General features: G+C 44.2%; 3 protein-coding genes across 7 annotated transcripts in view; 2 read left to right on the plus strand and 1 right to left on the minus strand.

Moving 5' to 3' along the window:
- Positions 1 to 115,368: 115,368 nt before the first annotated feature.
- On the plus strand, positions 115,369 to 433,514 carry LOC125447599 (noelin-2-like). 5 transcript variants are annotated; one of them, XM_059639945.1, is made up of 7 exons: positions 115,369 to 115,759; positions 326,256 to 326,965; positions 334,603 to 334,749; positions 411,063 to 411,218; positions 425,512 to 425,731; positions 426,345 to 426,451; positions 432,700 to 433,514. In XM_059639945.1, exons 3-7 carry the CDS (start codon positions 334,699 to 334,701, stop codon positions 433,375 to 433,377), a joined length of 1,212 nt encoding a protein of 403 aa, XP_059495928.1. In that variant the 5' UTR covers positions 115,369 to 115,759; positions 326,256 to 326,965; positions 334,603 to 334,698; the 3' UTR covers positions 433,378 to 433,514. The 5 variants fall into 5 exon arrangements, with proteins under 5 accessions (XP_059495928.1, XP_048378102.1, XP_059495931.1 ...); XM_059639946.1 differs by lacking the exon at positions 115,369 to 115,759 and adding an exon at positions 310,847 to 310,949; XM_048522145.2 differs by lacking the exon at positions 326,256 to 326,965.
- Positions 433,515 to 450,292: 16,778 nt separating this feature from the next.
- Positions 450,293 to 576,716, plus strand: part of ubl5 (ubiquitin like 5) — a 146,857-nt gene continuing 20,433 nt past the window's right edge. Inside the window, exon 1 of the mRNA XM_059640025.1 lies at positions 450,293 to 450,305. The gene's annotated coding sequence lies outside the window, so the exon portion shown is untranslated. The remainder of the gene's footprint in view (positions 450,306 to 576,716) is intronic.
- Positions 568,976 to 576,716, minus strand: part of pin1 (peptidylprolyl cis/trans isomerase, NIMA-interacting 1) — a 7,900-nt gene continuing 159 nt past the window's right edge. Inside the window, exons 1-3 of the mRNA XM_059639957.1 lie at positions 576,512 to 576,716; positions 573,073 to 573,183; positions 568,976 to 570,080 (exon numbers count right to left, since the gene is read on the minus strand). The exon at positions 576,512 to 576,716 is cut by the window's right edge and continues 159 nt beyond it. Of these exons, the coding sequence (XP_059495940.1) occupies positions 569,971 to 570,080; positions 573,073 to 573,183; positions 576,512 to 576,716 (426 nt within the window). The 3' untranslated portion in view covers positions 568,976 to 569,970. The remainder of the gene's footprint in view (positions 570,081 to 573,072; positions 573,184 to 576,511) is intronic.

Raw genomic sequence — 576,716 nt, forward strand, 5'->3', positions numbered from 1 at the left:
TTCGTAGGACGTAGGTATCAGCAGCAAGGCCAGCATTTATTGCTTTCTTTCTTCCCCTCATTGTTACTGAACTGAGTGGCTTAACCACAATGGCTTGTAGGCCATTCAGCCCATCAAGTCTGCTGCACCATTCAGAGAGATCATGGCTGATCCTCAACCCTACTTTTCTGCTTTTTCTCCATAACACGTGACTCCTTTCCTGATAAAAAAAATAGTCTTGAATAAGCTTAATAACTGAGCCTTGACACCCCTCTCTGGTAGAGAGTTCCACAGATTCACACCACTCTGAGAGAAGAAATTCCTCCTCATCTCAGCCTTAAATGTGTGACCCCTTGTTTTTGAGATGATGCCATCTGGTCATAGACTCTTCCACACGCAGAAACATTCTCTCCACGCCTATCCTGTCAAGTCCCCTAAGAATCTTGCCTGTCTCTGTAGTGTTTGAGGTTAGCCAGGTGGACCTCATAGAATATGAGTTCCCTGATTGAGGGCTGTTAATCTGGGCCGATCAGGGAGCCCTGGCTGACAGATATAAACAGGAGGGTCAAGGGTTCTGCTCAGTCTGAGAGCTGGCTCTTCGGGAGCCAGACCATGTCAAGTACTATCCACATGTAAATAAAGTGTGACTTGGTGATGGGATACCAGCTTCTGTGAGTTCTTTCAGCCTCAGTAAGGTCACCTCTCATTTTTCTAAAATTTCAATGAGTTTTGACAGCCCCAAGCTACTCAACCTTCCTCATAAAGCAATCCTTCCATACCTGGTATCAGTTTAGCGAACCTTTTCTGGACTACCTCCGATCCCAGTAAGTCTTTCGCAAATAAGGGGACCAAAACTATTCACAACATTCCAGCTGTGGTCTGACTAATCCCTCGTATAGCTTATTCATGACTTGCTGGGCTGTTGCAGGGGGCAGTTAACAGCCAATCACACTGCCTTGGCTCTGGAGTCACATGTAATCCAGACTCGACAAGGATGGCAGTTTCCTTCCCCAAAGGGCTTTAATGAACGTGATATGTTCTCACAAAAAATCACTGATAGTTTCACAGACACCATCACTGAAATTCGCTTCCAGTTCATTAATTGAATTATTTTGTACCAGTAGCAGTGTTGTAGGGCCTACCTACACGACTTCCTCAAACAAAAGGGCCCAGTTATGACAGTAGCAGTAGGAGTTGAGTGGCGATAGAGACCGAATTATCTTAACATTGTGTCTGCCCTATGCAGGCAGTATGGCTGAGAGTTTCGCTACTATTCTGTCACACCAATGAATAAAATGAATTAAGTGTTCACATTTCAACTGCTGACACAGAAGCAGGAAATCAATAAGATGTAATTACATAGTGCCTTCAACAAATTCAAATACCCCAAAACACTGCACTTATGCATTTTCAATCAACCTACTCCCAGATGTTATGATATCTTAGTGGGCCAGCTGGGATTTGAACCTGGGTCTCATGGCTCAGGGATACTACCACTATGCCACAAGAGCCCTCAAAAGTGACACACATATGGCAATATCAGAGCAGCCAAACGTTGGTCAAGGACGTAGGATTTAAACAAGCGTTTTAAACATGTCCCTTAGGGTGGGAATGCAGATCTTAGGCTGTGCAATAAATGTGTCAAACAATATTTACAACAAGAGATTAGAGGTTTCTTTTAAGAATGCCTTCCAGAAAGAGTCCACTGAGATACTACGGCCTTATATGGACTTGCTGGTGCATTGCTGTGTATGAACCAAACCATGCTTTCTTCAGACTTCCAGTATTGACTTAGCTTGTGAATATTAAGCTGGATAGATTGAGAGGAAACTGCAATGCAGGTCTCAGGAGAAAGGTGATGTATTAAGGAACTGCCTGTCAACCAAGGATAAAGAATCAAAACAGCAGGAGGGGTGCAAACACCGTACAAACACAGTCAATGGACATCATGGTCTTCCTGTGTCCTTATACAATAGCTCCAATAACCCGCCAGCTCTCAGGTCAGTGCTGGACAGGGTAGGTCAGTCACAAGAGGTCACAGTTTGAAGATAATTGACAAAACATACGGGTGAGAGACTCTTTAACTTCCTTTATTCACAACTGCAACTTGCATTTATGTAGCACCTTCAATGCATTACAATGTTTCAAGGCACTTCACTGACGTGTTACCAAACACAACCTAATCTCAAAGCCACATGAAATATTAGTACTGGTGACTGATTGGTCCAAAGAGGCAAGGAGCATCTTGAAGCTGGAGTGGGAATTTCCAAGCACAGGCTCTTGGAGTTGATCGAGCCACAGTGGAGCAATTAAGACTGCAGGAGCACCGATCTCAGACGGTGTAGGGCTGAGGGTGGTTACAGAAACTGGAAGCAGGTGAGAACAAAGCAATCTGAAAAGAAGCATAGAAATGATTACAGCGCAGAGTAAAGGTATTTAGCCCATCATGTCCATGCAGGCACTTAAAGGAGAAATGCACCAAGGGCCACTCTCTAGCCTCCTCCCTGTAATGCTGCAAATGCTTCCTCTTCAGATAATGATTGAATTCTGTTTTCAAAGCTTCAGTTGAATCTCCGTCTGCATTTCCAGATATGAACCACTCTCTACTTCAGTTTTTGAAGCTTTTCCTCAAGTTGTTGTTGCTTCTTTTGTCAATGGCGGCACTCTTTGTGTCAATCCTCCAGTCAGTGGGAATGGCTTTTCCCCATCTATACAGTCCCTCATGGCTTTGAACATCTCTATCACGTCTCCTCTGACAGCAGCAATGCCTGCTCCTCTGATATATGCAAAGAACTGAACTCGCTCACAAAGGAAGGAAATATTAAAGTGAGGCCAGGAGCTAAGGCCTTGACAAGAGATAGGGAACCTGGTATGATGTAGAGCAGGAGCAAACAAGGTTTGATGGATCTCCAAGTCACCACGTGCATTCTCCTGCAGGAGCCATAATCATTGGGAGTAGGGTCCAAGTTGGTTTTCTTAGTCAGTATCCGAACACACTTTCACACCCTTGCAGGGGGTGAGTTACCCTCGTCACCTGGAATTAGCTTTGGAGGACATTCGCATGTTCTTCCCGTGTCTGCGTGGGTTTCCTCCCACAGTCCAAAGATGTGCAGGCTCGGGTGCATTGGCAATGCTAGATTGCCCCACAGTGTCCAGGGATGTGTCTATTAGGTGGGTTATTGGGGGAATGGGTCTGGGTGGGGTGCTGTATAGGGCGGTGTGGGCTGGTTGGGCCAAAAGGGCTGTTTCCACTCTATAGGTATTCTATATAAAAAAAAGGAGTTTCTTAATAATGAACTGAGCAGCTTAACAGTCACACGTCCAAAGCTGACATTTGGAAATGAATATTCGTCAGGATGGAGGGTGTGTGTGAGGGAGGAGGGCATGTTGCTGTATTCACTCTGCGCAGCGTTAGAGATCTTTTTAAGCACCCTGTTTCTACACACCTCTGGAGCAGGTGGGACCAAGAACATGGACCTCCTTCCTCAGAAAATGGGACGCTACGACTGCAACAGACGATCCGAAAAGCATAGTTTTGCATTGAACTAAGATAATGATTTGATCGATTAAGACGCTAATTGCTCACGCTGCCTCAATTTTCTGTTGTTCCATTCAAAGCCCATTCCCTTTAGCTCCTCACTGACAACTCATTTATCCTCTCTCAAACAATCATCTGATCTTATTTAAAGCAAATTACTGTGGCTTCTTGAAAGCAGAAAGTACTAGAGAGTTTCCTGCATTGCCTTACGGTTTTACCTGATTTCATTCCTTCAGTTTTGAGAATTTGCATTGATATTTGCAACATCCTTCCCCGAGAGTAAGATTTCTTCCCTCCCTCCTTTGACTGTCCTCAGAGTTCTTATGGTCACCGTCTGGAGAAGGTTTGACCTGAACCCAGGCCGCCTGGCCCAGAGGTATGGAGATTACCACTACAGCACAAGGGCCACCCTACTTCCTGCATCACGAATGCAATCTATCCCCCAAGGTGTTCTCCAGTGATAGAAAATTGACGATATAACATTGAACAGTACAGCTCAGGAATAGGCCCTTCGGCCCACAATGTTGTGCACCAAATTAATCTAATCACTTCTCCCTGCCCTTGGTGCATATCCCTCCATTCCTTGCATATTCATGCGCTTATCTAAAATTCCCTGAAAAGCCCCTATAGCATCTGCCTCCACCACCATCCCTGACAGTGCGTTCCAGACTCGTACCACTCTGTGTGTAAAATACCTGCCCCTCATGTCTCCTTCGAACTTTCCCCCTCTCACCTAAATGCATGTCCCCTAGTGTTAGACATTTCAACTCTGGGAAAAGATTTTGACCATCAGCCCTATCTATGCATCTCTGAATTTAATAGACTTCTATCAAGCGTCCCCTCAGCCTCAGGCATTGAAGATTTGATGTGTTGCAGTTGATATTGCATACTCCCTCCCCAGGGCCCCCTCAGTACAGAAATAGCCTTAAAAGGGCAGCAGGCAGTACGGGGTCTAATGACCCTGTCTGTGAGCCTGCTGACTGGTGAATGTACCTATTATCTTCTACTTACTGGGGATATTGTTAAAACACCTGATCAGATGTGCTATAATACACCTCGAGAACTTCACCAATGGCCTTCTGGCTCAATGGGAGGGAAACTAGGGAATGTGATGACCCAGTGGTGTTATCACTGGACTGTTAATGTTCTGGGAATCTGGGCTTGAATCCCGCCATGGCAGATGGTGGAATTTGAATGCATTAAAGACCTGGAATTAAGAGTCTAATGATGACTGCGAATCAATTGTTGATCGTCGGGAAAAACCCATCTGGTTGACTAATGTCCTTTAAGGGAAGGAAACTGTGATTCTTCCCTGGTCTGGACTACATGTGACTCCTGACTCACAGTAATGTGGTCGACTCTTGACTGCCCTCTGGGCAATTAGGGATGGGCAATAAACGCTGCATAGCCAGTAACGCCCTCATCCCATGGGAATTAACAAAGGGAAAAACAAACTTCCTGCAGTCTCCTTCAAGGCTACGAACCAGGGGCTAGAAAGTGGGGTTAAGATGGGTGGCTTGTTTGTTCAAACTGGCATAGGCATGGTGGGCTGAATGGCCTCTTTCTGTGCTCTAACTCTCTTATGGGTCTACAGCTCCTGCAACCTCTACCCTCTGACCCCTCTCTCATCCTCTGATTGGTCCTTTGACCCTCTGGTACCTGCTATATGACACTTTCAATGTCATGTCACAGTCAACCATGATTTAGTAGTTACATTCTTTGTACTGTGAGCTGAAAGCTGTCATCTTGAACTTGTCATTTTATCTGATTTTAAAGGAAAAACAAAAGCCTTTGATGTGATTATTCTGAAAGCTCAGGACTGCAAAGGCATTTGCTAGGAGCACTGAAAACAAATTGCAGTCTGGTAATATTTTCATCCTGCGATTGTTCTGTCATAACCACAGCAAGTAAAGTTCTCTGGTGCAATTCTAAACTTGTTTAATGCTTTTTCTTGTCTACTTTTGCACATCGCCTCTTCTGTTGGCACTGCCTTTCATTCCTTTCTCGGTGTCTGTGTCAGATTATGGTGAAGCCCAATTCATTGGCAACATCCACGAACACATGTGAGGCCATTCGGCCCATTGGGCCCTCTCTGTTCCCCAATTAGATCATGGCTGCTCTGCGCCGTGAATCATTTCACCAGGGTTTACCACTGGCCGTTTGTTATCCAAAACTAACACAAGCCTATCCATGTCAGTTTTAAGCTGTAATTTGTCCTTTGCATTCACAGTCTTTTTGCGTTGCCTGTAATTTTAAGGTTTGAGCCTCTTGACTGAGTTGTGACTCAGTCTTCCGTACTTGAGGAATGCAAGTATAGGCCCAGAGGACTTACCCTGCATGAGATTGGACGGTAGACATTAGCATCCCATGTAACCTTGCTAACCAAGAGTACAGTGTCTGCCTTCCATATTCAGGGTCAATTTAGCTGTGATAACCAAGCTCCCCAACAATCACCACACCCCTACATATCCGTGTCCTCACCTCAATGTACTCCACCATCACCCGCGTCACAGAATTCCAACAGTCACTATCAAGGCTCTTCCATGCCTTCTCGTCCGTGCAACCAGTCCCTCTTCAGACCCGCGTATTCATCTGCTGAATCTTTGCTGCATTCATTTTGAGATTGGGTCTATCGCTCCAAAGTTGTTGTGAACAGAATTGATTGCAGTTCTTCCAGACAGACTCCAGGGGGTGTCAATTGTCTTGTGGTAAATTCACTGGGCTGGAATCCTGCTTAGCCCAGGTCAGTGTTCAGGAGACATGGGTTCAAATACCCAATGGTAGCTGATAGGTCTTTAAATTGATTTACTATTTCTGGAGCCTATGGTCCTTCAAACTGTCCCACATCTCCAATCCATGCCCATACCTGGACTGGCCTACACCCGACTCTTCAGTTCCCTTAGGAACTCCAATCGCTGATCTTGTCTGTGCTGACCATGTCCCATGGAAAAATAAGTCTCTAAAAAGCAATTCAGAGTTTAGCCAAATACTTTCCAGTGTTTTGTGATCTAACACTCCTAAATCATTGCCTACCAGAGGAGTATGTATTACCACAAGTCTGAACAGATTGACCTGAAATACTCAGAGGACAATGCCTGTGGATTTTTTTTTAATGTTGAATTGATAGAAGAAACATTTGCTTGACAATAATTAGCTTTGTCAGGGACGCAATTTGCATTTAAATAGCACCTGTAACAACCTAAATCATCCTAAGGCGGTCCACAGGAGCATATCAAGATGAGAAAAGGCATGAAGCCACTCAGGCTATTGGATAGATGACCAAATGTTTGGTCAAATATAAGTTTCAAGATGGAGATGAATAAAAAGAGGAGGCAATTAAAAGTGGAGAAGAGATTTAGCTCATTTCTTCAGTGGGGTGGGAGATGGGAGAGGGAGAGATTGAGGGATGAAAAGCTCAGTTTTAAGGAGGAAGGAAGTAAAGGCAAGGGAGAGATTGAGGGACCCTCAACTTGTTTTATTTTTATTGGGGAGAGAGGCAGAGAAGGTGAAAGATTTAGAGAAGGGATTTCAGATGTTGGGGTCCAAGCAACTGGAGGTACAAACATCAATGGGGCAAAGATTAAAATCAGAAGCTCAGACCTAGCGGAGCACACAGATCTCAGAAAGTGGTTCTGAGGAAGGGTCACCGGACCCGAAACGTTAACTCTGTTTTCTCCTCCACAGGTGCTGCCAGACCTGCTGAGCTTTTCCAGCAACTTTGTTTTTGTTCCTGATTTACAGCATCTGCGGTTCTTTTGGTTTTTACTTAGAAAGTGGTCGGGCTGGAGAACATCAGAATTACCCACACGATTAGTTAGCTTATATGATAAACATGGTGGAGCAGCTTCTAAGATTTGTGTGTTTTCAGAGCAGAGCACATAAAATATGAAAAGTGGCCTCAAGTCACCAGAAATTCAATTGCATTCCAACACGGACACCAGTCTCCGAATAAATTTAAAAGAGAACAAGAACTTTTAACAGCTCTGAAACAAGCATGCTTGTCTCTGTCAGTTATTGACTGCATTTTATTATTTTGTCAATAGTCGTAAAATCAAAATATAATTATTATCCACCCTCTTTTTGCAATTTCCATCAAAATACAATCAACGTCTAGCTGGCTTTCAGGAGTGTTACAGATCACTTCAGCCTGTACAGACAGTTTAAGGATGATTATTTATTGGAGCATTAAGCAAGGGTTTAATATCTCTCCTTCGTATTCCTCCAGTTTTCTTGCTTCGCCTCCTCATTTGTGTGGTCTCTGGGGCCCAGTTCAATGTTGTTATTGTAGTATGTTATCAGAATGTTTGCTGTTCACTGAGAACTTGGATGGTGGCTGTGTGGGGATAAAATAGCAATGTTGTATTAGTCAGACCTGAAAGTTCAATGTGCCGAAACACTATCTAACTGCAATAAAATACAATGGTGATAAATAATTGTTCGATCATATAGAGCTTGAACGTCGGAAGATAAACACTTCTTGCCCAAACAAGAACAGAAACTGTTGGAAAAGTTCAACAGGTCTGGCAGCATCTGCGGAGAGAAATCAGTGCTAACATTTCAGGTCCAACTGGGGTTCTGAGGAAGGGTCACTGGACCCGAAACATTAACTCTGCTTTCTCTCTGCAGATACTGCCAGACCTGCTGAGTTTTTCCAGCAATTTCTATTTTTGTCTCTAATTCCCAACATCTGCAGTTCTTGCAGTTTTTTTTTTAACGTTCTGTCCAAGCTGCTTTTCTTCTGGCCATTAGGACAATTTGCAAAAGTACCAACGCAAAGAGAATGACATTTTTGTACTTTATGAGAGTTGCGTCCAGTTTGGTTGACAAGTAGACTCTGATTGGTACAGATGTTGCTATGAGCAAGACAACAGTTATATGAAGACTGACAGTTTGCTGCCAAGTATTATTACTTAGGTAATTTCTTTTCTCCAAATTGTCGGGATGAAATCAGGAAGAGCATTAGTAGATGCCTTTATTTTAGCCATACACAATGTCATCTTCTTTCCAATCTGCTTAATTCTGCTATTTAGCCCATGAAAACTGATCAGAACCTACTCATGTATTAGCAGCTGTACATGTATCATGTATTGTCATGTGTTCATGCCAGGAATTCTCAAGGCACTCTGCAGCCACTGATATGCTTTTTATGTGTTGGCAGCATAGACTAACATTCACATTCTGCCAACATTTCAAAAATTATGAATATGGCTAGCAGTGTGATAATGACCAGGTAATCTATTCATGTAACATTGATTCAGGGATTGGAATTGGAGTGAACTTCCATACTCTCTCTCAATATAGTGCCATGAGGCCTTTTGCACTCACCTGAACAGGCAGAATGAGCCTGGGTTTAATATCTCAAGCAAAAGGTAGCAGCTCCAACTATGCAGTAGTCCCTCAGTAAGTTGGCTATTGAGAAGCACCCCCCAGCCAGAGCTCCTCCACTTCGCCTGTTCTTTTTCTTTGTTTTCTCCCTCTCTCCCTTCTCTTGGCTTCAGAGCGGGGTTGGCGGTCAGTGGAGACGGCAGGGGCCAGAGCAAGGATGCCAGCGACCAGTGGCCCAATTTGCTTTCCCACCAGGCATTGACCTTGAGGTTGAGAGGCACAGAGTAAGAAAGAGGTTTCTAGCTTCTTATTCTTAGAACAAGCGCAGGCTCGATGGCAGATTCGCAGAGCGCCTGCGCTCTCTGCGCTCCAATCAACACCACGTTCCAGTTGGCAGCCATTTTAACTCCCTCTCACTTCCTTGGTGACATGTCCATCCTGGGCCTCCACCAGTGTCGCAATGACACCACATGCAAACTGAAGGAATATCTCCACCGCATGTTCCACCTCAGGAGCTCACCGCCTGATGGCCTCAACATAGAATTCATCAGTTTCAATATCTCCCCACCCCTGTTCTCATCCCATGTCCAGCCCTCCCTCTCACTCCCGCTTCCTTTACCTGACACAACCTGTCCATCTTCTTTCTCACCTATCCCCACCACCCTTCCCATTGACCAATCTCCTCAACCCCCTATCTGTATCCACCTGTCACCACTCCACCTACCTTACCCCAGCCCCACTCCACTTTTATTTATTTCTGATCTCCCTTCTCCCTCCCCAGTCCTGAAGAAGGGTCCCGACCCGAAACATTGACTTTTCTGCTCCTCTGATGTTACCTGACCTGTCCCTTCAGCTCCACACTATATCAACATGACTTCCAGCATCTGCAGTTCTTACAATTTACTCCATCCCATAATTCTCTTTTGTTCTGTTTTGCTTAAAAAACTGTTTCCTGAAATATGGTCCTTTGTGGATTCTGGCGTTTGGTTTCTGTGTTTTTTTTATTCAAGATGGATGCTGTGTGTGCAACTTTCATCTCAAAGTGTGACTTGCAGAAACTAGGAGATACAAAGCTGAACTTTGATGGTTTTTATAACAATGTTGATTTTGTCCCAAAATGATCCTTTGCGTTATGACCTTGTATCAACCTGATCAGGCTGCCATTTTAAGACCGCATTTCCCTTCTTTTAAAAATTCTCAGGTGATCAGGCAAAAGTGTGAACATTGATAGCCCACTTTTAATGTTAATCGTTACATGTATAACATTCCTTGAATTGGGGTACGTAAGAAGTTTGAAGGTTTCAAAAGGGCAGATATTTAACCAGGCGAGAGGTTCCCAGAATAAGGAGGCAGAATGTTAAAATGAGGTTGTTTGGTGGAGGTGGGGAGCATGATGTCAACAATCACAGTGGGAACCTGAAAACTCTTCCTGAGCCCAACACCACTATACCTCCAGAAGTTCTTAAGGTTGGAGGTCAGGGTGGTGATGGAGGCTTCATTTGAAAATGTCAAAAGTGAGGTGGATGCATTTTTAACAGGGTGAGGTTAGGGAAAACAGAGCCACATTATTTAGCTACAGATCAGCCACAATTTAGTTGAATAGTAGAAAAAGTGCGAGGTGTCTCTTACCATTTCTAGTTTTCTTGAGAGGCAAAGAAGGCAACAGTAACAGGAGGAATGAGTGCAGGAGTTCAGATGGTCATAATTTAGAGAGTTAGGCTGATTTGGGAGGGCAATGTGAAAGGAATGTATTGGGTTTTAGCACTGATAAACAATGCAAGGGCGGCTTGGTGGCTCAGTGATCAGCACTGTTGCCTCATAGTGCCAGGGACCTGGGTTTGATTCCACTCTTAGGTAACTGTCTGCACAGAGTTTGTACGTTTTCCCCATGTTTACGTGGGTTTCCTCCGGGTTCTCTGGTTTCCTCTCACATTCCAAAGATGTGCAGGTTAGAGTGGATTGGCCATGCTAAATCACCCACTGTGTGCAGGGATGTGCAGGCTAGCCACGGGAAATGCAGGTTTACAAGTTAGGAGGTCAGTCTAGTTGGGATATTCTCCATGGGGTCAGTGTGGACTTGATGGGCTGATTGGCCTGCTTCCACACTGCACAGATTCTGTGATTTCCGTGAATGTTTCTTTAACATCAAGTAAATCTTACATTTTCGTACAATTATTTTCTCAGTGTTTTCCTGCAGTGATTTTTCTTTCTACACCTGTTTTCTGAGACTACACAACAACAGCAGTGAATATTCCATTCCGGATTGGAAGGCTTCAGTGCGTTTGATTAAAATAATGTGACAAGGTCAAATCAAGTCAGGAGAGAAAGTAGCTCTGTCTGCTTCCCTTAAAGGTGTGATAGCTTTTTGAAAATGCATCTGAACAGCAATTATCACTGAACCAGAAAGAGGTTAATTGAAGAACCCAAAATGGAAGCTAACAGTAGATGAAAAAAGCAGCAGGTTACATTTTTAAGATGAAAGGCTGTCCTTTCCGATGGCAGAATTAAGAGGCACCCCACTCTCTTGTTAATTTATTTGATGGCTCCTGTGTAAAATGCATAAACACACACACAAACAAATTTATCTCTTATTCAGTGCTGCCAGAATACACCACACAGATGCACATATTGTTGTCATACACCCCCAATGAAGGCCCTCAATTCATTTTGATTTAAAGAGATAATGGGAACTGCAGATGCTGGAGAATCTGAGATAATAAAGTGTGGAGCTGGATGAACACAGCAGGCCAAGCAGTATCTCAGGAGCACAAAAGCTGACATTTCGGGCCTAGACCTCTGATGAAGGGTCTAGGCCTGAAATATCAGCTTTTGTGCTCCTGAGATGCTGCTGGGCCTGCTGTGTTCATCCAGCTCCACACTTTGTTATCATTTTGATTTAACCCAGGTTGTGAAAGCAGATTCACAAGTGGGCAGGGTAGTGAAGAAGGCATTTGGTATGCTGGCTTTTATTGGTCAGTACGTTGAGTATAGGAGTCGGTGTGTCATGTTGCACCTCTACAGGACATTGGTTTGGCCACTTTTGAAATATTGCGCTCAGTTCTGGTCTCCCTGCTATAGAAAAGATGTTGTGAAACTTGAAAGGGTTCAGAAAAGATTTACAAGGATGTTGCCAGGGTTGGAGGGTTTGAGCTAAAGGGAGAGGCTGAATAGGCTGGGGCTATTTTCCCAGTCACGTCAGAGGCTGAGGGGTGACCTTATAGGGCTTTATAAAATCATGAGGGTCATTGACAGGGCGAATAGCCAAGGTCTATGCTCTGGAGTAAGAAAGTTAAAACTAGAGGGCACAGGTTTAAGGTGAGAGGCGAAAGATTTAAAAGGGACCCAAGGGGCAACTTTTTCACACAGAGGGTGGTGCGTGTATGGAATGAGCTGCCAGGGGACATGGTGGAGGCTGGTACAATTACAACATTTAAAAGACAACTCTAAGGTTTTAGAGTAGCTTTGTAGCTTGGGTTGTGGGTGTTGTGTTTGGTTGGCTCGCCGAGCTGGTTCAATGTTCCACAGCCATTTCATTACCCTGCTGGGTAACAACATCAGTGCAGCCTCCAGTGAAGCGCTGGTGTGATTTCCCACCTGGTATTTAAACTCTGGTGTCTGTTGAGCTGGATTACCTCACTTCCGGTTTTCCTTCGCAGTAGAGAATATATGGGAGTCTAGCTCTATGTATTTATTGATGACTTCCTTAGTGGAGAACCAGGTTTTTAGGAATTCCCGTGTTTGTCTCTGCTTTGCCTGTCCCAGGAACGTGGTATTCTCCCAATCGAATTGGTGGTTCTCGTTTTCCATGTGGATGGAGATGAGTGAGTATCGGTCATGTCTTTTTGTTGCCAATTGATGCTTGCGTACCCTTGTGGTTAATTTCCTTCCTGTTTGTCCAATGTAGTGTTTGTTATAGTCTCTGCAGGGAATCTTGCACATTGCAATGGTCCTGCCCCTAGTGGGTAGTGAGTCTTTAGTTGAGCTGTTGGCATAGGGTTGATGTGAGTTTGTGTGCTACTCCGATGCCCAGTGGTCGTAGGAGTCTTGTGGTCAGTCAGATGTGTTACTGATGTGAGGTAGAGTGATGAGTGTTTCAGGGCGTGTTGTATCTTCCTGGTGTTGCGCATGTGATGGGCATCCTCTGATCCAGTTTTTTGGGTATCCATTGTCCTTGAATACCTGGAAGAGGTACACTTCTTCTTCTTGGCCTGGCTCTGTGCTGTTGCCACCTGTTTAAATAATGTTCTCACACAACTTTATTTGTGTGTGTCAGGGTGGTTGCTGTCGAAATTCAGTACTTGGTCGGTGTGCATATCTTTCCTGTGTACCTTTGTTAGGAATTCCCCATTTGTCCTGCGTTCCACTGTGATGTCCTGTTCGTTCTTCTCCTCTTCTCTGCTGAATCTGATCCTGGTGAGGGTGTTTATTAGTTTGTGAGTCTCCTCTAATTTGGTCCATTTAAAAGTGACAAAGGTGATTTCCACATATTGCATCCATACTTTTGGTTGGATTAACGGAAGGGCCAAGCTTTCCAGTCTCTGCATCACCGCTTCTAGTCCGGAGATAGGTGATCCCATGTGTGTCCGTTGATCATTGGCCATTAAGGGTGAAGTGAGTGGTGAGATATAGGTCCAGTAGCTTCAGCATATTGTTTGTGGAGGTGGTGTCACTCGCTTGTTTCGGTAGTGTTGCCAGTGTTTCTCCCGCTAGTGGTATGTCGAGCGATGTGAATAGGACAAATACCATGGTCTTGTTGACGTCTATTCTTATGTCCTTGGTGGAATTGAGGAACTCCTGGGCAGGGTGGGTTGAATGGGGTGACTTGCTGACAAGGTCCTTTAGTCTCCTTTGTACTCCTCGGCCAATCTATGTGATGGCAGGCCTGGCAGCAAGACTGTAGGCCTGAGGGATACTTTGGGAGACCGTAGAATCGGGGTGTGTTGGTTCCTTCAGGCTTCATTGTTAGGTAGTCTGTTTTGTTGATCTGTCCAATCTGTTTGAGTCTCTTTATTGTGTTTAGAATCCGATTGCCTAATTGTGGTGCCAGGTCTTTCTGCACTTGCCATTACATGTTTTCGTTGGCTAGCCGTGCATGTACCTTTGAGAGCTAGGCCTGTTTATTTAGTATTACTGTCATGCATCCTTTGTCTGTTGGTAGTATTGTGAGGTTTTTGTCCTTTTTCAGTCCTTCTAGGGCCTTCCTTCCTGTGTTAAGAGTGTTAGGTTCGTACCTTCTGGTCAGTGTTGGGATCACTGTCTGTCTTATGGCTTGTTGTGTTTCTACATTGATGCTGTTGGTCTTCAGTGTGGCTTTCAGTGTGCCTAGGAATTCTGTTCTGTTGGCATCTCTGTAGTTGTAGCTGAGTCTGTGAATGAGAAAAGCTTTCTCGGTGCCTGTCTGTTTCTGTCTGAGAGGTTTCTTATCCAGGTGACTGTTCTGTTGTTGTCGTTTCGGTGGCTTAGTTTGTGCAGTTTTTCCTGAAGGATTTGTCTTTTCTTGGCTCTTGTAGTCCGTTGACTGGTGTTAAAGGATCATTCTACGTCCATTGTCCAGTCTTGGTTGGTAGCTTCTCGGAATAAAGTTTTTTGGTGTGCAATTTCTCTGTCACATCTGTGGGGCTGGTTGCGTTGTGACATTGACTATTACCTTCACCATCCTCCAACCCATGTGTTCTGCTGTCCTATGAGCTTGTGGGTTGTTGACGGGTGGTTTGTATCTCACACTACACGGTAATACCTGGTTCCTGAGACATCCCTGTAGGAAGTGGAGTTGTTTGCGGGTAGTGCTATGTCATTTGGGGCAATTTTCCCGAACCAAAAACCCACAACCCACCTTGGACAGAATCAATGCCATATGGAAGATTCCCTGCAAAGACTGAGACAAACATTACATAGGACAGCCGGGAAGGAACTTGCTCAAAAGAGTATCCAAACTTCAAGTGGCAACAAAAAGATACGACCAATACTCACTCATCTCCATCCACATGGATAAGGAGAATCACCATTTCGATTGGGGCGACACCAGGATCCTGGTACAGGTGAAGCAGCAGCAAACACAGGAATTCCTAAAAGCCTGGTTCTCCATGAAGAAAGCCATCAATAAATACATAGAGCTAGACTCCCATATACACTCCACTGCAAAGGATAATCAGATGTGAGGTAATCCAGCTCAGTGGACTCCAGAGTTTAAATAACAGGTGAGAAAACACAACAGCGCCTCATCAGAGACCGCACTGATGATGTACCCAGCAGGGTAATGAAACATCTGCGGAGCAATGAACCAGCTTGGCGAGCCAACCAACCTCAACATTAAAAGGCATCTGGATGGGTTTACGAATAGAAAGGGTTTAGAGGGAAACGGGCCAAATGCTGGCAAATGGGACTGGATTAATTTAAGATATCTGATCAGCATGGACAAGTAGGACTGAAGTGTTTGTTCATGTTCTGTACATCTCTACGACTTTCTGACTCTCTGTTCCTGCGTCAGAAAGGATACTTCCCATCTTTAATCACCACCTCCCTCAATTGATCACAGAGGTAAACTTTAAAAAGGATCCCTTTAAAAAGAGGTGACCTCATGGGGACCTTCCCCCGATCCAAAAATAATGATGTTTTCAAAGGAGTTAAAGAAAGTGTGAGTTCATCAGCTGCTAAACATGAGAAGAGACAATAAAATGTGACACACAGATTAACAGTAAGAGGGGAGTCCAGAAAATTAAATTTGAAGGAAAGGAGTTTGCAAATCAGTCTCTGGTTTGTCTGAGGTGAATAGATTGTGAAATGTTGCAGGTGGATAATTCTACTAACACTGACAGTGGACGTTGACTAGCTGTTTGGAGATTCTCAGTTCTCCAGTGAACTTGTCCAGTTTCCTTCAACAATGGCTTTGGCTCATGAGTTGCTTTCAGCAATCATAGTCCGACTCTATTTATTTTTACCTGTACACGTCGAGTCTACAGTGGAAATTCTCACTTGAGTCCTTTCACTGTTACTGTGTTAGCTCAGTGTAACTCAAACCATAAGGTAACACACCAGAGTGCCTAGCACACAAAGATCACAAGTTGCAGTTAGCATTTAACCCATTTCTGCATTCCTGGAAAAGCACTGCAAAAACATGGCCTTCTCCCTGAACTTCCTTTCATTCAGCTCATATCATGCCTGCAGTCTGGGACAAAAACACAAGTGACAGTAGCTCAGCTTCTAAAATGGCAACTCTCCCTTTGAAGTGTTGTTGTCTGAAGTTCCTTTGACACTCATCAGGCCCATGGTTCCCCTCAGCTCTCAGGGACTTAGACAGGCACAGAATGCATATTCTTTTCGCTTGTACATCTTTCTTTAAAACAAAAACACATCTTGCATTTTAAAGGTCAATGCATTTGTAAATAAGTTTGGATTATCATCCAATGTCATGTCAACACAACACCACATGGATCACCATGTTCCCTGCTTGATTGTGATTAGTTAATTTGTTATTGAGTTGAGGCCATTATTAAAATGTGAGGCTGGATGAACACAGCAGGCCAAGCAGCATCTCAGGAGCACAAAAGCTGACGTTTCGGGCCTAGACCCTTCATCAGAGAGGGGGATGGGGAGAGGGAACTGGAATAAATAGGGGGAGAGGGGGAGGCGGACCGAAGATGGAGAGTAAAGAAGATAGGTGGAGAGGAGAGTATAGGTGGGGAGGTAGGGGGGGGATAGGTCAGTCCAGGCTCCGCTCAGTTCGCAACAAACAACTGCACCTCCCAGTCGCAAACCATTTCCACTCCCCCTCCCATTCTTTAGATGACGTGTCCATCATGGGCCTCCTGCACTGCCACAATGATGCCACCCGAAGGTTGCAGGAACAGCAACTCATATTCCACCTGGGAACCCTGCAGCCCAATGGTATCAATGTGGACTTCACCAGTTTCAAAATCTCCCCTTCCCCAACTGCATCCCAAAACCAGCCCAGTTCATCCCCTCCCCCCACTGCACTACACAACCAGCCCAGCTCCCCCCCCCCGCCGCACCCACTGCATCCCAAAACCAGTCCAACCTGTCTCTGCCTCCCTAACCGATTCTTCCTCTCACCCATCCCTTCCTCCCACCCCAAGCCGCACCCCCATCTACCTACTAACCTCATCCCACCCCCTTGACCTGTCCATCTTCCCTGGACTGACCTATCCCCTCCCTACCTCCCCACCTATACTCTCTCCACCTATCTTCTTTACTCTCCATCTTCGGTCCGCCTCCCCCTCTCTCCCTATTTATTCCAGTTCCCTCTCCCCATCCCCCTCTCTGATGAAGGGTCTAGGCCCGAAACGTCAGCTTTTGTGCTCCTGAGATGCTGCTTGGCCTGCTGTGTTCATCCAGCCTCACGTTTTATTATCTTGGAATTCTCCAGCATCTGCAGTTCCCATTATCGCTGAGGCCATTATTAGTTGTGTTACCACTCAGTGCCCCAGGTTTAAGGAGGAGGAAGCTGACCACCACAGATCTTGTGATGATGCAGTGTCTGTTGCTGGAGCATGAGTGATGACTCAGCTATGATGCCCCATAAAGGACAACAGCCCGCTGACATTCTCTGTCACACAGGGAAGGTTGGGGTAATGTATTAGATGAACAGCCCTGGCCACAGGCTAATTGCTTTGAGAAACAAATGAATAGCTTGACAAAATTGGGGTCCAATAATCTTTGGATTTTGAGGAACAGGTATACTAAAGTCTTCTAAAAGTTGCACTGACTTCTAGTAAAGGAAATTAATAGCAGTTTCCATATTGAGTGTCTTACACAAACTCCACATGTTTCAAAGCCCATTATAGTCTGTGGCATACCTTCTGAAGCATACTTGCTGTTGGAATGTAGGTAACAGAATGGCCCACGTGCGCGTAACTGATTTATTTGCATGTGATGCCTGTTCAATCATCTTAATGAGATTAGGTTTCATATTAGGATCAGTTAATCTAATTGGTCTCAGCTAGACTCTGAGGATGGGGCCAATGCTACACTTTGACCCAAGATAAACCATTGGTTTGAGCTGACCTCAGGGCCTGGGGGAGGGCACATTTCCTCACGCCAACACAGAGAGCTCAATCCACCAGAATTAATTCCCACTCCAAGGTGATGTCACTTACTGGGAGTGGTTTTTCTCAGAGGGGCGCACATTAAGAGCAAGGAGTCAACTCTAAGATTGAGGGGCAAGAGCTGGTTTGTGGGCAGCATGGTGGCTCAATGGTTAGCACTGCTGTCTCGTGGTGCCAGGAACCCCATGGTAACTGTCAATGTGGAGTTTCCATGTTCTGCTCATGTCTGTGTGGGTTTCCTCCAGGCGCTTTGGTTTCCTCCCACAGCCCAAAGGTGTGCAGGCTAGGTGGATTGGCCACAGGCAATGTAGGCTATGGGGAAGGGAGTGGAGGGGATGGGATGGGTCTGGGTGGGTTATCTTTGGAAAGTTGGTGCAGGCTTGATTGGCTGAATGGCCTCTTTTCACATTGTAGGGATTTTATGCTTGATTAGAGGATGTGGTCAGCAATATATATCTGGACCAGTAATCCGAAATCCGAGGCCAATGTTCTGGGGACGAGGGGTCAAATCCATTGAGTCTAAATGACCCTCCAAAGAGTAGCCCATCCAGACTCACCCCTGTTACTGTGACTCTGCATTTCCCATGGCAATTTCACAAGTCTGTAGTTTTTTGGACTGTGGGAGGAAGCCAGAGCACACAGAGGAAACCCACGCAGACACGGGCAGTTGAGATGAAGTTTTTAAAATTCCATGCTTAAGGATTGATTTGAAATTCCAGCAGGTGCCATGGTAGGATTTGAACTGGCAGCCCCAGGATGCTCACCTGGGCCTGTGGATCCAGGAACCTTACCACTCAGTCACCATCTCCTCACTTTAGCCTCATCTACATTTAAAAGTCACGTCAAATGGGGCCAGGACTCCAAAACTATCTGGCCTTCAGGTTCCAGTGGCAAATTGCAAATCACAAATCAAACCCATCTGCCTTTCCCACCACCACAAGCAGCATCATGTGCAGTGAGGGAACTGTTCAAAGCATGGCACAGGGGAGGTGATGGCCCTAGTGGTGTTATCACTGGGCTGTTAACCTTGAGACCAAGGTGATGTTTTGGGGACGTGGTTTTGAATCCTGCCATGGCAGATGATAGAATTGAAATTCAATAAATAAAAGTCTGAAGTTAAGAGTCTGCAGATGACCATGAATCCACTGCCAATTGTTGGGGAAAACCTATCTGATTCACTAACATTCTTCAGCGAAGGAAACTGCCATCCTTACCTGGTCTGACCTACGTGTGACTCCAGACCCAAAGCAATGTGGTTGGCTCTTAACTGCCCTCTGGACAATAAATGTTGGCCTAGCCAGTAACACCCTCATCCTCTGAATGAATAAAAAGAATTGTCAACCTCATAGCACAGGAAGCTACCACTCGGCCCCACTGTTTACAGGCTTTCCCTTCTTTGGAACTAGACTTTTGTTAGCAGGAAGGTTTGTGGAAGTTTTGAATGTGTACTGGTAAAAACACAAATGTCAAGTAAGTCCCTAAGCAGGACTCAATGCTGCAACTGTGAAATAATAGCTGAAATGGTGGCTTCTCATTCTGAGTGCGCTTAATTCAAAGGCTGGAGGGTAGGTCGGTGGATGGGGTGAGGGAGGGGATGATGTGGGTGGCATTTGGAGGTGTGGAAGGCAAGAAGCTACGCCTTTGTCCCATTACCTTAGATGCTTCAGACAATTGTTTGGACCATGGCCAGTGTTGACAGCTACAACTAATTTATTTGTTCGTTATTCAGTGTTGGAGCTACTGGCATCTTCTGGGAGAAGCCACTTTATACCATCCTACTGTTGTGCTGTAGTGATGGTCTCCTTCCCCACTTAGCACTGAGTCTTAACCCTTTCTAGACCAGCCAAACCAAGACAGAGCTCCCATTCCTTGGGGCCGAGCTGTTCCCAACTCGAACACTGGGCCTGAATAGGCCTGCTCTCCCATGACCTCCATCCCTCACTCCCCAGGGCTATCTGTTCTGGTTGGATAAATTTGAAAATTGAACAAATTAAGTTAATCTTCCTTCTGAAATTATTATAAATAACAGAGTTAGGGTGAAAAATAAAATCCATTTGCTCTATGATTTCTTGCTTCCTGGAGTCTCCTCTAAGCAACTGTCTTGGAGATGGAACTTTCATTCTAAGAAGCAGCAGGGCATTCCTGAGGGCCCATGTACTGTACAATAAGTAACTTATACTTATTATGATCACCATGCAGTGATTTCATCCTGCAATTAACATCAGGATTGTTTACAAGAGGAAAGCAGCTCAAATCAAGGAGCTTTTGAGCCAATTTTTACCCTTCCATCTTCTTGGTAGAATTTTCCAATCAATCCCCAATCCCATGTTCTGAGCCCCAGAATCATTGCAAAACTCATTTCCTTTTTAGCCTTGATCCAATACCCCCTGTTTGTTTGAAAGTTATGTTTGAATGCGCCTCTATTGCATTCCAAGTCTGCGCGTTCCAGATCACAGCAATCTGCACTGCTTAAATAGCAGATTCTCCTCCTTCTGCCTGTCATTCCTCTGATAATTTGTGTCCTCTGGTCCCTGGCCTCTCTCTTCCACTGAAAGCATTGTCTTCCCATCAACCTGATCAAAAGACCAGGAGGATGGGTCCATGGCCCATCTGCAGTAGTTCAAACGAGCACTCTTGTGTAAAAAGACTTTGGATGTGATGTTGTTCGAGGCAAAATCGCAAAAGGGAGAGTGAGTTTAGGGTTCGGCTACTGGAAGATTTATGTGTAATTACCAACGTCTTTAATCTGGGACTTCCAATATTCTTTCACCAGAGGGCTGAGGAATAGAGTTTAATCTAGATAAATGTGAGGTGTTGCATTTTGGCAAGACAAGCCAGGACTCACACAGTTAATGGCAGGGCCCTAGAGAGTGTTGCTGAACGGACAGATCGAGGAGAGCAGTCACATCGTTCCTTGAAAGTGGCCTCACAGGTGGACAGGGTGGTGAAGAAGGCGTTTGGCACACTTGCCTTCATTGACCAGAGCATTGTATACAGGAGTTGGGATGTCATGTTGCAGCTGTACAAGGCATTGGTAAGGCCACATTTCAAGCATTGCACACAATTCTGGTCATCCTGCCAAAGGAAGAATGTTATTAAACTGGGAAGGGTGCAGAAAAATCATTTTGTGGTCAACATTGAAATGTAGGGAAGACAGAATCCAGTTTATACAGAGCAAGCTCCCACAAGTAGTGTGGCAAAGCTGGCAGACCAGATAGTACTACCAGCTTCCTTCCCCTCTGCGTCGCACTCTCCCAGCTGAGCTGGAAAGTCTGTCCAGGTGATATGCTTAGGTGTTACTGAAAGGAGACTAGGAGTTGATGCTTTTCATCTTGCACTCATCAGCACTGTGGAATGTAAAACAGATTTCCAAAAAGAAGAGATAGCAAGAAATGCTGATGCTGGAGTCAGAGACAACACAGTGTAGAGCTGGAGGAATACAGCAGGTCAGGCGGCATCAGAGGGGCAGGGAAGTTGGCATTTCAAATCAGGACCTGAACCGAAACGTCAACTTTCCTGCCCTTCTGATGCTGCCTGACCTGCTGTGCTCCTCCAGCTCCACACTGTTTTGTGTCTGCAAAAAAAAAGTACTGTTTTATCCAGCAAGAGAAGAAGTTGCTGATTGGTTGGGACTAGATCAGATTAGGAACCCTGGTTGGCATAGTTGGGTTAGGCTGGTCTGTGTCTGTTCTGTATGACTCTATGTGGGTCTTGAATTCACATCTTTTTGTTTTGGGTGTGGAAGTACCCACTAAGCCAGAGCTGGTCTTCAGGGTAGAAGAATGCTCCTCAAAGATTGTTATCATGTCCTTTTCCCAATGACAGTGTCATTTTGTTCAGGGTTTGTGAGGAAGATATTAATATTTCCCAATTCATGCAATGTGACTCCAAGTCATTCTGCAGCAAACAACAATGCACCTCTGTCCCAATCCTTTGTCCACCAATGTGGGAATTGTTTACTGTTCCTTGGTCCAACAAGGTGAAGGTTGATTTTTGTGCCGGTTTACATGGTGATCTGAGATCCTGTTTATGTTGTATACAATCTGTACTGTGTGATCCAATAGCTAGTAAGGATTGTAATGTTCGGAAAGTAACAGCAGAGACTCCCAAGGGATTGGTTATGTTTGACTGTTCCCTAAAGTATCGGCTACCCCACAACGCTGACTGACGCTGAGACTTGTTGTGAGGTTTTTCAGTATGTTGCTCATAGCATATCATGGCTTACTGAGCAGTCCATTGGATTTAGCAATCATAGATGAAAGTTTTCTACCTTTGGGCTGTGGATCATGGTGGAACAGGGAGAAGAGGGTCCATCCCGATTATGTGCTACCACAGCAGGATCCAAGCTATTAAGACTCATGGGAAGTCCAGAGAGCCAGAGGCCATTAATAATTCAATGCAGCGGTAAACAAGGTTGAAGAAAACCTGGAGAGGAAAAAAAAGAACTAAAAGAACTGCAGAAGTTGGAGATTTGAAACAAAAACAAAAAAAAATTACTAGAGAAAGCTCAACAGGTCTGACAGAATCTGTGGAGAGAAATCAGAGAGAATGTTTCGTGTCTAGTTACCTTTGTTCAGAATGGTTCTGAAGAGGGGTCACTGGAGCTGAAAGTAAACTCTGATTTCTCTCTGCAGATGCTGCCAAATCTCCTGAGCTTTTCCAGCAATTTCTATTTTTGTTGAAGGAAACCTACAAGCATTTGGTGTAATAGAAGTGTTGCTATGGAGAGTGCACCCATTAATGATAGTTGACAGTTAACTGCCAGGCTGATACATTCTCCATGGCAACACTTCTACCAACCAGTGTACTTGCCAATCGATCAGCACTCTCCTCTCATGCAGTATATTTTCCCCTTAAGTTAGTATTCTAGCAAATTGTCTTGGCAAGTGCATAATGAAAAAAAGTTTTACAAAATGAGTCTTTGCTCATTAATAATGATACTTTGAAGCATAAAATGTCTATTTGTGGGAATGCAGTCCTGGGAAGGGAAAGAGAAGTAACAGATTTTGAGGCAGATTGAGATGGAACTTGTCTTTAAGGAAGTTCTGAAGCGAGGTCTGCAAAAGAATTGGGAATATCTTGTAAAGTTTCATCTAAATTTCAACTGAGATTGGTAGTGTTGCAAATAGTGAGGAGGGTTGTCAGGGGATACAGCAGGACATAGATAAGTTGGCGGCATGGGCAGAAAAATTGCAGATTGAGATTAATCCAGACAAGTGTGAGGTGATGCAATTTGGAAGGCCTGGTGCAGGTGGAAATTATACGGTGAATGGCAGAACCCTTAGGAGTATTGATACACAGAGGGACCTGGGAATGCAAGTCCACAGATTACTGAAGGTGGCAGCGCAGGCAGATAAGGGAGTGAAAAGGGCCTGTGGCATGCTTCCCTTCATTGGAAGGGGCATTGAGCGTAACGATAGACAAGTTATGTTGTAGCTTTATAGAACTTTAGTTAGACCACACTTGGAATATTGCATACAGTCCTGGTCACCACATTACCAGAAGCATGTGGATGGTTTGGAGAGGCTATAGAAACAGTTTACTAGGATGTTGCCTGGTTTGGGGGATTTTAGATCTGAATTGAGACTAGATAGACTGGGTTCGTTTTCACTGGAACACATGAGGCTCAGGGGCAACCTGATAGGGGTTATAAGATTGTGAATGGCATGGGCAGTGTGGAAAGTATGAAGCCTTTTCCCAGGGTGGGGGGTGTCAGTTACTAGGGGACACAGGTTCAAGGTGCAGAGGGAGAAGTATAAATGAGATGTGCGAGGCAGGTGTTTCGCCCAAAGGGTGGTGAGTGCCTGGAGTGCGCTGCCAGAGGAGATGGTGGTAGGAGACACAATCGCAGCATTTAACAAGCACCCGGACAAACCCATGACGAGGAGGGGAATAGCGGGATACAGATCTTGTAAGTGAAGACAGTTTTGATATGGAAGGGCAACGTGTGTCAGCGCAGGCTTGGGAGGCCAAAGGGCCTGCTCCTGCGCTGTAGTGTACTTTGCAAATTTGATGCTTCGCAGTATTGCTAATGTTTTGGGTGGGGAGGGTTTTCTGCGAAATCTGTGGAATCTGGTGGCACGGTGGCTCAGCGGTTAGCACTGCAGCCTCACAGCACCAGGGACCCGGGCTCGGTTCCAGCCTCGGGCGACTGTCTGTGTGGAGTTTGCACGTTGTCCCCGTGTCTGCGTGGGTTTCCTCTGGGTGCTCCCGTTTCCTCCCACAGTCCAAAGATGTGCAGGTTAGGTGGATAGGCCATGCTAAATTGCCCGTAGTGTTCAGGGGTGTGTGGGTTATAGGGAATGGGTCTGGGTGGGATGCTTCAAAGGGCAGTGTGGACTTGTTGGGCCGAAGGGCCTGTTTCCACACTGTAGGGAATCTAATCTAATCTAAACTGGTGATCCTCTCTGGAGTGTTTGACAATTTTTGAGTGTTTGACAGTTTCCCTGTTTACCTCTGGTTGTTTCACACTGTTAGAATATAAATGGTATACATATCTTGTCAATTATCGTCCTGTTCAAATTTGAATAGTAAATGTCATGTTCGTTCGATTGAATGCATGGAACTCGTGGCTCTCTTTGCTTAGTCTCACATTGTCAATGTTGTAAAATGAAGTTCCTGGTGCCTATCAAAATAAATGAGGCAGTCTAATCTGGTGTCACAATAAATCACAAATAGTTATTCAGTTTACATCTTTCTATATTTTTATTTACATTGGCTCTGTGGGAACTGAATTGGGCTCATGCTTGGTGTCTCCTGTGGGCAGGATGACTCTTATTTGGAGATCACAAAGGACTGATTCTTTCTTCGTTAGGGCTTAATCAAATTATATTTCTCTTAAAAGTTGGGCACCTTGCTTTCACTGTTGTTCCGATGTAATGGCCTGGATTTAAGGTTAAGACTATCATTCAATCTAACCAGTGTACATATGCAATGAATTCCAGAAATACAGATGTTGTGGTCGGTTACTTTCCAGTTCCACGCATTGTAACTGCACCTTCTTTATAGATTCAACAATGTGATCCAAGTAATCATGTGCAGTAGGAATAGGTTCACACCAGTAATCCACTGAACACTTAATCAGAAGTTGGCAGTAACACGTTCATGTGTAAAACAGTTTGATAAGGCACAACTACAGTGAAATAATAGCTTTGTCATCCTAAAATAACATTTTACAAGTGTGAGGCCCTCAATACTTCAGTGTTGAATTCGATCACAGAATTGTAGAATCCCTACAGTATGGAAACAGGCCCTTTGGCCCAACGAATCCAGAGCATCCCGACCCTCAGAGCATCCCACCCGGACCCATCCCTCTATAACGCACTTAATCTAGGAATCCCTGAACACTACGGGCGACTTAGCATGGCCAATCCATCTAGCCTGCACATCTTTAGGTTAGTAGGGACTGCCGATGCTGGAGAATCTGAGATAACAAGGTGTAAGGCTGGATGAACACAGCAGGCCGAGCAGCATCAGAGGAGCAGGAAAGCTAGCATGTTGTATTTTTCGGAAATTTCTGAAAAAGGGTCCAGACCCAAAACATCAGTTTTCCTGCTCCTCTGATGCTGCCTAGCCTGCCGTGTTCATCCAGCTCTACACCTTGTCATCTGCACATCTTTAGACTGTGGGACATACCCAGAGCACCCATGGCAAACCCACACAGACACGGGGAGAATGTGCAAACTCCACACAGACAGTTGTTCGAGGGTGGGATCAAACCTGGGTCCCTGGCGCTGTGAGGCAGCAGTGCTAACCGCTGAGCCACTGTGTGCAAGTTTACAAGTGTAAGGCTCTCATTGCTTCAGTGTTGAATTAGACTCAGAGACCACCCTGTGACTCAGCTACTACATGTCTCAAGACCAGTCATTACCCAGGAACTCACCCTTGCTCACCTGTCAGTTCGTAATGAGCTGGTTGGTAGGTGATTGGATCCACAAAATTAAAACAAAGGCTTTCTCACTCAAGCCAGGTGAAGGGAATTCTTTTCTCTGAGAGGGTCATGAGTCTATGGACTTCAACCCCTATTGAATTTTTTTTTAAGGCTTAGTTAATAAATTCTTGACTGACTGCAGAGTCAAAGAGTAGGGGCGTTGGAGCTGAAATCAGATCAGCCATGATCTTAACGAACAGTAAAGCAGCCTCAAGGTGCTGAATGGCCTATTCCTGCCTCTAATTGATATGTTTATTAGAGGAGGGGTTGAAGTTTCTTGAGTTCATAGATGCCACGGTGCAATAAAGTCTGGTTAAGCCTCAGTTGGTGGCAGTGATGGCATGGAAACGCGCAGGGGCCAAAGATTTCGGTCTTGCCAACATTTGGAAGGGGAAATGTTTTGGCTGCTATTATTGAATGTCAGATTGACAGTTTTCTTTATTTTCAAAAATTATCTTTATTCATGAAAAAATCTTTGTGCATTTATATGTAATATCACAAATGCAGTTCTGTTCCGTACAATAGCATACCAAGGAAACAAACAACATTGGAGTCTAACTCTATCCAAACATACCAAAAATATCTTAGACATACAAAACTACATTCATGTGCATTGAGGCATTAGGAGGGTCTCATAACTGAACCAACCCCTGCTTAACTTGCACAAAGACCTCAGACAGTGGTCTTTCTCCACTGCTCCCTGGCAGCAGCTGCCCCAAGCTTTAGTGCGTCCATCAGCATGTAGTCCTGGGACTTGGAATGTGCCGGTCTTCAACACTCGCTTGAGGTCAAATCTTTGCTCTAGAAGACCAAGGAGTTTTGGGCAGACCAAGGAGCATCTTTCACTGAGGTGACGATCTTCCAGGCACAGCCGATGTTTGCCTCAGTGTGCGTCCCGGGGAGCAGGTTGACAGTTTGACCAATTAGAGACGCTGGAAGGGTGGAGCAATTATGAGCTACAGCTCACTCTGCGGTGTGAATTGAACCTGACACATTTTCACAGTGTTACCCAGGACCACATGAAAACAAGGAGTCAGCCAAGAACTTTAGAGATTGAACCTGATCAGTCCGTGAGGCTATTTACTCTCCATGTGAGCACTATTGACCTTCTTCTGGTTCCTCCTAGCTGCCAGGTGGAATGCAGTTCCTCCCACAGGCACTGAGAATTCGCCATATTCCTCTGGTTCCAATGAACTCTCATTGCCCTCCAGATTCCTTCAGAGAGACTTCAGGAGCTGGCAGCAACTATTAAATGACCCCAAAGAGTCCAATAAAAAGGCACCAAGGTGACAAACCAATCATGTTAGTGTTAGGGCAGAGGGAGCAGTATGGGAGAAGCTAGTCACCATTTTTCTCGTTTCTCTTGAAGAGTTCCTGGGCCAGCCTTCAGCAGAAGCTCAACCTATTACTCATCTGCTGCTGTTGGTCTGATAAAAATCTAATGATAGAAATTACTATTTAGACACAATATTCAAATGAACATCACACTTTGTGGTCATTTTAACTGGTCATGAATATTCACACATGAGACTTGCTGGCTGATCTTTCATCAAGAATATTGATTCGCAGACTTTGCATTTATAGCCGAAATTTCTTATAAGTAATGGATGATGGTCTCTTTTGCTTTGCTTTGTGGTTTGTCTTTTGATAGAGTCATAGAGTCGTACAGCACAGAAACAGATCCTAGTCCATGACGACCAAGTTTCCCAAACTAAATTAGTGCTATTTGTCTGCACTTGGCTCATATCCTTCTAAACCCTTCTTGTTCATGTCCCGATCCAAATGCCTTTCAAATGTTGTAACTATACTTGCATCCACCACTTCCTCTGGAAGTTCATTCCACATATGAACCACCCTGTGTGTGAAAAGGTTGCTCTCAGGTCCCTTTTAAATCTTTCTCCTCTCACTTAAACCTATGTTCTTTAGTTTTGAACTCACATCCCCTATTAACCCTATCCATGCCCCTCATGATTTTATAAACCTCTATAAGGTCGCCCCTCAAATTCCTACGCTCCAGGGAAGAAAGTCCCAGGCTATCCAGCCCTTCCTGCACTGTATGTGAGACTGAAGTCTGGGGCACAGCGGCTCCTACTTTAGGACTTGAGAAGGTCGCTCTCAGGCCAACGCTGCAGCACAGCACTCCCTCGGTGCTACATTGTCAGAAGTGCCGCCCTTGGAACTAGATACGAAACAGAGGGGCTGCGGGGCTGGAAGATGGCCTGAGCAGAAAAGTTCTCCTGAAGTCGTGAAACATTTATTCACTCAGCCATGGAAGATAAGTCTTAAGAACATAAAATCAAGAGCAGGGGTATATCCCTGCAGACTGCTCTGGCAAATCGCTTTGTACCTCTTAACTTCACTTTCTTGCCTGCATCCTACAACTCTTAACTCCTTGTAGATTAAACATACATCCAACTCAATACTGTGTATATTTAATTACCTTTACGTTGCTTATGTTCTGTTGGTAATTTTAAATCTGAGATAAATAACTTTTTGTCAGCTGGGCTAAAGACAGGTATATGGGTTTAGGCCATCGATCAGCCATGATCTCATTGAATAGTGGAACACACTGAACGAACTGAGTCATGTATACTTTAACAGCTGGCCTACTACTGTCCCTGTGTTCCCATGTAATAAAATGTCTGTTAAAATGACCCTGTGCTTCCTGTTGCCTGCCATTTCAACGCACCACCCTGTTCCCTGGCCAACATCTCTGCCTCAAGCTTGCTGCAGCGCTCCAGAGAAGTTCAGCACATGCTGGAAGAACAGTGCCTCATTTTTCCACTTGGGAACCCTGCAGCCTTCAGGACTCAATGTTGAGTTCAATAATTTGAGGGCCTGAGTACCCTGCCCCAGTCCCCACAATCTCGGCCTCACATGGGTTGCTATCACAAGCAATCCATTTTCAGCCACAAATGGTCTCCATTAGCAGCTACTCATTCTCCCAGGCTGACCTTTGCCCACTCCTTTGTCAACCCAACTGTTCTCTTTCTCTGAGCTTTATCTCCAACTATAATTTATTCCCACCTACCCTACCCAATCTTCAGCATATATACCAATGCATTCCCAGCTGCCATCAGTTCTGAAGAAGGGTCACTGGATCCAAAATGTTATCTCTGCTTTCTGTCTCCGCAGATGCTGCCAGACCTGCTGAGATTTTCCAGCAATTTCTGCTTTTGTTTCCAATTGTCAGCTAATTGTAATCAGTATTCTGAACTCACAAATGAAACGCTCAATGTAAGGCATTGACATAGTTGTGGCTCTCAGATGCATACAACCCAACACCATGTTTATTCCTGAGCTGTTGTGTACCTGACAGACTGGGATTATTTTCTTCAGCTGAATGTGTTTTATTTAAAACCCTAAGGGTGCTGTAATAAAAAGACCAAAATTAATAAGCTACAAGAAAAATATTACAATTCGTCAGTGATCAAATGAAGCATTCTTCTCTGAGCACATTAACATAACCTTTCATCCCACTGTCAGGTATTTAGTGAATGGTGCTTTTCCAGCACATCAATTTGAAAATTGATCTTTATTTGCCAAAACCACCCATCCTTTTGATAATTATCATAATTCTTTTCTCGACATGCAAAAAAACAATGATAGTGCAGGAAGATTAGCAAATAGAGTCCAGGAAAATTCACCAAGTGAAAATGAGGGAAAGAAGGGCACACAAGCTTATATTGATGGGGAAGGAAGCTTCCTAAATATTTATATGTTGTGATTTTCTTCAGTACTAAAGTGATTCATTAGAAATGGCCATTTCTCCTCCTCTCCATCTGCTATGGAGTGGCCCTGCTTGCTATGCACTGCTCTACTTACAGCATGCAAACAGACCCTTCAGTCCAACCAATCTGTGCCGACCATTAACAATCTGATAAAAAATGGTGATAGATTCATTCACCTGATAACCATCAATGGATGCCCAGAGGGTGCAGTACGGTGACTTAGTGGTTGGCACTGCTGCCTCACAGCGCTAGGGACCCGGGTTTAATCCCAGCCTCGGGCGACTGTCTGCGTGGAGTTTGCACATTCTCCCCGTGTCTGCGTGGGTTTCCTTCCACGGTCCAATGATGTACAAGTTAGGTGGATTCACCATGATAAATTGCCCGTAGTGTACAGGGTGGATTGTCTGTGGGAAATGCCGGGTTACAGAGATAGGGTAGGGCATGGGTTTGGGTGGGATGCTCTTCAGAGGGTCAGTGTAGACTTGATGGGCTGAATAGCCTGCTTCCCCACTGTATGGATTCTATGACTATAGCCCAATGTAAACACGGGGAAGGTGGGTCACCACCAGTAGAAAGTTAGCAGATTCCAATGGTAGTCCTGTCCCACTTTTGTCCGAATTGATTAGGGAATGTTGCTTAGGGAAAGATGTCTGTACCAAGTGGTTTTTGGCTCTCACCCAGTTAAGCCCCAAACACCCAACAAGGTCCCATATGTCGATGAACACAATTTCATTCAGTGAGTTCAATGTCAAAGCTGCGGCTTGAACCTTTCTGACTGCTTTGGAGAGAATGCAGCTGGAGATGTGAATAGAAAACCTGACAAAGAACACTTGTGGAATTTGAAAGGCCGGTTGTGTTGGCAATGGAATATTTTTCTGAAAAGGCTAAAGCTGTAAAATCAGTCTGGATTTAGCACATGCCACTTTGCCATTTAGGACTGAGCATGAACGAAAATGCCAAGTAGAAAAGTGATTTCACAACAGCAAGGATATTAAGCCACAACAGTAAACATGCTGAGGATAACAACATAACACTGGAGATGGATTATTATGACAATATTTGGATGACCTTCAGGGCAAGATTGGCAATGCAAATAACTGTTTCTGCCACTTTTTATGTCATCATGTTATTTCTCCAATTGTCATCTTGGGTGGAAACTGAAGATAATTCAGTCAAGTGCGTAATATTTATGGAGGATGGGCTACGTTTCTGCCAACTCAGTGCAAAGCGCAGCATTGGACTTTTTCAGTTCAGTGAATGCAACTTCAGATGAAGAAATGCTAAAACAAACAGGCAGGTCAAGATGAGGAACTGAAGAACCAACCTATATCTTTTCTTTTGCTGATTGGTAGAAGGGAACATTTGATTGCTAAAAGATAACACATTTTGTGGATGATTTTCAACATGCAGTCATCAGGATGATTCACAAGAATACTAATAATTGATGAAAACTGACATTTACACTGTATGAGAAGGGAGTGCTGCTCGGCTAAGCAAGTGGACTCTGACTGGTGGAGGTGTTGCCATACAGAATGCTCCCATTAGTGGTCATTGTCAGTTAGTTGCTGGTCTAAGTGGGTCAGTATGAATGTTGATTTCTCTTTCTGTGGTGAAAATTGTGGTGCGAATTGTTTTGATGCGTACCACAAAATGTAAATTTTTTTCAGCAACATTTCACCTTTTCTTGGACATTGTCCTTATACTGATTGTCACCTTTACTGTGGAGAAGAGGTCACTTCGGACTGTTAGTGCCGTTGTTAATGAGCTAACGGGGAGATGTTTTTGAAACAGTGCCAGAGGGGCACTCGCTGTTAAAATTGACCGTCCTGCACAGGAATGTCCTTGCTCAGCCCAGCTACAAGGGAAAGGTCAGTTACTCAACACCAAAGCTTATAGCCTCCAAAGCCAATTGTGCATTATCACCATTGGCATAAGAACATAGAGCATAAGACCATAAGAATTAGAGTCAGGAGAAGGCCATTTGGCCCATCATGGCTGCTCCACCATTCAAAAAGATCATGGCTGATCTATTAGTGGACTCGGCTCCACTTACCCACCATCTCACCATAACTCTTTATTCCTTCACTGTTCAAAAATCTTTCTGTATTTGTCTTAAAAACATTCAACAAGGTAGCTTCAGCTGCTTCACTGGACAGGAAAGTCCATGGATTCACAACCCTTTGGGTGAAGAGATTTCTCCTCAACTCAGTTCTAAGTCTGCTCCCCAACACGCCCCCCCACCCCTCATTTTGAGGTTATGCCCCCTCGCTCTAGTTTCACACACCACTGGAAACAACCTCCCTGCTTCTATCTTATCCTTTATGAAACTGGAGAAAGCTAACGATCCAAGATCAAACCTGCCTTTCATTTACTTCCCATTCATTCTCTCAGAATATATTCAACCGTTCACTTCACCGAGTTACACTGTCGACATTAGTAGATTCCCTAATACTCTGCAAATCCACATTCTGGTTGGAAAAATGCAACCCACCAGTCTTTTTTATAAGTTCTTGGGTTTACATTTTCTTTAAATTTAATGTTTCAAGCCCTAGTTGTAATGAACAAACACTTCTCTACAAGCATTTTGAGTAAACATCAAACTGAACTGAGCTTTTCAAATTTTTCATCATAATTTGGAATCTTGACATCTATAATTGTTAGTATGTATGATAGATGTCCTTGACAATGTCCCTGCTATGATCAGCTAGCCATAACAGAACACAACAGCCCAGCTGGAGACTATGCACAGGCTTATGCAATGCAAACAATCCAAAAATTATCCTGAAAAATAAATAAGAACAAAAGAAAAAGAAGCAGGGGCCTGCTGTGCTGTTCAATTAAATCATGGCTGATCTTTTCATGGACTCAGCTCCACGAACCCTCCTGCTCATTGTAAGCTTTAATTCCTCTACTGTTCAACAATCTATCTATCTTTGCCTTAAAAACATTCAATAAGGAAGCTTCAACTGCTTCACTGGGCAGGGAATTCCACAGATTCATAACCCTTTGGGTGAAGAAGTTCCTCCTCAACTCAGCCCTAAATCTGATCCCCTGCCCCCCACCCCCCCCTCGACACCTATTTTGAGGCTGTGCTCCCTAGTTCTAGAATGCCCACATCAAACCCTTCAGAAGCATTATTTGCTTTATTTGTTTCTGAAGAACTTCATCAAAATTATCTCAACCGGCAAGATCTTGAATTTTACAGAAAATATTTAACTAGAATGGACAACAAAAAAAATCTTGCATTTGTATAGTGCCTGTAACAGCCAAAGGAGCACTCTCATGCCACAAAGTGGTAACAGGCCACATGAGGGTGAGAGAAAACTTGGTCCAGGAGGTACATTTGAAGGAGTACATCACAGGACAAGAGAAGACTAGAGACGTTCACAGAAAAAATTCCAATGTTTTGTGCTCCAGGTATCCATCGGCACAGTGACCAATGGAAGAATGACAGTAACATAAAAGAGGTCAGAATCAGAAGTAAGTGCTGATTTTTTAGAGTCATTGGGTTGTAGAAGTATGCAGAAGCTGGGTAATTTGGAGTATGCAGATGAGCTTGAAATGTAATGGATTTGACTATGTGCCATAGCATTAGCTTTGAAAGAAAATCTCTCAACTGTACAACAAACAGAGGATTTAAAACATTAATTTGAAAGAGACATCTCTTCAATTTTCAGAAGCCTGACGTTTGATTGAACCAGATGTCTTATTTTGTGACGTTCTCTGTTAATCAACAGCAAGGACAGACTGTTTCCACCGGGTGTTTTGACAAGATAACAATGTAGGACTCAAAGCCAGGCAGTATCCACACTCTGGGAGGATTAACCTGGCTGATCTCAGCAGACTGACTCACTTCAGATATGTCTAATGCCAACTTATATTCATGAAGCAAATTTAATATTAAGGAACAACCACTCACACTTCAATGAGACATAGCCGGAAATAAAACAAGAATAAATGCCACACTTGGAAATAGGTTGAAATTAATGACTTTGACTTAAAGAGTCACTAAGCTCATAGCTGAAACTATAGAAAGAGGAGGCTCCAGAATAGCACTGTCAGTGGTGCATCGTTAGACATTCCAGATTATTGATCAGCCCTGGCATTAACAACTCATTCATGAGAAGAGAACATTGCTGGCAAAGTTAACACATGAGCATATTAATTAAGAGCAGAAAAATGCTCAAATAGCTCAGTTGGTAGAGCAGCAGGTTTAAATCTGGGGGTCCAGGGTAGGAGCCGCATGGTGGCACTGTGGTTAGCACTGCTGCCTCGCAGTAGGAAGGACCTGGGTTGGATTCTCACGCTTGGGCAACAGTCCATGTGGAGTTTGCACATTCTCCCCGTGTCTGTGTGGATTCCCTCCAGCTGCTCTGGTTTCCTCCCATGGTCCAAAGATGTGCAGGCTAGATGGGTTGCCCATGTTAAATTGCTTGTAGTGTTCAGGGATGTGTAGATTAGGTGGTTTCATAAGGGGATGGTCTAGGTTGGACGCTCTGAGGGACAGTTTGGACTTGTTGGGTCTGTTTCCACGTTGTAGGGATTCTATCATCTATGAAATAGACCATTCAGGCCCTTCTAACCTGCTCTACCATTCCATAGGATCATGGCTGTTCTATGCGCTCCAAATTCCACATTCTCATCTGTTCTCCCATAGCCTTTGGTTCCCTTGTCTGACAGGAATCTGCCTTTATTACCCAAACCTAATTGCCCACAAAAAAATGCTGGTAGTCAGGCTGCCTTTTTGCTCAGCTGGGATGACTGGCTTGTCACGCAGACTAATGCCAACAGCGTGGGTTCGATTCCTGTGCCCATGCTCTAAAATTCTCACTCTCTCCCCTCACCTGAGGTGACCCTATGGTTAAACCCATCACCAGGAAGCTTCCTCTAATGACGGAGCAGTCCTCGGAGATGTTGGCCACTTTACTTTTACCCTGGTTTTTCTCAGTAATTGGCAGTACAAAACTTGAGTAACGCTGCTTTTTTTCTTATCGGTGTTCCTGTTTGACCAGTTCACTTCTCAGCCAATAATTTTCTTTCATGGCTGCGTTCTTGTAAATCAGGGGCCATGATACAAGCAAGAGGCCAACTCTTATTCCCTAAGTTTAATGTGGACTCTGCTCTTTCCTTGACCTGTTCAATCCAATATAGTGGCTTGTACCTCACCATGGTATAAACATCTTGATTGGCTGTAATGAACATCACGAACATTTTAAATTCTCTGGTAGACATCATTATTGCCAGCTGGGTCAGCATTTATTGTCCATTCCTTGAGAAAGTGGTAGTTAGCTGTTGTAGCCCCACAACGTCATTAGGGCAGGAATTCCAGGATTTTGACCCAGCAACATTAAGGAACAGCAGTATATTTCCAAGTCTGGATGGAGAGTGGCTTGGAGGGGAACTTGGAGTTGGTGGTGTTCCCATGTATCTGCTGCCCTTGTCCTTCCAGATGGAACTGGTCATAGGTTTGGAAGGAATTGTCCGAAGATCTTTAGAGAATTTCTGCAGTATATCTTGTAGATGGTGCACACTGCTGCTACTGAGTGTTGGTGGTGGAGGGCGTGAATGTTTGTGGATGATGTGCCAATCAATGGCTGCTTTGTCCTGGACAGTGAGAAGCTACTTAAATGATTTGGAGCCACACCCAACCAGCAAAGTGGGGAGTATTCCATCACACTCCTGACATGTGTCTTGTAGATGGTGGACAGGCTTTGGGGAGTCAGGAGATGAATCGTGAAGATGATATGTAAATGCAGGAATTTCTTCAAGTAAGCCATTTGGTTATATGTTTCACATCTTACCTGCTGGACAAAAAGTGGAGGCAAAACAAGCATTCCGTTTATTTCAGTCAATGATCTCACAATTGATTGATTAATCAAATTGATGTAATCAATTTATAATTGATGAACCATCCTTGAATTAACAGGGAATTCCTTGAATAGGACTGTGGAGAATGTTGGAGAAGTGAAATGCCCTGCACTGTACAATGAATATTTGACTTAAACTCTCTGTTCGAGTGCATGGGGCTGTCTGCAAATGATCATGCAGTAATTGTGTAGCTATCTGATGAAGAGCAGAAATTATTACAAGGCTATTGATAAGAGAGCGCCCTCATTAATTAGCTTATTGAAGAGTCAATTTGAGACTTGAACTGCATAGATTTTGAGCTGTTCTCTGTTTCAGTTCAAAGGCACTAACTCAGGCAAGATTGTCTTTTAATGCCTATCACCTTCAGCTCAAAGAGCGATGCATATTATAGAATCCACATTTACAGCGAGTTATTAGCACGCACCGTTCAGCTTGAGGCACACGTTAGGTCAGCAACAGGTTAATGTCTCCCAATCACTGACACTTTCAGCAGGCATTGCTCTTTGCTGAAAGGCAACCCACAGAGACAGCTGAATAGAAATCGAATAAAAATCAGGTTCAACTTCATCTCTTCTTCCAGGAATTCCAATTCCCTTTTGATAAAACTCTGAGGTCCCATGAAAGGGTTCTCACTGGGAAAGAATGGTTCAAGGTTTTGAGTAAACTCCCGGATTGCAATTTCCTATGGAATAACGTTCTCCAGTCAGTGAGTGGAATCACCCTCCGGATTCACAAGAGGCAGGGAGAAATCAACAAAGCAATGCAGAGATAATGGGAACTGCAGATGCTGGAGAATCCAAGATAACAAAGTGTGCAGCTGGATGAACACAGCAGGCCAAGCAGCATCTTAGGAGCACAAAAGCTGAAGTTTTGGGCCTAGACCCTTCATCAGAGAGGGGGATGGGGAGAGGGTTCTGGAATAAATAGGGAGAGAGGGAGGCGGACCGAAGATGGATAGAGGAGAAGATAGGCGGAGAGGAGAGTATAGGTGGGCAGGTTGGGAGGGGATAGGTCAGTCCAGGGAGGACGGACAGGTCAAGGGGGAGGGATGAGGTTGGTAGGTAGGAAATGGAGGTGCGGCTTGAGGTGGGAGGAGGGGATAGGTGAGAGGAAGAACAGGTTAGGGAGGCGGGGACGAGCTGGGCTCGTTTTGGGATGCAAAGCAATGCAGTCAGTTTAGGAACGTCTACATTGGTCCTAAGCTGGCGTACACATGCCAGCAGTATTTGTCATGGTCAGCTATGTGCCAGTGACCAGGTAATGAGTTTTGTTCTGTGATGTTAAGTGAGGGATAAATACTGGTCAGGATACAGGTAGAGGGACACTTCCTCTGCCCTTCTCTTAAATAGTGCCGCAGGATCTTTTGTGTCACAAGGGGTCGCTTGATGGCTCAGTGGTTAGCACTGCTACCTCACAGAATCAGGGAGCTGGGTTTGATTTCACCCTTGGGGGTGACTGTCCTTGCGGAGTTTGCAGATTCTGTGTGTGTGTGTGTGTGTGTGTGTGTGTGTGTGTGTGTGTGTGTGTCTCCGTAGGTTTCCTCCGGGCGCTCCAGTTTCCTCCCACAGTCCAAAGATGTGCAGGCTAGGTGGATGGCCATGCTAAACTGCCCCAGAATGTGTAGGCTAGGGGGAGCAGCCATGGGAAATGTAGGGTTACAGGGATAGGGTAAGGGGCCTGGGTGTGGGTGGGATGATTTTTGGACGGTCAGAATGGGCTGAATGACCTGCTTCCACACTGTAGGGGTTCTATTCTATGGTTCTGCTGAACGAGCAGTTGGGAGCTCAGTTTAACATCTCATCGGATAGACTGCACGTCTGTCAATGAGGATCTCTCTCACCAATGCACAGCTGTGGTTTTTGACCCAAGCCCTAGAGTGGGACTTGATCCTGAAATTTCTGATTGACAGAGGAGAGCGCGGCAAACTGATTCATAGCTGACATCAGGAGTCCATTAAACCCCTCAGTTCAGCCTCACATTCAATTGCTGGCTCAATTCAATTCATTCCAATTCCTGATCTTTCAGTTCTCCATGATCCTGTCCTGGCTTCATATCCCATTAATAAAAGTCACAGAGCTGAAATCTCCACTTATTCCATAGGTGCCTGTGGAAAGGCAGTGAATACTTCTGCTATCTACAGTATGAAAAAACGAGTCCTGATTTCCCTCTTGAATGACTTAGCTGTGATTCTAAGATTATGTTCCCTCTTGTTCTTGATTGATCTGTCAGAGGAAATCATTTTGCTTTGACTTCCCCTCGCAAATCCTTTTCACACTGAAAATACTTCAATCAGATCACCTCCTCAATCTACTGTAGTCAAAAGATCGCAGCCCACCGTTATGTGGTGTATCCTAGCAATACAACCTGATGCGGCGTTGTATTATTCAGATGAATGACCTCCAAAGTCAACATATCCAACATGGGTTGTAGTCCTGAGAAGTGAACATAAAGCTCTAAGTGGGATCTGACCCCTGGACATGCACAACAGCAGCATCATTTCCTCCCATCAGCATTCCGAAGTCCTTGAGATAAAAAAGCAATATTCAACAACCTTTCGGTTGAATTCCATGGCATTTAGTTAACTTAAGCAAAAATAAATACAATCAGGAGAAAACCATTCAACCCATTGAGCCTGCCTGCTATCCAATATTATCAAGGCTTCAACAACACTTCCCATCTGCTCCCTGTATCCTGTGATCCCCCGAGACACAGGAAACCTCTCCATCCCAGTCTTACACATACTCAGTGATAGAGATTTCACTGTCACAGGGAGAGGAAATTCCAAACATTCACAACACTTTGAATGAAGAAATTTCTCCTCATCTTAGTCTTAAATGGATGAAGAAGGCTATTTGAGTGGAGAGAACAAAGCTTGTATTAAGACATCCTAGTGACGGTAGAATAGTGTGGATGCACTTATGAGTGTTCTTATCAATAAAAGCAGGCAGACATGTGCTGCAAGCAATTAGAAATGCAAGTGGTAATAACAGCATTCATTGCGAGTAGATTTGAGTTCAGAAGTAGGGTTGTCTAATTGCAGTTATACAGAGCCTTGTGACACCCACCTGGAGTATTTTATTTTAATCTCCCCAACTAAGAAAGGATATACTCACTACACAGCAACTGCAATGGAGGTTCGTGAGGCTGATACTGAAGATTACAGACCTCTCCTACCAGGAGAGAGATTAATGTGACCATGCCTGTATTCACTAGAGTTTAAAGGATGAGAAAGGATCTGATTGCAACATATAAAATTCCCGCAGGGCAGGGCATAATGGATGCAGGGAGGATGCTTCCCCTGGCCAGGGAGTCGAGAACATGAGGACACAGTCTCAGGGTAGGGAGGAGGCTATTTAGAATGGAGATGAGGAAACATTTCTTCACTCATAGGGCAGTGAACCTGTGGGATTTTCTACCACAGAAGTCTGGATACCAAACACTCAATGTGCTCCAGAAAGAGAGAGATACATTTTTAGTTCGTGAAGACATCGAGGGGTATGGGAAGAAAGCAGGACTGTAACATTGAGATAGAGGATCAGCCATGACCATATTGAATGGTGGAGCAGACTGGAAGGGCTGAAAAACCTACTCCAGCTCCTAGTTTCTATTATCCCAAAGCTGTATCAGGTAACAATCACGAATTAATGTATCAGCAAATGTTGGCGATCCGGGCAGTTCGATACTTAACACATCCACTAAACGGAGACTGGGGGAGCTTGTGGCACAATGTTTTGTGGTCGAGTTATTTGGAGTCAGGGCACGTTCTCCTGAAGGAGGCCCATATATGTGGCCTGCCCCCTGCTTACCACCGTTACTGTGCAACCTGTGCGTGGTTACTGAGGTGCAATAAACTCCAACTTATTAGCAAAGCCAAGAGCTTCTAGTGCGGTGACTTGCTTGTGGTCCATCCTCCAACACAGACCACTGTCATCATTGGCCGCTATCAGAAAGTGGATTGGGGACAGCTCACTACCCCGACCACCTATTCAGGCATCCCATTGCTATTACAGCCTTGTCAACTGCTGTAATCTTTCAACAATGGAGAGGTGAAGGCCTAGTGGTATTTTCATTGGACCGTTAATCCAGGGACCCAGATAACGTTCTGGGGCCTTCAGTTCGAATCCCGCCACGGCAGATGGTGGAATTTGAATTTAACAAATATGTGGAATTAAGATTCTAACGATGATCGTGAACCTATTGTTGATTGTTGGAAAAAAGACCTACCTGGTTCGCTAATGTCCTTTAGGGAAGGAAACTGCCATCCTTACCTGTTCTGGCCTACATGTGGCTCCAGACCCACAGCAATGTGGTTGAATCTTAACTACCCTGTGGGCAATTAGGGATGGGCAACAAATGGTGGCCTGGCCAGTGACACCCTCATCCCACAAATGAATAGGGGGAATAAAACCTGCTCCCTCAAGGGCTTTGTTTCTGCCATCACCAGACAACATTGGTTAGGCATGTTACAAAGGTTATGGACCAAGAGACATCAAGATATAAATCAGACACATGCAGGCTCAAAGGGCTGAATTTTATTTTTCTCTCCGTGTGGCAAGCCTCTTGATTTTTAAATCTGACTTGGAGGTTCTTTTAGCCCTACAGATCAAAATGTCTTCGGTCTTTTCCTTCTGTTCTGTCAGATCTGTGATGTAAAATGACAATGCTCAGCACATCAGGCTACCTCTGGGGAGAGAGAGAGAGAGGGAAAGAGAGAGAGACAGAGAAAGAGAAAGACAGAGAGAGAGAGACAGAGAGAGGGAGACAGAAAGCAAGAAAAAGAGAGCTAGAGGGAGGAAGAGTGAGAGACAGGCAGACAGAGAGAGAGAGAGAGAGAGAGAAAGAGAGAGCAACAGCAGTTCTGCAAGGTAATGGAGCTGAAACTTTAACTCTAGTCTCACTCCTGTACCCTCCTTGGATACTGCCAACCACCTCCAATGTTTTCTGTTCTCTCCTCCAAAGCTGCTGGCCCATTTCTGAAGAAGGGTCTTGACCCAAAACGTCAACTTTCCTGCTCCTCTGGTTCTGCCTGACTTGCAGTGTTCCTCCAGCTCCATATCTTGTTATCTCTGACTCCAGCATCTGCAGATCTTACTATCTCTGTCGTTGTTAGGCACCAGCTTTCATTATCGCCAATCTAGGAGCTAAACAAATCACAATATTTTACATTGCCCTGATCAGCAGCAAAAATTAAATGAGTCAGGCTAGACGCTATATAATGAATTCGGTCAGAATCTGGCTCATTTCAGATTGGGAAGCTGATGAGTAGATTCGCTGGTCTAATTGAAGAATCCAGTTGGGAACGTGAACAGTTTGAAGGGCATTTCTTGGGGGACAGTTTTTAATTGGTTTTATTTCAGACAATGCAAAATACACTTACAACATACATTATTCCATCTGTTTGTCATTTTGACTGTATATCAAAAAGAATGGCTTTCTATGGTTTGCAGCCAAGAACAATTTTAATATGACAATGTTTTGAATTATTATAGAAAAACATCCCCCACACAGAAACAGACATTAGTGAGTTAGGAGCATTAGTGTTTATCTGAGCTTCGTGCTCTCTATCTCCAGAGCAGGCAAACTCCACTTTTCAGTGGGCAGCGATGTGGCATTCTGAATCAAGCAACCCTGGGTTCAAGCTCTTCCCTGGGACTTGGAAGCAAATATCTTGGTTGACCCTCCATTGAGGGTGTGCTGCACAGTCTGAGGTGCCATTGTTCGGATGAAACATTAAACCCGTGGATCTATGAGCCCTCTGGAAATGTACAAGATCCTGCATCCACTATTTATTCACCCTGCTATTCTAGCCAATGGTTATCCCTCAAACATCATCACTGAAACAGATTACTTGGTTATGACAATACTTATGGAGTCTTGCTGTGCACTTAATATTTCTTTATTCATTCATGTGGTGAGGGCATCGCTGACCAGGCAGCATTTATTGCCCATCCCTAAATGCCCAGAGGACAGTTAAGAATCAACCACATAGCTGTGAATTTGGAGTCACATGTAGGTCAGACCAGGTAAGGATGGCAGTTTCCTTCCCTGAAGGACACTAGTCGTGGGCTTTCCGCACTGCTTTCCCCCTCCCCAGTCAATTCACAGTCATCATTAGATTTTTAATTCCAGATATTTATTAAATTCAAATTCCATCATCTGCCATGGCAGGATCCGAACCTAGGTCCCAACAGTATTATCTGGGTGTCTGGATGAACAGTCCAGCAATAACACCACTAGGCCATAATTGTCCACACCTAATGCATTTCCCATGATACAACAGCAGCTGCATTTCAGAAGGAGCTCATTAGTTGTATCATGCTTTGTGACACCCCGTGCTTGTGCAAGGTGCTATGTTAATGCAACATTTGTTTTCCCCAAAAGTCAACAATTCCTGGCATTTTTGATGGTTGTCAGTGGCAGGCTGGATACAGGACCATTTCCCCTGGGTGAAAGATCTAAATGCTTCTCTTGGTGTCCAGTTTTAACACAATGTCTGCAGATACAGGAAATCTGAAAGCTAAACAGAAAGTGCTGGAGAAACTCAGCAGGTCTGGCTGCAACTGTGGAGAGAGAAAGAGTTAACATTTCAGTCTGGCATGAAACTTCTTCGGAAATGTTTAAAGATGTGCCCCCAAGATTATTAATGTCTGCAATATATTTCCAAGTCAAGTGGATGATTTGTTGCTGTGTATCTTGTAGATGGTACACCTGCTACCATTGCGCATCAATGATGGAGGGAGTGAATGTTGCAACTGGTGGTGATATGCCAAAAGAGCAGGCCGCTTTGCCCAGGATGATGTCAAACTCTTGAATATTATTGGGGTGTACTCTTCCAGGCAAATAGACAGTATTTGTTTACATTTCTGACTTCTGCCTTGAGGCAGTGGAGAGACATGAGGTGATTTACATGATGCAGAATTCCTAGTCTTTGATCTACGGGTGGCACGGTGGCTCAATGGTCAGCACTGCAGCCTCACAGCACCAGGGACCCGGGTTCGATCCCACCCTCGGGTGTCTGTCTGTGCAGAGTTTGCACATTCTCCACATGTCTGCATGGGTTTTCTCCAGGTGCTCCGGTTTCCTCCAACAGTCCAAAGATGTGCAGGCTAGGTCGATCGGCCATACTAAATTGTCTGTAGTGTTCAGGGGAGTGTGTGTTATAGTGGGAAGGGTCTGCGTGGGGTGCTCCAAAGGTCGGTGTGGACTTGTTGGGCCGAAGGGCCTGCTTCCACACTGTAGGGAATCTAATCTAATCTAATCCACTAAGGAAAATCGATTCTTCCAATCCATCCTGTCCGGGCTCCTTGCGATATTGTGCACCTCGATTAACTCTCCCCATCATTTTCCAAGAAAGTAATCCCAGCCTTTCCAACCTTTTCCAATTTATTCAATCCATCAGTCTACAGAAACACAGGGGCTTTCCTCTGTTTCCGCGTCATGGTTGTACGAATTCCTCGGCACAATTGCAACATCTCTATAATACTCATCATACCATGTTAGCTGTGATTTTGTCTTCTATTTCCCTGGCTGTAAAAAGGAATCTAAATAAACACACAAGGGAGAGAGCGGGATGCATCGATTCCCCGCTGTATGCTCCACGCTAAGCCAGTAGCAATAAATATTGTTCATTTTTTTTAGCACACAGCCATCGCACTTTAATTAAAGTGTAATACGAGTCAAAATTAGGGAGCTAATTACCAGTTTTTCTTAAGCGAAAGTGCTCACACAGAGAAAAGCAATAAAGCATGATATTAAACACACGCACAAATGCAGGTACAAAGTTTGAAAAGAAGACAGTGTCTGGTAAAGCCAGGGAGAATAAAGGATATGCAGCATGAAGGTGATTAAAGCCCTGTAACTCTTAGTTTGAAGTTAGGACGCGATTGTTAATGGTTGACATATTCTCATCAGAAGCAAAGTTTTTCGGTATCTTTGAGTTCTTGGTGAATGGTTGTTCTTTTTATTACCGAGCAGTGTTTTTGCAAGGATGGGGAGGAAACAAATAGAAAGAGATTTGAGTTATAAAGAAAGGCTGGAAATGCTGGGACTTTTTTCACTGGAGCGTAGGAGTTTGAGAGGCAACCTTACAGTAGTTTATAAAACAATGAGGGGTATAGATAGAGTTAATAGTGGTTGGCTTTTCCCTAGGATGGGGGATTTCAAGACTAGGGGGCACAATTTTTAAGATGAGAGGAGAGAGACTTTAAAAAGGTACGAGGGGCCAATGTTTTACACAGAGGGTGGTTTGTGAGTGGAGTGAACTTCCAGAGGAAGAAGTAGATGTGGGTACAATTACAACATTTAAAAGTCATTTGGATAAGTTCATGAGTAGGAAAGGCTTGGAGGGATGTGGGCCAGGAGGATGCAGGTGGGGTCAGTTTAGTTTGGGATTACATTTGGCATGGACTGGTTGGACCGAAGGGTCTGTTTCCATGCTGTATGACTATGACTCCATGACTGTATAATTCTACTTCCACCACTTTTCAGGAAGAAAAAGAGTTCCAAAGACTCTCAACCTACAAAACACTTAATAGGATCAACCAGTTTGATTCAGGTAAGATATTTCCCCTGCTTGGGAAGTCTAGAACCAAGGACACAGTTTAAAAATAAGCAGGGAACCACTTAAGTCTGAGCTGAAGAGACTTTATCTGACTCAGAGGGGTATAGAAGCTCAGGTAGGTCAATCCAGTTTCATGTCTTTGTTGAGGTTCTGTAGCAATTGATACAACTGAATGGCTTGCTGCATCATTTCAAAGGGCAGTTAAGACTCAGCCACATTGCCATTGGCCTGGAGTCACGGGTAAGCCAGACCAGGTGAAGATAGGAGATTGCCTTCCCTGCAGATCATTTGTGAGCCTCTAATCCCTTCTGAACCTCCTGCTCCTTTTCTTATCATCATGCCCCACTTTGATATTGACCCTTCCACACTGAGGCAAACAGATTGTCCCTATCTACCCTGTCTGTGCCCCTTATGACTGTGGACACCCCTGTCAGGCCCACCTTCTGCTCTCTCAGCTCTAAGGAAGACAATGTCAGTCTCTCTCCATAGCTGAATCACTCCAGGCCAGGCAACATCCTGACAGAACACCTCTGCATCCTTTCCAGTGCCGTCACATTCTTCATTTAGTGTCGTGACCAGAACTGCCCACAGTGATCCAGCAGTGGTCCTTACGATGATAGTATAGCTTTAAGAGGTGTATTTTTGTCCTTTTGTGATTGAAGAGAAGTTTTGAGCTGTGGATACCGAGCAGCATTAAAGTAAACAGCTTGTGAGGTTTTGGGGACTTTTTTTTCAATGAGCAAGATGGTGTATTTATTAAAACAAACTAATCATCCAGCAACAAAGTGTGAAGCTGGATGAACACAGCAGGCCAAGCAGCATCTCAGGAGCACAAAAGCTATCTTGGCCTGCTGTGTTCATCCAGCTTCACACCTTGTTATCTTGGATTCTCCAGCATCTGCAGTTCCCATTATCACTAATCATCCAACAAGATTGGCAACGTAGATGGTGAGTTCCAAATATGCAAGGTTAAACTAAACCTCCCTTTTTAAATCCAAGCATGCATTCATTCATTCACAACGATAGACAAGAACTTTTGCGATAAATGGCTTGCTGGCGTATCTTGGATAGAAAATGGAAACAAAAAAGATCAAAGTCTGTGATTCAAAAGTCCTGATGACAAGGGGAAATGAGCTGACTTACTCACAAGAGTTTTTTTGATTTTTGGTTACGGTATCACATAAAAAACCAAAGGAACTGCCGACGCTGGAAATCAGAAGTAACAACAGAAATTGCTGGAAAACCTCAGCAGGTCTGACAGCATCTGTGGAGAGAAATCAGAGTTAACGTTTGGAGTGCAGTGACCCTTCCTCAGAACGGATGGTAGCCAGGAAAATGTTGGCTTTTATGCAGAAGATAAGGTGAGGTGAGAAGTAAGCAGTAAACAAAGGATGGAGATAGAGCCGAAAGAGACAGAACGGCATTTGAACAGATAAAGGACTTTATAACAGGCAGCATCAGAGGGGCAGGAAAGTTAACATTTCGTGTAGGGACCATTTCTGAAGAAGGGTTCTGACCCAAAACATCAACTTTCCTGCTCCTCTGATGCTGCCTGGCCTGCTGTGTTCCTCCAGCTCCACACTGTGTTATCTCTAATGCTGCCTGGCCTGCTGTGTTCCTCCAGCTCCACACTGTGTTATCTCTAATGCAGCCTGGCCTGCTGTGTTCCTCCAGCTCCACACTGTGTTATCTCCGATGCTGCCTGGCCTGCTGTGTTCCTCCAGCTCCACACTGTGTTATCTCTGATGCTGCTTGGCCTGCTGTGTTCCTCCAGCTCCACACTGTGTTACCTCTGACTCCGGCATCTGGAGTTCTTACTATCTCTGAGTGTATAACAGTCAGCCTGGGAGAACAAATAGTTAGTATTAGGGACAATTAGTGGCTAACATGGGCTGTGTTTAGTTGCAGACCATGTGATAACAGGTATAGTGTGTGGGGTTTGGGGTAAGGTTTGGTGAAGGTGCTTCAAAACCTAAAATTGATGAACTCAATATTAAGTCCAAAAAGCTTTCGAGTTCCGAAGTGGAAAATTAAGTGCTATTCTTTCAGTGTGCGCTGAGGTTTACTGGGACCAATGCAGCAAGGCTGAGACAGATGTTGGCTCGGGAACATGCTGGCGTGTGAAATTGATGTGCAACAGAAAACTCATGATCGCTTTTCCAGATAGAACATAGGTGTTCTGCGAAGTGGTCACCCAGTCTGCACTTTGTTTCCTGAATGTAGAGGAGGCATCATATTGTTGTTGATCCTCAAGTTCAGGGCCTTGCACCTGAATCTTGCTTGAGTGAGATGTATCTTTTCTTTGTAGGGTCTTTGAGTGTTGTTCCTGTTCTGGCCACAGAGAAAAAGAGAGGGGGAGATTTGGCAGCTTCCACAACCAACTTCAAAATCCCAAAAACTACTCAAAGCTAAACTAAAAATCCTGATTCTGTGGGACCCTGGCCACACCCATTCAGGCTGCTTCTATTTTTCTAATCTTTTAACAAAATCCTAGTCCTCATGAGCTGTTTACTTATTTGGTTTGGAGAAGTCAGCTCAGCTTAAAACCCCTTCAACAAAAATTATGAGAAACACACCTCTTAAGACCATGATATCATTCCATCCAACTAATGTTATATACAGACCCATCATAACCCACTTGTCCTGTTATTCAATGCCTTCTGTGCATTTTTAACCACCTTATCCATCTGGCCTTCTGCATTCGAAGACCTATGGACAAGCACGCCAAGGCCCCTCTTGCCCTCTGAGATAGTAGGAACTATCCTAGATGGAGAATCAGAGACAGCAAGGTGTAAAGCTGGAGGAATACAGCAGGCCTTCTGAAGAAGGGTCCACACCCGAAAGCTCATCTTTCCTGCTCCTCTGAGGCTGCCTGGCCTGCAGTGTTCATCCAGCTCTACACCTTGTCACCTCACCCTCTGTAGGGTCCGAGCATTCAACATGTGCTCCCTTGCATTGTCAGTCCTTCAAAAATTCATCGCTTCACACTTTCAACATTAAATTTCATTTGCCACTCTGTGACCTATCTGACAAGCGCGTCTGCATCGCTGTAGCCCCACCTGAATGTGGAAGACAAAGCCTTAGTTTAATGTCTCAACCAAAAGACGACAATAAGCTGCAAACCGTGAATTTGTCCCTCATTTTCACACTGTGAACGTTTAATGGATTTCTGTTGCAATATCTTTCTCTATAATGGTTTCTGAGAGATAACAGATCAACATTTACCCAAAAGAATGCTTGAACATTTTTAAAAATGCTTGCACAACATAGTACTTTTTGTAGTCATTAGGAACTATCTTGTTCAAGCAAAAAAAAGCAAAACTAATAAACTGGGGAGTGTCTTCACTTCTGTCCATGATTTTTTTTCCCACAGTGACATTTTAATGGTTTGTGAGTGATATGAATAACTCAAGTGCAAGTTTCATTTAGAATACAAATCAGCCAATGATTGAGAGTATTATTATGAAAAAATGAGTCAATCGTCTTGGGGCGAAAAGATTTTCCCTTCTCCATATGGAGTGAAGTTAAATTAATAAAAATGCAAAAAAACTGACAAGATGTTATTGCAGTTTTCAAAAGCTTTCGGGCTCATTCGAGTTCAGCTCCTTTGATCAGTAACATTCAATTCGCTGGTCTTTGGGGACGAGTGTATCCCATAATAACTGCATCTCAAAGACAACAAAAGAAAAATGTATGAGTTGGGACCACGAGCCTCTTAGAAAAAAAACATGGTCTTCTGACACTTACTCCCTGATGCCAATACCTGAATGCCTCAGTCAAAGAGCTCAGATTTACACGTCCCACCATATCCCAGCCAATATGCTCCTCCAATAGCCCAAGAATGTAACTACACTAATTACCAGCCCCCTAACAGAATTCCAGCCAGGTTTTTCGTTCTACAAGCATCTGTTAGGTCAGTTCTTTCTCTGATATGCTTGACCCATCAGGTTGTTCGAGATTGGTCCGTGTTTAACAAGTTGAGGTGTGTCCAGGCAAAACTGGCAGCCGAATTTTGTCCATCTTTTGAACTGTGTGCATCAAAGGGCCCACATCCTGTATCTTGAGTGAGTGTTGGTGATACTGATATCAGACTGTATTGTTGGAGCTTTATTTTTTAAAATAATTCATTTATGGGATGAGGGCATCACTGGCCAGGGGAGCATTTATTGCCCATCCCTAATTCTTAAGAATCAGCCTCATGGCTGTGGGTCTGGAGTCACATGTAGGTCAGACCAGGAAAGGATGGTGTCTTCCTTCCCTAAAGGACATTAGTGAACCAGCAGGGTTTTTTTTCCCCTGACAGTTGACAATGGAGTCATGGCCATCATTAGACTCTTAATTCCAGATATTTATTGAAATCAAATTCCAAATCTGTCATGGGGAGGGTGTAGAATTTGGACCCAGGTCCCCAGAACATTATCTGGGTCTCTGGATTAATAGCCCAGTGATAATACCACAAGACTACTGCCTCCCCTTACTTTAGCATTCAATCGAGACCCTGCTTGGCTGAGTGTTGAATCCAATGATGGCATGGTGGCTCAGTGGTTAGAACTGCTGTGTACCTATGCCAGGAATCCAGGTTCAATTCCAGTCTCGGCTGACTGTCTGTGTTGAGTTTGCACATTCTGCTTGTGTCTGCACACGTTCTCTCCAGATGCTCAAGTCTCCCCTCTCAGTCCAAAGGTGTGAAGGCTAGGGTGAATTGGCCATGCAAAATTGCCCATAGTGTCCTGGGATGTGCAGACTAGGGGCCTTAGCTATGGGAAATGCAGGCTTACAGGGATAAGGTAGGAGGCTGGATCTGGGTGGGATGGTCTTGAGAGGGCCAGTATGTACGTGATGGGCTGGATGGCCTCTTCCCCCTTTGTAGGCATTCTAGGATCTGCTCATGAAATGTAGCCATTGTTGGCTGAGTCAATATTTGTTGCCCTATGATACAACTGAGCTCACTACGGTCAATACTGAGGGAAACCATATTTCTGTTGGACTGGAGTCACACGTAGGCTCGAACATAGACTGTACAGCACAGAAACGGGCCCTTTGGCCCACAGTGTTGTGCCAAACATGATGATAAATTTAAACTAATCCTTTCTTCCTGCCCTTGGTTAATATACCTTCATTCATAGAGTCATAAGATATACGGCAGGGAAACAGACCCTTCGGTCCAACGCGTCCATGCTGACCAGATATCCTAAATAAATCTAGTCCCATTTGCCAGCATTTGGTCCATATCCCTCTAAACCCTTCCTATTCATGCACCCATGCAGACCTTGCATATTAGAACATAGAACATAGAACAGTACAGCACAGAACAGGCCCTTCAGCCCACAATGTTGTGCCGACCATTGATCCTCATGGATGCACCCTCAAATTTCTGTGACCATATGCATGTCCAGCAGTCTCTTAAATGACCCCAATGACCTTGCTTCCACAACTGCTGCTGGCAACGCATTCCATGCTCTCACAACTCTCTGCGTAAAGAACCTGCCTCTGACATCCCCTCTATACTTTCCACCAACCAGCTTAAAACTATGACCCCTCGTGCTAGCCATTTCTGCCCTGGGAAATAGTCTCTGGCTATCGACTCTATCTATGCCTCTCATTATCTTGTATACCTCAATTAGGTCCCCTCTCCTCCTCCTTTTCTCCAATGAAAAGAGACCGAGCTCAGTCAACCTCTCTTCATAAGATAAGCCCTCCAGTCCAGGCAGCATCCTGGTAAACCTCCTCTGAACCCTCTCCAAAGCATCCACATCTTTCCTATAATAGGGCGCCCAGAACTGGACGCAGTATTCCAAGTATTCATAGACATATGTAAAAGGCTGTTAAATGACCCTATCCTATCTGCTTCCAACACTACCCCTGGCAGCATGTTCCATATTTCTACCACTCTCTGTGTAAAAAACATCCCCCTCACATCTCGTTTGAATTTCCTCCTCTCACCTTAAATACATGCCTGCCTCCCCAATTTTCAACATTTCAACTCTAGATGACCAGGTATAGATGGCAGATTTTCTCCCTTATAGGGTATTTATGAGTTGTACAATTTCAATTTTCCCCAGGGCACTCTGCACTCAGAATTCAGAATCCATTACAATTGCTGGTTTGGATTCAGGTCTGGCAACATCTCAATAACCATATTATACTTATGTTCAAAATGCCTTCATATGTTGGGTCCTCCCTGTCTCTGTAACCTATGCTGATTCTAGAACCTTCTGAAGTTGCTGCATTCCTCAAATTCCAGCCTCTTGCATGTTTGCAACTGTCATCATCCCACTCCTGGCAGCAGTTCTATCAATAGCCAAGAATCAGACTTCAAGAATTCTCTCCCAAAATCTGACAACCTAGCGTTCTTGTTCTCTTTACCCTCCTTCCAAGGCAATGCTTAAAACCGCACTCTTGTCATCGCCCCAAATATTGCTGACTCCTATTTGACGTTAATTCCTGTGCAGTGCCTGAGGCTGAAGGCGCTACAGAAGAGCATGTTGTTGTTGCACTGGGTAAGAATCCTGTTTTGTATCACCACAAGAAATAAAAACAAGTTCAAACTCTTTGCAGGAAACTTTGTTCCAAATATTGGTTTCCACAATTCGCCAATGCACCTTGCAAGTCGAAAGTACTGAATACAGTGCGTATATTTTTTCATGGAGATTCAGAGAACTCTACAACAGGGAAGTAGATCATTAGGTGTATAGGGCGAGTGTGAGTGTGTGTGTATCGGTGTTTGTGAGTGGATTTGCGTGAGTGTGCCAGCAAGAGTGTGTGTGTGTGTGTGTGCAAGTGCATGTTTGTGCATGTGCGCGAGCGTGAGTGCGAGTGTCTCTGTGTGTCCGAGGGCTGTGCATGTGTGTGTGTGTGTGAGTCAGTGTGTCTATCTGTGTGTGTGTGTTTGTGAGTGCATGTGTGTGTTTGTGTGTGTGTGTGAGAGAGAGTCTGTGTGTGTGTATGTTTGTGTCTGTGTGTCCAAGGGTGTGAGTGAGTGCGTGTGAGAGAGTCCATATGTGTGAGTTTGTGTATGCATGCGTGTATGTATATGACTTACTGAGTGTGTGTTTGTGTGCGTGTGTGTGCACGCGCGCATGTGTTTGTGTGTGTGTGTTTGTCTGTGTGTGTGTGTGTGCGTATGTATGCGTCAGCTCTTTACTCAGCTTTCCAATTGGTTCCAGTGCCCTGCTCTTTTCCTGTCAGCTTCAACTATATCATTAATTCATTCTATTGAATCTGCTTTCGTTACACGTTTACACTATTTCACATTGTAACCCACTGATGAAATAATAATTTGCAACTCTGGTTAATTTTACGTTTGAATGTACATTGGATCAGTCTGAATGACTGAAGGCCAGGAATATGCAGGGACCATCCAAAGTGATATGCTGAGCTTAAAACTGGTCAAAGGGACATCCCAACCAAACTGGGGCTGGGTTTGGGATCTCCTGCAGGGTGCAGTGTGTAGACAGAAGGGGCCTGACCCTTCCCTGGCTTTATCCCAGCCAGCTCCTAGCTTCTTGCAGGTCACAGGGTAGAGTGGGCTACATCAGGAGTAGGCAGCAGAAACCAAATCACCAGGAGTTTGAACTTCTCAAACTATTCCTGTGAAAGTGTGTGAGTGTCAGAGCTTCCATAAAATTCTGTTGCCCATCTTCCAAGCAAAATATAATCTCTAATGAGCTGGATAGGTGAGGTCCTGGGCCCATCAGCTACAATGGCGGTGGGATAAAGTGCACATATATAGCTTATCTTGAAGATATTGTATACATACACCTATGGATGTGTACCCTACATTGCAGAAAGGTTGTAGTTCTCCATCTGAGGAGCTAAGATGATGAGCGATCTTTCGTTTCTATCTCCCCCTCCATTTTGAATAAAGATGGAAGTGACAGGGAGCTGGGCCTCGACAGGAGCATCATCTGTGTCTGTTGTCCTCTCTAAAACTGGACAATGGGAAGGTAAGGAGAAAGGCAAGCAGCTACAGAAAGCAACAAGCACTCAAGCAAAGGGCACACAGAGGCAAGCACTGAAGGGCAAAGGTCAGGTGGGAAGCCAAGTCAGATTGACAGCAAATTGCACAGTGAACACTTTGAAGGCAAAGATCCAAGAGGAGAAGAGATTGAGTACAACATAATTTTGGTGATAAAAGAGAAACTAAAAAGTAGAGATTAAGGATGGGGAGACATTAAAAGAGACAGCATTTGACAGTCACAATTGGATTGAAAGCGTGGGGAGAGAGTGAAATCCAGGATACGAGAGACACGAGGAAGCTAGAAAACAAATCAGTATGGGCACTCCTAATGGAAAAGAGCACTTCTAAAACGTACAAACATATTTTTTGAACTAACATGGTGTGAAGCTGGATGAACGCAGCAGGCCAAGCAGCATCAGAGGAGCAGGAAAGTTTGACGTTTCGGGTGAAGACAATCTCAGATTCTCCAGCATCAGCAGTGCCTACGATCTCTGTAAATATTTTTTGAACTGGTCAGTTGCAGCGTAAAAACAGAAGATCTTTTGCTTGATCTAAATAAATGATATTCAGATTTGGAAAATTAAAGCTTTATTATTTTCCTAAATACTATCAAGGTAAATACTGCAGATAAATGAGAGCTGGTAGATTTCAGTATCATTTGCTTGGGTCTGATAGCAGACAATTTTCAGAAATATATCATTCCAAGAATTCTTCTGCTATTTGATGGAATAGTCAGAAAGGCTCAAGGATGAAGGTGACCTGCAAGTAACAAGGGCAAGATCCTATGGACATTAGAGATCTGAATAAATACAGAAGTTTCTGAAAACGCTTGTTATTCTATTCCTTGCAATGGCAGTTACTGCTCATGATTGCACTTTCACCATTCACACCCCCTCGAGGCTCATCTTTCACCATTCACACCCCCTCGAGGCTCATCTTTCACCATTCACACCCCCTCGAGGCTGATCTTTCACCATTCACACCCCCTCGAGGCTCATCTTCTACTTTCAGTCTCATTATCCCCCTCTTCAGTTTTGGACTGTCATCCCCTTCTGCTATTTAATCTCTCCTACCCTCCGTCCTCTCACAGGTCCTCCCTTTTTTGCTTTTCCTGTCCCCCTCCCCACTTTCTCCAACCTGCTTTGAAAGTGCTATATCTCTAAGTACATGATGTTTACCTGCATGGGACTTCACTGAAGCACTTGCCAAGGCCTCTCATGGCTGTTCCAGAAGATTATGTCACATGGGATCCATGGTGAGTTGGTAAGTTAGATTCAAAATTGGCTTGATCATAGATGACAGAGGAATGATTTTCTGACTGGATATCTGCGACCTGCGCTGTTCCCCAAGGATCAGTGATAGGACCTCTCAACACAGACAAAACCTTAATAATACCACTTGCTGTAATCGTTGTACTACCTGCACCTGTGTTGGTCTGATGAAAATATGCTGTGGGGGGAAACAGTTTCTCACCTCTCTAGCCATGCAAAAAACACAATGGATGGAAGCATTAATTCATGCATTTTAATAATATGGTCATCAATATCAACAATGCTTATTATTGCTTGTAATATGTATGGATGATTTGGATGAAAATGTAGATTATTTGATTAGTAAGTTTGCTGATGACATGAAAATTGGCAGAGCTATGGATAGCAAGTCAAAGATTACAGGAGGGAATGGATCTGTTGAAAAGTTAGGTGGAGAAAGATGGAGTTTAATCTGGACAAGTGTGGGGTGATGCATTTTGGATGGTCAAATGCAAGAGAAAAGTATCCAGTAAATGTCTGTGTGGAGTTTGCACGTTCTCCCCGTGTCTGCGTGGGTTTCCTCCGGGTGCTCCGGTTTCCTCCCACTGTCCAAAGATGTGCACGTTAGGTGGATTGGCCATGCTAAATTGTCCGTAGTGTTCAGGGGTGTGTGAGTTATAGGGGGATGGGTCTGGGTGGGATGCTTCAAGCGGCGGTGTGGGCTTGTTGGGCTGAAGGGCCTGTTTCCACACTGTAGGTAATCTAATCTAATCTAATCTATTATCTCTGTAGCTATTTCATTTAGTATCCCATGATGCCTCACCTCCTTCTGAATCGCCATTCCTAAGCGCTTACAATATTATGCAAAGGAGGTGGGTTCAGTAGGGCAGCTCAATGTGTACACAGACACTGCCTCTGTGTAACAAATTGACCGCGACACAGACGAAGCCTTAATACCACTTGCTGTAATCGTTGTACTACCTGCACCTGTGTTGGTCTGATGAAAATATGCTGTGGGGGGAGACAGTTTCTCGTCTCTTTAGCCGTGCAAAAATGGATGGAAGCATTAATTCATGCATTTTAATAAGCAAACTGCTGAGGTGTCAGGACATTATGTCAAATTAAAATAAGCGAGATGGATGTGGGAGCCTGGTACTCACGCAGAATCAGACTTGATTGCAAAACAGCTCCTGGAACACCTGGGAGACGCAAGATAAAAACTGAAACAAAGGCTGTTGGTCCTTGCTGCTTCTGGTTTTTGATCATCTTACTGGCCATAAATGTTTCATAATAAGACTGCTGCTGAATATTCTTGTAATAACATTCCCTAACATTAGCAGACTGTGATGATTCTGTAATAAAAAGAGTACAGGAAATGAAAAGTCAGGGATAAGTTATGAGAGTAATGTTCACATTTGAAAAGATAATGTTTGCTCCAGTCTATAAATGACTATGGGTTGGGAACCAACTGTGCAGTTGTTTGGTCTCCAAGATACGACTAAAATAACAATAACAACTAATTTTCTTTTATGGAGCTTAAGCTTAAAATACCCCTCGGTGCATTACAAGAGAATTATTGCAAAAAGTTTGACATGTACTCAGCCACACACGATGGATGTCTGATACCCTGGTTAAACAGGTTGCTTTTTAACAAGTGTCCAAACAGAGAAAAGAAGGAGCAGCGAGAATTAGACAGGGAGGTCTAAAACTTAGGGACCAGGCAGCTGAAGACATAGCAAACAAATTCGTTTTAGACAGCACCTTCAAAACCGACCACTACTTTCATCTAGAAGGACAAAGGCAGAAGACACATGGGAACACAGCCATCTGCCAGATCCCGTCCAAACAACTCACCATCCGTATTTGGAAATGTGTTGCCATTCCTTTGCTGTCACTGGGACAAAATCCTGAAATTCCGTCCCTAGTGGCATTGTGGGTCAACCTACAACACATGGACTCACAAAGACAGTTCACGATCACCACCCCCACAAGCCAAACTAGGAATGCGCATTAAATACTGTCCCAGGCAGCAACGACCATAGCTCATGTGTGAATAAAGAAACACTTTACTGCCATTTGTGTGAGATGTCTTGTATGTGTTTCCAACCTCTAAAACAGCAGTTCACCTGGATAATTCTCTTTTATATGCTACCAGACATCTTACCTATCAATCATATCCAACTTTGATGCCTAATCACTCACAAACAGACCCACTGGGATGGACATGTTGCCCATGTACCTGACACGAGACTCCTGAAGCAACTTCAACTCGGAACTCAATCAGAACAAGAGAAACCCAGTGGAAATTCTTTAGTGATGTTCCTCAAAGCCTCCCTGAAGAGGTAGATCATTCACACTCCTGACCCACTGTGACTGAGCAGAATGGAGAAGCTACATTCAGGAATGCACATAGAGATTTCAACAGAAATGATCAGTGTTGAACTGTTGGAGGGTCCACACAAGCTTGCAAACCGCCTGTTTTCCCCATCCCTTTGAACACCATGCTGCCTCACGTGTGGCAGTCTGCAGATTGGGGTGTTGAATTTGTCGGTCCCATCCAAACAAGTCACCCGCAATTCTGAGGGACTGTGAGACAAATGACAAGGAGAAGGTCTTGTGTCAAGCTCCTTAAGTGTGTAGTTCATACACAGGTAAAGGTTAATAATTCACTCCTGGTCCGGATGGTACAGCCAAATCCTGCAAAAGCATGATATGCCCTGGGTAAGGCCTTAACTGGCTCCTAGATAAAGATGTTAAATCATAGCCTGTCTGTCCTCCAAGATAGAGTCACAGTCATATACTTATAAACAGCATAGAAGCAGACCCTTCAGTCCAGCTTGTCCATGCTGACCAGATATCCAAAACTAATCTAGTCCCATTTGCCAGCATTTGGCCCATATCCCTCTAAACCCTTCCTATTCATGTACCCATTCAGATGCCTTTAAATGTTGTAATTGTACCAGCCTCCTCCACTTCCTCTGGCAGCTCATTCCATACACACACCACCCTCTGATGGAAAAGTTGCCCCTTAGGGTCCTTTTATATTTTCCCCTCTCACCTTAAACCTGTGTCCTCTATTTTTGGACTCCCCCCACCCCAGGGAAAATACCTTGTCTATCCATGCCCCTCCTGGTTTTATAAACCTCTGTAAAGTAATGCCTCAGCCTTCGACGTTTCAGCGAAAATAGCCCCAGCCTAATCAGCCTCTCCCTATAGGTCAAACCTGAAAAATCCTTGTCAATCTTTTCTGAAACCCTTCTAGTTTCACAACAACCTTCATATCGGAGCAAGACCAAAATTGCATGCAATACTCCAAAAGTGGCCTAACCAATATTCTGTATAGATGCAGACATGACCTCCCGACTCCTACACTCAATGCCCTGACCAACAATGACATACATACCAAACACCTTCTTCACTATCCTGTCTACCTGCGACTCCACTTTCAAGGAACTATGAACCCGCACTTCAAGATCTCTGTGTACAGCAACATTCCCCAGGACCTTACCATTAAATATATAAATCCTGATCTGATTTCTTTTTCCAAAATGCAGCACCTCGCATTTATTTGAATTAAACTCCAACTGCCACTCCTCGGCCCATTAGTCCATCTGATCAAGATCCCATTGTACTCTGAGGTAACCTTCTTCACTGTCCACTATACCTCCAATTTCGGTGTCATCTGCAAACTCATTAACCATACCACCTATTTCACAACCAAATCATTTATATAAAATGACAAAGATGGCAGTGAAAGACCTAATGGGCACTATTTCCGTGGGGCTCTGGCCAAAACGTATCCCTTAAACAACACTGCTGAAGTATATTATCTGGTCATTTTTGCATTGTGCTTTGTGGAAGTTGCACTCTATGTGTAAGCTGATTCTTGAAACTCCAATGTTACAGCAGTAACCACACATCGAAAGTACAGTAGTGGCTGTGAAGTCTCTTGGTTGGAGGTGTTGGAGTGTTTTGGTCATTAAAGGAGCTGCAAAATTACAACTCTTTCTTGTTCGGCAATTCACTCCTATCTGCATATATTTGCATGTAGTTTTTATAGAAAGGCTAAGATCTGACAGTTCACTCCCACCTGGGATTGTGAATGCCCTGCTGTACACATTACCCATTCAATCTCAGTCTTTGCACTTGAGCATATTAAAATTTCTTGAATTAGATCCAGTTCAGGGAAACCAAGGTTATGTTGGGAGAGGATAAACAGACATGTACCTCACTCTGCAGCATCTTCTTTGCATAAAATGACCAAACAAATAAAGTTTAATTCCCTTGGTTGATGATGATGATGATGATGACTGGAATTCTGTCAGGTCAACTACAATCTCACCTAAGATAATAAAATGTGAGGCTGGATGAACACAGCAGGCCCAGCAGCATCTCAGGAGCACAAAAGCTGATGTTTCGGGCCTAGACCCTTCATCAGAGAGGGGGATGGGGTGAGGGAACTGGAATAAATAGGGGGAGAGGGGGAGGCGGACCGAAGATGGAGAGAAAAGAAGATAGGTGGAGAGAGTATAGGTGGGGAGGTAGGGAGGGGATAGGTCAGTCCAGGGAAGACGGACAGGTCAAGGAGGCGGGGTGAGGTTAGTAGGTAGGAAATGGAGGTGCGGCTTGAGGTGGGAGGAAGGGATGGGTGAGAGGAAGAACAGGTTAGGGAGGCAGAGACAGGTTGGACTGGTTTTGGGATGCAGTGGGTGGAGGGGAAGAGCTGGGCTGGTTGTGTGGTGCAGTGGGGGGAGGGGACGAACTGGGCTGGTTTTGGGATGCGGTGGGGGAAGGGGAGATTTTGAAACTGGTGAAGTCCACATTGATACCATTGGGCTGCAGGGTTCCCAAGCAGAATATGAGTTGCTGTTCCTGCAACCTTCGGGTGGCATCATTGTGGCAGTGCAGGAGGCCCATGATGGACATGTCATCTAAAGAATGGGAGGGGGAGTTGAAATGGTTCGCGACTGAGAGGTGCAGTTGTTGATTGCGAACCGAGTGGAGGTGTTCTGCAAAGCAATCCCCAAGCCTCCGCTTGGTTTCCCCAATGTAGAGGAAGCCACACTGGGTACAATGGATACAGTATACCACGTTGGCAAATGTGCAGGTGAACCTCTGCTTAATATGGAAAGTCATCTTGGGGCCTGGAATGGGGGTGAGGGAGGTGTTGTGGGGGCAAGTGTAGCACTTCCTGCGGTTACAGGGGAAGGTGCCGGGTGTGGTGGGGTTGGAGGGCAGTGTGGAGCGAACAAGGGAGTCACGGAGAGAGTGGTCTCTCCAGAAAGCAGACAAGGGTGGGGATGGAAAAATGTCTTGGGTAGTGGGGTCGGATGGTAGATGGCGGAAGTGTCGGAGGATGATGTGTTGTATCCGGAGGTTGGTGGGGTGGTGTGTGAGAACGAGGGGGATCCTCTTTGGGCGGTTATGGCAGGGGCGGGGTGTGAGGGATGTGTTGCGGGAAATACGGGAGACGCGGTCAAGGGTGTTCTCCACTACTGTGGGGGGAAGGTTGCGGCCCTTGAAGAACTTGGACATCTGGGATGTGTGGGAGTGGAATGCCTCATCGTGGGAGCAAATGCGGCGGAAGCGGAAGTATTGTGAATAGGGGATGGAGTTTTTCCAGGAGGGTGGGTGGGAGGAGGTGTATTCTAAGTAGCTGTGGGAGTCGGTTGGGCTTGAATTAGACATCAGTTACAAGCTGGTTGCCTGAGATAGAGACTGAGAGGTCCAGGAAGGTGAGGGATGTGCTGGAGATGGCCCCGGTGAACTGAAGGTTGGGGTGGAAGGTGTACCAGATCTGCAGTTCCTATTATCACTGATACAATCTCACCTCATGGGTCAGAGAACCAGTGACAAGCCCTCATCAGTTCTTTGAGGTAAGATTCAAGTGCTCCTCAGACATTCACGTGGCCACCAAATGACCTTCCCAGCCAATATGGTCCCCGCTGGCAAAACACTGAGTGCCTTTGGCCAATCAGAGGCTGGTAGCTACAGCACCAATGGGAGAGAAGTGGCACTGCACTCACCCCGGCCCAGGATTATTGAGCTTTGCGGTTATGGGAGGGGAAGAGGCATGCTGGAGGTAAGGACATGCAGCTGGCTTTCAACACCGGCCCCCTCCACCCCAAAAGTACCACCCATCAGCTCATTCCCAATGCCAGGTTGCTCAGCCTAGAACAGTTAGAGGCTTAATCTCACCTTTAAAGTGTTCACACATGATGGCAGAGAGACCTTTCATTTAACACCTCACTTGAATGGACAGCAACTTTGCTGCAGAAACCCTGACTGGGAGGGTCAGCGCAGGTTTTGCGTTCATGTCTCAAGAGTGGCAACTTGACCCTATGGCCTTCCAATTCGGAGGGAACATGGTTTTCCACTCCAATGGATTTTTCTTTATGTTGTTGTGGGCATTACCAATGAGGCCAACTCTTGTTGCCCATCCTTTGAACTGAATGGATTCATCAACCATTTCAGAGGGCAGCTAAGAGCCACCACATTGCTGTGGGTCTGGAGTCACACATAGGGCATGCCAGGTAAGCCTCTAAAGGGCAACAGGACTTTAGCTGCAATCAATGATGATTTCTGCGGACATCATTACTGAGTCTAACTTTATCATCCAGTTGTAATAGTCGGGGTTTTTTTCCCACCAGCTACAAGTCTGGTAAAGCCTATCCCTGGTACGTCATTCTGGGCCTTTGCATTTCTCTGTAACATTTGTCACTGTGCCACAATCATATTCCATACACCACTGAAACTAGGGACGAATCCTCTTCCATTGCAGCTTTGCGTGGGATCTATTCGGAGCTTTGATGAAGACAAGGCAGTGAAAAAGAAAAGTGAGAAACTCTCGGTAGATTGCAGAGAGAATTAAACTTTTGGGATTGTGTTCGTTTGTTGACCTGAGGTGCTAACACTTGTTTTCCGCTCACAGAGGCAGCCCAAGCTATTGACTGTTTCTCAGCACTTTCTATCCATCCCAGCAATTTGCTGATTTTGCAGTAATTTACTTTGTACCAGACAATGAGTAGCTGGCTTCATATTGCCTACAGTGCGGAGCTGGCCCCACTGATCTTGGTGAAACAGCCAGCATTGAGCAACTTCCCTGTGTCAGCCACTGATATAAATGAGGAGCAGGAAGGCTGATGGTTCAGGGCTAGACCCTTCTTCAGATGAAGGGTCTTGGCCCGAATCATCAGCCTTCCTGCTCCTCTGATGCTGCTTGGCCTGCTGTGTTCATCCAGCTCTACACCTTGTTATCTCAGATCCTCCAGCATCTGCAGTTCCTACTATCACTGATATAAATGAGTCTGGATAAATTCATTAGTGACCCTTGCATTTGTGTGTGTCTGTGGTGTGAATCTCTCTTGTTAAGAATTGTTTTTGTCAGACAGTTTCTCTAACTGTGTGTCTAGACCATCATGAATCATCGAGCCTTGCCACTGTGCTCGAGGGGAACAGCTAACACTGTGCACAAAGATTCAGCAGAAGATTAACTGTTCTACTGCCCTTGAGGGAAAGCTTTCAATTGTTCATCAATCAAAGCCACAATTCAGTACAGTCAGGGAAATTTAGCCATCTCTCCCAGAGCAATGCCCTGAAGGGGATTGAGTGGATGTGTCAGTCGATGTTCCTTGCAACTTTCCAGTTGTTTCGAACTTTTTCGCATTCAAATCCCTGCATCCATCCACTGCATCCCCCTGTCACATATCCTCCCCAATCTCTGTATCTCTCGGATCGATCAGCTCCTCCAATTCGAACTTCTCATGTTTCTAGATGGGTAAGGATGGCAGATATACTTCCCTAAAGGACAATAGTGAGCCAGATAAGGTTTTACAGCAATTCCAGACTGATGTGACTAGCTTTCAATTCTATGATTACTTATTAATTGAACATAAATTTCAGCAGTTGCTGTGGTGGGGTTTTTCATTTCTCCATCATTGATGGGATGGTTGCCTGAGCCTCGAACCTCTCTACTTTCCCCTCTCTGCCTTCAACATGTTCCATTAAAATGGCCGCTTTGACCAACTGTCATAGTCAAGATGGACATTAGTCTGGTTTCATACTGGAGTTGCGTGTTTGCATTCAGTCTGGCTGCTGTCCAGTCCTGTATCTCATCTTCATTGTGTCTTTTCTACACTGCTTCAGCTCTTTCATAGATATGACCTACATTCCCTCACACTGTTTCTGAATCTGTGCAGGTAAGAATTGACTGCCCATCCCCAATTGCCCTGAAGGTGGTATGAAGTCAAACACATTGCTAATCATAGATTATGGATCCCTAGTGTGGAAACAGGCCCTTCGGCCCAACAAGTCCACATTGACCCTCAGAGCATCCCATCTAGACCCATCTCCCGAATCTTGGCATCCCTGACACAATGGGCAATTTAGCACGGCCATCTCACCTAGCTTGCACATCTTTGGACTGTGGGAGGAAACTGAAGCACCCGGAGGAAGCAGAATGGGGCGAACATGCAAACCCAACACAGACAGTTGCCCGAGAATGGAATCGAACCTGGGTCTTTGGTGCAGTGAGGTAACAGTACTAACCACTGTGCCGCCCTAGATCGGGTCTGGAGTCACATGTAGGTCAGGCCAGATTAGTATGGCAGTTTCCTTCCCTAAAGGACATCAGTGAACCAGATGGGGCTTTTCCCAAAAATGAACTGTGGTTTCACGGTCACTATTAGACTCAAATTTTTATTGAATTCAAATTTCACTGTCTGCCATAGTGGGATTTACACCCAGATGTACAGAACATCAGCCAGGTCTCTGGATTATTACCCCACTGATAATACCACTAGGCTATTGATACAGATAGACCTCTGAGGTCAGTGATCTCCAGAATTGAAGTCAATGCATCCGCATGTCAATCAGCACTCATGGCCCAACCAAGAGGGAGCATTGGACATGGGTGTCATCGGCAGTTCAGAGTGTGTGGTCCATCCTAATGGACCTTGAAGAAGATGGTCAACCACATCACTAACTGGAGTCACATTTCTAGGTGGGCAAGGATGGCAGATTTTCTTCCCTAAAGGACAATAGTGAACCAGATAACGTTTTACAACAATTCCACATTGATGAGACTAACCTTCAATTCTATGATTATTTGTTAATTGAACTGAAATTTCAGCAGCTGCTGTGGTGGGATTTGAACCCATGTTCCTACAGCACTAGTTTCAGCCTCTGGATTAGTAGCGTTGAAATGCAGAAACATCCTGTAAGTGGGTTGAGATGTGATTTGAGGAAGCTTAAAAGCTGGCACATTTGGATGCCAATGTGAGTGGATGGGGTGTACGTGTGATCAGTGCCCAGGGAAGATAGCCTGAGATGTTGGGGCCCAGTGTCCAATGTGGAGGTCCTTTGGAGCAAGCAGTGAGCTTGAGTCACCAGATAGAGTTATCAGTCCCTTCATGTTCCCACGGCGGCTCAATGGTTAGCACTGCTGCCTCGCAGCACTTGGGACACAAGCTCCATTCCACGCTCGGGCGACTGTCTGTGTGGAGTTCGCACATTCTCCCCATGTCTGCGTGGGTTTCCTCCGGGTGCTCCGGTTTTCTCCCACAGTCCAAAGATGTGCAGGTTAGCTGGACTGGCCATGCTAAATTGCCCATAGTGTCCAGGGACCTACATGCTAGGTGGATTAGCCGTACAAAATGCAAGGCTACAGGGATAGGGCAGGTCTGGGTGGGATGTTCTTTGGAGGGTTGGTGTGGATCTGATGGCCTAAATGGCCTGTTTCCAGACTGTGGGGATTCTATGTCAAAAATGTACAACATCTAACTAGGTTAACCTATTTGGAAAGGTAGGAAACTGAATATCAATGAGACAAATACTGTCATTAAGGAAGCATTTAACAAGTTATAGTCCACCTAAATTGGTCCCTCACCCCATTATGAAGCTTACCTGGCTGTTTGGCAAATGCATAAAACATGTTGTGAGTTCTTCCTAGTGTTGGGCTAGGTTTTAGTGGACTTCTCACACAGTTCTGCACAAATCTCACCAAAACCCACATCTCTGGGAATCCTCTACCATACTCTACCCAAAAAGATTTCATGGAGTCAAGATGAACTGTATTTAACAGAAAACTTCAACTGAGCATTTTGGCTGAGCCCAGAAACAGAATGAGTGTGTAATAGCATATTGGTCCTTGTTTGGGGAATTAATAAAAGCTATGGGGTTTTTTTTGAGCGTTTTCTTCATAAATTATTTACATAGAACATAGAACATAGAACATTACAGCACAGTACAGGCCCTTCGGCCCTCGATGTTGTGCCGACCTGTCATACCGATCTCAAGCCCATCTAACCTACACTATTCCATGTACGTCCATATGCTTGTCCAATGATGACTTAAATGTACCTAAAGTTGGCGAATCTACTACCTGCTGATTCAGGATCTTACTAATCCCACCATCCATTCAAACTACCTGGAGTTCTAAAACATCCAATGAATGTTGATTTAATGAAATCTCACCTGACTATTCTAAACTCAGGTGTTAGGATTGTTAACATTGGCTCACATTGACTGACTGTGATGAGTCGAGCCTAGATTATTGGAGTGTGGCAATTGGGTCTGAACAGATGCTGTCCAGTCATAGCTGGGGTTGGTCATGTCTCATAGCTGGCCCTCTCAATGTACATGAGTACATTGCACAGCAAATCTTTCAGGCAGATGGACAGAAGGCCGTGAAGCAGGATGCTGACTTCCAGAGTGCTACTTCCTGCGCTGGTAAAACACACCTGGGCAGCACCTCACCTTCTGGAAGCCAAGAGGATCCCTCAGCCTCAGTGGTTTCCAGCCCCCACCCTGCCACCCATCCCTGCAGATGTCAGATGCCAGACAGGAAGTGGCTCCGCAGACATTAGGATTGCCACCCTTGCTGTCCTCCTGCAAGCCGAGCCAAGGAGCTACGGGATGCAAGGTTTCTAGAAGATGACTGCATCCCCACAGGCAAATGACAGAGGTCACCACAGAGGGTGGCTCAGGAGAATTTGGCTCTGGTGTGGCTAGGGATTGAATGACCTGCTGCATTCAATCACAGGGCCATTAGGTATAGGAACAGATTTAGGCCATCCAGCCTATTGAGTCTGCTCCACCATTCAATCATGGCTGACCTGTTTCTCAATCCCATTCTCCTACCTTCTTCCTATGACCCTAGATCCCCTTCCTAATCAATAGCCTACCTCTGTCTGAAATACACTCAATTACTTACGGCTTCTGGTTGGGTATATGAATGGGGTGAGTTTAGAGGAATATGACCAAATGCTTGCAAATGGGACGAGGTCAGCTTGGTGTCTGGACAAATTGGACTGAAAAGTCTGTTTCCATGCTGTACGACTCTATGACTTGAGCAATGCAGTCCTCTGTAGCAATGCTTTCTGCAGATTCCCCGCCATCTGGCTGAAGAAATTCCTCCTCATCTCAGTTCTAAAGGGTTGTAATTTTACTCTGAACCTGTGCCCTCAGGTGACTGCCAGGGTGAGTGCCCTCTCTACTCAGTGCCAGCTGAAACTGAGACAGGCTTGACGTGTGCAAGGACTATCACAAACAAGATCAGGTCCATCAGAAACCTTCTATGGGCTAAATACATCTTGTTTAACAAGCACTACCGATGAAGGACCACTTGCCTTATCGGTGAACTGGTACGTGAAGGGCACAGCGAGCAAACCCAGTCCTGCCCAGCTAGTACTGCACCTGATTGGTGCAGCTAACAAAAGCCCAACTTCAGTGTCTGCTCACCGATGGCTCGAGTAGATGCACAGGCAGCATTGCAGCTCTCTTTGGAATCTGTGTGACCCCTCAGCACAGGGCTTGTTCGGCATGCCTTCAGGGGTTCTGCATGTCAGCCTTCAGGAACCTGGGAGATGTGCAGAATGGGAATGCTAGGATAGCCCCCAGGATAGCCGGCTCACCAGCCGGGTGGGAATGGTTGCCCCGGCTCACAAAAGAGCTGAACGTGAACTCTTCCCGTTCTGGAAGCTGATTGGATGATGCCAGGGAGCTCTGAATGGTGCAGGGCCTCAGCTGATGGCCCCTGGTACCAGCAATGGCTGCAAATCCAAGCCTGCAGGCACTTTGTCCTCTCTGGGTCCACGTGAACAAACGGATATACTTCCTTGAGAAAGGTACCTGCGAGCACTTGCGGGTTCCTGACTGGGAGATGCCAGTCATGGTTTGAAAGGAGTGGGCAGTGAGGAAGCTCAGTTGCAAAGCATTTCCCCCAAAGCCACCCATCTGCCAGCAGGAGCTGGCAGTGTGGAGGCCCCCAAAATGCCTGAGACGTTGGCATTCTCAGTCTTCAGTAGGCCCTTTCTCTGTACACTGCTTGACAATGCTGAAGCCCCTGGGCCTGCTCTTCAGGTGCTACATGACCCCTGGGCCAGGTGTCACTGGTATGATTGGCACTGGGAAATCTTTCAACCTCTTCTTCTCTTCCCGAGATGCACAAAATCCAGGGTCGCTATTAAGTGGAGTTGGTCAAACCATGTGTAATGAAGTAAGGATCAGTAACTAACTAGCAAGAGAGAGAGGTTTGGGATCATGCTCAAGGCAAACTGACCTTTGGGTCCTTATCAGGGTGCCCTCATCTTGGGTATAGGCAGTCATATCAAGATGAGGAGACCCTTCCTGCAGAACTCTGATCTCATTGCCCTCTTCCTCAACTGTGGGATGTAAATGAATTTACTGACCATCACAGTCAGGAAGGACAACCTTCTGAAAGATTCTGTGGGCGTAATCCCAAAGCAATGCTGACTTTTATATAGAGTACAAGGATGCAGAAGTTACGTTGCAGTTATACAAAACCCTGTTTAGGTCCTGGCCCAAAACGTCAACTTTCCTGTTCCTCTGATGCTGTCTGACCTGTTGTGTTCCTCCAGCTCTACACTTTGTATAACTCTGACACCAGTATCTGCATTTCTTGCTATCCCTGGTTAGCCCGCACCTGGAGCACTGTCAGCAGATCTGGGCGTCACATGTTGGGATGGTTAGATTGGCTTTAAAGGGAGTACAACGTAGGTTTACAATGATGATACCTGGACTTCAGGGGTTAAGTTAGAATGCATAAAATCCCTACAGTGTAGAACCAGGACCTTCGGCCCAACAAGTCCAGACCGACCCTCAGACCCATTCCCCAAGCCCACCTAATCTCCACACTACAGGCAATTTAGCGTGGCCAATCCACCTAACCTGCACATCTTTGGACTGTGGGAGGAAACCGGGGCACCCAGAGGAAACCCACACAGACACAGGGAGAATGTGCAAACTCCGCACAGACAGTCGCCCGAGGGTAGAATCGAACTCAGGCTCCTGGCACTGTGAGGCAGCAATGCTAACCACTGAGCCACTGTGCATGAAGAGATTATACGAATTAGGCCTGTTTTCTCCAGAATCTATAAGGTTAAAGGCACGATCTGATCGAAGTCTTCAAGACATTAACAGAAAAAGACAGGGTAGATGAAAATGAATTAGTTCCACTGGTTGGGCATTCTGTGACATGGGACCATAGTCTGAGAATTAGGGCCAGACTGTTCAGCAGAGACATTAGGAAGCATTTATATTTATAAAGGACGGTTGAGCTTTGGAACTTTCTTCCACAAATGGTAGCTGATGCATGGTTTTGTTTTATGTTAAATTGAGATGGATAAAATTTGTTAAGTAATGATATCAAGGGATATGGGCCAAAGGCAAGGATAAAGAAATAGGTCAAGATCAGCCATGATGGTATTGAATGGCTATCAGACTGAGGGGCTGGATGGCCTACTCCTGTTTCTGTGTTCCTGGGCCTTTAACCCAATATTAAGAATCTGAATTTTTGGCCTCGCACTCAATTAAGCTCCCTTTTGGGTAGATTCCACCCATGGCGTCCATTATTCAGCAAAATATCTTCATTAACGTTCTTTTAAATTTCAGGTTCTGCTGGCAATACACGGAATGGAGTGATGTTCGAAGCCAAACTGAGAGTTGGTTTCCCAAAACTGTCACTCCTGGGCCTGGCTTGATCCATTACCCAACTATCCCCTTTGAAAGATCACACCTAAATGATGTTAACCTTGCTCTCAAAGTGGAGAAAGAAACAGCAGAATCTATGTATCAGGGAAGTGTGTTGCAACAGAATCGAAGCAAGTGGCAAGAAAATTCAAATCTTCTTGTTGATGGTTATTTCACATTTGCTTTTTCAGAATTCAGCTGGGCTGATTCAACTGACATGCTGTTAACTGTGAGACCTGCCTTTGCATCCTGTACCTACGAAAGTGGATGTCAATGAAATGCCAGTGCAGTGAACACTGGTGACAGTGCATGTGGAAGGTTTCATCACCCCAGGATTCCTGTAAACACCTCACAGCCAATCATGTGGCTTGGAAGCGTAGTCAATGCTATAATGTTAGGTATTCAGGGTAGGTGATGGCCTAGTGGTACCATCACTGGACTATTGATTCAGAACCCCAGGTAATTACAATCTAGCCATGGCAGATGTCGGAAATTGAGCCCAATAAAAATCTGGAATTAAGAGTCCAATGATGATCATGAATCCATTATCAATCATTGGAAAAACGAAATCTGTCATCTTTCTCTGGTCTCATGACTCCAGACACTCACGGCAACATGGTTGATATTTAATTGCCCTCAGGGGCAGTTAGGGATGGGCAATAAATACTCACCTGGGCCAGTGATGCTCACATCCCATGAACAAATTTAAAACAAAATGGCAGCCTCATGGTCCAGGTCATCATCCCACTAACAGGTAATGACGAGGCTATCTGCTTTGGTGATGACGTTTCAGGGATAAATATTTCCCAAGATCATGTGGGGAACTCCCCTGTTGTTTTTGGAACAATGTGCAGCTGCGTGCTAAGTTTTGTTTTGATCGCTGTACAACAGCAATGAAGGCATCAGCATGATTCCAGTCGTCATGAACGGAGATTTCCCATTAGCTCCATAGGGAATGTTGGAGTCTTTGACATCCGCCTGAGGGGCCAGTCTTCAAAATCCCTTTGGAAAGACTGAACTTTCAGGCACCCCAGTCCCTTCTTAGTACTGCATGAGGAGTGCAAACTTTGTTGATCTTCTGGTGCAGTGTGTAGTGTACTTAACTCCAGGCTAGAAGCTCTGGTTTCAAGTCTCCATACCTGCCTGTCTCAGAACTTGATGGCTGTGGAAGTTGAGACCAAACAGGGTAATTTTTGATGTGGAGATCCTTCCAATATACAGATGGGAGGTGATATGTTTCCCAATCAGCGGAAGCAGCTTGCCCACATTGAAAGTCTCCACATGCATGTTCATGTGATGAGCGAGCATCGCCATCAATCCAAAGCCCTGGAGACCAGTGCTCAAGCCCAGCACTGGGGGCCAGCCTTCTGTAAAGCTGCCTGCAGGGAACTTTAAAGTCTCCCTCATGCCACGGTGTTCTCAGTTGTAATATCACTCGGGTGCAGTTTGACCAAAAGGCTGCATCGTTTTGACAGGATATCATTTGACATTTACTCTGCTGACTTAGCGATGTAACACTGTACGTTGTACTGTTGATTGATGCTTTACATTGACAGAACATGCTGAGTGCCAGGTCTAACTATGCCTTTAGATATTTCAATACCATACATTGTTCTTTAAGTTTCATTTGCAGACATGATCAAGTACTTTCTTCCAAATTGCAGTGTACACTTCCTATCCCCCTTTGCTGGATTATTCCTTGGACTTGCTCTTAAACCTCTCATCCCTATCCTTCCCACATGCACCCCTAACCCTTAGTCTCCTCCATGACCATAATCCTCCGACCTCTGATTACTCTACCCTGGGTGCCTATATCTCAGTGGTGTGTGAACTCTGGAATTCCCTCTGTGAAATCTCTCTGCTCTTCTATCTGTCTTCTCCATTGAAGCACTGATTAAAACCTTCCTCTTCATCTGAGCTTGTTCCCAGCCTGGGATCTCCAGGACATTTCCCATATCCTGGATAACATGCAGATTGTGCAGCCATCACCAGGTTTTGGAGTTTGAACAGCAGCTGGTGAGAGCTAGTTGACTTTTTTTGTCACTTATCTGTGTTATGTGGGCATTGCTCGCTGGCCAGCATTTCTTGCCTGTCCCTGGTTGACCCTTGAGAAGGTGGTGGGGAGCTGCCTTCTTGATCTGCTGTAGTCCATGTGCTATGGGGTGACCCACAATGCCCTTAGGGAGGGTATTCCAGGCCTTTGGCCCAGCAACAGTCAAAAAATAATTAGGAGGCAGACTGTGTGGTGGGCAGCTCGCAAAAACATGTGTTTTCCCATGGGCCAAAATGAACAATAACCCCTTTGGTGGCCAGGCAACATAGGTTGAAGGCAAGGGGCAGTAGTTTCAGAGGAGATGTGAGGAAAGGAATTGTTTCACCCAGAGGATGGGCGAATCTGGGACTCACTTCTTGTCAGGGTGGTAGGTGCAGAAACCCTCATAACATGTAAGCAGTGGAGTCCCAGGTGGGTAGGGTAGTGAAGGCACTTGATACACGCCTTTATTGGTCAGTGCATTGAGTTGAGGAGTTGGGAGGTCATGTGGCTGTGCTGGACATTGTTTAGATCACTTTTGGAATACTGCATTCAATTCTGGTCTCCCTGCTGTAGAAAAAATGTTGTTAAACTTAAAAAAGGTTCAGAAAAGATTAACAAGGACATTGCCAGGGTTGGAGGGTTTGAGCTCCTGGGAGAGGCGGAATAGGTTGGCACTATTTTCCCTGGAGAGTCAGAGGCTGAGGGGAGGTTTAAAAAATCATGAGGGGCATGGATAGGAAGAATAGCCAAGGCGTATTTTTTCCCAGAGTAGGGGAGTCCAAAACTAGAGGACATAAGTTTAAGGTGAGAGGGGAAAGATTTAAAAGGGACCCTAGGGGCAACTTTTTCGCACAGAGGGTGGTTCTATGTATGGAATGAGCTGCCAGAGGAAGTGGTGGAAGCTGGTACAATTACAACATTTAAAAGGCACCTGGATGGGTATATGAATAGGAAGGGTTTAGAGGGATATGGGCCAAATGCTGGCAAATGGGGCTAGATTAATTTACGATAACTGGTCAGCATGGATGAGTTGGACCGAAGGATCTAGTTATGTGCAATGCAAGTCAAGCACTCTACGACTTAAGTATTTAGATGTGCACTTGTGATACTAAAGCATGCAAGGCTATGGGTCAAGTGCTAGAAAATGGGATTAGGCTAGTGAAGTGCTTGCTTTAGGCCAGTTGTAACTTGATGGACCGAAGGGCCTTAACCTGCGCTGTAGTACTTTATGATACTCTATTTAATCAGAGCATCAGTGGAGGTAACATTTTGTGCCATTTTTATCAGGGTTAACGCATATCTCTCAAACAGCATCACTTCTCCAGATTATCATGCATCTTCTCTGTGGGAGCTGGCCTTGTACAGTTAGGTGGCAGCATTTCCTGCATTTCAACCCACTATAGAGCGTGTTGGGCTGTTTTGGTAGCCTGAAAGGTGGTACATAAATGAAACTATTTTCTTTCAATAGTGGGCATAACTCCACGGATGGGTGGTGAGATCATGGGTAGTTTATGAAAATTGAACAGCTTGGGTGGCAATGTTTCGAGAGTGTGTGAGCTGCCCATGCTCTCTTGTAGTATTTCCAAATGAGTGAACTTGGATAAGGGTTCGCAGCTTCCTTGCGAGTAATCTTGAACTGTGCTGACTCAAAATTCAAGGTCTGGTTTACAGCATTCCAAGATCTTGTTAGTCTGGAATCGGTTCAGTGTTAGTTACTGGTCACTAGTACCACAGATAAAGAGAAGTGCATCGTCTCCCTACCACTGTAACATGGCTCAACCCTACAAAACCCTGATATCAAACAACTCTGGTCCTTTTCTGAATCATTTTATTCCCTTTTGCTACATCAGTTGGTTACTTTTCTTCTTTTTCTAAGCCTGGGTTCCCCTCATTAAACCTCTCCCCCTGTCTGTCTGCCTTCAAGATACTCCCTGGAACCTCTGACATTAAAGTGGCTAGGCATTGGAATATTTTAAAACAAGTACACTGTTTTGAAGCGTTTTTTGTGTGATCTTAGGGGTGCTATATGAATGCAGCTTGTCGTTTCTTGACGGTTTCTGGGCTCACGGTTGCACTGAAGTATGAGGGGGGAAGGCTGACGAAGGGAGAATTGGGTGTTGGGTGGGGGCGGTTCAGTGAGAGGTGGGTTGGGTGCAAAGATGTGTGTAACCTCAGCCTTGGCTGTGTGGCATAAAGCGGGTGCTTTTAAAATTAATTGCAGATCTAAGACGAGATGGCAGCATTGGACTGTTGTTCAGTCAGAAATGATGGATGAGACATTGTGTGCAAATTGGTTAGTGTTATCGATCTTATTACAATGAGGTCCTGTACTGAATAAAGATTAAGCAAGTCAAGTCATATTCAAGAAAATTTGTGACACCAGGAGGTTAAATTTAGAACCCTTGTGTGCCAGCACTTGCTGATTTCTGAGAGAAAGTGTTCTGACTGAATATTACCCGCAGAGGGATCACAAAAACAAAATAACACAGAAGCCAAAGATTGCTGGACAAACTCAGCAGGTGGAGAGAGAAACAGACTTAATGTTTCGAGTCTAGGCATAGTCCTACAGCACAGAAACAGATCCTTCAGTCCAACCAGTCCATGCCAACCAAGTTTTTCAAACTTAAACTAGTCCCACCTGCCTGTTCCTGGCCCATATCCCTTCAAACCTTTCCTATTCATGAACTTACCCAAATGTCTTTTAAACATTGCCCCTGCATCGAACACTTCCTCAATAAGTTCATTCAACATTCGGACCACCCTCTGTGTAAAAACAATTGCTGCTTAAAAATGTGCCCCTACTCTTGAAATATCCTATCCTAAGGAAAAGGCACCTACCATTTAATCTATCCATGCCCCTCATGATTTTATAAACTTCTACACGGTCAGCTCTCACCCTCCTGTGCTCCAGTGAAAAAAGTCCCAGCCTAGCCAGCCTTTCGTTATGACTCAAACCCCTCCCATTCCTGGCAGCATCCTGGTTAATCTCTTCTTAACCCTCTCCAACTTAATATCCTTCCTTTAACTGGGCGACCAGAACTAGACACGGTATTCAAGAAGAGCGATCACCAATGTCCTGTCATGTGGGAACGCACCCATTCCCCTGGCTTCAGGCAACTGAACATGACGTCCCAACTCCTACACTCAAAGGCCTGAGCAATGAAAGCAAGCATGCTAAATGCCTCCTTAACCACCCTGTCTACATGTGACATAAACTTCAAAGAGTTATGTACCTGAAACCCTCGGTTCCTGGCCCTTTGCCTGAATTGACACAAGGCAGACTCTTCTGAAAGCATCCTCTATCCTTAGTTTTATTTAAGAAAGGAGGCATTAGTTTGTCACACAATACAGACATGGGGAGTGCACGCAGGATTTGGAGCATGGGGGATGAGGAAATGACCTCTTAAGTTTTACGGGAGGAATAAAAGGGGTGCGCAGGGTGTCATCTCTTTCTCTCCCTCTCACACCAGGCTTTTCTAAATCGAGAATAACCGTTGATTGATGTCCCCATAAATGACATCGTGGCTACCCTTCTCCTCCTGGACAACTCAATGTGATGGGGAAGTTAGCAGCAATAGCTCAAAAGGAGACATATTCTGGCCCAAAGCTCCCCATGATTTGTGGAATTTAGCTGGGGGCTGTGGGACAGGGGGAACATTGCTGCATCATCAGTCAAGTATGACACTGGTGGAAAGTGGAATGGCTGAGGTGGGTCTGGGATGGGAAGGGGGTCACAGCGTTGCAGGCTGTCTCTCCCTTTTGGCTGTAACACGCCGGCCACTCAGCAGGAAAGGCACCTTCACCGAGTTGGTGCCCAAGCTGGGCTCAGCCCCGTGGTAGAGCACGCAATGGGGGCTGTTGAGGGTCTGGTTCCACAACTCGGAGCAGACGTGGAGGGGAAGGACCCTTCCGGTATAATCTGGACCCAGAGTGCCACTCCATCCTGGGTGCTGGGCTCTGTACAATTGGAGTAGCCAGTGAGATGATGGGATAGATGCTGTGAAGCCAGGGGAATGGGTGCAGTTGTCCCCAGAGGAGGATTAGGACATTCAGCTGTAGGACAGCCCTCAGGCACAGCTGACGTTACAAGGCAGACAGGATCTGATTAACACCCAGTTCCAGCAGGTGCTGGGTGAGCACACACAACCGTCATGGTCTATCACTGCTAAGCTGCCAGCATTGAGTGTGCATTGTGAGTGTGAACTGTAGCCTGTGTCTTCTGTTTTGCAGGATGGCAATTAACAATCATATTTGGATTTGTCCAAATGTTTACGTATGTGATATTTCACAGCTGGACAATGATGAGACGTGTGTACCCTCCAGGCACTGAGGGTACTGCCTCACAAAGATGGCACGGGTGTAAAGATTGCTTCACCTGTAGTGGATAATCACTGGTTTTGAAGTGGTTCAGGGAATGGCGTAGATGGGGATAGAATTGGATGCCACATGGTCGGTAATTAATGAGGTGTGATTGTTGAGATACAGTGAGACATATCATTGGGCCTCACGGTAGACATCCCACTCAAAGACAACTCGCATTTAGTCTAAAAATTGTAAGATTTAGCCCCATGTCTCTTTGTTTCCATTTCAATCTCCTGTTTGAAATCCAACCCCACTAGGAAGCACAATCTCACCTTGCAATTCTCTGCTCATAGTCCTGCTGATTGTGGCACCTCTCGTGCAGAGCAAAATATGTTTTTTTTAACACAATGAAGTGCTTCTATCTCTAGCACCCTCTCAGGCAGTGAGCCATAAGTCGCCAGCATGTTCTGGTGGGAAAAGTAACAGTTCTCTAATCTTCCAGCAATCTATATGCGTCACATAAAAAGCATCTCCACCCTGGACTTCACTTAATGAAAGGTCATGGACCTCAAATGTTAACCCTGCTTCTGTTTCCACAGATTCTCCCAGATCTGCTGACTACTTCCAGCCTTTTGTTGCTTTTAGTATTCTGGACTGTGTTTGGTGCCTGCATTCAGCTGCCCTGTAGCTTACTAAAAATAACTCTCTTCACCTTCTGCACTGTCCTCACAAACCCGCTGATCTTCACTTTTTCCAATTCTGTCTGAGTGAGGCCAAGTTTCACGCTGTTGAGATTGAGAAGTGAATGATAATACTGTATGTGCAGGCACTGTGACATTGTGGCATAACATGTTGTAAAAAGCAGCCAGTCCATATTTGTCATTAACCTTCAGTCAGAAGAATATCACACAACCTACTTGCTAAGTAGAGGTTGTTCCTTTGTTGCATTTCACAGTCGTGGTTTAACCCTGCTGTTGTAGCGGAATATTATCGGACTGGAGCTAGGAATCAAAGTTAGAACCTTGCAGCACGCTGGCAGCCTATTTGACCCACAATACTTCCACAAACTCGCTGAAGCAGCTACAAGATTAGTCCTAGTCAGAAACCAACCCCGCCCCCCTTCATCTACTGTTTTCCACATCCCTGCTGATTTCTTTAGCACAAACAGAAACTCAGCAGGTCTGGTAATAACTGTGGAGAGAGAAAGTAGAGTTAATATTTCGAGTCCAGTGACCCTTCATCAGAAGAGTGACCCAAGAGGGAGTTTGTGGCTAATTAGTTTGGACTTTCTTAAGGAAGATCACTGGGAGACTTATTGTTTGTTTGAAGTAACATTGCAGGCAAAAACACACAATGAGTTCTGTTTTTTATTGTTTAAGCTGCAAATTCTTCTCCTGTAATCTCTTGGTTTGAAGCAGTAACTTCTCCCATTTTCCAAACAATAAAGTGGTCTTCACATGCCTCCAAACTCCTCCTCATCTCAGTCTTAGATTGGCACCCCTTAATTCTAGGACTGTGCCCTCTGGTCCTAGATTCATCCATGAGGAGAAATATCCTCTTAGCGTTTATCCTTCCAAATTCCTTAAGAATACAATATGTTTCAATGAGATCACACCTCATTCTTCTAAACTCCAGTGAGTAGAATCCCAACCCCTGTTTAACCTTTGCTCATAAGATAATTCCTCCTCACCAGGGATCACCCTAGTGAACCTTCTATGAGTGGCCTCCAATGAAATGCTATCTTTCCTTAGAGAAGGGGACCAAAACCAATCACAGTCCTCCAGATGTGATCTCACCAGCATCTTGTACAGTTGCTGTAAGACTTCCAAATTCCTATACCTCAATTCCCTTGAAATGAGGGCCAACATTTCATTAGCCTTCCTGACTACCCGCTGTACCCGTGCACTCACTTTCTGTGTTTCATGCGCAAGTTTCCCCTCCTCCCCACTTTGTGTTGCAGCTTTCTGCACCTTTTCTCCAGTTAAACACTATTTTGTGCTTTTGTTCTCCCTTCCAAAATGAAAAATTTTGCATTTTCTCACCTTAAACTCCAGTTGCCAACGTATTGCCCATTTATGTAACCAATCTCAATATCTCTCTTTAAGGTGTTTGTATCCCTCTTGCAATCTGCCTTTTCATCTATTTTGGTTTTGCCTATAAATTTAGCTAAAGTGCATTCACTTCCTTCCTCCAAGTCAGTAATATTTTTTGTAAACAGTTGGAGTCCCAGGACTGATCCCTGTGGGACCTCACTGGTTGCCAACTTGAAAAAGAACCTTGTATCCCTGTTCCCTATTTCCTAACCTTGAGCCAATTCTCTGACTATGCCAATATACAACCTCCAACACCCTGGGCTCTTATGACTTAAGCTTTTGTGAGATATCTTGTCAAACACCTTTTAGAAGTCCCAATACATCACATCTACTGGTTCCCCTCTACCAACTCTGGCTGATACTTCCTTGAAAATAAATGATAAATTATAAATATTATAAATTATAAATATAAATAAATTCCTAATAAATTAGTCAGACCGTTTTCATTCCATAAATGCATACTGACTCTTTCTGATTAAATTATAATTATAAATTTAATGTTATGAATGGGAAATTTGATCTGAGCCTCAACTTTTGCCATTTTAGCAATACTTGACCTTTTCCTCCGATAATCCCCAGTAAGTCACCTTAATTTTACAAATTCACTTTTGGCCAATATTTTTTACTGAGCTAGCTAACTGCAACTGCTTAAACAAGTCCTTTGATTGTGTTACTCACTCTTCTAATGTTACAACATTATTTCAGTAAAGCACACAGGTGACTACCCAACCCACACCACCCATTCCAGGCTCGTTCAGTCAGAGGGTCGAAATTGCCTCTTGAAACAAGCCAGAGAAAATTGGTTACAATCATTATTTTCCCTCTTTGAACATCAATAAACCTTCAAGAGCCAAGCAACAGACTATCGGTGCTCAGTTACACTAACTGGATCATTTAATAATCACCAGACAGAGAGAAGATAAAGGGATAATCCTGACTATTGATATCTCGTCAGACTGTGAGAATGTAAAGTAGGCTTTCATAAAGTCAATCATCAACTCCAAACACAGCTTGTGAAAAACTCCCCATAATTTTATATTCCAGGCTCCCATGTAGTGAAAGACTTTATTCCATATTGATTAAGCTGTAAGCAGTCACAATCCTAGAATCCATTGTGGCTGGTACAAAGACCTTTTTTTTTAAAGTCAGGTCTCTAAAGTTGAGCTGTGTAATTTTTGTGCCTGTAAGGCTGATATTTAATCTGTAGGTATGTGTACATGACAGTATTTATGGGGATATAGGGGACCTGATATAATACAATGATTTGTGGGTCAGCAGTAAGCATGTATAAAGCCAGTTTTGTGTTTAAATTACACATTTTGCATCCAAAATGATCAGAGCAAATGAAGTGCTTTTGAACTCTTGTCCCTGTTGCAATGAAGGAAACTTGCTATTGCCCACATAATATGACTTTTATGATGTCAATCAATGCATAAATGTCAACTGGGACATTGATGGAAATATGTGGCTGTGGGATCCCCCTGACAGTCTATTGGGTCCTTGAATTACATGCCTGATATAAGAGGTGGCAACCCCCTTGATGAAGAATTTCATCAATATCATCAAAAGTCAAACCAGACATAGGGTATGAAAAAGAAGTGGGATTACAGTTTTAATTTAGAAGTCTTCTTTTCAAACAATGGATGTTTACACTTTAGAGAGCATTAGCTTGTGTTTCTACAGCATTCCTTGTCAGTTAAATGCTTCAGATGCCTGCAGCGGTCTTGCGGTGATGTCACAGAGCTGCTCCTCACTGGGCATAAATAGCACAGCTTGGAAGTGACAAACACATGAGAGTTAGGCAGAAACCTGAAGTCTAGACTGGGACTATACACATTGTGGTTTGGAAGAATGAGGAGGAATCTTTTGGAAGCACATAAAATTAAGGGAATAGATAAGATAGAAGCAAGGAGGTTGTTTCCACTCATGAGTGAAACTAAAACTACAGGGTATAGCCTCAAAGTAAGGGGGAGCAGGTTTAGGACTGAGTTGAGGAGGACCTTCTTCACCCAAAGGGTTGTGAATCTGTGGAATTCCCTGCCCAGTGAAGCAGTTGAGGCTACATTGTTGAATGTTTTTAAGGCAAAGACTAGATAGAGTTTTGAATGGTAAAGGAATTAAAGGTTATGGTGTGAGAGTGGGGAAGTGGAGCTGAGTCCATGAAAAGGTCAGTGATGATCCTATTGAATGGCAGAGCAGGATCGATGGGCTAGAATCGATGGGTCAAACGGTCTACTCCTGCTCCAATTTCTTATGTTCTTATGTTCTAACTGTGTGGACTATAGAAACATGTGCAGAGAAGCACATGGAGTAGAATGACTAGTATTAGGCCATTATAGATTAGTCCATCAATAATATAACAGTAAGATTAGAGCCTGGAATATCTCCGATTGTCATGTATTGCATATCTAGCTTTAATGCATGAAAAACAGTTTTACAAAACAGCCTAAGCAGGAAGACCTTCCTTCCACCAGACCAGTCTGTCTTGAACCCCGAACGTATAGATATGGGCAAACAACTGCACAACTAAAAACCTTTAGGACAGTAAAACTTCCCAAAGCATTTGACTGGAATGTTACCAAGATGTATTTGAAACTGAAACATGCAAAGAGACATTAGAACAGGTGACCAAAAGCATGATTAATGATCATTACCCATTCCACTGTCTGTCTAAATGTTCTTTCTCTTTGGGCTCCATCTTCTCTCCTCATCCCTTTCTGCACCCTATCCGCTGCATAAAAAAACAATCTTTTCCTAGCTACTATCATTTCTGAGGAAGGGCCACTTGACTTGAAACGTTAACTCTGCTTTCTCCCCACAGATGCTGCCAGACCTGGTCAGTTTTTCCAGCAGTTTCTGTTTTTATTGTTGATGATCACGTTTCAAGGAGTGACTTGAGGAGATGCAAGAGAGGTGCAGGACCAAAACAGAAATTGCTGGAGAAACTCAGTTGGTCTGGCAGCATTTGTAGAGAGAATGCAGGGTCCACTTTTATGAGTCCAGTGACGCATCTTCAGAATGAGTCCAATTCAGAATAAGTGTCACTGAACTCGAAAACACTAATTCTGTTTCTTTATCTACAGGTGCTGCCAGATGAACCAAATTTCTCCAATAATTTCTGTATTTGCTTCAGATTTCCAGCATCTGCCACTTTATTTCAGAGGTGGGTGTGCTGCAGACATTGGGACTCAGGTAGCTGAAGACACAGCCACTAACAGTAGAGAGGTTAAAATCAGGACAATATAGGGGATTGGAATTAGAAGGCACAGTGTGAGTTATAGGAATGGACAGGGCTGCAGAGATACAGCAAGGAGTAAAAAAAAAGTAGGGTTTTGAACACAAGGATTACAGACAGAAACAAATGTTGAAGGTAATGGGCATTTCATTTTGAGGAAACAGAATCCTTATACATGTTTCAAATTTTCAATCTGAAAGCAATGGGGAGCCGGTGTTCAGATTTTCCATTGAGTGTACACATCGCTTTGTACTAACTTGTGAGGAATCATATTGGCTGCTTGTAGTCTCAAGGTACTTCTGGTTCATTGAAGTGCTTTTGAAGACATTGATCTTGTAATCCCATCTTCCTGAAATTTCTGTTTAGGCAGTGACTCAATCTCCTTTTGACTTTTTTTCTCTGGGAATGCAATTCTCATGAGGAGGGACAATTCTCATCTTACTGCTCTCGCCCTGATTAGATATTGGTCATTGCTCAGGCAGGAGGAACAACTTAATTCTGGCCGACTAATATTTTTACCATTGGTATACAGCATATTTAGAGAAAACTTTAAAAATTTGTGTGTTTTTTTAAAGCCCTTCTTGGGAGGGCAGCTTAGTGATTCACTAAATTAATCCCTGGGATAAGGACGCTGCCCCATGATGAGGGGTTGAGTATATTAGATTGAAAATCAAGCTCAAATGTACAAGATGCTGAAGGGACTTGAAAGGTAGATCTTGTACCCATCTTTTCTCTGGACCAGAACTCCAAAAGATAGCCTCAGGTTAAAGGTTTTGAAGAGGAGAAATTTATTCTCATTGAATCCCTACAGTGCAGAGAGAGGCCTTTCCTCTCACCAAGTCTGTACCAATCTTCTAAAAACCACCCCACTCAGACACAGCCCCCTACTCTGTCACCATATCTACAATTGCTAATTCATCTACCCTGCACAGTTTAGCATGGCCTATCCACCCTAACCAGCACATCTTTGGACTGTGGGAGGAAACTGTAACACGTGGAGGAAACCCCACACAGACATGGGGAGAATGTGCAAACTCCACACAGACAATCGCCCGAGGGTGGAATCGAACCCAGCTACGTGGTGCTGTGAGGCCTCAGCACTGACCACTGAGCCACTGTGCCAACCAGGGGGTTGTGAATTCTTGAAACTCTCTACCCCATGGATTGTGGATGTTCCATCACTGAATACACTTAATACTGAGTTGAATAGATATGCGCCCTCTCAGATAATCAAGGGAAATCAGGAGCAGACCGGGTCAGTGGAGGCAAAATGCTAGCTCAGGCGTAATCGAACTGAATGATGGACCAGGCTTAATGGGCTGAATGCGCTCATCCTGTCCTTATTCCTTACATTCTTGTGGGGTTCTGCTCACAACAGTGCACGTCTTTGGAGTCACGAGCTGTAGGAAATGTTAAATCTCCTCGCCCCTCTCGCTGCAAGTGTGTAGAAGGGTTAACTCAGAGAGCTGCTTCACCTCATCGCTGGGAGAGATGCGGGGGCTTTGGAATCACACGCTGTTTTTCACCATCAGCCTCATCACAGGATAATAGCCACCTTGTTAGTGTGCGCTGTGAAGTACAGCAATTAAATCGTAATTCCTGCTTGTAAAACTGTGTCATGCCTGCCCCTTATGTGCAACATGATCTCATGTCAGAGGTGTTTATGTGGCTGCCCTGTAATAATCACATTCCTGGGACATGCTTTTCCTTCCCACTGGTTAATCTTTAGAATTCACACTCCTGGTTTACCAATCCTGACAACTTGTATTTATTCACATCTACAATGGGAGATAAAGCATCACCAAGTGCTTCTCAGGTATGCTTGTTGGAAAGAAAAAGCACACCGAATCTCAGAGGGAGATGTTCAGGCAAGTTACATGAAGCTTGGGCACAGAGTTAGGATTTAAAGACCTTTGTAGGTGGGAGAAAGGGAGAGAGAGAGAGAGAGAGACGGACAGAGAGATTCAGACACTGATTGAATCGTTCACATTTCACAGGCCTAAATGGTCCAGGAGAATTTCCATTTCCTTAGGTTGGATTTAAAGTCAGAAGACTTCAGCGACACTGTTAAATTTTGCTGCGATTTCTCCACGAAGTTGCAGGGTGAATGTGTTAGATGGTGGCTGACACAATACCCTCACCCCTGAGAAAACGTGCTGTGTCATGCTCCAGTGATAATGCGAACTGCAGATGCTGGAGAATCCAAGATAATGAAATGTGAGGCTGGATGAACACAGCAGGCCCAGCAGCATCTCAGGAGCACAAAAGCTAACGTTTCAGGCCTAGACCCTTCTTCAGAGAGGGGAATGGGGTGAGGGTTCTGGAATAAATAGGGAGAGAGGGGGAGGTGGATCGAAGATGGAGAGAAAAGAAGATAGGTGGAGAGGAGAGTATAGGTGGGGAGGTAGGGAGGGGATAGGTCAGTCCAGGAAAGATGGACAGGTCAAGGAGTTGGGATGAGGTTAGTAGGTAGGAGATGGAGGTGCGGCTTGGGGTGGGAGGAAGGGATGGGTGAGAGGAAGAACAGGTTAGGGAGGCAGAGACAGGTTGGACTGGTTTTGGGATGCAGTGGGTGGAGGGGAAGAGCTGGGCTGGTTGTGTGGTGCAGTGGGAGAGGGGATGAACTGGGCTGGTTTTGGGATGCGGTGGGGGAAGGGGAGATTTTGAAGCTGCTCTTCCCCCACCGCATCCCAAAACCAGCCCAGTTCGTCCCCTCCCCCCACTGCACCACACAACCAGCCCAGCTCTTCCCCTCCACCCACTGCATTCCAAAACCAGTCCAACCTGTTTCTGCCTCCCTAACCTGTTCTTCCTCTCACCCATCCTTTCCTCCCACCCCAAGCCGCACCTCCATCTCCTACCTACTAACCTCATCCCACCTCCTTGACCTGTCTGTCTTCCCTGGACTGACCTATCCCCTCCCTACCTCCCCACCTATACTCTCCTCTCCACCTATCTTCTTTTCTCTCCATCTTCAGTCCACCTCCCCCTCTCTCCCTATTTATTCCAGAACCCTCACCCCATTCCCCTCTCTGATGAAGGGCCTAGGCTCGAAACGTCAGCTTTTGTGCTCCTGAGATGCTGCTGGGCCTGCTGTGTTCATCCAGCCTCACATTTCATTATCTTGTGTCATGCTCCAACAAGTTCTCTCGGAGATGACAGGCAGAACATAGGTGAGCTCCTCAGCCTGTCACCAATCTCACCGTTGGAGGTCCTGAGTCATCGCTGGTCATCAGAAGCTTCCAGCCAATCAGGGGCCTTTAGCTTCATTATCCTAACGAACAATGGTTAGAGGTCTCCGCCTGGAAATGTTAAGTCTTTGTGCCCAGAACCTGGATTTGTTTCTCCCAGTTTGTTTCATTTCCAGACAGCATACCCCAAACCTCCCAAGTAACCAGGGATAAACTGGTTCACGTTCTTTATTCACCTGTTCCTTCAGTTGGTTGTAACAAAGTTAATTTTAAATAGATCCCTTCCCTTGTCTAAAGTTTATTTCCAAACCCCAAGTGAATGCCTGTTTCAAATGGACCCTATTTAACCAGGCTTCCTTGAGGTGACAACGAGCAAGGTAATTAATTTCTAAACATAAGATGAATTCTATCTATCTATCTATCTGCCTATGTTTCCATCCATCCATCCCTCTCCAGACAGCCACATAACTCACATTCAAAACTGTGCAGGCTGAATCAGCCTCTTTTAAAAGGCACATTTTGGAATTACAAGATAACAACTTCCACAGAACTGCAGGGTTTTGACCCATGGTCATGATAAAGTATTTCTTATATGTGTCTCACAGATGAGTATCAAAGTGAAAGGAGGCACGGGGAGGGGTGTCAGAGACAAGGAGGAAGGGGTTTGCCAGAACATGGCAGCCTGTCAACAAACCGAGAGGTTTGGAACAATGGAATATAATTCCATCTTCCAGATACGGAGTGACTTTTCCACTAGTGGAGAATCACTGCTCTTGGATAGGATTGTGTCAAATTTCCCAATGTACACAGAACAACGAGAGAAAAGATTGACATCACCATATTTGCCCAATAAGCAAAACATCAACATCATCACGGAGCAGATGGTTTGAAGTCTGTTTCTGTGTGGGAGAGTTTCAAAGTGGTGGAGTCACTGAGCATCCATAGTACAAATGAATAATCGTACAATAAACAAGGGTGGGGCTTAATACAAGTAATATTAGGGCCTTGAGTAGTGCTATATGACAGAGGAACCAAGGGGTTCAGGTACATAATTCCTTGTTATGTCACATGTAGACAGGATGGTTAAAAAGGTGTTTGACACGCTTGCCTTCATTGCTCGGTCCTTTGGAGTATAGGAGTTGGGATGTCATGTTGAGATTGTACAGGACATTGGTGAGGCCTCTTCTGGAGTACTGTGTCCAGCTCTAGTTGTCCAGTTATAGGAAGGATATTGTTAAGCTGGAGAGGGCTCAGACAAGATTTACTAAGATGTTGCTGGGTATTAAAGGTTTGAGATCCAAAGAAAGGCTAGAGAGGCTGGGGTTTCTATCATTGGAGCACAGGTAGTTAAGAGGTGACCTTGTAGAAGTTAATGGTATCAATAAAGTTAATGATAGGTGTCTTCTCCCTAGGTTGTGGCATTTCAAGACTAGGGATAAGTGAGAGGAGAGATTTGAAAAAAACATGAGAAGAAAATTTTTTTTACACAAGAGCTTGGCTTGTGTGTGGAATGAACTTCCCAAGGAAGTGGTGGTTATTGGTACAGTTACAATGTTTAAAGTTCATTTGGATAAGTACATGCAAAGGAAATGTTTTGAGGGATATGGGCCAGGAGCAGGCAGGTGGGACTAGTTTAGTTTGGGAAGAGTGGTCAGCATCGACTAGTTGGACTGAAGGGTCTGTTTCTGTGCTGTATGACTCTCTATAAGAGACTCAAGGTACTTAAGGTCCATTCTGTCTCTGCTGCCCATTTTACGTTCTGGAGTGTTATCTGGATTTCGTGAACCCGTATTCAGTAATCTCTGAAAGTGCAAATGCCAGAGCTAAATTAATCAACTCCTCAAGGATTTATGCCTGTTCTGCTCCTATGTTCTAACCTTCCCTAGATGTAAAGATAACAAAAGTGTGGCTTTGAGATAGAGGATCTGCCATGGTTATATTGAAAGGTGGAGTAGGCTCAGAAGGAAAAAGCAGGTAAAAAAAAACATCTTGGATATGAACATTTTGTTCACAATCGAAACCCAGATCACAAGTCTCATTTGTTAGGAAAATGGAAATTTCTAGAGAAACCTTTGGCAACACCCAGAGAAAAAGAAATAGAGTTAATACTTCAAGTCTAGTGACTGTTCTTCAGGAACAAAGTCAGAAGTTGCTGGAAAAGCTCGGCAGGTCTGGCAGCATCTGTGTAGAAGAAAATCAGAGTTAACGTTTGAGATCCGATGACCCTTCCTCAGAGCTGATGGTAGCTGGGAAAACATTGGTTTGTATGCAGAAAATAGGGAGGAGGATGGGGTAAGGAGTATTCGATAGGATCGAGCCCGAAGAGAGAGAAGAGCAGTTGGACAGACAAAGGAGTTACTAACGATCTGGCTGGGAGGGTGAATAGCTGTTAATGGGGGCTGTTAGTGACTAATAACAGGGAGTGTGTAATAGCAGGCTGTGTGATAACAAGGCCTGGTATGTGGAGTAAGGAGCTAGGACATGGGGGAGTTTAGACCCTTCTTCAGAACTTCGCTCTATTCTATGTCTCATTCACCAGTTTTACAGGTTTTCCTCTCTGGGTTGATGCTCCAACAAGCCTATTCTTGGGTGGCACGGTGGCTCGGTGATTTGCACTGCTTTCTCACAGTGCCAGGGACTCAGATTCAATCCCACCCTCGGGTGACTGTCTGTGTGGAGTTTGCACATTCTCCCTGTGTCTGCGTGGGTTTCCTCCAGGTGCTCTGGTTTTCTCCCACATTCCAAAGATAGGTGGATTGGCCATAGGAAATTCCCCATAGTGCCCAGGGATGTGTGGGCTAGGTGGGACTTGAGGAGTAGATGACAGTATTATCACTGACAATTAATCCTGTGGATCCTGTTGTCAGTCAGTCTAAGATTGCCAATGCATTAGTGATTGTTTCTGGTTAAAGTCACTATCATTAATCTTTTGAACAACAGCCCCAGTCTGATTGTAGGTTCCTTCTGTACAGTTCAGTTCTCGCATCCCCAGCTGAACTGAAGACAAACCTGTACTAAACTGGTTGTGACTGATTTGATGGGCTGCCATGGGCGACAACCCTTTAATATTATGTTAGGGGTTATCACTGCAAAGAACTCCAACTTTCTGAGCGAGTTAATAATTCCTGAAGGATCAATGTGTGAAATTTTACTCTTTTACCCAACTTATTCATGACAAACTTTTAAAAAAATAGTTTTGTAGTGCTCACAGCAGCAGGTACATATTAGTAGGGGATAATTGAGTTTAGGCTCCATCAGGCCTTGTAGTAATTGGGATTTACCAACACCAGAATATGAACTAGGAGCACCAGTAGACTGTTTGTCCTCTCTGGTCTGTTCTCCCATTCAACTGGATTGTGGCAGATAAGAACATAAGAAATAGGAGCAGGAGGAGATCATCTGGCCCATCGAGCCCACTCTGCCACTCAATAGGATCATGGCTGATCTTTTCATGGACTCAGCTCCACTTACCCACCCTCTCATCATAACCCTTAATTCTTTTACTGTTCAAAAATCTATCCATCTTTGCGTTCAAAACATTCAACAAGGAAGCCTCAACTGCTTCACTGGGGAAGGAATTCCACAGATTCACAACCCTTTGGGTGAACACGTTCCTCCTCAACTCAGTCGTGAACCTGCTCCCCCTTATTTTGTGGCTAAGCCCCCTAGTTCTAGTTTCACCCACCAGTGGAAACAGCCTCCGTGCTTCTACCTTATCTATTCCCTTCAAAATTTCAAATGGTTCATTAAGATCTCCCCTCAATTTTCTCAATGATCTGTTTGCGTTTCAAATTCCACCTTCCTATCAAACCTGATAATTCTCAATACCCCTGCCTCACACAAATGTACCTAATCCTACCTTAAAAATATATGATTATCCCACCTTCACTAACTTCTGAGGTAGAGAAGTTCAAAGTTGCATGACATCATGAGGGATAAAATAAATTTCATCCCTACAGTCCTAAAAGGTTAGCTTCATACTTAGGTGCCCACTCCCACCTTGTTTTGGACTGAACCACAAGAGGAGACCCTTTTTTATTCATTTTGACCTTGTTCAAGACCATTTAGGATCTTATATATTTTGATCAGGTTACCCCTCACTCATCTGAACTCCAATAGGAACAGTCCCAGCCTGAAACAATTGCACAGAGGCCGATATCACGTCATGAGGTCACCCTTTATTTACATGTGCACCATGCAAGCACTCTGACCGGCCATCTCAGAACCAGTCTCTAGAACCTGTTTATATCTGTCAGCCAGGGCTCCCTGATCGGTCCAGGTTAACAGCCCCCATCAAGGATCTCGTAGTCAATGAGATCTACCCGATCCATCCAATCACCACACAGCACATCCACCATTTCACGGTGAAGCTACCTACTCATTCCAGTTGTGAATCTAATGAACCACCTTTGAACCAGCATACTTACACTCCTTAATAAGGAGATCAAAGTGGCGCATAGCAGTCAGGATGCGCCAGCAGGAGTAGGCCACTCAGCCCTTCAAACCTGTTCAAAGTGACTTCTCAAATACGGGTCGTTCTCCTACAACGTGACAGCTCTGTTCTTGTGTGACCTTGTCCCACAGATAATTGCATTATAGGGAAATTGCTGTAGGAAATGGTTACACATACAGCAGGAATTTTGCATTATATGAACAGCGTCCACTCATCAATTATTTTACAGCCAATTTGTATTAACGAAACACAAGTTATAGCAGCCCTAGCTGTAGGTCTTCTGTTCAAATGGTAATTGATTGCTCAGTGGTCACTGTGCTGACCTTCCCAGCATTACTGGTCTGTCTTTAGGGCTCATGGATACTGGTCACCTTGATCAAAACATCAAAACATAGGCCATTGGCTACATGATCTTAAAATACAGAATTGTGGACATTGAAGATCCAAATCAAAAATGGAAATTGCTGGAGACACTCAGCAGATCTGACAGCATCTGTGGAGACAGAAACAGAGTTAACATTTCGAGTCCGGTGACCCTTTCTCAAAACCAATGGGTGTGGCGTTGATAGTGCCGACAGTGAGCCCTGATATCGAGAATTAAACCCAAAACTTTTATTTCACAAGATATAGTATCCCTACAGTGTGGAAGCAGGCCATTCAGCCCATCGTATCCACACCAACCCTCTGAAGAGCATCCCACCCAGACTGAACCCCCTATCCTTTCCCTGTAACCCTGTGTTTCCTGTGGCTAATCCACGTGGCCTTCACAATCCCTGGATATTATAGGCAATTTAGCACGGCCAATCCATCAAACCTGTACATCATTGGACTGTAGGAGGAAACTGGAGAACCCAGAGGAAACTCACACAGACTGATGCCTCAGGGCAGAAGTAAAGCCAGGTCCCTGGTGCTGACCGACTGTGCTTCCCCTCATCACTGGCAGGACTGCAGGCTGGTCGGTTCCTCAGGAATAAATAAATGGTTAAGCATCTCCATGTACTGTGAAGGAAATTGGGATTTTCTTTTCCTGCAGGGTAGTTTTGGGGTTAACAAGGATGCATTGACAGTTATTGAAAGAAGAAGAACATGCAGGGTTAATGGGACAATGATGCCAAGTGAGTTGCTCATTTGGAGAGTGGCTACAGACATGGGCTGAATGTCCTTCTTTTAGGGGTTTGGAACAATCCTGTGCCAATGGTACTTTGTACGCTAATAGGAAGATTTATCTTTGTCAGTGTTTCTTTCTAGAGGCTCGACATCACAACCCTGGTTCATACTTCAAAAAACTCTGTTCATGGAGAGATAGACTGCACATTCTGAAGCTATACTATGATGTTGTCTGAGCTGCAAATACATGACTGGTAAGGAGGCCTCAGACCCCAGTCAACCCACTTATTCACTTGAATATTCAAGACCAATTTTACAAATCCAATGGCAGTTCTAAGAAACCACAGCAGCAAAAACATTTGGCATGAGAATTGATTCTGTCTCTCGATATCACTTAGCATGCCATGTCCATACGGTGGGATACTCTATGTGTTAAATCTTACAGTGACCCCTACTGAAAGTGCACGAGATTACACTACCTGCATAAAACTGCTCATTTTGAATTTTTATGAATGCAGCTTGCAAATGGAAACCACCACACCATCAGTCAGGTATGCCAATCACTGCAACAGCACACATTGTGTGTAACATCAGAACACCGTAATAAAGCGGCAATGCACAGCTTGCAATAAATGACTGCCTGTCCAAATAAGCAGATCTGCACTCCCACAGGGAGCTCAGTTGATCTCGTGAAGCAGTCCTGGGTCCCTGAGTGACACAGCCTTACATTCCCTGACTGGGTAATTCCACAAAAACATAGTTCAGACTAGAAGAAGTGTTTTCAGGAACAACATGACAAGCAGACAATGAGGAAAGGCTCGTGGGTTATCATCATAGAATCCCTATAGTGTGGAAACAGGCCCTTCGGCCCAACACGTCCACACCGACCCTTAGAGCATTCCACCCAGACCCATCCCCCGATAATCCACTTAATCTACACATCCCTGGACACTACGGGCAACTTAGCATGGCCAATCCACCATGACCTACACATCTTTGGACTGTGGGATGAAACCCACACAGACACAGGGAGAATATGCAAACTCCGCATAGACAGTTACCTGAGGGTGGAATTGAATCTGATGCTGTGAGGCTGCAGTGCTAACCACTGAGCCATTATCTGAAGTAGAGTTATTCGCAACTAATTGAATATTTTTAATGATTAACCTTTTCCTCTATGTTAAAACTAGAATAATTGTGCTAGCTGAGAATGTTTGTCACTGTAATATTATGGAGTTTTCCTTAATCTGTCACCCTCTCTCTCCTTCTCTGTCCCTAACGCCTTCCTCTCTGCCCCTCTCTTTCTTTCTTGTTCAATGTTCTACGTTCTTTCATTTATCTCTTTCCCTCCCAGAGGGAAAAGAAACACAGTTAACATTCAGCCTGTTTCACCATTTAATGAGATCACGGCTTTTCTGTTTGTATTTTGAATTCCACATTCTCAAGGGTCTTACTTGGAATTAAATGGATTGGTCAGGCTGGAGCACCATTGTGAGTTTTGCAAAATGAGTTAGATCAGTGTGCAACATTTGAAGTTTTTACCAACTTTTCCTCGTGACCTCGTCTTTCCTTAACCTCTCCCTTTCTCCTCTGCCCTTTCCCACTAATTCTCTATCTTGCTTTCTCCCTTCATAGCTCTTAATCCTTTGTGGCCTCGCCTCTCCCTCTGCCTCTCTCCCTCTCTTTTCCTCTCTCCCTTTCCCTCTGTCCTTCCGTCTCCTTCAGCGCCACTCCTCTCCCTGACTTTTGACACCCCCGTCTCTTCTTTTTCCACCTGACAGAATCCTGCCAACATGCAATAAGAATATCCATCTGAATGAGGAGCACTTACTTGTTATGTCCCTGTGACACTTCAACCTCAGCTTTAGATTGCTTGACATAAGCCAATGCTGTTTGAGGCATAATTTTCAAAAGGACCACTCCACCCTTTACCTCTTGAACGGCATTTTCATTTAAAATAAATCTTTCATCTACAAGAAGAACTCCCTGTTTTAATTTCCTCTCATGTTGTCATGGAGACCTAATATTTTCTGCCATTAAGTTGCCAGGAATTCATTTGAGCGCTTATCAAAGTGACAATTGATAGCAGTCAGGATCAATAAGCTCTCTGTTGCTGTGTGCCAATCAAAAGCTCTTAATGGCTTTTAAATTCAGTCCAAGCCCAGTACATGACATCATTCAGCAGTTACACCGGACCTTTCTGCTGAGCTCCAACATTCTGTAATCCTAGATGTTTTGATTCAGATGTTCTGGTGATTGATGGATCTGAACAGCCACCAGGCAGCAACTCCAGTTTATTTACTAATCATCCAAATTTACTTTTAATGTGTTGTAATCTCCATGGAGATAGATGCTCGAAGCGAGATTCTAACTTATCGGTATCATCCCAAAGTATGACAAGGGAAGATTTTATGCGTTCATACTTTTACTGCAATAAATAGCAAAAAAAGCACTAGTAACTGGCACTACATTTCCTTCTAGTTCCAAAGAATAGTCAGATTGGACTTGAAATGTCCAACGCTGTTTGGCTCTCTCTCCACAGATAGAACGTAGAACAGTACAGCACAGAACAGGCCCTTTATCCCGCGACGTTGTACTGACCTATTATCAATCTACCCTGCATACCCACAAATTACTATACTCCATGTGCCTATCCAGAGTGGTTTAAAAGTCTCTAAAGTATCTGACCCCACTACCACTGCCGCCAGCACATTCCGCACACCCACCACTCTCTGTGTGAAGAAAGTACCTCTGGCATCTCCCTTATACCTTCCTCCAGTCACCTTAAAATTATGCCCCCTTGTAACAGTTTTCCACCCTGGGAAAGTGTCTCTGACTATCCATTCTATCTACGCCTCTCATCATCTTGTAAACCTCTATCAAGTCGCCTCTCATCCTTCTTTGCTCCAATGAAAAAAAGCCCTAGCTTCCTCACCCTTTAATCATAAGACCTGCCCTCCAGTCCAGGCAGCATCCTGGTAAATCTCCTCTGTACCCTCTCTAAAGCTTCCACATCTTCCCTGCAATGAGGTGACTAGAACCGAATGTAATATTCCAAGTGTGGACTAAGTAGAGTTGTATAGAGCTGCAGCATAACGTCATGACAGATGTTTACAGAACAGCTGAGTATCTCCACGACTTGTTTTTATTCCAGATCTCTAACATCTGGAGTACTAAGATTCTGTTGGGGTATTTTCTCCTTTGTAACTTTTCTGTTAAACTGCAGAAACGTTTCTCATTTAACTTTGGGTTCAAAACAAAAAATGCTGCTATGAAGAACGAGTCTAAGATTATTCTAAGCTCCTGGCGGCTTGCTTTCCCAATTGGATAGCTTCTCACCCTGGGACTGATGGATATCGTGAAGGTTACATTGTAAATTCTTTACCGCTTGCTCTAAGCTGGGAAAATCTTCCGATCTCCATGAAACACTCATAAGCATTATCTCATCAATTTTGCAGACACCCACATGCTCTTTCGTCAACAATAGTGTCAGCATTTATTTGCTTCAAGTACAGCATTGGATGTTTCTGTTTTCTGTCCTCTGCCACTCCATTGGGTGCAGTGATCATCAAAATAAACTTCTTTTCCATCTGTGATTTTCAATGGTTTGAAGTCACAGAGCTGTACAGCATGGAAACAGATCCTTCGGTCCAACTTGTCCAGGCTGACCAGATATCCTAAATAAATCTAATCCCATTTGCCAGCATTTGGCCATATCACTCCTAACCCTTCCTTTTCATATACCCATCCAGATGCCTTTTAAATGTTGTAATTGCACCAGCCTCCTCCACTTCCTCTGGCTGCTCATTCCATACATGCGCCACTCTCTGTGTGAAAAAGTTGTCCCTTAGGTCTGTTTTAAATCTTTCCCCTCTCACCTTAAACTTATACTCTCTAGTTTTGGACTCCCCTATCTTGGGAAGAATACTTTGGCTGTTCACCCTATCCACACCCCTCATGATTTTATAAACCTCTAAAAGGTCAACCCTCAGCCTCCGACGGTCCAGGGAAAATAGCCCCAGCCTATGCAGCCTCTCCCTGTAGCTCAAACCTTCCAATCCCGGCAACATCCTTGTCAATCATTTCTGCATCCTTTTAAGTTTAACAACATCTCTCCTATGGCAGGGAAATTAGAACTGAATGCAGTATTCCAAAAGCGGGCCTAACCAATGCCCTGAACAGCTACAACATGATCACCCAATTCCTATACTCGATGCACTGACCAATGAAGGCAAGTGTATCAAATGCCTTCCTCACCGCTGTGTCTAACTGTGACTCCACCTTCAAGGAACAATGAACCTGTACACGGAGATCTCTTTGTTCAGCAATACTCTCCTGGATCTCAAGAATAACTTCCTCTCTGCTCTTCCCTGTTGCAATATCAAACATGTTATCCTTGTCTCTAAATAGAACTGTCAGTTAACTATTTTTTTGATTTTCTTTATTCCCTTTCATTTTAGAAATAAACAGATAGTTTAAAGAACAATCTATATCTATAACCAGTCTGGGACTGTGGGAAAGTAATTTTAAACTCAGACACTGATACTTGAAGTTTAAATTTCTTGCACGTTCTTCTTAGTTAAATAATCCAAACCTTCTTTCTACTTCTAACAATCAAACGACCCGAACTATGGTCAGCCATGCTGCAGATAAAGTCAGATGACACCCCCTTCATTAATCCAATGTTTAAAGATATAGTCTCAAAGTAATCTTGTATACCTCATAGTTGTAACAAATAACATTAGTGTTGCACATGTCAGTACCAATGAAAACTGCTTGTAACGTCATCTTCCTGTGTAGGCTCTGGCTTTGCAGTACTTCAACTGGACAAGATGATACTGATGCTGAATGGTCATTAGTTTTTGAAACATGTCCAATTAAAGCCAGATTCCAGTTGTTCCATTAATAGCAGAGGAGACACTCAATGAAGTGTGGGCACTATTGTAATGTGGAGGTTTGTTATTCAGTTGGCTGGACTACTGGCTCACAATACAAATTAATGCCAACAGTGTAGGTTTATTTCCAATACCAGCCGAGGTTATCATGAAGGACCTCTTCTCAATCTCTCCCCTCACCTGAGGCATGATGACCCTCAGGTTAAATGACCACCCGTTTTCTCTCTCTAGTGAGAGCAGCCTGATGTTCTGCTAGGACTATAATGACTTTACTTTTCACTGTTGCAATATAGGAAAGAAATTGTTCTCTTGTCAATCATAGCTCAGTAGGTAGTGCTCCTGCCTCTGACCCAGCAAAGCTGTGGGTTCATATCCCACTCTGGAGATGAGAGCACAGAAAAGAAAACCCAGGCTGACATTCCAGGTGGAGTATGGAAAGATTGGTGCACAGTAAGAGCCATTGTCTTTCCTGCCCGCATTGGTTGATGTCAAACATCTGAGCAACAAGTAAAAGCAGGAAAGTCTTCCCCATGGTCCCAGACAATATGTAATCTTTCAATCAACTCCACAAGCATGAAGGATCTGGTTATTGTCAAGTTGGAACCTTGCTGTACCTGGACAGACTGCTGCATTCACTACAGGTAAAGTCACCATAGTTCCATAGGGTGGTCTGTCCCCAGAGAAGATTGATAAAGAGTTTAATCTGAAGGTCATGACACCTCGGGCAAATGGCCTGTTTAAGATGGCAAGGTCCTTTGTGGTCATGTCAGCCCAGTGCAAGGTTTGAACCTGCTGCTGTTGTTGGGATCACTCTACATTAGCAAAACTGCTATTCAATCAAATGAGCTTAACATGTCACCTAAAAGGGGAGACCCTGGAGAGTACGCACTTCCTCAGCACTGTGCTGGGTCAGCCTGGATATGTGTTCTATAGTGGGTCTTGAACCCCTGATCTTTGAGAAGAGACTGACAACGAGCCATGGCTAAAGCCTAGAGTAGAATTCCTCTGATGTTAGTTCCACAGGGCCCTGGTTAGGTACATAGGGTGGCGTTGTAGGATTATCACTGGCTTCATAACGCAGAAGGCCAGGCTAATGCTCTGGGTCATGGCTTCAAAGGCATGTGCTGTGATTTAAAATCCGTTAATCAATATAAAATGTAGACATCTACCATTGACTGTTCACTGTTGCCCTTTGAGCTAGGATATCAGCCATCATTAACCAGTCTGGCTGACATTTGATACCTGATCCATAGCAATATGCTTGACTCTACCATCAAGGGCAGCTGGGGATTACTAGTGATTCCCACATCCCATGAAAAAGGGTCAAAACTGTTAAATGTCTCACATATTAACTTTTACAAATCACTTGCAATCTTTTTTTCATTTCTTTGATGTGTGGAAAAGTTTTAAAGGAGTGCTTGATGCCTAAAAGGAAACCCTCTTTAATATTCTAATAGCAAAAGCAGATTAACATGAAATATATCTCGCTGCCTTTGAAACAGAAATATTGCCACCACAGGCAGAAGTGATGTTTTTGGTGTCCTTCGATCTGGAGTGATTGCTGTCTCGGTGGCAAAGCCTCAGTGTAAATCTCAGAGCAGAATCATTCATCTTGATGAGTGTTACAATGTCACACAAACAAGGAGTGAGTCTAGACATGCTGAAACATGAGGTGAGAAGCCAGAGACTGGTAAATACTCTTGAACCCAGAAACAATTTAAACAAGAGGCCATTTGTGAGTTCATTGTCTTTGGCATTGAGTTATCACTGTGGGGGTTACAACGTATCTTCTAGCAATAACACTCCCCAACACTTATGCAGCATTTAGCAAGGAATAATGCTAAATTTCTTCAGTATAGGACGTCTCCAAATCCTGACTATGTTACTCTGGCAATAGTACAGATGAAAGTTAAATGCCATGCCACAAAATTTTGGAGTCAATCCTAATTGCACACCTCCTTTTAAGATAATACTTCACCAGATTACCCAACTCATACACCTTCTTGTCATTGGATGATGGGTAACACAAGACGATCCAATCAACAAAATGCAGACTATTTTCCAAGGGGATCTAGTGTTCTTCTAATTTTACAGATGGATTGTGTCTAAATTTCTGCTTTAAGATGTGTGCTGTAGTTTCCATGTTATTATGCTAATTTGAGCTGTCATCATTGTTGTCCTCCCACACTGTAAAGATACTTGTGTTATTAAATTAGGAATCCAACAATTAAGCCAGATAATTAGGCAAGAAGTAAAATGCAGGGAAGACAAATGCCTTTAGCATTTTCTTTTGTTTTATGGAATACTCGTGAAAGGTTTCAAGATCAGAAAGGGGCAGGGCAGTTGTTGCATATTTTATATCTTGGAGCTATGCAGAGTAGCACAACAATTTCTATCGAATTTATTCCAAGTGTTTTAAAATATCTGCTCCATGCTTCCAGCTCTTGTTTCCAAAAATTTCTACATTTTCTTTACTTTCTTCCAAGTGCACACTCAGGCTTAACTGATCAAGCACCACAAGAGACAACAGGAAACGGATTCACATAATCAAGCACAGAACTGAACCATTGAACACAGCAGTAATTGGCAACAAATGGGATTTTCAGCAGTACTCAAGATCAAAGCAACATGGGATAAAGACAAGGAAAGTTGTAAGATATTCAGGCAGAACAAACTCTCAGGCAAGTGCAATAGCAAGATTTCCAAGAAAGCAAAAGGGAAGAGACATGTTCCTGACCTGATCTTATTACATTTTATAAATGATCAATGGACCTCCTCAAGCGTCGATAATGGCAAATCATTGATGCACGTATTTATAATGCATCATGTAACAAATGAGTTGAGGACTAAGTGGTATTTAAGAACAACAACCGACATTCACAAAACACCATCAGCATAAAATTGGCCCATGTCACAGCACAGTGGTGTGATGGGGCAAAATTTGACTTCGATACCTGGGGGATAGAAGGACAAGTGGTTAGAAGCTCAATCAAAGTCAGAGCTTTTGAGCAGTTTCTTGAAGGAAGAGACAGAGCCAAAGAGGTTTCGGGGGGATTCCTAGGCTGAAGGCACCAGTGGTGGTGCAATTCCAGTGGGTATCCTTATGCGACTAGATTTAGAATTATTCAATGGTAACCATTTGATGCATCATGTCAGTGCTGGCTCCTTGCAAGAGTCACTTACCCAATTCCAGTAGCCCTGTTAATGTTTTTCTCTTTGTAATTCTCCAATGCTCTTTTCAAAGTGTTGATGTCACCTACCAAGTCCACACTTGCAGCCCATTCAGTCTGGACCCTAAACCACATACTGCTCAAGAAAGCTTTTCTTCAAGCCTCTCTTTCTTCAACCCTCAATTGACAAGAGACCCATGTTCTCAACTTCTGCACCATGCCATCAATGGGAACAGTGTCCCCCTATCTATTCAGTGCATAGATCAGTCATTGGCATTCTCTTCTCCAAGGTGAACAGCTCTTGATAAATTAATAAAAGATGAGCTGAGGCAGGGGGTAGTGTCAGGCAATTGTTGGAGGTGGAAGTTAGATAGCCACAGAAATGGCATAAATATATACTCAACCACTCATCTCAGGGTCAAACATGGCACCAAGGCTCTGAACTGAATGAATGAAACTCAGCCAGAGAAAGGGATGGAGGCAATAACGAGGGAACCAGGGATTCTTTACTTTTACTTTACTTTACATCGCCGAGGCCAGACGCCAACTCTCCGACACCACCTCCTACCGCCTCCTCGATCATGACCCCACACCCGAGCACCAAACCATCATCTCCAACACCATTCACGACCTCATCACCTCAGGGGACCTCCCACCCACAGCCTCCAACCTCATTGTTCCCCAACCCCGCACGGCCCGTTTCTATCTCCTTCCCAAAATCCACAAACCTGCCTGCCCTGGTCGACCCATCGTCTCAGCCTGCTCCTGCCCCACCGAACTCATCTCCACCTATCTGGACTCCATTTTCTCCCCTTTGGTCCAGGAACTCCCCACCTACGTCCGTGACACCACCCACGCCCTCCACCTCCTCCAGGACTTCCAATTCCCTGGCCCCCAACACCTCATATTCACCATGGACGTCCAGTCCCTGTACACCTGCATTCCGCATGGAGATGGCCTCAAGGCCCTCCGCTTCTTCCTGTCCCGCAGGCCCGACCAGTCCCCCTCCACCGACACTCTCATCCGCCTAGCTGAACTCGTCCTCACACTCAACAACTTCTCTTTTGACTCCTCCCACTTCCTACAGACTAAGGGGGTGGCCATGGGCACCCGCATGGGCCCCAGCTATGCCTGCCTCTTTGTAGGTTACGTGGAACAGTCCCTCTTCTGCACCTACACAGGCCCCAAACCCCACCTCTTCCTCCGGTACATTGATGACTGTATCGGCGCCGCCTCTTGCTCCCCAGAGGAGCTCGAACAGTTCATCCACTTCACCAACACCTTCCACCCCAACCTTCAGTTCACCTGGGCCATCTCCAGCACATCCCTCACCTTCCTGGACCTCTCAGTCTCCATCTCAGGCAACCAGCTTGTAACTGATGTCCATTTCAAGCCCACCGACTCCCACAGCTACCTAGAATACACCTCCTCCCACCCACCCTCCTGCAAAAATTCCATCCCCTATTCCCAATTCCTCCGCCTCCGCCGCATCTGCTCCCACGACAAGACATTCCACTCCCGCACATCCCAGATGTCCAAGTTCTTTAAGGACCGCAACTTTCCCCCCACGGTGATCGAGAACGCCCTTGACCGCGTCTCCCGCATTTCCCGCGACACATCCCTCACACCCCGCCCCCGCCACAACCGCCCCAAGAGGATCCCCCTCGTTCTCACACACCACCCTACCAACCTCCGGATACAACGCATTATCCTCCGACACTTCCGCCATTTACAATCCGACCCCACCACCCAAGACATTTTTCCATCCCCACCCCTGTCTGCTTTCCGGAGAGACCACTCTCTCCGTGACTCCCTTGTTCGCTCCACACTGCCCTCCAACCCCACCACACCCGGCACCTTCCCCTGCAACCGCAGGAAATGCTACACTTGTCCCCACACCTCCTCCCTCACCCCCCCCATCCCAGGCCCCAAGATGACATTCCACATTAAGCAGAGGTTCACCTGCACATCTGCCAATGTGGTATACTGCATCCAATGTACCCGGTGCGGCTTCCTCTACATTGGGGAAACCAAGCGGAGGCTTGGGGACCGCTTTGCAGAACACCTCCGCTCAGTTCGCAAAAAACAACTGCACCTCCCAGTCGCAAACCATTTCCACTCCCCCTCCCATTCTCTTGATGACATGTCCATCATGGGCCTCCTGCACTGCCACAATGATGCCACCCGAAGGTTGCAGGAACAGCAACTCATATTCCGCCTGGGAACCCTGCAGCCATATGGTATCAATGTGGACTTCACCAGTTTCAAAATCTCCCCTTCCCCTACTGCATCCCTCAACCAGCCCAGTTCGTCCCCTCCCCCCACTGCACCACACAACCAGCCCAGCTCTTCCCCCCCACCCACTGCATCCCAAAACCAGTCCAACCTGTCTCTGCCTCCCTAACCGGTTCTTCCTCTCACCCATCCCTTCCTCCCACCCCAAGCCGCACCCCCCGCTACCTACTAACCTCATCCCACCTCCTTGACCTGTCCGTCTTCCCTGGACTGACCTATCCCCTCCCTACCTCCCCACCTACACTCTCTCCACCTATCTTCTTTACTCTCCATCTTCGGTCCGCCTCCCCCTCTCTCCCTATTTATTCCAGTTCCCTCCCCCCATCCCCCTCTCTGATGAAGGGTCTAGGCCCGAAACGTCAGCTTTTGTGCTCCTGAGATGCTGCTTGGCCTGCTGTGTTCGTCCAGCCTCACATTTTATTATCTTGGAATCTCCAGCATCTGCAGTTCCCATTATCTATGATTCTTTACTTTTTTATTCACTTGTGGGATGTGGGCATCACTGGCCCTTAACAGCATTTCTTGCCCGTCCCTAGTCACCCCTTGAGAAGATGGCGGGGAACTGCCTTCTTGATCTGCTCTAGCCCAGCTACTGTGGGTTGACCCAACATGCCATTAGGGAGGGAATTCCAACGAGGAAGGAAGTGAATGAGTTTGTACTTTCCAACTTTTATTGGAAGGAATTTTCTGCTTAGCCAGTACTCACTGTTACAGATGTGGCCTTACAATGTACCAACAGTGGGGGAGCTCAGGAAAGGTGTTGCTGAGGGAAAGCTGTGTGTCACCAGCCTATGTACGAAAGCTGACACGCTGCCAAGGACTAACCCTAACCCTATCGCAGGAAGAGGAGACGGTGGGGGAGTGAACAAGTGGCTACCCACTGGGGTACTGGTTTTACAGCAAGGAAAGAGGCCAACACATGTAATTCTCTAAGATCAATATGTTCAAAATGGAACCAGTCCCGCTGGATGATGGTGGAGATGTACTCGAGACTGTCAATGCACTTATATAGCAAACCTCAGGACATTTTAATGTGCTATAAGGGCAACAAAGAATGTTTGAGATGTAGTTATGATTGTTTTATTAAAATTCATTCCTACGGCACGGGCGTTGCTGGTAGACCAGCATTTGTTGTCCGTCTGTGCAGGAGATAGAGATGAGCTACTATCTAGAAGCACTGCAGTCCTTTGGGAGTAGAGGCACTCTCAATTCCCCTAGGGAGGAAGTTCCAGGATTTTGACCCAGTAAACACTACAGAGACAGCGATTTATTTCCAAGTCAAGATGGTGGGTGGCTTGGAGGGTAACTTACAGGGGGCGGCATTCCTATGTATCTGCTGCCCTTCTCCTTCCAGGTGGAAGTGGTTATGGGTTTGGAAAGCCCATCTAAGGAACCTTTATGAATTTCTTATAAATGGTGCACACTGCTGCTATGGTGCATTTATTATGAAGGGAGTGAGTGTTGAAAGTGGTGGGTGTGGTGCCAATTGCTAGGCTGCTTTGTTGGGATGCCAATCAAATTGATGGTGTTAAGCATGTTGAGTGTTGTTGGAGCTGCACCCATTCAGGCAAGTAGGGAGTATTGCATCATATTCCAGACTTATGTCCTGTAGATGATGGACAGGGTTTAAGGAGTCAGTAGGTCAGTTACTCGCTTCTGAATTCCTACTCTCTGATCTACTCTTGTAGCCACAGTGTTTACATGGCTGGTGTAGTTGAGTTTCTGTGCAATGGTTACCTTCAGGATGTTAATTTTGGTGGATTCAATGATGGTCATTTCACAAAAGGTCGGGGGTGATGTCTAGATTTTCTCTTGTTGAACATGACTATTGCCTGCCACTTGTAATTGGTAAATATTACTTGTTCACTATCAGCACAGCCCTGGATATTGTCCAGATCTTGCTGCATATGAGGTGTTTCAATATTGTTATAAAACGGAGGTTGATCCCGCTCTGAGATCTAAAACCAAAACTCCCAAAGAAGAACACCTCAATCTATAATCTGTAAAAGGAGTGTGAAAAGTGGTGTAACATGCCTTTTGGTAACTTACTGTGGTTAAATTAAATAAATCTCTGACACTCACTTTACAATCAACAAGTAACAATTTATTTATCTAACTCTAACATTGAACAATTAACTAAACTATTAACAAAGTGAATAAATCCCTTCTAACTATTAACTATTCCGAAATTAAACAAGATTCTAACAGTATCTTGCATCAATACATACAAACTCCACTTAAATAAAATTTTTTAAAAAACTAGTCTCTCAAAATTGCATCCAGATTATGTGTTTTCCGAAATGTTCTGTGCTTTCTCTGTTGAATGTTCCTTCAGGAACGTTTCTCTATGAATTCTTCTGTCAAGAATCTTAGCTTGACCCAAAACATTGACTTTCCTGCTCTTTTGTTGCTGTCTGAGCTGCTGTGCTTTTCCAGCCTCACATCTGTAGATAGTGCCATTGTGAATATACGGTGTTTTCTCCAAGAGCTGAGAGCTGTTATCTCTAGCAGATGGCAGGTCGCTCTCCTGTCTTTATGCTGCTGCCCCTTTTTTATACCCTTGATGGCATGCCAATATTCCTTACAATAAAATTGGTCCTATGTTATCAAAATCATCAGCTTTAAATTTCATTGGTTTTTGGTATCCAAGTGCCTGGTTCAAAATGATTGGCTAAATTCAAAAACTTGTTGTCTTGATAACAAAACAAAACTGCTGCTCAGCCTGCTAACTGTACGGCCTTTTGATGCAAATATTTCTATTCAGGTGCTCTCTGTGCACTGCAAACCCATAAGCTTCTGCCCAGAGGTATTCTTTTTGAATCTCTAAGCATAGAAAAAACACATCACCTTTTAAAGGGACCACATACTGCTTTCCCCCCTAGCATTTTACAAACACCAATATTTTACAAACACCAAATTCTAACATCCTGCCTCCCAATCCATAAATACTCTACCGACTTTGCAACAATATGGACTGCATGTAGGTTGCTTCAATATCTAAGGGGCCATGAGTAGTGCTGAACATTTTGTAATTTTCAGAGAATGTACCCACTTCTGACCTAATAATTGTCAGAAGTTGAAGAGATGGTGGAGTATTGATAGCATCACTGGACTGGTATGCCAGAAACTGGGGCTAATGCTCTGACATTAGCTCAAATCCTGCCATTGTAGAAAGTGAAATTTGAATTCTATAAAATTCAGTCTTGCCAATGAAGCTCAATTCTCAAAAAAATGATGGAAGGTCGCTAATGAAGCAAATGAAGTTCTTTGGGCCTAGGACACTACCCTTAAGAACACCTACAGAAATGTTCTGGAGCTGAGATGACTGATGCTCATCAACCATCTTGCTTTTTCGCCAGGTGTGATTCCAGTGGAGAAGTTTTGCCCAATCCCCTTTGACTACAGATTTTCTAGGACTCTTTCAAGCCACACTCAGCCTTGATATCATATGCAGCCACTCCTAACCCACCACTGGAGATCAGCTATTTTGCTTATGTTTAGACCAGGGTTGTAATGAGATCAGGAGATGAGTAGCCCTAGTGAACCCATACTAAGTGCCAGTAAGCAGCTAATTCCTTTGTGAGTATCGCTTTGCACTGTCAACTATATTTTCCATCATCTTACTGATGATTATAACTGACAATATTGGATCTGTCCTGCTTTTTAGCATATGGAACTTATCTAGACAATTTTCAACATTGTTGGGTAGATGCCAGTGTTGTAACTATACTGGAACAGCTTGGCAAGTGCACAGCAAGTTCTGGACCATGCGACCTCAGGACTATTGCCAGAATGCTGCCAGACCCCATGGCTTTTCCGATTTCCAGTGCATTCAGCCATTTTTTTGATATCACATGGGCTGAATCGATTTGGCTGAAGACTGGCATCTGTGGCTGCAGGCCTCTGGAGGGGGCTGAGATGGATCATTCACATGGCATTTCTGGCTGAAGATTGCCATGAATGCTTCAGCCTTATCTTTCGCACTGACTTGCTGGGCTCTTCCCAGTATTGAGGATGGGGATTATTTGAATAGCTTCCTCTTCCAGTGAGTTTTTCAATTGTCCACACTATTCACAACTGGATACAGCAAGACTGCAAAGCTTAGATTTGATCCAGAACAAACAAGCAGAAGTTGCTGGAAAAGCTCAGCAGGTCTGGCAGCATCTGTGAAGAGAAAAAAACAGAGTTAATGTTTCAGGTCCAGTGACCTTTTCTCAGAACAGTTCAGCCGTTTGCTTCATTCTGTCTATCAATTGCTGCTTATGTTGCCGGGTGCACAAGTAGTCTGGTAGTGGCTTCACCAGTATGGCACCTTATTTTTAGGTATGCCTGGTCCTACTCCTGGCATGCCCTCCTGCACTGTCTATGAAACCAGGCTTCATCCCCTGGCTTGATGGTAATGGCTGAGTGGGGGATTTGCCGGGTCATGTGGTTACAGATTTTATTGGAGTATGGTTCTACTGCTACGGGTGGCCCACATCAGCTCATAGATTCCCATTCTTGAGTTGCTGGGTCTACTTGAAGTCTATCCTACTAAGTGTAGGGATAGTGCCACAAAACATGACAGACGGTGATCTCAAAGCGAAGGGAGGAGTTGTTTCCACATGGACTGTGCAGTGGTCACTCTTACCAATACTGCCATGGATGGGTGCAATTGCAACAGATAGATTGGTAAAAACAAGATCAAGTTGACTGTTCTTCCTCTTGTTGGTTCCTTCATCACTTGACACAAACTCAGTCTCCCAGCTTTATCCTTTAGGACTTGACCAGCTCATTTAATGAGGTGGGGTGGCAATGGTGTAGTGGTGTTATCGCTGGACTGTTAAACCAGAGACCCGGTTAATGTTCTGGGGACCCGAGATTGAATCCCATCATGGCAGATGGTGGAATTTGAATTCAATAAATATCGAGGTCTAGTGATGGCCATGAATCTATTGTCGATTGTTGGAAAAACTCAACTGGTTCACTAATGTCCTTTTGGGAAGGAAACTCAGACTTACCTGGTCTGACCAACATGTGACTCCAGGCCCACAACAATGTGGTTGACTCTGAACTGCCCTCTGGGCAATTAGGGATGGGCAATAAATGCTGCCCAGCCAGCAACACCCTCATCCTGTTAATGAATAAAGGGGGAAAAAAAGCTACCAATTCACATTGAAGTCCTCCCACCAGCGTACATTTTGTGTTTCATCTGGAGGAAGCAGTAGATCATTTTAAGCAAGAGGTTTCTCTGTAGCCATGAACGTGTCTCCTGAAGTCTATGTGGCCCGCCTAGTGCCAGGGCTGTGGACGTCTCCCCAGGGTTGGAGACGACCTTGGAGTGAGGGGGGAGGAATCCAGTTATTGTGGTCCAATTTGATGCTAATGATATTAAAAAGGAAAGTCTGCTGAAAAGCTTTGAACAGGAGGTAAAGTAAAAAGCAGAACCTTTAAGTATTACTACCTGAGCCATGGGCAAGCTAGCTCAGGGTAAATAAAGTCAAGGAATTAAATGCATGGCATAAAGATTGATTTAAGAGGTATGGATTTCATGGGGCAACAGTGGTAGTACTGGGATGGATAGGGCCTGTTCTGGTTCAACTGGTTTCATGTGAACTGTGTTGATGAATTGAGTGGGAAATGAAGGGACAGAGCATAAAAAGAGAGGGAAGTAGCAACAAGAAAGTAATGAGGCAGGTCTAATAAATGATCTCAGAGTAAAAGATCCCCTAGGAAACACTGTCCATAATGTGGGAGAGTTCAACATTCTAATTGTGAGAGAAACTTGGGTCAGGATTGGCTGTACCAAGCAAGAGTAATTATATAGGGATGAGGGCAGAGTAGCCTAGGAAAGGGGCTTAGCAGAAAAGATAGTAAAGGAACAATTACAGATGTTTAAATAAATAGCTTATAACTCACAGCAAAGATATATCCCAAAGAAGAAGAAGTAACCAGAAGCAACCATGATTAACAAATAAAGTTAAGGATAACATCAACTTGAAAAAAAAGGCATATCACAGCAAAAGTTAGTAGTAAGACAGAGGACTGGCAAAGTTTTAAAAGCCAACAAAAAATGACTGATATCATAATAAAGACAGAGAAAATAAACAATGAAGGCAAACTAGAAAGTAGTGAAAAAACAGACAGTAAGATCTTCTTTAGGTATATGATAAAGAAGAGAGCAGCCAAAGTGACCAAAGGCCGCTGAGAGAACAAAGCTAGGGGGAATAATAATATAGGATCAGGAAATGACTGAGGCATTGAATAAATAATTTCAATCAATCTTTACATCAGAGAGGATATCAATAGTATTCCATAACATGCTAAGTAATCAAGGGGCTGACGGAAGTAGGAAGGGGGACAGGAGAAAATAAACATAAGAACTATCATAAGACCCCTGGACCTGATGGGTTGCATCCTATGGCTTTAGAGGAAGCAGCTACCTAGACAATAGATGCAGAAGCTGTAATCTTTCAAAAATCCTTAGAATCTGGAAAAGTTGCAAAGGGTTAGAAAACTTCTTATGCAGCAAGCTGATTCAAAAAGGCAGAGAGCCAAAAAAACAGGTACGCCAGTTAGCTTAAAACATCTGTCATTGAGAAAGTGTCAGAGTCTTTTGCAAAGGAAGAACTAGCAAAGCATTTCCAAATTCATAACATGATCGAGCAGAATTCTCATGTATGCACCGCTCCTGTTCTTCTAGATGGTAGTAATTGTCGGTTTGGAAGGTGCTGTCTGAGGATCTTTGGTGAATTTCTGCAGTACATCTTGTAGATAGTACACACTGCTGCTACTGAGCGTCGGTGGTAGAGGGAGTGGATGTTGTGGATGTGGAGCCAAACAAGTGGGCTGCTTTGTCCTGGATGGTGTCAAGCTTCTTGAGTGTTGTTGGGGCTGCACCCATCCAGGCAAGTTGGGAGTATTCCATCACACTCCTTACTTGCGCCTTGTAGATGGCGGACAGGCTTTTGGGAGTGAGGAGGGGAGTTACTTTGCACAGTGTTCCTAGCCTCTGACCTGCACTTGTAACCTTTGTATTTACATGGCAAGTCCAGTTCAGTTTTTGGTCAATGGTAACCCCAGGATATTAATAGTGGTAAATTCAGTAATGGTAATGCCATTGAGTGTGAATACGTGGTGGTTAGATGGTCTCTTATTAGAGATGGTCATTGCCTGGCATTTGTATGTTGCAAATGCCAAGTGCCAGTTTCAACCCAAGCCTGATCATTGATAAATGTCCAGATCATTTAAAAATGGGCTGCTTCAGTATCTGAGTAATCACGAGTGGGCCTGAACATTTTGTAGCCATTAGCGAACATCCCCACTTCTGACCTTATAATGGAGGGAAGGGCATTGATGAAGCAGTTGAAGATGGTTGAGTTGAGGACGCCACCTTGAGGAATTGCTCAGAGATGGCCTGGAGCTGAGGTGACTGACGTCCAACAACCGTAACCATTTTCTTGAGTGCCAGGCATGATTCCAACCAGGAGAGAGTTTGCCCCCTGATTTCTATTGACTCCAGTTTTGTTAGGGCTGCTCGGAAGACTAGGCTGTTTTGGGACGGCTGTGTTTGCCTTTGTAGATTCTGACACCTGTGTCAATTCAAAATGGTCCATCAGCTTTCATTCTTTTCTTCAGTAGTTTGATAACACTGAGTGGTTAGCTATTCCTTTTCGAAGGAGAGTTAAGAGCCAATCTCATCACTGTGGGCCTGGAGTCACGTGAGGGCCAGACCAGGTAAGGACAGCAGATTTCCTCTAATGAAAGGTACAGGTGAACTAGTTGAGTTTTTTTTATACCAGTTGGCCATAGTTACATGGTCACCATTACTGGGACTAGTTTCATATTCCAGAATTTAAATTTCTCCAGCTGTCATGGTGAGATTCGAACTCATGAGCATTAGTCTAGGCCTCTGAGTTACTAGCCCAATCACTGAGTTACTAGCCCAGTCACGTTCTGCCTTTGAGATAGAAGGGTCATGTTCAGGTGCGGCACCCTCAATCCAAAACCCAACTGCGAGATAACAAAGTGTGGAGCTGGATGAACACAGCAGGCCAAGCAGCATCAGAGGAGCACAAAAGCTGACGTTTCGGGCCGATGAAGGGTCTAGGCCTAAAACGTCAGATTTGTGCTCCTAAGATGCTGCTTGGCCTGTTGTGTTCATCCAGCTCCACACTTTGTTATCTCGGATTCTCCAGCATCTGCAGTTCCCATTATCCCTAAACTCAACTGCGCTTGTTTCACCCACCAACACCAACTCCGCCGCCCCACCACCTCCCCCAACCCCTGACCTTTCCTATTCAACTAACATATTCCTGAGACTTTTTTTACTTTCAAAACTCACCTGATTCTTTTTTCGAAAACGTTTATCAAATCAGAATGAGGAAAGAAATGATTCTTTTCCCTTCTCCCTTATTATGGTCAAGGTAAAACGCTGGTCATTCCTGTAACGTGTACTTAACCCCAACAAAAGCCACAACCTTTGCAGTTCACCAAGTGGACCGAACAGTAATCCAAAAAGTGGATGAGTTGAATAGCATTGATGCACCTTAGTGAAAGCTTGTGAGTCCAGTTGGGATTAGCTCAGCACTGGGAAGAACGAGACCACGCATTGGAAGCCCCCCCAGTGTGGTGAGACTACAGGCTACAGAAGGATTGTAATGTCTACATTTTAACTTTATTTGCTCATTTATACTGTGAAGAACTGTAATGTACAATCTTGAGCTTTTTTCTTTATTTCTCTAATTTTGTACTTAATCTACTCTAGTAACTAAGACTTGAAACTAAATACTTTGTATGTAAAATGGCGCTGTGTGGCGACATTGTACACTTTTCACGGTGCTACTGCACTTTTGTACTTGAGTATGTGTGACAATAAAACCTCATTCTAAGTCGAAGGTGTGGGAGAAAGGAAAGGAAATATAAGCTGGTAGAACAAGAGGAAGGGGAGACCACGCACATTCAAACAAAGCCTTCTGCCCACGGCAATTTTTGGCTATTTGAGAGGATCAGTCAGAAAATGGTACAACAGGGGCAGCCTCAGAAAGGAGGGGATCAAACAGTGGGGAGATGTGGACCATGTTGCCAGAATGGCTTGTCCTTGCCCGTAAATTCCACATATTATCTGTCTCCAATTGACACTCGCTGAATGTCGAGTAGCCGTGAATTGGTGTTACTGAGAGGTGTTCAGATTATGAAATTTGGATCAATTTTTTTGTTTCATGAGCAGAATATGATCTGTTGCAAACATGATGCTTTCCTGGTCGGGTAGACTGATGTATTTAGCAATAACAGAAAGTATAAGACGGGTTTAATTGACTAAATGTACTAATGGTCCTTATCTTGAGTGTTGCACCTCAAGCTATTCACAACCAATTTGTCTCGGTAACAGAAAGGAACGCCTGTGGTCCTGCGTAGGTGATAACCAATTGTCTACGTTCCCTTTCCCTACAACAGTGAAAACAGCTCTGATCTTCATTATATAATCATACAGTGGCACTGGCAAAAGCGAGGGTAAGGTTCACAAGGACAATACTCAAACTGAGTAGAAGTAAAGGTTGACCATGTTAGGTATCATCCTTTTTTAGAATGACTGCAGGTTGTGAAAATTATGAATTGGCTTCATAAAGTGAAGGATTATTATTTTAATCCAAGGTTTCCGCCAGGGAATATCCCAGTTTTGGGAAAAACGACCCTGTTTAAAACACAGGCTGATGGTCCCAAGACCAGAAAGGATGAAGCTTTTCAAATACCAATCCCATCCGACAGAGAAGCTAATCGCCTGAAACCCTGGCTCCAGATCGGTCAGGGAGACAATGGCATTCACCAGCTTGGCATAATCAAGGAGGTGACAGAACCTGTCAGAGCACATCTTGTAATATTCAAGATAGGGAGTTCCCATTATCGTGCAGTCCCAGCGATTCATTTGAAGGGGAGGGGAGGTAGTTTCAGAATGGAAGGGATCAGACAGTGAGGGATAAACTGAAGACACCATTGCCATAGTCAGAGCGAATTATAGGGTTCTTTTCCCATCAGAGAGACGGTAGTTTAACCTAGAATAGACATAGTCATAGAACGCTTGCAGTGCAGAAAGGGGCTACACCAACATTCAAAGAGCATCTCACACAGGCCACTCCACCCTACTCCTGTAACCCCACATGCAATTCAGCATGGCCAATCCACTCAAACTACGCACCTTTGGACTGTGGCAGGAAACCAGAGCACCTGGAGGAAACCCACATGGCAACGTGCAAGTTCCACACAGACAGTCACCAAGGCTGGAAGTGAACGTGGGTCTCTGGCACAGTGAGGCAGCAGTGCTAACTCCACAAGATTGTCACATCACAGGAGCGTCTTTTTTTCTCTCTCTCTCTCTCTCTCTCCCCCACCCAGATTGGAAGCAACTTTCATTACCCCCAAGGAACAGGTATGGCCCTGAAGGCATTAACCAGAGAGGATATAACAGAGATAATGGGAACTGCAGATGCTGGAGAATCCAAGATAACAAAGTGTGATGCTGGATGAACACAGCAGGCCAAGCAGCATCTCAGGAGCACAAAAGCTGATGTTTCGGGCCTAGACCCTTCATCAGATATAACAGGGTGAGTATTTCATCCTTAGCCTGCACCATTGAGTCACCATAGTCTTACCACACCATCGGGTTACTCTCTCATTAGCAAGAAGATGACTGGTGGTGGTTTAACCTGAGGGCCACCATACCTCAGGCAAAAGGAGAGATTGAGAAGGAGAGTGCTTCAAGGTAACCTCAGCTGATGATGGGAATTGAGCCCACACTATTAGCATCACACTGCATCGCAAACTAACTGTCCAGCCAACTGAGCTAAACCAACCCCCACCTGTGCAACACCCAACCCAATGGTGTGTGGGGAGTTGGTCTCAAGTCCCAACATGACTTTAGATAATTTGGGAATTTAGCAACTGAAAGGTAATGCAGAGGGGCTTAGTTGAATGAACTCCAAGGGGACATAATGTATTTTTATTATCAGTCAGGTTAAAAAAAAGCATTGGCTGTGATTCAGTGTGTGCTTTAAACATGCTGTTATTATGAAAAGCCTAAGTCAGTTGCAATTTTCTCATGGTCATTTAATGTAGTTCAGATCAGACCTTCGACTGTAAATAAATCAGTTCATTTGTGGCCTGCAGTTCTGAACGATCTTTATATGATTAGATTCATCCTACATAAGATAGTCCATGAGGCTATAACACATAGGAAGAGAAGTAGGCCATTCAGCCCATCAGTCTGCTCTACCATTCATTGAGACCATGGCCAAGTTAGGGGTACAGACAGGAGATCCTGTGGCTGCAGACAGGAATCCAGGATGGTGTGTCGCTTCCCGGGAGTCAGGGTCCAGGATGTCTCAGAACAGCTGCAGAATGTTCTCAAGAGGGACGGTGAGCAGCCATAAGTCATTGTGCACATTGACAATAGATAGAAATAGGGATGAGGTCCTGCAGAGTAATTATAGAGAGCTAGGAAAAATGTTAAAAACCAGGACCTCAACCACGGTAATCTCCAGATTACTTCTAGCATCATGTGCTAGAAAGGGTAGGAACAAGAGGATATGACAAATGAATGTAAGGCTAAAAAATTGGTGCAGGGGACAGGGATTCAGATTCCTGGATCATTGGGATCTTTTCTGGCTAGAGATGACCTGTTCAAAAGGGATGAGTTTCACCTGAACTGGAGGGGAACCAATATCCTGACAGACAGATTTGCTAGTGCTATAAGGGAGGGTTTAAACTAGACTGGCAGGGCCGTGGGATCCTCAACAGCAGGGAAGCAAGTGCAAGGCTGGAAGGAGATACAGTAATCAGAAATAGCAAGTTGAAGAGATAGATCAGGCTGCAGTAGGACAAGGGGCAGGGAATACCTGTTGGACCAGATTGTATCTATTTCAATTCAAGAGGGCTGACATGGTTAGGCCATTGAACTCAGGGCATGAATAGGTATGTGTGCCTGGGATATTATTCCAATAACAGAAACATGGCTAAGAGAGGGACAGGACTGGCAGCTTAATGTGCTAGGGTACATGTGCTTTAGGCAGGACAGACGTAGAGGAAAGAGAGGAGGGGGCAAAGCATTTTGATAAAAGGGAGTATCTCAACAGTCATCAGAGATGAAATGACTGAGGGATCATCTAGTGAGGCTTTGTGGGTAGAGCTAAGAAATAAGGGGATGGTGACATTGTTGGAGTTGTACTCTCGACCCCCAAATAGTCAATGCGAATTAGAGGAACAAAAAGCAAGGAGATTACTTGCAGGAGAAATAGGATTGTCATAGCGGGGGATTTTAATTTTGCTAACATAGACTGGGACTACCATAGTGTTAAGGGCCTAGATGGGGTGATATTTGTTACATGTGTTCAGGAAAGTTTCCTCAAGCACTATATAGAGGTTCCTACATGGGAAGAGGCAAAACCCGCCCTATTCTTGGGAAATAGGACAGGACAGGTGACGGAGGTGACCATAGTTCTGTTAATTTTAAAATACTTGTGGAGATGGGCAAAACTGGTCCACAGGTTCAAGTTCTAAATTGGGGCAATGAGTTTTGATGGAATTAAACAAGAGCTTGCAGGGGTTGATTGGAGCAGTTTGTTTATAGGCAAAGGAACCTCTGGCAAATGGGAGGCCTTCAAAAGTGTGAGAGCTAGAGTTCAAGGCCTGTACATTCCCGTAAGGGTGAAGGGCAAAGGTGACAAGAGTAGGGAACCCTGGATGACAAGAGATATTGAGCCATTGACCAGAAAAAAGAAAGAGGCGTTGCTCAGGAACAGGCGGCTGGGATCAAAAGGAGGTACATAAGGGACGCTGAATTTCCTGAAGAAGGAATGTAGGAGGGCTCAAAGGGGGCATGAGATAGCTTTGGCTGAGAAGTTTAGGGTGAATCCAAAAATTCTTTAAGTATATTAAAGGAAAAAGAATAACTAAATAGGGAATAGGACCTGGCAAGGACCAAAGTGGACATGTATGTGCAGGACTGCAGGAGATGGGTGAGGTCCTCAATGAATATTTCTCCTCTGTTTACCATGGAGAAAGATATGGAGACTTGGGAGCTTGGGGAAAATAGTGGTGATATCTTGGTGGCTGTCCATATCACAGTAGAGGAGGTATTGGAAGTATTAGAATGTCTGAAGGTAGATAAATCTCCTGGTCCTGATCAGGTATATCCAGGAACTCTGCAAGAAGCTAGGGAAGAAATTGCAGGGGGCCCTGGCTAATATATTTGCATCATTGCTAGCCACAGGTGAGGTCCTGGAAGACAGCAGGGTATTGAATGTTGTGCCCTTATTTGAGAAGGGCTGCGAAGAGACAACCTAGGAATTATAATTACTTAAAAAGATTCTGAAGGATAAGATATACATGCATTTAGAAAAACAAGATTTGATTGAGAGTAGTCAGCATGGTTTTATGCATGGGAGATCATGCCTCACAAATGTTTTAGAGTTCTTTGATAAAGTGACCAGGGAGGTTGACGAGGGCAGGGCAGTACACATAGTCTGCATGGATTTTAGTAAGGCCATCGTAAGGCTCCGCATGGTAGGCTGCTCTGGAGGGTTAGATCGCATGGAATCCAGGAAGAGCTGTCAAATTGGATACACAATTAGCTTGATGGTACAAAGAGGAGGGTAACAGTGGAAGGATGCTTGTCAGACTGGAGGCCTGTAGCTAGCAGTGTGCCTCAGGGGCTGGTGCTGGGCCCACTGCTGTTTGTTATCTATATCAATGATTTGGATAAGACTGTACAAGGCATGATTAGTCAGCTCGTGGATGACACTAAAATAGGCAGTATCGTGGACAGTGAGGAAGGTTATCAGAAATTGCAGCAGGATCTTGATCAGCTGGGGAAATGGGCCAAGAGATAGCAAATGGACTTTAACTTAGACAAGTGTGAGGTGTTGCATCTTGGAAAGGTAGGAGTTTCATGGTGAATGGTAGGGCCTTAAGGAATATAATGGAAGAGAGGGACCTTGGAGTTCAGGTGCATGGTTCTCTGAAAGTGGAGTTACAAGTAGACAGGGCAGAGAAGAAGGCTTTGGTGCTTTTGCCTTCATCAGTCAGGATGCTGAGTATAGAAGTTGGGAAGTTATGCTGCAGTTGTACAGGATGTTAGTGAGGCCGCATTTTGAGTACTGTGCTCAGTTTTGGTGACCTTGCTATAGGAAGGATGTTATTAAACTAGAAAGAGTGCAAAGGAAATTCAAGGGACTGAGTTATAGGGAGAGGTTGGACAGGCTAGGATTGTAGAGCGTAGGAGACCGAGGGGGAATCTTATAGAAATGTATAAGAACATGAGAAGCATGGATAGGGTGAATGCATTCAGTCTTTTTCCCAGGGTTGGGAATCGAGGACTAGAGGGCATCAGTTTAAGATAAGAGGGAAAAAAATACATTGGAACCTGAGGGGAAGCCTTTTTACATAGAGGGTGGTACACATATGGAATGAGCTGCCAACAGAAGTGGTTGAGGCAGGTACATTAACAACATTTAAAAGACATTTGGATTAATAAATGGACAGGAAAGGTTTAGAAGGACATGGGCCAAGTACAGGGAAATGGGGTTAGTAAGGATGGGCATTTTGGTCAGCATGGACCAGTTTGGGCCGAAGAGCCTGCCTTCGTGCAGTAGCACTCTATGACTGTCTACTAATCCTCAACTCCACTTTCATTCCTTATGCCTAAAACCCTTGACTCCTTCCTTGATTAAAAATCTGTCTCTCTTAGCTTTACCCAACCTCTGCAGCCCTCTGCTGTAAAGAATTCCACAGATTCACACTCCTCTGAGAGAAGAAATTCCTCCCTATCTCTGTCTTAGATGGGCAACCCATTACTCTGAAATTATGCTGCCTGGGTTCTAGACCGTCCGAAAAGTGGGAACAACCTCTCCATGTTCCCCCTATCCGGTCCCCTAAGAAGTCTCGTATGTTTCAATAAGGTCTCTTCTCATTCTTCTAATCTCCAAATAGTACAGGCCCAAACTACTCAACCTCTTCTCATAAGTGAGTCACTCCATAACTGGTATCAGCTTGGTGAATCTTCTCTGGGCTACCCAGTCTATCTTTCCTTAGATAAGGGACCCAAAACTGTTCACAGTCTTCCAGCCTCCGTCTGACCAGTGTCTTGCGGTCCCTGCTACACCTCCGTTATTTTATACTCCATGTAAATCCAATGAGGAATTCAGGATTAATGCCTTTACCCAGCAAGAATTAAGAATGTGTAAGAATTGAGTGGGTGGTTGAGGTGAACAATAACGATACACTAAAAGGGAAGTTGGGTGAAGATATGAAGGAGAAAAGATAGGAGCGTATGCTGATAGGACAAGTTGAAGAGGGGCGAATGATGCGAATCATAAAGACCAGCATGCACCAGCTGGGCTGAAAGGCCTGTTTACATGTTGCATCTTCAACGTAATTGCATATTATAAAATTATCTGATTTGGTGAACCTATCCAATTGTCAAAGTTCATCAAAGCATGTTATGAAAAGTCTATCTGGTCTCTGTTTGGCCACTGGTAGGCCCAACCAATGGATGAGGATGGACTCTTTTGTCCTTCAGGGTGTCTGGTTGCTTTGGATAGTATTTATTGCCCAGCCCAGTTGCTTTTGAGAAGGTGAATGATAAAATCCCTACAGCGCAGAAAGTAGCCATTCAACCGATCGAGTCTACACTGACCCTTCAGAGAGCAAGCTACCCAGACACATACCCTCATCCTGTATTTCCTACGGCCAGTCCACCCTAACCTGCACATCTTTGGACTGTGGGAGAAAACTGGAAACTCACGCAGACATGGGGAGAACGTGCAAACTCCACACAGACAGTTGCCTGAGGCTGGAATCAAACCTGGGTCCCTGGTCTGTGAGGCAGCAGTGCTAACCACTGAGCCACAGTGCCGCCCCTTCATGCTGGCACACTGAGGGGCATACAGAATAGCCACAATGCCTCTAGAAACGGAGTTCCAAGATTTTGACCCAGCGGCAGTGAAGGAACGACAATATTTTTGCAAGTTGGTATCGTGGCTCAGATGGGATCTTGCAGGGGGTGGTACTCCCAGGTATCTGCTGCCCTTGTCCTTCTAGATGGAAGTGGTCGTGGGTTTGGAAGGTGCTATCAAAGGAGCCTTGGTGAGTTTCTGCCGTGCATCTTGTAGACGGCACACACTGTTGCTACAGAGTGTCGATGAGGGAGGGAGTCGAAGTTGGTAACTAAGGGCAGGAAGGGGGTTGCAGATCATGTTGGTCCAACCTTCAGGATTGAAACCAGCCAGGGTTAGCAAGTCAATTCGCCGTGTACTGGGCCTGGCGGACGAGGCCTATGCAGGCTTGACTGGGTGAGGCTACCAGTGCAGAAACCTGTAGTTTCACATACTGCTGTGCAGTATCCACAGAGCTGAAGAGACTGATCTGACTATTTTCCTTCTTGTTGAAAAGTTTGGAAGAATGAGGTATCAAGTTTTCAAAGATAATTTGGGGCAGCATGTCTGGGATGGTGGATTGAGTGGGGGAGACAGGAAGTGGGCGACGCCGGTGATGTCTGAGGGCAAGATCCGAGAGGTTTAGAACTCATTATCGTGCTTTCCAGAGAATCCAAACCATATGGTGCAGGTTGAACAGCAATCTCACTCTCACTACATTTGCTGTGCTGATAGCTGCAACATATTAAACAATTGAGACCTTCAGCCTGTTTTCGGTCAAGCAGACATGCCCCTCAGTACTGGTTATTTGTATGTGTGTGTGTGTGTGTGTGTATGTTGCAATGACAGCTTGTCTGTCTGTATGCCTGCCTTTGCAAATATGGCTTGCTCTGTCTTCCTGTGTGTGCATGTCTGTGTACTAGTCCCTGTGTACCTGTACATGTCTATGCATATTTGGTTGTGTCTCTAGGTTTATGTGTTAATGTGTGTTTGTTTATGTGCCTGTTTGTGTCCTTGCATGTATCTCTGTCTATGTGTTTGTGTCAGTCCTTGTGCCTGTGTTTATTTGTTTGGAAGTGAAGTGCACATTCTCTGTGTGTTTTGTCTGTGTGTGTCTGACCATGTCTGTCTGTGTCAGACTGTATGCATCTATGTGTCAGTCTATCAGTGTGGGTAGGTCTGTTTGCTCCAGTCTGTGTATCAATCTGACTGTAAGTGTCATGTCTCTGTGTGTCTGTCTGTGTGCGCCAGTCTGTATCTGTTTCTGTGGGTCAGTCTGTCTGTGGGCATGTGTTTGTGTGTGACAATCTGACTGTGTATGTGTGTGTGTGGATTTATTTTAAATTGTGTCCCAGGGCCCTCACCTTAACATATTTGCATTGCTAAATTGCTAAGCGGAACAGTATATTTGAAGAATTAAACACAATCATTGGCTCGTGCTCTGTCTCTCTCTCTCTCTTTCTCCTTCCCCTTCTCAGTGCCAGATTCCCCTGCTGGAAGCTACTGCTGCAGCAGCACAGTCCTGTGCTCCCTCTTTAAATATCAAGATACACAGATATCCTCCCTGTTTTGATGCTGTTTCCTTTTCAAACCATCAGACACTTTCTGCACACCCCCCTTCTTTTCCTAACAATGGGGTTATGACTGAGCCTTGCATCATTGATCAAATGATGTTTGAGGTTAAAAATAAGGCTGCCTGCAGGGACAACTGGCTATAAATGCTGGATCAAGATCTCTCTTTCAAAACAGAACAGCATACTCTGACATCTTGAGATCAGAAGTGAAGAGGTGGCTGGCGATCTCTCCCTTCCTGTCTTTTTATGCAGAGAATGAATCTCTCTATCACCTTCTCTCTGTTCCTGCTGATCGGCCCAAACCCTTGTCAGGTACGTGCTTTCTATTGCTCTTTTTAATTTATGATCTGGTCTCAGTAAGGCAGTAAAGGTTTGCTGAGGCTTTCACTGGGGACAGTGTTGCTAGCGTGCTCCGGGACCGTTGTTGTTAGGATCCCTGGTGGTGATTTTATTTTTTAAGCACTTAATATTTTTTGTTGTAGTTAATGTCTCACCAGAGGTGCATTGCATGGAAAAGATGTGGGTTTTAAGCTTGTTTTGCGTATCTTATCACTTGGAAGGTGAAATGCTTTATGTCCCTTGAACTCCAGGCATTGTAATCTGTTTGAGCAAAGGCATAGCGACAGCCCGAACTCCACATGGTCCTAACGACACCCTTCACTACGGCACTACTCTCATTGTCTGTGCATTGTGCACTTTATGTACACACACACACACACACACACAAAAGTCCATTTACGATCTGTGCACGTGGAAATACATTATTTCTGGTCAAACCAATTAAGTGCGTGTGCGACACTGGCATTAATATCTACATCCCAATCTTTATCTCTGCCATAGCTCCAATTTGTGTGTGTGTGTGTGTGTATGTCGACGTTTGCTTAGCTTTGCAAAATTCGAAGTCGACTTGGTCCCTCAACTAAGGAGTTCAGGACAGGGAACAGGTTACTTTGCAGGTTGTTTCTGTGTTATCTTGTTCATGCTTGTAGTCAATTTCTGAGACAACTTTCCTGGCTGCTACTTTCGCAGACGAATGGCGGTAATGGAGAGAAAGCCTTATGGGAATGTGGTGAGTGGAAATGGTATATAAACAAATGGAAATTCTAAACATGACTCAGTCGAGGCCCCAGGTTCAGAGTAGGGAAACAAAGTTCGGAAGTTCTTCGAACATGAGGATGTGATGGCTGCAGAGATCTATACTCTTGAGAGTGAACGGTAACAATCTTAGTAGAATAAACTCTACGCAGAGAATGATAAGAGACGGCATCCCTGGCTGAAGCCTTAAAGACGCAGGCTCCAGTACTAAGTGATTGGATATCGCTGTGATTACTCTTTGAGTAACTTAAAAATAGAGGTACGATTCCCTTTCTGTTATGGTGGAGCAGTAGTAATGTCACTAAACGTGTAACCATACTCTTAGGACTTGGCTTAATCCCACCAGAGCCATCTGGTGATACAACTTAAATTCCATGAATGAATGAAGATTTGGAATTGAAGTCTACTCTCAGTGACGGTGAAACTATCATTGATCCTCATGAAAACCCGCCTGGTTCACAAATGCCTTTTAGAGAGGGAAATTGTCATCCTTACCTGGTCTGACTGACATGTGACTCCAGTCCCATTGCAAGCCACTCAGTTCAAGGGTAATTAGGGACATGCAATAAATGGTGGTTTAACTCATTGCCTATTTACCATAAAAGAAAACAATGATGGAGGATATCGTGAAACGCTTTACGGATAAGAAAATGCTTTTGAAGTGTAAAGTTTTTGAAGGGAAAATGGAAGCCAATGCGGCAAGCCCCTCCAAATAGCAGTGAGATAACAACGTGATGATCTGGTTGGATGGTGTTCATTAAGGGATAAGTATTGCTCAGGTCAATGAGGACAGCTATCCTGTTCTTCTCCAAACTCAATCATGGAATCCTTGTAATCACTGAGACTACAGATGGAGATTCAGTTTGACATCGCATCCAGAAGCCCTCACATCCAGCAAAACAGCGCTCAGTGAGTGGCTACATCAGCCTGGATCAGGCACTTGAACTCCCTGGAATAGATTTTGAAGTTGCAAGTGGGTGCTACCCACTGTGACACATCCGACACCAGTCCTCCTGCAGCTACAATAACGAATCTGGCTCTGGTCATTAGACCAATGGATTACTGCCCAAGAGAAGCAACTGCTTGGCAATAATTCTTGCTGCATCATGCATTATCCTTGAGTGCAGTCTGAGTCTTCCCAAGGCAGTGAACATTCTGTCTCTGAAGAGTGTGCTCGAGTCCTCTTCACAGCATGATGTGACACGCAGACACGCACACACACACACACACACACACACACACACACAGTCAAGATGCCACCTACTCCTTTAAACAGTTCTTTTGTGTAACCTTTGTCTTTCAAAGCATTGGGAATTAATCTAAGGAAGAGCTGTCAGGATTCATTTCTGAATCTATAGCCAATGAGAAGGATCCCACACAACTTGCTGTGCAGCAGTGACTGAGCAATAGAAAGCTCTTTGTTGGCTGTAGACATGAGGTCACTGGAATGAGCTGGGAGCAGGATTGGCGATGTGGCCCTTTCAGACTAAACTATTAGGGCCAGCACAGTGGCTCAGTGGTCAGCACTGCTGCCTCACAGCGCCAGGGACCCATGTTCAATCCCAGCTTCAGGCAAATGTCTGTGTGGAGTTTGCACGTTCTCCCCATGTCTGCATGGGTTTCCTCTGAGGGCTCTGGTTTCCTCCCACAGTCCAAAGATGTGCAGGTTAGGGTGGGTTGGCCGTGCTAAATTACCTAAACTAATGTGTAGTTTAGGGGGATGGGTCTGGGTGGGATGCTCTGAGGGTCAGTGTGGACTTGTTGGGCCAAAAGGCCAGTTTCCACACTGTAGGGGTTCTATTTAAAAATAAAATTCTGTTGTATTAATATCAATGAGTCATACAGTACAGAAATAGACCCTTCCGTCTATGTCATCCATGTCGACCATGTTTCCTAAACTAAACTAACCCAATTTGCTTGTGTTTGGCCCATATCCCTATCAATGTTTTCTGTTCATGTACCTGTCTGAATGTTTTTTAAATGCTGTAACTGTATCTATATCCACCACTTCCTCTGGCATTTCATACGAACCACCCTCTGTATGAAAAAAATGCCCCTCAGGTCCTTTTTCGATCTTTCTCCTCTCACCTTAAAATTATGCCCTCTAGTTTTCAACTCCCCCACCCTAGGGAAAAGATCTTTGCTTTTCACCTTATCTATGCCCCTCATGATTTTGTAAACTTCTGTAAGGCCACCTCTCAATATCCAGTGCTCTAGTGAAAAAAATCCCAGCCTATCCAGTCTGTCTTCATAATGCAAACCCTCCAGTCCAAGTGTCAACCGTGTAAATCTTTCCTGCACTCGTTCTAACTTAGTTATATCATTCATGCAGAAGGGCGATCAGAACTGTACGCAGTACTGCAGAAGGGGTCTTACCAACGCCCAGTACAATTGCAACGTGACGTCTCAACTCTTATCCTCAATGGTTTGAGCAGCGAAGGCAAGCATGCCAAATGCCTTCTTTACCACACTCTCTACCTGTGATGCAACTTTCAAGGAGCTATGTACCTGTTCAACAACACTTCCAGGGTCCTCGTGCTAACTGTTTTAAGTCCTGCCCTTGTTTGTCTTACCTCGCACTTATCCAAACTAAACTCCATCTACCACTCATCCCATTGGCCCAATTAGTCAAGATCCCTTTGTAATCTTTGATAGCCTTCTTCACTGCTGATTATATCATCAATTTTGATGTCATCTGCAAATTTGCTAATCATGCTTCCTACATTCTGATCCAAATTGTTTATATAAATGACAAACAACAGTGAACCAGCACCAAGCCCAGTCAATAAAATTCTCCAACTATAATAAAGACTAGTGTCCCATTTGTTTACAGTGGTGGTTGCATGTTCCAGTTCACTTAAGGAGTTTGAGTCAAGTTGTGACAAAATACACTTTTACATTTATGTTGAGCTCTGGGCAATGACAGCAGAAACTCCAATTTTCTCTCCACGACCAGGAATCTCTCCTGTTTTTTACACCTGCCATTGGAAAGATTTACAAGTTGATGCTGAACCCATCTGGCAGTTTTATGAACACAGTTCCCTTGGCCATCAAGTCTTAGAGTGGATTTTGAACCTGGAGCCTCTAGCTCAGAAGCAGGGACAGTACCCATCATACTGACTATCCATAGCTTCGCATTGCAATAGGCATTTAAAGGTGCATGTTGTCATTGCAACTGTGGGCTGACGGGAGGGCAATTGACTCAGTTATTTCGATAACTCATGTGGATCAGATAATCCTGCCATTGCCCCAACCCCTGACACTGCCAACAACCACCCCCCATAATTCAAACCTCCCCTGCCAACTGCCAGTCCTCAGATTGACACAGGGCAGAGATGGTAATACAATGGTATCATCATCAAAGTCAGTGTACTCTTGTGGCACAACAGCAATGACCCTATCTCTGGGCCAAGAGGCTTGAGATCAAGTCCCACCTCCTCCAGAGGTGCATCATCACATCTCTGAACAGGTTGCTTAGGAAGATATTGGTAAGGTTAGTAAACCAGAGAGACCTTAGCTAATTCCGTAGGGACACAGGTTCCATTATAGCACAGGTTCCATTACAGACGCCATTATAGCAGCTTGTGACCTTAAAAATTCAATTATTAAATAGCATAAAAGTGACCATGACAGCTATGATTTGGTTTGCTGTAAAATCTGTTCACTCGTATCCTTTAGCAAAGGAAATTTGCCATCCTTACCTGGTCTGGCCTACATGTAACTCCAGGTGATAGCAATGTGGGTGACTTTTAATTGGCCTCTTGGCAATTAGGGATTGACAATAATTGCTGATCTTGCCAGTGACCCCAGAATAATTTTACAAAGCCACAGAATGGACATGGTTAGATGCAGAGTAAGGGAACTGTGATGCGAGCTATGGTTCAGTAGGTATTTCTCCGGCCTCAAACACCACTCTAGAGAGTTGAGACTGCCCTGGGCAGTACTGTTGCGCACAGGCTGGTAGAGGTATTGTGTTTTCAATGTGATGTTAAACTGAGGCCTCAGTTGCCCTCTGCGGAGGTAAATGATCACATAGTCTTTGTTTGAAGAAGAGGAGAGGATTTGCCCCAGTGAGGGAATGACAGTGGCACTGTTGTGGTAATGTTACTGGGCTAGTAATCAGAACCCTAGCATGATATTTTGGGGGCTATGCATTTGAATCCCAATTTTGCAGTTAGTAAAGTATGAATTTTCTTAAACAAAACCTTGTCTTGATCCTTTGATTAATATCATGTTAACAAACAATCTGATATTCTTGCATTGCTATATGTAGAAGCTCGCTGTGCATGTATGTCCATTGGATTTTGGCTGTCACAGTCATGTCTACACTTCAGATGTACTTCATAGTGATTGCAGAGTGCTTTGTGATTCCCTGAAGTTGTAAATGGTGCTACGTAAATGTCAGCCAGCTCATTTTTAAAACAAACCATGTCAAATTGAACCCCATCATGGTATTCCTCACTCGGCCAAATTGACCCTCTCCCACGCCAACCGACAGGTGGCCCTGTCAATTTAGCAGGAATTGGCATCACGTTCCTGGTATGCTTTAGTGATGTGGGCCCTTGCCAACTCAGAGCTTGACCAAGCTCCATTAGGCGGCCAAATTAAAAATGACAATGACAAAGCTGTGAGTACTCACTGCTAACTGGCCCTTTGGTTGGCTGTGTGTAGAACATCTAGTTTACTGGTTGAAAGTAACTAAAAGCACAGAGAAGTCACACAGTTCCTGCCTCCAGCTTACATAAAGCATAAGAGAAGGACAGGGAGTGGAGAAAGTGCTCAAAAAAAAGTCTACAAGCACGACAGCAAAGACGAAACGGTGCATTGACCAAGAAAGACTGAAAAATCTGGAATTGTTTATTCCAAGAGATGGTGTGACAAAAACGTAATGGTTTTGATTCAAAATGTGCCTCATATACAGTGGGGGGAGGAGATCATCAGTAGGGGGCAGTCAGTGATAAATCTCATGAAGGAAGCAGGCAAAATTTCTTTGCTGAAAGAGTGTGGAACTGACAATCTCAGGCTTGGGGAAGGAGATAGATAGGCTAGACATGAAGGGATGGAATATGGCTTTTTGGAGCAGGAGCAGAAGGAAGGAGGGTAAAAACAGAAATCAGAAGGGTCACTGAACTGAAAACGTTAAGTCTGATTTCTTACCACAGGTGCTACCAGACCTGCTGAGCTTTTCCAGCAATTTCTGTTGTTGTTTCTGATTTATAGCATCCACAGTTCTTTAATTTTTTTTAACAGGAGCGTGGACATGGGTTCATGTCCCACCTCCTCCAGGGGGTGTGTAATATCATCTCTGAACAGGTTGCCTTGAGCTTCCTTGTAGCAAAGTAGTAATGTGCCTCCCTCTGAGACAGGAGACCCAGATTCAAGTCCCATCTGCTCCATAATAACTTCCATGGATAGGAAATAGCATAACCGATTGCTTCTTTCTGTGTCACTCATTGTTTAGGTTAGAGGTACGGCCAGGAAAACTGGCTTAGCAATCTTTGGAAAAGGATTTATTTTCATTCACTGTGATTATTTCATTTTTGTGGGTGCGGTTTATTTTAAACTGACCGTGTACACCTCACAGCGATCAGTAATTATACCTTGGAGAAGTAATGATTTATATAACTCAATGATTTAAGCGCCTTTGGTTTAGAAATCACATCGGAAAGTTTGTATCCTTCCAGCTTCTGAGACAAATGCTTACAAATTTGAAGACAGTTTTAGCTTCAACTCTCCTTAAAGTCTACCAATTTGACCAAGCTTTGGGTCATAGAGTCATAAAGCACAGGAACAGACCCTTCAGTCCAAGTCATCCATGATCCCAAACTAAACTAGTCCCCCCTGCTTACACTTGGCCCATACCCCTCCAAACATTTCTTATTCATCTACTTATCCAAGTTGTAACGGTACCCGCATCTACCATTTCCTGTGAAAGTTCATTCCACACATGAACCACTGTCGGTGTAAAAAAGTTGCCCCTCATGTCTTTTTCAAATCCTTCTCCTCTCACATTAAAAATATGCCCCCTAGGTTTGAAATGCCCCACCCTCAGGAAAAGACATCAGCCATTCACCTTATCTATACCACTCATGGTTTTACAAGCCTCTAGCCTACCATCTCCTCTCTGTCATGAGAGTCAAACTTACTTCCATTTATTTAACACCCTTGAGGAGTGACTCGGAGCATTTCATTTCAATAATGCTATGTAAATACGATTTGCCCCTGCGTAGACCAAAGTTCATACAGGTTCTCTAGATTGTACCTCAAAGTGAAGAGAAATTTGAGCTGAATCTGGCGTGTTTTCCAACCACCTGTGACTTTATTAAGATCCTAGCAGAGTGAGCTCACTCCCGAAATGCAGTAGCAGTCAATTTATGAGAATACAGGCTACCACACCTAATATTTGGTGTAGTTGTGCCTTTGACCAATAGCATAAAATGGGCAACATTGGCTCATACAGCAACATCCCCAACCCCCCAACCCCATCTTTCACTTGGCCGGCACTGCAGCCTCACAGTGCCAGGGACCCAGGTTCGAATCCACCCTCGGGCAACTGTCTGTGTGGAGTTTGCACGTTCTCCCCGTGTCTGCATGGATTTCCTTTGGATGCTCCAGTTTAATCCCACAGTCCAGAGATAGAACATAGAACATAGAACATAGAACAGTACAGCACAGAACAGGCCCTTCAGCCCACAATGTTGTGCCGACCATTGATCCTCATGGATGCACCCTCAAATTTCTGCGACCATATGCATGTCCAGCAGTCTCTTAAATGACCCCAATGACCTTGCTTCCACAACTGCTGCTGGCAACGCATTCCATGCTCTCACAACTCTCTGCGTAAAGAACCTGCCTCTGACATCCCCTCTATACTTTCCACCAACCAGCTTAAAACTATGACCCCTCGTGCTAGCCATTTCTGCCCTGGGAAATAGTCTCTGGCTATCAACTCTATCTATGCCTCTCATTATCTTGTATACCTCAATTAGGTCCCCTCTCCTCCTCCTTTTCTCCAATGAAAAGAGACCGAGCTCAGTCAACCTCTCTTCATAAGATAAGCCCTCCAGTCCAGGCAGCATCCTGGTAAACCTCCTCTGAACCCTCTCCAAAGCATCCACATCTTTCCTATAATAGGGCGCCCAGAACTGGACGCAGTATTCCAAGTGCGGTCTAACCAAAGTTTTATAGAGCTGCAACAAGATCTCACGACTCTTAAACTCAATCCCCCTGTTAATGAAAGCCAAAACACCATATGCTTTCTTAACAACCCTGTCCACTTGGGTGGCCATTTTAAGGGATCTATGTATCTGCACACCAAGATCCCTCTGTTCCTCCACGCTGCCAAGAATCCTATCCTTAATCCTGTACTCAGCTTTCAAATTCGACCTTCCAAAATGCATCACCTCGCATTTATCCAGGTTGAACTCCATCTGCCACCTCTCAGCCCATCTCTGCATCCTGTCAATGTCCCGCTGCAGCCTACAACAGCCCTCTACACTGTCAACGACACCTCCGACCTTTGTGTCGTCTGCAAACTTGCTGACCCATCCTTCAATTCCCTCGTCCAAGTCATTAATAAAAATTACAAACAGTAGAGGCCCAAGGACAGAGCCCTGTGGAACCCCACTCACCACTGACTTCCAGGCAGAATATTTTCCTTCTACTACCACTCGCTGTCTTCTGTTGGCCAGCCAATTCTGTATCCAAGCAGCTAAGTTCCCCTGTATCCCATTCCTCCTGACCTTCTGAATGAGCCTTCCATGGGGAACCTTATCAAATGCCTTACTGAAGTCCATATACACCACATCCACAGCTTGACCCTCATCAACCTTACTAGTCACATCCTCAAAAAACTCGATAAGGTTTGTAAGGCATGACCTACCCCTCACAAAGCCGTGTTGACTGTATTTGATCAAGCCATGCTCTTCCAGATGGTCATAAATCTTATCCCTCAGAATCCTTTCTAACACCTTGCAGACGACAGACGTGAGACTTACCGGTCTATAATTGCCGGGGATTTCCCTATTTCCTTTCTTGAAGAGAGGAATTACATTTGCCTCTCTCCAGTCCTCAGGTACGACTCCAGTGGAGAGCGAGGATGCAAAGATCTTCGCAAGTGGCGAAGCAATTGCATTTCTCGCTTCCCAAAGCAGCCGAGGACAAATCTGATCCGGGCCTGGCGACTTGTCAATCTTAATGTTTGACAAAATTTTCAGTACATCAGCTTCCTCTATCTCTATCCATTCCAGCATGCACACCTGCTCTTCAAAGGTTTCATTCACTACACAGGTCGTTTCTTTCGTAAAGACAGAAGCAAAAAACTCATTTAGGGCTTCCCCTACCTCCTCAGGCTCCACACACAAGTTCCCTATGCTATCCCTGATCGGCCCTACTCTTTCTTTGACCATTCTCTTATTCCTCACGTAAGTGTAAAATGCCTTTGTGTTTTCCCGGATTCCTTCTGCCAAGCCTTTCTCGTGCCCCCTCCTGGCTCTCCTCAGACCATTTTTGAGCTCCTTCCTTGCCTGCATGTAATCCTCTCTAGCTGAACTTGACCCTAGCTTCCTCCACCTTATGTAAGCTACCTTCTTCCTTTTCACTAGAAGCTCCACCGCTCTCGTCATCCAAGGTTCCTTTATCTTACCCCGTCTTGCCTGTCTCAGAGGGACATATTTACTCATCACTCCCAACAACTGTTCCTTAAACCATCTCCACATGTCTATAGTTCCCTTACCATGGAACAACTGCTCCCAGTCCATGCTTCCTAACTCGTGTCTAATCGCATCATAGTTTCCTCTTCCCCAATTAAATATCCTCCCATTCTGCCTAATCCTCTCCTTCTCCATAGCTATGTAGAATGAGAGAGTGTTATGGTCACTATCACCAAAATGCTCTCCCACCACAAGATCTGATACCTGCCCCGGCTCGTTTCCGAGCACCAAGTCTAGAATGGCCTCTCCCCTCGTCGGCCTGTCAACGTACTGCGTTAGGAAACCCTCCTGAACACACCTTACAAAAACAGCTCCATTCAAATCTTCTGCTCGAAGGAGGTTCCAATCAATATTAGGAAAGTTAAAGTCACCCATTACAACAACCCTACTGCGTCCACACTTTTCCAAAATCTGTCGACCTATGCTTTCTACAATCTCCCTGCTGCTATTGGGGGGCCTGTAGTAAACCCCTAACGAGGTGACTACTCCCTTGCTGTTCCTAATTTCCACCCATACTGACTCAGTAGGCAGATCTTCCTCGACAATGGAAGCTTCTGTAGCTGTGATACCCTCTCTGATTAGTAGTGCTACACCCCCTCCTCTTTTTCCCCCCTCCCTATTCTTTTTAAATGTTCTAAACCCTGGAATATCCAGCAACCATTCCAGCCCATGAGAAACCCATGTCTCTGTTATGGCCACAACATCATAGCACCAGGTACTGATCCATGCTCTAAGTTCATCACTTTTATTCCTGATACTCCTTGCATTAAAGCAAACACACTTTAACCGATCCCTTGGTTCCTTCCCAGGAAAATCCTTCCCACTAGCTGGTCTACCTCTTGCTACTGCCTCACCTGCATCAACGCTCACCTCTGGTATACAGCTCAGGTTCCCACCCCCCTGCCATACTAGTTTAAACCCTCTCGAACTACTCGAGCAAACCTTCCACCCAGGACATTGGTCCCCTTCCAGTTCAGATGCAACCCGTCCTTCTTGTACAGGTCCCACCTTCCCCAGAAGGCATCCCAATTATCAACATATCTGAAACCCTCCCTCCTACACCAGCTGCGTAGCCACGTGTTCAGCTGCGCCCGCTCCCTGTTCCTCACCTCGCTATCTCGTGGCACCGGTAGTAAACCAGAGAACACTACTCTGTTCGTCCTGCTCTGCAGCTTCCATCCTAACTCCCTGAAATCACTTTTTATATCCTCAAACCTATTTCTGGCTATATCATTTGTGCCAATATGTAACACGATTTCTGGCTGTTCACCCTCCCCTTTCAGAACTTTATACACCCGATCGGAGACGTCCCGGACCCTGGCACCAGGGAGGCAACATACCTTCCGGGAATCCCGATCCATGATGCAGGCTAGGTGGATTGGCCACGCTAAATTGCTCCATATTGTCTAGGGATGAGTAGATTAGGTGAGTTATAGGGGAATGGGGCTGGATGGGATGCTCTGAGGGTCACTGTGCCCTTGTTGGGCTGAAGGGCCTGTAGGGATTCCAAGATTTTAAACTATCTTCAAAATTATCACTGTCTCCCACACATACTGTTTGCTTATTCTAAGTGAAACAGGCTTTTTAATTCAATGGGCTGAATGGCCTACTTCTGTTCCTATGCTGTAAGTCTTATAATCAGCACTGACAGGGGGTAAATTGTTATTGGAGAGCAGCAGTGTTTCTATGCATAGCTGGGGTATTGGTTAACTGGGATGCCTGGTTTGGGATGCAGAGTTACAGCCACAGTGTGGGTTCGATTCCTGCACTGGCTGAGGTTATCAAGTACGACTCTCGTTCTCAAACTCTCCCGTTGCCTGAGGTGTGGTGACCATGAAGTGAACTCACTGTGAGTTGTCTCTCTGTAATGAGGGAGCTGCTCGATAGTTCAGTAGGGCTGTGGTGGCAACTTTATTTCAGCTGAGGGATCATTGACTGTTATATTTGCAGGTTAACTCAAGGTGATCAGCTGCTTTCAACACAGCGGGTGCATTGGCAATCCACCAAGACCTCCACTTCCACCCCCAAATCCAAAAATTGAGGAAGAATTGCAGCCAGAGCCCTTTCAAATTCCACCTCTGAGTGACTCTTTAGCAGCTTGGGAGACATCTGAGCATCTGGACTGGGTGACCTTTCTGTATTGAGAGCTGCCAACTTTTTAAATACATCCTTTGCATCTAATTTCATTCTCTCCATTTGTCTAACTGTTTACCCCCTGCCCGCCCCACGCCCCCACAACTGCCCTGCTGTGACATTGTCAGTGCTCTTTCCCTTCCTGAAGGCAGATGCAAAGTATTCATTTGTCACCACAATCCTGCCCTCTGCCGTTGTTTTTTTTTTGTAAATTCCCTTTCCCCTAATTGGCCTGCATCGCATTAAAACCTGAGCCAAAGTGCCTCCTTTCCAGCAGAAGCAGAGACCCTCCAAAAGCCTGGCACTGCTAATGATCACCTCTTCAATTCTGACAAAAAAAGTAAAATCTTTCTAAATGTCACTTAGCTATGACAGAGCCACTGGGTTTGTACTGGTTTAGCGCGTTATTCCTTTTTTTAGGAGTATTGCTGTGTGTTAATCTGTGACAGTTTGATGATAACCTGGCACTTGGGAATGAATCAGAGTCAGGGCCACTGCTGATATGAGTCTTGTTCTTTTTTCCCAGACCTGTCTGTCTTTTGAGTGTTTGTATGCCCACTGCTACCTGAGGTAGCCTCATAGTTTATGTACACACAAGGTATACAATAGAACATTACAGCACAGTACAGGCCCTTCGGCCCTCGATGTTGTGCCGACCTGTCATACCGATCTCAAGCCCATCTAACCTACACTATTCCATGTACGTCCATATGCTTGTCCAATCTGGAAAGACATTCTTTAAACAGGTATGGAAACAGTGCAACGGCGTAGACCCTGATTGCTATGTCGAGGCAAACCAGGTGACTATAACCTAATGAATTATTGGCATGCAAAGGGTACAGTATTGATCTTTTTAGTTCAGAGGCTAGGAATACTACAGCGAGTAACTTATCCCCAAAGCCTGTCCACCATCTACAAGGCACAAGTCACGAGTGTGATGGAATACTTCCCACTTGCCTGGATGAATCCAGCTCCAACAACACACAGGAAGCTTGACAGCAATCAGGACAAAGCAGCCCCACTTGATTGGTACCACATCCGCACCCCCCCACCCACTGACGCTCAGTAACAGCAGTGTGTACTATCTACAAGATGCTCTGCAGAAATTCACCAAAGACCCTCAGACAGCACCTTCTAAACGAGCAGCGGATACATGAGCATACTATCACTTGCAATTTCCCTTCCATTAGACCATAACATATAAGACAGGAATTAAGCCATTCAGCCCATCGAGTCTGCTCCGCCATTCAGCCATGGTTGATATGTTTCTCAATCCCATTCTCCTGTCTTCTCCTTGTAACCTTTGATCCCTTTTCCCAATCGAGAACCTATCCACAATGATTTGGCCTCTGCTGCAATGTGTTCCACAGAGTCACCACCCTCTGGCTGAAGAAGTACCGCTTCATCTCAGATCTAAAGGCCATCCCTTCACTCTGAGGCCTCAGGTCCTCGTCTCTCCTACCAGTGGAAACACCTTTTCCACATCTACTGTGTCCAGGATTAGGATAGGTGCTAGGGGTAAGTGTTTAAAAATCAGGGTTGCCCATTTTAAACCGAGGGTCATCTCTTTGAAACACTCTCCCTGAGAAGATAGTGGAATCTGAGTCCCTGAGAAAGATGCTGCAAGTTGGCTCAGTCATTAGCATTGCAGCCTCACAGCGCCAGGGACTTGGGTTCAATTTCAGCCTTGAGTGACTGTCTGTGTGGAGTTTGCATGTTCTCCCCGTGTCTGTGTGGGTTTCCTCTCATAGTCCAAAGGTGTGCAGAATTGGCCTTGCTAAATTGTCCATACTGTCAAGGGATATGCAGGTTAGGTGGGTTAGCCATGGGAAATGCAGGGATAGGGTGGAGGGGGCAGGGGCAGCATGTTTCTTAGTAGGATGGTGCAAACTCGATGGGCTGAATGGTCACACTTTAGGGATGTTATGAAGCCTGTCAGTATTCTGTAAGTTTCAATCAGACTTTGTTGAGTACAAATCCAGAGTCCTCAACTGCTAGCCCTTTATCCCTGGGATCATTCTTGTGAACCTCCTCTGGACCCTGACACCTTTTTAACCCCAGAATATCCTTACATGGATACAGGGCCCAAAACTGCTCACAGTATTCCAAATGCAGTCTGATCAGAGCCTTATACAGCCTCAACACCACATAGATCCATAGAGCTGTACAGCACAGAAACAGACCCTTCAGTCCAACTTGTCCATGCTGTCCAGATATCCTAAATAAATCTAGTCCCATTTGCCAGCATTTGGCCCATATCCCTCTAAACCCTTCCTATTCATGTACCCATCCAGATAGCTTTTAAATGTTGTAATTGTACCAGCCTCCTCCACTTCCTCTGGCAGCTCATTCCATACACATAAATCCCTTTTTGTGAAAACGTTGCCCCTTAGGCCCCTTTTAAATCTTTCCCTTCTTACCTTAAACCTATGCCCCTGTAGTTTTGGACTTCCCCACCCTGGGGAAAAGACCTTGCCAATTCACCCTGTCTATGCCCCTCATGATTTTATAAACCTCAACAAAGTCACACACTCAGCCTCCTAGCTCAAACCCTCCAACCCTGGCAATGTCCTTGTAAATTTTTTCCAAACCCTATCAAGTTTCACAGCATCGTTCCAAAGGAGGGAGACTAGTATTGCATGCAGTGTTCTAAAAGTGGCCTCACCAATGTCCTGCACAACCGCATCATCTCCTTCCAACTCCGATACTCAATGCACTGTCCAGTAAAGTCAAGCCTACCAAACACCTTCTTCACTACCCTGTCAACCTGTGACTCCACTTTCAAGGAACAATGAACCCACACTCCAAGGTCTCTTTGTTTGGCAATGCGCCCCAGGGCTTAGCATTAAGTGTATACATCCAGTACATCTCTGCTTGAAATGAATGCTAACATTGCTTTTACCTTCCTAAATTCCAACTGAACCTACCTGTTAACCATAAGACAATCCTGAGCTATTCCCAAGTCCCGTTGTGCTTCAGATTTCTGAAGCCTTTCCCATTTAGAATAAAGTCTACTCCTCTATTCTTCCTACTGAAGTGCATATCCTCACGCTTTCCCACATTGTATTCCATCTGCGATAATAAAGTGTGAAGCTGGATGAACACAGCAGGCCAAGCAGCATCTCAGGAGCACAAAAGCTGACGTTTCGGGCCTAGACCCTTCATCTTTACACTTTATTATCTTGGATTCCCCAGCATCTGCAGTTCCCATTATCACTGACACATTGTATTCCATCTGCCACTTCTTTGCCCACTCTCCCAGCCTGTCCAAGTCCTTCTGGAGTCATATAATTCTCTAACCTTCAGTGATGCTTCCCAAACTGTTTCCCACTATGGCCTCACTTCAGCTCTCGACCACTATGTGAGAATCTCTGACTAGAATGATAACTGTTAACCTTTGCCATTGGCAACCCTTTACAACAACAACCTGCAGTAAAACGATGGACAAATTCTACTCCTGTAGCAGTGCGTCTTGCTACTGAGCTTCAGTGGTGGAGGGAGTGGATGCTTGTGGATGTGATGCGAATCAACCCAGCTGCTTTTTCCTGGGTTGTGCCAAGCTTCCTGAGTGGAGCTGCACCTATTGAGGCAAGTGGGGAGTATTCCATCCCACTCCTGACTTATGCCTCGTAGATGGTGGACAGGCTTCGGGGAGTCAGGATTGGAGTTGGAAGTTGCAGGATTTCTAGCACATAAGCTAACGTACTTTACAAGGGTATTATAAAACACAGGGTGTTATTAGGACAGAGATCAAAAGCTTGGTATTTTTAAGCAGTCTCTTATATGAAGAAAGAGAAGTAGAAAGACAGAAAACTGAAAGGGGGTGGTTCAAGAATTTGAGGTCAATGCACAGCCACAAATGGAGTAATGAAAATTGTGGTGTACTCAAGGCCAGGATTGAAGAAGCACAGGTATCTCAGAGGGTTGCGGGGTTGGGGTGGTTACAGAGATAGGGAGGGCTCTGGCCGTAAAGGACCATTGATTAGAATTTTAACACCAAGTGGTTACTTGACCATGGGCTAATGTCAGTCAGCGTGCTTAGGGATGTTAGTGGAATGGGACCCGGCATGAATCAAGACAGAGACTGCAGAGTTTTGGGTGATCTCAAGTTTATAGAGCAGAGGACACATTGAAGGACAGCACCAGGAGTGTCTTGGAATTGTTCAGTCTGGGAGAAGCGAAGGCTTGGTTGAGGTTTACAGTTAATGCAGGATGAAGTTAATGTCACTGTCTCCAGTGTTAATCTGACACTGTGGCTTTTTGTTACCAGTTCGCTGTTCAGGAATTCACTATTCACTACCAGATACAATTGTAAAACCCCCTGTTAGTTCCCCTTTCAGCCCTGCCATCTCTGTGACAAAAGACCAAATTAGTTTGAATCTTTTTTCACAATATGGATTCATTCTAGTGAATATATGTTGAGCACTTTGCCTTCAGAATGTGTTTTTATACTTCATCACAAGGTTGAACCTCTTTTTCCCTTGCACATACAGCAGCTGACATCCATAACGATTTTGGACTTTTGTAAAACATTCAGTTAATATGCTACAGGTACCTGATAAAGTCAGAAGTCACACAACATCAGGTTATAAGGTTAAAAAAAGAGAAACTATTTCATCTTGATATAGACATTGTGAATGAAGGATTACAAACTCAAGTTAAAGCTCAGCCCTTCAGCTGGCAGGCTCCAAAACTTTGTAAATGCTGGAACTTTCTGAATTGGGATTGATAGATTTTTCTGGGGTGAAAGGACCAATATCAGCTAAATAAAAGGTTGGCGTGTGATTCAAGACAATGGCAACTTCAGGGCTCAATTCCCACTTCAGCTGAGGTTAGTATAAAGACGTGCCTTCTCAATCTCTCACCTCACCTGAGGCATGGTGACCTTCAGGTCATACAACCATCAGTCATCTCTCTCTAATAGAGAGGACAGCTCTTTGGTCTGGTATGATAAATGTACCCTTTTTTAACCAACTAAATGATGTTGAAGTAGATCATCTGTGATCGAAATGAATGACAGGAGCAGACTTGAAGGGGTTGAATGGCCTCTTTCTCGCTTAAATGTTTTCTTCCTTAAATTATTTTTTTCCCAGTTTGTGATTACTGATGTACAAAGTAAATAGCAGAGCAGGAGGATTAATGTATTACAGCATTAATTTCATGCTATAACATTTATTATGCCTGCTCCAAACAACATAGTCAATAAGATCAACTCTGATAAGAAGTGCTTCATATATAAGCTTTGTAGTGATGAGGCCTGAAAGCGAAGCTGTTGAAATAACAATGGGTGTCTCAGAGCTGGCAGCTTGTGCCTTTGCTAGTCTTCCAAAACCGTGCACTGCACAAAGCGTTGTTCATTAAGGTGTGTGAGAGGCATGTTTACTGCAGCTCACAAGATATTAACTGACAATGTGCTTCATGCTTTTCGCAAATACAGACCCTGATCCATCATTATTCTGTCTGTTTTAGCAACTGGGGCGTTGTCACTTTTAACCCTGCGAATACAAGCTGCAATGTTGGCATTATCTCCACATTGGGCAATATTGGGTTTTGCTGCCTCGCAGCACTGGGGATCTGGGGTCCAATATCACCCTCGGTCTGTGTGGAGTTTGCACATTCTCCCTGTGTCTGCGTGGATTTCTTCCGGGTGCTCCTATTTCAATCCACGGTCCAAAGATGCACAGGTTAGGTGGATTGGCCATGCTAAATTGCCCATAATGTATAGGGAAGTGTAGGCTAAGTGGATTAGCCTTGGGATATGCAGGGTTACAAGGACAAAGTAAGGAATGGGTCTGGATAGGATGCTCGTTGGAGGATCAGTGTCAACTTTTGGGGCTGAATGGCTTGCTTCCCCACTGTAGGGATTCTAAGGTCAATGATTTTCCAGTCTCTAAGGGTAAGTACCCCCATCATGCCTCCCACCAACAGGGTCACCATTAACTCTAACTCTGCCACTGTATGAGCTGTTTGCCAAGGCACTGGGGTTACACTGTCATAATTGGGTACTTCTTGGCTCTCCCTGACTTCAGCCTGTCAAATTATCCGCCTTCCTGCCTCCTGTACTTCAAATTCACTTGCTGGGGACACCTTACTCCTGTTCCTGCATCACCACTTAACAGACATCGGGGAGGCGATGGCCTAGTGGTATCATCGCTGGACTGTTAATCCAGAGACCCAGATAATGTTCTGGGGACCCAGGTTTGAATCCCACCACGGCAGATGGTGGAATTTGAATTCGATAAAATATCTGGAGTTAAAAGCCTAATGATTGACCATGAATCCATTGTCATTTGTCAGGAAAATCCCATCAGGTTCACTAATGCCCTTTAGGGAAGGAAGCTGCTATCCTTACCTGGTCTGACCTGCATGTGACGCCAGACCCACAGCAATGTGGTTGGCTCTCAACTGCCCTCTGAGCAATTAGAGATGGACAATAAATGTTGCCTAGCCAGTGACGCCCTTGTCCCATGAATGATTAAAGGAAAAAAAAACTCTTCAAAACCCGAACACACTTTATTTATAAGCCACTTCACTTCTTCACTCCCGTACTGAGGAATTAGACAGCACAAATCCCAGCATGAAAGTCCTGGCGGTGGAATTCCCCAAGGGAAAAAACCCCACAGCCTGCTTCAAGGTTCGAGTCCAAATTCACCATCTACAGCTCAAGGAGAAAATTGAAAAAACATTTCTCGCTGTTGCGATTCTGATCATTTTCGTTCTCGATTTTACTTTCACCAGTGTTCATGCTACATCACCCAGGGGTGAGTCTTCCTCTTTGTGTCTCTCTCCATGGATGAGTAAAGTCAGACAATTTCTTACCAGACTATGGAACTGCTCTCTACCCTGTTCTTAACTTTCCGTACCTATGTAGGTTTACCTAAGATAGTGCCTTGTGTGGTGGCATTGAAAGCTTTTCATTGTACTCTTGTACTTGAGTACATCGACATTAAAGTCTAAATCTATACCTCTTTCTCTTTCTCTTTCAAGATATCAATCATTAAGAGACATTAACTTGTCATTCTTATCCCAAGAGATCCTGAAACTAGAGGGACTTGGGAAAGCAGTGATATCAGGGGCTTTGTTTTGTGGTTGGGATTGATTTGTTTTGTTACACCAGCTATAACTACCTCTGAGCAGGGTCTGTGTTCAATACTGACCTTCAGTGCAAAGGATACAAGCCTCTCTTCTTTGATGGATACAATAGCAACATGATCACACATTGCAGCCTCTTTCAACATTCAACTACAGAGAACGTGCAGCACTGGAACAGGACATCCAATTCACATCAGTGTTTATTCTCCACTGCAGCCTCCACCCATCCTGCCACAGATCTCCATCAACATTAATCTCCGCTTCCTTCTCCTTCATATGTTTGTCCAGCTTTCCCCTTAAATGCATCAGTGCTATTTACTTCAACCGCTCCTTAACACAGCAAATTCCAAATCCTCTCCATCCCTTGACAAAAAGAATTTCTTCTGAATTCGCTATCAGATTTTTTGGGGACTTTTCATGTTGGGATTGTATTGGACATTGGTGAGGCCTCTGCTGGAATACTGTGTCCGGCTCTGTTTGCCCAGTTATAGGAAGGTTATTACCAGCCTGGAAAATGTTCAGAAGAGATTTATCAGGATATTGCCAGGTTTAGAAGGTTTGAGTTATAAAGAAAGACTAGATAGGCTGGGACTATTTTCACTGGAGCCTAGGAGGTTGAGAGACAATCTGTTAGAAGTTTATAAAATAATGAGAGGTACAGATAGAGTTAATGGTAGTTTGTCCTTTCCCTAGGATGGGGCATTTCAAGACTAGGGGACACATTTTGAAGATGAGAGGAAAGAGATTTTAAAAAGATATGGAGTCAATTTTTTACACTGAGGGTAGTTCATGTGTAGAATGAACTTCCTGATGAAATGGTGGATGTGGGTACAGTTACAACATTTAAAAGACATTTGGATAGATACATGAATAGAAAAAAAATTGGAGGAATTTAAACCAGGAGCAGGCAGGTGGGACTAGTTTAATTTGGGATTACGTTCGGCATGGACCCTGTTGGGCAAAAGGGTCTGTTTCCATTTGGACCCCCAGATCTAAATCAACAACTTTTTAACATCTAAATGAACTTTGTATTTTTTTCAAGGACGGATAACATAAATGCCGACATTGCAGTGACAGCACAACAGGAACATCCCAGGTTGTTAGCAAGTCTCAAGTGGAACAATTAAGGTGGGAAGACAAGGCACTAAGCCAGGTTTCCATGCTAGCCTGTACTCTTGTAGCCAATGAATTTTGCATAGCAGGAGAATCATTAGTTTTCCACTCTGAACATAGAGTTGACCGTTAAGTCCAGAAAAGGCCAAGAGGCCTTGCTGCAGAACATGAGTGAAATCTTGTCCAGATGAGCTGCTTTCTTGTAAGAGCTTGGACTGTGAGTGTCTTCAACTGTGAATGATATTACTATTGAGCTTAAAGTCCGCATATCCCCACCTTTCTCACTTTCCTCAGTTCTAACTGAGAAAAAACTTGGCTAATTGCAGTACCCATATTGACAGCAGCTCACCCAATCTGTGTAAAGATTGAGCAATCTTCCTGGTGGTTAGGGTGTCATATTCTCACCCACCACATCCTGTGTTTGATTCCTGATCAAGGCATGGCAAGGTATAAAGGGTAAGTTAGCTCAGTTAGCTGGCGGGCTGGTTTGAGATGGGATGCTAACAGTATGGGTTAGATTCCCACATATTGGTTGATGTTACTATGAAGGTCCTGCCTTCTCAACCTTGAAAGTTGGTACCTCACAGTCCAGGTTCTTACAAGAGTGTAGCTGGTCTGGCTAAGCATCCATACAGAGGCTTTCACAAATGGAGCTGTTTTGCAGTAGGATCTCGTGACTGAAATGTCAATCAGCCAACTTACCTATGGTATTGACCTACACCACCGGTTGGATCTCTGCAGTGGGACTATCGTAACTTTATCTTTATTATCTACAGATTCACCCTAAGCTATAGGACAAAGGAACAAAACTAGGCCATTCAGCCCATCTAGTCTGCTCTGCCATTCATGGCTGATCTGATAATCCTCCACTCCACTTTCCTGCCTTTTCCCTATAACCCTTGATTCCCCTTACTGATTAAATATTTGTCTCCCACAGATGTGAAAATACTTAATACCAAATATGCCCAGCCTTGACAGCCCTCTGCAGTAGAGAATTCCACAGATTCACACCTGTCTGAGAGAAGAAATCCCTCTCCATTTCTGTCTTAAATGTGTGACTCCTTAGTCTGAGATTATACCCTCTGGTCCTAGACTCTCCCACCTTTCCACATCTACCCTGAAAAGTCCCCTAAGAATCTTGTATGTATCAATAATGTTGCCTCTCATTCTTCTAAACTCCAATAAATAAAAACTCAAATGACTCTCCTCATAAGACAACTTTTCCATACCGAGAATCAGCCTAGTGAACCTTCTCTGGACTGTCCTCCAATGCCAATATATCTTTCCTTAAGTAAGGGGTCCAAAACTGTTCACAGTATTCTCGCTATAGTCAGACTAATGCCTTGTATAATTCTGTCAAAAGCTCCCTTCAATTATATCCCTTACCCTCTGAAATAAAAGCTAACATTTCATTTGCCTTCCTTATTACCCACTGAACTCAGATGTGGGCTTTATGTGATTTATGGACAAGGACTTTCAAATCTTTCTGTTCTGTGGCCTTCTGCATTCTTCCTCCATTTAAACAATATTCAGCTCCTCTTCCTGCCCAAGAGTATAATTTCACTGCATTATATTCCATCTACCTAACTTCCAACTTTGTGGTATAAAGGATAGTATTCCCTAGGTGAGCTGTTGAGGGAAGTAGGTACATTGTCAAATTACATGATATCTACAATGGTTCAGTAAACATCAGGGGACATGTCACTGAATGAAATGGGTTAATAAGGAGCACAGCATTAACTTCCTGATGTGTTGTACTTCATCAATGCATTGTTTTTGTTTGAAGCCTGTTTTCGACCTCGTTGTTTGCTGCATTGCTAAGGTTGCGTTTGGAAAGCTCAGTCGCCTCCTGTGTACTTTTATCTTTGATTTGATTTGATTTATTATTGTCACGTATATCTAGGTACAGTGTAAAGTTTTACTTTGCGTGCAGTACAGGCAGATCATATCATAATCTATCTGTTAAATCAGAATTCACTAGAAACGCCTGTTAGTCGAGGTCTTGGATTCCCAGGTTCTGGTAACATAACTTGACAAGTTGCTGCATTGCTTTGTGATGTTAATACGCTCAATACTGAGAATAGGTCGGTGTTGGCAAAGATCCAGAAGCATCTTATTGAGCACTGATGTTAATTTTCCTCCTTGATTTAGGTAAGGGCTATATTTATTATGTGTTTTACAGATGCCTGAAAGTTCTTTCCACACAATGGCACATTTTGGATTCCACTGGTGGCTGTCAGTTTGTGATTTTTACAGTGTACCTTTTCAGGTGGATCATGCTTCTGAGATGGGTGGGATGCAAATGTGGGCCTTCTGAGCAAGAGGCAGGAACACTAGCACTGCACCACAAGCTCCTCAAGGCGATACCTATTGTTTGAAAACAAAAAGTGCTGGAGATCACAGTGGGTCAGGCAGTATCCCTCGATGACTCTTCATGAGTACACCGATGAAGTGTCATCCATGGAGACAAAGTAAGGCAATGTTTTGAGTCTAGATGACTCTTCATCGTTAGCTTGCTCTCTCTCCACGGATGCTGCCTGACCCGCTGTAATCGCCAGCATTTTTTGTTTTCTATGCAGATTCCAGCATCTACAGTAATTTATTCCTATTCTATTGCCTCTCCTTAACTGGTGGAGTGCTGGTGAGCCTTCCTGAGCAGCTGTAGTCCTGCCGCAAAGGTTTTGCCAATGTGCAGGTTAAGAATTACTGAATTCAATCATTTACAGTGAAGTGGCTTCCCAGTCCAATTCAGAGGCTGTTGGGGCTAACCCTACGATGTAGGACCTGTATGATTCATTAGTCTAAGGGGCATTTTTAAAAAAAATTTGAGCTTTTCATTAGATCCCAGGTTCAAATCCTGCCATTGCTAAGGAGTCAGATGGTGCATTGGCCTTGTCTCTAAGCCAGAAGACATGTGTTCAGGTCCCACTTGCCATAGAACAGTGTTGTAACAGTGTTGTCCAAATAGATGGATTTTTAATAAAACTTATATAATGTGGGATGAAAATTAGATGAGATGAAGGGTATTAGTAAACCAGTTAGGTTTGACCGTGCGGTTAGATTTTAGATAATGGGCTACAAATTACCAAATTTATTCAATTCAGTTTTGCAACTTGGCATGTTTGAATTTGAACTTATCACCTCTGTCTAATTAGTGATGCAGACTATGTAAAATATAGTTACTTTGAATGAATTACTATGTACCTAAACTCATATTGTCGACTCTACAAACAAGCCTAAAACATGAAAACATTTCGACATCATTAAAGTATTACAGCATGGTGTCATCTTTATGACCACAGCCATTTGGTAGCAGATCACTGAGTTTTGTGACTTTGGTCACCTTTTGTTTTATTCTGTCAAGGATATGAGCTTCTCTGACAGGGCAGCATTTATTGCCTGACCCTACTTGTATTTGGGAAGGTGGTGGTGAGCTGTTTTCTTGAACTGCTACAGTCTGTGTACTGTAGTTTGACTCACAATGCCGTTAGAGAGGGAATGCGTGGATTTTGACCCAGTAACATTAAAGGAACAGCAATATATTTCCAAGTCAGGATGCAGAGTAGCTTGGAGGGGAACTTGGAGGTGGTGTAGTTCTTATGCATCTGCTGTCCTTATCCTCAAATTCCTTGACAGTCTGCTGACGCACTACTGATATTGTTAAATAGAGAGAGCACATGTTGAGGAATAGAATGACAATCAAGGGGACGGCTTTGTCCTGGATGGTGTCAAACTTGTTGAACATTGTTGGAGCTGCTCACATCCAGGCAGGTGGAGAGCATTCCATCTCTGGCTTGTGCCTTGTAGATGGTGGACAGATGTTGGGGAGATAGGAGATGAGATGCTGGCTGCAGGAGACCCAGCCTCTGATCTAATCTGGGATCTTTTTGCGTGGTTGGTTCACTGCAGAGGTCAATGGTAACTCTTGCGATATTAATGGTAATACCACTGTATGCCAGCACATTTTGCCAGCTGAGTCAATAACAAAAACAGAAATTGCTAGAAAAGCTCAGCAGGTCTGGCAGCATCTGTGGAGAGAAATCAGAGTGAACATTTCGGTTCGAGAGACCCTTCCTCCGTACAGTTTGAGTCAATGCTAGGGGTGTTCTTATGTGTACCTCGTTAATGATAGCTCCTCCCAATCAGGTTTAAAAGCAGGGTAACTTATACAAATCAATAAAATGTTTCAGAAATCAGACTGTCTGGAAATTCGACATAAATATACAGTTATACGGTTGATATGGGTCAAAGTTCTGAAGCAACAGAATTGAGGAAAGACTTTTAAAAAATCTGAGATAGCTAAATTTTTGTAAACCGAAGGTGTTAAGGGATGTGGGCCAAAGGCAGGTGTATGGAGTTAGACCACAGATCAATAATAATCTCATTGAACAGTAAAACAGGCTCGAGCAGCTGAATGGCCTACTCCTGCTCCTATATTCTTCTCAGGAGCAACTTGCCACCGGGTCTTTCAGTCACAAGCCAATGCTCCATTGAATAAGGCTGACACTCAGTGAACACCATCAATGATTCATCTCAAGGTTGGGCATTGTGCATTTTCTACTTGAGTGTCATCAGGTGAATTCTTCAATTTTATTTTTGTTTCTTGGACTGAATGAAAATTCCACTTTTTCTCAAACATGGACCCCCTAATGCTGTGCTGTCCTCTCCCCACATCCTTGTCATGATTGTTTCACAATAGTAGTTGAATAACCGTATCTAATAAACATGTGCAAAACGCATCAATTCACATTGGAATCGCTCAGGAAAGAAACCACAGTTGCACAACTCAATACTGGATGACGATTAGATGATAAGAAACATGAACAGGAATAGGCTGTCCCATCCCTCAAACCTGCTCCACCATTCAGTAGGATCATGGCTGATCAGGCATTTCTCACAAACATGACCCTGCCCTGTCCCCATAACCCTAGCTTCCCCGACTGATCTATCTCACATTCAAATACACACAAGGACTCAGTTCCCGCAGCTCTCTGTGGCATGGAGTTCCAAACACTCACAACTCTCTGAGAGATGAAATTTCTCCTCAACTTAGTCTTAAATTGGTGCCTCTGTACACTGAGACTGGGATCTCAGGTACAACGTGGGCACTCATCTCCAAGAATCTGCCAATGATTTAGGAAGAATTTTCTCACAAGTGATACAGATAGGTGTGAGCTGAAAAAGAATGAATATATGGAGGACAGGAATAAAACTAGAACGGAAATTGCTGGAGAAGCTCAGCAGGTCTAGCAGCATCTATGAAGAGAAATCACAGTTAATGTTTCGGTTCTGGTGACCCTTCTTCAGGAATGATTTAAATTTTTCATTTAGATGCCCTGGACCCATTTACAAAGTATTAACTCTGCTGGGCTTCAACACGACACCGCTGTCTTTCTGGGTCAGACAATAAACATTCTGTTCAGGGGAATACATCAGCTCCCACAACATATTTTAGAACAAGAGTGAGGAGCCCTCTGTTACTTTGGCCAAAATGTATGCCCTGAGCAATTCTATTGGAGACAGAAAAAAACTGATCGATTGGGACGTTGGCTCTGTGCGGCTCTTGTTGTGGCCAAACAACGGCAAACCTCAACCGTTAATGAGTTAGTGATAGAGATTAGTGTGTGGCCATAAAAATGCAATGAGATTCGCAAGGCATTTACATGGGGACAGCTGCTAACAGAGAGCTCACTGTGCTTTGCAATATGTGCCTTGCTGTTTTGTGGATGGCAATGAACCACTTCTGTTTAATTTTATTTAGGCTGTGCTATCCACTTAACTGCTCTGGGAAAACCAATGCATTGATGGAAATGCTGTGAAGTTGCTAATGCCCCGTTGGTCCCATACTTTTCTTCAGGGCTTTTGACTTGACTAACCTACCAGGCTGAGGTTTGAAATGTTGCTCACTCGTCCCACTGACCTACTTAGTGCTCTTTCACTCAAATGTTTGCAGTGCTGCTCCTTATTGATTTAAAGAACATTACCGCATGCATCTTGGAAATGGTTCAAAGCCAACATGAATCAAACCATTTCACTCTCCTCTTTTTTTTCTAACACTAATTACATTACCAGTGGAGATGTGCAATCAGCTTTTAAGACAATGCCTCTTGTAGCATAAAGGATCATTTTTACTTGCATGGAAGCCGTGCTTCCCAACCCACGAACCAATGTGGGAGGAAACTTTCAGATGTACGATGTGATAAATTATAGGTTGCAGCATTTTCTGTCACCCACATGATCTCTTTCAGTGAGATCATCAATTGAACATTGAAGATGTATTTATGTGTTGGTGATGCACATCACCTTGAACTGTCTTAAAGCAGTTCATACCCTATTAGCGTGGGACATCAGCACTGAGATGAACATGTTGGGCCAATTGGTCTATTTCTGTGCTGGAAAATAGGCAATGGATTACCTTTTGATGTGTAGCTTTGTACATTGTGACAGTCACTTTGTACTGTACAATTTTTTTCAGGCAGAGGGTGGTGCGTGTATGGAATGAGCTGCCAGAGGAGGCTGGTACAATTACAACATTTAAAAGGCATCTGGATGGGTACATGAATAGGAACGGTCTAGAGGGATATGGGCCAAATGCTGGCAAATGGGAATCAAATTAATTTAGAATATTTGGTCAGCACAGATGAGTTGGACTGAAGGACCTGTTTCCATGCTGCACATCTCTATGACTCTGTATTTCTGAGCTCCCCCAGCACTGTTATAGATTTAGATTAGATTAGATTCCCTACAGTGTGGAAACAGGCCCTTCAGCCCAACAACGCTCCTTAGAGCATCCCACGCAGACCCATCTCCCTATAACCTATGCACCCCTGAACACTACGGGCAATTTAGCATGGCCAATCCACGAGCCTGCACATCTTTGGACTGTGGGAGGAAACCGGAGCACCCCGAGGAAACCCACGCAGACACGGAGAGAACATGCAAACTCCGCACAGACTGTCACCCGAGGCTGGAATCGAACCAGGGTCCCTGGCGCTGTGAGGCTGCAGTGCTAACCACTGAGCCACCGTGCCGCCCCGAACAAAATAACAAGATATATTAGATAACAAATTGTGAAGCTGGATGAACACAGCAGGCCAAGCGGCATCTCAGGAGCACAAAAGCTGACATTTCGGGCCTAGACCCTTCATCAGAGAGCAATTGACTGATGGACCAATGTCAGCCAGTAAACTCTGCTGCCCTTTAATTATCACATCATCTGACTTCTGTTTGTCCAGGATTTCATTCAGCCCAATCTGTCCATACTGGTGTTTATGCTCCATTGGAGCCTCATCCCATTTTCCCTTATGTAAATCTACCATGGTAACACTTCATTCCATCTCCCTCATCAGCACCTTATATAAAAACAGAGCGTACTGGAGAAACTCAGTATGAGTGGAGAGAGAAACAGAGTTAACAAATCAGGTCCAATATGACTTCTTCCCTATTCCCATTCTTCATCTTATTTGATGCTTTAGTAAGAAACTCTTCCTTTCAGTTATTAAGGAACATTTTCTCTTCCCAGTTTCATCTTAAATGCATCTCTCCAGTTGCCCTCACTCCTCACTGTGGGAGCCAGTTGCAGATTCTCTCCCACTCTCTGGGTGCAGGCATTTCTCCTGAATTCACGACTGGGAATCTTGGTGACCATTATAAATCGGCAATCTCTGGTTCTACTCCTCCCTGCAAGAGGAGACATTGGCCCAGATATCCAGATGACTATTTAAGTCAATGCAGCAGTTTACAGAGTTTACATTTCTACAAAGTTCTACATCAGAACTTTGTAGAAATTTCCAATAGAGCTGATTGGGAAATTAAAAATTCCATTCCCCAATCTTCCGGTACCCTCTGAGAAACTCATAGAGTTGCACGGCGTGGAAATAGACCCTTTGGTCCAACTCGTCCATGCCGACCAGATATCCTTAATTAATCTAGTCCCAATTGCCAGCATTTGGCCCATATCCCTCTAAACGCCTGATGTTCATGTGCCCATCCAGATGCGAAATCAGAGGATTTGAAGCATTCTGACTCACTCAAGTTTACTGCAAGATTAGAAAATTAAAAACCTTGTCTAATTATGGGATAAATATTAAACTGATCCAACGATTTACCACTGACCTTCCTCCACCCCAAGAAATACACATTCACCACCTCCCCTAACACAGCCATGACCCGACTACAACAAACGGTTCACCCCTAGACCCCTGAACCATTCTCACTGGACCTAATACCACAAACTCATCCTGAGTCTGCCAAACATTTCTCCACTACTACCAAATCCATCCTAAAGCAACTCCACAAGACCCAATGTCCATCCAGTAGACCAGCTTCAAGAGAATGATTCCAGGAATGAGGAACGTGAGCAGTATGAATAGATTGGAGAAGCTGAGTTTGTTCGAATGGAGAAGATGCTTTTGATTTGATTTATTGTTGTCACATGTACTTAAGTACAGTGAAAGGTTTTGTTTTGCAAGCAGTCCAGGCAGATCATAACATACAAAGACATTGGGATCATAGAGTGTTTAGACAGAGCAAGGAATATAATGTTATGGCTGCACAAAAGCAAGGTCAACATTCAATTTGAAATTAGACAGCTCTATTCAGCAGTCTGTTAACAGTAGAGAAGAAACTTTTCTTGAACTTGTTCGTGCTTTTGTTCAAGCTTTTACATCTCCTGCCTGATGGAACAGAATATTACTGGAGAAGGAGTGATCTTTGATGATGCTCATAGAATCCCTACAGTGTGGAAACAGGCCCTATGGCACCACAAGTCCACACCAACCCTCAAAGCATCCAACCCAGACCCACCTCCCTATTACACACATCCCCGATGGCCAATCCACCTAGCCTGCACATCTTTGGACTGTGGGAGGAAAGCCATGCAGAGAGGAGACATGCACACTCCACACAGTCAGCCATCTGAGAGTGGAATTGAACCCAGGTCCCTGGCACCATGTGGTGGCAGTGCTAACCACTGAGCCACCCTAGCACTCTAGCATAGCAGCCTTTGTGAGGCCACAAGAAGTGTAAATGAATGGGAGGTTGACTTCAGTGATGGTCCGGGCGTTGAACACAACTTTCTGTAATTCCCTTTGGCCCTGGGCAGCGCAGTTGCTGTCCTAAGTGAATGTTAGGATCAGATTTGATAGAGCGTATTTAGGATCACAAAGACTCTGGACATTGTGTTTAGGAAAATCCGTCCCAGTGGAGAGACGAATTGAGAACCATAGGGCACCAATTTAAGGTGACTGACAAACGAACCAAAGGCAGTGTGTTTGGGGATAACAAAGTGTGGAGCTGGATGAACACAGCAGGCCAAGCAGCATCTTAGGAGCACAAAAGCTGACGTTTTGGGCCTAGACCCTTCATCAGAAAAGGGGGAGGAGGACAGGGTTCTGAAATAAATAGGGAGAGAGGGGGAGGCAGACCGAAGATGGATAGTGGAGAAGATTGGTGGAGACAAGAGAGTTGCAGTGGGAGAGAGATCCCCTGAGGTTTGTCCGGAGGGAGGACAGTAACTTCTTCAGGTTAGGCATCCCTGGAAGAGGCTCCACACTGAGGTTAAAATTGTATCAGAGATAATAGGAACTGCAGATTCCGGAGAATCTGAGATATGTTTGGAAGTGTTTCTCATGCAGTAAGTGGTTTGTTCTGAGTTTCACTGCCTTTGGTGCAGCCAGATCCAGTCGTGGCTTTTGGAAACGTGGGAGAGTTAAGTGAAGGGTAAATAGTTTGTTGGGTTGGGGACGTGGGAGTGGCTGAATTATTCTTGCAGAGATCCAAGCACAGATGTGAGAGGCCTAATGGCCTCTTTCTTTCTGTAACCATTCGATGATGAATGAAATGGGAAATTCACAAAAATTACGAGGAGACTTGGTCATATTTGCAACCAATTTTTTTTGTACAAGTGCATCATTTCTGTCACAATTCCATAAAAAATGCTTTAATTACTTCCAATGAAAAGCTAATTTGCCTCACAGGCCCCTTCAGTTAAGCTCACCAGCATTTTGCTAATATCTGATTCTCCACTAAATCATTTTTGTGTACACAGCTGGAACAAGTTTGAACATTCTTGTTTTCTTTGTCCTTGCTTTGGAGGCATCATTAACATCGTTAATTGTGACATAATGATGGCTCCTGCAGACTCCAGAAGTGCAAATAGAAAACCGCTTATGTCAAGTTAGAAGGTCTGCTGTGTAGTAGCACTGCCCCAATGACTAGCTTCATAAAGAAAAAGAGAATATTTACACGATAAATCAGACCAGCTAATTAGACAAGCAGAATATTGATTGGAAGGTGCAGATTTTGCTGAAGGGTTGAATTGCTTAGCTGGTGTGTCTGCCATGTTGCCTTGGAGATTTGTCGACACACCATTCTAATGTATAAAGTAAACAGTAGCGGTCAGGACTTAAGGAGATGTGAAAGAGGAGGCGTGGTTGTGGTTAGCAAGAAGAGTCTTGCGGGTCAGAGACTGTCCACAGGTCTTTCAGAACAAAGAAGATTGACAGAAGATTGTAAAGATGAAGATACTTTCTTAAAACACCAGAACTTGGACTGAAATGCAGCCTCCGGGCAGATCAAACAGGTACAACAATATAAAACGAAGGACTGCAGATGCTGCAGATCTGAAAAACCAAACCAGAAATTGCTGGAAAATCTCAGCAGGTCTGCGGGGAGAGAAAACAGAGTTAACGTCTCTGGATGAGGGAGATGAGGGAGAGTTGCTGAACTCAAAACATCAACGTTATTTTTTCTTTTCTCAGATACTGTTAGATTTGCTGAGTTTCTCCAGACAGGTACATGGCCTTTTTGCAGCATGGAGATACAGAAACAGGTGCGTAAGGAAAACTTCAACTAAAAACTACACAGCCCTACTTTCCTGACAAGTGTTTATCCCGCAAACAACTTCACAGAAAGTGTTTATCTGGTCACATCTGAAAGAGGACATTTCCAATGCAAGGTCATCAATCTAAACTATTAACTCTTTCTCTCTCCACAGATCAGCCATGATCCTACTGATGGGTGGAGCAGGCTAAAAGCTTAGTCCTGTTCCCACATCCTTTATTCTTATGGAGTGACTTGGAGAAGCATGGAACTCATAGTACTAGGGACCTGGCTTCAGTTTCAACCTTCAGTGACTGCCTGTGTGGAGTTTGTATGTATCCGCCATGCCTGGGTTTCCTCTGGGTGCTCCAGTTTCCTCCCACAGTCCGAAGATGTGCAGGTTAGGTGGACTGGTCACATTAAATTGTCCCATGGGTTAGCTATAGTAAATATGGGGAGGGGAATGAATCTGGTTAGGATGCTCTTCGGAGGCTCAGTTCAAACCCAATGGACTGAATGGTTTCTTTCTGCGCTCTAAGGATTCTATGACTTACAGTCATTTGGTTGTATCTACTACTTTTTCCCTTCAATTCTGTCATTCCCAACTCCCATGTCTTTGGGGAGAAGAATGTTTAGTCTGGATCTGGAATGTAGATTTTGGTAACCATATCAACTCTCCTCCAAACCTTGAAAATGTCATGGTTGGAGTTTTCCTTACACTTTGCCTTTCTTGTCCTGGACATATCTTTAACTTGGTTAATTAGCAGCAGTTCAGCAACACTGACACATAACAGTTAGGTTAATAAAGACTAAAAAGGCATTCATCACTGATGTGTGATAGATAGGGATTTGAGCTTCACAAGAAGTGAGTGGAGAAGCTGAAATTGTCCTCCATGCAATAGAGAATATGAGGAAAGAAATATTCATAATTCTGAGTGGGCCCATTGAGAGGAAATTGCTTCCACACGCAAGAAATTCAGTAACCAGAGGACACAGATTTGAAGTAATTAATAACTAGATGGGAGACAAGGGGTTTCTTTCAAATCACACGTATTAGGATTGACAATTCACCAATCTTAGAAAAGTGGTGTAAGCACATTCAAAGCAACTTTTATTACTTAAAAAGAGTATTTTCACATCCATTGGGAAAGAGTAGGGGAGTGGGACTTGTTCTGAAGATCTTTCAAAGAGCCAGAAAAGGTGTAATGGCAGAATGCCCTCCTTTAGCGTTGGCTGATCAGAAAAAGCTGAGGTTAGATACCTCCTCTGTTTATTAGTCAGGGATTACTGGGAGGCTGGCAGGTTGATGCTATGCAATCCACTTGTCCATTGAGGTCTTTATATATGGGGAAGAGAGAGATCAGGGTTCATCACCAGGATACTTTCCTTCCACTTCCTTTAACACCTCAAACAAAGGATTCAAACACGAGTTTCCAATGGATGAGATCGGTGATTCCCAGTGCAGCAGCCTGCAGCCTGAAATGACATTTTCCAGCAGCAACTGAGACTTCATCAACGGGGGGTTGAGAGGGGAGAGGGAATTTTTCCTGCAGAAGAGGGTGGCATTAGGAGAGTTGGGTAACTCTGTTGGCAATTGCACTGCAGTCCACACTGCGTTACGTGGCTGGATTAAATTTATGCCCATCAGCTGAGTTCAGTAATGACCCTGCACTCGTTGCATTTTGTCAAAGACGCTGTGCTCCTATCATCAGAAATAACTTCTTCTGATCACGAGTTCTGGTTGAGGCAGCTCAGTGCTCCATCTGAGATTAAGCCAGTTTTGTTTTTAACCCCAATGTCTTACTTGAGCCTCAGATGCGCTTCTGGCCTCTTTTTTGTGCAATCTCAAACCCCACCAACATCACCCCCCCTCCATCCCCCTGACATTTTCCATCTCCGTAATATTGCTCGGATTCCATTTCTCTTCCTGGGTCATCAACTGCTGAAGCCTTAGTTGCCTGCTTTGTTACCACGTGACCTGACAATTCCAACACAGGGCAGTGCTCTCATCAGAGATGACACGGTGAGGAGCTGGATGAACGCAGCAGGCCAAGCAGCATCTTAGGAGCAGGAAAGCTGACATTTCGGGCCGACACCCTTCATCAGAAATGCTCTCGTCATCTTGACTTCGAAATAGATCACTGTTCCTTCTGTGTCGCTGGGTCAAAATCCTGCAGCTCCCTCCCTGAGAGAACTGTTTGTCGGTGCCCTTGCGTCCAATGCATGGCAGTGGTTCATGAAGACAGCTCAATGGGCCGGTTAGGGCTGGCCAATAAAAGCCAGACCACATCACCACGAATGAATAAAAAAACAGAGACCTGACATTTTACAGAATCTCGAATTTTCATCCAAATCTCTTGTCTGTACCTTAACTTGCAGAAAATCTCTAACCGGTTGCATACTGACAGACACTTGCACACGCTCAAGCAATATTTTGGGTTTAAAAGTCTCAAGTGTGTTTTCAAACCTCTCCATGTCCTTGCCCCTCCCTATCTCAGTGACCCTTGCAGCCCAGCCCACAACCTTCTAACATCTCAGCATTCTACCATTGCCGGCTCTGTTTTTAGTTGTCTAGGCTCCAATCTTTAGAAATCTAACCCCCACATCTCTGCCCTTCTTCCTCCATTACGACACTCTATAACACCTATCTCTGAACAAGCTTTTAGTTTTTGGATCTAGTATCTCTTCATGAAACTCAGTATCATGTTTTGATTTATTATGCTACCATGAAGAGCCTTGGGACCACTTCCTACATTTCACACCATCATAGACTCCCTTTCGAAGGGAAGCAGGCCATTCGGCCCACTGAGTCTGCAATGAACCCTCCAAAGAACATGCCACCCAGACCCACCCCCCTACCCTATCCCTGTAACCCTGCATTTCCCATGGGTAATCCGTCTAGCCTGCACATACCTGGACACTATGGACAATTTCCCATGGCCAATCCATCTTTGGACTGTGGGAGGAGACGGGAGCACCCAGAGGAAACCCATGCAGACACAGAGAGTCGCCCGAAGATGGAATCGAACCCAGGTCCTTAATGATGTGAGGCAGCAGCACTAAACACTGGGTCACTTTTTTTGTTATTTCAAAAATATATTTTAAAATTTGTATATACGCCTAGTCACAAATGCAGTTCAGTTCTGTACAGTAGTATATCGAGGAAACAAACAAACGTTGGAATTTGACTCCATCCAAACAAACCAAAGAAATCTCTTACACATACAAAACTATATTTACATGCATTTGAAGCACTAGGGGGTCAACTAACTGAACGGACCCCTATTTAACTTCAACAGGAAGATCTCAGACAGTGGTCTTTCCCCACTGTGCCTTGGCAGAAGCAGCCCCAAGCTTTACTGTGTTCCTCAGTGCGTAGTCCTGGACCTTGGAATGTGTCAGTCTGCAACATTTGGTCGGGATCCGCTCGCTGTTCTGGAGGAACAAGTTTCGGGCAGACCAAAGAGCGTCTTTCACTGAATTAGTGGTCCTCCAGGCACAGTTGATATTTATCTCGGTGTAGGTCCCTGAGGAACAGTCCATTCACCACAGAGCCCTGTGTCGTGGAGCTGCTTGGAACGAACCCCGACAAAAACCATTAAGCAACAATGCTGCCCACTCAGGCACTATGTAAACTTAAGTTGTGGTTGTCGCTCAATAAACTTTGCTCCTTGCTGCAAAGGAGAATCTTTTTGCTGTTTGCTATAACGTGAACCCTGCTTGCAGTTAGCTGTAAAGTAGACTATTTGCATAAGACCCACCCTCTCATTCGACTCATTTACCAAGCCTGAGCCAACAGACACTATCTTCGGAGTGAGTACATGTGACAGCAACGGGTTTATCTAACTCCTCCAAATGATTGGAACTGACCCTCCCTACGGGAAATTCACATCACTAAGGAAAGGTTTTACACAGTACGGCAGCAGCTCATTAGGTTAGAGACCTGTTGGTCCCATAGACCTCCATTTGGGTACTACTTAGCCTTCAAAACTGCAGAGCTTTTAAAAAAAATTCCTTTTTAACTTCATTCCAAACTGAGAGGGGGATTTGATATGGAGCAAGGTCACAGAATCCTCACAGTGTGGAAGCAGGCCATTCAGCCCGTCAAGTCCACACTGACCCTCTCAAGGGAATCCCACCCAGACCTATCCCCTATCCCTGTAACCCCACATTACCCATGGCTGACCCACCCAGCCTGCTCATCACTGGATACTACGGGCAAGCTGGCATTGCCAATCCACTCTAACCTGCACATCTTTGGTCTGTGGGAGGAAATTGCAGCACCCAGAGGAAACCCACGCAGACACGGGGAGAACATGCAAATTTTACACAGATCGTCACCTGAGGGTGCAATAGAACCTGGGTCCCTGGTGCTGTGAGGCAGCAGTGCTAACCAAGAGAGGTAGACAAGGGGAAGAGAGGAAGAAAGCAGAGAGCACAACACCTCTACTTTTGCTGCTGTTCTACTTGAAATTAATTATAATGTAGATTTAATTTGCCCACTTACATTTCAAATTGGCTCTCGTTTGTAGTGCTCAAAGGTTTAATTGTTCTGTGCTCGAGTATGTCAGTCTACTTGTCATTGAAACGCCCTGTGCTTGATTGGTTAAGCCTGGGTTCCGACTCTGAGAATACAGTAACAACTTGTGGACACGGCCAGTAGCTAAATTTGCAACTTGAGTGCAAATATCCCAAAGCCTGGTAAGTGAAGTTCTTGCACAATTAGTGTCATCCCTGCATCACTTTGAAAATATACAATCCGGTTCACATCTAGGTTACTTCTCCATAGATTGCCCTGTTTCATTGCTACCCATGAGAGGCCACTCGCTATTCAACCATGTGGGAAAATATGAAGTTGTTCATCTTGGAAGGGAGAACAGAAGAACAGAGTATTATTTGAATGGAGAAAGGCTGCAGAAACTTGCAGTAAAGGGACTTCAGGAACTTCTGTACAAAACACAGAAAGCTAGTACACAGGGATAGCAGGTAATCAGGAAGGCAATCAGAATATTAGCCCTTATTTCGAGGGTTTGGTGTAGGAGCATATTCCCTGACTGAGAACAAAAACTCAAGAGGCAGGTAAGTGGAAGATGGTTATGCAAGCAGAAACTGGTTGATGCATGGTGAGGGCCAAAGAATCTTCCTGGTAATGGAAGGTAGATTAATGACACACTCTGATTTCTATGCTTTGTGTTACAATAATCAAATACAGTGCGGTCACTGACCTTCCCCTTAATCCAAACATCCAGCTCTATAGGACACCTAATCAATGATGGGCATCCCTAGATTCTCATGATCTAATGGTGTTTACTAGCCAATGTAATCGCTGGGCCTTGGGATCTTTCTATGCATCCTGTTAATTTGCATTCTGAAAGTTATTAGTTATACTCCTTCTGGTCTGCCGTAGACTTTCTTATCTCTAAGGGCTGTTTGAATCCTGTTATTACTAGTATTATGTGTGCTGCTTTTATCAAATTTAATCATTCGTTTTACATATCCAGAATATATATTATAACAAAGACAGTTAGCTTTAACTAATTGCTATACGTTTAATACCTGTTAGGGTCAGTCATAAAGTGTAATGTTTTCCAGCTACTTTTACTGCTCGCACTTAGTCGCTAATGAGTTGGACCAATCTATCGTGTTCAGGGTGTAAGATAAGGTATGTTCTAAAGCTAATTAACTTTCACTTCTGGGTTTAAGTTCTTTTTCCTTTACTGCTTGTATTAATTCTGGTTATATGTTGAAGCCTACTTCTGCGATTAAGACATCTTTAACGAGAGCCTATTCAATATTGCAGGTAGTTTCAAAGGAGCAACTGTTTACTACACAGTAACTTTAGCTGTTGTCTTTGCAGCTGTTTAGGGAGTTAATCTTGGCTGGTTCATGGGCTGAGACCTGCACCTGGCATTATTCATTCACTGGCACAATCATCTTTTCATCAAAAAGGCTACAATGTATGTTCTTAGGTATTCTCTTATCAAAACTGTCTCAGGTGAGTCGCAGAGCCTTTGTATGTTCCAAGCTGTTTCACTTCAAATGTTCGAGCAGGCTCTCCTATCTTGTCTAGTCCTCGTCAACCATTTTATGTCTTTCATAAATGGGCCATTTTGTTGTAAGTAGGTACAGGTCACCCCTACAGTTGGAGAATCCTTACAGCAACAGTACAAGGTGCTGTTGAGATCAAATCTGGAGTACTGGGTGAAGTTTTGTCCTTTTTTTTTAAGGAAAGCTGTTTTTTCATTGGAGGCAATTCACAGAAGGTTCACTAGGATGATCCCTGGTATGGAGGGATTGCTTTACAAGCAAAGGCTAAATAGGTTGGCACTCTACTCACTGGAGTTTAGAAGGAGTGTCAATTTAAGACTGAGCTGAGGCGGAATTTTGACTCTCAGAGAGTGGAGAGTCTTTGGAACTCCTTGCATAGAGAGCTGTGGGTGCAAAGTCCTTGTGCATACTTAAGGCTGAGAGAGATAGCTTCTTGATCAGTCAGGGAATCAAGGGTTATGGGGAAAACACAGGACAGTGTACATGAGGAATACCAAATCAGCCATGATCCTATGGAATGGTAGAGCAGGCTCGAGGGGCCAAATGGTCTTAACTGGAACAGCAAAAACTATAATAAAGTAGGAGGGAAGATTAATAAAGACACATTTGTTCAATACTGTCTAATTTTGATCTAAATTCACTAAAGATTCTTAGACAGCGCCTTTCAACTCACAGCCTCAACCGTCCAGAAGGGGAATGCAGACACACGGGAACACCACCCCCTGCAAGTTCCCCTCCAAGCCACGCACCATCCTGACTTGGTAATATATTGCCATTCCTTCACTGTCGCTGGGTCAAAATCCTGGACCTCCCTCCCTAAGGGCAATGTGGGTCTACCTCCTGCACGTGGACTGCAGTGGTTCATAAAGGCAGCTCCCCTTATCTCGCTTCCCCTCAAAATGATAATAAGTTCCCTAGCCTAACGACTCAGTTTGCAGTTGCTGTGTTGTGTGATGGTATTGTTTGTTTAGCTGTTGTGTGAATTGCGAAGATTTTCATCATTTACCTGACTGAGTATTGGCCTTGAGGGTGATGTGTTCTGAAAGAAATCTGGATGCCCGTTTTAGAGTAAAATACAGTGGTTACACATACAAAGATGGATACTTGCAATCCAGTTGCCACGTACAGCACAGGAGGAAGCCATTCTATCCATCTTACCATTTCTTTAAACGTGCGAACTGATTCACTCAACTCCTCATAGTCCTGGAAACTTTGATTTGATCTAACTTATTATTGTCACATGTATCTATGTTCAGTGAAAAGTTCTGTTTTTGTAGAATTCCCACAGTGTGGGACCAAGGCATTCAGCCTAACAAGTCCACAGAGACTTTCCAAAGAGCATCCCATCCAGACCCATCCCACTACGCTATCCCTGCATTTCCTCATTGCTAATGCGCCTAGCCAACACTATGGCCAATCCACCCGAACCTGCACATCTTTGGACTGTGGGAGGAAACCAGAGCACCCAACAGAAACCCATGTAGACACAGGAGAATGTGCAAACACCACATGGACAGTCGCCCAGGCCTGGAATTGAACCTGGGTCCTTGGCACTGTGAGGCAGCAGTGCTAGCCACTGTTTGTGTGCATTACAGGCAGATCATACCATACAAAGACCAGAGGATAATAGAACAGAACAAGGAATACAATGTTACAATGCCTGAAGGAAGAGGGCGGAAGAGATTATAACTGGGGTGGGAGGGGTCTTTGATTATGTTGGTTGCCTTCCTGAGGCAGAGAGAAGTGTAGATGAAGTCAATGAATGGAGGTTGGCTTGCCTGATGGTCTGAGTTATGTTCATAACTCTCTATAGTTTCTTACAGTCCTGGACAGAGTAGAAAAGAAACTAATAGAACATAGAACAGTACAGCACAGAACAGGCCCTTCAGCCCACAATGTTGTGCCGACCATTGATCCTCATGTGTGCACCCTCAAATTTCTGTGACCATATGCATGTCCAGCAGTCTCTTAAATGACCCCAATGACCTTGCTTCCACAACTGCTGCTGGCAACACATTCCATGCTCTCACAACTCTCTGTGTAAAGAACCCGCCTCTGACTTCCCCTCTATACTTTCCTCTAACCAGCTTAAAACTATGACCCCTCGTGTTAGCCATTTCTGCCCTGGGAAATAGTCTCTGGCTATCAACTCTATCTATGCCTCTCATTATCTTCTATACCTCAATTAGGTCCCCTCTCCTCCTCCTTTTCTCCAATGAAAAAAGTCCGAGCTCAGTCAACCTCTCTTCATAAGATAAGCCCACCAGTCCAGGCAGCATCCTGGTAAACCTCCTCTGAACCCTCTCCAAAGCATCCACATCTTTCCTATAATAGGGCGACCAGAACTGGACGCAGTATTCCAAGTGTGGTCTAACCAATGTTTTATAGAGCTGCAACAAGATCTCACGACTCTTAAACGCAATCCCCCTGTTAATGAAAGCCAAAACGCCATATGCTTTCTGAACAACCCTGTCCACTTGGGTGGCCATTTTATGGGATCTATGTATCTGCACACCAAGATCCCTCTGTTCCTCCACACTGCCAAGAATCCTATCCTTATTCCTGTACTCAGCTTTCAAATTCGACCTTCCAAAATGCATCACCTCGCATTTATCCAGGTTGAACTCCATCTGCCACCCCTCAGCCCATCTCTGCATCCTGTCAATGTCCCGCTGCAGCCTACAACAGCCCTCTACACTGTCAACGACACCTCCAACCTTTGTGTCGTCTGCAAACTTGCTGACCCATCCTTCAATCCCCTCATCCAAGTCATTAATAAAAATTACAAACAGTAGAGGCCCAAGGACAGAGCCCTGCGGAACACCACTCACCACTGACTTCCAGGCAGAATATTTTCCTTCTACTACCACTCGCTGCCTTCTGTTGGCCAGCCAATTCTGTATCCAGACAGCTAAGTTCCCCTGTATCCCATTCCTCCTGACCTTCTGAATGAGCCTACCATGGGGAACCTTATCAAATGCCTTCCTGAAGTCCATATACACCACATCAACAGCTCGACCCTCATCACCTTTTCTAGTCACATCCTCAAAGAACTCGATAAGGTTTGTGAGGCATGACTTGCCCCTCACAAAGCCGTGTTGACTGCATTTGATCAAGCCATGCTCTTCCAGATGGTCATAAATCCTATCCCTCAGAATCCTTTCTAACACCTTGCAGACGACAGACGTGAGACTTACTGGTCTGTAATTGCCGGGGATTTCCCTATTTCCTTTCTTGAAGAGAGGAATTACATTTGCCTCTCTCCAGTCCTCAGGTACGACTCCAGTGGAGAGCGAGGATGCAAAGACCCTCACAAATGGCGAAGCAATTGCATTTCTCGCTTCCCAAAGCAGCCGAGGACAAATCTGGTCCAGGCCTGGCGACTTGTCAATCTTAATGTTTGACAAAATTTTCAGCACATCAGCTTCCTCTATCTCTATCCATTCCAGCATGCACACCTGCTCTTCAAAGGTTTCATTCACTACAAAGTTTGTTTCTTTCGTAAAGACAGAAGCAAAAAACTCATTTAGGGCTTCCCCTACCTCCTCAGACTCCACACACAAGTTCCCTATGCTATCCCTGATCGGCCCTACTCTTTCTTTGACCATTCTCTTATTCCTCACATAAGTGTAAAATGCCTTTGTGTTCTCCCTAATTCGTTCTGCCAAGCCTTTCTCGTGCCCCCTCCTGGCTCTCCTCAGACCATTTTTGAGCTTCTTCCTTGCCTGCGTGTAATCCTCTCTAGCTGAACTTGACCCTAGCTTCCTCCACCTTATGTAAGCTACCTTCTTCCTTTTCACAAGAAGCTCCACCGCTCTCGTCATCCAAGGTTCCTTTATCTTACCCCTTCTTGCCTGTCTCAGAGGGACATATTTACTCGTCACTCGCAACAACTGTTCCTTAAACAGTCTCCACATGTCTATAGTGCCCTTACCATCGAACAATTGCTCCCAGTAATGTCTAATGTTAACTTTCCAATGATCTAGCCCATTTCTTCGTGAGATTTAATGTTGAGCCTGCTTATACTGAGATAGAGCATCAGAATAATCTGGCGTGTAAGGTGAGAGTTAAGCCAGTCTTTTCCCCCCAGTCACATCACCCAGCTGGAACAGTTTGGCTCTATGCTCATTGGGAGTTTAGAAGAATGAGAGGTGATGTTATTGAAACGTACAACTCTTGAGAGGACTGGAGAGTGTGGATAATTGGACGATGTTTCCTCTTGTTTGGGGGGAGACTGTAATCTGGGGACATAGTTTGAAAATAAGGGGTTTCTCTTTTAAGACAGAAAAGAGGAATTTATTTTACTTCATAGATGATGCAGTTTGGAGCTGGAGGAACACAGCAGGTCACGCAGTATCAGGGGTCCAGGAAAGCTAACATTTTGGGTCTGGACCCTTCTTCATGCTTTCAAGCGTTTTTTTTGAGAATGGAATTCTTTCCCCCACCCTTGAAGGTTGTGTAGGCCAGATCGTTATATTTATTCGAGGCTGAGTTAGAGAGATTTCTGATAGATGAGGGAGTCAGGAATTGTTGGATTGGAGGGTGTGAGTGTGGTCTGGAGAAGGGCAGACAGGAGAGTGGGGCTGCAGTCACAAACAGATCAGCCATCATCTTATTGAAAGTTGAAGCAGACTGAAGGGCCTCGGCCTGCTCCTGAGAATTACCTTCCTGCAGAATATAGCTCTTAGTCTTCTGGGAGTGAATCTGATGAAAAGTTGAAAGGGCAAAAGTCCACATGTGATGGTAGTGGTCAGTCGTGTGCTGGTAATGTCACCGGGCTCTTAATTTAGAGATAAAATTGGAAAAACTATAGATGATAGAGACCTGAAATAAAATAAACGGTGATGATGGAGACACTCAGCAGGTCTGGCAGCATCTGAGGACGGAGAAATAAAGTTAATGTTGCGAGACCGGTATAAGTTTTCCAAGGGACTGAGTTTCCTTAGAGAAGTCATATCAGCCTTGAAATGTTAAGTGTATTTTCCTCTCCACGGATGCTGCCCCACTTGCTGAGTGTCTCCATCACTTTCTGCTTGGAATGTGGAATCCAGAGACTCGAGCTAATGTTCTGGGGACAAGGGTTTGAATCGCACCATGACAGATTGTAAAATACAAATTTAACAATCTGGAATGTAAAGCTGACCACCGCTGAGGATTTCCATTTTTAAAAAAAGCCCATCTGGTTCACTAATGTCCTTTAGGGAAGGATAGATCATGTACAGGTATGTTGGACATGTGACTGCAGATCCACAGCAATGTGCTCGACTCCTCATTGCTCTCTGCCATAAATACTGATCTTGCCAACAACGCTATGTCCCACCAAAGAATTTTTAAAATATGTTCTTTGCATCATATATGAACCTGTTATTGTCGTGCTTACTTAAAATATACTTTATATTGGTGTTTTATTTTACTATTGACACAACGAGCCTTGATGTGTTCATACCATGCTATTTAAAAAAAGGTTTTATTGCGCTGTAGCAATGTCTCTGGCTTTTGCCTTGTTATCTGATTGACATATGCGTCATGTGGTTCACGTCAGTCTTTGTCTGTTCTCCTGTGAAGCTCCTTGTTACCACCATAAGAAATATTATATAAAAGCGCATTATTGTTGTTGTGAAGTTGATCAGCTAGCCTCTCCATCTGGCCAATCGTATGGTGCCATATCCAATTAGCATCACTAGGGGAGGAACAATCCCCGTATTGCTTTCTTTCTGGAGCATCTCAAAACTGGGATTGCAAATCACCAAATACAATATACTGGAATAATAGCAACAGCTTAAGCTGAACCCTATTGGAGTAAATTGCTACACATTGAGGATTGTTAGGCTATTTGCTGTTATTTCCTTGCTGTTCAAGCTTCACCAGTGCTTTAATACTTTGCTTTTTTTCATTAATTGCCTTTTCTATTGATTTTTGTTTTTGTCTATCAGGTGTCAGGCATCACACTTTCCAAAAGTCCAATGTGAAAGCCCTGTGGTCTGCTCTTCCCAGCTGCTTAGAAAAGATTCTCAGCGCAAGGATAGATTTTAGGGAATTTTTATAGCATGGTTTACTGTTCATCAAACTCTTTTTTTTTAAACGGCGAGGTCTAACTGAAGGGCTGTGAATCCCCGTCCAGTACAGTTCCAGGATCGAAGAGAACTGGAGGAGATATGCTGTACTGACTACCGTCTTCACACTTGCTAGACTCCTGCCTCATTACGGCACAGAGAACTCTGTCTCTTGTTTTAGAATAATGGTAATTAAGGCATTGTAAGGGGTGGGGGTCAATAGAAGATTTGCAAGGAACAGCACTACAACTGGAAGGGTTAGAGGCGATGGCACAGGCTGGGGTTCTTTGTTTTAAAGCAGAGAATGAAGGCATGACTCTTACAGATCTCGAAACTTCTGAAAGGGTTTGCAGGAGAGGATGGGCAAAAGGGCTGAACTCAAGAAGTGAGATGAGAGAGACCTGTGGACAAAATTCAATCTTAGGCCACGCAAAATTCATACCATATAAGTGCCAAGCAAAGACCATTTGCAGTAAGACAGAATCTAATCATCACCTAATGACATTTCAGTGGTACTACTATCACTGCAATCCCTACTATCGAAATCCTGGGAGTTGCCATTGACCAGAAATTAAACTGAACCAACTATATAAATATTGTGGCTACCAGAGCAATTCAGAACCTAGGAAATCTAGACTCACCTCCTGACTCCCCAGAATCTGTTCACCGTCTGCAAGGCACAAGTCAGGACTTTGGTCGAATACTCCCCACTTGCCTGGATGGGTGCAGTTCCAACAACACTCAAGAAGCTCGACACCATCCAGGACAAAGCAGCCGCTTGATTGGCAGCACACCCACAAACATCACTCCCTCCACCACCGACTCTCAGTAGCAGCGGTGTATACCATCTACAAGATCTACTGCAGAAATTCACCAAAAATTCTCCACAGTACCTTCCAAACTTGAGACCTGTACTAGCTAGAAGGTCAAGGGCAGCAGATGCATGGGAACGCCACTCCCTGCAAGTTCCTGTCTAAGCCACGCACTACCCTGACTTGGAAATATATCAATGTTCCTTCACTGTTGCTGGGTCAAAGCCTGGAACTCCCTCCCTGACAGCACTGTGAGCCTAACTACACTACAAGTGTAAGATAATAAAATGTGAGGCTGGATGAACACAGCAGGCCAAGCAGCATCTCAGGAGCACAAAAGCTGACGTTTCGGGCCCAGACCCTTCACCACCTCTCTGATGAAGGGTCTAGGCCCGAAACGTCAGCTTTTGTGCTCCTGAGATGCTGCTTGGCCTGCTGTGTTCATCCAGCCTCACATTTTATTATCTTGGAATCTCCAGCATCTGCAGTTCCCATTATCTCTCCTACACTACAAGTGTTGCTGCTTTGGTAACAGTTCACCAGCATCTTCTCCAGGGCAATTTCAGATGTGCAATAAATGCTGGCCTAGCCACTGATCCTTTCACATGGTGAAGGAACTTTTGGGGAAATAAAATGTAGACAAGATACTTCCATTTGTTCGAGAGCATAAGTTAGGGATTGGAAACAGGTTGATGACCTCATTGACTACAGGGTCATTGATTGGCCCAGGTTAACAACCGCAGTTAGAAAAACCCTGGCTGACCAATAGAACCAGAAGATTTAATCTCCTTGGGAAAAGAAAACAAAAAACCCCCAGGAGTTTACAATCCCCTCACATCAGGTGACTGACTCTGAAATGGCTGGACTGTGTATTGTGTGGAAATAAATAGAGAAAAAAAAACCAGGAGATTAAAATCTCCTGGAAAAAATGGGGGGAAGAAACAAAAAGAAACAGGCGACGTAGAATCTCCTCATTTCAGGGGACTGGCTCCAAGCGGGCTGGTCACAGCCAGTGTATTGTGCACACATAAATAAACGGTGACATAGTGATAGGATACTGGCCTTTGTAGTTATTTCAACAAACTAAAATTGACAACTATAAAATACTCAATAAAAAATCCTACTGCTTTTGAGGAGAGACATTTTTCCTTAGAAAGTGAAGAATGTTTTTCCGTCCCCACCCCTGTCTGCTTTCCGGAGAGACCACTCTCTCCGTGACTCCCTTGTTCGCTCCACACTGCCCTCCAACCCCACCACACCCGGCACCTTCCCCTGCAACCGCAGGAAATGCTACACTTGCCCCCACACCTCCTCCCTCACCCCTATCCCAGGCCCCAAGATGACATTCCACATTAAGCAGAGGTTCACCTGCACATCTGCCAATGCGGTATACTGCATCCACTGTACCCGGTGTGGCTTCCTCTACATTGGGGAAACCAAGCGGAGGCTTGGAGACCGCTTTGCAGAACACCTCCGCTCAGTTCGCAACAAAGAACTGCACCTCCCAGTCGCAAACCATTTCCACTCCCCCTCCCATTCTCTAGATGACATGTCCATCATGGGCCTCCTGCACTGCCACAATGATGCCACCCGAAGGTTGCAGGAACAGCAACTCATATTCCGCCTGGGAACCCTGCAGCCATATGGTATCAATGTGGACTTCACCAGTTTCAAAATCTCCCCTTCCCCTACTGTATCCCTAAACCAGCCCAGTTCGTCCCCTCCCCCCACTGCACCACACAACCAGCCCAGCTCTTCCCCCCCACCCACTGCATCCCAAAACCAGTCCAACCTGTCTCTGCCTCCCTAACTGGTTCTTCCTCTCACCATCCCTTCCTCCCACCCCAAGCCGCACCCCCATCTACCTACTAACCTCATCCCACCTCCTTGACCTGTCCGTCTTCCCTGGACTGACCTATCCCCTCCCTACCTCCCCACCTATACTCTCTCCACCTATCTTCTTTACTCTCCATCTTCGGTCCGCCTCCCCCTCTCTCCCTATTTATTCCAGTTCCCTCTCCCCATCCCCCTCTCTGATGAAGGGTCTAGGCTCGAAACGTCAGCTTTTGTGCTCCTGAGATGCTGCTTGGCCTGCTGTGTTCATCCAGCCTCACATTTTATTATCTTGGAATTCTCCAGCATCTGCAGTTCCCATTATCTCTCACATCACTGGAATGGTTGGGGTAAATAATGAGAAGAAAAGCAAAGAACACAAATAAGCAAATTTTAGAACATAGGCCTGCTCCCTCATTAGAGAAAGAGAGGGAGAGATCACTGGTGATGATATAACTTGAGCGTTAATCGGGGGCTCGTCTGAGATCCCAATTTATTATGGACCGGACCAGACCAGATCCCCGCATAATATTTTAAGAAGGTAGCCTAGATCCTAATTCGTCCTTATTTTAGAGGTGGATGTGAATTGCCATGTTCAAGATTGCGATGTGACTCATCAAACAACTACTCAATGTTGAGAGACAATTTATTTAAATGCAATTGTTAAAATAAAAACAAAGAGGAATTTACAATAACTTAAATATTGGAAAACTTAACCGAAACATCAAGAGAAAATTCTCAGAGAATAGTAGCTAGGAGGCACTCATTGAAGCTGTCAACACTTTTGAGACCCCAAAGGCTTCAGCTGCTTAAAGTATAAAAAAGCATAGAAAGCCTGGTTTGTGAGAGCTGGTCACACCCAGGCTGCTTCCAATGCTCCAACTTTTAAAAAGGCCTTCTTACTCAACTCATCCTCAGTAGTCAGTTTGTTTCCTCTGCTTTACAGGCGCTCTTCAAATTCAAACCAAGACAAGATAACCTTTTAAAGTGACAGCATTGGCACACACCATGTCCCAGAGGAGGGGAGAAGTTGAGAAGGAGTGTCCTTCAAGGTATCCTCAGCCAGTATGGGAATTGAACTGTCAACATCACTGCCTGTCAAACTAGCTGCCCAGCTAACTAAGCTAACCAAATGAGGACAAAAGGGATAGAATGATAAACCGATAGGGTGAAATAAAGTAAGGCATGTGGAACATAAACATGAGGATGGACCAGCTGGACTGACTAACTGTTTCCTGTGCTGTCAATTTAATGTTTCTCGGTAACGCTGAACTCCTGTATGTCTAGTTTATTTGAAGTTCTGGGAATGAACTCATGAGAGTTAGAGAAGCTGATGAATGCTGATCTGTGAAGATGAGTATTAAAAGAATTCCCAGCTGTTGAAGAGAAGATTGTGAGGGTTTCTAACTGCAATGACAAGAGGAGTGGCGAGGGATTTGGAAGATCACTGTAAAAACATTCACCTCTCACACATCACTATCCTGTGAGGGACTACCAACCAAACATTCAGAGGAGTAGCATTCACATCATTGACTGGGTTTGGCTGTGTACAGAGTCAATAGTTGCTGTGAAGTTAAAATGGGTTTTCACACCAAAGACATCAGGCTTTATGGAAAACACTTTGGAAAGGGGAGATATCAGAAACAGACAAATTGTTCATCATTTTGGGTGAGACAGACTAAGCTGTTAATAGCTGGGTGAATCTTCACCCTGAGATTTTAACCCTCTCTTTCTGTGCCATGAAATTCAACATCATAACACAGTGGTAAGTCATGGAGATATCATGGACTAGTGGTGTTATCACTGGATTGTTAACCTTGAGACCAACCTAATGTTCTGGGGACCCAGGTTTGAATCCTGCCATTAATGGATGGTGGAATTTGAATTCAATAAAAGTCTGGAATTAAGAATCTAATGATGACCATTAATCCATTGCCAGATGTCGGAAAATCCCACCTGGGTTGCGAGTGTCGTTTAGGGAAGGAAACTGCTATCCTTACCTGGTCTGGTCTACACATGACTCCAGACCCACATCAATGTGGTTGACTCTTAACTGCCCTCTGGGCAATTAGGGATGGGAAATAAATGCTGCCTGACCAGCAATGCTCTCATCTTGTGAACAACTATTAAAAAAAATGCTGTATCTGGTCAAAATGATGACCACGGGGCTACTGTGTTATCTGCTGCTCAGTTAACTACTGCATAGCTTCTTAGCCAGAAAGAAACACATCGTTCTGGTCCTTTCAACTAATGACATGATTGCCCACCTAAGAAATTCAGCGTCACTGGTCATAGTCTCTGTGTGCCTGTGTTTAGTGGCTGAGCCCTATCCAGCCACATCTCCCACCTCACATTTGCCAAGAGATGGAATTGGCCCTTGGCCTCAAGATGATCGGCATTCCCATCTCTGGTTCCTATTCCTTACTTCCTCTTGCCAACAGGTGTTCCCAAAGAATTGTGTCCGATCATACAGGAGTTTCCTCCAAGTTAGTATTTTTTCTGTACAAAGGTCTTGTACACATTGACATCTACGTTGCATTTCTTGAGGGAAGTCTTCAGGGAATCTTTGAAACATACAGAGTCTAGGATGAGTATTTTTCTTTTAAGTCATTAGTTCATTATTCTTCCCGGCTGCGAAAATCCAAATCTTGAAATGGGGCCAACGTTTATGTATCTTTGATCCTCAAAGGAAATAATCGTCAGAAGGCTGCGAGCTGGCAACTATGAGATCCCAAAATTATGACAGTGCTGCGCTGCTGAGGATGTCATCAGCTCCTGCTAAGTAATAAGAATTAGGAAGGCTGTTTCAGTTTGCTATTAGTTGCTTGCAATATTCTGAAGATTTGGTAATCACAGAGTCAAACAGCACAGAAACAGATTCTTCGGTCCAACCAGTCCAGGCTGAGCATCATCCCAAACGGAGCTAGTTCCACCTGCCTGCTCCTGGCCCTATATCCCGGCAAACCTTTCCTGTTCATATATCCATCCAAATGTCTTCTAAATGTTGTAACTGGACCCGCATTCACCACTTCCTCAGGAAGTTCATTCCACACGCTCACCATCTGCTGTGTAAAACATTTGCTTCTTGGGTCTTTTCTAAATCTCTCTCCTCGCACCTTAAAAATGAAATTCCTAATCTCAGGAGAAAGACAACTACCATCAACTCTATCCATACCTCTTATTATTTTGTAAACTTCTATCAGGCCACCTCTCAACCTCCTACACTCCAGTGAAATAACATCCCAGCCTATCCAGCCTTTCCATAAAAACCAAACCTTCCATACCCAGCAGCATCCTGATAAATCTCCTCTGGACCCTCTCCAGCTTGATAATATCCTTCGTGTGACTGGGAAACCAGAACTGGACACAGTACTACAGAAGAGGCCTCACCAGTGTCCTGTACAATCTCAACATGACATCACAATTCCTCTACTCAAAGGACTGAGCAATGAAGGCAAGCGTGTCAAACACCTTTTTAACCAGCAGCATCTCAGGAGCACAAAAGCTGACGTTTCGGGCCTAGACCCTTCATCAGAGGGTCTAGGTCATCAGAGGATGAAGGGTCTAGGCCCGAAACGTCAGCTTTTGTGCTCCTGAGATGCTGCTGGGCCTGCTGTGTTCATCCAGCCTCACATTTCATTATCTTGGATTCTCCAGCATCTGCAGTTCCCATTATCACCTTTTTAACCGCCCTGCCTATATCTGCACAGGCTTTAAGGAATTCTGTACCTGTACCCCTAGGGCCCTCTGAATGACAACACTACCCAAGGCGCTACCATTAACTGTATAAGCCCTACCCTTGTTTGTTGTACAAAATGCAATACTTCACATTTATCCAAATTGAACTCCATCTACCGTTTTTCAGCTCATTGACCCATTTGATCAAGATTCCTTTGTAATCTTAGAAAAACTTCTTCACTGTCTACAAGGCCACCAATTTTGATGTAATCTGCAAAATTACTAATCATGCCTTCCATATTCTCATCCAAACCATTTATATAAATGATTAACAAAAGAGGACCCAGAACCGATCCCTGTGGAACGCCGTTGGTCCGAAAAGCAACCCTCCACCATTACTTGTTCACTGAATACACAGGTCGTTGTCAATACTACTCAACCCCTCTGCCCTACCTTTGATTTAGTTTTCAAGCACCCAGGATGAACATCATCAACAATGACTTGAACTAAGCGTATTTACATAGCGCCTTTGATACTAACTCAGATTTGTACAGCACAGAAGCAGACCCTTTGGTCTAACTAGTCCGTGCTGACCATAATCACAAACTAAGCTAGTCCCACCTACCTGAGTTTGGCCCATATCCTTCTTATTCATGTACTTATCAAACCCTTTAACCTTTAATGCATTAATTCTTACTGTAAATAACCTGGGGTTAACATTGTCCAGAATGTGAACTAGATTCGCCACATAAATACAGCGGTGACAAGAGCAGGTCAGAGGCGAGGAACCCGCCAGCAAGTGACTCCCCAAAGCCCGTCCACCTCCAAGGCACAAGTCAGGAGCGTGATGGAATACTCCCCACTTGCCTGGATGGGTGCAGCCCCAACAACACTCCAGAAGCTTGACACCATCCAGGACAAAGCAGCCCCCAATTGATTGGCACCACATTCACTCCCTCCAGCACCAACTCTCACTAGCAGCAATTTGTACTATCTACGAGATGTGCTGCAGAAATTCACCGCGGGTCTTTCAACATCAACTTAAAAACCAATACCCACTACCGTCTAGGACGGGGCAGCAGTTATTTGGGAATACTACCCCCTGCAATTTCCTATCCACACCACTCACTCGGAAATATATTCCTAATGTTCCTTCAGTGTCACTGGTTCATAACCATGGAACTCCTTCCCTTAAAGCAGTGTGCATATACCTATACCAAATGGACAGCAGTGGCTCAGGAAGGCAGCTCAAAGCCACCTTATCAGGATAGCTGGGGATGGGAATTAATTAACAATAAAATAATCCTAAGGTTCTTCATAGAAACACAATGGAACAAAATTTGACACCACTATTTCCTAGTGTTACACATTTAACTTCGTAAAATCTTTGATCCTTCATTATAGTTTCTCGATTATATAAAAAGCAATTAGTACAGTAACTATTAACTGCGTTTATATTGGAGATGTTGCAATTTGATCCTCTGTGTAATCTGCTAATTACATTTTTTGACAACCTTTGTGTAGTTAGATGTGATGCCTTTAGCCAAATACAATAATCAAACAACATTTAATATCTTTAACCTTTCTGTCCCTTTCACCTCACTGCTGCATCTCCTGGTTCTCTTCTCATGATGCTCTGGGTCTTTTCTTAAATGAGGAGTCTGTGAAAAAAGCTATCCCACGTGGATCACACAATTAAAACCTGGGATAGGCTGAATGTTGAAGGCAAGTGGGGAGTTTGCTTAAAAGTTGTAAAAGTGAAAGAAACAACTTTGTATCTAAATCTTGGCAAGAGGGCACTAGCTGAGGAGAACATTTAAAGGAATTTGCAAAAAAGGAGGGTGGCATGCTGACTCAGTTGTTGGCACTGCTACCTCACAGCGCTAGGAACCCAGGTTCGATTCCAGCCTCGGGCGACTGACTGTGTGGAGTTTGCACATTCTCCCCGTATCTGCATGCGTTTCCTCCGGGTTCTCCCGTTTCCTCCCACTGTCCAAAGATGTGCAGGTGAGGTTGGATTAGCCATGGGAAATTGCCTAAAGTGTTCAGGGACATGTAGACGAGGTGCATTATAGGGGGATGGGTCTGGGTGGGATGCTCCAAGGGTCGGTGTGGACCTGTTGGGCCAAAGGGCCTGTTTCCACACTGTAGGGATTCTATGATTCCATAGGATCTGTTTCTGTGCTATCTGACTTCATGGCTCTATATTAAAAGCAGGCTTGGACACATTTGACTACATTCAGACAATGAAGCAGAATATTGAATATAATTTGAATGGAACAGTTTCTATCATAATCATAACCAAATCATCCTACAGAATCACAGAATTGTTACGGGGCAGAGTGAGCCCATTTCAACCCATTGTGTCTGTACTAACTCACTGTATAAGCACCATTGTCCTGTCTTTTGACAGAATCATACAACCTCTAGTGTGATAAAGGGGCCACTCAGCCCATTGAGTATGCCCCACCCCTCCAAAGGGGATCCCATCCCAGTAACCCCATACGGGGTTTTTAACTACAGCTAACCCACCCAGCCTGCACATCCTCAGTCTCTTTGGGCAATTTAGCACGGCCAATCCACCTAACCTGCACCTCTTCAGACTGTGGGAGGAAACCAGAGTGCCCGAAGAGAACCTACGCAAACACCGGGAGAATGTCACCCAAGGCTGGTATCGAACCCAGGTCTCTGGTGCTGTGAGACAATAGCAAGGCCTGGCTTTAATCATGGAATTTCTGTGGAGAAGGAGGCTATTGTGTCTGGACTGCCTGTTCAAAGGAACCATTTCTCCATAAGCCTGCATGTGATTTCTGTTCAATAATCATTGTCCATTAATTCATTTACCAGGGTGTTGCCAGAAGTGGAGGGTTTGAGTTATAAGGAGAGGGTGGATAGCCTGGGACCTTTACACAGGAGTGCAGGAGGTTGAGAGATGACTTTATACCTTGAAGACTATACTTAAGGTGAATGGTGGGACTCCTTCCCCTATGGTAGGGTATTTTAAGACTGGGGCATTTTTTAAGGTGGGTCAAGAAAGATTTTAAAAAAGCCAGAATCATAGAATCCCTACAGTGAGGAAACAGGCCCTACGTCCCAACAAGTCCACACTGACCCTCAGGGCATCCCACCCCATGGTTTGTGTGTGGAATGAACTTCCAGACGAAGTGGTGGAAACAGATGCAGTTACAGCGTTTAAAAGACATCTGGATAAGTTCATGAATAGGAAAGGTTTGGAGGGATATGGGCCAGGAGCAGCCAGGTGGGACTAGTTTAGTTTGGGATTATGTTTGGCATGGACTCGTTGGACCGAAGGATCTGTTTCTGTGCTGTATGACCCTATGATTCTTGGAGTATTGGAAGACAAAGAAGGTGAACATCCTGGAGCTATGAGCAGCAGGGAGGAGTTGAGTAAGAGGAAGAACGAGAATATTTGGGATGCATAGAATCAAGTCTAATGCTAATGAGAGGTTGGCTCAGACAAGAGACAGTGCTGTCAACAGAATATCCTAGATAGACCCTTGCAATGGCTTTAGGAAAAGTTTGAAGAATGGAAATACTGTATCTTTGATGGTCCTGTGACTCACGCAGAAGACGAAACTGGAAAAAAAAGTTGAGGAAATAGAGGCTAATTAATGTCAAAAGTAATCTGCCACAGCGACAGGTACAGAAACTAGACGAAAATCAACAACAATTGACTGATTTAGTTTACCCCATTGCTGTTTTAAAGTTGACGGAAAGGCCTTTATTTGTGCTACTGATTCCAATGATTGGAGCAGTCCTCCATATTTGCATTTCAGATTCATATGGGAGCCAGTTTTTAGTCAGCTTTTCTCAAAACACCTTTAGGTTCATTAATTAAAATGTTAATTTTAGGGGGCATGCTGAAAGCAGATTCACCTCAATCCATGGAAGAAATAGATTTAAAGTTGGCAGTCAAATGTCGGCCAAGTGAATCAGCAGAATTGGAAGGATTAAACAAGGTGACGGTAGATATTGGATCACAAGCCTTGCTGCTCTACAGGGAAATTAAGTGCTTGTGGTACCTTAAGCCAGACTGTGATGAGCTGCCCTCATAATTAATTAGCCAACACTTGTATGAAGCATTCGAGAATGTTTCGCTTCTGATTCAATGTCTGGCTGCATTAGCAGGTTAGAGTTAAGCCGCATGGATTGGAAAGCCTTGTGATACATTAACTGGCCTCTTTCTGAAGCACTGGGGGAATGTAAAGCAGTTGGTTCCTGGATTGAAAACACTGCCTTTACAACTGTTGCTTCAGGATGCAGTAAGCCAGGCTCTGGTTGGATAGTTTACCCCTGTGGACTCAGATATGGAGAACTACTACGTGAGCAAGTGGCAGAGTGAGAACATAGGAATTCAAAGTGGGTGTAAGTAATATGCCAGCAGCTCCCACCACTTTGAGCTTGATCTGCTTTTCAACAAAATCAGCTAATTGTCCAACCCCCAAATCCACTTTCTTGTCTCACTGCCATTTCCAGTTACTTACTTAGGGTTGGATTTTCACTGCATTGGGAAGTCCTTTATGACCTCCATGTGAACATCCTGTTCCCATTTCCAACGCATTCAGTCGCTACCCATAGAGGCTGAGATTGTCACAGGCAGGAAAGTCAAACTCAACAGGAATATTTCAACTCAATGCTGAATTCAAACTCTTCCTGTTTTAGCTGTTCCATCGGTCTTAACCCATAGTCTGGGCATCACAAAATTGTTGGAGTATCTATAAACACTTAAAAGACAGATAATGTCTTTAAAGGCCTTGACCTGAGGGTTTTTAATTTTAACCTTGGCAAAAAGGCTTAAACCGTTGGTGGAAGTTTAATGAAAATCTACACTGGACAGGTCATCTGCTGTAGGCCAGGAAAAAAAATGCCATTTGATGTATTGTCTCAATCATTGTTAATATTTCCTAAGGAGCCTTATTATGTCAATAAGAAAAGTTGGTGGATTTTCAGAAGCAATAATCCCAGCCAGGGATTTGAGTTTTATTCCTGATTTATAGCATCCACAGTTCTGTTAGTTTTTATTTTGAGTTCACGGTTTGAGTAGCACTTTAGAGAGGCTCTTAAAGGATTATATTGTATTTGGGACACCTCAAACTGTTAAACTCCTCACTGAGCTGGGATGAACTGGCTCCCGTCCTTTATTCATCCACATGTCGGCACAACATTGTGGGCTGAAGGGCCTGTTCTGTGCTGTACTGTTCTATGTTCTATGTTCTATGACCACATCCCCACCTGGTCACAACAAGGTGAATTTAAAACTGCTCCCTTCCCTCATGGATGCCTTTCTCTAAAACTCAAATCTTAGATCTTAAGAGGACCCAAAGTAACTGAGCTTTCTAGTGTGAAAATAAGACTGACTCTTTATCGAGAAGATATAATCATGTAGCGCACATACACATGGAGTAGAAATGCCAAGTGAGTCCAAAACAAGATAAAGGAGGTCCACAGAGCTGCTTTCTCATTAATGTTTGATATTATGGCCCATACCAAGTTAATCAGGGAGTTCTGCGACTGTTCACTGACCTTATGAAGGCTGCAGATTCTGGCTGGTTATCAGTCTTTCACTGTCTTCTCATAGTAAGTGAACTGAGTGCTCCCTTAATCACCTGTTGATAACTTTACTTCATCCAGTCGCTTCAGAGGGTGAGGTTTGCTATTCAATACTGGTGGTGGTTTTTGTCATCTTTATCAGTTTTGATGTTGGCTAATTAAAAATATACAAGAAGGACTTAAACTCAATTTAAAATAGGAAGATATTTAATCAGTCAGTGCCCGTCTCCTTTAAAAGCAGTCTTGCTACCATGACTGGCCTAACAGCATCACAAATAATGTCTTTTCCTAAAATCCCCTGTGTATTTTAAGAGTTGGGACCTAAAATAACTCCACAGAGGTCGGCATCCTGTCACCAAGTCACCCTTCATTGGCACGTAGAAAGCCGTTGACACTGCTCCAGCTCTCAGAGTGAGCAGGACCCCTGACTCTCCTGTTCTTATCTGTCAGCCATGGCTCCCTGATTGAACCAGGTTAACAGCCCCGGTCAGGAAACTCAGATTCTGAGTTCCAATGACAACATCATCCATTTATTTTAATCCATTCAAGGCCCTGTTAAAATAACAACTTTTGCCATAATTTATTGCACTGCTTCCCAAGACCTTACTTCTCCAATCCACTCTCCTGTAATCCTAATCATCAATCCATCCTAAACACTTTTGTCTAATTTGCATCCCCTCTTTACCCACATGGTTCTGTTCTCTGGAATTCCCTCCCTGAACATAGCCACCTCTTCACTTCTCTTTCCACTACCTCAAAGTCAGTGTATATAGCCTCTTTGGGTAAATCTGTGCCCTCACCCCTCGTGCCTCTTTGACCGACATCCTCTAATCTCTCCCTTCCCGGTTTAGCAAATGTTTCCTCATTTGTATAGAATAGTCTGCTCTAGGTCACATTTCAGGTCCATAAAACCTGAGGACCTTAACTCAGCTGCCAATCCTGTGCAACACTGAGCAAGAGCCATACTATCAGAGCTATCATCATTTGCATGAACCATTGAACTGTGGTCCTATCTGCCCTCTCAAATCCATGGGAAAGATGCCAGGGTGCCATTGGAAGAAGACCAGGGAATCTCAACACAATCTCGTGACGCCACAGTGTCATTATGGCACTCAACGAGGCCAAATGGCTGAATAAACCAATGCCTGATTAATGTTTATTACTCAACTGATACAACTGAGAAAGCGAGCAGAGGAACATTGTAATGAAGTGTGAAGCTGGATGAACACAGCAGGCCAAGCAGCATGTCAGGAGCACAAAAGCTGATGTTTCGGGCCTAGACCCTTCATCAGAGAGGGGGATGGGGTGAGGGTTCTGGAATAAATAGGGAGAGAGGGGGAGGCGGACCGAAGATGGAGAGAAAAGAAGATAGGTGGAGAGGAGAGTATAGGTGGGGAGGTAGGGAGGGGATAGGTCAGTCCAGGAAAGACGGACAGGTCAAGGAGGTGGGATGAGGTTAGTAGGTAGGAAATAGAGGTGCAGCTTGAGTTGGGAGGAAGGGATGGGTGAGAGGAAGAACAGGTTAGGGAGGCAGAGACAGGCTGGACTGATTTTGGGATGCAGTGGGGGGGAGGGGACGAACTGGGCTGGTTTTGGGATGTGGTGGGGGAAGGGGAGATTTTGAAGCTGGTGAAGTCCACATTGGGGGAGCTTGGTTGTTGAAAATTGCCTGGAGCGATTTCTTACACTAGAACAGTGATTACTTCACTTGAATTGAAATCACTTTATTGTCACATGTACTCAAATGAGCATAGTAAAAATTTTACAGTATAGGCATTATAGCACCATCTTAGGTACAAGGTCCTAGGGATGGATACTTAAGATCAAATTCTTGGGAATCAAAAATAATTGGAAAAGTAAAGAAATAAACAGTCCAGGACAGCAGGTCATAGGAATAAATTATGAGAAATAGAGAGGTACAGGATTTCAGTCTTTCTGGCCCAGTCCACACTGGCATCTAGCCTCAAGAAAGACTCCGCCACACTACCACTGCCTGTACCAGACCCACTTTCATCGGCATTGCTCCACTTGAGGTGCCGTTCCTTCACCACTGGGTGCACTTCGCCGATACCATTGAACAGCTGTGCCACCAGGCCATGACATACCATACTGCCACCGCTGGGCTGCGAGTCTCGCTTCAGCAAACGTCCCTTTGCCAGTGTGGCCATCTTGAAGAATCCGCTGTCGCCAATGGCTGGAGGGGCCTCACTGCCGCTGCCAAGAGCCCCGAATGCTGGAGGCCTTGGTCATCTGCCGCCAGCCTCCTGTCGCCGGGACAACATCCACGCTTCCGCTGTCTCCTTTCACCATGGGATAACCGCGTCCCCAACTCCCTCTTGCGGGCCCACCCTCGCCGCGGCACTATTGCTGCCAACCGACCCAACACCGAAGAGGGGGGGTATGAAAAGAAAAGGCCAAAAGAAAAAGAAAATAAAGCGAAAAAGAAGAAGAGCAGAGGCAAAAGTAAAACAAAGAATGAAAACAGCCGGGAGCGGATGGGCCCTGGGCAGTAGCTGTGTTATTCTGCCCATCTTGCACCAGATTTCCGAAACTTCAATACATCATTGGCTCACCAGGCCATTGGCACCTCGCATCAGAGAGGTGCTATACAAATTCAAATTTAATCCCTCTTCCTGCTGACAGTGAAGGGCCTAGAGACATTTTTGTTACAATAAATGCTTGGTTTAGGATTGCGTAGAGCTGGATGAACACAGCAGGCCAAGCAGCACCAGAGGAGCCCTGGAAAGTTTCAGGCCTGGGCCCTTCTTCGACAGTTCCCCCTATCTGTGTTTTAGGATTGGGTTATATCATATTGTAGCTGACAGCACCCTGAGTGGAAACTATTTGTTCAAGTGCCAGTCTTAGCCATAACACTTGGAGACAAAGAAGCTACGCCAGCATGTGGAAGAACTGGTCAAATAAAAGTTCCTCGCAGGTCTTAACAAAATTCCATCCAGCCGTCCATGAATGAGTCAACCACTGAGTCAGACACTAGCAGGTTCAAGATCCAGTCCACGGACCTGAGCGCAAATCCCTCTTTCACACTTCGGCCGAGCCCTGAGGAAGGGCTGTGCTATTGAAGGCACCATCTCAGTTTGATTTGAGAGATACCACGACACAATGAGACCGTAAGACACGGGAGCAGATGAATATCATTCAACCCATGGAGAGTATTTCGCCATTCGCTCAGACTGTGGCAGATCTGACAATTCTCAACTCCAATTTCCTGTCTTTTCCCCATAACCCACGTTCTCCTCACTGATTAAAAATCTATCTCAGCCTTGAATACACTTAATGACCCAGGCTCAACAGTCGTCTGCAGTAAAGACTTCCACAGATTCACTCTCCTCAGAGAAGAAATTCCTCCCATTCCTGTATTAAATGTGCGACCACTTATTCTGTAATTTTCCCCTAGCCCTAAGCTCTCCCACAAGGGGGAAAACAACCTTTCCAAATTCACCCTATCAAGTCCCCGAAGAATTTTATATGGTTCAATTAGGTCACCTGCCATTCTTCTCAATTCTAATGCTCAATCTACTTAATGTCTCCGCATGTGACAGTCTCTTTATATGTGGGATCAGCCCAGTGAACCTTGCAGCTGATGTCCTGACCAACATCACAACCTGGTCATTATCACAATTGCTTTCTTGTTTGTGGGAGCTTACTGTGTAAAAATTGGTAGCTGCATTTCCTACACTGTGACAGTGATAACTCTTCAAAGTTATGTTGTTCACAGCCGGCACTTTGAGATGTCCCCAGTGTCCTGGAAGTAGCTAGACAAATGCAAATCCTGTTCTTTATTGTTTAAAATGCTTGTATTTATGCAGTGCGGTCGATACTGCCTGTCAGAGGAGCTGACTGCATCAAAGGTGAATGATACAAAACATATTCCTGATCTGTATGTGAAAAGTCGCCCCAGTCTTCTTGAAACCCAAGACTGACCGAAGTGCTGCCCTGTGATGGACAGTGTGTCTGGATGACTCTCGCCTTACAGCAGATTCTGTGCAAAAGCACCTAGCAGTTACACAAACCCCACGCAGCAATCATGTGTCTTAGTGTGAGTCAGTGAGTCCCACCCAGGTGGATTAGGGTTCAAATAAATGTTGTGTTTTCAACATTCAATGCTGTTTATTGGCACCACGCACACACAGAACAAGAGCTAACACTAACGACATGACAATGGAGGTTAAAAAAACTTCTAATTTGTGTTTCAAATCCCTCCCTCCCGCAGCCCCTCCTTATCTCTATAACTTCTCCAGCCCTACAATCCTCTGAGATCTCTGCAATTCTTCCATTCTGGTCTGTTGAGACCCACGAACCTTACCTCTGACATTTGTAGCAATGCCATCAGCTGTTAAATCCTCAGCTTGAAAATCCCCTCCTCACCAAACCTCTTCATCTCTCTGTGTCCCAATGTACATCGTTCCTTTAGCTTTTGGTCACCTGTCTCAAAATCACCCTATGGGGCTCAGTCATAAATTGTGTTTGATAACACTCCTTTGAAGCACTTTGGGATGTTTCACTACATCAAATGTGTTATATTAATGTAGGTTTTTGATTCTAAAGAACTTCTCACATACATAGCAGATAAAGGCCCAACGCTAGAGGAGTCTTCTAACGAGGAAGGAAAGACAAAATACCTGAGAATGGAATCCCAGGTGGTAGGTATGTTCCAAACTGCGACAACTTCAGAAGATAATGGTAGGAAAGGTTTACATTTCTGCAGCATTTTCCACAAACTCTGCCCATCCCTACGTATGTCAAATAGTGTTAAATGGTTCATTTGCTTTGTGTTTGATTAGGAGAGTCTGGTAACTGATCATAACTCACTGTGATTGACTGGTTAAGCGTTTACATTGACTCTGAGCTAAGTCAACAAACACCACCGAAATTGCAGGAAGGGATGAGCACGAGCGCAGCCATTTTACAACTTCAGAAATATTTTTAAAATGTTGTTTAGTCAACTTGTTTACGTGGAAACTAATGTCATCTCTGCATTCTTCTGAGGAAAAGTTACATATGTAAAGTATGTAACACTATGCAAACAATGAAATACTTTAAGAATAGTCACTGTCATAAAAGTCAAAAAATACAGCTTCAGTTTTTGCGCAGCAACGTCCCACAATCAACACTGCAACATTAACTATTGAAATAACTCCACGGAAGCTGGTATCCCATTGCCAAGTCACCATTCACTCACATGTGGACAGTCTTTGACACAGATCCAACTCCCTCAGAGCCAGCACTCAGAGTGAGCAGAACCTCCAACACTCCTGTTTGTATCTGTCAGCCAGGGATCCCTGATTGGACCAGGTTAACAGCCCCATTCTGGGAACTCATATTCTATGAGATCTACCCAGCTGACCTCATTGCAATCATTACAGTTCATTCATCTCTTTTCCTTTAATTCAGTGAAAAGTAAATAATAATAGGTAAATAATAAAACTCTAGAACAGAGGGACCAAGGAAGAAGAGCACGAATGGAGACTTTTCGGGAGACAAGGCAGGAGCAGAATGTAAAATGATTACAAGGAACTGGCACAAAAAAAATTCATCTCCGTCTGTCCTCTGTGTCCCGGCTGTAAACATAATTGCTCAGGGAGTCCAGCAAATTCGTGTCTACAAATTGGCTTTTCAATTGTGAGACTGAGATGGAAATTTTTAAATCACTGAAATGATTCTTCAGGCTTATATTGAGGCAGAAGTTAATTAAATACAAATACTAGAGAGATGCACGTTTGCAGAAGGTATTGAAATGGTGTTCCTGGGTTAATATAATTGAAAGAAACAAAGTCTTACCATTGTGTGCTTGACAGAAATGCACTGAGGGCTGATGGTAATGTTTCAATATGTTGTAGCAGTGTCACACTGGAGTTGATGCATGATTGCTTTCAGACTGTCCACACCCAAGCGACTGAGTCTGAATAAGTAAGGTACAAACATGCCAAATTTTTTGGCAGCTGTCAAAGATTAAGCCTGTCTTTTTGCAATATTGGTGTCAGATTTGACTCTGGGATGAGAATCCAAACTTATATTCATGGTATCTCTAAGACCACCTATTTACTCCTTCTTCCAGTGTCAGCTCATCTGCTGAAACACTCCAACCACACTCTTCCTGTCTCTAGACTGAACACACTTTCAATCGCTCCCCCATATTCCACCCTCTGTAAACTTGAGGCTACCCAAAGATCTGCTGACTGGGTCTAAGCTCAGAGTCAACCCAACTCTCTTGTCAGTCCCTTGCGCCAGCCGAACCCACGCTCCTGGCCAAGCAGTGTCTAGACTCGAAAAGTCTCAACCTTGCTTTCCAATCCCTCCACGGCCTCTCCCCTCCCTGTCTCTATAATCACCTGCAGCCCTGCGATCCTGTGAAATAGCTGAACTCTAGTGTAGTTTCAGTCAGTTCACCATGGGCTACCAGGCTTTCAGTTAACTAGATCCCAAACTATGGAATTCCTTCCGTACCTTTCTCTCCTCAAGACAACGATGAACCATCTCTGACTAAAACTGCTAAGGAAATGCCCTGAGATAAATCATCAGGTGGCAATGAGCCCAGGCTCTGGTTTCAGGCAGAATACCCATGTATGAATGGATCGACTGCCTAATCTGCTTTTGCTTTGTAGCCACATTTACAACTTTAAAGATAAGCTTGTGAGGCTTGGAAAGGAGCCTTGCTTTCAAGCCTTGTGTTCCCAAGCTTTTTGTCAGTAGGGTCAGTGAGAGAGGATTCTGTAACAGGTAAAGCCAACTTTCTTGGAGTCTCAAGGATTCAAAAATTTGTGTATTGCTGAAAAGCTCAAATTTTATTGAACAAATTTTCTCTCGCACTTATTGGGGCGATTCTCAAAAAATACCTAAGCAAAGGGAAAACAACAATGACAATAGTAGCAGAATATTGCACACGGGGTTAAACTTGTATAAATTCATTCATAGATTCCCTACAGTGTGGAAACAGGCCCTTCAGCCCAACAAATCCACACTGACCCTCAGAGCATCCCACCCAGACCCATCCCCTTGAAACCCACCTAATCTACACAACCCTGGACACGATGGGTAATATAGCATGGCCAATCCACCTAACCTGCACATCTTTGGACTGTGGGAGGAAACTGGAGTACCCAGAGGAAACCCACACAGACACAGGGAGAATGTGCAACCTCCACACAGACAGTTGCCTGATGATGGAATTGAACCTGGGTTCCTGGTGTTGTGAGGTAGCTGTGTAACCACTGAGCCGCTGTGCAACCCAAACTTCGAGTAATGCACCCAAAAGATTTGACAACAATGCCCTGGGCTTTTTAGATAGGAACATAGAATAAATGAAATAATTCAATTACGTTGGAACTGAATAGAAAACACTGTTCGACCTCAACTGGTAGGAGAGTGATTAGATAGAGTTGATTGGTTGGCAAGTGGATTCTGATTGGTAGAGCTGCTGCCATGGAGAATGCACCAGTTAAATGATGAGTGACAATTAGGTGCCAAGCTCTATTTAACAAGGCAAATTCTCTCTTTTCATCGCACAAATTGTGTTTAGCCTATGTATTGGCATGCTCGGTAAATTTTCCTGATAAACACAAGGTGAAAAGCTTTGACAGAATGTGTCTTTTTTCAGCAAATACTCAAGTTCTGTCCAACCCAATGACCCAAGTGAGTTTCAATTTACTCTCTAAGATATGTCAGCAATCAACCTGGGTGTCACGGTGCCTCAGTGGTTAACACTGCTGCCTTACAGCACGAGGAACTCAGGTTCGATTCCAGCCTTGTTGACTGTGAGGAGTTTTCATGTTCTGCTTGTGTCTGTGTGGATTTCCTCCAGGTGCTCCGTTTTCCTCCCACAGCCTAAAAATGTGCAGGTTAGGTGGATTAGTGATGGGAAATTCAGGGTGATGGTGATAGTGTAGAGGTGTGGATGGGATGCTCTTCGGAGAGTCAGTGTGGACTTGATGAAATATATGGCCTGCTGCCACACTGTAGGGATTCAACTGTAGGAGAGAAATCATAGGGTCATTATTATTTGCAAAAATATTTAATAGTACTCCTGTTTTAAATTTACGTTAACATCACAGATCAGTGAAAAAAGGCTGAAATATCACCTGATTTGGCGGCAATGGCTTTGAATCATTACAGAGAGGCAGGGCACCCCAGATATAAGTGTAATAAAAACCGAAAGAACTGCGGATGCTGTGAATCAGGAACAAAAACAAAGTTGCTGGAAAAGCTCAGCAGGTCTGACAGCATCTGTGAAGGAAGAAGGGTCATCAGACCCGAAACGTTAACTCTGTTTTTTCCTTCACAGTTGCTGCCAGACCTGCTGAGCTTTTCCAGATATAATTATGCTGTGTGACAATGACAATCGCAGCAGAACATTGGACACAGGAGTTTATGTGATTAAACTTCCAGAAATGTACCCAACCGATTTGGGAGCAATGCCCCTGGGCTTATTTTTTATAACTGGGGACATAGAATAAATATTATATAATATAAAATAAATAAAATTCAATTATGTTGGAACCAAATAGAAAACACTGGTTTGATCTCAACTGGTATACTGTTAGCCGATCTGGGCATGGTGCTTCATACCTTGGAGGTAGACAGAGTTGATACACCAGTTCCCATGAACATAAACACGAGGCTTTACTCAGTACTTTTATTTATCTGCTCCCTTATTTTTACAGCAGCTTGCCTTGGTTTAGTTTTGTTTTTTTTCAGTCACAGCACCCAAGCTGAAAGAGTCACGCAAAGTCAGTCATCAACACACAGATGTAAAGAAAATGTAATCAAACACTCAGCAGTTGAATTCTACCTCGAGCAGGTGTGGCAAGTAACACTAGTGTCTGGAGTAGTTTTTGGTGGCACGGACCTAATGGGCCAAAAGGCCTCTTCTGTACTGTATGACTTTATGGTACTCACCTTTCAGGTTGAAGGTGCTGCTTACCACTTGCTACACTGTCCCCGCTTTTATCTGCCTTAATAACACCATCTCCTCATTTTTCCCAACATCAGCTTTATAGTGTTCCTGGGAAGCACCTCGGAATGTTGCATTATACTAAAGTTGCTGTATAATACAAGTTGTTGCTATTGTTGTCTGTGATAATTTGGAGTTGCAGCCTAAGTATTCTGTCCCTGTTTTCCCCCTCTGGCAAACTTGATGCATCTTTAACAGCAAGCACACAGCTTTAAGTATTTACAGTAGCCATCACGGGACTGAGCTGTGGGTTTTATGAGGGGTTTCAGTTGCTCCTGCAGGTGCAATCCAATTTATGCATAGGGACAGCGGGAGGCATTCACTATGTTATTACATATTGCTTTGTCATTGCTGCATTCAAGGCTGCAGTTAGATTGTGGAATTGAAAGTCAGTCCTCACCCAAGAGGCTCGGCACTTATTATCATCAGCACATCCAGATATGGAGGGTAGCAGAGTGCAAGCCGAGCCTGTCCACAGCTGCTACGCACACACACACTCATTCTGTCTCTCTCCCCCACTCTGTCTCTCACTCTCACACTCACACATTCATTCAAATGTGCACTTATACTCACACACACACTCATATATGTACACCTACACACTGATAGGCACACACACACATACCATACATTTTTGCACACACATACAAACACATTTACACATACACATGCGTACATACATACCTATGTATATATTTGTATGTATATATAGATGCACACACTCATACACATGCACATGTATTCCTGCAGACACATACACATATGTAGATGTACCGATACACTCATATATGCACATGTTCATGTTTCACACATGCACACGTCCACATGCCCATGCACACACACAGACACATACACACAGGCACATGCACACTCTCTCTCTCACACACACATATCTGCAGCTACACATACACATTCTCTTCAGGAGAGTGAGCTATCCAATTGAACCAAATCAAATTGTTGCGGGGCTTGACAGAGTACAAGCTAGCTCTGTTCAGGGAGTGTAAAACTAGTCTCTCCAGATTCAGGATAAACTTTTGGCCATTTTGGTCTGAGCTGCTGAGTTTCACTAATGTCCTTTAGAGAAGGAGACTGCCATCCTTACCTGGTCTGGCCGACATATGACTCCAAACCCGCAGCATTGTGGTTGACTGCTCTCTGGGCAATTAGGGATGGGCATTAAATGCTGCCTAGCCAGTGACACTGTCATCCAGTGAATGAATTAAAACAATCTCTATACCCAAAGGGCCATGAACCTCTGGTATTTTATATGACACAGGGCCCTGACGTTCAGTCATTGAGTATATAGAAGACAGTGAATGATCATTTTTCAATATGAGGGGAATTAGCAGATATAGAGAGAATGTTGGCAAGTAGATTTGAGGAAGAAAATGAATCATGATCTAACAGAATGATGGAATATTCTTGAAAGAATGAATGTCCTACTCAAGTCCGTATTCCTCAGGTTCACACACATACACATGCATACACACACAAAAAAATACACAGTTGTGAACATACATGTGTGTAAATACTGTGCACACAAATTCACCCACAAACATATTCACAGCCCAGCTGCTTTTTGCTTCTTGCATTGGTGATGGTGCTGTCTTGGCCAAGAGTATCAGGCTCAACAGTATCAAAAGATTGAGCCAGAGAGGAGCTTGGCTTACGCATTGTAGTTCTACACTAAGTATCACATTCACTAACTAAGCTAGGAGTAGTGGTGGGTGGCATGGTAGCTCAGTGGTCGGCACTGCTGCCTCAGAGCATAAGAGAATTGGGTTTGATTCTAGCCTCAGACGACTGTCTGTGTGAAGTTTGCACATTCTCCTCGTGTCTCTGTGGATTTCCTCCCAGAATCCAAAGATGTGTATGTGAGGTGGATTGGCCATGCTAAATTGTGTGTAGTGTCCAGGGAAGTGCAGGCTTGGTGTTAGACAAGGAAAATGCGGGGTTATGGAGGGGAGTGGGGAATCTGGGTGGGATGTTCTTTGTAGGGTCAGTGTGAACCTGATGGGCTGAATGGCCTTCTCCCACCCTGTAGCGATTCTGCAATAGTGTGGAAAATGTTTTGTTGGACACTTTGTAGTAGAAAACTCAAAAAACCATGAATGGTCAACCAGAGTTCTTGAATTTATATTCTTAATGTTGTTATGGTCCAGGAATTTTCAGTCAATTGCGCAGAAACACAGAAACTTGGAGCAGGAGTAGGCCATTCAGCCCTTCGAACCTGTTCCACCATTCAATATGATCATGGCTGTTCATTCAATTCAATCCCCTGTTCCTGCTTTCCCCCATATCCTTTGGTGCCTTTTAACCCTAAGGACTTTATCTATCTCCTTCTTGAAAAAATATTGACATAAATTCTTTATATTTTTAAAACTGAACAAGAAACTGCAAACCTGAGGAACACTAGACTCCTTTGGTGGACTGAAATATCCTGTGTCTCTTGTAGGGAAAAAAACAAACATTATGCTCATGTCCTTTCCTGAAACTCAATCTGGATCATTCAAATACAAAGGCACTGCCTATCTCAAATAACAAGGTGTGGAGCTCGATGAACACAGCAGGCCGGGCAGCATCAGAGGAGCAGGAAAGCTAACGTTTCAGATCGGGATCCTTCTACCCCAAACATCAGCATTCCTGCTCCTCTGATGCTGCCTGGCCTGCTGTGGTCCTCCAGCTCCACACTGTGTTAACCCTGATGCTGCCTGGCCTGCTGTGTTCCTCCAGCTCCACACTGTGTTATCTCTGATGCTGCCTGGCCTGCTGTGTTCCTCCAGCTCCACGCTGTGTTGTCTTACACTCAGTCTCCTATCACTGACTGTCTCAAACTGTCTGCTCGTCAAATGGTAACACAGGATGCATTTTCAACACATGACTCCCTGTTTGGAAGAAGGACTTTGAACTTGTGGAAGTTATTTGATTAGGAAGCCATTTTGTTGTCTGCTTTACCAACTCTGCAGGACGTGGCAATGCCGAGAGAATTACATGGAAAGCCATCCAACAAGCTTCAAGCCATCCAAGCTGCCAAGGTCATAAAGAGAAATACTCGGAAAGCTGGAAATTGCTGCCAGAAGGGAAAAAAAAACCTTTTGTTTGTCATTTATATAAATGATATAGATGAGAATACAAAAGGCATGGTTGGTAAGTTTGCAGGTGACACCATGATTGATGACATTGTAGACAGTGAAGAAGGTTTTCTAACATTACAAAGAGATCTTGATCAATTGGGCCATTGGGCTGAGGAGTGACTGATGGAGTCTCTTTGCTATGTATTACATTTTGGTTACAGCAAGCAAGGGCAAGACTTATACCATTAAAAGTAGAGCCTTGGGTGGCGTTGAAGAACAGAGAGACCCAGTTCTGAGGCAGTGTCAGCAGACCCAAAATGTTAACTCGGATTTCTCTCCACAGATATTGCCAGATCTGCTGAGTTTTTCCACCAATTTCTATATTTGTTTGAGTGGGACCTAAGAGTTCAGGTACATCATTCTTTTAAGTTTGCATCACATTGTAGACAGGGGGGTTAAGAAGGCATTTGACATGCTTGCCTTATTGCTCGGATCTTTGAGCATAGGAGTTGGGACGTTATGTTGAGGTTGTACAGAACATCTGGAATACTGTGTCCAGTTCTGGTCACCCTGTTATGAGAAGGATATTATTAAGCTGGAGAGGATTCAGAAGAGATTTACCAGGATGTTGCTGGGGATGGAGGGTTTGAGTTATGGGGAGAGACCCGACAGGCTGAGAATATTGTCACTGGGGCATAGGAAGTTGAGAGGTAACCATTGTAGAGATTTATAAAATCATCAGGGGTATAGATAAGGTGAATAGCACACGTCTTTTCCTTGGGATGGGGGATTTCAAGATTAGGGGGCACACTTTTAAATTGAAAGGAAAAGGATTTATATAAGACATTAGGGGCAGAATGTGATCCGTGTCTGGAATGAACTTCCAGAGGAAATGGTGGATGCATATACAGTTGTAACATTTAAAAGCCATTTGGATAGGTTCATGAATAGGAATGTTTGGAGGGATATGGGCCAAGTGCAGGCAAGTGGGATGAGTTTAGTTTGGGGTTATGGTCAGCATGCTCTGATTGACCCAAAGGGTTTGTTTCCGGGCTGGATGAGTCTACAATTCTAGTTGTGCACCATTTTCCTCCTTCCCCAAAACTATACAAATTTTACTTCCATTTGAGACACAAGCTCCTAAATATCTGTCCACTACAAACTCTCACAGCTTTCTGAGAGTTCTTTACTTTGCAAGATGTTCACCTCATTTGTAAAGTATTAGATTCATCTAAGAAACTGCACAAAAGAAACTGAGATAATTGCAAGTTGTTACCACTTAATTTCACCTTCATGTCTATCTGGTCTTTGTGTGCGTGTAAGATGTCACATCCTAAAATCTGGGGTCAGTGTGTGATAATAAGTACATTCATTTGCTTTAAAACCAGTAAAAAAAACTGTATGAATTATTTAATTGGTTACCTCGTTCTGATGGCAAACGAACACCTATCTCTCACAGACAAATATACTTATTACAGGAAGCAAAACCGAACAGACAATCTCTGAGTATGATTAGTTTAAAGAAATATATGTTGCTTCACCTGCACCTCCTGTAACCTCCTGCACCCCCACAACTCTCGCAAGATTCCTGCAATCCTACAATATTGGCATCATGCATACCTCCAACTTTCTTCTTCGCAGTATTAGCAATTTGATCTTCACCTGTCTGGACCTTATACCTGGAATTCCCACTCTGAAACACTTTTATCTCTCTGCCTTTATGAAGCATCAGGGAGGAAACCAGAGGACACAGAATATAAAATTAGGAAGCTAACAACAGGAAGGGAATGCAAGTGAAGGTTTCCTTGATGCACAGGCTAATAAGATGTGGAGAATAAACAGACAGAGGGAACTACTGAAGCAGAGTGTGTGAATAATCTTCAAAACTAACAGAGACATTTTATGGAGACACTGGGGATTGAGGAAGAACAAAAGAAATATGTGCATTTATATAGCACCATTTGTAGCTTCAGAACATCAAAAAAAGGCTTTCAAGCATGGCCCCTGCCATAACAAAGGAAACACAGAAGCCAATGTGTGCATGGCAAGATCCCACAGGCAGTAAACTGCTAACAACAAGATAATCTGCAGTAGCGGATTTATTTGAGGATTGCACACTGGGGAGGAGACTCATGATAATTAATGTTTTGCAGAGACACCTTCAGAGGAAAGCCACAGGAATCTTTCACAGGCAGGCTGTCCGTTTAACATCCAAAAGGTGGCACCTCTGACAGCGTGGCACTCCTCCAGTGCTCAACCTCCGACAGCATGGCACTCCCTCAGCGCTAACCGTCTGAAAGCATGGCACACCCTAAGCGCTGACCCTCCGACAGTGCGGCACTCCCTCAGCACTGACCCTCTGACAGTGCAGCACTCCCTCAGCACTGCCGCTCCAACAGCGTGGTGCTCCCTCAGCACTGACCCTCTGACAGCGTGGCACTCCCTCAGCACTGACCCTCCATCAGTGCCCGCTCCCTCAGCACTGACCCTCTGACAATGTTGAACTCCCTAAGCGCCGACTCTCCGACAGCGCAGCACTCCCTCAGCACTGACCCTCTGACAGTGCAGCACTCCCTCAGCACTGTCTCTCCAACGGCACGGTGCTCCCTCAGCACTGACCCTCCGACAGTTCGGCACTCCCTCAGCGCTGACCCTCTGACAGTGCAGCACTCCCTCAGCACTGACCCTCCAACAGCGCGGCGCTCCCTCAGCACTGACCCTCTGACAGTGCAGCACTCCCTCAGCACTGACCCTCCAACGGCGCGGTGCTCCCTCAGCACTGACCCTCCGACAGTGCGGCACTCCCTCAGCGCTGACCCTCTGACAGTGCGGCACTCCCTCAGCGCTGACCCTCCGACAGTGCGGCACTCCCTCAGCACTGACCCTCCGACAGTGCGGCACTGCCTCAGCGCTGATCATCCAACAGTGCACACTCCCTCAGCACTGACCCTCCGACAGTGCCTCCTCCCTCAGCACTGACCCTCTGACAGAGCGGTGCTCCCTCAGCACTGACCCTCCGACAGTGCCCACTCCCTCAGCACTGACCCTCCGACAGTGCCTCCTCCCTCAGCACTGACCCTCTGACAGTGCAGCGCTCCCTCAGCACTGACTCTCTGACATTGCGGCACTCCCTCAGCACTGACCCTCCAACAGTGCGGCGCTCCCTCAGCACTGATCCTCCAACAGTGCAGCGCTCCCTCAGCACTGATCCTCCAACAGTGTGGCACTCCCTCAGCACTGCAGTGGGACTAACAGGTGGGGAAGTGGCTAGGTATGTTTTGGAGGAGTGGAAGGCCTTGTTTCTCAAACATTGAGACCGGGGCCCACAAGTTTTAACCAACAGATCATGGCAGATGGGGGTTAAGAGGCCGCAGTGACCGAAGAGGGCAGATCCTGGTCAACCTTGCTACTTTCACATTTCTGCCTCAGTCTGCAGTTGCCCACTTGTCATTGAGATCTGTGACCGGTGAGGGTGGGAGAGCACTTGTGTTGCAACTGCTGTCCTTTGCATCCCTGAAAACACTTGCAAACCCTTGTATTACCCATTTGATGAAGTGCGGAGTAATTATAAAAATTTAAAAGTGATGGCTGCTTTCGATGCTATCGACTTTAAGCACGACAGGCCTGTAATTTTCTTGAATGGAAACTCTCCACTTTCCCATTTCTTTATCAGAGTTTAAGACACGCTTGATAGATTTTTAATGGAAGTGCTGCGTTTACGGTGAATTGGTTATTCTCCAGGCCTGAGCTGTGGGCTCATTCTTACAGGCTTCAAGCACCTGTCTCTGGTGCTGCAGGTTTGATGAGCCGTTAAACCAGGAGGCTGAAATTAAAACAATTTCTTCATCATTTACTTTGTACTTAGTGCGCGTTTCAGTGTTCTTTCTACCTTTTGAAAGACTGAAAAAAAATTGCAGAATTGAGACAGGATGAAAAAAACATCAAAGGAAATGCTGAGAGGTGGCAGTAACTTCTAAATGGTTTGACCTTGTGACACTCCATTCATTACTCTCTCTCTGTCTCTGTCTCTGTCCCAATTGTCTCATCAGGAGTCTCAGGTTTGTGTTCCTATTAGATTTATACGCTTGCAAAATTTCTTGGTGTTTTGGCATATTAAAGGCACCACACAAATATTGTGCGATATTGGATAATAATCCTTGAGGCAATACCTTTTTTAAAATTTATTTACAGGATGTGACCATCACTGGTCAACGCAGCATTTATTGCCCCATCCCGAAATGCCCAGAGGGCAGTTGAGAGTCACCCACACATTGCTGCGGGCCTGGAGTCACACACATGGGCAAAAGATGTCAGATTTCCTTCCCTCGATTACATTAGTGAACCAGATGGGTTTTCACGCTGCACCACCTGCCATGGTGGGATTCGAACCTGATTGTGATGACAGCAGTCCGGGAAAAGTCTCGGGTTTGTGGAGAAAGGCAGCGTACGGCCAACGTCCCCCAATGTGGTGAGTGAGTCACTGATGGTGGATGAGGGCTGGTATAGTTTGGCTGTGATGTCAGAGGGTCAGTGCTGAGGGAGGAGGCACCGTCGGAGGGTCAGTGCTGAGGGAGCGCCGCACTGTCGGAGGGTCAGTGCTGAGGGAGCGCCGCACTGTCGGAGGGTCAGTGCTGAGGGAGTGACGCACTGTCGGAGGGTCAGTGCTGAGGGAGCTCCGCACTGTCGGAGGCTCAGTGCTGAGGGAGTGCCGCACTGTCAGAGGGTCAGTGCTGAGGGAGTACCGCACTGTCGGAGGGTCAGTGCTGAGGGAGCGCCGCACTGTCAGAGGGTCAGTGCTGAGGGAGTGCCGCACTGTCAGAGGGTCAGCGCTGAGGGAGTGCCGCACTGTCGGAGGGTCAGTGCTGAGGGAGCACCGCGCTGTTGGAGGGACAGTGCTGAGGGAGTGCTGCACTGTCGGAGGGTCAGTGCTGAGGGAGTGCTGCACTGTCGGAGGGTCAGTGCTGAGGGAGTGCCGTGCTGTCAGAGGGTCAGAAAAGATTTACAAGGATTTTGCCAGGATTGCGGAGATTGAGATGTAGGGAGATGCAGAATAGGCTGGGCTATTTTCCCTGGAATATCGGAGGTTGAGGGGTGACCTTCTAATAAAAAATCGAGGGGTAAGGATAAGGTGAGTAGCCAAAAGACTCCTTCCCCAGGGTGGGGGGAGCCCAAATTTAGACGGCATTGGTTTAAGGGGAGAGGGGAAAGATTTAAAAGTGACCGGAGGTGTAGCTTTTTCACACAGAGGGTGGTGTGTGTCTGGAAAGATCTGCCAGAGGAAGTGATAGAGACTGGTACAATTACGACAATTTGAAAAAGGCATCTGGATGGGTATATGAATAGGAAGGATTTAGAGGGATATGGGTCAAATGCAGGCAAATGTGATGAGATTAATTTAAAATATCTGGTCAGCAAGAACAAATTGGACTGAAGGGTCCGTAACCATGCTGTACCTGTTTATGAATAAATCAACCACATCCACGTGTGGGCCTGGAGTCACATGTGGACCAGACCAGGTCAAAAAGGATTTCCTTCTCTCTGGGATATTTGTGAAATGGGTGGATTTTTTAATGGCAATCAGCAACAGTTTCATGGACACTATTTTGACTAGCTTTCATTTTAAATTCCAGATTTTTATTGACTTCAAATTTCATTTCTCCCTCATTGTGGGGTTTCTCACGCAGGGTGTCGGAATATTAGGCTGGCATTCTGGATTCCAATCTGCCTGCTGAGTAGTAATTTGTCCTGGGAATGGCACATGGTAAGATGAGGATTAGAACTGGACATGTGGGACACCATGACGTAGGCTAGGAACGAGAAATCTCACTCGGCCTCGAGGTGAAAAACCTTCCAAAAATAAACTCAACATGACTGACACTTAATCAAAAATATCTGTCAGATTCAGACCAATAAAACCCCACATTATTGAATAGCCCAGCTCTTCTGATTTTTTTTTTGTTTAACTTCCTACGGATCGTTTCCATCCTGTTCCATTTTGATTTAAAGGAGAGACCTCTGAGAACAAAAGAACAATGCAGTTGGCTTGTAGAGATGAAGTGAATATTGAGATCCACACTATTGCGCTGGGGACACTGGTTCAAATCCCTCCACAGCCTTTTCAGTTAAATTTTATCAAAAAATCTGGATTATATCCCTTATTTTAGTAATGGTGTCCAGGAAACTGACATCAATTGTCATTTTTAAAAAAACCCAACTCTTTCAGTAATACCCTTTCAAGGAAGGAAATCTGCCATTCTCACCTGGTCTGGCCGACGTGTGATTCCAGACCCACAGCAATGAGGTTGAATCTTAACTGCCCTCCGAAATGGATAAATGAGTCCCTTAGTTCGAAGGTCAATTACGGAAGGTCAACAGATGCTGACCCGGCCAGTGATCCCACTCCCGAGAATAAAAATGGTTCAGCATTAAAATAGTCACAATAATTGCTTTCAGGACAATCACAGTGAAAGAGGACTACAGGCTTTATTTTTCTGAATGGGGGGAAAAGGATAGCAATATTTGTTGGTTAAAAGGCTATTTGAATTGTATTGAAAGAAAGAAGTATTGACTTATATCCATCCTTTATGCAGAGGCATCACCATTGATGACACTGTACAGGTTATTATCATTGTCCACTGTATCTGGTATTAAAGTAATAAGCAATGGATAAGCTCTGAATGGATAAATGACTCACTCAGATTTAATAGGCAGGTACACTGAAAATCCACCTGACATTTAGCACTTTAACCATCATTCAAACCCAGGGAACTTTAGGTGAAGTAACAATTACATCAGGTAAATAAATAGCTTTGCTAATGGTTTCTAAATCACACTCATTGCAAAATAAACATGATTATTATTGTATTCTTAAACTATAATTTTGTAAACTCTAAAGACTTTTTTATTTTAAATTTATTCACTCATGTGGTGCGGGCATCACTGGCTGACCCAGAATTTATTACCACCTTTAGCAGCCCTTCAGGAGGTGGGGGTGAGCTGCCTTTCTTGAACTGCTGCGGCCTGTGCTGTGTGGGGACACTGACAGTGCCGTTAGGAAAGGTACTCTAGGGTTTTGACCCATTGACACTGACGGAACGACGATATATTTCCAAATCAGGATGGTGGAGTGGCTTGGAGGGGAATTTGCAGGAGATGGTGTCCCTATTTATTTGCTGCCTGTGTCCTTCTAGGTGGAAGTAGGTTTGGAAGGTGCTGTGGGAGCGCACTCACTGAAGGTGACCTCACATTCTGTATCATTTATGAGATCGCGGTGATTTGTTACCTCAAGGTACTTCTTCTTGATGCCTTGAACAGTTTGTTCTCATTAAGTGCTCTCGAAACATTTAGCAAGGCACCTTGGAGTTGATTAACTGCGGACCAGGTGTATGGCAGCCATCCATAAAACTGGATCAGGTCAGGCAGTATGGTCCTTTCTGTTGGGTTATGCGGCTTTGAGTTTCCCAAAACTAATGGCTCAGACAATGCGGCAAGCTTCCACGGGCCTTAATTTAGGCTCGGGGTTTTTCTCCGAATACAGGTAATTTTCAGTGATACGTACCATGTGAATTAAAAGGAAGAAACAATGTACATTTGTATAGCACCTAGCTATTGAGTTTTGCATAGCACTTTACAGCCATTGGGTAACCTGGAAGGCCAGCCATTCCTGTTATGAAGGAGATGCATAGCCAATCTGTGCACAGCAGGCTCCCAAAACAGCCACACAATGAGGACCAGATAACATATTTTAGCGGGTATTGAATGAAGTGTTTTCTTCCGAAGAAACCCACCGTCTCGTCTTCAAAACAGTGAGGTGACCTTTCCCTAAGACAGAAGTTAGACCTTCAATGTCTCATCTGAAAGACAGCACCTCCCCACTGCGTAGCTCTCCGTCAGCACTGCACTGGGATTTTGTGATTTTATAATTGCCAGGCATTGATGGCTTCGTTTCACATTGTACCACTTAATGTCATTTCATTTGAAAGTTGTTTTATTTTTAGGGTTAGTTTCTTAACTAACATAGCTTCTGGTTGAATTTGTGTTGCCTCTTGGCATCATCTCCTCCCGACCTTGATCCTTACCCAACCTTGCTTACTCCAGGCTTGCCTCCTCTGTCTCTGCCCTTCTCCTGCCTTTCGCCTTCTGATGTCATTTTGGACTCAGGGCCTGATTTGAGGCCATTCCTTTCTCCTCGCTTCTACTCTGTGTTTGGCAGCCAATAGTCACTGCAGGTGGGACTTGGTGGCTCCTTGCACCAACCAGTGTCTGCCACTAGATGTAGCCAGATTAATAGTTGAAAATGGAGTTGTCTAAATTTCATTTCAACATGTGTACCACATTGTATTTTGTTGTATTTAGCCCTGCACCTTATGTTACAAGTTCTATCAGACAGGAATGAATCACTACACACTTATTGTAGAGAATCAAACTGTATCTGTGAGCAAAACAGTGTCCAAAGGAGCCTAACTCTAACTTTAACATTGGTTCCTATGGAAACTTCTGATTTGCTTAAAGTTGTTTCACTTAAAGTTGCTTCACTTAAAGTTGCAACTTTCAGAAAAAGAGCCACATAATGTTAAATGAGGACAAACCTGACTATTAAAACAAAAATGAAAAACTGTTGATGCTGGAGATTTGAAACAAAAGCAGAAAATGCTGGAGAAACTCAGCAGATCTGACAGCATCTGTGGGAAGAGAGCGGAGTTGATGTTTCGAGTCGTGTGCTGATGAAGAGTCACTGGACCCAATACATTAGCTCTGCTTTCTTCCCTCAGATGTTGCCGGACCTGCTGAGATTTGCCAGCAATTTGTGTTTTGGTTTTACAACATCTCCTAACTCTGATTCAGAGCTGGGAGTTGCTTCTCACTGACCCACTGCTGACACTGCTAACTGCCAGTGAGTTAAAATGGAACAAAGAATAAATCTTTTGCTAGCTATAAAACATATATGTCATGGAGTCACAGAGTCGTAGAGATGTACAGCACAGAAACTAGCCCTTCAGTCCAACTCCCCATGGCTACCAGACATTCTAAATTAATCTAGTCCCATTTGCCTGCTTTTGGCCCATATCCCTCTAAACCCTTACTATTCATATACCTATCCAGATGCCTTTTAAATGTTGTAACTGTACCAGCCTCCACCACTTCCTCTGGCAGCTCACTCTATACACGCACCACCCTCTGCATGAAAAAGTTGCCCCTGAGGTCCCTTTTATATCTTACCCCTCTCACCTTATACCTATGCCTTCTAGTTTTGGACTCCCCCACCCTGGGGAAAAGACCTTGGCTATTCTCCCCACCCATGATTTTATGTCTTAATGCTTTTTGAGCCAAAAAAAACTTTTAAGTGAATCAAGTGTACCGATAGGAATCAATATTAGAAAGATCAAGTCATAGGGTTAGTCAGTCCCTGCTATCCAGATTCTCAATAGCTATTTGTTCTGGAGCAAAATAAATACATTTTAAATTGAAGAAATAATGGCTGTTGGCCCATTCAGGAAAGTAATAGCTTAAAAACACTAACATACCAGTAATTCTTTGCATTAATTACATAAAGAATATGCAATTCTGAAATAGTAACCTTTCATTTCCTTGATTAATTCACATATTTGCATTGGCTATGGAATTAACATGTCACTTATTGTCAACTCCATGTTTGGCAATGATAGAATCATTGAATCCTTACAGTGTGGAAGGAGGCCATTCAGCCCATCGACTCATACACCAACCCTCCAAACATCATCCCACCCAGACCCACCCCATCTGCGTCACCTTGCACACTTCCTTCATGGCTTAACCACCTAGCCTGCACATCACTGGACATTATGGGCAATTTGTCATGGCCAATCCATCTAACCAGCATTTCTTTGGGCTATAGGAGAAGACCAGAGCAGCCAGAGGACACCCAGGTAGAAATGGGGAGAACGTCAGCCAAGTGTGGAATCTAAACCAGCTCCCTGACGCTGTGAGGTGGCAGTGCTAACTCCTAAGCCACTGTGTCACCCCTCATAGCAGTGCCAGTAAGTCTTTAGAGGGGTGGGGAAGTAACTTCATCAGCCTATAGCTGCAGTTAAAATGTAAAGGGTTACATACAAAGCCCTGCCCTAAATATTGTTTTCTTTCAAGTGCAATGTCCTGTCTTAACATTGTTTGCTATGCTGTCCCAATAGCTCAAAAAAACCATTAGTCAGTTTTTCAATGTACTTTAAACCATAAAATGTTAATCATTAATTGCCACTTGTTTGTAGCAATGAAAAAATTGAAGTGCCTTTCAGCAGATATTGATGGCATCTCCTTGTGGAGTGATTTATTATTTCCCTTTGGATAGAAACAGGCTGACAATCTGACAGGTCTGTAGTAACTAACCTGCTCCCCAGGACCTGCCTAAAACCTCAGAGGCTGAGAATGTGGAAAACAATTTCATGGAATCCCTATAGCGTGGACGAAGGCCCTTTGGCCCAACAAGTCCATGCTGATCCTCAGAGCATCCCATCCAGACCCATCCCCCTATAACCCACCACATCTACATATCCCTGAACACTACGGGCAATTTGGCATGGCTAATCCACCTAGCCTGCACATCTTTGGACTGGGGGAGGAAATTTGAACAGCTGGAGGAATTCCACGCAGACACAGGGAGAACATGCAAACTCCCCACAGACAGTTGCTCGAGGCTGGAATTGAACCTGGGTCCCTGGCGCTGTGAGGCAGCAAGTGCTAACCACTGAGCCACCACTCAGCCCCAGAGAAAGCAGGTTCCACCGAGATTTGAACTCGGATCACTGGATTCAGAGTCCAAGTGCTCACCATTACAGCATGGAACCCAAAGGCGTAACCATAATTTGGTTAATGTGGCTTTACAGGCCACCTTGCCTAGAAATTCAATGGTGCTCCTACTGTCTCTCTCATTTCAGGTAGGACCCAAGCTGCCGATTTGGTGCGCAGGAAGTCCACGCTCATTACAAGTTGGATAATATGCTGCCTGCTGTTTCTGCATCAGTCAAAAGATAGACATCCACAGACACTTCCAGACCAGGCATTAGGGAAGTCTTACTGTAAATGTTCAAGGTGCTGGTGAGCCCCACACCTGGAGTACTGTGAACAGTTTTGGTCTTTTATTTAATGACATCATTTCATTGGAAGCGGTTCAGAGAAGGTTGACTAGGATGATCTTTGAGAGGGAGGAATTGTCTAATGAACAAAGGCCAAACAGGTTGGGACTCTACTCACTGGAGATTGGAAGAATGAGGTCTCATTGAAACATACAGTATTCTTAAGGGGCTTGACAGGGTAAATGCTGAGAGGATGTTTCCCCTTAAGGGAGAGTCTAGGAACAGACAGGAATGTCTTATTTTGGCACCCCTTCATCTTGAAACTGAGATGATGAACCTCTTACCACAGAGAGATGTGGGGGCAGAGTCGACCTTTATATTTAACGCTGAGATAGATCCTTGATCAGTATAGTAGTAACGTTTTCCTCAATCAAAGATGGAACACCCCCTCCTTTCTTGCCTCCCTTTCTACCCTTCCTTTAGCATCTAAACCCCGGAACATCGAGCTGCCAGCCCTGTCCCTCCCTCAGCCATGTTTCTGTAATAGCTATGATGTCCCAGTCCTATGCTCCCATATCTGCCCTGAGTTCATCTGCCTTCCCTGTAAAACTTCTTCTCTGGCTGATTCATGTTAATTTGGTGCCTGAAATCTTTATACCTTGAGGTCATATCCTATAATGATGATACCTGGAGCAAATCTGTTAAACTTCATTTGATGCTTCGAGTTACCTTCGTAATTCAATTAGATCAAGCCTGATCTGTTTGTGGTCTCAAATAAATGCGGCATGGTAGCTCAGCAGTTAGCACTGCAGCGTCACAGCACCAGGGACCCGGGTTCGATTCCAGCCTCGGGCGACTGTATGTGTGGAGTTTGCACATTTCCCCGTGTCTATGTGGGTTTGCTCCGGTTTCCTCCCACAGTCCAAAGATGTGCAGGTTAGGTGGATCAGCCATGCTAAATTGCCTGTAGTGTTCAGGGGTGTGTGGGTACAGGGGAATGGGTCTGGGTGGAATGCTTCAAGAGGCTGTATGGACTTGTTGGGCCGAAGGTCCTGTTTCCACATTGTAGGGAATCTAATCTAATCAAGATTCCTTTCTGTTTCCCATATCCTTGTCTATCTTACATACCATAATTAAACAGAAGGATTGTGTGTTTTTAAAATCATGGATCCATTCGACAAAGACATGAGCTTTCCATTAAACATCAAAAATCTACTCCATGCTGCAGGCTTTGTTTCCAATTCTTCCTACCAGTTTATTTGCTTTCCTTGCGATCCTCACCTGGCCTTTAACTGACCGAGTGCAGTGAGCATGAATAGTAAGCAGGTTCACTTAACAAACTGTGGAGCAACTGAATAGTACCGGGACCAGACTGCAGGATCAGGGGCAAGATGCATTTCAAAACTGTGTGCTGTTTGTGACACTGGCATTATAGGGTCATGCACCATTTGCAACAGCCCAGTGAGGCTGATGATGGAAAAGTGCGTTTTTGAAAATTTATTCTGTTGTGGGATGTGGGCATTGCTAGCTGGTCCAACATTTATTGCCCATCCCTAGTTCCCTTTAAGAAAGTGGTGGTGAGCTGCCTTCTTGAACCGCTGCAGTCCTCCTGCTGTGGGTTGACCCACAATGCCCTTAGAGAAGGAATTCCAGGATTTTTATCCAACAACAGTGAACGAACAATGATACATTTCCAAGTCAGGATGGCGAGTGGCTCGGACGGGAACTTGCAGGGCGTGGTGTTCCCACGTATCCGCTGCCCCTTGCCGTTCTGGATGGAATTGGTCATGGGCTTGGAAGGTGCTGCTTGAGGATCTTCAGTGAAAATTTGTAGTGCATCTTGTAAATGGTACACACTGCTTCTCTGAGCATCGCTGGTGGAGGGAATGGATGCTTGTGGATGTGGTGCCAATCAAGCGGCTGCTTTGTCCTGGATGGTATCAAGCTTCTTGAGTGTTGTTGGGGCTACACCCATCCAGGCAAGTGGGGAGTATTCCACCACACTCCTGACTTGTGCCTTGTAGATGGTGGACAGGCTTTGGAGAGTCAGGAGGTGAGTTACTTGCTGCAGTATTCCTAGCCTCTGACCTGCTCTTGAACCACTGTGTTTATACAGCCAATCCAGTTGAGTTTCTGGCCAATGATAACCCCCAGGATGTTGACTGGGGTGATGGTAACACCATTGAATGTCAAGGGGCAGCGGTTAAATTGTCTTTTATTAGAGATGGTCACAGTCTGGCATTTCTGAGGCGTGAATATTAGTTGCCAGCTCTGCTGTTGCTGACCGATATAGCCTGCTTCTTCCTCAGCCACTGTTGCATGGTGAGTGATGCCACACTCGATTTGCGACGGAGGAAGGGAAGCGAAACCTCCAGACCTTCCTCCAGTACCACAAGTGAGTGAGTGATGTGCCTCTGCCTGAGGAGGATCAGAGGCTGTGATACATGATCCTTTGATTGTCTGCTCAGCCCTCTCAGAGATGTCAGGCTGTTGCTTCACAGAGTCAGCAGCATTTTTAAATTTCTGATCTCTCGCAGTCACGCAGAGCGACATAATTCCTTTCCTGACACAGTTGAGTGCATTATTTTTCTAAAAGGACCATCTCGTGCTGACGTCAGTGTAAGAGAAGGTAGCTGTCATGTGACAAGATTCTCATTTCTCACGCTCCTTACATAATTACAAACCTCCCAACCCTCATACGCGTATGTTCACCTTGCAAACTCCTTAAAGATGTTTCACATCTAGCTTTGCAGTAGGCAGCAATGCAAGAACGACTCTGCAAAAGCATCCTTTCCCAGCAAGGATCTACACTCAGAAGTGACATAGAGTGGAGCAGATGGACAGATCCTTCACTCTAGCACACCCTCTTATTGGCCCAGGTGAGCAGGAGATATAACAGAAATTCTCAGAATTATCAAGACTTTCAAATGAAGTAAAAAGGGAGAAATTTTTTCCACTTGCTGGAGAATCAGTAAACAGCAGATATAGATTTAAGATAACTAGCACCAGAGATGAGGCGTGGGCTATCTTACTCTTTTCTATTCATTTGTGTGATGTGGCTGTCACTGGCTGGGTCAGGATTTCTTGCCCATCTCTAGTTGCCCCTTGAGAAGGTGGGGGTGAGCTGTCTTCTTGAACAGCTGCAGTTCTCCTGCTGTGGGTTGACCCACAAGGCCCTTAGGGAGGGAATTCCAGGATTTTAACCCAGTGACAGTGAGGAACGGCGATATATTTCCAAGTCAGGATGGTGAAAGGTTTAGAGGGGAACTTGGAGGGTATGGTTTTCCGGTGAATTTACTGCCCTTGTCCTTCTAGATGAAGGTAGTCATGGGTTTGGAAGGTGCTGTCTGAGAATCCTTGGTGAATTTCTGCAGTGCATCTTGTAGATGGTACACACTGCTGCTACTGAGCGTTGGTGGTGGAGGGAGTGAATGCTTGTGGATGTGGTGCCAATGAAACGGTTTACTTTAGACAGTAAATTGTGCTGTTTATGAAGATACTGCCTGAAAGGGGATTGAAAGCAGATTCAAAATGAAATTTCAAAAGAGGAACTGGATCTTAGTTAAGGGGGAAAGTTTGCAACTCTCCTAATCTCGCTCTTTTGCTTCAGTACTCTCACTCTTTCTTAGTCACATTCTTGCTGTCTTCTTCTCACTCTTTCTTTCTCATTTCCTAACTCCTGTTCTCTCGTGCTAATACACTCCTTCCCCACTCTCTCCATTCTCACTATCTCGCTCATTAACTTGCTGTCATTCCCTATCTCATTCAATCTCTGTCACTCGCTCTGTCTCTCTCTCCATCTCTGTTTCTCACTGTCATTCTCTCTCTCTTTCTTCCTCACTTACATCACTGTCACTCGTTTATCGTCATTGTCTCTGTTTCTCTCATACGCACACACACATGCTATCACTCATCCGCTTTCTCACACACTCGCTCACTCACACTCTCGCATGCAGATTATCTCACTCACACTCACTTCCTTTCTCAGTCATTCGCACTCGCACTCACTCTCTCATCCACACACATGCTCACTCACGTATTTTGAATATCCAAAGCGATTTTAAAGGCCGGGGCTGGGGCTAGGTTGTAGATCAGCCACAGTTTAGCTTAACGTTGGATCAAACTCAAGGAACTGAATGGCCATCATCTATTTCAATGTTGATTCACTGCTGCGCTATCACTTTGAAATGTTCTCCAAAACTTCAGACAAAAGAATTCTATCAGTCTCAGTCTGTCTGAGCAGAAATTATATTTCTGTCTGTTCCCCTTCTCTTTAAACCAATACAGTGTGTAGTCACTATTGCTACATTCTCTGCATGGAAACAGAACAGGGAGAAGATAACAAGGTGTGGACAGAAGATAAAACTGCAAAAGAATGGTGGGTGAAGCTGAATAGGCAGGGGCTATATTCCCCAGAGCATCAGGGGCTTAGGGCGACCTTATAGATGTTTACAAAATCATGAGGGGCATGGCTAGCGTCAATAGGTCTTTCCCCCAGGATGGGGACAGCAAAACTAGACGGATGGGTTTAAGGTGACAGGGGAAAGATTTAAAAGGGGCCCAAGCGGCAACTTTTTTCACGCAGAAGTGGTGGCTCAGCAGTTAGCACTGCAGCCTCACAGCACCAGGGACCTGGGTTCAATTTCAGCCTCGGGCGGCTGTCTGTGTGGAGTTTGCACATTCTCCCCGTGTCTGCGTGGGTTTCCTCCGGGTGCTCCGGTTTCCTCCCACAGTCCAGGGGTGTGCAGATTAGATGGATTCCCCATGGGAGATTGCCCATTGTATTTAGGGATGTGCAGGACAGGTGGATTAGCCATGGGAAATACAGAGATTAGGTGAGTCTGGGCAGACCCTGTGGGCCGAATGGCCTGCTTCCACTCTGTTGTGAATCTATGGATCTAAGGTGATGTGTGTATGGAACGAACTGCCAGTGGAAGTGTTAGAGGCAGGTACCATTGCAACATTTAAAAGGCTTTTGGATGGATAAAAGCATAGGAATGGTTTAGAAGGATATGGGCCAAAAGCAGGGAACTGGGACTAGTTCAGTTTGAGAAACCTGGTCAGCATGTTGAACCTAAAGGGTCTGTTTCCATGCTGTACGATTCTAACTTGTGTCACCTGCTTTCCTACACCCTTCTCAGTATCATTTTAACTAGAATGAACACTTTTAGTGAGACAATTGAATAAGGCAATGACTGTGAAACATCACAAGGCCAATGTATCAAGTGGCACACTGCCATTTTAAGCATTAAAGGGACAGGCCTGAATTAAATCAACTGAATACCAAGACCCAACAACAGCACGGCAGCTACATGAGATGTAGCACTGCTGACTTCCAAGCTAATTAAATTTAGATGTTCTTGAAATGGATCTTCTCAGGACTGTCAGTGAGATAAATAGAATCTGATTCTCAGTCAGACCCAAGCATTTCCTAATTTTTCTGCTGTCTGTTTATCACCAAATAATTTACAGGATTTTCTTAATAATGTCTGTTTTTGGGTCTGTTCCAAGCCACATGGTATTGTTACAGTGAAAGTCTCTGCAGTATCCTACAACTGCATTGTCAGCATGCTTCAGTCTATCATCCATGCACCAGCAGTCAGAAACAGCTATCCAATTAGTCCCACTGTGGCCCTAACTCACCTTTCACAGGAGCGCTGCAACTATTTTCATTCTTTTTTTAAACAAATACTTATTCTGTCCCCTTTCAAATGTTGCTGTTGCTTCCAACCCCTTTCAAAGCTTTCCAGATCAATACCTTTCAAATCTGTTACCTCCATCTTGAAGGATAAGGGAGGGAGTTCAAGGATTTTGTCCCATAGACACTGAAGGAACACCAATATACCTTCAGCTCAGGGTAGTGAGTGGCTTGAAGGGAAACTTATAGATGGTGGTGTTGCCATGTGTCTGCTGCCCTTGTCCTTCTAGATGGAAATGATTATGGGTTTGGAAGCTGCTGTCAAAGGAGCCTTGAGTGAGTTGCTGCAGTGCATCTTGTAGATAGTACACACTGCTGCTACAGAGCGTCAGCACTGGAGGGGATGAATGTTTGAGGATGTGGTGCCAATGAAGCGGGCTGCTTTATCCTAGATGGTGTTGAGTGTCTTGAGTGTTGTTGGGGCTGCCTCCATCCAGGCAAGTGGGGAGTATTCCATCACATTCCTGACTTGTGCCTTGTTGATGATGGACAGGCTTTGGTGAGTCCAGTTGAGTTTCTAGTCAGTGGTAATCCCCAGAGTGTTGATAGTAGGGATTCGTTGATGGTAGTGAGATTGAATGTCAAGGGGCAGTGATGTATCATCTCTTGTTGGAGATGGTCATTGCATGGCATTTGTGTGGCACAACTGTTATTAGCCACTTGTCAGCCCAAGCCTGTGTATTGTTGAGGTCTTGTCGCATTTGAACATGGACTGCTTTAGCATTTGGGGAGTCATCTACATTTAAACAATGACCTGTCATTCTAGATTACGGCACGAGGGGAAACATCCACTCTCTACCTCTGTTATCAATTCCCTTTAATACACCTCAATTAGATCTCCTTTCATTGTTCTAATCTCTAGCAAGTATCGGCCTAAACTGCTCATTGGAAACCATTCCTCCTTATTTATATTTTTATGGTCAACAGTGCCCACCTCCAATGAACAGATAAAATAATTAATCTACATTTTGTGTTCACGGGAGTAAAAACAGGCAAAGAGAAAGAATCCAGTATAAATTGGGTGGCATGTCATCAGCACATACAGCCAGACACGGAGACTGCTCCTGATTATTTGAGACTACTTACTGTTCAGGGGAAGGTAATGACTTGGTGGTTTTATCACTGAATTGTTAATCCAGAGCCCGACATAACGTTCTGGAACCTGGGTTCAAATCCCACCATGGCAGATGGTGGAATTTGAATTCAACATAAAGAATCTGGAGCCTAATTGTCAATTGTTGGGAGAAGCCCATCTGGTTCACTAATGTCCTTTAGGGAAGGAAACTGCCATCCTTACCTGGCCTGACCTACATGTGACTCCAGACCCACAGCAACATGGTTGGCTCTTAACTGCCCTCTAGGCCATTATGGATGGGCAATAAATGCTGACTCAGCCAGTGACACCCTCATCCCATGAATGAATGAAAAGTACCAGGAAATCTAACAACAGTGGAGCAGATTGAGCTTTGTGAAGAGTTGAGGAAGGGTCAGAACAAGGTTTTCGATGGGGAGATTGGCGAGTAGGGAGACTGGAGGAATGGAATTTGGATGGAAAGGAGATTTGGGGGAAATCAGGTTGAAGGTTCACAATTGGCTGGGTGTGGGGGGCGGGCAGCTTAGAGGTGAGGGATAAATACAAACCTGGTAGCTGGCCAGACCTCTCTCTTGCTGGTCAATGGAATGGTCCTAGTTTAGAAAGTGCAGATCAATGGTTAATACTTGGGAAATGCAATGTCGGTATACTGATGTACAGGCTGCAGTCAGACCTTGTAAATCTCCATGTGTACACACTGATAAATAAGGAAGGTGACTACACAGGTTTATGGCAAACACAGAATGCTAAAAAAAATTAACACCAGTTATTTATGGTTGTTGATGCTTTTACTGCTGACTGTAATGAGGATACACTGCAGTAAAACACACACAAGGCAATGCAGGCAGCTTGGGAAGCAAGTCTACCATCTCATTCTTTATCTGACATTATTCTGCCTGCTCCCCTGCTCAGTCCTTCCCTCCCTTTCTCATTCTCAGTTCCTGTTTATGTTTTCTGGCCTTTTCTCTGTTCTTCCTTCTGCCTCTATAACCCATTCTGCTCTGAACCTGCCCTTTGAGATGGCAGTGGTAGCTCAGCGGTTAGCACTGCAGCCTCACAGCGCCAGGGACCCAGGTTCAATTCCAGCCTCAGGTAAGTGTGTGTGCAGAGTTTGCACATATTCCCCGTGTCTGTGTGGGTTTCCTCCAGGTGCTTGGGTTTCCTCCCACAGTCCAAAGATGTGCAGACTGGGGGGATTGGCCATGCTAAATTGCCCGTAGTGTTCAGGGGTATGTGGGTGTTATAGGGGGATGGATCTGGATGGGATGCTCCTAGGGGTGGAATGAACTTGTTGGGCCAAAGGACCTGTTTCCACATTGTAGGGAATCTAATCTAATCTGATCATGCACTCCTCACTCTCCCTTTAAGGGCCTTGCTTAAAATCCACCTTTTTTGGGCCAATCTGTGCTCACTCTTCTTACTATCTCCTTCTGTGGCTCAGTGCCATTTAGTTTTTGTTTTTATGAAGACTTGTAGTTTTGTTTTAAACTGTTGAGTGTGAGTCATTGTTTTCTCCTCAATTCAATTTTATTTTAAACTTCAACAATCTACCTGCTCAGAAATATTATCACACATATCTGGAACAGGAGGGACTTGAACCCACATCTCCTGCATCAGCAGTAAGGACACCACCCCTATGCCATTAGAGGCTCTTCAATTTATTGTCATTCTGAATTGTATACTTGTTTCCAAATGATATTATTGCGGTGTTCAATGGTTTAACTGAACTGTGTTTGATTACTTAACACTGGTTACTGTGCTATGCTCACTGTTCTTGATTGGTGAAGCCTGGGTTCAGAGTCAGGGCAGAGTAAAGGGGCGGCACGGTGGCTCAGTGGTTAGCACTGCTGACTCATGACGCCAGGGGCCCCGGGTTCAACCCCACCCTCAGGCGACTGTCTGTGTGGAGTTTGCACATTCTCCCTGTGTCTATGTGGGTTTCCTCCGGGTGCTCCAGTTTCCTTCCACAGTCCAAAGATGTGCAGGTTAGGGTGGATTGGCCGTGCTAAATTGCCCGTAGTGTTCAGGGATGTGTAGCTTAGGTGGGTTATAGGGGGATGGGTTTGGTTGGGATGCTCTGAGGGTCAGCACGGACTTATGGAGCCAAAGGGCCTATTCCCACACTGTAGGGATTCTAAACAGAGAAATTATTGAAAGCTATAACTGGGTTAAGAGTGGATACAGATATTTTATCATTACAGGTGTATTTTAAAACTGTGAAAATAAGCCTAGTGTGCATGCAAAAGCTAATGTCATCTGTGCCTTGCTCTCAGATATATAAAATGTGGATATAGCCCCAGCCATTCTGAAGTAGTCCTTAAAATTGGACTAAGCAAAAGCAGAAAAACTGCAGATGATGTAACTCAGAAGCAAAAGCAAAAATTGTTGGATGCTGCCGGGCCCCCTGAGCTTTTCCAACAATTTCTGGTTTTTTGCTTAAAATTTGACTTTTTACTCAATCCCATTTTGACGGACCTACTCCATTTTGACCATTCCAGTATGTTCTGACTGTCCCACCCCATTCTGACCGTCTCGCTCTGTTCTCACTATCCTATCCTATTCCTGGTGCACCACACAAATAAACGTTTTGAGGGTGTTGGGGTGCTTTCTAAGTGGCAGAGTAAATAGAAAGGTCAATGAAAATGGTTTTGAATCAGAAAAGAGAAAGTTAACTAGAAAAGAAAGACAAGAGAGGGTCAGAGTATGCAGTAACTCTGAAGAGCTAAACTGCATTTATTTCAGTGCTAGGGGTCTTACAGGTAAGTCTGATGTGTTCAGGGCATGTTTGGGATCATGGGATTTGGACATCATCGCTATTACAGCAACTTGGCTGAGGGATGGACAGGACTAGAGATAATGAGAACTGCAGATGCTGGAGAATCCAAGATAACAAAGCGTGGAGCTGGATGAACACAGCAGGCCAAGCAGCATCTCAGGAGCACAAAAGCTGATGTTTCGGGAAAGGTCTAGGCCCGAAACGTCAGCTTTTGTGCTCCTGAGATGCTGCTTGGCCTGCTGTGTTCATCCAGCTCCACACTTTGTTATCTTAGGATGGACAGGACTGGCAGCTTGATATTCCAGGTTTCAGGTGCTATAGGAAGGGTAGGAAAAGAGGGGCAGTGATGTTTTTTGACTAAAGAAAACATTCCGGCTGTAACTAAGGAAGATATTTCTGCAAAAAAAAACCATCCAGTGAAAATACATGGGTTGAAGTTAGAATAAAAAGTAATGATTGCCTTCATGGGAGTGTACAATGGACAAGCCCCCAGACCCTCAGCCCACCCACCAATAGTCAGAGGTAAAACTGCAGCACAAATGTGTAGAAGTCTCAGATATATTTAAAAATAAAAGGATTGTAACAGGAAGGGATTTTAGTTTTCCAAACATTGACTGGGACTTCTGTAGTCTCAAAGGTTTGCATGGTGAAGAATTTGTTCAACGTGTTCAGGAAAATTTTCTTCATCAATACATAGGTGCTCCTACTGGAAAAGGAGCAAAACCTGACCTTCTCCTGGGCAAATAACACAGGGCATGTGACTGAAGTGTTAGTAGTGGAATACTTGTGGGACTAGTGATCATAATTCTGTTAGTTTTAAAATGCTTATGGAAAAGGACAACTTTTCCATAAAAGTTAAAGTTTTTAATTGGGGGAAAGCAAATTTAAGGGCATGAAACATGAACTTTCAAAAGTTGGAGTAGATTCTTCACAAATAAAGGAACAACTGACAAGGGGAGGCTTTTAACAGTGTGATAACAAGAGTTGAGAGTCATTATGTTCCTGTCAGAGGCAAAAGACAAAGCTGGTATGATCAGGGAACGCTGGATGAATAAAGATACTGAAGTTCTAGTCAAGAATAAAAAAAGAGTCATATATTAGCTATAGACAACCGAGATCAGCTGAATCTCTTGAAGTGTGCAAAGAGTGTAAGGGCATTCATAGGAAGGAAGTCGGGAGGCAAAAAAGGGAATTGAGATAGCTGTGACAGATAAGGCTAAAGATAATCCAAAAAATTCTACAAATACATGAAGAACAGGTGAGAGAGTAGCACCCTTTAAAGATCAAAAGGTCATATTTGTGTTGAAGAATGGCAGAGATATGAAATGAACATTTCATATCAGTTTTCTTTTACAGTGGAGAAAGAAATAGAGGCTAGAGAACTCAGGGAAATAAATATTGATGTTTTGAAAACAATTTGTATTACAGAAGAGAAAGTGCTGGAGGGGTTAGAAAACATAAGGGTGGATAAATCTCAAGGACCTGATCAGATGTATCCCAGGATGTTGTGGGAAGTCAGGGAGGAAATTGTGGGGGTCCGACGGGAACCATCTGTATCACCTATAAACACAGGTGAGAGTTGGAGGGTAGCTAATGCTGTACCTTGTTTAAGGAAAGCTCTAAGGATGAGCCTGGGATCTATAAACATCTGAGTCTGCAATCAGTGGTGTGTACGTTTTTGGAGGGGATTCTGATAGACTGGATTTAAATGCATTTGGAGAGGCAAGGACTGATTAGGGACAGTTAGCACGGCTTTGTGCATGGGTAATCATGCCTCACTAACTTGATTGAGTTGGTTAATGAAATGACCAAAAGGATTGATGAAGGCAGAGCAGGAGAAGTTGTTAAAACTTGGACCTGAGTAAAGCATTTGACAGGGTTCCACACTAGACTAATTTGTCAAGTTAAATCCCGTGGGATTCAGGGTGACCTTGCCAATTAGGTATGAAATTGAGAGACAGTAAGAACTGCTGATGCTGAAGTCAGAGAGAAGACAGTGTGGAGCTGGAGGAACACAGCAGGCCAGGCAGCATCAGAGATAACACAGTGTGGAGCTGGAGGAACACAGCAGGCCGGGCAGCATCAGAGATAACACAGTGTGGAGCTGGAGGAACACAGCAGGCCAGGCAGCATCAGAGATAACACAGTGTGGAGCTGGAGGAACACAGCAGGCCAGGCAGCATCAGAGATAACACAGTGTGGAGCTGGAGGAACACAGCAGGCCAGGCAGCATCAGAGATAACATAGTGTGGAGCTGGAGGAACACAGCAGGCCAGGCAGCATCAGAGATAACACAGTGTGGAGCTGGAGGAACACAGCAGGCCAGGCAGCATCAGAGATAACACAGTGTGGAGCTGGAGGAACACAGCAGGCCAGGCAGCATCAGGGATAACACAGTGTGGAGCTGGAGGAACACAGCAGGCCAGGCAGCATCAGGGATAACACAGTGTGGAGCTGGAGGAACACAGCAGGCCAGGCAGCATCAGAGATAACACAGTGTGGAGCTGGAGGAACACAGCAGGCCAGGCAGCATCAGAGGAGCAGGAAAGTTGATGTTTCGGTTTGGGATCCTTCTTCAGAATTTCTCCACACTGTGTAGATACAAAACTGGCTTGACAGTCAGAGACAGAGCAGGGTGGTGGAGAGTTGTTTTCCAAGGAATTTTTTTTTATTTTAGCCCCGTACTGTCCCTGCCCTAGGTTTGCTTGATGGGGATCAGTGCAAGGGGAATTTTATTTTTACTTGAAATGAGCAGTGGAACCTTTTCTGGATTTTAAATGATTGCTGTCCCTGTCCTGGGAGCGACCAATGGTGATGCAACAGAGTGGCTTTATTTATTTATTTGTGTGTTTTCTTTGATTTTGCTCGAGTTGATTTTGGCTCTTTGTAATCCGTCCCCAGAAGAGGTTGTGGGCGCGAGGGGGGTGAGGTGGTGTACAGAGTCAAGGGAGAGGCATTTTTTGTTTGTTTGTTTATTTTTGTTTTTCCCCAGGGTCCTTATCCATGTTTAACAAACTCGAGGCTGGTTTATTTTCTGTTTCAAAAATGTAGAGTGGGTTTTGCTCTGAGCTTCACTTGGATATACTCATGTAAGGATAGGGGTGTGTTGGGGGGGTGTGTGGTGGTTACATTTTTTTCTGTCTTGAGCCTTTCATTTAAAAGAGTAGGGGGTCTTTTTTTGGACTGGAGCCCTTTGACCAGCAGTGCTCCACAAGCCTTGGTACTGGACCCTCTTTTGTTTGTCATTTATGTAAAAGATTTGGCTGAGGACATAGGGGATATGGTTAGTAAATTTGCAAATGACACCAAAATTGATGGTAGAGTGGGTCAGTGGGCTGAGGAGTGGCAGATAGAGTTTAATTTGGATTATCGTGAGGTATGCATTTGGTAATATAAGGGCAGGACTTATACAGTTAATGGTTTGGCCCAGGGAAGTGTTGTAGAACAGAGAGACCTAAGGGTTCAGGTACATAACTCTTTGAAATTTGTGTCATGGGTAGACAGGGAGGTTGAGAATGCATTTAGCATGCTTGCCTTCATTGCTCAGTCCTTTGAGTACAGGAGTTGGGGCACTATGTTGAGGTTGTACAGGACGTTGGTGAGGCCTCTTCTGGAGCACTCTGTCCGGTTCTGGTCACCCTGTGATCGGAAGGATATTAAACTGGAGTTGGTTCAGTAAAGATTAACCAGGATGCTGCCGGGTTTGGAGGATTTGAGATACAAAAAGGGGACTGGAAAGTCTAAGAGTTTCTCACTGGAGATTTACCTTATAGAGGTTTATAAAATCTTGAGGGGCATAAGATAAGATGAATGACACGGGTCTTTTCCCAACAATGAGGGTTTTCAAGACTACGGGGCACATTTTTAAGGTGTGAGGAGAAAGATTTAAAAAAAGACATGGAGGAAACTGTTTTACACAGACAGTGGTTCATGTGCGTGGAATGAACCTCCAGAGGATACAAATCTGGAAGGATATGAGCCAAGTGCAGGCAGGTGGACTTGTTTAGTTTGGGATTATGGTCAGCATGGACTAAAGGTGCTGTATGACTCTAAGACTCTATCACAAGCTTCGTCTTTCATTGCGCTGCTAGCTCAGTACTCGTACAATTTTTATTAAAATATGGTCTTCTGCTGCCACCTACTGCCTGCAATGGGTACTTCTGAAAAGAGTGTTTTAAAAATTCTGAAGGGTCTCGGCTCGAAACATCAACTTTCCTGCTCATCTGGTGCTGCTTGGCTGGCTGTGTTCATCCAGTTCCATACTGTGTCATCTCTGAGTCCAGCATCAGCAGTTCTTACTATCTCTGTTTGAAAGGAATAGCTCCATTTGTCACATTACCTTCCAGTCATACAAATTGTTAAAACAACTTGTATTTATGCAGCAAATGTAATCTATGAAATTCATCCATGGTACATGAATGCTGTTGACTGGGCCAGTGCTTATTGCCCATCTGCTGTTGCCCTGGGAAGATGGCGAGCTGCCTCCTTGAAGTTTATGTGTTGTGGGTTGACCCACAATGCTATTAGCGAGGGAATTCTAGGATTTGGATCTGGTGGTACTGCAGAAACGGTGAAATGTTTCCAAGTCAGGATAGTGAGCAGCTTGGAGGGGAATTTGCCGGGGGGTGATGTTTCCATCTACCTATCGCCTCTTGTCCTTCTAGGCGGAAGTGTTCGTGGCGCTGTAAGCTGGTCTCTAAGAAACCTTGGTTTATTTTGCTGTGCATCTTGTAGATGGTACACACTGCTGCTACTGAGCGCTGGTGGGGAAGCGAGTGGATGTTTGGAGATCCAGTCAAGGGGTGTCTTTGACCTGGATGGTGTCACACCTCTAAAGTGTAGTTGGGGCTGCAGTCTTCCCAGGTAAGTGGGGAGTATTCCATCACACTCCCAACTTGTGCCATGACAGACTTTCAGGAGTCAGGAGGTGAGTTAATTTCCCCTGGATTCCTAACTTCTGACCTGCTCTTCATAGTCATTGTGTTTAGATGGTTAGTCCATTCGAGTATCTGGCCAATGGTAGGCCCAAGGGCGTTAATATCAAGGGGCAGGAGTTATATTGTCTCTTACTGAAGATGGACATAGCCAGACATTTGTGCGGTGCAAATGTTATTTTCCAACTTTTAGCCCAAGCCTGGACATTGTCCAGATCTTGTTGCATTTGAATACAGACTGCTCTGTATCTGAGAAGTTGCAAATGGTGCTGAACTTTGTGCAATCATCAGCGAACATGCCCACTTCTGACCTTACGATGGAGGGAAGGTCATTGATGAAGCAGCTGAAGATGGTTGGGACGAAGACACTACCCTGAGGACCTCCTGCAGAGATGTCCTGGAGCTGAGGTGACTGACCTCCAACTGGGCGTCACTGAGCAGGTTATTGCTGAGGAGGTGCTGCTCGATGACCATTACCGATTAATGGTACGACTTCAATTCCAGTCTCTTATGAGAAGCTGTTAGTTCAGTTCCTAGTGACTGTAGCGTAAGGCTCAGGCCAAAGCTTGATGGGGCAAAATTAGTTGAGAAAGATTCACCCTGATTGGCTCAGCATTTTTTGATTCAGTTGCAGTGCCTGTTTAAAATTCACTTGGGCTTCAGCTGGTTGGTGCTTTCGCATGGTCGCATCATTAGTCCCACATTCCAAATGTTGTCTCAACATGACCTCTATCATCTAGAACGAGAGCAGAAACCTTGCAGTAACACTGCTACCTTTAAGTTATTGTCTAAGCTACAAAGTATTTTGACCTGGAAACTATCATCACTGATGCTCATTGTCAATGGGTTAACATGTTGAAACACCTTCCTAGAAGCATTCTGAGTATATCACAAGTGCAGTGATTCAACAGGCAGTTCACTCACCATCCTCAAGGTCAGTTAGTGATTGGCAATACACTGCAACCCATGAATGTATGTAGAAATATCGTTGTGCCTTACACCAAACAGAAGAGCTGAGATCCATTGCACTGGAAAATCACAGTTATAAGCATCATTACTTAGTAATGTACCCACTTACATTCCTGAAGCAGGCATTTGAGAAAATTAGATGTAACTCACATGTGGAAATATTAATTAATTGTCAGAAATGAATAGGACTAGTTTAGTTTGGGAACATGGTTGTCATGGACTAGTTGGACTGAAGGGTCTGTTCCCATGCTATATGACTCTGTGACTATGACTATCTCTTTAATTATTAAACCAGAGTCACGTACCTCTGCCAGTCATCTTAACCTTGTCAAAAATCATAATACAAATTCACCTTGTTCTCAAAATGTTTAGTAAAACCAATAGTGTCTTAGAATTAGAAGGAGCCATAATTTTCCTTAACTAAATCTATCAATTCTTGAAAGGATTTTGTATTTGGTGCCTTCGGGAAAGTTAGGCTCCTAGTAGCAGAAAAAACTGCGGGTCCACAAGCTGTCAGGTGAATTACTTGTCGCTTTTCATCTGCTCCGATGTCATTTGCCCAGAAAAGAATAACACATTCTTTCACAAACTGGGCCCAGTCATCAACAGCAGGATCAAACAAGTCAAGCTTTCCAAATAACGGCATGCTGCCAGAAATCCTTACCCCAACTCAAAGATAACTATTGCGAATGAATTTCTTTAGGAGCGAGGCTTTTTGTCACTGCCACTGAGATAATTCCACAAAGGTCAATATTCCATCACCAAGTCACCGTTTATTCACACATGGAGAGTCCGTGACACCGATCCAGCTCCCTCAGAGCCAGCTCTCAGAGTGAACAGAACTTCTGACACTCCTGTTTATACCTGTCAGCCAGGGCTCCCTGGTTAGGGATACTAATCTGGTCCTCATATTTTCTGAGGCCTGCCTAGCTGACCGCGTTACAATCACTGCAGTTTCCAGTGTCTCTAACTTTTTCTTGCTGTCACCTGGAATGGCTCGAATGGTTTGTGGATAGGCCACCTGTGATGTTTTGTACCTGTGAAAGAGGACAAAATGGATCATCCTTTTGGGACTTCTGGCTAAAGAAGGTTGTTATAGGAACACTTTTAAAGGAATAACATAATTTCTCACATCTTACCTTTTGCTCCGATATGCTGGGCTCTTCCATCATTGAGGATGGGGATATTTGTAGAGCCTTATCATGTGGTGAATTGTTTAAGTGTTCACTATCGCTGGATGTGGTTTAGATCTGATCCATTGGTTATGGGATGGCTTGGGTCTGTCTATCGCTTGCTGCATGTACTGGTTGATATGCACGTACTCCTGTTTGGCGGCTTCACGAGGTTGACATGTCATTTTGAGGTATGCCTGGTGCTCCTCCTGGCATGCCGTCCTACAGTCTGCATTGAGCCAGAATTGATCCTAGTAATGGCAGAGTGAGCAGTATGCTGGTCCATGAGGTTACAGATTACATTAGAGCGCAATTCTGCTGTAAAAGCAATTGACTGAGGCTTCTTAGACAACACTTTCCAAACTGTGACCTCTACCATCTAGAAGGACAAGGACAGAAAATATATGGGAACACCACCCCCTGCAAGTTCCTCTCCGAGCCACTCACCATCCTGACTTGGAAATATATCGCTTTTCATTCAGTGTCGCTGGGTCAAAATCCTGAAACTCCCCTCTCTAAGGGCACTGTGGGTCCCCTGACAGCACATGGACTGCAGCGGTTCAAGAAGGCAGCTCACCCCTCTCCTTCTCAAGGGGCAACTAGTGATGCAATAAATGCTAGACCAGTCAGCTACACCTGCATTCCATGAATTTACAAATTAAAAACACGTTGCACTAAAAGCACGACAAAGTAATATCACAGCAGAGATCCATTCATAGATGCTGCTGAGGTCAGGGTTCATTGAGGTGATGCAGGATCAAAAGAACTTCACTCTAGGTCCAGTCTGTAACTCAACATTGAGAAGTAAACAAAGGTTTCGGCATCCTAGGGCTTTCAAATCACAGAAAGATGGTCATTTGAAACTACAGCAAAGCAGGAAACATACTATTTGGTCAAATTAGCTCCCATTGCTGCAAATGAGTTGACCATCTGCTAGTTATATAAGGGAACACAGTACCTTATTGTTATCTAGCTAGATCTCTCTTCATGGATGGCTTTCCTAAAGTGGGGTTCGGGTCCCGTAGTTGGGTCACGAAGTGGTGTTTTGGGGTTTGTGAGCCTTAGGAAAGGAATGGCACAGTAGCACACTGACAGAGTTTGATTGGCTGTGTCGCTGCTCTAATAGGGCCACCCTCCCTCCGACACCACCCCTCACAGGACTATCTCTATCCCCATCATCCCTCACAGACACTCCCTATCCCCCCCACTGTCCATCACAGGTCTCCCTCTACCTCCCCCAACTCCCAACCCCCTACACCCAATCGCGAACCCAACCTTTAAACCGAAACACAACTCAAAAACCAACTGAAACCTCGAACCCAATCCCCACCCCAACACTTAATTCTAAACCCAACCCCAAACCCAATCCCCACCCCCACCCCCACCCTGAACTCCAATCCCAAACCCAGCAAAACCCGAACACCCAATCCCAAACCCAACCCAAACCCAACTCCAAGCCCAACCCTAATTCCCAAACCCTCCTTTCAATGATCCCCTCCTCCCTCACTGTCGCTCACAGGAGCTGGTCTACCTCCTGCAACTCCAAACCTAACTCTCCTACCCCACCTCCTCTCTCAGGCCCTGTCAATCCCACCACCCCACCCACTCTCACTCTGGTAGTATGACAACTTTCAAGCCTCAAAAAGGGGACCCAGTGGAGGGAAAGAAAAAGTTTAGGAATTCCTGTCTTAAAGGGACTGTTCTTAAAGGGAACATTTCTCAAGAGAATTGAGGGCGTGGAAAGAACTGGATCAGGATGGTGTGTCATCTGATGAGGTAACATAGATTTAAGTCATTGGTAAAATGTGATTGAAAAGATGGAAATTTTTAATACAATATATTGTTATGACCGGGAATTTCAAAATAAAAACCTTGTATGGATTTTGAAATATGCCAGGAGGCTGAAATACATTTAATAAATAATTCTTGGGAGCAATAATTAAGAGAGTGAATCAACCATGTTTCTTGCACTTTCATAGTGTTCCTCTGGTACAAAGCCATCCACAGATGAACAACTGACTGGCAAGTTAGCAGAGATAATGGGAACTGCAGATGCTGGAGAATCCGAGATAACAAGGCGCAGAGCTGGACGAACACAGCAGGCCGAGCAGGAAAGCTGACGTTTGATGAAGGGTCTAGGCCAGAAACGTCAGCTTTCCTGCTTCTCTGATGCTACTTGGCCTGCTGTGTTCACCCAGCTCCACACCTTGTTATCTGGCAAGTTAGCATGATTGACCAAAGGGTCTGTTTCTGGGGCATATAATTCTATTATTATTTGAAGGACATTGGCCAAAGAGATGACTGGGTGAGTGATGGCTAAGTGTGTTCTGGGAGACAGACGCAGCGCCTACTGAGTCAATGATAACCTACAAAATATCCTAAACTAACAAGAGCTACAACTTTTATTAAACAAAACTCCTGGGTGCCAGATGTTTATTTCTCTAATTGTTTGGGTGACGGTAAACCAAACCATGATCCATCTGGAAGGACATGGGAACAGCACCCCCTGCAAGTTCCCCTCTGAGCCACTCACCATCCTGACTTGGAAATATATCGCCGTTCCTTCAGTGTCGCTGGATCAAAATCTTGGAACTCCCTCCTTAACGACATTGTGAGTGTCCCTTACATGAACTGCAATGGTTCAAGGAGGCAGCTCACTACCACCTTCTCAAGGGGCAACTGGGGACGGCCAATAAATGCTGCTACAGACAGCGACGCCCACAATGCATGAGTCAATCCAAAAAATAACCAACGCCACTTCCAACGCCACTCCATCCACCCCACACCCTGCCCTGTGTAGGTTAACCTACAGCATATAGACTGCAATGGTTCAAGGAGGCAGCTCACCACCACTTTCTCAAGGGGCAACAAGGGACGTACAATAAATGCTGGCACAGCCGGCGATGCCCACATACCGTGAATGAATAAAGAAAGGACAGGTGCAGAGAACAGGTAAGAGAGGGAAACTTACTCAGAACCCGATAGTCCCAGATTACAGCCCTCGTTGTGATCTGAAGTCACTGTGATGTGGCTCCTTTGTATGTTCTTCAGCAGTTAGAATTCCCTCATGCTACAGCAGCATCATTGTTCAACACCAGGTGGCAGCATTCACCAGCTTACTGCCTCGGCAGTGTCACTGTCTTATTCTGGGTCAGCTCCTTCTGGTTATATCTAACGCAGTGCGAAAATGAGGAATAACTAAGTCATTGAGCTTAGACCAGAGCTTCGTGTGCACCTGCTAAACCCCTCTGGGACTCTGGGAATAAGCCAAAATCTCTGAGGTGGAACCACATGGCCCCATTCCCATTTTAAATATTGTTTCCCTCTCCACTGTCCCCCTTTCCTGAAAGATCCTGAATCTTGCTTTGATAAAACTCAGTCCCTGAACACCAATCTCCTGAGAATGAGATTGGACATTCTCGACTACCTATCCATCTGTAGAGGGCATCACATTTGAGCTCCGTCCTGCTAATTGCCTTCAGACTTTGTTTCCAAGGGTTTACAACCCGGGGCAACGCTTCAACAAACAAGAGTCAGAATTAGAATTATTGTAGTGGGAGAGTTTCTTGCAGAGAGCTGAAGGGTATTCAAGAAAAATCAAGGATGATCCTGTGCGTGTGTGTGTAAGTGGGAGAAAGGGAGAGAGTGTGTGTATCTCTGTGTGTGTGTGTGTGTGTATGTGCATGTGTGTGTGTATGTGTATCTGTGTGTGTGTGTGTATCTGTGTGTGTACGTGTGTGTGTTTGTGTGTGTGTGTGTATGTGTATCTGTGTGTGTGTGTGTGTTTGTGTGTGTGTGTGTGTCTGTGTGTCTCTGTGTGTGTGTGTCTGTGTGTGTGTGTGTGTGTGTGTGAGAGTGTAATAAGTAATTCAAAACCATACCACCTACTTAAGATAGATCATAACAAGTTATCGAGGTGATGGTTTCAAAGCAGGACAGAAAGGAAGATTTTACAGATACAGAGCGGTGTGGGGGGTGGGGTCACCTGTAACGTAATATAAATCCAAGATCGCGGTTGAGCCCATCTTCATGGCATCTTATAAATTCCTGCTTTCGGAATAAAGCCAGCCTGATTCCAGGTTAAAACTGTGAGACAGATTCTGAACAAAACTTCACACCTACAATTCGGTGCCCGATCTGAGATGCCACCTTCTGTATACTCCTGTGACTCTGCCTGATTGCCATGGCAGCCCAGCCTTCACATTGACTTTATAAACAACTTTCACACCATCTAACACTCTTGGTACCTGCAGAGGCTTATTATCTGACTCTCCAAGTTGTATGATCTCTTGTTCTCTCTGCCCTTGATCTGTCTGCTGAAGAACTCAGTGGATGTATGCTCTCCCGTCTCACTGCAGCTGACGAAGGAGCAGCGCCGTGAAAGCTTGGGATTTCAAATAAACCTGTTGGACTACAAATGGGTCTCATGTGACTTCTGATTTTGTCCACCCCAGTCCAACACCAGCACCCTCACATCACATTGAGCTCTCTGTAAGAGTCATCCCCGAGCTCTCTGTAAGATTTATCCCCGAACTCTCTGTAAAATATATCCCCGAGCTCTCTGTAAGGATTATCCCCGAGTTCTCTTTCAGGATTATCCCTGAGCTCTCTGCCAGGATTATCCCTGAGCTCTCTGTAAGGATTATCCCCGAGCTCAATGTGAGGATTATCCCCGAGCTCTGTGTATGGATTATCCCTGAGCTCTCAGTAAGGATTATCCCCAAGTTCTCTTACAGGATTATCCCTGAGCTGTCTGTCAGGATTATTCCTGAGCTCAATGTGAGGATTATCCCCGAGCTCTGTGTAAGGATTATCCCCGAGTTCTCTTTCAGGATTATCCCTGAGCTCTCTGCCAGGATTATCCCTGAGCTCTCTGGAAGGATTATTCCCGAGCTCAATGTGAGGATTATCCCTGAGCTCTGTGTATGGATTATCCCTGAGCTCTCTGTCAGGATTATCCCTGAGCTCTCTGTCAGGATTATCCCCGAGCTCTCTGTCAGGATTATCCCCGATCTCTGTGTAAGGATTATCCCTGAGCTCTCTGTCAGGATTATCCCTGAGCTCTCTTTCAGGATTATCCCTGAGCTCTGTGTAAGGATTATCCTTGAGCTCTCTGTCAGGATTGTCCCCGTGCTCTGTGTAAGGATTATCCCCGAGTTCTCTTTCAGGATTATCCCTGAGCTCTGTCAGGATTATCCCCGAGTTCTCTTTCAGGATTATCCCCGAGCTCTCTTTCAGGATTATCCCCGAGCTCTCTGTAAGGATTATCCCTGAGCTCTCTTTCAGGAATATCCCTGAGCTCTCTGTCAGGATTAAGCCTGAGCTCTCTGTCAGGATTATCCCCGAACTCTCTTTCAGGATTATCCCTGAGCTCTCTGTTAGGATTATCTACGAACTCTCTGTCAGGATTATCCCCGAACTCTCTGTAAGGATTATCCCCGAGCTCTCTGTAAGGATTATCCCTGAGCTTTCTTTCAGGATTATCCCTGAACTCTCTGTCAGGATTAACCCCGAGCTCTCTGTAAGGATTATCCCCGAGCTCTCTGTAAGGATTATCCCCGAACTCTCTGTCAGGACTATCCCTGAGCTTTCTTTCAGGATTATCCCTGAACTCTCTGTCAGGATTAACCCCGAGCTCTCTGTAAGGATTATCCCCGAGCTCTCTGTAAGGATTATCCCCGAACTCTCTGTCAGGATTATCCCTGAGCTCTCTGTATGAATTATCCTCGAGCTCTCTGTCAGGATTATCCCTAAGGTCCCTATATGAATTATCCCTGAGCTCTCTTGGCAGTAGGCCTCCATGCCTTATTCATACTCACTCCATGCCAGGCGACGTGCATAGTTAGCTCCTCCAGCTGCTGGCCATGGTCCACTGAGTCTTGGAGGTCACTTCCCCTCATAGCTATCTCCTTTAAATGCAGCTCCACGTGTGGACCTCGTCCCCCTTGCTCTGGTCAGACGTTCTGTCCTAAAAGGCTACTTTAGCAGTTTACTGAGGAGACAGCTACCTCTGGAATGTGATCATTAGAGGCTGTTCCAATGGAATCTGACTCAGCTACAGTTTTTCTGCTGATGCTGAGGTACAACACTCTGAGGCCACACAGTATCTGCTGCTCACCAATGTGTAATGCACATTTGGAATGAAAAATAATCTTGTTAAAATTGAAACAGAAGTAGCCCATTCAACCCACTGAGCCTACTTTACTGTTTGATACAATCATGGCTGATACTCCATCTCAAATCCATATTCCCGCATTCTCCTCCTGGCCCTTGCTGCCTTTCAATCTAATGTTGTTAACTACCCGAAGGTCTAGGAAATCCCCAGTCCCTTGTGCTAGCGTTTCTCATCACTCCAGTTAATGAGGTGCCCTGCGTCCTGCGAGCAGACAGTGCAATGCTGGAGGAGACGGAGTTCTGGACATTGCATTACATCAGAGAGGATGGAGACGCCCACTCCTGGTTCTCATATTGCACCCACTGACAAAAAAAAATCCATGCTCCAGAAATCTGCTGAATTCTGGGCCACCTGGAACAATATGATATTGGAGCAGATGTAGGCCGTTCAGCCCATTGAGTCTGCAAAGTCTCTCAATCAGATCATGACTGACTTGATAACCATCAACCCCACCTTCCTGTCTCTTTCCCAAAGCCCTTGATTCTCTCACTGAGTAACAACCTGACTATCTCAGCCTTGAATATACTTAATACGCCAGCCTTTACAGCCCTCTGAGTGAAGAATTCCACAGATTTGTGACCTTCTGAGAGAAGGAATTCCTCTCCATCTCTTTCTTAAATGCGCGACCCTTTTTTCTGAGGTTATCCCTCTGGCCCTAGCCTCTCCCAATGAACAGAAACAGCTTTTCCACATTGACCGCCAAGAATTCTGTGTGTTACAATAAAGTCACCTCTCGCCCTTCTCTATTCCATTGAGCACAGGAAATGCTCTTCAGATATTTCTTGGGCACTTGCGCAGGCTGCTTCGAGCTTGGTTGTGCTGTGCCAGAAAACGGGACTGCTTGCCTCAACAATCCTATCTCAGAGATTTAACCCAGCTTCAGTATAGCCTGTGATAAATTAAATATATGCCTTAACTCAAGATGTTATGAGCAGTGTGAAGTGTTCCCGAAATCCAATTGCCTCCTGACAGAAAGCAATAAAGCCACTCTCATGTACTATTAATGAGGATCCTTTGACAGTTCTGATGAGGCGCTGGTTTGCCTCAATGGAAGCAAATTCACATTTCAGATCTCCAGCTCTTGTCATCTTTGATCAGATAAAGGTCCCGTTATAAGTATGGGCCAAAGCTACAGAGAAAATCTGACAAAGAATGTTATTGCTTAAAGAGCTTAAAAGATATCTCTAGTCTGCCTGACCGTTTTTTTTTTAACCTCTTTCTCTGTCTATCTGGGGTCTTTTGACAAAAATCTGCTCCAATCTTCCCTATTCCCTGTCATCAGCTTGAAAACTTAGATGCTATTAGTTCTGAAGAAGAGCCACTGGACTCAAAATATTAACTCTGTTGCGCTCTCCACAGATGCTGCCAAGTTTCTCCAGCAATTCTCTGCGTTTGTTTCAGATCCGCAGTGTTTTGTTTCACTAAAGTATATCTTGTTGCATCATTTCAAGGGCGAGTGAGGGCAGGCAGTGAAGGGCTTCACCCTTGTGATCTTCTCAGTATTGATCTCCTAAGCGGATTGTCTGGCCGTCACGCCATTGGCATCTTGGGGGGCATGCTGTGTGAAAATTGGCTGCCACATTTCCCACATGACTACAGTGACTTCACATCATTGAGTACAAAACCCTTAAGTTCTTGCTAGCAGGTTGCTTTGTTTCCTCACTGGACCACCCACCCCCACCCCCCCGCCCCCCCACCATCTTTTTAGGTTCATATTAAAGGCAGGTGAGACAAAATTGTTATGGAGGCTTCATCTGCCCCTCAATCCAATTCCACCCTCATTCCAGTTCTACGCTCAGGCAACTGTCTGTGCAGAGTTTGCACGTTCTCCCCCATGTCTGCGTGGGTTTCCTCCAGGTGCTCCACTCACCTCACACAGCCCAAAGATTTAGACTTGTTTGGATTGGCCAGGGTAAATTTCCCATAGTGTCCAGGGATCTGCTGACTGAATGGATTAGTCATGAGGAATTCTGGATTACAGGGATAGGGTTGGGGGTTGGGTCTCGAGGGATGCTCTTTGGAGGGGTGGAGTGGACTTGATGGGCCAAGTGGCCTGCTTTCGCACTGCATGGATTCTATGATTTGTACTACAGATCAAAATATCTGCTGCATGTGGCATTCCAGCACTTCTGTAATAATATAACATATTTGCATAAATATGTAGTTAAATGACTTTATTCTAATTAATAGCAAGCACATGGTAGAATAGTCAGGTACAGTAGGAACTGCTGATGTTGGAGAATCTGAGAGAACAAGGCGTAGGTCTGTAGGTCCAGACCCAAAACGTCAGCTTTCCTGCTCCTGTGATGCTGCCCGGCCTGCTGTGTTCATCCTGCTCTACACCTTGTTTCGCAAAATAGTCGGTGCGTTTGTTTTTAACTGTTGTGACTCAATGAGTTGCAGGGCCTGTATCTGTGATTCTTTGATTCCAATATCAGTAAGTTTCAGGCCTGGCTGCCTCAGGAAGAAGCAACCACAGAGAGGGATCCTCAATGTTCATTGAAGATTTGCCAGAACCATGTCGGGTGGGTGTGGGGGAGGGGGGTGCGCATGTGTCGCAGGCTGACGATGCAGAGCAGGCCACTCAGAGGGGAGATAAGGAGGAATATCTTTCCCCAGGGAATGTGGAATTCTCTGCCGCAGAAAGCGGTTGAGGCCAAAACGCTGAATCTTCTTTCAAGAAGGAGCTAGGTACAGTTCTTCAGGCTAAAGGGATCCAAGGGAGAAAGTTGGAACAGGACAATGTGTTAGATGATCTGCTATGATTGTGTTGAATGTCAGAGCAGGTTTGCAGAGCCGAATGGCCTACTCCTATTTTATTTGCATATGTGGACACTGGTGCCTCTTTTAGCTGTGAGCGAAGAACCATCATTTCCAGTGTAAGCCTCTTGCTCCTAGGAGCTTGCGTAGGCTGCAAAAAAGTTCTCTCATCTACAGTCTCTCACCTGAAGGGGAGGTGATGGCCTAGTGGTGCTGTCGTTTCACTATTAATCTAGAGACCCTGGTAATGTTCTGGGACGCGGGCTCAAACCCCACTAGAGATGAATGGCCCACTCCAGCAGGGTCTTAAACATGAATGACCATGGCACATGGTTGAATTTGAATTCCTTCATCTGCAGTTAAGAATCTAATGATGACCATGTACAGATTGTTGGAAAGCACATGTGATTCATTCATGTCTTTTTTGGGAAATAAATCAGTCATTCCCACCTGATCAGGCCTGTGTGTGATTCCTGACGCACAACAACATGGTTGACCGCTGACTATCCGTTCAGCAATAAAAGATGGAGAATAAATTCCAACTTACTCAACGACGCCCGCATCCCATGATAGAATGAAAAAAACCATGCAACTAAGGTTAAAACCTGTCCTGTGATTGCCTCAGAGTCTAGTAGAATGAGCGTCAATTTCTCAGTATCTACTGAAAGCAAATCAGAAGATTTTAATGAATCATAGAGCCATGCAGAATGGAAGCAGACCCTTCAGTCCAACCAGTCCATGCTGACCATGTTCCCAAACTAAACTAGTCCCACCTGCCTGCATTTGACCCATTTCCCTCCAAACATTTCCCTATCCATGAACTTATCCAGATGTCTTTTAAACATTGTAGCTGTACCCATGTCCACCACTTCCTCTGGAAGTTCATTCCACACACGAACCACTCTCTGTGTGAAAACATTGTTCCTCTTGTCCTTTTTAAATCTTTCTCTTCTCACCTTAAAATATACCTCTCTACTTTTGAACTCCCCCAACCTAGGGAAAAGTCCCTTGCTACTCACCTTGTCTATGGCCATCATGATTTTATAAACCTCTGTAAGGTCAACCCTCGGACTCCAGTGAAAAAAATCCCAGCCTATCAACTGTCCGCTTGCATCGCAAACATTCCAGTCCCAGCAGCATCCTGGTGAATTTCTTCTGAGCTCCCTCCAGTTTAATAATATCCTTCCTACCACAGGGCGACCAGAACTGTGCACAGTACCCCAGAAGAGCCTGCAGTGCCACAATGATGCCACCCGAAGGTTGCAGGAACAGGAACTCATATTCCGCTTGGGAACCCTGCAGCCCAATGGTATCAATGTAGACTTCACAAGCTTCAAAATCTCCCCTTCCCCCACCGCATCCCAAAATCAGCCCAGTTCATCCCCTCCCCCCACTGTACCACACAACCAGCCCAGCCCGTCCCCTCCCCCCACTGCATCCCAAAACCAGCCCAACTCGTCCCCTCCCCCCACTGCATCACAAAACCATCACAGCTCGTCCCCTCCCCCCACTGCATCCCAAAATCAGCCCAGTTCGTCCCCACCTCCCTGACCTGTTCTTCCTCTCACCTATCCCCTCCTCCCACCTCAAGCCGCACCTCCATCTCCTACCTACTAACCTCATCCCGCCCCCTTGACCTGTCCGTCCTCCTCGGACTGACACATCCCCTCCCTACCTCCCCACCCACACTCTCCTCTCCACCTATCTTCTCCTCTATCCATCTTCGGTCCGCCTCCCACTCTCTCCCTATTTATTCCAGAACCCTCTCCCCATCCCCCTCTCTAATGAAGGGTCTAGGCCCGAAACATCAGCTTTTGTGCTCCTGAGATGCTGTTTGGCCTGCTGTGTTCATCCAGCTTCACACCTTGTTACCCCAGAAGTGGCCTCACCAATGCCCTGTACAACCTCCACATGATGTCCCACCTCCTATACTCCAAGGACTGAACAATGAAGACAAGCATGTTAATGTCTTCTTAACCACGCTACCTACATGTGACACAAACTTCAAAGAAATCCGTACCTGAACCTTTAGATCTCTCTTTGCTCTATAATATTGCCCAGGGCCCTGTCATTCATTGTAAAAGCCCCGCCCCTGTTTGTATTACCAAAATATAATACCTTGATTTATCCAAATTAAGGTCCATCTGCCACTCGTCAGCCCATTGATGCAATTCATCAAGATCTTTGTAACCTTAGAAAACCTTCAGTGTCCATTGTACCACCAACGTTGGAGTCATCCGCAAACCTACTTACCCTTCCTTCTATGTTCTCATCCAAATTGCTTATATAAATGACAAACAGACATGGACCAGTACTGATCCCTGTGGAGCACTTCTGGTCACAGGCTTCCAGTCTGAAAAACAACCCTCCATCACCACCCTCTGTCTCCAACCATCAAGGCAACAGGATTCTTTCAGAGAGTAAATGGGTGCATTTATGTGGTGCCTTATCTGGGCTGGCCTGGGCAAGGTCTGGTGCAGCCAACATGTTGAGTGGTGGAGATTCCTCAGAGGGTCAGGTGTGGAGGGAGGGTAGATGTGAATCCAGCAGGATCAGTCCTCAGACCTTGCCCACTACGAGCCAGTTAACTGATGAGCTGGAAGAGAGCTACTGAGGGAAATGGCTTCTGGAGAGTGACAGTCGGTTTAATGTGTGGAATTTTCCAGGTTCTGCATCTGCTCTCTGGAATTTCTTGCCAGGAGTTCTTGCAATAATGTGGAATTAAGGATCAGTGGTGAGCTCAGGACTTCAGACTCAGTAAGTCCTAGACAGCTGTTTTGTTTTATTGCTTTGGCACCATTACCAAATTCCTAAGGGTCTGGGAACACCAAGGGGCTCTGTGCTCATTTTTTTATCGCAAGGGGCTGTGAATGTTCCAGGCTGAGATTGACTGACTTTTAAACAGGAAGGGAATCAAGGATTATGGGGAAAGGGCAGGGAAGTGGAGTAGAGGATCAGCCATGATCACACTGAATAGCAGAGCAAACTTGATGAGTTGAATGGTCCATTCATGCCCCTCTGTCTTATGAAGTAGATGTAGAATGATAAGTAAGAGGAACTGACGTTAGCTGTAACACAACGGGTAACAATGTCCTATGTTCAAGACCCATTCTTTGGGTTGGCCACACAAAAAGCCAATCTTGATACATCAGTGTGGTAGTGAAAGTGCACTGCACTGTTGGAGGATTTGCTTTTCCAGAACCTCATCCATCCAGATTGCCATGGCCAAAGAGCGGGGGAGTTGTTGTGTGTGCCAATATCTACCTCTCAATCAATAACGCAAGAACAAATGATCAGTTTGATAAGTACATTCATAACTCTTTTTTAAAAAATTGGAGAGATGCAAATGAAGGACAGGACCCTAGGGGAGGGGCAAAAGAAGGAGGCGAATTATATGACAGCATCTCCTGGAATATGCCTTGTCAGAATTGATCAGGTTTGATCAATTGTTGCCACGTGTGCCGAGGTACAGTGCAAAGTTTTGTTTTGCATGAAGTACAGGTAGATGGTACCATACAAAGTACATTGGGGTAATAGAACAGAGTGAGGAATACAACGTTACAGCTGCAGGGAGGGTGCACAAAGAGTGAGACCAACGTCAGATGGAGTCAATAGAATTGGCAACAGCCTAGAATGGAATATCGCTGGAAATACTCGGAAGCCTCTGGGAGGGAAAAAACAGGTGACTGATCTTTAAAAGTTAGCCATGCCCAAATGAGGATAAAGACATGAGAAATAGGAGTGGGCATGGCCCTCTAATCTATATGACCATTCAAAAAGATCATCTCTGTTCTGATTGGAGCCTTAATTCCACTTTCCTGCCTTCCCCCATAACACGTGGCTCCTTTTGCCAATCAATGATCACACTCAGCGTAGATTCTGTTCAAAGAGCTCTCCTCCAGTGCTTTTGGAACATGAGAGTTCCAGGGACAAACGACCCTGTGAGAGAATAAATTCCTCTTTGTTTTGTCGCCTAAATTCTGAAATGCTGTCTCTTAGTTCTATAGTCACCCATAAGGGGGTCCTCCCTTCTGTTTCAGTGGGATTGCCTCTGATATGGACTAGACCAGACCCCCTCAAAATATTTGAAGAAGGTAGACCAGACTCTAACCTTTTCTTATACTAAAGGCAAATGTAAAGTGCCTGTTCCAGATGCAATGCGACTGATCAAACTACTCGATTTTAAGCAAACCACAATTTATTCAAACACTGTAGTTAAAATACAACCAAAGAAAACAAAATTTAGAATAGCTTAACTCTATTGGAAAACTTAACAGAATAATAAATACAGTAACGATTACTAATTAACTGCTCAAAATAGTAATATCCCCTAAATATATACCCTTTGCCAAAGAAAAGGAAAATTCAGACAAAGATTCTCACTTGCAGTTCTCCAATCTAGGAGGAAAAAAATCATCCAGAGAAAATTCAGAGAGTAGCAGCCAGGAGGCATTCACTGAAGCTACCAACTCAGTTGAGACGCCAATAACCTGTGATGTGACTCAGAAATCCTCATCTGTGAGAGCAGGCCACACCCATTCAGGCTGCATTAATAAAGGCCTCCCAAGCTGTTTACTCAGGTGGTCTTCGGTAAGCAGCTCTGTGCCTCTAGGTTCAATCTCGCTCTTTAAAGAAGCCAGGACAATGAAACCTGCTAAAGTGACAGTATTGCATGCCTCTCATATGAATTCTGATTAATAAAAGACTACCCCCTCATCTACTCCTCATAAGACAATCCCTTCATCCCAGATCCAATCTAGGTGAACTTTCTTTGTACGGCCTCCATCGCAATATCATCCTTCCTTATGTAATGTAGTAAAACCATAAGTAGTATTCTAGGTGTGGCCCTACCTATACTGCGCTACCACATGGGAAATCTCCCTACTGCAACCTTCATCTCATTGCACTTAAATTGACATGAGATTGGAGAGTGAAATTCAAATAAACCCCCTCACAATTTTCTTTTGCCTACCTTTTGCCACTGTCTGGGGCATTACTCTGTAGCCTTATAAAATCTGTTTTGTGAAACTTGTTTAGTTTGCTAGATGTGCTTTGTACTTTGAGTGTTAGAGAGCAATGTTTTGCAAGTGGAATACCGATTCCTCAACCGGTTTATCTAAAAGCTATTTTTCCCTCCCCACCCTTGTCTGCTTTCCGGAGGGACCACTCTGTCCGTGACTCCCTTGTCCCCTCCACACTCCCCTCCAACCCCACCACACCCGACACTTTTCTCTGCAACCACAGGAAGTGCTACACTTGCCCCCACACCATCCAAGGCCCCAGCAAGACTTTCCACATCAAGCAGATGTTCACCTGCACATCTGCCAATGTGGTACACTGCATCCACTGTACCTGGTGTGGCCTCCTCTACATCGGGGAAACCAAGCGGAGGCTTGGGGACCGCTTTGCAGAACACCTCCGCTCGGTTCGCAATAAACAACTGCACCTCCCAGTCGCAAACCATTTCAACTCCCCCTCCCATTCTTTAGATGACATGTCCATCATGGGCCTCCTGCAGTGCCACAATGATGTCGCCCAAAGGTTGCAAGAACAGCAACTCATATTCCGCTTGGGAACCCTGCAGCCCAATGGTATCAATGTGGACTTCACCAGCTTCAAAATCTCCCCTCCCACTACCGCATCCCAAAACCAGCCCAGCTCGTCCCCACCTCCCTAAACTGTCCTTCCTCCCACCTATCCCCTCCTCCTACCTCAAGCCGCACCTCCATTTCCTACCTACTAACCTCATCCCACCTCCTTGACCTGTCCGTCTTCCCTGGACTGACCTATCCCCTCCCTACCTTCCCACCTACACTCACCTCTACTGGCTCCGTTCCCGCCTCTTTGACCTGTCTAAATCCTCTCCACCTATCTTTTCCTCTCTCCATCTTCTATCCGCCTCCCCCTCTCTCCCTATTTATTTCAGGACCCCCTTCCCCTCCCCCATTTCTGATGAAGGGTCTAGGCCCGAAACGTCAGCTTTTGTGCTCCTGAGATGCTGCTTGGCCTGCTGTGTTCATCCAGCTCTACACCTTGTTATCTGCTTTCATGCGCCTGGGTAAACATTCCCAACCCGCAGGATAGCTGGAATCTTTCAAGGGTCAAACATTAATCTTCCAGACAGTGTTGTGACCAGCACCGGGAGAAATATCACAGTGGGTATCAGAAGGTAATTGTATCCTTTATTTTGAACAATTAAACTCAGGTGGATGATACCGAGTGCTTTGCAAATGAATAAATCAGACAGAGGATTGACACTGAGCTAGAGAGGTCACTGAGATGAGGACACAAATGCCTAGATAAAGTGTGGTTTTATTTATAAGTTGTAACTTTACGTCTAGAAGGACAAGGGAAGCAGATAAGTGGGAACACCAGCACCTGCAAGTTCCTTTCCAGGCCACACACTATCCTGACTTGGGAGTATATCACTGTTCTCATTCTGCTTATCATATCTAACATTTCACACTCCTCCTGCTTAATGGGATTTCCTGCATTGTCCCGCTCCTTGACGAAGACACAGTCAAAGTACTCGTTAACAACCTGCCCGCACCATGTGCTCGGCCCAACCCTTCCCTTAGACTTGGCCCCAGTGTTCATTTTCCTACAGCAGGCCATTCAGCACATCAAGCCCACACCAACATTTTGAAGAACACCCTACCCAGGCCCAACCTATCCCATATAACCCTGCATGTTCCATGGCTAACCCACCTAGCCTGCCGATCCCCCAAAAACTGTGGATAATTTAGCACGGCCAGTTCAACTAACCTGCACATCTTTGGACTGTGGAAGGAAATCAGAGCACCCAGAGGGGACCCACGCAAACATGTGGGGAAAATGTGCAAGCCCCGAACAGACAATAACCCAAGCGTAGAACTGAACCTAGATCCCTGGCAGTGTGAGGCAGCAGCACTAACCACTAAGCCACTATGCATGTGCTGCATTTTTAACACACTGAATAAATACCTCTGTGTTTCCCTTAACTTTATCTGTCAATAATTTCTCATATCCTCATCGTGCTTTGCTAATCTCCTTTTTCACTCGGCCTGTGCTTTCTAAACACCTTTGGGATTTCTGCAGAATTCAGTTTTTTTGAGATTAACTTGAGATTTATTTTTCTTCCTTTTATTATGGTATATACTTAAGGATACTCAGGGAGTTGTATATTTGGCAGTACCACGCTTCCTTTTATGAGGACACTTAACCAACAGAGTTTCACTTTTGAATACCTCCCTCTAGATGGCCAGGATGTGGAGATACTGGTGTTCGACTGGGGGGGGGGGGCAACGTCGGAAGTTGCATGACACCAGGTTAAAGTCCAACGGGGTCATTTGAAATCACAAGCTTTTGGAGCACCGCTCCTTCATCGGTGACTTCACCTGACAAAGGAGCAGCACCCCAAAAGCTTGTGATTTCAAATAAACCTGTTGGACTATAACCTGGTGTCGTCTGACTTCTAACTTTGCCCCTCTAGTTTGTCATTGATTTTCATTCAAGTAGCTATGTTCTAGCCCACCTTTGCCAGATCATCTCTCAGCTTTGTAAAGTCTGGTCTTGTCCCCCAACTTAGAACTTCTACTCCTGTTCTATATTTATCCTTTTCCAATAATGATGCTAAATGTAACTGTATTATGATCACTATTTTCAAAATGGCCGCCCACTGCTGCTTCACGACTTGCTCAGCTTCATTTCCTTACTCTAACTCTAGAATGCACCCTCTTTTTGTTGAATTGTGCACTGACTAAAATAGTTCTCTTCACAGCAGTTCACAAATGATGGGCTCCCTGTACCTTTCACACTGTTTATATCCCAGGTGGTATTTAGTTTGTTGAAGTCCCCAACTATTACGGCCCCATTGTTGTAACGCTCTGAAACATCCCTGCATATTTGCCCCTCTAAGTCCCTCTGACTGTTCAGGCATCTCTAGTACACACCTAACCACAATTGGGCTGACCCTGGTTTGTTTCACTGAACCCCTACAATGGTAAGCAGGCCATTCAGCCCAACACGACCACACTGACCCTCTGAGGACCATCCCACTCTGACCCACTTCCCCATACCCTATACGTAATGCCTCTATTCTTTCCCTGTATTCTTACATTCCCATGGCCAGCCCACCTAACCTGCACATCCATAGACACTACGAGCAATTTAGCACGGCTAATCCACCCCAACCTGCACACGTTCGGGCTGTGGGAGGAAACTGGAGCACCCAGAGGAAACCCACTTCTGAGCTTAACTCTAACAGCCTCATTCAATATTCATTTAGTGTATCATCCCTCGTCACAGTTGGACTAAACCCTGGCTGAGCCTGTGATGCCAACATCCTGTGAATGAATAAAAAAAAGTTACACTACTCCCTACCTCTACTCAATTTTATCTCCTTCTCTGTCCTGCCTGAAAACTCTATACCTAGGGATGTTGTATGGTTATCTTTGCCACACTTAAGGCCTTCTGAAAGAGCAATAATTTATAACCATTATACCAAAAACTCTGGTTACTTGCCTTAGTGTCTCTTTATGTGGCTCAGTGTCAAATTTTGACTGACAATGTGCCCGAGAAGTTCCTTGGATTTTTTTTGCCGGGATGTGGGTGTCACTGGCAATGCCTGCCCGAAAAGCCCTACAACTGATTGGCATGTTTGGCCATTTCAGAGGGCGTTTAAGAGTCAGCCCCTGTTGCTGTGCAGTCTGGAGTCACATGCAGCCCAAACCAGATAAGGACAGGTAAGCAGGTTTCCTTGCCTAGAGGGCATGAATGAACTAGATGGGAATTCCTCTTCCAATAATCAATGTTCATTTCACAGTCTCTCAAATTCTAGGTTCTTATAATTTGATGGTATTTAAATTCAGGCAGCTGACCTGTATTCCACAAAGACACTTAGGGATGGGCAAGAAATGGTAGCCAATGAACCGCAAATCCCATCAAAGCATTCAAAGAAAAAATTGATTCTCTCGATGACTAGTCTACTCGGTCTCCACCTCCCAGATTGTGAGATACATTATAACTACACTATGGACTTCAGTAAGGCATTTGATAAGGTTCCCCATGGTAGGCTCGTTCAGAAGGTCAGGAGGAATGGGATACAGGGGAACTTAGCTGCTTGGATACAGAATTGGCTGGCCAACAGAAGGCAGCGAGTGGTAGTAGAAGGAAAATATTCTGCCTGGAAGTCAGTGGTGAGTGGAGTTCCACAGGGCTCTGTCCTTGGGCCTCTACTGTTTGTAATTTTTATTAATGACTCGGATGAGGGGATTGAAGGATGGGTCAGCAAGTTTGCAGACGACACAAAGGTCGGAGGTGTCGTTGACAGTATAGAGGGCTTGTTGTAGGCTGCAGCGGGACATTGACAGGATGCAGAGATGGGCTGAGAGGTGGCAGATGGAGTTCAACCTGGATAAATGCGAGGTGATGCATTTTGGAAGGTCGAATTTGAAAGCTGAGTACAGGATTAAGGATAGGATTCTTGGCAGCGTGGAGGAACAGAGGGATCTTGGTGTGCAGATACATAGATCCCTTAAAATGGCCACCCAAGTGGACAGGGTTGTTAAGAAAGCGTATGGTGTTTTGGCTTTCATTAACAGGGGGATTGAGTTTAAGAGTCGTGAGATCTTGTTGCAGCTCTATAAAACTTTGGTTAGACCGCACTTGGAATACTGCGTCCAGTTCTGGTCGCCCTATTATAGGAAAGATGTGGATGCTTTGGAGAGGGTTCAGAGGAGGTTTACCAGGATGCTGCCTGGACTGGAGGGCTTATCTTATGAAGAGAGGTTGACTGAGCTCGGTCTCTTTTCATTGGAGAAAAGGAGGAGGAGAGGGGACCTAATTGAGGTATACAAGATAATGAGAAGCATAGATAGAGTTGATAGCCAGAGACTATTTCCCAGGGCAGAAATGGCTAGCACGAGGGGTCATAGTTTTAAGCTGGTTGGTGGAAAGTATAGAGGGGATGTCAGAGGCAGGTTCTTTACGCAGAGAGTTGTGAGAGCATGGAATGCGTTGCCAGCAGCAGTTGTGGAAGCAAGGTCATTGGGGTCATTTAAGAGACTGCTGGACATGTATATGGTCACAGAAATTTGAGGGTGCATACATGAGGATCAATGGTCGGCACAACATTGTGGGCTGAAGGGCCTGTTCTGTGCTGTACTGCTCTATGTTCTATGTTCTATGTTCTACAAACTGTCAATGAAATATGAATTTGATTGTCAGGGGGATCAAGGGTTATGGGACAAAGCAGGAGAATGGATTTGAGAAATTTACCAGCCATGATTGAATGGCGGAGCAGAATGGTCTAATTTCTGCTCCGATGTCTTACGGTCTAATTTGTGTTGATTAAAATGTAACTGAGATATAAATCTGTAACAAAATTGATGCACCATTAAATTACAGATTCAGCTCCTTTAGTTCTCTATTCTGGATTTTACCGTGGTCCATGGATTTAATCCTTCTCTGAGGATTCACAATGTAATATCAAATGCTAAAGTGAGGCTTTTATTATTGAAGAACTGTTCCCTGCACTCCAATTATTCAGCAGAGTCAGATCCCTTTTTGCTCTAAGTTAGCACTACTTAATGTTATGTTTTAGTGTGTGGTTCAGGATCCCATTGTAATTGTGAGAGGAACTCTTACATCTGATATTGACTTTTTACATTGAGAGATGAAATTTTGTAATTTTGGTATTGATTCTGCCCTTCGATTTTATTGTTTTTTTTAATTTAATCTTTTTCTGATCCGTCTGCAAATTAACTTGTTCAACTTTGAATTACTTCAGCCAGATGAGGAGTGTGTTATAATGGGTGAAGAAATGTCACAGTCACTATCCACCCCAAGTGACTCAGTCTTTCTTCGCTCATCCCTTTCTCTAACACCTGCCTGAAGTAGTGGGAATTCGGTAAAAAGCACAGGAGGCCATTTGGCCCATCGAATGCTGCACTGCTATTCAATTGATCATGCTTGGTCCTTGCCCAGGGTCTAGGCCCAAAACGTCAGCTTTTGTGCACCTGAGATGCTGCTTGGCCTGCTGTGTTCATCCAGCTCCACACTTCGTTATCCCTATCTCTGCGCTGTTGTGTTGTTTTATTTTGGAAAAAAATGATTTGCAGTTATGTTCTGAATGGAGCATCTCAGGTGAAAAACATGACACCAAATGGGATTCCATCTGATTTTATAAGATATTATTCATATCTGGAAACATCCCCTGTACATAAGTGAACAATGTGAGCTATCTTAAGTTGATGAACACATTTCTTGTCTCCTTGGATATAATGGAGTGTATTGGTAAGTTAATGGAGAAATTCAAATATGAAGTGAATTGACTTGAATGGTCATGCCATGCCTACCTTTGCTATTTACATGTTGGAGATAGACCAGTGAAACATGCTACATTTACTAAAAGGGGGAAGGATGTAGATTTGTACAGTTTGCAAAACAACATTTCTTTACAGTGTTTACTTGTAGCTACCATACAGAACAACACCAGTAGATGGAGCTGTATGAGGGCATAAAATGAAGGAAGTTACCAGGAAACATGTTAATGAAAGAGATAACAAGGTGTAGAGCTGGATGAACACAGCAGGCCAAGCAGCATCAGAGGAGCAGGAAGGCTGACTTTTTGGGTCTAGACCCTTCTTCGGAAAATCTCTAGACCCGAAACGTCAGCCTTCCTGCTCCTCTGATGCTGCTTGGCCTGCTGTGTTCATCCACCTCTACACTGTGTTATCTCAGATTCTCCAGCACCGGCAGTTCCTACTATCTCTGTTAATGAAAGAAGTGTTTCTGGTTTATCTGTATCAGTTCCTCAGTCTCAAGGCCCTCACCCTCACCATCTTCGTTCCAAATTTCTTGATAACCTTACCTGCCAAAAATCCACTTAACTCCATTTGGAAATCTCCAGTTTCACCCTAGTTTGGAATCATATTCAGCATGGACTGGTTTGACTGAAGGGTCTGTTTCCATGCTGTATGACTCTGTACACACTTAACACACACAAGACTTCCAGCATCCACAGCAATTTTAACCACATGACGTCAGTTTCCTGGGTTGCGAGCTCTAGTATTCCAACAGCACCTACCCTGCTGCCTTTCCACTCCACACATCTCCTACCCCCATCAAACCCCACCCCCCACAAAAAAAGTCCCATTTCTCTCTGAGATAACAAAGTGTGAAGCTGGATGAACACAGCAGGCCAAGCAGCATCTCAGAAGCACAAAAGCTGACGTTTCGGGCCTTGACCCTTCATCAGAGAGGGGGATGGGGAGAGGGAACTGGAATAAATAGGGAGAGAGGGGGAGGCGGACCAAAGATGGAGAGAAAAGAAGATAGGTGGAGAGGAGAGTATAGGTGGGGAGGTAGGGAGGGGATAGGTCAGTCCAGGGAAGATGGACAGGTCAAGGAGGTGGGATGAGGTGGTAGGTAGGAAATGGAGGTGCGGCTTGAGATGGGAGGAAGGGATGGGTGAGAGGAAGAACAAGTTAGGGAAGCAGAGACAGGCTGGGCTGGTTTTGGGATGCAGTGGGGGGAGGGGACGAACTGGGCTGGTTTTGGGATGCAGTGGGGGAAGGGGAGATTTTGAAGCTTGTGAAGTCCACATTGATACCATTGGGCTGTAGGGTTCCCAAGCAGAATATGAGTCGCTGTTCCTGCAACCTTCGGGTGGCATCATTGTGGCACTGCAGGAGGCCCATGATGGACATGTCATCTAAAGAATGGGAGGGGGAGTTGAAATGGTTCGCGACTGGGAGATGTAGTTGTTTGTTGCGAACCGAGCGGAGGTGTTCTGCAAAGCGGTCCCCAAGCCTCCACTTGGTTTCCCCAATGTAGAGGAAGCCACACCGGGTGCAAATGGATACAATATACCACATAGGCAGATGTGCAGGTGAAGATCTGCTTGATATGGAAGGTCATCTTGGGGCCTGGGATAGGGGTGAGGGAGGAGGTGTGGGGACAAGTGTAGCACTTCCTGCGGTTGCAGGGGAAGGTGTGCCACAATGATGCCACCCAAAGGTTGCAGGAACAGCAACTCATATTCCGCTTGGGAACCCTGCAGCCCAATGGTATCAATGTGGTCTTCACAAGCTTCAAAATCTCCCCTTCCCCCACCGCATCCCAAAACCATCCCAGCTCGTCCCCTCCCCCCACTGCATCCCAAAACCAGCCCAGCCTGTCTCCGCCTCCCTAACCTGTTCTTCCTCTCACTCATCCCCTCCTCCCACCTCAAGACGCACCTCCATTTCCTACCTACCACCTCATCCCACTTCCTTGACCCTGGACTGACCTATCCCCTCCCTACCTCCCCACCTATACTCTACTCTCCACCTATCTTCTTTTCTCTCCATCTTTGGTCCGCCTCCCCCTCTCTCCCTATTTATTCCAGAACGCCCACCCCATCCCCCTCTCTGATGAAGGGTCTAGGCCCAAAACGTCAGCTTTTGTGCTCCTGAGATGCTGCTTGGCCTGCTGTGTTCATCCAGCCTCACATTTTGTTGTCTTGGATTCTCCAGCATCTGCAGTTCCCATTATCACTGATACCATTTCTCTCTGTGTGCCTTTCCTCCATGCCAGGGGCTCCCTGTCAAACGCAGTCTGATCAACACTCACATGAAGGATGGGGACCTCACTCCCACGGCGACTGTCAATGAAAGCAGTGCAGATGCATTTAAAGGGGAAGCTAGAGCAGCAGATGAGGGAATGAAGGATCATGTTTTCCCCTTTGACCTTTAAACCACAGTTATCCCTGCCCCGGGGATGGAGCTGAGAGAGTTTGAGGTTTAGTTTCTTTTCAGTTCAACTGAGTCAGGGAATGTTTATTCCACACTTCGACCCCTTTTTGTCCCTATCTCAGGAGTGAATGGTGCGGACTGAGACGAGGAAAGCTATTTTTTTGTTTAGTTTTGTTTCTCGAGAGAATCGGCGGATCTTTAATTCAGTTCCATTTGGGGAACTTTTATTTAAGAGTAGAGTGAGTTTTACTTTGTAATTAACCTCGTACTGTCCCCATCCAAGGAGTGTCTGATGGGGGTAATTTCTGGAGGGGGTTTGACTTTTCTGCTTGCATCTTTTGTTTAAAAGTGTAGACGGCCATGATGGTAGATTCGGAGGGGGTTCAAGTGGAGCCCCAAACAACAGTCTAGACTGTTTCTGTGCCACGTATTCATTCATTGGATGTAGGTGTTGCTGGGTCAGCACATGTTATCTGTCCCTCATTGCCCAGAGAATCAGGTAAGAGTCAACTACATTGCTGTGGACCAGGTAGAGGTCGCAGATTTCCTTCCCTAAAAGGGACACGCTGATGCTTTGTTGCAATTGGCTGGAGGAACACAGAGCGGGGCTGGAGGAACACAGCATGGGGCTGGAGGAACACAGCGTGGGGCTGGAGGAACACAGCATCGAGCTGGAGGAGCACAGCGCAGAGCTGGAGGAACACAGCGTGGGGCTGGAGGAACACAGCGTGGGGCTGGAGGAACACAGCGTCGAGCTGGAGGAGCACAGCGCGGAGCTGGAGGAACACAGCGTGGGGCTGGAGGAACACAGCGTGGAGCTGGAGGAACACAGCGTGGGGCTGGAGGAACAGCGTGGGGCTGGAGGAACACAGCATCGAGCTGGAGGAACACAGCGCGGAGCTGGAGGAACACAGCGTGGGGCTGGAGGAACAGCGTGGGGCTGGAGGAACACAGCGTGGAGCTGGAGGAACACAGCGCGGAGCTGGAGGAACACTGCAGTTGTGGCAGCATCAGAGGAGTAGGAAAGTCGCAACAAACGCAGGATCAAAACAAAACAGAAGTTGCTGGAAAAGCTCAGCAGGTCCAGCAGCATCTGTGAAGGGAAAAAATAAGAGTTAACGTTTCGGGTCAGGCGTCCCTTCTTGAAAACTAAACGTTCACTGTGTTATTTCCTTCACAGATGCTGCCAGACCTTCTGGGCTTTTCCAGCAACTTCTGTTTTTGTTCCTGATGTACAGCATCCACAGGCCTTGTGGTTTTTTTTAATTTCGGAAATCCAAACTTTTCAGTTTTACAACCATCATCAGTTCTGTTGTGTTCGTCCAGCTCCGCACTGTAATGGCTCTGACTCCAGCATCTGCAGTTCTTGCACTCTCCGAGCATCATGGTCTCACAATTGCTTTGTGGCGGGTGGGGGGAAGACAGAGACAGTTCAGTTGCCTACGTGACTCCCTACCCCTCTGGCCAGCTGACTGGCAGAGAGCTGTGCTGTCCACTGAGCCACGACCAAGAGGCGAGCGACCGAAATCTCCCACGGTAGCCGTCCTGCAAACCTAATGATACACGAGCCACCCGGAAGATAGCGTTACAATATTTCGCAAAGGAGGCAAGAGAAATGGGCCATGATGTTTAGTTAAGGTTGTGGTAGTCAGGAGCAACGATTCAGAGACTGATCCTTTCGAACAACCTCATACTCTGGCATGAATATTTCATTTGACAGCTCTCGTTGGTAACAGATTGCAATAAAGCAGAAATCTGCAGGCAAGGACACTTTAATTGGATACGGATCTCATGAGTGATGCCTTTCAACTTTCTCATTCTTTAACATTCTCTTTCCCCCACTGTCAGGGCTCATCTTTTGTTCGGATTGCATCTTTCCATCTTAGCAGCTCCCCATCTCCCCAACCCCCCCAAATGCACAGGGTGGGTCTGCCAAATCTACAACATGGCTCGCCAGCTGACTAAGTATCTTGTTCACAGTGTAGCTTGCGTCTCTATTTCCTCAGCGTGACGTCAGTCTTTCAGCAGAGAATGTGAAACTCGCCTCAGCATGGAGCAGCCGAGCTTCAGTAGGCTTCGTACTTTTAAAAAAAAATCACTAGGTGGAAGTCTCTGGCTGGGCCTGCACTTTTATATCTCTCCCCAGTTGCCCTGGAGCAGGTGGTGACTTCTCAAACAGCTGCAGTCTATACACTGAAGGTAGACCCTGCCCTGAAGGGAGGAGCTCCGAGACCAGTGGAGGAACAGTGATATGTTTCCAAGTCAGGATGGTGACTGGCTAGGAGATGATGGTGATCCCATTTATCTGTAGCCCCCCACCCCCGTCCTTCTGGGTAGGAAGCAGTCATGACTTTGGTAATTTTCTGCAGGAGAGGAAGCTAAATAGAAAACATGAGAGAGTGAACATATAATGATAAGGTAAGATGAAGGGTCTTGTGATAACAGCAGTGCACATCAGTTCGGTCAAAGGACATGTTTTGCGGAATAAGGGATCACCCATTTAAAACAAAGATGAAGAGGAATTTCCTCCTTTATGAGTCTGTAGAATGTTTTACGCAGAGATTAGACAGAATTTTAATCAGGAAGAGAATCAAGGATTACAAGGAAAAGGCAGGAAAATGGAGTTGAGGTTTACCAGATCAGTATCATCTCATTGAATGGCAGAGCAGACTCGATGGGCTGAATGGCCTACGTCTACTCTTCTGTCTTGGTGTGGTGCGTTACAGCTCATTCAGGGAGTACCAGCTGCCGTGGCAATACACAATTTTACAAGAATGTTGCAGTTTAGACCGTGGTTCCATTTTCTTTCCTTTCCTTAACAGACCAGGAATTTCTTTCCTGCTCTTATTGACTGCTGCTGGCCTGTGTTGGAAAGGTTTATAGGTAGACAAACAAACTGTTCAATCCTAGGTGGATGATGCAGGGCCTGGGGGAGGAGATTGGAGCTTGGTGGATGAGTCAGATGGGGGTGGGGGGGGGGGGGTGCGCATTCACGGGGAGTGGTAGTAAGGCCAGGGACAATGGCTATCTGTGGCACTGAGTGCCTCTAATTGAGAGTCCACCCCCAAACTGTGCCGACTCCCCAAGGCGACAAGCTAGCTGCACGTTTTTAGCTGCTTTACAGTGACAGGCCCACATGTAACTGGGTTAATCCCAGCGTCAGGGCTGGGTGGGGGACCTTGCATGATCCTTAGGGATGGTGGTCGGGTAGTGGTACACTGGCCTAGTAACCCAGTGAATGTTCTGAGATGAAAGCTTTGAATTCTGCCACAGTAGATGGTGAATTCAGTGAAAGACCAGGAATTCAAAGCTAGCCTAAGCTTGTTGTAAAACCCCATCCAGTTCTTTAGTGCAGGAAATCTGCCATCCTCACCTGGTCTGGCCTCCATGTGACTCCAGACCCTTAGCAATGAGGTTGTCTCTTAACATCGCTCTGGATGAGCAATAAATGATGACCTGGCCAGTGAAGCCCATTTCCTGTGAGGGAATCGGAAGGACAATTGAGGAGGTTGCTCATGGTGGACTGGTTAGGAAGTTAGATCACGTGGAATCTGGGGGAGCTAGCCAAATGGTTACAAAATTGGTTTGAAAACAGGAGACAGAGAGCGGGTGGTGGAGGGTTGTCTTTTGGTAGGGAGGCCTGTGACCAGCGGTGTGCCGCAAGGATCAGTGCTGGGTCCACTGTTTGTCATTTACATAAACAATTTGGATGTGAGCATAGATAGGAGGTATGGTTAGTAAGTTTACGGGTGACATTGGAATTGGTGGTGTAGTGGACAGTGAAGAAGGTTATCTCAGAGTACAAAGAGACATAGATCAGATGGGCTGAGGGGTGGCATTTGAAGTTCAGTTTAGATAAATGTGAGGTGTTGTATTTGGCAATGCAAATCAGGGCAGGACATATGTACTTCATGGTAGGGTCCTGGAGATTTGCCAGACAAAGAAATATGGAGACGCAAATGTATAGTTCCTTGAAAGTGGTGTCACAGGTGGACAGTATGGTGAAGAAGACATTTGGTACGCTCTGCCATTATTGGTCAGCGCATTGTGTATAAGAGTTGGGAGGTCATGTTGCAGCTGTACAGAACATCGGTTAGACCCACTTTTGGAATACTGTGTTCACTTCTGGTCTCCCTGCTAAAGGAACGACGTTGTGAAACTTGATAGGGTTCAGAAAAGATTCACAAAGATGTTGCCAGGATTGGAGGTTTTGAGCTATAGGGAGAGGCTGAATAGGCTGGGGCTATTTTCCCTGGAGCGTCAGAGGCTGAGGGGTGATCTTTTAGAGGTTTATAAAATCATGCGGGGATGAATAGGACGAATTGGCAAGGTCTATTCCCCAGGGTAGGGGAGTCTAAAACCAGAGGGCATACGTTTAAGGTGAGAGGGGAATGATTTAAAAGGGAGCTAAGGGGCAATTTTTTTCATGCATAAGGTCATGCCTAGTTGGAACGAGCTGCCAGAGGAAGTGGTGGAGGCTGACACAAATACAACATTTAAAAGGCATCTGGTTGGGTATGTGAATAGGAAGGGTTTGGAGGGATATGGGCCAAATGCTGGAAAATGGGGCTAGATTTATTTAGCATGGACAAGTTGAACCCAAGAGTCTGTTCCTGCACTATACAGCTCTATGACTCTAACTAGTGGTAATTGAGATGGGCAACCTTGGTCCTTTTCACCCAGAGACAGAGACAATGCGTACAACACCCCATCCTGCCGACTGAAATGCACCACCCCTTCAGCCAGGCTCAATTTGGTCCTTCTTACACTCATCTCCAAGGTCATATCTCAGTGGGCCACTGGGTAAGAGGGCTGAAAGAACATGCCTCCGATAAAGGGACACGTCACCTCTCTCTCTCTCTCTCTCTCTCTCTCTCTGTGCTAGGTGACACACGGAAACATGGCAAAGTATTATTGCGCACAGCAAGAGGCCACAAAGAGCAAAGGCGAGAATTGGGCAGATCCTCCAGATTTGGTCTGCTCGTTCCCATGGAAGCACTGTCCTCCCAAGCAGTATCCTCCACACTGTTGCTCCCTCAGTCGACAGCAGTGGCAGCTCGCATTTACATCGCACCTCTAAATAAGTGGAATGCTTCAGGGAAAAAGGGGATTTGGCACAGGGCCAGCGAAGCAGATTAGGATAGATATCTGCTGCCTCGTTAATGACAGCTGTTTTATGGAGGAGGGAGTAGCAGAAAGGTGTAAATAACAGCTTGTTGGTCACAACTGGCATCTCTATGAATTGTTCCTATGTTTACCTTGGGAGCAACAGCGGCCAGGCATATAAAACAAAAAGTAATTACTGGATGTGGAGTGCTCTGGGAGCTAAAGCTGTAATTTTTTTGTGTTCCTTCTCGCTAATTAGCTTTCGGGTTGCCTCCCCAACGGTGGGGGGGGGATTTGCACTGTGAGCAGGTGAAGGGATTAACATTGCTGAAGCTTGGTCTAAAAGATTCACGAATCAGTTTGTCACCTCCTGCATCGCCAGTGGAATGCAATTAAAAAACTTGCACAGAGGGTGGCCATTCAGACCAGTTTATCTGTGCCAGCCCTCAGAACTATCCAATTCAGTTCTGCCATTAGATACCATTATACCTGCTCCCAATGTTCTGATTTTATCTTGTTCCTTTCGTTGTTGGTGGCCAAGTGCTTTGGCCCCAGACTGAGCTGTGATAGGCGCCACAAAAATGCATGGGCTTTTTTCTATCACCGGCATTGTGACAGCATAGAGATGTTTGGAGGTTGAATTGCTCATAGTGTCGTAGGCAAGTCACCATAGAGACCATCACCATATTCAACAGTAAAGGTGACACCCCACTTATTGGGGATCTCACCTTCTTGGCCAATGGGTGCCACTGCAAATGTAGGTGGTGCTCCCAGGCACCATGTGGTCAGAGGGCCCGTGTAACTGCGTGATTGGGTGATGGTCACACACAACATTATTTTAGGATTCCTGTATCCAACAGTGTTTAGAGTCCAGGAATAGTCAAACACAGATAATTCCATGTTACGTGATATTTCCCTCATCATCTTGTGCAGAGATGTAGTTACATAGCTCTGATAACTAGGCAGGGGCCAATGACAAGGGAGTAAGTCAGGACCTATTAAACAGGGCCCAGGGCTCCAAGAGTCAGGGACTGGTACCTCTGTGCTCACGTCACGGGTCAGAGACTGGGACCACAGTGTTTGGGTCAAGGGTCAGGCACTGGCCACAATACTCAGGTCAATTGTTATGAAGTGAGGTTGTTGTGCTCGGGTCGGGGATGAGGGGGAGCCACGGTGCTCATGCCAAGGGTCAGGGTGTGGGGGTACTGTGCTCATGTCAAGGGTCAGGGATGGGGTACAGGGGCCCCAGGCCCAGAGCATCCCCAGTGTTCATAATTCCAGACCTGACCCCCTGACTCTGGGTACAGGTGAGGGTGAAGCTGGACACTTCTAGAGCCTTCCACCCACAGGTTACAGTTCCAGGTGATCAGAGATCCTTATGATCAATTCCAGCTGTGAGGACTGTGCTTCTCAGTCTCATAAAAGACAGCTCTCTGAAGAACTTCCTACAATTTGTCAAGGATCTAGAGCAATCCGAGAGGGTTGGCACACTATTTGAAGAAATACCACCAGTGTTGAAGGTTCTTCCCTTTTCAGGGTCTTACTGGCACGCGTTCTTGCTGACTGCCCCTCCAGCAGCTGATCCAGAACCAAAGGTGAGCATCCTGAATTCTCAAATACACCCACTCAGGGTCTCCACTCTGCCACTCTGGGATCAATCAGCCAATCCAGGGAGCACAGAGAACTCTTAACTGGGCAAGAAACAAGCTTTATGTAGAACTGCATAACATGCACATTACAGCACAGAAATGGGCTATTCAGCACTACTGGTCTATGCAAGTTCCAATGCTGAATTCAAACATCCTCACGTCCCATTTCGTCTCACTCCTGACTCCCGCGTGTGTGTATCCAGCCCTCCCTGCTAATAGGGGGATGCTGCGATCCCTCATCCTAACCCTAACCCTAGCCCTAACTCGACACTCAGGGTAAAGAAGTTTCTCCTGAATACACAAACTGTTGCTACCGTGTTATATTTATGCTCCTGGTTTTTGTACCACACCCCCCACAACGAGGGAACCTTGCCTCTGCCTATCTAATCAAAGCTCTGGGGATAGTGTAGGAAGTATGAGTAGTAGTAAGTAGTATATCTTTGGGAGCACAGCCTCAATAGACCAAAGACTCTGTTTTGCACAATATGATTCTCCAGCACCCTGATTCTTCAAAATGCTAATGATTATATGTGCCCATGTGACCAATTAACACCTCTCCCACCAGAACTGTTTCAAAGCATTCACACACTTAATGGGCTCTGTATTACATACCTAATTAACACAACACTATTCCTACACTTTAAGACACTTCTGTCTCTAGACTGTCACATAGCCAGCTAAATGTAACACCAGGACAAAGAGCAGGATTGTTTTCTGTTGCATAGGTCATTGGAGGTGGCAGGACATGTCGAGAGCATTTTTAATTAATCATATGGTACCCTGCACTTTATTAATGGGAACATAAAGGCCAAGTGTAAGAAGTAACAGCAAAATTATTTGAACGTTGAAAATCTGAAATAAAAAGAAGAAATTCCTGGAGAAACTTAGCAGGCCTGGCAGCAGCTGTGGAGAGAGAAACAGAGTTTACATTTCAAGCCTGTTATGACTCTTCTTCAGAACAAGGCCTTCAGTTCTGAGCTTTCCCTCATTTAATCGACTTCCTGCCAAAACTAACCCAGCATGGGTCATTGTCCCTTCAGTTCCAAAGTCTCATATTCAACCTGAAGCATCGACTCGCTTCCTCATCCAGGTTCAGTGGGTAAATAAAGAACGCAAACGGAATGTTGTCAGATGTTTGGAAGGTGCTGTCTTGGGATCTTTGGTCAATTTCTGCCGTGCATCTTGTGGATAGTACACACTGCTGCTACTGAACGTCGGTGGTGGAGGGAGTGGGATGTTTGTGGATGTGCTGCCAATCAAGCGGCTGCTTTGTCCTGGATGGTGTAGAGCTTCCTGAATGTCGTTGGAGCGCTCCCATCCAGGCAAGTGGGGAGTATTCTGTCACATTCTAGATGTGTGCCTTGTAGATAGTGGAGAGGCTTTGGGGAGTCAGGAGATGAGTTACTCACTGCATTCCTAGCATCTCACCTACATTTTGTAGATTATCATAGAATCCTTAGAGTGTGGAAGCAGGCTCTTTGGCCCATCAAGTCCACACCAACCCTTCTGAAGAGCATCCCACCCAGACCACCCCCCTTACCCTATCCCTGCCTCCCTACATTTCCCGTGGCTGATCAACCTCTGGGCACTATGGGCAATTTAGCATGGCCAAACCAACTAACCTCTACATCTTTGGACTATGGTAGGAAACTGGAGCACCTAGATTAAACCCATGCAGCATGTGCAAACTCCACACAGACAGTCGCCCGAGGCTGGGATCGAATCCAGCTCCCTGATACGGAAAGCAGCAGTGCTAACCGCTTTCACTGTATTTATAAGGTTGGTCTGGTTCAGTTTCTGATCATTGGTTATTCCCAGGATGCAGTGTGGCTTTCAATGATGGTAATGCCGTTGAATGTCAAAGGGTGAAGGTTAGACTTTCTTAAACTGAAGATGGTCATTGCCTCCTGCCAGCACAAGCCTGGATATTGTCAGGATCTTGCTGGTTCGGTATTTGAGAGCAGCAATGTTTACTGCTGTTTCGCAAATGTCCAGGGTCCTCACTGATCTTGGAAGGTGAAACCAGAAAGACAGAAGTTTAAGAATTAAATCTTCCCGTTTGAGTTGAGATTAACTTTAGTTTCTGAAAAACAAAACATATTTTGTTTGCCATGTCTGAAATGATTTTATAATTGAATGAGAAAAACATTTCATTCCCTCAAGTGCTGCTGTTTATGTTGATTACTGAATTATAATGGCTTTTCGTTGATCCATCCATCTTCAGTGTTAATGCTTAAGACTTCATTCCCATCAATTTTTCTTTGTGTTTTCTTTTTTTCAAATTTAATATACACTTAAGATCATCTTTGTTCATTTCCTCAATGATTTAGTTGTCAGTTGTAACTCAGCATATAGGCTATCAGTCAAAAGATTGTGCCTTCCAGTTCCCGCTCCATAGACCTGTGGCTCACACTCCCAGTTCAGTACTGAGGGAATGCTGCAGTGTTGAGGGCACTATCTTTTCACCGAGGCAAATTCCAGATTGCTTCTATCCTTTTGTGTGTTGAAGTGTTTCCCAATCTTACTTCTCCCGCTTCTAACTTTTAAACTCAGCTGCCTCGTCCTCACCATCTTAACCAGCAGAAATAGATTTGCTTTACTTACTCTATCTGTAGCACTTAAATGAGCAGTGTGTCAGTCAGCCATCAAATTACTAAACAGGTTCAAGGGGCTGAATGGCCACTTTTTATTATTCACCTATGAGACTTGGACATCGCTGGCTGGGCTAGCATTTATTGCCCATCCATAGTTGCCCTTGAGAAGGTAAGAACTGGGAGCAGAAGTAGGTCATTCAGCCCCTTGAGCCTATTACACCATTTAATACGATCATGGCTGACCTTGTCTCAGCCTCAACTCCACTTTCCTTCTCATTCTCAATAACACTTGCACCCATTACTAATTGGAAGGTGGTGGTGAGTTGCGTTCTTGAGCTGCTAGAGTCCATGTGCTGTAGGGAGATTCACAATGCCCTTAGGGAGAGAGTTCTTTCTGTTCTTATCCAATGAAGTAAAATGGCTAAGCGATCAGTGATTCACTTGACAATTGTAGCACAATACATATCGAAAGTGACATGTCGAGGTTGCTTGGCTGGATAAATACAGAATTGACTTAATCACTCCATGATCCTTTCTGGGTAAATACTTGAGTGAATGGTTCAGGTGCACTGTGCTCTCTTTATTTGTTATTCCGTGAAGTCTGTGAATTCTCAGGACGCAGATCAGGATGGAAGATGTCAGTGATATAACTTATGAGGGACCTTGTATGGAGAAATGACCCTGAGCTTCCAGACGCCTGCCACTTCAACACCCTATCGTTTTCCCAAGCCAAATATTTCCGTCTCAGATCAGCTGCGGTGTTCCAGCAAGCCTCAGTGCGAGCTCGTAAAACATCTAATTTCCCGCATGGGGATCCTGCAGCCTCTGGGAGTTATATTAGCAAGGGAAGTGATGGCCCAGTGCTAGAATATTAATCCAGAGACCCTGACAATGTCCTGGGGACCTGGATTCAACTCCTACCCATAGCAGATGGTGGAATCGAAAATCTGGAATTAAGAGTCCAATGATGACCATTGTTGGAAAACCCATCTGGTTCACGAATGTCTTTTAGGGAAGGAAACTGCCATCTTTATCTGGCCTGGCCTCTGTATGACTGTATACCCACAGCGATGTGGTTGACTCCTGACTGCCCTATTGGAGATGAGCAATAAATGTTGGCCTGTCCAGCAATGCCCACACATTTTGAATGATTTAAAATAAAAGCATGCCCTCTTTATGATCCATAAGCCCAGAGGCTTAGCAAACTCAGTTGTTACATGTTTGCCTCTTTGGTGGTATGTTCTAAATTGGCCACTGGAATCTGTCCAGATACATTTATCCCATTAATGGGGTTGCACATTGTAACTTAGTCCCTGCAAATCAACTCAAACCCCACATGGATCTTCCATTTGTGACTTTGCCCCCTTTGCGCTCTACTTCCCATCTGGTTGCCAGGGTCTCCAACCGATGGTGACCCATTATGGGTTTCCGAATCTCCAGGAATATTCAGGAATGAAAGTTCGAAATGGACAGAGCTGAGAGTCAGAACTGGGAGAAAAGTCAGAAATTTTAATTGAAATATTGGACGTAATGGTTAAGCTGTTTGAACATTTAGAGTCACAGCTTCTCTGAAGAACCATAAACGACCAGGCCATTGGCAATACCACTGCACTGGATGCGAGTTTGCTCGCTGAGCTGGAAGGTTAGTTTTCAGACGTTTTGTCACCATTCTAGGTAACATCATCAGTGAGCCTCTGACGAAGCGCTGGTGTTATGTCCTGCTTTCGATTTATCTGTTTAGGTTTCCTTGGGTTGGCGATGTCATTTCCTGTGTTTGTGATGTAATTTCCTGTTCTTTTTCTCAGAGGATGGTAGATTGGCTCCAAATCAATGTGTTTGTTGATGGAGTTCCGGTTGGAATGCCATTCTTCTAGGAATTCTTGTGCATGTCTCTGTTTGGCTTGTCCTAGGATGGATGTGTTGTCCCAATCAAAGTGGTGTCCTTCCTCATCTGTATGTAAGGATACGAGTGATAGTGGGTCATGTCGTTTTGTGGCTAGTTGATGTTCATGTATCCTGGTGGCTAGCTTTCTGCCTGTTTCTACCACTGCACTATCACCTCCCCATAGCTTGCTATCTGTTGACCAGCACATTGGCCTTTGATTGGACCTTGCGTCCTTCCAAACTCTGGACTTGCCGAAAGATGGTCTGAAATACAATGGGCCTCTACTTTGTGGAGCTCAGATGAATCAGAAGGGATCTCCCTGAGGTGTGTAACATTTTTGAGGGACTTACCAAGGTCAATGCGCATTGGCCCTTTCCTCATGGCCAGAGACCCTGACCCTCATGTTCGTAGGTGAATGGGTCAATCATTTGTGACTGAGCTGAGGAGAACACCCTTCAGTCTGACAATTGTGCATCTTTGAAATTCTCTCCCAGAGGGAAGTGAATGCAATGCTGTTGAGTATGTTCAAGACTGTGACAAATAGACTACTTTTCACCCAAAGTGAATCATGGGACATGGGGAGCAGTGTTGAGGAAGAATCAGCATGATCTTGTTGAATGGTGGAACAGGCCCAAGGGGCTGACTGGCCCTTAATTCAAATGTTCTTATGTGTGAATTAACTCATGTGGCTTTACAAAAAAACTTATCTCCTGCATGTCCCACAAGGTCTCAAATCCTGTGAGGCTCTGTCAGCCATTTGAAACCTGGACCTCAATCTCATACTCTGGGCTGTAAATGAGAAGGCTAGTTAGTGACCAACTGTGCTCAGGTACGTGATCTTTGCTGGAATCTTACCAGAAGCTGAAGCTCAGTCCAGGCACCAGCCTGAAGAATTTGCCAATGAAAGACTGGATGGTTTCAAGTTGGAACAGCAGTGTTTGTGCCAGTCAATTCCCATTCACCCATCGCCCAAATTGGCAAAGTTTTCTGACTGTTTTGAAACTTCCACAGCGTAAATCTGACCTTTCCTTTTTGATTTTTTTCCCAGCGTGAACATCGATCATTCCCGTAAATTTGCATGTTACAGCCAGTCCAGATGCCAATTAAGGAGAGGTTCGCTGCACGTGTATTCTTAATGACTCTCCTTGAACCTTATTGCTTCACCAAAGCAGCAAAAACAGAAATTTTATTTTCTCTCACACATTATTTCTGCGAGCAACAATCACTTTAACCCTACTCTCACAGGGTCGGTTGCTGATTTGCCGCTCTGACGTGATTGTAGATCAAAGCAGAGTCTCCACGTATAGCAGAAGTACTGTACAGAGGAGAGTCTACAGCCACTGGTATTTGGACTGCCAGTGTGTGACCCCCAGGGAGAATTGCAGCACCTTAGTACCCAGAAGACAGACATGAAGAACTGGCTACGTAGGACTATTTGGCACAGAAGGACAACATTCTGCTCACTGTGCCAGTGTTAGGTCTTTGGTGGGACTATCCAATCAATCCCATTCCATCCTCCCACACCCCTTTCGAACACACACGCATTTGAATTAGGAACTCTTGTATAATTCAAAATCAAATTGTATCAAATCAGTGCATTCATTTCCAAGGATGACTGCCTTTTGTTGTTCCTGACTTTTCGCCCCTCTGGGAGCAGGCCATTCAGCCCGCTGATTTGCCTCACCTGTCAGCAGGGTCATGACTGATCTGCTTGTATTTTCCCTAGGTCCTGAAATCAGCCCCCCTCGACATATTAACACAGCTTTCCTCTGAAGGGTAATGTCAAATTGGCTCCCGCTGTTCGTTCAGGCAGTGCATTCCAGATCACAACAACTCACTGTGTGAGGGAATATATTTCCGCATCTCCCCTCTGGCTCTTTTGCCAATTACCATCAATCTGTCTTCTTCAACTTGGGTCCACTTGCATCGATGCTGATCACCGACTGTCTGGAGGCGAACCATTAAATTTGAATTGGTTTGAATTGAAATGATGCACTTTTTTTCTGCAAGATGTAGGGGCTTGTAATATTCTGCATATGTTGCAGCACGGTGTCAGCTTACTCTGGACTCATTCAGAATGTTCTGTGTAACATACCTTCTGTGCAATTATATCTGGTGCTGACATTGCTCCTGGATTTATTGTGGTTTGCAAAGGCATAATGTTACGTAAAATAAACTTTAACATAATTGTAATGTTATAATCAGTTACACCATTGAAACCAGGTTGTCAAATTAATTTCACACTGGTTCTTAAATATTATTTGCTTCTGCATTGAAGGCTGGGCTAGCACTTATTATCCATCCCTTAATTCCACAGGAGAAGGTGGTGATGAGCTGCCTTATAGAATGCTACAGTCCATTTGGTGCAGTACACTCACATAGTGCCCTTAGGGAGCAGGTTCCAGGATTTTGACCCAGCCACACTGAAGGAATGGTGATATATTTCCAAGTCAGGATGGTGAGTGGAGGGTGGTGTTCCCATGTATCTGCTTCTAGATGGTAGAGAACTCAGATTTGGAAAGTGTTGAAGAAGCCTTCATGTTTGATGCATCAATCCCTTTCTTTGTCCTGTCATGGGATGTGGGTGTGGCCAATGTTTGTGGCACATCCTAAGTAATGATCCTAGTCCTGCCTGTATGTGCTTCCACCACCAGGTCACCGAGTCATCGAGGTTTACGGCATGGAAACAGGCCCTTCGCCCCAACTTGCCCATGCTGCCCAGTTTTCACAATTTAAACTAGTCCCATTTTCCTGCATTTGGTCCATACCCTTCCATACCTAGCCCATCCATGTATCTGTCAAAACGTTTCTTAAATGACAAAATTGTACTCACTTCCACCACTACCTCTGAAGCCCATTTCAGACAGTCATGAACCTCTGTATGAAGAAATTAGCCCTCTGGACCCTTTTGTACCTCACCCCTCTCACCTTAAACCTGTGCCCTCTAGTTTTTGACACCCCACCCCCCACCATGAGGAAAGGGTGTCCACTATCTACCTTATCCATGCCCCTCATGATTTTATAGACCCCTCAGTCTCCTACACATATCCAGCCTCTCCTTATAGCACAAACCTTCCAGTCCATGGAACATACTGCATCACATTGCAAACAGCAGTTAAGAACCAATGACATTGCTGATATTCAGATGTCTCCTCTGGGCCAAGAAAAATGATACATTTCAAAGGGTGAATCAGATGGGTTTTTATAATAATCAATGATATGGTTGCCATCACTCAGCCTAGCTTCTATTTCCAAATTTATTGACTGAATTTACATTCCCACAACATTAACCTGGGTCTCTAGATTTCTAGCCCAGTTACTTTGTGACCACAGCACAATCCCTTCCTCAGTTTACAATAACAACACTTGACAGAATTTATGTCGCATTTCCGACCTCACTAGGTGCACATTGGAGGTTGAGAGCCTTATCAACAATGTTCTATTACCAGGCCATACAAAAAGATTGTGGGTAAGGTGACCAAATGCATGGTCAAAGAGAACAAATATGTTAAAGCAAGAGAGAAAGATAAGGATCCGTCTGGAGGGAATTCAAGAGCTGAGGGCTCAGGCAGTGTAAGTGATAGCCATCAGTGGCAGAACAATTAAAATCAGGGATGGTCAACTGGCCCAGATCAGAGGAGAGCCAACATCTCAGTAGATTTTGAGTCTGGAGGTGGACACAGAGCTGGAGAGAGATGAAGCTATGGAGAGATTGAAAAGCATGGATTAGAATTTTAAAATCAGGTGCTGGGACCATGTCAACATCTATTGTTGTGAACTGTGAATGGGACTTGTGGGTTAAGCTAGAGCCAGCAGAAATTTGGATTGAACAAAGAACAAACAACAAAGAAACCTACAGCACAGGAACAGGCCCTTCGGCCCTCCAAGCCTGTGCCGATCAAGATCTTCTGTCTAACCTGTCATCTATTTTCTATCGGTCTGTGTCCATTTGCTCCCTGCCCATCCATGTACCTGTCCAAATATATCTTAAAAGACGCTAACATGTCTGCATCTACTACCTCCGCTGGCAACGTGTTCCAGGCACCCACCACCCTCTGTGTAAAGAACTTTCCACGCATATCTCCCTCAAACTTTCCTCCTCTCACTTTGAACTCATGACCCCAGTAATTGAGTCCCTTACTCTGGGAAAAAGCTTTTTGCTATCCACCCTGTCTATACCCCTCATGATTTTGTAGACCTCAATCAGGTCCCCCCTCAATCTCCATCTTTCTAATGAAAATAATCCTAATCTACTCAACCTCTCTTCATAGCTAGCACCCTCCATACCAGGCAACATCCTGGTGAACCTCCTCTGTACCCTCTCCAAAGAATTTACATCCTTTTGGTAATGTGGCGGCCAGAACTGCACATAGTACTCCAAATGTGGCCGAACCAAAGTCCTATACAACTGCAACATGACCAACTCTTGTACTCAATACCCCGTCCAATGAAGGAAAGCATGCCATATGCCTTCTTGACCACCCTATTGACCTGCGTTGTCACCTTCAGGGAACAATGGACCTGAACACCCAGATTTCTCTGTTCATCAATTTTCCCCAGGACTTTTCCATTTACTGTATAGTTCACCCTTGAATTTGATCTTCCAAAACGCATCACCTTGCATTTGCCTGGATTGAACTCCATCTGCCATTTATCTGCCTAACTCTCCAGTCTATCTATATTCTGATGTAATCTCTGACAGTCCCCTTCACTATCAGCTACTCCACCAATCTTCATGTCATCTGCAAACTTGCTGATCAGACCACCTATACCTTCCTCCAGATCATTTCCGTATATCACAAACAACAGTGTCCCAGCACAGATCCCTGTGGAACACCACTGGTCAGAGGTCTCCAATTTGAGAAGCTCCCTTCTACTAGTACTCTCTGTCTCCTGTTGCCTAGCCAGTTTTTTATCCATCTAGCTAGCACACCCTGGGCCCCATGTGACTTCACTTTCTCCATCAGCCTGCCATGGGGAACCTTATCGAACGCCTCATTGGGTCAAAACTGGTCTTGTTTTGGTGCCCTGGCGCGATCTCAGATGTGTGATATCTGATGATGTAGAGGCTATTCCTCCTTTTGAGGTTTCTGCCCCATTGTCTAACAAATTGATTGAACATTAAAAATGCGTAACCTCCCTGCCATCAGAACATAAACCTGGAAACCCAATTCCATTGACCGTAACCTAGGCAACCATTTCTCCTCAAAGATTCTGTGTACTGTGAGAACATGGAAACTTTGAGAAGGTGAAAAGTAAATGATGCACAAATTAACATGCCTCAATAGTTACTGGGCTAGCCTTGGAGTGTGGAAATTACTGATTAAAATCCCATTCCAGAGATTTGAGAGCAAATATTCCAAGCTGATGCTCCAGTGTGCACCTGAGAGAATGTTGTACTATCAGATGTGAGGACCATCAGTTGGATGGCAAAGATTCTACTTGTTGGGGGTGGGTGCGTGGGGATGCACCCTCTTGTACTGGCCAACATATAAGATTAACAAAAATTGGGATTATCACATTGCTCTTTGTGGAGTCTTCCTGTGCATAAGTGACTGCCACGTTGCCTATGCTTCAACAGTAACTGGTTATGGATTGTCCTGGGATTGTAAAGGCTGCCATATAAATGAAAGTCTGCCATTTGTCGTGCTGGTGATATCATTATAAAGCTCAGCCATCGGCCAGTTTGTGGAGAGAATGGTTTAGTAGCAGATACAAACATGCCAAACAGAAGCCAGAGTAGGCCATTCAGTCCCTCAAGCCTGCCGTATCATTCAGTAAGATCCAGGTTAATCTGTTTGCGCTTCAAGCTCCATCTAACCCCACAATTCTTAAATCCCCGATGTAGTGATTGTAACAAGGTCAGCCAGGTAGCCCTCATAGAATATGAGTTCCCTGATTTGGGCTGTTAATCTGGTCCAATCAAGGACCCCTAGCTGACAGATATAAACAGAGTGTCAGAGTCTCTGTTCACTCTGAGAGCTGGCACTGAGGGAGCTGGATCAGTGTCAAGGACACACCATTTTTAAATAAAGGGTGACTTAGTGATAGGATACCAGTCTCTGCAGAATTATTTCACGCTCTCTGATCTGAAACTGTCTCTAGCTAGGTGGCTGGTTTGTTACATAAACTGATGCTATTAGTATAGGTTCGATTCCCACACTGGCTAAGTTCCCATGAAAGACTTCCCTTGTTAATTGCTCCTTATTTGAGACATAGTGACCCTCAGGATAAACTTACCACCAGTCAGCCCTCTCTAGTTAAAGAGCAGCCCTATGGTTTAGTAGGACTAGGGTGAAATTATTTTACCTCTATTCTACAAAGATGTCCCCTGATGCAGAGAACGCCAAAACCCACAGCACTCTGAAAGAACTAATTTCTCCCTATTTCTGTCCAAAAGAGTGAGCCCTAATTTTAGCACAGTGCCCCTGAGTTCTGGACTGACCCACAAGATGAAGCTTCCATTCCACGCCCGCCTTGGCAAAACCATTCAGGATTTTTACAATCAAGTCACCCCTGACTCCTCTAAACTCTAGTGGAAGCAATCCCAGTCTGTCCAACCTATCATCATAAGATAACCCTCTCATTGCAGACATGAAGCTGGCAAATGTTAACATGCTAATCACGATCAATGGGAGCCTGTGTATTCATCAGAGAGGTAGCAGCAGCGCCTTGGTTTAAGAGTGTGCCAGCCAGCGTAGATTTTCATACATAGGTCAGTGAGCTTGGACCAACAACTGTTTGTCCTATAAGCAGTAGCACTAACCACTGAGTGAGAACGATCCTGGGCTAGTAACCCAGGTTAATGCAACTGAGGTCATGGGTTCAAACCCCACCCCAGAGGCTGGTTTGCACTTAATGTAATGGTGGCTGTGAAACTATTGTTGACTTTCATAAAAACCCTTCTGGTTCACTAATGTCCCCTGAGGGAAGGAAATCTACCCTGCTTACCCAGTCTGACCTACATGTGACTCCAGACCCACAGCAATGGGGTTGATTCTTAACTGCCGTCTGAAATGGACTGGACAGTGAGCAGTCCAGGGACAATCAGGGACGGGCAACAAATGCTGCCCTTGTCAGTAATACCCACATCTCATCGAAGAAGAAATAAAATGGGATTGATTCCTTCCTAGTTGTTCACGTGAAGCTTACAGTGTCATGTTGCTTTACAATTTGATGGGAAGTGATTTTAGTGTCATCACACTTCACAAAGAAGTGAAGATTTTAAATTGAATTAATTATTTGTGCCCGGTGAGTGGAAGAGGGAAGCCCCATTTAAATATTAAGCCTGGGCATTTGCTTTGAAGAATTGATTTCCATTCATGTAGAGTAGGATCGTGCTTTAAGCTGCATGAGTGACAGGAAATCTATTTCTGAATCTTATCCCAACAATGTGTGGATTCATTGTAAGATGCAATGGAGTTTGCTGGACCTGCTTTGGCCAGCGGAAGTTATGAATTAGGATTCTCTCTTTTTTGCACATATCCATTGATATCAAGGTAGAGCCAGAACTGACTTGATCCCAACTCCTTGGAAGATCAAAATTGCTCATATTTAAGGGTGACTACAGTAATGTGTGATAGATGAAACAAAAGTTATTCATTGGTTGCAGTGTATGGCTAGTGAATAGATACCAGATTGCTAATCTGAAGCTGTGAGCTCCTACCATGGTACTGTTTTAAAGTGAGCGCAGTAAATCCGTCAATTCATAGTCTGGTCATGAAAGTCTTCAAAATGTTAAAAGGATTGTTTAGCGAGAGCGCATAAATTATCTTCTCCGGTGGGAAAATTGAGAACAAAAGAACATGGTTGTAAAATTAGAGCCAAGTTGTTCAGCAACTGACTCACAAGGCTCACCTTCACTCAAAGGGCAGGAAATTTCTTAGTGCACTCTCTCAGCCCTGCCTCAGTACTGAGAGGTGAAATAACTCCGCAGAGGCCGGTATCCTGTCACCAAGTAACCCTTTATTGACATGTGGAGAGTCCTTGACACTAGGCGAGCTTCCTCCAAGGCAGCTCCCAGAGTCAGCAGAACCTCTGACACTCCTGCTTTATTTTCCCATCATAACTCTTCCCCATTCAATTTCAAGCCACATCAAGAAAAGACAAAGATCTTTTGATTGAGAGAATGAGACAGGGAAGCCCCTTGTTAACTCTCCTGGATTATTGACAAGAAGAAACTTGGAGTATTTTAATTATCTTGACGATTGTACTAATTATCGACGAACTTGATCTTTTCTTCGATGGCTGCTTTTGTAACTGCTGGGTTTTACAGCCAATCTGTAGCTTTGTTGCAGATATCCGTACTCCAGTTCATTTGTGAAAATGAGGGAGAGGTCAACCAAACCCACAGGGGACATCTTTAGCTCTGCATGGAAAACAGGCAGTGAACACTCCTGTCAGCCAGGGCTCCCTGATTGGACCAGGTTAACATCCCCAATCAAGAAACTCACATTCCACAAGGTCCACCTGGCTGACCTCACTGCAATCTCTATACAAGGGCCTGTCGAGAATGAAGCCGATAAATCTGTGTTGGGTTGGTGTCGAGCTATGTCAGGCAAATGGAGCCAGCCACAATCTGATTGGATGTTGGACAGGTCATGTGGGGACAAATGACCATCAATGGCATCTAACAGATAAAATTCATGAGCAAATTGTAAATGCGAAAGAACAAAGTATGGAGGTGTAAATAATTGTGAGGGAGACAAATTGTGTTAGGTCAAGCCTGGTCTGCCGGTGATAGTGTCATAGCTAACTTCCAACTTCTACTCCTGCCCTCAGCCCATGTCCCCTGTGTCTTTGAAAGCCTCCCTGTTTTTTCTAAAGGCTTGCCTCTGCTTTCATCTTATCATTTCTCAGTTGTGCTTGGTATCTATTCATCCTCAAAGCGAGCCATATACAAGATGAAAGGTGTTGTTTTATATCGACACATTGAGTATAGATCAATGTGGGCCATTAATAGTGAGGAGTGAGCATTCAGACGTGCTGGAAGTTGCTTCAAATTATGTCAAATAAATACAGACAGTAGGACCAAAGGGCTTGATCTCTTTATTCCCAGAAATACACGATCCCTTTCTTAAATATTCTCCTTCAGCAGTTAACACTGCTGCCTCACAGTGCCAGGGACTGAGGTTCAATTCTACCCTCAGATGATTTCTGTGTGGAGTTTGTATATTCTCCCTGTATGTGCACGGGTTTCCTCGGGGTGTTTCAGATCCCTCCCACAGTCCAAAGATGTGCAGGTTAGGGTGGATTGGTCAGGCTAAATTGCCCATAGTATCCAAGGATGTGTAAGTTGGGTGGGTAAGCCATGCACAGTTACAGGGATAGGGTCAGAGGAGGGGGTCATCTGGGTGGGATGCTCTTCAGAGGATTGACACGATGGGCCAAATGGCCTGCTTCCACACTGTAGAGATTCTACATTTCTATGATTCTTCTGAGACATGTCCCTTGGGATGAAGGGGTCATGATTACACTGTGTTGTGAGGTGATTGATAAACCTAATGCATGATGTGCAGACTCTGCCATGTGTAGAGAGCTGGTGCTTAGTGGGTTGAGAGGACGGGCTGTTTGGAGGTTTGTGCACTCCCCCCGACGTCTCAATATCAGCTCCATCACTGCTGATGATGCCTCTTGATAAGTTCAGTCCCTTCCAGAAAGAACCATCTCCATTTTGGTCAGTCACAGGCCAGGAACACCCGCCAGTAACGGGAGATGTCCCAGAACAGAGGCCATCGTCGGGGGAGGTGAGTCCCCGTCTGGAGGCTGGTGCATGGGGAGATGAGTCCCAGGCTGGCAGCTGTCGTGGGGGGAGGTGAGTCCCAGGCTGGTGGCTGTCATGGGGGGAGGTGAGTCCCAGGCTGGCGGCTGTCATGGGGGGAGGTGAGTCCCAAATTGGAGGTCGTCACAGGGAGGTGAGTTTTGAAGCCTAGCGTGACCTGGATATTTGGCCCACTGTGGCCTGGGGCTAGGTACTGACACAGACTTGGTGAAAAGGATGGTAATTCAAGTACTTTTTATTCTAATGCTGGACTTTTATGTATTGTTCTTTCAATTCTGTATCCGTACCTAGATACCACATACCTTAATTGGCGCTATAAGCAGAACAATTGTGAACTTTTCACTGCAATCGTTCAAGGGCACTTGACAATAAAGCCTATTCAGATGCATGAGTTGTTCAGAAATCCCTAATGGGCTGTTTCTGCTGTGCTCCTAGTGGGGTCCTCCTGCAGCCAAGTTGCAAGTAGATACATCACCTGGGGAATCAGCTGTCAGGCACTCAATCAATGTGTCCCACCCAAAGAAACAGTGATTCATGCCTTTATGCTGGTCTGGGGAAAGGACCTTGCTGTTGGACCATCTTTCTTGATATTGGACTTTGACAATGCCACAAAGAAACCGTAACTGGTGCTTCACCCAGTGCTTTGAGGTTCCTGCTATAGGATGTCCAAGTCTCTACAGCTCAGAGGAGCACAGCGGCCGATACTGCTTGGTTAATCATGACCTTGGTCTTGGGTTTGATATCTGACCCTCAAATTCTCTTCTCTTCAATTGGACAAGGCTGAATTGACATTTTGAATATATGCAACAGTTTGCATCCAGAAGCCCTTTAGATAGAACATTTCAAAGATTCACAACCCTTTGTGTGAATACTAGAGAATGAAATCAATTAATACCCGAATCATTACCAACCTTCTGATTCTGTTTGAATACAAAAAGGCTGGTGTTTACTTTCTACCTTAGCACCGTCATTGGCTCAACAATTAGTATCATCACATCACTAATGGAAGGACATTGTTTTTGGTGGAATCAGTTTAGAGAAGGTTTACTCAACCAATCCGTGGAATGAGTGGATTGCCTGACGGGGAAATATTGGATCGGCGAGGCCTATATCCACTGGTGTTTAGGAGAGTTGGAGGTGACTTAATTAAAACATATCAGATCCTGAGGGTACATGACCGGTTGGATGTGGAGGGCATGTTTCCTTTTGTGAGACAATTAGAAATATTGGGTCACCATTTAAAAATGGAAGACTAATCGAAGAGTATTCCTTTTTTTTTAGAGCATTGAGAGCCTTTGGAATTTTCTCCCTCAAAAGACAGTGAAAGCAGAATCTGGATGTGAGTTTGCTCGCTGAGCTGGAAGGTTCGTTTTCAGATGTCGTTTTGTGGCTAGTTGATGTTCATGTATCCTGGTGGCTAGCTTTCTGCCTGTTTCTACCACTGCACTATCACCTCCCCATAGCTTGCTATCTGTTGACCAGCACATTGGCCTTTGATTGGACCTTGCGTCCTTCCAAACACTGGACTTGCCGAAAGATGGTCAACTAGCCACAAAACGACATGACCCACTATCACTCGTATCGTTACATACAGATAAGGAAGGACACCACTTTGAATGGGACAACACATCCATCCTAGGACAAGCCAAACAGAGACACGCACAAGAATTCCTAGAAGCATGGCACTCCAACCGGAATTCCATCAACAAACACATTGACTTGGAGCCAATCTACCATCCCCTGAGAAAAATAACAGGAAATGACATCACCAACGCAGGAAATGACATCACCAACCCAAGGAAACCTAACCAGAAAAATAGAAAGCGGGACATAACACCAGCGCTTCGTCGGAGGCTCACTGATGATGTTACCTAGAATGGTGACGAAACGTCTGAAAACGAACCTTCCAGCTCAGCGACCAAACTCACATCCAGAACCTCAACCTGAGCTACAAATCTTCTCAAAACTCGCTAAAGCAGCATCTTTCATTATTTTTAAGGCAGAGGTAGATAGATTCTTGATGACCAAAGCAGGGAATGAAAGATGATCAGGGGAGATGCAGGAAGGCAGAGTTAAGGTTGAAATCAGATCAGCCATGATTTTATTGAATGGTTGAGCAGAGCTCGAGGGGCCAAGTGGCCTATTCATGTTCCTCATTTTTATATGTTTCACAGCAAGGAGGGGTTAAGTTAAATGGAATTCATTTTGAACTATGCCGAGAGTGTGCAGTTTGACCACTGAGTGTAGACAGGACCTGATTTGACAGTAAATGTTCTGAACGACACAAAAACACGACCCATCACTACAGCAGGGGAATGTCCGTACAGAGGAAGATCCCAATGGTGGTGCAGCACTGGTGCGAAATAGCCCCAATATTCATTACAGAAGGAGAACCAGAACCTATTCGAAAGAATTGCATACTTACCGTCAGTACAAGAACAGGCATTATGCACTGGTTCGTATGCTCAATAGCTCAGTAGGTGAGTCCCAGAGGACCAAAAATAGCTTTGTGTTATATAACTACATTCAGAGGTACAGAAGTCAGACTCTTCAATTAAGCAGTTGAAACTTTGATATAAGATCAAAGCAAGCAGTTGAAAATTATTATAAATGTTGGTATTAATGAGGCATCTGGATGGTTACAGGAATAGGAGGTGTATTTAGTAGGATATGGGCCAAATGCTCACAAGTGTGACTGTATTAATTTAGGGTATCTGGTCAGCATAGATGAGTTGGACCGAAGGGTCTGTTTCCGTGCTGTACAACTCTATGTCTCTAATCTCGTGTACAAGTATTAGAAGCTAATCCTGTATTTGTAACTGGTAAATATACAATTTTGTGTGCATATCTGGCATGTTGAACAAATATTCTCTGGTAGATTGAACCTAATCATTTGACCACATGACAAGTCTCGGTATTATTCTATCTATGATATGCAGATATATTTCTCACGGTGCTAGCCATGATTTGAAACATGCTTTGGAAATTGGAAGTTTTGTTCCGGTTAATTGTGGCCACTATTCCTTTCAGTTGTATTCAACCCTCCATCTGTTAGTAACATAACGAAGACACGACAATATCACAAGAAATTTACCAGGCTAACTCCTTATGTTCGGCTGGAGAATGAAAGACTGTGAATTGCCATAGCACCTATTATTAACTCAGATCATCTCAAAGCCCTTCACAGCAATTACAACCAGGTGAGGAGGGATGACTCATCTCCTTTCTAATCTCCTTGGTTAGCTGCAAGAAATGAATAAAATTATTTTCTAGCACAAACTGTACCTCACTGTAATTAAAATGTAATTACCCAATGTCTACTTGATCAGGAAGGAACCAATTACAAGAAGTATTTCAATGAGACAAAGAGCAATTTTATTATCTGCTAATCCTGAGAAAAATAGCAAAGATGACACACACACACACATGCATGCACACACACATGCATGCACACGCACTCACACATGCATGCGAACACACATGCACACACACGCGCACACACACACGCACGCACACACACACATGCACACATACACGCTCACAAAATTAGCAAGGAATAGTGTCCAATAATTTAAACTCCATAGTGTGACGTTCAGGTATAAGGTTTTAGCCCAAGACCACGGTTGTTTCAGAGATAGTAGGAACTGCAGATGCTAAAGAATCTGAGATAACAAGGTGTAGAGCTGGATGAACACAGCAGGCCAAACAGCATCAGAAGAGCAGAAAGGCTGACGTTTTGGGTCTAGGCCCGAAACGTCAGCCTTCTTACTCCTCTGATGCTGCTTAGCCTGCTATGTTCATCCAGCTCTACACTATGGTTGTTTTGTTGGTTATCCTCAATAGTAGTGAATATTTCAGTTGTCCTTTGAGTTCTTGATTTTCTGATGTTTATTTCTAATCAGTTCTATCACTGGCCACTTCATGAGAGCCTGAGATAGCAGAGTCTCTTGCTAGTTCCAGTTCCATTCAAAAATCCATCGCCTTTTCTCTGCCAAAAATAGCTTCTTAAAAAACCTGCTTCTCTTATGCATTCCATCTCTGAATGTTCAGTTTTGCAAATTGTCCACGAGGTTCCATCTCCAATATGAGAAACTTATCACACAGGTGTATATCAAAATAGGAGACAAGAGTTTCTTCATATTTCACTGAGTTGACTGGTCAATAAAATGTTAACTTTGAGTTAGACTAGTTTGGTTTCTTGGCCAATTTGTAGCCAATGATTATTGCAGCAATTTCAAGTCAGTATTTTTCCTTTTTTAAACCAGTTCAGCCTATGCAAGAGAGAGATGTCAAAACCAAAGGAGGGTCACCCCCTACTCTCTCAAGGGGCAATTAAGGATGGGCAATACAAGATAACTAGCCAGTGATGCCCACATTCAATGAATGGATAAACAAAGACTGAATAGTACCCCTGAACATGTCCTTTGAGGCAATACTGTGGCTCAGTGGTTGGCACTGCTACCTCATAGCACCAAGAGACTCAGGTTCAATTCCAGCCTCACGTAATTATCTGTGTGGAGTTTGTACATTCTCGCTGTGTCTGTGTGGGTTTCCTCTGGGTGCTCCGGTTCCCTCCCACAGTTAAAATATGTGCAGGTTAGAGTGGATCGGCCATGCTAAATTGTCCCTAGTGTCCAGGGATGTGCCGGCTGGGTGGATCATCCATGGGAAATGCAGGAGTTACAGGGTAAGGTAGGGGAATGAGCCTGGGTGGGATGCTTTTTGTGGACTCGATGGGCTGAATGGCCTGCTTCCACACTGTGGGGTTTCTATGATTCTTTGACCCACAGTGACAACTCTCTCCTCTTTTGGAAAAGTGCCACTGAACAATTATGTCAGCATTAAGTTAAACAGGACTTAGCCCATTTTCTCAATGGAACACCCTAGATAACACAGTACCCTCTCACCAGCCAGCATACACCTGATCAATTTACTGAGGGTTTGGAGTAGGCCCTGAAACCACTATATTCTGATCCACCAACTGCTGTGCTACCACTGAGTGTAATTAACTCCTAATGAAACACATTTATCACTCTTACCTCTCCAATTTTTAGATTTTTATTGAAATTTTTGTTTTTAGTCCTATTATCTGTGTTTAATTTGAAGTAATATTCAGTTCATTTGAAGCAATTTCAAATATGTTAGACCACAATAAATCTGAACGCTCACTCCTATCTATGAAAGAATTTCCCACATGGATTTATTCCCTGTCTCGATAGAAAACAGCAGCCCTTCTCTTGAACAGTGAAGCGGTTCATATCGAGGATGAGTAGATTTCAAGTAGAACTGAGAAATGACACATTTTGATGGGGAGGGGCATGAAATCAAAGCTTCAGAAAAAGCAGGGAGGCTTTCAAACAGACTGCGAGGGACATGATGTTTCAGAAATGTTTGAGATGAGCCTTGATGGTGTAACAGTTGTGATTACAAGTAGGGTCTCACTGTACAGGAGTCATGTTTAACCGTTGGCCATTTTTCTGGACTAGTTCCCACTGATATTGATGTCAGTGGAAGAGAAAGTTGAGTAGGATATGTCAATCCGCATTCAAACCAGTCTGTGGATGGAATTTATTAATTACCAGCTCCATTTACATGCTAGTCCCATTTTTATATTGACTGAGCCATTTCTTTTGAACAACATTTTCTAATGAACTTGTTCTGAGATGTTATGCCACGCCTCTGGGACAGGTAGGACTTGAACCTACACCTCTCAGTTCTCAAGGTACACACACTACCAATCCAATCAATTTTTTTTCTTTCTTTCATACAGCTCATTGAGTCTGCTCTGCCATTCAATAAGGCTAATTTAGAGCTTCAACTTCACATTCCATCCCACCTCCCTCATCTATCGGTTCCATGAAAGACTAAAAAATCTGTCCATTCCAGCCTTAAATGTAGCCAACAGTGGAGTGTTCACCATTTTTGAGAATTGCAAAGTTTCACAATCCTTCAAATGAAACAGAACTTTGACCCAGTGAATAAATGAATCAATTAATCCCAATCACCTGCTTATCTACTTGTTGTATTTAACAGGACATTTAAGGAGGCATTAATTCAGTTTTGCCTGTGACCATGAGTGCAAAAATGAAAACTTGCCCTCTCAGAGTTCAGATGTGAGGAGCAAAATTAGTGCAGTCATCAAAGGGGAAGATGTGAACATCAGGTTTTGAGACAGAAGTGTCCAATTCAGGAACAAAAACAAAGTGGCTGGAAAAGCTCAGCAGGTCTGGCAGCATCTGTGAAGGACAAAACAGAGTTAACGTTTCGGGTCCGGTGACCCTTCCTCACAGTGTCCAATTCAGTCTGCTGCTGTGTTCCATATGATCATCAATATACTGAATGATGCAGCACCCACAAGCCGTTGGCGTGGATGCAAAGAGAGCGTGGCTTTAGTTTTCCTGGTCACTCAGAGGATACTTCAACTCATCCAGGCTGAAATGTAACATCAAGGGTATAGTTTAAGCCCTGCTTGAACTAAGTACCTGGTCTTAGTCGATGTCGTCTGAAAGCAGTGGATGATAGTGAAAGATTGTGTAGCAAAAGGGTGGGCCAAAAGTTGGGTGTGAAAATGCTGATTTTTCTTTTGAGGATAAAACTGAAAGCTGGAAAGAATAGGGGAGGGACTGCTTTTCATTTCAGTCACTGTCAGCATTGTGTCAGATATCCCATCATTGGAATGTATCTCAGCCACATGCCCCAGTCTCAATGACTATCAACTGCTGCTTTCAGACAATATGGATTTGGATTGGGTACTTAATTCAAGCGCAGCTGAAGGTATATTTCTGATGTTACATTTCAGCCTGGATGAGTTGAAATATTGTTGGAGTGAAGCCATGCTCTCTTTGCAATTGTCTGTCCCAGAAGCTTGTGATTCTGCATCGTTCAGGATATCGAAAATCATTTGGAAGAGAGCAGCAGACTGAATTCCGAAGGAGGCTCACTCTACATAAGGAGATTAGAACCCTGGAGCAATATTGCGACGATGTCACAGAGCTGCACATCACTGAGCATAAATACCACACATTGGGCGAAGATAGAACGCTCTGGAAGAACAGAAGTCAAATTACGTTAGAACTCTCTTTCCTCAGGGAAAAAAAATAAAGTGAGCACTTGGTCTTTAACACAAAAAGATGGCTTAATCCTTACCTAATGTAACTATAAATCAGAGCCTGGTGTATGTATGATGCGGAGGTGCCAGTGTTGGGGTAGACAGCAGCACCAGGTTATAGTGCAACAGTTTTATTTGCAATCGCAAGCTTTTGAAATGCTGCTCCTTCATCAGGTGAAGCTATGTACGCCATTAGACAGCAATTCTGGTTCTCGTCACATGATTTAATTTTCCACATCGATCTTTATATCAAATATATCACCTTTTTATGGCAGTTATCCTCTGGCTGTGTAGATGAGAGGTTCCCGTTCCAGAGATAGATTGGAGAGACTGAAACTTTCCCTTAGGAGGGGGAAACAGGAAGGGAGGGATGAAAAAGCGGCTCAAAATAATAAGGGACCTGGGCATAGTCTGACACTTAAAGGGCTGGTCTGATCAGGAGGAATGTAAGGAAGCATTTCTGCACACAAAAGGTGGTAGAAATTTGGAACTCTCTTCCAGGAATGGCACTTGATGCTGGATCAGTTATTAATTTTAAATCTAGATTTTATTTTGTTAAACAATGGTTTTGAGGGATGCGGGCCAAAGGCAGATCTGAGAGGTTAGGCCACAGATCAGCCACAATCTTATTGAATAGCAGAACATGCCTGAGGGGCTGAATGGCCTCCTGTTCCTATGATAGAGTGGACAGGGAGAAAATGTTGCTCTCGCTGGAAGAGCGAGGAAGGGATGCATGAGATGCAGATGCAAGGCAAATTGAAAAACAATCAATGGCTACATGAGATAGAAATATTTTCTCCACAGGGGCTGGTTGGTGTAGAGATAGTGTTTCGTGATTACACATCTGGGCCTTTGAAGTATGCTGTGACCTCAGTCATCAGAAACAGGCTCTGCTGGAGGCTGGAGCTGGGAGAGTTTAGGGGAGAGTTGTCTGATACAAGATCCACATGTCGATAAGGTAGAAGCTGCCTAACAAAGGAGCGGTGCTCCAAATGCTTGTGATTTCAAATAAACCTGTCAGACTATAACGTGTTATCATGTGGCTTCTGAGCTGGTATATCTATGATTAATGTCTATCACAGTTTTTTAATATTAATGTATAATAGCACTGCATTGAAGTCTAAGCCTGGAGACAGTGCTTGAATTTACCTTCTCCTCGACAAGCCTATCTTGAACCAAAACTCATTGTGTCACATCAAATCACACAGTGAAACATTTCTTATACTTCAACAGTGAGTACACTTCTTCAGTTCTTTATAGGTGATAATAGCGTGCTGTATCATTCGAGGGCCATGAAGAATGTTACAGGAACACAGCCCGTCTTTCTACAGTGAGCACGTTTTATTCAACATGAAGATGATACTTGAGCCTCCTCAGGCCTTACAGTGCACACAGTCTGAGTTTTTCTTGACTTGTCCTTCGTCTCCAACTTGCACAGGTTCTGTCTCTGTCACCCCAGTAGCCTCTGAGTGAGCTCTCCTCCTCTGCTTAATATGTCACACAAATGCTGTGTTGTTTCTTCTGTGCTCTCCTGTGCAACCTAGCACTAATCCTACACACTGTCCTGACACTCTAAAGCTTCAGCCTGTCTTACAAATTAGAGTCTTCAAAAACCTGGCAGGTGTCCAGGAGAATCCCTGAGACCCCTCAGGGTTATAGGGTTAATGGAAACATCACTGAGCTCTGTTCAAAGTTGATTGCTGATAAGATATGCATTGTCTAGTCTAAGCCTGAAAACCTCAGATGGTTTATTGATCAGAGAGGATAGCATTGCACCAGATTCAGCCCTGCAGCTCCTAAACAGGGAGGCCAGGAGTGCCAGATCAAAACGCATGTTTCCTCTTGGTGATACATATATCTGTATACAATTTCCATTTTTGCTCAGGGCTGCAAGTGACAGTTAAGGACAATGTGACATTTAGCTACCAGAACCCAATCAGACTGCTAAATTGGAGATGTGCTGGGTGAATCACAGTGTCAAAATGGTGTATTGACGTTTGATATGTACAACATTAGGCTGCAATTCTAGTTCTCTTTGATTTAAATTTTCCACATCAATTCCTAACCGGAATCTATCACCTTTTCTTTTGGCAGTTACCCTCTGGCTGTGTAGATTGGAGAGACGGAAACTTTCCCTTAGAGGGGGAAACAGGAAGGGGGGGGTTGATAAAGGTGTTCAAAATCACAAGGGACCTGGGCATAGTCTGATCAGGAGAAATGTAAGGAAGCATTTCTGCACACAAAGGGTGGTAGATATTTGGAACACTCTTCCACGAATGGCTCTTGACGCTGGATCAGTTGTTAATTTTAAATCTGAGGTAGATTTTATTTTGTTAAGCAATGGTTTTTAGGGACGCGGGCCAAAGGCAGATCTGAGAGGTTAGGCCACAGATCAGCCACAATCTCATTGAATGGCAGAACATGCCTGAGGGGCTGAATGGCCTCCTGTTCCTATGATAGAGTGGACAGGGAGAAAATGTTGCTCTCGCTGGAAGAGTGAGGAAGAGATGCATGAGATGTAAGGCGAATTTCAAAACAGTCAATGGCTACATGAGATAGAAATATTTTCTCCACAGGGGCTGGTTGGTGTAGAGATAGTGTTTAGTGATTACACATTTGGGCCTTTGAAGTATGCTGTGACCTCAGTCATCAGAAACAGGCTCTGCTGGAGGCTGGAGCTGGGAGAGTTTAGGGGAGAGTTGCCTGATACAAGATCCACATGTCTATAAAGTAAATTAATACAAGTTGAAGAAGATTTCTTGAGATCTGGCCTAAAATGATTGGAACAGACAAACATATAACAAAACAGTCAGGGTATGGAATAACCTGCCTGAGAGTGTGATGATAAGGAAAGATTAAAATGTGGCTCTGGAAAGGATAATTACCCTAAAAGAGAGTGCTGCAGAGTTACAGTGTGGGCGAGTGAAATTAGCTGAAATTCTCTTGCACAGAACCAGTGCAGACACACTGGGCTGAATAGCCTCCTTCCGCTTTGTAACCATTTTATGACTGCAGTGTTTGATTTTATGTTGCTTTCATTTGACATTGTGTGACTCACAGCATTCGATACTGCTCACCATAACTCGGGGAAGGATACAGAAAAGCAGAGTTCTCTTAGGCCAGGCCTTGTACTCCTTTGACTGTGAAAGATTAATGAGTTCAAAAGCCAAGAGAATGCATACGAAACAGGTCAGGCAGTGTCTGTGGAGACAGAAACAGAGTTAAAGTTGCAGGTCAGAGGCCAATCGTCCGAAATGGAAAAAGTTGGAGAATTGAACACTTTACAGCAAGTACAGAGACGAGGAGAGGGGAGGAAAAATCAGCAGGGAAGGTGTGTGGTGGGGAGAAGCCAGTGTGAAGGTTCATGGGCAAAAGGAGATGCAACTTCCGCCATCTACAATCCGACCCCACCACTAAAGACATTTTTCCATCCCCACCCTTATCTGCTTTCTAGAGAGACCACTCTCTCCGCGACTCCCTTGTCTGCTTCACACTCCCCTCCAAACCCACCACACCCGGCACTTTTCCCTGCAACTGCGACATCTGTCCCTACACCTCTGTCCTCACCCCCATCCCAGGACACAAGAAGATTTTCTGCATCAAGCAGATGTTCACCTGCACATCTGCCAAGGTGGTATACTGCATCTGCCGTACACATTGTGGCCTCCTCTACATTGGGGAAACCAAGCGGAGGCTTGGGGACCGCTTTGCAGAACACCTCCGCTCGGTTCGCAATAAACAACTGCACCTCCCAGTCGCAAACTATTTCAATTCCCCCTCTCATTCCTGAGATGACATGTCCATCATGGGCCTCCTGCAGTGCCACAATGATGTCACCTGCAGGTTGCAGGAACAGCAGCTCATATTCCGCTTGGGAACCCTGCAGCCCAATGGTATCAATGTGGACTTCACCAGCTTCAAAATCTCCCCTTCCCCCACCGCATCCCAAAACCAACCCAGCTCTCCCCACCTCCCTAACCTGTACTTCCTCCCACGTATCCCCTCCTCCTACCTCAAGCCGCACCTCCATTTCCTCCCTACTAACCTCATCCCGCCCCCTTGATCTGCCCGTCTTCCCTGGACTGACCTATCCCCTCCCTACCTCCCCACCTACACTCACCTCTACAGGCTCTATCCCCCTATCTTTAACTTGTCTGTCTCCTCTCCACCTATCTTCTCCGCTATCCATCTTCGATCCGGTTCCGCCTCTCTCCCTATTTATTTCAGAACCCTCTCCCCCTCCCCCCTTTCTGAAGAAGGGTCTAGGCCCAAAACGTCAGCTTTTGTGCTCCTGAGATGCTGCTCGGCCTGCTGTGTTCATCCAGCTCCACACTTTGTTACCTCAAATAAAGGAACATGTGACAAAAACAAAGTTGCTGGAAAAACTCAGCAGGTCTGGCAGCATCTGCGAGGGAACAAACAGAGTTGACGTTTCGGGTCAGGTGACCCTTCCTCAGAACTCAAGAAACATGTGATGTGGCTACAGGAGACATGAATACATGAAGGGGATCATTGGTCAATGCAAACTTTGTAAAAAAGAGTTTATAATAGAAAGTTGTTGAACTCAGTATTGAGTCTGTAATGCTGTTAAGTGTCTAACTGAAAGGTAAGGTTCCTTGAACTTGTGTTTAGCTTTAACAGGCCGAGGAGAGAGAGCGGTCAGAGATGGAGTAGGACAAAAGCTTAAAATGGTGGGTGACTGGAACTCACCATCACACTCGTGAACTGAGCCGAAAGATGTCTCTCACATCTGTTATTTGATGACCCCAGCGTAAGATATTGGGAGGGGGAGCATGCAACACTCACTAACATGGTGGAGACCTTTGGCGACCAATAGGCACTACAAGGGGCTGGGCTTACGTCATCACCCAATCAAAGTTGTTCTAATTTAGTCAGTATCTGGTTTGTTCTGTCAGCTTCTGTTCGACTGTTAATTTGTGTGTTTTTTATACAGTGGCCTAGCAGGGGTTGCTTAACTATGTTTTGATTTTCTGTTTCTCCAAGTACAGGTGCCGTTACACTGCATCTAAACCCACCCTGTCCTGGGAGTGTTTAAAAGGGTTGGGAGAGGGGGGTGGTGTTGGAAGTGGGGGACAGTGTAGAGGAATCTTTACTATGTATCTAACCCTACCCTGTCCTGGGAGTGTTTGATGGGGTGGGGCACAGATAGTGTAGAGGGATCTTTACTCTGCATCTCACCCCAGCCTGTCTTGGGAGTGTTTGATGGGTTGGGGGGAGGTGTGGTGTGAGGACAGTGCAGAGGAATCTTCACTCTGTATCTAACCCCACCCTGTCCTGGGAGTGTTTGAGTTTGGAGGAGGTGGGGAACAGTGTAGAGGAATCTTTACTCAGTATGTAACCTCACGCTGTCCTGGAAATGTTTGACGGGGGAGGGGGAGTAATGTAGAGGGAGCTTTGCTCTGTATCTAAACCCTGTCCTGAGAGTATTTTATGGGGAGATAGTGAAGAGGGAGTTATATCTAACCCCACCCTGCCCTGGGAGTGTTTGATGGGGAGACAGTATAGAGGAATCTTTACTCCATATCTAACCTTATGTTGCCCTGTCCTTGAGAGTGTTTGATCGAGGACAGTGTAAAGAAATCTTTACTGCATACCTGAGCCTGTGCTGCCCCTGTCCTGTGGGAGTATTTGATAGGATGGTATCGAGAGGGCTTAATAGAGTCATACAACAGAGAAATAGACCCTTTTGTCCAACCGGTCCATGCCAAACATAATCCCAAACTAGACTAATCCCACCTGCCTATATTCCTCCAAACCATTCTTCTTCATGTACTTATCCAAATGTCTTTTAAATGTTGTATTTGTACCCACATCCACCACTTCCTCTGGCAGTTCATTCCACACACGAACCACTCTGAGTAAAAAAAATTGCCCCTCGTGTCTTTTATAAATTTCTCTCCTCTATCACCTTAAAAATGTGATCCCGAATCTTGAAGTCCTCCATCCTAGGGAAAAGACAACAGCCATTAACTCTATCCGTACCTCTCATTATTTTATAAACTTCTATAAGGTTTCCTCTGACTCTTCTATGCTCCAGTGAAAAAAGTCCCAGCCAATCGGGCCGTTCTTTACAACTCAAATCTTTCATACCTGGCAAATCTTTTCTGAACCCTCTCCAGCTTAATAATATCCTTCCTGTGACTGGGCGACCAGAACTGGACACAGTTCTCCAGAAGAGGCCTCTCCAATGTCCTGCGCAACCACATAATGCCGCAACTTCTATACTCAAAAGTACCGAGCAATAAAGGCAATCTTGCCAAATGCCTTTTCATCTGTGATGCAAACTTCAAAGAATGATGTACCTTAACTCCTAGGATCCTCTGTTTTGCAATACTTTCCAAGGTCCTACCATTGGTGTATAAGCCCTGCCCTTGTTTGCTGCACCAAAATGCAGTCCCTCACATTTAACCGGGTTGATCTCCATCTGCCAATTTTCAGCTTAGAAGAGTAGAAGAATCTCTACATCTAACCCAGTGCTGTCCTTGTCTTGGGAGTGTTTGATCGGGACAGTATCAGGGGAGTTTTACTCTGTATCTAACCCCATGCAGTCCCTGTCCTGGGAGTGTTTGATGGAAACAATATTGAGAGAGCTTTACTTTCAGTTTAAAAGAGTAGAGGGATCTTTACTCTGTATCTAACCCCTGCAATCCCTGTCAAGGGAATGTTTTATGGATACAGTGTCAGGGGAGCTTTACTTTGTATCTAGCCCCATGCTGTCCCTGTCCTGGGAGTGTTTGATGAGTACAGTATCTGGGGAGCTTTACTTACCATTCACTTTCACTTTAAAAGGGTAGAGGAGACCGTAAATGGAGAAGCCTCTGCAATAGAGAATTCGAAACATTCACAATCTTCAGCATGAAGAAATCTCTCTGCCTATAGCTCTCAACAGAGACTCAGCAAAGCCCTCATGTCTGTTATATACTTAAGACATCTGCTCATCAGCTTCAGACAATAGGGACTCACTGTGCTGGCAAATATTCTGAAAGGGTTCAGGGTTTGGAAGGAAGCAGACTTGATACAAAGCCTATTGTACTATTGTGAAACAAACATTAAAAATAGTAACAGGAGTAGGGCATATTGATTATAACCAGGACTGATTTCTATATCAACCTCACCATCCAAATACCAATGATACCAGGTCAGAGGCTAGAAATCTTGCAGCGTGTAACTCCTCACTTCCCAAAGCCTTTACCCAGAGGCTGGGATGGAAATGGAACTTCATCCCACTGGGAAGGGTTGAGATGAATACCAAACATTTAAGTGAAAGCTGGATAACCACACAAAGGTGAATGGGATGGAAGAGCTGGACAAAAATAGGTGGAGTACGTGGTTGGGCTGTCGGGCTGAAGGGCTGTTTCATAGAGTATGTTCAATGCATTATTGTAATGGTCTAGTGTAGCATCAATGGTCATAAGTGGACTACATGTCCTTTGAGAAGCTTACAGCAAGTCACTCACCTCTTGACCCCCCAAAGCCTGTACACCACCCGAAGGCCCAAGGCAGTGTGTCATTGATCCTATCCTCTAGTGGGGGCATTGTGTGTAGAGATAAGAGGGTCATCCTTCTACCAACTTAGATCAAAATTTTCTCCATTTCCCTTAAATTCTTTAAATGATTTTTCTTCTTGCCAGGATTCCCTGAGGTTTGCTGTTAGGATTCTGGCTCGCTCTTGCATTTCTGCCAGCAGTGTATTGGATTACTTCGATGTGCACAGAGGTAGACCAGGTGGTTACAGCTCCTTGTATCTCTGCCCCACTGAGATCTGCTGCTCTTTGCCAAGATTAGCACTGTGCTACAGATACCAATCACTCCTCCAGCTAGTTCCTCAGCTTTCCGTGCAGAAGGGGACATGTTGGATAAATCAAGAAAGTTGTTTTTGTGGTTGGGGAATAGTCCCATATGGGGGCCAATATGCAACTTGCACTTATTTATATAAGCATAGATACAGATGGCCAAGCTAATTAAGGAGGCGCGAGGAGTAAATGGCTGTTGAACCATAGGAGTGGATTTTAGGAAATTTGGGTTTTTCAGATGAATCTTTCAGGGAGGCAGAAAAATGGAGATGTTTGTGGAAGGGATTACAGAGCTTAGTGTCTAGAGTAGCAGGTACAGTGGTGCTTCCTTTTGAATCAGAATTATGAACGAGGTGGACAAATGGTAAATCTCAACGGGAACACGTTATTGACAACGCTTACCTCTACAGCCCGTTCTAGACTCCACCCAAGCTCTGTCCTTCCAGTCACCTGACCAGTTCTCTTTTAAAGAGGCAGCACCCCCAACTATATACATAACCAGTTGGCAGTTCCATCTTGGCACGTTCCTTGAGGTTTTACACCTCAATGTCCAGCGGTATCACCCAAACAAACTCACTTCGAAAGTTTCAAAACTGAGATTGTTTGGCCAGTCGACTCTGGTTTTATTCATACAGTTCCCTGTTTCTTTCTCCATGACAACATTGTGGCCAATCAGAGCCTGGTGTCTAATACAAGGCCGATAGATTGAGTTCAGGTACAGATCATGTCATGCCTGCAGTTTAGACTGGAACCTTTATGCAGCACTGAAGGACTCCTGCACTGTCAGAGATGTTATTTATTCATAGACACCGACCGATGTTAAACACTGAACATTCACATTTCCTCTCTCTGGAAGGTAGAAAATATCCCACAGCACTATACGAAGAAGGGCAGGGAATTTCTGATTCATTAATCTCAATTCCTTCACTGTCACTGGATTTCAGGAGCTCCCTTCCTAACAGCACGACATGGGCTACACAAGGAATCTCACCGACCCCTGCTCCAGGGCAATTACAGGTGGACAATAAATACTGGTCTGGTCAGCAATGTCCATATCCTGAGAACAAATAAAGAAGAAAGCAGATTATGTGGTCATTATTACATTTCTGTTTATAGGAGTTTGTTATGTGCAAATTGAGTCCTGTCTTCACTGCAGCAGAACAGTGAATGCACCTCCACAGTGTTTGGAATCATAGAGTGATAGAGATGTGCAGCATGGAAACAGACCCTTCGGTCCAACGCATCAACCAGATATCCTAAATAAATCTAGTCCCATTTTCACAGCATTTGGCCATATCCCTCAGAAACAACCTTGTCTATTTAACCTTATAGATGCCCCTGGTGATTTCCTAAACCTCTATAAGATCATGCCTCAGCCTCTGGCGTGACAGGGAAAATAGCCCCAGTCTATTCAGATTCTCCTTATAACTCAAACTCTCCAATCCTGGCAATGTCCTTGTAAATCTTTCTGAACCCTTTCAAGTTTCACAACATCTTTCCTTTAGCAGGGAGACCGGAATTAAATGCACTATTCCAAAAGTGGCCTGAACAATGTCCTGTACAGCTGCAAAATGACAGCCCAACTCCTACACATGTGTACATTATTTCAACTCTGAGTTGCTGTTGACATTGGTGAGTGCATTCTATGGTGTGGTTTGAAATCTTATGGAGTAGCAAGATCCTAGAGGTGATGGCTGATCTGTGTTGATTTATACAGAATTATGACAACATCGCAGGCCATTCAGCCCTGTTTGTCAATTCTGGTCTTTACAATTCACATAAGTCTCCTTTCTAGCCTTATCTTACTTCATTTCTCTCCAGTCAAATCATCCTCCAGTTGGTGGAATGGAATTTGAATGGTGTTGCCAGAGGAAGATGTTGCTGGATTTTTTTGCTCATTAGGACCAACACAAGAATGCCACATTTCAAACCATCACAACAATTTTACTAAAGGAGACAAGGATGCTAATTGGTTGGAAAGTGGTCTCTGAGTGGCCACGGAGAAAGCAATGGGGGAAACTGTGGGAACAAAATCAGCGCTGACTTGCGAACCAGTCAGCATTCTTTTCCCTTGTTAAATGTTGTGTGAAATTGGTATTCCTTGGTCTGTGTCCTGAGGTGTGCAAGATGAAAAGCTTCAGTAACAAGTCTCTCTTCCCAGCAAGATTCCTGTAATCTTCCTTTCTTATATATTTATCTGGCTTCCCTGTTAAATGCACCTACTCTATTCATCTCATTCCACATGGTAATGAGCTCTGGATGCGAACAACTCTCCGGGGCTGAGTTGCCATTGATTGGTATTTTCTTCGCTGTTTATCCCACTCTCACCCAGTTACCGAGTTTTAAAATCAACCAGCTTTTCCAGCCCTACATAATGTGATGAGGTTTTTGCAAACTCGAAGGACTCAAGTAGAGGTAGCTAGGTCAAAAGTGTCTGCAGCAGCCCGTGCATTCTCGTGATTGATCAATAAATTGAACCCCCTGAACAAGGCTGAACTTCAGAAATAGAAAAATCTCTCCAAAGCCTTTGTTCCATCTGTTTTTTTTTCTCCTTTTCTTCTTGCCTTCAAGCCCAGTTGAAAGCAACATTTCTCCATTGGGGAATCAGATTCCTGAGAGTTCTGAAAGGAAATTTTCCCCATGTGAAGCTCTGTTCCCAGAGGTTGGGAGTAAGATGGTTGACGAGCAGCTGAGTCAATTAGCCTGTTCTATAATATCAACTTTGACTCCTCATGGGGCCCTGTTGAAAATCTGAACTTTAGTTTCAAAGTCCCATTTTAATCTTTACTTCAAATTCAATATTGTTTCTATAATTAGATTTCCTTTCCTATTTGAATTTCTTTTTTGGAAGCTTACCCTCCAAAAACTGTCTTCCTGTCAAACACTGTAATAAATACTTGCTGACGATTTTCCATTGCTTGACTCTCCTCAGTTTTCTGAGAGGTGAGGATACAATGGCAATGTCACTGGGCCAGTAATCCAACCGCCCAGATTAATGCTCTAGAGGCTGCAGTTTGAATCTCGGCATGGCAGTTGGTAGAGTTTAAATTTTAATCAATAATTTTGGAAATGTATCTCCAGTCTCTAGTCATGGTTGAAACATCGTATCCCACAGTCAATTAAGACCCTTAATGATCACTTCATCAAGTTGACCTTAGGACTTTTCTGATTCTATCACAGGATATGGATGTCACTGTATATGCTCAATTGCACAGAGGGCATTTCAGAGTCACCCACATCATTGTGAGCCTGGATTCACATAAAGGCCGGAGCAGTAATATTTTTATTCCTTAGTGAGTTGGATGGGTTGTTAAACAACAATAATTTACATGGGTGTCCTTGGGCAGATTTTTATTTGAATTTGATGATGGTGAGATTTGAACCCAGAACATTGGTGTTGGGGCTCTGGATTCATAGTCCAGCGACATTACCATCACACCACAACTTTCCCTAAGGTTAACTTTGTTGCAGGCAGGTCTGTCACCAGGCAATGGGCATGGTAGTGGAAACTGGGTGGGCAACGTTACCTCTGGGAGGACTCAATATCGGAAAAGAACACAGAGAATGGCACAGAATGCTTGTACCCAGAATCTGATTGAGGGACCAAGCTGGCATCTACCCCCATGATCCTCATTTCCAATGACTCTCTACACCCAGCGAACACTTCAGCTCTCACCCCCCCCTCGCCCACCATCATAAACCCAGTTTTTGTCCAGTCCGCTGTCACAGGACTTCAATGGGTGTCTGTCATTCCTATAGGGGCCATCATCTCCCAGTGGCGCTGCTGCGTGCAGGAGCTTTTGGCCCATAATTGGCTGGCAGCTCTCAGTAGGTGAGACATTGCACCCCACTCCTTCCCCATCCCCTCCTCGATCAGGGTGGAGGGATGTGGGGTATGAATGAGAAGGCCCACAGGTGGCACCCGCATTGTCTGACTACCTCGCGTGTTTGATGGACCTTCCTCCAACAAGGGACAGCATGGGGTTTCACTGACTGGTGGATGGGACCTCCCTCTGCCAGTTCCCCATGATTCCATTGTTGATTGCCTACCTATCAATCTGGCTTTTTAGATAGAAACTCTGCCATTGTCACCTCATCAGGCTGAATTGTGAATTTGTGATAATGTGATCGGTTCTTAATTTTAGGATGGGGAACCAGATGCTGGTCTTGCCAGTGATATCTACATTCTATGAATAAATGAATTTTTTGTTTAAAAGAGACTCTTAAACTACTCTAATATCATTATCGTAGTTTAACAGTCAGCTGAGGGACCCTCAACTTCAGTTTGTTTCATATTGTCGCCATTTAATTTCTGAGTTATTTTGTTTATCATTTCGAAGGGCCTTTCTTGTCATGTGCACTTGAATGAGTGAAAAGTTTATAAAATCGCCTCTTGGTTCCCTCTTAGGTACAGGGTACCTAGGTACAGATACTTTAAGTGTTGTCACAGAAATGAAACAGCAAAAAAAAATTAACATAGGAAGACAGAGTTTAAAAGTCCAGAATGAGGATAAAAGTGTAATTTGTCCCAGTTCAACTGCAGGAAATTTTTTTTTGTGTTTCCTGAAACCTAGGTCAGAACTTTCCTCTGTTTAAACACAGTTTAGTCAATAGGAAGGGCTGGTTCTTATTGACTTTTCTTAGATGCTCTGGAGCAGCTACCAGGGATCTGCAACCTTGAACCCATGCAGTGATTGTGACAGTCAAATCCTTCAGAGAGTAGACACAAGTGTTAAGGTTATGCGGAGTGAACAATGTAGATACAAAAATGGAAATCGCTAGAAAGGCTTCACAGGTCTGGCAGCAGCTGTGGAGAGAAATCAGAGTTAACGTTTCAGGTCCAGTGACCCTTCCTCAGAGCATTGCAGGTACTTGATGGTTAGTGCTCACACAGAGATAATCTAGAAGATTCCTAGAAACCGTACAGTGGGGAAGCAGACCATTCAGCCCATTGAGTCCACACCTATCCTCTGAACAGCATCCCTTTCAGACGCACCCCCCCCCCCCCACCACCTTATCCCTGTAACCCTGCATTTCCAATGGCTAACCCACCTAACCTACACATCCCTGAACACTATGGGCAATCTAGCATAGCCAATCCACCCTAACCTGCACACCATTGGACAGCGGGACGAAATCAGAGCACCTGAAGGAACCCTGTGCAGACGCAGGAAGATGTGCAAACTCCACACAGTTACCCAAGGCGGGAACTGAACTCGGGTCCCTGGCGCTGAGAGGCAGCATTTAATTGCTGATCCTGAAATCTTCTGAAGAATAAGTTAGGGATGAGTAAACCAGTGATACGTTCCTCAGGCCTGATTCCTACATAATGATAGTTAGTTAATTCTGCTAGATCCTGTCTAATGCGGAGTTACTCGCACTGCTCTGTTGAACACCTGTCTTGATTGTGTGTTAGCTGAGCCTCAGTTGCTAACATGCCTATGTTAGGAAACAGGCTGGTGGCTCAAGGTACACTCAGGGCACAAAATACCAAAGTCGGCACTCCCAGGTACTTAGTGTGGGAGGTGCTAACTTTAATTGCATATGCTCCTGTTGCACTGTCCTGAAAAGGACCCATATAGCTTTCCCCAGTGTTCTGGCTAATATTTAATCCTTGTGATTAAAACAGATTGTACTGTCACAGCTACATCATAGTGGGGGTTATTTGTAAGATCTTGCTCTGCACGAGTTGGCTGCTACTATTTCCTACATTGCAAGATTGACAACGTCTCGTTCGCTGCCTGCATTAGTAGAAGGTGCTACACAAATGCAAATCTTCTGCAGCTTTTTAGCTGTTACATTTCCCTTGATATTGCTCTGGGCAATACTTTGGGATGGTTTTACTCTGCTAACAGTGATATATAAACACAATTTGTTCTTTTTTAATTGCCTCTTGGACATTGTGCTAATTATAGAGAGAAATGTTTAGCTGACATTTTTCAATTGACATTCTTGATATTGTGGGTCTCCTGAAGTTGAGTTTTCTGAAGAAGGGTCCTGACCCGAAATGTCAACTTTCCTACTCCTGTGATGCTGCGTGGCCTGTTGTGTTCCTCCAGCTCTGCACTGTGTTACTCCTGTGGTCATGGTTTGGTTTAGCAGCTGTGTAGGGGTGGAGTGGCTGTAGTATCTTTTATTGTGGCTCTATGAACCAGTCTTAAACTGAGAAAAAGAAAATCTGGTTCCAAACCTCAACATGTACTGTTTGTACTGGGTATTGTTCAATTGTCCACTTAATGTTAAATTAATTTGTCTGTTGGTTTATTGTGGAGCCCTTGAGCTTATAGACTGATTCACCCTTCACTGAGGTGAGGTGGTCATCTGGAAGTATGGGATATATTTCCATGACACTGAAGAATAGTCACAGGACTAGTTGACTCACCCCCAGAAGCATGTTCTGCCATTTAGTTTGAACCTGGCTGAAATGTAGTTTAAATCATTTTATCTCTATTGGGTCTCTATCTTTGTACACCCTTGCCAAAGGGAAATCTACCCAGGCATCACAACATTACTCTGGATTTTGGACAGAGCAAGACACAATCTTCTTTATATTTCATTCAGGGAACATGAATGTTACTGGCTGGGCCAACATTTAATCCCCATTCCTTCAGAAGGTGGTGTTCAGCTTCTATCTGGCAGTGAGTTCCAGGACTTTGATCCAGCGACAGTGAAGGAACGGCGATATGTTTCCAAGTGAGGATGGTGAGTGGCTTGGAGGGGAACTTGCAGGGGGTGGTGTTCCCATGTATCTGCTGTCCCTTGTCCTTCTAGATGAAAGTGGTTATGGGTTTGGAAGATGCTTTTTGTGGGGCCTTGGTGAATTCCTGCAGTAGACCTTGTAGATCTACTGCTGTTTTTGAATGACTTTGGTGGAGGGAGTGGATGCTTGTGGATGTGATGCCAAACAAGCTGCTGCTTTATCCTGGATGGTGCCAAACTTTTTGAGTGTTGTTGGGGCTGCACCCATCCAGGTAAGTGGGGAATATCCCATCACACTCCTGACTTGTGCCTTGTAGCTGGTGGAGAGGCTTTATGGGTGAGTGACTTGCTTTAAGATTCATAAAGGATTTGAGATTCACTTCTGGAGGGTCTTCTAAAGTTGCAGATTCATACAGCACAGAAACAGACCCTTTGGTCCAACCAGTCCATTTCAGCCATGTTCCCAAACCAAACTGGTCCCATTTGTTTGCACTTGGCCCATGTCCCTCCAACCTTTCCCATGCGCGTGCTTATCTAAATGTCTTTTACATGTTGTAACTATACCTGCATCCTTCACTTTCCTCAGGAAGTTCATTCCACACACAGACTACTCTCTGTGTAAAAAGTTGTCCCTCATGTCCTTTTTAAATCTTTCTCCTCTCCTGTTAAAAACTAATTTGTTTTGAACTCCACCCTTGTCAGTCACATTATTTATGCCCTTCATGATTTTATAAATGTCTATAAGGTCGCCCCTCAACCTCTTAATGCCGCAGTGAAAAGAGTCCCAGCCATTCCAGTCTGTTTTTTTCTAACTCAAACCCTCCAAACCCAGCAACATCCTGTAAACACTTTTCTGAACCGTCTCCAGTTTAATAATATCCTTCCTATAGCAACGCACACAGTACTCATGAAAATGTATTTGCAAAAATAATTCTTGCAATTGAATATCTTAATAAATTATATATCTGTTTTCCCAATTCAGCCATTGTGTTCTTGTGGGTTGTTCTTTGTTTGCCTTTGGGGTCCTCTTTGTACTTATTATTTCCTCCAAACTATTTGCCAAGACAAGGCTGTCAATGCAGAGTTATTGCATCCTACAGAGTTTACATTTAACTAAGGTCTGCATAATATAGTTAGCAGCAGGGCAGCAGCTAAGAGAGAAGTGTACCGTTCTCTATTACCTTGCAGTCATTATCGCTGCGTTGAGGGAAATTCAATGCACACATCATTCGAATTTATAGTTTTAATAACTTCCAGTACAATTCCTTTAACAAGGTGCTGCAAGTTTTTCTTCATTCCTTGGCTGCCACTGCATGGATTTTGCAACACAAACGGTATGTTTTGGGTCAGGCATACCTTGCCTTTCTGAAGTCAGGCCAGGAGCTCAAGAACTGGGTAGTTTTGCTGGAATTGTATAAAACAGCAGTGAGGACACAGTTCTGAACACTGCAGTATAGGGGAGTTGCGATTGTTCTAGAAAGGACACAAAACAGAGTCTCTGATGAAGGGTCTAGGCCCGAAACGTCAGCTTTTGTGCTCCTGAGATGCTGCTTGGCCTGCCGTGTTCATCCAGCCTCACATTTTATTTTCTTGGATTCTCCAGCATCTGCAGTTCCCATTATCACTGTTACCTGGACTGGACAGCTTTAGTTACCGTGAAAGACAGGATGGATTCAGGGTTATTTTTTCTGGGATAGAGGAGGCTGAGGGGATTGCAGTTGATGTGTAATAAATTATGCTGAGCCAAAATTAGCTAGACCCTATTCCCCCCATGGAAGGTTTTATAATTATACCCCTTTGTAGGTGATGCAGCAGTTGTAATATCACTGGATTGGTAGTGCTGAGGTTCAGACTAAAGCACAGAATGGGTTCAAATCCCACCTTGGCAATTAATGATCATGGAATCAATCAATCAATCAATCAATCATCATAATTGTGACTGTGTCACATTTAATCAAGTGTTCTTCCATAATGTCCTTTAGGAAAGAAAATCCACCACCTTTGCCTGGTCTGACCTACATGTGACTCCAGACCCAAAGCAATGTGGTCATTTCTGAAAGGGCACAGCAAGCCATTCCATTCAAGGGCAATAAATGCTGGTTGTAACAGCAACAGGCACATCCCATGGAAGAATAAAGAAAAAGAAGACAATTGTTTATAGAGGAATTCATTTTACTCAGCAGGTGAAATTAGAGATTTGAGTGTTGAACACATTCTATTGTCTCAGAATAAATTAAATAGGCATTTTGAGAGCGCTCATTGGATCTGTCATGCCCAGTGTTCTGTTTTGCCCACCGGGTTCACTTGTGTCCTTTAGGGAAGGAAACTGCCATCCTTACCAGGTCGGGCCTAGATGTGACTCCAGTCCTATAGCAATGTGGTTGACTTGTAACTGCCCTCTGGGCAAATTTGGGATGGGCAGTAAATGCTGGTCTAACCAATGATGCCCTCATCTAGCAAATGATTAAAAAAAAGTTTAATTCTTGATTTGTCTCAGAGCACTGAAGGGATGACAGTGGTTCCTCAGTGTGTACCAGGTTTACTTACAGGACTTTAAAATATCTCTGCCATCATAGAATGTCCACTTTCATGCTTACAGCTCAGCTTCTAGGTCTTTCTGTTTACTTTAGCTCTGAGTCCATGTCCAGGCTTAATCAATCACAGTTTTATTTACCACACTCTCATAATCAAACACTGAAATGTTGAACACTGCACTTATAGCAGGGCTTGCCTTTCGATTGACAACGTTGATAAGGTTTGAATTGATCACTCAGTTCCAGATCACTGAAAATGAGTTTCTTGGCAGTGAGGCCAGAACACAGTACGTGTGTGATCGTGAGAAAGGCCGAAACAAACAATGGCATGTCAGCCTGGGCTGCTGATAGCTGTGTTGTAAAAACCAGCTGAACTACGCAGAGGGGCTCAAGGAAGCCCTAAGCAGATAAATAGCTCTGTATGGCAAGCACTGAGAGAAATCGCAGGAGCTGTAAAGGGCTCAAAGAATTTGGTGCACAATTAAAAATCAGTAGTGCAGATAGAAGTATTTGTTTTGTGTGATTGAGCCATATCAGGAAACAAACCGAGGGCAGCACTTGGTGAAGTTCACTGTTTGTGAAAAGCTGAAGTTGTGTCTGTGAGTAGGTGCTGGAGTGTACTTATAAGAACCCAGACAGGTATAGTAGAGCAAAGGAAGGTGAGAGCAGAATGTGAGCAATCATTCAGACAGTTCATGTTGGAATGGCTTTTGATGGAGTTTCCAGGTATGTCATTGAAAGTGGAACAGTATGATCCCTTGTGAATATTTACTGAGATGTGGTGACCCTGTGGGGGGTGGGGGGGTGGATCATTGCTGAAAAATCTATCATATCCGTTTGATCGCATTTGCTATATGCTAATGCTGTAAGTGTTCGACCCTTGTTTGTCTGGTACTCATATTTGCCTCATGTTAAGTTTTGGATGTTGGAATATAACTCATATCTAGCTTCAACCAGTCTAAACATTTTTTGTTCAATATTCTTTGCTTGTTTGTTTGAGTAATGTTCATTTGTAACAAAACAACCTGATTGAAGGATACCTAATGGAATTGTGATTAATACTGAATTACATACAGTCTAAAACCTAAAAAATGATCTCATCACCATGTTGGTTAAATTTAATACTTGTTATGGTGAATGAAACAGTGAGACCAGAACTGTCTGGTGCATCCTCTCCAACCTCACTCAAAAAAATGAGTAGAGGTGAAATTCCTAATTTTACTATTTAACCTGTCTTGAGCCGATTGTTTTCATAATCTGATGTAACAGGAAGCTAGGTAAATGCAGCTGTATCACAGATTGCATTTTGGAGCCACACGCTGTTCTGTATTAAGGGCCAATGCCAATGAAAACTGTGTTCCTGCACAAACTCATTTAACGCAGGATCCACCTGCTGGCAGAAGTATGCTTCTCATTAATCAAATCTACAGTCAATTACAGCTCCTACAAGTGACAGATCATCTAATAATAAACACTAAGTAAAGCTTATTGAAAAAAATCTGCACTCGTTGCTTATCATCTCAATTTCTCTTTTAAATTTTACTTTATGTTATGAAGCTGCCCACAGAGGTAGTGGTGCTGTGTTATTGCTACTGGTTGAGTAAGGCAAAAACTCAGGTTAACTTTCTGGGCAAAATGGGCTCAAATCTCCAACCACAGCAGCTGGTAGAGTTTAAATTCAATTAATAAATCTTGAGACTAGGAATTCAATCCTGCAAAAAGTAATTCATCTCATGCCTGATGTCACAAAGCCACATTCACTTTCTACAAAGCACAGAATCAGAGTGTGATGGAATACTCCCCCCAGTTGCCTGGATGAGGGCAGCCTGACACCATCCAGGCAATATTCTCAGTGAGCCAAACACTTAGAGGGTCTGTGAACACCTGTCACTGTAAGTACGCACTGACCTCCAGTCCCAGAACTCAGGGGCCCACGAAGCAGTAGCAGAGGGAATGTAGCATCCGGGACAAAGCAGCCCTCTTCATTGTCATCCCATCCACTCCCTCTGTCACCAAAGCTCTGTAGCAGCAGTGTGTACCATGTACAAGGTGCATTGCAGAAACTGACCCAGTGTTGCTAGGCCAAAACCCTGGAACACCCTGCCTAACTGCACTGTGGGTATTCCTTCCACTCTGAAGTCTCCTGAAGTTCAAGTTGGCCATTCGCCACTGCCTTTTCCAGGGCCGTGAGAGATGAGCAATAAATGATCACACGATTCACACCCCATGAACGAATGAAAACAAGCTGGAAGCTCATCTCAGTGATGGTCACCATGACAACCATCATCAGCAAGCCCAATCCAGGCCACTGATGTCTTTTAGGGAAGGAAATCTGCTGTTCTCACTTAGTCTGGCCTACATGTAACTCCAGACCCATAACAATGTGGGTGGCTCGAAACTGCCCTTTAAAATAACCCTGGCCAAGCCGCCAAGTTCCAGGGACAAGTTGGGTTGGACAATGAGTGCTGGCCAAGCCAGTGTAAAATTTTGGATACTTCTGGAAAAGCAAGGGTTAAACAGGACCTCAGTTCAACACCTCACCTGGAAGCCATCGCTGTCGTGCTGGAGTCATCAAACAGGCCTGTGTGCTTCGGTTTCTTAAACAGGACTTGAACCCACAATAGTCCTGACTCAGTGATGACTGTGCTAACCGCTGACAACAAATTGACACCTAATGAGCAGCTTAATGGATTTGGGAGCTAACAGATTATTTCGGCCTGAGTTGATGGATATAAAAAGTAACAAGGCTGAATCATCAGCCCCATCTGTCCACTTGACATTATTTAAATGACCCTGAAAACTCTCGTTTAAAAGATGTTCTGATTGTTTCCATGCTTCTTTACTCTGAGAATCCGACAAAAACAATTAATCCAGTGACAACTCTCTCCGGGAGCTGAGCCTCACTGATTTTTTTTTTGCCCAGTCTCCTCTTTGGCAACAGACATAGATTAAAAGCTCAGGAATTGCATTTCTGTCAATGAACTAAACATGCTAATACGTTAATTATAAAAGGGATACTATTTAATTAAATATTTAAATTAAGGCATCAGAACATATTCCTTATAGCCTCACTTTCCAGCTTCCTTTTATAGACTTCATTGAATTAAAAGAGGCTACTAACTTCTTTATGCATGAAGGTTCTGCATTGCTGGACCTGCTAAGGGCTTGACCAGAAAACAGCATTAGTAATTCTGGCTCAGCCACTCAAAGAAATGTTCCACAGAATTGGAAACTTAGGGCAATCAATAGCACCCACTGTCCTTCAGAAGCATATCAATTGTCTGTGCAGCATGTCTCTAAGACTTTGAATGCGAATGGAATCATGCTGCATTGGATTCTGTAAGGAGGCTAAATCCACACTTACCCACATGAAGTTCACATGCTTGATTTACCTATTGTTCCTTCAGAGAAGTCAAGTAATTATCATCCACTTTTTGACTGTTCGGCGATGAATGGTTTTGGCAGAGTTAAGGCGCCTTGGAATTCCCTGTGGTGTCCATCAGAGGAAATGTAGTCGCAGAAGAATGCTTCCTGTTCTGACTACGATCACGAAAGAGGTACTGTTAGTCAAACTAACAGAGGAAACGGTAGACAAGTCTCCTGGTCCTGACAGAATGCATCCCAAGACACTAAAAGAGATGGTGGGAGGAATAGCAAATGCGCTTGTGGTAATTTTCGAAAAATTAGCTGGGCTCTGGGGCAGTTCCAGCAAATTGGAAAACTAAAAAAGGAGGTTAAACGGAAGATACAGAATTATAGGCCAGTTAGCTTAACTTCTGTAGTGGGGAAAATGCTTGAGTCTATCATCAAGGAAGAAACAGAGAAATATCTTGCTAGAAATAGTCCCATTGGGTAGACACAGCTTGGGTTCATGAAGAGCAGGCCACGTTTAACTAGTTTACTGGAATTCAATGAAAACATTATGAGCACAGTGGACAATGGGGACCCAGTAGATGTGGCGTATCTAGATTTCCAAAAAGCATTCAACAAGGTGCCACACAAAACGCAGCAGCATAAGATAAAGGTGAACGATGTTACAGACAATGTATTAGCATGGATAGAGAATTGGTTAACTAACAGGATGCAAAGAGCAGAGATAAATGAATGCCTTTCTGGTTGGCAATTAATGCCCCAGAGATCTGTGTTGGGACTGCAATTGTTTACAAATCATGTAGATGATTTAGGCTTGGGGACCATGTGCAGTGTGTCATAGTTCACTGATGACACTAAGATGAGTAGCACAGGAAAGGACTCTGAAGCTTTGCAGGAGGGTAGAGATGAGTGTGTAAAGGTCTGGCAGATGGAGTGCAATGTGATAAATGTGAAGTCATCCATTTTGGTAATAATAACAGTAAAAAGTGCAATTATTTGAACAGTAAAAAATTGCAGCATGCTGCTCTGCAGAGGGACCTGAGTGTCCTTGTACATGAATCTAAAGAGCAAAGATCCTCAGGCAGTACCTTCCAAACCCACAACCACTTCCATCTGGAAGGACAAAGGCAGCAGACACACGGGAACACCACTACCTCCAAGTTCCCCTCCAAGCCACTCACCATCCTGACTTGGAAATATATTGCTGTTACTTTAGTGTCGCTGGGTCAAAATCCTGAAACTCCCTCCCTAAGGGCATTGTGGGTCAACTCACAGCATGAGGACTGCAGCGGTTCGAGAAGGTAGCTCACCCCCCACCTTCTCAAGGGGAAACAAGGGACATGCAATAAATACTCGGCCCAGACAGTGACGCCCACATCCCACAAACGAATAGAAAAAGAATTGCAGAAGGTTGATTTGCAGATGAAGCAGGTAATTAAGAAGACAAATGCAATAATGTCCTTCATTGCTTGAGAAATGGAGTTTAGTAACAGGGAGGTTATGTTACAGCTGTATCGGATGCTGGTGAGGCCATATCTGGAGTTCTGTGTACAGTTTTGGTCTCCTTATTTGAGAAAGGACGTACTGGCACTGGAGGAGATGCAGAGGTGGGTCACTAGGTTGATTCTGGCTCTGAGAGGGTTGGCTCATGAGGACAGACTGAGTAGACTGGGATTATATTCATTGGAATTTGGAAGAATGAGGAGGGATCTTATAGAAACATATAAAGTTATGAAGGGAATAGATAAGATAGAAGCAGAGAGGTTGTTTCCACTGGTGATGAAACTAGAACAAGGGGTGCATAGCCTCAAAATGAGGGGGAGCAGATTTAGGACTGAGTTGAGGAGGAACTTCTTCACCCAAAGGGGTTGTGAATCTGTGGAATTCCCTGCTCAGTGAAGCAGTCGAGGCTTCCTCATTGATAGATTTGTGAACAGTAAAGGAATTAAGGGTTACGCTGTGAGGGTGGGTAGGTGGAGCTCAGTCTGTGAAAAGATCAGCCATGATCTTATTGAATGGCGGAGCGGGCTCGATGGGCTGGATGGTCCACTCCTTGTCCTTATGTTCTATCCCAGTGGCTGGAAAATCCTGTGTGTTTCGGAACACAGACTTGGTTAGGGTTGACTGGGGATGGACCACCTACACAAACCAGCTGCTGCTGAGTGAAAATAGAACATAGAACATAGAACAGTACAGCACAGAACAGGCCCTTCAGCCCACAATGTTGTGCCGACCATTGATCCTCATGTATGCACCCTCAAATTTCTGTGACCATATACATGTCCAGCAGTCTCTTAAATGACCCCAATGACCTTGCTTCCACAACTGCTGCTGGCAACGAATTCCATGCTCTCACAACTCTCTGCGTAAAGAACCTGCCTCTGACATCCCCTCTATACTTTCCACCAACCAGCTTAAAACTATGACCCCTCGTGCTAGCCATTTCTGCCCTGGGAAATAGTCTCTGGCTATCAACTCTATCTATGCCTCTCATTATCTTGTATACCTCAATTAGGTCCCCTCTCCTCCTCCTTTTCTCCAATGAAAAGAGACCGAGCTCAGTCAACCTCTCTTCATAAGATAAGCCCTCCAGTCCAGGCAGCATCCTGGTAAACCTCCTCTGAACCCTCTCCAAAGCATCCACATCTTTCCTATAATAGAGCGCCCAGAACTGGACGCAGTATTCCAAGTGCGGTCTAACCAAAGTTTTATAGAGCTGCAACAAGATCTCACGACTCTTAAACTCAATCCCCCTGTTAATGAAAGCCAAAACACCATATGCTTTCTTAACAACCCTGTCCACTTGGGTGGCCATTTTAAGGGATCTATGTATCTGCACACCAAGATCCCTCTGTTCCTCCACGCTGCCAAGAATCCTATCCTTAATCCTGTACTCAGCTTTCAAATTCGACCTTCCAAAATGCATCACCTCGCATTTATCCAGGTTGAACTCCATCTGCCACCTCTCAGCCCATCTCTGCATCCTGTCAATGTCCCGCTGCAGACTACAACAGCCCTCTACACTGTCAACGACACCTCCGACCTTTGAGTCGTCTGCAAACTTGCTGACCCATCCTTCAATCCCCTCGTCCAAGTCATTAATAAAAATTACAAACAGTAGAGGCCCAAGGACAGAGCCCTGTGGAACTCCACTCACCACTGACTTCCAGGCAGAATATTTTCCTTCTACTACCACTCGCTGTCTTCTGTTGGCCAGCCAATTCTGTATCCAAGCAGCTAAGTTCCCCTGTATCCCATTCCTCCTGACCAGAAAATCTGTCCAGTGATTAAGCTAATAGGATATCATTGTAATAAGTACAGTTTACACCGTGAGTTGGAAATAGTGATGAAGCACTGAAGAGGGGGAAGAAGAGATTTAGCAGGATGTTTCCTGGGTTGGAGTGTTTCAGTTGCAAAGACAGCTTGGATAGACTGGGGTTGTTTTCCTTGGAGCAGAGGAGGCTGAGGGGGGACATGATTGAGATGTAGAAAATTGTGAGGGGCATGGACAGGGTAAACAGGAAAAAACTTTTCCCCCTGATGGAGGAATCAATGACTGGGGTGGGGCGGGGGTTGGAGGACATAGATTTAAGATAAGAGCAGTAAGTTCAGAAGAGATGTGAGGAATAATCTTTTAACTCAGAAGGCTGGTAGGAATCTGGAACTCATTGTATGTAAAGATAATGAACTCTCATAACATTTAAATCATATTTAGATGTACACTTGCAATGTCATGGCATATAAGGCTATTGGCCAAGTGCTGGGAAATGAGGTTAGAATAATTAGGTTGTGTGGTTGACCAGCACAGACTTGATGGACCAAAGGGCCTTTCCCTGTTCTGAGGGCCTGTATACCTCTATGATGAGGAAGTCCTTGGGTGATGTGCAGAATACATTGATTCCCTGTGAAGGCTAGTGTAGAACCCCACTAGCCCCAGGCTTAGATTGCATGTGACATCATCAGATTGGGTGCAGATCATGCCACATCATTAACCCATCTTCATGTCACATCTCTTGATACCCTTACAATCTATCAACCTCAGGCTAACTGAAAATTCCAATTCAACTTCAACCCTGACAGCATTTTAAGAAGGAACGAAGGAGCCTGGATCTCCATGACTCTGTGTGTGTTGAAAATCAGCTTCCTGATTTTGCTCCTGTGCAGCCTGGCTCCAGTTTCAATGTTGTTCGTGATTCTGTACTCTTGTATCCCAGACACAACAGAGAGGAATGACTCTATCATCAGTTCTGCCCTAGTGAGGGTGAGAAATTTCTTTAACTGTCCCAGGCACTATCCCAGTGAGACATGCTGGATTGTCCAAACGGAAGATGTGAAATTTTCAATTTTGACCGTAAGACATAGGAGCAGAAATTAGGCCATTCAGTCCAATGAGTCTGCTCCACTATTCAGTCATGACTGATGAGTCCCTCAACTTATTCTTCCATTCTCCTGCTTTTTCCCCATAACCTTTGATTCCCTTGATAATCAAGAACCTATCTATCTCAGTCTTAAATGTACTCAATGACCTCAATTGAGGAACAGCCCCCGAATTCTCATTGTCCACATGAGGCACGGTAATTCTGATGAAATATAAGATGAGGTGCTTTTACCAACTGTTAATGTTTCCAAAGAACTTAACATTGAAGCTTCCTTACCTCATTCAAATCTGATGTTGTCACACGCAGTCATTGGTTGGAACCTATGGAGTTCTAGCCTAATCTTCATGGCAAACTGATGCAATCTCTACAGTTTCCATTGTCGTTATGCCTGACTAGTAATGTAAACAATACCTTTTGGCTTTCTTTCAAATGGAATGTACTATAAAAGCAGGCAGGTTTCCCTGAAGCTCAGAAAAACACCAGTCAGAACACAGCTGTAATATTGTTTTGTGCCCCTTATCTAAGGAAGGTCACCACAGTCCCAGTCATTAATCAGAGAGAGAGGCAACTGGGGATGGTTTGATCTGAGGGTCTGCATCTCAGGCAAGGGGGAATTTGAGAAGGTGGACCCTTCATGGCAACCTCATGGTACAGCAAATGAACCCACACTGTTGGTATCACGCTGCATTGCAAACCAGCCATCCAGCCATCTAGCTAAAGAGCAATACACTGGCATTGGAAACTGTCCAGAGAACGCTCACTAGGCTGATACCAGGTAAGCAGGGATTGTCTTGTGAGGACAGTTTAAGTAGGTTGGGCCTATATTCATTGGAATTTAATAGAATGGGAGCTGACCTTATTGAAACATGCCAGATTCTTAAAGGACTTCACTGTGTTGATGCAGAAAGATTGTTTCCCCTTGTGGGAGAATCTGAAATAAGAGGGTATAATCTCAGAATAAGGGATTGCACATCTATGACAGAGATGAGGAGGAATTTCCTCTCTCAGAGGGTAATGAATCTGTGGAACCTTTTCTCACATCGGGCTGTCGAGGTTGGGTTGTTAAGTACATTCAAGGCTGATTTTCAGTCAGTAAGGGAATTGAGGACTATGGAGGAAAGGCAGGAAAGTGGAATTCAAGATTATCAGATTAACAATGATCTCATTCAATGATGGAGCTGATGCAATGGGCTGAATGGCCTGCTGCTATGTTTTATGCTCTTACTGCTATCATGTAATTACCCATTCAAATAAATACAAAGTCCAGTGGATGCTTCACTCTGAAGGGGTGTCATATTGGACTCAGAATGCGAACATTGTTTCTCTCTCACAGATACTTCCAGATCTTTTGACTTTCTACAGCACTGTCTGTTTTTAAATGCAACTAAACAGCCTGTTAACTAAGAAAATTTTCTGTAAAATTTATATCGCCAGGGTTCTATCCTGTACCACTGATCATTAGATAGGCTTTAGGCATGATACAGTCAAAAGAGGATTGGTGGCAATGAATTCTCTGAGCAACCTGACAGCATGGTAGCTCAGTGGTTAACACTATTACCTGACACAACTAAGGACCCAGGTTCAATTCCAGCCTTAGGCAAATGTCTGTGTGGAGTTTGCATGTTGTCCCTTGTGTCAGCATGGGTTTCCTTCCCCACAGCCCAAAGATGTGCAGGTTAGGTGGATTGCTCATAGTGCCTGCAGAAGTGCAGGCTAAGTGGGTAGCCAGGAAAATGCAGGGTTATAGGATAGGGAGTGCATCTGGAGGGATGTCCTTCAGAAGGTTGGTGTGGACTCACTGGGCCAAACAGCCTGCTTTTGCATGCTAGGGATTCTATGAAACCCTTTCCCTGCGCTGCAGGTCTGGTAGATACCATGAGGTGGCAATGTAAGCAAATGCCACGCAAATTGCACAGTAAGTATTAAGCAGTGGAGTTCTGACAAAATTAATGCTCACAGCAGGTCCTAGAATCTCTGAACCTATTGCTTAAGCTCCAGCATGCTTGTAACAGATCTCCCCAGTCTTTAAATCAAATAAAGCTTGAGAAATGTTTCTAGGCAAATGAAGTTAGACTTAGATCATCACAAAATCCATTTTCATTGCCCAGTGGCGCAATGTTTTCAGACCCATTCACTTCTCGACATTCAGCTTCCATCACACTGCGGCCCGTGGTGATTGAAAATATCCAAGTGCATTTGTGTTGGAAGCTTTTGAACAGGGCAAATCACTCTTGGCAGGTAACAAATGTGTAATTCTCAAATGACATTTTGCCAGTTGTTTAGAGCTAATATGCCTCCAGTATCAGGGATTGATGATGAATGTGAATTTTATCGTATGTCTAAAAATCAAAGTGTTTGGAAGGTGCAGTTCATTCACTGGGGAACCCCTCTGCCACCACCCCCCCCTCCAAAGGAGGTTCACACTGAGGTATTCACCTGTGTCCTAGTGCAACACAGAAAAACTAGGAAGAATGTAACACACATTTGAAATGCTGGTCTGTCAACTCAAATGAGTTTAACAGGGGAATCAGATGGTATGGATATCATCTCATCTGTGCACAGGAGACTAATGAGGTCACCACCTATTCACAATTCACTGGATTATCCCTTTCCATTGTGTATAAACTACAACCACATGTGATTGCTAGGAAAGAATAAAGGATTAGATTTGTATAACACCTTTCCCAAGCTTGGGACATCTCTAAGCAGTCCCAGCTAGATTAGTGATAATGGGAACTGCAGATGCTGGAGAATCCATGATAATAAAATGTGAGGCTGGATGAACACAGCAGGCCCAGCAGCATCTCAGGAGCACAAAAGCTGACGTTTCAGGCCTAGACCCTTCATCAGAGATGGGGATGGGGAGAGGGTTCTGGAATAAATAGGGAGAGAGGGGGAGGCGGACCGAAGATGGAGAGAAAAGAAGATAGGTGGAGAGGAGAGTATAGGTGGGGAGGTGGGGAGGGGATAGGTCAGTCCAGGGAAGACAGACAGGTCAAGGAGGTGGGATGAGGTTAGTAAGTAGGAGGCTAGATTAGCTAGTTTAATCGCTTTAAAGTGTAGCCATCCTTGGAATGTGGGATACACGGCAGCTATTTTTCCACACGTCTAGCTCCCAGAAAGAGCAGAACCATGGAATCTTACACAGACATTTTTAAGTGTTTATTGAACAAAAGTCATGCAGAAGCATACATTTCAGAAGAGGCCTTTTGGTCCATCGATCTGGAGGTACAACAAAGCTACACAAAATAATAAAATGTGAGGCTGGATGAACACAGCAGGCCAAGCAGCATCTCAGGAGCACAAAAGCTGACGTTTCGGGCCTAGACCCTTCATCAGAGAGCTGATGAAGGGTCTAGGCCCGAAACGTCAGCTTTTGTGCTCCTGAGATGCTGCTTGGCCTGCTGTGTTCATCCAGCCTCACATTTGATTATCTTGGAATTCTCCAGCATCTGCAGTTCCCATTATCTCTAAAGCTACACAAAATCTACCTTAGTCCCACTTTCTAGTGCTTGGCCCTTATATTGAATGTTGTGGCATTTCAAGTTCTCATCTATGTACTTTTTAAAGGTTGTGAGGCTTTCCACCTCAACTACCCTCCTGGGCAGAGCATTCAAGATTTCACCTCCCTCTGGGTGGAAACATTTTCCCATAGGAGGTGGAGCATCTTATAAATCATAAAGGGTATAGATAGGGTTAATGATAGGTTTCTTTTCGCTATTAGATTAGATTAGATCAGATTTATTTGTCACATATGCTAAGTATAGAAATACATAATTACAGCAAAAAATTGCACAAACTCACCATTCACTGGTGCCCACTTGGTTACAAAAACCAGGATTTAAAAAGATTTAACAGAGCCAAAGGGAAGCAAGAAAAAAAAGAAAATTACACATCTGGGAGTCCCAAGTCCCACCTCCACAATGGTGCAGGCTCTGCTGCAATCACTAGGACACCCAGGAGGCTGCTGCCATGTGAAATGCCTGGTCTTGCCGCCAACTGGCCCACTCTTGATCTGCTGCCATCTCCCCAGCCCAGGCTCGATCTCCCTGGGATGGAGGATTTCAAGACTAGGGGGCTTCTTATTAAGCTGAGAGGAGAGAGATTTAAAAAAAGACACCAAGGGGCGTTTTTTTATTTTTTATACAGTTTGTGTGCGGAGTGAAGTTGCAGAAGAAGTGGTGCTTGCGGGTACAATTACAACATTTGACAGACATTTCGATAAGCACATGAAAAGGAAAGGTTTGCAGGGATGAATCAGGAGCAGGCAGGTACGACTAGTTTAGTTTGGGATTACATTCAACATGGACTGGTTGGACTGAAGGGTCTGTTTCCATTCTCTATGTATGTATGTGTATATATGTACGTCTGTATTCTACAGTTATGGTAGAAGGAAGCCAATTCAACAGCACTGTTTTGGAAGGTGACATCATCGGAACAGATACAATGCAGGCAAACGAACTGGGAGAATGGGATAGAATCCTGGCAAGACATGGGGTGTGAAGAGCTGTAGTGAAAATAGCTGTGGCCTAGTCTACATGGGAGAAACTAAATGCAGACTGGGTAACCACTTTGCGGAACACCTCCAGTCTGTGCACAAGCAGGACCCTGACCTTTTCATAGCCAGCCATTTTTATATAGCGTCCTTATGTAATGTTATATAGTGTTCCAGTAAATCACAACACAAGCTCATCTTCCACCTCGGCACTTTACAACCTTCTGGAGTCGATACTGAATTCAATGCTTCAAATTGTGATCCCACTCCCGTTCCCTCCTTTTCTTTTAGTTTCACTTGTTACATTCTCTGTCACTGTATTTTCTCTCCCCCTTTTCCCACTCTAGTGGGACTCTCTGTTCTTTTCAGTCTGGGGAAAAGGCAGGGAGGTGAAGTTGAGCATTATCAGATCAGCCATGATCTCATTGAATGGCAGAACAGACTCAATGGGCTGAATGGCCTATGTGTATTCCTACAGCTTACGGTTCTTTGCTTTTACACTCTTTATGATGTTGACATCCCTCCGAACTTTGGTGGCTAGGTTCGAATTGAATGTAGTGCCCTAACTGAGTGCTGACCAGTAATTTTTAAATGTCACTGAATTTAGCATTAATTTAGCTTAACTGTCTCTCGTTTTCACATTCTGTCTCCTCTAAGAAAGCCCAGGACTTCACTTGTTGGTAGACAGCTTTCCCAACTTGTCCAGCGATTTTCCAAGATATGTATACATGTGCTCCCAGGTCTCTCTGTTCCTGTACCTTCTTTAAAATTATAATATATAACATAATTACAACACTGGGGCGGATGATGGTCTAGTAGTATTGTTGCTGGACTTTTATTCTAGAGACCCAGATAATTTCCTGTGGACCTGGGTTTAAATCCTACCGCAGCAGATAGTAGAATTTGAATTCAATAAAATTCTGGAGTTAAGAGTCCAATGATGACCATGTCAATTGTTGGAAAAAAACCCATCTGGTTTACTGAGATCCTTTAAGGAAGGAAAGTGCCATCCTTACCTGGTCTGGCCTACATGTAACTGCAGACCCACAGCAATCTAGTTGCCACATAACTGCCCTCTGGGCTATTAGGGATGAGTAATAAATGCTTAGCTGACTAGCAACACCCTCATCCCATGAATGAATGAACAAAACAAAAATTAGATTGCATTGCCTGTCCTCATTCTCCTGAACTAACTATTTTGTTGGGTTTTATCCATCACAGTTTAAGTATTTATGACCAAGCCTCCGTGAAGCCTGTTACTATCCTACTGTTTAATTAATAGATTCAACCACTGAAATTCTGCCCTGTGTACCCAGGTCTGGGTCATTCATATATATCGAGAGAAACAGTAATCCAAGTAAGTGTCCCTCTTTTCTGCCTTCTGTCTCCAAGCCAATTTCATTATTGTGTTCCCACTTGGCCTCGATCCCATAGGCTTCAATTCCATGAACAAATTGAATGTCCAGATAATCCATTGTTGCTGCTATTTGTTGAGGGATGAATATTGACTAGAGAGAGCACCCCTTTGAAATTGTTTTATTTCCCATTGACATGCTCCCTGAAGCCTTGCAGTTGATGGACACTGAATTATGTTGAAGCCTATATGTGTTGGTGCTGGAGGCAGTGTATGTTGAAAGTGTAGGCAGCCCATAGAAGGATAAGGATACCAGGTCCCTTTGTAAATCCCTTACTATTTAAGAAATACTCTGCACACCTGCTTCTCCAAGCAAAGTGCATAACTTCACATTTTTCCACATTATATTTCATATGCCATGTTCTCACCCATTCACTAACCCTGTCTAAAACCTCCAGAACACACTCCAAATCTTCCTCACAGCAGACATTCCCACTTTGCTTCGTGTCATCCATAAATTTGGTAGCTGAAAGGCTGTACTAGAGGTTTGTTCGCACCCGAATACAGCTCAACCTGCCAACATATCTTGCAAGGACCCAGCTTTTAGATGCCACATTCATCTCCCAAAGTGCTTTCTACCTTAGCAAGTGCAGACACTGCAGTAACGTGGGATTTGATTTCCACTCAGCAGGACATCCCCCACAAAACAGTGTAGGCAGCCCATAGAAACAAGAGAAGGCCATTCAACCCATTGAGTCCACCCCACCATTCAATACTGTTATGGCTGATCAAACACGTCAATACCTTTTACCCACTCAGTCCCTATAACTCCGCATGCCACAGGTAATCAGAATCTATCAGTCTCAGCCTTAAACATACTCAAAGACTTAGCTTCCATAGCCCCCTGTGGGAGAGAATCCCGAAGAATCACAAACGTCCTCATCTTGGACCTGAGTGACACGCCCCTTATTTTTAAAATGTATTCCGTGACCACAGACTCTCCAGGCTGGGAAACATCTGCATTGACCCTCTCTATCACTTTAAGTATTTTGTAAACTTCAATGAGATCACCACTCATTCTTTGAAACTCTGGAGAATACCGGCCCCCGTTTGCTCAATCTCTCAGTCTCGGATAATCCCAGGTACAAGTCTCTCCTCAGATAAGGAGATCAAAGCTACACACTGTGCTCCAGGTGCATTCTAACCAAGCTCCAACACAACTGAAACAAGACTTCACTATTCCTGTACACAAACCCTCTTCCAATAAATGTAATGTTCCATTAATCTTCCTAATAGCTGGCTGCACCTACATGTTGGTCTTCAGTGTCTTATCACAAGGATAAGGATACCAGGTCCCTTTGTAAATCCCTTACTATTTAAGAAATACTCTGCACACCTGCTTCTCCAAGCAAAGTGCATAACTTCACATTTTTCCACATTATATTTCATATGCCATGTTCTCACCCATTCACTAACCCTGTCTAAAACCTCCAGAACACACTCCAAATCTTCCTCACAGCAGACATTCCCACTTTGCTTCGTGTCATCCATAAATTTGGTAGCTGAAAGGCTGTACTAGAGGTTTGTTCGCACTCGAATACAGATCAACCTGCCAACATATCCCGCAAGGACCCAGCTTTTAGATGCCACATTCATCTCCCAAAGTGCTTTCTACCTTAGCAAGTGCAGACACTGCAGTAACGTGGGATTTGATTTCCACTCAGCAGGGCATCCCCCACACAGCAGTCTTGCAGCAATGGTCAGATAGGTTAAAACCCAATGGCAATGGCCTAATGGTATTATTGCTGGACTATTAATCCAGAGACCCAAACAATTCTGGGGACCCAGGTTCGAATCCCACCATGGCAGATGGTGGAATTTGAATTCAATAAGTATCTGGAATTAAGAGTCTCAAGATGACCATGAATCCATTGTCGATTGTTGGGAAAAACCCATCTGGTTCACAGACCCACAGCAATGGGGTTGACTCTTAACTGCCCTTTGGTCAATTAGGGATGGGCAATAAATGCTGCCTAGCCAGTGACACCCTCATCCTGTTAATGAATAAAAAAAATTACTGAAACTTCTGAAGTCCAGCATATTATGATACTTTCTCCAAGTCTTCATTAACAAGGCACTCAGTGAAGACTTTCCTGTTACCCAGGCGCTAATTGAAGTAAATACTGGTCTCAGTTAACAAACCTGATAAGAATAAATCATTCTGCATAATTTATTTTGAAGCCTCTGTGTAAGTTGCATCACTGACTATTCAAAATATCATAGATCATCTTTAAAATCACCAGAGCATTCTTAATGGAGATTAATGGAACAGAGGGTCCCTTTTGCAATAAGTGTCATCAGGATCCATCTCTCACTAGGTTTGAATCCTATCCCGATGGACAGATAAAGGACATATATATCCCTTTTCATGACCACTGGACATCATCCAGCACTTTGCAGTCAATGAAGAACATATGAAGTGTTGCCCTGGCTAGAATATAGGAGCAGCAGGGAGATAATGTGTTTTTACTAATATTGTTTGAGGGATAAATTTGGCCAGGACATCATGAACAATTCCCTTGCTCTTCTTGAGAATAGTTCCATGGGATTTTTATGCCCACGTGCACACATGAAAGAGCAAAGTAGGCTTTAACTACAGGTTTACCTCCATCAGCATGGCACTTCTTGGTCCTGCACTGCATTGTCAGCATTGATTTGAGTTCATGATTCTCCAGCATGTGGCTTGAACATATTACCTTGCACCTCAGAAACAAGGCTGCTACCAACTCGGTCCTCACTAGTGTTCATAGCCCACTTGGGCAATGACCTAGGATGTAGATGCAATGACCTAGAATCCATAATGCAAATCTGCCTAGCAACTGGCACTCACTCTGTGGCATGAGAACTGGGGAAATGAGGGGTTACTTTGGAGCACTATCAGTACTTCAAGCCCAATTCACCAAAGATCCTCAGGCAGCACCTTCTAGACCCTCAACACTTCCATTCAGAAGGACAGGGCAACAGATACATGGAGACATCACTCCGAGCATGTTCCGCTCCGAGCCATTCATCATCCTGACTTGGAAATATGCAGCTGTTCCCTCACTGTCGCTGGGTCAAAATCCTGAATTTCTTCCCTAACAGTGTTATGGGTCTACCTACAACATGTGGACTGCAGTGGTTCAAGAAGGAGCATCTAGGGATGGGCAGTGAATGCTGACCCAGCCAGAGATGCCCATGTCCCAAGGCTAAATAATAGAAAAGAGGAACTGAAGGTGCTCTGGTGCACTGACATTGTATACAATAGCTGGGATTGAATTGGTGTGTTACTGAGCTCCCATTCTCCACCTAACAAAATCTTTAGCTCATTCGAAATACTGCTGAACTTTTACCAAGTCACATTCACCTGCACGTGTTAATCTATAATGCCAACATGAATCAAATCCCAACATGAACTCACCTTTTCAACTTTGTCCAGCCCCATATGACGTCTCCATTCCTGCAGTTCTGGGCTTTTGCATGTCCCCAATTCCCATCTTCCCCACTATGGCTGACCGTCCCTTCAGCTGACAGCCCCTAGGCTCTGGAATCCCCTCCATTAATCTGCTGCCTCTCTCCCTTCTCTTGATCATCCAGCTCTTTACCCATGTTGTATGGCAGCAAACCTGAGGGGCCTGGTTGCAGAAGTTGGAGATGAATGGATGTTGTTGTTGTAGTTGGTGTGATGAGACATACTGGATCAAATAGTCCATTAGAGTTGTTGTTATGAGGTGGGAGGTGAGGGCTGCTCCCAGGAATGATTATGATACCGGTTATCCTGCAGTTGGAGAATCATTGCGTCTATTTATCCAGAGTTGACTTTCTATTTGTTGAAATCACTTCTAATGTGATTCTCCTGGGCTTGACCCTGTTGAAATGATCAACATTATTGAACAGTGATGAAATGATCTTTGCCTGTAAAGCTTTTTGTCAGTGTCAATATCATTCAAACAGTGAAGATTATAATGAGAAACTTTATGCAGCAGAATGCATTTTTGAATCCAGTGCATTGGAGATTTCTATCTGTGAAATGAGAAGAAGGTTAACCCAGAAGAATATTCTGTGCGATATGTTTGCTTTTGATCAAGGTATTACAATTCTTATTTCAAATGTATTAACCTGTTAAACTGGTGTGTGAGGTCGTTCCTTATGAATGATAAATTCATCCTCGAACATTTCAGTCACTGTCTGGCCAAAATCATTGTAACAAAGAAAATGAGGAATTGTTGTGAAAATCTCTGTTGAAAAGAGAGCAAATATACTCCACTTCTTAACACAATGCATTTGGATAAACCGCAGAACAATAATTATTCACATGCACATAGGGACCGCATATGAAGCCGTGATCTGAAGGGACCTGGAGTTCTGGTGCAGTCTTCAGATCATTGCTGGGACTAACTTGATTCTAAGTAGATTAAAGTCCTGAATTAATATTGTTGGTTTCGTATGAATTAAATCACGGTGAGATACACAGTGTGCAGAGCTTGCAGGGAAGCAGAAAATGTGTTGTGGTTTTTCAATTGAGTTCCACTAATGGGGTGGGCAATGGCCTAGTGGTACTATTGCTGGACTATTATTCCAGAAATCTGATAATGCTCTGGAGTCATGGATCCAAATCCTGCCATGGCAGTTGGTGGAATTTGAGTTCAATTGAAACAAAACTGTTTTAAGAGTTTAATGATGATCATGAGTCCACTGTCGATTCTCAGGAAAAACCAATCTGGTTCCTTTGGGGATGGAAACTGCCATCCTTACCTGGTCTGGCCTGCACATGACTCCAGATCCACAGCAATTTGTTAGCTATTAACTGCCCTCTGGGCAATAAATGCTTCGTAACTAGCGACATCCTCATCCAGTGAGTGAATAAAAATAAAAAAAGGGATTAAGTAAGAAAATTGAGTCTGAAGGAGTCCATTCATGCCCTCAAGGCTGCTCTACAAACCAAACAGGTCACAAAAATGTACAAAATAAGAGCAGAAGTAGGCACTGAGACGTTCCTCCATTCATAAGATCATTCCTGATCTATATCCCTTCTACAGGTATCCATCCTACCACAACATCATCACCTAAATCTTAAAAACGCTAATTATCTGATACTATCAAAATAATTTCACAAAGTCCGACATCCCATCACCAAGTCACTCTTTATTTACACGGGCATAGTATATGACACTGACCCAGCTAGCTCAGAGCTAGCTCTCAGAGTGAGCAAAAACCCCTGACAGTCCTGTTGATATCTGTCAGCCAGGACTCCCTGATTGGACCAGATTAACAGCCCCCAGTAAGGGAACTCCTATTCTATGAGGGCCACCTGGTTGATGTTGCTATAATCATGACAGTGTCCGGAGATTTTCAGGACAAATTTCAGATTTTTCTCTCCTCTGTGTGGAGAAGTGCTTCTAGATTTCCTTCATGAAACTCCGACTCTAAGATTTCTCCTCATTCTGAATTTCCCCTTGGAAGGAAATAATTCCCCAAGGTGAACACTTTGTAAAATCTCTTTAACATTCCTGATGCCTTGATCACCCCCTACATCTTCTCCACATAAGGGAAATGAAGCCAGGTGTATGTGACCTTCCCTCAGAGCTGAACGCTCAAAGGGTTGGTACAAATGGGATGGGAAAGCTGAAGATATAAAATCTCTCCCGTTGAGCTATTGGATCCGTAGATATTGCAAACAATTTTAATGCTGGCTCTTATTGAGTCTTAGAGGTTTACAGCATGGAAATAGACCTTTTGGCCCAACTTGTCCATGCTGCCCAGTTTGCACAATTAAACCGGTCCCATTTGCCTGCATTTGGTCCAAATCCTTCCATACCTATCTCATTCATTTACCTATCTAAATGTTTTTTGAATGACAAACTGTACTCACTTCCACTACTATCCCTGGCAGCCTGTTCCAGACACTCCCCACCCTCTGTGTGAAAAAAATTGCCCCCTGCACCCTTTGTATGTCTTCCATCTCACCTTAAACCTATGCCTTCTAGTTTTAGACTCCCCTACCATTCCCAATCTTCCTGCAAGCTCAGTCCAGGCTTCCAGATTTTGAACAGAGTTTATGAGCAATATATAGCTGTTCGTAAAGCTGTAAGGTCCATGCTCTGAGCTGCACACATTTTCTTTTTATTAGTTCCTGAAATATTAGAGGCTGAGCCAGCATTCATTGCCCATCCCTAAATCTCCTTGAATTGAGTGCTTTCCAGACCTTTTCAGAGTGCAGCTCAGAGTCAACCCATTGTTGTGCATAACTTCAAATTTTTCCACATTATATTTCGTATGCCATGTTCTCACCCATTCACTAACCCTGTCTAAAACCTCCTGAAGCCACTCCAAATCTTCCTCACAGCAGACATTCCCACTTTGCTTTGTGTCATCCATAAATTTGGTAGCTGAAAAGCTGTACTAGAGGTTTGTTCGCATTCGAATCCAGCTCAACCTGCCAACATATCCCGCAAGGACCCAGCTTTTAGATGCCACATTCATCTCAATGGGCTGAATGACTCACTTCTGCTCTTATATCTATGGTGTTATACTCCTCTCTATTCTCTGCTGTCCCTTCACTGGTGAGGTACTATTCAAAATTCGGGATCCATATCTCTCATGTCCCTTCAACTTGCTACTTTTGCTATCTCCCCAAAACCTAGTTCTACCTTACGGTTTCAAAGAACAAAGAACAAAGAAAATTACAGCACAGGAACAGGCCCTTCGGCCCTCCAAGCCTGCGCTGATTGAGATCCTCTGTCTTACCTGTCATCTATTTTCTAACGGTCTGTTTCCATTTGCTCCCTGTCCATCCATGTACCTGTCCAAATATATCTTAAAAGACGCTAACGTGTCTGCGTCTACCACCTCCGCTGGCAATGCGTTCCAGGCACCCACCACCCTCTGCGTAAAGAACTTCCCACATATATCTCCCTTAAACTTTCCTCCTCTCACTTTTAACTCATGACCCCTAGTATTTGAGTCCCCCACTCTGGGAAAAAGCCTCTTGCGATCCACCCTGTCTATACCCATCATAATTTTGCAGAACTCAATCAGGACCCCCTCAATCTCCATCTTTCCAATGAAAATAATCCTAATCTATTCAACCTCTCTTCATAGCTAGCACCCTCATACCAGGCAACATCCTGGTGAACCTCCTCTGCACCCTCTGCAAAGCATCTACATCCTTTTGGTAATGTGGTGACCAGAACTGCGCACAGTACTCTATATGTGGCCAAAGCAAAGTCCTATACAACTGCAACATGACCTGCCAACTCTTGTACTCAATACCCCGTCCGATGAAAGAAAGCATGCCGTATGCCTTCTTAACCACCTGCATTGCCACCTTCAGGGAACAATGGACCTGAACACCCAGATCTCTCTGTATATCAATTTTCCCAGGACTTTCGTATAGTTTCCTCGCGAATTAGATATTCCAAAATGCATCACCTTGCATTTGCCCAGATTGAACTCCATCTGCCATTTATCTGCCCAACTCTCCAATCTATCTGTATTCTGCTGTAACCTCTGACAGTCCCCATCACTATCTGCTACTCCACCAATCTTCGTGTCATCTGCAAACTTTCTAATCAGACCATCTATACCTTCCTCCAGATCATTTACATGTGTCACAAACAACAGTGGTCCCAGCACAGATCCCTGTGGAACACCACTGGTCACAGGTCTCCAATTTGAGAAACATCTTTTTCTTGTCTTCCAACCTTTCTCCCAGCACCCCCCCCCGCCTCAGAATGTTGTTCTTTATATCTCTGCAAATTGCTTCTGGATGGCCTAGCGTATTACAACCATTACAGGAATGTGACATTGAGTCATAGAGATATACAGAATGGAAACAGAGCCTTCAGTACAACTTGTCCATGCTGACCAGATATCCTAAATAAATCTAGACCCATTTGCCAGCACCTGGTCCGTATCCCTCTAAACCCTTCCAAATCATGTACCCTTCCAGATAGCTTTCAAATGTTGTAATTGTACCAGCCTCCACCACTTCCTCTGGCAGCTCATTCCATACACACACCACTCTTGTGAAAAAGTACTTCCGGATCCAACGCATCATCCTCCAACACTTCCGCCATCTGCAATCTGACCCCACCACCAAAGACATTTTTCCCTCCCCACCCCTGTCTGCTTTCCGGAGGGACCACTCTCTCCGTGACTCCCTTGTCCGCTCCACACTTTCCACCACACCTGGCACTTTTCTCTGCAACCACAGGAAATGCTACACCTGCCTCTACACCTCACCCTCACCCCCATCCCAGGCCCTAAGAAGACTTTGCACATCAAGCAGACGTTCACCTGCACATCTGCTAATATGGTATACTACATCCGCTGTTCCCATTGTGGCCTCCTCTACATTGGAGAAACTAAGCGGAGGCTTGGGGACCGCTTTGCAGAACACCTACGCTCGGTTCACACTAAACAACTGCACCTCCCAATAGCAAACCATTTCAACTCCCCCTCCCGTTCCTCAAACGACATGTCCATCCTGGGCCTCTTGCAGTGCCACAACGATGCTACCTGAAGGTTGCAGGAACAGCAACTCACATTCCGCTTGGGAACCCTGCAGCCTAATAGTATCAATGTGGACTTCACCAGCTTCAAAATCTCCCCTCCCACTACCACATCCCGAAACCAGCCCAGCTTGTCCCCACCTCCCTAACCTGACCTTCCATTTTTCCCCTCCTCCCACCTCAAGCCGCACTCCCATCTCCTACCTCCTTGCCTCATCCCGCCCCCTTGACCTGTCCGTCGTCCCTGGACTGACCTATCTCCTCTCCACCTACACTCACCTTTACTGGCTCCATCCCTGCCTATCTTCTCCTCTTTCCATCTTCTATCTGCCTCCCCCCTCTCCCTATTTATTTCAGAACCTCCTCCTCCACCCCCATTTCTGAAGAAGGATCTAGGCCCGAAACATCAGCTTTCCTGTTTCCTCAGAACATCAATCTGAGACTCTAGATTACTAATCTAATGACATCATCAGCAGTATTCTGAATCATGCTCCAAGCAACTGATCCCTGGAATTCAATAAGGAGGGAAGGAATAAAAATCTGAAAAGTGTTCAAAAAATTTCCCTGGAGTACTTCGAAATTAATGTGTTTGCAGTGTGAGTTTGTGGGATGTGATTGGTGATACCCAGCTCGAGCATTGGAGAGATGAGAACAACGTATATTTCATTAATATTAACATTCACCCTTGAGCGTTATGGAGTTATATATTAGGACAATGAGATATTGAGTGGTACGGTGGCTCAGTGGTTAGCACTGCTGTCTCACAGCGCCAGAGTCCCAGGTTTGATTGGGCAACCGAACATGTGGACGTTTGCACATTCTCCCCGTGTCTGCGTGGGTTTCCTCCTGGTGCTCCCCTTTCCTCCCACTGTCCAAAGATGTGCAGGTTGGGCAAATTGGCCGTGCTAATTTGCCCATAATGTAAGGGATCTGTGGTTCAGGTGGATTAGCCATGGAAAATGCTGGGTTTACAGGGATAGGGTGGGATGCTCTTCAGTGAATCAATGCAGACTCAGTGAGCTGAATGACTTCATTCTGTACTGCAGAGATTCCACGACTTAGTGCCATTCTCCTGTCTTTTCCCTTGTATGCCCTATTATTGCAATACTGTGCCACATCTCTTTTACAACTGTTACTATCTCTTGCTTGTGATAGGGTTGTCTATGTTCTAATAAATCCTCTTTGTGAATCAGTTTCTTGTCCTTTCTTCTTGTTCAGCTTAGAGACCAGTGCAAATCACTCCTTTCCGGATTACTGTATCTTTGCAACAGTTATCATTCTGTGGGTTGTCATTGGCACAGGACTCAAGTACTTTCTTAGTTTAAAAATAACTCAGACCAGAGCAATCTTTTCCCCAGTGTAAAACTTTGTGCAAGTGGGTTATTTCAACTGTCTGCCTTTCGATTTCCTAGGGGTCCAACAAGAGCAAATTTAATCATCATCCTTAACGTTCACAGAACATAGAACAATACAATGCAGAACAGGCCCTTCAGCCCTCGATGTTGCACCGACCTGTGAACTAATCTAAGCCCATTCTCCTACACTATCCCGTCATCATCCATCTGCTTATCCAAGGACTGTTTAAATGCCCCTAATGTGGCTGAGTTAACTACATTGGCAGGCAGGGTGTTCCACGCCCTTACCACTCTCTGAGTAAAAAACCTAAGCCTCTGACATCTGTCTTAAAACTATCATCCCTCAATTTGTAGCTATGCCCCCTTGTACAAGCTGAAGTCATCATCCTCAAAAAAAGACTCTCACTGTCCACCTTATCTAATCCTCTGATCATCTTGTTCAATGTTGAATCCCCCACTATCAACATCCTGGGGTTAACATTTACCAGAAATTGAGCTAAGCCAGCCATATAAATACTGTGGCTACAAATTAGGGCAGGGTTGTGAATATTGCAGTAAGCAACTCATTTCCTGGCTTCTCAAATCCTGATTACCATCTACAAGGCACAGTCAGGAATGTGATGGAATACTCCCCACTTGCCTGGATGAATGCAACTCCAACATCACTCAAGAAGCTTGACACCATCTAGAACAAAGCAGCCCGCTTGTTTGGCACTACATGCACAAACATCCACTCTCTCTACCGCCAATGCTCAGTAACAGCAGTGTGTATTATCTGCAAGGGTCCTTAGATGGAAACTTCCACACCCAACCACTTCTATCTAGAAGGACACCGCTACAAGATACATGGGAACATCATCACGTGTAAGTTCCTTCTCAAAATAATTCCCCATCCTGACTTAGAAAAATATCATTGTTCCTTCAGTGTCACTGGGTCAAGATCATGGCACTCCCTCCTGAACAGCTTTGCTGATGTCTTTAGAACACACAGGCTGCAGTGGTTCCAGAAGGCAGCTCACCACCACCTTTTCAAGGACAACCAGTGATGGACAATAATCAACGACAATGATAAATTTGCTTAATGAACACCACTGGAGAATAATGGTGGTAACACCAATGGGGTGACCATTGCTTCAAAAATCATTTGGTAAATAGGTAGCCAAAATCCAAAAGAATGATCTCATCTGAGCCATTCAGGTATCTGCCTCCAGACCATCAAGAATGCAATCCTGGATAAAACATGGCTGTTCAGACCAAATGCGTTTATCAGAATTTATTGGTAGTAATGAATGTATATCTAGTCCGACCGTCACATATACACAAAGTCCCTGTGTGCATTCTGAGTGTATTAATGATGTCTAGCTATACTTAAAATGTTGACACTGCTAATTTTCTCAATTAATCAAATGGTCTACTTAATGAAGAATTAGTTGATGATTGCATTTTAATATGTTGTGTAAATTTATAGCATGTGCTATTTGAACCAGTGGGTCGATGTTAACAATGTGTGAATGGTAACATGTAATTTCATTCCAGTTTTTTGATGATCTCTGATTACGAACAGACATCAGTGTCTCAGACTCAAGATAAGCCGAAAAGGAGATTATTAGGGGATCTTATGGTACAGGGGTAGTGTCCCTACCTCTAAACCAGGTAGGCCTAGGTTCAAGTCCCACCTGCTCTAGAAATGTGTGCTAACAGCTTTGATTAGCAAACATGTAGAAGGAGGCCATCAGGCCCATCATATCTAGAGCAGTTGAGCCAAATGACCTTCAAACTCTAGTTATTCCACACCCTTTTTACAACATCACTCTTCCCTTTGCAAATCTATACAGCTAATTGTCCTACAGAAATAAAACTTTTAAACCACAAAGCGGAAAGGAAATTCTGGAAAGCCACAACATGTGTTGTCTCCATTTGGCATCTGGGACTGATCTGAATTAATTTTGATTTGTGTCCACTAAATGGAATTGCAGTGCATGGCTATGAGAAAGTCATCGGTAAGCCCTGATCAATTCCTCAGCAACTGGCATCGCTGTCACACTGACTGCGATCCATAGTAATCAGTTAACCAAAGCTTTTTGGAGTAACTTATCAATGTTGAGACTGGCATGCATTGTGAAATTCCCAGTTGTCTATTGGAGCAAATTCTGATCTAGTGTTTTTGAAAAATTCTTGCTTTGAACAAATTTAGACTTCGGTTGCACTCATCTAATCTAATTTGGCTCAAAGTGAGTGATTTGATTTTCTTGCATAGAATGATAAAGCACAGGAAACCATTAGTTCAAACCTGTGCTGGTCACTTATAATCAATCCCTCTCCCATTACTCCTTCTCTAACTCTCATCCTTGTCCTCATTTCCCTTCCTGGGCACACCTTTTCCTATCTTCTCCAGCACTGCCAGCCTTTGTAACATCTCTACACTTCAAATTCTGGTCTCTTAAGCATCCCCAATTGTAATTGTGCCACATCTGGCAGACATTTGCTACAGTTGCCTATGATCTCAGCTCTGCAATTAATTCCCTAAATGTGTGTCTTGATCTCTCAAACCCACCTTAAAACCTACCGCTCTGGGCGGCTTTTGGTCACCTGTGCTAATCTCTCTTTTGGCTTTGTGTCAATTTTTTTTTTGATGGCGCTAATATGAAGTGATTTGAGATGTTTTACCAAGTTCCAGATGGAATATAAAAGCAGGTTACTGGCATTCTGTGTACGTATCAAGAATGTGCTTATATATAGATCAGCTCCAAAACCCCTTGATGTAGGCTGACCTCTTAGGGGCAGCATGATGTCAGAGTGGTTATCACTGCTGCCTCACAGTGCCAGGGACCCGTATTCAATTCTACCTTTGGGCAACTGTCTTTGTGGAGTTTGCACATTGTGTCCAAGTGGCTTCCTTCTGGGGGCTCCAGTTTCCTCCCACAGTCGAAAGATGTGCAGGTTAGGTGGCATGGCCCATAGTGTCCAAGGATGTGCAGGCTAGATGGATAAGCCATGGGATATGTGGATTACAGTGATAGGTTAGAGAATTGGGTCTATTTGGGATGCTGTTCAGCAGGTCAGTGTGGACTTGATGGACTGAATGGCTGCCTCGTTCTGATCCTATGAGTTCCTCTGCAATCTGTGATTGATCTCCTTAATACTGCTGTGCCTCTGTAGAAATGGTGTGTGTGTATGTATGTACACACACACAGGCATGTACCCCATGCCAGGTTAGTTGATTCCTGTTCAGAGCTCATCATATCCTTACAGGCCAAGAGGATGGTGTCACGGGTCAATGAAAATCACTGGGAGACCCTGCAATTGCTGAGAAAAGAACAGCGGGAGGGAGACAGAAAGAGCAACAAAACAGAGGAGGAGGAGAGAGAGAGAGAACAAACTGGGAGAGGAGCAGAGAGAAACTGGGAAGGTAGAGACACAAACACTGAGAAGGAAAAAGTGGAAGTAAGAACGATGCGAATTGGAGAGGTGGAGAATACAAGCTGAGAGATAGGTTCAGAAATTCAAGGGAGGGTGCAGCACAAACTTGAGGAAGGAGGGAAGGAAAAACACAAACTGGGGGAAAAGAGAAGACAGAGTTGGAAACTGCAGAGAGAATATTTGGAGTGAAAGTTAATTAGACCTTTATTCTCGGAATAGCTAGTGATTGAGGAACTACATTCCGAGACATGTCAAATCACACAGAGCTGGAGCCTCACTGTAGCAGACTTCAGAGGATGTCCTCCATTACTGTTCCATGTACAGGACTGCCTGTGAATGTTTACTTCCATGTATCTAGACATATCCCTCAATCAGCGTCCATGGCACTCTGTGACGTACGCTGTTTGCAGTGAAATATTGTGCACCACAGGTGTCAGGCAATTAATAATTGAGCTTCATCTGCCTGAAACTTGGCATTACCGATGGGGTGTGAGAATCAGTGAATTCAACAGGGTTTGCTCATGGCCGTATTTAATTCCGTAACTTGCTGTGCCTTGCAAAACAACATACATCTGCGTGAAAATGTTAGCTGCATGCTCCTTATACTGATGACGTTCTCAGTAGTATTTATTTGATGTTTTGCACTGCATCAAAACTGCAGGAACACGACAGCAGTCGGTTTTATTTGAACATTACTTATTCTTAAATCTTTCTCTACTCTGGAGCTCCCTTGATCTTCCCCTGATGTTATTCATCTCACTGTAAATATTTTTTTAAAAAACAGGTATTAGATCAGAGCTTGGTCATGTTGCAGTGTTTGGATAAGGGAAATCACTTGTTCAAAAAGTAGATTCAATTGCATTGCCAATGGAATCTATTTTTCTGTTCATTAGTGGGGATGTGAGCATCATTAACGAGGCTGGTATTTTTAACCATCCCTATCTGCCCTTGACCTGGGTTGTTTTCCAGGCTATTTAAGAAGGTAATTAAGACAGAATACAGGAAAGGGATTGAGTGCTTAGTGCCATCAATAATCTTTCCACCAACGTCAGCAAAGGAACGGAGCTGGTCATTGACATAGAGTCATAGAGATATACAACACAGAAACAGACTCTTCCCTCCAACTTGTCCATGCCGACCAAATATCCTGTATAAATCTAGTCCTATTCTGCAGCATTTGGCCTGTATCTCTCTAACCCCTTTCTATCCATATACCCATACAATGTTGTAACTGTACCAGCCTCTACCACTTCCTCTGGCAGCTCATTCCATACAAGCACCACCCTCTGCATGAAAAAGTTGCCCCTCTGGTCCCTTTTCACTCTTTCCCCTCTCACCTTAAACCTATGCCCCTCTGGTTTTAGACTCCCCTACCCCGGGGAAAAGAGCTTGTCTATTTACTCTATCCATGCCCCTCATGATTTTATAAACTTCTATAAGGTCATCCCTCAGCCTCCAACACTCCAGGCAAAATAGCCCCAGCCCATTCAGCCCCTCCACTGTATTCTGCACTCTCTTCTGCTACCTTGATACACTTTGTATGGTATGATCTGTCTATATAGCATCCAAAAAAAACACTTTCCACTGTATCGTGATTCACGTGACAACCTGAAAGTATCCTTGTCGATCTTTTCTGAACACTTTCAAGTTTCACAACATCCTTCTTCAGGAAGCAGAGTGGAAGGCACACCCCTCTCTGCCTCAATGGTGCTGAGCTGGAGATTGTCCAGAGAGTCAAGGTCCTGGGAGTGATGATCACAAACAGTCTGTTCTGGTCCGCCCATGTCAACAAAACAGTCAAGAAAACACACCAACATCTCTAATTCCTCAGGTGGCTAAGGAATTTTTGCATATCTATAAAAAAAACTCTTACCAATTTTTTTCTAGGTGCACAGTAAAAAGCATCCCGTCTGGATGCATCACAGCTTGGTATGGTAACTGCTTTTCTCAAGACCGCAAGAAACTGCAGAGAGTAATGAACACAGCCCAGCCCATCACACAAACCAGTCTTCCATCCATTGGACTCCATCTATAGTTCCCACTGCCTTGGGAAAGCAACCAACATAATCACAGACCCCTCACACCCCGGTTATAGCCTCTTCCACCCTCTTCTGATGGGCTGAAGATATAAAAGTTTGAATACAGGTACAAACAGATTTAAGAACAGCTTCTTCCCTGCTGTTAACAGACTTTTGAACAGACCACTGAAATATTAATTCTGATCTCTCTCTCTCTGTGCCTTCTCTGTGGCCATAACACTGTATTCTGCACTCTCTTCTGCTACCTTGATACACTTTGTATGGTATGATCTGTCTATATAGCATCCAAAAAAAACCATTTTCCATTGTATCGTGATACATGTGACAACAATAAATCAAAGTTAAACTCAGTTAACCAAGATGCTGTGATCTTGTGTTGCAAGTAGGCCAGGCCATGTAAGGATGGCAGATTTCCTTCTCTAAAGGGCATTAGTGAATTTATATGGGCTGTTGTGACAGTCAATGATAGCTTCATGGTCACTATCAGTGAGATTGGCTTTCAGCTCTGGATTTTAATTTACTGACTGAATTTAATTTCCTATTTGCAGATTAATTGCGAAATTACGCAATGCAATGACATTACCACTATACCAACATTGGCAACACTATATATATTGCTGTGGGCAACAGAGAGGGTTATGTGCGCGTGTGCGTGTGCATGTGTGTGTGCGTGTGCAAGTGTTTGTGTGTGTGTGTGTGTGTGTGTGTGTGTGTGTGTGTGTGTATGTGTGTACACCATGTGACTGCCTAATTTGCTGCTAGCTCTGTGTGAGTGTTGAGTGTACATTGAAAAGTACATTGCCCCATTGAATCCATGTCAGTTGTCTGAGCAATCCAGTCAGTCCCATTCCCTTGCCTCATCCTTGCAGTCCGGCAGCTTCATTTTATACCAAAAACCACCCAATTTCCTTTTCTAATCATCCATCATCTCCACTTCTACAGTCCTCATGGATAGCAAATTCCAGGTCTTTACCACTCACTGCGTAAAAGCAGAAGCTTTCTCACACTTGGCCTGAATTTCCGGCCCAAAACAGTGAATCCGTGTCTCCAAGTCTTTATTAGTCAATTGGAACAGTCTAAGCCGGTCATAATCACGTTAAATTGCGGAGCAGGCTGAAAAGGCTAGATTGCCTGCTCCTGCTCCTAATTCCTATGTTCCTATAATCTTGCGCCTCTGGATGAAATCTCCCTTGCTCCAAGGAGAACAATTTTAGCTTCTGTACCCAGCCTGGTGGTTAAATTCCCTCATCCCTGGAACCATTCACTTAAATCTCTATACTAACAAGGGCCTTCTCACAGAACACTGTAGCTGTGGTCTAATCACAGCTTCAGAAACATGCAGCATCCTCTCCCTGCTTTTGTATCAATACCAATATTTAATAGAGCTCAGGGCCATTTATATCTTGCCATCTCCAAAGAATCATGTAATTGAACTTCAGGTCCCTCTGTCCCTGTACACTTCACATTATCTCTACCTTCTCTTTCCTTTCTGATGAAATGCATCACCTCATATTTAGAGTCATAGAGATCTACCACATGGAAACAGACTCTTTGGTCCAACTCATCCACGTTGACCAGAAATCCTAAATTAATCTAGTCCAATTTGTCAGTACTTGTCTCATATCCCTCTTATCCTTCCTATTCATGTACCCATCCAGGTGCCTTTTAAATACTGTAATTGTACCAGCCCCTACCACTTCCTCTGGCTGCTCATTCCATACACACACCACCTTCTGTGTGAAAATGTTGCCCCTTAAGTCCCTTTTAAATCTTTATACCTCTCACCTTAAACCTATCCCTTCTAGCTCTGGACTCCCCCACCCCAGGGAAAAGAACCTTGCCTATTCGCCCTATTCATGCCCCTCATGATTTTATAAACTTTTATAAAGTCATCCCTCAGTCTCTGATGCTCCAGGGAAAATAGCCCCAGCCTATTCAGCCTCTCCCTATAGCTCAAACTCTCCAAGTCTGGCAACATCCTTGTAAATCTTTCCTGAACTCAAGTTTAAACTTTCTCAATATTAGATAGTATCTGTCATTAGCCTGCCCGTGTCACCCACAATAATTTGGGATTCACCTTCAAACTTAGCCACATCCACAAATTTGGAATCGTTGACTGACCTTGACATTTTTAGAGAGCCAATTGTCTCTGTCAAGCTGAGCCACAGTGTGAGTGTGCAGGAGGGGACAAGAATGAGCTATAAAACCCATTGCTGCAACTTAGAGGATGTAAGACCACAAGAAGGCCTGGTGATGCAGTCAGTAAAGCCCTTGCCTCTGAGCCAACACATGTTAACGGCAGTAAGATTGGGGGATATTTATGTGACCAAAACAAACATTTTAGCCTCAACCATCACTATCTGTACCTCTAGACATGCATAGGGCCATTTTACCACAGCAACTAGGACTTACTGATTGAACTGTAAGCCAAAAGCCAGAAGATGAGGCCATTCGGCCCTTTGAGCCAGTTCTGCTGTTCACTTAGAAAATGGCTGACCTCTCTCCTTAATTTTCAGCTGACTCTGGCAGTCAGGGACCTTCAGATTCCCACTCCCCCTTGTATGAAGAAGCATTTGCTGACAATTGCTCCAAAGAAGATTTTGCCAATGCCAAAGATTCCTTGATTTAGACACCTCATTCAGATCAGCACTAAACATCCTCCAGCTGCCCAGTCATGGGGGTTCTTGGGTTCCAGAGATTGGGACAGTTTCATTGTGCCTCAATGGGGTTCAAGCCCATCCCGTCCAAAGCTGCACACTGATTGGCACCACATCCGCAAGCATCCACTCCCTCTACCACCGACGCTCAGTAGCAGCAGTGTGTACTATCTTCAGAAATTCACCAAAGATCCTCAGGCAGCACCTTCCAAACCCACAACCACTTCCATTTGGAAGGACAAGGGCAGCAGACACATGGGAACACCACCCCCTGCAAGTTCCCCTCCAAGCCACTCACCATCCTGACTTGGAAATACATCGTTGCTTCTTCAGTGTCACTGAGTCAAAACCCTGGAATTCCTTCCCTAAGGGCATTGTTGGTCAACCCACAGAAGGTGGACTGCAGCTGTTCAAGAAACAGCTGAGCACCACTTTCACAAAGGCAGCTGGGGATGAACAATTAATGCTGGGCCAGCCAGTGATCCCTACACTCCACAAAATAAATAAATTAAAAATAAATAATTCCCATTGGCCCCTGGAGCTGCCATAACATGTCAGAAGAGGTTGATCGGGAGTAATTAAGCCTGTGTGAACCACATCAAAACGTAACTTGATTCGCCCTGCTGCTAATTAATAAGGTGCAGTAACAAATATTCCAGATGGCTTTTCATACATACTATGCTTCTGACTTAATTCATAACACGGGGAATCTCCCCAGCAGTGTGTGTGTCTCTCTGTGTGTGTATGTCTGCGTGTAGCTGTGTCTGTGTGCCTGTGTAGCTGTGTGTGTGTGTCTGTCTGTGTGTGTGTTTGTGTCTGAGTGCAGGTGTTGCCCAGAATTTAAAGCGTTAAATACATCCTCCTTCCCCAGCAGAACTCATCCCTCTCTCTCTCCCTACTTTGCTGAAGCTGACGTCAGGGTCTGTCTATCTGTGTGGGTGTGTGTGTGTGAGAGAGAGAGAGAGAGAGATGTGTGGTGTGGTTTTGAGGGCTGGTTTTGTTTAGACAGGGAGAAAGGAAATCCGAAGGGTTTGCGATTGATGTGACGGATCTGCTCGTCTCCACTCTACACAAACACACACAGAGCCAGACGCAGATACTCGCAAAGAGAGACGGGGGCCACACTGGCGAGTGTTGCTGTGTTGTGTGAGCGTGTGTGCGCGCGTCTGTGTCTGAGCGATAGAGTCCAGTAGCAAAAGCGGAAGGGCTGGAATGAAGGAGAGTTCATCATGAGTGTGCCTCTGCTGAAAATCGGAGCTGTTCTCAGCACGATGGCTATGGTAACGAACTGGATGTCGCAGACTTTACCCACCCTGGTGGGACTGAACGGCACCAAACTCAGTTCATCAAGGAACACCCAAAAAATAGTGAGTGTGCACCTTATGTTTGCTCTACGTTTCCCCCCCCCCCAAAAAAAAGACTTTCAAAGCCCATCGCCAGGGAATAACCGTAGCTTATTTTGCGTTTTGATTGTGAGAGGACTCTTAAATGTTCCTCCTTAGCGCGCCGTACAATATTTCCAACGGAGATTGGGTTCAGGATATTTATTCTAAGCTGGCAAGGAAGATTTTTGTTTCCAGTCTGGAAGTTGCTGCACCATCAGTATATAAGAAGTGGAATTCATTATGTTTGCAAATTCCCTGGGGTTTTGTTTTTGTTTTTTATCTGTTTCTTGGAGGTTGAGAGTGGCAGGGCTTTCAAACTCCACGTAGGCTAACTTTAAAACAGAATGCTTCAGGGAGCTGTAAGGTGTTGTTATAAACTGGGCGATGTCCTGTTTGCATCTGCTTTCGAGTGTCCCACCGGAACTGATCGATGACAATTTTTTTAAGCGGCTTTTACCCCGCTTTTCGGCAGTTCTGAGGAAGGGTGACTGGACCCGAAACGGTAACTCTGATTTCTCGCCACAAACGCTGCCAGGGATGCTGAGCTTTTCCAGCAATTTGTGTTTTTGTTTCTCATTTCCTGCATCCGCAGTTTTTTTTAAATTTAGTTTCTCTCGTTTCTTTTTGTATCGTTCTTTGCAGGGTTTATCCATCTACAGCTTTCCCTTTCTTCCGTTCCCTTCATCATTTCCAATCCCCGCCCTCTTATGTTTCCTCTTTTTACTTTTTTATTGTTTTGCTCCAGTATTTCTCAATCTCCCCCCTCAAAGTTTTATCTTGTTCCTTATGTTATTCATATTATGAGATTCCCCTCAGCGTTTCTCTTCCCTCAATATTGTTTTCTTGTTTCCAATATTTACCCCCTCTCTGTGTGTTTATGTAATGTTTTTTCGCTCTCTCTCCGAGTATTAAATATACTGTTTCCCTGTCTCTCTCTCTTCCAGTAGATAATATATTCCCTGTGTCCAGTGTGTGACCTTTTGTCTCTGTCCCAATATGTAATATACCCTCTCTCTGTCTCTCTCTCTCTCCCCCAGTCTGTAATGTTCTCTCTCTCTCTGCGCCCCCAACCTCCACTGCCCCCAGTAAGTAATATACGGTTTCCCCCCTCTCTCTCTCTACTGGTATACAATGTTTACTCTCCCCCGTCTCCCAGTGTGTAATGTTCGCTCTCTCACTCTCTCTGTCCCAGTATGAATGTTCTCTCTCTCTCATTCTCTCTCTGTCTCTCTCCCTCTCTCCCAGTATGTAATGCTTTTCTCTTTCTCTCTCTCCATCTCTCCCAGTACATAGTGTTTGCTCTCACTGTCACTCCCTGTATATAATGCTCTCTCTCTCTCAATATGTAACTTTCTCTCTCACTCTCTCCCAGTACACAGTGTTCTCTCTATTTTCTCTCTTCCCCAGAATATAGGGCCTTTATTCTCTCTCTCTCCCAGACATGCCCAGTATATAGTATTCTCTCTCTCTCTCTCCCCCCTAGTATTTAATGTTCGCTTTTTGTCACTCCCAGTATTGAATGCTGCCTCTCTGTCTCTTAATATTTTCTTCTCATTCCACTTGACGCATTAGAATTTATAAGCTTTTTTTAAAAAAAATCTGTTCAGTTAAATGATTCTGCTTTCAGAGGTAAGATGTACCAGTGAAGAAAGGATCAGCTCCTAAATGTGAAACTGTAGAGTTTAGAATGGAAGGATAGGGTTGAGATGTGAGAAACTGGATTTGTTCCAAAAATAAAGATTGAAAAATCCTGACAGCAAAACTGCAGAAGTTCTTAAAGTCTTAGAGGTAACAATGAAGCTGAGTAAATATTTACAGGAATGATGTTTGAGAGTATTATGTTTAGAAAGGAGGGATATTGTTTTGATTTTGCCATTCAAATCTCAGCCTCATGAATGTGCAGTTTTATGCCAAGTATTTGTAATCTCACTGACTGCAAGGGTGGCTTCAGAGGCATAGATACCTTACCCAAATGACATTATTTTGAAGATATAAAATAGTGAATTCTTGTGATTTATCATATGATGAGTTTTTTTTAGAAAAGCCTTTCAGTCTAAGGCTAAGTAGTACCTTCTCCAAGATTTGTTTTTTTGACATATGCCTGTGCTGCCTTCTCAGTGTCAATCTCTTCAATATTGCCTTTCCCTCTTTCTGGCGTTGTCTTTCATACAAACATTTTTCTCTCTTTGACTCTCCCTTTCTCTGTTTCACTTTCTCCCAATCTCTTTCTCTTGTTTTCTGTATCATTTTTCTGCCTTTCTCCATGCCTCTCATTTTTCCATCTTTCTCTGTTTCTTCTTCTCTCTCTCGGTTTATTTTTCTCTCCGTTTCTTTCTCTCTGTCTGATCTTCCCTTTCCCACTCTCCAATATCTCCCCTTATTCAAAGAGCCACAATGAGATAGTAAATGCTGTTGCCAAACAGTTGCATTGTGCTGTCTGGATATGACAAGCCCGAGGCAGGGGTGCCCTGTGTCGAGAGGAACATTCTGCACACTTAACACAGTCGGTTGTAAATCAAAGACAATAACAAACCTGAATGAATCTTGCATAATTAAACCACAGAGAAGCGTTTCCTGTGCTTTGACAATATGATAAAGCAAAATCTAAATATGAATTGATCTTTCTATCATTCAAGAAACTGGGAGTTGGATTGATTCCTGGCTTCGGGATGGCTGGAAAACATTTAATTAATCCAACTATGTGTTAAAGCAAGTTTACTATATAATAGATATCACTCATCCATGTTACAAATTAATACCATTTATCTTTCCTTATGTAATAATCATTTCTCTTGCTAATGATCTCCTTGCCACCCTCAACTGTCTTCTTGCTGGCATATGGTTGTACTTGCCATTGGCATTTGGTTTGTGTGAGCTGGAGCTAATTGTGTTCAAGCCCAATTTGCTTCCCACTCTATCTATCACTCATGCACTTATAGTAAATACAGTAGAGGATGATTGGCAACTGGAATGCTGGTCTGTCATTCCTTCCCCTTTGTCTGTCTATCATACCCCATCTGTTGCTTGCCCATGTGTTACCTCTTGGCTGTTTGCTTCATTCAGTCAACTTGCACTACTTATGGTGCCCATTCCCACCTCCTCAATCACCAATATGCAGTCCGACTGTACACAAACCTTCACAGATAAGTTGGGAGCCAGTGCTGTTCTCTTGCTAGAACCTCTTGCACCTGAGCATCTGATCCCATCTCACAATGTGTCAGCTTGCAATAGGATTTGTGACTGCTGCATCCCGGTGAACCTCGAGTGACCTTCAGATCCAACTAAGTATCCATAGCCAAGATGGGTTTGGCCACCATTACAATATTAGCATGTCTCTCTCCCACTTCCTGCTTGGAATGCCAATTCCCATCTTCTTCTTGTCTGTCACCTTCACTGAAGCTAGCCTGCCCCATGTTCAACATTGTGCCCAATGGAAATGGGAAGGAGGGGTGTTTGGGGCAGAGAAAGATGCCAGAGATCTCCATCGAGATCCTGTCCTGAAAATGTTTGAATTAACTTTTGGTCTGGTGTTCGCCAATCTCCATTAACTGCATCTTCTGAAAGCAGCACATTTGAAATTCTTTGTCATTATTACACCCTCCATGGTTTACATCCCTTTCTCTACAGTCTCATCCCAATGCGATAGACCATTTGCAAACTTGGCTCTCTCCTCTTCCAGGGTCATGTAAAATGGACGAGAAAGTGAAGTTGAGAATTATTCAATTAGCTATGAGCTCATTCAGGATCCGTATCTCTCAATGTCCCTTCAGCTTGCTACTTTTGCTATCTCTTCAAAATCTAGTTCTACCTTATGGTTTCCTTGTCTCCCAACCCTTCTCCCGGCTCCCCCTCAGAATGTCGTTCTTTATACCACTGCAAATTGCTTCTGGATGGCCTAGTGTACTACAACCGTTACAGGAATGTGACACTGAGTCATAGAGATATACAGAATGGAAACAGAGCCTTTGGTATAACTCGCCCATGCTGACCAGAAATCCTAAATAAATCTAGGCCCATTTGCCAGCACCTGGTCCATATCCGTCTAAACCTTTCCAAATCTTGTACCCATCCAGATAGTTTTAGATGTTGTAATTGTACCAGCCTCCACCACTTCCTCTGGCAGCTCATTCCATACATGCACCACCCTCTACATGAAAAAGTTGCCCCTTATGTCCCTTTTAAATCTTTCCCCGTCACGTTAAAACTATGGTCTCTAGCCTTGGACTCCTCTAGCCTTGGGAAAAGTCCTTGCCTATTCACCCTATCCATAGCCCTCGTTATTTTATAAACCTCTATAAGGTCACCCCTTAGCCTCCGATGTTCCATAGAAAATAGCCCCAGCCTGTGTAGCCTCTCCCTTCCAAGTCAGCGGTTTCCAAGTCCTGAGAGAATAAAACAGAAACAGGAAAAGGTTTAGTGGATGGCATTTTTTGTGTAGTTGCTTTGACGATGGTAAATTAGGTGGCTGGCATCCTGGCACAGCGTGACACTGTCTGCCCGGGGCAAGATCTGTGCCCTTTTCTTCCCAGAATTGTCATTGGGCTTGCATGACCAGTTGGAGTCACCCATTTCCATCACAGAGTGGCCACACTCCTGTTTGAAGCAGCTAGATTGTTGCCCCGTTCACTTGGACAAGGTACAGAGTACGCCTTGGATACCAATGAGGCAGATGAGAGCAAAACATACACCCCATCCCCCGCCCCGCCCCACCCCACCTACTTCCAGCCCCTCGTTGGGCATCTCCAGTACCTCCCCCTGGGCTCTTGGAGAAGCTTCTTCAATATGAAGCCGACAGGTTTTTCTTCCAAGTCCACCAATTATCTCGGTCTTTCTATCAATGTCTTCACTCTGCTAAGCTTGGATGAACATCATCGAAGCTCTTCATCACATCAGCCATGTGGAAATATCCAAGACATCATGTAATCAGGTATCGCAGCAGTAATGTCTCCAGTAAATGTCTAATTTATGACAGCGTGACTTGCTGCTGAAATGCATTATCGTAAGTGATGTTCAGAGGTTGTATATAATGTCTCTTTTTCTTTAAAAAAATGACCACTACGGGTACCTAGACATCATCCCATATGGTTCAGGGAGCTGATTAATGCTCTGGTATTTTACCCTGCTGCAATAACTCTGACAAATTAATGTTTGCTTTTCATAATGAATATATTCACAGCATGGTAGCACAGTGGTTCACAATTATCGTTGCTGTCTTGCTTCACCAGGAACCCGTGGTCAATCCCACCCTCGGGCGACTGTCCGTGTGGAGTTTGCACATTCTCTCTATGTCTGTGTGGGTTTCCTCTGGGCTCTCTGGTTTTCTCCTCCAGTACAAATATGTGCAGGTTAGGTAGATTGGCTGTGCAAAATTGCATAGTGCATAGTGTCCAGGGATGTTTAGGTGAGGTGAACTAACCATGATAGGTGCGGGGTTGTAGGGATAGGGCAAGGCCTGGGTCAAGGTGGAATAGTCTTTGGATGGTCATTGCAGGCTCAGTGGGCTTAATGACATCTTTCCATACTGTATTGATTTGATTCTATGATCTTCAATGCCGAGTCAGCTTGAGCATGGACAGACAAGTGAGTCATGGCTTATCGGGGGTGGGGGTAAGTGGGGATGGTGGTGGTGGGCTGCATACAAGCAGCTGAGACCATAACCACATCAGCCGTGATCTTGTTGAATAAGCTTGAAGGGCCAGATGGCCTATTCCTGCTCCTAAGTCCTACTTTCTTCAGACTTCTCCTCTCGCCTCCCAACTTGCAAATCAAGTCTATCCTCAGCTGGAAGTGTCAGGAGGCAATTCAGTCACAATTTTTATCACAGTTTAGCACGAACCCTGTCATACTCAATCATCCAACTGTCTCCACATCCGAGCAAGTGCCACTTGCACTTCCATTAGCTTTTCGGGACATCCCAAATCAGGTTACCCCAGATGAGGTTCTTCTGATATGCAGTCATTGCTATGAAGCTGCAAGCATGGTGGGCAATTTGTACACAGCAAGCTTCCACAAAACAGCAATGTGTTGATGATGTTTAGATATTCTTTTTCAGGTGTTAATTGAGAGATAAATATTAGCCAGGACAACATGACGAACTGCTGTTTCTATGGCAATACCTTGACCAGAGACATTGAGCACAGCTGCCCTTATTATTAGGAGAATTACATCGAATTTAACAGCCCACTGGAGCCAACTGGTACCAGCTGGTGTTTATGTTTCACCACATGCCTCCTCATCTCATCCTATCCTCATATACTTCTATTCCTCTCGCTCTCATGTGTTTACCCAGCTTCGTCTTAAATTAGCCAACAGAGAGGAGTTGGAACCACTTCTGCCCTGGTGTAGCTCCTCAATTAATGATCTTCTATACATTGGCAAATGCAGCCCTGAGCGAGGATCAGACCTGGAATCCCTGGATCCCTGTAACCCAGTAACATGCCAGGTGATGGCTTTGTTTACAAGGCCACTGCTGGCGAAAATCTACTTCAAAACCACTGAATTAAATTTATTTTTTCAGGGGCTATGGGTATCACTACAAGGTATTTGTTGTCCACCCCCTAACTACCCTTAAACTGAGCGGCATATTAAAGCATTTCAGAATCACCATAGGTCAGGAGTCACATCTGGGCCAAAACGGGTAAGTACGATAAATTTCATAGCAACATAGAAACAGGAGTAGGACATTCAGCCCCTCAAGGCTGCTCCACCACTTAATGAATCCTAGCTAATCTGTGGCCTTACTCGATACACCTACCTTTGGCTCATATCCCTTAAAACAATGAATCATGGAATCCGTAGTGTGGAAGCAGGCCATTTGGCCCCTCGAGTCCACACTGCCCTCCGAAGGACATCCCACACAGACCACACCCCTACCCCTGTAACCCTGCATTTTCCAAGGCTAATCCATCTAGCTTGTACATCCCTGGACACTACAGCCAATTTAGCACGGCCAATCCACCAAACCTGCACATCTTTGGACTGTGGGAGGAAACCAGAGAATCCAAAGGTATCCCTTGCAAAGGCACTGAGAGAATATGCAAACTGCACGCACACTAGGCTGGAATTGAACCCGGGTCTGTGATGCCGTGAGGTAGCACTGCTAAACACTGTACCACCATGCCAAGCAAAATACCTTTGCTTAACAAAAATGTATCTGTCTCAGATTTAAAATTAACAACTTGTTCAGCATCCACTGCCATTTTGTGGAAGAGAGTTCCGAAAATCTACCACCTCTTGTGTGTAGAAGTGCATCCTATTATCTCTCCTGAATGGTTTAGTCCTGATATTCAGAGTATGCCCCCTATTTCTGGAATCCCAATCCTTCCAAATTCTAAAGAACACAGCCTAATTTATACAGTGTCTCCTCATGACCTAACCTCCTAGTCCAGATATCATTCTTGTGAACATGTATTACACTCCCATCAAGGCCAATATATCCCTCCTGAGATGTTGTGCTCAGATCTGCTTAAAGTAGTCCAGGTGGGGGTCGAAACAGGGTTTTGTATACCTGTAGTGTAATGTCTGTATCCTTGTACTCCAGTCCTCTAGATATGAAGGCTGGTGTTCCATTAGCTTTCCTGATTATGTCGCATTCAGGAGGGTTTGTTACAAGAATTCATGATGGTTTTGGAGTCATCATTACTGGCACTAGCTTTCAAGGCCAGATTTTTTTGAACAGAAGTTGAATTCCACTAGCCAGCATTTAAACCCAGTCTCCCAGAGGATTAGAGATAATGGGAACTGCAGATGCTGGAGATTCCAAGATAATAAAGTGCTCCTGAGATGCTGCTTGGCCTGCTGTGTTCATCCAGCCTCACATTTTATTATCTTGGAATCTCCCAGAGGATTAGTCTGATTCTCTGCATTACTGGCACAGTGACCTTACCGCTGTCACCACTAGAAAGTTAAGATTTTTTTTTCTGAAGAAGGGTCTAGACCGGAAACGTCAGCTTTCCTGGTCCTTTGATGCTGCTTGGCCTGCTATGTTCATCCAGCTCTACACCTCGTTATCTCATTAGAAAGTTTTTGCCTGAGTCAGACCAGTTTCACTTATTCTCTGATCAGGTCCACAAACCAAACAGGCTCCAACATGCCTACCCCGTGATGCTCTGGAAACGCACAATACAAGTTTCGAAATGATGTGCAAATGAAGCAAGGGTAACGTGGGTAGTTCAGCTGTGAAAGGCCTGGAAATGTGGTGGTGGCAGATTCAGTTGAAGCAATCTGAAGGATTGTCTAATGGACTTATAGGTGAGGCCTTTCCTGGAATGCGCTTGCCTTCATTACTCAGTCCTTTGAGCACAGGAGTTAGGACATTATGTGGAGGTTGTGCAAGACACTGGCAAGGCCACTTCTGGAATACTGTGTCCTGTTCTGGTCACCCCATTACGGGAAGGATATTATCAAGTGAGGGCCGAAGGGCCTGTACTGTGCTGTAACGTTCTATGTTCTAAGCTGGAGAGGGATCAGAAAAGATTTACCAGGATGTTGCCGAGAATGAGAGATTGAGTTATAGTGAGAGGCTGGATAGGCTGGGACATTTTTCACTGGAGCATAGGAGATTGAGAAGTGACCTTAGAGACGCTTTTAAAATCATGAAGGGTACAGATAATGTGAATGACAAGGGTCTTTTCCCTGTGCTGGGGAACTTCAAGACTAGGTGGCATATTTTTAAGGTGAAAGGAGAAAGATTTAAAAAAAGATACAAGGGGAAACTTTTTTACTCAGAGAGTGGTTCTTTTGTGGATTAAATTTCCAGAGGAAGTGGTGGATGCGAGTACAGTTACAACTTTGAAAAGACATTTGGATAAGTTCATGAATAGGACATGTTTGGAGGGGTATTGGGCAAGTGCAGGCAAGTGGGACTAGTTTAGTTTGGGAACATGGTTGACATGGACTGGCTGGACTGAAGGGTCTGTTTCCCTGCTGTATGATTGTATGACTCTAAATGATGGGGAGGGATGTGGAGAAAAGGCAGAAGTTTGGCATTAAGACACAGAATTGCAACAGGTGCAATGAGCTGAATGGCCTCTTGCTGAAGCGTAAAAATTCTGAGATTCTGTGAAATGATCATCTACATTATTTTTCCTCTCATGATGATTTTCTGATTTCATCCTCATTGGTGTGAGCAGCTTTTGAGGCCAAGGGGTTATTAACGAGCCTGAGATGCTGCTGGGCCTGCTGTGTTCATCCAGCCTCACATTTCATTATTGAAAACAAAACTCAGGTTTATGTACAGCCTTCACATATCCTTCAAGATGTCTGAAAGTGCTTCTCAATCAATGGATTTATTTGGACCTGAGTCAGTGAATGCTGTAGCCATTTTGGCCACAGCGAGACTCAAACGGCATCTTGGAATGTATGGAATTGTTATAGATGACGTTGGTTAAGTGCAAAACAGGGAGAATTTCCTGCTTTCATTGTAACAGGAGAGCAAGAAACACACACACGGAGCAAGAACGACAAATATCTCTCTTGATGCAAGTGTTTTGTTTTGAGTAATTTCTGTAGTAAACACAAGAGACAACTTGTAACACTCCCAGACAACATTAATGTTGAGACAGTTCACTTCCGAGGTCATGACTGTGTACAAATATTAGCAAGAACCTCCTTGGAATACCCTATTGGTGTTTTCACTATAATTGCAAGCGAAACTTTTCATATGGAGTCACAGAGTTGTACGACATGAAAATAGACCCTTCCATCCGACCATGCCAACCAGATATCCTAAATTATTCTCGTTCAATTTTCCAGCATTTGGCCCATATCTCTCTTAACCCTTCCTATTCATGTACCCATCCAGATGCCTCTTAAATGTTGTAATAGTACCAACCACCACCATTTCCTCTGGCAGTTCATTCCATACCCACACCACCCTCTGTGGGAAAAAAATTTCCCTTTTATATTTTTTTCCCTCTCACCTTAAACCTACGCTCTCTGGTTTTGGACTCCCCACCCTGGGGAATAGACCTTGCCTATTTACCTTATCCATGTCCCTCATGATTTTATAAACCTCTATAAAGTCACCCCTCAGCCTCTGATGCGCCAGGGAAAATAGCCCCAGCCTATTCAGCCTCTCCCTATAGCTCAAACCCTCCAACCTCGGCAACATCCTTGTCAATCCTTTCTGATCCCTTTCAAGTTTAACCACAGCTTTCCTGTAGCAAGGAGACCAGAATTGGGTAGTGTATTCCAAAAATGACCTAATCCCAATGGCCTGTCCAGCTGCAAAATGACCTCCCAGCTCCTATACTCAATGCTCTGACCAATAAAGGCAAGCATACCAACCCCTTTCTTCATCATCCTGACTAACTGCAACTCCACTTTCAAGGAACAATGAACCTACACCCCAAAGTCTCTTCATTGAACAACACTTCACCATAATGTGGGTCTCCTGAGTGGGATGTAAAATCTCAGGCTGTAGGCTCAAAGAGGAAAAATGCTTCCCACGAGTCACAGTTCACATTGCAATCAATAAAATAACTTTGGGTCCAAAACATACTTTTTTGTAAGTCTCTTCTGCAGATATTTTTGTGAGCTACTTATTATTCACCAGTCATACTTTGCAATCAATAGCTACAGAATTAGGACAATTCTGATCTGCTTGTTTAATCCTCAACCACCTTGGATACTTCTGACCTCTCATTGATTAGCTGGTCGGCAGGCTGAATTCTTTCAGTCAGTTGTTTTGTTTCTTGTTCTGTTGTCTTCTTTCCCCCTTCCTGATTTATCAGAAAGCAGGGCGTATTGGAACTTTCCACGGCTCAACAGTCAGACAGACAGCCTTTGATGTGTGGAACCTCACTTGCTCAGAATTGACAGCTTTCTCTCACTGAGAAGTTTTTCTTTGTGGAATTTTGTTTTTTCAGGTCAATAAGGTAGGCAATCAATAAGAGAGACAGGATGTGCCAAAATGCTGGACAGCTGACAAAATGCTGTGTGGACACATCACTGTTTGTTTGCCAGTGATTGTGCCAGATGATTCAACTCCTCCACGCAGTGAGAAAGATGGATAGCCCAACAATCTGCTCAGGCAACGTTCTTTCAACGATGATGTCAGTGGCAGCTACATCCGAGACTTTCCATGGGTTTATTAATGTCCACCAAACTTATACTCCAACTTCCCACAAGGCAGAAGTAATGGGATGGAGTACAGCCCATTGCCTGGGTGAGCACAGCTCCAGCCAAACCCAAGAAGCTTGACACCATCCAAGATTAAGGAACCCATTTGACTAGCACCCCTGCCTGTGCAGCCACCTGGCAATTAAGCATTAGCCTGGATAATATCCCCCAAGCCTTACACCTTCTGGCTCAGGCGAACAAAGCTGGTGTCAGGTCATTCTTTATGTCTCCTGTAATTATCAGGGAAGTGTTGAGTCAGTCTTTGCCTGTGTGCCTGGCAACAGGGCAGGAAGATGCATCCAAACTTGGGGCATGCAGGCAACCACGAGAAAAGGCCAAACAGCCTGGGATTCTGTGCGATTGATGGGGGAGAGAAGGCTCTGAGGATATGGGAGGAAGTAGGTAGGAGAGTTGAAGATTCAGGTACTCAAGGACCTTCAGCCAACGGATCTGTTAAATTCTTGTTCACTTCCTCATGTGGGGCAACCTACAACAAGAGGTCATAGTTTTAGGAAACAGAGTAACAAATTTAAACAATGATGACCTCACAGCAGACTGTCAGCAAGAGTCAAACATTGTGTACAAAGTGTGAAGCTGGATGAACACAGCAGGCCAAGCAGCATCTTAGGAACACAAAAGCTGACGTTTCGGGCCTAGAGCCTTCATCAGAAAAGGGGGATGGGGAGAGGATTCTGAAATAAATAGGGAGAGAGGGGGAGGCGGACCGAAGATGGATAGAGGAGAAGATTGGTGTAGAGGAGAGTATAGGTGGGGAGGTAGGGAGGGGATAGGTCAGTCCGGGGAGGGTGGACAGGTCAAGGGGGCAGGATGAGGTTAGTAGGTAGGAAATGGAGGTGCGGCTTGAGGTGGGAGGAGGGGATTGGTGAGAGGAAGAACAGGTTAGGGAGGTGGGGATGAGCTGGACTGGTTTTGGGATGAGGTAGGGGAGGGGAGATTTTGAGGCTTGTGAAGTCCACATTGATACTATTGGGCTGCAGGGTTCCCAAGTGGAATATGAGTTGCTGTTCCTGCAACCTTCGGGTGGCATCATTGTGGCACTGCAGGAGGCCCATGATGGACATGTCGTGTGAGGAATGGGAGGGGGAGTTAAAATGGTTTGCGACTGGGAGGTGCAGTTGTTTATTGCGAACCGTGCATAGATGTTCTGCAAAGCGGTCCCCAAGCCTCCGCTTGGTTTCCACAATGTAGAGGTAGCTACAACGGGTACAGCGGATGCAGTATACCACAATGGCGGATGTGTGATATGAGAGACAAAAACATACAAATATGGGAAATAGGTGCAGAAGTAGGCCATTCAGCCCTTTGAGACTGCACCACCATTGAATATGATCACGGCTGATTATACAGATTCAGTATCCCACTCCCATTTTCTCTCCATAACCCTTAATCCCTTTACACACAAGGGCCACATCCAGCTCCCCCTTGAATCTATCTAATGACTTGGCCCCAACAGCTTTCTGTGGGAGAGAGTTCCACAGTTTCACAACTCTCTGAGTGAAGAAATTCTTCCTTATCTCAGACCTGAATGGTTTACCTTATTCTTAGATTGTAAATCCTAGTTCTGGACTTCCCCAACATCAGGAACTTTCCTCCCACATCTAGCCTGTCCAGTCCCATCAGGATTTTATGCAGTTCTATGAGATCCCCCACCCCCATTCTTCTAAATTCCAGTGAGTACAAGCCCAGTCAATCCAGTCTTTCCTCATACGTCAGTCATGCTGTCCTGGGAATTGTTCTGGTGAACCTGCACTGGACTCCCTCAATAGCAAAAATGTCCTTCCTCAGCCTAGGAGACCAAAACTGCACAGTCTTTCTGCACAGTGAGTAGTTAGGATCTGAAATGTACTGCCCGGGCATTGCTGGAAGCAAGTTCAGTTGAAACATTCAAGAGGGGCATTGGATGATTGTTTTTTGAATAAAAATAATGTGCAACAGTATGGGGAGGGGTTGTGGGGTAAAGTCCGAGATTGGAGTTAGGTAATTATGTTTGTTTGAGCAGACATGATGGACTGAACAGCCTCTTTCTGTGCGATAAGATGTCTGTGATTCTTCAGCAAGGTTATCATTAACCTTGATCCCCAGACCTGCTGAATATTTCCATCCGCGTCAGTTATTCAATTTCCAGCAGTCTTGCTTTAAGCAACTTTGTTGGGAAGTTCAGGCATATCTGATTGGGACAGAGGCGGAAGATGTCAAGTTTGTCTACGCTCCGTAATAATTTGGCTGATCTTGAGGCAACGTGACGTTATAGCTGGCATGAATGGGGGTAAAAAGGCCAGTTTCCTGTTGCTGAGTTCTATTTTGACCCACTTTGGAAAATAGCGAGGACAGGCTTAGCATTGAGTTTAATTGGAATATCATACATGGCTGAATGGGTCAACAAACACTCATTTTTGACCATTTGTTTATCCAAAGCCCACTGTGACCAAGGAAAGGAAGAATGCAACTGGTGTGATGAAGTTTTGGGGAGGTTTTATCAGAGGTGATGAACATTGAGAATCTTTGACCAAACTGTGAAGGATTTATTGTTTCAGCAGGCACGAGGTTTTGTCACCAGAGGACACAGAATTAAGCTGATTTGTGGAGTGGACGACATTGTTTTCATTCAGTGATTTGTAACTTGCTGTTTTCCTTTACTCTTTCATGGGTTGTGGGTGTCACTCATTTGCTGCCCATCTCTAACTGACCTTGAGCAGAGCGCCTCACTAAGCCATTTCAGAGCCACTTCAGAAGTTCATAGCCAACACCATTGCTGTGGATCTGAAGTCACATGTAGGCCAGCCTGGGTAAGGACATTAGATTTCTCTCCCGAAAGGACACGAGTGAACCAGATTGGGGTATTACAACAATTGGTTATAGTTGTCATGGGCACCATCACTGAGACTAGATTTCAATTCCAGATTTATGAAGTGAATTTATATTCCCCAAACCTCCAGTGGCATTACTACAACACACCACTGAGCAGGAAAATATTGCAGGGCCATATGGAAAGAGCAGTGGAGGGGTGCATGTGTAGCTGACTGGAGAGCTCTTGCAATGAGCTGTCCCTTGTTCAGTGGGCTGAATGGCCTCCTGCACATTTACTTTAGGTTCTCTCTTGAGGGATGGCCACTGCGGAGCGGTGTTGAGGTGAGTGGGGTTGATCATCAACTAATGAATCAGATCTCTGCGTGAGTTGAGTTTCAAGTTGGCTAGAGGAAATGGATAAAGAAAAAGCTTTAGAAAAATCACTGCTGAAAATAAAGTCTCAAAAAAAATTAAAGCAATGGTGAGCAGCAAACAAGCGTTCAAATCTTAGCCATTCTGTTCTGACTATGTGTCAAATGAACCAGGCATAAACAGCTGAAATCGCATAGCAAATGGACATCTACAAGCACCTTCTGCTAACTGACATATTAAGTGAGTTTATCCCTGTTAAGAAATCCTCTGAGTGTCAGTACATACTGCAGGCAGTTCTGCTGTGCTGTTTCCTTGGTGCTGTCGAGCCTATTCGGACTAATTGGCAAGAGCAATGGCTTCGTATTAACCAGGAACTGAGTTAGACAGGTTAATAAATGTATTCTAATCATAACGTCCCTATGACACCCTGTCATTGTCTTCCATGTAGTTCAAAATGATTTTCTCACGTTTTCACTGCGGTAAACAGAATTTCACTGACTGATTAACAAGTGAGTGTATTGAATGGAACATTGGCTGTCTCCATAATTGATCTTATTTTGTGATATTAACGCATGTCTATCATGAGAATTTCCTTCGTGACAAACTAAACAAGTTAATACACTTGTTTATGTCCTTATATGTAAACTGATACTGCACAGTTTATCATCACCTATCTCTTCTCCCATATGATATACAGAGAAGTGCAATTCTAAACTGTTGAGAGACCAGTGGGAAGCAGCAAATATATGCAAATTAGCAGGACAAGCAGAGATTGCAAGAAGTCCAGAACTGGGCTAATAACATCCAGACAGGGATAAGATTGGTTAAAATGTTGAGTATAACTCTTTCTCAGAGCTAAGTGCCACAGGGTGCAATAATAAGTCTAGAGATGCACCTGACAGTCAGCCAGCAGTATTGTGATCCTGGCACTCATTGTCCCACTTCTTTGACATAGCTGCCTAATTATCTTCCTTTCTTTCCCCATAGCCCTGCACTTCTTGTTTCGTTTTCATGTGGATATCCAATTTCCTTCCAGATGTGCATTCCAGACCATCACAGCACGCTGGGTGGAAGTTTCCCAGCCCTGAGACCCATGGAGTTAATTGGTAATCCAGTTGGGGAAATAGGGGAATGTGATTCTTGCTACCAGAGAAAAACAACCAATTCTTCAACCAAGCATAGAACAGTGAGATGAGAATCTCACTATTGAGTCGCAAGAGGTCTTTTTGCATCCATTTCCGTTGCCATTTTTATCCAAACTCACCTAAAGGATGTGCTGTTTCCTATTTTCCCAATTGCCATGAGGAAACGAGATGGTGACAATTCCCAACTGAAAGCTAGAGCAACTTCAGCTTGCCACTCGCTCATCCAGACTTGCATCTTGAAAATCGGAGACCACCATCTCAGGTCATGCTCAATGGACTATGACTACTAAGGAGTAAAAGAATGACGAAAGTAAGATAAGGAACAAAAGAATGAAGAATGATGAAAGTAAGATTAGGCCCAATCAAGGATAGTAGTGGTAAGTTGTGCGTGGAGTCAGATGAGATAGGGGAAACGCTAAATGAATATTTTTCAACAGTATTCACTCTAGAAAACGACAATGTTGTCGAGGAGAATACTGAGATACAGGCTACTAGGAACAAAAGAATGAAGAATGATGAAAGTAAGATTAGGCCCAATCAAGGATAGTAGTGGTAAGTTGTGCGTGGAGTCAGATGAGATAGGGGAAACGCTAAATGAATATTTTTCAACAGTATTCACTCTAGAAAACGACAATGTTGTCGAGGAGAATACTGAGATACAGGCTACTAGACTAGGTGGGATTGAGGTTCACAAGGAAGAGGTATTAGAAATCCTTCAGAGGGTGAAGATAGATAAGTCTCCTGGGCCGGATGGGATTTATCCTCGGATCCTCTGGGAAGCCAGGGAGGAGATTGCCAAGCCTTTGACATTGATCTTTAACTCGTCATTGTCTACAGGAATAGTGCCAGATGACTGGAGGATAGCAAATGTGGTTCCCCTGTTCAAGAAGAGGAGTAGAGGCAACCCTGGTAATTATAGACCAGTGAGCCTTACTTCAGTTGTTGGTAAAGTGTTGGAAAAGGTTATAAGGGATAGGATTTATAATCTTCTAGAAAAGAATAAATTGATTAGGGATAGTCAGCACTGTTTTGTGAAGGGAAGGTCGTGCCTCACTTATTGAGTTCTTTGAGAAGGTGACCAAACAGGTAGATGAGAGTAAACCGGTTGATGTGGTGTATATGGATTTCAGCAAAGCGTTCGATAAGGTTCCCCACAATAGGCTATTGTACAAAATGCGGAGGAATGGAATTGTGGGAGATATAGCAGGTTGGATCGGAAATTGGCTTGCTGAAAGAAGACAGAGGGTGGTAGTTGATGGGAAATGTTCATCCTGGAGACCAGTTACTAGTGGTGTACCGCAAGGGTCGGTGTTGGGTCCACTGCTGTTTGTCATTTTTATAAATGACCTGGATGAGGGCGTAGAAGGATGGGTTAGTAAATTTGCAGACAACACTAAGGTTGGTGGAGTTGTGGTTAGTGACGAAGGATGCTGTAGGTTGCAGAGAGACATAGATAAGCTGCAGAGCTGGGCTGAGAGGTGGGAAATGGACCTTAATGCAGACAAGTGTGAGGTGATGCACTTTGGTAGGAGTAACCGGAAGGCAAAGTACAGGGCTAATGGTAAGATTCTTAGTGGTGTAGATGAGCAGAGAGATCTTGGTGTCCATGTACACAGATCCTTGAAAGTTGCCACCCAGGTTGACAGGGCTGTTAAGAAGGCATACAGTGTTTTAGCTTTTATGAATAGAGGGATCGAGTTCCGGAACCAAGAGGTTATGGTGAAGCTGTACAAAACTCTGGTGCGGCCGCACTTGGAGTATTGTGTACAGTTCTGGTCACCGCATTATAAGAAGGATGTGGAAGCTTTGGAAAGGGTGCAGAGGAGATTTACTGGGATGTTGCCTGGTATGGAGGGAAGGTCTTACAAGGAAAGGCTGAGGGACTTGTGGCTGTTTTCATTAGAGAGAAGAAGGTTGAGAGGTGACTTAATTGAAACATATAAAATAATCAGAGGGTTAGATAGGGTGGATAGGGAGAGCCTTTTTCCTAGGATGGTGACGGCGAGCACGAGGGGGCATAGCTTTAAATTGAGGGGTGAAAGATATAGGACAGATGTCAGAGGTAGTTTCTTTACTCAGAGAGTAGTAAGGGAATGGAACGCTTTGCCTGCGACGGTAGTAGATTTGCCAACTTTAGGTACATTTAAGTCGTCATTGGATAAGCATATGGACGTACATGGAATAGTGTAGGTTAGATGGGCTTGAGATCGGTCTGACAGGTCGGCACAACATCGAGGGCCGAAGGGCCTGTACTGTGCTGTAATGTTCTGTGTTCTATGTTCATATTGTCAAACAATCACAGAGTCATAAGCATGCAAACTGCCCCTTCCGTCTATCTCATCCACACCGACTAAGTTTTCCAAATTGAACTTGTTCCATTTGCCTGCATTTAGCCCATATCCCTCTAAACTTCTCCTGTTCATGTATCTATTCAAAAGTCTTTTTAATGTTGTAACCGAACCTGCTTCTCTACTTCCTCTGGCAGTTCATTCCACATATGGACCACCCCCTGTGTGAAAAAAGCTACCCCTCAAGTCCCTTTCAAATCTTTCTCATCTCACCTTAAAAAATGGTCTCTAGTTTTGAACTCCCCTACCTTGGGAAAAAGACCTTTCCTAGTCACCTTATTTATGCCTCTCATAATTATAAACTTCTATAAGATCACGCCCTCAGCATCCTACTCTCCAGTGAAAAAAGTGCCAGCCTATCCAGTCTCTCCTTATGACACAAACCCTCCAATCCTGGCAACATCCTGATAAATCTTTTCTGAACCCTCCCTAACTTACTAATATCCTCATAGTTAAGGATCCTTTTTCTCTGCTGTGGTTCTGTAACACTATCAATCAATTGCGATCTATCGATCGCAATTTCGAATATTTCCACATACCACTCCTCCATCTGGAAGCTACAGGTCTTTGATGGAGAGTTAAGTGAACAAATACTTCCTGAAATCACCACAGAACAACCTAGATCTAATTATAAGATTAGCCACTGGGTTATGGAGCGCCCTCCCCACCATCACTTTCTCTGTATTTATTCATATGTGGGATGTGGATACCACTAACCGGGACAGCATTTATTGCCTGTTCCTAATTTCCACTGGAGAATGTGGCGGTGAGCTGCCTTCTTAAACTCCCTCAGTCCATTTAGTTTAGGTAGATGCACAATGCTGTTACGGAGGGAGCTACAGGATTTTAACCCAGCAACAGTGAAGGAACAGCGATATATTTCCAAGTCAGGATGGTGAGTGGCTTGGAGGGGAACTTGTGACTGCATTACTGAATGCTTCTAGACATTTGAAAACACTGCAATTTGATCATCCCTTAATCTTCATGTAGGAGCCTTGATCATGAGTGAAGGTGAATCATCTCTAACATGGAGAGGATGTAGCCAAGAGGCTAAATGCTCCCATCCTTTGGCCACATGAAACTTGTGAAGTTAAAATGATTCATTAGCGCTTTAACCATTCATGGATCATCCACACTTTATTAATTCCAACGACCAGATAATTTTGTTCTTTATTTTGTACAAAGTTCTTTCCTTTGTGCTGTTTCACTCAAATTATTGGGAAGTCTGTTAACAAGTCCAAGTAATTAAGAATGTAGTGGTGCAATTAAAAGGAGTAGTTTGCATTATACACAGCAGCCTACCTGTACTATACTGCAATAACTCAAATTCATTAAACCTCATTAATGAGATTGAGGGAGTTTCAATCAGGTGAACTGGTGGACTTGGGGAACACGGGAGAACAGTGTTTGTACACTGATAATACAGTGGAGTTCTTTCCTCTAACTGGATGTTACAGTGAACAAATTTATCACTTTATGTCCCTTCTAGATCTTAGCTCCCTATTTATTCTTTGAACATTGGATCATATTGCTGGATCATACTAAATCTTAGCAATCTATTTGACCCTGGCATGATTCACACACAGTGTCCTGCACTTCACCTGGCAAAGGAGCAATGCTTCGAAAGCTTGTGATCTTAAATAAACCTGTTGAATTATAACCTGGTGTCGTGTGACTTCTGACTATGTCCTACTCATCAGCAAAACTGCCTTACATATAATGTAAGACTTTAAACCCAGTACTGTACCACTGAATATAGAGCTTCAGCATCTCCAAGGTTAAAAAAAATTCCAATTTCCATTACAGGATGTGCATGTCACTGGTAAGATTAATATTTATTGCTCTGGGAAGGAGCTGGTGAGCCACCTTCTCAAGAGCAGTTGAGTGTCTCTGGGGCTGTTTCAGAGGACAGTCATGAGTCTGTAACTGTAAGTCTGGAGTCACATGTAAGCCAGACCAGAAAAAAACAGCAGATTTCCTTCCTGAGACGATATTAATGAACGAGATGATTTTATGGAAATTCTTTAGTTGTACATTTGTAGTCGGGCATTGGTTAGCTCAGTTGGTTAGACAGCTTGTTTGCAATGCAGAGTGATATCAACAGCATGTGTTCAACTTTCACATAGGCTGAGATTACAGTGAAAGATTCTACTTCTCAACATCTCCCCTTGCTTGAAGTATGGTGGTCCTCAGGTTAAACCACCTCCAATCATCTCTTGCTAATGAGGGAGTAAGACTCGGGTGAATTTTGCCTTTATTTCTGACTCACTGAATTCATCATCTAAATTTGTCATAGGCTTCTAATTCAGTGACCCAGCATCTAAATACACACACAGCAGTCTCTCACAGATAGTGTTGAACTAATCCAATTGTTTGATGATATTAAAGAATGTATTGAAAAAGATACTGAGAAGATCTACTCCTCTTCCCTTGAAAATTTGCCTCACATCCTCCCTTAACATCTGAAAGACAGCACCTCTGATAGTGCAGCACTAGCTCGTAACTGCACTGAGAATACTGCACTCAGATCTTGTACTCCAACCTCTGGAGTGCGACTTGAACTCTCCATCGTCTGACTCAGAGTGAGGAGTGCCATCCAGTGATTCATGCCTAAAATTTTTTTCATTAAGATTCAGGATAGGCCAAGAGGTTTGAATATAGACCAGCTGTTGTCACTAACAGTCTTGAAGGGTTTGTGACACATGGACTTAGGCTGTAAAACTGACACCTACAGGAACTCTCTGTGCTCATTAACTGTCCGGCACCAGAAGATAACAAGCAGTGCCCTCCAGTTCTCTCCTGTTTTCATCACTCCAGTTGCTTACACCTGCGATAGGGTTAGGGTTGCAATTTGCCTGTTAACAGTGTTGGGAGATCAGGGATTGTGTGTCAATTGCAACACCAGAAAGCAAATGACTAATGCAAAGAGCAGATCAAAAATGTAAGTCATCGAGGAGACCATGCAGTCCATTGTGCCTGTACTGGCTCTGAGAAAAAGCTTTCCAATTAATCTCACTCTACCTAGCTCTTTCTTCAGAGACCTAAAAGTTTCCCCCTTTGAAGCATTCATCTAGTTCCATTAAAAACATAAGAAACAGAAACCTGGTCTGCTATTCAATATTATTATGGCTAATCTTCGGCTTTGCTGCTCATATCCTTTGATTCCCTGAGAGTCTAAAAACCTATTTATCTCAGCCTTTACTCTTTGGAAGTTACTATTAAATCTGTTACCACTCTTGTAGACACAAGCTCCTGGTCACAACTAGCTGCATTTACAATAAATGTTTCCTCTTTTAACTCTGGGACTTTGCTCTTTGCTGCATTCAGAGAAGAGAGGGTGATTCAGGCGGTGAACTCAGTGCACAGTCACCTTTGAAATCCGAATGAATTCTAGAGTAAATGGCCCATTACTTTGTAGACTCTTTCCAGCTGTGGAGGTCTACCTTTAGTCCCACTCCTAGTCACAGAACTGCTCCTCAGGTAATTCATTCTCTGAGAGTTGTCTGCTGTGTGAAACAGTACTGGCAATTCTCATGTTTTACAGGCACTGCAGTTAGATTGAGGCTAGAAGCTGTGTTGCACTCGAACAATGAAAGGCCGTTGTTTAATAAAAGTGAATTGTTAGAAGTCTTTAAATCACAACAAATAAAGGATTTTCACAAGAATGCTTTACAAAACTCAGACTTCACATTACTTAGTTAGAAAAAAAAATCAATTTCAAATCCAATTGTTGTTTTCACTGACCTCTGACTCATTTGGAAAATGCTGGATGGTTATGATGTACTCAAGGAAGTGGAAAATACTTTCAGTTTTCTTCATGGCACCTAACTGTGTCCAACACAGGAACAAAAGTTGCTGTACTATTGCAGTTCTGGTAATTCTGCAACAACTTAACCTTCCCTGAGTCTCCCTGCTTTAGGAAGGATGTTGTGAAACTTGAAAGGGTGCAGAAAAGATTGACAAGGATGTTGCCAGGGTCAGACACTTTGAGCTACAGGGAGAGGCTGAATAGGCTGGGCCTGTTTTCCCTGGAACATTGGAGGCTGAAGAGTGACCTTATAGAGGTTTATAAAATCACGATGGACATGGTTAGGGTGAATAGGCAAAGTCTTTTTTCTAGGATTGGGGTCTCCAAAATTAGACGGCATAGGTTAAGGTGAGAGGGGAAAGATTGAAAAGGGTCATAAAGGGCAACCTTTGCACGCAGAGGGTGGTGCATATTTGGAATGAGCTGCCAGAGGGATTAGTGGAGGCTAGTATAATTATGTCATTTAAAAGGCATCTGGATATGTCTATGAATAGGAAGTTTAGAGGGATATGGGTCAAATGAAGGCAAATGAGACTAGATTAATTTAGGACATCTGATCGGCATGGATGTGTTGGACCAAAGGGTCTGTTTCCATGCTGTATATCTCTGTTACTCTAAGAGTATAATATCTCTCCGTTCATGGGACTATATTTTATCTCCTCTCAAGTTTGGTGTTGTTGTTGTTAAGGATGTTGCTGCTGTCTTATTCCAAAAGAGTAACGTTAATGTTTTATGCTTCCTTTAATGGGATAGAGCCGATATATTCACCTCCTGTTAAAGAGACAGATTTTTTGTAACATGCCCCCTTGAAAGAGCCGTGGCATTGTACTTAGACCATTTCCATTATGATTTGTGTTGAATTTGACACGTGTCGAAGCGCATTTTGCTGTGGGGCACATTTTGTGAAGTCTCAAGCAGCAGCTTTCTCGGATCAGAGTTTCCCGATAGGCACCTCCATGTCTTTTGCCTTCCAGTTGCTGAGAGACGGTGAGAGAAGGCAGATCACGAGGTGTATGCGCAGAGGGTAAAAGACAAGGAAAGCAGAAAAAACCTGACTGTGTCTCTTGGCAAATCAGCGGTCTCAAATTGATGGCTTCAGTTACTAACTCCAACCACATCCACAGATTGCTAATTAGTGCTTCCATTATCAAACCTGTGACTACAAAGTTTGTGCATTTATCCCTCATCCTATGGTCAAAAGTCCTTTTGCAGGTTGACTTACTTTATTCCAATATTGCGACATTCAGAAGGGAAGTTTCTGCATTTATATAGTGCCTCACCTGATCTCAGGCATTCCCAAAGTGCTTCACAGACTGTGAATTACTCTCAGTCTGTAGGGACTGTTCAAATGTAGGAAATCTGGTTTTGTAAGTTCAGACAAACAGAAACTGTAAGGACGACAGAATCATCTGTTTAAATGCTGATTGAGGATAAACATTGGCCAGGTCCCTGTAAAGAATTGGCTGGTTCGTTGTTGGGTTTAATGAGTAGAAAAGTTGCCAGTACAACATCTCATCTGAAAGACAGAGCTTCTAAGAGAGGCGCAACACTCCACTGGGAAGCTCAGCCTTGACTATGTGCTTAAACATAGGAGAAAAGATACGGGAGAACCTTCAATACTGCTCCGCCATTCAATAGGATCATGGCTGATTATCTGACTCAGTCCCCTGTTCCCACTCTCTCCCCATTCCCTTTGATCCCTCAAGAAATATACCTAATTCCTTTTTGAAAACATTTCATGTTTTAGCCTCAACCACGTTCTGTGGGAGAGCATTCCACAGGCTCATGAGTCTCTGGATGAAGACATTTCTCCTCAACTGAAATCTCTGTGAGTCTTGAACATAGAGGTAAGCCACAGCGGACTGTATGTAGATCTTGAACCCACACTACAGTGAGCCAAGTTGGCAGGTATTTGGGATGGGGTTGAGTGACACCTCAGCCTCACGGTCACTTTTCTGAACTGCTCATGGCTGTGCTCATTCTGATTTTGCCTCCAGCTTGACATCTTATTCATTTTTTCTCAACCTCTGCAGACTCTTTTCCCAAGTCCCGAGGAAGGCTGGGAAATCTACAGTTCCGCCCAGGATCCGGATGGGAAGTGCGTCTGTGCAGTAGTGGCCCAGCGGAGTATGTGCTCGCGGGATGCACGCAGTAAGCAACTCCGACAGCTGCTGGAGAAGGTACATCATGGGTGTTGTTTAATAAAAGGAGACAATGCAGGCTGACTACCCCCCAGGAAGGACAGTTCAGGTCACAACTCTTCCCCTAATATGTCTTATGCCAATTGTCTTTAAATTGTGTCCCTCTAATTCTCCAGCTACATGTTACCTCGACCTGTCACTTTTAAATCTCTGCTGAGCCTATTCTGCACCAAACAGCTCAAGCTCAGACTGTGCTGTCACTCAAGTCCTTGTGGCTGCAGTGCCCCCTCATTGTTGTCGTTATGGTAAATCCTACCTCTGACCCCCTTGGAGATACAAGAACTGACCTGACCCCCTTGGTGTCTTGTCACTGACCAGCCAAGCCAGCAGAATTGAGAGGGCCTGTGTACATCATGCTGGTCTGTGCTTGAAACCAAACTCTTGTAAATCATCCAAAATCACACTCTGTAACCCTCTCAGGAGCCACAGCAGACTTCTTAAATCATTGGCATGCTCGTATATTAATGCAGGTCTTTGAAAGGCAGAGATGAAGTACTCTGCAGGTTAATTAACAGGCAGGAGTCAATGGAAAGTTTATTATTATTTCATTTTCTTCAGGGAATAGCGTGCATTTAGAAATGTTGATCCTGGTCTTTTGCCAAATATCATTTAATTATCTAAATAATGTTGTTCGGTCTTTCTATTTGCAGACAATGTCGCAATTAATGTGAAATCTTCCCTTAGTTTAGTAAACAGATCTCTGTCAGGAATATTGTTTTATTTCAATATGATCCAATTAATTGTGCAGGGTCAGGTCCGTACAGTTCAAGGAGGGAGAGACCTGTATCCCACAGTCCTGGTCAGTTGAGATGGACTTGGTGTGATGGGCATCTTGCATTTTGTTGCCCATCATTAATTGCCCTTGAACTGAGCGGCTTGCTAGGCAGTTCATTTCAGAGGGCAGCTACGAGTCAACCACGAGTTGCAGTGGGCCTGGAGTCATGTGTTAGCCAGACTGGGTAAGGACGGCAGATTTTCTTTATTCATCATGGGATGCGGGCATCATTGGCTAGGCAGCACTTACTGCCCATCCCTAAATGCCTAGGGGACAATTCAGAGTCAGCCACATTGCTGTGGGTCTGGAATCACATGTAGGCCAGACCAGGTAAGGATGGCAGTTTCCTTCCCTAAAGGACTTTAGTGAACCAGATGGGTTTTTCCAACAATCGACAATGGATACACAGTCACCATTAGATTCATAATTCCAGATATTTATTGAATTCAAATTCCACCATCTGCCATTGCAGGTTTCAAATCTAGGTCTCCAGTTACCTGGGTCTTTGGATTAACAGTCCAGTGATAATACCACTAGGCCATTGCTCCCTAAAGATCATTGGTGTGTATCCTCAGTCTGCTTTTGGATCTCAGTTAGGTCATTGATTGACAGAAGTTCAAGAAGAAGACAAAGGAATCAATCCTTCTTCAAGATAATAAGGAAATCTTTTAGTCACTACATGTTAAAACAATTGGTGAGATTGCGAAGTTAAAATCACCATAAATCAAAAGCTCAGAGGTGTTGTGATACATCCCTGAAGGAGATGGGACTTGAACCTGGGCGTCCTGGCTCTGAGGTAGAGAGACGACCAGTGCTGCAGTAATTATAGATGCATTAACAGGGCTTGTTGATGCTATGCTCATCTGCACAACGCCACTGCCTACAGACTGCAAAAGGAATGTTTCTTTTTTTTATAAGGATCTCATTCTGTAAGAGCCAGTACAGGTAAGGGTTCACTGACTCACAGATATTTTGAAGTACAGAAGCAGGCCATTTGGCCCATTGTTTCTGCATTGGTCAACATAGATCTGACTGCAGCGATCCTATTTTCCAGCTTCTGGTCAGCACCATTGGAGCCAATGTCAACGTATCTAAACACTACTTAAATATTTCAAGATATTCTGACTCAATTACACTTTTCAGATAATGAGTTACAGGCTCCCACCACTCCCTCAGTGAAAACATTTCTCCTCAAATCTTCTCTTAGCTTTCTACCTCTCTTTATCTCATTGGTCCCTGTTTATTAACCCCAACTAATGGGAAAAGTACCTGCCTGTCCACACTATCTATGCCCCTCATAATCTAACTCACCTCTATTAGGTCCCCTCTCAACCTTTGCTGCTCAAACAACTCAAGCCTTTCCAATCTTTCCTCAAATCACAGTCTTTCCAGTCCAGATGGCTTCCTGGTAAATCCCCTCTGCTCCTTCTCTAGTGCAATCACATCCTCCCTGTAATCTGGTGACGAGAACTACATGGTACTCCAGTTAAGGCCTAACCAGTGCTTTGTACAGTTCCAGCAGAACTTTCCTGCTCTTCTAAGGAAAGCCTCAGCTAATAAAAGACAAGCGTTCCACTTGTCTTTTCAACCATTCTATCTATCTGCCTCACTGCCTTCACCAATCTGTGGATATGCAAGGTCCCTCTGATTTCAGTATTTTCCAAAGTCCTACCATTCACAATGTAATCCCTGGTCTTGTTAGCTTCCACAAGTGTGCTATCTCATAGTCTTAGAGTCATGGAGTTAAGACCACAAGACACAGGAGCAGAAATTAGGCCTTTCAGCCCATTGAGTCTGCCCCACCGTTCAAACATGGCTGATAAGTTCCTCAACCCCATTCTCCTGCTTTCTCCCTGTAACCCCTGATCCCCTTGATAATCAAGAACCTATCTATCTCAGTCTTAATTATGCCCAATGACCTGGCCTCCACAGCCTTCTGTGGCAGTGAATTCCATAGATTCACCACTCTCTGGCTGAAGAAGTTCCTCCTTATCTCCATTCTAAAAGGTCTTCTCTTTACTCTAAAGGCTGTGCCCTCGGGGGTCCTAGTCTCTCCTACCAATGGAAGCATCTTCCCACATCCAGTCTGCCCAGGCCATTCAGTATTCTGTAAGTTTCAATTAGATCATCCCTCACCCTTCTAAATTCCATCTTCCCAACATCCATTTTATCCAGGCCATTCAATATTCTGACAGTTTTCAATTAGATCCCCCCTCATCCTTCTAAAATCCAATGAGTATAGTCCCAGAGTCCTCAAACGTTCCTCAAATGTTCTCCAACATAGAAACAGACCCTTCGGTCCAACTCATCTGCGTAGACCAGACGTCCCAATCTGTCCTATATCTGGCCCATATCCCTCTAAACCCTTTGAATTCATATACCCATCTAGTTGCTTTCTAAATGTTGTTTTCGCTGTCAACTTAAACTTATGCCCTGTAATTTTGGACTCACCCACCCGAGGAAAGAGACCTTAGTATCCACCCTATCCATGCCCCTCACTATTTTATAAACCTCTGTAAGGTCACCCCTCAGCCTCTGACACTCCAGGGAAAAGAGCCCCGGCCTATTCAGCCTCTCCCCATACTCTAACTCCCCAACCCCTTCTTCGTAGAATTCTATTTAATACTGCTCTGACTGCTCTTTTGATATATTCCTGTATAAAATTACTACCAGTGTTTCTGATACCCACTTCTTGCCTCCCTCAACAGCCTGGGATGTATCTCATCCAGATCTCCAGAGTTTAAGGCTGCCACACCAGCTTATACTTTCTCTCTCTTCGTTAATTTCTAACATTTCAGTCCTCCACAGGGATATATGTGCTCTGTACTCTTGCTGTTTCCTGCTTGAATGTCTCCCACTGGTCTGATAGTTTTACCAACAAGTACCTGCTCCCAATCCATTTGAGCCAAATTGTATCCTGTGTTAGTAAAATTAACATTTCCCCAGATTCAAACTTTCATTCCTGGCCCATCCTTATTGATAATTATCCTAACTCTGACTGAATTTGCTCACTGTCTCCAAATTGTTCCACTGCTGAAATATTTTCCACTTGTCCAGGCTGATTTCCAAACCTTAGATCCAGAGCTGCCCCTTCCCTTGTTGGGCTTTCTACATAAAGGGTAAAAATGTTCTCCTGAATACAATTTAAGAATCTTCCCCCATCCCCCCAATCTTGCGCACTTGATTAGATTAGATTCCCTACAGTGTGGAAACAGGTCCTTTGGCCCAACAAGTCCACACCGCCCCTTGAAACATCCCACCCAGACCCAGGCCCATGCCCCTATAACACACACACCCCTGAACACTACACACAATTTAGCATGGCTAATCCACCCTAACCTGCACATCTTTGAACTGTGGGAGGAAACCGGCGCACCCGGAGGAAACCCACGCAGACACGGGGAGAATGTGCAAACTCCACACAGACAGTCGCCCGAGGCTGGAATTGAACCTGGGTCCCTTGTGCTGTGAGGCTGCAGTGCTAACCACTGAGCCACTGTGCCGCCCCAAAAAAGCCTAAATTCTGTTGTATTGAACTGTCAGTGTCTGCCATAATCTTTTGTCATCTTAATCATAACCATTTTGGCCCTTGACATCCAGGGGTTCTCTGGCCTTGTCCTTTCTTGTACTCTGAATCCTGTTTATCTTGTACCGGCTGTATAGTGGTTTGGCCTCATTCTGAATTTCTCTTCCTTTTGCCTTTCTAGCCTTTCTCCAACCAGTTGGGTTGAATGGCCTCTTTCTGTGCTCACAATGACTACTCTGGAGATGGGAGGGCAGAGGATCTTTCATGATTGTTGTGCTCCTAAACCAGTGTGGGGACAGGGCATGGTTTTGGAGTGGGATTTCACACACCCTCTCATCTCTGCCGGGAGTGGACTGGGTAGGGGGTGATGTCAATTTGGATAGGATGGCAGAGTGTTTGGAATGGGGTGCACTTTGTCACTGACTCCACTGGTATTTGAGCAGCTCTAAGAGAATGACTTGCAGTCCCAGCAGTAGCCACCACTCCCAGTGGCACTACTGGGACAGGAGAGCTGCCAACCATCTGATTGATCAACGGGTGGCTTTTCCTTCCAAATATGGTCAGAGGCCCTATCCTGAGGTAACTGAACCTCCAGTTGCTATGGAGTGACCCAGTCAATTTGCCTTTCGCCTTCCTGGCTCTGGGATGGGCTGCACTCTGTACATAAAATCTGGGCCTCATTGCTGTCTAACAATAGCCTTGATCATTGATTGAGGACACAACCATTACTTATGGAGCGACATGGATCAGAATGAGAGCATTGATATCTCAGAGGGTTGTGAGGCTGGAGAAGGTTATGAGGACATGGATCTTGTTAATTGATTGCATATTTCAGTATTGTTGTGGCGATGTACCTGGCTACGTTTTGCTGTCTGGGAGCTTGGTGGTCCTTTGGGATTCCCACCCTTGTCAGTATTCTGAACCCGACCTGGTATGCACTGCTGTGAAGAAGCATAGTTTTGTGGTCATCGCTAGAGGTTATTTTCAGGATACTTATTCATTATCAGTGATCAGCCGACTTAACAGCAGAGAGGGATCTGCTCTATTTGTGGTCAATTAGTTAAACGACAAGATTTTCAGAATACATGGGTGACATATGTGGCTGTCAGTGACTGGAATCTGTAATTATGTTGATATGGCAATGACAGCTGTGCCCCCAAAACTTAATAGCCAAAGGAAGAGGCAATGCTCATAAGTATCATCAGGGTTACATCCACCCGCAACACTTGACTCAAGTCAATCACCAAGTTAAATTTGAAATTTCTGGATCATTTTCCACATTTCCCCATTTTATACGTTGTGAATTGAAATTTCCTCCTTGTTATTCCCATTAGATAGAACTCCAATCAGTGAAATTCAAAAAAACGGAAATCTCTTCACTTACTCATTTATCCTCTGAATTGTTTGACCATTAACCCTCTTCTCTCTCAGACCCATTGTTTGATTTCATAATGAATTAACCCTTTCTCATTCAACCCTCGACCTCATTCAAAATTTAGCAAGGAAATCGGCTCCCATCATTTGGAATTCTCCCGGGTCTCTTCTGACTTGCTGTATTTTTGCAAACATTTCCTAAGCCAACCTTCTCAATTACTTCCAATTCCGTAACACATGAACTAAATTAATCCCTTTGCCGGTATATATCATTTTCCAAGAATGATTTTTTTTTTCCCATTCAGTTTAATTGGACAGATTTACAGTGGATTATCTCCCTTCTGTTTCTTACATGAACACATACAGCCATACCAGCTGAAGTTACCACAAAGGTCCCACCTTCTCAACCTTGCCCCTTGCCTTGTGATGTGGTGACCCTCAGGTTAAACTGACTATCAGCCTTCTCTTTCTAATGAGAGCTGCCGGTGGTTAGCTGGGGCTGTGGCAACTTTTACACTACGACAGTAACTATAATTCTAAAGGACTGTAAAGCAGTTTTGAGAAGTCGTGAGGCTGTGAATAAAGCAAACCAGTCTCACCCTCTCTCGTGCTTTCACTTATTTTCACCCTATCTCGCAGTCTCCCCTAATCTCATGTATTCACTCTGTCTCCTCACACTCTTGCTCTTCCACCATCTCATGCACAACATCTCTCCGGTCACACATGCTCACTGTCCCCATCTCTCCTCTCTCCCTGACTCTTTCTGCCCTGTCTTACACACTCACTCTGTCCCTCTTGAGCATGCTTGCTTTTCCTCCCCAGTTGCAAATTTGATCTCACGCTCCCTGTTTCTCTTTCCACACCCCCCTCCCCCGGCTGTTGAACATATATACCCACCTTTGGCCACTTCCAAATTCTTCACATTGAATAAAATGTGAGAACCATTCAATCTTCTTCCCATTTAAATCAATTGTGTAATTTGTTCCAATATCAGGGTATGAAAAAGCTCCTAGAATTTATTGTTTTTTCATTATGATGAGATATTTCTCAGTGCATGAATTTGACTTCAAAATACAATTCTTCATGCCGATAGTTATGGAAAACATGGAATGTTTATGGCACCAGGAAGCCATTTGGTCCTTTGGGTCCATGCAGACCAGAAAAAAGCTGACCAGCTCTTTCCCACCTATCTGCTGTCGGTCGGTCACTGTCCGTGTCCCAGTTCATATCCAAGTGCTATTTCAATGTAATGAGAGAGTCTGTCAATATCACCCTGTCAGGCAGTGAGTTTGAGACCTCCATTGCCCTCTAGGTGAAAACAAAATCCCCTTTAATTTCCCTCTAATCCTTCTGGCAATGATTTTAAATCTATACCCCTGGTTGGTCATCTCTCAGCCAAGGAACTATTTGCTCTGTCTGGGCACCTCCTAGTTTTATGTACTTGGATTTCATCTTTCCTCAGTCTCTTCTGTTTCAAGGGAGACAGCCTATCTAATCTTTTCTGAAATAAAATTCTGCATCCTTGGCAACATCCTTTTTGTGCCCTCTCAATTGCAATCACATTTAAAGAACTCCAGTTCTGAAGAAGATTCATACCAGACACAAAATGTTAATTCTGTTTCTCTCTCCACTGACAGTGCCAGACCTGCTGAGTTTTTCCAGCACTCTGTGTTTGTTTCAGATTTCCAGCATCTGTGATATTTTGCTTTTATTTGAATTATTTACACAGTTCTAGTATATCCTCCCTATCTCAATCCATAAAGGGAAATATCTGATCTTCCCTCTTCTTCATCTTACTTGCTTTCCTGCTACCTTCAGAGATCTATGGGCCTGGACTCTCTTCCTGTATGCTTCCTATTGTCCTACTGTTTAGCATGTGTTTATCTGTTTTGCTTGACCCCCCCCCCGCCAAGGCATTACCACACACTTCTCTGAATTGAATTCTTTTTCCTCAGTTCTGTCACCTGACCTGCCTACTGATATCCTCCAACAGCACGAAGCTTCCTTCCTCATTATTAACCACCACCAGATTTTCTGCCAACTTCTTAAACATATCCCCTACATTATGTTTCAAACCAAGTGAAAAACAAGCGACCAAATTCTTGTCTGCCTTAGGCTGAAACTTAATGACAATCCCAGATCAACTCAGTTAACTCTCAGTGTGGCCTAGTGAGTCACTCACTGTATCGCAACAAGGCAACTCAAAATAGTTAATAAATACTGGCACTACCCACAACTCAATCTGAGAATGGTTTGTAAGAAAGCTTTGTAGTGGAAATATTCCAATTACTGACATCAATTTTTCTTTTATTCTATTAAATTTATGAAGCTCCTTAAGCTCAAAATGTTGAGAAACCACAAAGAAACTGTCTAAATAATTCAATTTTGAACAGGACTGTGCACAGACTTGGCCTCCTTCTTCGGAAAAATAGAGACATAAATGCTTCAGAAGCAATCCGGCAAAGGTTCACTCAATTCATTCCCAGGCTGAAGGGCTTAACTTCTGAAGGAAGGTTGAACAGCTTAGTAACAAGTTGAAACAGCCTTTGTGCTGTTTCAATTGCAGGTCACATCTGAAGATGTCCAGTTCTGAAAAAGAGTTATACTGGACTCGAAACATTAACTCTGTTTCTGTCTCCACAGATGCTGCCAGACCTGCTGAGTTTCTCCAGCACTCTCTAAGCTTCTTTCAGATTTTCAGCATTTGCGGTATTTTACTTTCATTTTGAGTCACATTACAGCTCAGAAGAATGATAGGTGATCTTACTGAAGCAGTTGAGATGCCTGATGGGACTTGACAAGGTGGGTGCTGAAAGGGTATGTCCCCTTGTGGTGAAGACAAGAGCAAAGGGACACATTTAAAGAATAAGAGGTCTCTATTTTAAGGTGAAGACGTGGCGATTTTTGTTTCCTCTCTCTGTCAGTCTGTGCAATTCTCTTTACCAGAAAGCAGTGGAGACTGGGTCATTGAATATATTCATAGCACCGTAGGGTCAAAGAGCTATACATGATGGAAACAGACCCTTCGTTCCAACTCAACGATGCCAACCAGATATCCTAAATTAATCTAGTTCTATCTGCCAGTATTTGGCCATATCCCTCTTAACCCTTCCTATTCATGCACTCATCCAGATGCCTTTTAAATGTTGTAATTGTACAAGCCTCCACCACTTCCTCTGGCAGCTCATTCCATATCCGCACCACGCACTGCATGAAAATATTTCCCCTCATACCTTAAACCTATGGCCTTTAGTTTTGGACTCCCCTACCCTGGGGAAAAGACTTTGGCTATTCCCCCTATCCATGCTCCTCATGATTTTATAAACCTCTATAAGGTCATCCGTCAACCTCCGACTTTCTAGGGAATATAGCCCCAGCCTATTCAGCTTCTCCCTGTAGCTCAAACCTTCATTCCCAACAATATTTTTGCAAATCTTCTGTGAACGCTTTCAAGTTTCACAACATCTTTCCTGCAGCAGGGAGACAGAAATTGAATGCAGCATTCTAAAAGTGACCTAACCAATGTCTTGTATCACACTAACATGACCTCCCAACTACTGTACTCAAATTCAAGGTCAAATTCATTGGATTTATGACGGACAAGGGAGTCAAATATTAAGGGAGGTGGGGATAGACAAGAAAGTGAAACTGAGACCACAGCCAGATCAGCCATAACATTATTGAATGATGTAGTGGGTCAGGGGGCTAAATGCTCCCCTCCTGCTCCTAAATATTGTACTCACTTAATGCTGCTAACTAATTTGCAACTGGGGGAGGTGTTGGCCTAGTGGTGTAATTGGTAGACTATTAATCCAGAGATTCTGGGGATTTGGGTTCAAAACATACCACAGTAGCTGGTAGAACTTGAATTCAATAAAAAAAATCTGGAATCAAGGGCCTAATGATAGCCATAAAACCACTGATAACTGTTGGGGGAAAAGTCCATCATGTTCCTTTAGGAAAGGAAATCTGCTCTGCTTAACTGGTCTGGCCTCCATGTGACTCCAGACCCAAAGCAATGTGTTTGAATCTTAATTGTCATTGGAGCAATTAGAACATAGAACATAGAACAATACAGCACAGTACAGGCCCTTTGGCCTTCGATGTTGTGCCGACCTGTCATACCAACCTGAAGCCCATCTAACCTACACTATTCCATGTACATCCATATGCTTGTCCAATGATGACTTAAATTAGGAATGGGCAATAAATGTTGGCCTAGCCAGCAACACCCATGACCTGCAAACTAATATATTTTTAAAAATGGAGAAAAGCTGATGTACTTAGCATCTGATTTCACAGCATCTATTTAAGTAATTTCAATCAATGAAGCACTGGACTGATCAGAAAATTCTGACTGTGACCACTTTGATTGTCAAAACATGTTAACACATTAACATGCACATAAAGTGGTCTCAGCTGTTCGCCTGTGAGATATCGTATTCCAATTTCCAGTCTACACAGTGCTGCCGAGGTGCTGATATGTCAGTTCAGATTGCACATTCGAAAAAGCTTCAGCTTGTCATGAGAATTGGCAGAGGCATTTTCAACCACAGTTAACCTGCATTGCAGATCCCTCCAAAACAGAGATAGAATTAATGTAACAACTTTCTCTGTACGCCACTCTTAAAGGAGGAAGATAAAATATCCTAAGACCTTACTCGAGGCTTGAGGGAGGGAGACTGTGCAAAAACTGGCAGATGATGGAGAAACATGTTGTATAATAGAAGGAGACCATTTGGCTTTTGTGCCCATGCTGGCCCTTCAAGGTGCTGTCAAGTCAGTCCCACTTCTCTGCTCTATCCCCATTGCCTTTATTAGTTTATTCTCTTCATGTGCCTGTCCAAGTTCCTTCTGAAATCATTTATAATCTCTGCTCCCACTGATATGGGTTTTGCACCCAGCAGGATATTGTACCTGCGATGCGGCAATGTGTATATTATCCATCAGAGCATAAGAGATTGGGTGTTGTATTGAAGACTCCAATAGACATTTATTACAGCTCACTGACACACAAATATTATATTCACAGACATATTAGAGTCCAGATTCATATTAAACTGCTAGGTTTTATTGTATTCAATTCTGATCTCCTTGATATAGGAAAGATGTTGTTAAACCTGAAAAGGTGCAAAATACATTTACAAGGATGTTGCCAGGTTAGGAGGGTTTCGGGTATAAGAATAGGCTGAATAGGCTGGGGCTATTTTCCCTGGAGCTTTGGAGTTCGAAGGATGACCTTATAGAGGTTTATAAAATCATGAGGAACATGGATAAGGTGAATAGTCAAGGTCTTTTCTCCCAAGGTAGAGGAGTCCAAAACTAGAGGGCATAGGTTTAAGGTGAGAGGCGAAAGATATAAAAGGGACCTAAGGGGCAGAGGATGGTGCATGTCTGGAATGAACTGCCAGAAGTGGTGGAGTCTGGTACAATTATAACATTAAAAAGGTACCCAGATGGGTACATGAATAGGAAGGGTTTAGAGGGACATGGGCCAAATGCTGGCAAGCAGGACTAGATTAATTTAGAATATCTGGTTGGAATGGATGAGTTGGACCGAAGGGTCTGTTTCCATACTGTAGAAATCTATGACTCAATGACAAACAAAAAAGTAGCACATCATGCTTTGAGCGATCAGAGATAAGAGGGAGTATGAGATCTCTACACCCTCGGGTCACATGCTATAATATACTGTGGGCATGCCTTTCAAACACATACTGAAATGTTGACTCACCAGCTTTGCACGCATTAAATTCCAGATCACTACCACTGGCTGTGTAAAAATGTTCATCTTCATAATCTCCCTACATTGCTCACCCAAAATCTTAAATATGTACTAGCAGCTCAAGGGAACAACTATTTTTGTCTTGTTTTCTAAATGTATCAAAGCCTTGTGCACCTCTATCCAACCTCCCCTCAACATCTTTTGCTGTAAGGAATATAACCCCAGCTAAAAAAGACTCAGTTTAAGATGCAGCTTTAGGAACATTCTGAAACAAAGGAGGAGTTATTAAAAGCTGCAGTGCAGAGCAGGTATAATCACGGGCATTTGGAACACTCCATCGAGGGGGCTTCCTGAGCAGCAACTGTAAACAGTCAGGTTGGCAGTTAAGCACAACAGTACTGAATTTGCTAAGCCTGAGGACCATAGTCACAACACAAATCAGTGCCAGCTCCACGGCAACTCCAAGGAGCAATGTTTGTCAGTGAATAAGGCCACTGTCAGAGTGACCACAAAGTATGCTGACATCTTAGTACCACTATGCTGGAATTGTTAACATCAGATTATGAATTTACCTCACCCCATACACCATTACCCCGACCTTTCACCTCATCCCACCCAGCACGCTCCCCCCACCCCACCACTGTGCACACCATCATCCCAACTTACCACCTAACCCCACCTCCCCCAAACCATCACACTTACCATTCACTGCATCACCCCATCTGTAATACAAACTTCACCTTACGTTTTGTCAGCATCACAGATGAACACCTGTATTCCATAGAATCCCCAAAGTGAGAAAACAGGCCATTTGGCCCAACAAGCCCACACCAACCCTCCAAATGGGATCCCATCCAGACTCATCTCCCTACCCTATTCCTATAACCCTGCATTTCCAATGGCTAACACACTAACCTACATGTCCCTGAACCCTATAGGGCAATTTAGCATGGCCAATCACCTAACTTGCTCATCTTTGGACTGTGGGAGGAAAGAGACATATCTGGCAGAAACCCACACAGACATAGGGAGAATGTGCAAACTCCACACAGACAGTCACCCGAGGGTGGAATCGAACCCGGGTCCCTGGCACTGTGAGGCAGCAATGTCACCCACATGATTTAATGTGATAATTGATGTGTTAATGTCCAGATCGTTTTTTTTTTCTTGTGATGTTTGCTGATGGACAGATATTATTCAGGATATTGTGGAGAACTGCCCTGCTCATTTTCAGAATAGTATCATGGAATCTTTTATATGCACTTTGATTAGGCAAACAAGGTATTGGTTTAAAATCTCGTCCGAGAGGCTGTACATCTAACATTCATTCATCAGCAGCCCCTTGCAGATGAGGATGACACTCTTTCACTTTCAGGTTGAGTCTGTAGGTGGCTGTACAAACTGATGCAGCTTCCACAGGATCTATGACACTTGGTGGTTGTGGCAGCATGCTCCGTTTGCCTTTTCCCACTGGCAAATCTCAAGATGCTTGACACCTTCCTGGATGCTGCTCCCCCACTTAGGGCAGCCTTGAGCCAGATTCTCCCACGTGTCTGTGAGAGTGCTGCTCTTCTACCAGTACCAAACCCACTCAGTGCTGCACTGAAGTAGCGGCCTAAGAATCTCTACATTGCGCAAGCAGGCTATTCAAACTGTCAAGTTCACACCAACCCTCTGAAGAGCAGTCCACTCAATCCCTCTATCCTCTCCCTGTAACCCTGCATTGCCCACAGAGGCCTAGGCTAATCCATCTAGCCTGCACACTGTTGGACGCTGTGGGCAACTTAGCACAGCCTATCCACTTGGCCTGCACATCTCTGGAGGAAACCGGGGCACCCAGAGGAAACCCACGCAGACATGGGGAGACTAAGACTGGGACTGTCCAGTTGTCCGAAGGTGGAATCAAACCCAGATCACAAGTGCTGTGAGGCAGCAGTGCTAACCACTGAGCCACCGTGCTGCCTTGGCTCTTATGTGCTGAAGCCCGGGGGTGGGAATTCCAACCAGGACCCTGTTGTTCAAAGGTGAATGATGGCTATTTTTCTCAGTTTTTAATAACAATAAATTATTTTCAGGTGCTGTTTAATCAAACCATTATGAATTGGAGGCTTTACTAATAATCAAGACCTGAATTTTAGAATGAATCTGATATATAGAATTAAAGATGCTGAACCAATTGTCAGATAAGGCACAGATTGATTTTGGAAATATTGGTGAATTGATCATGATTAGTGAGAATTTATGAATCATCAACAGTGTTCTAAAGAAAACACCAAAGAAATTTTTCAATAATTACATTGAATTTACAACATAAAAATGTGATTGGCCAATTTGAGAAGGAATTCAAGGAACGTTTCTGTGGACCTGGAATGCATTTCCATTGGGTTAAGGTGAATTTAAAAGGAAACTGAATAAACACACGAGGCAGACAGGAATTGGTAGATGTACGGATAGGATACTGCAAGGAGGGGAGGTTCAACTGAAGCCTTTTTCTGTGCTTTTGTTCATTCTGTCATGGGATTTGGATGTCACTGGCTAGGCCAAAATTTCTTATAATTACTGAGAGGTGGCAAATGGAGTTTAAATGCGGACAAGTGTGAGGTGATGCACTTTGGTAGGAGTAACCGGAAGGCAAAGTACTGGGCTAATAGTAAGATTTTTAGCAGTGTAGATGAGCAGAGAGCTCTCGGTGTCCATGTACACAGATCCTTGAAAGTTGCCACCCAGGTTGACAGGGCTGTTAAGAAGGCATACAGTGTTTTAGCTTTTAATTATAGAGGGATCGAGTTCCGGAACCAAGAGGTTATGGTGAAGCTGTACAAAAGTCTGGTGCGGCCGTACTTGGAGTATTGCGTACAGTTCTGGTCACCGCATTATAAGAAGGATGTGGAAGCTTTGGAAAGGGTGCAGAGGATGTTGGCCTGGTATAGAGGGAAGGTCTTACGAGGAAAGGCTGAAGGACTTGAGGCTGTTTTCGTTAGGGAGAAGAAGGTTGAGACGTGACTTAATTGAGACATATAAAATAATCAGAGGGTTAGATAGGATGAATAGGGAGAGCCTTTTTCCTAGGATGGTGACGGCGAGCATGAGGGGGCATAGCTTTAAATTGAGGGGTGAAAGATATAGGACAGATGTCAGAGGTAGTTTCTTTACTCAGAGAGTAGTAAGGGAATGGAACGCTTTGCCTGCAACAGTAGCAGATTCGCCAACTTTAAGTACATTTAAGTTGTCATTGGAGAAGGATATGGACGTACATGGAATAGTGTAGGTTAGATGGGCTTCAGATTGGTATGACAGGTCGGCACAACATCGAGGGCTGAAGGGCCTGTACTGTGCTGTAATGTTCTATATGTACATAGGCAGTCAACCATATTGTTGTGGGTCTGGAGTCACATGTAGTCCAGACTAGGTAAGGATGGCAGCTTTCCTTCTATAAAGGGCATTACTGAACCTAAGGGTTTTTTTTTACTGTAATCATCAATGGTTACACAGTCATCATTAAGGTGGTTGTTTGCTCCACATATATTTTTGAGAATTCAGATTTCACCATCTGCCATGGTAAGATTTGAAACCATGTCAGTGGAACCCATGAGTGGGATATGGACTTATTGGGCCAAATGACCTGTTTCACACTATAGGGATTCTATGATTCTATAACTTTGATCTGTGTTTCTAGATCACGAGATCAGTTACATTGCTATACACAACAGTCTACCCAAGAGTTCAATTTACAGAGTTGGACCTACTTAATCTGCCTTATCAGATGATATGGCTTTAATGACACAAAGAATTACATTCTACCTTCATACCATCTGTAATAATAATGTGATGGTAATGACTTGAGACTTGCCACCTCTGAAGCAGAGGAGGAGTGGAAGTGGAGAAAATGAATGACTTCAAAATAAAATTGGACAGATGTTTCTTGACAGTTAAATTAATAGGCAGGGAATAGAGGGAGACGGACTGCATAGAGGCAAAAGAGTTTTAATTTTGAAAGGCATCATGTGTCAGCACAGTCTTGGTGCGCCAAAAGGCCCATTCCTGTGCTGTACTCTTCTTTGCTTGTTCTTTGACATTGAAAGAAATAAACGTACAGGAACTAGAGGATACAGCAGAGAAATGAGACTGATTGATTGCTTCACAAAGAGCTAGCATGGAACATGGTGAGCCTAATGGCTTCTCTATTGGGCTGTAATAACACAATAATCAATCCTCATTACTCATACCTAGCTTGAAGTAGTAAAATAAGTTTCTTTTTCTCAATGGTTAATCTTAACAAAATCTGAGTTCCCAAAATCTGAGACAAAGGGAAAGTATATTTATATTTTCTGAAATGTGGTGGCGATTAGCAGTGACTGTTTCTACGTGGGTAAACCATTCCAGATCAACAAGCATTAATTTGAAAGACCGGTTAGTTGGAATTATAGTTCCAATGCCTCTTCCTTTGGCAGCAGATTGAACAGTTATCGTAATGAGAAAGCCACATTGCAAGTTTGGAATAATTATTGGACCCTCAAGACCCATATGTTAAGAACTTGGCCTCGTAATGTCCTAAACTTCACAACTAACTAAGAATTCTGCTCAGTGAAGTTCACATATCCAGTAGGGACATGATGTCTTGCAGTCTATACTGTTTGTATTTTAGTAATAGCTGAGAATGGATTATCTCTCCCTCTTGTATTCGAGCATAAAAAGCAGTCTGTCCATGTTGGCAAATGTTGCACAAATACACTTTAACCTAGACAGCTCAACAAGATAGGAACAGTCTGATTAATACGGATAGATCCTTCCTGGAATTCTTGTCTAAACTCTATACATCTCTCCAGCTGGGCATATTACAACAGTGCTGTTTTCTTCAGATTCACATTCACTTTGTCTCCTTCAAATAGTCCACTCTTAAAGGATATGTCCTTGACAAAATTATTGGAAAACATTGCTTTTTGGGGTTGTGTGATGGATGTGGTTTGTGTTTGAAAAAGAATTAACACTAAACTTCCTATCTATAACCGTACAGAATTATTTGTTTGCTTGAAGCTGATACGTCAATTAATTCAAAGAAATTTGGACAGGCAATCTTCTTTAGCCATTCATTGGATATTGGTAGCACTGGCTGAGTTAACATTTCTTTCCCATACTAATTGTTCTGGAGAATATGATGGTGAGTTACCTTCTTGAACCTCTGCAGTTTGTTTGGTGTAGGGACATCCATAGTGCTGCTAGTGAGCAAGTTCTTGGATTTGGACTTAGCAACATTGAAGGAACAATGATATTTTTCTAACTCTGGCTGCTGAGTGGCTTGAATGGGAACTTGCAGGTGGTGGTTTTCCCAAGTAACTGCTCCCATTATCCTTTTAGATAGTAGAGAGCAAGGGTTTGGAAGGTGTCTGAGGAGTCTTGGTGAGTTTGTACAGTACATCTTCTACATGACATACATTGCCGCTATTGAGCGTCAATGGCAGACGGAATGAATGATTGTGGATGTGGATATCAGTAAAGCAGGCTGCTTTGTCCTGGAAGGTATCAAGCTTCTTGAGTGTTGTTGTAACTTTTGTCATCTAGACAAGTGGGGAGTATTCCATCACACTCCTGACATGTGCCTGGTGGATGGTGGACAGACTTTGGAGAATCAGAAAGTGAATTACTCACTGCCGAATTCATTGTCTCTAACCTGTTCTAATAGCCAGTTTCAGATTAATGGTAACCCAACAGGATGCTGATAGTGGGGGATTATTCACACCATGAATATCAAGGGGGCGATGATTTGATTCTCTCTTATTGGAGATGGTATTGCTTGGCACTTGTGTGACTTCAATGTTATTTAAAGAAACAAATCTGTTTACAGGTATCGGGCAGTGAGACTTACTGATGTACAACAAGCATAGGCTTTATAGGTGAAATAACCTCGTTCTATGTATCTTCATGAAGTGCCTTTAACATGACATAACATCCCATAATATTTCAGGAGAATTGCCCTCCTTTTCTTCAAGCAGTTCATGAGAACTTTTACATCATGCATAAAATTATACAGGACTTGAGAGCATAGGAAGTAGGAGCATCAGTAGGCTATTCAGCCCCTCAAGCTTCTGTGCCATTCAACTAGATTGTGGCTAATCTTCTACCTCAATGCCACAGATTTTTAAACAGTAAGGGAATCTAGGTAATAGGAAAAAGGCAAGAAAATGGAGTAGAGGATTACCAGATTATCTATGGCCTTGAGGAATGTACAGCAGATTCAAAGGGCTGAATGGCCTACTTCTGCTCCTACATCTTATTTTCCTACACTGCCCCCTTGTTTCTTGATACCCTCAATATCTAGAAATCTCTGTCTGTAATATAGTCATTGAGAGCCTCCCCAGCCTCTGATGTAGAGAATAGAGATTTACATCACAAAAACAGGCCACTTGGTCCATCAGGTCTGTACCAATCTTATATGATTCCTTGGACCCATTTCTGCTCATAGAATTTCACAGCCAACATAGGGAGCCTTAGTTTAATGTCTGAGTTCTTGACAATGATAAAGTGGGGAATACAGCAATGTGATTTCAGGGCTGCAACAGTGACTGTCAAAAATTACAAATGCAGTGTGAATTCACAGTGGACAGATTCATCCTTATGAATAATTGGTGCTTGTATCCATGGCACTGTTTGTAAATGGGCTGTAAAACTAGGAAGAAATAACATGGTCAAAGCAAAGACAAGTACCTCTATGTTATCAGTCAGTAACTAGTTAATGATTGCCTTTTTTGGAAATGTTCCAGATAAATCAGGCTGATGGCTTTAAGCCTATCCTTTCAAAACAGCTTTCCTGCCTAAACTGGTTCTGTGAAACACATACAACTGGCCAATTTAATTAGCACTCAGGGGATCATATCAGACTGCTGTGACTTCTGACAAGTACGGTGTTCCTGATCTCACATTTGTCAATCTCTCAGCTTCAGTTGATCCCTCCAACTTCCCACAGACAACCTGTGGACTCAGGATTTACACCTTATCTGAAACTTTTCTATCTTGTTTTTGTCTCACTTCCTTCATAGGGGCTAGCCTGTTTTTTTGTCATGCATGATTCATTAGGTTTACAATTACTTAGAAATGTTTTTTTGTTTGTTTTGGACTTCAGTTGCCTTTTATCTTATGAACAGGAGGCAAATTCTATTAAGCCTGTTTACTTATTTTGGCAAAATCCCCTCAAGTCAGAACAAATCTGTTAAAAAATTCATCACTTTCTGTACTCTAAGCAGAACAGCTCCAACTTCACCAATCCCTCCATATCATGAACTTTTCTCACCCTGGAACTTTCAAAGAAATTATCCCCTCCAGCACTTCTAGATCCTTCTTTAATCTCAAAGCCAGAATTGAACATGTTGCTCCAGATAAAACCTCAAAGAAATAGATATTTTGACTGCTAGAATCACTACATTGTGGAATCAGGCCATTTGGCCCATGGAGTCAACACTGATCTTCCCACCCAGACTCATCACCTTACCCTATCCTGTAACCCTACATTTCCCATGGTTAACCCACCTAGCCTGCACTTCCCTGGACACTATGGGCAATTTAGCACGGCCAATCCACCCTAATCTGCAGATCTTTGGATTGGCAGAGAACAAATTTGATCATGGCTTTCACAAAGGAATTGAATAAACACTGAAGAATGAAGATTTATAGGGTTGCTGAAGAAAAGGCATTTGGGTAGGCCTGTCTGAGTTGCTCTTCAAGAATGCTGGCATAAACCCAATGGGCTGAAGAGTCCCCTTTGATCCTAATTACACATTGGAAACCTTGTCTATAGTTTGCAGAGATAGTAGGAACTGCCGATGCTGGAGTCTGAGATAACAAGGTGAGGAGCTGGATGAACACAGCAGGCCGGGCAACATCAGAGGAACTGGAAAGCTGATGTTTTGGGTCTGGACTCTTCTTCAGAAAGGTGTCCAGACCCAAAATGTCAGCTTTCCTGCTCTGATGCTGCTTGGCCTGATTTGTTCATCCAGCTCTACACCTCATTATCTATATTTTGCACAGCTTTTAAACTAAATTTAACCAAACTCCCAGGCACCTCTGTCCTTACACCCCTCATGTAAAATTTTTGATTTAATGTAAGTATTCATGAAGTGAGTCAACTCCTTATTTTTGAGCCCAAAATCCTTTCTCATATATGTGTCTAAATTGATGCCCAACTTTTGACCCAAAATCCTTCAGTGCCCTAACATCATGCTCATTTTAGGAGTGGGCTCGATGGGAACAGACCATTGTTTCATTTTTATAATTGCTGTTTTCTGATTGATATGTCAAAAAATGCTCAGAAGACAGCTCCAGGATCAGATGTTCAATTCAGCACCATGGCTAACAGCATCTGCAGTTCTTACTATCTCTGAGCTGGTTTCAAGCCATTCTTTGCCGATTCTTCAGAGATAATGGGAACTGCAGATGCCGGAGAATCCAAGATAACAATGTGTGAAGCTGGATGAACACAGCAGGCCAAGCAGCATCTCAGGAGCACAAAAGCTGACGTTTCGGGCCTGATGAGGTCTAGGCCCGAAACGTCAGCTTTTGTGCTCCTGAGATGCTGCTTGGCCTGCTGTGTTCATCCAGCTTCACACTTTGTTATCTTTGCCGATTCTTGCTGAATGTCGGGACATAGCCAGCAATTGGTTGCAGTACCCTAATCTTCCATTAAGTAAAAATCGAAAGAACTGAAGATGCTGTAAATCAGGAACAAAAACAGAAGTTGCTGGAAAAGCTCAGCAGGTCTGGTACCAACTGTGAAAAAAACAAATCAGAGTTAATGTTTCCAGTCTGAGGGTCACCAGACTAGAAAGGTTAACTCTGATTTTTCTTCACAGATGCTGACAAACCGGCTGAGCTTTTCCAGCAACTTCTGTTTTTGTACAATATCGTACGATTCCTGCTGAATTCAGGAGCATGATCAGCAGCCTGTCGCAACATCATTACTGCCCGTTCTGAACTAAATTCAGGACCATGGTCAGCAGCCTGTTGCAGCATCATCGCCCATTCTGAGCTGAATTCAGGACCTTGGTCAGCAGCTGGTGCCGACGGCTTCATCGGCTGGTCCCTGATGAATTCAGAGTCATGGCCAGTAGCCTTTTACGGCAGCTCCAAAGACCTGACCAGGATTTTACACTGTAAAGGTATTTTGCACACATAAGTCGACACCCTAAAAACTGAGTCTAACAGGTCAGGCTCAAAATTGCAACTTTTGTATGTGTATGAATGATAACATAGCTTATATTGCATCTCTTCAGCTTCCTTCCAAAATACATCACGTCTCACTTCTTTGCGTTAAATTTGATTTTCAAGAATTCAGTCTTAAAGCATCTTGTAATATTTTGTGATGAATAAATATTGGTCATTTCACTTGGGAGAACTCACCCTGCTCTTCTTTGTGTAGTGCTGTGGGAGCTTTTACTGGGCTTTGAGGGTGTAACTTATAGCTCCAAACATGTGGCACTGTCTTGGTGCAGTAGTGAGGTGTCAGAGCAGATTTTTATGATCAAATCTGGAAGGATTTGATCCGGGATGACTGACTGACCTGATTTCCTAGGATTGTTATCTGTTTGACCTACATGTCTTGCTGGGATGCTCTTTCGAAATGCAGAAACATCAAAAATTGGAGCAAGACTAGGTCATTAGCCCCTTCAAGCCTGCTCTGCTGTTTGCTATGATTATGGCTGACAATCCAACTCAGTATCATGTTCTATTTTCACCCTATACACTTTGATTTCTTTAGTCTTAAGAACTATATCTAACTCTTTCAATGTTTTGGCCTCAACTGCTTTCTGTGGTGGTGAATTCCACAGGCTCACCACTCTGAGTGAAGAAATTTCTCCTCATCTCAATCCTAAATAGGCTACCCCATATCCTTAGATGGTGACCCCAGTTCTGAACTCCCTGGTCATCAGCAACATCCTTCCTCTGTCTAATCCTATGTGGGTCCTCTGTTTCATGGTTTGGTGTCTGAACAAATCTACATTCTTCCTAATGGCAGAATCCAATAGCTAGCTTCTCATTCAATCAAGAGCTCCAGCACCCAACCTCCTACAATTACATTCTCATTATCTCCACCCTGACCATCCCAGTACCCCCACCCTCTACACTTACAATCTCAAAATCCCCACCCTGGCCATCCCAGCATCACTAATTCCCACACTTACAATTGCAATATTCCCAAGCCCTACTCTGTCAGTTGCAGCACCTGCCAAACACACTAGGACCCCAACCTCCACTCTTATAATTTCAACATGCCCACATTACCATCAAACAGCTCCAGTACCTCAACCTCCTATGCTCACTGTCTCAACACCCTCACCCTGACCACACCATCACTGCTACTGCCTCACTCTTACAATCCAAACACTACCCATATAAGCCCAGCATCACCAGCCCTCAAACACAAAGCCACAACACCCCTATTGTCCCACTCTGACAGCCCCCAGCAACCTTATTCTGCCAGCTCCAATGACCCTCCCTCCATTCTGATAACTGCAGCAGTTCCATATTCCTTCCTTCTGCCCCTCAAACTCCACCTCAGCCCCTACACCCCTTTCCAAACCTCAATCCACACCCAGGTCAGTCAAATGCTAGACTGTCCCACAATTGATTATCCAAGGGTTGACCATGTTGACCTGACCCCCAAATGTATGACACAGAAATGTTGCTTCTTTGCAAATGTTAATTTTGCTTTTCTGAGCACCTCAACAGGAATTCAACTTGATTCCATTTTTAAATGACACAGATATACAGTTGCATTGCCCATCAGGTGGAAAGGAGGTTGTGTAGGTTGTTTTAGCTTGTCTGTTATTTGCAATGGAGCACAAAACAGCTGGAGCATTCATTTACAGCTAAAACAATATTGTCACAATGACTTGCAGTCAGAGTGCTATTGGGCACCTGCTGCTCTCAAATGACAAATTCACTTTCAATTTTATCCACTCTTTCGGTTATTGTTCATCTCCTTAGTCATGCTCAGCACACAAACCTGTTTTAAATTTGACCCTATATATTTAGTGCTCGGATTCCAACACAGTTGGATCCAGTCTCCTGTTGCCACTAGCAGGAGTTCGTTAAAACTTGCGCAGAAGTAATGTTAATGACCATTCATGCAGTTCCTTCTTAAGTTTCCTATAAACTGCCAGTGAACTTGCAGTGGAAGATTGGGAGAATCTCCTGTGGAGACAGCAGGTGATAATATATACAAGTTATGCCTCAGGTTTTTGAATACATTTTCAAAGGAAGATTTAGGTGTTAGGATTCCAGGTGTGTAAGTCATTGAATCAAAGCATTGACTATGTTGATTAGGATTCAAATGAGGGAGCCTACTGTGGAAGTATTTTCTGGCAATATATTGTTGCACAGAAGCTGGAAGTCGGCACATCCACATCTTGCATTTTGTTGAGCCGCTTGGGTCAACGTACTCTGTCAACCTTGTTTCAGGTACAATGAAATAAAAAGCTATCTTGAGAGTGGGGTAGCTGGACTGAATGTCAGAGTTGGGAAATGGACTTGGCTGGAGTATTGTGTGGTATATGTGAGACCGTAAATAACAGAGGTTATTGGCAGAAGGTAACAGTAGATAGGAGGGCAACTTAGAACATAGAACAGTACAGCACAGTACAGGCCCTTCGGCCCATGATGTTGTGTTGAAGTTTTACCCAAAACCTAAGGTCTATCTAACCTCCACTGCTACCTTATACCATCATCCATATGCCTATCTAATAGCCGCTTAAATGCCCCTAATGAGGCCGTCTCCACTACCCTCTATGGCAATGTATTCTGAGCCCCTACCACTCTCTGAGTAAAGGACCCACCTCTGATGTGTCCCCGATATTTACCTCCTTTCACTTTAAAACTATGTCCCCTCATAAAAGCTACTTGCACCCTAGGAAAAAGTCTCTGGCTGTCTATTCTATCTATACCTCTGATCATTTTGTACACCTCTATCAAGTCACCTCTCATCCTTTGTCCTTCTAAAGAGAAAAGCCCTAGCTCTCTCAACCGTTCCTCAAAGACCTTCCCTCCATTCCAGGCAACATCCTGGTAAATCTCCTCTGCACCTTTTCCAATGCTTACACATCTTTCCTGTAATGAGATGACCAGAACTGGACACAATATTCCAGATGTGGCCAGAGCATAACTTCGCAGCTCTTGAACTCAATCCCTCTATTAATGAAAGCTAACACACCCTACGTTTTCTTAACAACTCTATCCACCTGGGTGGCAGCTTTCAGGGAACTGTGAACATGAGCCCCAATTTGACATAGATATTCAGAAACTGAGGAAAGGAAAGGATTAAAAATATAATTTTTGACATTTCTATAGCACTGTTCATGACTAGTGTACATCTCAAAGTTCTTTGCAGTCAGTGAAGGACTCTAAAGAGTGGTTGCTTTCTAATGCAGGAAATTGTAGCAGACAACTTACACCAAGGTCCCCCAGACACATAAAGATGCTAACATCCAGATCTTTTTGTGATGTTAACTGAGGGGTTGATATTGACCAGCAGAAATCCCTGTTGTTGCTTCAAATAATTGCAGTGTGATCTTTGACATCCACCTTAGTAGGCAAATGCAGTCTCAGACATGTCACACATCTGGATGCACTTTCAGGAAAGGACAAATCCAGGTGACATCAGTTCCTGAGTAGATCAGAGAAATTGAACAGTTCTAATGGAAAAGGAGACGTGGCACAGGAGGAAGCGTCGATATTAACTGACACCATCTGAGAGCAAGTCAATACAGTCATGTTTAACTGTTTGTTCACGTTGAGTTTATATATACATCTTATCGACAGACAACTGAAACTAATTGTTAATTGTCAGCTTCCATTGGCTCCTTAGGTTCGGAGTGGAACAGGAATTAGCTAAGATCCTGAAACCAAGTATCACCCCATTGCTTGCAGCTGAGGAAATGAGCTTGCCGTGTCTTCTTTCATGCTATTTAATACGATTGCCACTTCATTTTAAATTTTTCTTCCTCTAGACCTCTCCTTTTCCATGTGCTGAACGTGGCACAGTGGTTGGTTAGCAATTCTGCCTCACAGCACCAGGGACCTGGGTTCAATTCAAGAACCGACCTGCCTCTGTCTTAAATGCACTCAACAAGTTAGCCCTCCACAGCAATGGGTTAGAGCATCCACAGTCCTTTCGGTTTTTAATGAGTTCCACACATCAACCACCGTCTGGCTGCAACAAATTCATCTATTGAGTATAGACCCAGAATCCTCAACTGTGCCTCATATGACAAGCCCTTTATCCACAGGATCATTCTTCCAAACATCCTCTGCACCCTCTCCAATGCAAGCACATTATTGCTTAGATAGGGGGCCCAAAATTGTCCACAATATTCCAAATGCAGTCTGTCCAGAACCTTATATAGCCTCAGCAGTACCTCTCTTCTCTTGCATTCTAGGTCTCTTGAAATGAATACCAACATTGCATTTACCTTCTTAATAGTCAGCTGAACCTGCATGCAAACCTTAAGAGAATCCTGAACTAGGACTCCCAAGTCCGTTTGAATGTCAGAGTTCTGAAGTGTTACCCCATTTAGAAAATTGTCCATACCTCTATTCTTCCGAATAAAATGTATAACCTCACACTTTCCCGCATTGTATTCCATCTGCCACTTCTTTGCCCACTCTCCGAGCCTGTCCAAGTCCTTCTGCAGCCTGTCTGCTTCCTCCATGAATCTGTTCCTTCATCAATCTTTGTGTCCTCTGCAAACTTAGCAACAATGCCCTCAGTTTCTTTCTCCAGATTGTTAATGTATAACATGCATAATCATGGCCCTAACACTGACCCCTGTGAAACTCCACCGGTCACTGGCTGCCAAGACAAAGATCCCTTTATCCCCACTCTGTGGCTTCTGCCAATCAGCCATCCGCAATCCATGTTAGTACCTTCCACAAATACCATGGACTCTTACTTTATTCAACAGCCTCCTGTGCAACACTTTGTTAAAGGCCTTCTGGAAATCTAAATAGATCACATCCACTGGCTCTCGTTCATCTAACTTGCTTGTTACCTCCTCCAAGAATTCTAACAGACGTCATACATGACGTCTCCCTAACAAAGCCATCCTCACTCAGCCCTGTTTGACAATGCACTTCCAAATACGCTGTAATCTCATTCTTAATAATGAACTCTAAAATCTTACCAACGAAGATGCTGCTTGGCCTGCTGTGTTCATTTAGCTCTACACCTTGTTATCTCAGATTCTCCAGCATCTGCAGTTCCCATTATCTCAGTCTATCCAGTTTATGGTTTCCTGTCTTCAGCCTCTCTCCTTTCTTAAACAGGGGTGTTACATTAGCCATTTTCCAATCACTCCTGCCCTCCCCGACTCGGTGATTATTGAACGATCACTACCAACGCCTCTACAATGTGAGTTTGCTCGCTGAGCTGGAAGGTTAGTTTTCAGACGTTTCGTCACCATTCTAGGTAACATCATCAATGAGAAAAAGAACAGGAAATGACATCACCAACACAGGAAATGACATCACCAACCCAAGGAAACCTAACCAGATAAATAGAAAGCGGGACATAACACCAGCGCTTCGTCGGAGGCTCACTGATGATGTTACCTAGAATGGTGATGAAACGTCTGAAAACTCACCTTCCAGCTCAGCGAGCAAACTGTCATCCAGAGCCTCTACAATCTCCTTAGCTATGTCTTTCAGAACCCTGGGATGTAGTCCATCTGGTCTGGGTGATAAATACACCTTCAGACTTTTCAGCTTTCCTGGCACATTTTCCTTAGTGATGGCCACTACTCTCACTTCCTAAACCTTAGTATGTTTTTTCTTCCTTTGGGCTGAATTTGTGCTATGTCTCCTGAATTATCCCCCAGTAACTCCTGCCATTGCTGCTCCACTGTCTTCTATGCTGGGCTCCCCTTCTAATCAACTGTGATCAGCTCCTCCCTTATGTCTTTGTAGCCATCTTCACTCAGCTAAAACACTGTTTACATCTGACTCCAGCTTCTCCTTCTCAAACTGCAACATAAGTTCGATCATAGTATCATCACTGGTCCCAGGGGTTCCTTCTAACTTCAACTCCCCAGTCAAATCTGCCTCATTACATATCACCAAATGCAGAACTGCCTGTTCCCCACTGGTGTCTACCCAACAAGCTGCTCCAAAAAACCCATTGTCTGGACAGTCCAAGAATTCCTTTTCTTGAGATCCACTACCAACCTGATTTTCCCAATCCACCTGCATGTTGGTGCCCCCCATAATTAATGTAATAATGCCTTACATGTCTTTTCTATCTCCTGAATTTCTTCCCCACATCCTGACCACTCCCATTGTGGTCTTTCTCCCTTTGCAGTTCCTCAATTCTATCCACACAGATTCTACACCCTCTGACTCTATATACTTCTTGCTATCGATTTAGTTTCATTTCTTACTAACAAGGCAAGGTCTCTTTTAATTTGAGTTGGTTTATCCCACAATACATTCTACGCACCAAAGGCAAGGGAGAAACGTGGATTTTCCCTGGATCAATTGTTAACCTTTAGCATTTCTCCTGTCTGAAATATTGCCTGAGGAAAATAAAAAAGGCATTACGTGTTTCATTGCAGCTGAAATTAGCAAACCTTCATGCTGTTTGATTTAAATCAATACAAGAAGGCTGATTTCAGCTACAAAGCTATTTTAATTTTTAACCAAACAGAAGGTTTACTCAGAGAGTAGTTAGGGATTGGAACGCTTTGCCTGCAACGGTAGTAGATTCGCCAACTTTAAGTACATTTAAGTCGTCATTGGGCAAGCATATGAACGTACATGGAATAGTGTAGGTCAGATGGGCTTGAGATCGGTATGACAGGTCGGCATAACATCGAGGGCCGAAGGGCCTGTACTGTGCTGTAATGTTCTATGTAAGGTGGTTACGATATTTGGACAAACCTGTTCAGCAAGGCTTAAAGTGGCAAGATAAATATGTCTGTAGGAATTTGCAAGTGGTACAAGTATAATTGCAACACCCCTTACATCTTCCTGTCCTATACGCCTCCTTGCGCTAACTCCTTCCTTTTGGGCTCTGGTTCCCATGAGCCCCTCCATTGGTTGTGGTCTGAGCCAAGACCCTGAATCTTAAGTTCCCTCTGTAAACCCCTCTGCCCACTATCTTTCAGAGATGGTAGGAACTGCAGATGCTGGAGAATCTGAGATAACAAGGTGTAGAGCTGTTTCGGGCCAAGACCCTTCTTCAGAAAAGAAAGTCAGCCTTCCTGCTCCTCTGATGCTGCTTGGCCTGCTGTGTTCATCCTGCCCTCTATCTTTCCTTGTTTAAGATGAGTGAGGTACTGGAAGTCTCTCTCCTCCCTGGTGAATCCAGGACACAAGGACATCTAGGACAGAAATGAGGAGAAATTTCCCCACTCAAACGGTTATGAATCTTTGAAAGCCTTTGTGAATGCCTCACCATTGAGTACATTCAAAACTCAGACAGAAGTTTTTGTCATTTGTGAGGGATATATGGCAGTTGGCAGTAAAGTTGCATCTGATCAAAAGGTCAGCTGTGGGGGAAGCAGATTTAATGTGGTCTGTGCTCTGTCTTCGATTTCTTACATTTTTTAACCAGGCTCCTGATAAATTTCACTGTTCTAAATGAGTGTGAAGATAACAAGGATTGAAGCACCTCAGTGAGGTGATGTTGTATAAGATAATTATTCTGAAAGGTTCATGTTTGAGCTTTGCCACTTTCTGATGGTGCCATACAGACTCTGGATGTGGAATGAGTTGGAGTCTGTTACAGTCTCATGGATGGAGGTATGTGTACGTGTACCTCACGTTAGTAATAACAAATACGTTAAAGGATTATGTATATGTATTTTCTAAGCAACCTGTTCGGCAGTATTAAATGCACACTCCTGCAGCAGGTCGAATTTGAAACTGGGCCTCCTGGCTCAGAGGTAAGAACACTACCTCTGCAACACAGGAACCCCTTGTAAGTGTTCGTGTATACAGTTGCTGATAGACCACATCCTGCCATCAAGGTCCACAGTCTCTCTGCGGAGACTAGCTTTTTCTTAAAATTAATTCATGGATTGAGGGTGTCACTGGCTAGGCAGCATTTATTGCCCATCCCTAATTAGCCAGAGGGCAGTTAAGAGTCGACACTGCTGTGGGTCTGGAATCACAAGTAGGCCAGACCAGGAAAGGTTTGCAGTTTCCCTCTCTAAGGGACATTAGTGAACCAGGTGAGTTTTCTCCAAGAATCGACAATGGATTCGGGGTCGTCAAAAAAACCTTAATTCCAGATATTTATTGAATTCAAATTCCATTTTCTGTGGCTGGATTCAAACCGAGAATATTACCTGGATCTCTGGATTAACATGCCACTGATAATAACATTGGGTCCATCCTCCACCACAGACTACTGTCATCATTGACCGGCATCAAAAGGAGAAGTGGTTGCAGCTCACTACCCTGACCACAATGCTGCCATGGTTGGTACCCAGACATTGCATCCTTTAAAACATGGCGCACAGTGCTGTGGATTAGCAGACTTACATAACCTGATTGGAGAAGCTGCGATCAGTTCTGCACAGCAGAGAAGGTTGGGGCGGGGGGGGGGGGGTGGTGGTTCAGACTTAAGGAAGATTTTTAAAATGTGATTTGCAAGTGGATTGTTCACCAGTGGGCACGCCTTGACTGTCAAAGAACCATAGTGAGAAATTGCTGGAAAAACTCAGCAGGTCTGGCAGGATCTGTGGAGAGAAACCAGAGTTAACATTTTGGTTCCAGTTACCCTTCCTCAGACCTGATGGTAACTAAGAAAATCGGAGATAACAAAGTGAGGAGCTGGATGAACACAGCAGGCCAAGCAGCATCTTGGGAGCACAAAAGCTGACGTTTCGGGCCTAGACCCTTCATCAGAATATGTTGGTTTCTGTGCAGAAGAGAAGTCAATGGAGGGAATAAGGAATAAACAATAGATGGAGACAGACCCCAAAGAGACAGAAGAACAATTAGACAGACAAAGGTGTGGATAACGATCTGGCTAGGATGGTGAATAGCTGTTAATGAGGACTGTTACTGATTAACAATGGGTTGTGTGTATTAGCCGACTATATGATAACAAGGCCTAGTGAGTGGGGGTTGGGGTAAGGACATGGGAGAAGGTCCCTCAAACCCTAAAAATGTTGGAGATCACAGCAGGTTAGACAGCATCCATGGAGAGACAGCAAGCTAATGTTTTGAGTCTAGATGACTCTTCATCATCTAGACTTGAAATGTTAGCTTGCTTTCTCTCCATGGAATTTGCCTGGCTCGCTGTGATCTCCAACATTTGTTGTTTTCAGTACAGATCCCAGCATCTGCAGTAATTTGCTCCTGCTTGGCCTGCTGTGTTCATCCAGCTCTACACTTTGTTATCTCAAACTCGATATTGGGTCCAGAAGGCTGTAGAGTTCCCAAGCGGAAAATGAAGTGCTGTTCTTCCAGCTTGCACTGCGCTTCACTGGTGCATTTCTGCAAACCTGAGACAGAAATATAGGCCAGGGATCAAGATGGTGTGTTGAAGTGGCAGGCAACTGGAAACTCAGGTCTCTTCTGCAGACAGAATCTAGGTGTTCTGCAAATTGGTCACCCAGTCTATGCTTCGTTTCCGCAATATAACCACAGTAGTGAAGGTGTGATTTTATTTTTAAACACAAGAATTGAAGCTAATTCAACAGTAACCTTCAAAAGACAACTGGATAAACAACCAGAAAGGAAAATAAAAATGCAGGGTTTTGTGGGACTAATGTGGTAGCCTTTTCACAGTCACATAGGGATGAATGGTACCCCCCCCCTTCCCCTCTCTGCTCCATGAAAAACAACAATCAACATATCAAAGGTTGTTCCTTTTAACAAGCCGGGTTCAGATCAAAATCTGCGATGTCAGTCATCTCAAGGGAGTGAATAATCCCAGTATTTTTGAGAAAGCAAGACTGTGAAACTGTGCCAGATAAATAAGCCCACGCTTCAGGACATTAAACTAATATTATTCAAACTTGACCTATTGTGTTCCACAGATGGCAGCCTCAGAGGCCCAGTCAAACAGACTTGGAGACGACTGAATACATGATCACTAATGTGAATCATTATCCCTCAAACTTTTCATTGCTGCCATAACCAAACAGTCTAATGCGACTTTACTGAGAGCTTATTGACATTGCATCAAGTTTGATTAGTGACAGCTCCACGTATTCGGTTGAGCAGAAATTTTGCTAATCCTGTAATCCTAGATTTAATTTAGCTAAACATTATTCAACTTAAATAGCAATTGCATTTTAAACTGAATAACCTTTACCTAAATTAAACTAGAATTACTGGATGCAACAGGCCACAGGTGAAACTCGATGTTTAAAGATCGTTGCTGTTTCACACAGCAGATGGCTTCCCGTCAAGAGGACGGGAGTTTCTATTCTTCCTCTCTTTCCAGGTGTCACCGGCTGCCAATACATTTGGGGGTTGGCTAGCTCAGTTGGCCAGCTGACTGATTTGCAGTATAGGGCAGTGCCAAAGCATGGGTTCAATTCCTGCACAAGCTGAGGTTACCATGAAGGACTCTCCTTCTTAACCTCCCCCCTCACCTGAGGTGTGGTGATCCTCAGGTTAAACCACTATCTGCAGAACTGAGGGAGTGCTGCACTGCCAAAGGTGCCATATTTCAAGTTGAGATATTAAAAGGAGGACCTGAAAAGATCCCATGGCTCTCTATTCACTAAGCAGCTGGGTGAGTTTTCCTTTTTACCCCTCAATTACTATCACCTCTTGACCTGGTATCATCCACACCATTTCTGGCCTTTGGGGAATAAGAGAAAAGTTCTGGAAGGGTTCACAGGCCAATGATCAGCCCAATGAGCCATTTTATGGACGCTTCCTCTATTGCCAACAAGTCCTCGTAGAGACTTGAACCTAGAGTTATCACTGTGCCACAAAACACCCATATCTTGATAATGATAAAACAAAAAGATAATCTGGTCATTGACACATAGCTGTTTGTGGGAGCTTGCTGTGCACAAATGAGCTGATGCATTTTCTATATTACAACAGTATTCAAAAATACTTCATTGGCTGTAACGCTATTTGGGAATTGCTGAGGTTGCAAAAGTTGCCATGCGAGCATAAATTCTGAATTTCCTTCAAACACTGTACCCCAAAGCAGATGATTTCTGCAAGTTCCAGTTGAGATGTTTATTTTTTAAAGTTGGCATGGGCTGGAGGAGGACTGTCAATGCCAGCTCAATCAGATGCCAGTTTTCTCCCTATCGCACCCATTACAGAGCCTTCCTGAAACTGGCCTCCCCCGGCCAAAACTGGTAAGCCACCCTTTGGACAAATAGTTCGACAGAGTGGACATATCTTCTCATTCCATGGCTCAGCACATAGAATTCCAATACAGCAGGAGGGGCTTAAACCCTTTGGAGGCTGTCTCAATGCCAACTGTCTCAGTTGAGCTGTTGATCCTCATCTGTCTTTGTTTTCTTTCCAAATCTCAGTCACTTTTACAAAATTGCTCTTTGCTGATTCAGGTAATGTATTAATAAACATTCCTCTGAGAAAGACATATGCTCCTCTTCCCCACTACATGTATCAGTTTTTTTTTGCTCCTCAAAGTAACGTAGGTAATCAGCTGTTTCGACATCTCTTTCCATGAGACAGAACCAGATTAGCAGGAATACCACTCCACAAGTGGAGGAGCAAGCTGAAGAGGGTGGTTTCCATGAGCTATCACAGCCATTGTGGGGATTCAGCCAGTGTCATTCCATGTCTTGGTCCAGCTAACTGAGCCACCTGAAGCTATATTTGTCCCTATATATGTGACAGGGCCAATGGAGGGATAGTGGAGGTAACTTGTGCGCGGAGTCAAAGGTAGGGGAGGTCCTTAATAAATACTTTGCTTCAGTATTCACCAGTGAGAGGGACCTAGATGTGTGTGAGGAGACAAACATCATCACCAAAGGATCAGCTGTCTCTTTCCTCACTTCCCATGTAACCTTGGGTATATCCCATCTAGTTCAAAATTTTTAGCACATCCTCCTTCCTAACATCAACCTGTTTGAGCATATCAACTCGTTTCATGCTGTCCTCACACACATCTAGGTCCCTCTCACTGGTTCCTCACATAAGCATAGAAGGCCTTGGGGTTTTCTTTGATCCTACCTGCCGAGGATTTTCCATGCCCCCTTCTAGCTCTCTGTTCCGAGACCTTAGCTCTTTGTGATCTTTATAAATGACTTGGATGAGGAAGTGGAAGGGTGAGTTAGTAAGTTTGCTGATGACACCAAGGTTGGTGGAGTTGTGGATAGTATGGAGGGCTGTTGTAGGTTGCAACAGGACATTAATAGGATGCAGAGCTAGGCAAAGAAGTGGCAGATGGAATCCAACAGAGAAAAATGCGAAGTGATTCATCTGGAAGGTCGAATTTGAATGCAGAATACAGGGTTAATGGCAGGATTCTTGGCAGTGTGGAGGAACAGAGGGATCTTGGTGTCCACGTCCTAGATTTCCCAAAGTTACACCCAAGTTGATAGAGTTGTTAAGAAGCTGTATGGTGTGTTGGCTTTCATTGGCAGGGAAATTAAGTTTAAGAGCTCTGAAGTTGTGCTGCAGCTCTCTATAACCCTGGTTAGACCACACTTGGAATAGTGTTCAGTTCTGATCACCTCATTAAAGCTTCCACATCCTCCCTATAAAGAGGGTACAGAGGAGATTTACCAGGATGCTGCATGAATTGGAGGGCAGGTCTTATGCGGAAAGGTTGAAGGAGCTAGGGCTTTTCCCATTGGAGAGAAAAAGGATGAGAGGTGACTCAACAGAGGTGTACAAGGTGATGAGAGGCATAGATAGAGTGGATAGTCAGAGACTTTTTCCCAGGGCGGAAATGACTGTTACAAGGGGGCATGATTTTAATGTGATTAGAGGAAGGTATAGGGGAGATGTCAGAGATCGGTTCTTCACACAGAGAGTGGTGGGCGTGTGGAATGCGCTGCCAGCCATGGTAGTGGAGTCAGATACATTAGGGACATTTAAGCGACTCTTGGATAGGCACATGGATGATAGTAAAATGTAGGGTATGCAGGGTAGTTTGATCTTAGCGTAGGACAATTGGTCGGCACAACAGCAAGGGCCGAAGGGCCTGTACTGTACTTTTCTGAATTCTATGTTCTATTCCAAATGCCTTCTTTACTACCCTTCGCATCTGCGAATCACCTTCCAGGAACTATGAATCTGTACCCCAAGGTTCTTTTGTTTAGCAACACTCCCAGGACCTTACCATTAACTGTATATGTCCTGCCCTGATTGGCCTTTCCAAAATGCAGTACCTCACATTTATCTTCATTAAACTCCATCTGCCACTTCTCGCACATATGTTCATTCTATATTTTTGCAATGTCCTTTTTTTAAAATACAGAACAAGTTTCCTTTCATTGTGATCTTATAGTTTCTGCCTCTGTCACTACCTTTATGGGAGAAAACAAGTTCTGGGCACTTCCTACAAGAAAGGGTGTTAAAATAAGGCTCAGAGATACAGGACCCCCTGACATTATCCCAAAGAGATTAGAGAATGCTCTTCACTGTCCTGGCAAATATTTATGTCTCACCTGACACCTAAAAGCAGATAATCTGCAATTACTGCATTGCTATAAGACTAGAAGATGTTGGAGTAGATGTAGGCCATTCAGCCCATCAGCTCCACCCCACCATTCAATGAGATCATGGCCTGTCTGATGATTGTTAACTTCAATTCCCTGCCTTTCCAACATATTCCTTCATTCCTCTACTGATTAAAAATGTCTCTCAGCCCTGAATATATTTAACAACCCAGCCTCAACAGCCCTGTGCAGTAAACGTTTCCACAGATTCACTACCCTCCGAGAGAAGAAATTCCTGCTCATATCCATGGGAGTTTGCCTTGCGCCAATTGACTGCCACATTACCTGCAATAGCGATAACATGTCAAGAGTACTTCATTGACTATGAAGTGCCAAGATTGTACAAGACATTACTAAAATGTGAGTTCTACTTTCCAGTCAAGTGCCATTTCCCTTGACCCTTAACTGGTTAACTACCTTAAAAGTCTCATTCTCTCATTCCCCATAAGAAAAAGTCAGAAGTCACACAACACCAGATTATAGTCCAACAGATTTATCTGAAATCACATGTTTTCAAACTGCTGCCCCTTTGCCAGGCGATGTGACTTTACCTGACGAAGGGGCTGTACTCCAAAAGCTTGTGATTTCAAATAAACCTGTTGAACTATAATCTGGTGTCGTGTGACTTCTGACCTTGTCCACCCCAGTCCTACAGCAGCACCTCCACGTCGTAGCTCCCCTTAAGAAAGGTTCAAGACAATAATTCAGAGGTGTCTCTCACTGCCTCGACATTTCAGCAAACATTTCTGGGTCAAGATTATTGATGTAACCTGATTTTTTTTCAAGAGAAAGCATGCTCCGGTGGCAATGGAGAGAGCAAGATGCTTGTGGACCATTTATGACAGACTTCATTAAATATTAAACAGGCAGATGGTTGTACAACAATTTCTGCAAATGTTTGCGATGCAGGACAATTCAATACTGTGAGCAGATGGTTTCTGATTATACACCATCTCCTTTTTCAAGGGGAACGCATTTTTACTCGTTTATATTCATTTCAGTAAATGTTTCTACTTTCTCAGGAGATGGTGTTTTGGATTAATGGGAGATCTGATCCAAAGGAGGTCATGCCTTGTTGGCTAGCTTTTCCGGGTGGCTCCTGCTCCTTTTCCAATGGGAATCAACAGCATTCAAACTCTTTGCTGGGGTGCTTTTCAGGGTCTGCGTCTTGGTCTCCCTCTTAAGTGGGGCCAGGGAGTGGGATCTTGCTCTGTATTAGAGGCTCCAACTTCACTGATCTGTCTGCTGGCATTTGTCAGTGCAAGTCAGCTAGACTTTCCTCCCTAAGCGCATTATGGGACTAGCTACAGCACTTGGGCTGCAGCAGTTCAAGGCAGCAGCTCACCACCACCTTCTCAAAGGCAGCTAGGGACGGGCAATAAATGCTGGCCCAGCCAGAGACACCCATATTCTGTGTGAATAAAAAAAACTAAGACACACTGGCTTCCCAAACGGCTGCTGTGGGTCACTCTACCCTTAGTGATGGGATATATCTTGACGGTGATTGTCACCCCAACCACCACATTGGCTCCTCTCACAACCAGCACATCGTAGCAACTGTGCACACCATCGACAAGTGCACTGCAGCAACTCACCAAGTCTCCTTCAACAGCACCTTCCAAATTCTCCCCCTAGGTAGAAGATATATGGGAACTCCACCTCCTGCAAGTTCCCCTCCAAGCCACTCACCGTCCTGACTTGGAAATATATTGCCGTGTCATGGGTTGAAATCCTGGAACACCCTCCCTACAACGGCATTTGTGGTAGATGTTACACCTTACTGTGGAAGCAGAGTCACTGTTTTAATGTAGGAAACACCATACTCAATTTATACACAACAAGATCCCGCAAACAGCAATGTGCTCACAACCAGATAGTCTGTCTTTACTGAGGTTGGCTCTACCCTCCTCTGGCCTGACAACCATCCAACCTCTACTAGCCTCTCTATCTCCACCCTCTACGGCATTTTTGATGTTAATCACTGGACCAATATTAATGGGCATGTTTCCATACATCAGTAGACTTCAGCTCAGGAATTAAGTCCCTTCACCTCTCTCCTCCTCTAAGGCATATCTTAAAACTTAACTCTCTCACCTAGCTTCTGGTCATTTGTCTTAACTCCCTCCCTAACCACACTACAGATGACCCTATATCCAATGGACACTTTTTTTAGTTTTTTCATTCACGGGAGGAGGGTGTTGTTGGCTAGACAGCATTTATTGCCCATCCCTAATTGCCCAGAGGGTAGCTGAGAGTCATCCCCATTGCTGTGGGTCTGGAGTCACATGTAGACATGCAGTTTCCTTCCCGAAAGGACATCAGTGAACGAGATGGGTTTTTCTTGATAATTGACAATGGATTCATAGTCATCATTAGATTCTTAATTCCAGATTATTATTGAATTCAAATTCCACCATCTGCCATACGTAATATGTTTTAGAAATATCAAAGAAACTACAATCAAGAAGAATTAAAATACAAAGACCATACATAACATGAGGTTTTCAACAACCTCACATTGCCTTGTGGAGATTCCTTGTGGATTACGAACCAGGGTTCCCGGGATGTTAGATAACAAAGTGTGAAGCTGGATGAACACAGGAGCTTCCCAGGATGTTATCTGGGTCTCTCGATTAACAGTCTAGCAATAGCACCATTAGACCATCGCCTCCCCAACCGTAGCGAGGCAGTTCAGCACCACTTTCACAAGAGCAGTTAGAAATAGGCAATAAATGCTGGGCCAGCCAGTGACATCCTCATCCCATGAATTAATAAACAATATCTCCTGTTTATAAATCCAAAACTGATACATTCCCTCCCCATTGACCACCTAGGCAGTGGTACACACCGAGTTTTACCATTATCTCCACCACATGCTGTTGTCTGAAACTGTCATGTTGTCAGTTCCACTTCCATTTCTAAAAGGCACCAAAAAACTGACACCGGGCTATCCCAGTTACCTGAGAAAAATGAAGTATTAGTGTCCCTAATTAAGGCAACACAACTGAAAGCAAAAGCAAAAAGGATTTGTAAAGTGCTGCCTGATAAGGTAATAACAACTTTGAAAAGGGAGCTGGAAAAATATGTGTGAAAGAACATAAAGGACTAGTGGGAAAGAGCAGGGAAAATGAGTCCAGCTCTCTCAAAAAGAGCCAGTGCAGTCTCAATTGGCTGAATCTGTATGATTTGAACATTTCAGAAAGCAAAATTCCCAAGCTAAGCTTCTGCATGGTCAGCAATCACTCCAATCCTTCCAGAGACAGAAATCTTCAGCTGAACACAGTCTGCTCCTCCAGGCCTGGTCCAGTCTTGTAATAAGACCATGGAAAGTGAACTAACAGCATGGAAGCAGGGTCCTGTCACCAAGTGACCCTTTATTTACACATGCGCAGTACACTGGTTATGGCCTAGCCAGCTTGGAGTCAGTCCTGAACTGAGGAGCTTCTAATCTCCTGGTTATATTGGTCAGCCAAAGCTGTCTTGATTGGAGAAAAAGTAGGAACTGCTGATGCTGGAGAATCTGAGATAACAAAGTGTAGAGCTGGATGAACACAGCAGGCCAAGCAGCATCAGAGGAGTAGGAAAGCTTACGGGCCGAGACTCCAAAATGTCAGCTTTCCTGCTCCTCTGATGCTGCTTGGCCTGCTGTCTTGTTTGGTTCAGGTTAACAACCCCAATCTTGAACCTTGTAGTTAACAAGGTCTACTACCCTTGGGACCTGGTCCCAATCACTAAAGGAAGGAAACGGGAAGAGATGGTGAGATCTTTGGCAGGCTTTTCAGATCAATAGGCCTCTGAGACTCCATTGTTGTAATTTGTTGGTAGATTCTCAGATTTGTTTGTGTATCTAAATCTATAGGCACGCTGCCTACTGTTGGCTCCCTTATGTCTGTGGAACCATAGCATGAGATTTATTCGTGAATCTGTCTGTTACAAATGTGGGCGAGGGGGTCAGACTTGGAGAAACAATCTGTTGACCTACTAAGAAACAAGCTCAGGTTTCAATAACATAATGAATGATTTATTGCATTCCAGGTAAATGTCAAAAAATATTGGAACAGCATGAACCACTGAGGGTCTCCACAAGGCAATGTGAGATTGTCGAAAATCTCATGTTATGTATGGTCTTTGTATTTTCACTCTTCTTGATTGTAGTTTCTTTGATATTTCTAAAACATATTAACACGGCTTTGTGAGGGGCAGGTCATGCCTCACAAACCTTATCGAGATCTTTGAGGATGTGACTAGAAAAGTTGATGAGGGTCGAGCTGTGGATGTGGTGTATATGGACTTCAGTAAGGCATTTGATAAGGTTCCCCATGGTAGGCTCATTCAGAAGGTCAGGAGGAATGGGATACAGGGGAACTTAGCTGTCTGGATACAGAATTGGCTGGCCAACAGAAGGCAGCGAGTGGTAATAGAAGGAAAATATTCTGCCTGGAAGTCAGTGGTGAGTGGTGTTCCACAGGGCTCTGTCTTTGGGCCTCTACTGTTTGTAATTGTTATTAATGACTCGGATGAGGGGATTGAAGGATGGGTCAGCAAGTTTGCAGATGACACAAAGGTTGGAGGTGTCATTGACAGTATACAGGGCTGTTGTAGGCTGCAGCGGGACATTGACAGGATGCAGAGATGGGCTGAGAGGTGGCAGATGGAGTTCAACCTGGATAAATGCGAGGTGATGCATTTTGGAAGGTCGAATTTGAAAGCTGAGTACAGGATTAAGGATAGGATTCTTGGCAGTGTGGAGGAACAGAGGGATCTTGGTGTGCAGATACACAGATCCCATAAAATGGCCACCCAAGTGGACAGGGTTGTTAAGAAAGCATATGGTGTTTTGGCTTTCATTAACAGGGGGATTGAGTTTAAGAGTCGTGAGATCTTGTTGCAGCTCTATAAAACTTTGGTTAGGCCGCACTTGGAATACTGCGTCCAGTTCTGGTCGCCCTATTATAGGAAAGACGTGGATGCTTTGGAGAGGGTTCAGAGGAGGTTTACCAGGATGCTGCCTGGACTGGAGGGCTTATCTCATGAAGAGAAGGTTGACTGAGCTCGGACTTTTTTCATTGGAGAAAAGGAGGAGGAGAGGGGACCTAATTGAGGTATAGAAGATAATGAGAGGCATAGATAGAGTTGATAGCCAGAGACTATTTCCCAGGGCAGAAATGGCTAACACGAGGGGTCATAGTTTTAAGCTGGTTGGAGGAAAGTATAGAGGGGATGTCAGAGGCGGGTTCTTTACACAGAGAGTTTTGAGAGCATGGAATGCATTGCCAGCAGCAGTTGTGGAAGCAAGGTCATTGGGGTCATTTAAGAGACTGCTAGACATGCATATCGTCACAGAAATTTGAGGGTGCATACATGAGGATCAATGGTCGGCACAACATCGTGGGCTGAAGGGCCTGTTCTGTGCTGTACTGTTCTATGTTCTATATTATGTATACAAAGCTTCTTCCTAGTCTTTAAGTACCAAAGGTCAAAACTAATGTAGATGAGATCCTCTCTGATGTGAACCTAACTCTGGATGATCACCTTGTCAGTCAGGCCTAAAGAGTAGACCAATGATAACCAACTCTCTTCCATACCAGGAATGGGAGCAGTTTAGTGAAACCAGAGGTGGGGGAGCAGCGAATCAATGAGTGAAGCAAAAGCCTGCAGCCTTTTACACAAGCTGAGGGCTCCCCCCACAACACACACACATACACATACACTCACAAAAACCCATACTCTCACACACCCCAAAACACACACACACACACACACACACACCCACACACCCGCACACACGCATCCACTCTTGCATGATGGATGCGGGTGCAGTTACGATTAACTGTTACTCTATTGTGTTAAATCCCTATCATTTTCTACAGATTTTTTCATTGTGTCTGCATGAAATCTGTGGCCTAATGCCAATCTGCCTTTTCCCTATGCCCTTGCACATTATTTCTAACCAAATGACTATCCAATGCCTTCTCGAATGCCTCAGTTAAACATGCTGCCACCACACTGTCATCAGGCAGTGTATTCCGTGCCACCCCATTACCATTCCTTCAGTGCCACTTCAGTCAAGCCCTCCAACTCCATCTCCCTAACGGGAAGAATTTACACCACTACATCCTCGCTGTTCTCTACCGTTTAAGTCAATCCAGAATGTACCTGTCCCGTTGGTCAGTTAATGTGTTGTGGTATAATGTGTCATAGCAACCACAATGTTGATACTTTATCCTTGCTTTTAGCAGATGCTAAAGAATAGGAGAGACGTTGCCAATCTAAATGAGAACGAGGCCTGCTCTAACATGGCGAGCACAATGTCACCCTCCTGGTTGTGGTTGAGATTCTCGACACATGCTGAGTTCCAGACACAAGATCTCACAAACATGCTGCAGGGGATTGTCACTGTCCAATGGTCCATCTGCCAACAAAATATCGATAAAAGATCTTGTTAATTGGCATTCCATGGGTGGAACACAAAATATAAATGACAAATACCTTTCTGTCAGGATTTGAATGTGTGTTTACAATGAACAGTGCAATTTAATTCTGGCAGCTTTACTCTAATCTTCAGTGACTCTGAGCAGGCATGTAACTGTTCAACATTAAAAGGATCACTTTGTTTCTGTGACCTTACAAATACACAGGTTATTCTAACTACAGCTGTGTTGGATTCACCCTGTTAGTTACCTTCAATTCTGACCTTACCCACATTAGTAGGGTCATGAAGAAGATATTTAATTTGCGGGACACAAGCACAAGCCCACATCACAGCAGAAAGTTCACAGATCCAGCCTAGTTTACAGGTCAGCTGCTGTGAATTCTGTGACACGTAACTCCCTTCCCGACACACCACCGCACCCCCCTCTCCAAAAGCCTGTCAACTGTCCACAAGGCACAAGTCAGGAGTGTGGTGGAATACTCCCCACTTGCCTGGATGAGTGCAGCCCCAACAACACTCAAGAAGCTTGACACCATCCAGGACAAAGCAGCCCACTTGATTGGCAACATATCCACCACCTTCAACATCCATTCCCTTTGCCAACAACTCTCAGTAGCAGAGCGGACACAGAAAAGGTTTACTAGGATGTTGCCTGGTATGGGAGATTTTAGCTATGAAAATAGGTGTTTTCACTCGAACGCCGGATGTTGAAGGGTTGACCTAATAGAAGTTTATAAGATTGTGAATGGCATGGAGTGAATGGAAAGTATGAGGCTTTTTCCCAGGTTAAAGGGATCAAAAACTAGGGAACACAGGTTCAAGGTGCGGGGAGAATGTTTAAAAGAGATGTGTGAAGCAAGTTTTTCACACAAAGGGTGGTGAGTGCCTGGAATGCCCTGCCAGAGGTGATGGAAGCAGACACAAGAGCAGCGTTCAAGAAGCACCTTTTTCCAGCTGCTATCAGTGCTGAAGAGTAACTGGGCTCGAAACATTGTTCGAAACACAGATGTTGCCAGACCTGTACGAATTGGCAGCCCCTGTACGAATACATCACTAGGAAGGGAATAGAGGGATACGTATCTTGTAAATGAAAACAGTTTTAGTATAGAAAGGCAAAATGTGGCAGTGCAGGCTTGGTGGGCTGAAGGGCCTGTTCCTGTGCTGTATTGCTGTTTGTTCAGTGTGTACTGTCTGTAAGATATGCTTCAGAAGGCTCCTTCAACAGCATCATCCAAAGTCACAACCTCTACCAAAAGGATTTTTGGAACACCATCTGTTGCATGTTCCTTTCCAAACCACTCCACCATCCTGATTCAGAACTATATTGCTGTTACTTCACTGTCACTGGTCAATACCGTGGAACATCCTCCCCAACAGCACTGTTAGTAGAATATACCATGTAGATTGCAATGGCGCATCACCACCTTCAGATGGTATATTAGACCTGAATAATACTGGCTGTGCCAATGGCACTCACATCCCTCAAAAGAATAACAACACCTCAGTGGTTAAATGGGATGGCAGAACTGACATATGAAGACAGATGGGATCAGTTGAAGTTCATTGAAGTTTAGAAAAATGAGGAGGGATCTCATAGAAACTGATCAAATTCTGACAGGACTAAACAGTGTGAATGCAGGAAGGATGTTTCCAATAATGAAGGCATCCAGAACCAGGGGTTACATTCTTTGAAGATAGGGGAAGCCATTTCGGACTGTGATGAAGAGAAACGTCTTCACCCAGAGAGTGGTGATCCTGTAGAATTCTCTGCCACAAAAAATGGTTGATGTCAAAACATTGAACATTTTCGAAGAAAGGGTTAGATAGAGTTCTTCGGGCTAAAGGGATCAAAGGGAGAAAGTGGTAACCGGGGACTGAGTTGAATGATTCTATTGAATTGTGGAGCAGGCTCGAGGGGCCAAATGGCCTACTTCTGTTCCTATTTTCAGTTGGAGTGAACTCATAGTTACTTACCATAGTGAATGACCTCTTCTTGTGCCACAGATCCTGTATAACCTTCTACTGTGGCTCTGGAATGCCTCTTATTGGCAGCCCGTTATAGAGACCCCACCTATCACCATGCTAATTACTGGAGGGCTTCCTAATCAAAAATCCAATGATTGACTGTTTCTTAATGGGGAAGGGGTAGGAGAGGGCTCGTGAGCCAGAAGAAGTCCTGAATCTTGTTTCCTGCTCTAAAGAAATTTAACTCTGAGATTACGGGTCTACAGTAGCAAATCTCAGCTGACTACCCAACACTCGGATTTTCGGCTATATGTGGGCAGAGTATTATTCATCCAACATAAACGAACTAACAGTCTTTAGTGTGAGATTGAGCTACATATACCAGAACACTCAGGTTATGTGCATGTGCTGAATTAGTTGATTTTAGCTACTGCAAAGGGAGAAATGTTACCATTGCTTTCAGCATTTCTGGCTGGGATAAATAAATAGTGAACCAGGATCCCAGCTCCTGATCACCAGTGGACATGCAGTGCCCCAGCTAAGATAGTATAGACTTTGATACTCCCAAAATAAGGAAAAGAAAGATTTGCATTTACGAAGAACTTTTCATAAACTCTGGATATCTCCCAAAACACTTTTTACACGCTTTATGCTTATAAGTGTAATTATTTGTTATAATGTAGGAGATGATTGAGCAGGTGATTTGTGCACAGTACTCAAAGTGCACAAAGCTCCTCATGTCATCCACGCAAACTAATCTGTTTCATCGGTTTGATTGGTGGATAAATATCAGGCAGGATCTCAGGGCAAATGCCCCTGCTTCTCTTCAAGATAGTGCCCTGGGAAAGCAAAAGCTTAAACACAAGTACCAACTCCTGAATGGACTTCGCAAATTTTAAATTTAATGCTGATCTTGCTCATTTAGCATCTTCCCTGCAGCTGGAACATTGTATTTCTAGCTCAGTTCTGTTACGCTTATGAACTTTATATGGTATGATCTGCCTGGTACTGCACACAAAACTAAACTTTTCTCTGTACCTAGGTACATGTGACAATAATGAATTAAATCAGTATTTTTCAAGAGAGCAGGCAAAATCTCAATCTCATGAATCATCCAAAAAAAAGCACCTGTGACAGTGACCCTCACTCAATACTACACTGTCAGTAACCTTGTGCTCAGGTTACTCAAGTGAGGGACATGAAAATCTAAGCTAATATCCTAACAGAGAGTTAGTGTAAGCCATGGACTGAGCAATCAGAGATGGATAGACAATAGACAATAGGTGCTGGAGTAGGCCATTTGGCCCTTCGAGCCAGCACCACCATTCATTATGATCATGGCTGATCATCCACAATCAGTATCCTGTTCCTGCCTTATCCCCATAACCCTTGATTCCACTATCTTTAAGAGCTCTGTCTATCTCTTTCTTGAAAGCATCCAGAGAGTTGGCCTCCTCTGCCTTCTGGGGCAGAGCATTCCATATATCCACCACTCTCTGGGTGAAGAGGTTTTTCCTCAACTCTGTTCTAAATGGCCTACCCCTTATTTTTAAACTGTGTCCTCTGGTCCTGGACTCGCCCATCAGTGGAAACATGCTTCCTGCCTCCACAGTGTCTAATCCCTTAATAATCTTATACGTCTCAATCAGATCCCCTCTCATCCTTCTAAACTCAAGAGTATACAAGCCCAGTCGCTCCAATCTTTCAACATATGATAGTCCCGCCATTCCGGGAATTGACCTTGTGAACCTATGCTGCACTCCCTCAATAGCAAGAATGTCCTTTCTCAAATTGGGAGACCAAAACTGCACACAATACTCCAGGTGCGGTCTCACCGGGGCCCTGTACAGCTGCAGAAGGACCTCTTTGCTCCTATACTCAATTCCTCTTGTGATGAAGGCCAGCATGCTATTAGCTTTCTTCACTACCTGCTGCACCCGCATGCTTGCTTTCATTGACTGATGTACAAGAACACCTAGATCTCATTGTGCTTCCCTTTACCTAACTTGACTCCATTGAGATAGTAATCTGCCTTCCTGTTCTTGCCACCAAAGTGTATATTCCAGCTCCAATCCCTCCAGACGTGGTTCCCTCTCTGGTTCTGTGTGGTTTGCTGAATATATTCATCACTTTCCTGGGGTGGCCAGAATGCTTGACCACATTTCCACTAGCATGTCAAACTCAACACCAGAGAGAGCCAGGGATGTTTAGATAGGGATAGGGGTTCAAGAGAATTTCAGGAGAAACCCATCTGTAAGAGACATGGAAACTGTGCCTAAACTAAACTGCTGAATGCTGATGGAAGGATGTGTGATCAGCATCAGAATAATTGAGGTGAAAGTTGATACTTAAGGGCATGATTTGGGAAGAGCTGGGATTTCATCAGATGACCATTTCCAATGATTGATGCGACCAAATTCCTGGCTGTTTGCACAGGGCTGTCACAGGGCTGCAGACTGGTAATATGGCAGAATGCATATCAGAAAATATGCTACTTGACCAATGCTTCTGGTGGTGAGATCAACTGTCCTGACAGAACTCTATGTTATTGACAGCTCAAATGATTAGGAAGATGTACAGATATGTCCAAAAGTAGATTGCAAGCCTATGGCACTGACTGAGAGCAAACTTCCCAAACTGAGAATATCAAATCGAAGGTCTTCCTAGAGCTTTAAAAATTATCATTTGTCACTTTCTGATTTCATTGTCACTTAGCTGCTTAACTGTTCACTGTTCAAGATGCCCTGATGGATTAATTTCTTCAAAGTTCTTCATTGACTGTAAAGCATTTCAGGTCTGAGGTCATGAAAGGTGCTTTCTGAATGCAAGTCTTCTCTCTTTTTGACAGAAGAGTTATAAAGTCATTGGATTTTTTTTACAGCTTAGGAAGACCTTTTGCCATTCTTGTCTGTATCAATCATTAAGCACCTATCTATTCTAATCCCATTTTCCAGCACTTTGCCTGTAGCTACGTGTGCATTTCAAGTGCTCATCTAAATACTTTTTAAATGTCTTGCTTGTTCCTGTCTCCCCCAATCTTTTGAGAGCATAAGACCATTACACATAGGAACAGAAGTAAGCCATTCAGCCCATCTAGTCTGCTTTGACTTTCAATGAGATCATGACTAATCTGATCATCCTCAATTCCACATTTTTGCCTTTATCCCGCAACCCTCGATTCCATTCCTGATGAAAAATCTGCTTCTCTCAACCTTGAATGTACTTAATGACCAAATCTCAATGCTCATAATGGTAAAGAATTCCACAAGTTCACTGTACTCTGACAGATGAATTTCCTCCTCAGCTCTATCTTAAGTGCATCACCCCTAATTCTGAAATAATGCCCCCTGGTTCTTGAATCTCCCTTAAGGGGCTAAAACTTTTCTACATCAACCCTGCCAAGGATCTTGCAGGTTTCAAAAAGGTCACCTCTCATTCTTCTAAACTGCAATGAGTGCAGACCCAACCCACTCAACCTCCCCTCATAAGACAACCCCTCCATATCTGGGATCAGCCAAGTGAACCTTCCCCAGACTGTCTTCGATGCCAGTGTACATTTAAGCAGTGACTTCCAAGTACCCGCAGAATTTTTCCTCAAATCTTTCTAAACCATGCTCCCTTTACCTTGTCCGCTCCACACTCCCCTCCAGCCCCACTACGCCCGGCACTTTTCCCTGCTACCGCAGAAAGTGCTAAACCTACACCTACACCTCCCCCCTCACAGGCCCCAAGAACGCTTTCCACATCAAGCAGATGCTCACTACACATCTGCTAATGTGGTACACTGCATCCGCTGTACCCATTGTGGCCTCCTCTACAAGCCAGGGGAAACCAGGCGGAGGCTTGGGGACTGCTTTGCAGAATACTTACGCTTGGTTCGCACAAAACAACTGTGCCTCCCAGTCGCAAACCATTTCAACTCCCCCTCCCATTCCTCAGATGACATGTCCATCCTGGGCCTCCTGCAATGCCACAACAATGCTACCTGAAGGTTGCAGGAACAGCAACTCATATTCTGCTTGGGAACCCTGCAGCCCAATAGTATCAATGTGGACTTCACAAGCTTCAAAATCTCCCCTCCTCTACCGCATCCCAAAACCAGCCTAGCTCATCCCTGACTCCCTAACCTGTCCTTCCTCCCACCTATCCCCTCCTCCCACCCCAAGACCCACCCGCATCTCCTACCTACTAACCTCATCCCGCCCCCTTGACGTGTCATTCCTCCCTGGACTGACCTACCTCATCCCCACCTCCCCACCTACACTCACCTCTACTGGCTCCATCCCCGCTTCTTTGACCTCTTTGTCTCCTCTCCATCTATCTTCTCCTCTATCCATCTTCTATCCACTTCCCCCCTCTCCCTATTTATTTCAGAACCCCCTTCCCCTCCTCCATTTTGGAAAAAAGGTCTGGGCCTGAAACGTCAGTCTTTCTGCTCCTTTGATGCTGCTTGGCCAGCTGCGTTCATCCAGCTCTACACCTTGTTATCTCTTTACCTCAAAACTCGTAATCCATTCCTCTGCTAGGGGAAAATGTTTCTCACTATCTTCCCTGAATATGCCCCTCATTCTTTACACCTCAAACAGATCAGCCTTCTCTGCTCTTAGAAAAACAACGTCAGTCTATCTAGTCTCCCCCCATAGCTGAATCACTTCAGTCCAGGCAACATCCTGGTAAATCTCCTCTGCACCCTCTCTAGTACAATCACATCATTCCTAGAGGGTGGACAGTAAAACTGCACACAGTACTCCAGCTGTGGCCTAACTGACATTACATACAGTTCCATCATTAACCTTCCTGCTCTTCTACTCAATGCCTTGAGTAGTAAAGGACTGGTGTGAGCATGTTTAATTTCTCACAAGGTGAGGAGACACAAATCCGGGTTTGCAGATGCCTCGCACAGTGATGAGAACTCAGTGAGAATTCTTGATTCACTCCTATGGTGGACTCCTGATTTTAATTGTGCAATTTCATAACTTGAGTTTAAAAAATCTCTTTTTCTTTGACTTTGGAATGCCCCCACCTCCTGACAGAACCTTAAGTTTTCCCCAGCAAACACACAAATTCCCCCGCCCCATTCCCCAACTCAACCACAATTTGCTTAGTTTTTTTTTAAGCAGCAGCAGCTACACTGAGTCCCAAGTTGATCCAAATCCTCCAGGCTATCAGACCCTGAATCGATCTGCAGGAAAGGTGTCAGTGAAGGGGAACATGGTGAGAAAAGGTCCCTTCAGTCAGGTGGGGGTCTTGCACCTTTTGAGATTCTGCATGGCTGAGAGAGAGAGACCTCTACAGCAGCTCTCTCCAATTTTACAGTGCAGTGTGAACTCCGATCCATGTGTAATGTGGATACATAATTAATGCAGCTTGTTAACATCAAAATGGCAATGTTTGTTAGGTTACAGAGAAGCTAAAATTCTGGGGCTTGAGGATGGACAGGGAGGTAAGCAATTCAACAAGGGGAGAAAAGAAAACTTCAATTCTCTGCAGGTTCCATTCATAACATCCAGAAAAATACAGTGCAGCGAGACAGAAAACTCATTGATTGAGAGATACTGTAATGAGAAATCTGCTGCAGCTACATTTACCCAGCTAAAGCCAGGAGGTTTGCTGTAATTCTAAAGCAGAGGATATAAATCTTAGAATTGAGACTCACGACCAGGAGTTGAGATCAAGGTAATTGGTGTTTTGAAGCTAGCAGAAGGTTTTCTAACATTTCAAACCTCCAGCATGCAGATGTTTTAACCTTTTCATTGTCAAAATGAAGCGTGTGAAAGCTGAACTGAGGTTTACAGCCTGCCAGCAGCCACTTCCCATCCCTAGCTCATCCTTATTTGTGCATCCTCCCAACAACCCTTACCATTGCTCTTAGGACTCTTACCCATGGCACATCGCACAAACTATTTGATGTGATGAAGGAACAGTGGTAGTTTGGTTGTATTCATTTCAATTCAAAGGCAAGACAAAGCAAACATTCATCACATCGCTGTGTGTAGGATCTTGCTGCGCAACAGGTTTGCCCATACGTTTTCCCAACATAAAATCATTGGCACTTGGGAACGTCCGAAGAAGTGAAAGATGCGACATAAATGTGTTGTTCCTGTCCTGACATCATTGCTGGAAGCATTGTACAGCTAAAGGAAGCTACTTGATGTGTCTTATCTGTGATGCCTCCTGCCCCTCTAGTTTCTCACCAATCCTACATTTCAATTTCCCATTTTCAAGGATTTAACCAATTCCCTTTGGCAAGTTACTGTTCAACAGTTTGCTCCCACCACCCATCCAATCTAGCCTGTCTACTCCAAATTGTACCAACTCATTGAGTTTGAATATATTCTCATTTTCAGATTCCCCTCATCTCCCCCATGTTTGGCCAAATTACTCTGACTCTGTAGATATCAACACTCCATCACCTAGAAACAATTTCTCCTCTTTTGATGCCATCAAAATCCTGTGTGACTTTCAACAGCTCTATTAAATCTCCCCTTAACCTTCTCTGCTGTAAAGGGAACAATTTCAGCTTCTCTAGTGTCTCAATTGAGCTGATCTCCCATATCACCATGTGTTTTCTGATGTGATTTTGGATATCAATTCAGCAGAAGGCTCAGAGTGATGTTTGACCAAAAAGCTCCGAGACCACTACTACCACCACCATTCATGAGACAACAGAATCCCTATACTGTGGAAGCAGGCCATTCAGCCTATGCTGACCCTCCGAAGAGCTTCCTACCCAGATCCACCCCATGAGCTATCCCTTTGACCCTGCATATCCCATAGCTAATCCACCTAACTTACACATGCCTGGGAACTATAGCACTGCCAAATTACCTAACCTGTAGGTAAGGTAGTCTTTGGACTGTGGGAGAAACCAGACCACTTGGAGGAAACTCCACACGAATAGTGGCCTAAAGCTGGAATTGAACCCAGGTCCCTGGCACTGAGGTCACAGTGCTAACCACTAAGCCATTGTGCCAGCCCTAATAGAGGACAACAAAATGTCCAAATGCTAATGATTTTTCACAGAGCAACAGCTGAAAATGGCTGTGGCATTTTTGGCCAAATATTCTAAGTGATGCCAATTATTACAGAAAATGTAGAAAGGGGTTTCAGTGTTACCTTGATGTATAATACTTGAAGCTTCATTGGAAACTGCATAATGAATCCCACCATATATTTGACCCAATGAGAATTTGACTCAATATTATTCTTTAACAGTGCGAGATAATTAAAAACTTCATTACTTTTGCTTTCACTGATCCTGTGAAATATTTTCACTGAGAGCATTGCGGAGGAGAAGGCTCTGCTTGGAGGAAGCACGAGCACAGAGGCACGGGTGCTGAATTGATCTCCATGCAAAACCAGTAACTGCTCATCTGAACAAACAACTCCAGCAAACTTATAGCGTGGGAGACACTATAAGAGAATTGTCAGTATGTAGCTCAGATCCTTTTACTGTGTTGATTGAGTCCCCAGGGAGAGAGGCCTGAATGAACCACAGCGCTTATTTGCTGGATCGTTTGTGACTGGAAGATCCAGTTGGGAAATCGAGATAATTTTATTTACAATTCCTTCAGTCTGAGGTGAGATTTCTCCAAGTGGCTCAGTTACTTAGTATGTCATTGGACTCAGAAGTAGGAGTAGGCCATTCAGCCCTTCAACATATCTACTGCACTTGTGCAAAAGGGATAGCCAAATAAAGACTTAGAAAATCTGAGTGTTACAGCATAGAAAATAATGAATGTGTAGACTCACAGAATGCAGGAGGAAGCCTTATGATCCATTTTGTTTGTTCTGGCTCATTCTAAAGGCTGTGTCACTGTCCCTATTGTTACCCATAGCCCTGCAATGTTGATGTAAACTGTTGGATTTATATATTGTTTAAAAAAATAGTATTTATTGTAAGTTTGACATTCTAGTTTTGAGTTAGTAACTGGTGGGTTTTCTGTCTGTCTGAGGTTAATAATTTCATAAATATTTCTCTAGCAATGGCGATATCTTTTAAAATGGTTTTGAAACCTGGCCTTTGAGTGATTAGAGTTTTGTGTACATTTAACTAACATTTCTTCAATTCAGATTATTTTGTCACCCAGCTAGATAAATAATGAGGCTTCAAGATTTTTGGAACTTTTTTTTAAGCTTAAAGGAAAGCTTAGAGCTATAACTTTCCTAAACCTTAGACAGGGAGACCTTTAGTATATGAAGTGGTGTAGTCCTGTGAAGTCCCTGGAGTAGGGTGGCTGTGTAGAGCAGTGGTCCCAAGGAGAGAAGGAAATATAATGAACTAGGTATCCTTAGAGTCAAGAGTTAATGTTAGTTCCAGACCAGAAATGTTGGAATAAAACCCTGAAGGGACTATGTAAAGCTGAGTACATTGAAGCTCAGGCGTATAATAGCTGTGGAAAGAAGCCATCTCCTGTTTCAATCTAAAATTTAAAGTCAAAAGTGACTTGAACCTATCAAAGGGTAAGATTCAAGGATCCTGATGCAAGTATTTTGTTAGCACTGTTTTGGGTATTAAGCCAGGCGTGTGTTCTTCTGTTTATTTTCTTTAAAAGGAGTGTTTTGGGATCAATGAGATTATTACATTATTGTGTGCTTATGAACATCTTTTACTTTATAACTAGATAATATGGATTATTCTACTTTATCTTAATTTCTTTTGTTATTAAAATTCTCTTTCATTGTTAAAGCAAACTCTGCAGCACTGCATACTTACAGTTCAGAGAGAGATCACTTTGTTAAAATCAAAACGTGATCTATCAAGCCTGGCTTTGGTTTGGGATATGACTTGTCTGGTTATAACATCAGCTGGATTTTTTTTTGTTTCAAATATATCTCAAATTCTCTTTTGAATAGGCAGTGTATCACAGAATCAGTTAGAAAGGGATCTCCTTTCATAAGGTGAATTTCTGACAACAAAATCAGACTTTACTGTTGATGTCCACAACTCTACAAGAGACACAGCTATTTATGAGCAGCATCAACTCCACTAGAGGCGTCTAAATTTTTGGCCCTTCCTCGTCCGATCTTCTTGAAAATGTCGACTTTGACATTTGTTTTCAGCCGCGTGTGTCAGTCAGTCCCTGTTGGATTAGTGGCAAACCACGGCTGTCACTCATCATTATACTTGACAAAACCACCTCTTAATGATCTTGTCACATTGCTGAAGGCTACTTGCCTCTCTCTGTCTCTCTCTTTGCATGTGTTTAATACCCGTTGAACTCACTGAATTAATCATCCCAAAATCTGCCCTTGCTTCTATGCAACCTCTACAGAACCAGAAACGTCACATATAATTCTAACACTGATACTTTAAGCTTAGCTACTCATATTGATGTTGCCCTATCATTCAGGATTGAGACAATAATGCTCAAAAAGAGTCATCTTCGCTCATCCGTTCAGAAAAGGAACAAATTCCTTACCTTATTTCACATTATCTAACTGATTCTTCAATGATTCAAGAATTTTCACAAACAAATAACTCCCGAGTGCTCTTAGCACAAAAAATAATTCTTCCCAACATCTAAGTCAATTCCAACCTTTGCTGGACTGCCCTGGGTGTGTATTATTCTCCTCACTCCAGGGACTTACACATAATATCATGCTTCTTTGATAAGTTGTTCTCCATACCATTCTATGTTCCTTTGATTTCTACATGCTTTCCTCCCAGTTCCAACCACTCATTGCTGTCACTCCCCTACTTCCTTTAGGTTAGTCCATCCCCATATCATTCTTTAAAGGGCTCCAATGACATTGTGGCCCTGACTCAAGATCTGGATTACTGCTTCTTTACCTACCTAGTGGCTCAATGAGGCTGTTATTGCCAGCTCCTTTACTCTTTCAGCTCAATGTCTCTGTACAATCACCACAGCCACCAACACTCTGTTCCCTTCTCTTGCAACTTCCTGAGATCCCAATGGCCTCTTTCTCTGATCTCTCAACACTCCCAGTCATTCTCTGCAATTTTGTGCCCACTTAACCTAATATGTGCAATCTAGCACAAATTCTCGCATATGCCCTCCAGATCCTGCTGATTCATTAACACCACATATAGCCACATGTACTTACCATGAGCCATTTGGCCACATGTACTTACCATGAGCAATCTTATGCTCCCACCATGACCCTACAATGTAACCATGTACCAACACATAGAACCCCTACACTGAGGAAATAGCCCATTTGGCCCACTGAGTCAACACCAAACCTCCAAAGTGCATCCCACCCAAACCCCTCCCCTATCCTATAACCCTGCATTTTCCATAGCTAATCCATCCAGCCTGCACAACCTTGGACACCATGGACAATTTCCAGTGGCCAACCCGCCTAACCTGCATATCTGTGGATTGTGGCAAGAAACTGGAGCACCCAGAGGAAACTCACGCAGTCACTGGAGAATGTGTAAACGCCACACAGTCACCTGAGATTGGAATCAAACCTGGTACCCTGACACTGTGAGGCAGCAACACTAACCACTGAGCCACTGTGCCACCCCATGTACTGAGCGTATCTATCATACGTGACCACATTTGCCCATCATGTTACTACCTGTACCAACTTGTACCCATCCAATATGCTGCCGCATGTACCACACATGTACCCACACACGTACTGACCATGTACACACGATGTACCCCCAAACATTCACCATGTACCCACAAAACTGCTGATTCATGGTGCTTTGTCATCTCCAATGTGTCCATCACAGACAATGCTATTTTTAACCATATCTGGATTTTACATCTTACATTAAGTACTCTACGCACCTCCTTGCCACCATTCTCTTGTCCCTAGGGAAAACAGCACAGGCTTTCCTCCACTACACCATTTCCAAATCTCATCTCTTTTATGTTTGTTAAATGACTGTCTCAGCATCCCTCGTGTTTCCGATTAAAAGCCAGATTTCTCTCCAGCTTCAGCCTTCCCTCTTATTCCCTCTGAAAGACAGCCAGCCTTTGCAGTCTGAAATCTGAAGGATGTAGATTCAAACATAAGTACGGCGGAACAAAAACAGAAATTGCTGGGGGAATTCAATGGGTCAGACAGCATCTGTGGAGTGAGAAAAAAAGATAGCGTTTCAGGTCCAGTGACCCTTCTTTTAGAACTTTTTGGTTGGTACTGTCAGAATGTCTACTGCCATTCACGGCATGGCTTCCATCTGTATTGTTACGCTCTATGACTGGAGCATTTCAATGCAAACAACCTGCCTTGACTACACCCAAATTATCTGCTTATTCCTGGAGGTGAAGGGAATTCTCAACTCTGCTTAAACCCAGCTGGTTTGAATCTCACTACTTTGTCATTCTGTTCACCCCTTCATGGTCCCAGTCATGACTCAGTAGGTAGCAGCTTTGCCCCCAAGTCAGAAACTTCTGGAACTATGCAGCACGGTAGCTCAACGGTTAGCACTGCTGTCGCACAATGGCATGGATCCGCGTTCGATTCCACCCTCGGATGACTGTCTGTTTGGAATTTGCAAACTCCCCTTGTGCTGGTTTGGGTTTCCTCAAAGTGCTCCAGTTTCCTCCCACAGTCAAAACATTTGCAGCCTAGGCAGGTTAGCCATGAGAAGTGTGTGCTACTGGGATAGGGTAGGGGTCTGGGTGGGATGCTGTCTGGAGGGTTGGTGTGGAGTCGATGGGCTGAATGACCTGCTTCTACCCTGTAGAGATTCTGTGATTTAATGCTCCCAGTATGGTGTTAATGACATACCATACCAATATGGTACTGAGGGAGTGCTGCATTGTCAGCAGTGCCTGTATGTCACATGATATGTTAAACAAAGCATCCATTTGTGTGGATGTAAAAAAAGATTCACTACTCTTACAAAGTTGTTGGCGGATAGGATCAGGGTAAACCGTAAGGCTTTCTATAGGTATTTAAGGAATAAAAGAATGACGAAAGTAAGATTAGGCCCAATCAAGGATAGTAGTGGTAAGTTGTGCGTGGAGTCAGATGAGATAGGGGAAGCGCTAAATGAATATTTTTCAACAGTATTCACTCTAGAAAACGACAATGTTGTCGAGGAGAATACTGAGATACAGGCTACTAGACTAGGTGGGATTGAGGTTCACAAGGAAGAGGTATTAGAAATCCTTCAGAGGGTGAAGATAGATAAGTCTCCTGGGCCGGATGGGATTTATCCTCGGATCCTCTGGGAAGCCAGGGAGGAGATTGCCGAGCCTTTGGCATTGATCTTTAATTCGTCATTGTCTACAGGAATAGTGCCAGATGACTGGAGGATAGCAAATGTGGTTCCCCTGTTCAAGAAGAGGAGTAGAGACAACCCTGGTAATTATAGACCAGTGAGCCTTACCTCAGTTGTTGGTAAAGTGTTGGAAAAGGTTATAAGGGATAGGATTTATAATCATCTAGAAAAGAATAAATTGATTAGGGATAGTCAGCACTGTTTTGTGAAGGGAAGGTCATGCCTCACAAACCTTATTGAGTTATTTGAGAAAGTGACCAAACAGGTAGATGAGAGTAAACCGGTTGATGTGGTGTATATGGATTTCAGCAAGGCATTTGATAAGGTTCCCCACAATAGGCTATTGTACAAAATGCGGAAGAATGGAATTGTGGGAGATATAGCAGTTTGGATCAGAAATTGGCTTGCTGAAAGAAGACAGAGGGTGGTAGTTGATGGGAAATGTTCATCCTGGAGACCAGTTACTAGTGGTGTACCACAAGGGTCGGTGTTGGGTCCACTGCTGTTTGTCATTTTTATAAATGACCTGGATGAGGGCGTAGAAGGATGGGTTAGTAAATTTGCAGACAACACTAAGGTCGGTGGAGTTGTGGTTAGTGACGAAGGATGCTGTAGGTTGCAGAGAGACATAGATAAGCTGCAGAGCTGGGCTGAGAGGTGGGAAATGGAGTTTAATGCAGACAAATGTGAGGTGATGCACTTTGGTAGGAGTAACTGGAAGGCAAAGTACAGGGCTAATGGTAAGATTCTTAGTAGTGTAGATGAGCAGAGAGATCTCGGTGTAGATCCTTGAAAGTTGCCATCCAGGTTGACAGGGCTGCTAAGAAGGCACACAGTGTTTTAGCTTTTATTAATAGAGGGATCGTGTTCTAGAACCAAGAGGTTATGGTGAAGCTGTACAAAAGTCTGGTGCGGCCGCACTTGGAGTATTGCGTACAGTTCTGGTCGCCGGATTATAAGAAGGATGTGGAAGCTTTGGAAAGGATGCAGAGGAGATTTACTAGGATGTTGCCTGGTATGGAGGGAAGGTCTTACGAAGAAAGGCTGAGGGACTTGAGGCTGTTTTCATTGGAGAGAAGAAGGCTGAGAGGTGACTAAATTGAAACATATAAAATAATCAGAGGTTTAGATAGGGTGGATAGGGAGAGCCTTTTTCCCAGGATGGTGACGGCGAGCACGAGGGGGCATAGCTTTAAATTGAGGGGTGAAAGATATAGGACAGATGGCAGAGGTAGTTTCTTTACTCGGAGAGTAGTAAGGGAATGGAGCGCTTTGCCTGCAACGGTAGTAGATTCGCCAACTTTAGGTACATTTAAGTCGTCACTGGACAGGCATATGGACGTACATGGAATAGTGTAAGTTAGATGGGCTTGAGATCGGTATGACAGGTCGGCACAACATCGAGGGCCGAAGGGCCTGTACCGTGCTGTAATGTTCTGTGTTCTATGTACTCTGAGTAAGAGCAAGTGTGTCTGTCCTGAGCAATATTTAGCACTCAGATTCCAGTATCTGATAGGATCACTGTCGCTTGAGGGGAGCTTCCTGGGAGCAAATGGGCTCGTGTTTTGTATATTACAACGTCTGGGTACCTGGTACGTTCCTGTGTGCACACACATGGTGAATCTGTCTGGGTACATGAAGGATGCAGGATTCCTACAATGCAACAACAGCCACATCCCAACAATTACCTGCCAATTGATTTGAGATTCCCATTGGTCATGAAACGCGCTACATGAATGGAACTCTTTCTCCTTCCTACTGCTTTGCTACACTCCTCTTCACCTTGAAAGTCTACAAGATCTCCAACCCTTAGTCAGCTTTACTAATGTCCCTTGTTTTCCTGATAGATATAATCTGTGATCCACTTTGGGATGTGTTACTAGACAAATGGAAGATGTCATTGTCTCTGGATCACAGAGAAAGGGAAACGAAGGGCATCTGATTGTCATGACCCAACATCAACAGCAGGAAACAACAATTGGAGCTCCTTATCGTTGAGCTACCATGCTGCTTAGTTCCAGAAGTGGGGTTGAATCCAGAACCTTCTGACTCGGGGCAAAGCTGCTACCTACTGAGCCATGACTGGGACCACGAAGGGGTGAACAGAATGACAAAGTAGTGAGAGTCAAACCTTATCTCAGCTCAGCATGTTTCCCGGGGAAGTTAGAATTTCTCATGCTTTCGATAATTTGCACTTGCAATCTCAATGGCAACAGGATTGGATTAAAAATGCTTGATTGATAGCTTTGTCTAAGAAATGACATCACACCTTCTGTGCTCTCTTAATGAAAATTCAAGGAGAGGAGCCATCTCTTCTATTTTCGTGTACATTAGCAAATGATGGGGACATTTTGTGAACAAAACTGATCACGTTTGGTGCGGCTGGCTGCCTTGAGCGTTTCATTTGCATTTTGCAGAGAAGCACCTAGTTTGTCCCTCTGTTTGGTAGGCTCGCATGGGATATGTGGCATAGGAGCAGGCCAAACAAGTCCTTTACAGTGTTTATACTACACTCAGGCCTCCTGCTCTTCTTCCTTCGCCACCTTTATCAGCAGAACTCTCTGTTCCCTTCATGTTCCTGTGAGATGCTCTCCCCTCAAATGCATCCAGACAACTCTCGTCAGGCCAATCTTTGTGGGAGCAGCTTCCCCATTCTCATCTCTCTCGGTAAAGATCTTCTGAATCCTTGACTGCATTTCAACATGACTGTTCTCCCACATGACAGCCACTAGTTTTTCTCTTCCACATGTGTGCAAACGCTATCTGTATCTTTGTCAAAACCTTTAATCATTTTCGAAGACCTTTTCTGAGGGCACCCCTCAACTTTTCTTTCATGAATCGGTCTCTGATAGATCCTGGCATTGCCCCTGCAAATCTTTATTGCATTCACTGTATTTTTCTTTCCTCATAATGCAACAACCAGATCTGTATGCAGAACTGCAACAGTGCAGTCATCAAGCCAAAATACTACCGATGCTGAAATGTGGATCAAAAGCAGAGAATGCTAGAGAAACTCAACAAGTCTGTCAGTATCTGCAGAGAAACAGAGTCATGTATGTATCTTCTTCAGAACTGATGAGATCTGCCAGATTCTCCAGCATTCTCTATGTCTTTCTCATTCAGTAGAATTTTGGCATACTTTTCACACTTGTGGGTTTGTCTAAAGCTATACAGGGCATTAGTGAGACCACATCTAGGGTACTGTGCACCGCTTTGGTCTCCTGATTTGAAAGAAAATTGAATTGCTTTAGAAGCAGTTTGGAGAAGATTCACTCGACTGATTCCTTGGATGAAGGGCTTATTTTCTGAAGAAAGTTTGAACAGCTAGTGCTCTTTGGAGTTTAGCAGACTGAAAGGTGAAATCGTTGAAATATATAAGACCTTGGGGGCATTGGACATTGTTGGAAATAGGGAGAATGCTTCCTCTTCCAGGGGAGACCAAAACTAAGGGACACGATTTAAGTATCGGAGGTCTCCTTTGAAGACAGATGAGTTACAATTCTTCTAGGCTGCTCCAAGACTCTGTGCACACCAGACAGTGTGCTGATTTATTGACATTTTGGAAATCATTGCCATGCACAAACCTCCGTGGCCCATGCAGAAGGGATAGAAATTAGAGGAGTTGAGAAGAAATTATTCTATCCCAGATAGTCATTCAAGTGTGGAGCTTTCTTTCCCAGAAGGTCATGGAGGCTGGTTCTTTACATTTATTCAAGGCTGAGTTAGATAGATTTTTGACAGACAAGGGGTCAAGGGATATAGGGAGCAAATAGGAAAGTGCGGCTGAGACTAGAACCAGATCAGCCATGACCTTATTGAATGGTGAAGCAGACACAAAAGATCTAAGAGTATCATACAGTCATACAGCATAGAAACAGCCCTTCAGACTAACCAGTCTATGCCAACCATAATCCTAAACTAAGTTAGTGCCATCTGCCTGTGCCTGGCCCATATCCCTCCAAACCTTTTCTATTAATGTACTCACCTAATTTTTTTTTTAAAACATGTGACTATACCCACATCCATCACTTTCTCTGGAAGTTCAATCCCCATCCAAACACCTCTCTGTGTAAGAGAATTGCCCCCATGACATTTCAAAATCTTTCTCCCCTCATCTTAAAAACATGCCTCCTTGTCTTGAAATCCCCCACCCTAGGGAAAACCCTTTGCCATTCACATCATCTATACCTCTCATGATTTTATAAACTTCTATAAGGTCAACGCTGAACCTCCCACGTTCCAGTGAAAAACATCCCATCCTATCCAGCCTCTCCTTATAATTTAAACCCTCCATTCCCAGCCACATCCTGGTAAATCTCCTCTGAACCCCGTCCAGCTTAATAATATTCTTCCTGTAACAGGGCAACCAGAACTGGACACAGTACTCCAGAAGAGGCCTCCCCAAAGTCTTGTATAACCTCAACATAACATCCCAATTCGTATACTCAAAGGTCTGAGCAATGAAGGCAAACACACTAAACACTTTCTTAACCATATTATCTAATGGCCCACTCCTCCTGCTAAGTCCCATATTCCTACACTCTATCCCAAAGTTGCTGGGTTTGCTTGGGAAGACGTATCAACCGTGAGTCTTTATGGGTCGCACAGTTGGGATTGCCTTCAGGAATCACAGTTTTGCCCTAATTCACACATATTGCAGTTTGCTCATTCTGGTAAGAGTGTAGCAATCCAATTTATACAAGGTGCTAAAAAAATTCTGAATCCAAATCCCCAGACTCAAACAAGAGAAGCCAGCAAACCAGTCCAAGTGTGAACAGAACTAACTTGCTTAGGAACCTGGGGATGATACACTGTGGCTTGAGGACCCCATATAAGCCAATAAGTGTAGTTTTGGTTACCCTTCCCTTGTAGACAGTTGACATAGCCGTGAAACATGGATCCCTTGTGAACTCTGCTGGTACATGAGGATATGGTAACTTAAAGTGGACAAAAATGTACAGTGATAACAAAGTGTGGAGCTGGATGAACACAGCAGGCCAAGCAGCACCTCAGGAGCACAAAAGCTGACGTTTCGAGCCTAGACCCTTCATCAATGTACAGTGCAGTTTCCAATATTCCACATGTGCCTGCCTCTTCTGTTCTAGAAATACAATATTCCAGCATATTCTGTAGATATGATGACTTCACCTTGGAACCCATCTAAATTTGATGAATCTAGGAGCACAGGGTTTGGAAAATGTCAAGTTTGCAACTTTGTCTGGATACAGTCTTGGAGGGTTCGTGATCTCCTACCTTAAACCACCCAGGCCCATTCATATAACTCACAGCATTAGCCCATCATCGGAGTACACTGAGTTCTCAGGAACAACTGAATATAGTCAAACACATCCAATTTGATGATTCTTGACTGTTGATCAAACAGCCTTTCCTCTATCTCGAATTTCACAAATGACAATTGAAGTGCAGGCAGAATTTTAGTTTAATTCCCCTGTGATTTTTCTCCTGTCACTGCTCAGACCAGTGTCTAGGTCATTCCTGGAGGGTTGGCACGCTGACAGGAATAGTGAAAGTGACCACAGTTTCTGTTACACCAGGGGTTTAATACCCATTTGTAGAAACATTTCAAAGCATTTAAATCAAAGTCTGTCTTCCATTGCCATTTTGAAGAAACAGTTCCCAATCCATTTAAAGTGAAAGTTAGTCATGTAGTTACATAGAACTTACGTTTTGTTGAAAAAAGGCACATTTGATTGGAGCTTTTCATCTCACACATATTAAGACAATTTGCAAGACAGAAAGGAAAACTGGTATTCTTGCAAATTGTCCTGATTCATGCAAGATGAAAAGTTTTGACAATATGTGTCATTTTTCAGCAATAAAATGAACATGTTCAAACACCATCGTTACACTCTCAGGCAAAGAAAGGCTGGCATTTTGTAACAAAGTGCAGTAGACAATTTGCACACAACAAGCTCCCAGGTACAAAAACAAAAATTGCTGGAGAATCTCAGCTAGTCTGTGGAGAGAAAGTTAAAGTTTCAAGTCCAGTGATCTTTTTTCCAGAACCGTTTATCGGTGATGATCATAAGCATTGGACCAGGACATCAGAGAGAACTTCTCTGCCCCTCCCTTTAAAATTCTGGCCTGGAACCTTTTACTTCCAGTTCATACAGGAACACAGTTAACCATTGTGGGAATTTCAAATGAAACTGTTAAATATATTGCATCATTTGATTCAATGTCAGTTCAATTGTAAAAATTAGAAGAATTGTTTTTCTGAATTTTCTCAACTTAAAAAGACTGCTCTTATACAACTAACAGAAAACTTGACAGAAAATGACATTTGATTTACTAATGGTCCCATTGAAGTCCCTCGCTAAAGGAAGGATGAAAGCATTTTGGGCTTCTTAAAATTCTTAATTTCATTTTCAAATCTCTCCATGTCCACACGTCTCCCCATATCTTTAGTCCTACAAGCCTCCAAGCTCACAACACATCTCCACATCTGGTCTCTTATGCACCCTCAATTTGTTTTGCTGCATTGTTGATGGGAATACCTTCAGTAGCCTTGGCTCTCAGCTATGGAATTCCATCACTAAGTCCCTCAGTCATTCTACCCCTATCTCCTCAAGGCCTCACTCTTTGACCTGATGTGATCCACTGTCAAATTTTGCTTGATAAATCTTCTTCTGAAAGCATGTTTTTCACCAAGTTGAAGGTGCTATACAAATGCAAGATGTGGACCAAGCCAGTCTCTGCCACTTACTTCATCCGTGTTTGTTGCAGGAAAGTTCACAACAAGAAGCTAAGAGCTATTTCTTGAGGCATTATATGAGCTGTAAAGGCCTATTCCCCTAAGTAATATCTAATTATGAATAATTCAAGTTAACTTGGAAGACATTACATGGTTTGAAAAGGATTACCTAGCATTAATAATCAATGCAGCTGTCCTTTTGTCTCCTGGACCCGAGACTGAACTCAACTCAAAAGCATGAAATTAAATTTGTCCCTTTCCGCTGATGGGAAAGAGTCCGTGTGTAACACGACCAGCCCCAGATCTTAGCACCGATTCATCTTTAATTCCTTGCTTCAGTCAGGAGTAATCTCTTAAACTGACAAAACTTTTCAGTTCTGAAGAAGGTCATGTTGGACTCAAAACATTAACTCTGTTTCTCTCGCCGCAGATGCTGCCAGACCAGCTGAGTTTTGGGTTTTATTTCAGATTCCAAGCATCTGCAATATTGTTCTTTAATTACAAACTTGTTCTACTTTTGTTAGTTACAGAATAAGGGGAGATTCATTTAAAAATCACAGATGGAATCCCTACAGTGTAGAAGCAGGCCATTCAAGAGCACACTGACCCTTCAAAGAGCATTCCACCCTATACCTGTAACCCTGCATTCCCCAAGACTAATCCACACATCTTTAGACACCACGGGCAATTTCCCATAGCTAAACAACCTAACCTGCAAATCTTTGGACTATGGGAGGAAACCAGAGTACCTGGAGGAAACCCATGCAGAAACAGGTGGAATGTGCAAACTCCATACAGACAGTCACCTAAGAGTAGAATCGAACCCGGGTTTCTAGTGCTGTAAGACAGCAATGCTAACCACTGAACCGCCCATGAGCATTGTAATGGCTAGATCTTTAAAGATGAGGTAGATGGATGTTTGAATGGTGAGACAGACTTGATGGGCTGAATGGCCAACTCCTGCTCTTACTTCTTCTTGAGATGTGAATGTCAATTGCCGGGCTGGCATTTGTCACCCAACCCCAATTGCCCTCAAGAAGGTGATGTTGACCTGCCTTCTTGAACCACTGCCATCTATTTATTGCAAGGACCTGGACAGTGCTTATTTCTGTAATGGCTTAGTACAAAGAAGTGCCTTGCTCAGTAATTTCAGAAGACTTAAAAGTCCATTATGTGACAATCAAATGTAAGCCAGACCAAGTAAGGATAGCATATTTCCTTCCCTGAAGGCTACCATGGGACCAGATGGTGTTTTATGATAATAATACAGTAGTAATGCAATGAGACATCCACAATTGGACACTGTTGATCCTATTTAACAATGGTTCATTAACTGGTTATATGGGCCATTCAGCTCATTGGTCTACTCCACCATTCAATGAGTTTGGAGCTGATCTCATAATCCTCATCTCCAGTTTCCTGCCGTTTATTTAAAGGGAAGGTACAGAAACATTGATACTGATAATGAGTATGGAGTTCGCATTTTCTCCCTCTGTCAGCATGGGCTTCCTCATAGGGATGTGCAGGCTAGGTGGGTTAGCCAACGGGAAATGCAGGGCAACAGGGACACGGTAAAGGGGTGGGAGTGGGCAGTTTTTCAGTGGGTCAGTGTGGGCTCAATGGCCCAGATGGCCTGCTTCCATCCTGTAGGGATTCTATGATGAGGAACAGGCTAGAACACTGACATTCAAGAGTTCCTGGAATGCAAGGGGTCTGTGGGTATTTAAGGTATTTCCTGCAGTATTCTAGTCACTTGAAAACTGAACCATGTTTTTCAACTTTACAAGTTGTATTCGTCTTGCATTTAATGGAAAACAATCTTTCCATTAAACCACAATAAGACCATTGCGCCCATCAAATCTGCTTCGCATTCAAATGAGATCATGCTTGATCTCATAAACTTAGCTCCTGCCTTTTCTCTTCATTGCCTTACTGATTAAAAGGGCATTTTTGGAATACTGCATTCAGTTCTGGTCTCCATGCAAAATGGAAGATGTTGTTAAACTTGAAATGGTTTGGAAAAGATTTACAAGGATATTGCCAGTGTTAGAGGGTTTCAGTGATAGGGAGAGGCTGAATAAGCTGGGGTTACTCTCTCTGGAGCGTCAGAAGCTGAAGGGTGACCTTACTGATGCTTATAAAATTATGAAAAGCATGGATAGGGTGAATAGCCGAGGCCTTCTCCCTAGTGTAGGGGAGTCCAAAACTAGAGGGCATAGGTTTAAGGTGAGAGGGGTAAGGTTTCAAAGGGACCTAACAGGCAACATTTTCAAAGAAGGTGGTGTGTGTATGGAATGAGCTGCCAGAGGAAGTGGTGGAGGCTGGTACAATGACATTTAATAGTACCCATCCAGGTGCCATGAATAGAAAGGGTTTGGAGGGTTATGGGCCAAATGCTGGCAAATGGGACTAGATTAATTTGGTCAGAATGGATGAGTTGGGCCGAAAGGCCAGTTTTCATGCTGTACATTTCTATGTCTCTAAATCGGTGTGTCTCAGCTTTGAACATGCTTAATGACCCAGCCTTTACAGTCATCTACAGGAAAGAATTCAACAGATTCACTATCCTCTGAAAAGAAATTCCTCCTCATCTCTGTCTTAACTGTGCATTTCTCCATGCAATAGTACTTTACTTTGCTTTTAGATATATGTACAGTGGGAGGGAAGGCGAGGCTGTTTGGGTTCCAAAGAATTCAGCAATATATTATGACGTTCCTTAAACACAGATCTGTTGTAAAGCACTGAGCTAAAGAAACCACTTTGAACCACATTTATGTGCTGTTTTCATTCATGCACACTTCCTCAGAACCCAGGTATGAGGAGAGAGGATGCAGGCACAAAACTTATCAGTGATAGCGGAAATTAGATATTCTGGAACAGAAATAAATCAAGGCTGCATCCACCCACTCCAGTGAATATAAACAATCCATCGGCATAAATCAAAGAAGAGCTGGGAGTGTGTGTCCCAGCTGATATTTAGTCCTCAATAAACATGAGAAAAAATTAGTATGCAATGATTATTACAATGATATTTGTGGGAGCTTGCTGTGTACAAATTGTCTGCTAATTTCACACAACAATACTTTATTGCCTATAAAATGGTTTGAGATGTTCCGAGGGTCATGAAAGGTGCTGTATCAATACATCTGTTGCTACAAAAAAAAATTGTGTTCCAGCAGATGGTTGGACATGTAACAGAACTGCAGAAATGATCATTAATTTGGGATCAATTAATTTTTAAAAGTGGAACTGATTGTTATCCATTGATGGCAGGGCTCTTAAAAGCACTGTCAAATGAATCAGAGTGGGACAATCTTGGAAGGGATGAGAAATAAGGGCATTTCAGATCAGTTTGTGGGCCATGGATGGAGTGAGCATGATTGCCCAAATGGCCAAATCTTTCAATTGTTTATGCTTTGGTGAGTGAGGCTAAAACCTTGAATCCATTTTAAAAGGACCTGGTCCTGCCTCTAAAGTGCTGAAGCCTAAAGTCTGCAGGTGCTGGTGCATCCACTTTAGTCAGTCTCACAAACAAAATGGACTGAATGGCCTCTTTCGCTGTCATAACCTTCTTATTGTTCAATGGTTTTCTGGGGAATGGTTGAACAGGGAAAGCCTGGACATGGGACCGAGCTGGATGATCAGCCATGATCATATTAAATAGCAAAACAGGCTCAAAGGGCTGAACGGCCTACTCTTGCTCCTTTTTTTTGTGTGTTGAATATAGAACATAGAACAGTACAGCACAGAACAGGCCCTTCAGCCCACGATGTTGTGCCGACCATTGATCCTCATGTATGCACCCTCAAATTTCTGTGACGAATTTCTGTGCTTCCACAACTGCTGCTGGCAACGCATTCCATGCTCTCACAACTCTCTGTGTAAAGAACCCGCCTCTGACATCCACTCTATACTTTCCTCCAACCAGCTTAAAACTATGACCCCTCATGTTAGTCATTTCTGCCCTGGGAAATAGTCTCTGGCTGTCAACTCTATCTATGCCTCTCATTATCTTCTATACCTCAATTAGGTCCCCTCTCCTCCTCCTTTTCTCCAATGAAAACAGTCCGAGCTCAGTCAACCTTCTCTTCATGAGATAAGCCCTCCAGTCCAGGCAGCATCCTGGTAAACCTCCTCTGAACCCTCTCCAAAGCATCCACATCTTTCCTATAATAGGGCGACCAGAACTGGACGCAGTATTCCAAGTGCGGCCTAACCAAAGTTTTATAGAGCTGCAGCAAGATCTCACGACTCTTAAACTAATCCCCCTGTTAATGAAAGCCAAAACACCATATGCTTTCTTAACAACCCTGTCCACTTCGGTGGCCATTTTAAGGGATCTATGTATCTGCACACCAAGATCCCTCTGTTCCTCCACACTGCCAAGAATCCTATCCTTAATCCTGTACTCAGCTTTCAAATTCGACCTTCCAAGATGCATCACCTCGCATTTATCCAGGTTGAACTCCATCTGCCACCTCTCAGCCCATCTCTGCATCCTGTCAATGTCCCGCTGCAGCCTACAACAGCCCTCTATACTGTCAACGACACCTCCAACCTTTGTGTCATCTGCAAACTTGCTGATCCATCCTTCAATCCCCTCATCCGAGTCATTAATAAAAATTACAAACAGTAGAGGCCCAAGGACAGAGCCCTGTGGAACTCCACTCACCACTGACTTCCAGGCAGAATATTTTCCTTCTACTACCACTCGCTGTCTTCTGTTGGCCAGCCAATTCTGTATCCAGACAGCTAAGTCCCCCTGTATCCCATTCCTCCTGACCTTCTGAATGAGCCTACCATGGGGAACCTTATCAAATGCCTTGCTGAAGTCCATATACACCACATCCACAGCTCGACCCTCATCACCTTTTCTAGTCACATCCTCAAAGAACTCGATAAGGTTTGTGAGGCATGACCTGCCCCTCACAAAGCCGTGTTGACTGCATTTGATCAAGCCATGCTCTTCCAGATGGTCATAAATCTATCCCTCAGAATCCTTTCTAACACCTTGCAGACGACAGACGTGAGACTTACTGGTCTGTAATTGCCGGGGATTTCCCTATTTCCTTTCTTGAAGAGAGGAATTACATTTGCCTCTCTCCAGTCCTCAGGTACGACTCCAGTGGAGAATGAGGATGCAAAGATCCTCGCAAGTGGCGAAGCAATTGCATTTCTCGCTTCCCAAAGCAACCGAGGACAAATCTGGTCCTGGCCTGGCGACTTGTCAATCTTAACGTTTGACAAAATTTTCAGCACATCAGCTTCCTCTATCTCTATCCATTCCAGCATGCACACCTGCTCTTCAAAGGTTTCATTCACTACAAAGTTCGTTTCTTTCGTAAAGACAGAAGCAAAAGACTCATTTAGGGCTTCCCCTACCTCCTCAGACTCCACACACAAGTTCCCTATGCTATCCCTGATCGGCCCTACTCTTTCTTTGACCATTCTCTTATTCCTCACATAAGTGTAAAATGCCTTTGTGTTCTCCCTAATTCGTTCTGCCAAGCCTTTCTCGTGCCCCCTCCTGGCTCTCCTCAGACCATTTTTGAGCTCCTTCCTTGCCTGCGTGTAATCCTCTCTAGCTGAACTTGACCCTAGCTTCCTCCACCTTATGTAAGCTACCTTCTTCCTTTTCACAAGAAGCTCCACCGCACTTGTCATCCAAGGTTCCTTTATCTTACCCCTTCTTGCCTGTCTCAGAGGGACATATTTACTCGTCACTCGCAACAACTGTTCCTTAAACAGTCTCCACATGTCTATAGTGCCCTTACCATGGAACAATTGCTCCCAGTCCATGCTTCCTAACTCATGTCTAATCGCGTCATAGTTTCCTCTTCCCCAATTAAATATCCTCCCATTTTGCCTAATCCTCTCCTTCTCCATAGCTATGTAGAATGTGAGGCAGTTATGGTCACTATCACCAAAATGCTCTCCCACCACAAGATCTGATACCTGCCCCGGCTCGTTTCCGAGCACCAAGTCTAGAATGGCCTCTCCCCTCATCGGCCTGTCAACGTACTGTGTTAGGAAACCCTCCTGAACACACCTTACAAAAACAGCTCCATTCAAATCTTCTGCTCAAAGGAGGTTCTAATCAATATTAGGAAAGTTAAAGTCACCCATTACAACAATCCTACTACGTCCACACTTTTCCAAAATCTGTCGACCTATGCTTTCTTCAATCTCCCTGCTGCTATTGGGGGGCCTGTAGTAAACCCCTAACGAGGTGACTACTCCCTTGCTGTTCCTAATTTCCACCCATACTGACTCGGTAGGCAGATCTTCCTCGACAATGGAAGCTTCTGTAGCTGTGATACCCTCTCTGATTAGTAGTGCTACACCCCCTCCTCTTTTTTCCCCCTCCCTATTCTTTTTAAATGTTCTAAACCCTGGAACATCCAGCAACCATTCCTGCCCATGAGAAACCCATGTCTCTGTTATATGACTATAAACAGTGAATCGTTCATTCCTTTGATGAATGACTAGATTTATTTCTTCTTTTGAAGAATTCAACCGCAATCTCAGGGAAGCAGGGCAGGCCTGGATCCCCTCAGCCTTCATCCCTCCGAATTACAGAAGCTTGAATTATTGATCATGTCTTTAATTATTTAGGCTCCCATAAAACCAAACAACATTAATATCTCTTGGAATTGTTTCAGCTTACAAACACTGGCTCTGTTGCAAAGCTAAATCACTGCATACCTTAACAGTTTTCTGTGTTAATATCTAGTAGTACAAAGTATTCTTTTTAACATAAATACCAGCACAAAGGTGAACTTGCTAAATAGTTACGTTGAGTAACTTGTTGGGCTATTTTTTTCTCTCCTTCCTACTTTTCAGAAAGAAAGGGCTATGGTCCCACTGTAGCAATGCTGGCTGTCTCAAAGGAATGACATTACACAAAATACCTGTATTAGAGATGTTACAAGACTGAGAAAAAAAGCCAGAGATGGCTTAACCTAAGGAGGCAAGACTGAGGGCTAAGCTGATCAAGTTTTCTGAAATTATCAATAGAGTAATACAAGAGATGATCACATCTCAATCATCCCTAGGCTAAGGGAGCCCAGATCCAGATGCCAAAAATGCACGACAGTCGCTGATAAACCCAATCAGGAAATTGGCAGGAGCATCTTTACTCAGGGATTGGGGAGAATGTGGAGAGAACATTCCCACAGATTGTCATCCAGATCAGTAACAAATCTAAATGGAAACGGAATCAGGATGAAATGACAAACAGGATGGCAAGAAGGGCAATAGAAGGGTGAGAGGAACTAAGCAGGGAAAGAGGAGCAATGTTCCCTCTCCATTTTTACTTCCTCTGAACTCCATACCCAGCAGCGGCTCCTGGAGCTGGAAGTCAATGCTTTAGCCAATCATTGTGCATGGACCAATGAAACAATTTCATCACATGGAGGGAATGTTGGAGAGGAGGTGCATGGAATGTAAACAGCAGATGGGCTAGAGACCATGTTTCTGTGCTATAATTCTGAGCTAACCTTTTAAAGCTCCCGCTACTATGCTGTAGAGACTCCCTGCCTTGTGGGTCGCAAGGGCAACATTCTCCTGTCTACCTAGTGGATGACAAGTTGCAGAGATTGCAATCCGTTGCACTTCTCATGTCACCCCCAGATACAGGCTGTGCAATCCAACTGAGCATTCACTCATCATGTCCCAGCATTAACAGATAATAATCTCAAATCTAATCCATTTTAAAACGATTAGGAAAAATTTGATGAATTCACATCCTTACCGTCACATGCCACTGTGTGAGTAAAGATCCTTTCCGCAAAGTTTCTCAACTCAGTAAAGCCACTCACTGAGTGATCAGTTTGAGATGGGCAGTGTATTTAATAAGTACATGTCTAACCAGTTTTATCAGCTCTATTATAGGCAGTAATGGCACTTTACCTAATTCAGGGGTTTTTTGTGTATAATGACAGGAGGTATCAAGAACACGGAATATTTTTCAAATAGTATCAAAAGAAAGCATCAGACATTCCCAAGTCATATAGGTAACTTTCTTCAAACCCTACACTATACTTTAACCTTAGTTTCATAAAAGCATCTTATGACATTTCCATCCATCATGCCAGCCTTCTCTCAGAGATATCTGCAGTTAGTGGCATTTCATCTGCATTTGCTGCTTTGATTCCCACACAAGTATGTCTCTCAAGGTTATCCCAAATTCTTGTCACGCAGAACCCCTATAGGTTTCAGACTGAAGAGCCTTTCATCTTATCTGCCTGCGCTGCATTTTAATGAACCCTGTGTCTACTGCTGAACACTTTCGATAAAGGACAAGAGGGAGTTCTGCTGTCAAGTTGTGTCCAAGCATAAAATATATGCAATCTGTTTCAGGCAAGTTTCTCAACTGGTCCCTGGCAAATATTTGTTGAACTGATCGGTTTTGTTTACGCGTCCCCTGCCTTCTTTTGATGTGGGTTTTTCCATGCATCTCAATCAGTCACAGCCGTCACCCCCTGCAGACTTTAAAACTGATAGGTCAAGCCTTCCTCCAAACTTCCGGCTCATTTTAAATGCAGTTGGTTGACACAAAGTCAGATCTTCTTCTCCAGTCAAGTGAGGCACCTCTCAACCTGGTCTTTAAGGTTTGAGGGCTTGTGCAGGAGTTCATCGAGATGTTAAAGACATGAAAAGATATGGGGGCAAGTACAGAAAAACGGTGCTGGAGGTAGAAAATTGGGCATGTCCTGGTTGAACAGTGAAGCAGGCTCAATGGGGCTGAATGGCCTTTACCCATTGAAAAGACATTTGGACAGGTATGTGAATGGGAAAAATTCATAGGGCTACAGCCCAAGTTTGGTTTGGACTGGATTGGTTTGGACTCTATGACTTTATGCTATATGTTCCAGGATCAAAGCTGAGCTTCATTCAATAAAAGTCCTTTACATACTTTTAGAAAGACTTCAAGCTCAACCGAGGTCCATTCTCTCTTTTTAAAGGTCATAGAATCTCTACTGTGTAGAAACAGGCCATTCAGCCCATCAAGTCCACACCAACTCTCTGAAGAGCATCCCATCCAGACTGACCCCCCAACCCTTCCCTGTTGTCCTGCATTTCCCATGGCTAATCCACCTAACCTTCACGCCTCTATGGACACTATGGGCAATTTAGCAAGGTCAATTCACCTACCTTGCACATCTTTAGACTGTGGGAGGAAACTGGAGCACCAGGAGAAAACCCACATTGACACGGGTAGAATGCGCAGACTCCACACAAGCAGTCACCCAAGGGCTTGACCTGAACCCCGGTGCCTGGTGCTAATGATGTCGCAGTGCTAACCACTTTATCAAGCTACTGTCCAAAGACAGTGGAGGGCTCTCCCAAAAACCTGGTCGACATTGTGACCCCATTCCTACCAATGGACAGAGTGGCCATTCACCCAGTAGTTCTGTGTGAGAAAAATGGGCTGCTATGCTCCTACATGGAGGCTTGATCCTCAACTACCTCCTGAATGGGGATTTTCACAAACAACCAACGTGGCAGACTACACAGGCACTTCCTACTCAAGGAAGTAAGTTTCCTTTTTATTTTCTCTCTCATTTAAAGTCAGTGAAAATTGGAACCAAAGTGGGCAAGAAGGTATCTGGTAAATTTTGTCCAGACAGGCAAATTGGTGAAGAATGTGACAACACTATGGCTTTAAGAGATGTATTTTGTCCTGGGTTTTGTTGTGAATAAAAGTTGAGACAGAGGTCCAGAGTAGTCTGCTCAAAGCCAATAAAGTAAGCAGCTTGTGAGGCTTTTGTTTTTTTTAAGTTGAAGCAATAGAAGCAGCCTGAAAGGTGGGATCAATCTCCCACAGAAAAAGGATTTTTAGTTTTATTTAGCTTTCTGCAGTTGCTGGGACCTTGAAACTGGATGTGGAAGCTCTTATTCCACTCTCTGTTGCAGCTAAGACCTGGAGTTCTCTTCCTGCTGTTGAATTGCATGTGAGACAATCTATTTTACTGAATTTGCCTTTGCAAAAGGTGTGTTTGTGGGCTGTTACTATATTGGAACAGTTAATTAGTAGCAGGTAATTGATTTATTATTTTATTAAGCATCTCAAACGAGTTACAGTTAACACAATTCTTTTTGTTTCATTTGGCCTGTATTTTAATGATTGAGTAAAACACATTTTTTGCACTAAGTTGAGTAGTTTGAGTTGTTGAATTGCATCGGAAACACAGCGCCTTACACTTACCTTTAAAAGAAGAAAAAAATAGAGTCTAGCCTATCTTCTTATATTTTGAGGGAGTTTGATCTGGTCCATAACAGATTTGGCTGTAAGAAAAGTCTAACTGTTAAGGTAACTCACTTTGTGATGCTTTTTTGAAAAAGTAATTTGAGTGATAGGCTCGCATTTCATGCTGTTTTATTTCCTTGTAAATGTATATGTCCTGCCAAGAGCTTTCCACACCACCAGCTCTTGCCTGTTAGCCATCTCCCATTTTATTTGTTCCATCATTGGTAGCCATGCCTTCAGCTTCCTGGACACTGAGCCCCAGAAATCCGTCTCTAAACCTCTCCATCCTAATAGGTTAATATTTATCCTTAAGCACAGTCTTTGCTCATCTGCCTTGATATCTCTCTACGTGGCTCAGTGCCAAACTTTATTTGCTCAGTGTCTTGGGACACTTTGCACATTAAAGGCACTGTCTTAATGCAAGGTGTTACATGTCCATATCAGTGCTATGATAGACACTGCGACAGTATTTGGAATGGCTCTGCTTGAAGTGTCAGAACCAGTTGGCGTTGCTCCTGTAAATAACTTCTGAATAATACGCGGCTTGAGAGTGATTCTTTGAAAGACTGTAATCTAATTGCTCTTCTCAGTGGCTTTAATAAACAATGCATTTGGATTTACTAGCTCTGCTGAATTCGTTGAGCTATATATGGTACATTTGTTTGGACCGAATTGGTGACATTAGCAAATTCTTACATCAAATGACTACTTTTGACTTGGTAGTGAGGTCTGAACTCAGCAGTGATACTTTTCTGTATTCATTCATGGGATTGGGCATCGCTGGCAAAGCCAGAATTTATTGTCCATTCCCAACTGCCCATGAACTGAATAGCTTGCTAGACCATTGTAGAGGATGCAACATATAGGTCAGACTGGGTAATGATGGCAGATTTCTTTCCCTAAAGAGGGACTGGGTGGGTTTATTTTAGTGTTGGAAGAGTCACTATTAGGCTAGCTTTTTAACTGCAGATTTCTTTCATTGAATTTAAATTTCGCCATCTGTTGCAGGTCCACAGACTGTTAGCCTGAATTACCGGTCCAGTGACATTATCTCTACACACTGCTTCCCCTTTAATTAAATAATGTAATGGGGTTCATTGTGGAGACTCACACGTACAGTGCAGAAATACTCCAAAGTAAAATTCTAATGTGTAGTGAGATTGTAAACGACGACAATGACACAAGTTAACTCTGAATCAGTATTTAGCTATAAATGAAGTGTAAGAAAGAATTCATAAAAGGCATTTGTGAAACAAGGCAGTAAATTATCTGATAGCACTCTGGAATCACGCACACTAAACTATGCTGACTCCCGACTTGGTAACCCTTGGCACTCTGATTTATAACTCAGCGTCAAATCTGAGAAGTTTAATTTACTTAACCCTAGGAGATCAGTCTTGTCGATGAAGTTGGGGAGTGGAATATACAGACACTCTGACTGTTGGTTTATTCTATGGGGCCTCTCTGTTGCTGATGTCTACAACTAGTGTTTCCCATCAGATGGCTGCAGAAAGTATGTTTACTGAGATGGCTCAATTCTGCACTCCCCTTTCCTTCCAAAGCCCCCATCCGCCCACACAGTATCTCAACCCCATGGGTTTTCCTTTGTCCATCAGTTCTCTCATCATCTCCAGCCTTTTATCCAATCCCTATTGAATCCTTGATCCTATTCTAGATATCAAACATAACAAGGGATGTGGAAACACGGAGTTGCGATGGAATAGAGTGGGTAGAGCCATGTTCTAGTCATATTGTGGCGCAGGCTCGATGAGTTGAATGGCCTACTTCTGCTCCTACTTCCTGTTTCAATGTAAGGAAGTGGAAACTCATTGTTGCTTTTAACTTCTGCTGATCCTGTGGTTTAGCCAGTGAGAGACAGGTGAACTTTTTCCCCCCATTCAGAATTCCAATTGCATGTATTTGTTACTGACCTTCATCATCCAATGTCATTCCCAGGAGCAGAGACATACCAAGGTGGGTGCATCCTGCCGATAGTAATCTCATTTTTCTGTCTGCCCACTCCATCACTCTCTTCCTGTTCTCTGCCTTTACCCCTCTCGTTTCTTCTCCCCCTTCTTTCCTGTCATTTCCCAACAACCCCCCCAACCCCAGACTCTCCCCCATCTCTCTTCCCCTCAAACTGATATTGCTGAAAAACTCAGTAGGTCTGGCAACATCTATGGATATAATGTAGATTTTCCGGTCCAGTGGCTCTTCTTCAGAATTGATTGTAGCTAGGAAAGGTTTGGTATATATGGTTGGTATTATTCCGACATCCCCCATCCTACTCTCACCTTCAACTGGTCCATTTCTGGAACCTCCCTTCCCTTCCTCAGCCTCTTTGTTTCCATTTTTGAGATTAGGGTGGCCACCAATATCCACCACAGACTCACCTATTCCCACAGTTACCTTGACTATACATCCTCGCACCCTGCTTGCCTCAAGCAAGGATTCCCCAGCATCACAGCTGATGGGACCTCAGCTGGGTCTGACCCACCTCACATGCTTTAGCCCTCAGCCTTCTCTTCCCTCCCACAACAGCATATGGGATCTACTTGTCTTTACTACCATCCCACCATCCATATCCAGAGGATCATTAGCTGCCATTTCTGCCACTTCCAGTGGAATGCCATCATGAGACACAAGTTCTCCTCCCCTCCCTTGTCCACCTTCCACAGGGACCGTTCCCTCCAGGACAACCTGGTCAACCACTCTTTCACTCCTAACATCTCCCCACACCTTGACAGCACCTTCGCTTTCAGTTCTAGAAGGTGTAACAACAGTCCATTTACCTCCTCCCTCCTCACTATCCAAGGGCCCAAACATACCTTCCAGGTGAAACAGCGCTCTATCTGCACTTCCCACAATCTAGTCTACTGCTCTGGGGAAATAAAGTGCAGGTTGGGTGATCACTTTGCAAAACAACCATGTTCTGTCTGCAAAACAGACCCCGAGCTTTCAGTTGCCTGCCTCTTCAACACACCACTGTGTTCCCCAACCAAGATCTCGGTCTCATGCTTACTGCAGTGTTCCAGCAAACCTCAGCACAAACTAGAACAGCATCTCATTTCTCACTTGAGGAACCTTCAGCCTCAGAACTCAACAGGGCCTTAGAACCTTCTCCCAAGTCCTTTTCCCAACTCTAACACACCAGACCTTGTCATCATATTAGTTGCTAGCACAACCATCTCATTGTCAGTCAGTAATAGTCCCCATTAGCAGCTAGTAATTCTCCCAGGCTGAGCTTTACCCATTTCTCTGTCCGTCCAACTGTTGCTCTCTCTCTCTGGGCTCCATCTCCAACTATCATTTACTCCTCCCTCCACCCCACATCCCAACTTCAGCATATATACCAACCATTCCTTTGCTAGAATCTGTTCTGAAGAAGGATCACTGGGCCCAAAATGTTAACTCTGCTTTCTTTCCACAGAGACTGCCAGACCCGCTGAATTTTTCCAGCAGTTTGTTTTTGTTTCTGATTTCCAGCATTTACAATTCTTTGGGTTCTTTTCTCTCTTCCTTCGTCTGTCAATTCCTCCGTATGTCGATTCCTCTGTCTCTCTATATCTATTCCCCTCTCACTCTTTTCTTTTTGTCTTTCCCTCTCATTGTCTCCCCATCTCTCTCTTCCCCCCTCTGTCTCTCCACCCCTTTCTTTCACTTTCATTGTTTCTCTTTCTTTCCCCGTCTTCTGTCTCTCCCTCTCTCCCATTCACCCCCTTCTCCTTCCGTTCCCAGCATCTCTCACCTGTCTCTCTCTGACCCTACCCCCTTTTCCCCTGCTGTCTCACTTCACCATCTTTCTCCTCTCTTTGTTCCTGTCTGTCTGTCTCTCTGTGTATCTCCCTTCCGCTCCGTCTGACAAAATAGGGGATATTATAATATTAGCATATAAGTTTTGTCAAAGTTCATCTGCTGCTTTGAAACTCACGGGGACCGTCTGTTTTCTTGGACACAAACTGTCCCGTCAACCTTCAAATCAGTGGACAAAAAGTCATGAAACAAAAATAGGAACTGTTGGAGAAACTCAGCAGAAACTCTTGCAGCATCTATGGGAAGAAAACAGAGTTAATGTTTTAAGTCCAGTGACCCTTCACCAGAAGGGGACGAGAAACATTAATTCCTTGTCCCCCTCTCCAGATGTTTCCAGACCTGCTGAGATTTGCCAACATTCTCTGTGCTTGTTTCAGATTTCCAGCATCCATTGTTTTGTTTCATAGATGGGATGTCATCCCCATCATGAGTGAAATGTGTCACACTGACGAAGACCTATGGACGTCTCGAGTATCAGACCCTTTGCATTTGTGTAAATGTACAGAAATGGTGCTGTCCAAATTTCTAACTCAGAAATTACATTCATGTGGGCAAAGTGCTCCTTTGTTTGTCCCAACATCTTAAATTTTAGAATTCCTTTTTTGAATGTCGCAATTCTTACTCTTCCTAGAAGAAGCTTACTAAAACCATTTTTCCTACCAAGCTTGTGATCAATTGCTCCAGTTTTCCCTCTGCAGCTCTCTGTCCAATGTTATGTGTTACTTGTCCCCATCAAGCACCTTGGGAAGGTATCAGTGTGTTAAAGGTGCTATATAAATGCACATTGTTGTTTTTACATGCATGTAGTAGGGGCTGAATCTGTCTGATTAATCCAACACTTCATGTTCCAGGTTCAGAACATCTCACAGTCTATCGAGGTCCTGGATCTACGCACCTATCGCGATCTCCAGTATGTTCGGAACACAGAATCACTGATGAAAGTTCTCAACGCTAGGCTGAAAGTCGTATCAGAGAGCCAAACAAACCTGTTGAACAGAAATTTCCAGGTACAGTGTGGCCCCCAGAGGCAAAATTGCTTTTCATCGCCAATTTCCCTCCGCAGCTTTGCTCAAATGTACCTCCACTTGGACACAACTGTCTTGCAAGTGACCATTTATGGTTAGACATCCTGGATATTTGTCTCTGGAAAGCGTCATTATCTCAGGCATGTGTCTCAATCAAAGAGGGTGGTAGGATGAGCAGTGTGGCATCTGAGCAATAGGATCTTATACTGAACGTATGGGCACTGGATATTCAGCAACTTTATGAACACAGCTTAATTCAACACAGGGCAAGAACCTAACATTTTCCCGTTCTCTGTCACTCCAGAGACAGGGCACCTTTAGCTCTTGGCCACTGGAGCAGATTGTGTGTTATGTACGACATTCTTTCTCAATGTGGCTTTTGCTTCTTGCTCGTATATTAGAAGTACCATGGTGTGGCTGTAATTTTGTAGGTCTTGGTGAAGTGTTTTTTTTCCCCCTTTATTCATTCATGGGATGTGGGCATCACTGGCTAGGTCAGCATTTATTGCTCATCTCCAATTGCCCAGAGGGCAGTTAAGAGTCAACCACATTGTTGTGGGTCTGGAGTCACACATAAGCCAGACTAGGTAAGGATAGCAGTTTCCTTCCCTAAAGGGCTTTAGTGAACCAGATGGGTTTTTCCAACAATTGACAATGGATTCATGATAGTTTGTGACAGTTTCTGTCCATGCCTGAATATGTGGCTGTTTTTGTGTATGTATGTGTCAGTGCAATTATGTTTCAGTATGCGTATCTGGATGTGTGACCATGTTTGCATCTATGTATTTGGATGTGTGACTGTATTTGTACACGAGTGTATTGATGTGACTGTATTGAGTATCAGGGTGTGTGGCTGTGATTTTACTGGTCTAGGTATAATCTAGGTATGTTTGTTTAGGCTGTGTTTTTGTATATCTATTAGTGTGACTATTTCTGTCTGTGCCTGTGTATGTGTGTGTATAAACAGACAGACACACCATTCTGTTGTACTAACTTGAAACCATTGATCCCTGTTACCCAGACAGTAGAGTTGATGCTCCATTGCTTTATTAACATCTTTGCTGAGGCAGATTACAATAGTTTCGGAGATGATGGGAACCGCAGATGCTGGAGAATCAGGGTCTAGGCCCAAAACGCCAACTTTTGTGCTCCTAAGATGCTGCTTGGCCTGCTGTGTTCATCCAGCTTCACACTTTATTATCTTACAATAGTTTCAGGCTCTGTTCAAACAATCAGCTCTGTGTCTTTAAAGCTGTGGGCAGCTATACACATTCCCGGAGCGAAATCAGAAATAGATTCTGTACTCCCAATGCCCGTAAATTGGAACTGTAATTTGAGTTTCTGTTGAAACAAATGCAGTGAAGACGCTCACATATCAGTGCAGTCCAGAGTTGTTAGGGCTTGTGAAATGGAGAATGAATTTGACATGTCACAGATGCTCCGGTAGTCAGACCTTACAGTGTCCTGTATAATGGGCACATTTATCGGGAATTTAAGGGGATCAGCAAGTCGCAGCTTGAGCTGGGCCGAATCAAACGAGGCAGCAGTGAGATGTGGCAAGGAGTTTGTGAAACAAAGCCCATTATCAGTCTTGTTGAAGCAGATAGTGAGACTGGCAATGTTTAAAGGGGAATTGGGTGACAGTCAACCAAACTCACGACTACTTCCAACTAGACGGACAAGAGCAGCAGATCCATGGGAATGTCCTCCCCTGGTTGGCCCCCTCCAAGCCACTCCCCCTGAATCCTGACTTGGAAATACACCATTGTTCCTTCACTGTCATTGAGTCATAGTCATATAGCATGGAAGCAGGCCCTTTGGTCCAACTCATCCATGCCAAACAAGGTTCCCGAAGTAAACTAGTCACATTTGCCTGATTTGGCCCATTTCCCTCTCTTCCCTGTTCATGTACTTGTCCAAAATGTCTTTTAAATGTTGGAACTGTGCCTGCACTTATCACTTCCTTTAGCAGTTCATTCCATATTTGCATTCCATATATTTGTGAAAAAGTTGCTCTCCAGATCCCCTTTAAATCTTTCTCTTCTCACCTTAAAAATATGCTCCCTATCTTTGAATTCCCCCACCTTAGGGAAAGACTTTTAATATTCATCTGTCACTGGGTCAAAATCCTGAACTCCCACTCTAAAGGCATCGCGGGTGCCAGTACACCCCACAGACTGCAGCAATTCAAGAAGGCAGCTCACTGCCAGCTTCTCGGGTGCAACTAGGGACAGGCAACAAATGCTGGCCTAGCTAGGGACACCCATATTCTGTGGAACTATTTTTAAAATGACAGCATCACAGACTCGCTAAAGACAGCTTTATCACCTTTGTCTTTAGGAGAACATAAGAAATAGAACCATTAATACTGCAGGCACCTTTCAATACAATCAAGATTGATTCAGGGCTTCAACTCTGCTTTCCTGGCCATTCTCCTTGTCCCCGATTCCCTCAGAAACCAATATCCCTCTTTTCCGGTCTCAAATGTATTCAACAATGGAGCAGCCACACACATGAACAGAGGCAGAGAATTTCCCAGCACTCTGAACAAAGACATTTTTCCTCATTCCACACATAAGTGATGAATTCCTTATCTTGATACTGTGATACTCCAACTGGGGGAAGCTACTTCCCAGTAACTCTCCTGTCAAGGCACCTTCATATTCTGAAAGGTTTCAATGAGGCCACCTCTCAATTCTTCAAAACTCTAGAAAACCATTAGCCCGCGATAATCCTCCCATCCAGGAGTAAACTTAATGAACATTCAGTTACTGTCGGCAACTATTTTTCCTTAAATATGGAGACCACACAGTGCACTTAACAGTGAAGAAGTACTTAGATGTGCACCTGCGATACCAAGGCTATGATACGATGACATGGACCAAGTGCTGGAAAATGAGATTAAAATAGATGGTTGTTTTTGACTGGCACAAGCTCCATTGGATGAAGGGCTTCTTTCTGTGCTGTAGACTACTTGAATTTATGTCTACGACAGTACTCTAAGTGTGAACTCCACAGCACCCTACACAAATTGTATCAAGACCTTCTGATATTTCTAATCCAATGGTTGCAATGAAGGCTGACATGCCATTTTCCTTCCTACTGGTTTGCTGAATCAACAAGCCAACTTTCTGTATCAAACCTTGTTTTAATATGTTACTACAGCCATTGTTTTTATAGAGTTGTAATAAGGTTAGAGTTAGATTAGACTTGGTATAAACAGTATTAGTAATTTCAAATGTTATGAACCCAAGCTCCACTTGAGCACTCAACAAGTTAAAGTGTTCATCCTTTACTAGAGCCTGTTCGGTGTCTCGGAGAGACAGTTAGATCACAGAGACCCTACAGTTTAATGGCATCTGACCCATCGAGTCCACACCACCTCTCCAAAGAGTATCCCACTCAGACCCAGGCCACCGCTCCATCCCTGTAAACCCACATTTCCCATGGCTAATCCCGGCTAATCTGCACATCCCAGAACACTATGGCCAATTTAGAATGGCCAAACCACCTAACCTGCGCATCTTTGGACTGTGGAAGCAAACTAGCACACCAGGAGGCAACCCAAGCAGACACGGGGAACTTTTACACCATTCTTCAAAAGTAAGGGGTCACGGAGACAGCCAATCATTGCTGCTACTCCACAACAATACTCTGGTCAATCAGGATCTACCTGCCTGGTCTGAAAATTAAGATTGACGGCTAATTGCCCTTGTTGCATCTCCATGTCAGTGCTGGCCCAACCAATCAGCACCCACTTCTCATTCTGTATAAAATGGTGTCTCTTTTTGTACAAGTCAGTTCCTCATGTCCTGGTCCTGAGGAGTGTAAGATGAGAAGCTTCAATTTCTGAACTCTAAACCAAATTTGTTCTCAGTCTGAGTTCCCTTACCCCACAATATAAGATGTCAGTGGCCCATTGTGGTTTCCCCCTACATTATGAGCCCAGTGAGCCTTCTAAAAAGACATAAGATGTATTAAACTATTAACTTCACTTGCTCCCACAATGATATTGGTCTATGTTATGTTTGCATTTATACAGTAAATTTACCATAGTTGGTTTAACCTGAGGGTCCTCAGGGCAAGATTGAGAAGGTAAGGTTTTCATAGGAATCTGAGTTAGTACGGCAACTGAACCCATTCTGCTGGCATTACTCTACAATGCAAACCAATTGTCCAGTCAACTGAGCTAACTGACCTCCAATTAATACAGTATGGTACATCTTACTCAAACTGTACCAAGGAACCTGACAGGAGGGTTACCAAATAAACTTTCATACAAGCCATATCAGGAATTATTAGGAGCCGATCAAAAGCTTGGTTAAAGAGGGTAGATATGAAAAAATGAATAAGAGAGGAACATTAAGCTTACAGCCCAAGTAGCTAAGATCTGACTGAATATGATAGTGTAAAGTAATGGGAGGGGAGGCAGGGTGGTGACCACTTCACAGTTGGAGAAGCACAGATATCTTGCTTCCTGTCAGACTGAAGGTAGTTAACAGCAAAAGGGAGTGCCATGGGAGGATTTAAAAACAACAATGAGATTTTAATACGGACCCAGTCAGGGTGTGTGTGCCAATGTGGATGAACTAGACAGGGGTGATAGGTGCATGGACACTTGATGCCCAGTAGATGTAATGTCCCAGTCAATATTACAGGAGCTTCTACAAACCATCCATTGACACAATTTCACTACTGATCTCTTAATTTTGCCACTAGATCAACCAAGCAGGTGTAGGACTGTCAGGGACAGCGTGCTTAGTATTTTTATAACGTCCCTTCAAGAATTTAAATTTATGGATTCTTTGGCCTTAGATACTGTGGGGAAGTTGCTCATGTAGTGGTAATATCGCTGGACTAGTAATCCAGAAACTCAGAATAACACTGTGGGGATGTGGGTTCTAATTCTAACAGGACAGATCGTGAAAATAGACTTAATTTAAAAAAAGAAGTTAGTCTAATAGCAATCATGTTACCATAATAGCAACAATGGCAAAAGCCCAGCTGGTTCAGAAGGTCCTTAGGGCAAGGAAACTGCTGTCTTTCCTGGTCTGGCCTACGTGTGACTGCATACCCACAGCAATATGGTTGACCATTACTGCCCTCTGAAATGTGCCTAGCAAGGCAATGAGTCTGAGGGCAGCTAGAGAATAGGCAAAGAATGCTGGTCTCATCATGACACCCGCTATCTCATGAATGAATGAATAAAGATATTGACAGGGTTCCTAATGGAAATTCTCTGGTAAATTTACCAACTCCCTTTAGTCAGTCCTTGTTGAATAATGCAAGATTTAGATATGAAAGAGTTAATTTTCAGTATTAATGGGAAGATGCATCTGTTAACCCACGTGTACATGTTCATTACAACCAAGTACTAATTCTGAAAGTGACTCGAGGCAGCACAGTGGCTCAGAGTGCCGGTGACCTGGGTTCAATTCCAGCCTCAGGCAACTGTCTGTATAGAGTTTGCACATTCTCTCCGTGTCTGTGTGGGTTTCCTCCGGGTGCTCTGATTTCCTCCAAGAGTCCAAAGATTTTCAGGTTTTTGGTGGATTGGCCATTGCCAATGGTGTCCAGGGATGTGCAGGTTAGGTGGGTTAGCCATGAGAAATGCAGAGTTACAGGGGTAGGATAAGGAAGAGGGTCTGGGTAGGATGGTCTTTGGAGGGGTTGGTGTGGAATCAATGGGCCGAATGGCCTGATTCCACACTGTAGGGATTCTATGATTCTTTGAAGCCTCAGTACATATTCATTTGCTATCCCTCATTTTAAACAACACTCCTCATCATAAACAAAATGAATTCCCTTTGCTCTGAATTGTAAATATTTGATTTTGTTAAAGATCTAATTCAGACTTTTCTCCAGATAGACCAAGTCTCCTGCAGTCAACACAAAGAGAGAGCATGAGCATCTAGGGACAAGCAGTGCAGCGGAGAAATAACAGATCAGATCTGTCAGCATGGAGGGATGTGTGGCCTGAGAAAAAAATCTCCTGTGTGTGTTAAAGATTCATAAGCATGTTATCTTTCACAGTGCTCAGAAGGACAGTCATCTCCTTCTGGCTCTGTGAGGTTGATGTTTAGATGGAACGAGTTGCCAGATGGAATGGCAGATACAGGTATAGTTACAATGTTTGGATAAGTACACAAATAGGAAAAGTTGAGAGATAGGCCAAATACGGGCATATGGGACTAGTTTAGTTTAGGAAACCTGATCGTCATGGACAGGTTGGGCCAAAGGGTCTGTTTCTGTGCTGTGAGTCTATAATTGGTGCATAAGCCAGGTTTGGGTGGTGAACTGACTTTTTGTCTGTTTGCCTCTTATTTATACCAGACTGGTCTACAATGACTATTTGTAGACCACAAAGTAGCCCAGGAGTTGGAAAAAGTTTTCAGCCTTGCCCCCTGCCTTGTAGGTAGACAATCCTTCCTCATGGCTGAGTTCGAGAACCAGCCTCTTGATCTCTCTCAAATCACATGATATTCTTCTTTCCTATTCCTTCTTTCAAGGGCTGTGGGCATCAAGCCAGCATTTGTTGCCCATCTCTAATTGCCCTAGAATGAGTGGTTGGGCCCTTTTAGAGGGCAGTTAAGAAAGATGCTGTCAGTGTGGAGTTACACTTAGGCCAGAATGGGTAAGGATGGCAGATTTTCTTCCCTCCAGGGCATTAGTGAACCAGATGGATTTTCTGGATGATTAATTGTGGTTCTTTTTGTGCCACTGGGAGGGAAATATGCCATGAAGGTATAAGGAGAAAAAGAACAGGAAATGACATCACCAACCCAAGGAAACCTAACCAGATAAATAGAAAGCGGGACATAACACCAGCGCTTCGTCAGAGGCTCACTGATGATGTTACCTAGAATGGTGACGAAACGTCTGAAAACTAACCTTCCAGCTCAGCGAGCAAACTCACATCCAGTATAAGGAGGTTGCAGATAATTATAGATAGGTTGAATGAGTGAGTGAACTAAAATGTGGCAGACAGATTATAAGGTGGGAGGTTTTCCAATGTGGCAGAAAGATTGAAGAATTTCTCCACACAGAACAAATGAGGAATTCTGAGTTCCAGCCTAATATATGTGTATGAATCACATATAGCTAGTATACAGATACAGCAAGTAATAAAGTAGGCTAATACGATGTTTAAGACAGAAGTTAGGGATTTTTTTTCTCTTAAGGATATTTGACTTTTGAACTGTTTGTTTTAGAAGGTGTTTGTAGACATTTTTGAGACTGATTTTGAATAGATTTTTATTAAGCAGGGAATCAGAGGTTATTTGGGGTAGATGGGAATGTGGAATTCCAAACATAGAGATCACCCACAATCTTATTGAATGGCATAGTAGGCTCAAGGGAATAAATGACCTTTTCCGTACACATTACTGAGAAACTCGCCTTATAATTTTACATGAGGTTTCATACGAATGAGGTTTTGGTTCCACCAGTAGTCCAAGTTGGATTTGAACCCACATTTTCAGAATATTAGCCTGAATCTACGGATTACTAAACTAATACCATTACTTAACATTTACTTTTCCATTCCACAACACAACGATGGAATTGAAAATGGTATATCATACAAAGGCCAAAGGTGAGATAAAGGTTCGACTACCTCCTTTGAAGAAATTGCCACTCTTAGCTTTCCATGCAACATCTTAGTCACTTTCTTGACTGTGACTTAACACTGAACAAATTATTTTAATGATCCGATCACCAAATCTCCCTCCTGTCCTTGTTGAAACAGAGCAGAAGGAGCTTTAATCTACCTTTGGCATGTTCTCTCTGGCTTGGGCGTGTTGATTTTGTTATTTCACACCTGTATTACAGAGATTAGCATTCTACAATGTTATTTCTATCAGTGCAGGGATTTGAAAACATTATAATGAGAGAACAGTGTAAGGGTAAAATGAAAAGATTATTCTCCAACACCATCCTCACAACTGCAATTCAAAAGGACATAGATCCAAAATCTGGCTTCAGGAGAGATTTGAGGAATGTCAGTAAGTACCTGAAATATTTGGTGAACTCTAGGTCTGACTGCAGTAATCTGCTGTGACTTCTTGAATGTTTCCCAAACTTCCACCAAACGAGTGGAAGCACTAGCATTTATTGAAACAGGTGCACACTATTCAATGGGAGATGACCTTTGATCTGTATCTCATCTCCATTTGTCGGTCTCCATCCTCCAAACCTCTTAACTCACAGCTGGCAAAATATTTATCTATTTCAGATAAACACTGATTAATCCAGATATCATTTTCTGCTTTTGGTGGGAGAGATTTCCACATGTTTAGTACCTATTGCGTGATGGATTGCCTTCTAGTTTCTCTCCTTTGATTCTGACCCTATGTTCCATTGTCCTAGACGCCATTAGCATGAAAAATTTCCCTCTATACAGTCCTTTCAAACTCCCCAAACTCTCATCTGAACAGCCAACTTCTAATAAATGAAAATGAGATAAATACATACGGTAGAATGGAAAATATTTTCTTTGGAACAGTTAAACCTCGACTGCTAATTTATGTAACTGATCTTCCCATTTTAACTCTTTTGAGATGTGTTGTATGTGTACCTTGCCTTTAAGAATGCCATGTGCTATGTGTATACAGTGTTGTGGCTGTGCCAACTTGTCAGTCTGCTGTGAGTTTTCAAGCTGTACATGTACAGACATGAGAACAAAAATCTAACAAACTGCAGATGCTGTAAATCAGAAACAAAAATAAAGATTGCAGGAAAAGCTCAGCAAGTCTGGCAACATCCATGAAGAGAAATCAGAGTTAACATTTCAGGTCAAGTAACCCTTCTTCAGAATTGAACCAGAAACGTTAACTCTGATTTCTCTTCACAGATTCTGTCAAACCTATCAAGGTTTTTCAGCAGTTTCTGTTTTTGTTTCACACAGAAATGAGTTGGCTTGTGGAAATGTCTGCTTCATAATTTATATTGCACTTTACTGTTTTAAGTAAACTAATCCACAGAGTTTAACAACCTCTCTGATAAGCGATCGTCATTAGGTCAACAGCAACTGGTGTTTCTGGTGAATCTGCCCCCTACTCTTTCTGAAGTATGTGATCCAGAACTGTGCAGCATGACTCCAGGCATATTTAATGTAGCTGTAGTGAAACCTCTTCCCCATTATTTTCAAGCCTTCTGGGTATGAAGGCTAAACTTCCATTCACCAATGCAATTCATTTCTTTTGTACTCGGCAGCTACATGGGTGAAATGTGCAAATGTACTTTATCAATACTTTACAACACCTCCCTATTCTCAGCTTATCACAGTCCTTTCTTTTCCTACAACTAGTTTTTAGACAGGCCCTATGGTGAAATCTATCTGCCACAGTTGTGAGATCTCAAAAATATCTCTATCATTGATGCTTTCAGTCATATCCCTTACCTCTCCAATCATTGTGCAATTGATGATGTTGGGTCTGTGGATCTCTACTGTGTTATTTCTATCATTAATAAACATGATCAATAATTATGTATCTGCATCCCAGCACAGATCCTTGTGAGACTCATAGAATCATAAAGTCATATAGCATATATGTCGTCCCAACCCATCCATACCAAATACAATCCCCAACTAAACTAGCTCCACCTGCTTGCTCCTGGCCATATCCCTCCAAACCTTTCCAATTCATGTCCTTATCCAAAAGGCTTTTAAATGTTGTAACTGTACCCACATCCTCAGGAAGTTCATGCCACGCACGGACCACCCTCTGTGTAAAAATAAACCCCTTGTGTCTTTTTTAAAAATTTCTCTCCTCTCACCTTAAAAATGTGCCCCCTGTTTCTGAAATCCCTCATCCCCCTCCATTCAGCTGCTTCTAAGTCAAATACTCACTCATTAGTAATCTCCTAACCAAGTCAATCAGTAGTTCTCCCCCTTCCAACTCTACTCTATTTTAGCCCTCTCCCCCTCTCCATACCTCTCCTTCACCTTCGACGGTCTCATTACTCTTAATGGGCTGTGCACAAAAATTATTCAATTGGAAAACTCAGCTGATTTACTGGTGTTAGTTAATCGATGTAAAAGAAGACATGGATGATTTGATGATGAAAAAAAAACTCAGTTGTGTGTAAGAGCACTTCTGAATATACAGAAAACCATAGAAAATAAAGATCATAATTTGCCTTCAATTCCAAAGGCTTTAAATTTAGTAAGTGATTCCTAATATGGAATGTTACAGGGGGTGAATACCATCAGCTACAAATACCCCTCAAAATGATATATTATCTTGACTTGGAAATACATCGCTGTTCCTACATCGATGCTGGGTCACAATTCTAGGACTCCCTCCCACACCACACTGTGGGAATACTTTTTCTATTTATTCACTGGGTGTCGGTAGCTAGGCAACCATTTATTGCCCATTCCTAATTGTCAGAGGGCAGTTAAAAGTCAACCTCATAGCCATAGGTCTGGAGTCACATGTGGCCCAGACCAGTTCAGGATCATAGTTTCCTTCAGTAAAGGAATTTTGTGAGCCAGGTGGGTTTTCCAGCAATTGACAATGGATTCATGGTCATCATTGGACTCTCAACTCTATTTTTTATAACGTTGCATTGAAACTTCATCTGCCATGGCAGGATTTAAATCCAGGTCCCTGGAATATTATGTTGGTATCTAGATTAACAGTATAGCAATAATACCACGAGCCTCTCACCTCTTACTTGATGACCAGGAAGTTCGTTCCAAAGGGGATTAACACCACCATCCAGGGATGGGCAACAAATGTTACTTTGTCTTTGTATCTCAAGCATCATTTGTTTTTGAAATGGCCCACTGATAATGCAGGCAATTTGAATTGCTGACTCCTGGAGCTGAGGAATTCAGATGGAAGATGGCAAGTGGAAAATTACAGGTCTTCCTAATGTTTGCAGCAAAATACACAGTTTAAAAAAAAAATCAGCTTTACAGGCACTCATAAATCATCTGTTGCTTTTCCCCAGCCCCTGCACTATGAGAAGCAGATGTAGATTAATGTAAGACTTTGAGGTCTGTTGTTTATTAACACATTCTTCCTCGCTCCTTGTCTTTTCTAGACAATGCATTGTTTGTTAAGATGAAAAAAACCATCTAGTTAAAATTTATATGTGATATTTAGTGTCATTCAGGGGTCTAGGGGATGTAGATGTATTTTGAGACAAGGGTTTTGAATTTCATAAGCAAAACAAGTGTCAAGGAGATTGATGTTGCATTCGCTGATTCATAAATTAGGTGCCAAACCAAGCAAAACGTTTCAATTTAGCTATGGATAAACTGTCGGATTAAATTACTGGACGCAAATTACATCTACTTTCTTTAAAGATGCATAGGCAGGTATAATGATATCCTGTTCCTGCATGGCTGTCTGCATTGTTACCAAGGAGAAGGAGGGTTTTAGTTAAATTCCTTGCACTACCTCTCTTCGCACAGCACTGTCTGGGACAGGCAATTGGCAAGACAGGATTTCGGGACTCTCGTGTTCATTCATTAATGGGATGGGGACAAAATCAGCATTTGTTACCCATCCCGGATTACCCTTAAAAAAAATTAGCTTGCTCAGCCATCTCTTGAGGGCAACTAAGAATCAACCACATCATTGTGGGCCTGAATCACAAATCGGGGGAGGTGATGGCCTGGTGATAATGTTGCTGGGCTGTTAATCTAGAGACTCAGAGAGTGTTCTGGGAACAAAGTTTTAAATCCTGCTTTGGCAGATAATAGAATTTGAATTCAACAAAAATCTGGAATTAGGGGTCTGATGGCAATCGCAAATCCATTGCCGATTGTCAAGGGAGGAAACCCATCTTGTTCACTAATGTCCTTTAGGAAAGGAAACTGCTGTCCTTACCCTGTCTGGGTTACATATGACTCCAGGCCTACAGCAATGTGGTTGACACTTAACTGCTCTCTGGGCAATAAATGCTGGCTCAGCCAGCAAGGACCTCAACTAATGAGTTAAAAAGATAATGACAGCAGAGTCCCCTTGATAAGCAGGTAACACCTTTACTGATGTCAAGTTTTGAATTCATGATTTATTAATTAAACTTAAATTACACAAATTGTCAGGGCTGGATTTGAACCCGTAAGCCCGTATGGGCGGCACAGTGACTCAGTGGTTAGCACTGCAGCCTCACAACATCAGGGACCCGGATTTGATTTGCGCCTTGGGCGACTGTCTGTGTGGAGTTTGCACATTCTCCCCGTGTCTGCGTGGGTTTCCTCTGGCTGCTCCGGTTTCCTCCCACAGTCCAAAGATGTGCAGGCTAGATGGTTTGGCCATGCTAAATTGCCCATAGTGTTCAGGGGTGTGTGGGTTATAGGGGGATGGGTCTGGGTAGGATGCTCGAACAAGCAGTGTGGACTTGTTGGGCTGAAGGGCCAGTTTCCACACTGTAGGGAATCTAATTTAATCTAAGGTCTATCCATTAGCCTGGACCTATGGATTACTAGTCAAGGGACGTTACCAGTGTCCCAACATCTCTGTCCTAGTCTGTCTACGAGATCAATTTGCTTATGCAGTCATTGCTGAGGGAGGGAAGAGTCTGGGCATCAATTTTCCTCAAGTCAGCAAAGGTTACAGGTCTGAGAGGCTTCAGTGAATTCCCTACATGACCCCCATCACCAACAACTGATAGTGCACCAAAAGCTTGCCCAATGCAGCAGGTCTTACGTATTTGAAAGAAAGGAGGAATGGGCTAGGGGTGGAGGGATGTAAGTCCAGAGCTTGGGGTTTTGGCACCTGAGGTAAAGCCAAAAATGATGGAGCGATTGTGACTGGGGACACAGAGGCTGGGAGGTATCTTGAAGGACTATGATACTGGAGGGGTTTGCAAAGACAAGGATCAACACCTCCCTGGTCCCTGGGTCTTGTACCCAGACTGCCATACCACCTACTAGGTTAGCACTCAATGTGATCTGAGCTCCTCTGCTCAAGAGTAGTTCTATGCAGCTTCCCCTAAGCTATGTATCTTTCAACCTCTCAAACCAATTCTGCCATTCAGTAACAGCATGGGTAATCAACATGGTCATACTTTTGGTTCTGTGAAACGTCAATACCTTAATTAAAAGGAAGTGCTGACCCTTCAGCAACGCCCTCCAGCTCATCACCCTGTTCCCCTCATTGTCTATAGTTCCACAAGGGCAAAGAAACAGGAAGGCAAGTAGGAGGGATCAAGATGGCAAATGAGGCAATGAGGAGACAGTGAGGGGGGGATTGAGTGAAATGAGGTAGCGAGGAAGGCAGTGCATGAAAGGAGGCAGCAAGGGAGGAAGTGAGGAGAGAACAGTGACAGAAACGAGGCAGCGAGGGGGCACGGTGTGTGAAATGAGGCAATGAAGGAAGTGAAGATAGTGAGTGACTTGCTTTTACAGTGTGGTGACGTGAGATAATGGTTTAAACTCCACATGAGTTTCCACACATCATCATCATCTCACCCAATCACCATAACTTTCCATTCCTTTCTCTGTCAGGCATTTATCCAGCTTTCCCTCAGATATACCGATGTTATCTCCCTAACAGGACTAGACAGAGTAAATACAGGAAGGATGTTTCTGATGACTGGAGAGTCCCGAACTAGGGAGTCACAGTCTAAGGATAAAGGATAAGCCATTTAGGACTGAGATGAGGAGAAACGTCTTCAATCAGTGAGCAGGGAACCTGTGGAATTCTCTGCTGCAGAAAGCGGTTGAGACCAAAACATTGAATATTTTCAAGAAGGAGATAGATGTAGATCCTGGGGTTAAAGGGAGAAACAGGGAATTGAGTTGGATAATCAGGAATTATCATATTGAATGGTGGAGCCGGCTCAAAGGGCTGTATTATTTTTCAATCATTCCCAGGGTGGCTGACTTGGCCAGCATTTATTGCCCATCCTGAATTGGCCAGAGGGCAGTTGAGAGCAATCATATTGCTGTGGGTCTGGAGTCACGTGTAGGCCAGACCAGGTGAGGCTTGCAACAGTCTCCTTCCCTAATGGGCATTAGCCGCTTACGGTCTATTCCTGTTCTTATTTTCTATGCTTCTATTTAACTAGCACTGATTATCCAGTACAATATCCTTAACTTGGTGGGGTGTCTGGTTACCTCATCTGGTTTAACCTGGTCATGGCCTCAATGTTAACTGATATCCAGACCTCAGTGTTTCTAGATTGGAAACTGATTTGAGTGGTACAAACGATTGAAGTAATAGAGTAAAAGGAAAGGGTGAGCTATTACTCTGATGGATTAGAGCATTTATTGCGAACAGAAACTGATTCAGCAAACTGTCTTGGCATTTGACAGGAACTAAAGGAGAAGATGAATGAATTGTTGCCACTGATACCAGTCCTCGATCAATACAAATCAGATGCCAGATTGATTCTAAAGTTAAAGGAAGAAGTTCGGAACCTCTCAGTAGTCCTGCTGGGAATCCAGGAAGAAATGGGTGCCTATGACTATGAGGAACTACAGCACCGAGTCATGCTTCTTGAGCAGAGACTCCATGCCTGTATGCAGAAATTGGGTAAAGACTTCTTTGAATCAACACTCACCTCCCTCACTTTCTAGGACTCTTCTGTTATTGCATGGTTTGGATTGCTTCAGTGACAAGTTAATGCAGGAACAAGGGTCCACTGCTTGCTGTCTGGCCAGCAAGAGGTTGACACTGGTTTATTTCATGTCCCTGCCCACATTTAGAGTAATCAGTCATCTGGATAACTGTGTACCCCAGCTCCTTCCACTCCCCTCACCATAATTTCCCCCTTGCCTTACACCATTCGCCCTTCCATTAGACTATTCCAACCTCCCCCTCCCATCACTCTCCCATTTCCTTAAACCATTCAGTCCTCTTCTACAGAGCCCCCTCCTGCACTTCCCCCCCGCCCCACACCATTTCTTCACTATCATCCCTTCTGTCTGGTTGGATGTAAAATGCATTGCCCATCCTCTGTTTGACTTCACTAATGGCCAACATTTACCCTAAGCCATTTTAATTTGAAAGGCCTTGCCTGCTTTCAGCCTGTTCTCTACCTCACTCTGTGAGGTTCTCTTGGATCTTCCCAAAAAGAACTGAACATTTGAATGACTGGTAACATGGTCGAGCACGAGATAAATTTATCCATTGTGTTATCCTGCAGGCTGTGGGAAGCTAACGGGCATCAGCAACCCATTCACCGTCCGGGCTTCGGGCTCCCGCTTTGGGGCATGGATGACCGACACTCTGGCATCGAGCACAGAGAATCGGGTAGGTGGACTGGACCAGATCGACTGAACTTAACCGATTAGAAGGATGTTGCGGTACACAAATGATGGTTTGACATGGTTGCCTTGTGGCTTAGACCGGCTAATTACACGTGACCAGCAGAGAGAGTTTACTGGTTTATTTAGTGAACTGGATAGAATATAGAGTGAGCAAGAAGGTACATGTGCAACTGAAAGGGTTATTTGGAGAAGAATCCGGGATGCTGTCAGGGGAAAAGAATGACTCCTCTGCCATTCGGTTTAAGTATTAGTCACTTAGAATCTTAAAGACCTGCCCCTTAATTATTTCCATTGAAAGATTTTCCACAATTATGGTGCTGTAATTAGACATCATTTACTAAACCATCCTAAGTGTGCTATGAATTACATTGACAAACAATTTGAGATTGCAAGTTGGACTTAGTATGGTACATTTTTGGGTGTTGGAGATTACTTAAGTTAATCCTTAGGGCCCTGATTCTTTGCATATATGGACCTGTTTCAACCCAACAAAATAGGTCACTGCCATTCATTGGTTCATTTCTCAGGGCAATGCTGATCAGAGTCGACCTCCTTCATTTAAATTTAAACAAAGTCTGGCAGTTAATTGTCAGTCATCATCCAACAAGTGCATTCTCCTAGGCAACACCTCAGCCATTCGAGTCCACTTGCCAACTAATCAACATTCTCCTCTCACACAGTATAGGTGCTATTTTCCCTTAATATTGTCAGGACAGTTTTCAAAAATACCTATAGCAAACAAAAGGTTTTCACAAATATGGTGCTTTTCAGCAATACTGACATTCTGTACGACTTGGAAGTCTTGTATTTCAGGACTCTTGCCTCAGTAGCTCATGCCTGGTTTAGCTGTTAGCAACCAGATAAATGTTAGTTGATCAGAGATATTAGTCTGTGATATGACACAACTAACGCAGCAAGCAATCACTGAAGAGCCAATGAGAATCATTGCTTCTGGGCCCCTCCCTGTCAATGTGCTGACCTGCCTGGACTCAGATCTAGTAAGCCGAGAGAAGATCATGCGGAATTGAAAAGATAGAAAGAACCAATTTTGTACCCTATGACCTTCCTCACCTACAGAACAGATGTCCTACTACAGGGCCTTCCTTACCTGTAGAGAATATCGTGAACCAAAAATAACAGACATCACACAGTTTCCTATATTTCCAGCAGTCAAAGCTATTTTACTCTGGTGATCACTAGTAGAATATTACTTTTAGTGTTAGGGACGTCACTCATATTGAGCAGCTGATTGTATTTATTATTGTGTCTTTTGCAATAGCTTCCCTGTTAATGACCCATTTAGCATTCATGGTGAGCTTGAGGTAATTAATTTATATATTACTGATGACACTGCAATGGTTTATGTTCCAACTGTGGGATTAATAGGTTGTTCTTACATATTCTACATCAGTAATTATAACAGTGAATGATGCCACTGATGCTAAATTGTTGACTAATCTAACCTCGCCTAGTTGATACTAATTAATATCACAATGTTTAAGTGTTTATGAGACGCAGTAAATTAAACCTTTACAGACGAATGGTGAGTGACACTCCCTTATGGGCCACAAAGGAATACTATTTCTGTTATACTTACAGCTTTTATATTCTTGGGAAGCTCAGTTCATGGAGATGCTGCTTTTAGATTAGGGAGTCACTTCTGGTCTATAGTACTCACTGCACAGTTGTGTACCAGTGATAAATGGATCCCTTGTATTACTTTGGCAGAAGGAGAATTGTGCTCCTCAAGACAGCACATAATGTAGTTTAGGAAATCAAGTAGCTCCCACTTTCAAAGGGCAGGATAAACGGTCCCCTTGTTCTGCCTAACTGCAATTAAAGCACACACGAACTGGAGGCAGATTGTGGCTTCCTCCATTACTACCACATCAAATACTCTAGGAGAGAAGCCGTCTCTGCATTTTATCCAGTCCAAATGTCAGAAACAATTCTATTTCTAGCATGCCGTTCTGGTATGCCATTGCACACATCTGTTTAACCCAGATTTTTCCAATCCTTGTGAGCAAATGTTTTTGTTGCAAGCACGCCAACACCGTATGATTGCTGTCTGAAACATAAAAATGTAAGAAATAGGAGCAAGAGTAGGCCATCCAGCTTATCATAATTGGCCGACTCTTCTATAAGATCTGTTCCAGGTGAAAAGTCCTCTTCCATGTCAGTTCCTCATATCAACTCCAAAATATTTCACAACGCTCTCTCTCTCCCTTTTAAATACTTCCAGTGATCTAACCTTAATGATTCTCTGCAATAGAGAGATCCATTCATTCTACCTCTGGGAGAAGCAATTCCTTCACATCTCAGTTTTAAATGAGTGCCCCCTTATTCACTGAGGCTGATATAAAGAGGATGGGAGGAGGTGGGTATGGACCATGAACACGGGGTAGTACGAAGATGTCTGTTGTACTGAAAAATCTACTCTCTTCTGCCATCCTCCTGGTGTCCATGCGTTGGTTGTGAATGATCGTGGTCTAATGAAATTTGAGGAACCATTGGCCTGAAATTGGCCTGTCGCTTTCCAAAGGGGCTAGAAGTCTTACAAGACAGTATCGATCAAGCCAAACTTGCACTTGTAAAAGTAACAGTTCTGTTGGCACCCAATAGGAAAACGTTAGCAAAAGCATTTAGACTGCCAGCCACTCCGATCTTAAAACCAACAACACATCGAGCTTATTAGTCAGACTGGTGTGATTAAACATCAAAATTAGTTTGGGGACTTAATTCATCTTTACTGTTCAACGTTATACTAATAGCAAAACTGAACAGAATGCCTTTGAATCTCAGTGGATTTGGCCTGGAAGGGCAAATTAAAGCACACACGAACCAGCTCCCTTCTTTCTCGGTGCAGCTAGTTTCCTTGCAAGCTTTGAACAATTATCAAATGACTAATTAGTTTCTGAAGAAAACACCAGCTCTGATCTAAATGATAGGCCAAACTGGCTCAATGGACACAAAAACAAAGTTGCTGGAAAACCTCAGCAGGTCTGGCAGCATCTGTGAAGGACTAAACAGAGTTAATGTTTCAGGTCCAATGACCCTTCCTCAGAAGGGCTCAATGGACTGAATGGCCTCCTCCTATGTGGGGAAGTGAATACTCCACCTCTCCTCATTTAAGATAGATTATCAGTCATTTAAAAGCCACTGTTTTTCTTAATTAGGTCACTTTCCTTCCAGTACAAAGATCATCTGTGTTGCCATTGGTTATGACGCCTCTAATGTTATTGGACATTGTGATGGCAATGAAACCAGATACCTTCACTGATGAAGGGTCTAGGCCCGAAACGTCAGCTTTTGTGCTCCTGAGATGCTGCTTGGCCTGCTGTGTTCATCCGGCCTCACATTTTATTACCTTCACTGACCTCAGGTTGGCACATCACCTGCAAGGTCACAGTGAGAGATTCAGCAATCTGCCTTAGTGCCAAGCTGATCCAGTGTCCAAGGAAATGTTGCCACAGTCCCAGGGAAATACAGAACTGCTCTCTCTCATTAAAGAGAAATGACTGGTGGTAGTTTAACCTGAGGGTCAGCACGCCTCAGGCGAGGGGAGAGGTTGAGGAGGAGAGTCCTTCATGGTGACGTCAACCAGTGTGGGAATTTAACTTGTGCTGTTGGTATCAGTCTGCATCACAAACCAGACATCTAAGCCAGTCAACATCGCCATCCTCTCTTAAAACCCCACTTGCACACTCAAGTCAGGAATATGGAATAGATAAGAAAACCAAAGACCGAGAATGCAGGATGTGCATTTAAATACTGCTTTTCATGCACTCCTGATGTCCTGCTGATATGTTTTACAGTCAATCTTTGATCTGTAATCACTACTGTAATGTTGGAAGATCAGCAATTTGTACACAGCAAGCTCCCCAAAACTGCAATACAAGAATGAGAAGAATATCTTGGGCTTTTTTAACGGGATGTTGGTTGAAGGACAAACACTCGTTCTTGATCCAAAAAGTGGCTTCTAGATCTACGCAAGAAAGTAGACAGGACTTTGGTTTAATGTCTCTTCTGAAAGACAGCACCTCTGACCACTGCAGCACTCCCTCAGTACTGCACAAGTGTCAGCCTTGATTTGCAACAGGACAGCTTGCCCGGCCATTACTCCAGGGTCAGCAAACTCAGTATGGGAAGACACCTGATGTCGCCCAGGTAGGTGACAGTTAGAACATAGAACTGTACACCACAGGAATGGGCCCCGGACACGACGCCAAATTAACCTAACGCCTTCTGTCTGCCCTTGTTCCATGTCTTTCCATTACTTACATACTTCTGCTCTTATCTAAAAGTTCCTTTATTTCCCCTATTGTATCTGCCTCCACCACCACCTCTAACAGTGCATATCACAGTCCTATCACTCTGTCAAAAACTTGCACCTTTTAATTTTCCCCTCTCAGCTTAAATGCATGCCCCTAGTTTCAGACATTTCAACTCTGGAAAAAAAGATTCTGACCATCAACCCTATTTATGCATCTCAATTTTATAGACTTCTATCAGGTCTCCGCTCAGCTTCCACCGCTCCAGAGAAAACCACCTGAATTTTTCTAGCCTCTCCTTATAGTTTATAGCCTCTAATCCAGCAGCATCCTGGTAAACCTCTTTCGAACCCTATCTAAAGTCTCCACATCCTTCCTGTAATGTGGCAATGAGAAGTGAACGCAATACTCTAAGTATGGCCTAACCAAAGTCATATAAAGCTGCAATATGACATCCTGGCTCTTGTACTCAATTCCCTGGCCAATAAAGACAAGCATGCCATATGCCTTGACTGCCACCCTATCTACTTGCATGACCACTTTCAGACTTAAACCCCAAGATCCCTCTGTACATCAATGCTGTTCTGCACTTAATTGTATCCTTTTCCTTAATATTTGATCTTCCAAAGTGCAGCAGCTCACACTTACACAGATTAAACTTCATCTGCCATTTCTCTGCCATACCTGCAACTGATCTATATACCGCTGTATCCTTTGACAACCATCTACACTACCAACAACTCCACCAATTTGTGTATCGTCTGCAAACTTATTAACCCACCCATATGCATTTTCATCCAGGTCATATACTTGTATCACAAACAGCAGAAATCCAATACAGATCACTGTGGAATCTGTGTGTAGTGTGTGAATTTTAGTCATGCATACACTTAATGTTTCAAAGCTTTAGGAGGAGCTCACCAGGACATTCCTGCCAATATCATATGACAGGCAATAAACCAACATTCACAATTCATGATTTCTAAACTATTTTTTGGAACTTCCACTGTGAGGAGACAGAGAAAGTTCAAACAAAGAACACCAGGCAGCTACAAAAATGTATAGCAATTGGTAAATTCAAAACATTTGGGATCTCTAACACCCAAGGTCAATAATGTTGCAGATAAGCAACCACATTTCCTAAAGCCTTGGTCAGTTTGAGTGATATTTTCAGGACTTTTATTTGAACTAAAGATGTACAAACCACAGGTTCTGCTGTTAACCTGGCTCCTACAATGCGCTCTCTGCTAAAGTAACATAGACAGTTGAAGGAAAGATACTGGGTCATTCAGAATCTGTAAGATAAATAAATGTGAACAGGGTTTTTTTTGGAGCAGACTACTATCATGAGAATTCAATGGGGATACAGTGATCTGCAGATCCTAGCAGTTATTCCTCAATTCTGCAATGCTAGTCCCAATTTTTAAGGAAAAAATTTTTTGGTTGTTGCTACATTCCCTGGACCTAGTTGCCCTTGCTAAATTGTTAGACTTGCACTACTGTAATCTATGCTCAGATAATGTAGTGATTGAGTGGCCACTGAGGCCATTTCAGGGAGTAGTTAAGAGTCAACCATGTTGCTTTGGGTCTGGAGTCACATGTAGGCCAGACTGGGTAGGGGTGGCAGATTTTGCTCCAACGAAGACATAGTCAGCGGGATGTTCCATCATTACACTCGTAATCCCAGAATTTTAACTGGATTCCAGTTGCACACTCTGCCGTGGGCATAATCCGAACCTGTGTTAATAATCTAGCAGCGATATCACTAGGCCAGAAGGCAGTAGGAACTGCCGACGCTGCAGTCTGAGACAGCAAGGTGCGGAGCTGGAGGAACACATCAGGCTCCTCCGACGCTGCCTGGCCTGCTCCGTTCACCCAGCTCCGCACCTCGACATCACCAGGCCGTGAGTCTGCCTTTAACGTTCCCTTTGTTGTTTCTTTTTATATATAACACACGCAGTTGTGGTACATGGACGGATACCTGAACGGTCGGACGGTGCGCGAGTTCCGCTCCTTCAACGACTTCGTCAAGGGGGAGAAGTTCGTCATCTACCGCCTGCCTCACCCTTGGGCGGGAACGGGTCACGTGGTCTTCAACGGCTCGCTCTACTACAACAAGTACCAGAGCAACATCGTCATCAGGTACCACTTCCGGTCGCGCAGCATCCTGGTCCAGCGGAGCCTGGACGGGGCCGGCTACAACAACACCTACCCGTACTCGTGGGGCGGCTTCTCCGACATCGACCTGATGGTGGACGAGAGCGGCCTGTGGGCCGTCTACACCACCAACCAGAACGCGGGCAACATCGTCATCAGCCGGCTGGACTCCCAGACGCTGGAGATCCTCCAGAGCTGGGACACGGGCTACCCCAAGCGCAGCGCCGGTGAGTCCTTTGTGATCTGCGGCACCCTGTACGTGACAAACTCCCACCTCGCCGGCGCCAAGATTTACTTTGCCTATTACACCAACACATCAAGCTACGAGTACACTGATATCCCATTCCACAACCAGTACTCTCACATATCCATGCTGGACTACAACCCGAGAGATCGAGTTCTTTACACCTGGAATAACGGTCACCAGGTTCTCTACAATGTCACCCTTTTCCACGTTGTTAAGACGTCGGGCGAGTTGTAATGTCGTGACAGGACACTCCTTTTTACATTTAAGCATACTGATACTTAAAGGAAAAGAAACAAGACTGTTCAGTGTGAGTGCGCATGGTTTTTTTTTTGTGTTACCAAACAATAAAGTTTAACTTTGAAATGGACAAATTGTTTGGTGTCTTACGGATGACCTTAGTTCAAGGGCCCAGCCAGTTGTAAAAACCTGATTGAAAGGAACAGGGAATGCTCAAAAGACTCAGCGGGTCTGGCAACACACATGGAGAGTCCGGTGTTTCGGATAGGGCAGAACAAAGTACATTGGAAGAGTCGCCATTCTTAGATGACACCCAAGCTTCAGTCTCTTTTATTGTTGATTGAGCTTGCTATTATTTTTAACAAATGAAAAAAAACTGCAGAAAGCTATAAGTACAGAAGGACACGGGGGTCTGTGGATATAGTCATGACAGCTTGGAAGCAGACCCTTCAGTCCAACTCCCCCATGCTGACCAGGTTTTGTCAACTGAACAAGTCTTCTATGAATGGTGGCTCACTGTTTAGTGTAGCTGCCTCATGGTGCCAGAGACCTGGGTTCGATTCCACTCTCAGGCACCGGTCCAAACTCCACACAAGCATTTTCCCCTCACCTGTGTGGGTTCCCTCCAGGTGCTCCAGTTTCCTCCTGCAGTCCAAAAGATGTGCAGGATAGGTGGTTTGGCCATTCTAAATTGCATGTGGAGTGTAGGTGTCTGGGTGGGATGGTCCGAGAGTTGATGTTGACTTGTTGGCCCAAAGGGCCTGTTTGCACACTGTAGGGATTCCATGATCTATTTGCCAGCATTTGGCCCATATCCCTCTAAACCTTTCCTATTCATGTACCTGTCGAAATGTTGTATCTACCACTCCCTTGGGCAGTTCATTCTGTGTAGGCACCACCCATGTACAAAAAGCTAACCCATTCATTGGACAATAGAGCAGGTAAATGGAATGTGAGCCTTTATTTCAAAGTTAATTGAGCAATTATTTATATGGAATATATGAATAAAAGCAAGGCCCTGAGGATGCTGGAGATTTGAAATAAAAAATTGAAGTGCTGGAGAAACTCAGCAAGCCTGACAGCATCTGTTGAGACAAAAGCAGTTAATATTTTGAGTCTGGTATGACTCTTCAAATTCCTCTCCGGGAATTTCAGTTCATCTAAACAGCCTTATAATCGCAAATGCAAAGAAAGGAAATTACTGGATTAAGCTAAAGGATCTTTCTCTTATGTTGCCTTGTACATTGGTTTCAACATTTTCATATTGACTTTGTTGACCTGATGGACATTTTAAAAATCTGATAGTGTTAGAAAAGGGGTTTCCATTTTTAAGGGAATCCAAAACTGTGGTCATAATTACAAAATGGCCAGCAATGAATCCTACCAGGAATCTGAGAAATACCTATTTAGCCAGGGAATGGAGACAGTGTGTAGCTTGCTGTAGCAGGCAGTGATGGAAGTAAAGAGCATGAATGGATCTAAGAGGGAGTTGAGACAAGCACAAGAATAGAAGAACATGACAGGCTAAGGTGAGCATTACAGTAGGGAGGAAATTCAGATAGAGCATTAAGACTGGTATGGAGCAGTGGGACTAGGTGACCTGTACCTGTACTGAAAACAAAAAGTGCTGGAAACCACAACGGGTCAGGCAGCATCCGAGGAAAGAGAGCAAGGTAATGTTTTGAGTCGAGATGACTCTTTGCCATTAGTTTGCTCTGTTCTGCCTGACCCACTGATCCCCAGCATTTTTTTTATTTTCAGTACAGATTCCAGTGTCTGCAGTAATTTGCTCCCACCTGGCCTGTTCCTGTTGTCCTTTTTGGCATCGAAAACTCACCAGAAGTGGGCTATCAGTTATAAGGCATACACTGAGCTATCAATGTGCTGTACAGGATGATTCTACACTGAGAGCAATACTTCCTGACTCTCTTACAATCGTGTAAAATAGGTCATTGCGAATTGTATTGTAAGTATCTACTTACTTTAATTTCTCTTGAAATCAATGAGTTGCTCCACATTGTCTGATTGTGGCAGCCTGGGAACAGTTATTTTAAACAGAATCACTTAAGGTAGAATTGAGAAATGCCAATCAGAGTGAACAATATCTCCCCTAATAACATTTGAGAATATGACAACTCTGTCGGGTCCATTTCCCATTTAACTTTGTCAATGCAACTAAAACACCAGAAATAACGTTTATCGCAGTCATAATTTGTGATATACAGAACCACAGCATTGAATTGGTCAATCCTCCCAAGTCTCCATTGCTTGATTTTTCACATTAATGAGTACCAAATGTATAAAGCAATTTTGTTTTGTGATGCCTTTCTGAAGGGCTTCAGATTTACTGTCATATAAGGTTGGACCATAATATGCAACAGTCTGTTTGTCTTGTTGGTTTATGACCCCATACAAATCTTGGTGGAAGCCAAAGAAAGGGCTGAATTTAAAAGCTAAAGCCTGTGCTTACAACAGTGGACAGCCTATCTCATTCAGAATGAGCCACCCAAGGATCTAGCTGGGCCTCTTCACTGCAGGAGTGAAGCCCAGTCCTCTCAGCAGAACAGGAGGCAAATATCCACCTGCTGCAGCTTTTGGACTAAACTTTAACCATTGAGCCACGTGTCCCTGGAATACTATGTGCCAGAGACAATTCTGAAAGAGATCATAGAATCCCTATAGTGTGGAAGCAGCCCATTCAGCCCATACCTACCATCTGAAGGGCATTCCAACCAGACCTACACCCCAACCCTAAAACCTTGCATTATCCATGGTTAACTCGCCTAGCCTGCACATCTCTGACACTATGGGAAATTTAGCATGGCCGATCCAGCCTAACCTGCACACCTTTGGGCTGTGGGAGGGAACCAGGGCACCCAGAGGAAGCCCCCACAGACACAAGGAGAATGTGCAAACTCTGCACAAGTAGTCATCGAAAGCTGGAATTGAACCTGGGTGCTGTAGGGCAGACACTGTGCCACCCAACTAAGGGCTGGCAGAGTTAGCTCATGTATGCTGTCTGTCAGACTTGTTGATGCACCAAAGTGAAGCTAAACAAGGTTTGTGACCAGTCAAAGCATGCCACAACCAGAAATCAGATTGGTCACTGTAAGGTTCAAGTAAACCAGAGCCAAATTGACCATACATCCGGACTACAAGTGAGAATTAAAACAGAGGTGACAATTCTTGTGTGCAGCCTGCCCCTCAGTTTTAGATGGTTTCCAAATCAACCTGCTCAGAAATGTTATGACACACCTCTGGAGCAAGCTCAGAGGTAAGAACACTACTACTGCCCCGAAGCACCCTTCCTCAGTGAGTTTTGGAACGTTCTTGAAAAGTCTCAGGCTGTGATAACAAAGCTCTTGCCAAATCCAAGGTGTTGACAAGCTAATGACATCCAATAAAAGCTTTACGCCTTGGGCTTGGACTGTGCCAAGCTTTGATAAACTGGAATTTACAAGTTTAATCTTTGAATATTCCGCTGAAGTTTTTGGCTGTATTTGTTTACTTTCTTTCTGCAAATTTAAAATGTCGAGCAGGTTTACTGAGATCTAATTGGATTGACTTGGTCTTGAAACCTTTAAGAGCTCAATTCGTGGATTTGAATCTCGGGTTCAAAGGTAACCAGAAGGCAATTGGAGCCCATTTGCCTCTTTGAGTCGTAGAGTCATACAGCACGGAAACGGACCCTTCTGTCCAACCAGTCCATGCCAATCATGTTCCCAAAATAAGCTCGTCTCACCCACCTGTGTTCGGCCCATATCCCTCCAAACCTTTCCTATTCATGCATTTAACCAAATGTATGTTCAAAGTTGTAACTGTAACTGTACCTGCACCCATCACTTTCTCTGGCAGTTGATTACACACAGGAACTACACCCTGGGTAAAAAGGTTGCCCCTCACGTTCTTGTTCAATCTTTCTCCTCTTACCTTAAAAATATGTCCCCGAGTTTGAACTCCCCCACCCTCGGCAAAAAGCCCTTGTCATTCGCCTTATCTATGCCCCTTATGATTTTATAAACTTCAAGTCAGTCACCCCTCAACCTCCTAAACTCCAGTGAGAAAAATCCTAATATTTTTCCACTCTGCTTTAAATATCTCATTACTGTTTAATTGCTGCATGAGTGAAATATATTAGAGGCTAAAAATCTGAAAGGAACAGAAATGCTGTAAAAACTGTGTAGAGAGAAACTTTTCATGTTGGTCATGAAAAGTTAATCTTGGTGGTCGCTGTTGCGGAAACTGCAGTGTCTGTTCTCCAACACTAGTCACACATGCAGATTTTTAGCCAGCTACCTTAGAGGGCAACTAAGCCTCCTGAAAGGAGCTCATGGTGAATTCACCACTCAAGGCTGCAGTTGGCAAATTGCTGGAATGGTAAGAGACCTGGATGATCACTGCAGACATAAGATCAAATCCCGCCAGGCAGCTTCGGGGAAATAAAATTGAATTAGTTTATGACTCAAAAGCAGGTCTCAGTAACGATGACTGTTGAAGCTAATGGACTATCACGGGGAGATCACACATCTGGTTACCAGTGTCCATTACTGAATGCCATCTGCTGTTCTTGTCCAGTTTCACCTAACTGTGACTACAGATTCATAGCAATGTAGTTGCTTTTTATGACTAAGCTCCGTTGCCTCCAAGCAGTAAGTGATAATGTCACTGGGCTCAGGAATTCAGATGTACAGGCTAATGTCTCAGGGTTTATAGATTCAAACCCCATCATTGTAGCCGGGGGAATTTAAATTCAGTTAATAATGTCTGAAATTGAAAGCTGGTCTCAATTATGGTGACCATGACATTGCCATCAATTGGTCTTAAAATCCCATCTGGTTCACTTATGTCGTTCAGGGAAGAAAATCTGCCATTCTTACCTGGTCTGGCCTACGTGTGACTCCAGACCCACAGCAATGATTCTAAACTGCCCTCTGAAATGGCCTCACAAGTCACTCAGTCCAAGGGCAATTAGGGATGGGCAACAAATTCCGGCTTTTCCAATGATGCCCATCTGTGAATGGTCAGAGCAATTAGTTGTAGGTGAGGAACAGTCGGTGAGAGGAGGAAAGTCAACAATTGCTGCTATTGGGGAACTGACTCCAAAAAGAAACCTGATACACTTGTGCAATGCAAGCTACTTCTTTCCTGCCTCATTTTCACTGATGCTGCATTGACTGTCAAACCCTCGTTCTTCTCGAGAGATTGTGGTGGCCCTTTGAGACTCTGATAACAATTGCTCATCAGTCTTGTCTGGTGCACCAGTGTCTGTTAGTGAAGGCGATCTGTGATTCACAAGCAATTTTGACATATGTGTGAAGTCCAGCTTCACACTGGTGAACCAGATTGATGCTCCATGTATGGGCTGAGCACAGCTATTCTGATTGTATCTTCAAGCCCAAATTCCCACATATCTCCTGCTAATTTCCCCCACCCCCAGCGCTACTTAAGAAGCTATCCACTTTGCTTTAACTCTGCTTCTACTACCTTTACAGGAAAACATCCCAAAGACTTGCGAACCCCTCAAAAAAAAGGTCTCATCCTTGACTTAAATGTGGAATATTACATATAATGATCAATCCATTCCAGCCCGAATGGAGATGATTAAATGTAAATCCCTCATCAACCAGGCAAAAATTGCACTGCTATTTAGTCTTAGAGTCATCAAGGTCAACAGCAGTGAGATCTCCACCCCATTGTGTCCAATATAAGACACCTAAGTATTCTAATCTACGTTTCCTGCAATTTACCCATAGCCTTAGCTTTCAGTTTATTCACATCATTTGCTTTATGCTCCTATTCTCCACTTATAGCAATTTGCTAAGACACGTCCCTGCTGTGGCTTGTAGAAACCCCTGCAGATAATTTATAACAGGTTTCTGGAACAGGTTGGACTTGAAACTTGAACTCCCAGCCCAGAGCAGGAACAGTACCCCTGTAACCTCAAGAACAGTGATGGCCTTTAGAAACAGACTCTTTAGACAGTTGACCGTCATCATCTCTTTCAGTCAACGAAAAGTTTGTGATCCACCAATTGGCTATTGACACCACTGGGTCATTGATCTGACTGGATAGAAGTAGCAGCTTCTACGAAGTGCAGCAGTGAGCCCAGTGAAGTGGCAATAGTGAGCTAGTCGACTTTTCTAATGACAATTTAACAGATTCTGTCACACCTTGCTGTGGTGAAGTTCCTCTTGGTACCTATAGGTCCACCATCATCTGCACAGCTCCACCATGCCCTCAATACAATTGACAGAACAAATACTCATACATGTTTCCTTGCTCTCTGACTCAGCATCTAGCAGACAGTGTTGCTAGCTTCAGCAAGAGACAAGAAACCTAAAAACTACATTTAAAGAAAAATTCACACAATATGGGTGTTACTGTTAGGTCCAGTATTTATTGCCCTTGAGGAGGTAGTGGTGAGCTGCCTTCTCAAACTGCTACAGTCTATGTGTCACAGTGGTTTCTTACAATCAGATGGCTTGCTAGGTCATTTCTGAACCAAATGGGTGGCATAGTGGTTCAGTGGTTAGCACTGTTTTCTCAGAGACCCGGGTTCAATTCCACTCTCGGGCGACTGTCTATGTTGAGTTTGCCACATTCACCCCGTGCCTGTGTGGATTTCGTCCAGGTGTTCCGGTTTCCTCCCACAATCCAAAGATGTGCAGGTTAGGTAGGTTGACCATACTAGATTGCCCCATAGTGTGCAGACTAGGTGGATTAGCCATGGTAAAAGCTGAGTTATGGGGATAGAGTGGATCTGGGTTGGATGCTATTTAGAGGGTCAGTGCAGCCTCAATGGACTGAATGGCCTCTTTCTCCACCATAGAGATTCTATGATGCACAAAGTCAACCACATTTCTGTGGGTCAGAAGTCATATATGGTCAGACCAGGTGAGGATATCAGATTTTCTTCCCTAAGCAGCATTAGTAGCAATTGCTAATAGGTTTATGGTGCCATTGTTGTGATTGGCTTTCAATACAGGATTTCCTATTTAATTCCCAGCAAAATGCCATTCTGTGATTTGAACCCATATCCCTGGAGTGTAAATTTGGGCTTCTGGAGGATTAGAACAGCAACAGTACCACTTCACCATGCACTGATGAGCTTGTTAGTCCCTTACCCTTTCAACAGACAGTGTAGTGTCAACATGAAAGGTGTGCATTTCTGTCATGAGATAGTGTAACAAATGTTGTCAGGCTTGGGGTAATGAGGTCTGTGCTTTCTTAGCCAAGCGAGAAGCAATATTTGAGGAGTGTCATTCCTCTTTCTTAACAAGGTCACCATCACTGAGGAATGCTGTCTCTGTGACTTGTTGCTCCAATTATTGTATCACTTTTTGCCTGCATTATTGTCAAGATCTTTCACCTACCTCGTTTACTGTTAGCAGTCAGGGCAGCGCAGTTTAATTTTACCCATTCACAGGATATGGATGATTCTAGCTTAGCCAGCAATTAATGGCTATTCTTAGACGCCTCTCACAAAGTAGTAGGGAGGCACCTTCTTGAACCGCTGAGGCGTGAGGACACCCAAAATGCTGTTAGGCAGAGAGTGCCAGGATGTGACGCTGAAGTTACAGCGATATCTTTGCAAGTCAGGATGGTGAATGGCTTGGAGGGGAACTTGCAATGGGTGGTGTTTCCATCTGTCTGCTACCCTTGTCCTTCTGGATGGAAGTGGTCCTGGGTTTGGAAGGTGCTGCTGAAGGGCTAGGTGAGTTGGAGCTCCCCTGCATCTGTAACTGGTAAGGCCCAAGGCTGAAGCCCCACTCTGGGATTCATTGACGAAGATCAGGGACAGCTGTGCAGCAAAGGCAATCCTGTTGGGTTCGGTGCTGTTCCCCAGCCTTGATGAATAGGGAAGGTTGACAGGAGGAAGAGCATCTGGCTGTGAAAATAAAAATACACCCATCCAAGAAATTAAAAGAAGAAGATGCTTAATGTTATGGTGACCCTGCCATAATCTTTCCTTTTGAAAAAGCCAAAAGGGAAGGGACGGAGGGTTCACTGTTTACAATCAATATTGTCAGAAATCACCAAGGCCATGCAAAATTAACCTGGCATGAGAGCGTTAATGGGAACTGCAGATGCTGGAGAATCCAAGATAATAAAGTGTGAAGCTGGATGAACATAGTAGGTCAAGCAGCATCTCAGGAGCACAAAAGCTGACGCTTCGGGGTCTAGGCCTGAAACGTCAGCTTTTGTGCTCCTGAGATGCTGCTTGGCCTGCTGTGTTCATCCAGCTTCACACTTTATTATCTGGCATGAGAGTGATTTCTTTTTTGACCTAGTTTAACATATATACTGACTTGAACCATTAACTCTTCATCCAATCATTTTTACACTCAGGCATTTAAAATCCTGGAGCTCATTCAAATAAAAAAGGGCTGCCTGTCTGGCCTGATACATCTTGGGGTTGGATATTTGGCTGACGTGTGGAATCATCAGGTTGGTGGGGAAGGGATGTGGTACATGTGAAATATGGCAGGGGGCTGGTGAGAAGTGGGGAACTGTGGCTAGGTGGTATGGAAGGGGTGTGGGGGTTGGTTTGCCTCTGGTGGGACAGCTAAGCTGAGATGACAACAGTAGGAAGCTCCTGCTCTCAACGTGGATGGCTAATTCGATTCGCCTGAGGTGTCGACATTAGCATTGCCTCCCCCCACACACACAGACTTGAGATGAGCAACACTTCATATTGAATGATTCCTGATCAAGCCAAACAGCCCATTCCCTCTGTTTCTGATATTTTGCTGAACTGTGACCAACATGGTCCCACGTTGTCGTCAATGGCCCTTGTGTTTTTTTTCAGTCTCTCTCCCACGTGTAATTCTCAGCAATGAATCTTCGACCCATGAGGATTCCCAGACAGCATGGAGGGTTGGTAACTCTGACGTGTGAAACAAACTCTTATTGTTCATCTTGAGGGGAAAGATTCGTCGTGGGGTTGTGGGAGACATTGGCGTTGAGGATGTGAGCTTTGAGTTGGCCGAGCAGATGAGTCGAAGGCTGATGGCTTTGTGGGATGTGAACCTCAAGGAGGATGTCCCATGGACAACATCTGTAATCCTTCAGTGCCATCATTTCATAGCCAGCTGGTGTGCCCAGGCGTGAAGAAGTTCAAGTGAGGGGAACTTCAGTAAAAATGTGCCTAGCATAGGGGAGTAGGGGGATGGTACATGACCTGTAGGCTGCTTTCTTGTTCTGATTTAAGGCGGGCAGTTTCAAAAAGGCTCACCCCCACACCCACCTCCCCTGCACTGATCCTGATTATCATCCAGCAGGAAATTGTTTTGGAACATTTTCTTTCATTTGGCAGGGAGAAGATATCAAGAAAATTTCCCAGCCACCTGGCCAAGCTTCCTCCCGCAGTCAATGCCATCCAGGTCATTTGCTCCAAGTTGTTAGTTTCTGGGTAGGGGCTGTCCTGGTGCTGTGATAGTGTCCCTACCTCTGAGCCCAGAGCCCAATGTTCAAGTCCCTACTACTCCAGAGGTATGGAATGACATCTGAGCAGGTTGACCAGAAAGTATCTTCCTCAAGGTTCCAGGGTCCTGTGGCATAGTGGCTGTGCCACTACCCCTGAGCAAAGGTTCCAGTCCCTCCTGTTTCAGAGCTGTGCCTCAGCATACCTGGGGAGATTGGTTAAAAATATCTGCGACCGAGCTGTGCACATTGGCTGTCTGTTAGTCCCTTTTAGTGTATCCTGAGGATGTGACAGGGTGTTAAGTAAATGCAGGATCCTTCCATTGCACTGTGTAAGTGCCCTGTGAGAAAGAAATCCAGTAGTTCTTAAGCCTGCCATGAGGGCCCACCCCACTCTCTCCAAATGTGAAATAACTCCACAGAGGCTGGTATCCTGTCAACAAGATGGAATAGCAAGAACTGCAGACGTTGGAGTCAGAGACAATGCAGTGTAGAGCTGGAGGAACACAGCAGGCCAGGCAGCATCAGAAGAGCAGGAAATTTGATGTTTCTGAAGAAGGGACCTGACCCGCAACGTCAACTTTCCTGCACCTCTGATGCTGCCTGGCCACTGTGTTTCTCCAACCCCACAATGTTGATCTGTCACCAAGTCACCTTTTATTTACATGTGGAGAGTCCTTGACACTGTGAAGCTATGCAATTGCTTTCATTCACATGGTGTTCTCCACTTTCAGTCAGACTGCTGAGGGTGTCCACTTTCATCGGAATACACTGCAACTCATCTGCTCCACTTGCTGCATTTTCTAATGATAATGCCAGTTGTAGTGCCTGTTTGAAGTCCACTTGGACATAGCTATGAGGCTAGTTACATCATTAATCCCATGTACCAAACAGTGTCTCAGCATCTCATTAAGGGTTAAACCAAAGTCACACACCTTTTGTGAGTTGTTTTAGCCTGGGCAGAAATCCCAACAAGGATTCCCCTGGTTCTCAAATTGCTAAATGAAACTGTCTCAGAATTAGAGGAGGCTTTTTGTTGTAATATTCCTTAACTAAATCTGTCAACTCTTGAAAGGTTTTCGTATCTGGTGCCTCAGGGAAACTTAGGCTCCTCATAATCAAAAAAAAAGCTGCAAGTCCATGAGCTGTTCAGAGAATTACACATTGCCTTTCATCTAGTGCAATGTCATTTGCCCAGAAAAAAAAACATTCTTTCACATACTGGGCTCAGTCTTCAACGGCAGGATCAAACAACTCCATCTTCCCAAATAACAGCATGATGCCAGAAATGCGTACTCCAATTCAAAGACAACTGTTGCAAGTGAGTTTCTTCAGGACTGTGCCCTTCTCTCATCACCACTGAAATAACTCCACAGAGGACAAGTCTCCCTTTGCTTACATGTCGAGAATCCTTGACGTTGACCCAGCTCTCTCAGAGAAAGCAGACACGCTGACACTCCTGGTTATGTGTGTGTCAGCTAGGGCTCCCTGATTGGACCAGATTAACAACCCCAGTCAGGGAGCCCGTATTCTATGGCAGACCTTGTTGCAATCAGTACAAAATACCCATTCTCCAATCTCAAATCCCACGTGAAGTGAAAACAGTGGATGAATCATCAGCAAGTGTTGCTGAACCACCCACCTCAGTGCATTCCATTTTTATTTATCCCTCTCTGTCTGTTGCAGAATGACCTCAAGTATTAATTGAAAATCTCTCAAGTCAGTCATGAGAATATGTATTAATATTCTGTTGACCCAAGTGTAACATCTTTAGTGATATCTTTCTTGAGTTTCTCTGCATGCTATACAGCTGTCATACTGACAGCCTGCCTATGAGAAATGGTTTTAATATCGGGGAAGTCAAATGTAACTGCATCTAACAGCATTGCTTATTTACTCACTGCCTGGAATGCGACTGATGGGCTCACAGCCTGAGCTTTAGATTTACCTAGAAGTCAGGCACAGGCAGAAAAGTAGAGTTTGTGCCTCAGTCGTACCAGCCACTGATCTTACTGAACGACAGAGCAGGCCTACTCATGCTCCTATTTCTCAAGTTATGATCTTTAAGTCAAGTCTGTTTAAACCAGAGCTCAGGTTCTGGCCCCTGGGCTTCTCAGTGACTGGCAATGCTTTACTGTACCCAATCATCCATTTGGAAGGTCTGATCTGGAACTTGTTCATCTTCAGATTTACCCATTCCAACGCTCAAGATGTTGGTGCCTCAGTATCTCCACCGTCTGCAAACTCCAGCTCATCCGATAGTCCACATGAAAAGTCATATACTACAGAAGAGTCTGACTTGCTCGCACAATCACTGCTGTGCCATGCCTCCCAGAACAACCCCCCTGCCGATCACACCCACCCCCAATTCCTCAGCATAGAACATAGAACAGTACAGCACAGAACAGGCCCTTCAGCCCACAATGTTGTGCTCATGTATGCACCCTCAAATTTCTGTGACCATATGCATGTCCAGCAGTCTCTTAAATGACCCCAATGACCTTGCTTCCACAACTGCTGCTGGCAACGCATTCCATGCTCTCACAACTCTCTGCGTAAAGAACCTGCCTCTGACATCCCCCCTATACTTTCCACCAACCAGCTTAAAACTATGACCCCTCGTGCTAGCCATTTCTGCCCTGGGAAATAGTCTCTGGCTATCAACTCTATCTATGCCTCTCATTATCTTGTATACCTCAATTAGGTCCCCTCTCCTCCTCCTTTTCTCCAATGAAAAGAGACCGAGCTCAGTCAACCTCTCGTCATAAGATAAGCCCTCCAGTCCAGGCAGCATCCTGGTAAACCTCCTCTGAACCCTCTCCAAAGCATCCACATCTTTCCTATAATAGGGCGACCAGAACTGGACGCAGTATTCCAAGTGCGGTCTAACCAAAGTTTTATAGAGCTGCAACAAGATCTCACGACTCTTAAACTCAATCCCCCTGTTAATGAAAGCCAAAACACCATATGCTTTCTTAACAACCCTGTCCACTTGGGTGGCCATTTTAAGGGATCTATGTATCTGCACACCAAGATCCCTCTGTTCCTCCACGCTGCCAAGAATCCTATCCTTAATCCTGTACTCAGCTTTCAAATTCGACCTTCCAAAATGCATCACCTCGCATTTATCCAGGTTGAACTCCATCTGCCACCTCTCAGCCCATCTCTGCATCCTGTCAATGTCCCGCTGCAGCCTACAACAGCCCTCTACACTGTCAACGACACCTCCGACCTTTGTGTCGTCTGCAAACTTGCTGACCCATCCTTCAATCCCCTCATCCAAGTCATTAATAAAAATTACAAACAGTAGAGGCCCAAGGACAGAGCCCTGTGGAACCCCACTCACCACTGACTTCCAGGCAGAATATTTTCCTTCTACTACCACTCGCTGTCTTCTGTTGGCCAGCCAATTCTGTATCCAAGCAGCTAAGTTCCCCTGTATCCCATTCCTCCTGACCTTCTGAATGAGCCTACCATGGGGAACCTTATCAAATGCCTTCCTGAAGTCCATATACACCACATCCACAGCTCGACCCTCATCACCTTTTCTAGTCACATCCTCAAAAAACTCGATAAGGTTTGTGAGGCATGACCTAAGGCATCTCCTCCAAGTGTTCAAGTCTCTCTGAGGCCCTGCCCTTCACTGTCTCCATAACTGACAATAGTCCAATGCTAAGCAGTCTCTCCACTATGACTCCTTGTGTCTCCAGAAATGCTTGCAACCCCCTTTCCAGCCTTGCCTTCTAGCTCTGCAATCGATACCCCACCCCACAAACCCCATTCTCCAATCCCAACCCTCACTACTTCACTCATGGTCTTAAAAAGTTAACATTTTGGTACTATTTACTGGACTTAATGTCTTTTTAATTGCTTACTGACTCACATTAAAATGCCTCAGTGTTTTCTCCTGCATTAAAGATACCATACCAATGCAAACTTGTTGCTGCCTTGGTTTTGAGGACTGTGTGCCCTGGAACCTCACGGTCACAATTGGAATGTAATTCCAAGTTCCCTTTTGTGTCTTGGCTGGAATGTTGATAACTTATTCCAGATCTCTAAGCCCATGAGGAACAATTGTCCAGACCTGAGTGACCCCGGATTTGACATTTAGGTGCCAGAGCATGAGAAATAGAAACAGGAGGAGGCCATTCTGTCCTTGAACCTGTTCTGCTTAGATCATAGTGTCAAGAAGGTGGAGCTGGAAAAACACAGCAAGTCAGACAGCATCTGAGGAGCAGGAAAAGTCAACATTTCAGGTCAGAACCTTATTCAAGACTGGGGGAATGGAGGGAAGGGGATAGTGAGATGGAGATGCAGATGCAGGTAGGGGATTATTGTGGTTGGTCACCGGGAAGGGTGGAGCAGGTAGGTGAGTCAGAGCATGGACAGGTAGGGGAGGAGAGATTTTGAAGCTGGTGAAGACAATATTCAGGCCATTGGGCTGTAGGCTCCCAAGGTGAAATACCAGGCGTTGTTCCTCCAGTTTACATTTGGCCTCACTCTGACAGTAAGCCAAGTACGAACATGTCACCAGGGGAGTGTGACGAGGAGATAAAGTGGATGGCAACCAGAAGGTTGGATCGATTGGTGAGTGCAGAGTGCAGGGAACTCTGCGAACTGGTCCAACAGGATGTTTGGTCTCCCTGATACAGAGGAGACCACATCGGGAGCAATGGATGCTGTAGTTGAGGTTAGATGAAGTGCAGGTGAATCTCTGTCTGATTCGGAGGGATTGTTTGGGGCCTTGGATGAAGTTGAGAGGGGAGGTGAAGGGGCAGATGTTGCACCTCCTGCAGTTGCAGGGACAGGTACTGGGTGTGGTGGATGGGTTGGTGGGGATGTGGAGTGGATGGGGGAGTCGCAGAAGGTGGACAGAAGTGGGGAGGGAAGTATCCTTTTGGTGGTGGGATCTAATTGTAGGTGGCAGAAATGTCAGAGGATGATGCATTGTATTCGGAGTTTGGTGGGGTGATATGTGAGGGCTAAGGGGACTCTATTTTTATTGTTGTTGTGCGAAGAGGATTTGAGGGCAGAATCGCAGAGAATGGGGGCGATGTAATCAAGGGCATCCTTAATAACAGAGGTGGGGAAACTACGGTCCCTAAAGTAGGAGGATATCTGGGAAGTAGAACACTGCATCCTGGAAGCAGATGCAGTGGAGGTGGAGGAATTGTGAGTATGGGATAACATTTTTGCAGGAGAGTGGATGAGAGGAGGTGTAGTCAAAGCAATTATTGGAGTCTGTGGGTTTGAAATGACGAGTCACTTACCAGAGACAGAGAGGCCCAGGAAGGGCAGGGAGGTGTCAGAAATGGTCCAGGAGAATTTGAGGTGGAAGGTGTTGGCAAAATTGTTCAAGCACATTGTGGGAGCAAGGGGCAGCACCGAGAAAGAGGTGGGGATGGTGCCGGTAAAGATGTTAAAGAGGGACTGTTCCACACATCTTACAATGAGCCAAGCAGAGCTCAGGCCCATTAAGGTGCCCATAGCCACCCTTTTGGTTTGTAGGAAGCTGGAGAAATCAAAGAAAAAGTTGTTGAGGGTGAGGATCAGTTCCACCAAGTGAATGAGAATGTTGGTGGAGGGGCACTGGGTGGGCCTAGGAGAGAGGAGGAATGGGGAGGGCTTTTAGGCAACCCTCATGGGGTATACAGGTATGCCGGGACTGAATGTACGTAGTGAAGATGAGGTGTTGCAGGTGGGGAGTTGAAAGTTTTGGAAAATAGGGGTTGTATCCCAAACATAAGTGACCAGACACTGAGATCATGGTTCATCTTCTCCCTCAAGTCCTCTTGCCTACCCTGTCTCCATACGCTTTGATTCCCTTAGTGTTCACAAACCTATCAGTCTCTCTCTTGAATATATTCAATGACTGAGCACCTACAAATATGTCTGAGAGGGAGAATTCCAGAGACTTACCAGCTTCACCTGAGAAAATGTCTCTTCATCTCAGTATTGCTCAGTTTCTTAGTGTTCGATTACCTGAGTCCACTCACTGTATATGATTAGTTAAACCCCTGTGAAGTCACTTGGAGAAAGAAACTTGACTGAGGCTGAGTGCTGTGAGCCTGAAGGAGCCTTTTAAAGCCTTCAATAAAACTCCTGCTATACAACTCGAATCTGGTTCAATAATATTAGCGCCTAAATTCTCCCATGTCCTAGCCCCCTACCCTACACACCAGGCCTTGTTATCACATAGCCTGCCATTATATACTCCCTAGTTTCTCACTCACAGTCACCCTCCTCGACAGATTGTTACCAATTCCTTTGTTTATCCGACTACTCTTCTCTCTCTTCGGGTTCCATCTCCACCTATCATTTACTCCCGATCTCCTCCCCCATCCTGTCTTCTGCGCATTAACCAACGTTTGCCGACCTACCACCAGTTTCTGAGGAAGGGTCATCAGACCCAAAACATTAACTCTGATTTTTTCGACATAGCTGATGAGCTTTTCCAATACCTTCTGTGTTTGTATTCCTTAAGAAGTTTATGTTTTAATCAGATTACCATGATTCTTCTACAGTCCGGTGAATATAAGCCCAGTTTACTCAATCTTTCCATATGAGCGAGTTCCATCATCTCAGAACCCATAGAGTGAAACCTCTGTTGCCTTCCAAATGTGAACCTCCTTGGATGAAGTATACTGTACACAGTACTCCATGTGTCTGCTTCAGAGCTTCAGCTAAATGCAGTAAATCTTCAGTATTATCATTCCCCAAACCTTTTGCAATAAAAATTAACAGAACGTTAGCCTTCCCCAATTCTCACTGCACCTGTTGCTAGTTTCCAGTGATTCATGTACAAGGACACCAGATCCCCTAATACTTTCTTGTCTCTTGTCTTTTTAGAATTAAACTCTGTTTTTCTGTTTCTCTTCCCCCGCCAAAGTGTAGAGTTTCATTGTTTGGCCTCCAGAGATTTAGGTTACACCTGGTCCTCATATGTCACTATGTTGACCACCTTGTCCTTATTCCTGGAAGGCCCAAGAGGTTTGGAAGCACAGCCCCTGGAGCAGCAGAGGTAGATCGGGGCCCAGTGACTGGATCCTCTTGAGGATCTGCTGCTACTGCATCTGGAGCAGTGGGGGGGACTAGGGGTAGTACATGATTTCTGTGTCCACCCCCTTAGCATATAAAGGGAAGAGTATCAATCTCATGGTAACACTGAAGGGACATTGCTGAAAGAATCATAAGACTTGCATTTCTACGGTATATTTGTCTCCACACATTGGGGGTGATAGGGCTAACAGAAGCTGTGGAGTAACAAGCACTGGGGCAGGGCTTAGTGAAGAGTGAGGAAATGACTAGTGAGGGGTATTGGGTAGGAGTTAAGGAAGGGTGAGGGTGGTGCTATCACCCGATGGGTGAGGGAACTGTGAGTGAAGAGTGGGTCGAATGAAGTGACTGGAGGATGTGTTAGTGAGGCGTTCGAGAAAGGAGTGGCAGGGAACTGCTTTCGAGGGGTTGAAGAGGAGCTGGTGAGGACTTAGTGAGGGGTAAGGCAGAGTTAGTGAGGGGCTAGTAAACAATGAGGGTCAGTCTAATGAAGGTGGGGCTAGTGATTGGAGGTGTTATGTTTAATGATAGGTGGGGAGCAGCTAGGGAAGGGAGGGTTCAATGAGATGTGGTGAGTGGCTAGAATAGCAGGATAGTTCATTCTTAGTGAATAGTTTTGGACAGAAAATGGACACATCCATTCATTCCTGCAATGCTGGGGGAGCTGCAAACCTAGAATAGTGAATGGTCTCGAGATGGAGATTGTAACCTGTTTTGTTTTGATTGCTTTGAAATGGAGTAAAGTACAACAAGGCAACAATTCTACACAATATGAAGTGAGGAAGACACACAGAACTTGATTGATTAAATACCAAGGAGACATTGAGAATCTGATCAGCGGACTTGATCTAAGAGGCTTTCATGAAAACAGAAGGTGAAACACATGATTGATTAATCTGTGGGACATTAGCATCACTGGCTGGGCTAGCATTTGTTTCCCATTCCTAGTTACTCTTGAGAGGGTTGTAGTGAGCTGCCTTCTTGAACCACTGCAGTCCATTAGGGAGGCCTGACGCCTGAAAGCCTGTCCACCATCTACCAGGCACAAGTCAGGAGTGCAATAGAAAACTCGCCACTTGCCTGGATGGGAGCAGGCCCAATGACACTCAAGCAGCTTGACACCATCCAAGACAAAGCAGCCGCTTGATTGGCAACACATCCACAAGCATCCACTCCCTCCACCACTGACGCTCATTAGCAGCAGTGTGTACATTCGACAGGATGCACTGCAAAATTTCACCAATGATCCTCAGGCAGTACCTTCCAAACCCACAACCACTTCCATCTGGAAGGACAATGACAGCAGGCACATGGGAACACGACCCCCTGCAAATTGCCCTCCGAGCCACTCACTGTCCTGACCTGGAAATATATTACTATTCCTTCACTGTCACAGGATCTAAATCCTGGAATTTCCCCCCTAATGACATTCTGAGTCAACACCCTTCTCATAGGCAACCAGGAATGTGCAACAAATACTGGCCAGTCAGCGATGCCCACATCCCACAAAACGAATTTAATAAAGGGAGTTCCAGAATTTTGAGGAGTGACGGAAGAGTGGATCACAGTGTCCTGGAGGAAACGGTTCCTGCAGAAGATGGATTGGGGAAGGGAGGGGAATATGTGTCTAGTGGGAGCATCTCACGAGGTGATGGAAATGACGACTAATGATCTTCTGGATGTGGATGCTGGTGGGATGGTAGGTGAGGATGAGAGGACCCCATCACTGTTATGGGAAGAAAGAAAGGTGGTAGAGACTAAAGTGCAGGAGATGGGTTGGATCTGACTGATGTCAACTACAGTGCTGGGGAATTCCCACTGGAGGAAGAAGGTGGATATTTCAGAAGACCCCTTGTTGAAGTAGGCACCATCAGTACAGATGCAACGGAGATGGATGAACTTTGAGAATGGAATAGAGCCTTTACAGGAAGCAAGGTGTGAGGATGTATAGTCAAGCTAACTATGGGATTCGGCGGGTTTATAATGGATATTAGTGGCCAATCTGTCCCCAGAAATTCACGATAGTGTTCAGGTTACCTGCTATGTGTTGCTTAGTGCATTCTCCAGCCAGAGAATGGTGGATTAAAGAAACTCACTGCCTCAGAGGGCTGTGGAGGCCTAGTCATTGAGTGCATTTAAGACAGAGACAGATAGGTTCTTGATTGGTAAGGCAATCAATGATTACAAGAAGATAGCAGGGAGCATGGGGTTGAGAAACACATCCACCATGATCAAATGGCAGAGAAAATTCAATGGGCTGAATGGCCTAATTCTGCTCCTGTGTCTTATGGCCATTCTCTCAGTAAAGGTGGAAGGTAAAGTCACCATAGTCCTACCAGACCACAGGACTGCCTCTCATTACAGAGAGCCGGCTGGTGTCGATTTAACCTGAAGGTCACCACACTTCAAGCAAGGGGAGTGGTTGAGAAGGAGAGTCTAGCATAGTAACCTCAATTTCAATCTATGCTGCTCGCTTAACTTTTCATCACAAACCAGCTGTCTGCCAACTGAGTTAAAGCAACACCCTACTGTCTACTCTGACATATTCCAGAGGCTCAAGCACTGAGCTGCAGGTTAGAGAGTTTCCCATATGTGGATAGGATGTGGACATCTCTGGCTGGGCCATCATTTATTGTTCTTCCTTAATTACCCAAAGTTCTGTTAAGAATTAATCCCATTGCTGTGGGTCTGAAGTTACATATAGGCCAGACCAGGTAAGAATGGCAGATTTCCTTCCCTAAGGAACATGAGTGAACCAGATGGGTTTTCTGAAAATCGACGATGGATTCACGATCATCATTAGAATCTTAATTCTAGATTTTTACTGAATTCAAAAACCATCATCGAGAACATTAGCTGAGTTTCTGGATTAATAACCTAGCGATAATACCATTGACCATTGCCTCCCCATTAAGAATAGCACCTGACCCACACTGGGGCCTCACACTCCTGTGAAGAAAATTACAACTCCGTCTTTATTAAATAATAAATATTGAATATATCGCCAGACTGTTTATCCCCCACTCATTTGCAAAGAATTAATATAAAGCTCCCTCCCTGCTGTGAGAGTTTTGCATTTACAAGTATGCCTTTCATTATTTCATTATTAATATGATTGACATCTATTCCTGAATGCAATAAGTTTCATACTGTTTTCACATTGAGAAGGAGGACGCAGTATCAAGAGATCCCCTCGCTTTCCTCCTCTAATCTTATTTTCTTCATGCAACTGATAATTACCAGCGACCTGCTGTCACAGTGTGAGTTTCTGCACTACTTTCCATTTTATTTATTAATGCGATTCTGCGTCATCAAGACTGCAGGGATCTTCCTGTCTCCATCTCATTAAACAGTGCTGCTTCTGGAGCTTCTGCTAAGTGGCTTACCTGTGAATTTATCTTAGCCTTGATGTCTCATTCGGTCAATGATGCAGACTCACACAGATTTCAAAAGGTTAGACAATTGCTAAAGGATGCAGATTGTTTCCTAGCATCCCACTGCAGATCCTCTGTATGTTTCTTTTTTAAAAGTCTGTTACAAATGCACAAGATGGCCCTTCAGCCCGCAGGTGGGAAGGACGGCACTAACAGGAAGACCGTGCAGATGGAAGTTATTGACAGGCCAATGTGTTCTGGTCACTGCACTGACAAAGAAGCAATTAATATGCACACATGATTTGAAAGCGTTCAATGCTTCAGTATGAAATGGCAATTAGTCACAGCAAGCTATGGTGTTTTGAACCAAGATCCAATTATGACATTATTCACACTCTGTAGCAGCATAAAATGGGACCAGTTGCACTGTTGAATAATTCTTGAATGCTGTAATAGCTACAAGAGATCTCCTTGTCATCCTTCTTGGGAGGTACGCTGTTCAAATTTGATGTCAAGCTCTGGTCTTCCCGCTAAACCCAATATAATGATGGGTATGCAGCACCTCCCACCCAATATCTCTCACTCCTGAAGTTACACAGAAATAAGAAATACCAATTAACAGGAAAAGCTCAGTCAGTAATAGAAGCACTATAAAACTAATCCTTCTCCCAAGACTTAAAAACTGGTGATCAATGTCATTTCAATAGCTTTTGGTCAATTGGGACATCTGCCATTTACATTTAGCCTCCGTTGCGTTTCCCTATGTTCCTCACACATTTACTGTTTTGTCTAACTCTTGCATCATATTTCTTTCACACTTTTCAGTGCAGTTTTAATGGTATTTATGTGACCTGGAGCATTCATTTTTCTGTTTCTATCTCTCTTTCCCATGCACAAATTCTTCTCTGTCAGGTAAATAATTCTGAGCTCTCTCCTTATTTATTCATCGATGGGATGAGGGCATCGCTGGCTAGGCAGCATTTATTGCCCATGCCTTACAGCCCAGAGGGCAGTTAAGAGTCAACCACATTGCTGTGGGTCTGGAGTCACATGTAGACCAGTCCAGTTAAGGATGGCAGCTTCCTTCCGTAAAGGGCATGAGTGAACCAGATGGGTTTTTCCAACAATCAACAATGGATCAATGGTTATCATTAGATTCTTAATTCCAGATATTTATTGAAATCAAATTCCACCATCTGGGATTCGAACCCAGGTCTCCAGAACATTATTTGGGTTTCTGAGTTAACAGTCCAGTGGTAATGCCACTCAGCTATCACCTTCTCACAGACTAACCTCCCTAGTGCAGGTTCTGCAGATCTTCACACAGGTTCAGACCGAGTTTCTAGTTTTTAAAGAATGTTTGTTGCTAGTTGAAACATGCCAACATACAAAATAGCAGCAGAAGTGGGCTATTTGGATGCTTGAGCCTGTTCCACTATCTGATAAGATCATGGCTGATCTCTTTGAGCTTCAGATTCCACATTCTCATCTATTCTTGATAACCCTTGATTCCCCTGCCGAGCAAGAGTCTATCCTCTTCGGTCTTTAAAATATTTAATGAGCCTACCTTCATCACTTTCTAAGGCAGGGAGTTCCAAAGTTGCATAATCCTCTGAGAGAAAAAAACATTTTCATTTTCTGTCACAAAAGGGTGATCCCTTGTTTAAAAATGGTAACCACTGGATTCAGTTCCCACACTGGCTGAGGTTACCATGAAATACTCTCCTTCTCAACCTCTCTGCTTGCCTGAGGCATGGTGACCCTCAGGTCAAGTCACCTCGAATTGTCTCTCTCTGTAATGAGAGAGCAGCCCTATTGTCTAGTCAGACTATGGCAACTTTACATTTAACAAACACTGTCACTGATCTTTGCTTGCTCCACTTCATAAAATCAACAACAGTTTGACAGAAATTGTTCCCACTGGCACCAAGTTCTGTAACAGGTTGGGGTGGGGGGGAGGTGGGGGAGAGGTGCACAGATTTAAGGGAGTTGGGAGCCAGGAAGGGGTGAGGAGAGTGTATTGTCGGGGTCATGAGTATTTTGTAATCTGAAAGGTGCTGTCTGGAAGAGGAGTGAAAACAGATTCAGATGGGGCGGCACGGTGGCTCACTGGTTAGCACTGCTGCCTCACAGCGCTAGGGACCCGTGTTCGATTCCATCCTCAGGCAACTGTCTGTGTGAAGTTAGCACATTCTCCCCGTGTCTGCGTGGGTTTCCTCTTGGTGCTCCAGTTTCTTCCCACAGTCACAAAGATGTTCAGGTTAGGAGAATTGGCCATGGGAAATGCAGAGGTACAGGGATATTGGGATGAATCCGGGTGGAATGGTCTCTGGAGGGTCAGTGTGGACTTAATGGCCTGCTTCGACACTGTACAGCTTCTGTAACTGAATAGCAACTTTCCACAGCGATTTAGGTAAAGACTTGAATGAAAGAAGTGTGCAAAAATGTGGGGAATTAACCAGGCGAGTGGAATGAATTGGATATCCCTTTCTAACAGCCAGGCACAGGGCTGAATGTCTTCTCCTGTGTCAAAAGATCCCACAATTAATATTATTGGAATTCAACTCACATACTAAGCAGAAAAGTTCTTTTTCAAATCGGTGGTAGAATGTAGGTTAATGGATGATGAGGTTCCCAACACTGAACTGGGGCATTTAGAAGCAGGCAGAGCCAGTGAAAATTCAACCCCAGAGCCCCAGCTTCTGCCTGCTGGACATTGGATGATTTTATTAACCAGGAGAGGGCTCAGAAGAGATTTACCAGGATGTTGCCAAGAATGGAAGGTTTGAGCTATAAGGAGAGGCTGGGTAGGCTGGGACTTTTTTCACTGGAGCACAGGAGGTTGAACAGTGACCTTAAGGAGCTTTGTGAAATCCATGAGGGGAGTAGATAAGTTGAATGGTAGCTGTCTTTTTCCCTAGGATGGGGAAGTTCAAAACTAGGGGGCATATTTTTAAGATGAGAGGAGGAAAATTTGAAAAAGACATGAGGGGCAACTTTTTCTCATGTGTGGAATGAACTGCCAGAGGATGTGGTGGATGTGGGTACAGTTACAATATTTACAAGACTTTTGGATAAGCACATGAGTAGGAAAGGTTTGGAGGGATATTGTCCAAGTGCAGGCAGGTGGGACTAGTTTAATTTGGGATTATGGTTGACGTGGACTGGTTGGGCTGAAAGATCTGTTTCTGTGCTGTATGACTGTAAATCTATGAATGTCGACTGAAATGTCAGGCCTGATTTTAACTTGGTGTAAGTGTGTGAGTTCTGAGCAGGTTAAAATCCTGCCTGTGGTATCAGGCATTGGTGTGAGGGCATAGGGTCAGTAAATGTATGGGGAGGGAGGCATATTTGCATACATTGAGATGGGGGAAAGACAATAAAATGATGTAGTACAGGAAAGTCTGAACAACCCGAGGATTTTGACTCCTTGTGAATTTGGGTCATATCACTGTGTGTGTGAATGTGTGTTTGTGAGAATGTGTGTGTCTGTTTGTGTGTGAGTGTGTGTGTTTGTGTGTGTGCACATATTTGTGTGTGCGTCTCTGTGTCTGTGTGTATGAGTGTCTTTGTATATGTGTGTGTGTGTCTGTTTATGTCTGTATGCGTGTGTGTCTGTGTTTGTGTGTGCATGTGTGTGTGTGTTTGTTTATGTCTGTATGCGTGTATGTGTGTTTGTGTGTGCATGTGTGTGTGTGTTTGTCTGTTTATGTCTGTATGCGTGTGTGTGTGTGTGTGTGGGCATGTGTCTGTCTGTGTGTGTGTGTGTGTGTGTGTGTGCATGCCATCAGCCACCAGTATCAGGCTGACATTATTCCCTGGAGTGTTTTTTGTCCAGGCATTCTATTAAGCAGGCGATCGTAAATAATACACGTGATATTAGATATCATGGCCAGGTAGACCTGCACAGGGGGAAGGACTGTTTGCTGTATTTCAGTAATGAATTCCTAATAAGTGGATTTTGCCAGCAAGTGAATAAGCGGGACATATTCCTTGTCAGGGACGGATGGTAATTAAACAGGTCGGCAAAGATAGTTGGCAGGCTACAGCAACGTGCGAAGTAGCATTTGTACATGATAATAACTACTGTCACAGACTCTTGAGATTTTGATAGTCCTGTCAGATATGTTTGCACAATGCAGGCAGAATGAAATTCAACTCCCTTTGGTACTATACTAGCTAAGAGATAGAGAGGTCTGAAGTGGCAGATGGAAGCTGAGCCTGTCTAAACAATCTGTACAGAATTCAAACATTCCAACGACAACAGAAATTTAAAGGGGAAAGGACGAAGACAATTTGTAGAGAATTGATTCCGAACTCTTTTTTTAATATCTTGGTTTATTGTGTTGGGCAAGATGAACAGGACTTCTATTTTCCTGTTAGTTATTGCCATAAGGTTGCTCTCGGTAGATCGGCACCAGCGCATCCACTACTCCAAGATACCAGTGTCTTCTCAGCTTCTCACTCAGAGGCAGGGAAAGCAGTTAAAGAAGAAACATTGTTTATAGATTAGTTTTGCAGGCTACACTCATCATTATGCACAGAAAGAAACACAGAGCTGGGAGCACTCCATAACTATTGGTGTGTAAGTGTTTGTATGGACCAGTTGGGCCAAATGGTCTGTCCTATGTTGTAAAATTTGGTGGACGTTAAGATAATTTTCTTTTTGCTTTGTATATTTTCTTCATTTTATTCATTGCAAAGATGTTCATGAAACTCTTGTTTGACCTACTTTCAGCACTCATCCAGCCAGGCACTGGAGACTCTGTTGGCCTATTGGGAAAATGGGGTGTAGTGAAGATTAGCTGACCAGTTGCTGGAGGGTGCAGATTGGAAGGTGTGGGGTGAGTTCATGGGAGGTCAAGTGATGAAACTGCCAGGGACGTGTGCCGCCGGAGTTAGCCGCAGCTCAAAATGTTCTCAAAACTTGGCACTGGGTTGTCAAAATCAATCAGGTGAGAGTTGATGCTGAACGGGGAGGGTGTTAGGGTGGGGGGTTGCACATGTTTGGGGGTGTTCAGGGAGAACTGCAGATGGCATTCCTAAAAGATGAACCATTGGGGAATTCTGTTTCAGAGAGGGAAGTGCTGCAATTCCTAGATCTCATGGAGCACAAACTTTAAGTAGTCGTAAAGTCATACAGCACAGAAATAGACGCTTTAATCCAACACATCCATGCTGACCAGATACCTTAAATCTAGGCCTGTTTGCCAGCATTTGACTACATCCCTTTAAACCCTTCCCTTTCGTGTACTCATCACATGCCTTTTAAATGTTGTAATTGTACTAGCTTCCACCATTTCCTCTGGCAGCTCATTCCATACACGCTCCACTTTCTACGTCAAAAAGTTGCCTCTTCGATCAATTTTAAATCTTTCCCCTCTCACTTTAAACTTATGCCCTCCGTTTTTGGACTCCTCACCCTGGGGAAAATGCCTTGTCTGTTCACCCTATCCATACCCCTAATGATTTTATAAACATCCAAAAGATCACCCCTCAGCCTCTGATGCTCCAGGGAAAATAGCCCCAGCCTATTCAACTTCTCCTTATATCTTAAACCTTCCAACCCTGGCAACATCCTTGTAAATCGTTTCTGAATCCTTTCATGTTTCACAACATCTTATAGCAGGGAGACCAAACTTAAAGGCGGCAATCTCGGGAAAGTCACATAAACTGATGGTCAAAACATATCTGCAAAGCCAGTCATGATGGACAACTTCCATAGATATCCTCGATTCCACAGAATCCCTACAGTGTGGAAACAGGCCCTTCAGCCCAACAAGTCCACACCAACCCTCAGAGCATCCCACCCAGACACATTCCCCAAACCCACCTAATCTATACATCCCTGGACGCTAATGGCAATTTAGCATGGCCAATCCACCTAGTCTGCACATCTTTGGACTCTGGGAGGAAACCGGAGCACCCAGAGAAAACCCACTCAGACATGATAAGAATGCGCAAACTCCACACAGATGTCACCCAAGGGTGGAATTGGGCCGAGGTCCCTGGTGCTATGACGCAGCAGTGCTGACCTCTGAGCCATCATACCGCCCCGATGCTCATCTCCGTTGCTCATGCTAATAGAGCCCCGCAACATTTCCATTTTATACATGCATGCTGTGTTTCTGGGTGAACTGTGTGTGTGAGATCACTCAGTTCCCAATTACTGTTGTAGCAAACTAATGGGCTCCCTTATAAATAAATTGCATTACATCTGCCTCATTCTCCACACTCCTTACTAGTGGATCCATGCAACAGCATTGCGATCAAAGACTACTGGGAATCCTAATGCTCAGAAATAATTTTCTGAATGGGTGCATGGGGCAAGAGTATCACCAAAAAAGCTTTCATTTACATAGTGCCTTACTGTCTCTCTCAGGAGGGCCTTGGTGCTTAAGAAGTCATTCTTGTTGGCATTAAGTCTGAAATCTTTTTATTTACCTTTGGTGAAGAAATAGTCAGAGAATTTTCAAACTGAATTCCAGCCAGACAAGCAAGGGAAGGATAATCAATGCAATGGAAATGCAAAATAAATAGTGGGTGCAGGGATATGTAGAAGAACAGACAGAGCGAGGAAGGGGAGGTGGGGAATGGGGAGAGGAGGAGAGGGAGGAGAAGTGGGGAAGAGAAGGAGTGGGGTGAAGGGGAAGAGGTGGAAGTGGGGGAGGAGAGGGTAAGGGAGGAGAATAGGGGAGGAAGTGGAAAGGAGAAGTGGAGATGGAGGAGGACAAGAGGGGAGGAGGAGAGGGGTAAGAGGGTCTGGAGAAACAGCACAGGAGGAGGTGGGGAGTAGGGGAAGATGAGGAGAGAGGGAAGAGGGATGGGGGAGGAGGATGAGAATGGAGGAAGAGGAATAGAGGGGAGGAGGAGGTGGGTTTTGTGGTATTGTTGGACTAGTAATCTCAGGCCCAGGTTAATGCTCTGGGGATCTGTGTTCAGTTACTAATAGCTGAAATTAAAAACTAGTCATCAGTGATGGTGACTGTGATAACCATCTGCTATTGCTGTTAAAAATTGCTACTTCAATCACACTCTTTAGGGAAGGAAATTTTCTACCCTTACCTGGTCTGACCTACATGTGAATCCACACACATGTGGGTGACTCTTGTAATTGCCCAAGAAAGTGACCCTAGCAAGCTCTTCAGTTCAAGGGCATTTAGGTATGGTCAATAAAAGTTTACCAATGGGGCCCACATCCCATAAAAGAATTGATCAAAAAACTTTGGAATGCACATCCATAGTTCCCCGAAGATGGTCATAAGCATTAGTTACATTTTAATGGCTGTGGCCAAGAGTATAAGCGCAGGGGGTTTATTGCTGAAACTATAGAAAGCAGTCGGTAGGGCCACAACTGCGCACCGTTCTGGTCACTGCATAACAGCATGGTTATGACCCCAGAAGGATAGATCATCAAAACTTGCAAATGACACATTGGGGCCCAATTCATCTTATAAACCTCAAACTGGAGCTCCAGTACATTGAATTCCAAGTCTGACTGTTTTATTTACTGGTCTTTCCTCTGGGAACGTATGAGAAAAGATTCAGTGGAGATTTATGAGATATTGCCAGGAGTACAGAATTTCTGTTATGAGAAAGATTGGATAAATTATACTGATTCATTTTGAAACAGAGGAGATTGAAGGGAGATTTAATTGAAGTGTATAAATTATGAGGCCTGGAGTAGAGGAGACATGAAAGAAGTGTTTCCCTTAGCACAGAGGTCACTAACCAGAGGGCAGCAATTTAAAGTAATTGATAGAATTGCAGTGTCTGTGGAAAAGCCATACGCCACAACCAGGCATCTGTGATTGAAAATGGTGTCAGTGTCTGTTTCGGCTTGTGAATGGGAAATGGCCAACTGGGTGATTGGTAGAAGCAGGGTTACTGCCTGAATATCATGGAGACTTCAGAAGAAGAGAAAGGGCAGAAATAGAAGGGAAGGGAGAGATTTTAAATGCATTTTACAACTAATCCACCGACAGCACAAAGATGGGTGATCCGCACAATTTGTGATGTAAATAAATCATGCCTGACTAGAAGAAGCTATGAGGTGTAACCATTTTCTCCCACTGTTCACCACTGATCAAACGCGCAGCACATTTCAGATTTTAAATTGCTCCCTTAATTAGAATGTTAAAAAAACAGCCGCTTCCTCCGAGGCTCACTTGCCCTCACTTGGGAATTATGCAAAGCTCATCCCAGCTGTTAGGAGTGGGAGTGTTGTTCCACAATCATGACTCAATTCACAAGCGAGAACCTTTATTGCTAGCTAAGAGAAGTGTTAAAGAGAAGCCAAATGCAGCCGGAATCCCACTGGCTTCGCACACACTGTCGAAGCACTTTTTTCCAGTTCTAAAGGGTAGAGGTCTGATATCAAGACTTCACTTGAGGAACTTAGTTTGATATCTTATGCAAACCTAACCTAACACAATCCCTAACCCTAAGCATAAACCTAAGCCTAAACTTAAGCTTAATCTTAACCCTAACGCTAACCTTAATTTTAACCTTAACTCTAACTCTAACCTTAAACCTCACCCGAACACTAACCTTAGTCTTATTTTAACCCTAACTCTAACCTTAACCTTAACATTAACGCAAACCCTAAACCTCACCCTAACCCTAGCATTAGCCTTAACCATAACCCTAATCCTAACCATTCCCTAACCTTAATCTTAACCCTAACTCTAACCTCAACACTAATCCTAACCCTAATCATCACCCTAACCCTAACTGTAATCTTAACTCTAACCCTCGCCCTAACCCTAACCCTAACTGTAATCTTAACTCTAACCGTCACACTAAGCCTACCCCTAACCCTAACTGTAACCCTTGACAGTACAATGCTCTTTCTTTTTTGGCACTGGGAATGGCAGCCAAGATTTTGCGATCCAGTCGTGGGGGAGTTGGGAGGTTTAAACCCACCCATGCTCTATTGAGTTGAGACTGGCTGTAGTTTTCCAGGGAAACCAGGTAGAATATGCCTTCTCACTCATTATATTTCCATACTTACTCAAAAGTGTAGGGACCTCAAGGATGAGATTTAGCAGTGACTAGCTGTATGTAAATTGCCTTTTGAACACTATTTGCTTGGTGTTGGGGCTGGCAGTTGAATGGGAGCAGCTTGACTTGAGAAGGAGTGACCTCAACTTTCATTTCTCCAATGGAAAGTTGAATCCCATTTCCTCCAAACCATCCATGTGACTATAGTCCTTCGTCCCTGGAACCAGTCCCTTGAGCCTTTTCTGTACTCACTCTCCACCCATTAAAAACCATGATGCCAAAAGATGAACACAGTACTCCAGTTTCAGCCAAAACGCCGTTTTATAGTTGTTCAACCAAACTTTCTTACTTTTGTGTGCCTCTACTTGTGCAACCCAGAAACCCAAAAGCCATTCTAATCAGCCTCACAGCCTGCCCAGCTATTTTCAATGATTACTATACATATTTGCCTTTATTTGTCATCTCCTCAAAGCCTGCACACCATCTGCAAGACACAAGTCAGGAGCGTGATGGAATACTCTCCACTTGTCTGGATGAGTGCAGCTCCAACAACACTCAAGAAGCTTGACATCAAGCAAGACAAAGCGTCCCACTTGATTGGCACCAAATCTATAAACATTCACTCCCTCCACCATTGATGTTCGGCAGCAGCAGTGTGTACCATCTACAAGATGCACTTCAGAAATTCACCAAGGACCCTTAGACAGCACCTTCCAAACTCACGGCCACTACCATTTAGAAGACGAGGCAGCAGATATATGGGAACACCACCCACTGCAAGTTCCTTTCCAAGCCACTCACCATCCTGACTTGCAAATAAATCACTGTTTGTTCAGAGTCACTGGGTCAAAATCCTAGAACTCCCTCCCTAAGGGCATTGTGGGTCAACCCACAGCAAGTGGACTGCAACGGTTCAAGAAAGCAGTTCGCCAATGTCTTCTCAAGGGCAATTAAGGATGAGCAATAAATGCTGGTTCAGTCAGCAACGCCCATATCCCCTGATGAAATTAAACAAAAAAAATCACATCTGCTTTAAGCAATCTTGACTTTCACCGGAAAACAAGATCAAATGAATGCCAGGAAGCATTCTTCTTGCTCCAGGAACACGTTTCATTTCAGTGAAATCATTTTCTCTTTGAAATCTTTTGGAGAAGATTGACCATGGATAATGTCATGGCAATCAATTATACATGGTATGCAAATGCTGGCATGTAAGATTTATATACACAGAAAAAATTCTGTTGTATAGATAAATAATGGATTGGTGTTTGGAGGCTGATCACCTAGATTCGAGCAGAAAAATGCCTCGGGATCAAGGCTTGGTGCAAAATTGGCAGTGTGATCGTAGGAAGTCACAGGACAGCTAGCGTAGTAAGTGATACAATTTGCAAACAGGGCATTGGGATACCCATTCAGTACCCTCCACTTGAGCCAGAGACAAGTAAATTTCTCCCTGCTTCCAGTGGAATGTTATCTGATCTTCAAGTTTTTTTTTCAAATTCTCATATCTCTTCTTCATATCCCGTCCTGTGTCTGTAACCTCCCTTGTGACTAACAATCTCCAGGATCTCTCTGCTTCTCCAATTCCGGCCTTGTGTGCATCCCTCATTTCTGTTGCTTCAGCTTCCTGGGCCCTAAGCTCTGCAATTTCCTCTTAAATCCTCTCTATTCTGTTTCCTCCTTTAAGACCCTCCTCAAAATCTACTTCTTGAAGCAAGTTTTGGCCAAATGTACTGTCAACTGCCGCTTGTCCTGTGTGCATGTTCATGTTATCAAAATTAGATTGTTAAAGGTTAGGATATTAGTATTAATTAAGCACCTTGAGCTCATGTAAAACAGGAATGCTGGAATGCATCATGTCATCCCAAATCTGGTACATTAATTTAAATTTCAACTGAAGTTTTGATTTTTGTTACACATGCCCATTTAAAGGGCCTTTAGATTAGTTCAGTTGGTTAATTACTCACTTGTTCAACAAAACAATATGGAAATGGACTGCTCATTTGATTATCAAGGACCTTGATGAGGTACATCAACACCCTCTGGTAATAATGATTGAAGTTTAATAAGCTTCTATTATAACTTGCTGTCAACCTACCAAAAGTTATCTCAGCCGTAACTGAGTCATAAAGTCGTACAGCTCAGAAGCAAACCTTTCGGTCCAACCATTCCATGCCAACCATAATCCCAAAGTAAACTAGTCCCACCTGCCTGCCATTGGCCCATATCCCTCCAAACATTTCTTGTTCATGTACTTATCTAAATGTCTTTCAAACAATACGGCTGTACCCGCGTCCACCACTTCCTCTGGAAGTTCATTCCACACACAAACTACTGTCTGTATAAAATTGTTGCCCCTCGTGACTTTTTAAAATCTTTCTCATGTCACTTTTAAAATATGGCTCTTAGTCGTGAAATCCTCAATCCTAGAAAATAGACACCTGACATTCACCTTACCTATACTTCTCATTATTTGATAAGCCTCTGTAAGGTCATCCCTCAACCTCCTATGCTCCAGTGAAAAAAATCCCAGTTTATCCAGTTTTTCCTGACAACTCAAACCCTCCATTCCCAGTGACATTGTGGTAAATCTGAATCCTCTCCAGCTTAATAATATCCTTCCTATAACAGAGAGACCAAAACTGCATACAATACACCAGAAGAGGCCTCACCAAAGTCCTCCACAACCTCAACATAATGTCCCAACTCCTACACTCAATGCAGTTAGCAATGAAAGCAGTGTGCCAGATGAATTAGTTTATATTAACTGTGCAGGAAGGAACCTCAGGGTCATGGGGTATCTTGGTCGGCTGCACTACATTCTATAGATGCATGTACAAGAAAGAAAAGGAGTTGGCTCATTCTTCATCATCTAGCTTGGAGTCGTTTTGGAAGAGAGATCCATGGTGACTATAAGCAGAACAAAGAGTAGTGCAGCTCTCCAGTCAATCTGCTTGACATTTGAGGAGGCACTCAACAGCCTCTACAATAAAACAAAGAGCTGCGGATGCCAGAAATCTGAAACAAAAACAGAAATTGCTGGAAAGTCTCAGCAGCTCTGGCAGCATCTGTGGGGAGAAAAAGCAGAGTTAGCATTTCAAGTCCAGTGACCCAACTTCAGAACAGCCTCAATCATAGAATTCCTACTGTATGGAAGCAGATCCTTCAGCCCATTGAGTCCACACCAATGCTCTGAAGAGTATCCCACTCAGCCCCATCCCATCCCTGTAACCCTGCATTTCCCATCACTAACCCACCTAACCTGCATATCCCTGGGCACTTCAGGGCAACCTATTGTGGCCAATCCACCTAACCTGCACATCGTTGGACTGTAGGAGGAAACCGGAGCACCTGGAGGAAACTCACAGACACAGGGAGAATGTGCACACTCCACATAGACAGTCACCCAAGGCTGGAATCAAACCTGAGTCCCTGGCACAGTGGGAGCCACCTCACTGAGCCACCGTGCCACCCATTAGAAGGGTGAGTATAAACAGAGGCTTATAAAGTAGCAGATGGAATGGAAAAGTTAAAATTAATGTAACCAAGGCCCAAAACAATGAATTCTGAAAGGACAGATGGAAAATTCATCACAGACGGAAATTCCAAAGACCAAGGAGGAGACAAAAATCCCGAATGTTCTTGCTAATTGTCTATTGGAGGGAAGTTTATGTGGCTCTGGATTGCAGCACTAAGATTGGACCCAGGACAATTCACTTCTCACCACTAAACATTGGTCTTGCGCCTGCTCAAATGCACAAGCAGGAAGATGTAGTCTGCTGGTATCACTGGGCTAGTTGTCTGGGAATATCACCATTACAGATGGTCACCTTTGAAATCAATAAACCTTTGAATTATTTAAGTTAGCAGTTGGTAATTTTTTTTGATGATCCATGTCTGTAAAGGGTTAAGAGGGCAATGTGGGTAAAAGGCTTTGAAGTGTTCGATCAGCCATGATTGTATGAAATGGTAGAGCAGGCTCAATGGGCTGAATGGCCTATTCCCATTCCTCTTAAAAACTGGCAGAGGAACAACTGTTGTCGATTGTGGCTAATGTCCTTTGAGATAGCCTGGCGAGTTAAAATGAGGATGGACAATAAAAGCTCACCTCAGCAGCGATACCCACAGCTCAAGCGACAATTTTAACAATGCAAAATGCGCAAAAAGGCTGGTTGGTCTGGGAAAGGTGCACACTTCCATAGAAATCCCAATAATCTTAAGGAGGACCTGTCAAATCATTACGAAATGTAGCAAATTCAGAGGTTTGTCTCTTAGTGTTACATTGAGAGATGGCAATTTGAAAAATTGGGAATCTTCAAACAGAGAAGCATGGATTACTGCATGGAATTAAAATGTTACTGTCACCAAGGAGACCTCGTTAAAGGAAGGACAGGACCGGGAGCTTAAAATTCCAGGATATTGCTGTTTTAGATGGAATTGAAAGGGAAACAAAGGGTGGGACAGTTTCATCACTGATGAGGAAATCACATCACATCTGTTTTGAGGTACAATGCATCGGAGGAATCTTGCAGTGAGGCATTATGGGTGTAGCTCAGGAATAGGAAGGCTGAAATCACAATGTTGGGAGTTCTCTATAAACCTCCCGACAGTCCATGTGAGACAGGGGATATGTAGTCAGATACTGGAGAGGTGTGAAAAAAGCAAGGTAGTTATGGTGGGTGACTTCAACTTTCCTCTTATTGACTGGAATTCCCTTAGAACCAAGGGCTTAGATAGAGAGCAATTTGTTAGATGTGTCCAGGAGGGCTTTTTGAGACAATATATTGACAATCTAACCAGAGAGGATGTCATATTAGACTTAGTATTAGGGAATGAGCCAGGCCAGGTGATTGATGTTTCAGTAGGAGAACATTTTGGGCTTAATGACCATTACTCCATAAGATTTTGAGCAGTTATGGACAAGAACAAGAGTGGCCCTTGGGTGAGGGTGCTTAACTGGGCAAGGGCCGATTATATCCAAATTAGACAGGAACTGGGGAATGTGGATTGGGAGCAGTTATTTGAGGGCAAACCTATGTCTGGCATTTGGGAAGCTTTTAAAGACCAATTGATTAAAGTGCAGGACGTGCATGTCCCTGCAAAACTGAAGGATGGGAATGGCAGGATTCAGGAACCATGAATGACAAGGGATATTGTAAGTTTAGTCAAAAGGAGAAAGGAAGCATATGATGGGCCTAGATAGCTACAAACTGACAAAGCCCTTGAGGGGTATATAGAAATTAGGAAGGAATTTAAATGTGGAATTCAGAAGGCTAAAGGGGGCTATAAGATATCTTTAGCTAATAGGTCAAGGAGAATCCCAAGACTTCTTATGTAAATGTTAGAGAAAAATAAGGGTAGCAAGGGAAAGAGTAGACCCACTCAAGGACAAAGGAGGGATGTTATACGTGGAGGCACAGGAGGTGGAAGAGATTCTTAATGAGTACTTTGTATTGATATTCACCAAGGAGAAGGATGTGACTGATGTTGAGGTCAGGAATGAGTGTGTGAATATTCCAGAGAATGTCAATATATTGAAAGAGGAAGTTTTGGATACCCTAAATTGCATTAAGGTGTACAAGCTCCCAGAACCAGATGGGATTGATCCCAGGTTTCTGCAAGAAGCAAGGAAAGAAATAGCTGGGGCATTAGCAGATATCTTCACATCCTCTTCGACCACAGGTGAGGTTCCAGAGGACTGAAGATTAGCCAGTGTTGTTTTCTTGTTTAAGAAAGGAAGCAAGGATAATCCAGCAAGTTATATGCGAGTGAGTCTGACATCCATGGCGAGAAGCTTTTGGTGAAGTTACTGAGGGCAGGATATATGCACATTTGGATGAAAATGGACTAGTTAGCAACAGGCAGTATGGTTTTGTATGGGAAGATTATATTTCACCAGTCTGATGAAAATTTTTGAAGATGTGACAAAGATAACTGACGAGGGAAGAAATGTGGATGTAGTTTATATGGACTTTAGTAAGGCATTTGATAAAGTCCCACTTGGCAGTTTGGTACAAAACCTATTGCTGCCAAGCTGGGCTGGCGAGATGGATACAAAACTGGTTTGGTCATAGGAGACAGAGGGTAACTGTGGAAGGGTGTTTTTCAGAATGGAGACTGGTAACTAACACTGTTCCACAGAGATCAGTCTTAGGTCCTCTGTTGTTTGTAGTAAATATAAATGATCTGGATGAAAATGTGGGTGGTCTGATTAGTAAGTTTGCAGATGACATGAGGATTGGGGGAGTTGCTGATAGTACTGATGATTGTGAAAGGATATAACAGGATATAGATAGTTTGGTGACTTGGGCGTAGAACTGGCATATGGAGTTTAATACAGACAAATGTGAGGGGATGAATTTTGGAGGATCAAATTTAGGTGTGAATAATACTATAAATGGCAGAAACCTTAGGAACATTAACATACAGATGGATCTGGGCGTGCAGGTCCATAGTTCCCTAAAAGTGGCAACACAGGCAACCCTGGTAATTAAGTAGGCATATGGCATGCTTGCCTTCAATGGCTGGGGCACAGGATACAAGACGACCATGTTGGAGCTATATAAGATGCTTATTAGACTGTATTTGAAGCATTGTTTGCAGTTTTTGTTGCCACACTACCAGAAGGATATCAAACTTTGGAGTGGAGAGAAAATTCAACAGGATGCTGCCCAGTCTCAAGGGCATTGGCTATGGGGAAATTGTTTTCGCTGGAAAGCCAGCAGCTGAGAGGAGACCTGATAGAGGACTACTAAATTATGAGAGGCATAGTTAGGGTGGATAGTCAGAGGCTTTTTCCCAGGGTTGAAATTACAATTGCAATGGGGCACAGGTTCAAGGTGAGAGGGCAAAAGTTTAAGGGAAATGTTCGAGGGAAATTTTTCACGCAGAGAGTGGTAGGAGCCTGGAATGCTTTGCCAGAGGAGATGGTGGAAGCAGGTACGTTGGCAACATTTAACAGACATCTGGATGTTTATATGAATAGGGAGGGAATAAAGGAATATGGACCAAATAAGGGCAGCAAGTTTGTTTTTTAGTTTAGCCAGGGTGTGATGATCAACACAGGCTTGGAGGGCCGAAGGACCTGTTCCTATGCTGTACTTCTCTTTTGTTCTTTTTGTTTTGTTAGCCTATGGTTTTCTCTTGGGAGGGTTGGGTTGGCTCCAATTTAACATTCAGTGAAAATCACATCAAAAGTAATGAGGTTTTCAAAGTCTTGACACTTGATAACAACTGACCTCTTCAACAACTGACCTCTTCAAAAGAAAACGTTTATGTACTCACGAGCCATGTATCTACCATAATGTATCAGCTCCAAACCTCTTAAAAAGTATGGGACACGAGAAATAAATGTACTTGTTGTTCATTAGTGTGATCTGTGGGTCAAAGAAATGTCAACATCATTAAATTTCCTTTGTTTCCTTATAATGGCCCTTTCATTCTTTAGAGATTGAGAGTACGATTTGATTTTGTTTAAAAAACTCTAAACAAAGGCTCTCATTTCTATTGCGCCCTTTCACACATTCAAAGCACCCCAAAGGGAGTACTTTTGAAGTGCAGCCATTGTGGGAAGGGAGGGTTTTCCAATGATTTACTAGGTGTAGGGCAAGCGTTTAATGGACTGAAGGTATCATTTGGTACAATGAATAGTGTTGAAGTAGCTAATCTCACTGGATGAAGCATTTATAGCAATCTTCAGCTGGAACTATCGAGTGGATGATCCATCTTGGCCTCCTCCAGTGATCCCCAGGATTACACATACTAGTCTTCAGCCAATTTGATTTACTCCACATGATATCAAGAAACAGTTGGAGACACTGAATACTACAAAGGCTACAGGCCCTGATAACATTCCAGCAATAGAACTGAAGACTTGTGCTCCAGAACTTGCTGCTTTCCCTTAGCCGAGATGTTCCAGTACAGTTACAACATTGGTACGTATCCGACAATGTGGAGAATTGCCCAAGAGTGTCCTGCACATGAAAAGCAGAACAAATCCAACCTGGCCAATTACCGCCCCATCAGTCTCCTCTCAATCACCTGTAAGGCGATGGAAGGTGTCAGTAACAGAGCTACCAAGCAGCACCTGGTCAGCAATGACCTGCTCAGTGACACCCAGTTTGGGTTCCACCAGGGCCACTCAGCTCCTGGCCTCATTACAGCCTTGGTTCAAACGTGGACAAAAGAGCTGATTCCAGAGGTGAGGGGAGAGTGACAGCCCTTGAAATCAAGGCTGCATTCAACTGAGTGTGACATCAAGGAGCCCTGGCAAAACTGGAATCAGTGGGTATCAGGGAGCAAACTCTCTGGTGGTTGGAGTCATACCTGACACATAGGAAGATGGTCGTGGCTGTTGGAGGTCATTCATCTCAGCTCAAGGACATTTCTGCAGGAGTTCCTCAGGGTTGCATCCTAGGCCCAACCACCTTCAACTGCTTCATCAATAATCTTCCCTCCATCATAAAGTTAGAAGTCAGGATGTTCACTGATGATTGCACAATGTGCAGCGCCATTCATAACTCTTCAGATACTGAAGCAGTGCATGTTCAAGTGCAACAGGATCCAGATGATATCCAGGCTTGGGCTGACGAGTGGTAAGTAACATTTTTGCCACACAAATGCCAGGCAATGATTACCTCCAATAAGAGACAACCTAACCGCTACACCTTGACATTCAATGATAAGAAAGTACGACTGGACCCGAAACGTTAACTCTGATTTCCCTCCGCAGACGCTGCCAGGCCTGCTGAGCTTTTCCAGCAACTTCTGTTTTTGTTCCTGATTTCCAACATCTGCGGTTTCCATTTCCTTGGGCATGTGAAAATTTCTCTCTCATTGTCTGGACATTTAAAATTATAGCTCATTTTCCTCACAGTTAAAGAAGGAGCTTTCCTTGTGGAAAACAGATCAGGCATTCATCTCCTTGGAAGGTAGCCCCTATATAAAAGAAAAGGAATATTCCTCTGGATTTTGTGCCTTTGTGTTCAAGTGCAATGAATAATTTAGACAATACCAGCACTGTGGCAGCAATGGACCTTTTCCTTGAACAGTAAATACAAAAATTACATTTTCTCTTTGTATCTCTCTCTATCTGTGAGATGTGTGATGTTATTTCCATTAATTTGCACTTTCTGCTTCTCTCAATCCATTCCCAGCTCTCGAAGGGACTCAGCATTGATTCCAATTCAGTGAAAAAAATAATGCAAAGACCCAATTTATTTTTATATATCAACAGCTTGTCAAATTTGTTTACCACTTAATAGTTTGGCACAGTATAATGATATAAACACACGGGACAGAAGCCAACACTGATAATGCAAATAAATAGACAAAAGATTATGAGACAGAATATGCCATTTGAAGAAGCTTGAATGTACTCAGGATAATGTCTCCATTTTTAAACCAGGACCTATACTCATAATACAGTCCAAGGCATTTAGGGCAATAAGACTGTCTGATGTAGGAGCAGTTCTGGAACATTCATCCCATCACACCTGCCTGCCATTCAAAGAGATCATGGAATTGTAGAACCCCTACAGTGCAGGTAGAGGCGATTTGGCCCATCGAGCCCACACTAACCCACCAAAGAGCAGCCCACCCAGACTCAGCCCCCTACCCTATCCCTGTAACCCTGCATAACCCCCAGCTAACCCAAATAACCTGCCACTACGGGCCAATTTAGCACAGCCAACCCACCTACCCTGCACGTCTTTGGGCTGTGGGAGGAAAGCGGAGAACCCGGAGGAAACCCACGCAGACACAGGGGGAGAACATACAAACTCTGCACAGACAGTCACCCAATTGAATCTGGGTGCCTGGCGCTGTCAGGCAGCAAGGCTACCCACTGAGCCACTATGCTGCTCCCACTGTGATCTGATAATCTGGTACCAACATGCACAATGACCACAGGATCCCTCGCCTCCCGTTCCAAGTTCCTCTCCTGCCCTGAGGACATGCCCTTAAATTCGGCAGCTGGCAGACAATTCAGTCTGCTCATGGCTGCGCAGAGTGGTATCAATATTCCCCCTGAATTCTACTGTACAGCATTCCTGCTTCTTTCTCCCATTTGAGTGGCTTCGGTTGCTGGAAATCTGAAACAACTCAGCAAGTGCTGGAGTCATACGGCACAAAAAAGGCCCTTCAGCCCATCGAAACTGGGCTGACCTAGCCACAGTAATCCCACCTTCCAGCCCTAAACACTCAGCGAGGTCTGGCAGTGGAGAGGGAAAGATAGAGTTAATGTTTCGAGTCTAACCTTTTTGTACTGCAACAACTTGCCTTCACCTTCTGCATTTATCGGAGCGAAACACTGCGGTTCACTGGAACCTTGTCGAGACTCTGAGCCATTAAGGAGAGATTTTCGGACAGTGATCAAAAGTTGATCAATGAAGGGGATCTTAAGGAGAGACCGTGGACAGGTTTAGAGAGGGAATTCCAGTGCTCAGAGGCCAGTCAGCTGACTGCACAGCCACCAGTGGAAGGGAGCATTACGAATACTGCAGGGTTATGCATAATAATCTGTAAAAAAAAAATAAATCAGAAGGCGTTGTGATTAATATTTTGATATATGAAGGGCTCCTTCATTTATCAGCTTGAGAAGCCATTATTTGTCAAAGACTGCTTTAATGATTGGTGTTTAATAGTGACAGATTAGTGATTGAACTGGGTCAGTTGAAAAACAACATAAAGAGAATTTGACATGTTATTGACAGGAATACAACAGGAGCCTGCCATGCACAATACAGACCCTCGTCCAGCCTTATTATCATCAATAACATTTACACATGGTGATTGATTCTGACGTAAAACAGAGTAATAGGAAGTAAGGCACAACAATGTCTAAGGAGTCACTGTGGGGAGATTTAATCTCTTCTTTGAAATTGTTGGCTAATTCATAATCGTTTTCCTTGATAATGTTGTTAAGATTTCAGTAGAGAGATGCTGATGTCTGCACACAGACTGACCCTGGCTAACACGACCCTGTTAATTGGTAGCCCCAATCACCAAATCAAACAGTTGTAGCTTCTGGCTGACTGATCTCAATCATACATGCACACACACGCTCTCATGCGCACACACATGCATATACACACATGCACACACATGCACTCATGTACACATACAAACACACATGCCCACATGTATACATACACATACACACAAGCACACAGAGACACACACACACATGCATGTACACACAAATTCACACACAGTCTAACACACACGTGCACTCACTAAAACACACACACACTCTAACTCAGACACATGCTGACACACACTGACATGCACACACAATCACAGACACACACGCATACACACATATACTTACATACTCCCACGCACGGAAAGAGAGAAAAATTTAAAGAACAAGGTGAAGATCAATTAATTGCTGACCCTCATCTGGTCAGGTGACTGTGTGCCCAAAATTGGATGTTCTAAATTGATGCACAGCCCGACAAATCAGGCCTGATAGAAAATTGGCCAGACTTCATTTTTTGAACCTTTGAGTATAGAAGTTGAGACGCCATTTTGAGGTTGTATAGGACATCAGTGAGGCCTCTTTTGGAATACTGTTTCCAGTTCTGATCACACATTTCTAGGAAGGATATTATTAAACTGGAGAGGGTTCAGAAAATATTTACCAGGATGTGGCTGGGAACAGAGGTTTTGAGATACAAAAATAGACTGGGAAGGCTGGGACTTTTATCACTGGAGTGTGAGAAGAGTAAACCTTATTGAGGTTTATAAAATCATGAGGGACATGGATAAGGTGAATGACATGGGTCTTTTCCCTAGGGTGGGGGAGTTCAAAACAGGGGGCATATATTTAAGGTAAGAGGGGAAGGACTTTAAATGCTCATGAGGGTCAACTTTTTTACAGAGTGTAATGAACTTCCAGAGAAAGTGGTGGATGCAGGTACAGTTACAATATTAAAAAGACATTTGGATAAGTTCATCAATAGGAAAGATTTGGAGGGATATCGGCCAGGAGCAGGTGAGTGAGACTAGTTTTGTTTGGGATTATGATCAGCGTGGATTAGTTGGACCAAAGGGTCTGTTTCTGTGCTGTATGACTCTGTGATTATATTACTGAAAATAACAGCAGTCAGTAGCCATCAGCTATAGAGAACAGTAGAAGCCAAGATCAGAGGGATTACAAAGATTCAAGGGCCAGTTACAACAAGCCTGGAAGTTGTATTTTGGAGAAGTGTCGATCAGTCTTTCTGGCACCTCTACTGCCTGAGTATGTGAGCCTGTCAGCATAGAAAATGTGAGGGGTGTCATTTTATCTTTCTTCATAGAACCCCTACAGTGTGAAAACAGGCCCTTCAGCCCAACGAGTCCACATTGACCCTTGGAGCATCCCACCCATACTCATCCCCTTTTAACCCACCTAAGGTGTACATCCCCAGGCACTATGCGCAATTTAGCATGGGCAATCCACTCAAACTGCACATCTTTGGACTGTGGGAGGAAACCGGAGCGCCTAGAGGCAGACACGGGGAGAATGCGCAAACTCCACACAGACAGTCGCCCGAGGATGGAATCGAACCCCAGCCCCTGGTGCTTTGAGGCAGCAGTGCTAACCACTTAGCCACCGTGCCCCCAACTTTAGATTTGAAGCCAGCTCATGTCCCCATTAGCCAATGATGACAGAACATTCCGGAAGGTCTGGTACAAGGGAGGATAAAAACACACACCTGGAAATCAATCCCTCAGTGAAAACTTATAGCAAGACTCAATGTGGAAAACTATGCGCCACCTTAAGAAGACCCAGGAGATGATCGACCCAGACCTACAAGTCCCACCTTCGAGGAAGATAGCTAGGCCTATGTCAGAGAGGAAGGAGATCACAACAGCCCAGCTCATTGCAAGTAATATCCTTTCTCAGATGGATAAAGCTAGGTAGAGAGTGGATACTATGGGACTTCAGGAAATGCTCACATAGGATTTTAATCAGGAATATTTTGTTGATAAAATCAATTTGAACTGCAAACTGAATTCTCTGACCCTTTGTCCACCTCATCAACAAGAGCACTTGTGTAAATTGTTTTTAATAATTAAACTGGTCAAAGTGCCTGACACTTAATTTGTCTCATGGCTGAGGTTTGCTCAAACCACCATCAGCAGGTCAGACCTTAAACTGCTGACTGTTATGTCTGGAAGAATCTCCCTAAACCTCTCCTATTCTTGGATTCTCCTTTCAGAGGATACGGGCATCCCTGGCTCGGCCAGAATTCATTGCCCATCCCTAGTTTCCCTTGAGAAGGCAGTGGTGAGTTGCCTTCTTTGAACTATTGCACCCCATGTGCTCTAGGTTCACCAACAATGCTCTTAGGGAGGGAGTTACAAGATTCTGACCCAGTGGTGCTAAAAGAGCAGTGATATATTTCCAAGCTGGAATGGTGAGTGGCTTGGAAAGGAACTTGCAGGGGGTGGTACTCCCATGTAACGTTTGCCCTCTCCAGATGGAAGTCGTTATGTGTTTGGAAGCTTGGAAGGTCTGAGGATCTTTGGTGAATCTCTGCAGGGTATCTTGTAGATGGTACACACTGCGGCTACTGAGTGTCGGTGGTGGAAGGAGTGGATGTTTGTGGATGTGGTGCCAATCAAGCGGCTGCTTTGTTCTGGATGGTGTTGAGCTTCTCGAGTGGAGCTGAATATCATTTAAATAAAGAAAGATGCAGAAAGTTACAGAACACACACAATGTACAGAACACAGGGATTTTCGAGCCCTGTGCATGAATCACAAAGAGTAAGCAAAGAAAATCAGCTGGCAAGAGAAAAGTTGATGGAGTGTTGACCTTCATGTCAAATGATGTGGAGTATGAAATTAGAAGGAGGAGATCTTGGTAAAATTATACGTAAGCACCAGCCAGACTATACATGGCAATTTATGAGCATCTTTGAACCCTTAGAATCCCTACAGTGTGGAAGCAGGCCATTCAGCCCATCGAGTCCACACTGACCCACCAAAGACCATCCCATCCAGACCCACACCCTCTACCCTAATCCTGTAACCCTGTATTTCCTATAGGTAACCCAACAAATCTGGACACCATGGAGTAATTTAGCGAGGACGATCCACCTGCCCTGCACATCTTTGGATTCTGGGAGGAAGGTGGAGCACCCAGAGGAAACCCACATGATGCAAAAAAAAGCAGCAAGTGGAGTTGAGGATTATTAGATCAGCTGTGATTTTATTGAATGGCGAAGCAAACTTGACTGGCTGATGGCCTACTTTTGCTCTGATATCATATGATATTATGGAGTTTAGTTGGAGCTGCACTCATGTAGGGGTGTACTCCATCACACTCCTGAGTTTTGTCTTTGGGGAACCTAGAGGTGAGTTACTCACCGTAGGATCCTAGTTATTATATTCTTTCTTTGAGATGGTCAATCTTGACTTTTGTGTGGTTTGAATTTAACTTGCCGCTTTGCAGCCCAAAAGTGGACATTGTCCAGCTCTGCAATTGGGCACGAACTGCTCCAGTTTCTGAGGAGTCACAAATGGTGCTGAACATTGTGTGATCATTGGCAAACATCCCCACTCCTGACCTCATGATAGAGGGAAGGTCTTTGATGAAACAGCTGAAGATGGTTGGGCCTAGGACACTACCCCAAGAAACACCTGCAGAGGTGTCATGAAGCTGAGATGACTGACCTCTAACAACCAAAACCATCTTCCTTTGTGCCAGATATGACTCCAACCACCAGAGAATTTGCCCCCGGTTCCCAATGGCTCCAGTTTTGCCAACGCTCTTGATGTCACACTCAGTCAAATGTGGACTTGTTGTCAAGGGCAGTCCCTCTCACCTTACCACTGGAATTCAGCTCTTTTGTCCATGTTTGAACCAAGGCTGTAATGAGGTCAGGAGCTGAGTGGTCTTGGTGGAACCCAAATTGGGCGTCACTGAGCAGGTTATAGCTGAGCAGATGCTGCTTGCTAGAACTGTTACTGACACCTTCCATCACTTTACTGATGATTAAGCATAGCCTGATGGGGTAGTAATTGTCTGGCTTGGACTACATTGCTGTTGAAATATCCCATCAACCAACCTATTGGTTAACAGTTCTATCTCCTTTTGTACCTCATTGTTGGATGCTCCTGCAAAGTGCCTTGAGATTGGATTGTAGATCATCCCTTAACTTGCTGTACACTTTATTCACACTGTTTGTCATTTTTGATCACCTGCAAGCTTGTCGTTCAGCCTATCAACACTCCACTCACACCATTTGTAGTTACTTTTTGACACTCTTAATTTCCTGGAATTATATTGCAATTACCTCTCTGCCCATAAACTCTGTACCTGCGCCCTTCCCTCTACTTCACCTGACAGAGGAGCAGTGCTTCAAAAGCTTGTCATTTCAAATAAACCTGTTGGACTGAAAACCTGCTGTTGTATAACTTCTGACTAAGTTTTACTGTGTTTAATGTGCTTTTTGAATGAAAGTTATTGGTTTCAACTCTTTACCGATATTCCTGGTTGCAGAGATTTTTTTGGGGTATAAGTCACAGTCTAGATAAAGTTCAACAAGAAGAATAAGTTGAAAGTGGCACTTTCAGACAGAATTTAGCCCTGTCTGCTGAAGAGAATCCCAGAGAGTGGTTCCTGTAAAGCACTGAAGAGATTTAAACAAAAATAATCAGGAAAGGGTTTGAAGGATTGTGAGTCACATTCCAAAATGAAAGGCAAAAGAGATGGTACTGTTCCGTGTTCTAAATAGAAACAGAGCAGTTTCCTGCTATTGATGGGGTGTCCTTCAACACAAGCATGTCTTTTCCATATCTCTGAACTGAACGGGCTTCTGTTGTGAGGAAGGGTCATTTGACCTGAAACACCATTAACTCTGATTTCTCTCCGCAGATGCTTCCAGACCTGCTGAGCTTTTCCAGCAACTTTTATTTTTGTTTTAGAATGCCAAAGTCTTACTCTAAAGTGGATGCCCATCCAAGGTAGTCTTTGACCTTAGGTTAATTGCCTCTCGATGGAAAGTCTTGCTAGACCGCTTCGATTAAGAATCAACCGCGCTGTTGTAAATTAGTTTGCAATGATACAGAGAAAAATCAGGAGATTGTTGCTAGGTAACAATGCTAGTTTGAAGAGGCAGTTTAGTCAAGATGGGACAAATGCCCCTATTCTTCACAGTAAGACTTCTGTGACCCTGTAGACCAGGCTGGATCAGAATGGCAGATTTCCTTCCTGAAGGAAAGATGAGCAACTCAGACGAGTTTTGGCAACCATCTTTGGTAGCTGCCAGGGTCTTTAGTTTGATATTTCAATTTTATTAATCACATTTAAATACCACCAGCTGCCTCTGTTGGATGTAAACCCATGTTTTCAGAGCCCGAGACATAACTCAAGATTTCCAGCTCATTGACGGTAAAACTGCACCACGACACTATAGATTGGTAACTCTGAGGTGGCTTACCTCCCAAATATTCGGCTTTAGTGACGATATTTTACTGCAATGTCAGGACGGACTGAGAGGTTAATGAAAACATATTTTTATGTAACGCTTTGTTCACATGGGGCTATTTGCACAACCTCAGTAAATATTGATTTGTGCTTAAAATCCAATAAATATCCAGATCTGGCATTTAGAATCCTGCATATGCTTCCTGAGCAGAAGAGATCTGCATGCAGACCGTACATTAGAAGGTTATATGGCAGTGTCATATAATAAACAATTCACATGACGGACAGTCTCTCAGTCAAGGAGAAATACATTTCTTTGAAGGTTACATGAAAGGATATGTTCAGAACTGTCATTTAATTAATCTCAAATCAACGGTCCGTCAGTTATTGAAGCACAGACAAACTCCTGGATGCTGACTCATCTGTGATTCACGTATTCCTAGTCCCCATTTATCCAGTTTGAAAGCAGACTGTGTCCATCCCTGTCCATTGCTGGGTGTTTTTACATCTGTTCATCAATATCTTGTATTTACCGATCTCCGCCTGCAGTGAAGCACTGGCTATGGTCTGCGCATATTCCTACACTTGGCCAAAGCCGCCCCAAACCAAGTGCTTTCAAGACAGTAGGAACTGCAGATGCTGGAGAATCTGAGATCACAAGGTGTAGAGCTGGATGAACACAGCAGGGCAAACAGCATCAGAGGAGCAGGAAGGCTGACGTTTTGGGCCCTAGACTCTTTTTCTGAAGAAGGGTCTAGGCCCAAAACATCAACCTTCCTGCTCCTCTGATGCTGCTTGGCCAGCTGTGTTCATCCAGCTCTACACCTTGTGACCTCAAACCAAATGCTCTTCTTCCTGAGCCTTGTGCTCAGTCCATTAAACTTTCAATGTAGTTAAAAGTTTAATAAATCAAGTCTTCATTGGTGGATATCCCACAGATGGCTAGGTACACAACCCTTTTTGCATTTGGCAGTGCCCAAGTTAAAAGTGGAAATGGTTTGAGTGCCAATCTGTGAGGCAGATTGCCTGTATTCAGCTACCCATTGGACTGCAACATCCCCCCACCCCACCTCACCCTTCGATCTCCTGTATCACGGAGTCATAGAGTCGTACAGCACAGAAACAGCTCATCCACACCGCCCAAGTTTCCCAAACTGGCATGGAGGGTAGTTTGATCTTTGAGTAGGATAATAAGTTGGCACAACATTGTGGGCTGAAGGGCCTGTACTGTGCTGTACTATTCTATGTTCTCTGTTCTAAACTAGTCCCACTTGCCTGCATTTGGCCCATATCTCTCTAAACCTTTCCTATTCATGTACCTGTCCAAGTGCCTTTTAAATGTTGCAACTGTACCTGCATCTATCACTTCCCCTGGCAGTTCATTCCACAAACGGACCACCCTCTGTGTGATAAACAATGCGGGTGACCATCTTTGCTCTGTCCAGTGAAGACTGGTCTGGTTTGATTGGTCGGTATGGGCTAGCTTTCCTCCACTCTGTGGGTTCAGAGTCCCCCTTGCTCTCCAACAGTGGCCACTCTACTGTCCACTAGTCATTGACTGACACAGTCCATAGAATTCTTGAGTAGAGTCACACCAGACTTGAAACGTTAACTCCTTTTCTCTGTCCACAAATGCTATCCGACCTGTTGAGTTTTTTTCCAATACACTTCAGATTTCAGTTTCTGCAGCCCTTTGCTTTTACCGATTGGTTTCTGACACTGTCCTCCATTACTGTCTCTTCCATCACAATCTGTATCATTGCCAATCATTGATTTGTCTCTACTGCATTTGGACTAACCTTGGCTAACCCTCTTGACACACTTCCAAGCTTCTATTCTGGTCTGCAATCCCATACTCCTGGCCAAATGTTACCCTCTGCCTGGTCCCTTTAAAACAACAGCACCTGACTCATTGCTTGGCCCTACTCATTACTTGAGTTAACCCTGCGGATTGAAGGGAAAAGGGAAGGTAAAGTCACCATAATCCTACAGGACCACAGGTCTGCTCTCTTATTGGAAAGAAATGACGGGTGTGGTTTAACCTGAGCACCACCACAACTTGGGTGAGGGGAGAGGTTGAGAAGGAGAGTCCTTCATGGTAATGATGCAGGAATTGAACCATAATGTTGGCACCATTCTGTTTTATAAGTTGGTTGTCCAGCCAACTGAGCTAGCCAGCACCAAAGACTGAAGCATTCTTACTGGCAAACAGCAGCTGTGTCTCTTGAAACAAGTTCTTTCCTCTGAATTTGCAGTGAGATGTTCAGAGCCTGCTCCACAGCTTTTCAAATGGAGTATAGGTTTTGTGGTATTTTTATGGCTAGCTTGTACAACACTGTTCAGAACTCAAAAGGTTCAACAAGATCGAAAGAGTTTTTCCCCCACAGATTTATCTGAGTTGCACAAATTAGATTATACTAATGCATAGGAACTGAAAAACATCACGTCAGGACATACACTGGTTTCAGGGCGTGAAGAGAATCCTAATCCTTTCATTATTCAAATACGCTGTTACAGCTCTCAAAGTTCATTTTTATTCTTGTGGCACGGGGGAGGTTACTGGTTAGGCCAGCAATTATTACCTGTTCCCAGTTGGCCTTGAGGACAGGGTAGTGAGCTGCCTTCTTGAACCGCTAGACTCCATATGCTGTCAGTAGACACACAATTTCCTTAAGGGCAGAGTTCCAGAATTCTGACCCAGCAACGCTGAAGGAATGGCAATTTATTTCCAAGGTAAAATGGTGAGTGGCTTGGAGGGGAACTTGCAGGGGGTGGTGTTCCCAGGTATCTGCTGCCCTTGACCCTCTTGATGGGAGTAGCCGTGGCACTGGAAGGTGCTGTCTGAGGATCTTTGGTGAATTTTTGCAGTGCAACTTGTAGACAGTATACACTACTGCTACTGGTGATGGAGGGAGTGAATGTTTATGCATGTGGTGCCAATCAAGTGGGCTGCTTTTGACTTGGATCATCTTGTGTTTCTTGAATATTGTTGGGGCTGCACCCATCCAGGCAAGTGGGGAGTATTCCATCACACTCCTGACTTGTGCCTTGTAGATGGAGGGCAGGCTCTGGGGAGTCAGGAGGTGAATTACTTACTGCAGTATTCCTAGCATCTGTCCTGCTCTCATAGCTGCTGTGGTTATATAGCAAACCCAGTTGAGTTTCTGGTCAATGTCTTTAGGATGTTGATAGTGGGGGAAGTCAATGATGGAAATAGCATTGAATATCAAAGTACCACATTTACCACAATACAATTACTTTTATTTAATGGCAGTGCCCATTGACATGTCTTCCAAGAGGCCTCTGTGAATGGTAACGTTCACAGTGTGATACAGTAAACTTCAGAGCTTTAATAACTGTTCAGGGATTGAAGAACCAGCAATGACTCTTTCTGGAATAAATCATTTCCCAGGATGAAATGGACAAAGAAAATGTTATGAAGGAATTAAAAGGAACGTGCTAATTAACTGACCTTGGAAAGAAGGGGTTGAAGCAACATAAACAAGCTTTTTCCTGCAAGAGAGAAGATAATATTGTCTGCTAACCTGCTCTTCATGACAAAAGCAGAATTATAATTGCCTGGAGAACGGATGTCCTGAAGTAAAGGGGTTAATTGCAGGAAAGTAATGTTTTCAAACAGAGAGTTAATGCCAAATGGTACAAGGAGTGGGAAAGCTACTCTGTAGGAAGGCAAGCTGCAGGCTTGATGACTCTGGAAGTGTAATCAATGTTGTGGATGACAAATCTAAAAGGATCATCAATAATGTCACTTTATAAACTTCACAAGACGGTATTTCCTATAAAAATTCAATGTCAGAGCTTCATCGAACAACACAACACAATGATTGAACCCCGGACACATTTAAAGTTAGATGCTGTAGTTGGAATTGTAGCTAAATTCCACCATTGATTGGGTAAAAGCTAACATTGGTTGTGAGGCTTAATTTACTTACTTAAGGAATTGTATTTTGGTTGCTACATGCAATAAACTTTAAGTAATTTTCTTCAGTATTGGGCTATGTGTGAGGATATCTTAATAAGTAGCTGAATAAAAGGTAAACAGTGGTAATTAAAAACAACTGTAATAAGGAAGGACGTCGCTAAACTAGAAAAGGTGCAGGATAATTTTACAAGAATGTTGCCACGACTGGAGGTTTTGAGTTATAAGGATGTGTTGGCTACTTTCCTTGGAGCATCAGAGGCCACAGGGTGACCTTATAGCGGTTTATAAAATCATGAGCAGCACAGATAAGGTGAATAACCAAGGTCTTTTCCATAGGGCAGGGGAATCCATAGCACCTGGCAAAAACCCACACAGACCTTGGGAGAATGTGCACACTCCACACAGACAATCACCCCAGCCCAAGGGTGGAATCACGCCTGGGTTCCTGGGTGACGCAGCAGTGATTGTTGCTTTGGAAAGGAAATCTACCCTTACCTGGACTGGCCTACGTGTGACTCCAAACTTGCTGCAATGTAGTAGATTGTTAGCTGCCTTCAGAATGGCTGAGCAAGTCACTCGATTCAGAGAGAACTGAGGGATAGGCAACAAATGTTGGCCCAGTTGGTAATACCCACATCTCTTGAAAGAATCAAAGAAATGAGGATGTTAACATAACAGGAACAGACCATTTAGCCCAATTTTTGTCGTTTATACTTCACACAATTTTCTGCAATTAGTCCTTCCCCATACCATATTTCTCTCATGTGTCAGCATCAAACTACGCCTTAAAAGCATTAATGCAATCTGCTTTTCTACACTGCATAGCACCCAATCTCCGCATAAGGGCATTCCTTCTAAATTATCTATCTGATCCTTGCAAGTCTCTCATGCACTTTTGCTGGTGGTTTAACATCCTTGTGGTACTTTGGGGACCAGAACTACACACAATAATCCAAGCATGCTTGAGCGTAGTTAGGTATCACTGCTATTGTCGTGTCTACAGGATGAATGCAACAGAAATTTGTTGAGATGTCACCAGTGATGAGGAGGTGAGGATTCAAAGAGAAAGTTGAGAAGTTGCAGAGTCCTCACCACCATTCAGCAAGAACTCAATGAAGATCAGAACAGTTATAAGAAGTGAATGGTTTCTTTTGGGGGGTCTACAAATGAGCAGTGATGAATTGCAACTAATCAGAGTGAAAGCAAAAACTTTTTTTTAAGATGCTGTGGGTCTCAAGAGGTTTTTTCTCCCTAGATTTTTTTTTGAAGAGGTTGTGAAGGATAGACGCTGATGCACCTATTGAAGTCACTTGGGTAAACAACTTAAGGCCTTGGATTTTTTTTTCTAAAAAGGCTGGAAAAATGATGCAGCTTGGGTAGAGTCCAACTCTCACAGACCAGGGTTTCTAGTTTTTTTTGGTTTTTAGGTTTAGCTTTAAGCAGTAGCTACTGGGGTCTCTACAGAGTCGGAAGCTTCAGTAAGTGTCTCCTGGCCGCCGTTCTCTGAATTTCCGCTTGATGTTTTTTTCTCCCTCATGGATTGGAGAACTGCTTGTGAGAATTTGTGCCTGAGTTTTTCTGTTTTTGTTTGCTACAGTGTGTGTTTATGGGATGTTACTGTATTGGAACAGTTAATTAGTAATAGGTACTGTATCTATAATTTGGTTAAGTTTCCCAATACAGTTGAGTTATTTTAAATTCCTCTTTGTTGTAGTTTAATTGCAGTGTTTAAATAAATTGTGTTTTGCTTAACATTGAGTAGTTTGACCAGTTGCATCATATTGGGTCAGAGACTTGACACATTTGCCTTTAAAATAAAATTTAGGGTACAGTCTGCTTTCTTAAAATATTTTTGGGGTGGGTGGGGGTGGTCTAGTTCATAATAAATCCAACAGTAAATGGTGGGCAGTGTATATTAAATCCTCCAATCTGCAGTCACATCAGAGATTCCACACCCATTACGTAGGTTCCAGTTCTGTGCTCTGTATGTATTTCTTAATTGGCATTGCCATGCATCTATTGCTCCTTCCCTAAATGCTGATTGACTTTAGCTGCTGCAGAGGGCAGTTTGGAGTCAACTACATTGCTGTGGGTCTGGAGTTACATGAAGGCTCTGACAGCTGAGGGTGGCAGACTTCCTTCCATTAGATGGACCAAATGGGTTTGCAGAACAAAAAAAAATTGTAGTTATGCAGATACAAGCTTTTGACTTATGAATTGAATTAAAATTCCACCAGCTGCTGAGGTGGTTTGGATTTGAACCTGTGACCCCAAGAGCATGAGCCTGGATTACTATCTCAGTGACATAATTTCTACCATTACACTCTGCGCTCTGGTAATCAGTGTTGTTTTATCTGTCCTGCTGATCAGTTTTAAAGGAACATAAGAATAAGATTAGGCTGCGTTATCCCTGGAATGTTGTCCACAATTTAATGAGATGTAACTAATCCGGTCTAAGGTCTGGTACCCAGGACAGTTCACTGTATTCACTGGTCTAATCAAGCCTTTTCCATTCATTTCTGTGGCCTGTTCATAAATGTTAATGGTCCATGTCTCTTTTTCAGCCTCCACTGTCGCTCTTTTCACTGTTTAGGAAGTATTTGGCCCCAGAGACGAGGATTTGGTATAAGCTAAAAGCTGTGCCCAGCTATGAAATCTCTGGAAGGTGATTTCAAACAAGTTCCACAAGCATGGCAGCCTGATGGTGGGGAGATAAAGATTGTCCTGGGCATCAGAGAGAACAAGATCTAGACAATATCCAGGTTTAAGCTGACTAGTGGCAAGTAACATTCACGCTACACATATACCAGGCTATGAACAACTCCAATTAGAGACAATCTAGCCATCACCCCTTGATATTCAATAGTGTTACCATCACTGAATCCTCCACTATCAACGTCCTGGGGATTACAATTGACCAGAAACTTAACTGGGCTCACCACATAAAAACAGTGGCTAACAAGAGCAGATCAGAAGCTAGGAATACCTCAGCGAGTAACTTACCTCCAGACTCCTCAAAGCCTGTCCACCATCTACAAGGCATAAGTCAGGAGTGTGTTGGAATACTCCCCACTTACCTGGATGGGTGCAGCCCCAACAACACTCAAGAAACTTGACACCATCCAGGACAAAGCAGCCCCCGACTGATTGGCACCACATCCATAAGCATCCCACTCCCTCCACCACCGACGCTCAGTAGCAGCAGTATCTACAAGATGCACTGCAGAAATTCACCAAAGATCCTCAGACAACATCTTCCAAACCCACAACCCCTTCCATCTGGAAGTACAAGGGGCAGCAGACACATGGGAACACCACCCCCTGCAAGTTCCCCTCCAAGCCACTCACCATCCTGACTTGGAAACATATCGCCTCTTCGGTGCTGCTGGGTCAAAATCCTGGAATTCCCTCCCTGAAGGCATTGTGAGTCAATCCACAACAGGTGGACTGCAGTGGTTCAAGAATGCAACTCACCCCCACCTTCTCAAGGGGCAGCTAGGACGGGCAATAAATGCTGGCCCAGCCAGAGATGCCCACATCCCACAAATGAAAGGGGAAAAAAAAAATGATCTTTGATGTTGACCTGAGAGGCAGCTGGGTCTCCCATTTCGCTGAAAGATGGTGCAGTATTCCCTCAGCAGTGCAAGGTGAGTGCCAGTTTGGATATTTCTGTGCTCAAATTTCTGGGACTGGAACGGGAATCCACTATCTGTGGCCTTAGAAGGGAGAGTGTCCTACTCTTGGGCGAATTCAAAACTAACACATGGGAGCTGCTGTAAGCATTAGAAACTGTGCACAGAGGACAGGCTGTATTTGCATAATTTATGTTGAATATGTAATAAATAGAAAAACATCCTCCTTTAATGAAAATTAAATGGTAATACTAGTGTATGGTTGAAGCAGAAGCTAGTTTGCTACTCGAAAGGAACATTCAATTATTGAGCTGAACGTTAATGGAACAGCAGAAAGACATAGGTTTGTATGATGACTAACCATTAGGAAAAGAAACCGAGTTTCATTTTTCACAATGAATGACTTTTAATCTAAAAATGCTTCTGTTCGAACTGAGTTATTAGGAATAGATAAAAGCAGTTATTTAATCAAAAAGACTTGACAGTGGTGTGAGGTGCTCGTTTAACAGAGTCACTCATTTCTTATCATTACACAATCACTTCATTCATATCTTGTTTATATGATTTCACAGTAATCATCTCCTGTTTGCAAACAGTATGAGTAGATCTAGTTCAGCAAGCGCTATGACTTCACAATGACCATCCGTCATTTCAAATGAACCTTATGAACGGTGTCCTCACGTGGCCAACTGGGTCACCCCCTCCACACCCCACTCACCTGGATGGGTGCAGCCTGCATCAACACTCAAGAAGCTCGACACCTTCCTGGACAAAGCAGCCCACTGGATTGGAATCACGTCCACAAATATGCACCTCCTCCACCACTGACAACCTGGTAGGGCAGCAGTGTGTACCTTCTATAAGAGGCACTGCAGAAATTAACAAAAACATTTCAGATGGCATCTTCCAAACCCACAACCACTTCCATTTAGTAGGACAATGGCAGCCATTACGTGGGATGGCCACTACTTTCAAGTTCCCCTCCGAGCCACTCACCATTCTGGCTTGGAAATATATCGCCGTTCCTTCACTGTCGCTGGGTCAGAATCTTGTAACTCCCTCACTGAGGGCACTATGGGTCTACTGGCAGCACATGGGCAGCAATGAACGAAGCTCACCACCAGCTTCTCAAGGGGCACCTAGGGATGGGCAATAAATTCTGGCCTTGCCCGCAATACCCACATCCCATGACTGAATTAAAAAAAACATCACTGAGCCAAATTACAGCAAAAAAAAATCTGAAATCAGAATTCAGTCCTCAGGTTGCAAGCTTTGAGACATCCCACCACCACTAAGTATTTATGTAGTGTGCTTATCATAGCATGATGCTAGAGCAGATTCAGACAAAACCACACTGGCACGGAGCCAGGGGAGGAATATATGACGATTACTGACCAAAAGCTTGGCCATGTTTGGTGTCCCTTCCCCTGGACTAGGAGGCCAGGTTTAAGTCCCACCTGCTCCAGGGGTTCATTATAACATCTGAGGAGGTTGAGGAGAAAATATATATTAAGGAGGGGCTTAAAGGAAGAGACATTTATGGAGAAAATTCAAGGTCACCAACAGATCAGTGGTGGGGAAAGTGGTGATGCCAGGAGTTCAGAGAATTATACGGATGGAAGAGTCCAGAGGACAGATTGGATACCCACTAAAATTTGCAGTTACATTCCAAATGTACTCAACTCGAGTGGATTACAAAAATGCAAAACAGAAGCAGTAGGCCATTCAGCCCCTTGAGTTTGCTCTAAATAGTCTGCTACTATTCCCATTTCCAATACTGCTATAACTCCAGAGGTTGGTATCCCATCACCAAGTTACCCCCATTACTTACATGTGGAGAGTCCCTGATGCTATCCCAGCTCCCTCAGAGCCAGTTGTCAGAGAGAACAGAATCTTTGGCCCTCCTGTTTATATCTGTCTGCCAGCGTTCCCTAATTGGACCAGATTAACAGCCCCGATCAGGGAAGTCATGTTCTATGAGGTCCAGTTGGTTGGCCTTGCTACCAGCACTAGATAGGGCACCTCAGGAAATCTCTGCAATAATTTTCCACTGGATGGCTGCGAAATAATTCAGAAACATTTAAGCAGCAGGCTTCACGAGTCTCTTTAATCTTCCATATCTAATGTCTCACGCAGAGCAACTGAATATTTACGCCCCCTCCTTCAGGAGAATTGGATCCAGATTTTCTGATTGCGAGGAAGTTAAGTATCTTGCTTTCTTCCCAAGGGCATTGTGTAGCACTCCCCCTCTGCTCTGCTGTTAAATTTATGAGGGTGAGAGAAAAGGGATTTAAATGTAAAGCAGTAACATTTGTCAGCACCTCCAGCAAACTGAGAACACTGGAAGCTCATGATTCTCCATCGCAACTGCATCAATTCATCAGCTCCAATGTCTGAAACATAACTGGAAGGGACACTTAGAGGAAATGCACACTGCCAGACTTTCATTCCCCACCCCCGGGATGAACTGTCACCCAGGGACAGCTCCTGGCAGTTGACAGGGACAGTGGCAATAGATCACAGTACTGCCTTTGTCTCCGGTTCCCCTGCATCTAATCAGTGACTGAGAACTGAAGAGAATGGAGCATGGGATGGGAGGGTTATTTCAATACATTTTCACCCAGCAATGCTAAACGAGTTTTTGACAGTGCCTTTCGTAACTACTATCTGTGATTTTTGAAGTGCAGTCACTGTTATAGATGTTGGAAGTGCAGTACCACAAGCAAGCAGCACTGTGGGAATGATCAAACAATCTTGTTCCAGTAACTTCATAAAGGTGAAGTCACCATAATCCCACTCTCTCATTCGAGGGACAACTGGTGCTGAGTTTCATCAAATGTCATATGTGCGGCCAAAGGTTGGGAAGGCTGAACCTTCATGGTTAGCCCAGTTGGTGCAGGAATTGAGCCCATACTGCTGGTGTCACACTGCATCACAACCAAGCCATCCAGCCAACTGAGCTGACCAACCCCACATTGGCTAGGACACTGGGATGAGAGCATGGAAACAGACCCTTCGGTCCAACCAGTCCACGTTGAACATAATCCCAAACTAGACTAGTGCCACCTGCCTGAGCTTTGGCGCACATCCTTTCAAATCTTTCCTACTCGTGTAAGTGTCTTGTAAATGTAACTGTGCCCACCTCCACCACTTCTGCTGGAAGTTCACTTCACATGTGAACCACCCACCATGTAAAAAATCGTCCCCCATGTCTTTTTTAAATTTCTCTCCTCTCACCTGAAAAATATGTTCTCTACCTTTGAACACAAACCCCCAACCCCCACCCCGACCCCCGCCCCTGGAAATGACACCTGCCATTAACATTATCGATACCGCTCATGATTGTATCAAACTCTATAACACCACCTCTAAACAGCCTACACTCCAGTTGAAAGGTCCCAGCCTTTCATTACAACTCAACCCCTCTGCTCTTCTTCCAAGGCATGGCTGTGGGATCTTCTATCCCCATTGGAGAGGGCAGACAGGGCCTCAGTTTCATGTCTCCATTGGACCAAAAGGCCTCGAGAACCCCTAGTACTCTCTCAGCAGGGGTCAGCATAGATTCTGCAGCCGTGTCTCAGGAGTGGGAGCTGAGACTGAGAGGCCATGGAACAGAGGTATCCACGATGACACTTAAGAAACGGGAATAGGACCTCATACTCAGCCACTTTTAGCCGGGCTGCTGCCTAACTATGGTTTCCTGCTGAGAGTATATCAAAAACCATAAAAAACCATTAAAAAAATCAGGAAACATATTTAAACAAACTCAGAAACCACTGGAGAAACTCCACGGGTCTGGCTGCATCTGCGGTGAGAGAAACAGAGTTAATATTTCAAGTCGAGTGACCCTTCTTCAGGAATGTGTGAATTTTTTTCTTGCGATGCTTAAAAATAAATCAACACATTCTGATCTAACTTGTCTTATATATTTCTAAACAGAGCTCCAGCAGATTCATTCGCAAGCATGACGGTATTTTTTTTAAAGCATGTTTTGCTCTCTGGGGGAGTCGGTGGGGATTGGAAAGTAGGAGGATGTAAAAAAGGCTTTTTGAGCTGGTCCCTTAGTGTACTCCCACTCTTTATTAGGGATAGCAGAGCGAGCTGCTTGAATGATGAGTGGGTGAGAGATTATGAGTATCCTGGAATTCTGCAGCATCGAGTCTGTTATTGTTCCCAGTGGACATCAGTTTATCTCGAGATAGATCTCAGATGAGCCAATTTGTCAAAATGAAATCTTTCTCGTCTTATCTGGAGAGATTCATCCCTCACAGAAGCTAAAAAAAACACTCCCAGTTTTACCTTTAATATCAGACAAGGCAGTGTGAAGCTCTGAGGGAGATAGTAATAAGCTTATCAGAAGGTTCTATGTGCAAGTGTATAGTGTCGCTCAAGTTTAAAACAAAAACTTGACTCCCCACAGTCACCCTCCCACTCTGACTCCTCCACGGTCGGCACCCTAAACGTACTGACCCCACGCAGAGTTGTGACTGGTGCTACTTAACCTGTAAACGGTGGGGTGGGGGGTGGGAGGGGGTGGGCGCGGTGAAGGTAAGCAGGCGTCAATGAATTTAAGGTCCATCAACATTGCCAGCTTTTTGGAGAAGAGTCATACCAGACTCGAAACGTTAACTGCTTTCTCTCACTGTATTTGCATGTCAGGCCTGCTGAGTTTCTCCAGCACTTTCTCTCCGCGAGGAAGTGGGTCAGTTTGGGCCACAAGGAGGCAGCTGGTCAACTCACACATTTCATCTGTCCTCTCATGGGACTGTGGGCAAGGCCACTGGCTGCTACCTTCCCCAACTCCCCCTGAACCGAGAGGCCTATCCAACCACTTTGGGTCGTCGAAACAACAGCAAGTACAGTAAAAATCCTGCGGATGCTGGAATTCTGAAATAAATACAGAGAAACTCAACAGGCCGGGCAGCATCTAATGAGGGTGGAACAGAGCTAACGTTTCAAGTCCAGAGACATTTTCAGATAAATAAAGCAAAGAACTGCTGACGCTGGAAATCTGAAACAAAAATAGAAATTGCTGGAGAAACTCAGCAGGTCTGGCAGCATCTGTGGGGAGAGAAACAGAGTTAACGTTTCAAGTCCAGTATGACCTTTCTGACAGAATACTAGGGGGCTGCTTAGCCCTGTAGCTTGGTTTTTATTTCAAAAATAGCACAACCACAGTCTCTAAAGCAGTTCACAGTTCTATCAGTAACATAAGAAGAAACAAGCAAACATTGGAGTTTGACTCCATCCAGGAAACAAACACAAGGCATTTCATACCTGTGGAAAACTTTATTTATAGATAATAGACAATAGACAATAGGTGCTGGAGTAGGCCATTTGGCCCTTCGAGCCAGCACCACCATTCATTATGATCATGGCTGATCATCCACAATCAGTATCCTGTTCCTGCCTTATCCCCATAGCCCTTGATTCCACTATCTTTAAGAGCTCTGTCTATCTCTTTCTTGAAAGCATCCAGAGAGTTGGCCTCCTCTGCCTTCTGGGGCAGAGCATTCCATATATCCACCACTCTCTGGGTGAAGAGGTTTTTCCTCAACTCTGTTCTAAATGGCCTACCCCTTATTTTTAAACTGTGTCCTCTGGTCCTGGACTCACCCATCATCGGAAACATGCTTCCTGCCTCCAGAGTGTCCAATCCCTTAATAATCTTACACATCTCAATCAGATCCCCTCTCATCCTCCTAAACTCAAGTGTATACAAGCCCAGTTGCTCCAATCTTTCAACATATGATAGTCTCGCCATTCCAGGAATTGACCTCGTGAACTTACGCTGCACTCCCTCAATAGCAAGGAGGCATCAGGAAGATTCAATAACTGGACAGACCACCATTTAACTTCAACAGAAAGCCAGGGGTCTTTCCAAAGGCTAGTTTACGGTGATACAAACAGCATAAGTTCAGTTACTACACCATGGAGGTCCCACTTTCTCAAACTCACCTGAAGCATGGCGAGCCTCAGATCCAACCATCACCAATCATCTCTTTCTCTCTAATGAGAGAATAGCCCTATGATGACTTCACCTTTTAAATCTCTATCTCTCTCTGTTGTGTTTCCATAGCACTTTGTGTTAATTTCAGAGAACAGTTCATTTTTTCAGCTCCACAAATTATCAATTGTGCAATGATGTTAATAGAATGATTGATTGCTCCTCCCTCTCTGTGACTATTACACATTAAATGCCGATACAGAGACAATTCTCCACAGGGATGAAGAACAGATCAAAACACGAAAACAAAACTCCACCATGTCTGTCACATTTATTCCATTCCAAAGGTCAGGTTCTGTTTATCTCAAAGATACGTCCAACATTGCAAGGAAAACTTCCAAACATATACACTCTTAATCTCTATCAGATTGGAACCAGCAAACACTTCACAGGATTACAGTGAAATGATTCCAAACACCAAACGTCCAGCAAAAAAAAACCAAGAAGGGTCTAGGCCCGAAACATCAGCTTTCCTGCTCCTCTGATGCTGCTTGGCCTAGTGTGTTCTTCCAGCTCTGCACCTTGTTATCTCAAACAAACTATGCAATCAGTTTGGAATAGTATGAACAAATTCCAATTCAAATCACTCTTATGATACGATGGCAGTGTTCCTACCTCTGGACTAGAGAGGATTGGGTTGAGTGGTATGGTGGTTCAGTGGTTAGCCCTGCTGTTTCATAATTGCTAGGGACCTGGGTGCGATTCCACCCTTGGGTGACTGTCTGTGTGGAGTTTGCATGTCCTCCCTTTGACTGCATGGGTTTCCTCCCACAGTCCAAAGATGTGCACCTTAGCTGGTTTGGCCATGTTAAATTGACCGTGGTGAGCAGGTTAGCTGGATCAGTCATGGGAAATGGGGGGTGGGGTTCTAGATGGGATACTGTTCAGAAGGTTGATATGGGCTAACAGCCCTGCTGCCATACTGTAGGGATGCTATGAAATCCCTCCTGCTCCAGGCTATGCAATAACATTTTAACCCCACTGCAAAGCCTCTTCTAAGGATGCTAACCTGAAAAAGTTGCCCTCCTTCCTCCAGAAGCTTTCCTGCTCCTAAGATGCTGCTTGGCCTGCTGTGTTCATCCAGCTCCACACCTTGTCATCTCGGATTCTCCAGCATCTGCAGTTCCTACTATCTCTTATGCAATAACATTGATGAAAGGGTTGAACATTAAGAATATGTCAGTTATTGGCGCCAAGGAGACGAAGCACAATGTTCCCTGTTACACTTAGTCTGACAACATGTTGATTTGTTTAAGTAATCATCTTTCTCTAAATCTTTGTTTATGACAAAAATATAACTGAGTTCAATAAGGTGAAATAAAAAGAGAAATTGCTGAAGGAATTGAGCAGATCTGGCAACATCTATGGAGAAGGAAACAGTAGAGTTCCAGATGACTCTTCTTCAGATACATTAACTGTGTTTCTCTCTCCATAGATGCTGCTGGACCTGCTGAGTTTCTCCATTTCCTTCTGTTTTTATTAAATGAGCTTCTATATAGTGACACTTTATCAAATGCTTTCTGGAAATCCAAATACATCTACCAGTTACTAGAGGTCGTAGGTTTAAGATGTGAGGGGTAATGCTTAAAGGTGATGTACAAGGCAAGTTTTTTTTTGAAAATACAGAGTGTGGTGGGTGCCTGCAACTCACTGCTGGGGAAGGGAGTTGAAGCAGATACGATAGTGACTTTTAAAGGGCGTCTTGAAAAATATATGAACAGGATGGGAATAGAGCGATACAGTCCACGGAGGAGTAAGGGGTTTTAGTCGTGATGGGCAGCATGTCGGTGCAGGCTTGGAGGGCCAAACGGCCTGTCCCCATACTGTCATTTTCTATGTTCTTTGTACCAGTTTCTCTTCTACATTGTTAACTTTTTACTCAAAGAACTCTAGCTTAATTCTTAAACTTGGTTTCTCTTCCACAAAACCTCTGTTTGATTAAGCTAAATGTTTCTAAATGTTCTGTTATTTCCTCCTAAATAATGGACTTGAGCGTACCTGGCTTATAGTTTGTTTTCTGTCTCCCTTTCCTTTAGGACAAGACCATTACATTAGCAATAATCTAATCCACTGGAATTATACTGGAATTTAGTGAATTTGGGACATTTTATCGAATGTCTTCTCTATCTCTGCAGCCACTCCCTTTAGATTCCATGGATGCAGGCCGCCAACCCCTCGTTTTCCTTCAATCCCATTAGTTTGTCAAATACTTTGCATCTTGTAAGCGAGATTATTCCGAGACATTTCCTCCCATCAGAGCTTTGCTTATCTGATATTTTTGGGGATGTTTACAATGTCCTCTAATGTGAAAACTGATACAAAATATTGGTTTAAATTATCTGCTGTTTCTCTGTCCCCCATTATTAATTCTTAAGTTTCATTTTTCAAGGCTCCTGTACTCACTTTAGCTACTCTTTTTATATCTCCGTGGAAGCTCTTACTCTTTGCTTTTATGTTTCTTGCCGATTTACTTTCATGGCATTTTTTAAATTATCTGCTGCTGATTTCTAAAAAGTTCCAATCCACTAATTTTCACCACTTTGTATGCCTTAGTTTTTGACTGAATACTCTCCATGGCCACCTTTGTTAACCAAGGGCAGTTTGTACTTCAGTCTTTTGTCTGGAATAAACTTTTGCTGAGTGTTGTGAGGTTTCTGCTTAAAACTTCAGTCACTGGTGAAACGGGTCATTTGGCCAAACTGGTTGTTGAGGGTGTTTATACGCTACATGCAGATTTCATTCATTCATTCAGGCTCCACTGATGAGGCCAGCATTTATTGTTCATCCCTGATTGCCCAGAGGGCAGTTAAGAGCCAACCACATTGCTGTGGATCTGGAATCACATGTAGGCCAAACCAGGTAAGGATGACAGCTTCCTCTCCTAAAGGGCACTAGTAAACCAGATGGGTTTCCCCCCCAACAAACGACAATGGATTCACGGCCATCATTACAGGGTGGTATGGTGGCTCAGTGGTTAGCACTGCAGCCTCACAGCGCCAGGGACCCAGGTTTGTTTCCAGCCTCGGGTAACTGTCTGTGTGGAGTTTGCACATATTCCCCGTGTCTGTGTGGGTTTCCTCTGGGTGCTGCAGTTTTCTCCCACAGTCCAAAGATGTGCAGGCTAGGTGGATTGACCGTGCTAAATTGCCCGTAGTGTTCAGGGGTATGTGGGTTATAGGGGAATGCTCCAAGGGGCGGTGTGGACTTGTTGAGCTAAATGGCCTGTTTCCACACTAGTAGGGAATCTTAAAAAAAAATTAGTCTCTTAATTCCAGATATTTATTGAATTCAAATTCCACCATCTGCCATGGTGGGATTTAAACCCAGGTCCCCACAACATTACCTGAGTCTCTGAGTTAACAGACCAGCAATAATACCACTCAGCCATTGTCTCCCACATTACCTTCTGTACGTCATTCTGTCAGAACAACCTTCTACGCCCTTCTCTCTCATGTGCTCACTGAACTTACATTTAATACAGCCTTTCCACTCACCTCAACTAGTCCTTGTGGTACTGGGTTCCACATTCTAACCACCCTCAGGGTACAAAATTCATTAACAACCACCTGAAAAGTAAGGCTTCCCCCTATTTACATCATGAGATGTACAATGTACAGCATCAATCACATCCAGGTGATTGGCTCTGAAATGTCAAGCCAAACTGATTTTGGACCATTTAAAGTGTGGAGTGCAAGCTCGGCGGGGATGGGTGTCTGCCTAATGACACAGGTAGTCAAGAAACAGTGGGAAGCATTTTTTTGTGTTCATTCGCAGGATGAAGGCACCATGGACCAGGCCAGCATATATTGCCCGTCCCTAATTACGCTGAGGGCAATTAAGAGTCAACCACTTTGCTGTGGCTCTAGAGTCACATGTAGGTCCAGACCGAATTAGGATGGCAGTTTGCTTCCCGAAAAGGGCATTAGTGAACCAGATGGGTTTTGCTGACAATCAATCCATGATCATCAATTCAACTCCATAACTCCACAACTTTATTGAATTCAAATTCCACCACCTGCCTTGTGGGATTTGAGCCCAGGTGTCCAGAGAATTACCTGGGGTCAATAATCCAGCAATAATACCAGCTGCTAGGCGATTGCCTCCCCTATGCAGCTTGTTGAGCCATTCACTTAGATCACGGCTCAACTGCATTTCTGCTACATTGAACCAAACAGGCTCAATGTTCCTGAGCAAGGGTCTATCAGTCTCAGATTTTTAGGTTTTCTGCTGATTGCTGGAGCTGAACATATGCGCGAGCGGGGACATCACACTTCTGACAGTGAATGGCCACAATTCATTTTGTTTTGTGGAGGGCTTGGGCATCATCATAGTGCGGCACTTGCCTGTGAGTTTGGCTAGCTAGCTTGCAATGAAGAGCAATGCTAACATTAGGGGTTCAATTCCCACGCTGGCTGAGGTTACCATGATGGACTTTTCTTCCCATGCTCTCTCAATATGCCTGAGGAATAGTGACCCTCAGGCTGAACCATCATTAGTGCTGTCCCTTCCCCACAATCTGGATCACATTCCCTTCCCACCTAAACTTTTGATTGGTTTGGAATGTCTTGTGTCATAAGGCAGACACCCATCCCCGCTGAGCTTGCGTTCCACACTTTAAATGGTCCAAAATCAGATTGGCTTGACATTTCAGAGCCAATCACATTGCTGTGGGTCTGGAGTCACATGTAGGCCAGACCAAGTAAGGAAACCAGAGATCTGACAATTTCTAACATGAACTAACACAGCCCCCAGTGGTAAACGTTTGAAAATGGCAGTGATTGCTGGATCAGTCCCTAATTTTAAATCTGAGATGAATAAATTTTTGTTAAGTACAGGTTTTAGGGGATATGGACAAAAGGCAGGTATACAGAGATCAGCCATACTCACATCGAATTGTGGAACAGGCTTGAGGGGCCGAATGGCCTATCCTTGTTCCTATATTAACCATAAAAGTTCAACTTAAGAAATGGAAGTCAATACTTCAGTGTACCGCTCTCTGGATGAGAGGTGGAGTCGGCCATGATTCAGGAAATGGGTCTGTCATGACTTCAGAGCTTTGGGATTACAGTGACACATCAATTGCTGATGGAATTGTGGGTCAACCTACAGTACCTGGGCTGCAGTGGTTCAAGAAGGCAGCTAATCAGCACCTTCTCATGGGGCAGTAAGTGCCGGCCCAGCCAATAACACCCATGACCCACAAGAGAACAAAATGCCAGAGATCTAAATGTGTAGGTTCCCGTTGTTGATGCAGGTAATGATAAAGCAAGTCTAGCTTTGGAAGGGTCATTAGACCTAAAACGTTAATTCCGATTCCTTTTTCTTCACAGATGCTGCCAGACCTGCTGAACCTTTCCAGCAATGTCTGTTTTTGTTCTAGCTTTGCTCTCTCTGACAAATGTCCAAGGTCCTACAATGCTATTTCAAGGAAGTACAGTGCCATTCTCCCCATCATCTTGCAATCAAAGTCACTAAAACAGTCCATCTTGGGTGCTGTCATGTCACAGCAATGGTAGATGTGCTTGGTTAGCTCAGTTAGCTGAATGGCCAGCTTGGATTGACAAGTGATGCCAACATCATGGTCTCAGTTCCTATGTTGGATGAAGTTACCATGTCGGACTCTTCTCCCCTCGCCTGAGGCAATACTGATGATCAGGTTGAGCGACCATGAGCTGTACCTCTCTGAGAGAGCAGGACTACAATGACTTTACTGTCACAATGTAGATGCTTGCTGTGCGCGTTTCCTACCTTACAGCAGTGCCATTCATTGAGGAAAAACCTATCAAGCACAATGTGAGGTGCTATACAAATGCAAACCTTCTCTTGTTTGGAACAATGCAGCACCGGAACAGGTGCTTCAGCCCACAACCTTATGCTGAGCATGATGACATATTAAATTAATCCCGTCTACCTGCCTCTAGTCTCTATCTTTAGCTCTAAGATTTTAAGGTGGAATTTCTGGCCTTGGTTGCAAAATGATATTCAAATAATATTGCCCACAGGCTGGGGAACAGACCTTAGAGAGTCAATCCAGATGCAAATGTTAGTGGGGATGGAGTGCAGATCCAGAGACAAACGGGCTAGCAGCACAGTTTATTTTCAGGATAATTATAGCACTGCCCAGCAACACTGAGTTCAGCACATTTCCTGCAGCCAATGGAAACTGTTCCGTTGTCAGTTATTAGCATCTAATGATCAAGCATTATTTATCAGCATCAATTATCAGCTAATCTGCTGCAGCCTGGAATACTCCAGGTCACTAATGGATTCATAACAGCTGCAGTTTCTCAAGATGAAGACAAAAGGAAATCGCCCTCAATTCTGCTCCAGCCAAAATGGACAACTTACTCGAACCAATCTCCGCAGAATGTTCCCAAAAGAATCAGATACAACTTTCAGAGGAAAGATGCAAAGTGTAGACTCACGTTGGTCTACATAAGCCATTTGTTCCACTAACAGGCCTGACTTACACATGTTTATTTCCATTGATTGGTGCTTAACCAATATTAATGAGTAAAACAGTCACACATTTGTAACATGCTAATGAGACCTTGGCGGATTAGAGTGCATGCTGATTCTGGTCGGATATTTTTCACCACGCAAGGCATCTCTCCGATGTGCAATGAATCTCTTTTCCTTAAGAGGTGTGGTCTAGGCCACGATGGAGAAAATGCAGCAGCTTGCATATGCACAGCAAGATCCCATAAGCAGTAATATGGCAATGACCAGGCAATTTGTTTTTGACAGCAGGATACGTGTTAGCCCGGGCAGAAGTGCCTTGCTCTCCTTCAGAGAGTGACTTGGGATCTTTCGCTGCCCGCCAGGTTTATCCGAATGTCTGAATGACATGACCTGCCACTCTCTCAGTTCAGCTGGTTAGTGACAAAAATGTGGATTCAACTCTTACTCCACATTTACTCCCCTCCAGCATTAGAGGCTGAGAGATGACATTATACAATTTTACAAAATCATAAGGGACATTGGTAAGGTGAATGGTAAACATCTCTACCCAGCCTCCATCACTTCCTCTGGCAGCTCATGCCATACAAGCACATCCCTCTGTTAAAAAGTCACCCCTTGGTCCCTTTTAGATCTTGCCCCCTCACCTTAAACCAATGCCCTCTAGTTTTGGACTCCCCCACCCCAGGGAAAAGGCCTTGTCTAGTTACCATCTCCATGCCATCCATGTTCCTCATGATTTTACAAAAGAAACTCCAAAAAGCATGTTCGACATAGGCGGCTGAATAATGTTTAAAATCCCTGGACCAACCATTTTTTGAAATTTAAACGAATTTCCCATGAAATTCCAAGTGCAATGCCGTGGAGCATTAATTAAGATAGAGAAGGTCTCCACTGAGCAATCGAGCAGAGGGATCAAACTGCCATGGAATGACCGATGAGACGATGTTTGATTCATTGACTGAAGAAAGTACAAACTAACGGTAAGTTAGTCAATACTTGAGAACATCTCAAAGGACCTGACTTCGTAGCCAGTGATTTGCCTTTGAAGTGTAATCCTTGTTATTTAGCTGGCCGAAGCAATGGTCAACATTCACACACAGCACAGTGTCACAGGGAGAAGTAATCCAAAAGATTGGCTCATCAACTCTGCTGGATCGATTTAGCCTCAAAGACAAGAGAATGGGGGCCATTGTTCAGCTGTACAGAATCTGAGTTAGACCAGACATGGGGTTACCCTGAGCAGTTCTGGGCAACTGTGCCTTTGCAGTGCCAAACCTGCCTCAGTAAACTAATGAGAGTAAACATTAGACTTCTCAAATGTAAATTATGAGGAGAGGCTGCAAAATAAAGGGTTATATTTCCCTGAATTTAGATGGTTCAAAGGAGTTGTGATTAAAACCATCAAGATATTAAGGGGGAAATTGACTGGGCGGAGAAAATGAAATGATTCCTGCTGCTTGGTGGGTCTGGACATAGGGGTATAGCTGAAACATTAGAATAAAACCCTTTGGGAGTGATGTTAGGAAATTTTTTGACACATATTTGGGAGTAATGTGGAAGTCTCGCCCACAAGTTGTTCATTACATTGTATTGTTAATTTTAAATCAAAGGTTGATAGGTTTCTTAAGGGATATGGAGCAACGAGAGGAATATGGACATAGGTCCCAGATCCCATTGAATGGTGGAGCAAGGGGCTGAGTGGCCTGGTTCTATGTTCCAGTGAACAGGACACTAGCATGTGGCTCATGTGATGTCTGAGCCCTCCAACTGGTTTGCTGCCACCATCCTGTTTCCTGGTGAAGAGCTACAATGTTTGACCTGGAAGGGTACAGGAAACCCAGTCTAATGAGAAAGAGGCTCTTCATCAAGATGTAGTTTATTGCAGATAGCAGCCAGGTACAGATTACACTGGCGTCATGGACATTAGAAATACTACGGGGAAGACCCAGATGGGAGGGCTTACTCCTTTGAGACCTAAATTGTTCTTTCTCACACCTATGTCTATGTGACATCTTCCTTTTGGTTGGTGATTAAGGCATTCTTTAGCATTAACCCTTCCAGATCCTTAGAGCCTCAAACCAGACAAATGAACTCCCTGCTCCTCTTTGAAATATAGGAATAAGGGAAAGAAGATAAGGAATGGGAAAGGTCATCCGTCTCTCAAGCTGGTTCCATCGCCCAATTAGATCACAATCTGTATTCCAATTCAATCTCTCTGCCATGGTTCCATTGCACTTAATACCATCATCTAACAAAAAAAAGCCAATCTCACATCCCAAATTACCATTGACCAATCTTAACAGCTTTTTGGCAGGGAGAGAGGTCCAGATTCCTGATCCCTCTTGTGAGAGCATGTACTTCCTGACATCCTCCCTAAATGAGGTTCTACCCTCTTGTTCTGAACACTCCCTACACCCTCCCCCATCCCTGTTGAAATATTTATTCTTGACTGACCCAATGGAGTCCTTTGATCATCTTCAAAGAGACAGTTTCTTAATTTGCCATGCCTGAGGGAATGTCAAAATAATGAATTGTTTTAGTTCTGGCATCATTCTGAAGGACATCTCGCTACCATTCTGTCCTTCCTAAGGTACAGCGTTTAGAACTGTAAACTATACTCTCATTGGGGCACTATAGCCAGAGTGTTATGTAAATGGATGCTTCCTTGTTTTGACTCTTTCCTTCAGGGGAAACATTTATCAACTTCTTTCATCTTTTAAACACTTCAATGAGGTCATCCTTTAATCCACATTTAAGCCTTTTTGCATTCCCCTCATAGGCAGATGGGTCTCCTATTTAAAATCTTTGAGGATGGCACCTCCAACAGTGCCAGACTCCTTCAGTGCTACACTGTGATGTTGACCCAGATTGGGTAGTGCTGAGAGTTTTCAACCAAGACCCTGTTGACTGAGTCACACACAGATGGAGAGTCAAGTGCGAATTTTCTTTGCCAAAGGGCTAACAGTAAATCACACTAACTAAATGTTGACTGCTCCTTTCCCCCAGATGCTGTCTGGCTTGCTGTGTTCTTCCAAGCTCCTGTGTGTCTACCTTGGATTCCAGCATCTGCAATTTTGTTGTCTCTCTCCAGAGCATGTGAACCAGAGCAATTGGTATTCTCTTAGAAACTAGCAAGTAGAATGAAGATAGAAAAGGTGGCTTGGGTTTAAGTCAGACACTGTTCAAAGTACTCCTGTTCATTGTCATTGGAGGAACAAAGATTCTGTTACTGGAATGATAAATGGTTTCTTTATGTGCTCACTAACAAGACACCTGGGATTCCCAGTGAACCATGTGTGTTCATTCTGTATCAGACTTTCACTGTTTCAGAAATTAATTCCAATCATGGGAGTCCTGCCACATTTCAACTCCCTCAAGTTGTCTTTGATCATTTAATGAGAGCCATTGAATGACTGAGGGGAAAGGAATTGGGATCAAAAATTGATGCAAGTGTCAAGCACAAAACAGCCCAAATATTCAGTTGTATTTCAATGTCATGCACAGAGAACAGTTGTCAGTTATCCAATTCCCTCAATCCCAACTGGGACGAGTTCTGAGGGTCTTTTTTTTATTCTCAGTGTGTGTCCAGTCAGATTACATTCTTTCATAGATAGTCTCCAACAAAACCAGCATTTGCTGCCCCCTCTTGATTGCCCTTGAACTGAGTGGTCAGTTAGGCCATTGCTAAGTTTAAGAGGCAATCCCACATTGCTGCGGGTCTGTAGGCATATGTAGGGAAGGATGGGAGATTTCCGTCCCGAAAGAACAGGAGTAAAAAACAGATGGGTTTTTAACAACAGTGGTAGTTGGTATGTTTGCCGTCACTGAGCCTACCTGTATATTCCAAACTTATGAATTGAATTCCTGGTGGAATTTGAACCCATACCCTCAAAGTCTTAGCCTGAGCCTCTAGATTAATAACCACACTAGCATTATCACTACTTCACATATTGCACTTAAAGGCACAAGGGTGATTCATAGACACCATCTTTGACTCCAATGTTAACCTAATAGAAAAGAGTATACAATTCTGTCACATCCAACAGCATAGTGACCCTATCAGCTAGGCTAAACATGCTCCTTTTTAACTACCAATGGTTACACTGTGTAACATCTATAAGATGCACAGCCGCAACTCACCAAAGTTCCTTTGGCAGCATTTTCCAAAGGGGGAGGTGGACGCCAAGTGGTATTATTGTTAGGCCTATTAATCCAGAGTTCCAGGTAATGTTCTGGAGAGAGACAAAAAGAACTGCAGATGCTGGAATCCAAGGGAGACAAACAGGAGGCTGGAAGAACACAGCCAGCCCGGCAGCATATCTACCACCGGCTCTAGTTCGGGAGTGCCTGGACCAGAAGTAGATGGAGAGCGCCTGGATGAAGGGGGAGTGAATGGAGTCAAGGTAGGAGGAGATGAGTTCGGTGGGGAGGAGCATGTGGAGGCTGAACGGTCTGCCCTCAGTAAAGGGCTCACATTCATACCCCCAACGCAAAGCGTTCCGTGCCCACCACAACATGGAACTCTTCTTTTGCAGCCTCCGCTTCCATGCCTCCTTCTTCAATAAAGACTGCGAACCACTCTCCGAGGACCCCTCCTCCCACCTCCAACCATCCGCCTCTTGGACACCCCCTGCCAGTCTCTTACCTGCCTTGGACCTCTGAAGGGCAGGAAAGTCCAAAACTAGAGGCCATATGTTTAAGGTGAGAGGGGGAAAGACTTTAAAGAAACCTAAGGGGCAACGTTTTCACGCAGAGGCTGGTGTGTGTATGGAATGAGCTGCCAGAGGAAGTGGTGGAGGCTGGTACAATTACATCATTTAAAAGACATCTGGATGGGTACATGAACAGGAAGGGTTTGGAGATACAGGCCAAATGCAGCTAGATTAATTTAGGAGATCTGGTTGGCATGAAAGAGTTGGACAGAAGGGTCTGCTTCCATGCTGCACAGCTCTGTGGCTGACACTGTTCATCATTGAAATGCTCCATCCCAGGCAACATCCATTTTTCTCTCTTAATTGGTTATGAACACTTTTCAACAGCTTGAGAATCACTACCATCCTTGAAATTTAATGTGGGGTCCAAACTGAGCTAGATAATTCAGATATGTACAGTCAAATTAAGGAGCAGATTTATTCCAACAGTACATTCATCTTTGGAAAGCTATCTGCATCTGACTTGTGCTCAATGACACACATTATGTCAGCATACTATATTTGCAGGACAGGCTTAGGTTTCATTTTTCAATTGATTTTGTCCTGCCATATATAACACCAAATTGATCCATCAGCTTGCTGGATTAATGCAGATTTAATTATAAAATTGCAGTGATGATATTTCCTGTGTTTTCTTTCTCTCAAAGAGATTGCTGAAGGTTACAACCCTTCACGATGAGCAGGAAGGAAGACAATGTGCACTCCTGCATAGTACCTGAGATGTAAAACCTGGCACGCCTTTGCTGCATAAGGCTCTGAATAAATGAAACTTGACAATGCAGCCACATTTAGTAGCATGTCACACTTTCATCCAAGTCAGAGGACTGTGTTCAATCCCACTCCAGGGATCCGAGTGCAAACATTTGGGCCGCACAAGGCAATAAGTGAAGGCTTCGTTCGCTCTCTCTAGCGGATGTACAAGATGAGGTTGTCCTCTCTGATACACTGCCTAATATTTACACCTTAATCAACAGTATAAATAAAGGGTCACCCTCATGTTGCTTCATGTGGGAACTTTTATGTGCACAAATTACAGTACAGTTACAACACTGGCATCTACCTGACAATGTCGAAAATTGCCCAAGAATGTCATGTTCTTAACAGCAGGACAAATTCAACCCGGCCTATTACAGCCCCATCTGTTCACTGTCAATCAGTAAAGTGAAGGAAGTTGACATCAATAGTGCTATCAAGCAGTACCTGCTCAGCAACACCCAGTTTGGGTTCTGCCAGGGCCACTCAGCTCCTGGCCTCATTACAGCCTCGGTTCAAACATGGACGAAAGAGCTGAATTCCAGAGGTGAGGTGAGAGTGACAGCCCTTGATATCAAGGCTGCATTCAACTGGGTGGGGCATCAAGGAGCCCTAGCAAAACTGGAATCAATGGATATTGTGGGGAAACTCTCCATTGGAGAGAGAGAGAGTCATGCCTGACACATAGGAAGATGGTCGTGGTTGTTGGAGGTCCATCATCTCAGCTCCAGGACACCTCTGTCTGAGTCCTCAGGGTAGTGTCCTTGGCCCAGCCATCTTCAGCTGTTTCATCAATGACCTTCCCTCCATCACAGGGTCAGAAATGGGGATGTGCAATGATTGCACAATGATTAGCACTACTCTTGACTCCTCAGTTACATAAGCAGCCAATATTCCAATACAGCACGATCTGGACAATATCCAGGCTTGGGCTGACAAGAACCATGTAACAGATTGTACAAAAACCAGGCAATGACCATCTGTCTAGAGAAAATCCAATCTCCACTCCTTAACATTCAATGGTGTTACAATCACTAAATCCCCTGCTACCAACATCCGTGGTTACCATTGCCCAGAAACTAAACTGGCTCGCCACGTAAATATTGAGGCTACAAGGGCGGGTCAGATGATAGGAAAACTACAGCAATTAACTTACCACCTGACTCCCCATTGTCTATCCTCCACGTACGAGGCACGAGTCAGGAGTGTGATGGAATACTCCTCACTATGTCTGTATGAGTATAGCTGCAGCAACACTCAAGCAGCATGACATTATCCAGGACAAAGCAGCCTGCTTAATTAGCACAACATCCACAAGCATTGACTCCCTCCACCGCCAACACTCAGTAGCACAGTGTGTATAACCTACAAGATGCACTGCAGAAATACTCCATGAGAAGTCCATGTTTTTTTTTAATTCACTCCTGGGATGTGGGTGTCCCTGACTGGGCCAGCATTTATTGCCCATCCCTTAGTTGCCCGTTGAGAGGCGTGGCGAGCTGCCGTCCTGAACGGCCATAGTGCACTTGCCGTAGATTGATCCACAATGTCCTTAAGGAGGGAATTCCAGGATTTTGACCCTGAAACAATTGAAAGAACGGCAAGTATATTTCCAGTTCAGGATGGCGAGTAGTTTGAAGGGGAACTTTTAAGTGGTGGTGTTCTTATGTATCTACTACCCTTGTCCAGCACCTTCCATACCACAACCATTTCCATCTAGAAGGACAAGGGTAGTAGATACATAAGAACACCACCACTTAAAAGTTCCCCTTCAAACTACTCGCCATCCTGAACTGGAAATATACTTGCTGTTCTTTCAAATGTTGCAGGGTCAAAATCCTGGAATTCCCTCCTTAAGGACATTGTGGATCAATCTACAGCAAGTGCACTATGGATGTTCAGGACAGCAGCTCGCCACGCCTCTCAACGGGCAACTAGGGGACGGGCAATAAATGCTGGCCCAGTCAGGGACACCCACATCCCAGGAGTGAATTAAAAAAAAACATGGACTGCAGTGTTTAGTGGTGATAGTTGCTGCTCACTGGCCTTCTTGTCTTCCCCTTCTGCTTTAAGGATTATGTTCAGAGATGCATTCTACACACTTCCTGAGCCAATGGGACTTGAACTGAGGTTAGCTGTAGGGACGCCAGAACTGTGGCATAAGAGCTCGCTCTCTTAGCTGCTTTTGTTAATTGCTACATATTGACCCAGTGAAGAATATTTTGCTGACTGCATCGCCTTTGCAGGCGCCATTATTTTGAGTTCCCTGTATGGAAAGAAGTACAAAATGGCAAATTATCTTTATCTTACTCTCAGGCACAGTGAGACACTCTGTGCAATTTATTTTCAAATGAACCTTTGACTTGACAAAAAAAAACTCACTTAGTGAGAAAATGACAAATGGTTTGGGGCAAGATGAGCCGGAAATCAGAACACAGCGTGATAGTCAGCGTCAAACCCATAACCCAATCAGCAAATGACCAAGTGTGTAACATCCATCAGTTTCCATCTGTCTGACATTAGAGTTTATTTAACAGTATTAGGAAGGATGGAAAATCCTTTCTTCCAATTTGCATTGACTGGAAAGGCAGACTCCTGTGGAGAAATACCAACTTTTGGAATACAACTGAGATAAAGGTACAACTGAGTGGTAGAGGAGAGAATAGTAGAGTTGTACAGTAGTGTCAAATAACTGCCATCTAATAACATGCATCTCTTTCACTGCTTTCTATTTAACAATAATGTGGAATCCCATGAAAGAAAACTACTCTTCATGTTAATAAAGAAGTCATACAGACTCAAAACATTAACTCTTTCTCTATCCATACATCTGAGTTTCTCCAGCACTTTGATTTTATTCCAAGTGGCACTTTGATCACTGCCAGGATGGGTGCTGTTGGCTGGGAGGAGGTTGCCTAAAGGTTGCTTGAGTTCTGGTGCCAATCCCTGGGAGCAGATGTACATATTTCCTGCCAGCAGCTAGGCGATCTGCAAATCTCAATGATTTCCATGATGTTTCCAGTTATCAGTTGCGTGAGTCACTCTTGCTGTTGGCAGTACTGAGCTAAAACTTCTTGGCTAAAGAAAAAAATCTGTGTCTGTTTACAAGCCAAGGCTGTCCAATCCACCTTCATTGAGGGCAGTAAACCCATTTGCTCACAAGCAGCAAATATATAGATAACCTGGAGTATGGATGTCTGAAGCTAATGGCCACAAATGTAAAAGATCATTTTACATCCAAGAGAGAATTGGTACCTGAAGTAACACCACAGAGGCCAGTATCCCTTCACCAAGTGACCCATATGGAGCATCTTTTACACTAGTCCAGCTCCCTCAGAGCCAGCTCTTAAAGTGAGAAGGATGGCTGACATTCCTGTTTATATCTGTCAGCCAGGATTGCACTCCATGATTGGACCAGGTTAATAGTCCCAATCAGGAACTCGTGCTCCTGTGACATTGTGGGACTGGTCTATAAGCCTTTTTACCAGTAGCTGCATGGTGGGGTAGAGAAGAAAGAAAGAAATGATGGGGGCTCATCAGAAAGGTACAATGAGAATTATGGAGGATTTTAATTTACATATAGCCTGGAAAAATCAGATGGTCAAAGGTAGCCGAGCTGACAAGTTCATAAAATGTTTTTAGGATAGCTTCTTAGATCAGTAGATTCTGAGGCTGACCACAGAACAGCCTTTACTGGATGTGGTATTGTTCAACAAGATAGAGGAAGCTGATGTGCTGAAAATTTTGTCAAACATTAAGATTGACAAGTCGCCAGGCCCGGACCAGATTTGTCCTCGGCTGCTTTGGGAAGCGAGAAATGCAATTGCTTCGCCACTTGTGAGGGTCTTTGCATCCTCGCTCTCCACTGGAGTCGTACCTGAGGACTGGAGAGAGGCAAATGTAATTCCTCTCTTCAAGAAAGGAAATAGGGAAATCCCTGGCAATTACAGACCAGTAAGTCTCACGTCTGTCGTCTGCAAGGTGTTAGAAAGGATTCTGAGGGATAGGATTTATGACCATCCGGAAGAGCATGGTTTGATCAAATACAGTCAACACGGCTTTGTGAGGGGTAGGTCACGCCTCACAAACCTTATTGAGTTTTTTGAGGATGTGACTAGAAAAGTTGATGAGGATCGAGCTGTGGATGTGGTGTATATGGACTTCAGTAAGGCATTTGATAAGGTTCCCCATGGTAGGCTCATTCAGAAGGTCAGGAGGAATGAGATACAGGGGAACTTAGCTGTCTGGATACAGAATTGGCTGGCCAACAGAAGGCAGCGAGTGGTAGTAGAAGGAAAATATTCTGCCTGGAAGTCAGTGGTGAGTGGTGTTCCACAGGGCTCTGTCCTTGGGCCTCTACTGTTTGTAATTTTTATTAATGACTTGGATGAGGGGATTGAAGGATGGGTCAGCAAGTTTGCAGATGACACAAAGGTTGGAGGTGTCATTGACAGTATAGAGGGCTGTTGTAGGCTGCAGCGGGACATTGACAGGATGCAGAGATGGGCTGAGAGGTGGCAGATGGAGTTCAACCTGGATAGATGCGAGGTGATGCATTTTGGAAGGTCGACTTTGAAAGCTGAGTACAGGATTAAGGATAGGATTCTTGGCAGTGTGGAGGAACAGAGGGATCTTGGTGTGCAGATACATAGATCCCTTAAAAGATGTGGATGCTTTGGAGAGGGTTCAGAGGAGGTTTACCAGGATGCTGCCTGGACTGGAGGGCTTATCTTATGACGAGAGGTTGACTGAGCTCGGTCTCTTTTCATTGGAGAAAAGGAGGAGGAGAGGGGACCTAATTGAGGTATAGAAGATAATGAGAGGCATAGATAGAGTTGATAGCCAGAGACTATTTCCCAGGGCAGAAATGGCTAGCATGAGGGGTCATAGTTTTAAGCTGGTTGGTGGAAAGTATAGAGGGGATGTCAGAGGCGGGTTCTTTACACAGAGAGTTGTGAGAGCATGGAATGCGTTGCCAGCAGCAGTTGTGGAAGCAAGGTCATTGGGGTCATTTAAGAGACTGCTGGACATGCATATGGTCACAGAAATTTGAGGGTGCATACATGAGGATCAATGGCCGGCACAACATTGTGGGCTGAAGGGCCTGTTCTGTGCTGTACTGTTCTATGTTTTGTGTTCTAAGATAACATTGATCATTGATCTTTGGGTGAAAGCGCCTCTAGGCAACAGCGATCATAATATGATCGAATTTTAACTCTGTTTGAGGGTCAGCAGTATGGGTTGGGGACCCATATTTTAAAATTCTGAAGAAAGGTCACTGGACCCAAAACTTTAACTCTGATTTCTCTCCACAGATGATACCAGACTTGCTGAGCTTTTTCAGCAATTTCTGTTCTTATCTCGATTTGCAGCATCTGCAGTTCTTCTGATTTCTATTTTCCCTTTCAGTAGGAAAGTTCAGCATAGTACCAAATTAAAGTAAATGCATATAATGGGGTAAGGATGGGAGGCAGGTTGAACATGTGGACAGAATGTTAAAGGAAAACAAGGGTTGACCAAAAGATTAACAAAGGGAAAAACATTAGAGGATGAGAGAAAGTTGGCTAGAAATATAAAACAGATAGTAAGAGCTCCTTGTAGTATTTTTTAAACAAGAAAAACAATTAACAAAGTGAATGTTTGCACTGGTAGAAAGTGAGTCTCTGGAATTAATAATGGAAATAAGGCAGAAGAATTGAACAGACTAGTTTTTTGCATTGGCTTTCTCAGAAGATAAAAGTTACATCCCAAAGATAGCCATAAATTTGAAAATGGGAAGGAGAGAAGACAAAAAAAAAGAGTAAGGCGAAAGACTGAAAGTTACAGGCTGGTTAGCCTAACCTTGGTCGTGGGTAAAATTTTAGAATCCATTGTTAAGGATGAGATTTCTGAATACTTGGAAGCGTACGGTAAAATAGGACAAAGTCAGCATGACTTTATCAAGGGGAGGTCATGCCTGACAGATCATTTAGAATTATTTGAGGAAGTAATGAGCAGGTTAGACCAAGGAGAGCCAATGGATGTTGTCTACCTGGATTTTCAGAAGGCCTTTGATAAGGTGCCACACAGGAGGCTGATGAGTAAGATAAGGGCCCATGGTGTTAGCGGCAAGGTATTAGCATGGATAGGAGATTGGCTGTCTGGCAGAAAACAGAGAGTGGGGTTAAAAGGGTCTTTCTCAGGATGGCAGCCAGTGATAAGTAGTGTTCCACAAGGGTCAGTGTTGGGACCACAACCTTTCACTTTATACATTAATATTCTAGATGAAGGAACTGTGGGCATTCTGGCTAAGTTTGCAAACGATACAAAGATATGTAGAGGGACAGGTAGTATTGAGGAGGTGGGGAGGCTGCAGAAGGATTTGGACAGGTTAGGACGGGGCAAAGAAATGGCAGATGGAGTACAATGTGGGAAAGTGTGAGGTCATGCACTTTGGTAAGAAGAATAAAAGCATGGACTATTTTCTAAACGGGGAGAAAATTCAGAAGTCTGAAGTGCAAAGAGATCTGTGAGTTGTAGCGTGGGATTCTCTCAAGGTAAACTTACAGGTTGAATCAGTTGTTAGGAAGTCAAATGCAACTTCAGCATTTATTTTGAAAGGATTTGAAAGTAAAAGCAGAGATGTACTTCTCAGGCTTTATAAGGCTCCGGTCAGGCTACAGTTGGAGTACTGTGTGCAGTTTTGGGCCCCATATCTCAGGGAAGATGTACTGGCCCTGGAGCGGGTTCAGAGAAGGTTCATGAGAATGGTTTGAGGACTCTGGGTCTATACTCAATGGAATTTAGAAGGGTGAGGGAGGATCTAATTGAAACTTACAGAATACTGAATGGCCTGGGCAGAGTGGATGTGGGAAGATGCTTCCATTGGTAGGAGAGACTAGGACCCCTGAGGGCACAGCCTTAGAGTAAAGGGAAGAGCTTTTAAAACGGAGATAAGGAGGAACATCTTCAGCCAGAGGGTGGTGAATCGATGGAATTTGCTGCCACAGAAAGCTGTGGAGGCCAGGTCATTGAGTATATTTAAGACAGAGTTAGATAAATTCTTGATTGTCAACTAGCCTAATTTCTGCTTTTATGTCTTATGGTCTTGTAGCCTTATGGAAATTGCATTAAGTAAATTCTTGGAGCTGCAGTCTAGGGGTTTAAAAGAAAAAGCTGGTGAGATGGTTGATGCCTTGGTCTTAATGTTTAAGATCTGTGGAACTGGGGAAGTTTCCATTAAAATGGAAACCAGTGAATGTAACTCCACTCTTAGAAAACAGAAGGAGATGTCAAACAGGAAACTACAGGCCGGTTAGTTTAACATCTGTCATACAGAAGACATTAGAAGTGTTGCTAGTGATGTTATTGTGGAGTGTTTAGAAAAGTGCAAGATAATTGGGCAGAGTCAACATGGTTTTGTCAAAGGGAAATCCTGTATGACCAACTTACTGGAATTCTTTGAGAAAGCAACACGTGTTGTGGAAACAAAAGGTGCTTGTAGATGTACTGCACTTTGATTTCTAGCAGGCACTTGATAAGGTTAATTTTGAAAATAAAAGCTCATTATGGAGGGGGAGTGGATATGAATTTGGTTGGACAACTGGAAATGGAGAGTCATTGTCAATCAATCATTTTTCAGTTGGCAAGTTGTGTGTGACAGGAATTAGTACTGGACCTCAATGTTTTCACAGTCACATAAATGACCATATCCACGGTTATTATATTTACTGAAGACATAAAGATAGTTGCAAAGATTAATTTTGAAGAAGATATAAGGAGCCCACAAAGGGAAACGTATAGGTTAAGTGAGTGGGCAAAGATCTGGAAACTGGAGTATATGTAGGAAATTGTGAAATTGTCAGTTTTGGCAGAAAACTGAAAAAGCATATTACTTAAATGATGAAAGATTGCAGAGCTCTGAGAATACAAAGGAATCTGTTGTCCAAGTGAATGGACTGCAAAACCTGAATGTACAGGTACAGCGAGTAATCGGGAATGTTAATCGCCTGTCACCATGTATTGAGAGGAGAATTGAATACAAAAGCAGGAAGGGTGTGCTTCAGTTATTCAGAGCACTGTTGAGGCCACATCTGGAGTACAGAGCACAGTATTTATTAATTTACTTAAGGAAGAATGTATTGGAGGCAACTCAAAGTAGGCTCACTCAACTAATACCTGAAATTGGTAGATTTTGAGGAATGGTTGGATAGATTAAGCTTGTAACCACAGGATTGTAAAGAGGTGACTTGTTTGAAACATAAAAGGTCCTGAGGGGTCTTGACCAGGTAGATACGAAGAGGATATTTTCTCTCGTAGAAGAGTGTAGAACTAGAGTCTTAAAGCGGTCCATTTAAGATCAGGGTGAGGCAAAATATTTTCTCGCAGAATGTTGAGAGTCTTTGGAAATCTCTTCTTCAAAGGCAGTGAAAACAGAATCTTTGAATATGTTAAAGCAGAGATAGAGATGGATTCTTTATGACACAAGGGGTGAAAGGTTGTTTGGAATAGGTGGGAATATGGAGTAAGCAGACCAGCCCGCATCTTATCGAATGGTACAGCAGATGGGAAGGGTTGAATGGCCTAACCTTGCTGCTGTCTCACGTGTTTGTATGATTTGCCCTATGTTAGCATTAATTAGATAAAGATTCCTCTGTAGCCATAACAACAAACTTGATGTGTGAATTGCAAAATGAGACTTTTCCAATTAGGGAGGGACATCTCAAACACAGTGCCAACTGAATGTGAGGCTTGAACTGCACAAAGAGAATCACTTATTCATTTTGTTGCCGTCAGACTCCCCACTGGTGAGCAGAACAATTTAACCTCTTCCCAGAAATAGAAAAATGATAGTTTATGTGTTTGCCTTATGGAGTATCTCACATAACAGAACCACAGCATGAATGCTTTATTAAAAAGATGTTGGATTCAAGACTTTGAGATGGAGAGAGCAGTGTTTCAACTCTCTAAGGATTAATTAGACATCTGAAGGCCTGCAGAAGTGCCTGTTCTTGGATTAAAAAGAGTTAGACAGATTGCACTGTGCTGAGCATTTCTCTTCATCCATTATTTGAACCTTTGACTCTCTGATGGTCTTAAACTCCAACAACAGCAGATGGCCAAAGTAGCTACAATGACAAATCTGTTGTGAGGTATTTCATCTCCATTTCAGCTCCAAATTTAAGTACTGAACCATTCCCTCGCCTGTCTTTTCTTCAGCTACTCGTGTCAAAACCTCAGTGGGCAAGGTATGGATTATTGCGTGGTCAGAGATAATGGGAACTGCAGATGCGGAGAGTCTGAGATAACAAAGTGTGGAGCTGGATGAACACAGCAGGCCAAGCAGCATCATTGTGTGGTGTTAGGTTTAATTGTGATCTTACTTGACTGTTGACACGCACAAGAACTGGAGTAGTGATGTCACTAGTCAAACAGCTAAGGGTTCAAGTCCCACTTCAGGCAGCTTATGGATTTCAATTCAGTTTTCAAAAAGTATAAGCAAAAATTAGCAGGAACCTGTTGGGTCACTATTATAAACAAAACCTGCTGTCCTTGTCTAACTTGAGACTATACCTGAGGCTTAACACCAATGTAGTCAACTCTGAAGTGCCCTTCAGTTATGCCAAAGTCTCACCAACATCTTTACAAAGTTGAGCAATAAATGACAATCTTATCAGTGAAGCTGTCACACTGAGAATTAATATTTTAGAATCTCCGTGCAGACTGATCATATTTTGTAGCAATGGTGCAGAATAACTTTGCAAGCAAGCCCTTAGCTCTGTATCATCTCTGCTCCTTAGATCAAGGTTAGAAAAGGGGAGAGGGAGAAAAAGCAGGATTGAGGCCAAGCTTTTGTAAATTTAGCCCAAAATCTTTTAGGGGCGTCTACTTAATGACATTGTAACACACAATCTCTTGTAATGTGGGACATACAGCAGCCCATTTGTCTGACCAATCTCATGGAATGTAGAGTAACAATAGATAGAAAGATAGACAGATAGATAGATAGATAGATAGATAGATAGATAGATAGATAGATAGATAGATAGATAGATAGATAGATAGATAGATAGAAATTTATTGTTACTTGTGTTTGTGAAAAGACAGTAAAATGTAAATAGGTCACCACAAAACAGTGCCATTTAATTCCAAAATTATATATTACAAAGAAGACAATGTTAAGACAAATGTCTTCTTTTATTCAGCCCACGGCCTCTTGGCTTCACGAACTGGCCACTGCCAAAGACTAGGGCCTATTGAAACTGCTGAGGACTGGGGGTCTACAAAACTACCAGGGACAGGGGCCTGATGAAACCACTGAGGACTAGGGGCCTTCTGAAACTGCCGAGGACCAGGGCCTATCGAAACCGCTGAGGACTGAGGGCCTACTAAAACTGCCAAGGACCGGGACCTGTCCAACATTCGAGGTCGGGGGCCTGTTCTTGGATTAAAAATAGTTAGACAGATTGCACTGTGCTGAGCATTTCTCTTCATCCATTATTTGAACCTTTGACTCTCTGATGGTCTTAAACTCCAACAACAGCAGATGGCCAAAGTAGCTACAATGACAAATCTGTTGTGAGGTATTTCATCTCCATTTCAGCTCCAAATTTAAGTACTGAACCATTCCCTCGCCTGTCTTTTCTTCACCTACTCGTGTCAAAACCTCAGTGGGCAAGGTATGGATTATTGCGTGGCTTGTCGAAACTGCTGAGAACCGGGGACCTGTCCAACCGAAACTGCGACTCCTTAGCCGCAGAAAGAAGAAAAGCTGAATTTGATACAAAAAGATAAAATTAAGAAATAATCAAAATAAGAAGAAATAATTTTAAAACAGAAGGCTGTGGCCGGAAAACTGAAAGGGAGTGTATTGGGAAACCATGATCAGATCATTGGTGTCTACAAGCTCTTTTGCTCTTTTTATTGGTCTTTGGCTGCTGCAGGCAAGACTCGCACTTCCCGTTCATTCCTCTTTGTCCTTGAGGAGGCAGTAGTGAGGCACCTATGTCTGAGTGGCTTGCTCTGCCATTTTGGAAGGGAGTTGAGAGTCAACCACATCACTGTTTGTCTGGAGTGATGTGTAGGCCAGACCAGGTAACAATGAAAGATTTCCCTGTCCCTTCTGATTGAGAAAGATTTTGAGATAATCCCACAGCTTCAAATTAACGAGATGTGTCATTTCACTCTGGATCAATAATGAATCGAGTCTAAGTTCCCACCCTCGTGAGATTTGAACTCACCCGGCCAGATTTTGTTTTTGCCCAGATGTCTTGATGACCTCTGATATCATTCAGTAATGCAGCACTCATCTAGAATTATAGAATCGTAAAGTACAAAAGAGACCCTTTGGCCCATCAAGTCTGTGCAGCCAGTAATATGCTACTACATACACTAGTCCCAATTTCCCAAACTAGGTTCAGACCCTTGAATATGATGACACTTCAAGTGCTCATCCAACACTGCAGGGGGAGTGTTAGTCAGGTTATATTCAAGACTGACTTCACTTCAACCCAAGAATCATAGAATCTTTACAGTACAGAAAGAGGCCATTTGCCCATCGTGTCTCTACCACTCCCACCCACACCTAACCCCCTACCCTATCTCTCAACACTATGGGTAATTTCCCATGGCCAATCCACCGAACCACTGCATCTTTAGCCTGTGGGAGGAAACTGGAGCACCTGGAGGAAACCCACACAGACACAGGGAGAATGTGCAAACTCTACATTCTCCAGGCAGTCACCTGAGGCTGGAATCCCTGGCGCTGTGAGGCAGCAGTGCTAACCATCGAGCCACACTTTTGAACTCTGAGGTGGGAGTGTTACCCACTGCATCAAGGCTAGGACTCAGGCCCTGTACTGGCTCACCTGTAGGCCCCATTCTCTGGCTCTGCCAATCCTGAAGAGTAGATCAGTCCCTTGTGTGTGAAAGGAAAGGTAAAGCTGGCCTACCCTGAAAATGCAGGTCCGTGTGTCGTGTTATCAGCTGGAGAAGGAGTCAGCCTTCGGCCCTGACACTAGGTGTATGTTGTACGTTATTTCCGCCCCATTTTGTTTGGGAGAGATTGCAGTGCAGGATGATCAATTATATTATGGGCCTTGGTTGAACTGGAAGGCAGTAAATTGTAGAGTTGCTGCTTCTGCAGCCAGTCAATTAAAACACCAATAGCCTTGGGGGCATGTTGCAAATACAGGTTTGCTTGACGCTGTGAGAAATGGTGTATTTTAATCACAATCTAACTTATTGCCAAGTATAGACTTGCCACTGCACATCCCACCTTTTTGAAAAGGGTCAAACAATTATCCTAGAGCACCAGTTTACGTAGGAAGCCAAACTTTATTAGTTCAAACCCAGGATTTTAAAAATGCTGCCTCTTTTCCTCCGTGTTTTATTTCTCTCTGAATTGAATTGAATGATTTATTGTCACTTGCATTTTTACAGTGAACAATGCTGCAAAATAATGGCTGTGAAAAGCTTCAACTGTTACCCATGCCATTTTGAATAGTTTAAGAATAAAAATATATACCTGAAAGACAGTCCTTCTTCATTCCAACGCCTTCACCATGACACGTGAGCCAGCTCACCAGCGACGCCTGCATTGCCAACCCTCCTCTGCACTTCAGCCCACCTGGGCCCACCTCACCGCTCCCAATGCTGGGTCCTGTGCCAGACCTACACTTGCCCCGGAGCCATGAGACCCTGGCACTGCTGCCGTCACGGTGTCATCGATGATCAGGAGTTATTATATTATCATGAGGGGCAAGGATAGGTTGAATAGCCAAAGCCTTTTCGCTGGGCTGGGGTGTCCAAGGCTAGAGGGTATAGTTTAAGGTGAGAGCGGAGAGATATAAAAGGGACCTCAGGTGCACCTTTTTCACTCAGAGGGCAGTGTGTGTATGGAGTGAGCTGCCAGAGGAAGTGGTGGAGTTTGGTATAATTACAACATTTAAAAGGCATCTAGATGGGTACATGAATAGGAAGGGTTTAGAGGGATATGGGCCAGATGCTGGCAAATGGAACTACATTTATTTAGAATATCTGGTTGGCATGGATGAGTTGGACTGAAGGGTCTATTTCCATGCTGCATATCCCCATGACTCTATGAGTACTGCATCCGGGTCTGCACTGACAACAGTCAGGAGTCCCTAACTCTGCTGCCACCTCAATGATGCTAGGAGTCTCACTCTGGCACTGCCATCACCCAACGCCGGGTGTCCCCACTCTGGGCATGCCACACAGCCATCACCGCCTCTCCCAATGCTGGGTGTCCCCACTCCGGGCATGCTACACAGCCATCACCGCCTCTCCCAATGCTGGGTGTCCACACTCCGGGCATGCCACACAGCCATCACCGCCTCTCCCAACGCTGGGTGTCCCCACTCCGGGCATGCCACACAGCCATCACCGCCTCTCCCAACGCTGGGTGTCCCCACTCCGGGCATGCCACACAGCCATCACCGCCTCTCCCAACGCTGGGTGTCCCCACTCCGGGCATGCCACACAGCCATCACCGCCTCTCCCAACGCTGGGTGTCCCCACTCCGGGCATGCCACACAGCCATCACCGCCTCTCCCAACGCTGGGTGTCCCCACTCCGGGCATGCCACACAGCCATCACCGCCTCCCGCAATGCTGGGTGTCCCCACTCCGGGCATGCCACACAGCCATCACCGCCTCTCCCAACGCTGGGTGTCCCCACTCCGGGCATGCCACACAGCCATCACCGCCTCTCCCAACGCTGGGTGTCCCCACTCCGGGCATGCCACACAGCCATCACCGCCTCCCGCAATGCTGGGTGTCCCCACTCCGGGCATGCCACACAGCCATCACCGCCTCTCCCAACGCTGGGTGTCCCCACTCCGGGCATGCCACACAGCCATCACCGCCTCCCGCAATGCTGGGTGTCCCCACTCCGGGCATGCCACACAGCCATCACCGCCTCTCCCAACGCTGGGTGTCCCCACTCCGGGCATGCCACACAGCCATCACCGCCTCTCCCAACGCTGGGTGTCCCCACTCCGGGCATGCCACACAGCCATCACCGCCTCTCCCAACGCTGGGTGTCCCCACTCAGGGCATGCCACACAGCCATCACCGCCTCTCCCAACGCTGGGTGTCCCCACTCAGGGCATGCCACACAGCCATCACCGCCTCTCCCAACGCTGGGTGTCCCCACTCAGGGCATGCCACACAGCCATCACCGCCTCTCCCAACGCTGGGTGTCCCCACTCCGGGCACGCCACACAGCCATCACCGCCTCTCCCAACGCTGGGTGTCCCCATTCTGGACTCAGTGCAACCAAGAAGTCCCTGGCTCCAGTGCTAGGCCAGGCTGCCATTGCCATTTAACCAAGAGTCCCACTCTGGATGCCCTCCTCCGTTGGTCAGATTCAAATAATCTGTGATAATGTAAAGGACCTGCTATTGGTCATTCAATAAGATCTTCCAGTTACACCAGAAAGGTGCCTACACTGTACCTCAGCTTTTAGGTTGAAAGAACGCATACACAAAATTTCTAAACCCTCCACCAGTATCATAAACACAGAGTATTTACCCTTGTTTCATAATTGTTCGTGGGAGCTTGCTGTGTGCATATTGGCTGTTGTGTTGGCTATATTGCAATTTCAAGAGTGCTTATAGAGACATAGTGTCAACATGGAACCAGTCCAGGCCAACCATAATCTCAAACTAAACTAGTCCCATTTGCCTGCATTCGGCCCATAGCCCTCCAAACATTTCTCATACAGGTACTTATCTAAATGTCTTTTAAACATTGTAGCTGTGCCCGCATCCACCACTTCTTCTGGAAGTTCATTCCACACATGAACCACTCTCTGCTCAAAAAAATTGCCCCCATGTCCTTTTTAAATGTTTCTCCTCCCACCTTAAAAATATGACCCCTCGTCTTTAAATTCTCCCACCCCAGGAAAAAGACACCTGCCATTCACCTTATCTGCACTCCTCATGATTTTATAAGGTCATTCAACATCCTACGTTTCAGAGAAAAAGATCCCATCCCATCCATCCTCCCCTTATAACTCAAACCTTCCATTCCTGGCCACAACCTGATAACCCTCTCCAGCTTAATAATATCCTCTCTATAACAGAGCCAACAGAACTGCACACAGTGCTCCAGAAGAGGCCTCACCAATGTCTTGCACATCCTCAACATGGCTTCATTGGCTGCAAACAGGCTTTGGGGCATCCTGAGATTGTGGAAAGTCTATTTCAGAGCCCCCAACCCCTGATATCTACCTGGCTCATTGATAAGCAGAGGATGACTAAATGACTCACCCAGCACTGAAAAGCAGACAGTCAGGTCCTTGTCATTGTCATGTCTAAGCCTTACTTGACGTTTACACTTTGGCTCCAGCCTGAAGGCGATGGGGGGGGAGATAGAGGCTGCCAGGATGACAACAGAGTTGAGATAACAATGTGTAGATCTAGATGAACACAGCAGGCCAAGCAGCATCAGAGGAGCAGGAAAGCTGACGTTTTGGGTCTGGACCCTTCTTCAGGAATGGGGGAGGGGAAGGGGATTCTGGAATAAATAGAGAGAGAGGTGGGGAGGCAGATGGTAGATGGATAAAGAAGCAGACAGGTGGAGAGGAGACGGGCAGGTCAAGGAGGCGGAACAGAAGTTGTACTGCTTCTCATTATCAAGGAGTCAGGACAATGGTCTCTGGGAAAGGGGATCGGTCAATTCAGAGAGGGGAGAGAGGGAATGTTGGAGCTTTAGACAGGATAGCCCTGAGATTACCCGAGTGCACACCAGAGAGAACAGGCAATACAAATGGCAGGCTTAATATTGGTAATTCAATAAGGCTCTTCTCGTTAGCCCAGAAAGGTGTAGTCTGTGAATTTGCGTGCTGTGCTCAGTTTGGAAAAGCAATTGCAAAAGCTATTCATGATCCAGGCATTAACCCTCCTTGTGCTGACCAAGTTTCTCCAAAGAAGATATTGGAAATGAGGCTGTAAAGATTGGCAAGTTACAGGCAGCACAGGCTCTTCATAAGTAATTGTGTAAATAGCAGAATTTAATCTTCTGCTCAATGTGGTGAGGAAAAGCATTAACTCCAAGCAGTAAGTGGCAGAAAAGGCCCACAGCAATAAACCAACATGGCCACTGTGGAGTAACACTTGAAGGGAGATTGCAGGCTTGATGGAGAACATTAATAATATCAGTTATTGTGTACACACGCAATCTCTCTCACAATCACACACACACACACACACACACACACACACACACATTCCACTTTAGGCGACTGTCTGTGTGGAGTTTGCACATTCTCCCCGTGTCTATGTGGGTTTCCTCTGGGTGCTCTGGTTTCCTCCCACAGTCCAAAGATGTGCAGGTTAGGGTGGATTAGCCATGGGAAATGCAGGTATAGGGAAGGGAGTTTTGTCTGGGTGGGATGGTCTTTGAAGGATTGTGTGGCCTTGATAGGCTGAATGACCTGCTTCCACAATGTAGGGATCCTGTTCTAAACATACACAGCTTCAGTGACCGCTTTCAGTTCATGGGAAGGCAGCTTTAGGCTCTGGAGGTTTACAGGTGCTCTGTTAATGCAGTTCGAACCAGGCCACTCAGTCATTGTGCCTGTGTCATCCCTTTTGTAAGATCTAATTAATCCCCTGCTTTCTCCTCATATAGCTGTAGACTTTTCTCCTCTGGCTGTTTATCAAATTTCTCTTACAGAATGTTTGAACCAGTTTCTGTCACCCTTTCAGGCACTGTGCTCCAGATCACAATCACTTTGTGAAAACACGACATTTCTCATACGTGACTATAAGACACAGGAGGAGGAGGAAGCCAACCAGTCTGCTCCACCATTCAGAGAGATCATGGCTGATCTGATAATCCTCCACTTGCCTGCCTTTTCCCCACAACACTTGTTTCCATTACTGATTAAATATCTGTCTGTATCTGGAGTACACCTAACACCCGGCCTTGATGTCCCCTCTGGTAGTTCTGCTGCTTGTTATAAACCCGTGCTACTGATTCTAACCCTCCTGCCGTGATCCTGACATTCTCCATAATTTAGACTATCTCTCTTAATTCTCCAAACAATCTTGTCTGCAGGTCTGCTTCCAGCTCTCTATGAAAATGATGGACAGAGGCCATAAAAGATTTCACACAGAAAACTGTCCAAATATGAATGTCATTTCTTTCAGAACCATCCTTCATTGTTCAGGCCTTTGAGTACAGGGCTTGGGACATCATGTCGAGGTTGTACAGGGCGTTGGTGAGGCCTACTCTGGAATACTGTGTCCTGTTCTGGTCTCCCAGCTAGAGAGAGGATATTATTAATCTGGAGAGGGTTCAGAAAAGATTTACCAGGATGTTGACGGTTTTGAAGAGTTTCGATTATGAGGAGAGACTGGGCAAGCTGGGACTTTTTTCACTGCAGTGTTGGAGGTTGAGAGGTGACCTTACAGAGATTTATAAAATCATGATGGGTACAGATAAGGGATAGTAGGAACTGCAGATGCTGGAGAATCTGAGATAACAAGGTGTAGGACACAGCAGACCGAGCAGCATCAGAGGAGCAGGAAAGCTGACTTTTCTGAAGAAAAGTTCTGAAGAGGGGTCTAGGCCCGAAATATCAGCTTTCCTGCTCCTCTGATGCTGCTTGGCCTGTTGCTCTACACCTTGTTATCTCAGAGGTATAGATAAGGTGGAGAGGAGAAAGATTTAAAAAACATGAGAGGCAACTTTTTTACACAGACAGCGTTTTGTGTCTGAAATGAACTTTGAGAGGAAGTGGTCAATGTGGGCACTGTTACAACATTTAAAAGATATTTGGATCGGTACTTGAATAAGAAATGTTTAGAGGGATATGGGCCAAGCACAGACCGGTGGGACTAGTTTAGTTTGGGACTACGGTCAGTATGGACTTGTTGGACCGAAGGGGCTGATTCCTTGTTGTGTGACTCATCTCTGTCACAGGGGGGAATATAGTGACTAACCCATTTGTTGTAAGAGATGGGGGAAATACTTTAATTCATCCATGAGATGTCGGCACCACTGGCTAGGCCAGCATTTGTTACCCACCCAGTACCAGTACAACAGATTTCCTTCCATAAAGGGTAGTAAAGAGAACTGGATGGTTTTTTTACAACAATGGTCGCCATTATCATTGAATTCGAACTCCACTATCTGCTGTGGTAGGGCCCCCCCCGAACACTAATTGGGCTTGTTAGATCATTAGTCCAGCAACAACTCCATTGTACCATGGCCACTATGTTCAAAAGGACACTCAGGGAGACAGTGTCGAGATGGTGCCAAGAATCACTGAACAATTGCCAATGAGTGGTTGTGTTCTGAGATGCAGTTAGACTTTGGTCAATGCGATCAAGCAGGACATTAAACCTCTAGGCCTGCAACTGGGAGTCGTAGGGCTGAGCAGTACTTTTGACAATTATCATTTCATTCACGAGATGAGGGCAGTGCGGGCTAGGCAGTATTTATTGCCCATCCCTAATCACATGTAGGCCAACTCCAGCACCCACCCCCCCACAACAACATTACCTGTAGGCCCTCACCTCCTCAAAGTGACACAGCTGCAGTTGGTTTTATTCCAGCAAATATCTGAACATTCACTGGGGGTTTTTCCTTCAGCAGGTATCGCTCCCTGAGCCACTGGATAATTTCTCCTCTGTCTCCCCTCTGGGTTAGACCATAAGACCATAAGACATAGGAGCAGAAGTTAGGCCATTCAGCCCATCGAGCCTGCTCTGCCATTCAATCATGGCTAATAGGTTTCTCAACCCCGTTTTTCCTGTAACCCTTAATCCCGTTGATAATCAAGAACCTATCTATCTCAGTCTTAAATATACTCAATGACACGGCCTCCGCAGCTTTCTGTGGCAGTGAATTCCATAGATTCCCCACTCTCTGGCTGAAGAAGTATCTCCTTATCTCTATTCTAAAAGGCCTTCCCTTTACGCTAAGGCTGTGCTCTGGGGTCCTAGTCTCTCTTACCAATGGAAACATCCCAACATCCACTCTGCCCAGGTCATTCATTATTCTGTAATATGTTAAACCTCATGCCTGTAACTGGAAGGCATAGGATTGAGCAGTTCCTTCCACAATTACCACTTCATTCACAGGAATGAGGGTATTGCTGGCTATCCAACATTTATTGCCCATCCCTAATTACCCAGAAGTCAGTTCAGAGTCAACCACGTTGCTGTGGGTCTGAAATCACATGGATTAACAGTCCTGCAATGATACCACTGGGCAGTTGACTACCTCAAAACATTTAAATGCATTAGCTCACCAGGGCCTCCAATTTTTAACCAGGGTCTTCAGGACTGAAGACTGTATAGCCTGTTCCCAAAGATCAAACATATTGAACTTACTGATCCCAACTTGGGCCTGAGCCAAGAAACCCTGTTCCTCAGCCTGAAGCTGCACTATTCCTGTATCACTCAATGTCGCTTGGAATACTCTACCCCATAGACTGTAGAATCTTAATCTGCTCACTGGGAGGTTTCACACAACACCTACAAATGTGGAGGCATTTTAAAGGAATTTTTTTAATAGATGGCATGGTGGGGAGTTGCAGCTGTGAAGTGGAATTGAAATGACACAAGAAACCCTCATTCAGTTCATGGTAACAGATTGCAGCTTTAAATTGGTTCTCCTTTGAAATCATTGCATTTTATTGAACTTCCAAATTCACAATCGATGCCAAGATTTTCAGTAAATGTTACCCAATTCATTTGTTATTGGTTTCATTCTCAATGTTTCATTCACACCAGCAGGAGGTTGGTTAATAAACAAATTATCATTGCTTATTGTGGAACTGCTGTTTTCGCTGTTAATTAATCCATGCTGTTCCATTCATTCCCATCCCAGCCTAGTTTGGGTTTTATTTTAGTGGTTTGCAAAATGAGATTAAGATTGAATATAGTGGGTGGCACGGTGGATCACAGCACCAGAGGCCCAGGTTCGATTCCACCCTCGGATGACTGTCCATGTGGAGTTTGCACATTCTCCCCATGTCAGCGTGTGTTTTTCTTTCAGTTTCCTCCCACAGTGAGAATTCCATGATTCTACAATGAGTCTGTACATTGTGAAACGTAGGTCCAGGTCCAAAGATTTCCTGCACCCCCCCCAACACTTCTCTCTACTGAGTGGCCTCCTTGGTGAGACAATATATGAAATTGCAGTGTCCCTGCAATGTGGGAACAGGCCATTTTGGCCCATTGGTCCAAAGTGTATCCCAACTCATCCCTGTATCCCTCTATTTCTCATGGCTAACCCACCTAGCCTGCACATTCCTGAATGCTATGGACGATTTAGCACAGCCAATCCACCTGTCTCGCACATCTTTGGACTGAGGGAGGAAACCCAAGCAAACCCAGGCAGACACAGGGAGAATATGCAAACTCCACACAGGCTTTGTTCAAGACTGGAATTGAACCTGGGTCCCTGGCACTGGGAGGCAGCAGTACTAATCACTGAGCCACCGTGCCACCCAAAAAAGATCGTGAAGCTTGCTCAAGAGAATTCTGAACTGTTCCTTGTTAACGGGACAGAAGGGCAAAAAACCAAAATGGACATGCCCATCAGCATGTTTAAATAAATAACATGTGAACAATTGAGGCTCGTTAAACAGCCAATTGACTCTAAGTCTCTGTTATCCAGACTATATCCCATTCAGCATGGGCAAGAGTTGGCTGTTTCTCTAGCTGGTTTAAAGGCTGGAAGAGGAGGGGGATAATATGCCCTTCCTGAGGAGGGTGGGTACTGAGAACATCAGGCAGCATATCCTCAGCCAAGATCTTACACCCCTCCCCCACTCTGACCACCAGGCCCCCATCGCTCTTCCTCCCTAAGATTTCCAGCTCAGAACCCATTTGAGTCCTGGGTCCTTCCTCAATGATCCTGGACCTCTCTGCTGCCCTGGGTGCAATGCTATTGGGTCTGCTGGAGCTGCTGGGGATGGGGACGAATGGCAGCACCATTGGGTGGGGCCATTGGGCACTGGGACAGGGAAATTCAGTTCTCCCCTCCTTAAGGTCACCAGGATGCTGTTATCATCACAGAACAGCTTTGTTCAGTGCTGATCCATTTGGATGGGCCATTTTGAAGTGAACAAAAATCTGGAATTAAAAGTCGACCTAATGCGAACTATATAACCACTGACAATTGTCATTTAAAAAGAAGATCTGGTTCACCATTGTCGTTTACAGAAATCTGCCACCCTTACCTGGTCTGGCCTGCATGGTGACTGCAGACCCACACTGCAATGTGGTTGACTATGTTTTATTCACTCATGAAACGGAGACATAACTGCCCGAGGCAGCATTTATTGCCCATCTCTAGTTGCCCTTGAGAAGGTGGGAGAGAGTTACCTTTTTGAGCCGCTGCAGCCCACTTGCTGTGCGTTGACCCACAATGCCCTTGGGGAGGGAATTCCAGAATTTTGACCCAGCAACAGTGAAGGAATGGCAATATATTTCCAAGTGAGGATGGTGAGTGGCTTGGAGAGGTGTTCCCATGTGGCCGCTGCTCTTATTTTTCTAAATGGAAGAATCATGTGTTTGGAAGGTGTAGTCTAAGGATCTTTGGTGAATTTCTGCAGTGAATCTTATAGATAGCACAGACTGCTGCTACTGAGTGTCAGTGTGGGGATGAACTGAATGTTTGTGGATGTGGTGCCAATCAGTCGGGGGCTACTTTGTCTTGGATGGTGTCAAGCTTCTTGAGTGTTTTTGGGGCTGCACCAATCCAGGCAAGTGGGGAGTATCCCATCACACTCCTGACTTGTGCCTTGTAGATTATGGGCAGGCTTTGGGGAGTCAGGAGGTGAGTAACCCGTCGCAGAATTCCTAACCTCTGAACTGCCCTTGTAGCCACTGTGTTTATGTTTCAGTGTCTGGTCAATGATAATGCCAAAGGACATTGATAATGGGGGAATTCGGTGAAAGTAACACTATCGAATGTCAAGGGGCTGTGGTTAGATTGTCTCTTATTGGTCATGGTCATAGCCAGATATTTGTGTGGTGCGAATGTTACTTGCCACTTGTCAGCCCAAACCCAGATATTGTCCAGATTTTGTTACATTTGAACTGCCCTCTGGGCAATTAGGGATGGACAATAAATGTTGGCCTAGCCAGAGACGCGCATATCCCACAGGCAAATATAAACAAGTCAAGAGTTGAAAGTTAGTCTCAGGAACATTAAATTATCTTTGAAAATTAATAAAAAGGCTTCTGTTCATGAAAGCCCTTTGAGATCCAAAATATAACGTTGTTGCAAGGTTGGTCTACATGTAATGCCAGACCGAAAGTAATGTGATTGACTCTCAACTGTGCTCCAGGGCAGATAGGGGTGGACAGTAAATGCCAGGCTTGCCAGTGTCATATGCATCCTGTAAACAAATCCTTCTTAAAAATTGGCAAGTCAATGAGAGTGCTAGTGTCTATAAAGGCTCAGTCTAAGGAGGGAACAGTACCGTTTACACACTGCTCCCACTGTTAATCAAAGATTGGCTATGAAAGTAGAGCGGAGATGAAGAGAAAGGGGGAATGGAAGAGCATTCATTAATGCAGCACCATTCACCTCTTTAAGACATGCCGAAAACTCCTTACAACCAACAAATTATGTACAAAGATCAGTCACTGTTGTTTAGTTAGCAGATGCTACATTACACAGCAAGTCTGGTGGGAGAACATACATCAAAGATGTGAGGACAGTCTGTGGATGCCTTTGAACAGTCGGGGAACTAAGAGGCACTAGTTTAGGATGAAGAGTGTTTAAATTTTGAACATGTGGAATGGATAAAAGTAGCTGAGGGGAATTCCTTGCCCATTTCCACAAGGGAAAGAAGGGGCATTAATTACGGAGGAAATTTTAAACTCATGTGTTTACTGAATCAGTCTCCTTCATGTATATATTCAGTTTGCTCTGCTGATTTGCACTCACACATGACTTTGAGTATGATCCTCACTGTCCCCATCATTTTCTCACTATCAGTGAGCAGCCAAATTGCCAATCACATACCTGTGTGCTAAGACAATAAGCGATGGGGGGACATTAAGTTCAGTTGGCTGGAAAGATGGTTTGCAATGCGGCATAACACCTACAGCACAAATTCAATTCCTGCACTGGATGAAGTCACTGATTCACTTTAGTAAGTGTTATCAAACCCATCACGGAAGAGCACACTTGTCTTTGACTTTGGCAGGTCCCTGATCAGGTGAGACTTAGCTGTGAAGCTCAGGGGCAAGTCATTCAAACATAAACCAAGACTATGTGGTCAAATCGTACAGTGCAGAAGAGGCCCTTCAGCCCATCAAGGCTGAACTTTTGACTTCATTTCTCTAATTTATACCTAAGATTTGGTAACAAGTTAACTTTGTAAGGATTGTAACATTGATCTTTTAATTTTTTAAAACTTTTCCCGAATTCATATGTAAGATATTTATAGGATCCCTGCAGCGTGGAAGCAGTCCATTCAGCCCATCAAGCCCACACCAGCCCTCCGAAGGGCATCCCACACAGACCCACCCACCTTGCCCTATAACCCTGCATTTCCCACAGCTAAGCTGTCTAGCCCACACATCCGCTGTGGGCCATGGGGAATTTAGCAATGGCCAATTCACCTAAACAGCACATCCTTGGGCTGTGGACGGAAACTGGAGCACCCAGAGGAAACCCACACAGACACAGTGAGAATGTGCAAATTCCAACTGAGGCTGGAATTGAACCTGGGTCCCTGGCTCTGTGAGGCGGCAGTGCTAACCACTGTGCCACCCTGCCATCCCTGTATTTTGCACCGAGGTATCTTTGTACTTAAGATGGCACCAGATTTCACTGAGCTTACATGTCCCTGTACTGGAAAGCATGTGACAATAAAACCTAATTCTAATTCTACCTGGGAACCACATTGTGCTTCCCCAGTGTTTCTGCAGGCGTAGCTTTTAAATCATATTCTTAGTTTTGACAGTGTGCTGTTCCAAAGCTATTTTCAATCTGGAGAAAATAGTAGGCTAAATGGACAATGAAGATGAACACAGCATCGCCATGATGATAAAAGCAAAATGTACTTTGTGCTCACTAAAGTGAGAGTGTTACAATGATGATGTGTTAAACTTTGCAGTGATGCAAATTTACAGCCACAGTGTAAAAGGCAGCAAGATTACTTTTATTTTCTGCTTGTTGATCATTCATCATTGTGAATGTCTTTATCTGGCATTCACAGTAAAAGACAGTGCCCCTTCAACTTCCTGCTAATCCCCACTGCCAAATTAAGCCATTCCTCTTCCAGCAAATCCCTCGTACTGGTAAGATTTAGGTCAGAGAGTCTCAAGCAGGCCATTACAATTCTTCTTCATTACCTGGGGAGCCATCGATTCTTGGCAATGTACCTCAAGGCACAGCCAGTAACTCACTCAAACTGTCAAACGACTTATAAAATTGCAAACAAATGGTGTGCTTTAGCAATGCAGTTAGCAGGGTCTCATTAAACACTCAAGAAACACCTAAATCCTTTTAAATTACCCCATTCTCAAGTGTCACACATAATACTTTTCCAGGACTAAATATCCTGGTGTGAGATCAGCCTGATAGAGCAAAGAAGAACACTTAGTGTTTGACAAATTGAGATGGGCTGTTCTACTGATAAGAAACAGTGCATTGTGTGTGTGTGTGTGTGTGTGTGTGTGTGTGTGTGTGTGAGGCCAGCAGCACTGTGCAGAGAGACAACCCAATAGGGATAGAAGAGAAAGATGAGGAACATAGATCTCAGGAGCCTTCTGCCCTTCAAATCTAGAAAAACCAAAATCATCAAAGATTCCTTCCACCTTGGTAATACTCTCTTCCAATCTCTTCCATCAGGCAGAAGATATAGAAGCTTGAAAACACGCACCAACAGGTTCAAGAACAGCTTCTTCCCTGGCATTACTAGGCTGTTAAACAGACCTCTCTAATTTCTAATCTAATGTTGATCTTGCTTTTGTGCATCTCCTGTGCAATCATGACTTGTATACCTCGCTCTGTCTAAGCACGCTATGATCTATTTGTCCCTGTTTGCTACGATCTGCCTGTACTACTCGCAAAACAATACTTTTCACTGTACTTAGATACATATGATAACCATAAATCAAATCAAATAAGAACATCGCTGATCTGGTTGTTGCCTCAGCTCCACTTCCCCGTCTGTCCCCCCGATAACCCCATTTCCCCTATTCGTCATAAATCTATCAAACTTGCCTTTATCATGTTTTAAAAAATGGTTTTCAGGGAAGATAATTCCATAGACCCTTCAAGAGAAAATGTATCCTCACATTTGTCTTAAAAGGGAGGCTTATTTTTAATCAGAGATAGTAGGAATTGCCGATGCTGGAGAATCTGATGTAACAAGGTGTGGAGCTGGATGAACACAGCAGGCCAAGCAGCATCAGAAGAGCAGGAAAGGTGACGTTTTGGGCCTAGACCCTTCTACGGAAATCCAACCCAAAACGTCAGCTTTCCTGCACCTCTGATACTGCTTGGCCTGCTGTGTTCATCCAACTCTATACCTTCTTACCTCAGATTCTCCAGCAGCGGCAATTCCTACTATCTCTGATTATAAATAAGTCTCCCTTTTAAGACAAATGTGAGGATACATTTTCTCTTGAAGGGTCTATTGTGGTATCATTGTCCAGTCCAGTAATTTTTTTGCCCATCGCTGGTTGCCCTTGAGAAGGTAGTGGTGAGATGCCTCATTGACTTGCTGCAAACCAGGTGCTGCAGGAAAGGAATCAGCCAGCTTGCTGTCAGCAATATCCCGCATACAGCAAATGTGGCCACAACCAGGTAACCTCAACACAAGCATTGATGAGTAAGGATAAATACTGGACAGGACACCGGGCAAAACTCTTATTTCAAAAACTTCCGCATTCACTAGGGAGGGCAGGTGGAAATTCTAATGAGAATCTCGGTATTTCTGTAGCCACGATGATTTATTTTAAAGCTCAGTGAGACAGAAAGACACACTGGTTTTTTTGTTTGTGTTGTATGAATTTTATACGTAAACAAGGTAAGCATTTGTACATTAGGCTCTAAATTATAATGTCAAAGATTGATTTTCTTTCACCGTCTCTGCTGATTAGGGGAAACACATGTAGCTCTAAAGAAAACAACTGTGATTTTTATTAGTTTCAGATTGACTGTTCTGTAAGAGTCTTGGCTGAAACTGGACGAATAAAGTAGTTGTTCCTGAGAACAGCAGAAGATAATTTAGAAATAGTGAAAATAGGTTATCTCAGTGTAAGGAGTTTGGGAAATGTTCCTGACCTGAAGTGTTAGGGTAGAGCCCAATGGGGTTATTTGAAGCTGAGAAAATATAAGCTCCATAGAGTGGAGGCTCCATGGAATGAAGGCTCCAGGAGGCTATCAGATTCTCTAGAATGGGAGTTATAGTAACAGTTAAATTAAGTGAAATGTAAGTGATAGAAAAGGGAATTCTCTGTTACAGCAGCTGTAGAGAGGCGCTTGGGGGATTAATGCAATTATATTTTTATTGCATTTTGAAATCATTAAATGTACGTTAAACATAAATAGTTTGGTTTATTTTAATTTATCTTTAATTTTTCACACGGTAAATTTCTGTTTTGGTGTCAAAAGCAAATTTGTAACATTTTGTGTTTATGTTTTGGTGAAAGGCAACCTCATTAAGACTTTAACAAAGACTGACCAATCTAGCTGTCAGTCTGGTATCTGACTCGTCCAGTAATAACATCAACTGGAATCAGAAGAACACAAAAATCAATACTTCCATTATCCGCACAAATGATTCAATGTCATAAGGCATTGCCACTCAACAGGGAATGAATGGCAGCCATTCGCACTTGCTCATGATGAAATAGTTTCTTGACAATCTATTTTATTAGGTTTGAGTTTGTGGACACAAGTCTGGGGGTCACCACTGCGTTTAGGTTTCTATAAATATCCAGATGACAGGAGGTGTAAATTCCACACATCGATTGCATCCTGAATGTCTGTCCATATTTACATTTCAATGACTTTCCAGGAAGATGAATTAACTCCTGTCAGAACAGAAATTACAAAGTGTCTCCTGACCCCTGGAAACCACCTTGGGTCAAGGTAAATTATTAATATTCTTCGCTGCTTTAATGAAAAGTAGGAACGTCTATAATATTCATACATTCATATGCATTTGCTGAACGCACCACAACCTATAAAAACATATTAATGATACTGGTGCTGGCATGTAGAGTTAAGAGTTGCACACTTATGACATTTAACTTTTGAATAAATGGAAAATGGAGTAAAGGTTGCTATCTGGCCTCCTCTTTCATCAGTGTGCTGTTAGAACTATATTTCCAAGTAAAAATTAGGGAGTTTTATTCTCAGTCTATCTGTTGAATTGTTTAAACACATGAAATTTTACAGGGCTCAGGAGGGCAAAAGCTGACAGTATGTTGTCCAATCAGTGGAGGTGAGCTGTATGACGAACAGGCAGAGTCTTACAATAACAGGTGGGGCATTTAAGACTGAGATAAGAAATAACTCCTTCACTTAGAGAGTGGGGAATCTTCAGAATGCCCTGTCCCAAAGTGTGGTGGAGGCTCGGTCTACGAGTGTGTTCAATACTGAGATTGAAAGGCTTCTAGATATTGAAGATATCGAGGGATATTGGTAGTGTAGTGGACAGCGAAGAAGGTTACTCAGAGTACAATGGGTCCTTGATCAGATGGGCCAAGGAGTGGCAAATGGAGTTTAATTTAGATAAACGTGAGATGCTGCATTTTGGTAAGGCACATCAGGGCAGGATTTATACACTTAATGGTAGGGTTCTGGAGACTGTTGTCAAACAAAGAGAATTTGGTGTGCAGATTCACAGTTCCTTAAAGGTGGAGTCACAGGTAGACAAGGTAGTGAAGAAGGTAACGCAGTGTGGAGCTGGGAGAGGATACCAGGGCAGGCAGCATCGGAGGAGCAGGAAAGCTGACGTTGTGGTTCAGGACCCTTCTTCAGAAAGGGGGGAGGGGTAGGGGGCTCTGAAATAAATAGAGACAGAGCAGGGTTGGGGCTGGGGTTGGTGGGTGGGATGGATATAGTTGAGTGCAGGTAGACAGTGGTGGGGATTGGTCAGTGAAGTGGGAGGATCGGATAGGTGGGAGAGAAGATGGACAGGTCAAGGAGGTGACAATGACAGGGATGGTTGGTCATGAAATGAGGCCGAGGGTGGGGAGATTTTGAAGCTAGTAAAGCCTGTTCCTCTGATGTTGCCTGGCCTGCTGTCTTCCTCCAGCTCCACACTATGTTTTCCCTGATTGCAGCATTGGCAGTTCTTACTATCTTGTAGTGAAGGTGGCTTTTGGTATGCTGGCCTTCACTGGTCAGTGCATTGAGTATTGGAGTTGGGAGGTCATGTTGCAGCTGTATGGGGCATTTGTTAGGCCGCTTTTAGAATACTGTGCACAGTTCTGGTCTCCCTGCTAGAGGAAAGATGTTGTTAAGTTTGAAAGAGTGCAGAAAAGATTTACAAGGATGTTGCCAGAGTTGGAGGGCTTGAGGTATAGGAAGAGGCTGAAAGGTTTTTTTTCCCCCTGGAACATTGGAGGCTGAGGCATGACCTTATAGAATCATGAGGGGCATGGATAGGGTGAACAGCCAAGGTCTTTTTCCCAGAGGAGGGAAGTCCAACGCTAGAGGGCATAGGTTTAGGGTGAGAGGGGAAAGATTTAAGAAGGTCCGAAGAGGCAACATTTTCACACAAAGGGTGGTGCATGTATGGAATGAGCTGATAGAGAAAGTGGTGGAGGCTGATACAATCACAACATTGAAAAGACATCTGGATGGGTACATGAATAGGAAGGGTTTAGAATGATCTGGGCCAAATGCTGGCAAATGGGACTAGATTAATTTGAGATATCTGGTCAGGGTGGGGAGTTGGATTGAAGGGTCTGTTTCCATGCTAATCGATTCTATGACTATATGGGGTTAGTGTGGTAAAATGGTTTTAGATTGAAGATCAGCAATGATCCATTTGATTGCCACAACAAGCTTAAAGGGATGAATGACCTACTCAAGCCCCTATTTCCTACGGTCCTAAACCACTGTCATTGTTGACTCGAAATCTCTCCACTCGCCTTTGCATTCTTCCATTTTCTTCCCAAAACCTTTGATACCCAACACAATCAAGAACCTTCTATTTCTATCTTAAATGTACTTAGTGGCCTGGTCTCCACAGCCTTCTGTGGCAGTGAATTCCATAGACTCACCACTCTATGGCTGAAGAAGTTTCTCCTTATCTCCGTTCTAAAAGGTCTTCCTTTTACTCTAAGGCTGTGCCTTCGGGGGTCCTAGTCTCTCCTACCAATAGAAACATCTCCCTAACATTCACTCTGTCCAGGCCATTCAGTATTCTGTCAGTTTCAATTAGGTCCCCCCTCATCCTTCTAAACTCCAAAGAGTATAGTCCCAGAGTCCTCAAACGTTCCTCATATGTTAAGCTTTTCATTCCTGGGACCATTCTCATGAACCTCCTCTGAACCTGCTCCAGGCCCAGTACATCCTTCCTGATATATACAAAGAAAAATAAATGCCCTCAACAAGAAATGACAAGAATGCAAAGGATTAATTACCCCCTTAAATCCAAGCAACACCCTATCTGGGAAAAAAAGTGAATTGCACTCAATAAATCACTCGTTTCCCATCCCTAATTGCCCTCGAACTGATTGGCTTCCTGTACCATTTCAGCGGATAATTAAGACTCAACCACATTGCTGTGGGGTTTAGACTCACACATAGACCACAGGAGATAAGGATGTTAGATTTCCTTCCCCACAGTGGTTCAGTGGTTAGCATTGCTGCCTCACAGTTCCAGGGGAAACAGGTTTGATTCCACCCTCAGGTGACTATCTGTATGGACTTTGCACGTTCTCCCCCTGTCAACATGGCCTTCCTCTGGGTGCTCCAGTTTCCCCCAGAGTCCAAAGATGTGCAGGTTAGGGTGGATTGACCATGCTAAGTTGCCCATAATGTCCAGGGAGTTGCTGACTAGGTGGATTAGCTATGGGAAATGTAGGGTTGGGTCTGGGTGGGATGCTGTTCTGAGAGTCAGTGCAGGCTCAATGAGCCATAAGGCCTGTTTCCACACTATTGGGACTCTATTATAAAGGGCACTGGTGAACCCAATTGGATTTAACATCAGTAAATGACAGTTTCACAGCCACCCTTACAGAGATTTGTTTTCAATTCCAGATATTCCCTAATCAACCTGCACAGAGACATCACACATCTCTGGAGTAGTGGGGCTCAAATGCAGGCCTCCTGACCCAGAGGTAGAGACACTATCACTGTGCCACTGGACTGTATTTCTAGATTTTATTCATTGAATTTAAGTTCTACCAGCTGCGGTGGTGGGAATGAAACCGCCTGTTCAAGATTGTTTGTCCCTCTAACTTTCTAACATGACCACTCCATCATCATCTCCCACAGTAAACTATTGAACTCCCTTTGTTAACTAAATTACAGCGGAGATTGGCGGTCATTGATCATTCTGACCTGTCTCTCTGTTTTCAACGAGAAAGTTTAGACGAAAATAGCCCCACAGGAACAAAACAGAACCTAATCCTTCCCAGTGAAGTGAGTGCCAGTCCTCATTCCCATTAACCTCTCCCTGGCAATGACCTTGGTGACGTAACTAGCCTTCATGTGATGCCAACCCCTTGGCATCATATAATACTTTCAAAGTTAAATTAGCAGGAAGCTGTTTCTGCCAAAAGGCTCTTCATAATAGCCAGACTTAACTTTTGACTTTTTGTCCTAAATGCAGTGAATAAGATAGATAGGTTAATTATGAACCACATCACAGCTATTAACCTTTGTGACTTCCTCCACTTTAAGATTCATGAAGTGTTAAATAATTTGTACAATCCATTTCAGTCATTATTAGCCCACTTCAAATTCTTTGACATCCCCAACTATTATGATGCACACAGATCATTCTTTTACAGCACATTTCTGAGCGTTCTTAGAGCCATTATTAATAGCATTCACGTTTGATACTGAAAATTTGTAATAAAGGTTTCCTTTGATTGTGGAACATTGATTCACATCCACGTGAATGTGAAGATCTGCAGATGCTATACAAATGGTCACTTAATAATATAGAACTTGAATATTGCTCATCAGGACCAATGCAAGAATGCCAAATCTCAAACCACCACAATGCTGCAGTGACGCTACACCTTTTCCAATTCACAGGACAGGAATGCAGCAGCACTAAAAAGGGCAGATGAATTCAGTTTCAACTTTTAGATGAAGGAAAGTACCTCTGACAGTGGAATACTTGCTCAGTATTGCACTGAGGCACAACAAACTACATTTTTATGCTGGAGTTTCCAGCTATCTGTCTCCTCTTCCCCACCCCACTGCAACCCCCCGCTGACAACCAACAGATAATACTCATAGCCAAAGTCACCTAGATAATGGGAGCAGATGCGCTCACAGCTAATAATCAAAATACTTTGCACCATCTTCAACCAGTGCCAAAGGGAGGAAAACATTCTACAAAATGTACTCCCACTCTCCAAAACAAAAAACTCCTCCGGAAATAACAGTCTGATTTTCCGGTCTAATCTCATGAATGTTGAAAGCACTGGAAGAGAGTAGTAGGTGCAGGAGGACATGGGACATATTTCAATCAGGAAGCTGGTGGCATAATGGTTAAAAGAATCCAGGCTTGTGATCCAAGGACATGGGTTCAAATCCTACTAGCGCTGCTCATGGAATTTAAGTCAATTACTAAACCTTATCTTGATTCGTAAGGGGATCAAGGGTTACAGGGAAAATGGGGTTGACAAAAATATCAGCAATTATGGAATGGTAGAGCAGATTTGATGGGCCATACATCAATAATTATGCTCCCGTGTCTTATGGGCTGTAGAAGTTTGCCTTAAAACCCCTGTCTACTCGTCTTTTGAGGAAAGAAATGTCCTTACCTGGTCTGGCCTACATGTGACTCCAGATCCACAGCAATGCGGTTGACTTCTCACTGCCCTTTGAAATGGCATGGTACACCCCTCAGTTGCAGAGCAATTATGGTTGGATATTAAAATGCCTCGTTAGCAGTGCCATGCTTTAGGAAGAGGTTAACAACACAGAGTTCTTACACCAATATTCCACGACCTTAGCTGGGCATGTGTGCCCACATGAGGTTGAAGATTGATGGTAGTCCCTCCTTCCTTTGCTCCTCAATTTTAGACCCACCTCATCTCCCCTTGTGATGAAGTTACCTGGCCAACACTCCCTGCTAAGACCCATGGAAAGAATTAACTATTGGGCAAGGGCAGGGATGAAGTCCAGGTCTCTGGAACCTCACTTGAGAAAGGTACCCATTCCTTCAGAAGAGAAGAATACAGAAAAAGTGACATCATCCAGCCCATTAGAGGACAGAATGTGTGCAGACTGAGCTGTCAGTTCCAGGTTCTCACAGAGATGTTACACAGACGCAATGTGTTCTATGTCATGACCATTTCATCACTCATTCCCAATCAGCTGTAATGCAAAAACTTTGGAGCGTCTGGGCTCGTAAGCAAAGGCCTCTTGAAATGTTTAAGACTCACAAAATATTGCTAACTACAGCAAGAATTATTCCCAGTAAAACACGACTGCTGGCAAAATTTGAAATGTGATTTAGGGAAGTAAAATTCCAGTGAGGAGCCAGCTATAAACCACACTTGCAGGACAATATTCTCCAAGGTTTAGTCTTTACACTAAATGAAATGGAGGCTGTGCAATGATATCAAGACTGTGGAAGAGACCGTATCAATGCCAGCTCTGAACCTCGCTCATTACTCATCCTCTGATAGCATGGGGCAGCCATGAAAGGCTCTGGGTTACAGCCTCCATTTCAGCCTTTCAGTCGTAACAACTGTGAGGAACGGCCAGGTGGAATTAGTGATTCCATCCAGAAAACTGAGATGTCTCTACCTGTGATAACAAGCCGTGGAGCTGGATGAACAGAGCAGGTCACACAGCATCTTAGGAGCAGGAAAACTGACGTTTTGGGCCAAGACGCTTCATCAGAAAAGCTCTACTTGTCGTTACTACGATCGCCTGCATCTGTGACATCACCTGACATGGCCTGTCTCAGCTCACCCACTGTTGATTCCCATGATCCTGCATTTACCTATAGCCTGACCATTCCAACACACTCCTGGCTGGTCTCCCACATCCTGGACTTGCACTAAGCCCCATTCTGCCCAGCCCACAAACTCCAATTCAATAGTAGGAACTTTAAACTTCACATCTCAGTTTTGAAACCCATCCCAACCTGACAATATTCCTTCCTGCTGAACTCCTCCAGCCCTACCACCCTCTGTGAAACCTGTATTCCCCTAACGCTAGTTTCTTGTGCGTCCTCAGTTACAATTGTTCTATCATTGGTGGCCATGCCTTCAGGTGCCAAGGGCCAGGCTCTTGAACTTCTTCCTAAAACTTCCCCGCCACACTTTATTCTATGGATACACTCATTAAAGCCTAGCTCTTCAATGAAACTCACAGACATCTGACCTCATACTTCCTCATTGTCGTATCTTGTCGCATCATTGGGATGGATAGTATTGAGGAAGTGGGGAGGCTGCAGAAGGATTTGGACAGGCTAGGAGAGTTGGCAAAGAAGTGGCAGAAGGGGTACAATGTGGGAAAGAGTGGGATCATGCACTTTGGTAAGAAGAATAAAAGCATAGACTATTTTTTAAATGGGGAGAAAATTCAGAAGTCTGAATTGCAAAGAGACCTGGGAGTTCTAGTCCAGGATTCTCTCAAGGTAAACTTACAGGTTGAGTCAGCAGTCAGGAAGTCAAATGCAACCTAGAACATAGAACACAGAACATTACGGCGCAGTACAGGCCCTTCGGCCCTCGATGTTGCGCTGACCTGTGAAACCAATCTGAAGCCCATCTAGCCGACACTATTCCATTATCATCCATTCGTTTATCCAATGACCATTTAAATATCCTTAAAGTCGGTGAGTCTACTGCTGTTGTAGGCAGGGTATTCCACGCCCTTACTACTCTCTGAGTAAAGAACCTGCCTCTGACATCTGTCCTATATCTATCACGCCTCAATTTAAAGTTATGTGCCCTCATGCTAGCCATCTCCATCTGAGGAAAAAGGCTCTCGCTGTCCACCCTATCTAAATCTCTGATCATCTTGTATGTCTCTATTAAGTCAACTCTTAACCTTCTCTCTAATGAAAACAGCCTCAAGTCCCTCAGCCTTTCCTCATAAGACCTTCCCTCCATACCAGGCAACATCCTCTGCACCCTTTCCAACGCTTCCACATCCTTCCTATAATGTGCGACCAGAACTGTACTTTGGCATTTATTTTGAGAGGACTTGAATATAAAAACAGGGATGTACTTCTCAGTCTTTATAAAGCTCAGGTCAGACCACATTTGGAGTATTGTGTGCAGTTGTGGGCCCAATACCTCAGGAAGGATCTATTGGCCCTGGAGAGGGCTCAGCGGAGGATCATGAGAACAGTCCCAGGAATGAAAAGCTTAACATATGAGGAACGTTTGAGGACTCTGGGCCTATACTCAAAGGAGTTTAGAAGGATGAGGGGGGATCTAATTGAAACTTACAAAATACTGAATGGCCTGGACAGAGTGGATGTTGGGAAGTTGTTTCCATTGGTAGGAGAGACTAGGACCCGAGGGCACAGCCTTAGAGTAAAGGGAAGACCTTTTAGAGCAGAGATGAGGAGCAACGTCTTCAGCCAGAGAGTGGTGAATCTATGGAACTCGCTGCCACAGAAGGCTGTGGAGCCCAGGTCACTGAGCATATTTAAGATGGAGATAGCTAGGTTCTTGACTGGCAGGGGTATCAAGGGTTATGGGAAGAAAGCAGGAGAATGGGGTGAATAAACGTAACAGACATATTTGAATGGTGGAGCAGCCTCGATGGGCTGAACGGCCTAATTTCTGCTCCTATGTCTTATAGTCATGTGGTACCTCAGGTTCAACAGCTGTCTCAGATACTACAGGTATCTCAGATACCTCGGGTTATCCTTGGTTAAACACATTCTATTCACTCAGAATTGTGCTGGAAATACTTGGCAGGTCTATCAGCGTTTGTGGTTAATATTTCATGAAGGTGACCTCTCATCAGAACAGCATCTAAACATGAACTCGGCTCCCTCCCCCCACCACTGACGCTGACCTGCTGAGCATTCCTAGCACTTCCCATTTCCATTACAGATTTCCCGAGTCCATAGCCTTGACCAGAGCATGTTACCTTTACCAGACCAGGAAACCAGAGCCTCACTGACCAGCCAGACACAAATCTAAGACCACAGGCTGTGACAGACATGGTGAGACTGGGGGAACATATCCACCTGCAAATTCCTCTCACAAAACAGAATCTATATCGGCTGTTTCTTCAGCGCCGCTGGGACAAAATCACCGTGCACACTTCCAAAAAGCACTGCAACATTTTACATATCCATTCACAGAATGAGGGCATCACTGGCTAGGCAGCATGTATTGCCCATCCCTAAGAGTCAATCGCATGGCTGTGAGTCTGCAGTCACATGTAGACCAGACCAAGGAAGCATTTCTCTTACCTAGATAACATTAGCGAACAAGATAGGCTTTTCTGGCATTCATTTCACAGTCATAATTAGATTCTTAATTCCAGATTTATATTTTTGTTAAATTCAAATCCCACCATCTGCCACAGCAGGACTTGAACCAAGAACTTTACTAGGATCCTGCAGCAACTGCCGAATGATACTATCACGAGGCCATTACCTCCCAACCACTACAACAGCTCAAGGACGCAGCTCACCACCACCTCCTTCAGGCCAATTAAGGCTGAGCAGTAAACACTGGCCCAGCTAGCCAGACCTGTGAATGAAAAAAGAATGAGCTCGCCCAGATACCTATTTCTACCCAACTGTAATCAACAGCTTGTCAAACCCTTTCATAATTAACCAAAATCTTGAAACGAAAGGGAAATGTTAATTATCAGATAGCTGCCTGTTCACATCATTAAAACATCCTAATCATCCATTCGGTTAATAGAGAATTTAACCCCAGATGTACCATTTCCAGGGCCGTCAGTCATCCTCTGTCTTTGAGGTATTATTCTCACTGTCAGTTTACAGAATAAATTTGCATTAAAATATTGCAACAGAAACTCAGGACGCATCATCTTCTGATAGACTATGGCAACATTTAGCAGGAAACTATAAAATGTAAAGGACAGGGAAAATTTCACTGAACCTCGATTCGGTTTATCTTAATTGCGCAAGACATTCAGTTGATTAAACATGAATTTTGTGAAGCACTAATACTCAAACTCCCATGAGCTCCAGAGCAAATCGGTTACAATAAGGCAGCAGCAGCATCTTGCAGTGTGTGGTGTCACAGCCTTCAGCACAATGAAGCCCACAGCAGTTGATTGTCAAATCTTTAGCAGGTTTTATGGTACATTGATGGCTGACAGCAAGTGAAACAGCGTGAAGACTATCTCTCACCCCCTCCTGCCCCTACACCCCCTCCCTCTTTCTGTCACTCCCTCCAGCCTCTACACACCCTCCCTATCTCTGCCATCTCCTCCAACACCTACACCCCTCCCTATCTCTGTCACCTCCTCCAGCCCCTACACCCCCTCCCTCTCTGTCATCCCCTCCAACCCCTACACCCCCTCCCTACCTCTGTCACCTCCTCCAGCTCCTACACCCCCTCCCTATCTCTGTAACCTCCTCCAGCCCCTACACCCCCGCCCTATCTCTGTCACCCCCTCCAGCCCCTACTCCCCTCCTTATCTCTGCCATCTCGTCCAGCCCCAACACCCCCACCCTATCTCTGTCACCCCCTCCAACCCCTACACCCCTCCACCCCTCCCTATCTCTGCCATCTCGTCCAGCCCCGACACCCCCTCCCTATCTCTGTCACCCCCTCCAACCCCTACACCCCTCCCTAACTCTGCTATCTCCTCCAGCCCCTACACCCCCTCCCTATCTTTGTAACTTCCACCAGCCCCTAAATCCACTCCCTATTTCTGTCAACGCCTCCAACCCGTACACCCGCTCCCTATCTCTGCCATCTCCTCCAGCCCCTACACCCCCTCCCTATCTCTGTAACCTCATCCAGCCCCTACACCCCCTCCCTATCTCTGTCAGCCCTCCACCCCATACACCCCCTCCCTCTCTCTCACCCCCTCCAAACGCTACACCCTTCCCTATCTCTGCCATCTCTCCAAGCCCCTACACCCCCTCCCTCTCTATGTCAACCCTCCAGCCCCTGCACCCCTCCCTACCTCTGCCATCTCATCCAGCCCCTACACCCCCTCCCTATCTCTGTCACCCCCTCCAACTCCTACACCCCTCCCTAACTCTGCCATCTCCTCCAGCCCCTACACCCGCTCCCTATCTCTGTCACCTCCCCCAGCCCTTACACCCCCTCCCTACCTCTGTCACCTCCTCCAGTCCCTACACCCCTCCCTATCTCTGTAACCCCCTCCAGCCCCTACATCCCCTCCCTATCTCTGTCACCCCCTCCAGTCCCTACACCCCCTCCCTATCTCTGTAACCTCTTCCAGCCCCTACACCCCCTCCCTATCTCTGTCACCCCCTCCAGTCCCTACACTCCTCCCTATCTCTGTCACCCCCTCCAGTCCCTACATCCCCTCCCTATCTCTGTCACCCCCTCCAGCCCCTACACCCCCTCCCTATCTCTGTCACCCCCTCCAGTCCCTACACCCCCTCCCTACGTCTGTAACCTCATCCTGCCCCGACACCCCCTCCCTCTCTCTGTCACCCCCTCCAGCCCCTACACCCCCTCCCTATCTCTGTAACCCCCTCCAGTCCCTACACCCCTTCCTTCTCAGTAACCTCCTTGAACCGCCTACACAGCCCCTCCAGCCCCTACAGCCCTCCCTATCACTGGTTTGTCACATTTCCCAATGAGGGGAAGCTGGGATAAAAGGGAAGGAACACAAAAAGACTGACAGAGATAAGAGATGAAATTAAACAGCTCTCTCTAGCGTTTGTCTTGGTAGTGGAGGGATGTGTCAATAAAAATTGAGATAATTTGTCTGACTAGAGCTACTTCTTTGATTTTTTTCTTCAGCAAAGTAATGCTCTTAAAAATGTTATTGATTGTGAGCATACACTTGAGCTGTTTTGTTTAGTATAATTTAATAATATTAAGCATCAAAGATTGATGTGGTAGTTACATGTATGGGTAATATTGTAGTGCACTGTATGAAACCTGACACAGTAGATCTGACAGCAATGTCTATTGAAGCAAACTCTCAAATGAATATAAAGTTAAAACTGATGGTAAGCAATAAAACAAATCTATTTGTGCTTGAAAAATATTTATGGAATGTTAATTCTGAGTCTAATGTTATTAGCAGTGAGCCCTGCCTCACGAATAAACTTTTAACCCAACTATTACAGGATTACTCTTCAAGAGTGAAGTCAATTTGTTTTGCTGTCTGTTTAAATTAATTTCATCCAAGTGAATTGAATTTAACTAAGTTCAGTGCCTTGGTACCATTCCAGTCTCCACATTATTGAAAGGATATAGAGGCACTAGAGATGGTACAGAAACACTTTACAGAGCTGAGTGGCCATATCTCCCAGGAAGGAATCAGCTTGCTGGAGAGTTTCTCTCCGTAGAAAGAGAAGGTTGAGGAGAGATGATTGAGACCTCTAAAATTATCAAGGGATCTAGAGGGATAGACATCAAGTACAGGTTTCAAATTATGGGAGAGTCCAAAAACAGAAGTAAGATAAATATGTGATAGTCATTGAGTTTGGACTCTTGTGGCACAGTGATAGTGATAGTGTTCCCACCTCCGATCCAGAAGGCTAGGTTAAAGTCCCACTTGCTCCTAAATGTAGTAACTTCTCTGAATTATTTGACTAGAAAATCAGGATGGCACTGCTACCTCACAGCACTAGGGACCCCAAGTTTGATTCCAGCCTCAGGTGACTGTCTATGTGGAGATGCACATTTTCCCTGTGGCCAAATGGGTTTGTTCTGCATGCTGCACAGTCCAAAGGTGTGCAGGTTAGCTGGAATTGCCATGCTAAATTGCCCATCGTATCCAGGGATGTGCAGGCTGGCTTGGTTAGCCATGGGAAGTGCAGGGATGGGGTGAGTCTGGGTGGGATGCTGTTCAGAGGGTCAGTGTGGGCTGAATGGCCTGTTTCCACATGGTACGGATTCCATTCCATGAATCTATCTCATTGATGAATCCAACCGGAGAGAAAGTGATAGTGTTTGTGGTAACAAAGGAAATGGTTGAGGTGAACAACACTTGAGCTGGAACCGGGTAAAGACTTGAAGGAGAGAGGAAGATAAGGGGAAGCTGATGACATGAGAAGAAGTAGGATAGGTGAGATTCGAAAGGAGCACAAACATCAGCTTGGACCAGATAGGCCTGTTGCTTTGTTGTAAGTGATGTGGAGATACTTGGCATGTTGTGCAGTCTCAGACAATTCCTCTTCCTCGTCTAACAGCAGAACGATTGCTCCTCGCGATGCATAGCTACTTCTGTATCTTCCTTCTTTCCTTCAAACGAACACCAGCAAGATTGTGAAACTCAAAGCTGACATGGTAGCATTTGAAATCACTTAGCAGTCAATTTCAACTAAGCTTACCCTGTCCACCCAACCTCATCTCGAACCATTAGAAGCACATTGTGCTGCTGCTGAATCACTCAACAAGCAAATGCCGCACTGATTGAGCACTCAAATTTTCCACAACCAATTTACTTCTGTAATTAATCAGTGGCTATTTAAATCGGTTTGTGAATCACACAAAAATGAAAATGTAAAGCAAGCATTGTCAGATGTATGTTCACAATAAATCTTGCCGAAATTGCTCTCATTTGCATTGCAAGTCATTTGTTTTGCAACCTACCCCAAATAAATAAATTGCTGAGGTTGGTTTTTTTATACCTTCTCCACTATGATGGGCCTTCGCAAACAGTAATCTCCCCACACAGCTGCAACTGAACATTCCCTCTAAACCATTGATTAAATGAACCAGGTACCTTCTCCATCATACAGTGACATTGCCAGGTTTGGAGTTTTTCAGGCAGAGACTGAATGGGCTGGAGCGCTTTCTCTGGATCGTCAGAGGCTGACCTTATAGAAGTTTACAAAATCAAGCAGAGCATGGGTAGGGTGAATAGACAAGGTATTTTTCCCCAGGATAGTAAAATACAAAACTAGAGGGGCTTAGGATTGAAGTGAAAGGTGAAAGATTTAAAAGGACCCTAAGGGGCAACTTTTTCACACAGAGGGATGGTGCGTGTATGGAATGAGCTGCCAGAGGAAGTGGTGGAGGCTGGTACAATTACAACATTTAAAAGGCATCTGGATGGGTACATGGATAGGAAGGGTTTAGAGGGATATGGGCCAAATGTTGGCAAATGGGACTGGATTAATTTAGGGTATCTGGTCAGCATGGACGAGATGGACTGAAGAATCTGTTTCCATGCTATACATCCCAGTGACTCCATGACTCTATAATCTACCCTCATCTCGTACGACATTCAACCATATTTATCTCCAGTCTTCCCCAAATAAAAACTGGCAATCTGAAATAAAGCCATAAACTGCTGGAGTAACTCAGCAGGGCTGGCAGCATCTACAGAGAGAGAAAAACAGGGTAAGAATTTAAGTCAAGCATGAGTCTTGCCTGGGATGGAAGAGGGTTGGGAAATTTTTTTTTGTGTTGTTGGCAGCAGGGGAGAAACAGTGAGTAGACAGATTGTGTGGGTACACACAGCAAAACACAAAGACAGTGATGATGGTGGTAAAGGAGAAATAGAGATGTTAAAAGGGTGTAAATACAGGTATAAAAATGGATGTGCTCCAGAGAAAAGGTTATCCACTGGAAAAATAAATAATTGGTTTCCAGTTGTGCGATGCCCTTGGGAATGACAGGCAATATATATTAGAATTCTTCATTAAGCTGGAAAGAGAGGTGGGTGATTCTAAGAGTTCGTCCTAAATCCAAATAGAGGAAACAATGATGACATGAGGCACGAGTTGGTCATGATAGATTGGGGATGTTTCTTAAAGGAATGACGGTGGAAATGGAATGCAAAACACACGTGTGAACTGCAACAATTGTTCATTCTTGCCTAGTAGCAAAATAAAATCAGAAAGCTGGCAAATCATGACTTCCAAGGGAAATTGGAGAAATAGCGTTAGATTTAAAGAAGAGGCATACAAATTGGCCAGAAAGAAACAACAGACTTGAGGAATGGGAGCAGTTTAGAATTCAGAAAAAGAGGATAAAGGGATTTTAGAGTAGATTTGTAGCTCAGGTTGTGGATGTTGTGGTTGCTTGGCTCGCCGAGCTGGTTTGCTGCTCCACAGACATTTCATTACCCTGCTGCACTGATGATGTTACCCAGCAGGGTAATGAAACATCTGTGGAACAACAAACCAGCTCGGTGAGCCAACCAGCCACAACGGGATAAAGAGAATAAGAAAGGGAATGTAGAGGACAAGAGGAAGCTTGTGAAGAACTGACTGTAAAAGTTTCTAAAGGTCGATGAAGAGAAGAAGATTGGTGAAGACCAATGTAGGTCCCTTACAGTCAAATCCAGGGGAATTTATAATAAGGGACAAAGAAGTGACTGTCCAACTAAATACGTATTTTAGACCAAGTTCACAAAGAAGAGCATGAATAATATGTCAGAAATGTTGTGTGGGGGGGGCAAGGGTTCAATGAAAGGAAGGATCTAAAGCAAGTTAACTTGAGTAGTAAAATGGTACTAGAGAAATTGATGGGATTGAAGGCTGATAAATCCCCAAGGCCCAATAACCTAATACCCAGAGTACTTAAGGAAGTGGCCCTACAAATCATGGATGCATTAATGGCCATCTTGCAGGACTGTATAGTCTTAGGGAACAGTTCCTACAGATTGGAGGGTAGCTAATGTAACCCTAATGTAATGTATTTAAAAAGGGAGGTAGAGAGAAAACTGATATTTATAAACCACTCATCATGACATCAATAGTGGGAAAATGTTGGAGTCCATTATGAAGGATTCAAAAGCAGAGCACTTCAAAAATAGTAGCAGAACCAGACAGAGTCACCATGGATTTATGAAAGTGAGACTGTGCTTGACAAATCTATAGGAATTCTTCAAGAACGTAATGAATAGAGTTAATGAGGGGGAGCTGGGCGATGTGGTTTAGTTGGACTTTCAGAAGGCTTTTGACAGAGTCCTACATAAGAGATTAGCATCTAGAATTAAAGCATTGAGAGGTAGTGTACTAAAATAGATAGAAAACTGATGACGGAGAGGAAATGAAGAGTAATAATACAGAAATGTTTTGTTTCCAAATGGTAGGCAGAGATAGATACTTAGCTTGATAGACAGATAGATAGACTGAAATAAAGAAAAGAAGGAAGAAAGAAGGATAGATGGATAGATAGATAGATAGATAGATAGATAGATAGATAGATAGATAGATAGATAGATAGATAGATAGATAGATAGATAGATAGATAGATAAACAGGCAGATGGATGGACGCATGCAGAGAAAGAAAGAAAGAAAGAAAGAAAAGAGCCATTGATGGCTAGGTAAGGAATGTAAAGGCTCAGCACGCTATCTCACTATTTCAGGAGCCTAGGACAATAACGGAGAGCTAGCTGATGATTGCATTGTTGTGATGCTGCAGCCTTTGGAGAGATACTGATTTGGGAGGTGCTGTCATTTCAGTATCAGACAATAGCAGCTGTCCATGAGGTTCCCATTGTGAACTACTGGGGATACTTTTCACACACTAGACACCTATCACAGAGCTGTCAATGTTGAAAACCACTCGGAGTTTGCAACTGGCATGTCACATAATCAAGAAGCTCTCCTGAGGCAATAGGCATGTACATATTTTAAAGCAGAGCTGCTATCAATCAGATAAGCTGCTGTGTATGAGCAAAGGAGCTTTAAAAGGCTTACTCCCCCTCCCCCAACCTCGCAGCTGATGTCTTCCCTTGTTGTTTGTTTGCAGTCGACTCATTTGTTGCTTCAGCCCTAAAACAGCTGTGAGTGGGCACACTGGACAGTCGCAGCAAGCAAAGGCGAGGAACATAGCAACAAGGACTGGTCATTCAGCACCACTGTTCAATTCAAGGACGCTGATTTCTCCTTTAACTCCATCCGCCTGTCTTGGTTCTTCAGTAAGGTATGGAGCTCGGAAACAGGCCATTTGGCACAAGTTGCCATGCTGGCGTTAATGCTCCATTTGAGTCTCCTCCTTCCTTTACCTCCTCTAACTCTACACTGCCAATCATAAAATGTGGGATCATAAGAAGAAGGCTATTCAGCCCATTGAGTCTACTATGCCATTCAATGCGATCATGGCTGATCTACTAATCCTCAACTCTACATTCCTGCCTTTTCCCTACAATCCTTGAATCTCCTGCTGATTAAAATCTGTCCCTCTCAGCCTTGAATATACTTAATGACCCATCCTTTAACATCCCTCAGTAGTAAATAACTCCACAGATTCACTTCCCTCTGAGAGATGCAATTCTTTCTAATCTCAGTCTTGAATGGGTGACCCCTTATTCTGAGGTTGTGTCCTCTGGTCCTTCTATCCTAATAATGCAACTACCTCCTTTTTCCCATATCCCTGTATATTTTATCTTCCCTGAAGGGTATTTACCCAGTTCCCTTCTGAAAGTTATAATGATACTGCCTTTGCACTGCCCTTTGTAGGCATTAACTTCCAAATATGACAACTCACCGGCTAAGTGCATCTTTCAACATGCTATCCCCGCATCCTGTACCTCATCCCTTTTTAGTTAGGTTAGCACCAACTTTACCGACCCTCAGTGCAGAGGGTCCACATTTCACATCCAACTCCCTCTCTTTGCTCTCAAATGCATCGTCCTCTTAAATGCACTGGTCCTATTCACTTCCTTGAGGAGCCAGTTGCACATGTTCACTGCTCTCTGGGTGAAGATGTCTCTCCTGAATTCCCCATTGGATTTCTTGATGACCACCTTATATTGACTGCTTCCAGCTCTGACTTGATTTGATTTATTATTTTCACCTGCACTGAGATACAGTGAAAAGTACTGTTTTGCAGGTTAACCAGATAACCCATACCTTATGTAAGTACTTTGGGGTAATAGAACCGAATGCAAAGTATAGGGTTACAGCTACAGAGAAGGTGCAGAGAAAGGTCAACTCGAAAATATGAGAGGCCTGATCAAGAGTCTGATAACAGTGGGGAAGAAGCTGTTCTTAAATCTGTTGGTATGTTTTTTCAACCTAGTTTATCTTCTCCTCAATGGTAAAGGGTAGATGAGATTATAGCCAGGGTGGGAGGGTCTTTAATGATATTGGTTGCATTCCCATGGCAGTGGGAACTATAGACAGTGTCAATCCATGGAAGGCTGGTTTGTGTGATGGACTGGGCTGCATTTACAAGTCTCTGTAACTTCTTATAGTCTTGGACAGTAGCCAAACCACACTGTGATGCATCCAGACAGGATTCTTTCTATGGTGCATCTATAAAAATAGTTATGGGTCCTTGTGGACATGCTGAGTTTCCTTAGCCTCCTGAGGAAGTAGATGTGTTGACTATATTGGTTCAGCTTTGTCACACAAAATGAAACATTCTTTCTGTATCCATGCTGTCAAAACCTTTTCATCATTTTAAAGTCCTCAATTAGGTCACCCCCTGCTCAAGGGAAGCAGGACCCAACTGGTGAACCATTTTCAAAAGTAGATATTCACACATGACTGGTGTCATCCTCTCTGCACCCTCTCCTATGCAGTACAAGGGTTATAGAGGCTAGAAGGCAATTAAAGCCACAATGAGATTGACCATGATCTTATCGAATGGTGGATCAGGTTCAAGGGGCCAAACAGCCTCTTCCTGCTCTTGGTTCACATTGTCTGTCTGCACCATGTACGTCACGGGGTGAACAGTTTTTAAGGAGTGAGTTCCAAATTTTCACACTTGTTTGTGTGAATACAAATGACTGGTCTACGTATCACTCCAGACCCACGGCAATGTGATTGACTCTTAATTGGGCAATTAGGGATGAACTATGTGACACGCTCGACCCTTGAAAAAATAGACCACAAGATACTTGGATAGATGACCAAGACCCTGACAGGTTTTAAGGACCATTTTAATGTAGAAATGAAACATGGTGTTGGGAGGATTTCCAGAGTTCAGGGCCTCACCAGCTGAATGCAGAACCACCAATGGTGGAGAGTTTAAAACTGGAGACTCTTAAGAGGCAGAGCAAAGAAACCCAGAGGACATGGGCCTGGAAGAGACAGAAATGTAAGACATTGTTATCTCAGAAATGTAAGATTATTGTGGTGGAGTGGGAATACCCCTCCCTCTAGACCAGGAGGCCTGGATTCAAGTCCCACCTGGTCCAGAGATCCCATGAATAGGTTGATTACAAAGCATCAACAGGGATAGGCAAGGTAAAAGGCTGTGGAGGCGTTCGAATGTGTGTGAATAGCCATTCTTCATGTGCAGTTCAGAGATCAGGCTATTCCTCTGCAATAGTAAGCACCATTGCTCTCTAACACACCCACACACACTCCACTCCAGCGCACCCCCCCCCCCCCCCCCACACACACACACACACACAAACACACACACAAAAACAGACTATTTCACAGGGTGAGTCTGTGGGGATTTTCTAATGAACAGAGCTCTGGATTCACATCATACAGAGTGAGCCAGACTACAACTGTACTCATTTAGGCTGAGGAAAATACAGGTTGTGAACCTATGAACCACACACTTGCTCTGATGCTCGAAGACTGTGGGTTCGTGCACCAGTTTGGAAATTTAAGTGGAATGCGTTGGCTGAAACTGTCAGAGGTTTTGGAAACGAGCGTATTGATGCACTAGTTATGAGAGTGAGGTTCTGTCCTGACCGATATTCACCAATGTCTGTAAACTGGATTATCGGCTGATCATTTCCTATTTAATGGAAGCTTGCTGGATGCTGATTGGTTGCAGTATTTCTGCATTATAACAAACGTGACCTGGCTGTAAAGTGATTTTGGACATTCTCAGGTTGCGGAAGTTGCTACAGAAAAAACAAACCTTCCCATCAAGGGTTACACTCCAAGTTTGGTCAGACCTTTAGGCCATACAGTACAGCTGTTAAGTATTGCACATGACAAACCTCAAGTACATAAATCTCTCCAATTTCCTCTTTGTCTGACAGATCTGCAGCCAATCGGGTTTGCAGCGACACTGGGAGCTGGGCTTCATGAATATTAAAGTCAGTTGGTTGTTGTTTTGTGTCAGCTCATTGTAGATCTAGGAGCGGGCTCTTGCGATCGATAGCCATAACCCTCAGGGGCTGATTCACAAGCCGACAATCATCTTTCCTTCATAACTCTGCTGTCCCAACAGCATTTCAATGTCCTTTGGTTGCACTGAGCAATGTTACGAGGATGCTTTGGTTTCAGTCCCAGGGTAATTCTGGGACCATTTGATGTATTTGCTCTTTACAATCAAGAGGGTTCAGGTAGCAGCACGAGTCAGTCACCCAGGTAATGGCTCAAGTGCAGTTTGGCCATGTTATACCAAAGTGACAAAAAAGTCCATTCGTGCCAGCAATCCTGCAATCCATAATCTCCAGAGGTAACAACTGAGTCTGCAAGACACAGCTGTGAACAATTCAGGAGGAAAACCCAATGGGTCCTTAAAAACTTGAGTTTCATTTTGAGATAACTCCATAGAGGCCGGTATCCCATCACCAAATCACGCTTTACTTGCACGGGAATCATACTCAGCACTGACCCAGTGAGCATAGAGTCAGCTCTCAGAGCGAACAGAACCCTGACTCTCCCATTTGTATCTGTCAACCAAGGCTCCCTGATTGGACTGGGTTAACAGCCCCAATTGGAGAACTCCTATTCTAAGAGGACCACCCGGCTGACCTCATTACAAACACTGCACTTCTCACCTAGTTTTGTTTTAAAGATTTCTGTCTGTTAGGAACACAGGACAAAAACGAAAGAGCTGCAGATGCCAGAAATCTGAAAGAAAAGCCAAAGTTGCTGGAGAAACTTCAGCAGGCCTGGCAGCACCCGTGGAGAGAAATCAGAGTTAATGTCTCGGGTCCAGTGACCTGCTCTGAAGAATGGTCGCTGGACTTGAAATATTAACTCTGGTTCCTCACGACAGATGATGCCAGAACCACTGAATCATCAATTTCTGTGGTTGTTGTCCTTGTGTTTGAAACGCTGAGCCTTGATCTCATACCCTTGCACAGCCCTTTACTTTGCCTGTCTCTGTTGACACTTTCTAATCCACCTGTTCGGGTGATCACTGGAGCAGGTGGAACTTGAATCCAGGCCTCCTGGTCCAGAGAGAGGGACGCTACCATTCTCCCACAATAGTCTTACATTTCTATCTCTTCCAGGCCCACGTCCTTCTGGGTTTCTTTGCTCTCCTTTAATTACGGCCTCTTAAGTGTCCCCTATTTTAATCTCTCCAGCATTGGCTGGTGTTCAGTTCAAATTGTTGAGGCCCTGAACCCTGGAAATCCTCCAATCGCTGTGCTTCATTTCTATATTAAGATGCTCCTGAGAACCTGCCATGGTCATTTAAGTATCTTGCTTTTCTGTTCCTTCTATTCAAGGGATGCAGGTATCACTAGCTAGGCCAGTGTCTATAGTCCATCCCTAATTGCCTAAGGGGGGGCAGTTAAGCATCAATCATACAGATGTGGATTTGGACTCATATGTAGGCTAGACCAGGTAAGGACAGCAGACTTCTTCTGTAAAGGGCATGAGGTTACATGGCCACCATTAGGGTATTTTCTTTCGGATTTGATTAAATTTCACCATTTGCCATGGTTGGGTGCAGCGATTAGCATAGGGGCCAATTGGAACTCATTGGCTACAAGTTCCCCGATTGGGGTTGACAACCTGGGCCAATCAGGGAGGCCTGGCTGACAGATATAAGTGGGAGTGTCAGACAGTCTCCTCATTCTTAGGACTGGTTCTGAGCTGGCTGGTCAGACCCATGCAGTGTGCACATGTAAATAAAGGGTGAGCGGTGACAGGATACCATTCTCTTTGCAGTTATTTCAGTCGGATTTGAACCTATGTACCCAGAGGATTAACCTGGGTTCTGGATTGCCACAACAGCAACACTTCCTCCCTGTAAGGATAATCTATGAAAGTATGCAAAAAGACACTGCATAAATACAGTATGTTGGTGGTGTTGATGAAGAGAGATTACATAAATTAAACCTGTTTTCTCTATAATTTAGAAGATTATGGGGTGCTTCAAGGTCAGAGGCAGGTTCTTTACTCAGAGAGTAGTAAGGGCGTGGAATGCCCTGCCTGCCTATGTAGTTAACTCAGCCACATTAGGGGCATTTAAGCAGTCCTTGGATAAGTGTACGGATGATGACGGGATAGTGTAGGAGGTGGGGCTTAGATTAGTTCACAGGTCGGCGTAACATCGAGGGCCGAAGGGCCTGTTCTGTGCTGTATTGTTCTATGTTCTATGTTCTAAGGTATTAACAGAAAAACGAAGGGTAGCTGATGATAAACAACTTCCACTGGCTGGGGATTCTGGAGCAAGGGGGCATAGTCTGAGTCAGAGAATTTGGGCCAGACCATACAGGAGAGATGTTAGGAGGCACTTCTACACACAAGGGGTGGGAGAGGTTTGGAACCCTCTTCCACACATGGCAGTGGATGCTGGATCAGTTGTTAATTTAAAATCTGAGACAAATAGATTTTTGTTAAAGTGTGAAGGGATATATGTCAACGGCAGGTATATGGGGTTAGGCCACAGATCGGCCACGATCGTACTGAATGGCCGAACAGGCTCAAAGAGCTGAATGGTCAACTCCAGTTCCTACGTTTTGAGAGTCTCAGTTAAACAAGGCAATAATCTAAAAGTCAGGTGGCAGCAACTGTAACAATCGCCACTGACATATGTTCCTCTACTTGGTTGAGCAGTGCAGCTACATCCTGACAACACTAGGCACTGCACTGTTTTCAACCTTCTAATATCCCACTACTTTCCGACTTGCAATGCTGCGATCTCATTGCAATTCATAAACTCATTTTCACAGCACCCTTTTATTGCTCCTTATAATTGATCAGCTGCTTTTCTAAGTTATCACCACACCACTGGAAAGAACCAAAGGGATTATTGTAGAAAGGGAAACTGATGTGACAGCAGCAAGATAAGCTCAGCTGAATAATTACTCAATCGACATGAAAATGGAATATATTTTCATATCAATGAGAATTGGAAAGCTTTCATCACTTGAATCTAATTGATGTAATTATATCGCCCAAGAAATTAAAAAAAGTCTAATTTTCTTTAATGTATTCAGAATTGAATTACTGCATGTAATTTTCACTTTCTCATAAATGAATTAAGAGCTAGAACTTTTGAGTTATTTCAAGAGTGTAAATGGAATAATACATTTACTTTACAGAGGATTAAGCATAACATTTCAAACCAGTGAAACTAGAGTGTGTACATATAATTAATATATTAGTCCATTCAGTGACAGTGCCAAAAAATTGAAGTTAACCGTAAATTATAAGGACAAATGTAAAAGCCAAAAATGGAAGAAAATCTCCACTTAGAAATAAATGTTTAAGGTTTTATCTTTTTCTAAATCTCTCCACCAAAGCTGCTAACTTGTTATGATACAGGTTCCAACAAGATTGACCACCATCTGACGGCAATTAGGGACAGGCAATAAATGTGGGCCAGCCAGCAACTCCTATGTCCCACAAGCGAGTGGAAAACAATTACCAGCGTCATCCAAATTAGATAAAAGCAAATTATCGCAGATGCTGGAAATCTGAAATGAAAACAGAAGTTGCTGGAGAAACTCAGCAGGTCTGGCAGTATCTGCGGAGAGAGAAACAGAAGTTAATGTTTCGAGTTCAGTATGACTCTTCTTTAGAACTAACTTGACACCAGCAACATTCCACCAGCTGAAACCCAGAGGCTAACTTGTGAATCTTTTTAATGCTGTCTTTTCACTCAATTCATATTTCTAATCTATGTGCATGTATGTCATGTTTTATAATATTTTGTCACATTTAGTAGTTAGTAAACTGCCCCTTTCTATAACTCAAGAAAGTCTGGTCATTTAATTCCTTTTAAGACATAAATACAAGAGCAGGGATGTACTATTGAGGCTTTATAAGCATCTGATCAGATCACATTTAGAATACTGTGAGCAGTTTGGGCCCCGTATCTAAGAAATGATGTGCTAGTTTTGGAGGGAGTCATTTTACAAAAATGTCATGGTCCCTCACAGGTGAGGTTGACTCTCTTCCACTCTCAGGGTTGTGTCCTTAGATACCTGTATAGACCAATGAGGCTTCCGCAGGCTCTGTTACTCTTAGGTTGTGGGAAAGGACAGGTAGGGTTTTGGGGTGGCAGCACTTTTCTCACGCTGTTTTCACCTGGCTTCTGTTTTACTTTTCCAGGCAGCAAGAATGATCCCGGGGTGAAGAGCTTGTCATACGAGGATTGGCTGAGGATTCTGGATCTGTACTCGATGGAGTTTAGAAGTCCAAGGGGAGGAAATCTGATTGAAATGTAATGAATACTGGATACAGTGGATGTAGAGAAGATGATTCCACCAGTAGGAGAGACCGGGACCCAAGGGCACAGCCTCAGAGTGAAGGGATGACTCTTTAGAACTAAATCGAGGAGGAATCTCTTCAACCAGAGGGTGGTGAATCTGTGGGACTCATTGCTGCAGAGGGCTGTGGAGGACAAGTCATTAAAAACATTTAAGTTTGAAGACAGAGATAGATAGATTCTTGATTAGTAAAAGGATCAAATATTATAGGGAGAAAGCAGGAAAATGAGCCTGAGGAACATTTCAACCATGACATCTTATGATCTTAAAAAAATTTAGACTGGAATAAAAGTATCTACAAGGGAAGGGACCCTTTCTAAATTAACCTCGATCAAATCTGGGGAAGCCAGTTCAAACTTCTTCACATAGAGGCTTAAGTATTTGGGGAAATCCCAATCAAAATTGCTTTAAATTAGAGATTCTTACTGGGGGAATTGGACATAACATCAGAGGAGAGTACAGATTGGCTCACTGAAGATGTTCAGGGCTCTGCTGGACAGATTTTTGATCCAAAAGGGAGCCCAGCTCATGGGGGCAATGGCCTGGGAAATAGGGTTAAGTCCATAATATGATCAGTCATGATCTTACAGAATGACGGAACAGGCTTGAGGAGTCAAGCAATTTCACTTTCTAAGGTTCAGATGTATTTAGAATAGTGACACAGACAGGCCAAAAGATGGGGTGGTCAATACTTTTCCTGGATTAGGTTATCAACAATCTGGGAGGTCATATTCCTGAAGTTCACACTAAATGTTGCCCATCAGCATCCTTTGTCACTGTTGTTAGTAACCAATCCATCTTACATCTACTTTCTTGCAACAATTGGTTGCTCACTTGGATGATTCTTGATCGTCAATTATTTGCTTGACTCATACAGTGTGGAAAGAGGCCATTCGGTCCATGATGTCTGCACCAACCCTCTGAAGAGCATCCCACTCAGATCTAGCTACTATATTCCTGTAACTCACATTTCCTATGGTTAACCAGCACATCCCTGGACACTACAGAGCAATTTAGATTAGATTCCCTACAGTGTGGAAACAGGCCCTTCGGCCCAACAAGTCCACACCGCCCCTTGAAGCATCTCACCCAGACCCATCCCCATATAACCCACACACCCCTGAACACTATGGGCACTTTAGCATGACCAGTCCACCTAACCTGCACATCTTTGGACTGTGGGAGGAAACCGGACCACCTGGAGGAAACCCACATAGACATGGGGAGAATGTGCAAACTCCGCACAGACAGTTACCCGAGGCTGGAATCGAACCCGGGTCCCTGGCGCTGTGAGGCTGCAGGGCTAATCACTGAGCCGCCGTGCCATCATGGCTAATCCACCTAACTGACATGTTTTTGGACTGTGGGAGGAAACTGGAGCACCTGGAGGAAATTCACACAGATACAGGAAGAATGTGCAAACTCCACACAGATAGTCACCTGAGGGTGGAATCGAACCCGGGTCCCCGGCGCTGTGAGTCACCCATCATGGCTCACACCAAGTAGTTTTAGTGCTTAGAGATAGGCAGGAAAAGAAGCTTAAATTTTTTTGCTTCGTTTGTAGGAGTTTCTCAGAGATGAAACTTGAATCCTTGGAGACTCCAGATCCACTCTGCAGGACTGAGAACTTCATCCCAGAAGGAAGCAACCTTTCTCAGGCAGTACAAATTGGAGAGAGGGGAATAGATATTCAGTGTGGTAACAGCATCATGCAGCACATCTCAACTCTGCAATCTAATGCGGATCAGTGCAGATGACATGGGATTCAGCAAAGTGTCAACATGAATTCACAACAGCAGCAGCTCACCAGTTCACATTATCTCTGCCACATGCCTCTGTAAAGTGACAAGCCCCTGTCAGAAGGGAGCCAGAGTATTATCAAGCAGTGTCGTCTCTGAGGGCACACAGCACAGCTGCCACATCTCACACAGCCTGGACAACACAACTATCACCCTTCCAGAACCGCTGACATTTACTGCAGCAATGAATGTGTGTTTAAGACGAAGCTCCTGTAGTTAAAACTGCAGACAAAACCAGGGCCAATGCTTTCTTTTCCAGTATATAAAACCGGCATAGCCTGGCCACTGGTATTATAATTGGTCCGAGGACTCTACAACAGCAGTCATTTCTGCAAGTACAGTTAATTCTCTAAATGTCATTGATTTTGAAGAATTATGTCAGTATTTACAATTCTGCCCTCGAGTTATCACCTTCCTAAGAGTATCGTCTTATAATGGGAATGAACCCCATGGGAACCTCCTAGCTCCCCACTGATACTACCTTATCTTGAGCAGGCTGCCAATCAGGTGGAGCACCCAGAAGGCTGTTTGGAATAGTGGGGCTAACTTATCCCCAAACTATGCTCAGCTTCCAGAAGCTATCACTGGCTAGTAAGCAAGGCAGCTGAATGCGGGGAATTAAACACATTACACCACACCACCCCCTACTTTTTGCATTCCCAATAATATCAAACATTTCAATAAACATCAGGAATCAAATCCAGAACCCTCTCAACATTCAGCACCCAATTCTTATCATTGTTTAACCATGTCTCGGGGCAATTTACTCAATCTTACACATTGACTTTGATACGAAAGCTTTGTGCATTCAGATACCAAGCTGATAGTGTTGTCTTTCTGTTACCTTTGTAACATTTAGTCTTGACTATTGGTGTAATTTTAAGTATACTCTCTGTTCCTTCCTGCTATCTCCTGATCATCTTCCACATCACTACTGTAAAGTCCTGCCTTGTCACTAATACTTGAGGTGTCTATGTCAGCCCAAGCTTCATCCCTCATCTCCATCTGAAACTCTTTCTACTTCCATAGGTATATAAAGTTTGCGCTGGTTTCAGCATGAGATTTCCCCAGTGGGGGAGTCTTCTCCTTCCACAGTACAGGTAGCAGTACCCCATGAACTGCAGCCCACTTCTCCCACACCAGTCTTTGAGCCATGTATTAATTTCATTGATTTTGTGAGCCCTTTGCCATTTGACATTTGGCTGAGGTAATAACTCATCATTGTACCTGAAGTTCTACTCTACCTGTTCAGGTAGTCTAAGCAGAAATTGTTTCCTTGCCCTGCTGATATCTTTCCTACTGACATGGACCATGACAACTGGATCCCCGAGTTCCTGTCCAGCCCTAAGTAGATGTCCTGAACCCTAACACATCTGTCTGGACCAAGCCCTTTTCAACAGAGAACGGTGTCAGTTGCTCTTACTATACAGTCCCTTACCATCACTACATTTCATCTTGCTCCCCCCACTTGAATGGCTTCCTATATAATGGTGTCATTGTAGGTCAGCTCATCTGGCCTATACAACTTACACTCCCACTGAGTAGAAAGGACATTAAACACTGTCCTTGGATAATGGAGTAGGTGGAGGTTCCCACACTTTTACCCTTAGGATCCCCATAGCTCATTCACTCACATTCACACCCTACTTCCCTCAGACCAGTTCAGAAAACGCTACCCTGAGCAGCACGGTGGCTCAGTGGTTAGCACTGTGGCCTCACAATGGCAGGGACCAGGGTTCAATTCCAGCCTTGGGTGACTGTCTGTGTGGAGTTTGCACATTCTCCCCGTGTCTGTGTGGGTTTCCTCTGGTTCATTTAGTCCAAAGATGTGTAGGTTAGGTGGATTAGCTGTGCTAGATTCCCCTGTAGTGTCTGGGGATATGTAACTAGGTGGGTTAGCTATAATGAGTGTAGGGTTACTGGGATACAGTAGGAAGCTGGATCTGGGCCGGATGTTTGGTACTGACTTGACGTGCCAAATGGCCTCTTTCCACATTGTTGGGTTTTTAAGAGTTAAGGAAAATGACTATCAAGAATCACTGAAATGAGTAAATGATTGATGCATGAAAATATCCTGAGGATGGATGCACTCGAAGGTTGAATATCCTGCTGCCACACTAAAGGGGCTCTATGATTATAAGGGGGATGACTCCAGCTGATGCAAATATCCTAGTAACTTGCCCTATTCTTGATGTGACACAATGCCTGTTGTTTAGGCTTCAGCAAAATAAAAACCCTGAACCAGAGCTACTCAAGCTGCAAACACTTAGTAACTGCCACCATGTTTGTTCTGGATTACACTGGCATTCAGAAACCCCCACATTCTGCAGCTGTGATACATCACCTGTCCTACCAGAGTTACAATGTTTTTTCTCGCTAAATGAACATCTTAATTAATACATGCAAATTATTTGCTTCTATTTTCCATAAATTTTATTACCGCAAGAGGATAATGAATCTGTGGAGTTCTTTACTCAGAGGGTCGTTAAGGCTGGATACCGAAGTATAGTCAAGGTTGAGATCGATATATTTTGAATCAGGGAGGGAATTGGGAGTTATGGGGGAAAAAGGCAGGAAAGTGGAGTTGAGGACGATCAGATCAGGCACAATTCTGTTGACTGGCTCAAAGACGTATTTCTATTCCTAGTTCTTAGGTTCATACCAATCCATGTGCAATTTAAACCTAGGAATAAAGTACAATATTGAAAGAAGGAAGATGATATGGTGCATTACACTGATGTTTGCAAATCGGTTTCTATATTTCTGCTGAACTTCAGCAGCTACTTAATTGGCTACAAACAATTTGGGTCTCCTTACCTGTGAAAGGCACCTTATAAATTGATGGTTTTATTATTAGTATAACACTGAATAATTAACTTTCCTTTTGCCAAGAGGAAAGGAAGGAATCCTGTTCTGATGACTAAACAGCAAAGGTGCCACAAAACATGCAATCCCTTTCTGTGGATAGTTGACTCCTGATGTCTTCCTGAGGCTCCCAGGCCCTGGATGCTTCACTGAACGGTCAGCTCTCCATCTTCTCAGGGTACCTTGGTGAGGACAATAAACACAATCTTCCTAGCGTCACGCACCCTGATCAGCCCCCCAACAAAAAAACCCACTCAGGAAAATTGTTGAGAGAACGCAGTGTCCCTCCTTTGTGATGTCTGATTTGAATTTGGTAGCAATTTTATTCTGATGGATGCAGTTTGTTTCCAATAAGACTGAGGTAAACAGCATAAAAAGCCAAATTTGATTGACGCTTGAGAATGTCAAGGGCTCTCAAAAGACTGCATTACATTCTTGACATTTAAATCCCATTCTCAAGTAGAAGTCTTTGAATATTCATGTGCTTTGGTTAATTAGCATTAGCACAGTGAAGTCAACATCATTTTTTAAAAAATCCTGATCCCTTCCAAACTGTTCTTTTAGTGATTTTTTTTAACCGATTGCTCGCCTGAATTTGAAACATGAAGAATTGCAAGGCAAAGTTTCTGCAGTCTTACTTAGCCATAAGGCTGCTCCCTCATTAGAAGGAGAGACAGAAAAATGACGGTGGTTTAACCTGAGGGTCACCGCACTTCAAAGAACGAGGACAGGTTGGTCTGCCCAAAACTTGTTGCTCTTCCAGAACCAGGAGTTGATCTCAACCGAGTGTTGCAGACTGGGCACATTCCGAAATCCAAGACCATGTGCTGAGCGACACACTAAAGCTTGGGGCAGCTGCCGCCACAGTGCAGTGGAAAAAGACCACTGTCTGAGGTCTTTCTACCAAAGTCCGTTCTGTTATCGGGCCCTCCCGATGCCTCAAATATATATATATATATAGTTTCTACAGATACAAAACGCCTTGGGTTTGTTGGCTGGATAGAGTCAAACTCCAATGTTTGCTTCTTTATATGCTTTCATACAGAACTGAACAGCTTTAATGACTATGTATGTGTATAAAGATATTTTTATGAATAAAGTATCTTTTTTAGATAAAAAATATAAAAGGAGAAGTTGAGAATGGCAAGAACTGCTTTAGTGCGTGTGTGTGTACGTAAGGCGAGGCATGGCGGCTCAGTGATTAGCACTCACATCATCAGGAACCTTGGTTTGATTCCACCGTCCGGAGGCTGTTCTGCTTATATCTGTGTGGGTTTCCTCCAGGTGCTCTGGTCTTCTGCCACGTTCCAAAGATGTGCAGGTTCGGTGGATTGACCAAAGTAAATGCAGTTACAGGGATACAGGACGGGGCTGGGTCTAGGTTGGATGCTCTTCAGACCATTGATACAGACCTGATGGACTGAATGGCCTCCTTCTGCACTGTAGCCATGGTAAATGCAGGATTAAATGGATAGGGTGGAACACTTTTCAGACAGTCAGTGCGGAATCGGTGGGCTAAATGGCATCTTTCTGCACAGTAGCAATTCTATAAAGATAATTTTAATGAATAAAGTATATTTTTTTGCGATAAAAAGGGGAGAGGTTGAGAAGGAGAATCCTTCAAAGTAAGTTCAACTGGTGCAGGAATTGCTCAGATAAAAGTATCATCACGGGGGTCCAAACTTCGTGCTACCACTGATAATTCTTAAATCAGGCAGGGTGGTATTTCAGGTGTCCTTTTTCATTCAGAAAGATTCTCCTACTGAAATGACGACACAGGCAGTGACTGCAGGAATGAAACGGTTCGATTTAGCAATACTGCCCTCTTATGGCTTGCTAGCTAAAAACCATCACTGGCATGAAAGATGAGAGATGCTTATCTCCATTCTTGAGTTCACCCCGCCCCCCACCCCCCAAAAAAAAATCAAGTCCAACATCTAAAAGTGTCAGTGGGGAGTGACACCTCATTCAGAATGCTCACTGGTGAAGTTTCATTGTAAAAGGAACAAGATCAAGCGGGTAAGACCCTCTCTGATGAAGGGTCTAGGCCCGAAACGTCAGCTTTCGTGCTCCTGAGACGCTGCTGGGCCTGCTGTGTTCATCCAGCTCCACACTTTATTATCTAAGATCAAAAGGGCACAGATTTAAAGTGATTTACAAGTGAAACAAGGGTGATAGGATGAAAAGTATCAGAGATAATGGGAACTGCAGATGCTGGAGATTCCAAGATAATAAAATGTGAGGCTGGATGAACACAGCAGGCCAAGCAGCATCTCAGGAGCACAAAAGCTGACGTTTCGGGCCTAGACCCTTCATCAGAGAGGGGGATGGGGGGAGGGAACTGGAATAAATAGGGAGAGAGGGGGAGGCGGACCGAAGATGGAGAGTAAAGAAGATAGGTGGAGAGAGTGTAGGTGGGGAGGTAGGGAGGGGATAGGTCAGTCCAGGGAAGACGGACAGGTCAAGGGGGTGGGATGAGGTTAGTAGGTAGATGGGGGTGCGGCTTGGGGTGGGAGGAAGTGAGAGGAAGAACCGGTTAGGGAGGCAGAGACAGGTTGGACTGGTTTTGGGATGCAGTGGATGGAGGGGAAGAGCTGGGCTGGTTGTGTGGTGCAGTGGGGGGAGGGGACGAACTGGGCTGGTTGAGGGATGCAGTAGGGGAAGGGGAGATTTTGAAACTGGTGAAGTCCACATTGATACCATATGGCTGCAGGGTTCCCAGGCGGAATATGAGTTGCTGTTCCTGCAACCTTCGGGTGGCATCATTGTGGCAGTGCAGGAGGCCCATGATGGACATGTCATCAAGAGAATGGGAGGGGGAGTGGAAATGGTTTGCGACTGGGAGGTGCAGTTGTTTTTTGCGAACTGAGCGGAGGTGATCTGCAAAGCGGTCCCCAAGCCTCCGCTTGGTTTCCCCAATGTAGAGGAAGCCGCACCGGGTACAGTGGATGCAGTATACCACATTGGCAGATGTGCAGGTGAACCTCTGCTTGATGTGGAATGTCATCTTGGGGCCTGGGATGGGGGTGAGGGAGGAGGTGTGGGGACAAGTGTAGCATTTCCTGCGGTTGCAGGGGAAGGTGCCGGGTGTGGTGGGGTTGGAGGGCAGTGTGGAGCGAACAAGGGAGTCACGGAGAGAGTGGTCTCTCCGGAAAGCAGACAGGGGAGGGGATGGAAAAATGTCTTGGGTGGTGGGGTCGGATTGTAAATGGCGGAAGTGTCGGAGGATAATGCGTTGTATCCGGAGGTTGGTAGGGTGGTGTGTGAGAACGAGGGGGATCCTCTTGGGGCGGTTGTGGCGGGGGCGGGGTGTGAGGGATGTGTCGCGGGAAATGCGGGAGACGCGGTCAAGGGCGTTCTCGATCACCGTGGGGGGAAAGTTGCGGTCCTTAAAGAACTTGGACATGTGGGATGTGCGGGAGTGGAATGTCTCTTGATGACATGTCCATCATGGGCCTCCTGCACTGCCACAATGATGCCACCTGAAGGTTGCAGGAACAGCAACTCATATTCCGCCTGGGAACCCTGCAGCCATATGGTATCAATGTGGACTTCACCAGTTTCAAAATCTCCCCTTCCCCTACTGCATCCCTCAACCAGCCCAGTTCGTCCCCTCCCCCCACTGCACCACACAACCAGCCCAGCTCTTCCCCCCCACCCACTGCATCCCAAAACCAGTCCAACCTGTCTCTGCCTCCCTAACCGGTTCTTCCTCTCACCCATCCCTTCCTCCCACCCCAAGCCGCACCCCCCGCTACCTACTAACCTCATCCCACCTCCTTGACCTGTCCGTCTTCCCTGGACTGACCTATCCCCTCCCTACCTCCCCACCTACACTCTCTCCACCTATCTTCTTTACTCTCCATCTTCGGTCCGCCTCCCCCTCTCTCCCTATTTATTCCAGTTCCCTCCCCCCATCCCCCTCTCTGATGAAGGGTCTAGGCCCGAAACGTCAGCTTTTGTGCTCCTGAGATGCTGCTTGGCCTGCTGTGTTCATCCAGCCTCACATTTTATTATTATGATAGGATGAAAACTTTTTCACACATCAAGTCATGAAACACACAGCCTGGAAATGTGGTGGAGATAGGTTCAAATGAGACACTCAGGAGGACACTGGGATGGCTATTTAGATAAAAATGACTATGAGATCCATGATTGGGTCTGTTAACCTGGGCTAATCAGGGAACCCTAGCTTAAATAGGAAAGCCAGACAGTCTCCTTATTCTTGGGGCTGATTCAGAGCAGGTTGGTCAGACTGTGCACAGGTAAAAAGGCAACTTGGTAACAGAATACCTGCCTCCTTGGAGTTATTTCAGGGGAAAAGTAAGACATTCTCATTGGATAATGATGTTCATTTGAAGAGGGAGTACAGGCAAAAATGGGCCAAATGGCCAAATTAAATACCAAAGGTGCAGTACAATTTACTCTCACACCTCCAATAGATATTATTGAAATTTTATATAAATGCTATATTTTCTGTTGCATGGAAATTCTGGATGCATGCTGGCTAATGAGTTAACTCGAAGAAACAGTGACATCTGAAACTGCTTCAGTTGTTTTTTGAGACAGTAACTTATAGCAACCTACCTCTTAGATTGGAGAAATATGGTAGGATCTTGGGCTAACAGATTTCCGAAGGTACAAGGTGGGAATACCTCTGATGTATCAGCATAAAAAGACCACTCATATCACAGCACGTTTACTGACACCAAATTTTATTAGACCTAAACTATCTTTCTGTAGAAACCAACAGATCCGGGAGCAGGAGGCCATTCTATGAGATCATGGCTGATCTGATAGTCAACTCCATTTTTCTGCTTTTTCCCCATAACTCACGTTCCTACTCTTGATTACAAATCTATCAGACTTGGACATACCTAATGACCCAGTCTCGAAAGCCCGCTGCAGTAAGGAATTCCATAGATTCACTATCCTCTGGTAGAAGAAATTCCTCATTTGTCTTACATCGTATCCTGAGACTACACCCTTGTGTCCTAGACTCTCCCACAACAGGGAAACAATCTTTCTCCATCTACCCTGCTAAGTTCCTTTAAGGATCTCGGGTGTTTCAATAAGGCTACCCCTCATTCTGCTATATTCTAACAAGTATGGGCCCAACCTACTCAACCTCTGGTCCTAAGGCAGCAACTATGAATTGCATTGCCCCTTTAATGAATCCAGAGCAATTGCCTCAGCAGGAGGCTATTTATGTAAATTGCATGGAAATAAGGAGAATGCTATGCAACCGACTGTGCCTATTTTTGCAAAAAGCTACCCAGCCTGATCCTACTTTTCAGCTCACTATTTGCAGCCCTGCAGGGTACTTGGTAGTGCCTAAGCCCAAAGGGTGTTTGTTTAGAAACAGGGCCAGGTTTTCTGCCTCTGCCTCTTTTAGGAAACCTGCTGGGTGAACTGAAATCCTCACCGTCGCGAACCATTTTAACTCCCCCTCCCATTCTTTAGATGACATGTCCATCATGGGCCTCCTGCAATGCCACAAAGATGCCACCCGAAGGTTGCAGGAACAGCAACTCTTATTCCACTTGGGAACCCTGCAGCCCAATGGTATCAATGTGGACTTCACAAGCTTCAAAATCTCCCCTTCCCCCACTGCATCCCAAAACCAGCCCAGTTCGCCCCCTCCTCCCACTGCATCACACAACCAGCCCAGTTCGTCCCCTCCCCCCACTGCATCCCAAAACCAGCCCAGCTCTCCCCACCTCCCTAACCTGTTCTTCCTCTCATCTATCCCCTCCTCCCACCTCAAGCCACACCTCCATTTCCTACCTACTAACCTCATCCCACCCCCTTGACCTATCCCCTCCCTACCTCCCCACCTATACTCTCCTCTCCACCTATCTTCTCCTCTATCCATATTCAGTCCACCTCCCCCTCTCCCTCTCTCCCTATTTATTTCAGACTCCTCTCCCCATCCCCCTTTTCTGATGAAGGGTCTAGGTCTGAAACGTCAGCTTTTGTGCTCCTAAGATGATGCTTGGCCTGCTGTGTTCATCCAATTCCACACTTTGTTATCTACAACTCTCCAGGATCTGCAGTTCCCATTATCCCGGAAATTCTCAAAGACACTTTTTAGCTTCTTCTACTAATTGACTTTAAATCCATCATTAGGCATTTAGCACACTTGCCGGTATTGCTCAGACCTTTGAGTGTAGGTATTGGGACATCATGTGGAGGTTGCAGAGGGCACTGGTGAGGCTATTCTGGAGTAGGGTGTCCAGTTCTGGTCTCCCTGTTATAGGAAGGCTATTAATCTGGAGAGGGTTCAGAAGAGATTTACCAAGGATGTTGCCAGGAATGGAGTATTTGAGTCATAAGGCAGTTGGAAAAGCTTAAACTTTTTTCCCTGGAGCTTAGGAGGTTGAGGGGTGACCTGACAGAGGTTTAAGAGATAATGAGGAGTGTAGATAAGGTGAACAGCAGGAGTCATTCCCCTTGGGTGGGGGATTTTAAGACTGGGGACATATTTTTAAAAAAAGGTGAGAGGAGAAAGGTTTAAAACAAAACATGTGGTTTGTGTGTGAAATGAATTTTGAGAAGAAGTGGTGGAAGCAGGCACAGTTACAAAGCTTGAAAGACATTTGGTTAAATATGAATAAGAAACATCTGCGCGATATGGACCAAGTACAGGCAGGTAGGATTAGTGGAATTATGGTCGGCCCAGACTGGTTGGAATGAAGGGTCTGTTTCTGTGCTGTATGACTATGATTACGCAATTCAGTGTTAAGGAAAATGGTCCTTTTGACTCACACCAAGTTCTTGAAGTTTATAGTTCAACCCCTTCTGGTTCAAATAGTGCCAGCCTTTCCATTCATTCCTCATAGCTGGATTTCTGCACTCCTCACAATATCCTTGTAAATGTCTTCTATGCTCTCTCTAGTGTTACTGTATCCATTCAGTAGGATAATGACTAGATTTGTATGCAGTACTGTAGGTTATACATGAAATTCCAGAGTCCCTACAGCATGGAAGCAGGTCATTTGGCACATTGTGACGTTGTTGTCAGGTGTGGACTCACCCAGACCCAACTCCCTACCCTATCCCTGTAACCCTGCATTTCCTATAGCTATTTCACCCAGCCTGCACATCACCAGACATTATGGACAATTTAACAGGGCCAATCCATCTAACCTGCACAACTTTAAACTGCGGGAGCAAATCCACACAGGGGACAAAATGCAAACTCAACATAGTCACCTGAGGCTGAAATGGAGCCGGTGTCTCTGGCCTGCATTGCTTCCCTGCTTTTATTCCAAGAGGCAACTTTGGCTGCCAAAGGTTCCTTCTGCCAGAGTGGGGTTACCATCTGTTCGGTCAAGGGTGGGGTGTTGACAAGAGGAGGAGGCAATTTATAGAAAGGTCTAGGAGGGCATCAAGAGGTGGCAAGAGGAGTAGGGGTGGTGGGAGGAAATAGTGGATGCAAGACATTTGAGGGGAAAGACCAGGAAGGGAGAGCTCGGGCTAAAGGAGGCAGGAGAAAGTATGAGGTGGAAGGGTATTGAGACAGCAAAATGAGTCTGCAAGGTTGGAGAAATAAGAAACCTTCAGTAAGGGGTATGAGAGATAAACACCCTGCAAGCAGGAGTGCAGAGGAGGGGATAGCCTGCAAATAAGGGTTAGGTTTTAAACCTGTTATAGAAAGACAAACCATTTTTCTTATTCTCATGAAAGGTGGGTGTTGCTCGCTGGCAGCATTTATTACCCATCTGTAGATGCCCTTGAGAAGGTGGCGATGAGCTGCCTTCTTGAACCGCTGCAGTCTGGGGAGATTACAGAACTGTAAGGTAGGAAATTCCAGGATTGGGATCCAGTGACACCTAAGGAACAATGATATATTTCCAAGTCAGGATGGTGAGTGACTCAGAGGGGAATTTGCAGAGGGTGGAGTTCCCATGTATTTGCTGCCCTTGTCCTTCTAGGCAGAAGTTTGAATTTGGAAGGTGCTGATTGATGATTGTTGGTGAATTTCTATGGCACATCTTGTAGACAATACACACTGCTGTTACTGAGTGTTGGTGGTGGAGGGAATGGATGTGGTGCTAATCAAGCAAGCTCCTTTGTCCTGGGTGGTGTCAAGGTGAGTGTTGTTGGAGCTGCACCCATCCAGGCAAGCAAGGAATATAGAGACACACTCCTGACTTGGGCCTTAGTGGGCAGGCTTTGGGGAGTCAGGCAGTGAGTTACTCACTGCAATACACCATCAGATAGTAGCTTAAGACTCAAATCTCCCAGCAATGTGAGTCGAGTTAAAAGCTTACATGATTGCTGAGGTACATGCACCAGATTGGTCAATGTCATATTTGCAAAAGGATTGTACACTTCTTTCAGAATAATGTCAACAGCTTGGGTTCAATACTTATTCTGCCTAACGTTGCCTTCAGACCTGCCTCTTGCCCTGCCCGAGTGGACAGCAATGGAAAACCAGAAGTGACCAAACTTGTTATGGAAAAGGCAGCTCAGGATGAAGCATCAAAGTGAGTCAAGGACCTTACTTCAGCTGCAGCAATGGAATCTACATTGGCAAGGTTGTTGGGTCAAGCAGAGCCCTTGGAACTGTTGTGATAGCCCTCCCCTTTGCAGAGATGTAATTTTAAAGACAGCTTCTACATTAAAAACAGTGTAAAAACTCTACTGCTCACTCCGATAAATGGGAATATTTAAATAAGTAGGAGGAGGAAATAGATACTCAGTACTTTTCGGTATCCTTTGAGATTTCTCTTGCTAGCTAGGTCTAATTGTAATACAAAAAGGTCACTATACTTATTCCTTAGAACAAAATGACAAAAGTTACCAAGCTCATCAAATCATTGCAGCTTTCGTTAACTTTTTGCATTTCAGTCATTTTCTCCAGTGTTGTCGTCTTTTTGTTTGTAAAAAGCATCAGGATTTTCAACTCATTCTTTCATGAGCTGTGCAGGTCACTGGCAAGAGCAGCAGCTGTTGCTGATCTCTAAATGTCAATGACCTGAGTGGTTACCACTTTATTTCAAATAGCTAAGAGTTAACCACATTGCAATGGGTCTGGACTTTATCAGACCAGCCCATGTAAGATTAGAGATTTTCGTCCCCAAACAGCATTTAGGAAACCAGATGGGTTTTTACAATAATTATTGATAGCTTTTTGGTCAGTATTAAGACTAGCTTTAGCGTGTATTTTATTAATTGAATGTTTCAGAAAATGTGAACCCATGTCCCTGAAGCATAAAGCTGGATCTCTGGACCAATCCAACAAAATTACTCATACTATTTCCCCAGCTATATTATCTATTATGGAGGGTATCATAGCTTATTGTGACATTGCTCTTGTTCGAAATGCAAGCTGAAGCAAATTCTGTCTTCGGGGACCAGAAGTCAAAAACGGAGGGCCTTCAAGTTCTCCTCCTCCAGGGATACGGACAACTAACTGTACCACACTTGTTACTGCCCACCTAAAACTTCCTAAGACAGACCACGGTAAAAACAACTTCTTCAAACAACAAATTGCAAACTCGAGATATATTGTGGAGAATCTCTTTAATATTTTGAATTGAAGCCAGACAAATAATAACCTTACATTTCCCATAACCTCAGTTTCTTTTTGCAGTTGAGTGCAACTTCAGTGCACTTTGAACTGTTGAAAAGAAAAAAAAGACAAGTATACCAGCTGGAAGGAACCCTAAGCAACAGAAAGGAACAAAGTTATTCGGTTCATCTCTCTCACCAGTAGTTCAGATCTTGACAATTATTTCTCAGGGTTGTGTTTCCAGCAGTACCTTGTGGAAGGAATGGTCAGTGGAAAAATGCACTTACAAACAGAACTGCTGTCAAACAGGTGACTTGAAATGTTGTGAATCAAAGAGGTCAGCAACCAAAAGATTAGGGTGATCTAAAACACTGCCTACATGCTGAGGGCTTATGCATTTTTTTCTGAGGGAGGTGGAGGGCACTGCTGCTAACTACCAACCAATCTGTTTTAATGAATGCTACTACCACCATAAGAGTTCAAACAGTTATACGACCAAACAGCTTGTGTATTAGTGTAATCTGATAACAAGTCAAGCAATGCTGAATGAAGATCTGAAATGATAATCAATCCCAAAAGTTCTCTGCGTTGGGAAAATAAACATTAATTTTGTTGTAATTATGCCTGCGTTACTCCAATAAAATTCAAACAGTCTCTTTTACCACAATGCATAGCAGAAGCGCTACAGTGTAAAAGCAATTACAACTCAGTCTGGCACTAACTGCATGTCATCCCATACACTGAACCGATAGTTGGGCTGCTGTGAACAGACAGTGATATTTTAAACATTCCGTTTCTACAACTATTAAGACCAGTTCTTTCCCTCTGTCTCAAGTGCCTGCAAGAGCGTTGGACAACGGCTAAAGACGAAGTTATTAAATACTGGGGAGAACAAGATATTTATTAGACTGTGAAGTGAGTGGTTTTCACCAGGGTCTTCAATAGTGGCTGTCATTCACTTTGCAAAGACAAAACAAACAGGAGGCACTTTAAGCAGTGCGGAGGATGATATGAATACCAGAATCTGTAAATACTGGGTTACTCATCTCTCCAATTTTCAGTGCATATGTAGCTTCTTCAAATGGTCTCTGCATTTGGCCTGTAATGCAAGCAAAGACATAAAATAAATGCAGAATTGACAATGTATGCCTTTTTTAGCTGTGAGTCTTTCATATTAAAAAGTATAAACACAGCAAGGTCTAAGACACCACTTCCCAAACTTACTCTTACTTTGACCTCATTTCAAGGCTTAAATTGTCACAACCCCTAGTGACGGGTTCTGGACTGTAAGACAGCTGTTATAAATTGGTCAGAGCTCCAGTGACAATTACTGCCTCTCAGCTTGAAACTCCACTTTGTGAAGCCCAGTTCTAAAGCTCTGCACAAACATCCTTACTTACATGAAAAACACTGCACTTTCAAAAATAACAATATAACCAGTATATGAGAGATAATGGGAACTGTTACCTTGGATTCTCCAGCATCTGCCAAGTGTGAAGCTGGGTGAACACAGCAGGCCGAGCAGCATCTCAGGAGCACAAAAGCTGACGTTTCGGGCCTAGACCCTTCAGAGAGGGGTATGGGGAGAGGGTTCTGGAATAAATAGGGAGAGAAGGGGAGGCGGACCGAAGATGGAGAGAAAAGAAGATAGGTGGAGAGGAGAGTATAGGTGGGGAGGTAGGGAGGGGATAGGTCAGTCCAGGGAAGACGGACAGGTCAAGGAGGCAGGATGAGGCTAGTAGGTAGGAAATGGAGGTGCAGCTTGAGGTGGGAGGAAGGGATAGGTGAGAGGAAGAACAGATTAGGGAGGCAGGGGCAGGCTGTGCCAGTTTTGGGATGCGGGGGGGGGGGGGGGACGAGCTGGGCTGGTTTTGGGATGCAGTGGGGGAAGGGGAGATTATGAAGCTTGTGAAGTCCACATTGATACCATTGGGTTGCAGGATTCCCAAGCGGAATGTGAGTTGCTGTTCCTGCATCCTTCGGGTGGCATCATTGTGGCACTGCAGAAGGCCCATGATGGAAATATCGTCTGAGGAATGGGTATCCACTGTACACGGTGTGGCTTCCTTTACATTGGGGAAACCAAGCAGAGGCTTGGGGACTGCTTTGCAGAACACCTCCGCTCGGTTCGCAATAAACAACTGCACCTCTCAGTCGCAAACCATTTTAACTCCCCCTCCCCGCAAACCATTTTAACTCCCCCTCCCCCCACTGCATCCCAAAACCAGCCCAGCCTGTCTCTGCCTCCCTAACCTGTTCTTCCTCTCACCCATCCCTTCCTCCCACCTCAAGTCGCACCTCCATTTCCTACCTACTAACCTCATCCTGCCGCCTTGACCTGTCCGTCTTCCCTGGACTGACCTATCCCCTCCCTACCTAGACTCTCCTCTCCACCCATCTTCTTTGCTCTCCATCTTCAGTCCGCCTCTCCCTATTTATTCCAGAACCCTCTCCCCATCCCCCTCTCTGATGAAGGGTCTAGGCCCGGAAGGTCAGCTTTTGTGCTCCTGAGATGCTGCTTGGCCTGCTGTGTTCATCCAGCTTCAAACTTTGTTAGCCAGTATATAAGTTGGCTTAAGAGGCCAGAAGTATATAAGTACAGATATGTTGGCAGGTTATGGGGCCAAGAGAGCTTACAAGTGCGTGAGTCAACGAGGCTATAAAAAGTTTGGAAACAAATGAGATTTTTAAAACTGAGGCACTGCTTAGCCAGCAGCCAAGGCAAGTAAGCTGAGGACAGGAGGAGTAAGACAATAATACTGCCCATTTCCATCCCTGCAGCATGTGCCGGCTTAGTTGTAAGTGACCCTTACCTTATGGTGAAATGTGACAAAGGCTGTGAACAATCTGCCCAAACTTCATTTGCTGGAAGAGACAGTCAGCAACCAGGAAACAGTTTGGAGGGGAAAGCAAAGACATTGGCTTCACTCTCCCAATATCTGATTGGACAAAATTTCTGCTTATCCATTATTGCACATCACATATGCTGCCTGACAAGTTAATGACATGGAGTAGCTGAGAGGTGGTAGTGGTGTGCAACAATATTATGGATTTGTAGTCTTTTCAATTGTTGCAAACTGTTTAGGGATGGGGGTGAAGGGGAGGCAGACAGCAGAAATCAATTTCAACCAGACAGCACAGGAGGGATTCACAGTACTGTGGGGGAGAAGTGTACATCGTGTTTGGGTTCTCGTGAGAAGGAGGATGGAGAAGTGTTGGGCAAATAGGCAGAATTAAGAAAACTTAATTGCTTTGTGGCTGGGCCAACATAAAACCCCAAAATACTAAAATGCAATCATTTTACCCTTCTAGGTCCTGACGTGCAAACAGGTCTGATGCTTTAGCCCGCATTGCAGCATCAAGTGCATATCACACAGAGGGTGAGGCGTGTATGAAGTGAGCTGGCAGAGGAAGCGGAAGAAGCTGGTATAATTAGACATTTAAAAGGTCATCTGGATGAACACATGAATAGAAGTGGTTTAGAGGGATATGGGCCAAATGCTGGCAAATAGTATTCGATTTATTTAGGATATCTGGTCACCACGGACAAGTTGGACCGAAGGGTCTGTTTCCATGCTGTCCGGCTCTATGACTCAAAAGGACATGAAACACACTACAAACCAACTTTTTTCATGGTATCAGAACAGCAAAAACGCAGTAAATCCATTCCTTCCAGATTAACGTGCCCATAGATTCCTCAACAGTGTCGTCATAATCAAGACCAAAGAAGTTAGCTGTAATAAAGCTTATTGTATTTCAAACCTCTAGCTAAGAAAAAAGGTAGCAGCCAGTTCACTCTAAATTTAGTGATAATGTAGTTATCATGTCACTTTACTGGTGCTGGAAACAGAGGGGGGTTTTTGACTATTCAAGGTAGGAGGTTGGTGCACGTGGTTAAAGGCCAAATCACATTTGAGAAAACACTGAGATGTTGATGCTCCTGAATTGGAATCCAGTGTTAAGGTGATTACAGTAATCACGCTGATAGAACACTTAACCCACTGGTATCTGCTCAACGGTACAGCTGAAAGAAAACAATCTTTTCCAAAATGTAGCCAGGCTTTGATAGTGATGAATGGATCACATCTTACCTTTGCCAAAATAGCCCAGATCTCCCCCTTCCTTTGCTGAGCTGCAATCACTGTATTTGGATGCTAAATGTTCAAATGTTGCATCTCCAGATTTGATCATTTGGATGTATTCTTGAGAAAGAGGGGTTAACAGAATAGTTTACAATCAGCTCAATTTTTTTGGATGTATACAGACCATGTGAAATGTCTCTGAACCAGTTAAGAACATGACGAGATTTATAAAAACAAAACCACTTGTCTTACACATCTGACCAGTCAGTTAAATATCATCCTTGTAGTAACTGAAATGAGGGAGTATTTAACTAACTTTTAACCTGAATATGATTTTTACTCCAAAATATTATAATGTCGCTACATTAAAGTAGGTTGAAAGATTGGAATATTAATATTTATGAAAAGCACAGAAGGTAACTGGAGTGTACCCAGCAGCTTGTAAGGAAAGAAACTCAGGCATACACCTTTCTTCAGAAGGGTCTAGGCCCAAAACATCAGCCTTCCTGCTCCTCTGACGGTGCTTGGCCTGCTGCGTTCACCCAGCTCTACACCTTGTTATCTCATACACCAATTATTTCTTGTTGTATCCCCAAATCCACTGTCAGGTTTCAGTAACTGAGGTATGATGGTGAGGTATGATAGTGCAGGGCGTCAACATGTAAACTGATAGGTACTAGCGTTTCGTACTCTGCATGGGATATAACTCTAATAAGGAGATACATAAAATCTCCAGTGGAGATACAAATCTCTCAAGTCTCAGACCGGCCGCTGGCATGCCTACATTAGTCCATACCTTGCCATGAACTTAGTATCCATGACAAAAGGCATATCATTTGCAAGGGCCAGTCTTGACACTACCGTTCTTCCACATAGCATTAATGAAATCAACAACTATGCATGTGGGAGGTTAACAACACTTCATATTGTGCCAGTGCAATCTCACCCAAATATTTCCATCAATCATGATCCATTCAACCTTCATCAACTCATTCGGGAAGGTTTAGCTCAAAATAAGCAATCGCCCAAGCGGTCTGTGCAAGTAGAACAGAATTCTGGGAAACACGGAGGTCAGGCAGCAAATGAGAACAGAAATTACAACTGAAGATAATAAAACGTGAGGCTGGATGAACACAGCAGGCCAAGCAGCATCTCAGGAGCACAAAAGCTGACGTTTCGGGCCTAGACCCTTCATCAAAGAGGGGGATGGGGTGAGGGTTCTGGAATAAATAGGGAGAGAGGGGGAGGCGGACCGAAGATGGAGAGAAAAGATAGGTGGAGAGAGTATAGGTGAGGAGGTAGGGAGGGGGTAGGTCAGTCCAGGGAAGACAGACAGGTCAAGGAGGTGGGATGAGGTTAGTAGGTAGATGGGGGTACGGCTTGGGGTGGGAGGAAGGGATGGGTGAGAGGAAGAACAGGTTAGGGAGGCAGAGACAGGTTGGACTGGTTTTGGGATGCAGTGGGTGGAGAGGAAGATCTGGGCTGGTTTAGGGATGCGGTGGGGGAAGGGGAGATTTTGAAACTGGTGAAGTCCACATTGATATCATTAGGCTGCAGGGTTCCCAGGTGGAATATGAGTTGCTGTTCCTGCAACCTTCGGGTGGCATCATTGTGGCATTGCAGGAGGCCCATGATGGACATGTCATCTAAAGAATGGGAGGGGGAGTGGAAATGGTTTGCGACTGGAAGGTGCAGTTGTCTGTTGCGAACTGAGCGGAGGTGTTCTGCAAAGCGGTCCCCATGCCTCCGCTTGGTTTCCCCAATGTAGAGGAAGCCACACCGGGTACAGTGGATGCAGTATACCACATTGGCAGATGTGCAGGTGAACCTTTGCTTAATGTGGAATGTCATCTTGGGGACTGGGACAGGGGTGAGGGAGGAGGTGTGGGGGCAAGTGTAGCATTTCCTGCGGTTGCAGGGGAAGGTGCTGGGTGTGGTGGGGTTGGAGGGCAGTGTGGAACGAACAAGGGAGTCATGGAGAGAGTGGTCTCTCCAGAAAGCAGACAGGGGTGGGGATGGAAAAATGTCTTGGATGGTGGGGTCGGATTGTAGATGGCGGAAGTGTCGGAGGATGATGCGTTGTATCCGGAGGTTGGTGGGGTGGTGTGTGAGAACGAGGGGGATCCTCTTTGGGCGGTTGTGGCAGGGGCGGGGTGTGAGGGATGTGTTGCAGGAAATACGGGAGACGCGGTCAAGGGCGTTCTCGATCACTGTGGGGGGACAGTTGCGGTCCTTGAAGAACTTGGACATCTGGGATGTGCGGGAGTGGAATGCCTCATTGTGGGAGCAGCTGCGGCGGAAGCGGAGGAGTTGGGAACAGGGGATGGAATTTTTGCAGGAGGGTGGGTGGGAGGAAGTGTATTCTAGGTAGCTGTGGGAGTCGGTGGGCTTGAAATGGACATAAGTTACAAGCTGGTTGCCTGAGATAACTTACAACTGAAGATAATCACTAAAGATAGACTTCTGTTCCTGACAAAAGAATAAGATGTCTGAGCCCAAATTTTCTTTACCTATTCTGATATTAACCTGTGCATTTCTACTTTGCCTTTAGATGTATGACACACAAAAACATTTTCTTTCCCAATAGTTTACAAGAGGGTTCATGCTATGCCAAAATTACTAGCACCTGTGTATGGCAGGAATAAACACTTTTGCCTGTCATGTCCTTAATCTAAGAATATTGGTACATTTTAGGACAGAAACTAGACAGTCTATTATGTCTGTAGTGTTGAATCAATTCCAAGGCAAAAAATCTCCTCTGAAATATTAAAACAAAGGAAAAGCATACAGCACTCAAATCAACAGGGCAATGCAAATCTCACCATTGATGAATCCAATGCATCACCTAGAATCATATGCAGCAAGCTCCATGCCTCATTAGTATCAACATACTGGGGATCTTGCAAATACCAAGAATTTTACTGAGGGCAGCGGGGATGAAGAGATTAGAAGATCAATCATCCCCAAAGGTTTTCACACACCTTCCAAGTGCCTACTTGCAGAGTAACACTGATATATTCTTAAGGGTGGCTCACTCAACCAGCTTGGGAAGGGGTTTGTGACATACCATTCAACTGACATTTCCCCAAAAATTTGCTATAGTCATAAAACCTCAAAAATGTTCCAAATCAAGCTGAGCACAAATTGGGCCAGGTGAATGTCATTGATTATGAGGTCCTTGACTAGGGCTGCTAACCTGAGGCAATCAGGGAGCCCTGGCTGACAGATATAAATGGGAGATTCAGAAGGTCTCCTCAGTCACGGAACTGACTCAGAGCCCTTGTACTGCACACATGTAAATAAAGGGTGACTTGGTCACAAGACACCAGCCTCTGTAATTATTTCAAACACATTTATGCTCTCCTCTTTTGCACCCATCAAGACATCTTAACAGTACAAACAGAGGCTTTTGTGCTCTTGCTGAGGTGTGCATTGGTTATCAGCTTACCATTTAATGTCTCTAGTGCCTCCTCCTTGCTGCGTGTGATCTCCTCCTGTCTCCACGAAGAAGGCCTGCGTGACTGGTTGTGCTTCACTAACAGGTGGGAACAACGAACTTTGTCAGGCTCAACAGAATTGTAATTCCCCCCAGCTTTTGGTCGCTCCCACTGACTCCGATTAGTTATATGATTGAAGAAGTAAATGCGACCTGC

The sequence above is a fragment of the Stegostoma tigrinum genome, chromosome 35 (genome assembly GCF_030684315.1).
Source record: "Stegostoma tigrinum isolate sSteTig4 chromosome 35, sSteTig4.hap1, whole genome shotgun sequence".
In the NCBI taxonomy this organism is placed as follows: Eukaryota; Metazoa; Chordata; class Chondrichthyes; order Orectolobiformes; family Stegostomatidae; genus Stegostoma; species Stegostoma tigrinum.

What these genes read in the sequence shown, in the direction of transcription:
- LOC125447599 (XM_048522144.2), top strand. Translation starts at nt 310,812, where the DNA reads ATGAGTGTGCCTCTGCTGAAAATCGGAGCTGTTCTCAGCACGATGGCT. An exon ending in TCCGACAGCTGCTGGAGAAG is followed by an intron (nt 334,750 to 411,062) that starts GTACATCATGGG and finishes TTCATGTTCCAG; the next exon opens with GTTCAGAACATCTCACAGTC. An exon ending in TGCCTGTATGCAGAAATTGG is followed by an intron (nt 425,732 to 426,344) that starts GTAAAGACTTCT and finishes GTTATCCTGCAG; the next exon opens with GCTGTGGGAAGCTAACGGGC.